This window comes from Scaptodrosophila lebanonensis, unplaced genomic scaffold (genome assembly GCF_003285725.1).
Source record: "Scaptodrosophila lebanonensis strain 11010-0011.00,11010-0021.00 unplaced genomic scaffold, SlebRS2 tig00001415-arrow-pilon, whole genome shotgun sequence".
NCBI lineage: Eukaryota > Metazoa > Arthropoda > Insecta > Diptera > Drosophilidae > Scaptodrosophila > Scaptodrosophila lebanonensis.
Window position 1 is genome coordinate 714,541 of NW_022060742.1, and position 565,472 is coordinate 1,280,012.

General features: G+C 40.1%; 74 protein-coding genes and 6 non-coding genes across 107 annotated transcripts in view; 41 read left to right on the top strand and 39 right to left on the bottom strand.

Moving 5' to 3' along the window:
• Window positions 1-12,762: 12,762 nt before the first annotated feature.
• LOC115632483 (U3 small nucleolar RNA-associated protein 4 homolog) lies at window positions 12,763-15,239 on the bottom strand. Its single transcript, XM_030529658.1, has 3 exons — window positions 15,044-15,239; window positions 13,140-14,982; window positions 12,763-13,007 (listed from the first exon to the last, which is right to left on the bottom strand). The coding sequence occupies exons 1-3, from the start codon at window positions 15,175-15,177 to the stop codon at window positions 12,888-12,890; spliced, it is 2,097 nt and encodes a 698-aa protein (XP_030385518.1). The 5' UTR covers window positions 15,178-15,239; the 3' UTR covers window positions 12,763-12,887.
• A 191-nt stretch (window positions 15,240-15,430) lies between these two features.
• Window positions 15,431-17,164, top strand: LOC115632182 (protein disulfide-isomerase TMX3). Its single transcript, XM_030529216.1, has 3 exons — window positions 15,431-15,571; window positions 15,639-16,501; window positions 16,564-17,164. Exons 1-3 carry the CDS (start codon window positions 15,541-15,543, stop codon window positions 16,948-16,950), a joined length of 1,281 nt encoding a protein of 426 aa, XP_030385076.1. The 5' UTR covers window positions 15,431-15,540; the 3' UTR covers window positions 16,951-17,164.
• Window positions 17,117-18,102, bottom strand: LOC115632183 (programmed cell death protein 5). The gene is made up of 3 exons (XM_030529217.1): window positions 17,946-18,102; window positions 17,526-17,646; window positions 17,117-17,454 (listed from the first exon to the last, which is right to left on the bottom strand). The coding sequence occupies exons 1-3, from the start codon at window positions 18,006-18,008 to the stop codon at window positions 17,234-17,236; spliced, it is 405 nt and encodes a 134-aa protein (XP_030385077.1). The 5' UTR covers window positions 18,009-18,102; the 3' UTR covers window positions 17,117-17,233.
• Window positions 18,103-18,191: 89 nt separating this feature from the next.
• LOC115632184 (mediator of RNA polymerase II transcription subunit 10) lies at window positions 18,192-18,885 on the top strand. Its single transcript, XM_030529219.1, has 2 exons — window positions 18,192-18,392; window positions 18,481-18,885. The coding sequence occupies exons 1-2, from the start codon at window positions 18,271-18,273 to the stop codon at window positions 18,755-18,757; spliced, it is 399 nt and encodes a 132-aa protein (XP_030385079.1). The 5' UTR covers window positions 18,192-18,270; the 3' UTR covers window positions 18,758-18,885.
• Window positions 18,886-19,324: 439 nt separating this feature from the next.
• Trnai-uau lies at window positions 19,325-19,412 on the top strand. Its single transcript is given in 2 exon segments — window positions 19,325-19,363; window positions 19,377-19,412. It is a non-coding gene; the product is annotated as a tRNA-Ile (tRNA).
• A 286-nt stretch (window positions 19,413-19,698) lies between these two features.
• On the top strand, window positions 19,699-20,679 carry LOC115632368 (iron-sulfur cluster co-chaperone protein HscB). Of its 2 annotated transcripts, none has more exons than XM_030529486.1 (3): window positions 19,699-19,900; window positions 19,963-20,063; window positions 20,132-20,679. In XM_030529486.1, the coding sequence occupies exons 1-3, from the start codon at window positions 19,724-19,726 to the stop codon at window positions 20,520-20,522; spliced, it is 669 nt and encodes a 222-aa protein (XP_030385346.1). In that variant the 5' UTR covers window positions 19,699-19,723; the 3' UTR covers window positions 20,523-20,679. The 2 variants fall into 2 exon arrangements, with proteins under 2 accessions (XP_030385346.1, XP_030385345.1); XM_030529485.1 differs by having other exon boundaries at window positions 19,963-20,075; window positions 20,132-20,667.
• A 113-nt stretch (window positions 20,680-20,792) lies between these two features.
• On the top strand, window positions 20,793-24,074 carry LOC115632367 (gamma-glutamyl hydrolase). The gene is made up of 6 exons (XM_030529484.1): window positions 20,793-21,511; window positions 22,521-22,571; window positions 22,638-22,867; window positions 23,078-23,184; window positions 23,243-23,340; window positions 23,398-24,074. The coding sequence occupies exons 1-6, from the start codon at window positions 21,285-21,287 to the stop codon at window positions 23,801-23,803; spliced, it is 1,119 nt and encodes a 372-aa protein (XP_030385344.1). The 5' UTR covers window positions 20,793-21,284; the 3' UTR covers window positions 23,804-24,074.
• A 6,748-nt stretch (window positions 24,075-30,822) lies between these two features.
• On the top strand, window positions 30,823-33,505 carry LOC115632578 (gamma-glutamyl hydrolase). The gene is made up of 4 exons (XM_030529799.1): window positions 30,823-31,052; window positions 32,086-32,136; window positions 32,202-32,452; window positions 32,873-33,505. Exons 1-4 carry the CDS (start codon window positions 30,865-30,867, stop codon window positions 33,385-33,387), a joined length of 1,005 nt encoding a protein of 334 aa, XP_030385659.1. The 5' UTR covers window positions 30,823-30,864; the 3' UTR covers window positions 33,388-33,505.
• Window positions 33,506-53,039: 19,534 nt separating this feature from the next.
• Window positions 53,040-54,170, bottom strand: LOC115633024 (forkhead box protein O). The gene is made up of 3 exons (XM_030530348.1): window positions 54,011-54,170; window positions 53,656-53,953; window positions 53,040-53,607 (listed from the first exon to the last, which is right to left on the bottom strand). Exons 1-3 carry the CDS (start codon window positions 54,168-54,170, stop codon window positions 53,040-53,042), a joined length of 1,026 nt encoding a protein of 341 aa, XP_030386208.1.
• Window positions 54,171-61,118: 6,948 nt separating this feature from the next.
• On the bottom strand, window positions 61,119-62,287 carry LOC115633013. The gene is made up of 2 exons (XM_030530338.1): window positions 61,525-62,287; window positions 61,119-61,467 (listed from the first exon to the last, which is right to left on the bottom strand). Exons 1-2 carry the CDS (start codon window positions 62,285-62,287, stop codon window positions 61,238-61,240), a joined length of 993 nt encoding a protein of 330 aa, XP_030386198.1. The 3' UTR covers window positions 61,119-61,237.
• A 6,998-nt stretch (window positions 62,288-69,285) lies between these two features.
• Window positions 69,286-69,606, bottom strand: LOC115633016. The gene is made up of 2 exons (XM_030530339.1): window positions 69,598-69,606; window positions 69,286-69,537 (listed from the first exon to the last, which is right to left on the bottom strand). Exons 1-2 carry the CDS (start codon window positions 69,604-69,606, stop codon window positions 69,286-69,288), a joined length of 261 nt encoding a protein of 86 aa, XP_030386199.1.
• A 2,649-nt stretch (window positions 69,607-72,255) lies between these two features.
• Window positions 72,256-72,561, top strand: LOC115632612. The gene is made up of 2 exons (XM_030529839.1): window positions 72,256-72,267; window positions 72,349-72,561. The coding sequence occupies exons 1-2, from the start codon at window positions 72,256-72,258 to the stop codon at window positions 72,559-72,561; spliced, it is 225 nt and encodes a 74-aa protein (XP_030385699.1).
• Window positions 72,562-72,950: 389 nt separating this feature from the next.
• Window positions 72,951-73,313, top strand: LOC115632613. Its single transcript, XM_030529840.1, has one exon. It carries the CDS (start codon window positions 72,951-72,953, stop codon window positions 73,311-73,313), a length of 363 nt encoding a protein of 120 aa, XP_030385700.1.
• A 2,155-nt stretch (window positions 73,314-75,468) lies between these two features.
• On the bottom strand, window positions 75,469-75,735 carry LOC115633000 (cuticle protein 38-like). The gene has a single exon (XM_030530325.1). It carries the CDS (start codon window positions 75,733-75,735, stop codon window positions 75,469-75,471), a length of 267 nt encoding a protein of 88 aa, XP_030386185.1.
• A 440-nt stretch (window positions 75,736-76,175) lies between these two features.
• LOC115632471 (cuticle protein 38-like) lies at window positions 76,176-85,458 on the top strand. Of its 2 annotated transcripts, XM_030529640.1 has the most exons (3): window positions 76,176-76,295; window positions 82,195-82,520; window positions 85,005-85,458. In XM_030529640.1, exons 1-3 carry the CDS (start codon window positions 76,176-76,178, stop codon window positions 85,147-85,149), a joined length of 591 nt encoding a protein of 196 aa, XP_030385500.1. In that variant the 3' UTR covers window positions 85,150-85,458. The 2 variants fall into 2 exon arrangements, with proteins under 2 accessions (XP_030385500.1, XP_030385501.1); XM_030529641.1 differs by lacking the exons at window positions 76,176-76,295; window positions 82,195-82,520 and adding an exon at window positions 84,773-84,833 and having other exon boundaries at window positions 84,922-85,458.
• On the bottom strand, window positions 77,368-79,042 carry LOC115633163 (leucine-rich repeat-containing G-protein coupled receptor 5). Its single transcript, XM_030530574.1, has one exon. It carries the CDS (start codon window positions 79,040-79,042, stop codon window positions 77,378-77,380), a length of 1,665 nt encoding a protein of 554 aa, XP_030386434.1. The 3' UTR covers window positions 77,368-77,377.
• Window positions 83,682-83,969, bottom strand: LOC115632586. The gene has a single exon (XM_030529810.1). It carries the CDS (start codon window positions 83,967-83,969, stop codon window positions 83,682-83,684), a length of 288 nt encoding a protein of 95 aa, XP_030385670.1.
• A 7,744-nt stretch (window positions 85,459-93,202) lies between the features above and the next one.
• On the top strand, window positions 93,203-93,696 carry LOC115632614 (elastin). The gene is made up of 2 exons (XM_030529841.1): window positions 93,203-93,214; window positions 93,286-93,696. The coding sequence occupies exons 1-2, from the start codon at window positions 93,203-93,205 to the stop codon at window positions 93,694-93,696; spliced, it is 423 nt and encodes a 140-aa protein (XP_030385701.1).
• Window positions 93,697-93,995: 299 nt separating this feature from the next.
• On the bottom strand, window positions 93,996-95,487 carry LOC115632615. The gene is made up of 3 exons (XM_030529843.1): window positions 95,375-95,487; window positions 95,117-95,187; window positions 93,996-94,381 (listed from the first exon to the last, which is right to left on the bottom strand). The coding sequence occupies exons 1-3, from the start codon at window positions 95,485-95,487 to the stop codon at window positions 93,996-93,998; spliced, it is 570 nt and encodes a 189-aa protein (XP_030385703.1).
• Window positions 95,488-101,377: 5,890 nt separating this feature from the next.
• Window positions 101,378-106,321, bottom strand: LOC115632729 (cyclin-dependent kinase inhibitor 1C; the record flags this gene model as incomplete). Its single annotated transcript, XM_030529974.1, has 3 exons — window positions 106,304-106,321; window positions 105,801-106,231; window positions 101,378-101,396 (listed from the first exon to the last, which is right to left on the bottom strand). Coding segments are annotated over exons 1-3 (468 nt in total), but the record flags the coding sequence as incomplete, so codon positions are not given.
• Window positions 106,322-108,132: 1,811 nt separating this feature from the next.
• Window positions 108,133-109,325, bottom strand: LOC115632616 (vegetative cell wall protein gp1). Its single transcript, XM_030529844.1, has 2 exons — window positions 109,307-109,325; window positions 108,133-108,512 (listed from the first exon to the last, which is right to left on the bottom strand). The coding sequence occupies exons 1-2, from the start codon at window positions 109,323-109,325 to the stop codon at window positions 108,133-108,135; spliced, it is 399 nt and encodes a 132-aa protein (XP_030385704.1).
• A 396-nt stretch (window positions 109,326-109,721) lies between these two features.
• LOC115632618 (cuticle protein 38) lies at window positions 109,722-110,370 on the bottom strand. The gene is made up of 2 exons (XM_030529846.1): window positions 110,359-110,370; window positions 109,722-110,273 (listed from the first exon to the last, which is right to left on the bottom strand). The coding sequence occupies exons 1-2, from the start codon at window positions 110,368-110,370 to the stop codon at window positions 109,722-109,724; spliced, it is 564 nt and encodes a 187-aa protein (XP_030385706.1).
• A 3,579-nt stretch (window positions 110,371-113,949) lies between these two features.
• On the bottom strand, window positions 113,950-114,708 carry LOC115633046. Its single transcript, XM_030530390.1, has 2 exons — window positions 114,567-114,708; window positions 113,950-114,492 (listed from the first exon to the last, which is right to left on the bottom strand). Exons 1-2 carry the CDS (start codon window positions 114,579-114,581, stop codon window positions 113,950-113,952), a joined length of 558 nt encoding a protein of 185 aa, XP_030386250.1. The 5' UTR covers window positions 114,582-114,708.
• Window positions 114,709-117,432: 2,724 nt separating this feature from the next.
• LOC115632619 (extensin-2) lies at window positions 117,433-119,624 on the bottom strand. The gene is made up of 2 exons (XM_030529847.1): window positions 119,565-119,624; window positions 117,433-117,924 (listed from the first exon to the last, which is right to left on the bottom strand). The coding sequence occupies exons 1-2, from the start codon at window positions 119,622-119,624 to the stop codon at window positions 117,433-117,435; spliced, it is 552 nt and encodes a 183-aa protein (XP_030385707.1).
• An 8,206-nt stretch (window positions 119,625-127,830) lies between these two features.
• LOC115632620 (calphotin-like) lies at window positions 127,831-144,280 on the bottom strand. The gene is made up of 5 exons (XM_030529848.1): window positions 143,859-144,280; window positions 142,495-142,709; window positions 140,986-141,047; window positions 140,456-140,921; window positions 127,831-128,584 (listed from the first exon to the last, which is right to left on the bottom strand). The coding sequence occupies exons 1-5, from the start codon at window positions 144,278-144,280 to the stop codon at window positions 128,190-128,192; spliced, it is 1,560 nt and encodes a 519-aa protein (XP_030385708.1). The 3' UTR covers window positions 127,831-128,189.
• LOC115632587 lies at window positions 139,782-140,203 on the top strand. Its single transcript, XM_030529811.1, has 2 exons — window positions 139,782-139,793; window positions 139,862-140,203. Exons 1-2 carry the CDS (start codon window positions 139,782-139,784, stop codon window positions 140,201-140,203), a joined length of 354 nt encoding a protein of 117 aa, XP_030385671.1.
• LOC115632158 lies at window positions 142,340-142,849 on the top strand. Its single transcript, XM_030529185.1, has 2 exons — window positions 142,340-142,380; window positions 142,443-142,849. Exons 1-2 carry the CDS (start codon window positions 142,369-142,371, stop codon window positions 142,767-142,769), a joined length of 339 nt encoding a protein of 112 aa, XP_030385045.1. The 5' UTR covers window positions 142,340-142,368; the 3' UTR covers window positions 142,770-142,849.
• Window positions 144,281-145,065: 785 nt separating the features above from the next.
• Window positions 145,066-145,549, top strand: LOC115632621 (neuropeptide-like 3). The gene is made up of 2 exons (XM_030529849.1): window positions 145,066-145,077; window positions 145,142-145,549. The coding sequence occupies exons 1-2, from the start codon at window positions 145,066-145,068 to the stop codon at window positions 145,547-145,549; spliced, it is 420 nt and encodes a 139-aa protein (XP_030385709.1).
• A 1,727-nt stretch (window positions 145,550-147,276) lies between these two features.
• Window positions 147,277-147,700, bottom strand: LOC115632159 (neuropeptide-like 3). Its single transcript, XM_030529187.1, has 2 exons — window positions 147,689-147,700; window positions 147,277-147,621 (listed from the first exon to the last, which is right to left on the bottom strand). Exons 1-2 carry the CDS (start codon window positions 147,698-147,700, stop codon window positions 147,277-147,279), a joined length of 357 nt encoding a protein of 118 aa, XP_030385047.1.
• Window positions 147,701-158,754: 11,054 nt separating this feature from the next.
• LOC115633023 (uncharacterized histidine-rich protein DDB_G0274557) lies at window positions 158,755-159,320 on the top strand. Its single transcript, XM_030530347.1, has 2 exons — window positions 158,755-158,915; window positions 158,973-159,320. Exons 1-2 carry the CDS (start codon window positions 158,904-158,906, stop codon window positions 159,318-159,320), a joined length of 360 nt encoding a protein of 119 aa, XP_030386207.1. The 5' UTR covers window positions 158,755-158,903.
• Window positions 159,321-167,418: 8,098 nt separating this feature from the next.
• Window positions 167,419-167,932, top strand: LOC115632897 (neuropeptide-like 3). Its single transcript, XM_030530188.1, has 2 exons — window positions 167,419-167,439; window positions 167,506-167,932. The coding sequence occupies exons 1-2, from the start codon at window positions 167,428-167,430 to the stop codon at window positions 167,743-167,745; spliced, it is 252 nt and encodes an 83-aa protein (XP_030386048.1). The 5' UTR covers window positions 167,419-167,427; the 3' UTR covers window positions 167,746-167,932.
• A 683-nt stretch (window positions 167,933-168,615) lies between these two features.
• On the bottom strand, window positions 168,616-169,038 carry LOC115632969 (retinin-like). The gene is made up of 2 exons (XM_030530270.1): window positions 169,027-169,038; window positions 168,616-168,960 (listed from the first exon to the last, which is right to left on the bottom strand). The coding sequence occupies exons 1-2, from the start codon at window positions 169,036-169,038 to the stop codon at window positions 168,616-168,618; spliced, it is 357 nt and encodes a 118-aa protein (XP_030386130.1).
• Window positions 169,039-169,509: 471 nt separating this feature from the next.
• LOC115632930 (A-kinase anchor protein 14-like) lies at window positions 169,510-169,954 on the top strand. Its single transcript, XM_030530222.1, has 2 exons — window positions 169,510-169,521; window positions 169,580-169,954. Exons 1-2 carry the CDS (start codon window positions 169,510-169,512, stop codon window positions 169,952-169,954), a joined length of 387 nt encoding a protein of 128 aa, XP_030386082.1.
• Window positions 169,955-174,553: 4,599 nt separating this feature from the next.
• Window positions 174,554-174,941, top strand: LOC115632624. Its single transcript, XM_030529852.1, has 2 exons — window positions 174,554-174,634; window positions 174,705-174,941. Exons 1-2 carry the CDS (start codon window positions 174,554-174,556, stop codon window positions 174,939-174,941), a joined length of 318 nt encoding a protein of 105 aa, XP_030385712.1.
• Window positions 174,942-176,712: 1,771 nt separating this feature from the next.
• On the bottom strand, window positions 176,713-177,331 carry LOC115632625 (actin cytoskeleton-regulatory complex protein PAN1). The gene is made up of 2 exons (XM_030529853.1): window positions 177,320-177,331; window positions 176,713-177,255 (listed from the first exon to the last, which is right to left on the bottom strand). The coding sequence occupies exons 1-2, from the start codon at window positions 177,329-177,331 to the stop codon at window positions 176,713-176,715; spliced, it is 555 nt and encodes a 184-aa protein (XP_030385713.1).
• A 936-nt stretch (window positions 177,332-178,267) lies between these two features.
• On the bottom strand, window positions 178,268-178,885 carry LOC115632991. The gene is made up of 2 exons (XM_030530312.1): window positions 178,572-178,885; window positions 178,268-178,383 (listed from the first exon to the last, which is right to left on the bottom strand). Exons 1-2 carry the CDS (start codon window positions 178,822-178,824, stop codon window positions 178,349-178,351), a joined length of 288 nt encoding a protein of 95 aa, XP_030386172.1. The 5' UTR covers window positions 178,825-178,885; the 3' UTR covers window positions 178,268-178,348.
• Window positions 178,886-179,047: 162 nt separating this feature from the next.
• LOC115632626 lies at window positions 179,048-179,329 on the bottom strand. The gene has a single exon (XM_030529855.1). It carries the CDS (start codon window positions 179,327-179,329, stop codon window positions 179,048-179,050), a length of 282 nt encoding a protein of 93 aa, XP_030385715.1.
• Window positions 179,330-181,273: 1,944 nt separating this feature from the next.
• LOC115632628 lies at window positions 181,274-181,831 on the top strand. Its single transcript, XM_030529858.1, has 2 exons — window positions 181,274-181,291; window positions 181,355-181,831. Exons 1-2 carry the CDS (start codon window positions 181,274-181,276, stop codon window positions 181,829-181,831), a joined length of 495 nt encoding a protein of 164 aa, XP_030385718.1.
• A 624-nt stretch (window positions 181,832-182,455) lies between these two features.
• On the top strand, window positions 182,456-183,999 carry LOC115632912 (trimeric intracellular cation channel type 1B.1). 2 transcript variants are annotated; one of them, XM_030530201.1, is made up of 3 exons: window positions 182,456-182,855; window positions 182,917-183,189; window positions 183,250-183,999. In XM_030530201.1, the coding sequence occupies exons 1-3, from the start codon at window positions 182,578-182,580 to the stop codon at window positions 183,533-183,535; spliced, it is 837 nt and encodes a 278-aa protein (XP_030386061.1). In that variant the 5' UTR covers window positions 182,456-182,577; the 3' UTR covers window positions 183,536-183,999. The 2 variants fall into 2 exon arrangements, with proteins under 2 accessions (XP_030386061.1, XP_030386062.1); XM_030530202.1 differs by having other exon boundaries at window positions 182,917-183,193; window positions 183,250-183,369.
• Window positions 184,000-184,224: 225 nt separating this feature from the next.
• Window positions 184,225-184,748, top strand: LOC115632834. Its single transcript, XM_030530089.1, has one exon. It carries the CDS (start codon window positions 184,241-184,243, stop codon window positions 184,646-184,648), a length of 408 nt encoding a protein of 135 aa, XP_030385949.1. The 5' UTR covers window positions 184,225-184,240; the 3' UTR covers window positions 184,649-184,748.
• A 67-nt stretch (window positions 184,749-184,815) lies between these two features.
• Window positions 184,816-185,710, top strand: LOC115632833 (retinin-like). Its single transcript, XM_030530087.1, has 2 exons — window positions 184,816-184,912; window positions 184,977-185,710. Exons 1-2 carry the CDS (start codon window positions 184,901-184,903, stop codon window positions 185,508-185,510), a joined length of 546 nt encoding a protein of 181 aa, XP_030385947.1. The 5' UTR covers window positions 184,816-184,900; the 3' UTR covers window positions 185,511-185,710.
• Window positions 185,711-197,773: 12,063 nt separating this feature from the next.
• LOC115632851 lies at window positions 197,774-202,231 on the top strand. 2 transcript variants are annotated; one of them, XM_030530109.1, is made up of 4 exons: window positions 197,774-199,579; window positions 200,069-201,064; window positions 201,173-201,471; window positions 201,535-202,231. In XM_030530109.1, exons 1-4 carry the CDS (start codon window positions 197,774-197,776, stop codon window positions 202,136-202,138), a joined length of 3,705 nt encoding a protein of 1,234 aa, XP_030385969.1. In that variant the 3' UTR covers window positions 202,139-202,231. The 2 variants fall into 2 exon arrangements, with proteins under 2 accessions (XP_030385969.1, XP_030385970.1); XM_030530110.1 differs by lacking the exon at window positions 200,069-201,064.
• A 2,367-nt stretch (window positions 202,232-204,598) lies between these two features.
• On the top strand, window positions 204,599-206,199 carry LOC115632629 (la-related protein Larp4B). Its single transcript, XM_030529859.1, has 3 exons — window positions 204,599-204,644; window positions 204,708-205,709; window positions 206,051-206,199. The coding sequence occupies exons 1-3, from the start codon at window positions 204,599-204,601 to the stop codon at window positions 206,197-206,199; spliced, it is 1,197 nt and encodes a 398-aa protein (XP_030385719.1).
• A 51-nt stretch (window positions 206,200-206,250) lies between these two features.
• Window positions 206,251-207,017, top strand: LOC115632222. Its single transcript, XM_030529280.1, has 2 exons — window positions 206,251-206,494; window positions 206,551-207,017. The coding sequence occupies exons 1-2, from the start codon at window positions 206,312-206,314 to the stop codon at window positions 206,932-206,934; spliced, it is 567 nt and encodes a 188-aa protein (XP_030385140.1). The 5' UTR covers window positions 206,251-206,311; the 3' UTR covers window positions 206,935-207,017.
• LOC115632221 (coiled-coil domain-containing protein 186) lies at window positions 206,951-210,160 on the bottom strand. Its single transcript, XM_030529279.1, has 7 exons — window positions 209,262-210,160; window positions 209,085-209,204; window positions 208,965-209,028; window positions 208,750-208,904; window positions 208,554-208,696; window positions 208,311-208,491; window positions 206,951-208,075 (listed from the first exon to the last, which is right to left on the bottom strand). Exons 1-7 carry the CDS (start codon window positions 210,102-210,104, stop codon window positions 207,137-207,139), a joined length of 2,445 nt encoding a protein of 814 aa, XP_030385139.1. The 5' UTR covers window positions 210,105-210,160; the 3' UTR covers window positions 206,951-207,136.
• Trnam-cau lies at window positions 208,209-208,281 on the top strand. The gene has a single exon. It is a non-coding gene; the product is annotated as a tRNA-Met (tRNA).
• A 99-nt stretch (window positions 210,161-210,259) lies between the features above and the next one.
• Window positions 210,260-211,562, top strand: LOC115632329 (probable tRNA N6-adenosine threonylcarbamoyltransferase). Its single transcript, XM_030529432.1, has 3 exons — window positions 210,260-210,426; window positions 210,508-211,193; window positions 211,252-211,562. The coding sequence occupies exons 1-3, from the start codon at window positions 210,312-210,314 to the stop codon at window positions 211,492-211,494; spliced, it is 1,044 nt and encodes a 347-aa protein (XP_030385292.1). The 5' UTR covers window positions 210,260-210,311; the 3' UTR covers window positions 211,495-211,562.
• LOC115632330 (alcohol dehydrogenase 2) lies at window positions 211,505-212,729 on the bottom strand. Its single transcript, XM_030529433.1, has 4 exons — window positions 212,506-212,729; window positions 212,213-212,440; window positions 211,972-212,145; window positions 211,505-211,914 (listed from the first exon to the last, which is right to left on the bottom strand). The coding sequence occupies exons 1-4, from the start codon at window positions 212,596-212,598 to the stop codon at window positions 211,627-211,629; spliced, it is 783 nt and encodes a 260-aa protein (XP_030385293.1). The 5' UTR covers window positions 212,599-212,729; the 3' UTR covers window positions 211,505-211,626.
• Window positions 212,730-213,989: 1,260 nt separating this feature from the next.
• LOC115632588 (TPPP family protein CG45057) lies at window positions 213,990-219,856 on the bottom strand. Of its 2 annotated transcripts, none has more exons than XM_030529813.1 (3): window positions 219,744-219,856; window positions 214,459-214,882; window positions 213,990-214,395 (listed from the first exon to the last, which is right to left on the bottom strand). In XM_030529813.1, exons 2-3 carry the CDS (start codon window positions 214,858-214,860, stop codon window positions 214,213-214,215), a joined length of 585 nt encoding a protein of 194 aa, XP_030385673.1. In that variant the 5' UTR covers window positions 214,861-214,882; window positions 219,744-219,856; the 3' UTR covers window positions 213,990-214,212. The 2 variants fall into 2 exon arrangements, with proteins under 2 accessions (XP_030385673.1, XP_030385672.1); XM_030529812.1 differs by lacking the exon at window positions 219,744-219,856 and adding an exon at window positions 215,049-215,285.
• Window positions 219,857-228,707: 8,851 nt separating this feature from the next.
• LOC115632631 (cuticle protein 7) lies at window positions 228,708-229,445 on the top strand. Its single transcript, XM_030529861.1, has 2 exons — window positions 228,708-229,056; window positions 229,147-229,445. Exons 1-2 carry the CDS (start codon window positions 228,708-228,710, stop codon window positions 229,443-229,445), a joined length of 648 nt encoding a protein of 215 aa, XP_030385721.1.
• Window positions 229,446-231,203: 1,758 nt separating this feature from the next.
• Window positions 231,204-231,896, top strand: LOC115632633 (cuticle protein 6-like). Its single transcript, XM_030529862.1, has one exon. It carries the CDS (start codon window positions 231,204-231,206, stop codon window positions 231,894-231,896), a length of 693 nt encoding a protein of 230 aa, XP_030385722.1.
• Window positions 231,897-232,719: 823 nt separating this feature from the next.
• LOC115632634 lies at window positions 232,720-233,855 on the bottom strand. Its single transcript, XM_030529863.1, has one exon. The coding sequence runs from the start codon at window positions 233,853-233,855 to the stop codon at window positions 232,722-232,724; it is 1,134 nt and encodes a 377-aa protein (XP_030385723.1). The 3' UTR covers window positions 232,720-232,721.
• A 1,194-nt stretch (window positions 233,856-235,049) lies between these two features.
• Window positions 235,050-236,804, top strand: LOC115632724 (alcohol dehydrogenase). The gene is made up of 5 exons (XM_030529970.1): window positions 235,050-235,191; window positions 235,260-235,487; window positions 235,564-235,737; window positions 236,330-236,572; window positions 236,642-236,804. Exons 1-5 carry the CDS (start codon window positions 235,099-235,101, stop codon window positions 236,681-236,683), a joined length of 780 nt encoding a protein of 259 aa, XP_030385830.1. The 5' UTR covers window positions 235,050-235,098; the 3' UTR covers window positions 236,684-236,804.
• A 753-nt stretch (window positions 236,805-237,557) lies between these two features.
• On the bottom strand, window positions 237,558-238,392 carry LOC115632802 (fat body protein 2). Its single transcript, XM_030530053.1, has 2 exons — window positions 238,069-238,392; window positions 237,558-238,004 (listed from the first exon to the last, which is right to left on the bottom strand). The coding sequence occupies exons 1-2, from the start codon at window positions 238,390-238,392 to the stop codon at window positions 237,558-237,560; spliced, it is 771 nt and encodes a 256-aa protein (XP_030385913.1).
• A 2,111-nt stretch (window positions 238,393-240,503) lies between these two features.
• LOC115632397 (protein LSM14 homolog B) lies at window positions 240,504-249,826 on the bottom strand. Of its 5 annotated transcripts, none has more exons than XM_030529531.1 (7): window positions 249,727-249,826; window positions 244,464-244,952; window positions 243,461-243,996; window positions 243,187-243,390; window positions 242,341-242,570; window positions 241,900-242,279; window positions 240,504-241,596 (listed from the first exon to the last, which is right to left on the bottom strand). In XM_030529531.1, exons 2-7 carry the CDS (start codon window positions 244,825-244,827, stop codon window positions 241,589-241,591), a joined length of 1,722 nt encoding a protein of 573 aa, XP_030385391.1. In that variant the 5' UTR covers window positions 244,828-244,952; window positions 249,727-249,826; the 3' UTR covers window positions 240,504-241,588. The 5 variants fall into 5 exon arrangements, with proteins under 5 accessions (XP_030385391.1, XP_030385390.1, XP_030385389.1 ...); XM_030529530.1 differs by lacking the exon at window positions 249,727-249,826 and adding an exon at window positions 245,635-246,201 and having other exon boundaries at window positions 243,187-243,387; window positions 243,461-243,984; XM_030529529.1 differs by lacking the exon at window positions 249,727-249,826 and adding an exon at window positions 245,635-246,201 and having other exon boundaries at window positions 243,461-243,984.
• LOC115632396 (citron Rho-interacting kinase) lies at window positions 246,342-253,417 on the top strand. The gene is made up of 6 exons (XM_030529526.1): window positions 246,342-247,056; window positions 247,124-247,368; window positions 247,434-247,784; window positions 247,878-249,260; window positions 249,934-251,632; window positions 251,700-253,417. The coding sequence occupies exons 1-6, from the start codon at window positions 246,789-246,791 to the stop codon at window positions 253,319-253,321; spliced, it is 5,568 nt and encodes a 1,855-aa protein (XP_030385386.1). The 5' UTR covers window positions 246,342-246,788; the 3' UTR covers window positions 253,322-253,417.
• On the top strand, window positions 253,418-257,206 carry LOC115632399 (zinc finger protein 235). Its single transcript, XM_030529533.1, has 2 exons — window positions 253,418-254,161; window positions 255,594-257,206. Exons 1-2 carry the CDS (start codon window positions 253,727-253,729, stop codon window positions 256,572-256,574), a joined length of 1,416 nt encoding a protein of 471 aa, XP_030385393.1. The 5' UTR covers window positions 253,418-253,726; the 3' UTR covers window positions 256,575-257,206.
• A 139-nt stretch (window positions 257,207-257,345) lies between these two features.
• On the bottom strand, window positions 257,346-258,511 carry LOC115632402 (ubiquitin-conjugating enzyme E2 C). Its single transcript, XM_030529537.1, has 2 exons — window positions 258,218-258,511; window positions 257,346-258,135 (listed from the first exon to the last, which is right to left on the bottom strand). Exons 1-2 carry the CDS (start codon window positions 258,325-258,327, stop codon window positions 257,706-257,708), a joined length of 540 nt encoding a protein of 179 aa, XP_030385397.1. The 5' UTR covers window positions 258,328-258,511; the 3' UTR covers window positions 257,346-257,705.
• Window positions 258,512-258,638: 127 nt separating this feature from the next.
• On the top strand, window positions 258,639-259,974 carry LOC115632400 (EARP-interacting protein homolog). Its single transcript, XM_030529534.1, has 2 exons — window positions 258,639-258,857; window positions 258,922-259,974. Exons 1-2 carry the CDS (start codon window positions 258,687-258,689, stop codon window positions 259,897-259,899), a joined length of 1,149 nt encoding a protein of 382 aa, XP_030385394.1. The 5' UTR covers window positions 258,639-258,686; the 3' UTR covers window positions 259,900-259,974.
• Window positions 259,804-260,733, bottom strand: LOC115632401 (kxDL motif-containing protein CG10681). Of its 2 annotated transcripts, XM_030529535.1 has the most exons (3): window positions 260,528-260,733; window positions 259,985-260,472; window positions 259,804-259,892 (listed from the first exon to the last, which is right to left on the bottom strand). In XM_030529535.1, the coding sequence occupies exons 1-3, from the start codon at window positions 260,704-260,706 to the stop codon at window positions 259,858-259,860; spliced, it is 702 nt and encodes a 233-aa protein (XP_030385395.1). In that variant the 5' UTR covers window positions 260,707-260,733; the 3' UTR covers window positions 259,804-259,857. The 2 variants fall into 2 exon arrangements, with proteins under 2 accessions (XP_030385395.1, XP_030385396.1); XM_030529536.1 differs by having other exon boundaries at window positions 259,889-260,472.
• Window positions 260,734-261,369: 636 nt separating this feature from the next.
• On the bottom strand, window positions 261,370-263,828 carry LOC115632454 (BTB/POZ domain-containing protein 10). 4 transcript variants are annotated; one of them, XM_030529608.1, is made up of 7 exons: window positions 263,697-263,828; window positions 263,148-263,348; window positions 262,626-263,077; window positions 262,292-262,489; window positions 262,116-262,225; window positions 261,851-262,058; window positions 261,370-261,771 (listed from the first exon to the last, which is right to left on the bottom strand). In XM_030529608.1, exons 2-7 carry the CDS (start codon window positions 263,312-263,314, stop codon window positions 261,518-261,520), a joined length of 1,389 nt encoding a protein of 462 aa, XP_030385468.1. In that variant the 5' UTR covers window positions 263,315-263,348; window positions 263,697-263,828; the 3' UTR covers window positions 261,370-261,517. The 4 variants fall into 4 exon arrangements, with proteins under 4 accessions (XP_030385468.1, XP_030385466.1, XP_030385467.1 ...); XM_030529606.1 differs by having other exon boundaries at window positions 263,588-263,799; XM_030529607.1 differs by having other exon boundaries at window positions 263,466-263,798.
• A 1,661-nt stretch (window positions 263,829-265,489) lies between these two features.
• LOC115633158 (PHD finger protein rhinoceros) lies at window positions 265,490-278,695 on the top strand. 2 transcript variants are annotated; one of them, XM_030530568.1, is made up of 8 exons: window positions 265,490-265,707; window positions 266,068-266,382; window positions 266,454-267,035; window positions 267,105-267,299; window positions 267,368-267,584; window positions 267,648-267,837; window positions 267,901-268,493; window positions 268,565-278,695. In XM_030530568.1, the coding sequence occupies exons 3-8, from the start codon at window positions 266,575-266,577 to the stop codon at window positions 277,424-277,426; spliced, it is 10,518 nt and encodes a 3,505-aa protein (XP_030386428.1). In that variant the 5' UTR covers window positions 265,490-265,707; window positions 266,068-266,382; window positions 266,454-266,574; the 3' UTR covers window positions 277,427-278,695. The 2 variants fall into 2 exon arrangements, with proteins under 2 accessions (XP_030386428.1, XP_030386429.1); XM_030530569.1 differs by having other exon boundaries at window positions 266,073-266,382.
• A 2,181-nt stretch (window positions 278,696-280,876) lies between these two features.
• Window positions 280,877-283,439, bottom strand: LOC115632561 (JNK-interacting protein 1). Of its 2 annotated transcripts, none has more exons than XM_030529778.1 (5): window positions 282,733-283,439; window positions 282,280-282,626; window positions 281,430-282,145; window positions 281,174-281,358; window positions 280,877-281,111 (listed from the first exon to the last, which is right to left on the bottom strand). In XM_030529778.1, the coding sequence occupies exons 1-5, from the start codon at window positions 282,840-282,842 to the stop codon at window positions 281,039-281,041; spliced, it is 1,431 nt and encodes a 476-aa protein (XP_030385638.1). In that variant the 5' UTR covers window positions 282,843-283,439; the 3' UTR covers window positions 280,877-281,038. The 2 variants fall into 2 exon arrangements, with proteins under 2 accessions (XP_030385638.1, XP_030385637.1); XM_030529777.1 differs by having other exon boundaries at window positions 281,430-282,166.
• Window positions 283,440-286,921: 3,482 nt separating this feature from the next.
• LOC115632171 (tryptophan 5-hydroxylase 1) lies at window positions 286,922-291,727 on the top strand. Its single transcript, XM_030529200.1, has 8 exons — window positions 286,922-287,441; window positions 287,503-287,668; window positions 289,695-289,745; window positions 289,795-290,076; window positions 290,137-290,263; window positions 290,322-290,554; window positions 291,024-291,138; window positions 291,283-291,727. The coding sequence occupies exons 1-8, from the start codon at window positions 286,922-286,924 to the stop codon at window positions 291,484-291,486; spliced, it is 1,698 nt and encodes a 565-aa protein (XP_030385060.1). The 3' UTR covers window positions 291,487-291,727.
• LOC115632172 lies at window positions 291,603-292,820 on the bottom strand. 3 transcript variants are annotated; one of them, XM_030529202.1, is made up of 2 exons: window positions 292,239-292,820; window positions 291,603-292,179 (listed from the first exon to the last, which is right to left on the bottom strand). In XM_030529202.1, the coding sequence occupies exon 2, from the start codon at window positions 292,164-292,166 to the stop codon at window positions 291,729-291,731; it is 438 nt and encodes a 145-aa protein (XP_030385062.1). In that variant the 5' UTR covers window positions 292,167-292,179; window positions 292,239-292,820; the 3' UTR covers window positions 291,603-291,728. The 3 variants fall into 3 exon arrangements, with proteins under 3 accessions (XP_030385062.1, XP_030385063.1, XP_030385061.1); XM_030529203.1 differs by having other exon boundaries at window positions 292,544-292,819; XM_030529201.1 differs by having other exon boundaries at window positions 292,247-292,815.
• A 2,629-nt stretch (window positions 292,821-295,449) lies between these two features.
• LOC115632252 (PAN2-PAN3 deadenylation complex subunit PAN3) lies at window positions 295,450-309,997 on the top strand. 3 transcript variants are annotated; one of them, XM_030529318.1, is made up of 13 exons: window positions 295,450-295,579; window positions 296,311-296,756; window positions 303,324-303,400; window positions 303,774-304,334; window positions 305,025-305,514; window positions 305,578-305,694; window positions 305,754-305,874; window positions 305,943-306,065; window positions 306,134-306,263; window positions 307,570-307,706; window positions 307,774-307,965; window positions 308,039-308,201; window positions 308,258-309,997. In XM_030529318.1, the coding sequence occupies exons 2-13, from the start codon at window positions 296,723-296,725 to the stop codon at window positions 308,366-308,368; spliced, it is 2,256 nt and encodes a 751-aa protein (XP_030385178.1). In that variant the 5' UTR covers window positions 295,450-295,579; window positions 296,311-296,722; the 3' UTR covers window positions 308,369-309,997. The 3 variants fall into 3 exon arrangements, with proteins under 3 accessions (XP_030385178.1, XP_030385180.1, XP_030385179.1); XM_030529320.1 differs by lacking the exons at window positions 295,450-295,579; window positions 296,311-296,756 and adding an exon at window positions 299,114-299,170; XM_030529319.1 differs by lacking the exons at window positions 295,450-295,579; window positions 296,311-296,756 and adding an exon at window positions 301,664-301,749.
• A 699-nt stretch (window positions 309,998-310,696) lies between these two features.
• Window positions 310,697-314,044, bottom strand: LOC115632272 (chitotriosidase-1). Its single transcript, XM_030529352.1, has 7 exons — window positions 313,931-314,044; window positions 313,772-313,862; window positions 312,754-313,710; window positions 312,584-312,695; window positions 311,548-312,518; window positions 311,300-311,486; window positions 310,697-311,027 (listed from the first exon to the last, which is right to left on the bottom strand). Exons 2-7 carry the CDS (start codon window positions 313,805-313,807, stop codon window positions 310,822-310,824), a joined length of 2,469 nt encoding a protein of 822 aa, XP_030385212.1. The 5' UTR covers window positions 313,808-313,862; window positions 313,931-314,044; the 3' UTR covers window positions 310,697-310,821.
• Window positions 314,045-315,236: 1,192 nt separating this feature from the next.
• Trnac-gca lies at window positions 315,237-315,308 on the top strand. The gene has a single exon. It is a non-coding gene; the product is annotated as a tRNA-Cys (tRNA).
• A 503-nt stretch (window positions 315,309-315,811) lies between these two features.
• Trnac-gca lies at window positions 315,812-315,883 on the top strand. Its single transcript has one exon. It is a non-coding gene; the product is annotated as a tRNA-Cys (tRNA).
• A 1,290-nt stretch (window positions 315,884-317,173) lies between these two features.
• On the top strand, window positions 317,174-317,245 carry Trnac-gca. The gene has a single exon. It is a non-coding gene; the product is annotated as a tRNA-Cys (tRNA).
• A 432-nt stretch (window positions 317,246-317,677) lies between these two features.
• On the top strand, window positions 317,678-317,749 carry Trnac-gca. The gene has a single exon. It is a non-coding gene; the product is annotated as a tRNA-Cys (tRNA).
• Window positions 317,750-331,325: 13,576 nt separating this feature from the next.
• On the bottom strand, window positions 331,326-344,606 carry LOC115632350 (prominin-like protein). 5 transcript variants are annotated; one of them, XM_030529456.1, is made up of 15 exons: window positions 344,515-344,606; window positions 337,691-338,292; window positions 337,477-337,624; window positions 337,120-337,248; window positions 336,872-337,059; window positions 336,642-336,806; window positions 335,965-336,095; window positions 335,566-335,901; window positions 335,390-335,499; window positions 335,226-335,330; window positions 334,203-335,166; window positions 334,001-334,134; window positions 333,074-333,127; window positions 332,849-332,992; window positions 331,326-331,768 (listed from the first exon to the last, which is right to left on the bottom strand). In XM_030529456.1, the coding sequence occupies exons 2-15, from the start codon at window positions 338,136-338,138 to the stop codon at window positions 331,657-331,659; spliced, it is 3,168 nt and encodes a 1,055-aa protein (XP_030385316.1). In that variant the 5' UTR covers window positions 338,139-338,292; window positions 344,515-344,606; the 3' UTR covers window positions 331,326-331,656. The 5 variants fall into 5 exon arrangements, with proteins under 5 accessions (XP_030385316.1, XP_030385317.1, XP_030385315.1 ...); XM_030529457.1 differs by lacking the exon at window positions 344,515-344,606 and adding an exon at window positions 343,504-343,979 and having other exon boundaries at window positions 333,074-333,124; XM_030529455.1 differs by lacking the exon at window positions 344,515-344,606 and adding an exon at window positions 343,504-343,979.
• Window positions 344,607-345,279: 673 nt separating this feature from the next.
• LOC115632420 (hippocampus abundant transcript 1 protein) lies at window positions 345,280-355,568 on the bottom strand. Of its 3 annotated transcripts, none has more exons than XM_030529560.1 (10): window positions 353,390-353,453; window positions 350,026-350,973; window positions 349,741-349,971; window positions 348,242-348,337; window positions 347,643-348,167; window positions 347,373-347,581; window positions 347,222-347,308; window positions 347,068-347,165; window positions 346,727-346,993; window positions 345,280-346,602 (listed from the first exon to the last, which is right to left on the bottom strand). In XM_030529560.1, exons 2-10 carry the CDS (start codon window positions 350,452-350,454, stop codon window positions 346,505-346,507), a joined length of 2,040 nt encoding a protein of 679 aa, XP_030385420.1. In that variant the 5' UTR covers window positions 350,455-350,973; window positions 353,390-353,453; the 3' UTR covers window positions 345,280-346,504. The 3 variants fall into 3 exon arrangements, with proteins under 3 accessions (XP_030385420.1, XP_030385419.1, XP_030385421.1); XM_030529559.1 differs by lacking the exon at window positions 353,390-353,453 and adding an exon at window positions 351,159-351,402 and having other exon boundaries at window positions 350,026-351,001; XM_030529561.1 differs by lacking the exons at window positions 349,741-349,971; window positions 350,026-350,973; window positions 353,390-353,453 and adding an exon at window positions 355,130-355,568.
• A 177-nt stretch (window positions 355,569-355,745) lies between these two features.
• LOC115632428 (alpha-1,3/1,6-mannosyltransferase ALG2) lies at window positions 355,746-357,248 on the top strand. The gene is made up of 2 exons (XM_030529569.1): window positions 355,746-355,858; window positions 355,910-357,248. Exon 2 carries the CDS (start codon window positions 355,925-355,927, stop codon window positions 357,191-357,193), a length of 1,269 nt encoding a protein of 422 aa, XP_030385429.1. The 5' UTR covers window positions 355,746-355,858; window positions 355,910-355,924; the 3' UTR covers window positions 357,194-357,248.
• LOC115632427 (ubiquitin carboxyl-terminal hydrolase 5) lies at window positions 357,191-359,944 on the bottom strand. The gene is made up of 2 exons (XM_030529568.1): window positions 359,302-359,944; window positions 357,191-359,247 (listed from the first exon to the last, which is right to left on the bottom strand). The coding sequence occupies exons 1-2, from the start codon at window positions 359,804-359,806 to the stop codon at window positions 357,290-357,292; spliced, it is 2,463 nt and encodes an 820-aa protein (XP_030385428.1). The 5' UTR covers window positions 359,807-359,944; the 3' UTR covers window positions 357,191-357,289.
• A 274-nt stretch (window positions 359,945-360,218) lies between these two features.
• Window positions 360,219-361,533, bottom strand: LOC115632637 (rho guanine nucleotide exchange factor 25-like). The gene is made up of 5 exons (XM_030529867.1): window positions 361,501-361,533; window positions 361,202-361,437; window positions 360,958-361,147; window positions 360,492-360,872; window positions 360,219-360,428 (listed from the first exon to the last, which is right to left on the bottom strand). Exons 1-5 carry the CDS (start codon window positions 361,531-361,533, stop codon window positions 360,219-360,221), a joined length of 1,050 nt encoding a protein of 349 aa, XP_030385727.1.
• Window positions 361,534-362,152: 619 nt separating this feature from the next.
• LOC115633047 (triple functional domain protein-like) lies at window positions 362,153-394,966 on the bottom strand. Of its 3 annotated transcripts, XM_030530391.1 has the most exons (16): window positions 394,794-394,966; window positions 393,931-394,406; window positions 391,055-391,610; window positions 388,716-390,821; window positions 386,744-388,648; window positions 385,845-386,048; window positions 377,022-377,313; window positions 376,878-376,935; window positions 369,590-369,695; window positions 369,275-369,496; window positions 366,015-366,080; window positions 365,831-365,944; window positions 365,524-365,759; window positions 365,272-365,461; window positions 364,428-364,808; window positions 362,153-364,353 (listed from the first exon to the last, which is right to left on the bottom strand). In XM_030530391.1, the coding sequence occupies exons 2-16, from the start codon at window positions 394,107-394,109 to the stop codon at window positions 364,129-364,131; spliced, it is 6,840 nt and encodes a 2,279-aa protein (XP_030386251.1). In that variant the 5' UTR covers window positions 394,110-394,406; window positions 394,794-394,966; the 3' UTR covers window positions 362,153-364,128. The 3 variants fall into 3 exon arrangements, with proteins under 3 accessions (XP_030386251.1, XP_030386252.1, XP_030386253.1); XM_030530392.1 differs by lacking the exons at window positions 385,845-386,048; window positions 386,744-388,648; window positions 388,716-390,821; ... (1 more) ...; window positions 393,931-394,406; window positions 394,794-394,966 and adding an exon at window positions 380,473-381,490; XM_030530393.1 differs by lacking the exons at window positions 369,275-369,496; window positions 369,590-369,695; window positions 376,878-376,935; ... (5 more) ...; window positions 393,931-394,406; window positions 394,794-394,966 and adding an exon at window positions 366,961-366,999.
• A 662-nt stretch (window positions 394,967-395,628) lies between these two features.
• LOC115632863 (oxysterol-binding protein-related protein 11) lies at window positions 395,629-396,755 on the top strand. Its single transcript, XM_030530127.1, has 4 exons — window positions 395,629-395,930; window positions 395,998-396,259; window positions 396,317-396,451; window positions 396,509-396,755. The coding sequence occupies exons 1-4, from the start codon at window positions 395,843-395,845 to the stop codon at window positions 396,696-396,698; spliced, it is 675 nt and encodes a 224-aa protein (XP_030385987.1). The 5' UTR covers window positions 395,629-395,842; the 3' UTR covers window positions 396,699-396,755.
• Window positions 396,756-399,078: 2,323 nt separating this feature from the next.
• On the bottom strand, window positions 399,079-461,672 carry LOC115632638 (protein bric-a-brac 1). The gene is made up of 7 exons (XM_030529868.1): window positions 460,684-461,672; window positions 460,440-460,581; window positions 459,948-460,241; window positions 401,822-401,879; window positions 401,273-401,697; window positions 400,001-400,545; window positions 399,079-399,895 (listed from the first exon to the last, which is right to left on the bottom strand). Exons 1-7 carry the CDS (start codon window positions 461,670-461,672, stop codon window positions 399,499-399,501), a joined length of 2,850 nt encoding a protein of 949 aa, XP_030385728.1. The 3' UTR covers window positions 399,079-399,498.
• A 63,555-nt stretch (window positions 461,673-525,227) lies between these two features.
• Window positions 525,228-565,472, bottom strand: part of LOC115632639 (protein bric-a-brac 2) — a 40,625-nt gene continuing 380 nt past the window's right edge. Inside the window, exons 1-5 of the mRNA XM_030529869.1 lie at window positions 565,425-565,472; window positions 558,522-560,677; window positions 528,324-528,390; window positions 527,698-528,134; window positions 525,228-527,013 (exon numbers count right to left, since the gene is read on the bottom strand). The exon at window positions 565,425-565,472 is cut by the window's right edge and continues 380 nt beyond it. Coding sequence (XP_030385729.1) covers window positions 526,120-527,013; window positions 527,698-528,134; window positions 528,324-528,390; window positions 558,522-560,537 — 3,414 coding nt within the window. The 5' untranslated portion in view covers window positions 560,538-560,677; window positions 565,425-565,472 and the 3' untranslated portion in view covers window positions 525,228-526,119. The remainder of the gene's footprint in view (window positions 527,014-527,697; window positions 528,135-528,323; window positions 528,391-558,521; window positions 560,678-565,424) is intronic.

The window sequence follows — 565,472 nt, forward strand, 5'->3', positions numbered from 1 at the left end:
CCCAAAGCACAACATACAATATTGCAGTTTCAGAAAGGAAAACAGCTGTGAGTGCTAAAAACAACATATCGACAACTGTTATCAGACATTGCTCATAATCTTGTAATATCATATTGGGGTATGATTTCATAAATAACATTTATTGCTTATTGGTCTCTTACTTTATCTAAAATAAGTATAAACATTGCAATTTTGTTGATTTGGTACAAAAGACATAAACTTATTGTGTACTATATGTTGTTGAAATTTACGCATAATTCCAGCTTATATAATATCTAATAGAGATCACCGATTAAAACGTATTTACCTTGACGCCACTAAGAAAAAATTTCGAGTCAAGATGATAGATTTCTGCTTAAAAACAGCTGTGCGCTTATCATCTGGTGCTATTACAACAAAGCAATGGTGAAGAGCGTGAGATCAAAGTAGCTGTGCAAAAGCTGACCGCTATGAAACCTAACGTAAAATACTTCACAGTACTCGCAGATACCACCAAATCGCCAAAAAAAAAAGCTAAATAAGTAAGAATAACACTCTTATTTTACACAAGCTGGTGAAACGAAACTGGAGAGCTTTTTACATATATTTTCTTATATTCATTTGTAAAAATAAAGAAATTAGAATTTGTGGTTTCTATAATTTTATGTTATTTATGATTAATGTCATTTATTTAAGCTTATGTAAAAGCTCCAATTTATGGGCCAAGCAGCAATTTTATTGAAATATTCTCTACAAATATTAAATTTTAGATATGTATAGATTTATTCGCATATTAGGAGGTGTTTTAGTTATTGGTGTTTTTTGGGAACTTGCACAGTAATAATTGCTTTTGGCTTGTATTCATTAACTTTATTTTGCTTTGCTTATTTTTATATGAACGTTTAGATATATTTTTAAAGCAACTTAACTTTAACTTCTTTACTAAATATAGAGTGTTTGCGCTTCGTTATTGCGTTTGTTGTGGTTGCGTCGTCTAGTTTTGGTTTTTGTTTTTTACTATTTTTATGCGAAAATTATTTTTGTACTTAAAAATAAATTGAAAAGCATTTTCTTCATCTGTTTTAAGCCAACAACAACAGCCACATAAAAATCAAGCGTTAAACGCTTGCCCTCCTCACCAGACGCAGTCAGCAGACGAGCAAGCCACTCGTACAATGCAACCAGCCCACAACAGCAACGCCGACAACAAGAGCATTGGAAATGCAGGAGTGGTGGCGAGGGTACTCCCTCCGTCAGCCCTATATTATGTTGCTCCAACGAAGCTGGCATTCTCCGACTGGTCGGACTGCTTGGACTGCTCATTATTATTATCGCATCGGCGTTTGTAGTTTGTTTGGTTCAGTAGCGAACCGTTCCGAAAATATACACAACAACACAACATAATTTTATTCCAATAGAGAATAGGGAATAAGAATGTTGGGCGCTGTAAAAATAATCTGCAATGGGAGATAAACAAGCGACAAAACGCCGTTGTCTGCGCCATGTTGCACGTTGCAAGTTTGCAACACTTTAGAGCGCGTCCATAAACAAAGTGTGATGTTGTGTTGTGCACGAATCGGGCGGCATGGCAAGCAAGATACAATGGGAGAGGAGTAGGCATTTTCCTACTTCATGGCAATATTGTTCAGATCCATGTGTGTGTGTGGGAAATATTGGCTTGTGGTGGCATGTTTTTGAGTTCCTAAGTTATTTTCAGTTCTGTTTTCTGTGAGTCACAAAATACGTGGATATGTACAAAATATAGTTGGATATGAGTGAGAAATGTATCATGAAAGCGCACTATTTGGTAAGATTGCAACATTTAGTATTCTATGCTTTAGGTTGGGGTCCCCAAATTAAAGCTACAATGATTATGATATTTCATTTTTTAAGAACACTTCGCCACTGGCAAGGCAATGACTTGTAGCTCTAATTTGAGGCATTTTATGAGTAATCTTGAGAAAGAATTTCAAATACGAATACCTAGAATAGCGAGGAATACAAATTCATCGAAACTGGGCGTTGCTTGAATTTAAGTACAGGACAGCGACAATGTCGCTCCACATTAAAGACGTGAGGCGCAAATTGCACGCAAAATTGCATGAATTAGAAAGTAGGAAAAATCCACTCAGACGAAAGTCCTTAGACTACGCTTTTTGGCAAAATAACACACATAAACAAGGAGTAGCGACTGAAAATCAGGAAGTTGCCACTGCCATCTGCTGGGAAGGGGGGCCGGCAGAGTGGCAAGTCGTTGCAGTCGCAGTCGCAGTCGTCGTCGCCATCACCATCGTCGGAGGCGGCTGACTAAGAACAATGGCGACGTTGCATGGACTGGAGAAAATAAAAGAGAGAAAACTAAGCAGCAACGATGATGATGCTGATGAAGTTGCTGAGGATGCCGAGAATGGCAACAACAATAATAATTACAATAAAGGCTGCACTTTATGCAGCAGCAGCAGCATCAACAACAATGCGACGGAGGCAGCACGGCGAATGCAATCAGCATAGGAAACTAGAGGGGGAGAAATGCAAACTCCAGACGAGTGACTTACCAAGAAAAGTCTGGCGAACATTGGGCCCAATTTGGGAAATGTGCAAAAATTGAGTTAGCGGAGAAATGAGGCAATGCGAAGAGTGAAGAATGGAAAGAACTATGAGCCCCATGTGTTGCATGCACCAACGGGCATACACAAATGCAAATCATTTTCACAATTTTCCTACTCATAATACCAAGAATTGTGAGTACGTTGTGGAAGTATTTTCATTCTATTCTCGAATAGAAAACGCTGTGCAAAATTCCTAAAGCGAAAACAATTTGTTCGCATTAGAATAAGATAAGGATAACGTAATCGTAATCATTAAATCCTGCCCGAAGCAGACTCAGTGATAGATCAACAATTATTTAAATTTTAAAACATTGTCGCTGCGAGCCATGAACGACATGCAAGTAACATCATTTTCGTACTGTGTTTTTTTCCTCGGGATTGGAATATTGAAGTATGTTCGCATTTGTATTAAATTTCTACGATTGTTGCCTTCATTTTTTTGTGTGTGTCTGCTGCGGATGCCGAAATTGCGACCAAATTGCTTTTATTGTCAGTGGTATTGTGGAGGGTACACGAAGCAATGGCAATGCACGAAAGCATCGCATAAAAGGAATAATTGGATTATTGTTGCATGTCATCAGCTGAAAGCCCTTGCTCATAACTATAGTTTCATGGTTTCGGATAAAAACACAAGTATTAAGCAATATTAAGCAATGTCGATAATTCTGTTAACGCCTTAATATTCATTCCCTGTATAATCTGCATACCATGCCTTTTTGCCACTTCACAAATTGTTTATTTGTGTTGTATATACATACTATATACATATATATATATATATATATATATATATATACATACTTTGACGAATACAGATTATTATATATTTCCGATAACAGTGTTTAATCTGTAAGTTCCTTAGCATTGTCCAAATGCTCCATAATATTGTCTGAAGTATGATATTTTGCTGGCAAGAAATGGCTTTATTTTTAATCCAACAATATTCCCTCGCATCATTTTTGTGATAGTTTTCTTTCTTTTGGTATGGCTTAAAGAAATTTAGGGCAGCAAAAATGTACTGTGCCTTTGAAATATTTTCGAGAATAGTGAGCCTGTGTTTCGGGCGTTACATCACTACTAAATAGTTGTTCATTTATAATGCACTGTCCACAGATAATTATCAATTTTGGCCACAAATTGTGGTTGCACATGAATGCGCAGATAAATGCTCATTATAAACTAAAACCCATGACCCCTTTTAGGAAGATAATTGCAGGCGACAAATAATTTACAATTTAATGCAATTGAGCACGTTGCCGTCAACTGCACAGCAGAACTTTTGAATCGGGCACGAAACTCCACACATTAAGCCAATGCGAATGAGACTGAGGCCAATGCAAAGCGTTTCTACACTCCAACGGTTTATGTTTTCCGTCAACAAAGTGAGCAATTTTCCTAAGTCCGTATGTATAGTATGTACTCAGCTCCCAAACCCATTGATGTTTTCTACATCATTAAGCCTCGTAGAACAAGCAGACTAACACAAACACACACCTACAAATATGTATACATACATATGCAAATGCACAGATAGTTGGCGATTCCGCCCGAAGCGAGTGGCGCCCAAACAACTTCCTTTGGATGCCCGTCTACCGTTTCTACTGCGACTGCCCATTGCAGCTGCATTCGCATCCGCCCGACGACAAGCGCCGGCACATCATATTGATTTAAATTTAAAATGCAAATCACTTAAAGTGTTCAATTAAATCAAATTATTACAATAACAGCGTTCAAGCCATGAGACAGCCGGCCAGGCCACAACCAACAACATGCCGCATTAGAGCGCCAAGAAAACCACAACCGCAATAGCAACAACAACTACAAGTATAGCGATATAACGGCATGCCATTTTCCACATTTATGTTTGTGGTCAACAACAACACACACACACACACACTGGCAAAATTAATCGGTGGAGACCGTCAATTTATGTGAATCTTACAATATAGGACTTTTAGATTACTGCACCTTGATAATGCTTATAAGATAAATGCGGAAATTTAATAATTTCCATTGAAATGTTATGCAGTTATGTTGCATTTAGAATTATGAAATAAAACATAATTTATCAAGCGAAAAGCAGGCTGCAGATGCCAAAACTCTGCCCACAGCAGTTGCTGCTTGAATCATTAATGTATTTTTTTGTATTAGTAATTTACAATAACAATTAACTTACGTCTGAAGTTTGCTGTTATGTGTACAGAAATTTTCGTTTAACATTACTTTATTTATGTTAACGCTGACAAAGTAAAAAAAAATATATTTCTACTGTTAAGACTCCGCTGTTAACTTTCGCAATGGCACGTGTCTCACAGATTATAGACAATACGAATTAACGTATAAAACCTCTTTAGCCACCTCATATAACTTATGCACTTTAATATATACATTATGTAATTGGCTTTTTTGCTATTCAATTAATTGGCAACTGGTTATTATATGGTAATCGGAACATCGCGCTTATTGTGCAGCCTTCGCGACGCAGGCATCGTCACAGCAAAAGGAAACTCACATAACAAAAAACACAATAAGAAAACACTTTGCTTAAATGCAAACACCTAATTTGTACGAAGTACTGACTTTTATATTAATATATCATTAATTTCCTTCCACGCGAAAAATTGGCATGCGCGTTCTTTGACGCCGATCCCGAAACTGTTAAGTTACATACGAGTATACCAGCACGCACTGTTAATGTAGGGATGTGCTCTCTCTCTCTCTCTCTACGATTAACATGTAACACTTCACTGTTAGCCAAAAATAGTAATAACGACACCTAATTCTGTTTTTACACGGAAAAAACACCAGAAAAAACCCTGCAAAAAAGTTATTGATCATTATCTCTAAAACCTCTTAAAATCAGTTAAAAAGCAAGGATTTATGTTTATTTTATTAAGTATTTATATATGATGATATAACTTAATATAACAGTTTAAACTCAAAAGATAAGAAAGCTCAACACAAAGCTGGACAATAACGTCTATTAATGCCTCCGACACGTTGGGGGAATTTTTTTGCCAGTTGGCCAGCTATGCCCCGATTCACAGCCATCCACAGTCAGAGACATTATAGACCTAAAAAACTATACAAAAAGTAGGTAGAGGAGGAAAAGTAATTCTATTTGAGAACTAATTAGAAAAAGTAAGAAGTAGAAAGAGAAAGAGGAAGAGTAAAAGAAAAAAGGAAAGAGAGATAGAGAAACAGGGAAAGAGAAAGGTGGAATGATAGAAATAGACGAAAAGAATAAGAGGGAAATCTCCAACCCGGTAGGGGGAATTTTAAATGCCAGTCCGGCAAGCTATATATTAAATCACATGCATATACTTGTATAATGTTTTTTAGCATAGAAATGTCATTGCATAAAAAAAGCCTGAGTGTGTGTTTGTGTGTGTATGTCGACAGAGCTAACCAGGTGGTTGTGCGTTAAGCACTTTGTTGGCTTATCAACACGTTACGCGTCCATTAGACTGGTGCCTAAAAAGGGGGCTAGCAAAGTGGAAAGAGTGCAAAACACAGCCACGAAACACGAATTTCTGGCACCACTCTAATCACAAATATAAATACACACACACACACATGTACGCACGCGCATAGGCATGACTGCAACATTGTATCCGATCCTTCCTCTGCTGCTGGCTGGCAATGTTGTTAATTAAATTGTGGTTGCAAACGAAGCGCATACACAAAATCACTCAAATGCTTAATATTGCTCTTGTAAGCGCTTTTCACCTGTTGTTTTTGTTGTAGTCATTTCCATTGCTGTCTACTCCGCCCCGCCTTCGGTTTTTTGCTGTTGCGGCTGCTTCTGTTATTATAGCTGACGACCACAGGCGAGTGCGTGCGGCTTAAATGGCGCCAAAACCAACAATAATTTGGCTAACAACACCATCATCATTATGTACTCCATTATGTCAACAACAACATCAACCACATTCCATCCAATATCTGTTATTAACCAGCAGCAATTAAAGTAATTGTAACGGAGAGTTAATTAAACAGCGTTTTTTTATGATTTTGGTGTATGTATATTTATTGGTTTGCTGAGGCACATATCAGCAAACACTATTCCTTGACATGTTATTACCATAAAGCCTCTTTGAAGTCAGTTGGCATGTAATATTTACTGCTTCAATTATCAATAATTTATTAATTTTGCAGTGTAACATATATTTTCACACTTAAAATTTATTTTGGAATGTTTTCTTCACTCTTTATTATTGCCATACAACATTTTATATTGAGAGTTGTAATTATAATTTATTTATTTAATTAAATAAACTGATGCGATAAAATAAATTTACAAAAATTTAATACTGTTGGTTAAACACCTTTTTTTACTCCTAAGACGGTTTATTATTTAACAAAATTCCAGGCTCTTGCACAAGAAAGCACATGCAATCAGTTCCTTTGAAAAACATTATAATGCCGAGAAAGCAATTTGTATTAGCAAAATCACACAAATGAAATAAAGCGCGCCTTTTTAGAGAAAGTCTGCAATTTCCAACTAAGCTTCTCCAAAGCGAGGCTAGCAACGAATGTTGCAGTCAGCAGGAGATTTGTTGCTCCCAAAAGTATGCAACAAAAAACGGACACGAAATTAAACCCTGAACATTCTGTCGCAAAAAGGAGAATATACGAGGGATGTACGATAAGAAACAAATCCGATTTGTGGTTATAATCAGATCAGGAGTTGCTCTTTTATTATTTTCTTAATCTTGGTATATAGATTTAAAAATAAAAAAAATGCATTGACGAGCCCAATATTGATGTAAATGGATTATAATAAAACTCCACCACTCTATGTTTTCTATTTAAATTGTATTTAACTAATTCAATTCTTCAAAGGCATTATTTAATAAAGTTTGTTTGTTTTTGTTGTTGTGGTAGTGGGTACATTCAAGAATTGATCCCACGCAACTCTAGCATTCCTTTTTCATTCAATTATCATAATTAATAAACAACCAAAGTTTTACTGTAATTCAATAGTTCAGTAATTCAATTACGTATCAACATTAAGGAATGAATTTATCAGTCATACCCCGTAGATATCCACAAAAATGTTCAAACGAAATAAATTTTTTGGCTGACACGTTGACTGCGTCGGCTGCCTGGCTCTCTGAATGTGTAGATGTCTGTAGATGTCTGAATGTTTGGCTGGATTTTGGGTGATGGCTGCTCCTGGGTCTGGTTGTGGCTCCGACTGCGGCTGGAGATACTGCACTCGGTGTGCAATGAAACTGCAACTTCCTTACAAAGGACGCCTCGAGTGTGCGAGTATATCCAGGCAGCCAGGAAGCTTCGCTATATTATGCTCCCTTGCACTTAGCTACAGATATACAAGTATGTATTATACGAGTATATGTACACATGTGTGTGTGTGTGTTCGGCTGTATGCTCTGCTGCTGTTTATTGTGCATTTGTCCTTTGGCAAGCTGGAGGACAAAATTCAATGAACGTTCTAACGCAAGACTTGCTGACTAGACACGAACGCGAGCCAGAGAAGCCAACAAATATTACAACAACAAAAGCTAACGACGACAGGAAGGACCATAACAGTTGCATTAGTCGACGCGCTGCCGACGCCTGACGACGTCGCTCATTTAAAAAGCTGTGCAGCTTTTAAGTTCCGCTAAAAACATTTTGAAGAGAACATTTTCAATGTGGTTCCCTTCTTTTTTCTAGCCGGCAGTACACTTAACCTCTGCCGGGACGACCTTTCAAATTGAGTCTCGTTCAATCGTTGTCACTTGCTTGACATCGCAGTTTGGTTGTTTAAGCGAAAAGGAGCCGCTACTTGTTTACTCGGCTCGTTGGCTGCGTGGCTGCTTCGTTGGTCTTTTCCCGCTGCTTGTGTTTGCCTTAAAGCTCAAAAAGGCAGCTGTTAAACGCAAAGCAATTACTCCACAAATAACTTATAAGGATGCCATGTTTTTGGCAATTGGTAGCTAAAAGATTATCCTTTGCGGCAGTTCGATTACCGCAAATTTAACTTTATCTGTTTGCGCTTTAAAGACGCCTAACCCGCTTCTTTAATATCAAGTTTGCAAATATTTTTGAGCAAAAAGACTTGTAGTTGAAGGCGTTTATGTAATTGATATTTAACGTTGTTGGTTTTATCGTCTACAGCCCTTTCCCACATCCTTCCAGCGATCTATACATAATCCATTAACAGTCTAAATTCCTGTCCATTGCTGCTTGCAAAAATAGCCTTTATTCCGTAATTATATATAACAAATCTCTTGTTAGTGGATAACTTTGTTTTTACACGTATACGTGATGGTATGCGTATCTGTGGCATTCGATTCAGGTGTCCTTCTGGCCAAACATATGTGCAGCAACCAATTACCGAACTGCAGACCATTTAAGTTGATTTGCTATTTGTTGAGCATAAAATTCAATCAACTTGGCTACAACCAAGAGTTACAGCAGACGCGTCGCGTGTACGATATTCCAGACCACACCAGACGCCCCCACATTTGTCCTTATATTGTCCTTTGCACGACTAGACAAACGTCGGCCGCTAGCTGAGTGCATCAGCATTAGCAACAGCGCCAACGACCCGCCAGTCCCAGACTCGGTTCCCAGCCCCGTTGCCTCGCCCCAACCGACTCTCTCACTGTCTAGGTGACTGGCTGCTGCAGCCAATTCGAATGTGAACGGATTGTGGGGGTCTGTGGTAATAATGGTGTGCTGGTGTGGAGGGCAGTGCCATGACAACCGCATGCGAATTTATGCTGATGGTGCAGCTTTTCATTTTTACGGGCTGCCAACAACGACGACGCATTAATATTATTAAATGCAAATTGAGCTTTTTTTAATATTATTCATTAGTGGCCAATCATAGCCAACGTAACCCCATCTCGGGCCCCTGCTTGTTGACTGATGTACTCGTATGTGTGTGGCGTTGTGGCTCTTTGTAACTTGTTTCCAAAATAGGAGATTAGCATGAAAATGCGCGCATAAAACTGCAATTATCAGACCGCAGCCATCTAAAGCAGGGGAGGGGACCTCAGCGAGAAATCCCATCACATTCAAATGCGCTCTGGCCTCCGTATGGAAAAATGAAGAAGTAACTGCAGCGCGACACTTTCCGACTACGCAGCACCGCTAATTTGCAAACCAATTAAATGTCAATTTGAGGCATTGTTCGGGGGGCATGGTTCTGGTTCTGCTGGTGGTGGTGCTGGTCTTGGCTTGAAACTTTGTTGCCTAACCCCCTCTAGCTGCTGCAATGCACAGTGGTTCAGCAGACAAGTTTTCTACGTCGATGTGTAAGCTTGTTAAGAAATGAAGTGTATAACAGATGTCATACAAGCACTTATTATAAAGTCATTAAGTGGAATTCCAATATTTTCCCCTCCTTGAATGTTATTTCAAAGTTAAAGAAATGTTTTATAATGTTGATGAACGGATGGTAGATTGTATAAGAAAGCAGCCATAGAAACGAAAAATCAAAAAGTATGTTGAAAATCTTGAAAGCTGTACAATGCTATTTGAAAAGGCTTAATATTTTGTAGTTGAAGAAAATAATTAATTTGTCAAAATAAAATTAAAAAGAAATAAACCGTCCCGAAATGCAAGGGCGTTTAATAGCAGTTTTTATTTCCTTGGTTGTAGCGAAATTGAATTAAAAAATATTTAATAGTTTCTAAAAGGCAAATAGCTACATAAAATTACACAACAATTATCAAAACTTGGATATATTTTGTGGATTTTATAATCAACATATTTACATTTTTGCCTTTTTGACCGCTCAGGAACGATTCTGAACCACTATGCAACGGCTTCCAAGTTGTTCAACAGCAAAAGTATGTTGCCGTTGTCGTCATCGTCGCCTTTGCCGTAGCATTGGAAGCAAACTTTTAGCCCACCGCCAAAGTTTTGCCGCCTGTCTAGACGCCCTAGACTTGTAAGCAGACTTTACTTGTAGTTGGTCGCGTAGTTTGCGTAAGTTTTCCCACTACTTCCCGAATTCTCCACCACCCCCACCCATTCGAAGTCGGTTGAAATGTCGGCGAAAGCGTGAGCATCCAGAAGCCACTGATTGAATGGCAATTCAGAAATGCGAGATGGTGTTGAATGAGTTGGTAACAAAGTGAAGCGAAATGTTATTGTCGAATTGGAATATCATTAAGAAATTCAGAACTTTTACTTCCGATGATTACAATTATCAACATATGAGCTCACCGCTGGTGTAAATTAGTGTTTTTGTTCAGATCTGAACATAGCTTAGGTCTATTAATGTTAATTATCATTTCTTAGTTAGTCTTAACATTTGGCTTTCTTTTTAAGGCTTTGTGCGTGAAACTTGGGAACCTGAAGAATACAGCGTGAAGTTCGTGAAGAGACTTCCATTTTACGAAAAGGCAAAGCAAGACTATTTATTATTTAACTTTACCAAATTCAAATACAACAAAAAGAATCGTCATTATTATTTTAATATACTTGTACATATATAGAAATAAATGTAAAAAAAATTCTTTTGAGAAGGCGACAAGCGCTTATAAATAATTCAGTTTGCAGTGGAAAAAAATACGAGTACATTAACCGAAGAGTTTCCTTTTTTTCGTATTCTCAACACATTAAGAAATTGATGTTTTTGAAAAAATTAAATGTGATCATTGATTTCAAATAATGCAATCCGCGTGGTATCTTACAGGATTGATTAATGTATGCATAACTACTAGGTGCAGGACTCCCTCAGGACTAGCATAGATGCCTATTTGGGGACTGAATTGTTCACCAACAGCCAAACAGCTTTATCACTCATTATTTATGTCTATTTGCCACTTCGTTTTCTATGCAAATTCAGCCGACATGGCAAAGGCCCAAAGGCATGTGCACCATAAAAATAGAAATCCAAAAAATAAAGGATCCGCCCACAACCGCAGCAGGAAAACGGATTTTATGGTACCAAATTTTTATGCAAATACAAAGGAAAAAAAACATGAAATGTTGTGTGAAAAAAGCAGAGAACATGCAGCCTGGCTATATAGCTGCAGGATACTTTTTGGCAGACACCAACACACACAGACATACTCGTACGCCCACACAGCAACAATGCCACACAGACTGTGGGACGGAATCCAAAACCGGGCAATGAGTTTTTGAGCAAAAAGTTGAATTGTGCATCGACATTTCGCAAGTGTCTGTGTGTGTGCGTGTGTGTGTGTGTCTATCTGTGTGTGGTATGCACTTGTCTAGACTTTGGCTAGACAGTGTAAAACCAAAAAATAACAACAACCACGTCACAGAACAACAATAGCAACAATGCACACAACAATTACAGCTAAATGCCAACGACAAAACGAAATGTTACACAATACGTGGAATTCAACAACGGGCGCAGTGGCAGTGGCAGGAGCAGGACCCGTAGACGAGTGCAATCCGCGGGCGCAAACACACACACACACCTTCACATACAGATCGAGTCTTATGGGCTGACAGCGACAAATTTTTGAGAATATTTTTTTGACAAGTCGTATTTCCTATTTGTTCGTTTTGTGCTAAGCCACCAGAAACAAATGTGCTTCGAATTCGCTATTCCGAAATTATAAGATGCTTAGCAAGCTATCTACTTAATGCTGCTTTGTACTTATTCCAAGTCAGTAACTATCCTAATCGCATCCTAATTATAGCTACGTTCAAAGATCCAAATGATACTACTTTTCAAATTTGAACAAATTATGTGATCCCCAACATCATGTGAAACATTCTTTTTATAATAACCGAAAAATAAGTCCGAAAGTGACGAATGGCCAACTTTACATCAAAATAATTTCTTTGGCGAAAATTACTAGATTTACAGCGGGACTATCAGCAAGAATGGTTTTTAAAGTGGAGTGAAATAAATGAGATGGGTATTTGCATTTAATTAACTTATATTTTCATTTCTTGCACTATACTTAGTTGATGCTAGATTAAGACCTATTAATATTGAAACAATATAAAGTAACCATTGATCGAGAAATTCTTGGAGAGCTACGCAAAATCTATCCAAAAGCTAATAAGTCTCAGCAATAGAATCCAAAAGCCAAAAGTTCCATTTCCATTGAAGCCCCGGTATGTAAGAAGCTATTTAACTTGGCCTCATTAAAATTGAAAAGTTTGTGTGCTTTGTAAACTATGTTTTTATATTATTTAGACTAAGTTTTAATAACTCAAGATCAACTGCTTTAAGATCAATATCAAAATTTAAGTATTATTTTTTTATTATTTCTATTAAATTAATGACAGTAATTGAAGTGTAAACAAAGAAGTGTTTCACAGACTTACTAGAACTAAAATTTGAAATCGTTTTTAAGCGGCACCGAATTTTTTTCTCTCGACTGGCGGTGGTAAGCTGGCCAAGAGAGTTTTTGTCTCTAATCCAATGGTAACGATCTCTTTGGGTCCCAAACGACATACGTGCGTTAGATGCTGCAAGATGAATAAAACATGAATAATATACCATGTAATTAGACAGGTTTACGTAAAGTCTACAGGTTATATATAATCCATCCCTATACAATAAAAAACCCTCATGCATAAATGCATGAGATATCGACTTACCTCGCGATACATCTGTAGCTTTATACGAAGACTAGTCAGTTTTGGCTCATCGAAGGAACGGCTAAGACGTTTCGCTTTTTGTCTCGGCTCCTCTAGCACTGTCTCATCTCTTGCTATGCTCACCTTTTCCAGAACATACATAAAGACTTCGTTGTAGACAATGAAAATGTTTGGGTTCTGGGCATCCAGCACTACGCCTCGAATGCAATGTGTTGAAGAGTTCTCAACAAAGTGCTGATCCGTTTCACAGGTGAAACGGCGCTCCGTTAAATCGTACTCCACAATGCGTCCATCCGCATAGGCGATCACCAGCAATGGATGTTCCTCATGTAAGGCCAGGGCCGTCGTGGCTGCCTTGTAGCGTGGCAAATTGAGCAAATGCTCGTGCCGTTTCCCTTTGCTTACATGCCATACTGCGATCGTTTGATCTACACTTGCTACGACCACATAACTTGTACATTGTGAAATCTCTACGTGGGTTATGGGCGCGTTGATCACAGCACTGAGATCAATGCTGTAGGTGAACTTTACACGCTCCTGTGCCAGACTGAAGGCACGCAGTTGTCTTGTTGCCGCATGCAATATTAGCAAGCCATCGCTATCTTTTGTAAACTGGATGTGTGTAGCGGGTTGAAATTCTGCAGGTAACTCTTCCGTTATGCGTTTTATTATTATTGACTCCTTTTTGGTAGCAGGCATCTGGAGGCAACTCAGGCGTATGTTCCGGGTCGTTGAGTAGCAGAGCCAGGTGCCGTCGGCAGATATAGCAGACGCGATCAGCATATTATTCGGGTCAGTGTTGAGTTGCAACAATTGGCGTGGTGACCGCCATAGGGGAAGCTGCACACTTGAGCCCACAGGGCCCTCACCAATGCCTTCTGCATCAACATTTTTTGAAGCTCCCAATTGCCACAAACTCAACGAATACTGGTATCGTAGAAGCAGCCATTTAGGGTTTGGTGCTAACGCTGCGGTGCTCCCGTGCAAGAAAGGCACATATTTGGCAACCATGGCGCTGGTCCTGGTGCCCGAAGAAATGCATAGGATGCCGTCCTGACCGCCCGAAATGACGCAGTCGTCTATCAGCGCCAGAGCCTTAACAGGATGCTTGTGCACATCGCGCTGCAGGTTCTTTATCCAACGCTCGTATTGAGATTCCTCGCGTTTAATTTGCGTTTTGCTTAGAATACGTATTATTGGCGGGTTATTGCCGCTGCAGAACAAGCGATCCTCCTCTTCATTTACGGCCAGCGCGTCAACATCACGGGCTAGGATCTTGTTGGACTCCACCTGTGTCCCATTGGCGCCATTCCACACAGTCACATAGCCAGCAGAGTCACCGGTTATAATTGTGAAGTCACTGAGCACTACCAGGGAGCGCACGGACACATTGCGGTCCCTCATCGTCATGATATGCAGCATAGTTCCTTTGCTAACATTCCAGATGCGCAGGTAGCCCCGTGAGCCCGTGACCAGATGCTTGCCACTCTTGTCGAATCTGCAGCAGACGATGCGTCGTTTTAGCTTTTGGAACATCGTCTTATAAGTAATCTCGTCATGCTCAATGCCAAATATGTTGATATGTCCGCCGTCAGAACCAATTGCGAGCTCCGTCTCCTGCGAATTCACATCCAAGCACCAGAGCGCGTTTCCCGTAGGCGTTAACTCATATCGGGGCAGCAGCGTGTTCAGGTTCCACTCAACAAGGGCGCCGGCAAGACTAGCTGAGAACAATCGGTTCTTGCCCGCCCATGCTAAACCCTTGATCCTTCCTGTCTGCGGTATGACACGTTCAAGGTACGCTGCATAGCGCAAATCCCATATCTCAATCCTGCCATCCTCGCTGAGTGATAATTACAAAATTAATTTGTTTAATTCAACACAACATAGAATCGAACACTCACCGACTTAAAGCCAACAATTTTTGGAGCTTGTTGTACGCTAGACAAGTTATGGCTTTCGGTTTGATTTTGTAAAAGCGTACACCATGAAACTCCACAGTTCCTCCTTCTGGGGCTCTAGGATCTCGCGCTTTCATTTTGGATATGCTTTATATTACACACTATTGTGAAAAACAATCAAATACATATGTTTCAAATGGAAAGCACGTGCATGAAGAGCGCACGACAGTATTTTTATACCATAAAAGTACCATACTACAGGGCTGCCAGAACAGCGTAATGTCTCAACAGCTGTTTACAAGGTGCAGGTGCTGCCACACTTCAATTGTGTCCAAGTACATATGTACATACAAACATATGCACATAGCAAACGGGGGTGGCTGACAATTATTCATGCGATTTGCAAAAAATAAATTAGTTTAATTAAGTTAAGCGCATATGAATCGTGCTAATTAAAAGTTGCTGTGGAGCAAGGTTTGCGTTGCGCCGGCAACTTAAAGATGCCGAAATCTGTATGGAGTCTGTTGAGCGGTAATGGAACTTTTCTTTGCCTAAATCAGACAATATACATAATGCATTTGATTTCTCCACTCAAAAGCTCTGCTCCTGTTGCTGGGCACACCCGTCATCTCATCACGTGTGTTCGAGTTGAGCGACCGCTTTATTGATGTGCGACACGAGGGCCAGTGGCTGGTAATGTTCTATGCGCCCTGGTGTGGGTATTGCAAGCGGTTGGAGCCCATCTTTGCATTGGTCGGGCAGGCACTGCATGCCACTAACGTGCGCGTAGGCCGGCTGGACTGCACAAAGTATCCGGCAGCTGCTCGAGAATTTAAGGTGCGTGGCTACCCAACGATTATGTTTGTCAAAGGGAACATGGAGTTTACGTACAGCGGCGATCGCAGCAAGGACGAGCTTGTGGACTATGCTCTGCGCATGTCTGGGCCGCCAGTACAACTAGTCACACGAACCGAAAGTGTTGACATGCTGAAGGGTTCGCACACCATATTCTTTATGTTTGTGGGGCAGCAGGAGGGTGTGGTGTGGGATACCTACTATGCGGCAGCGGAGGGATATCAGGAGCATGGTTTCTTCTATGCCACTAGCGAGGACATTGCCACACAGCATTTCGATTTCGAGAAGCTGCCTGCTGTCATTGTGTATAAAGAGGAGCAGCATCATTTCTATCCACATGGTCATGTGGCACACGAGATGGATCCAAATGAAGTAAATGAGACAATATTCCAGTGGGTCAATGTCGAACGATTCACTTTGTTCCCAAAAGTGACGCGCTTCAACATACACCAGCTGCTGAAGACGAAAAAGTATTTGGTGCTGGCTGTAGTCCAAGAGGACAAGCTCAGTCAGATAGCCACGCACGAGCTGGAATTCCGTGACATGGTCGAGGGTGTCATTCGCAAACATCGACCGCGCTACCATAATAAATTTCAGTTCGGTTGGGTGAGTTTTAAATTCACAAATATCGTTATAGGGTCACGTATTGGGTTTGCTCTCCTTTACAGATTGGCGAACCATCTATTGCGCATTCCATCATACTCGACCAGATGCCAACGCCACACTTGATAGCCATCAACTCGACAACCCAGCATCACTACATACCCGACGATGATCCCTTGCAAATGACGCCGCAGGCACTGCACATATTCCTAGATTCGATTAGCAATGAGAGCGCCACTGCCTATGGTGGCGATACCTACTTTGTGCGTGTTAATCGCGCACTCTTTGAGGTGCGAAAGTCCCTACGCGATATGTGGCAAGGAAATCCCGTGCTGACGACCGTTATTTTTGGTCTGCCATTGGGCTTTCTCTCCCTCATCCTATATTCCATTTTCTGCGGCGATTGCCTAGTAACTGAGGAGGAACAGGATGATCACGAAAAGAAGGAATAAACCATCCTCTCACCACTTTTTTCATTTATCATTGTAAAACCATTTTATTGCTTTCGAAAATTCCTGAGCGTACCAAGCCAAATTCTAGTCGTATTGCAATGTCTGCCTTAATTGCTATCCTTGGCTGGACGAATTTTGTATTAATTCAATTTTGCAGACATTGAACTTGAGTTAAAAATTAATTTAATAATAAAAATAATAGGTAATTTATAAAGTGCAACGCATTATAAATGGGATCTTAGGAGGCAACTTAAAATAGCATAGCTAGAGTTTCTCTTCCCAATCAGCAACCATAGTCCTCATCATCGCTATCTATGGCAGCTCGTCGTCTGTCGTATTTAACCGTTGCTTTGCTCTGCGGCATTTGGGCATTCACACTCTCCATTATGCTAACAAATTGTGCATCGTCTAGCTTCCCGCGCACCTGGCCCATTTGTGCCATCCTAATGACCATGTTCTCGAACATTTGAGCTTTCTCTGGCTTGCTGACTTTGAGTGTGTTTACTGTACGTATTTAGAATGCAGTTGCTATACAGATTGGTTAAAATAATGAATTATTTCAGATGAATATTTACAGCGGGCTCGTGCCTGTTGATCAAGCACTTGAGACAATATTGAGTGCTTCATTTCCTCTTGGGCGCGCATCTGTTCCTGTTGCTGTTGTTGTTTCTCGCCATCGTTGCCGCCGGCACCGCCCTGAAAAGTGTAAGGACATTCCTAATATTTATTCTTACTTATTTATTGCACAGGTGCACAAGCGAGCACGCGCCAGCCGGCAAATTTTGCTAACAACAAGAACGATGATGAGTCATTGCGCGTGTCGAATTTTCGATCGAGGGGATGCAGGATGGCATTAACTACAAATTTGATTTCATTTTCAATCTTTCACATTTTAACTTTTCGTGTTTTCTATTTATGGCCATTTTCGTGTCCGGATAAAATTACAACAGCGCCAAGTCGCGATAATTAGCGTCAGTGTTTGAAATTGAACTTACGAGCTGGGACTGCAACTGTGACATGCGCTGAGCGCGCAAAGCGTCTAAGTCATTGTCCGACATAGTTTACTAAAAAATTTTGTTAAAAAATGTGAATATTTGTCCTACAAATTTAACATGCACTTCGTTAGGCAGTGCCGATTGTTGGGTTATGCGTGAATATCGGCTGTCAAAAGCTATCGATAATGTACAAAATTTATCTGCCCACGTTGAATTACACAGTAGGAAGAAGAAGACGTATTTACACCTTTGGCTTAAGTAAAACAAAATAAGTGAAGTCTTTTGTCTAAATTCGTAGTTAATATATAAGTAAAAGAGTTCAACAATGACCTCCCCTCTAGAGAATCTGGAAACACAGCTAGAAATGTTTATAGAGAATGTGCGTCAGATACGCATCATTGTCAGTGACTTTCAGCCGCAGGGACAGAACGTATTAAATCAGAAAATGTAAGAGATACCCCAGTTTCAATAAATTACATCAGAAACTGTCTGCTATGCATATCCTTACCATTTCCACTGTTTTATATATTTACAGCAATAGTTTGGTTACTGGTCTGCAGGAAATTGATAAACTGAGGCCTCAGGTGCAGGATGTTTATGTGCCCTTCGAAGTATTTGATTACATTGACCAGGACAAGAATCCACAGCTCTACACGAAGGACTGCGTCGAGAAGGCGTTGGCCAAGAACGAGGAAGTGAAGGGAAAAATTGATGCATATAGAAAATTCAAGTCCAATTTGCTTCTCGAATTGTACAAAACGTTTCCAAACGAGATGAACAACTATCGCGCCTACAGAAAGGACTCCATTTAAGCTTTTTATTTACATGCATGCACATAATGATAAATAAGTAAAAAAAAAGTAACACTATTCGGTTTAAATTTCATATTTAGAAATTAAAGGATATTGTAAAATAAAACGGACTTTTCAACTTCCTAAAATGCTTTCGTGTTCTTAAAGGGCTGCGGCATAAGGCCGCTATTTGGAAATTCTAAAACATGACAGAATACTCTTGCCTCTTTTAAAAGTATACATACATATTTCGATGAAAAAGTTCTTAGTTCAATTTATGGTAAGCTATTGAGAGAAAGACGCTTTACACAGAATTAATTACTTCCCAGCATTTTCTTATAACCATTGAGCTGAGCTCTTCCTACCGCGTTTTTAAGGACTCACCTTTTTAAATATATTCCCCCATACATATATACAAACCCCACTTTCAGTTCAATTAATTTGAAAAACTCGTTAGCTAACAATATTTCGATATTTCAGGTTGGATTTAATGTTACAATCACACATTTACACGAACTGCGACTTAAACTTAAGTTCTATTCTAACTAATTGTGCTTATATTATGCTTTTGGCAGCGGCCGGTCAACAGCTCCAGTGGCGCAATTGGTTAGCCGCGCGGTACTTATAATCAGTATGAGCGATGCCGAGGTTGTGAGTTCGAGCCTCACCTGGAGCAAGCGACAATCCGTCAGTTGCATAACTTTTTCTATAAAATAAATACAATATTTCAAGCCGAACCTTTTTTTTTCGAATTACCTTAAGCGAGCTGCGAATTTTTGCAAAGGGTTTGATCGCAATAAACTAAATTATAATAAATTTATTGTAAAAGGAATAAATTGAGGCAGTGCTGCAAACGTCCTTCCACCACCATTGTTTTTCAACACTAAATTGTTGCGCCAGCTGTTGACTTGTCAGCTGTTTGTTGCTTACAACACGGTGTCTTGTGTAATTGATAAGAGAAGAGCATTGATGTGATTATTTGGAAAAATGAGGCGCGTGCCTTCTGCGTTGAGGTCGTTTTTTAGTACAGCTGGGTACTTCCAAAAGGGGCGCTTTTATGGCACATCGACTCCTGCCTGTTGGAATTGTAAAAAGCAATCATTGTGCAAACAGAACATGATTTGTGCTAATTGCCGGCGCCTGCAGGATGTGAATTCTGGCATTGTAGGTATAAGTAAATTCGGAACTGCAACATGATCTAATTGCCATAATACCTGCACTTGTAGAACTACTTCGAACTACTAGATTTTCCCACAAGCTTTGCCGTGGAGGGGCAGAAATTGACGCAACGATTCCGCCAACTTCAGGGCCTTGTGCATCCCGACAAGTACAGCAACACGTTAGTAATGATTGGACAGCTCATGAAATACTAAATACATTTGTTGCGCCATACAGAAGCACACGGGAGCAGAATAACTCCGCCGATTGGAGCTCGCTGATAAACAAGGCCTACAAAACGCTGTCTAAGCCCTTGGAACGTGGCCAGTATATGTTGGAGCTACAGGGCGAGCAGATGCCGCAGGATAACACAGCCCTCAACAAGGCCTTCCTCATGGACATGATGGAACGTAACGAAGAGGTTGAAGATGCTGCAGATAGCGGCACGCTTGAGCAGCTGAACGCGCAAATTATCAAGGAACTAGATACAATGGCACAAACCTTATCCGCCTGCTTTGAGGTCAACGACTTGGCTGCTGTGAAAGCCACTCTGGTCGAAATGAAATACCTGTTGAGCATACAGAGCACCATAAAGAAGAAGCTTCAGCGTCTGATGGGAAATAATTGAGTTAACCCTAAACAATATCGATTCGCAATCGGCTACTTCAAATCGATTACACGTGTTAGCATTCGCCTCTGAACAAGAAAGCGCCTCCCGCAGCGCAGAAAGAAGCATTCAATTTAATAAAAGAATGTATGTAAATAAATTTCGATATTGGCTCGCGTTTGTTTATTCGCCACATCATATTTTGTTGGTTTCTGTATGCAAAGTGATTTGCGTTTAATGACACGCGTTCGCGTTCCATTAGACGCCTCGAGAAAAGCTCAATCGAAAAAGAATAATAATATTAATACTACTACGCTCATTGTTTGCTCTTTGCGCTAATGTGGTCGCGTAACGAGTTTTTTTGTTTTGTTTATGTGGTGCTGTCCGGGACAATGCTCATTAAGTGAAGTGAATTTTGGAATTGGAATCTCTGTAGCCGGTTTACAGTGATTCCCCACTAAACGATCGAATGATTCCCCTGGTACCCTAAAATCATGCTCAAAAGAAGGCGAATCAATAATGTCGTTGACAGTTAATATTACCCAGACCCGCATTTCTCTATTAAGGCCCGTTTTTGTCGTTGTTGTTGCTCTATTGTCTGTTTGTACTGGAATTAAAAATGAGCGAGCGAACGCGCGCTCGAAGAAAACGTGGCTAGTATGAAAACAAATTTAAATTGCACACGCTACTCAGTTCTTCGACGAAAGCGCACCGAGTTGGTTGTCCGGCTCCAGCTACTGTGTGATCTAATATTTGGAATACGTGAATTCACGAATTGAAAGGATGTTGGACTCCCATTGGCCACTGCTCCTGTTGCTGCCTATAGCAGTTGTCCTGAGTGCTAACACTATTTCGCCTGATGCTAGCATTTCGCCCATCATAGGTGTGCTGAGCCAAGAGATCGCACCGAACGGCTTGCTTGCTCGAAACTTTAAAAACAAGACCAGCTACATCGCTGCATCGTACGTCAAGTTTCTGGAAGGTGCTGGCGCCAGAGTAGTGCCAATTGGGTAAGTTAATGAAGGGCTATGATAATAGATTACCGGACCTTGAAGTGGACAGACACATCTGTTTAAAAATATATACAAATTGTTATAAATACGAGTATGCGTAGAAGATAAGATTATTTTGATTACTTGGCGTAGTCGATCGAGATAGTAATATAAATCATAACCAGCCACTTCTGATAACACTTTTAACGGTCAGACTGCGAAGCAAAAAAGTGTACGAAATCAGCAGCCGTTTACAATTGTCATAAATTCGTTTGCATATACTATGTGTCTGTTTAATGCATATGGGGCATGACTCTCATTAGGGGCATGACTAGCGCAATACAAATCTGGTCAAAAAACATATTGAACGGGTGTATCGAGACTGTTACTCATCGAGTCACTTCAAAGCTTGTTTATAAAACAATTGGGGTGCTCAGCTTCTGTGTTTTCAAATAACATAAAAACTTATCGTAAGAATATTCCTAAAATCTGGTTTTATTAGCTAACTTTTTCTAATATATATGGCAGGTGTACAATAGTACGATTTCATTACAAGTAATTCAATACAAATATGTATATGTACATATGTATCAACAAATATTGTTGAGATTGTTTAAGAAAGACGTTGTTGCAATATAGGCCGAGAGAACAAGTTATTGTAGTCCGATAGTTTGCATGGAACCAGATTGACCGAGACCTATGGAAACATTTTAGGAGCATCCATCATGAGTCACGCATTCCTTAATGAAAATGTGGCCCACTTTACAGTCACAATTACGGGTATGCGAGTGTCTTGAATACCCTGCTCAAGCAAACGTAGAAATTCGGAGTGATTCAATCAATTCATTCATTCAATTCATCTTCTGAATCTGAAGTATGGTTTTCAAGTCCATGTTTTGTAATAAGGAAAAGCTAAAGCTGAATTAATACCTGTTCTCTTTCTATTTTATGAACATTTTTAAATGAAAGCAATCTTACTTAAGATAAAAAGTGTTTATTATTAAACATTTTCGATGCTCTTTCGCAGGATTGGTCGAAACCGCAGCTACTATGAAGATCTAATGCAAAAGATTAATGGGTAAGTGAAGAAATTTGGCTCATCTCGATCGGTTCACTTAATTATTTATTTCTCTAATACTTGTAGAGTGCTCCTTCCCGGTGGTGCTACCTGGTTTAATCAGAGCAACGGATATTCGGACGCTGGCGAGCATTTGATAAATATTGCCATAGATCTTAATAATAAGGGCGTTTTCATGCCTATCTGGGGCACTTGTCTGGGCATGGAACTGTTGGTATATAAGCTGGCAAATGGCACTGAAGCGCGCACGGATTGCAGCTCTATAGCACAGCCATTGCCGTTGGAGTTCAAGGCAGGTGAGTGAACAATTCTACAATATACAGACGTTATAAAATCAAAATTTAGATACGGCACAACACATTTCATTAAAAACCTATGTAGATTCTTTTTGGATTTCTTCATAACCTATTCTTCTGCATCATCTTCGAAATATTTGAAAATACAAATTAAGGTTAACAGCGTATAAGCGCATTTTTAATATATACATGTTTTAATCTGCTTCTTAGACTTCAATCAGAGTCGTCTGTTTAACAGCACAAGTGATTTGATTATGGATCTGTTGAAGAAAGAGAATGTGACGATTAATTCGCACCGATATTGCTACACAGAGAAGGTATGCGGTATGGCACTATTCACACGTTTTAGTTCATCAAAAAGCAATTTTTTTTTAGACCTTTGAAGCGCTTCAATTATACAAAACTTGGCGTGTGATGACACTGAATCATGATTGGGACGGTATTGAGTTTATATCAACCATTGAACATGTTCGGTGAGTGACTTCAAGACCACAATCGAAACCGACATTTTGCTAATGACATGTTTGCAGTTATCCCTTCTACGCCGTCCAATTCCACCCCGAGAAACCGCTCTATGAGTTCAATGCAAAGGGCAATATACCACATACACAAGCGGCCGTCTCCTGTTCGCAGTTCTTTGCTGAATTCTTCGTCAATGAGGCGCGGCGCAATCCGAACATATTCAAAAACCAGACAGAACTATCGTCCGCCCTCATTTACAACTACAGTCCAGAGTATACTTCCCCACTTGGCTCCGCGTTTGTGCAGCAGTATCTGTTTGAAGATATTCCGATTGAGGAGGGCGGTGATGAGGATGAGGATAACACTCACTATTTCCCCTACAATGGCAATGGCAATGGTGCTGATGCTGTAGCGCTGTCTACTATAACATACAGCGCGCTAGCTTTTTGCCTGTGGGTTTCGTTGCATAACTAATCCAGAGGCTCTACGCACATATTGTTTCGGTATCTAGTTCCTAGCTGTTGTTGCTTTGCACGTGCAGTTGTCAAAACTTGCCGAAAACTCGAGTTTGAACAACAAATTGAGCTTGAGCTTGAGTTTTCGTTTTTATGATTCTTCTAAATATTAGCCTCCACTTATTATTATTATTATTAACAGTTCGGCTGCAATGTAAAATGTACAGGCGAACAAATATTTAGCTATAGCTACGAGGCCTTAAGCTAGCATTAAATAACAGTTAAGGATATTTAAATTTGTTACATATAAATATATAGGACGGGGCTTAACTTATTGTATGTACAAATTATGTTATAGGGCCTTAAGGGTATTGCTATTGTTGAGGTATCGGATTATCGTTTCTATATTAAGGGGATTGAGATCAAAAAGGGATTGGACGGGGCTTATTGTGGGGAATAGAGAATTTCGTATAGGTTGTAAATGTGGGCATTCCGCCAGGATATGTTGAATGGTTATACGCTGGTTGGTGCACATAGGGCACAGGGGCGCTATGTGAGGACGATTAAAAAGGTAACTATGAGTGAGGTTGGTGTGGCCCAATCTTAAACGAATAATTTTCGAGAAAGTGGAGCGAGGAATTGAAAGCTTGGATTGATTTCGACCGTAGTCGTATATTGTATTCGCTTTTGTGTTGTTGGAATTGTAGTATGAGTTCGTTTGATGAAAAAGAGATATTTGTTCGGATTTGAAATGTTTTTTTATATGTTTTAGGATATCTGTGATATTAAAGTTATTGTGAAATGTGAGTGGGAGGAGAAAAGCGTCTTTGGCAGTCTTATCTGCATCTTCGTTGCCTTTTATCCCGCAGTGTCCAGGAATCCATATTAGTTTTAATTTTTTAATGTTTTTTAATAGTAATTGTCTTATGGCAGATGGGTAATATGAAGTATTGGTGGAATTGGAGATGGCGTTTATTGCTGAAAGGGAGTCAGTACAGATAGCTGTAGGATGAGGAGAGAGTTGCGATAAAAGTGTTGCTTTGTGGATGGCAATAATTTCGGCTGTATAGATGGAACTGTAGTAAGGTAATAGGTTTTGCTGGTGAGAATCATTAGCTACTATGCTAAAAGAAGCTGCACCGTTCATTTTGGAGCCGTCGGTATAAATGAATGAGTAAGATGAGTAGGTATTTTTCAGCTCTAGGAATTTTTGGTGGTAAACTTGTAACGGAGTAATGAGTTTGGGTAGTTGGTGTAGAGAGATGTCTATTGCGGAAGATACATCATTCCAGGGTGGAATAGGGTGTCTCTCTTGGGGAAAAGGTTTGAAGGGTAGACCAAGATCTAAAACTGATTTCAGGGCTCTATGTAGGGCGGATGGAATATTAGGGTTTGGCTTTCTTGATTTAAGTATTTTTTCTATTGTTGGTTTCAGTGGTGATCCGTTTGAAAGTAAAATTTGTCTAATAAGTTTGGCTGTGGAAAATTTTGTTCTGATATCTATTGGCATCATGTTGGCTTCGAAGAGGAGGTTGTATATGGGAGTGGAGCGGAAGGCACCAAGAGCAGATCTTATTGCGGAATGGTAAATTGTTTTAATTGGCTTTAAATAGGAAGCAGGGGAGTTTCCGTAAAGAAATATACCGAAATCTATCTTTGACATTATTAGGGAATTAATAGTGTGAATAACGCTGAGCTGGCTGCAGTTGTATTTATTGTTGGAAATGCATTTTATAATGTTAAGCTGTGTTGAAATTGAAGCGGTTAGGTTAGATATATGGTCCAGCCAGTTAAATCTTTTGTTAAATGTAATTCCTAGTATTTTTAATTTGTCTGTATTTTCTATAGGGGTAAGAGTGGTAGAAAGTTTGATTTGGCAGGAGTGCTTTTTGCAAATATGGAGGTGCTTGCATTTAGAGAGCGAGAGTTTGGCCCCTGAATGCTCGCACCAGGAGAGAATGTCGGTGAGTAAAGGGTCTATGTCTATTTGAGAGCTATTGTTTAATTTTTTAAATATATGGTAGTCATCGGCGTACGCACAAAAGTTAAATTGCTTGTGTTTATTAATTATGGAGTTAAGTTTGTTGAAGGCGATGATAAATAGGATAACTGACAGGGGTGATCCCTGAGGGATGCCGTTGTGTTGGGGAAGGGTTGAGGAAAAGTGGTAGTTGGCATAAACTTTAATTTTTCTGTTGGTCATAAAGTTAACGCAGTATTGGATTATTTTAGGACCTATTTTCCACGAACGCAACTCGTCTATTATTGAATGGATGCCAATTTTATCAAATGCTTTGGTAAAGTCGAGTGATATAATTGAGGCATGGTTTTTTGTAGATAGAGAGGACGAAATCAAGTGGTCTAAAACTAGTAGACTGTCCGAAATCGACCTTCCTTTTCTGAAACCTGTTTGACGGCTATCAATTGATTTATTATGGGAAACAAACCACCATAGCCGGTTGGCGATAATTTTGTCCAGGGTTTTGGCAACGCACGAGTTAAGGGATATGGGACGGTAAGAGTTGAGGGAAGTTTTATCGGAATGTGGCTTGTTTAGGGGAATTATTTTACTCAGCTTGTAGTGCTGAGGTATGTGGCTATTGAAGATGTTATTAAAGTGGTCCACTAAACGGAGCTTTACTGAGGGATGGAGGTTTTTCAGCATGGCGTAAGATATACGATCCAGGCCTGGGGATTTTCCTTTTAATTTTGAAAGAACTATGTTAAGCTCGAGAGTGGAAATAGGTGACTCTATTTTTAAGGCAGAGGCGGACGGCCGGTACTTGGGAGGGGCTAGTAGGGAGCTGTTTTTCAGAGTAATAAAGGTGTTGGAGAAGTTTTCATCACTGGATTCGGCAGACCAGAAGGTACACAGTTCATTGGCTATGGCTAAGTTGTCTGTAATATTGACTTGGGAATCTGATTTGGTAATGCAGTGGATTGAAAGACTTGGTTTTAGACCACAGAAAGAGCGTAGGTTGCTCCAAATCCTAGAGGAAGAAGAGCCGGGGTTGATTTCGGCGGTAAAGGATTCAAGGGATGTGCGTTTTGCTATTTTTACTTCTCGTTTGAATAGTGCATTTGCTTTTTTATAATTAATTATGTTAGTAGTAGATATGTTTCGTCTTAGTGTTAAAAAAAGGGAATTTTTAGATTGTTTTAATTTTTGAAGGTTTTTGTTCCACCAAGGGACCTGGTGTTTTATATTATGTTGGTAAGTGGACTGTGGGATGGAACAGTTCGCACTTTGGTGAATGATTTTTTGAATGTTTGCTGATTCCTTGTTCAGATTTTTACTTTTAGGGCGTTGGTGGTGAAAATGGTAGCTAGCGTCTTGAAATCTTGGCCAGTTTGCCTTATCTAGTTTGAATTTGGGAGTTATTATTGGGGTTGAGTTGGTTTCGAATAGGGATGTGATAATTGGGAAGTGGTCACTGCAGAAGGTATCGGATTCGGTGTGCCATGAGGAATGAAGAGCGAGAATTGGGGTGGCGAAAGTGAGATCAACATGGGTCAGGGTGCTATGTGTACTGAAATGGGTAGGAGAGCCATCGTTTAGTAGGATTAGCGGTGATTGTTGTATAAATTGGGCTATGATGTGTCCCTTCTTATTATTACGGGGCGATCCCCATAGCATATGCCAGCTATTGAAATCACCGGTGATAAGGGTGGGAGTGTCTATGTTGCTGAAGACATTTTCTAGGTTATTGATGGTAATCTTATGATTGGGGGGGATATATGAGCATATAATATTGAAGGTTAATTTAGAGTGGATTTTGATGCAAACGGAATCGAAGTCTTGTTGAAGGTGTATCTCAGTATGATGAATGGATTTGTGTACAAGAATAGCGACACCGCCTGACGCGTTGCCAGCAGAGTTGATATTGTATATAAGGTAGTTGATTGGGATAGGGAAGTTTCTTAGCGTATTTAGGTGGGTCTCTTGAAGAGATATAATTTTTGGGGAGAATTTTCTTATCAAAAGCTGCAATTGGTTGTAGTTATTTAGGTATCCATTAAGATTCCATTGGAGTACTTTCAACATTTTGTTGTTATATTTATATTTATATTTAAATACATATATATATATATATATATATATATATATATATATATATATATATATATATATGTATTTAAATTAAATGATAGTGTTGTGGTAGCACTGGTGTTGTTAAGTTTTTGAATTTAAAAGTTTCGGGTCAAGTTTTTCTTTAGATTTTAGGGGCTTGGTAAGAGTATTCTGCTTAGCGTGAAAAATTCGGAGCTTGGGGTCGTCTTGAGGGTGTTGGTGATTAGGCTGGTCTTGCATCAGTGGTGTGGTGTCCATATCGATATCGGCGTAAGATGTGATGATTCTTTTTAGATTTGGTTGGTGAGTGGTATTGATTGTAGGCGTGGTGCTGAGGTTATTAATGGTATTGTGTGCGGGTTTCGATGTGCTAGATGAGGTGTTCGGCTGCGCTGGAGATGTCTGTTTCGGAGAATTGGCTACTATTTTGGAGTAGGTTGTGGTTGAAAGTGGGTGACGTGCGTTATATATTTGTAGAGCTGATTTGTGGTCTACTTTATGAATTGTTTTAATTGCTGTCAACTCTTTTTGTTTCAAAAATATAGGACAGTTTTTATCCATGGGTGAGTGGTTGTTTTCAATTTCGTTTTTGCAGTTGATGCAGAATTTGGTTCTGTTGCAGGTCTCGTCCTCCTTAGTGTGTTCCTCTTGACAGCAGTTGCGGCATGTTTTGAAAGTCTGTTTGCAGGCGCTGGTTGGATGTCCAAATCGTAGACATTGTTGGCATCTTAGTGGGCGTGGCACATATGGTCGTACGGTGACTTGCTCGTAGCCAATCATTATTTTTTCGGGGAGAGTAAGGGAAGCAAAGGTCAAAGTAATGAGTCCGGATTCCTTAAGAGAGTTGTTGACTTTTTGGTAAATTTTGTGTACATCGATCACATTTTGTGGCTTAAGCTCTTCTTTAATTTCGGTTTCGCTGATGAGCCTCCACTTATTAATTCAATCAATTGCATTGAATGTTTTAATTATTGTGGAAAAGTGGTTTTCAGCCGTTAAATGAGGCTGTCGGAATTGGTAAAGATATACATAAGTTCATGTTAAAAGAGACGTTTGGCCTAAAAGAGATGACAAAACGACATTTTTAGATTTTGTTTATCATATTATTGCTTTGACTCTAATAAGTAATACAAGTCTATCAAGTTGGATAGAACGAGTTGTATAATTTGTGTAAAAATATTAGCTGCCGCACTTTAACGAAACTACTGTTGATTTTCTTTGCAGTTATTAAAAAATTACATTTACACATTATCGTTATGTGACAGCTGTTAAAAATTGTAGGTTTTATTATTATTAGAGAATAATTAGGCGGCCAGTAAGAAATAATCGCTCGAAACTATTATTATTCCTGAATGACCGCATAAATACTTTTCCTTTAGTAACTCAGCTTCTTCTGGTATTTCTGTTACGTATGGCGCATGGAACGGAGCTGCGCAAATCCCCAAAAGTATGCTTTAGATTAAATATGAAACCACATGGTATAAACAATGGGTTAAAAACTGCTTAGCACTGCTTACTTATCACGTCATTCAAAATTGTAGGTTTCTTTTTATTATTAGAGAATTTATAAATAAGAATAATTAGGCGGCCTTTAGTAACTCAGTTTCTTCTGATATTTCTGTTACGTATAAACTGCTTACTTATCAAGTCATTCAAAATTGTAGGTTTTTTTTATTATTAGAGAATTTATAAATAGAAATAATTAGGCGGCTTTTAGTAACTCAGCTTTTTCTGGTAAACAATGTTTTAAAAACTGCTTAGCACTGCTTACTTATCAAGTCATTCAAAATTGTAGGTTTTATTATTATTTGAGAATTTATAAGTAGGAATAATTAGGCGGCCTTTAGCAACTCAGCTTCTGGTATTTTTGTTTCGTTCGGGGCATAAAACGGAGCTCTGCAAATCCCCAAAAGTATGCTTTAGCTTAAATATAAAAAATGGTATAAACAAAGTGATAAAAACTGCTTAGCACTGCTTACTTATCAAGTGATTCAAATAGTCTTTGAAATAAGGACGGAGATTTGTTTGCGACAAACATTTGCCTGATTGTTTCAATGTCAGCTATATGATATAGACACTCGATTTGCTCAAAACCCGCTAATATATATAAAATATTTTATAAACAGTTTCAGACACAAAGCAGTTCTATGAGTTGAAAAAATATGCAAAATTTCAACGTGATAGCTCAGAAATCGAGATAAACGGATGTACAGTAACATAAAAAAAGAACACACTTTAAACTTTACTACAACCTTAGCTAACGTCCTACAACTATAATTATTCTCAAGCATAACTATTTTCTATTGTTGATAATGCATCGGAAGACAACTCAGTCAGCTCAATAGTTGCCGAAGTATACTAAGTGTTATATAGTATTAAGTATTTATTTGCAGACATGCTATTCGGATTATGAACAATTTAATAAAACAATAAAGATAGGATTCGATACATGTTAATAACTGATGAGTAACAAAAAGACAGTAGATTAATTGCTTAAGCAATTAAAACAAAGCCCCTTTTTGTGGGGGCTTATCTTATCTGAATTTAAAAAAGTTGACAAAAATGCACCTGCAGTGTTTACAAAAGTATATTAAACAAAAGCTTGCTTAATAATATACATATGTATGTACGTACTTGTATGCACACGTTCAGCAATCATTTTATACTTTCTGCGCGATGTGTAAGTCCATTCAAACTTTTATGGAACATCACGTAGACCGTGTAGAATACGACGCCTCTACTATCCAGTTCGCAGTCGTCGTTGAGGCTACTCATCGATTTGGTACTCAAAGACGGGAACTGGGAGGGGTGCATTGCCTTTTTTAGTCATGTAGTGCAGACTACAAGGGTCCATTTTTGTTGGTAAGCGTTTAATATCAGGCAGTCGGCAGTGTGTATCGTGTCAGTGTGATATTGATTTTGAACGAAATAAGACGTTGCTCGGGAGCGACATGAACTCAAAACCATTGGATCGGCCAGCAGTCTGTGATGGGTTGCTCGGGAGGGACATGAACTCCAAACAATTGGATCAGGCGGCAGTTAGTGGTGCGGCCAGAGGAGCTGCCTGCATTGGCGTCTTGTGCATCGATATAGCGACGTCGCTGGGAAAGCGCTACGGCGAGCGTTGGAGTAGTTATATAGCGGCGTCGTACGTCAAGTATGTGGAAGGTGCCGGCGGATGTGTGGTGCCGATTTGGTGAGTGCAGCTGCAAGTTCGAAAACAAAGGAAATGGAATATTCACAAGCAGACGATGCGAATAGTACATTGCATAAACAACAACTTTTCATTTCTTTTACCTTGAAAGTGAAAATCGCACAGCGAAAACAGCAACAACAATAGGAATAAAATAAACATATGAGTGCTCAGTGCGCTAAATTGCAGAATCAGCTGCAGCGTCGGGAGGTTTGCCAAAAGCTTTGCACGAAACTTTTTTTTTTTTGTTTTTAAACAGAGAGTGCTGCACTTACGTGTCGGAATTTGAATTTTTGACGTCGAGCAGTTGTTTTTTTTTTTTGAAAACTTAACATATTTAGATTTGGGCGTGCAACACACCCTGTACTGTGTGGTGTCGATTTCCAATGGCTGCACCATTCGAACTAAGCAATAGTATAGATAATGTAGCTCAACTTCTGGGGTTATTAAACTGCTTAACATTTGATTGTTTTCTTTGCAACTGTACACTTTATAAACTACGGTGGACAAATAATACCTGCTATTTAAATATTAAGAACATACACTTTCAAAACAGTTCCTCACTTGTAGATTTAAATAATTTACCATCGATTTTTCATCACAGTGTGTTTAGGTATTCAATTGTAATAGAAAAGTACATAGACAATTCAAAGTTTTGATCCACATCGAATGATTCTTTTTTTTAATGATATAATGTACTTTTCATACTCTTTCGTCTGCACTACTAGCTGTATTCATATATATTTGCACATGTACAGTCCATGCATATTATCAGTTTGATTTTACGTTTATATCTGACTTAAATACAAAATATTAGAACACTAAATTGAATACGAAAACATTCATTTGTATTATGCAATTTGTTGTTAAACTTAGCTTTGTTAGCACCCCTTTTTCCGCACGTCCACAACAGCTTTTAAAAGGGTTTAACGACTTCTTTAGACAAGGGGGAACGAACGAATGAAGCCAATGGTTGTACATCATTTAGAATTTGTTTGTCCTACCTATTTCACATATCTGGTGATGTTTGTTTCAGGATTGGTCGTGACCGTGCCTATTACGAGAGAACTATGAGAAAAATTAATGGGTAAACATTCGAATTAGTTACAAATGCAGGACTGTTAAAGGCCTACAAGTATTTTTCTTCTATAGCGTTGTCTTGCCAGGTGGCGCAGTTTTCATCGATGATGCAGATTTGCGCGACAATCTCCGCAATGATTGCGTGAAGAGTGCTAGTCACATCTACGAATTGGCAGTGGAGAAGAATAAGAAGGGCGAATATTTCCCAATCTGGGGCATTTGCCTAGGCTTTCAGCTGCTTCTCATAAATGCTGCGGATTCGAAAGATGTGCGATGCGATTGCCAGCCCATGTTCCAGGCTCTGCCATTGAAGCTTGCCAAGGGTAAGGTATTTATTCGTACGGTGGTACTTATAAGAACAAAAAAACATTCTTTAAGGAAACGTATATTTAATGATTTAGAAAAGCCTTTGTAAATTATAGACAATTTTTTATATTATTCATAATTCTGTCTTGGCCAAAATTGAGCGATCTCATCGAGTTGCTAAAAATTATATTGGCAAGGCCTTGGACAAGCTTTTGAACAAATTTATTTATTTATTTATTTATGTCAACAAACATTGACTGTCGACATAGGAAATAGTTTATACAAAGCATATTATAAGCTAAAAAGGCATAAGAAGGAGAAATCTAAAAAAAGTTAATTCCAAATTAGTTTATCACTTGGCCAAGACTGCATAAACAAATAAGAGTTGTTGAGTTATATTGTTTTTGTATTTTTCTACAATATATGTGTTACGATAGACTATCGAGAGTCTGTATGGCTGAAGCAGCTACCGGACGATATGGCGGAGGATATGCAAAGGGTCCCCTTTGCTTGTCATCAGCACCGATTTTGCATCACAGAGGATAACTTGGGGAATCATGGAATCAGGGACGACTGGCATGTGCTGGCTACATGCTCCGATGCGGAGCAACTATCTTTCGTAACGCTCATTGAGCACCGAAAGTACCCCTTCTTTGGCAGTCAATTCCATCCCGAGCGTGCAGCTCATGAGCAGCTGTTTGCTAAAACGGATAATTGTGCCTCGGCCCATGTGCGTTGCTGCATTGAGAAATCGCAGTACTTGGCGAATGTGTTTCTCGAACTGTGTCGAAGAAATGGCAATAGATTCGATAGCAATCAGGAGATGCAGCGGCATTTGATATGGAACTGGAATCCTGAGTTTACGGGGAAATGGGAAGACTCCAACTGGGTGCAGTGTTATCTTTTCGAAAAAGATATAGACTATCCGCGGGAAGCAGAGGTAACTAGTTGATTGAACCGAGTACCATCAGTTACCGCGCAAGATACCATAGAGCCGATTATTATGAGAAACACATAGACTGACAGTTTACAATAAAATTGAGATGCCAAAGCTGCATTAAAGTATGCAACAGATCATGTGTTGAAAGGACAACTTTCCAAAATTGTTGAAATTCACAAAAAATATTCAAACATTTTCCTTAGTTGTGTCGAGTTACATAATAAACAAATATTTGGAGCTTTCCAAAATCGGGCTCACTATTTTTGTGTGTTTTATTTCCACATTAATTGAAGATATACTAAAAAAACAGTTTTGTGCATTGGAGAAGTGGTTTCACAGATCGCCAAATCAAAATACAACGTAATGCCGTGGTAGAAATTGCCATCTATCCTTTCGATAGTCAATATTTGGATCTTCGATAGTGTTGTGAAATACATACATCCTATAGTTTTATACTCTATACCCGAAGAGTAAAATGTGTATAAGAGGTATGTGCAAAGTATACAACAGGCAGAAGGAAAACATGTCCTGCATTTGGAAATGGCTGCTTGTTTCTAAAATTAGTTTTTTTGATTTCTGTAAAAATAATTGCCCTAAGTAAAGCTCTTTGGAACGGCCCAAGATGTATTCTTCAGCAGCTAAAAATAGGCGTGTGTTTTGCAAGGTCTCTAAAAGCAGTAATTCGAATATAGACGCATTATTAGCAAAAATTGTTGTCTCTGCTAATCATATCTATGTATGTATTTCCACAATACTTGAGCCGGAGTAGACTGCTAATTCATAACTCCCAAATACTATATATAGTTTGTGGCCGGTCATGAAGTGTTTAATACAACTGCCGGTGGACTTAAGGCTTCCAATCCTTTCACATTCCCCCGCTCGATTTCTCATTGGTGCGCTTGTCTGCTTTTCGGTTACGCGCTGTTCGGTATTTTTCCATTCACGGCATGCAAATTGTTGTCTTTGTGTTTGTTTTTATCGACCATTTGTTGTCATCTCGCATTTCCAGCGGATTATTCGGCATGGGCCATTTGTGTTGGCAGTAGCGGAATATTTTAGAACGGCCTCTTGACTATGACACGAAAAGTTTTACATTTGAAGTACGTCTATCGATCTCGTTACTTCAAGAGTGAGCCATTAAAGTTACCTCGAAGTAAATTTTCTGCGCAAATTAATAAAAAATTTTCATCACTTTCCACTTCGCGGCATTTTTGAGGTACAACATAGGCTCTTCATTGTCATTGTTCTCGTCATTGTCATGCTCGTGGAGCCCTCAATGGAAATTTTCCATTTTAAAGCACCTGACAGCTTGGATAACCGTTAAATGCTTGTGCCGCGCCTCGTGACATCCTCCAAACAATGCATTAAACAATTTCAGACAGGAGCAGACAACGAGAACTGCGCTAACGGGGGCTGGCAGGGCAGGGCAGGGTTAAAGTTTGGGCGACGCCAAAACCAGACAATGCTTAAAATAAATAATTGTTACCATTGTCACTGGCGTTGTTATTGTTGCCCTTATTGTTGCCGTTGTTGTTGTCAACGCATTTAACGGCTTCAAAAGGCATATCAAGCATTGTGACATTTAACATGCCGCCCTTTTGGGGCCGTGTCGAGTTGCCATTTGCAGCACCGGACACGTTACCCATCTAATGTGCTCATAACTTTCGGTTTATGGTCGCCTTGTTGAGTTCGGTGCAGGGGTACGAGTTAGAGCTGGCCTGCTCACTAATGAGGTCTGCCCTTTGATATCAAAGTTTTATTCTTATTATGTACACAACCATAATTTGTGTGGAAACTTTTTATGTTGCATACTTGATGAGTTCATTCAATATTAATCATACGCCTCGTGTGCGATAACTAATTGTAGTTATATCAACAACCAAATAAACCTACGAGAGTCTTCAGAAGGTTGTTCTTGAACCAATTTTTAATTGTAGGAAGCCTCTTGAAAAAACGAAAGGAGTTCATTCAATTTTATGAGGTTAAATTGAAGAACAGAAGAACAATTTCGTTTCGTTTTAATTTTATTTCATTCACATTATTTTTATAGTTGCGTTTCAGATAATCTTACAGTGCCGTTGAAAATTTAAGGAGGCTGGGGGTAAAACGTTGTAGAACTTCAGCAAAGATAATTTTTATTACTTCATTTCGCTTTCGGGCTTTCGGCAGCTGTGTTTTGTTTTTGTTTCCCCTTTTTGGCATGCCATTTAGTGCTCGACTTACTTTCCATAAGCCGCAGGGTACAGGGAAACAAATGCCCCGCACACTTCATTTCACTGTCTACTTATAGTCAGCAGAAAAAAGAAATAAAAAATCTGCATTAAACGCCCTTGTGCCCAATTTATACACAACGGAGCACATGCATGTTTACTCGTACATGCACACCAATGGGCACACAAATGAAAGTGTGACACCATTCGTCACACACAACAAACTATGAATACACTTTCGTAAATAAAATTAATATTTTTCAGTTTTATTTCAATTCAAGCTCAACCACTACCTTCTTTAAGTTTGCAAGTTGATTTAATGCTTTAACTAATAGTCATATTAAAATACAATCGTTATCATGGAAAAGTTTTGAATAAGAGAAGTTAAGGTACAAATTTGTCTTTGGCAAAATGACAGAAAAAACGTAGCTGTTCAATATTGATTTTGCTTAAGAACAGCTTTTTTGTATTTGATAATTATGTTTTGTTTGTATATTACTTACAAAGATAGTATTTATTCCAAGGATATTATATTACAAGTCTTGTGAATAAAATATTTAGCTTGATTCTTGAATATTCGAAAAAGTTTCAATGTAGCGGCTGTGGAGGCAGCTTTCGTTGTCTGAGAATAGTCACAACCCTTTTTGTATGTGTGTGTATGTTAGCGGCATTTTAATGACGTCATAGCCAGTTACCAGCAACCGCAGCTTAGGCCAGCGTCGCTGCTCCGACTGCGCAAATGAGCGCAACGCGCCGGGTGCTGCTTTTAACCTACTTGGCGTGCATTGAACCGCCGCGCCGTTCGCAAAGCCGCTCTCCGTTGCTCTCTCTTTTACACATCATTTGCAGTGCTCTCACCCTCTCACCCACACTCTCACCCACACTCACGCGCTCACGCTTTCGTCAGGGAAATGCAGACGCCATCGCCATAGCCATCGTTGCAGGCTGCAGCAACCTTTGGGGCGTGCGTTCAATGAACTCATGCACCAACAAGGACATGCAAGCAGGGCTCAAAGGGGAGGGGGGAGGGCGGAGGAGCGAGCGACATTTGCGACCGGCATGGCAGTAACAACTAAAACAACAACTATCCAGTACTATCTGTACTATGCATGTGAATGTGTGTAAATGCGCTGATTTGGCATTTAGGTTGAAGGTTGAAGGATGCAAGACGGCAATTGTTGGGCGCGAAGCAAACCAAATTGCTTTTGTGTATGCAAAATACTTTGGTTGTCAGCAAAGGCTCTTATTGCACTACAACGTGTCTTATCTGGGTTTGGGTATATATTTATATATGCTGTATATATAATATAAAATTTTGAGAATATCACAACCTTATAACGATTGTTATTCTTTAGAAAAGAATCACAATGAAAGGTGAACCTCCACTAAATACCTTAGATTGGCGTTAAAACATTACCACTATGTATATAGCTCCCAAATACATTTCCTATACCTATCTATTCATATACATAGCCACCCTGCACACACACTTATGTATATGCTCGTATTTCACGCACCTTACAGCATGTGCCTGGCCCGCCAATTAATTGTGCTTACTTGGCAGTTTTTATCTCGCCCATTGCCATTGTGTTAATTAAAAATAAAATACGAAGTTAAATATTAGTGGGCGCCTTTCAAGGTCAAAGGACATTTGCGCATCGTCAGCTTAGCCTATTGACTTGCGAAAAACTTTGCCGACGCGATGGCGATTTGCAAACAAAATAAATTTTGTAGCATACATTTTGGGGCACGCGGGCACCTATAATCTCTTTATTTTGGCATTTTTGCGGCCAGTTGTCATTTGTGCTCGCGTTAGGTTGGAATGTATTTAGTTATTTTTGAGCACTTCGGGTAACTTTAATTTGGAGTCTAGGCCTCTTTTGTGCGTGTCATTCAATTGTGTAGGCCACAAATAGCGGAAAGCCGCAACGCGCTCGGCTATTTTTGTGCATAGGCTGCTGTCTAAAATTAACTTTAGGGCATGGGATTTTCCTTCTGACATATGTAGATGTATTTTAGCGTGCGTGTGACGTCATGCGAAGGTCCCTTGCTGACAAGCCGCATAACAAAAGTTCATAATTTCCATTGCCCCATTGCGAAATTCAGGTTGAGCGCTCTGTTTTGTTTGGAAGATTGCCCCTGGCCCCCGGATTAGATGGTACTTGGCCCAAGGCTGGGTGCTCAAGGTACTCAGGGTGCTCAGGGTGCCTGTGCATAATCTGAGCCACTTAATAGGTCTTATCGTGCGCATTAATCACCGTCGAGTGTTGCCACATTTTGGGTCAAGTATGGTGCAGGGAGGCAGTGGGGCAGGCGTCGGATGTGTTTGTTTTAACCTTTTTCACATAATCGGCCAACACCGCTACACAGTTTCAACGGCTGCCCAGCATCTTGCTCTTTGTTCTTCGCTTTTAACCTTTGGCCATGTAGCGCATAGTTTTGAAAAGGCTACGCTTCGTTTTATGTTTATGCAGCCTTCGGTCTCTGCTACTTGGCCTAAATGCGCCAAATTGTTGCAATTGTTCTACTGTCTCTTTTATGCTGTTGTAACACTTGGCGTTGTTGTAGTTGTTGTTTCTGTGCAAGGCTGTGCCAGCCTTTGTTGTCTATCCAATCAACTTGCCCGCCCCTTCCCCCCCACACATTCAAATTAGTTGCAGCACCAAGAGAGTCGGATATTAATAAAAGCCATGACGCTGCTGAATAGTTTAAAAACTAAACATTTTCTAAATTATGCAATCCACGCGTCGTTCATCTATGTGTGAACGGATATGTGTATCTATGCTCTTTCTCTTTGGATATTAATAAGCCATGTGCAATGTGGCCAACTGACTGTAAAAGTTTTATAAATAAACCCGTCGTAGCTGCTGCCAGCCAGCCAGCACTTAAATGCAAGGGAATAAATAAAATGGCGTTTCAGTTTTCTAGAAACTAATCAGTTTAGCATGCAATGAAACTGACGCATTTCCCCTTTCAAATCACTTTATATGCCACTTATTTAATTTGCTGTCAAAGGACATTTGCGTGATGCAATCATGGCGTGTAGATGCGTTGGAATATTACTGCGACAACTGATTACAAATTAATCGATGACTGACAATTAGCAACAAAGGAAATTTAAATGCGTTGTGCATTAATTATATTAGTCGGAAAGTTACTTCCCCCACTCTTGCATTCTGTCTCAAAGCGTACATCTGATCTGGCCCTGTTTTTTAAGTGTTCTGTAATACTCTGTAATACTATAGGCATAATCTAAAAAGATCTTTTGCCAATACAATCTTGTACAATACCTTCTTTGACATTAGAGTTGTCTGAACACACATTGAATTTAATTATAACCAATTCCAACTAATATACATTTATTGTATAGTTGCCATAGAAGCAATCAAAATTCAAACAAGTTTTTGCATGCGACTTTTCTATATTATCTGAAGCTTTCTCAACGAGTAGGGTTCGTTATTAGAAATTGTAAATTTATATATAAAAATAGTGTATTATTTTGACTTTATAAGTTTTTTCTTTATGGGTTTTGCTTACTTTAACAAGTTTGTTTGTCTATTAATATATAAATTAATAGATAAAATCAATCTTGATAGTCGATCAGGAGATGATGGCTTCCCATTGTGTTAACCAGCCAGCAGCGGCTCGAAAGCTACAGAAAAATTGCGTTTGTATTGGCAGATTGTGGAGGGCGTTGTTGTGGCTGCTGGGCCGGTGCCGCAAAAGTTGTAATTTGCAATTTTTGAGCGTAAAAATTGCAACGGAAGCGACAAGCAGCGACAATCGACAACGACTGCGACAAACGTCAACGACTCTAAGGACAACGGCAATGCGACGAGCTGGCAGCCCTGACCCAGTTAGCAGTCGTGCCATGATTTGGTAGTGCCGACCAATACAAACACATATACCCACACACATACACATACACACACACACATACGGAACGCAACGACGTCATTATTGAACCTTCAGCCACGTATAGCTCGTAAATTGGTGTGTGTCTGGGTGTGTGGAGGCAAGCGTGTCTGTGACTGTGCGTTTGTTTAGGCAGACACTTGGATCGTCCTTGCCATTTGCGCGTTATCAGGACTATCGGCATCCACTTTCAACATTGACATGTCAACATTTTTGACAAATGTCGTCAAATGATTTGTGCATTGCACGCACTTGATTTACGAGCTGCTTCTCCCCTACCTCCTCCATCTGCTGTGGCGGCAAGGAGGTTGCCATTGACCACAGGAGCCATCAATAAGGTGCCTGATAAGGAAGCTAAGCGACTCAGCAGCGTCCGCACTCAAGCGTGAGTAACGACGCCCTTAACGCCGCCCTTAACGCATCACTGAGCGTGTGTGCGTGCAAAATTTCAAATTTCAAATCAGTTTCAAATTCAATTTGCATACTGGCCGCAGACACAATCAGTGGCAACGTGCGCCTTAATGGAATGCATAAAATATCGGTGGCTGCTTCCGACAATGGAAACCAGGAGCCGGCATATGCCTGATATGGTCTGATATTTTCCCAAGACCATGCACTTTATATTATTTAAACACATCTCTGAGTTCTCGGTCCAGTCAAGTGAACGATTTTGTAGACTTGCCCACTTCAGTGGCTTCATTGGTTTGCTAACTTCATCAGCGGTTGCTTGGCAGCTGACAGAACTTAATGGGCTTTGCTTTTCATTTTGTCTTATCTAGCAATAGCTGGGGAAAGCGGCAAGTCTACGGGTATGTAGCAATAAACAAATTTATATAATATTTTACTGCAAAAAGTAGCACAAAGATAAGCTACTTTGGGGTCAATGACTGCTCTGAAAACTGTGTAATACAGTATGCGTACAGTTGACTTTCGCTATTGAAAGCATCTTTCCCTAAACTGAACAAAAATCTTGCGGCAAAAAGGTAATCTACTTGTATGTCATGAATTTGGAGTATACTATATGTTTGCAATTATTTGCTCACTCTCTGTAGTACAATTGATATTCAATATTAATTTCCGTATTATCCTGATCAGCAAGAAAAGCTGTTAGTTTTTAGATCTAAATATCAAATCGAATTTACTTAATTAATTTTTATGTTACGTACAAAGTATGCTTGGGGTTGGATTGGTATAATCTGTGGTTAACAATAACATTATATTTACAGAGAATAAACAAATGCCAAAAAACAGAGCGTAATTTTCAATTATAAAAAAATAAGTCCAACTGTTTGCAGTGAAGATTGAAAATTTTGATTTTTACAAAACGTGTGTTAAGAGTTAATAAAAGTGAAGGCAGATAAATATGTTCAAAAAGGGTGTGAAATACTTTGAAGACAATTCAAAAATATATTACATTTCATCTACATAATGCTTGTTTGTGGGATGATGAGCTGAGGTGCTATTTGGAAGTAATCCGTTAGCTAACTTCTCATGCTCAGGTATATTCTTATAAATTAATATTTTATAGTGGAACCGATATTCAAAAAGTGAAACAACAAACTTTCAAATTTTGTTAACCTGTTAAAGCTGCATTCCACATTCCAAAGCTGCAAATCACTTTATATAAAAAAGAATATGTGTTTATAATTAATCAAAGGATCCTCAGTAATGGCTGAAGATGGTGTGCAGATATTGTTCACTCTGCTTCATAGATAGATGTTCTTTATATTCGTGATTTGTTTTTCAAACACTTTCATTACTAGCTGTTAGATTTAACATTTCAACAGATTAATAATATTTCATAAATGAAATGCTTTTTAAATGGAATTACAGCAAAAATAGGCTTCGCCATTTCACTTATATTTGAAACATCCACAGAGATTTTTCTTTTTATAAACAAGTTCGTCTGTATTTGTCAATTTTATTCGGTGCTATGAGCCTAGGGCATAAACTTTTCACATTACATAATAGTATATATCAGCAGCCTGTTGGCCAGCTTCTCGTTCCACTGCCAGTTGTCCTTGGCGACGGGGCTTGGCATCGCACAGACATAAATATACAATTTGCAATTACATTTGAGCGGCATTTTAAATTGTAAATTGTAAATGTCGCAGCCCAGCTCAGACCTTGTTGGTATTTTCATGCTCGTGTGACATTTGCCAGCGACGGGCGAACGATGACGACATTGCTGCAATGTGCATCCTGTATCCTGCACCCTCCACCCTCTGCCCTGCACCCTGCACCCAGCTGGGCTCTTTGCAGGCCATCCTATTGAGGCAGGTTATGTGTGCGCAGCGCATTTACAGCCACGAGCGCCTGCCCAGACGTGGGGGAGGGGCACACATTGCATGTGTCCTTGCGTGGCCAATGCAGGCAAATGAACAGCTTGCCAATTGACCAACTGACCAACTCGTGAGTTTAATGGGGTCTGTTTTAATTTCTAGGCATTTTGCGTAACTTTAAGAGACGCTGCTGCCTGCCAGTGCGCCAGAGATTAGGCGGCATTGAGTGATGGATATTGTGCGGTTTCCCATGGGTAAACAACAACAGGAAAGTAGGTCGCACCACATGTCGTTGGCCTTGGGGAACCGCAAGCAGCGGCTTCCTGTTTGCGAATAACCAATTATGAATGAAATCCTTTAACGGCAGCAGCGGCGAAGGCAGCCGGCGGCCTGAAGGACGCATCGCCATCGCCACCGCCACCGCCACCACCAACACCATCATCATTAACAGCATTCGCATAAAGTGCTCGGATGACGTACAGCGTTTGTTGTGATGCGCTCAAGGATGCTGCAGGCAGGCAGTGGGCACAGCTCAGGCTATGGCTACGGCTATGGCGACGTCATCGAAACAGCAACGACCTAGAATGCAGACATTAACCTTGCTGGGCTGACCCCGCTTCTCGCTGCGATTTGTGAATGAAAATCGTTCTAGCTGTTTCCCATGCTGGGCGCCATTGCTCCGCTCTAATTGTTTTTACAATCACTGCGAGTCCAAGCTCAAGTTGCCTCTCCAGGTGACCCTCAGACTGGGTGCACTTGAACAGAATTTCATCTTTTGGTCACGCATCGGCAGGAGTCCAAAGCTGTCGCTCCTAATGCCACTCAAGCATTTGTAATTAATATAGGACAACATGCTAAGTGTAACAAAGTTAATGTAATTTCAGGGTAAATCTATGGAGTGCGTGTACGTTGTGTACGATGTGTCTATGTGTGAGTGTGCGTGGAAATTGTGCCTCCTTGTACCACAACATACTACATTCGAGTACACCAGCACATATTTTTATCCTCTGACTACACCGCCAGACACACAATAAAATGTTCGTGCACTTTAGTTGCTCTCTTTAGCACAATTTTTAACCGTGTGTGTTGTGTGTGTGTGTATTTTATTTGGGGGTAGTTGCGCAGCTCGTTAAACAAATTGTAGTTGCTGCAGCAACAATGGCCACAATTTCTGTAATGCTTATAAATAATTTAAATCCAATAAGAATGGTTAGATATTTAAGAATATGTAGTGAGGTGTCAGATATAGTACATACACGTACAGACATTATAGGTTAGTTCTCGTTCATATCGAAGCGTTAAAAAGGTTAAGAGCCGCAGAAAGTAAATACACCCTCTAAATACTCGTATGTTTATACATATAAATCGTGAAGAATGTTTATGTTTTGTTTTTTAATATTTATTTAAATGAATTTGAGGTTCCATTAAAACAAAATGAAAAGTTCTTGATTTTTGAGTGTAACATTCAATAATTTTGTTTTATTTTTATAATATATTTAATAGAAGTTCAGAAGCATTGAAGCAACTTTAATTTAGTTTATTATTACTTGAAGGATATATTATGAAAAACGAGTTTTCCTAGGATCTACCCCAATATTTTTCATGTTATCTGCCAAGTGTGGTATTGGGGATCATAGGATTAAACAAAACGTTAGCGACAAGTCTTCAGCTGGCCACAAAGTAAACTCCAATTGGAGGTCTACAACAGTCGACATTAGTCGACGTCGAATCTCTCTCAGTTGGGCAATAAATTGGTATTATGGTGAAAGGACTGAGAGACTTCGTCCTTTATGGAGAGGGTAATGCGCAAACTTTCAATGACAATCATGGGTCCACTGACAAAGGCAATGTATGTCGAATTTATTTACTTATTTATGTTTGCTTTGCGCATACCACAGAAGTTGAATTCATAAAAAATGCGGGTGCAATGCATATACGATAAGTGCGCATCCAATATTCAGTCGCTGTCCTGCCACAAACATTTGGGCGATGGCTAAGCTCCGTTTTATGCTCCATGCTAACCGTTTACTTACTCTTGGCACCCAAACCAGAAGCGACTGTTGCCATACTGTCTGTCTCGCAGTCTGCCTTACACGCACTCCCCATTTCGTTGCCTACTTTTGTGCGCCGCTTTTGTCGAGTATCGAGGCCCATATTTAGACATTTTGTTTACGTTTCGGGCTTCAATTACCGGCACAGCATGCATATTTAATGGAGCTTTATGCTTGGAGGGCGACATCTACAACGTGCCGAGCGCTACATGCCGTCGTAAGAGCCACATACACACACACACACACTTGTGTGTGAGTGTGTGCCACATACTCGTACAACACTTGTACCATTTATCATTTGCTTATTTCGTGCCTCTAATTTAGGCAGCGTCACCTTTCTCAGGACGGGACAGGATGGCTTGGTCAAGATGGTTCTAAGGGCGCATATTAGTCTGCTCTTGTGGTTGACTCGACTCTGTGGGTGCTTCGTTTTTGGGTCAAAGTGCAAATGAGCACGCGTGACAAGTCTTCATATTTCAATTCTCAGGCTCCACACACCCGTATGCAGCCGCGATATTTACCAAGGTTGTTAGTCAAGCTGCGAGTGAAATGGAGCGGGGGGTCTGCCTTAAGTGCCATCAATTTTTTTCCAATAAGAGCAATTTCGATTTGTTGTCAGCCAAAAATAGCGCTCAGTAAGTATATGGTACTTAAAAATTTAATGAATATTTTTTGTTGCTTGTCTGGCGGCCAGGCAGCAGCGGCTAAAAAAATATTTTACAAATTATATTACAGTTGAGTGCCATTAGAAGTAGCGGTAGGAAAACAACAACAGCAACAACGTTAGGAACGACACCAGTTACGATAACAACATGAGGGAAATGTAATAAAAAGCCAAGAAAAAACCATGAACAAGTTTCACACTTATTCAGTCGAAGACTGCATACACTTGCGTTTATTATTACTTAAGTGAAAGTAGTGTAAAAACCTGGCTAAATGGCCTACCAAGGATGCATTATTGAAATTAAACAGAATGGAGGGTCATACAATATTTGCAAGCTTATAAATTTAAAAATAAAATATAATTATTGTTTCAATTCAGTGTTTGTATATTTTCGGACTGATTTATACGAATTTTTCCTAACAACAAAGCCAGAGAAAACGAATGAAACGTTTCAATTTCGACGAAGCTTCAGAGTATCTTTCGATAGTTTATAATACTCATAAGTACCAATTTTAGTTCCGATAAGATCGTTCCTTTTGCAGCTATATTTTGAAAATGATGAAGCAATTGTGGTTCAAAAGTTATCGGATTTCATATAGACGGGCAGGCAGGCAGATCCCGCCTCTTTCTGCCTGTAAAATAATTTTGGCAATTAGACCTTTACAGAAGCATATAAGAAAAGTAGAGCCCAATTCAAATATAATACAATCCAAGTAATTGTAATTGTTAATTTGTATAATCCAAGTTATTGTAAAGGCTTTTCTGCCAGTGTCATCTAGTCTATCGACTTGTCTTTCCACATCGATATAACAAGTGCAGAGGCTCAGAGTCGCTTCTAGAAGTACTATTAAGTTGATATTACCGCATGCAAGTTATAAAAACATCGTGTGTGCTTACGAGGCAACACAACACGAAGGTAAACAACATTAAAGCAAATATTGTCATACTACATAGAAGTCAAGTAATTGAAATGAAAGTAAGCAGCGCGCAAAAGCAACAAAAACAAAGAACAATAACAACAACAACTACAAGCACTTCAACATACTCATACACTTTCCCAGACAGCAAAATGACGAGCAAAAGTCACAGAGCCTGCCGCCCCTATACTTGTACAAAAACGCACAGTGGGGCAAAATAGGAATAACTATTAATATTAGGAGCATAGCTTGCCGGAATGGCTAAAGAAATAAATGGTTGAAATAGGGAACCATTTAAATGTGAGGGAAGACTTTTGTCAACCGCAGAGGTACCTTCTTACATAATAAAACTATTATTTAGTTATTCAAGAAAATGAGTATTTGATGTGTGATAATTGAATAAAAATTCCCATAAATGACGTTTCCACTTCCGAGTAAAATTAATTCATATAAATAATATGAAATAAGCTTTGAGAAACGGACACACAAGTTTTGCATTTTTAATAATATATGTACTACATATAAAAATAAATAAAAAATAATATCCATAATGCCATCACTGTGCGAAGACACAAACACATTGCAGCTTCTGGACGGTATGCGAGTGCGAGTGCGACTGTTTGTGTATAACTTGAGCCCATAAGAACATAATGTAAGTTGTCTGTGTGCCCTGTGGTTATGAGCAAAAGAAGATTAATTATTTTCTTGCCGTTGATGTTGTTCATGTGGCTGTTTTTGCTCCGTTCGCATGACAGTGGCAACAAGTTTGGCTGCCACTGCGGTTTCTTCAAATTGGCGCGTGCAGGAAATTAATGCTCCGCATAAAACCATCGACTGTTAAGTCCCCGAGAATGACACGAGGCTCCAGTTTGTGCCTTCAATTTCAAATGCGGCAACTTTTTAAGAGCAGCACGGCGTGAAATCCTTTTGCCATACACCTTGCGGCCAATAAAAGGAAACGCTGTTGCTTTTGATGCTGCTGCTGCTGCTGCTGCTGATATAGTAAGCGCCTTTAAGTCAACTTTTCGCTCAGCTGGGAATTGTAAAAATGAAGCTTAGCGAGCGCGTAATGGGCGGTAAAGTCAGAATTAGGCATTTATTATGAATAAGCAGACAGTAAGTCCTCAAGTGAGAGTGAGTAGGGACTGGGGCCGATTCTTTCCTTCAGATAATACATACTTATGAAGCCAACTGAGATTTACATACTCGTATATAAGTAGTTTGTGGGTGCACGAGCACGAGTATACATATCTGTACAATCACAATCTCAAATGTGAATTCCAAATAAGGCGCACAGAAATGTTAATTAAAAGTTTAAAAATAGCTGGCAAAGAAGTCCCCTGCTAAATGGGCAATACAACGAAACGAATATTAAAATGCCCAAACATAATCGTACACAGAGAAAAAATATATATTTCTCTTTGATATTAGAGGCGTGCGCTTTTTAATGTTTCGTAAGTCTAACCAATGAGGGGACAATTTATTTGCGGACATCTTAATAATTCAATTGAAAACATATCAAATGGTGCAACGAATTGAAAAAATCGGCACCATTTATGGTTTTTGCCTTTTCGGGTCATAATATCGAAGTATAATCTTTCTACATACCAAGGTATTTTCGTCTTATATCCTTTCTATAGTAACCCTTTCAAATAGACACAGATTTGTCATGACTGATTGGACTCCAAGAAACTTTCAAACAGCTTATATATTTTACTTGTTGCCCAAAGGGTATAGAAATATATAATTTTGATATTTGAAATATATGTGGGAAGACAGTCGTTTTAATATTGATGTGTGGAAAGAATATGACATGAATGTTTGAAATATCATATCGATATATAATAACATCATTGTGTCATTTAAAGAAGTAGATATCTGTCTATAATAAATTCGCATTTAAGCACAGCCAGACTATGTTTACAAAAAACTACAAGTATGGCTATGTTTATAAAAGCGCAGCTTGTTTGTGATCTATCGAGTCGAAGTTCCATATCGACATGTTTCTCAGATCGGACTATTACATCTGATTGCTGTTAGAGGAGCGACACCAGTGTGTGTCCATATTTTTAATTCCGGTGTAGACACATTCACACACAGGCGTGTATGCTGTGTACTCGCATGGGATCGGCCTTGACGCAGTGCGCTGGCAGAAGCGCCTACGTGACTTACAGTTTATAGAGTCCGCTGTGGCAGAGCCATTTGCCACAGTTATTGTTATTTTCAATTTCATTGGTCGGCAGGCGGTCAGCACAGTCCAAGACATTGGTCCTTCACACACAACTATGTAGATGTATGAGTGTGTGTGTGTGTGTGTGTGTGCGGCTGTGTCTGTGAGTTGTAATGTAAGGCAATAATCAGTGAAAAAAAGCACACACATGGATGTGTGTTTTAGTTATATCGTCTCCTCGAATGCCTACCATTTGTCCGTCTGTCCATCTGTCCATCTGTCAGTTCTCGTCCATAAACTGTCAGCGAGAATTAGGTCAAAGCTATTTTTAGACACATACACCCACCACGAAACATCTGGCAATGTTTTTCAATGGCCACTATATGCACGCCACGCCCCATTTCAAATAGTGTTACGGCAAAATAAATTGGCAGCTTGACGTTGCGCAGCATGTTTGTCCGAAAATATTTATGCTCGGATATTTTTCATCAACTTTTCGGTCACGTTATTGTAGTACATCCGTGGGTCTATGGGTGTGTCTCTGTGTGTGTGTGTGTGTTGCCTGTGACGTCGATAATGCTACGTGACTGCGACAAGCAGCCAGAATATTCTCCAACTGTTTTGATTGGTTATTATGCGGTGGGGCTGTGGTTAAACGCTTAATATTTTGCTAATTTGCTGCTTAATTTGATTGGCATACTTTGTTTTTTGTGTGTTTTTCCTTTTCAGTTGACGTACTCGTACAATGCGGCGTATGCATAATGTGTGTAATTATTATCTGGATTGAAGGCCCTGCCATGAGATCCCCTCTCGCTTGGGCATCTGGGGGCGTATACGCAATAAAAATATTAATGTGACGTACGTGATAAGATAAGAGAATACTTTATAGTAGGACATGTTATTTAATGAAACCCTAAGCTGTGGCCAATTAAGTTAAGTAAAAACTGCCTGTGTCCTTAGTTGTGGTATTTTGAGCGAGTCGGGAATCTTTTCAATGATGATGAGAAGGTTGGATGAGAAGGTTGGATCTACTTCTCATACCGGGCACAAGTTAGTAGTTAGCGTTCGTTTTCATCAACGGCTCCTTTAATGCTCTTAACGTGTGCTGCTGTTAGTTATTGCGGGAGAGAGTTATTATATTGTAATGTTACGAGGAAAACTGCATTGAAGATTAATTTGCAAGGAAGGGAACTACCGCGCGCATCCGTCCTGACAAGAAAGGCATTGGCATGCTGTTAGTTTCCTTCCGCTTTCTCACACGCAGCTATACAAGAATGTTGACCCAACGGTGCTGGGATAACACCAACCCTGTGTTTGGCCGACACGCCTCTAGATTGGAATTCCTTTTAATAACTTATTTAGAAGCTGCAGGGTCGATGAGGAGAGGCCATAAGCCGGCGCAGATCTGTTGCCCGAGGTCGATCTTTTCTTAGCGACTTAGCAGATTGTGAACTTATCAAAATTCCTTAAACGTTCCGGGTGGTTTAGGGCGGACCACTAAGCACAAAACATATTTTATGGCATCATAATGCGGGATTGCCTGTCCAGTTCGAAATATATATCTGGAATAGGTTCTCTTCCATACTTGTCGATAAAACCCAATAGATATCTTGTTGATGCGTCCAGTGAATCTATTTTGCACTAAATTTCAAACTTGGTGGAATTTACTATTACAGAGAGTTAAGTTCGAAGACTGTCTTGGCCACCTTCCTTTCCTGGTGGATGCCGGCTAAATGTTGGCCCTGAGCTACCTACGTATCGCTGAGATGTGGACGCGCTTATATATCATAGTCGCTGATAGCTTTCACCTCGCTCTATTCTAGGATCTGTAGTCAGGTTATGGTTCACTTACACCGAATTATTATTTTCATTGCAATTTTTATTGATGATTCGCTCCTTACTTTGACTCCGCATCGAGTTCCAGACGGATATTGAGTTGGAAATGTGCCAATCACATCGCTTGCCACAACTGTCCGTCAAACGCTCATCAGATATAGAAGCGTGTGTTGAAAATGAATTCCTTTATGTCTACCAAAGCATTCAACATGTTTCCCAATGCTGTCACACAAATCAATCAGCAGACAATAAGAACTGAGTATCTATATCAGATGGGACTGTCAAATATAGTGTCATGTTCGGTTTGTCTGCGACAAAAATCATTGGCAGGCTTGTAAAATTCGCAAATAAATGTTATGTAAATTATATTGATTTGAAATTAAAACATGTCGAGCTGCAAAATGGCACTCGGCGGTATCGGGTGTCCCATTAGCCGCCATATATTCCCGTACAAGCCAAATAATATTCGTTCACGAGTATATCGTACGCACGCGACTAATCAAATGCCAGAAAGCAATTTCATTATAAATTCAACAAGAAAAATCATTCGACACGCGCCAACCGTTGAAGCTTCTCAGATGTCCAGAAATTTTTCCATTGCTCCTGCCATGCCATGCCAACCCAACCCAACATACGAGTACAGGCCTCGCCTTCGGGGCGATGCCGTTGACTTTTGCCAATAAAAAATATTAATACTTTAACAATCACTGACCTACTTTCGGTTTGTTTTGTACTATGTACGAAGAAATTGTGCGCTTGACAGCCAACAGCCAACAGCTAACGGCTAACGGCTAACGGTAAGCATAAAGCACAACAAGCAGTACTTTGATTGCGACAAGAGAGTTTGACTGTTTTTTATGGGCTGTGCGTTGCGTATACGGAACGTTGTGCACGCGTGCGACCATGTCACCATATGAAATGGCAGAATGTTGCGCTCGTTGGCCTTAATCGCAGTTCGATTTAGTTCAAACATCTTTGAATGTGCCACTGATTGATGTGGCGTCGACATCGTCGGTGTGATTGCTCGAAAGGATAGCGGCAACACTTACAAGTGGAGGGACATGCACAGGAGATGGACGCGTGATCTAAGATGCTGTCTCGCATGTTAAGGGCAGCTTCGATATTGGGGAAGTTTCGCATTGTCTGCTTTGTTCTGATCGAAAAAAAGTATTTTATTTTAAGAAAGGAAAGCAGACTGCTAAAGCGTCTATTCAAAACTTTAAGAATATAGACATGTAGTCGTTGTGGTAACACATACATATATTGCCTTTACTTCAAAGGAGTTGTATTAATATGAGGAAGAGTATGTTTGATATATCCTTGGTACGTCCGACGTTTAATGAAATGCACTTCAAATTATTTATCTTTGTTGTGTAAACCTTGAGATCTGTTTGACTTTCATCTAATAACAAACTACAACACATCCGAAACTGTGACCAGGATGCCTGTATTACTAATTTCAAAAGCTCCTACTATTTTCTTTTCAGCATGATTAGCCACCGATTCCACCAAACAACAGCTTCATAAATATCCAAACTAGTTAGTTTCTAGTAACGTTGAAAGCAAAATTCTGTCCTGCTTCCTAGTTAAGTCCATTACAAAAATGTTTATTTTATTTGAAGATCAAGGCATTAAAGGATGTATAGTTTCAACACAGCCTAGGGTAAGTTTTTAGCTTGGAAAAGTAAAGTTGTTGCTTTAAAATTTCTTTACATTTAGATTGTTATCCAGCTGGTATATTAGCTGTAATAGCTCATTTATTTGCTGAAATAGCACATACTACTAGCACATTGTTACTAGTGATGTAGGCTTGCCTAGAAATGAGGGATCAATCACGATTATCATGTCATCTCTAGCCGGCACTGTCTAGTCCATTCGGTGTTATTTTTATTGCCCCTAAGTGGGTCAGTCGTCGTTATTGGAAATGATTTGATAGTAGGTTATTGAAAACTTTTTCCTCGGAACATAAATTGCCATAAATTGAAGATTTTATGCGCTAAGTTTGCGTTAAGTGCGCAATGAAGCCGGTTTGGTGTCAACGACGCTATTAGTGGAAATATAACCACAAAAGCTGTAAAGGGTAGATGAAAAAGGGGGAGAGAGTTGGAATTGCAGTGTAAATCATTTCATTTTATTGAACTTGCTCGTTTATGAGAATACAGTTTTGCTTCATTTTTAATTGTTTATTTGTTAGTAAATAGTTTGGCAATTTCTCTTTGCTTTGCTTAAATTGTTGTTGTTGCTGTGTATATATTTGTTGCTTAATATTGTTTAATGTCCTCGTAATTTGCTGTATATGCATAATATTAATTCTTGCTGTGTATATGTTTTAACTTTATTGCTTTGAAATTGTCTTACGATTATATAGTTCGGCATTGGTTTTCATTAAGTATATGTAATAAATGTATACATATATTGTATATAACCGATATATGGCCATACTTGTGTCTTGTATATAAGTATTCGCTTGTCTACTCGGGTGTAGAAGTAACACTCTAAGTTTATACTTGTAGTATCGTATTGGCTATCAGTTGTCACTTGAATTTAATGCGCTTGGCTATTGGCTTGGGTTTTTTTTTGTTTTTTTATTGGATGTCTAAGACTACGCAGAGTGCTGTATTTGAATAAAGTAAATAAGTGAAATGGAAAAACATTACCGATATTACATAAAAGGTGTTACACATAGGTAGGTATTATAAAAAAACTAATGAAATCGATTACCAATTTACATAAACTTATGCTTACACTAAAGTATTGAGTAATGTTTGCGTTTTGCAGCAGCATTATGTTCTTAAATGCCCGTCGAATTTTGATCCCATGCAACGATTTTCAAAAGAAAATTACATAAACCTAGTTTAATTAATTACCTTAAACGGATTTCTTAGATAATAACGCATATATGTATGTAAGTATAATTTAGTTTTCATTTTCATCTTCGCATTGGATAAAGGCACGAATGTTTATAAAAATTGTATTATCGAATGATTCTCAAAACTTTAAGTTGGCTGCGAAGCTTGCCTTTGTGTGTACGAAATACGAGTAATTTATTCAATTATATACTTAACTTAATGTATTCTCTTTGCTTACGATGTCTTGCAGTTCTTGGCTTTTGCGTTGAGAGTGCTCGGCAAACTGCAGATTCTTTCTGCTATTTCTCTATTTGCAGTCTTTAATATTATAGAAATGAGCAAATAGAAAACCTTTCTAAATCTACAATAAGTTTTGGTGCAAACTGTTTTAACTTTATATATAAGAACTCGTTAAAATTAGGTTATACGTAAATTTGAAGTCGCTCTTGATGATAAAAGTATGGAGTCGTAGGGGAAATAAAATACGCGCGTCCATGAAAGGTTTCATATATCACAGATTTTGAAATGATAAATGTATTCAATCAACAGAAAAGATGTCGAATTCTTTGTGATAAGCTACTTTCAATACAAACTGCTTGCAACGAACGATTACTTTTTACAGCCATTGGCCAATACATTCCATTCCATATCATCTCATCTTATATCATATCATACCATATCATGTGTACTATAAGTGTATATTGAGATTAACCTAACACGGTATGAAAGTTCCTTTTCGAGTGCAGCTCGAGCGGCCTCGAGGATACTTTTCAGCGTCGCGCATACTGACAACAAACCGAGCTGCGCGGCACACGCTGCGTCGGCAACCCAGACATGCCCTTCAGATATGTGTACGAGACTGGCTGACGTAGAATGCGCTGCGGCGGCGGCTTTGACTTGCTCTTCGATGACGAGGAGCTCGCCAAAGGAGCTGATGACGTGCAGCAACCGGAGCTGGACTTTGAGCCGGCTCCTGTTTGTTGTTTGTTGTGCTTATGCAAATCCACGCTCGAGGCGGACTTGAGTGCAGACTTTAATGGCATCGCGCTAACAGTGGCTGCTGCTCCTTCTCCTATTGTTGTTGTTCTTGATGTTGACAGTAATGATGGCGGTGGCGGTGAAGGACCGCTGCAAGAGAGCGAGCGGGACGTCAGCGATAGGCTTTCGAAGGCACGACGCAGCGAAGATGTTGAGCGTCGGTGCAAGCGAGAGAAGCTGGCGCGAGAAAGCGATTTCCGTTTGAGCTGATGTTGTTGTTGTTGCAGTTGTTGTTGCTGCTGCTCTTCAATATCGATAGTGCTGCTGGTCTCGCTCGAGGCGCACGACATGAGCTCTAAGCTGGCCGCATACTTGGCACTCGTCGTGGTGGTGGTGGTCGTGCCTGACGCTATTGACGTGCCACGCCCCATTGCCCCGGTGGAAGAGGAGCACGAGTCGGTCGATGAACTATTGGCATCGTCCTCGGTTGCAGCAACGCCTGCAACGCCGGCGCTTGCAGCTGCAACCGTAGCTGTGGCAACCGAAGCAGTGAGCGCGTCATCATCATCCTGAATTAGGTCATCGTGTGACCTCAGACCGAAGCGGCGACTCAGTTGCTGAAAGAAGCCCATGTTGCGCTCGTAGCGTGGCGTGGGGGACACGCTCAGGCTGCTGCTGCTGCAGGGTGAGTGACCGCCGTTGGGCTCTAGGTCTAAAGTACACTTTTTGCCGTTGCTGTTGCTGCTGCTGCTGTTGCCATTACTGCCGACGGCAATGGCGGCGCTGCTACTGCTACTGTTGTTGTTGTTGCTGTTTAGACTGCCATTGCTGGCGCTTTGTTGCTGTTGCTGCTGCTGCTGCTGCTGCTGCTGCTTGGTCTTCTGTGGCAACTCATCCGCAAAGCACACATGTGGCGTCCCCATTACGATTTGGTTCTTAATTAAAGTGCAAATACAGCATTAAGTTCAAGGCGCACTTCCGGCCCGAAAATTGAACAATCTTGTGAAATCTATGCGCCCTTCTTATATCACTTTTCATGTGAAAGCGGCTGCACTTCCGCTTTCCCTATTGCGTTTCTTTGTTATTACCGGTCTTTGTCACACACACACACACACACACTCTCGATAGACAGATAAACAGAGCCGTGTGCTGTTCGTCGGCTTTTTTGCGTACACAACGTCGACGATGTCCTTTAGCGTTTGAGTCGGCAAATTATTTGCCGCACGCTTTTATAGACTCATGCCGGCTGCAAATTTGTCTGCAGAGCAGCCTCTCTCGGCTTTTTTCTCTCTCTATCTCCCTCTCTCTCTCTCTCTTCATATTTCTCTCTAAGTCGCATTTGCAGGGCCAGTTTGTTTATGAAATTTGGCGCTGAAGCTTCCTTCCGCCATCCTCACGACATTCGGTGCGTGTGTGTGTGTGTGTTTTCAACAATAAAGCGAGTTGCCTTTGTTTGTGTGTGTCTGTTTGTTTGTTAGCTGCTTACACTTCTGGCCGCCAGGTGGTGTCAATGCGCCCTTGTGGGTTGCCTCTGAAGACTATGTGTTTGGTGTCAACATTTGCGCTCACTGCTGCTTAATTGTTTTCTCTAGCAATCAATTTTTAATCAGTCCTGACAATGTCTGCGATTTCTGCTCCCTTTCTTCTTTCTCCTGCCAGTTGTCGCGTCCACGCCATTTTATTTCTCGCACCCACACCAACCCCTTTTTGAGGTTAGCAACTTTCAATTTAAATTAATTAAGTCGCACATTTCCTGAAGCTTGCCATTCCAAAAATAGCATTTTGCTTCTATTCTTGAATTCCTAATGCCCATATGCCACTCAATGCTTACGCGTGCCGACGCTGGTTTCAACTCACACAGTGGGCCAGCGGACCCTGATTTTTGGACAAGATTTTCAATAGGAAGAATATCAATTGTATTCACAAGAGAACAACTATATATAACAATATATTTAGCTTTTCCTAATTTATAATTTTTTATTTAACAAATTGAGTTCAATTACTTTTTAATTTCCTTTATTATACCCTGTACCCGTAGGGTAAAAAGGGTATATTAGGTTTGTGCAAAGTATGTAACATGCAGAAGGAAGCATCTCCGACCCCATAAAGTATATATATTCTGAATCAGCATGACGAGAGAAATCGATCTAGACATGTCCGTCCGACATGTCCGTCTGGATGAACGCAAGGATCTCAGAAACTATAAAAGCTAGAATAACCAAAGTTGGCATCCAGATTCTCCTAGGTCCGAGTAAGGACGAGTTTATTTTATTTTTTTTAATTTTCCCCCCCTTCCCCCGCTACAGAATTTCGTCAATAGCGTCCACATTTCAAATGCTACCTAAACCAAACTTTGCACACATAATTATTATATAATTGTCTACTGTTGTATAAATTTTTGTATTTTATCAAATTCGGTCAATTCTAAGAAAAGTTATTAGCGAAACAAATTCTCGCCAGTACAACCCACACAAACTGCCGCAACAAGTTCGCTCTTCTTCTTCCTCTTTTTGCTGCTGCTATGGGCGCATATAACTCAGTGACGAAGTTTACCTGGGTACAGGGTATTACACTGTCGGGCTTGCTCGACTGTAGCGTTCTATCTTGTTTTTAAATTAAGATGTGCAAATGAAAAAAAAAATACACCAGAAGTTTTCAAAGTATAACTTACTTCGAAATCAGCAGAGTTATACGGATTACAAGATTACTGTTCAGGAGCGGATTAATATTATAGGCAGAGGAAAAACCAACGAATATAGCATTACTTTTTCATTCTTGGTTGACAATTATTTATTGGTTTAGTTAGCCTTTAGTGCTCAAACTAATGGCTATTAATTTTGTAAGCCAATTAAAAATATTTTATCGATGCGTGATATTCAAAAACGTGATTGATTGGCCGCAATGCTACTATCACACGCATGTCCATGGTTGGTGTGAAGGGAGTGTGATGCTGGCTTGGTTGTTCTATGCACAGGTGCAGCTGCTGTTTTAAAAATACCAAAGAGCAGCTGGAAATGTGAGTAATATCGATAGTACAGTGAACTTCAGTGGTATGGGACACAGATGAACAACATTATTGTTTAAACTGTTTTTATAAAATTTGATCCAATTATTTATTTAATAATAAGCGCAGCTCAAATTTGTAGATACCATACTTAATAGAAATTAGACAATAACTATTTTTGGTATCTAATCAAGTTCAAAATCACAGTAGCTTTAAACTAGCTGAATTATAATTCTGTCCAAGAGTGGACGCCCTATGTGCAGAAAAAGGCTTGGAGGGCAACAACTTTCAATACAACAAGTAAAAAAGCTAAAGTCGGGTGTCCCGACTTTGAAATACTCTGTACATATGTTTACAATAATTATAGAAAGTAAAAAAATTAGGAAAATTAAAAACAAAAAAATTTTTTGATCGATTTGACCTTTCTTGGTATTCGAACTCACGTAAAGGGTGTATAAAAAAAAAATAAAACAAACTCGTATAGAATACACACATAAGGCATCTTTGTGCAAAATTTGGTGTGTCTATCTCTTAAAGTCTCTGAGATCCAGGTGTTCATACGGACGGACAGACGGACAGACGGACAGACAGACAGACAGGGCTAGATCGACTCGTCTCGTCATGCAGATCAAGAATATATATACTTTGTGGGGTCTGCCTGTTACATTTTTCAGCTCCCGCAAACCTAATATACAAGTACTTCTGTACATTTCATGTACAGAGTATAAAAAGTCTAAGGGAGAGGAGAATCTTTTAATAAGCATTTCATCCCGACCCATTGTTGTTGCTTATGTTTTGCATTTCCGAGAGAGTGCGAGTAAACATCAAATTGATATCAAGGCTGCTAAAAATAAGGTGTACGGCCAATTTTATGCACTGGCTGAGGGGGGATGGGACATTGCTTTTTAAGACCCGCCAGTGCCTGCCTTCGGCTAAAGCGACTTAATGAAGTCTTTTGTCCCGATTATGCTTCGACGATGCTGGCTTGTCCAGTCCGTCTGTATCGGTATGTGGCTAAGCTTTTAATTAGAGACGCAATTGTTGACATTGACGTCAGAGCGAGCCGGCTGTGATTTTGGCATTCTGCGATGTTCGTGTTGTTTCTAATACTGTTCCGTAATGGGTGTGTGATGACGAAAATCGTGTCGACTCGTTAAATTGTGATGTTATATTTGCTTGTTAACACATTAATTGACGGCGACTGGTAGTCAAGTTGGCTTATGGCAGCATTTATTGGACAACTACCTTCAATTTTGATTAATGCAAGGCAAAATGCTGAACTCCCTAAAGACGCACACCCAGTTTATGAAATTATAATGAAATTACGATTTTAAGCATCAGCACATTCTACATTGGCTTTCACGTAGGAAAATATATTACAAAAGGTATCATTAGAAAAGATGTTACATTTAACTTTATTTAGGGCATTAGTTTTATTAAATAAATAATAATTCCAAAGAACAAATTTATACATTATAGGAAGAATATCAATTCAATTTTGATTAATGCAACAGCTGATTTTTGTTGACATTTGAAATGCAGCTTGTTTACATGTCGCAATGCGCCGTAATATTGCATTTGTTTACATTTGAAGTGCAACCAATGGGAGGACCCCAGTTTGTTTACATTTCGGAATGCACCGTTTGGATTGTGCAGCTATTGTGAGCCACTGCATTTTGTCCACATTCACAATTTAAATCCCAACTTGTTTGTTTACTTGCTGTTCACGTATGTTCGCCTGGTATAAGAATACATAAAATGCCTGGAAATTCATATGGAAACCGAAACCATTTTGTCCCACAGCTGATGTTTGTTTCCATTCATAATTGGAATCCCTTCGGGGTTAATGTGTGAATTGAAACATGAAAAGGCAAAAGACAGTCGAAATGGAAAGAGGTAGAAAGCTGAAATTTGGACTCAAATTCCTTGTACAATTCAAACTCTTCGGAAATCGTCCAACGTTGGACATAATCTGTGTATTTTATATCTCATTGCATTTAAAATTATAATAATTTATGTATAATTATAATTTCTTATGTGTGTACAGCTAAAGAAATATGCACACCGAAATGGTGGCCTACAACACACCAGTTCTAAAATTGTTTAACAAATAAATGTAGCGCCTGTGTCCTTTTTCCCCTACACCACAAGCTATGCGCATTGCATACAAAAAATTACACATTCTTCTGAGTTTGCAATCTTTTTCGTTATTTGATATTTACAGACTCAAGTTTTAGTTTTGCCTAATTACTTGTATCATCTTTATCTCAACATAATTATCATTATTGCTTTCTGTTGTTAGTCTGCCTGCTCCATTTCAGATCTGCAAGCAAGTGCGTATGCGTATGGTAATTAATAAAATAGCTGCTACATAATCATTGTCTCGGATGGATTGTCGAAGGAGGCGTCGCTCTTGTGCGGAGGCGTGATGGAGGCCGTTTGGTGGATAAGCCTTCTAGCAGCACAATCGTTGGCATAATCGCCAATGCATCCACAAGAGACGACAACGAGCGTACCTTATTCTGCAAGCTTATTAATTTTGCATTCTATACTAAAGCATCTTCATTTAATTATGTAATTGCGCGAACAAATAAACTTACAATTGCTGTTGTCGCTATCAAATTTGAATCACACACACACACACACGTAGACACGATGCCGTCGATTAACGTCATCATGGGTCTAGCATTGCGTACTGTAGACATGATATCGTATGTCAAAACTATAAGGTCGAGTCCTTCACCAACTTGATATTGAGGACTTTACCTACATCATCAGTGGCAGAAGCCACCAAAGCCGAAGCAGCATTAACCGTACCTATACGAGTCCATCTGCATTGTTGTACTTCATATGCATGTGTATATTGGTGTTACTGTGTGTGTGTGTGTGTGTGTGTGTGTGTGTGTGTGTGTGTGTGTGTGTGTGTGTGTGTGTGTGTGTGTGTGTGTGTGTGTGTGTGTGTGTGTGTGTGTGTGTGTGTGTGTGTGTGTGTGTGTGTGTGTGTGTGTGTGTGTGTGTGTGTGTGTGTGTGTGTGTGTGTGTGTGTGTGTGTGTGTGTGTGTGTGTGTGTGTGTGTGTGTGTGTGTGTGTGTGTGTGTGTGTGTGTGTGTGTGTGTGTGTGTGTGTGTGTGTGTGTGTGTGTGTGTGTGTGTGTGTGTGTGTGTGTGTGTGTGTGTGTGTGTGTGTGTGTGTGTGTGTGTGTGTGTGTGTGTGCATAGAGACAAGGTGACTAACTGGCACACTCCCAATCTCGAATGCCGCGCGGTGGTTGTCATCTGCTTTCGGTTTCGGTTTCGGTTTCGGTTCGGTTCTGTTTCTGTTCTCTGTTTTGCTGCTGTTCCCTGGGCACAGTTAGGCGTCGCGGCTGTACCTGAACCCAATCATGGGAACGAAAAACATGTGCGCGGCACGTTTCTGCGCATGCGCCGCTTCTTGTTCGTGCTGTATACTTTGCGGCGGCAATCGCATTGAACATGGGGTGTAGGAGCGGAGAGCTTTTTGGTGGCGCGTACGTTAATGTTGTCCTTAGGCGTCGAGCTTTTCCAGTAGTAGTAGGTCGCCAAAGGTGTGCGCTGACGTCTCACGACTTGAAGGCTGAGCGGCTGCGATGATTTTTGAATGAAAAGCACTGGTGTTTCAATTTCATCTCAATAATGTATATTTATTTAAATAGGTTTTAAATTACTGACAGCTTGACCTTTTAGTTTTCATTTCTCATTACTTCTCTAAAAATATATGGTTTGGGCTTAGATCGTAAACAATTTTACAATTTTCATTAAGCTTTCCTCCAATGATATTTGTCATTCTTTTTAGAATATTCTAATGCATGCTTAAAAAGTGTTTTATTTTAAATAGACTTTAGGGTTTGTTCGACAATGCATCACATGAAATAATTTGTATCTTATGGTTCTTTAAATTTAAAATTTTTTGCCAAACGAAATATATTCTTTCTTGTATTAGTTTTCAAAATTGTGTTGTTGTTGTTCTTTTGTGTTTGTAAGAGCTTGTAGTTATGTGTAATTTTGATTTCAATAAATTCGTTATCTTTTGAGAAATTCATTCTAATAAATTATGTGCAAAGTATATTTGGTATTTGTTGGAGAAAACGTTTCATTTCGAAGTGCCGTTAAACTAGGTATTTGCTGTGAACGCACTAAGCTCCAAAAAATCGTTTTACATTTCCTATACGTTGTATATAAGTCAGCTGCGTATCATGTTGAAGATATGTGTTCTTAATTACATGATGCTAATATAATATAAGTTAGAATATTAATCAATTAGATTGCAACCGAATGTTTCACAAAACCATATACTGAATACGCACCATTGGCTTGCCAGTGGCTTTTTTCGTAATGCTAAATTTTGAACTCTACAGTGCCTGCTATAAATTGGTAGCTACAACTAATTGAGTATACGAGTATATATGCTAAATAAATTTTTGCTACTTGCTGTGAATGTGTAAACTAAAAGTCTCTATTAGAAGCACACGTACAATTCTACATACATGTAGTATACATAGGTATTGGAGTACTTTTTGTACTTTTTGTACTTTGTGTACAGGAGTACATACATCTATGCATATACGAGTATATTGGTTAGTACACACATTTATAAAATATGTTCGCTGCTTTTCTCGCTGTTTCTGTTCCTCATCATCTTTGTCGCTGCTCTGGCTTCCGTTGTGTTCCGCGTTTTAGGCACTACATCACTTTTCGATTTTCAACTAAGTTTCTAATCCCGATTCCATCCCCCATTATAATTTACAAAATCTACAACTTTAAAGCGTTTTTACTTATGGTATTAGCCTTCGATATATGTTGCCATTACCCTTACCTACTTACACTACTTTTGGTTTCTATCTTTCGATTTGTGTGTGTTATATGTACGAGTATATGTGGCGAGGACATTGCCCAGGATAATGAGCATGATGTGTGTGTGTGAAATGGTGAGGTGTGTGAAGAGAGTGTGTGTGTGTGTGTTGCACATCTAGTACATGTGATGCAACGTGTAGGGACAACAGACCGCGTAGCTGGGCACACGCGAGTACAGACCAGACATGCCCTTCATGTACACGTACTGCACTGGAGGTCGCAGGATGCTCTGCTGTTTCTTTTGCTTTTTCGCCGACTTAGATGTGCCACTGCCGCTGCCGCTGCCACTGCTGGTGCTGCTCGCGTTGCTGCTGCTGCTGTTGTGGGGCGTGAGTGACTTTTTCGTGACGGTGCTGGTCGAGGACGACACTTGGGATGCTGCTGACGTGCGCTGCGCCTTTAGCTGGCGCAGAGGCGTACTGCTGCAGGACAACGAACGCAACGAAGCCGTGGCCGTCGTGGCCGCCGAGGTCGAGAAGTGATGAAGCATGCGGCTCACTGATGACGAAATGGATATGCGGCTCAAATGGAGACCACCGCCGGCCTTGCAGCCGCTGGCAGAAGCAGCCGATGCCGAACGCGGATGCTGTTCATCCATTCCGTTTTGTACTTTCATGTGCTCCACATTCTCGTTCTCATCGGTGCCCAAACCCTCGTCGTCCACATCCTCGCCACTGCTGGAATCATCGTCATATCGTTGCATGGCATGCTGCTCGAGGACGCTGTTCGGCCTGTAGACGGTCTGGACATAGATGTGGCCACTGTTGCTGCGATCATAGCCTTCGTAGCAGTCCAGGCCAGGTGAGCAACGCGAGCAGGCCGATGTGGAGGAAGCGCGAGAGCCTACCAGATCCAAACTGGATCCGCCGTTTAGCACATGGCACTCGTTGTGGGAGCCGCGCTCGTCGCTAAGACTGAAGGAGTCCGTCGATGAGCTGCGTATGTCGTCCTGGCTGCTGTATACTGTGTCGTTCTGGTGATGATGATGCTGGAAATGCCGTCCCAAATGCTTGCTTAGCAAGTGCAGAAAACTACGCGATCGTGACAATTTCTGTTCACGCTGACGCTGTTGTTGCTTGTGGCATTTAAGATCCATGGAGGAGCTGGTGGCCGAGCTACCGCTGGAGTTCGACTTGGAGCCGTTATTGGGCGAGAGTGTATCCATTTTTGAAGTAAATTTTTTATTACACTTTTAGTTGTCTTTCAACTGTAATGCTTTTTTAAAGTTCTTGTCTTGAAGAAATTATTAATTTCTTAGTCCACACAAACACAATTTCAATTTTCAGTTACTTTTGAACTTTGAATTGATAACAATAATTTGTTTTAGTTCCGTTTGCTCGGGTAGGTGCACGTATCGCGACGTCTTTGCTGACTGCTGTGGCAGGCATCAGTGTCGTCCCTTTTATACAGTCGCTCATGGTCGTGCAGTCCTCGAAAGCTTCGCTCTTAACCTTCGTGTGTAGCACACCCTACGGCGCCAAAGCCGCATCCATAAGCTGGCGATGCACTGCGCGCACTCGGGCCGCCGAGCAGCCGAGCAGCCGAGCGCGGCGCTTGCAACTCGTGCGGCACGTTCCGCAAACCGTATTGCCACAATGACACAGTGCCGTTATCTTAGGCCATGCGTGCACAACGTGTGCGCGCCAGAGCGAACTGGAAACCCCAGTGAATAGTTAGTTATACGAGTACGTACTCGTAGTACGCACAACACGCCCATTTTTGTAGGCAGCAGCAGCAGCAGCAGCAGCAGCAGCAGCAGCTGTTACCTGTTTTCCTAATGCCGATGCTGTTGGTGATGCTGATGCTGATGCCGATGCCGTGCCGATGCCGTGCCGTTGCTGTGCCTTTCTCTGGCCATTTCCATTTCCATTCACAGCCACAGGCAACGTGACTGCTGCCGTTGCCAACTTTTGGCTTAGGTGTGACAATTGTAACTGTTGTAGTTGGTGTTGCACTTTTGAGTTTTGAGTCTTTGAATGCGTACGACAAGAAAACGTGATCCTTGTACGTCAAACGCTGTGCTCAACGTTCTAAATAGGTTTTCCTGTCGCCGTCTTACCCTTTCTCAAATGTTGTGGGCGTTGATGCCTTCACTCACGCGAACCTGACTGTAACGCAGTCGTATGGTTTAGGTGTTGTGGGCTGTAGGATGGTGTGTTTAAAAGCAGGCGGAAACTTTTTATGAATCAACTAGTGTTTGGCCAAAATAAACTGTTGATTGATTGCCCAGCTCAAGGAAGTTTTCAGCTGAGTCAGTCGCGTGTCAAAGCCGCTCTGCTTATTTATTTATTCCTCCTTTGTGAAATGTCAGGGACTGTTGGTTGGACAGTTGCCCTTTTGGCTAATTAACAGCCACCACAATAACGGCCACACTCACAGCTTCGAGCTTCGAGTGCCCGCTTCTCTGCCTCTGCTGCTGTCAAAGTAAGGAAGCTGCGCACGTTTCGCGACCACACCGCGATTATGCAGCGCCAAGACAAGGATACACCCGTAGATAGAGGCTAAAAATAAATCACCGCTGCACGCCACTTACACATTATGGTTATGTGTAGAAGAAGAAAGTGCATAACTGCTGCTAATTTTAAATATCGGCAAAGTAGGTGTGAGATTTAAATTCGATTTATGTACAAAAATCTTGCTTCTGGATGTATACACCTCCATTGAATTCTGTGATTGAAATATACAAGTACGTATTATTCCTGATTGGCCTACGATTTATTAAGTTGGAGGTTTTGTTAAGCCTTTTAATATGGTAAACAAATATGTGTTTACTTTTTAATTTATTTATCGCTAATGTAACGTATGTGTGCTTAGAATCGAAGTTGGGAGTAGAAGCAGGAATTGTTAGAACAGAAATGAATGTCAATCATTGAAGTAAAGCAAATAAATTTTAAACTAAGTCAGGGCTTGATGGAAACTTTGTTGATGCATACGAGAATATTACTTAGAAGTCGGGTCAATTCCGGACACTTTTTTAAATCGTTGTGCTCCTAAAATTCGAAGCTATTGCTGTCACAATGATTAACTGCTGAAATATAAAGCTGTTCTCAGTTAAACTTTTTTAAGGAAAATGATTAATTAATGTCTTCAAAAACAAGAATTAATAACAATAAATATTGTTATACACATTGGTCTGCTGCTTTTATCAGCAATTATTCCAAATGGGTTCTAGTAGTCTGTTTTGTCGTACAAATAATAAATCACTTCTCTCGAATTAGTGTTCTCATATTTCTCTCGGTTTTTGTTTTTCACTTTAGATGGCAACGAACATTGAAATACCTAATCTTTTACATGGTTTTAAAATCGGGTATATTTTGTTGTTTGATATTACGAGATTATTTTATGAACCACTTTTGGTACATGGTAATGTTTGTTTAGAGTGAGGAATCCGTTTTACATTTGATTAGTTTCATTTTAAATACTATTTTGATATGTGAAAGAAATGTGGTGAAGTTGGTTTTGAAATCGGGCAATTTTGCAATTATCATATCATATGTGTATGATGCGTGCGAAGAGAAGAAAGACGCTATCAAGACTGATCAAGACGATGATGAATTTCGAAGATTCATATAAATATTTTATCAAATACTTTTATATTAAATACTATCAACAAAAGCCGCAAGTCTATTTCTTTAAAAAAGGTTATAAACCAAATGCCATATAGGTACATATATTATACAAGTATGTTTCGTTTTGAAACACTGAACTACTTCTGGTTCACGGTTATATTTGTTTAGAGTGCGGAATCAGTTTTCACATTAGATTTAATTTAAAATACTTATTTTTATAAAAGTAAAAAAATGGGGTGACGTTGGTTTTAAAATCGGGTATATTTTGTTGCTGTTTCCACATTAGATTAGATCCACTTGAAAGGGTTTCTTGCGCTGCAATGCTATCTGTCTAGAGCACTTCAATCACACCAGAGTCACGCACCGTGTTGTAGAATCAAAGGACAAGGACAGGTAACCATCACACAGCTGGAAGCTGGAGATCAAAAGCCTTCCCAAACTAGAGCAGTGGAGCAGACGGGTGGCAAATGTGATTGCGAATGTGTGGCAGTGTCACGTAGTGGCAACCTGTTGACCTGTTGCATTAGACTACGTGTGGAGCTTAGCTTTCTGTGGCCTGGGTCCAATACCCTGCAACGTGCCCACAAATTGAAGTAAAAGGCTTTGGCGTGATTGTTTATTTGCTGTTTCTGTTTATTGTTCTCCCGTCTCAGTCTTTTTGATTTGTTTCCCTCTCGCTGTGCTCTCAGCTCGAAATCAAAGCAAAAACGGCGTCAAAGACAAGGCGCCGATGCCAATGTCAAGTGCGCCATAGCGGTTGCTGTGGGTGTAATGGTAGCCCCCCGGGTAGTAATTGGCCGGTCTTGGGCCGTAGTAGTTGTTGTAGTATGGCGAGGGACCTGCTGCTATATAATGCGGCTGCGTTTGGTAGTTAATGCCAAAGGATACTAGAGGCTTCGCGCTGCCATGTCCCAAGCACAGGCCCCACAACAGCAACACCAACTGTAAGTGGTTTTAAAATGTTAATAAGAAGCACCAACCTGAGAAGGACTATGGTGATGGTTCGAACAACATACCCACAAATAAGTGCGCATTTTCTTGTTCTGATGGCTGACTTCTGCGTATTGCTGGGCCCTGTGTCTGCCCATGATCCTTTTATACATACTCGTACGTGGGCTCGGTCAGTAGGCCGGTTTGGTTGTTATTTGTTTGGCCAATAGCCGGCATCACATTACGTGCAACAACAATAACAACTTGCCTGACTGCCTTCGGCCACAGTCAGTCAGTCAGCCAGTCAGTCAGTCCTCTTAGCTTGTTTTGTGGCTGCTGTATCTCTCTGTCGAGACTGTTTTCCCTATGCGCCTCTTATTTATTATAAGTACGTAGTTTGCCACAAAGTTTTGCACTGATTTGAATACTGCGCAACAAAGTTTGAGTTTCTCTTTGACGCAGAACGATTACTTATTTATAGGATGTGCTGAGTAGGGTTTGACTTGGGCTTGGCAATACACATAAAATGCAATTGTCAGTTTGAGAGCAATATGATTGATTAGTTGATGCGTTTATGAATGCCCTAAAGCCTGGGGATATTGATGTGGGACAAAAGCATTATAGCGACAGTTTAATCCATTTAAATAGGTAAGAGTTAAACGTTAAGCAACTAGTTTCTAGTATACTACGAGAAAGGACTTTTATATAAATAGTGAGTTCGGTTATAAAGAGACTGATCTATCGACTTATCTCACTTTTCCTTTATTGGGGACTATTGAAGTCTTCTCGCATTTCGGTTTGGTGTAGAAATTGGAGGCGCTCCTTTCAGGCTTTAAATCATGTCTATGGGGTATTGCGTATTGGAACAGTTAATAATTGAGATTTTATAAATTGAACAAATGTTCTTAGCACAACTTGGTGTCGGTTCAAGAACTACCTGTTATTTGAGGATGCAATACAGAATAGTGTTTAACTAAACGAATACTTTGTTGTTTAGTTACATTTTTTGCCGCTTGCTTTGATATCGACTTAATAGTGCAATGGAAGCCTTGAACTTGCATGCAATTTGCGGATTGTTTATTTCTACTCGTCCTAAGTGGTCTTCCCCTCCTAGCTGAACTTGTTTACGACAAGCGGCATACAAGCCGTTGCCCCAATGGGAACATGAAGAAGAACACGAAGGAACGATTCTTGATATTCTAGAAGCAACAGAGATAAGTGCTCACAAGTCCAAGCCCCTTAAAGTGTCTCCTCATGTACGGCTTTGGCATGCTGTACTGAGTATCGATGGTAGTTTTAAATGGCACTGCCTGAGGCTACGTTGCACGAATGACGGGTAAATCTAGCTGATGATGTGTTTTTAGAATACTGTACCTAAAATTTAGATATAATCCATGCAGAGTTTTATACTGCATTTTTTGGATTATTAAATTAAGTCTACAACTTAATATTTATTGAAAACATTTTTGGGAAAACGATCACTAATTCAATGTCAATAAGGTATTAAGAAACCGTACAGCTATCGAATTGATATCAAGATTATAAAGTGGTATTACAAATTAAAAATGATGCTCTTAGCCCATACTTTACCCGCTTTAATCTATATTGATTGGTCGCTTCTTGCAGATAAAATATGTATGCTTGGCATTCAGACTTTTTATAACTTTCTTAAAAATGTACCCATCTTGATGAAACTTAACACGTGGACATATAATCAATAATTGGTGAAGTGAAGTGAAGTCAAGTAAAAATTCCAATAATGAACGATGTTATGGAAAGAGCAGAAAACACAAAAAAAAAACACGTACTCTCTCGTTCCTAGGAGATACCAAGTTTGGTCATTCCAGGTATTATACATTCTGAGATGCTTGCGTTCATACAGACAGACAGACAGACAGCCTTATATTGACTCGTCTTGTCTTTGTGGGGGCTGCCACGCCTCCTTCTGTGTGTAGCATACATTCGCACTAAGCTTTGTGCATCTCATGTACAGGGTGTACAAATGTGGCAAGTACTCGTAACATAATCCTGTATTAGTTCCCTTAAGAAAACTATAAGCCATATTAATGATACTATATAGTCGCCTACCCTCATTCCAAAGCTGTTCATTTGATTTGAAACACAAGTCATCAAGAAAATTCCTACAAGTACACTGATAGGAAAATGGAATTCAAAAGATAAAATAAATGCGTGCCATGTTAATACGTATTTCATTCTTTATATCAAGCACGACGTTCTAGATTCGTAGCCGTTTATACAACTCAATTAAATTGCTGTCAAAAAGAGATATAATAATAACTTAATAATTGTACAAGAAAAATGTAAACAAAACATGGTTTTCTTAAACTTGATATTGAAGATTGGCTACAAATTTTAAATTTAAGCTATTGTGATTAGAAACACACCCAATACTATACAAGTAGTATATGGTATATTATCGAACTAAGCAGAATTATTTGGATTTGATTACAAAGTTCTTGCCTTTTGGCCATTCTGATATACTCGTATTTTCTTTGAGTGCAGGCTTCCATCAAGTAGAGATATTTGATATTTCTTCCGAGAAAGCTAACGCATATGTAAAAGCTATTAAGTTTATTTGGGGCTTCTCACCAACAGCTTCCTCAGACATTGAGACCCACGTGTCTAGATAATGGTTCGCATTATCATAACCATACCCACGTATTCTATTTATGAGCGCCGCGCATAAAAACCAATCAAATATTAATTAATTATGCGATTAAATTATCGAGATTTTCATTAGCATTTGCGTATCGGATGCCACTGCCTCCCATAACTGGGCATGTGACCAGTCTCTGGTCACGTTTTGTGGCAAGAGGCAGGAGTAGAAACCAATAGTTGCCAACGCGGAAACGATGTGGTCGCTGAATCAGCTTGATCCTGGTGCTGGTGCTGATGCTGGTGCTGGGGGTCGCGTATAGGAGCTGTGTGGTTCTAGGTCCTTCTAAGGCTTCTCTGCTACTACCAATGCGTTCGCCGATGATGATGACGTGCGCTGGTGTCAAGCAAGGAACATGGGGCAAACTATCACATTTTTACACCTTCCATCAGGTGGGGATACGCATCCACTTGCTTCGAAGTTTACCTTTCGAATGGCGTTTATATATAGAGGCAAAGGTTAGGCCAGCACGGGTTCAAGGTGTGTGCACACGCTTGCATTGTGGGGTGGGGTGGGGTGTGGTTGAGAGTTCGTACTACCCTTGCTCGCAGGTTAACAACTGTAAACAAGGCAGAGGGTCATCCGATATGCCTAAGCAGGGACCGGTCTATTGTTCGGCAGCAGCGCTTTTAATTGTTTGTGTCAACTATTGGAGCGAGTTCAACAGACAGCGACCCGGTCAGTGCCAGAAATGGGATGCATTGTATTGGGCTATTTGGCAACAAAGGCGACAATGCAGTGCCGAGGCTTCTTATTCGTCCTATTCGTTCAGGGTCAAGACAACACACTGCTAGGGAAGTTGTTTTGATGGCCCGAACGGTACGGCCATTGACAGACGACGAAATGTGTGTGTGGAAAATTTCTTTTGGCGCGACTCCCGGTAATTTTTCTTGACCTGCAGTTCAAACAACTGGCCGTGTAGTTGACCACAACAAATGATTGCAAGCTTTATTCAAATTTCATTACTCTTTACAAGGATCTCCACCTTTAGTAAATATATTCGTAGCTGACGGGCTTGTAGTCGGTACGATACTGCTGCTGAAAGGAGTTCGGGGTCTCCACACTGTTGTACACATGCGATTGAGCGCCGGGCGCAATCAGGCGCGAATAGGCCAGAGGGACAACGGCAGCCGCAGTGCGTGTATAGCCCAATCCCGGTGCATAATAGCCAAGTCCGGGCGTATAGTACGTATACAGCTCATGGCTCAGAGCCAGGCCAAGCAAGCATACAAAAAGAAGCTGTACAGAGAGTCAAGTTATACTCGGGAACATCTCAATCGCTCATTAACTTTGGCTTACCAGCTTCATCTTCATCAAGTTTATTGAAGTTCTGAACGAAAACTAACTCCCAGCAGGCGCAGGCACTGCCTTTTATACGCTGCCGAGTTGGCCAGCAATGCAAGAAAAATAAATCCTTAATTCACTTTGCCCGTAATTGTATCTGCAGACTGCAATTGTTTAACTCAATAGCTGCGAGGTGCAGTCGAAAAATACACAATTCAATAGACATTTTCCGTATTTTTTTACCTTTTCCTTGATACACATAGTAAAAAATTAAGCGATATAAAGTTACATAACAGGGAAATGACAATTACACTCATGAAAATGTTTCTCGGACTGTATAGTATGAGGACCAGATCTTTATCTTGCAACTGATAGTGGCATCCATTAGGTATTATTGTTTGAAAAAAGCGAAGGTTTTCCAACAAGATTGCTGCGTGTCTGCCTTCAGTCCAAAATCAACCGACCAAGTAGTACGACGAACGGAATTTGTCGCCAGGCTGGGTTTGTTTTATTTTAGGGATATCTACATACTATTACTGCTTCTTGGCTTTTGAATTTACGATTTCAAACTTATCCAGAATCATTTTGCCAATGAGTTGACTGGACTAGATTTAAGAGTTTGGCACTATATAGTGCTGACTGGTCGAATAACTGCAACTGAACACTTGAATGCCTAATGGAAGAAAGTGGATTTTGGGAAGCATTCTTGCTCGATTTTCTTTTCTTTTAAAAGAAGGAAGCCTTTTACTCCCTTGGAAAGTCCTCATCAAAGTCTCTGAACTAACTCTGCAAGGTATCAACAAATGAATTATCATTGGCTTCTTTTCGAGCACACTCCTTGGAAACTAGAACTTGTTGGTCTGCCCTTTGGCCAGATTCAGTTTCAGTTTCAATCTGCCAGTGCCTGCCTCTATGCTTTACATACTTATTTACGAGTATGTGTATGGATGGGCACATGTTCCTGTCTTGCGTTCTGGATACTTAATTATGGAGATAAGCTCGAAAACATGCCACACAGATGGGCTGGTGGCGCAACTGGTTTTAGTGCTGCTTCCATTTGCCATTGGCATTGGCATTGCCATTGCTATTTGAGATGCCCATAAACGAGTACATAAGTAGAGACTGAGTTGCACTCATTGGGTTGTAAATATCTGTGAGCCCTGTAGCTGAACGGGGAAAGGGTATACTAAGAATTTAGAATGTGAGTAACAGGCAGACGGGGCATGGCAGGCTATATGTATAGGTATATCATAAAGATCAGATAGGATAAGTATCATAGAACTTTTGGACACTAACTGCCAAAACATACAAGTAAGAAGACAAAGTTGCCCACAAACTGTTTCTGGGCATTTTATTTTATAGTATACATATATGAAAACAAATCCCTTTAGGTATCAACATGTTTTAACGATATCGTAATACAATTAGGTTATGTATTAATTTATTCGCTACTTCTTAAATTCTAGTTAAAGCTATATACAAGTATAATATATGTCGCTAAAATTCGGGCTGTGCACAAAATAATCTTAGATAAATACAAGTATGTTGTTCAAGAGGTCTAAATATTCATTGACTTAAATGGGCCTGAAGGGTTTATTCTGCACTATATCTTTAATAGATAATGTGGGAAAGTGCTCTGATTGCACAATTAATGGACTGTGAGGGAAGCTGCGGGTTCAGGGTAAACCGGAGTCAGACTTCTGCGTTCTACTCATTGTTGTTGACGTTTTCTGTTGAGCCCTCTGCAATTTGTTGTGCCAGCGCTATTTGTCGATTTGGCCAAATAAACAATTAACTGCCGCCGAGGATGGGGCATTTCACTTGTACGCACTTCCGGTATTTCCCAAAGTGCTGCGTGCCTCCGAATTCAAGGTCAAGCCTAAACTGGGACTGTGGGTGTGTGGGTGTGTTTACAACTACGCGTTGGTAGGCAACATTTTGGATGTTGGTTTTTTTTGTCGTTGTTGTTGTTGTTGCTGCTGCTGCCCTTGAAAATGCGAAGCAGGCGAAGTGCGCCTTCCTCTTTTGTTTAGGCCCTGGACCCTTGATGAGAGCTTGTCTTCAGTTTGAAAAGTGTAACCGAAAAAGCAAACAACGCGCCCACGCCGAAATCAATTAGAGGAAGTTATTGTTTATATTACTTACAAGTATTTATGCAGCAGCATTGTGTGAATTGACACGCAACTGTTTTGCGTTCTACGAATTATTCGGGTGCTTCCAAGTTGTTTACTGTTTACGGCAATTGCGGCAATTGCGCGCTGCAAATTACGCATCGAGCTGCGGACCCTACGCACTTGCCACATCATACGAGTACTATACGTGCTGAACATGAACATGAAGATGAAAAAGATACTCGGCACAAATTGGAGATCTAACGTCGGCCAAGATTCTGCAGCAGTTGTCGGGTCGGGCATCAATGCAAGTGGAACGACCCACAAGTGCAGAGCAGTTTGCGGTGCGCTTTAGTTGTAATTCAAGACAGAAATGTCATTCACATTGCGAAATTCGAGCAAGAAAAGCCGCTTGGATGGACCAAGATGTCTTTGCACCCACCAAGGCTGCAGCTGGCGGCAATCGGCAATCGGCGTTCAGCATTCAGCATTGGGCGTTATATAAACGCACGGCTGCTGCATCGAGTCAAGAGTCTTCAACTGACAACCACCATCACTGAAAATGTTCAAGCTGGTAAGTTGAAGGATGGAGCCGTCGCAACAGCACCAATTGCAATTAAAATAGAAAAAGCAATTAAGTGTGATCCCTCCACAGTTCGTTCTGCTGTCGATGTGCGTCGCCTTCTCTTTGGCCGCACCTGGTCTGCTGCACTCATCCCCCATCTTGACAAGCGGCTCGATTCTCAGCGTGCCCAGCGTTCGCGTTGTGCAACCAATCCTGACCACTACCAGCGTTGTGCGGCCCGTCATTCATGGCGGATTGGGCCTTAACGGCGGATTGGGCCTTCATGGCTATGGCTGGATCTGAGGAGACCGCCAGTACAGAAGAAAAGTGATTGCCCTAGAAGGTCACATTTTGATGGCAGCCGCATGACGAAATGCTAAATAAATAGATTGCAATTGGCTTGAATATAAAAAATGTTTTCGTTTTATTTGTCTGCCATAAAAACAAGGCGACTTGTGCGCTATAAAATATGGCGTATCCCCTGGCTGAGCAGCAGTGTCCAGGCTGCATTGGCCGTGGAACATGTTGCCCGTAAGTAGAGTGAATAAGAAATCTGTCTATTCAAAGCTCAAAGCTATTTCCACACATAGCTGATGTGGGTTTGTGCGCTTCTTTTGCCATCGAACATGGGCCAGGCACTATATCTGCCTCTTCAGATTCCTTCGACTTATGTTATTAGGTATGGCAGAGCCATGTCCTCACAAATGGAGCCAATAGTCGTGTCAGTCGAAGCACTCGATGACGACGAAAGTGAATCTCTCGACTGGGTAGTAGACCCCAGCAAAGCTCTGCAGCCCAAAGACATCTTCCACGACGTGCAAAAATTCGTGGTGAAAATTTACGAGTTTGTGCAGCATCCAAAAGATTCGGCCTACAACGGATTCGCGTATAGCTTGCAACCCATTTTTAAGAAGCACAAACAGCACAATCAACAGAAACAGCAAGCGACTATCCACAAAGTGATGCTGGATCCTTTTGGCAATTTTTCATTTACACTTGGATTCTCATTAAACTTTCAAGTCAGCAACACCGTTGGCTTTACGAAAACCAGATGATAAAGGATGCTCAAAACAACAGCCGATATGAAACACATTCTTTTGATATGAGTACTTACAATTCAAAATTATCTGCGTCACATGCTTATTGAATAAAAGCGTACATCCCATTATTCTGGCCATGCAGTTAATTGTCTTCTCTGACACGACACGACAGGTCAAGTCCATTAACAACGGTAATGGCAAAAAGTCCCTTTGCATTATGGTTATAATAAGACCACAAATAAGACGTTGATAAGGTTATAAAAGGCATACAAATTTATTAATAGTTTGTAGTTCATTTTTCTTAAAGAAATACAACACTATTTGCGCTGCACATGGCTTCTTAGATCAAATCTTATTTGAGTTTCAACTTTAGGATCTTACTGAACACCCTGAGTAAGCCTAGATTATCTTTATTCATGCCATCTGTTTTACTTACATAGATGTTTGACAGAATTTGTAATGTTCGCTAACAAGTTTTTTGGTCGCACGTCGCATGCGTCCCATATAGAAGTTAATTGGAGAATTTCATAGGCGGCGCCGATTGACAATTCTACTAACGGGAAGGTTCTTACCTATATCCTAAATTTAGCTTTAAATATACCTATGTAGGAATGCAGGAATTAGGATAGAATTCCTGGAAACATAATTTCACATTCAAGAGGGACAAGCAACAAAGAAGGCAGTGTGAAGGCAGAAAAGAAGTAAATGAAATTGAATTTAATATATGAACCGTTGTAAATTAACTTTAAATACTTGTAAACTATCTTATAAACTATAACATACATATGCTTTTATAAAACGAAGTGTGTGTTAACTAAAGAGGAGAAACAGACGCCAACTTAGTATCCACAACTATAGGGGCTAATTTGGGAGGTTGTTACAATAATCCACAAATATGTTTTCCTTTTAAAAAACCACTCCCAGACCCACTCAGAGGTTAATTCTTGCAGTGCACAAAACGTTTGTATACTTTTAGGCGAACACATGAAATTTTGCGAATAATAATGGCAACAATATTTAGCCACTTCTGATTATTTATTCGTATGGTCCGTTTCTGTTTAATTATATAAACAAATAAGGCAAAGTCAATATCAGTTGTGCTCTTCTACTATAAAAGCGCCCCTGGTCGCCATCGTTGCGTGGCATTACGCATCCGCCACCGCGTACAACAATTGGGGCACTGAACAACACATTTTCTAAATTTAGAATGACACGCTCTATTGTTTAGTGGCTCTATATACTCCCAGGCGCATCCAGGAACATGTGAATGTACAGCTTGTCTGCCATTGAGGCTGTCATTTCCGCACCTGAGTAATTAGCAGCGATTGTTCAAATTATGTATTGCTTCTATCGGATAATTCAGCTCTCTTGTGTGAACAAGCCTTGTGGGGACAGATTATTTATGTGTTAAAGCCTGACGAATATTTTTTCCTGAAAATGTAAGGCAATACTAAGCAGGAAGTATTTTTAAAACGTTTGATCTCTCATTAATAACGTCATGATAAATAATTGCATAATATATACTTATAATTTTAAATTCGAACTCAAACATCTATCTGTGCCATTCAACTTTCCCATTTCTATTTATATTTCTGATATCTTCTTATATAGCAGATACATATTTTTTTTCCTGTGGTATGAAATAATGTTCTGATCGAACTCAAGCTATATCCTTCTGTGAAATTTCAATTTATTTTTCATGCAGTGGGTTGATTAACCCTGATTGTTGAAATAGTTGCAAAAACAAAGAAGTTATTGTGAAATTCGATTACTAGTTTTACATTTAAAGGACTCGGCTGATTTTGGAGACTAATGGCAGTTTGTTAGTCGTCGATTAGTCTCGTCATTACAAAAATATACTACGTATAGTAGTACTAAAAATTCTATGAATTGCAAAAGTACAATTTGAAGTCAATTCTCAAAATGAATTTTTGCAGAATCTCCAACGAAACTCTCAGTTCTCATTCTTATACTACTTCCTAAGTTCATGGTCTATTTAAATTATTACCAAGAACAATATACGAGTACATCGCAGTGGTTATGCATACAAAACAACTGATTGTTTGTTTTTCTATTCGTCACATTATTTTATTTCGCAGAATTTTACAAAAATGTTCGCAAACCGTTTTCAGCTGCTGTAGTCGTCAATGCCAGTCCTTCAGCCTGTTCCTCACTTACGGAGCAGGAGAGGCGCGGTGTAGGCGGCGGCATAGGGCGAGGCAACATAGGGGGAGGCTACATAGGGGGAGGCTACATACGAAGAGGCCACATAGGGCGAGGCGATGTAGGGCGAAGCGGCGGCGACGTACGGCGAGGCTGCAACGTAGGGCGAGGCGGCTACGTAGGGAGCTGAGTAGGCCAGAGGAGCAACAATTCCTGGTTTGGCGGCAACGCAGGCAACCAGAGCGAGCACAACAATTGCGATGAATTTGAACATTTTGCTGATTATAGTTTGTTGGTTTACTTTTGTCGATGGAACAATTGTAACTGATGCTAAACCAAGTGACTAGCTGCCGTTTATATACTCAAGTGAGACATGAACTTTGCTGGCCCAAAAAAAATCAAACCAAAAGTACACTCGAGGTCGGTTTGGTAGGTTGGTAACCCAACACAAAATCTGCATGCCAGGCACGTGCCGCTGGACAGTCACAGTTATAAACGCTACTGGTTGGTGATAATTATACGCATATTTAGCTACCGATGTGTTTCTTCAACTGTCTTCCAACTAGCGAGGTTAACACGCGCGAAACTCAAGGCTCCGCCTAGGCAGAAGCAACAGTTAGTCGGCAGTAGTTATTGCAGTACCTATAAATTGTCAGTACAACGTCTTAGGATCATCAGTTCAGCTTCGTCTATCCAAAGCCAACAACCAGCAACATGTTCAAGTTCGTCGCCATCGTTGTCTTCGCCCTGATTGCCTGCGTCGCCGCCAAGCCCGGCATAGTGGCTCCGCTAGCCTACTCCGCTCCTTTGGTGGCCGCCGCTCCCGCATCCGCCGTCTACTCCCGTGAATACCACGGCAACTTTGCAGCTCCGTATGTAGCAGCAGCAGCTCCGTATGTCGCCGCCGCTTCCCCCTACGTTGCATCTCCATATGTGGCTTCTCCCTATATTGCCGCCGCCTCACCCTACGTTGCTGCTGCGCCTTATGCCGCCGCTCCAGTGCTGCTGAGAAAGTAAAGAGTGTACAAGAAACCCGACTCCCAAATAAAACAATCAATCTATGGAAAACAGAAAGAAAAATCGTCTCTTTTTTACGCCTCGTATATTCACTTCTGATAGATGTCTGTCTCGGTTCAAGGTCTTTGCTATCAATATACAGGAAGTTTCCGTTGGCGGGTTATCTTTATACACATAAGGCGCCTCATACATGTACGAATATATGTATATGTGTATGCAAAAAATATATGATATGTATATGCATAAATTGTATGTTCTTGAACGTCACACTGATAAGCGAAACTAAAGCCATTCTTTCCTAACGATTAGTGACTTGGCCTTTGTCCATTGCCATACACAATTTATAGGCAAGACGGAAAATTTCTGATCAACTGCACAGAGAAGTGCATGCAATTTAGGTCTTTAGAATATTTCTTCAATTATATAGTCGAGCAAAAGAAGAACATACTTGTATATATTTTCTTCGAATTAATGTAGCTTTAGAATTGTCGGTAATGTTGTTGAAATTGAAGACAGGAGGGGAAACGCTTTTATTGCCAAAGGATTGGAAAAGTATACAATTTCGGTTACTGTGGGTTCACCTGTTTCCGTGATGAAGCACTCATCTGGCCATGCTGATCAAGAATATATAAGGTCGTAAGGTCGATGTTGCTTTCTTCTGCACATTACATACATTTCCATAAACATAAATGGAAATTACCTTACATTCTTCATCCATGCTCTGCGAAAAATTGTTTAAATCATTACTCTTTTCTTTGAAGTCGATTTATAGTATTCCATTTCACTTTATGCATTTTTTAGGGAACAATCCACATATTTTATTTCCAACAATATTTTATACATTAATAATTAGGGAAGTCATTTTGCACACATGCATGTCTATTGAATGTTTGGTCGCCTCAATCCAATGTCAAATTTGTATCCATAGTTGCGTCCGATTTGAACACAATGCTATTGCGTTCATAGCGACCCGAGCGTCGAACCTTCCAATAACGCAGCGCCACCATGGCCACAAGGCAGAGCAGCAGCATTGTGCCCAATATATAGAAGAATACCTTCATGAACAGCAAGTGAAGCTCCAAATTGTGGGCGTGTGACTGCAACAGCTCCAATTGTCGCGTCAGCGGGTCCTGGGACCTTTGCAGCTTCTCATTCGATGGCTCCGGATGGAGGCATGAAACGTCACGAATGTGAGGTGTCTCCTCCGTACTGGGGTCCGGTTCAATGTGCAGCGCAACCGTTTCTGCCAGATAGGGAGGAATGAGCAAATGGTGCAGATACGAGCAATTAAATCGGTTGCGAGAAACGCCCAACTTCTGTAGCATGGGAAAGGTACTGGAGAGGCTGCGGTTTCCATGCAGCTCGCTGAGGGCGTTGCCGTCAATAAAGAACTGTTTCAGGTTGGTTAGGTATGGCACGAATAGGTCCAGGTTGAGGCTGGTCAGATTGTTGAAGGACAGATCGAGTATCTCGAGGTAGTTTTGTTTCGAAAACATGCCGAACTGTAGGGAGCGGATGCCGATATGTCGCAGATAAAGACTGCGGAGTCGCTTCAGGTTGTCGAAGGTGCTGATGTTTAGCGGACCAATCGGATTGTACGACAGATCGAGATATAGCAACGCCGATAAGCTGGTTATGTTTGCAATGTTGCTCAGATTGTTGCCACGCAGCTCCAGCGTGTCCAGCTGCGATGCCTGCTGCACGAATATAGCGCTGATATTGTTGTTGTTGGCGCGCACAAAACGGGTGCCATTTATGGTGAGATTGGTTAAGTGGTTGTTGTCCAGCTGCAATTGATGGACGATGCTCTTGTTGGTGAGCTGGAAGGCATAGAGTTTGTTTCTGGCTAGCAACAGACTCTCCAGACTGGCTGCCTCAGTGAAGGTGTCAGGATGGACTTGCAGGAGCTGGTTGTTGGACAGGATTACTTCCTTGATGCGTCGCATGCGACTAAACACTTCCGGCTCTACATAGGTCAGCTCATTGGCCTCGAGGTTAACGGACTCCAAGAAGGCATTGTCCTTAAAAATATCCTTGTGCAGCTCACTAAGCCTATTGCCGCCCAACTGCAGTTTGTTCAGATTGTGCAGCCCACAGAAAGCATTCTCGCTCAAAGACGATATCTGATTGTAACTCAAGTCCAGCCGCATCAGCGTATTCGCTCCAATGAACACAGAGGTCTGCAGCGAAGTCAGATTGTTGTAACTCAAATTCAGGTAGGTCAGGTTGCTGGCCGAGCTGAAGGTGTTGCGCGTCAGCTCGAGGATGCCGGTGAAGGAAACGTCGAGTGTGCGCAGATTCGCAAAGGTCTCGAACAGATGGAAGGGCAGGTAGAGCAGTGTTGAGTCGTAGAACTTCATGAACATGACCGAATTTTTTCCGGACCACGAATTGTGCAGCACCACGTTCTGACTGTGCGTAACCGTAAAGCCCGTGACCGTGCAGTAGGGATCGCCCAGATCCAGAATTAAATGCTTGTCGTGCTCGTCACAAACAAGGTTCACATCACCCGCACCAACCAATCTGCCCACAAAAAGCACGAAAATCGCGTTTATTATTCGCATTTTGAACCAGAGGCGGCAAACGTTGCACGCAAACTGTTCAATGGATTTTTGAAACAAGATGATGTACTCCTTCTGGCAATACTCGCTAAGATTTATCAAAAATAAATATATATATTATATTTTAAGCTTTTTGTCTGCAGATACACCCGCATATACATTTAAGTCTGTATATAGTCTGCGGTCCAGCCGGCTTGATAAAAAATGTCGGCCTTTTTTCATACCCTGTAACCAAAAGGTAAAGGTATACTACTTAGTTAAGTGCGAATGGATGCCACACACAAAAGGAGGCAGATCCCTAAAAGTATATATACATATTGATGATAAGCATGACAAGTCCGTCTGTCCATTTCTCCGTCCGCATAAACGCAAGGATCTCAAAAAGTATTTGAGCTAGAATAATAAACCTCGTATCGAGATTTTCCCAAGTCCAGAAACGAACAAATTCTTAATTTTTTTCCCCTGATGCACACCTACTCCCCGCAGTTGGAGATTTTTCACGAGTCCAGTAATTCTTGAAATTAATACTTAAATTTACTTACAATTTACTTTACAATTGCTTGTGGTAACTGCTTATTTCAATTGTAATCGTGATGGGTCATGAAAGTCCAGCACTGGTCAGCACTGTATTATTATTTTTTAAATGCTTTCTCTTTAATCTTTTTTTTTTAAGATCTGTCCAGTTTTAAGTACAATTATTAAGCTTGCAATTTCACAGCTTCAGCCATGTTAGTTGCCACATGATCCGAACCGAGTGCCTAATCAGAAACAAACTCACATTGTGGATACAGGGTATTAAGGATTGGGACTGCCGGACTCAAGTATTCCATTCTTGTTTTTAAGCTGTTTGTTTTTTGCAAGCTACGCTTCAAACTCTGATAATTTTATTATTATTGTTTTCATTTGTTTTTGGTCCGTAATGAGTTGCAATAAGTGCGAGCAAGTAAATAGGAACAGAATATAAATAAAGGCATCATGAATGGCTTGGCGGCGCTTCTTGAGCTTGAAAGATAAGTCAGATACTCGTATATACATGATTATAGTATATAAAGTGTATTTTTTAAATAATGGAAAGATGTAGTGCATTGACTTTTTGGAGATTAATTATTCCAATCTGCTGCCCCAATTCCATTGTTTAATTTTATGCAATATGCAAATGTTTGTTGTTAATTTAACAACGATATGGCGGTTATTTAAGCTATGCCATTGATAAGCTAAGTCACAACAATGGAATTAGCGAAAGAAATGATTTAAGATTGAGAAAGAAATGTGTGGACTTTCCAGAGAAATAGGAAATATAAAATCATGTGATGAATCAAAGTACAATGTTTTTTTTAGAAGCCTCAAGCTTATGTTTGTCGGCATCAAAATAAATAGTTAGGTTTTTTTAAAATAGCTTTTAAAATCTAGTTTTATTTATTTAATAAAAAGAATGAGTGTAGTGCTTGTTGGAACTGAACTATATTTGATTCTTACGAGGCACAAACGTTCTCTTAAAATGGTATTGACTGGACTAGTCCATTAGAAATGTCAACAGCATCAGCGATGTCTCTCGTTGTTAATCAACGATCTTGGGGCACCAATTCTTTGGATTGCTTCACGAATGGTTCATTAGTTGATGTTGGGTGTGGTTCGATTTTAACGCTTTTCTGACATAATTTGCTTATCGAAAGCCTTTGGCGTCATTCCTAACGTTAGTTATAGTTTCTGAGATCTGTATAGGTGTTCAACGGACAGACTGACAGGGCAAAATCCACTCGTCTGGCTTTGTACAACCCCAATATACTCTTGTACCTCTTAGGTACAGAATATAACAAGTCTTTAGGGTCTCAAGCATGGCTGTGTTGTCAAAAAGTAATTTAGTTAGCATTTGTTTCATTAAAAAAAAAAAGAATAAACCCATTATTTTCGAGATCAATTTCACCAATAATTGCAAAATTCTAGTTGGAAAACAAAATATGCAAATATGGATGAAAAACAAGAGCATAATTTAGATAAGCAATTCAGCGACTAACACTTTGCATAACTGTATGTCTACAACTAAAAGAGGAAGATTGGAACGAATTCTAAGAAATTGTGCAAACATGTCCATTTGCCATTAGCGTGTGCTCTGCTCTGATTATCCAAAAACATGTATCAACAATTGTGGTGTTGTTTTGTTCGGCTCGCAATTATGGCAAAATACGCAAACACGGCCCAAAACCATTGCATAAATAAATTGCAGTGTTGTGCAGGCAGTTGAAGTGCCAAGTGACCTTCAATATGCAAATCCCATGCAATCCGATTAAATGCATGCAACGACCTGCTGAGTGACGTGCAGGAGATGTGGGAGTGGAGCTTCGTGTTGGTGTGTGTTTGGGCTTAAGCTGTGGATCTGCCTTTGGGCAATGTGGCTGTCAATAACTTGGAAATGCCAACATATGGAAATTTCATTGATTTCTGGCCAAATGTGTCACGCGGCAGTGGGCGGCCAAATGATTCAGAGTGCGTTGGGTAATTAGCGCGACACTGCAGAAATTTCAAATGGCAAGTGATCAGTCGCCTAGGCTACTGGTTGTTAAGACAACAACAAGACATCTACAGCGACAACGACAACGACAGCGACGACAACATTTATGGGCTCACAAATTGGGACGTGCTCGAAATTTTCTAGTGAAGACCTCACTCCAGTTGAATGGAAGTATGCAGGGGGCCGTGGGCAGCCGAGCAAAATGACGGGCACGTAGCCAAGAGCCAGCGATTTGGCACTGAGAAACACCTCGGCTGCTACTGCGCTTTGCATTCCTATGCGAAACAATGTATTTAGTTGGCCATAGAACAAAATGTGCACTGAATTCAACAAGCCAACAAAAAAATAAAAAAAGCATAAATAAATTAGGCGCATCAACAACAAAGAGCCGCTTTCGTATCCAACTGGACACTATAAAAGTTTCAGGCCCGTGCCAACAATCGTATAGTCAACTTTTGTAGCTCAATTTAGCCACACACAACCACCAAAACCTCCAGCCACCACTCAAAATGTTCAAGCTGGTGGGTAGTCTGAGCTGAGCTGAGAATAAGTCAGCGAGATCTTACTAATTTCTCATTCCATTTTACAGTCCGCCGCCATCTTTGTGCTCTGCGCCATCTTCGCCTGCAATGTGGCCGATGCCAAGCCCGCTGTGCTCGCCGCTGCCGCACCCGTGGTTGCCGCCCCGGCTGCTGTGGTGACCGCCACTAGCTCGCAGTATGTGGCACGCAACTTCAACGGTATTGCCGCCGCTCCCATCGTAGCCGCTGCGCCCGTCGCCGCCGCCTACACCGCCCCAGTTGCCACAGCCGCTTACACCGCCCCTGTTGCTGCTGCCGCCTACACAGCACCCGTAGCTGCTGCATACACCGCACCAGTGGCTGCTGCCTATTCCGCCCCTATTGCTGCTGCCTACTCCGCCCCCGTTGCTGCTGCCTACTCCGCCTACCCCTACTCCGCCTATCCATACGCTGCTGGCTACACAACATTTGTCTAAGGAATTAATCTAACTGCCCAAAAAGGACGCTTTCGAATGAAATAAAATGAAGTAACACAACAGAAAGGCAATTTGTTTTAATTCAAATGGGCTTAAATGATATCCACAAAGAAAAGTACCGCAATTTGGGGGCACAAAAGGTGCTCTTGAAAGGGGTCTTTGAATGATCTAAACGTGCTCTTTAAGATGTTCAGACTGACAAAAAAGTAAGACATTTAAGTCTTCAATGTCTTTAGCACTATCTTACAAAAAGGGCCCTTTAGAAACGTTACAGCGATAAGTTATCTAAAATATTATCTTTGTGCTAACGATATATCCCATTCGAAGCTACTATATAGTACTAAAATAGATCTCCCATAGTCAGCGATATGTGATTAGTTTTGTTCCTAGTTTTCACAGTAATAATTTTCTCCATTTTGGTATATAAAAAAAATGTCGTTACATGACGAACGAATTGTGTATGTCTGAAGCATTGGGAACATTGAAAATGAAATTCTTGAATATATATTTTCCTCATGAATAGTACATTTAAAAGATTAGTTTAAACCCCACATACGGATCAAATATTCCTCCTTTTTATAAATTAATTCGAAAGTGCTTTTATTCTTTGAGAAAAATAATTGATAGATGTTCTCAGAGGCCACAGAAGTCAATAAAAAGAGCAAACTAAAAACATGGAAAGTCATTGATTTTGAAATACTAATCCGAATTTTCAGAAAATCAATAATTCGTATTTCAAATGCTTTCTTTCTTGAAATAACAACAAATCATTAATTTCGAGGCAATAGTAGGCTCAAGAGAATGCGGATATCAAGAAAGAAGCTCTTAAATGGGTTACGTCATTAAATAGTTTTGCATTTCGTTTCGATTAACTACACAATGTAGACAAATAGTGAAGCATTATGAGGATCGTCAGCATGAAGAGCACGTATATTTTCAAATATGTGACCAATGAACTGCGTCAAATAGAAGTAGAAGCATCTGGACAAAAATAATAATATTTATTTATAAATAAAAAACAACAAGAACTTGATAACGATCTCAACAGCAACAGCAACATTTGTGGGTCATGGCGCGTAATTTTAGAGAAGATACGGGTCGCAAGCAACTTTCCTGCAATGTCGTTGTGTGTCCACTTAGGCAGCATTTGGGGGAACTACCAGCAGCAGCTGCCGATGGGGGTGCCCGATGGAGTGGGAGGCGCTGTAACGCCCGAACGGCAGCAGCGCAGCTTGGTAGAACAAGGGATAGGCGGGCGGCGGTGCAAAGCCGGCAAAGGCAGGCATCGGTTGCATGGGCATTGGTGGCGCAGCACGATGTTCGGGCGGCACATCGACCTCCTCGGCAGCATTCGGTATATTGCCCGCAACTGCAGCCTGCAGGCGAAGGACAAGGAGGAGCAGCATCACAGCAGTTGGCACCATTCTGTCGGGCATCTGAAATTTGCGTATAACTCACTAAAACGACAGCCGACAGTCCGCTGATTGCGGCCTTAACGGGGCCATCAGCATCCTCTCCATCACCATTATCAAGTAATCGTTCCTCTCGCTGACGCTTGAAACTTACTAATTTCTTGTACATTCTTTAGGCTATTATCGCTTCTGATCTGAGCGCGATTCGTTTGGCAAATGAAGCGGCCTGCACAGCAGTGACTTAGCTTTATAAATTCTCAGCGTATTCGTATCTCAGACAGTGGGTCACAAACTGTGCTAGCCAGCCTTCTAGACGCACCGAATATGGCGGCAGTCAGTTCCTAGTCAGTGCTTCAGAAGCGCTTCCATTAGCATGCAAAGCATGTGGAATTGTTAAGTCGCATTTTGTTTTTGTTAAAAAAATAAGCAGACGAATAATAACTGCCTCTGCCGACGACATTGGGGAACGAAACTAAAAGTAAACTGCCGCCAAAGTACTCGCAGCTTTGAAGATTCTCCAACAGTTCGATCGGCCGCTGAGTCGTTGACTGCCATAGCCTTAGCGTCAATTAATAATACATATAGTATATCGTTTGTCCAAATTGGCAAGAGCATCTGCCTGACTTCGCAGCCTGTATACTCGTAGACTGTACTCTACTAGCCTGGCCTGGCCGTGCATATTAAATTGCGTTTACCTTCGACGCACCATGGGCTAGGGTGCCCATTAGTTGTCTGTCTTTTCGTTTTGCCCAGACAATTGCTATATAAATTCGCACATTTCCAGCTGTAGACATCAGTCAACGTAGAACAAACAGCTCGCTTAGTCAAGCCCTCAGTATCAGTACCACAAACAAAAACAACAAAATGTTCAAATTTGTAAGTGCGCAAGGATTTAAATAAAATACAAGTAGCAATGATTATTGCAAAGTGCGAATGCCGATAACTAACTGTGTGTGTTTTTCAGTTCGCTCTCTGCCTGTTCGCCATTGTCGCCTGCGTGGCTGCCAAGCCCGCCGTCGTGGCTGCTCCTTTGGCTTATAGCGCCTACAGCGCCTACTCCGCCCCCCTGGTCGCCTCACCTTACACCGCCGCCTACACTGCTGCCTACACTGCGCCCGTCGCTGCTGCCTACTCCGCATATCCTTATGCCGCTGCCTACTCCGCTTACCCTTATGCCGCCTACTACCGCTAAGCACTAGAAGTGACTGGTTCGGCACGGCTTTTGGCTAAAAGGACACAAACAACAACAGCAGCACCACTTCATTCCTCAGTGCACCTCCGTTCATACTTAATATGCCTCCGTGAACATTTCTGTTCTACCAATAATCATTTCAGTTTGTTATGCAGCCCTAGGCTCTTAGCTATTTACTATTCGATCGTTTTCAACAGTCAATCATTCATTTCCTTAGTATTAGTTTAGCAGCTTGCTCTGCTAAAAGTGACAAACGAAGGACTATACAAAAATATTACTGTTTAAATAAATGCATTTGCGTAAAACGTATGTAGATATTGGCTTATTAATTAATTTCATGCAATGCCTATTGAAATAATCTGTGCATAAGGAAAAGAGGAAATTTCCAGTCTAGACACTTCAAGGACTGGCATATCAGTTTTCAAAGACACACATCATGACATCCATCACCCAATTAATAGCATACAACAATAATTAAATGATGGCAAACATTCGCAATTCAGTCTGGCTTTGAAATTCTAAATGTTTCTCTCCATGTAATAATGTAATGTATATATACAGATATTGATGTATGTATGTTAATTGTAATTTCAATAATTACGCAATTGATTGACGTTTTCAATGTCAAAGGCATTTTTAATTGATTTTGAATAAATAAATGCAATTGCTCATCTAACAACTCGAACCTATATTCATTTGTGAAAATGATGCTGAAAATCTCCTTTCCCGAGGACTGAATAAAAAAAAACTGAGGAAATACTTTACTTTTAATGAGATGCTAGCTTTCCCATCGGGTCTGGAAATGCCGCCCCTAAGAGAGCTTGTTAAGCATTTAGAAAAAGAATACTACGAATGGCAGAATCCACTTGCAAGTACAAGTGCATCATCCCGACGTAGACCTAGGGCATACCGATTTGGGGATTGGCTGCAGCGTCGCTACAGACGCTCCAGAATAAGGCCTTACGGTCTATTACTGGGTGCGATGCCATACTAGCCGCTGCAATGACCGGTTGTTGAACCATTTACCGAATAGGCTGGTCAGGCCCCTACCTGATGAACCCCCAATAAAAAATATTAAAAAAAAGTATTTTGTGATGTAGAAACGTCAATTCTTCCAACTAGGAGAATTTTCTTAAAGATTAAAATCCCCACACACACAATTGGTATTTTCATACTCTGTATCTAAAATATATAAATATGTGTATTATACAAATACGAAAATGTACGAGTACACGTTGAAGTTCAACATTTTCTATCTCCAAGAGCAGATGTGGCGAGGAGATGTATAAATGAACTGAATTTAGTTTTAACTTTGAATAATGCACAAAATACAAGTATATGTATGCCCTTTTTAATTATCTTTATTTAAAAATTGTACTTCTTATCATTATTTTTGTGTGTTTTAATTTACTTTAAATACTTGAAGCTGTGACGTAATAATACGCTCAACAAGTAAAAAAGCTAAAGTCGGGTGTCCCGACTTTGAAATACTCTGTACATATGTTTACAATAATTATAGAAAATAAAAAAATTAAGAAAATTAAAAAAAAAATGTTGACCGATTTTACCTCTCTCGGTATTCGAACTCATGTAAAGGGTTTATAATTGCACATTTACATAGCAATTGCGTCTGTGTGAGTGTATGTATGCCTATGCGCATCTATGTGTCTGTGTAAACATGTATGCAGTGAACCAAAGCACCAGCATCAACAACAGTCGCGGGCAGCGCTTGAGCAGCGCTGCAGCAGCAAATATATTTATGGCTATAACTTCTTGTTAAATCGGTCTATCATAATGAAACTTGGCACCAAAAAAATAAAACAAACTCGTATAGAATACACACATAAGGCATCTTTGTGCAAAATTTGGTGTCTCTATCTCTTATAGTCTCTGAGATCCAGGTGTTCATACGGACGGACAGACGGACAGACAGACAGACAGGGCTAGATCGACTCGTCTCGTCATGCTGATCAAGAATATATATACTTTGTGGGGTCTGCCACGCCTCCTTCTGCCTGTTACATTTTTCAGCTCCCGCAAACCTAATATACTCCTGTACATTTCATGTCCAGAGTATAAAAATGTATGTTGCTGGAGGCATACATTTATGTTTACAGCATGAGTTCTTTTTATTTGAAATTGAGAATAGACTCGAAATTGCATAACTTCCCAAGAAGCTCTGGAATGTCATTAAAAAGCTGTCAGTTTCCAAAAACAACTCACAATTTTGACAGAGCTAAGAAAATAGCATCTCGTTGTTGATTGCTTCGCTGCCCTTTTTCTGTATCATGTTACTATTATTAACTTGTTCTGCTTAAAATGCAAAGCCGGTCGCCTTCAATTGAAAATAAAAGTAGGCATTGATTGCCGTCGCTTCGCGATTGCAGGCACGTAGTCTTGTGAAGCATCGAGAATTTTTATAATATAAAGTGCGAAGAAGTATTCACCTACTGAATTCTACACTTGTACGAGTACGATGGAGGGGGTTAGGTTCCGGAATTGCGGAAATGACTAACACTTCCAACATTGCCATACATTTTTATTATTAAGCCCACATTAAAACGGGGTATGCAGGCAGCCCCAAAAATTAAAGCACGCGTAAGCTGGCCCTGATTTGCGTGTACGTGATGTCAAAGTTTCAATTATTCAGTTCAGTTCATCGGTAGGCAAAACGCTACTGACCATGCTTAGGTATGTGTTTCGCTTAAGCCAAGGATGCACGCGTCTCTCGCTTGACTTTTGGGTATATAAAGCAGAGTGCATCGAAAAACCGACATCAATCACCAGTCAAGCTCCATCAGCTCAACTTCCAAAAACTCAATTAGCAAAATGTTCAAATTTGTAAGTGCCACCTGTGTTTTTTTTAAGACTAGTCAAGCCTATATTCAAAGTCTACTTTTTCATTCTACCACCAGTTCGTTATCTGCTTGAGCGCTCTGTTCGCCGCTGTTGCTGCTAATCCTGGCCTGCTGGCCACACCAGCCGCCGTTGCCACTTACAGCGCCCCACTGGCCTACACAGCCCCTGCAGTCGCCGCCTACACAGCCCCTGCTGTTGCCGCCTACACTGCCGCCTACGCCCCCTATGTGGCTCCATATGCCAGCAGCTACAGCGCCCACAGCGTGGCCCACAGTGCTGCCTATCCAGCTGTCTATGCCGCTGCCCCCGTCGTTCCCGTGTTGAAGAAGTAATTCGATAAATAAATGCATCAGTTCCATCCCACGCACTGACAAGTAGATAAATACAAGCGTGTTTTATTGTTACATTCGCCCTATAACTAAAGAGTCAAGTAGTTTTCCACATCACAACTCACCTAAGTCCGCCTAGAGCCTGATCTCGCGTTAATCTTTAAGATTTTGCGCTTTGAAGAAACCATTTGCGCATTGCGCCGCCATGTTTTCGGAAACTTTAAGCTCTTCATACAACATTTCCAACATGTTTGTCCAAATATCGCTGACATTAATTTATTCACTGATTCGCAAGATCAATTTTTAGTGGCGCTTTGGAGTAAGAAAACAATTCAACGCGAGTTTGGGCCTAAGGAAAATTACAACGAAATTCGTAGACTGATTTATCAATTGATTAGGCTTGGTTTTAAAAATTTGTAAATAATTCGCATACTGGATAATTATTTAATGTAGTAGGAATCAATTTAAAACGTAAGAAACAAATTTTGATTTAAATTCCCAACATTTTCACTAATAATATGAACATTGATTTGTTTTATCAAAAATGGAAAAATAAATAAATAGTTGGGCAAACGGATTTCCAGATAGATTCCAATAGAATTATTGATACTATGTAAATATGAGATATTATTATCCATTGAAAACAATCGACATAGCAGTATAAGCAAAAAGAAAGCAAGACTATTAAAAAAAAAAAAGATGAGAAAACCAAGTAAAGTATTCAGACTATGCAAGTGGGAAAAGAGTTAAATGTGTAAAAATTGTACCTGCATCTAAGGAATAGCTGTATGCCATAATATTGCACTTAGAAAGAGAGTAGTTCTCAGTTTTCTTTTATGTTATAAATAGTGTGCAATACAACAAGTGTGGCGTATCACCTGTAGTGTAGATCAAAAATACTGACCAATCAAAAATGATTGCCTGAATAAAGCTTTAATATTTATCCTATTCCATTTCAATGGAATATAACCCATATCCACGCATTCTCGGTTATCTGGTTCTTGAACTTTAAAGCTTAAAACAACGTAAAATACAGACTTCAAACGACTAACGGTTGAATTTCTCTTTTGGAAAATATACCCTCTACTCACACACCACAGGGTATTGCATAAACGGGCACTCTCGACTATCTTGTTCTTGTTACTTCACATTTTGATTCATCTCCTCGCCTTGCGTTGGACGTGCCTTCTTGCAGTTCATTCATCCTGCCACGCTCCAGGGCTTGCCTTTTCAATTACGCGTAACTCTGTGTCCCCATCAGTACCCCCGGCCATGTCTATAAATTTAATTGAAAAGTGTTGAGTTCTTCATTGCGTGTGTCCGCCAATGCGTTAGTTGTTGTTGTTATTGCAGTCATTGTGCTGGTTGTTGTTGCTGCTGCTGCTTTTGCTGTTGCGGCAACAGCATTCAATTAAAAATTGCCGCTTAAATTGCATTTTGCTAATCGTAACAATCAATAAGCTCGACTGCATTTAAATGCACGCCAATTCATTTAAATACGCCACGCCTGCCTCTCAAATCAAGTACATTAATCATACGCCGCTTGATACCACCGAACGAACTAACCGAAATATTAAAATTTTAATTCCATGGCGCTTTGTTGGCTGTCTTTAAATTAAATCAAATTGCAATTACTAGTCTCTGAGTCACGTTTCCACGCCACTTCCACCACTTCTAACAACAACAACAACGAGTTCTCTTCTCAGAACTTCACGTGTTACTTTTGCGTGCTCTTTTCGCATTTCCGTTTCCCACAAGGGTTTCGCTCATTAAAGTGCTCGGAAATGCTGTGACACTGCTTCGACGACCCCCTCCCCTCGCCTCTCACTCTCTTCATCCGCTCATTGACTTTAATTATTGCTCTCTGCTCGCTGGCTTGCAATTTTGAAAAACAACTTTTATACAAGTATTGTTCTTGTTGCTGCTTGGTGTTCGGTGTCGTATTTGTTAATCAATTGCTATTTTGAATTTTGTAGGCCTAGATAATAATGCCAGCCCGTCAGTGCATGCTGTGCTGGCTAATTGTTGTCTACACTGGTCAAAAATATGTGACAGACCATGTCAAAGCCAATTAGTTTTCAAAGATAATTGTACTATGCCCACACTCCTTGGTCTTAACAGGTTTTAAGCGCAATGCAATTAAATGCAAATAAGTGAACTGAAAATTCTACGAAATACAATTAGAGTCAAGTATCGTGAAATGAAATAGAATTCATGCTAAGAAGCCCGAAGTCGTAAAATGACTGCTAAACGAATGGCATTGCTGCTAGGGGTTGCAATCTAAGCGTCAGGAGTACATTTAGAAATTGGAATGAATTGTTTATTATCACGAATAATGAGGTAGTGTTCTTGAGTAACATTAGAAGTCAGTCTGTTTGTCCTCTATAAATAACTTAAATGCCTTTGCGATAGAGACTAATTTAAAGATGTCAGTTTCATGAAGCCATCAAAATGGAGCAGTTATTGACGTTATTGTCTAGAACAACACTTAAACTAATTATATTTTTAGTCTTCTTTGAACCTTAGGACTGCGATTGAAGTAAGCCAACGACGGGAATAAGTTAAAATTGTATATACCTAAGTACAACGAAAATGTAATCTAAGCTTATAAAAAGGCTGTCTATTTATCCCACATATTCCTTAGCTCCTAATACAAACTGTAAAAAGTTTGTTCCATCAGTGGGGTACAAACACTGCCAATAAAGAAATTGTATCAATGTAATAAGCTGACCGTTACAATAAGAACTACTGTAAGGCGTGATATGAGGAGAAAGACTTGGTAGCACATAAACTTTGGTAGCACATAATTAGTTGAGAAGGACTGCCTTCAGAGTAAACGGCGTCAAGGAGTTCAGATTAAAACTTATATTAAAACGAGCTACGAACTAAATTAGATGCTTGATCGGTGCGGAATGAACTCTTTCCAAGATAAATGCGTTCAGCAGCTGTTGACGGGTATTGACATTCGATGTCCTTCTGTCTAATACAGTTGTATCACTAACCCTCACTTACTATATTTTGGTGGGAAGGGTAAGCACGAATCTATAGAATATAAATAGGCTTGATTCTGTCATTAGAGTGCATGTGCAGAAATATAATTCGAGTGGCTCTCAGTTCATTATTTTAATCGAAAAATTCGATCAAATACGTCGAATATTTATTGTTTTACAAACGCTTTACGAGCTGCATAATTTCGAGCCAAATAAATTATGATTGAATTAATTACTGAATTGCATAAGTGTCGCCTTATTAATGGCTAATGATTTTTCACACTGTAGCCGCAAATTTATTCGCATATGCAACGCAATACTGAAGAAAAAAACCGGATCCCAAATTGTAATTGAAATGCACTGATCGCGGCGACACTACGAGTATCAAGCGCATGATTTATAAGATTTATTCGAGCATGGTCGACTAAAAAACCATGAAAACCATGATGAAAACCCATAAAGTTAGAGCAGTGTTTGATACGCAAATTAATTTGCAGTACTCTCCATAAAGTTGCGCATTTATAGCGCATAATGATTGGTTGTCAACGGACTTACAATTTCAGGCCTGCCAGAACACGCCCACAGCGTAGGCCTTTTGGGACACGTCCTGCTCTGCTTTTCGATTTGCATTAACTATGCAAGGCAGCAAGTGTTTCACAAAATGCTTCAGACAGGCCTGCATATAGATGGACAGATATACAGCTGGACAGCTGGTCAGATAGCTGACTCGAGCAACCAACATAAGTGCACTTCAGGCTGGCCTGAACCAGATCTGGGCACAGAGTTGTTTACAATTTGGCTTACAGCAAAAAATCAAGGAGTTTGCAAAATATGCGAAAAATATCTGGCGGCCAAATAATAATAATAATAAAAAACACACACACACAGATGACGGGGAGAACGCTAGCTTACAATTAAATAAATAAAAGCTTTTTTGCATGGCTACGAGTTATGATTGTTTAGGGGCGTTGCTTTAGGAGCGCGAGCAGCTGAGGTCCGGCTCTTAAGCCGCTGACCTTGCAATGCCACTGACATCGATTATTGTTCTAACGCCAGACAGTCAGCCAGTCAGCCAGTCAAGCATTTATCGGCAATTGGTTGCTCTAGATTAAATTTCACATTGTAGTTGCAATGATCTCAAATATTGCATCACGTATACGCACAGGTGTACGTGTTGATAAAGAAAAGTGTTAAACTTAAGTTAGTTAGCTAGTTAACTGTCACGCCCAAGCCAAAATGTAATTAAGACCTCGGCTAAGAACTCTAAATGCTCAATTTGTACATGGCTCTAACTTACGAATATACAATATATGTTTTCGCTCATAGCGACAAGATAAATGAGAAAAGCACAAATGCGCGCGGCAGCCATTTATGGCTGCGGAAATTCGGCCAAGCTGCGAAACTCGTTAAAGACCAGGCCTATGGAAAATACATACAAGTATATAAAAAATGTATTCAAAACAGTTGGCCAAACATCCGCGTTACAAGCCACATGCGCTTGGGCGTAATGGGTGGGGTCAGCCACCACTACCACCACCACCACTTCAGTGGTCTTAAGAGCCAGTAAGTGGCAACAACAAGCTGCAGCAACAGCGACAGATTGGCGCTGCTGCGACACGAGCTGCGTTCCACGAAGCTGGTTACCAATGGCACTGCAAACGGCGCTTGAAGTTCGTCAATAGGCATCGGCAACAACAAAAGTAAAAGTGCAGTTTTGACTACGACCGTTCTCGGGCCTAATGCATGCATATTTTATGTGTACTCGATTTTTGATTTTTGCTATAAAAGCATTCGAGTGCCGCCAACAAACTTATTAAACGTTGTGTTCTTGCTCCGTCCAAAGACAACTGCCAAGCGTTTCTTTCCAATCTCAACATGTTCAAATACGTAAGTTTCAGGATTGAGAGTTGCCTGGCTAGCGACTTTGTAGCTAATGACATTTTTAATTTGCCCGCCAGTTCGTGTTTGCCGTCGTGTGTGTGGCCTGTGCCAGTGCTGCGCCAGGATTATTGGGTCCTTCGCCTCTGATCGGAGGTTTGCCGTTGACTGCTCCAGCCATTTCATACGGACACTCGCTGTCCGCTCCGTCTATCTCTTTGGCTGGTCCGGCCATCACCAAGATCGCCTCACCAGGCATCTCGCCGTTGGGACTCGGATTGGGTCCTAGGCTTAGCATTGCTTCGCCCGGAATTGCCCATGGACACATTGGATTGAGTAGCCTGGGACTGGCCTCCCCACTGGGCTTAGCATCGCCCCTCGCCTTGGGATCTCCCCTTAGCCTGGGTGGTCTCTCACCACTTGGACTCGGTCTTAGACCAGCTCTGGCCGGACCCGCACTGCTGGGTCCTGGACTGGGTCATCCCTGGTAAGAGGTTGTTTCGATCAACACGCGCACGCTTCCTTTGCTTTCGTTTCGTTTGGAGTTGATCAGCGCGTACGCATTATCGAGTGCATTAAAACTGAGGAGCAATCAATTGGAAATAAATCTGTTTTGTGTTTAATTCGATAAAGTTCTGATATATTCGAATTGTTCATTTTCTGTTCAGTGCAGTCATTAAGTTTATTGGCAAGTGTTGGCTTAAATATTATGGAATACATTGGAAAAGTGACTTGAATTTAACTCTCACACGCCCCCGCTCTCTACAAGTAATTCGCCTTAGTGCTCATTCTACCAGCCATAGCCATGACCATAGCCCAGGCCTAGGCCAATACCATGATGACCGTAGAGTCCGCCGTAACCTAAGCCTCCCAAATATCCATGACCCAATCCATAGCCATAGCCGCCAAGATAACTCTTTCCAATAATCGTTTTCGATATAATGGGTGTGGCAATGCTCTTGATGATTGGCGCATGATAGCCCAAGCCCAATCCTAGTCCTAGGCCTAGACCGTAGCCACCGTAGTGACCGATACCGCCGTAGTGTCCCAATCCTAATCCCAAGCCGCCGTGGTCGTAGTGATCGTACAGCCCGTGTCCGAGACCAATGCTTGGTGCTGGTGCCGGTGCAGGATCAGGAACTGGCAATGCTCGAATAGTAGACAGGCATAGAGCTGCTATTAGCGCAAGAAATAACTAAGAGCATGAGATAGTATGTAATTAGAAAACAGAGTACCATATTCGCAATAGACATATATTAACTAAGGGGCCCTTTCTATACATTCCCGAGTACAAGTATGTTGAAGAATGTGCTTTAATCCGATGTTGTCTATGCTCTTTGTTTTATTTCTTAATAATAATCTCGCACGCTACTCGCAGCTGGTGTGTGTAATATATAGTATGTGTCATTGGGGTGGTTCGTTGTTGTTTCTTCCTAGAACTACTCAATGACCGGAAATTCTTCCACCATTAGGTACTTTCAATGTTTGAATATTCTTTGACGAGCCTCATGATTTTAATTTGTATAAAATATATGAGTTCGCCATCCAGAAATTAAATTTATTAGTGTCTCGATCGTTCAGCTAATTATTTGAATATTAAGATCTGTTCGCGTACTGTCCGTCGGTCGTCGGCTGCCGACTTTGAATTCACCACACCGGCGACCGCCTAGCAGAGGCTTAGAATAAGTTTAGATTAGGCTTAGTTTTTAGTATTCGCATTGTATCGCAAGTGTGAAGTCAGCGCATGCGCGCCCCCAAATCGATTTAAGTTAATCTGTGAAGTTTTAATTGGAACAATAAACGACACCAACACCACATCAACTCGTCCTCTGCATTTGGTACCACACAGCGTCCACCCCACTACATTTTCACTGGTCCTTCGAGCCGGATATTGTCTGCTGCACCTCCAACCTTCATCCTCGTCTTGTGCTGCTTTGAAGTCCTCCCAGCTAGCATCGGTGGATTCAAGTGTTAAGTACCATCTGTAAATTATCCATTTACTATTGCTAAACCGCACTGTCCAAGTGCGTTCCGAAAAAAAAGCAATTTACAAGTGCAAGTGCCAGTGCAATCAAAAGAAAGGAAAAATTGTAGCGGCTTATATGTAGCTTATGTACATATCTTACATCAAGTATACATATGTACATATAGATATATAAGTCGCCATACTGTTTTTCCCGCCTTTGAGAGAGAGACTCCTGCGAACTTCGAATTTCCAATTCAAACTCGGCCGTGTTGTAAGGTCCAAAGGTCTTAAGTGTCAAACGTGTATAAGCGAACATATTGTGTTGTGCCTCAAACCCAACTGTGCCAACATATGAGTGTTAATAAGTGCACAATTCACATAGGCATTTATTAATATTCAATTCCACACATAATTGGCCTATACACGCTTAAGTTAAGACACTACACACGGAGCGCCCATTATTATTTATATTTCTCTCTTTCATTTATCCAACCCGCGCACTGCACTTGTACAATTTCCGCCAAATAAACCAACTTATTTATTTACCTCCGCATTATTATATTGCATATAAGTTTTTTCCCAAATCTTTAGCAACATTATTATTCACATCAGCAACATACATACATACATATATGTACATACATATTTTTTGGGCTTTTGTCGTTTGTCTTGTTTGCTAAACTTTCCAGCGCTTAAGATAAGCCGGCTCCTCGGCTCATCAATATTTTCACCACGCCTTCGCTCTTCGGCCGTTATTAGCGCTCTCTGGCGCTCACACCCACACACATACCCACACAAAAACGTCTCGCTGCAGCAGTGCATTGGCAGCGTCAGTTTGAGCGCAGCTGAAACAATAAGCGTGTAGACTGACCGCCAGCTGTTCCTCTCCGCAGCGTTTATGCATGCGCATACCCTATACGGACCGGGTGTTGCGATTTTTATGTATGCTCCTGCCCTTGCAATTTTTTTGAAAAAAATATTTTTTCGTTTTTGTGAATTCCTCATCTAATTGCGTTCTGTGGCCCACATATACATATATTTGGACATCATCGTTGGATTTCTTCGGCACTTGGGCAAAATTTATATTTTATTAAATTTAATTTTTCCTCCAAATTAATTGGTCGTGTGCAAATTATCCATAATTTGTACAAGCGTTTATTTTGGGTCCAATACCAACCGCGGCGTTGATTGAAATATATTTTCCTCGTTTTTTTTGCCCGCGCAAAATATTTACATATTTTTTTTGTCCTTTCGCAATCCGAAATATTGGAGCCGTATAAATATTTTTTTTTTTATTTTTTAAAAAAAATTTACGAAAGCAATCCGAGGCTTTCCGTTCGTAGCGCCGCCCAACATAGTCAGTCCAAGTCCGTTTTTCAACGTTTACTATGCCAGCAGGGGATCAGGCTAAGGCTTCAGAGCAAAAGAACATAGCCGATACACCTTCCACGCCAGCGCTAGCTACTTTAAGCGTTCCATCCGCCTCAACATCAAGGGCCAGTCCCACTCAGCCGCTCGCATCAAGCGCGAATTCCAAGGCTTCTGTTTCCGAAGCCAAGACTGCTCCTACTGAGAAAAAAAGGACAAGGTCCGTGTCTCAGGAGTCTAGATCGACCAGCCAAATGTCGCTCAACACCTTCCTCCTCGTGAGCGACAGATTAAGCGCTTTCGAGGCTACGATGTCCGCCGCCTCAATATGCGAGTCATCCCTGTATATCCTCAATACTCGCCGAGACCAAGTCAAGTCGTTATGGGCACAAGTAGAACAGGAGTGTGATCAATGCACAAGATCACTAAGTGCGTTGGCCACTGAAGAGAGCAGGCATGATCTGGCAGTAGTCCTGAAGAAGTACGAGCACTGCTATCTGATATATGAAAGGTGTACCGCCAAGCTCAGCGAGAGCATTGACAGCCTTTCTGCCGCCAGTAAGCCACCTAGCCAGCCCTTGCTGTCACCTCATCTTGCGACCAGCAACAGAGGCTGCTCACTCCCTCCGGTCGACATTGAAGTTTTCAGTGGCGATCCTTTACGGTGGCCTACTTTCCGTGATTTGTTCACTGCGGTTTTTATTAGTAATCCGAGGCTCACTCCCATTGAGAAACTCTTCCATCTCAATGCCAAAACTGCTGGAGAAGCAAAATCCATTGTTGCTAAGTCCCCGCTCACACATGACGGCTTTGAGTCCGCTTGGGAGAATTTAAAAGAGCATTTTGAGAATAAAAGATTGTTGGTTAATAGCCAGCTCAACCTTTTGTTCGGCCTTTCCACAATCGGCCAAGAGTCTGGAGCAGCTGTCAAAGCCCTTCAAAGCACCATTCAAGGGTGTCTTACTGCTCTGGAACATTCCAAGGTAAAAACCGAAAACTGGGACCCTATTTTGTGTTTTTTCTGCGAGCGCAAGCTTCCCAAGGTCACCCGAGGCCTGTGGGAGCAATCCTTAAAAAGTAAAACGGAAATTCCAAAATGGGCGGATCTCAACACGTTTTTGGTTGAACGCTACCGTACCCTTGAGGCAATGGACGACGAGAGGTCGGCGTCTAGTTTTCAGGACCAAAGCCATTCCAAGCCTCAGAGAAGGGACGGGCCGCCTAAGAAACTCAATTCATTCGAGGCAAAGATTAGCGTGAAACCACCTCCATCCACCAAGGCCAAGCCACAGGCATGCAACATATGTTCCAAGGAGAACCATGCCATCCGAATGTGCCCTCGTTTTCTGGCAATGTCCATCACAGACCGGATTGCCTGCATCAAGCAGAACAAACTGTGTCTAAATTGTTTTGCGAGAGGACATCAACTACGAGAGTGTAGTAGTGCGCACACCTGTTTTACGTGTAAGGGACGGCATCACACTCTACTTCATCGTGCCTCCCCTTCGTCTGTTGTGGCATCCAGTGTTCCTCCGGCTGCTCAGTCCTCCACGCCACAAATACAGTCCACATCCGATAGCGAAGCAAGGGTTCATACTTATTTTGTTGCCAGTTCCCAAAATGTCCTGCTGGGCACCGCCTTAGTTGACATTGGTCATTTGGGTACAAATTATACAGCGCGAGCCCTGATCGATTCCGGATCAGAGGCCACATTTATTTCCGAGCGACTTTTTAATCGTCTACAGCTTCCATTCCAATCGGTGCAAGCCCAAGTTTCGGGCCTTAACCAAGCTGTATCCGCCCAAGCGCACAAGCTCTGCCATTTTACGCTCGCATCGCCAACTAAACCAAGGTTGCACGTCGAGACCTCAGCCTTCGTAATTCCGCAATTGGCAGGAAATCTTCCCTCGTACACCATTCCTCAAGATCGCTTGAGGGACCTGCCAAATGTTCAGCTGGCTGACCCCATGTTCCACAGAAGCTCGCAGATTGACGTGCTGATTGGCGCTGATATCCTCCCATCGATTCTTTTAGGCGGCTTCCAGAAGAATATTTGTGGCACTCTCCTTGGGCAAGAATCGATTTTCGGCTGGATCCTAAGTGGTCCAGTGACCCAGAGCCCCGTGCAGTCTCTCGCTTCGTTTTCCACTCACGTGGCGGTGAGCCATGACGGCACGTTAGAAAATCTTCTCACCAAATTTTGGGAGGTGGAGGATCTTCCAGGCAGAGTGATGAAGGAATCTGATGCCGTATGCGAACAAAATTTTGTCCGTACTACACGAAGAGAAGAGAGCGGCAGGTATGTGGTCACCTTACCATTCAAGGATCCTGATCACATTGATCTGGGGCACTCCCGATCCATTGCTCTGGCTCAATTCCTGAAAAACGAGTTTCGGTTGAAGAAGAACGTCTCTCAGAAAGAGCAGTATGACTCAGTGGTACAAGAATACCTTGATCTGGGTCATATGCGACAAGTCGCTCCCGATACCGCATCCGCCAATTTCTATCTGCCTCACCATGCCGTGCTCAAGCCTGACAGTACTACTACCAAGGTTCGGGTAGTTTTCAACGGCTCAAACCCTTCTTCTAACGGCAAGAGCCTAAATGATGTCCTCCATTCAGGTCCGGTTTTACAATCCGATCTCACCATGCAAATTTTGAAATGGCGTTTTTTCAAGTATGTGTTTAGCTCCGACATCACGAAGATGTATCGCCAGATTCTTGTAGATCCCAAACACACGCCGTTTCAAAGGATTCTTTTCCGCAACCAAGATGGTGATCTTTGTGACTACGAATTGAGCACAGTCACCTTTGGTATAAATTGCGCCCCTTTTTTGGCCATTCGAGTCTTACAGCAACTTGCCAAAGACATCCACACACAATATCCGCTAGCGAGCCAAGTGATCTCCAACTTTATGTACGTGGATGACGTACTAGCGGGGGCACATACAATCCGCAGCGCGGTGGCGACCATTAATGAGCTGCGGGAAGCTCTGGGCACCGCTGGCTTTCCTTTAAGAAAGTGGACGTCCAACAATCGGGAGTTGCTACGAGATGTGCCTCGTGAGCACATGCTGTGCGTTGATTTTCTGGATCTCGAAGATGCCAGCACAGCAAAAACCTTAGGAGTCCGTTGGAAAGCCACAACAGATGAATTCTTCTTTGTAGTTCCCAAGGTTGAACTACAATCCTCCTATACAAAGCGCGAGGTCCTTTCTCATGTCGCTAAGCTATTCGATCCAGCGGGCTGGCTGGCTCCCTTTATCCTGCGCTCGAAGATGTTCATGCAAGAGCTTTGGCTGAGCGAGATCGGGTGGGATGACCCGTTGCCTCCTCAGTTGCATCGTCAATGGAACGAGCTCCTGCAGGAGTACCCCCAAATTAACCACATCCGCGTACCGAGATGGCTTAATTATGAACCCCAAGTATCCTTCCAGTTCCATGGTTTCTGTGACGCCTCCCAACGCGCGTATGGAGCCGCGCTTTACGTCCGGGTTCAATTCGGCAACGATGTGCGAGTGCATCTCCTCACAGCCAAGACGAGAGTGGCTCCGGTTAAGACCGTGTCCTTGCCACGGCTGGAACTGTGCGGTGCTGTCCTTTTGGCTGATATGGCTGCTGCCGTCCTGCCGAATCTCCCCCTTAGCAGCTACGACACTTTCTTTTGGACGGATTCGACGATTGTGCTGGCCTGGCTCAGCAAGCCAGCTTGCACTTGGACGACCTTCGTCGCCAATCGAATTGCAAGGATTGCTTCCGCCGCAGAGACGTGGTCACACGTGCGATCCGAGCACAATCCGGCGGATTTGGCAAGCCGCGGTACGTCTCCGCAGGACTTGTGGTCAAATACCTTATGGTGGCATGGCCCTGATTGGCTCAAGTACCCTCATGCAGAATGGCCCCGTTTGGGTCTCCCGATGCTTGACACCGACATGGAGAAGCGCACCATTAGAAGCCATTTTGCGCAAGTGCCACCAGCTGCAGACTTCCTCGAACGTTTTTCTGACTTCGGCAGAGCTCTTCGGGTCACAGCGTACGTTCTTCGTTTGAGCCCACGATGCCGGAAGGCACGTCCCCAACGGCCCAGCGAGCTTAGCAGCACTGAGCTGGTCGAAGCTCAACGGGCCCTCATCATATGCACTCAGCGAAGGGAGTATCCGAAAGAGTTCCAATCCTTGGAGAAAAGGCAACCGGTGTCCTCGTCAAGCTCAGTCCATAATTTGAATCCCTTCTTGGATGAACACGGGATCATGAGATCGTGTGGTCGATTGGTGGCCTCTCGGACATTGAGCTATGATGAACGCCACCCTATTGTTCTCCCCTACAGTTGTTGCTTTTCTCGTCTCCTGGTCTTGTTCACTCATCGGCTTTCTCTACATGGAGGAAACCAACTCACAATTAACCTCGTCCGATCTAGGTATTGGATCCCGAGGCTGCGGGTCCTGGTCAAGTCTATTATCAACTCGTGCAAGGTGTGCCTTATCCACAAAAAGAAGCTCCAGACACAGTTGATGGGAGAGCTACCAGTACCACGGAGCACTTTCTCTCCGCCATTCACCCACACTGGTATTGATTATGCCGGCCCCTTCGAAATTAAAAACTACACTGGCCGTGCCTGCCTCATAACGAAGGGATACGTCTGCGTATTCGTTTGCTTCAGCACAAAAGCAATCCATTTAGAGGCGACTTCCGATTTGACGACCGAAAAGTTCCTGGCAGCCTTTGCACGTTTCGCGGCTCGACGGCGATGTCCAACGCAAATCCAGTCTGACAACGGCACGACCTTTGTCGGAGCGGCAAAAGCGTTGGATCGTGATCTCCTTGAGGCGACACGAGCTTGCATAACTGCATCCTATCCTCAACAGATCCTCTCCTGGCATTTCATTCCACCCGGTGCTCCCCATATGGGTGGTTTGTGGGAGGCCGGTGTCAAGAGTTTCAAAGCTCTGTTCTACAAACACACTTCCGGTGTTAAATACACATTCGAGGAGATGTCCACGCTGCTCTGCAAGATTGAGGCGTGCCTTAATTCACGCCCAATCTCTCCGATGTCCGAGAACTCCAGTGACCTGCTGGCTCTTACTCCAGGTCATTTCCTGACCGGTGGCCCCCTTCTCTCCTTGGCAGAGCCAGAAATCCAAGAAGACGCAGTCTCCATTGTCAACCGTTGGCGTCGTCTCAAGGCCTTAAACCAACAGTTTTGTTTTCGTTGGAAAGACGAGTACCTGAAGGAGCTCCATAAGCGCAGCAAGTGGCAACAGCCCGCGCGGAATCTCCAATCAGGTGACATGGTGGTCATAAAGGAAGATAACATTCCTCCCAATGAATGGCGCCTGGGCCGTGTTCAAGACACATTTCCTGGCTCGGATGGCAGAGTCCGTGTAGTCGAAGTTCGGACTGCACGAGGCACCATCAAAAGGCCCATCGTTAAATTAGTCTTCCTTCCGTTCGAGGACAGCTCCACTGTCCAATGACTAACATTCCCAACGGCCGTTTCCATGCATAATTTTTTAATGTTTTTCCTCGCTTTTTCGTGCAGCTCTTTTCCCACAACCATGGCACCTCACAAGAACCGGTCGCACGGGAGCAAGCGTCGCATGGGAGTGGATTCGTTCCGCTGCAGAGTCTGTCGGGGAGTCCATCCCCTCCGCAAGTGTCAGCGGTTCCTGCGGCTTAATGCGGAAAAGCGGCTTAGGGCAGTGCTCATTAATCAGTACTGCCCCAACTGTCTGGCCCACGAGCACTCTGGAGCTGACTGTCGGAGCGGTGACCGGTGTCGGATCTGCGAAAAGGACCACCACACTTTGCTCCACATGCGGGAGCACGCACATCGTGGGACAACACGCGATCGTGCAGGCACCCCTCCCAGGCGGTCCGCCAGAGCGCCGGTCGTGGTCGAGCGCTTGCCGCGCCAACACGGACGAGGCCGTGCAGGCACGCCTCCAAGGCGGTCCGCCAAAGCGCCGTCCTCGTTGCCTGTCCCACAGGCTCCTACGCTCTCCTCACTCCTCCAACACGGGAAAACTCTGGTCATGCCCACGGCTGTCGTCCAAGTCGGTTCAGGGCGGAAATGGTTTGACGTCCGCGTCCTCCTGGATCCCTGCAGCCCTGTAAGCCGCATCAGCGAATCCTTCGCCAAAGGCCTGAAGCTGGCCAGTGTCCCGATCGGTGCCGAAAAAGCCTGCTCAGCCTTGGTGCGCTCCAAGCACAGCCCTTCCACCGAACTGGAGGTGATCCTGAAGGTGGAGGCCAAGGTCCAGCACCGGACCCCCTCGGCTGCAGTGGGCGAGTCGGTTCGGCGCCACTTCGCGCATCTGTCACTGGCGGACCCCAATTTTGACCGGCCTTCCACGGTCTTCCTGGTCTTCGGCGCTGATGTGTACCCAAAAATCATACAGCAAGGGCTGTTGCCGGGTCAAGCCGAAATCCCCGTCGCTCAGAACACCCTCTTCGGCTGGATCTTGTCCGGCTTCTGCAGCGGCTAAGCGCTTCCCAAGCCGTCCCCACGTTGTTTTGCAATGTATTGCAAGGGGGGCGGAATGTTCGCGTACTGTCCGTCGGTCGTCGGCTGCCGACTTTGAATTCACCACACCGGCGACCGCCTAGCAGAGGCTTAGAATAAGTTTAGATTAGGCTTAGTTTTTAGTATTCGCATTGTATCGCAAGTGTGAAGTCAGCGCATGCGCGCCCCCAAATCGATTTAAGTTAATCTGTGAAGTTTTAATTGGAACAATAAACGACACCAACACCACATCAACTCGTCCTCTGCATTTGGTACCACACAGCGTCCACCCCACTACATTTTCAAGATCCAAGACTTCTCGTGATCTAAGTAAGTAACTAAGCTATAATTAAACATGATCCAATTTGCCTTTAAAAGATTGTAAAGACCATTTGTATATTTATTCCCTTTTTTAAATTCCTGAGAGCTCCATTAAAATTGCCCCATATTGGTTTGCACTAAAAGAAAGTCTGAGACGCAGGTGACTATTTGACAAACTAAACGAATCCGTGGAATCCCTGCAAAAAGTGATCTCTACTTACAGTCTTGTACATGTTGCTACTTTGCTCTTTAATTGCTCGTAGTTAACTCTAAGGCACTTGTGCACTTGTATTGCTGCTGCGGATCGATTCGCATGGCTTTTATAGCAATTTGGGGGCGCAATTTCGAGCGCCCGAACAAGAGCTCCAAAGTTGGAGCCGATGATCTAATTATGCCGTCAGCTGCCACGCGCTTTTGGTCTTTTACTTAATCTACTTTTCTTGTATTTGGTCAGAGACATTTCACCAGCCTGTCCATACGCAACGTACTATATGCCATCAGGTGCGTGCATCGCATTCCTCTCACATGCAACACCTTGCCTCGCCGCGCCTGCCTAATTAAACAACGCACTCCTAAAGTGGCCAAAGGCGGCCGCAGCGACTGACTGCAAACCTTTCGCCAGTTTTTTTTTATTATGCTAACAACTTGCGTGCAACGTTAACATGTTGCTTACACTCTAATTATTATTATTTGATATACATTTTTTGATTTGCTCTGATCCCGACCCGCTCTAAGTTTAGAGTGGCTAGCTGGCGTTTTTAGGCGTTGTTTTGTAATCTTTGATCTAGTTTAGCATTTACCAGTTTTACAGGCCCCGGGTGGTTTTAAATGTTAAGCGGCCCTCGGCTTGGCACATTAAGCCATAGTCTATAGAATCGATTGTCTCCACAGAGATGAGGGCGGCGCGCGCGCTCTTAAAAAACAAACATTAAAATAAGGTCAATGTTCTTTGAAATTATATGTAAATAAATGAATGTTTGAAATGAAAATAAAAGACAACATTATGTGATGCAATGCATAATTTGTGTATAAAGAGCAAAACTGCCGCTCGATGGGCTTCGTCGCCAATCAATTTTTCTATTCGAGTATGTATGCGCGAAGTGCAAGTCATAAAATAAAGAGATTGAGCAACAAAAGTTTCGCACGCACACAAAAGTCACGAAATTATCAACAATACGATTAAATGGACGCTTAAAACAATGGCCAGGAAAAACAAAAGCGACGAAGCGACCAAACCACCAAGCGACCAACTAACTCACATCAAATACGAGTATACTCGAATTTGTAAAACACAAACAAACAACGAAATGAATGAAAACAATGTGAAAAAATGTGTTCAAAGAGTCACTGACACTTTGACAATCTCTTCAAGACGAGTTGTCGCGCATCCAATCGAAAGCAGCAACAACAACAACAACAATGACAACGACAACCAAGTGACGCATTAAACTTGAACTTGAAAACGAGTTTGGTATGCGAAGCACTCGATGACTCGATGCCTCCGATGTGGAGTAAGACTCTTGCAACAGGTTCCATGAGCGGGACTTCAGCATGCAGTTGGGATAAACCGGTTCGAGATGCCACACACAGCACAGCACAGCACAGCCCGGCTCATAACTGTAAATCAGCGCCAAGGAATTAAGAAAAAGTATATAAAACGCTTGGCCTTCAACTCCAAGAGTCTCAGTACAGCTTCAAGCCACTGAGCAGCAGCAGCAACAACAGCCAGAATGTTCAAGGTAGGTGCTAGGAAGAAGGCTATTAAATACTCGTATATAAATTGCATTTAATTGTGCACTCTAGTGTTTCCTACTATGCCTGGCCATCTGGCACTGCAACGCCGCAACAGTCATCTACCATCCTCGTCCACATCCTCATCAGGGCACCTCAGTGCTCAGTTCCTATCCACTGCATCAAGTGCAGGCTGTTCAATCCCAGCAAGCACATCCGCATCCCGGCTATACGATTGTGGCACCTCTGACCAAAATAGCACATGTGACATACGATTCGGTGCCTCTTTCCCACACACCATTCGAGCACGTGCCGCTCTTTCAGCGCATTGGCCATGTGAAGAACATCCGATTGTAGGGTTTACTTCACTTAACTTCAACGTGACAATAAAATATAGAAATGCCATTAATTGAATGATTCATATTACGATTTATTCGCCAAGCTTTCATGGTTTGTGATTGATTATGAGACTATTTCTAGCGGACGGTACTAAGTTCTATGCTCTAATAGGATGCAGCGGGAGATGGCGTTCAGTTAGGTATAAATCCTTTTCTCCTTCTTACCATAGGTAAGGTGCGGGCGCGAACTTGGGTCCCACCGCCAGGGGCGCGGGCAGAGGAGCGGCAAAAGGGCCAGCAAAAGCTGGTGCAGCGAAGGGTGCGGCTAGAGCTGGAGCAGCGAAGGGGGCGGCAACAGGCGCAGCAAACTTAGCAGGTGCCGCAAAAGCAACCGGGGCGGGTGCAGCGAAACCTAGAGGAGCCAGAGGTGCTGGTGCCAGAGCGGGGGCTGCAAAAGCTACCTTGGGTGGAGCTGCAAGAGCCACAGCGGGTGCTGGCGCCAAAGCAGGAGCCGCAAAGCCAAGTGGGGCAGGCAGCGGTGCTGGCGCAAAAGCAGGCGCAGCAAATCCAACCTTAGCAGGCAGGGCGACGGGAGCGGGTGCAGCAAAGGCGACCGGGGCAGGTGCAGCGACAGGCACAGGCACTGGAGCGGGTGCCACGGGGAAGGCGACGGCATGATTTATGCGATGGGCATTAAAGCTGGAGGCGTAGGGTGCCACCACGCCGGCTGCCAGTGGAGCTGGTGCAGCTGCAAAGGGCAACAAGCCAGCCTGTGCGGTGGCAACGCAGAGAGCAACGAACTGCAAAAGCAAAAACAAGAACACTCCTTAAAATCCGTCCTATCCAATGCGCCAATGTAGATCCAAACTTACCGTAAGCTTGGCGAACATTTTGCTTGAGTTTGTTTGGTTAGTGCGACTGACTAGGTCTTGGTTGCTTGAGGGCAAGCTGTGATTTGATGTCCCATTGTCAGCTCGTTGGCGTTTTTATAATTCGGAACCAAAGTACTGGGCAAAGCCCAGGAAAAAGAAACCCCTCATGGTGGGGCATACGAAATCAGCTGCTTACACTTTCTATATACGGACATGCGAAGGGCGTTGTGCGATTATGTTAAAAATCAATTGAACTGCCGTTACGCATGCGCCGCACTTTCATAATTGCACGCAGCTATCGAACCCCTAACGACCAGGCAGATCAACCAAAAACCATAACCTAGCCCAATGACTTACTTTTGGAACGCCTGCACTCAACTCTTGCTTGCTTGCCATTTGCCATGCGGTTGGGCAAGTTTCCGTTTTATTTATGACGTTTTGCGCTCCGTACACCTACAAATGAGCCACATTAAGCACAAAGACGTGACAAGCGGACAGACGCGCAGACAACCCGAACCGAAGCGAACGTGGGACGCAGAGTGAAACGCCCACACCAACATCTGTCCCTCTTGCACAGTTGGCATTCAAATCGAAATTAATTTTTGCAGCACTTTGTTGCAACAATTGTTTAAGCCAACTATAATTGTAATTCGAACACACATACTACTTGTACATGCTCGTACCACCACATGCCCTGAATTTCTTATTATTCAGTTAACAAATGTGGTGTGCAACTCAGCCACTCAACACAAAGGTATCCAATTGCTATACATGTGCGTTATCAGTGTAACCAATTGTAATTGCTTTTCCAGGCATTTGAATCTATTTGTGGCCACATTACGAGCCAACGCTGAATGCATTACAGAGATAATGGCTTTGCATTGAATAGTGGACTGGTATGAAAAGAATATGTGCTTATGTAGCATAACATTTATAAAAATAGGCCAAACAAGTGCTTGTTGGTTAAGTCATAATTTATCTCATTCAAATAATTCTACATAGCCAGCGCGGTTTACATACAGATTATGTAATCAATAAGGGTCCCTACAATGGGCCGATTTACTACTTGACTAATTATTAAATATGTTTTTGTTGCCGCAAGAGAAAATAGGATTCACCTTTTGGCAGTTAATCAACGTTTTTGAAAGTCAGAAATTATTTCAATATTCAAAACAAGATTCATCCACAACCTTCTGAAAACGTGAGGTCTTAATAAAGAAGACGATTTACATAAATCGTCCAAATGTGTACATAGATGTGTATATCCTTAAGTACCCAAAACTTAGACTTTGATTCTGTATTCAAACAATTACGAAATATACAAGTAGTTGAAAGAATATATTTTATCTTTCAGCTTTAGATTGATTCTCAGATGAAATCAATATTTTTCAAAAGCTTAACATTTTACTATATATAATGCAAAGGAAAGAATAGCATTAGTAATAGTTTATTGCAAAATAGACCCACAAGTGGAGTAAAATCGAGATCAGATTTTATCTCAGAACATAAACGCAAATAATTCTATTAGCTTTGCTATGTTTGCATACCATTTCTTGAGCTGCTTCCCAGACTTTCGCACATTTTTTGAAACTGATATGCAAAATGGATTACGCAGCCAGAAAGAGGAAGCTAAAAACGCGTAGCACCGCTCGCAGGCTATTTACTTGTAAAAATATAAACATAGATTTATTGTTTCTCGAATAAGTTAATATTTGATTGCTTAGAACATATTACAAATGACTTGTAATCTCTTTGGTTACACCTATACTATATATATAATTGAGAAGCAGCTTTTCCGTTCTAACTTGATGCCTTGCGGCGCAACAGACTCACCACAGTGAGTGGTGACGATGGTGGTGCGCCAACTTCAAAGGCAAGGCGCGCAGGTGAGCGTGTGGCGCAATCAGCTTGGGGAACGCGTATCCAATGGACACTTTGTGTGTTGTGGTCTTAGGACCAGGTATGGCGCGATAGCTGGATGCGAAAGACACAGCTGGGAAAACGGGTGGCACCACATGCGTCACCACGGGTGGTGCGGGTAACAGTTGCGTGTGCACCGCAGTAGGCAGCAGGGGTGATGGCAGCAATGGAGCTGGCAGCAGAGGAGCAGGAGCGGGCAGCAAGGGCGCAGGAGCTGGCAGCAGGGGAGCAGGAGCTGGATAAAGGGGAAGTGGCGCTGGTGGTGGTGGTGCTGGAGCGGCGGGCCATACTGGAGCAGGGGCAGGGAACACTGCAGGCTCAGGCGCTGCCCACAGTTGCTCAGGCGCTGGCCACAGCTGCTCAGGAGCAGGCACTAGCGTCTCCCCCAACAAGGGTGTTGGTGCGGGCAGCTGTGGCGATGGTACTCCATATTCCAAGTGCTGCGGCACAGCGGTATGCAGGTGTTCGAAGTGGTGATCGAAAAAGTGATGCGAGGGCTTGGCCACACTGCCCCCAATCGCGACCAATACCAACAGGGAAGTCTGTGTGTGTGTATGTGTGTTAAGTCTTAGGTGTGCCCTTCACTCGTTGCCTCCCACAAAACTTACCACAGTCTGTTGCCACATTTTTCCAATTATTGTTGTCCTTGCTTTCAAGTTAGACGCGTCTTGTCACGACCGGAGTGTTGCTGTCAATGTCTGTACAACTTTGCATTGCTTTTAATTTATAGTGAAAAGCGAATTCATAATTGTTTAACAAATATCTAATTGCGCCAGCAATCGAATGCCTGCACTTCCACACTTTCGTTTTCGTCGGCGGCAACCTTTGCCCGTTTTTGGGTGGCCCCACCGACTTATTTATATGTGTGTCAGACACGCCATAACGCTCGGATCGATGCGGTAATACAAGTATTGTTGTGGTATTGGCTGTGTTGCTGCAGTTGGGCACTAAATCGTGACTTTGTTGTCACCGACTTGAAAGAAATTACATTTGTTTATGCAAACGTTTAGTGTCTGATTTTTGGCCCGACCCGTGGGGGCCAATAACTTCTGAAATGTTTTGAAAGCCAGCAATTCAAATTACGTTTGGCTGGGCTGCTCATTATATAACACACACATTGACAGTTTTGTTGCATTGTATTAGTTACTGAAGATAAATGTCTTAATATATAACTGCAGCAGTTTACAGCTGAGCGACCTTGAGCTCTTCTATTCAATTCTCTCTCTTCAACGCCGATTTAGTTACACGTAAGAGCAAATCAAGTTATAAAATGAATTATCCAAATATATCTTATTCCGCAGCATATGCACAATTTTTCCCAATTGGTATTTTTCCACATAAAAAGAAACCTCGGGGCTAATGCTGTTCATGTTCATAAATAAAAGGGGTAACAATATACTTTGCATTCATTCTTTTATTATTTATTTCCCTACAATCTTTGTACCAGGCTTTCGGACACATCAATGCAGTCTCATGTTAAATCACTCGGGGCTTTCTCTTAGGCCAAAAGAGGAGCTGGAGCAGCAAGGGCAGCTGGTGCGGCAGCAAAACGAGCGGCATAAGGGGCGGCATAAGCAGCGGACAGGTATGGTGAGGCATAGGGTGCGGCGAATGGAGCGGCGTAAGGAGCGGCGTAGGGGGCGGAGTAGGGAGCAGCATAGGCAGCAGCAGTCAGAGGAGCTGGAACTGGAGCGGCCAAAGGAGCTGGAGCGGCCAATGGAGCAGCTACTGGAGCAGCCAAAGGAGCAGCTGCGTACTTGGCAATCACTGGAGCAGCAGCGGCATAGGCAGCTGGAATGCCAGACACGTAACGGCTGGAGTAGGGTCCGGCGTACTCGAAAGGCGCAGTGGCGTAGGAGGAGAGGGTGCCGTCGTAGTTGTTGCGCACATCCACCTGACTGCTGCCTCCAGCAGCGTAAAGCGGCGCATTAGCGTAGGCAATGGGAGCAGCTAGAGGAGCAGCCAAGGGAGCGGCCAGAGGAGCAGCAAAGGGAGCGGCAATACCAGGCTTGGCCGAAGCGCAAGCAACAAGTGCGGCAATGACGAAGAGCTGCAGAAAAGGAAGAAGAATTGGTCATTCAATGCAATCCTGGTGCCTGGTGCCTGGTGCTATCCACTCCTTAGTATCAACTTACGAATTTGTACATTTTGCTTTTGCTTAGTGGGCTGCTTGTTGGACTGTTGAGTCTTGAGTTGTTAATATCTCTTAGCCTGCCCAGCCCGTGCCTTATATAGTTGTTAACAACCAACGGCACAATTGCAGCTAAACTTGGCGGCCATTCTGCCTTGGTTAAGATATGTATGCATGTGGGGTTTGTGTGTGGTTTTTGGTCGCTTCTGCAGACGACTTGTCGGCATACATACATAAGTGTCTCGCCTGGCCCAGCATTGTTTGGCAGACGTGTTTGGCCTTTAATTGCGCGACAATTGTCGGAAGTCGCAGCATATTTCGCAAAGTGCTCGCATTTGTATGCAACCATCAATCGCCTTGCTTCAAATCCATTTCGAATCGTATCGATTTGATTGCGTAGCCTGCGTTTTGCACTAGGCTGGTGGGTAGCAGCTTTGTGTGGGCTGATCTGAGCTGCCTCAATATATTTTAAATCGTCTGTCAATTTGCGCTCAGTTTGGCCAATAAACATTATATTGATTGCAGCATTAACGCTGACCATAAAAATGCTACACAGCTTGCTTTTTGAACCGGGGGCAAGTGTGTTGTTGTTGCTGTTGTTGTGTGTTCGTCACACTAGTGTGCGGCACTTAAATTTGCAATTGGCCCCCACCACGTCGTAAATGCTTTTTGGCATGGTTTTATTACCAACTGGGCTCGCTTTCATCCTCACCGCTCGCATTCCTTGCAAGTCTAATTAGTTTCGCCAAAGCGACCTTCACATTCAAGGCAACAGGATTTTAGAATGGCAGCAAAAGATGGCCGTTTTTAGGTTTCATAATTCAAAATGAAACCTTAAATTTCTCAGAAATGATGCAAGAAAAATATGCACACATTAAATAGAGAAGTAAGAAAAATAATGGATTTAAAGGAACTTGAAACTATATGCAGAATATTTGCAGCACACACACACTACAAAAACAAAGATTATGAAAAGTAAACCAGCAGATAAATATTAAAATGTAATTTTTTTAATTCCTATCGAAATTAAAAATTAAAACACTTTTTAAGTTTTGAGATAGTAGTAGAATATTTCTACAAGATATATCTAGTAATTTATGCACGTTATGTGTTATAACTAATATTTGATTAAGTGTAGAAAGGAACCAACTGAAGGACGTGAATAATTTCTTTCCGAAAGCAGAAAGCGCCGGAAAACATTATTTTATTAAATACAAAATAGTTTTAATTTAGTATTTATTTAAATGCATACTTATTTGATTTTTCCTGGTTGTATGGGAAGAGCGCATAGTAAACATGTCAAGAAGAAGAAGAAGAAGCGTTCAGTATAGAACTCACTTCTTACAATAGCTGATTGGGAATACACCGACTGCTGCGCCTTATTTAGTATTATATATATAAATACTTCTCATCTGTTTCTTACAAAAGTCTAGCTTACAAACAGCTGTTTGTCAGATCGTATTGCCATAGAGTATATAAGTAATATCCTTTGAATAAACATATTTCAGACGTTGAGTGCCAATCGAGTGCAGCTTTGGTGGAAGCCATAAAACACAAAACTTCAAAGCCAGACCAAGTCCGGCCCTTAACCACAAGCAGGCCCCTTTCAAAAGTTCAGTCGGCACTTTAATTGGCAATGTGTAAAGGCAGAATCAGAGAAACCGGCTCGTATTATGTTTAATGAACAATCTCTGTGCGGCCAGTCACGTGCTAACCGCTGACCACTTGCTGCTGGCCGCTGGTCAGAGCCGGCTGGTGTTGATGATCACTTGCGTGTTTCGCATTTTTTTTTTGTTTTTCTTTTCAAGAAATCATCATCTCCGCATCTTGTGATCTCAAGGCTGTCGCTCGATGACAAGTCGAGTGTTTTACTATGGTGTTGCCCCACTCATAACTGTATCCGCGTTTTTTTTGCCACTTACCTCAACAGATTTATAGCGAGAACAGCCACTTACTCTACGAATTAATAATGTATGTATTAAAATATTTGCTGCTGTTTTTTTCTCAGCAGATTTTCCTCTGATTTGATAGAGTAATACGGAAGCGCTTACGAATGTATACTTCCTAGTCAAGTTGTTTTTACGGGGGTGGTACAATAGGTGTTTCGGAGTGATTCTTTAATTTTTTAACACGCTAATAATTTTCCCCTTCGTCAGACGTTTCATTTTGTTTGCTTTTTAGGGCTCTCATAATAGAGAAAACCTCCTTGTTCGATGGGAATCTCTTTTCGGAAAGCCGCCTTTTCTAGAAAGCCTGGAGCCTAACATATTCCATATTAGAGATGTGGCAGCCACTTGATGATTCTTTGCAATACAAACTGCATTGTCTTATCACTTTCTTCTCCAAACCCCAGTTACCTTTACCGTGAACTATTTTGATATTTCGTTCAAAATTGTATCCATTTATCCAAGGCATCGTTTAATACCATATCCGGATTTGTAAGAGTTAGTTCTGGAGCCATTTCATTCATCTTGCCTTTGGTTTCCTTCATTATTTTGCCTAAATAGGCATTTTGACACCATTGGAAGTAATCAGGTTTCAAAATAAAAATATAACAAATTTTCGTTCAATAATCAGTTTCTATTTTTGGATAGTTCTCGAAGACTTTCTCTCATTAACAATATTGTGTTTTATAGCAGTATCAATTAAAAATAGTGTTTTGTATTTATTTACTATGCCTTTTGAGTGGTTTCACAAATTCCTGTTTTAGAGCGGGTTCATTGGGATTCGGCAATGAGTTCTGTGTGCAGCTGTGGATATTCGCTTTAAATAAAGTAATTCTGAGCAATATTTATGGGTTCTTTGCATCACTAATCAGAGTTTAGACGACATTGCATCTGCCCCCGAGTTTGCAACCATTAATTATAATAACATTTCACGCTTCTCCAATTAACCAATGCCATGCCATGCTCATCGAAATCAAACACACACACACACACATACATACACACACACACACACACACACACAACAAACGCTCTTAAACTTGTATGCAAATGAGGCACTCATTTCGAAGATTGAACGGCCTGCCAGCCTGCCTGCCTCCGCACATGTTTAAGTATTTATAAAAAATTAGAAATAAATAAATAATAAATGTAGATGACAAGTATAAACAAACATCGATCTGCAGCGAGTGAAAGGTGCGATTATGAAGACGTCGACTTGTGACCTTCAGTCATGGCTTTATGCAAATGCAACCACCGAACCCAATGGAGAGGGGCCAATGACGCTGGTTGGGGGGATTCAGTCAGTCGGTCACCCGACAGCGAACTTTAGATAATTGAGACGTAAAATCATTTATTCCGATAACATAATAGCCTCAAGACTATGATGGTATAATGGTAAGTCGATATGACATGGCAAGTCACTTTTATTCACTGCACTAAAGATTCACACAATATATATTATTAAGATATGATATCGAAGGTAGGTAGGTAGATAGATAGTGATGCGTGATTGTTTGAGTTTTTCAGTTATTTCAGTTTTTTCAGTCGGCAGCTCTGCGCAGCTCTGCGTTGATGATTGTAAATGAAGATACTGATGAAAGCTAAAATTCATGCTAAGTCCCAAGGACAACGTCAGTCGCTATCAATGGCTATCGGCGTTGAATCTCCGGCGTGCCGTACGATGTCAGTCCGGTGGTGTGCGACACTGTGGAGTAGGGGGCACCCGCTTGCAGGGGCAACTGCGCCACATTCAGCGGCGTGATGCCAAAGGGCACGGGCAGCTTAACGTTCAGCGAGTTGGCATCGACGGCAGCCGATGAGCCAAGGGCACGACCTGAGGGAGATGAACCGACTGAGGGCGGTGTATTTGCGGCTAGGGGCGCCGAAGCAGCGCCAAACACATAACCTTGACTTGTCAGCGCCTGCGTGAAGGCGACATGATCGAGGGCAGGTTCTGTAAATTGTCGTACGACTGACTGATGATGCGGTGGTGCCGCTTGATAGCGACGCTGTTGTTGCGGACGCTGTGGTGGACTACCCAGGCGGGGCTGTGCACGCTGGGGAGTCGGATAGTGGTAATAGGCCACCTGTGAGCTCGGCGTTATTGAATATTCCAGGCCATTGCGCAGGTGTGAGACGTCCGCATGCGCCGTAAGCAGCGTCAAAGAGACTAAGCATATGCCGAGCAATAACTGTAAAATTTATATGATCACACATTATCATTTCACTATCACTTCAATATCTATACATATATGTTTACACTCACATTTCTGCAGCTCATGACTCTGGCTGAGGTTCACTGCAAGTCTCGAATCACAACACACTCTCTAAACTGTAGCTTTCTTTTATGTTCAGTCTACTTTAGAGTTTGGTTTCGTTTTCGTATCCCTGCGCGCCTCGTTCTCGGCTCTACCGATGATCATGAATGGGATGTTGATGAAGATGTTGTCCGACGGAGCTTTTGCAACTGATTAAACTTTGTGCGCAAGCTGAAGATGAGTTTTATATCGACAGCAACAGCAGCAGCAGCCGCTCGAGAAACAACAAAAATGCGTTTACTTCTCAAAGTCAGCTGCTGGCGGTTTTTGTTTTGTTTTCTGCTCGCTACTCTCCGCTACTCGCTCGTTGGCGATTTAGTCGCTTTTGAAGCTATTCATTTTTGTCAGCTTGTCGTATTTTGTTGTCCGCCCCTCATCGTCCCCCCACATTAAATAAATCGACTCCGTCGTCGACAACTGCAGCTTGGCATTTGCTGGTTGCTGGTATGTTGGTATGTTTTGTGTATTTGTGTATTTGTGTTGAGTTTTGTTTCGGATTTTTATTTTACATGCCGCTCATCATTGCTATTTGCCCGTTGACCAATGTATGTGCGAGCTTGTCTATTGATAATAAGTATTTTGTTTGCCTTGCATATAAATCAATGTTGGTCATTTTTATTGGCATCCAAACTATGCAAGTTGGCTTTTAGGACAGAGGCGTCTTGACGGGGTAAACTTAGCAGGCAGGTACCAGTAAGGACTTCAAGTAACTCCAACATAACTGGTTAACGAATTTCAAGAACAGCTGACATCGATAATCGGAATGAATCGAGACGGGCACTCTAGACTTTATTCAATTTATGCGCTATTTTCGCAAAACAATCTTGTTACTGAATTGAATCCTTTTAAAGCAGTAATGCTTTGGTAAAGGCCATATTTGTTGTTCATAAATCATTTCGATATCCTTAGTCAATAAATAACTGTGACAGAAGGTGTTGGGAATCAAGGACTTCCACTTTATAATCCATTTTTAATTTTTTTAATATATATTCCCATAACTTTTGTTTTCAATTATTGAATTTCAAACAGCGGAAATGAAAGAAGAGGTTCCGTATTAGAGCCTAAACCTCTCCAAACATACCACTACTCACATCTTACTATATATTGTATAAAAAGCACCGCCAAGGATATAGTATTTTGGAAGTTTCTTTTCAAGATTACCACAGATGTTGCGTTTTTCACCAAGAGGCAATCTGAATAACATGCTTTAGAAACTGCCCCCATTTTCGTTTAATTTTGTTGCTTCTCCATAGTCCCTATCTATGGAGACTTTGTTCAATGCCTTGTAGGCCAGACACGTCACTGTAATACAGCAATAACAACGTTAACACCTCGCACCACGAACCACGCACAGGCGCTGGCATTTGAGCTTATTAAATACAAATCGAGTGTCATGTGACAATAAACAAAAACAAAAGGCAATAACGCCTAAAAGCCGCCAATAACAGACTGAAGCAGTCGCCACAATCCGCTCGACCGAAGACTTTGCGTCAGCAACGACGAGGGCGACAACGCACAGTGGCCCAGAATTATTGCTCTCTGTAACTTTTGCAACATACTATATATGAAAAACAAGGCTCCTACATATATGTAACTAAAGATTTATTTAGGTATGTCAAACTATGGTCAGAGAACGAATTGCGATGCAGTGACCAGGACTAGAAAGCAAATCTTGCAAACAAATATAAATTTGCAACAAAAACTTGAAGGAAATAATTATCGAACCATTTTTGAGCATTGAATACAGATTGTACAGACCTCCTCTCCTTCTTTAAAATAAAATGGATTCCCCATTGAACTTGTCCCAAATTATATTTTAATATTATTATATTTGAACACATTAATTGCTTGCAATACTCAACCATCTCGAGTAATTGTAAAAGCCAATGGGTGCAGGTGTTGAACCACTGTGCGCCGTCAGCTTTGAAATACTCATAATTCCGAGCACACAAGAGCTGAGCGGGCATGCAAAATGGAAACAACTCGCGGCTAGTCAAATAAAGAGCCGCAGAAGCAGAATTCGGTTGTCAAATGCCAAACAAGAGATTTGCTCAGACAGGGAGGTCAGTCGTCGCGTTGTCTTACAATCGCTGCCGATCATTTAAAGCTATTTACATTTAATTTGTGCTAATAAATATATGCAGACTCTGAACTGCTGACCCATTTGATAGGTTTTTGTTTTCCTAAAACAATACTCAATAATATGCAGGTAAATTATATTTTGCCATGAGTTTGTCAGCGGTAGCTGTTGTCAGGTGGTTCGCATCCGATCAGACCGATCGCATCGGATCGGATCGGCAGTCAGTGTCAAGCCCCGCCTTCAACAAAGTCAACAACATATTTGCGCCTCCGGCAGCCAAATTTTTGATTTATGAATGTCTGCATAAATATATGAGTATATATCTATGTGAGCTTTAACAAGTTTGCTTCTGCTGTTGCGGTTGTTGTTGCTATTGCTTTTTCGGTACTAATCGTCTCATATTTGTGGCTCTGCTCGCTCTCTGTTTGTTTATTCATGCGCTGAGCGCATCATTAGCGCATAATTTAGTCGCATCTGTTCTTTAATGTGGCGCATAAATTTATTAAGTTATATGATAATTGAAATGATCTTTATATAATGTTTTAATTAATTGCTAATTGGCGCCTCCATATTCCTATTAACGATTATCGTATTATCAGCAGCATCAGAGGGGGCAGCAGAACGATTCGTTGAAATTACGTATACGTCTTGTGGGCTGCTCTGCATTGATGGCGTCCATTTCATTAGTTATGAGCCGTAACCGACGTTAATGAGCCAATCACAGTTACATTTGCTCACCACCCAGCCGCATAAGGCAGCGGAATCGAACCTGGAATGGGGGCTGGAGCTGCGTAGGTTGCGAAAGCTCCTGGAGACGCCGTGTGGAACGAGAATTTTCCGTACGAATGTGGCGCCGCATAAACGTTGGGCGGCAGAGCGGCGTGATATGTGGGTGGTGCGAATTTGGCGAAGACTGGCGGCGGTGCAGCAGCAAAGGTCGCGGGTGCGGGTGCGGGTGCCGCAAAACTCGAATACGTTGTGGTTGTGGTCGTTACGGGCGCACCAAGCGAATACTTAATAACTGGCTGTGGAGCAGCATAGGCAGTAGCATACTTAAAGATAGCAGCTGCTTGTGGTGGTGGTGGTGGTGGAGCAGCATACGTCAGGGCAGGCAGCGCTGCATAGGAGTCGGCACTGTAGACAGCGGGTGTCCCAAACGATGGACCGTGCAGAAACCCCGCCAATGTGTGCGATTGGCAAATAAGCAACGTGAGTAGCGAGGTAATCTGGATTGTTCAAAACGTTGAAGGAACCATCAAAATAAACAGAGTATGTATTTAAAATAACAATGTGCTATAAATTAGCACCTTTTTCTCTGCGAATTATTTTTATAAATAACTGATAAATACTTTAAATTATAAAATGAAAAGCGGCGATAACTAAAGCAAAGTACTTTACTCTTTACCAGAAAAATAATCATAAACAAAACAACGTAAGGCAATAAATAATGAAGAGAATAAGAAAACGGAAGTAGTCCGTGCCAGATTACAAAAAGTAAACAATTGAATAAAATTTTTTTAAATTGATAAATTTTATAGAAAGAAAGCAAACAAAGTTCAAATTCGAATTAATTTAATTGGCTACCAGAAATCTATAAGTTGATTCTTAGCCATTTCATTCAAACGAAACACAACCAAAAGCGCGTTTGAATATTCTGATGATACAAGGTGTATCCAAAAGCAAAAATAACTTTTCTAAAATACTTTTCTCATATACTCGTATGTATGTCACATCTTTTAGCAACATCCTGACATTTCATAAAAATCCCATCTATAGAAACCACGTTATTGAACACAAAGCATTACACTGTTGTGCTATCGGTACAAAAATGAAGATAATGGTGATAATTGCTTATCTCGAGGCAGAGTCCACGAGTTCTATACCTATACGCGATCTAAGAATGGTCCACCTATAACGGCGCAAGCATATTTTAAGAAAAAGAAGAGCTTCAATGACGTAAAGCTTTAAGTTAGTTAGCAACCGACCGCAAAGGGGCGTGTCTATTGCCAGTGAAAGCACATTGATAACGAGTATATATATATATAGTATGTTCCTTGCCTTGGAGTGAAATTGTCAGGATTTTCTTAGAACCAACCGATTTAGATGGAATGTATACGAAAGATAAATATGTATTTTATACGTGTGCAAAATTTGGTTTAAGTAGCTTTGGAAATGTGGGCAGTATTGAAGAAGTTCTTAAGTGTGGAGAGGGGAGGGGATCGAACAAATAAAATAAACTCGCGTTGCCTTCTCCCTCTTACATATTTTGTAGAAACCTATTATAAACTTTTCAACCTACGGCTACGGGGTATTAAAAGCGCTCCAGGAATAGGGACATCGATTGAATAGGTTTATACCAGCATTCTTAAGAATATGCAAACACTCGGGTGAAACTAAACTCGTTTTACAACAGTATCACTTGTGTGGTCAATACTGATTGCTTTGGGATGCACCTTGTACGAGTATTCTTTCCTTCTGAACTTAATGCGCATTTTATCTGTTTCGCAATTATGAAATGCACATTACTTACACTTTTCAACATTTTGCAGTCGAATTGCTTTTTGTGTCTGTTGTTATTCACTTTCTTGATTTCGATTTTGATTTTGTCACAATCAGTTGAGCGCTTTCACGTTGAATGAATCGATTTGGGTAAACAGTGCAGGTTTTTATACGGACCAATACCCAACATTGTGCACTTCGTTGTACAAATTATGCTGATTAAGACGTAACCGAAAAGTACAACTTACATTACGGCGACAGTTCACGCAGACAACGTGCAATCGACAAGAAAATCGTGCGTCAAATGCACGCCGCACGTTTTGCAATCCGACCAAAAATACAAGAGACGCAGTCGAGGCGTGCTCACATGTTTGCCACAAGGCTCTTGTGCTCCTCGTTCCAACAATGCCACACAATAGAAAGACATGGTAATGGTAAATACACATGGCTGATCTCTCATTCCATTATCCAGTATATTCTAAGAAAAACACACAAATAAAAGTTAAGAGATATTCACCTTACCCCCAATTAATCAAATCAACTCTTTTTTTCTAACAATTTAAAACTGCAACTAGTGGATCAGAACTGTGATTAAGCTTAATTCTGAAGCATTCTATGGAGGATGGGAGAGGCTGAAACAACATGATAGAGCTGCTAGGATTCCGAAGCTAGTTACATTAAAAGTTAAATCTTCCGTTTCAATTTTAATGTGTACATCACGTTTTATGAAAAATGCGTTGCAAAAACAATGGCCTAATTGTATAGAAAATTAAAATTCCCGTTCGAAGTCATTAAATTGTTTAACGCAGAACGCTTTTAAAAGTAAACATCCTTTGCAATAACAAAATGTAAAATAAATTTAAAAAGAATAGGAATTTTTCCTTTACCTTATCTTGTTCTTTATGAGTGCTAGAGAGTAGTATTATGTAGATAGATATTCCAAGATTTCAAACAATTCTGGATGTTTGAGAGAGATTCTTTTAAAAGTAAACATCCTTTGCAATAACAAAATGTAAAATAAATTTAAAAAGAATAGGAATTTTTTCTTTACCTTATCTTGTTCTTTATGAGTGCTAGAGAGTAGTATTATGTAGATAGATATTCCAAGATTTCAAACAATTCTGGATGTTTGAGAGAGATTCTTGGCAACCAAGCAGTGACCTGTGAATAGGCCGGTTGTAAGCTTTTAGAATTCAGCATGAAAATGGTGAGATTTTTGAGTCCCCTTTCAGGCGTTCTGCTTCCAGTTGGCTTAAGGAAAACCTCCTGCCTTAACCTTAATGCCCCAGTGGCTGGGAACGTCTGCCTCTCTATTAAGAGGTCAGGAAGAGGAAAGGTGTAAAGCATATTTTGCGTTCGTTTTATTTTTACAGGTACTTGATTATACATTTATGTTCCCTTTTCGCAAAAACTTTTACCGTCAAAACGTGTGCATCGAAAGCACGTTCACTTATGGCTTATCAGTGTGATCGATGGCCAGCTTCAAAAATAAATGTCATAATATCCACAGACACCAGCAATATGCGATTTATGTCCATGCAACTGCACAATAAAAGTTTATGTATGTACATGTACTCGCATGTACGCACAAATGAATCTCAATGGCGCCGCAAAGTAAGCCGTGTTTTTCGTTCGTAATTCATCAACAGGGCCCGTTCAAAAGTAGGCAACACAACAGTCAACAGTCTGAAGCCAAAGTCGACCTCATTAAAATCAGCACTCCAATGAAAAACGTGTCGCGTGATTTATGGCCAATTATATGAATGCTTTAATACGCGACGGGCTTGTCAACAACGTCAACAAACAAATAAGAGGCGCACAATTTAGAGAAATTCAAAATATGTATTAACGAGCGACTAGCAGGCAAACAGATATCAATACCCATGTGTTTACCATTTGGAGCGCAAGTGAATACGCAACAATCGGCGGTGCCACCGTCACCACCGCCGCATTGTCAAGTGCGGCACACTCCCAGCACTTGAGCACTCAAGTGGCAAACGCAACGCAAAACAGAAACAACAACGAACACAGTAGCAGTAGCAGTAATAGAAAAAGCAACAGCAGCCATCAAGTGCCGGCGACAACAACTGCTGAAGATGCTGGCATCGTCATGGACCTGTTGGACTTACAGCCACTGACATACCCTATACCTAAGAGGTGGAGGAGTACATGACTATACGTTTCGTTACATTTTTACACCATATTGATAAGAAGCCAAGAAGCTGAGTCGAGCTAGTTCTAACGTAAAATATTCAAATTGGATATGAAAAGAAAGCAGAAACCTTATTCTAAGAAAGTATATTGATTTTTGAATAATTATTATAAAATGTATAGCCTTGTCATTAGACAATGAATAAAAGAAAGACAGGTTTAATATTATTTGGAAAAAGTGGGCGGAATACCTATGTATATTTCGAAAAGTCACAATTTCTGAGCAACTACTTGACCCGGAAGAACCTTGAAAGCATATTAATTCGATCAATAAGCTAATGTAAGTATTAGAAATTTCGAAATATGTATTTTGATTTCATATTCAGCTGCACAATGTATATCTCGATATTAAGTGCAAAGGCGTAAATTCTGTAATTCCGATTTTTGATTTAATATATAAAACTAAATAAAATTTGCCTTCAATAGTTTTTATTTTATAAGTAGAACAAGTTTCTTTCTATGTCTCGGTATTTTGGAATTTTGTGATTTCCTGTTAAGATGACAATCAATCAACCATCAATCAACCATCAATCAACCATCAATCAACAAATCAATATCAAATCGGTGCTCAATCTAAACACCCTGGCAGCATTATACTTGTACTATATGTAGTAAATGCTTTAAGATGTATACGCAATACGATATATTTGACTCTATTTTTCAAAGATCTTTTCTTACACAGTCGACTTCAACCATACAGGGTATCCCGAAGTTGAATTCGCTTCACTTTGGCTTCGTTTTTACGAGCACGTTATAATGCCGTGTAATGCCAACTAAATCATTGCACGCGTTTTCTTTTACCCATCTGCGACTCTTGAAGTGCTTGGCCCAAGAGCACGAGACACGTTTGGCTTTTGCTGCTGTAAACCTGTAGCTTCTGGTGTGGGCGTGGCCGCCCCCCATTACATGCGACACGCGCAGAGCACACGCCGTTTGAAAATTGTGTCACGCGCAACTACCTGTCGTCGTCGAAGTTTGCGTTGTTGTTGTTGCTGCTGCTATTGTTTTTGTTTTTCCTGCTGCTGGCTTTCCTCCCCACTACTCAAGTGTCTGCCTTAGACGCAAGTACTCGTATGGCTGCCACTTGACTTCGCACGAAACATGCTGCCTGAAGTTTCCATTCTGTAGCACGATTCATTTTTCATACTGCTGATAATACTCGTATAAAAAAGCCAGAAACATGTTGAATCGCTGCTAGTTTTGCATTAAACATCAGAGGAAGTCAAACAGCATCGTAAAATGAAAGTGGGTACATAAATTTGTTGACAATATATATACTTGTATGTTTGAATGATGAAAACAAAAACAGCAGAGCAGCAACAGTCAGGGTATTCCTGATTGCTGGCCAAGTTCTAATATGGCTTAAAGGAAATCAACAAGACGGAACGCACACTTCTAAGTCCAAAGGTTCAAATTGGATTTTGCTGAAAAGCTGCTTACTGATAGTGTGTTTTGAAAATGCAAATGGTTAATGCGTATCTTTCGATTTTCGCTATATATATTTCGCCAGATATACTTGTATTTTCGTTTATGTAAGTAGCTGGAATTTTCGACTGCTTCGACAGTTCTGCTAATGCGCAGACATCGATTGACGAATTGACTGTCGCTAACCATGTGTACAATAATATGGCCTTCATTGAATATTCGTGTTTTACAGTTGATGCTGAGGTTGCTTTGCAGATGCTATCCGCGCTTTTTATCGTTCTTAGTTTGCACCATATTGTAATCCGGAATACCCTTATTAAAAATATACAAATTAAGCTTATATAAAAGCGTTTTAAATCAGACAGCAAAATGTGCCATAAAAACCCTTTTATCAAAGTCTAGCTGCCGACTGTTAGACATGCGTAGTGTATACTCGTCTACCATTTGCATAATCTACACACAGACTCTTCGATTTATGTACTTTTCCGTGGAGCTTATCTTGCTGATGTACGTTTATTCCGCTGCCTCTACCACCTTGACAGAGCATGTTACTCAGGCGTATGTGCTGGGCAGCTCACAAGCTCAGCCACCTCTCATATCACAAATCATATTTCGTAACATCGGCCACGCACTGCAACAAAAGCGAATAATGGAATAAATTGAACTTTGTGAAAAGTCAGGTGCTTTAAAAAGTTGTGTAAGTGTGCCCCGCGCTCACGGGGTGGATGTGAAACATGTTTACTGCTTTATCACTAATACATTAACGTGGAGCCTAATACAAACTAACAATACACAAATTACTAAATTAAGAAATTAATTAGTTCTGTGCATATAAATAAAACTTATTTAATGGCGCAATTGTTGTTGTGGAAACAGATTGGCTAATTTACTCTTTTAAGTAGGTGTCTTTCAATACTTTTTCTCATTTATATTTTTTTCATTGTCCTTTAAAGATCTATTGAACTCATTGAAGCGCCTCGGCTGTTAGAAACAGTTGCGTAAGCTACTTGGGGAATCCAAATAAATTTGCTAATGAGAAGCACCCTTTTTTCCCCCTATGTCCGCGATTCATTGCATTATCACGTGAAATATTGTGTTACCTCCCATCAGTAATTCTGAAGAATAATTAAGAGCAATAAAACTTATTTGCGTGTAATGCAAATCCCTTTCACGGCTACAAATTTAGATCGCAAATTGCAACAACAGCGCAATCTAGGAACGTGCCGTTGCGCAAACGACGCGTGGGTTGTTCGAGGTCCTTGCTGGGCTTGCCAGTCAATGAACTGTGCGACTCTGAGCGCAGCGCACATGCACAGGATTATCGGCTCTAAAAATTCCTTGTTACAATAGATAATTATGGAAAAAAGCAATGAGATCTGCCACTGGCAACACAACGTATTTCTATCGAAAGTCAATGCTCGAACCAAGGCCGTGGATTTGAGGAGCTTGTGCATCATCTCATTCGTTGTCGTCCTACGTGCACTTCCTGCGGCCAGGCTTACCAACCAGCGGTTGTGCACCCAGTTGACCCTTTGAAGCAGAGCTCATTTGTAATTAAGTTGGAAAATAATTATGCGAAGTTTGTTGCTGGCACGGAAACTCAATGCCCTTTTAATTGGATGCTGGGGTCCTGGGTTGCGGATTGCGTTAACACGCGTGGCCACAAAATGCAACTTGTTGTGAGTATCTCATGAACTGTTTACAACGCCAGTGTAATCAACACTTGGGCCAAATACAAACAAAGTTGATGATGTGTGCAATATTTACCCGCTCTTCCTTCTCCATGGAATATTATGTAAGTTCTTTGCTCCGTGCGGTCAATGTAACATTAATGAGATGCGAAAAATGAGAAATGCGAGAAATGCGGTTAAATAAAACTTGTTGGCTAACCATCACAGTACACAATGCATATTCGAGCTACTAATAATGTAAGGAAATTAAAGCAGCCCTGAGCGACATGGAATTTCTAAAAAAAAAAATTATTGCTGAGCATTAAACATCTAAATAGAAGTAGGCTCAGCTTTATGGGTAATATGGTCTTAAGACATGCCTATATTTTACCAAGTCTCAAAAATATCAACTCAAAATAAGTAGCGAAACAACATTGAAAAAGTCTAACAAGACTCTTAATCAGACCTGTACCAATTTTCATTGAATCATGAAATTAATTTTACTTTGAGCCATCCCGACACCAGAGAGTCTTAACAATTCACAGATACCCAGATACTCGCTGTCCAACAACTGGAATTCAATTGGAATGACGAATGACTTTCGCCATGCTTTTGTCAAAAGTCAAAAGACACTTCTCATTTAAAAAGGATATTTAGCTTATATTAAGGCAATATAACTTTTTTATAACCACTTAAAAGAATATTGCATGTCCTCATTATGTAATTTTTGGTGGTTATTTACTTAAATATTCAGTATTTTTCAAGCTATATCCGAGGGGTGAAAATAATATATTAGGTTTAGACAGAGTATGTAATAGGCGGAAAGAAGCATCCCCGACACCATAATCCTCTATCCGCTACAGCATATCGTCAAAACTGGCTATAACTGCAAGATACATAAGAACTCTAAACATGTGTAATTAATATATTTTTCTCTACTTTTGTTTTAAATTTCATCACTGCACCAACAAACTGCAGAAGGGAATTCGCTCTTCTTCTTGCTTCTGATATATAACGCATATAACTTAGCGCCGGAAATTTCTTTGGGTAAAGGGTATTTCACTGTTGGGCTTGCTCGAGTGTAGCGTTCTATCTTGTTAGGTTTATTTTACTGATCTATTACAAGTCTTATGAAGTTTGTGCTGCATTTGCATTTACTTCTCATGTATTAATAATTTGAAAATGAACTAAGGACACCACTGACTAAGTGCAAGTATAGGAGAGTTCTTCATATTCACGAAAATGGTTTCCCCAGCGGCTTTGGCTACTAAAGCTATAATTGGAATTATTTGTTGCATACTTTTAAGCGAGCATTTTAACTCAATCCGCTCGAGTCGAATGCTTGAGTTGAGCATTTCACTCAACAATTGTTCAGCAATTGAAACACCTGCCTGACAATGTTCCATTCGTCAGTTAGTAAGACATTCGGTGTGGGAAACAAATCGGTAACTGTGTCATGAGTATGCGCCCATTTGGGCTGTCGGTGCAACGCAAGAGGTGGCTGGTGGCAGGTGGCAGGTGGTGGCCAGAGGTGCCGAAGCATTCGTTGCGCCTCAATGCATATTCAATGTGCGAGTTTTTTACTTCTGCGAGTAGGAAGCGCCAAAGCGTACTGGAGCATGTGCATTGAGGCTGGCCAAGGTCGTTGCCAATGCTGCTGTGGCTTCGCTTGACAAATTGTTGGCGACTCTCTGTTGAATCGTCGTCGCCGCTTGGCTTGCTAACGGTAACGATTGTAGACGGATTCGGCAGCTTGGCAGCGTTGACAAACGAAAGTCAACAGCGTGTGTGTCGCGGTTGTGGCCCAAGATAGACCTAATAAAATTATAATAACATAATTTATGTTCATTTTGCATAATTTATACTTTATGTGGACGTGGCTAATTCTTGTTGTTGGCTTGCCGTCGCGTCGGTCCGGTTGTCTGCTGTCTTAATAATTACATTTTGTGGCACATGAAGGTCGTCCTCGGCAGTACAATGGCGTATTGTTGCTGAATATAATTTATACTCCAAGCCAAATGCATAAGTTATTAAATAAATATGCACTAGGTAGTTGGACATAAGTATTTGATGGCTATTCAATTATCTTCAATAGCAAAGCTGCAGGCGAGCCGCGCCTGCTTGCCAATCGGCAAAGTGCAGTCCCGATTTGGCCAAAACTAATTAAAAGGCATATTTAGCATTTGACAAGCTCTTGATATGCTCCAATTTTTCATTTACGAAACATGCCAATGCATTTAGCGCTGCCCGGGCATTAATAAATAAATATTTCAATTGCCGCTTGCCCCCCTGTTTTTACAGCTGCCGCACTTAACGCACTTTCATTGCAGTCGGTGGTCGGCGTTTGGTGGCAGACAGCCGCTTTGGCGCCGCCGCGCTGGCACGCGTAAGTTTGTCGCTTGAGTCTTTCGTGCTGCGGCTGCTGTGAATAATTGCGTGGCATGCTGGTATTTGAAAAACAGACCCATGAAATAAACATTTCGCAGAAACATTTCACAATTTTGCAATGAATTTCTTCATTTTGGTTCAATATTTGATGAAATTTTCTTCACGCATTTAATTTTTCCTTCTTGCTTAAGTGCGGGCTTCAAGCACCTAGTTATGAATTGCCAAATAGCTTGATGGAGAGACACCAAGCGAAATGGGCCGGCAAAAACTCAAGACAAATGTGAACGCAACTGGAAACACACATCTACTCTAACGATTAAAAAACAGGTGGTTGGAAAAAAAGCAACGCAGATAACATAACATTATCAAACCCGAGTGGAAGAAACTGCAAGCCAATGGACTCTTTTGACCCAATTAGGATAGAAAGAGGCCTGAAACTGTACGGTTTCGAAAAAACAAATTCTAAGCCTTTGAAGTGGAAATTGTTGCAATTAGGTGTGTTGATTTTGTAACGTTTGGAAGCAATTTGAATATGCCGATAGAGCCGATCATCCCATCGCTATAATAAACACATATAGTGTTCATTTATTAATATGCATTATTAATACTTATGCAGAACCAATTCGTACAAGAATAAACGTTTGATTCAGACGTTGTTCCAAAAATAAAATAGTAAAACAAAATGGATGCATTTTGAAAAACGCTGAAGTAATAACAAACGCGCAATGAAATAATTTCAGTTTTTTAATTAAGTTTGTATTATGTTTTAAATGTTTTCGTTTCAGAATTCCTTTAAAGCCATGCCAAACAAGAGAGTACTCGTAGAACTCCTCTTTAAAAACGATCGCACAAATTCAAATACAACATTTTTTTGTGTTCGATTTAAAATATGAATCCCCAACTTATACAATAAATATAATCATCATTTTTGATGTTATTTTTGTATCATTTATTTACAAAAGTTGAAACCACTTGCGTTGTCACACAATAACTAAATTATTTACAGAAAAGCAACAAACATACTCGTATTTTCCGCTCGTCTCTCACTCTGTCTGTCTCTACTTTTAACGATAATTTTGTACACATTTGAGGTTGTTTGGGACCAAACATTTTGACGGCAGCAAAATGTAAAAGTCCTTTTGAAAGTACATGCATCTCACATAATCTCGCTGGCTTAAGTTTAAGTTACACACACACTGCAAAACAATGACTGATGGTTGCTCCTTAAAGGGCTATTGTTGGTGTTGCAGAGGTCCCAAATGTGTGCTAGTCGGTCGTCAACGAAGAATAATTGCCATTTAATGCAGACCATAGCCCAAGCCATAACCGCCATAGCCGCCATAGCTACCTAGTCCGTAGCCACCGAGTCCATAACCGCCCAGACCATGACCATGATAGGTGGAGGTAGTGTGCAGAGCAGGAGAAGCATGCAACACAGGAGCGTGCAAGACAGGGGCGGCGTGCACCACTGGAATGGCCTTGGTGGCGACCTTGTAGGTGTTGGCGTACGAAGTGGCCACGGGATGGGCAATGGTCTTCACAATTGGGGCGGAGATAATGGGCGCGGAGTAGCTCTTAATGATGGGCGCGTGCGAGATGACAGCGGAAGAGTGGTAGGCTGGAGCGATGGCGGCACCATAACCCAAACCATAGCCATGGCTATAGGGCGAGATCAAACCGGCATTGGCGACAGCGCACAGAGCGGAGAGAACAGCGATCTGCGATCAAAAAATCAATTTGCAATTCGTTATTCAGCAAGTTCGTTGTCTTAGTCATTTGTTGGGTAGTGTGCTTTTTGGCGCACATTTTCCAAAATATCCTTACCAGCTTGAACATGTTTGTTTCTTTTTCTCGCCTCGTACGACTTGCTACGTGGAAGAGTTGAAGTTGTTATGTTTAAACAGCAGCTCGACACGGCATATTTATACCCAAAATAAAACCTGAGAAATATTCTGAAAAACCGCACAGACAATGCGCGAAACGCCAACAGCAACAGCAACGGCAAACTTAACCACAACAACAACGACAACAAGTAGCGACGAACGTTTGAGCGAACGAGCTAGCCAGCCAGCAACGAATCAAGAGCGTGAACGCCCTGTCTGCGACTTCAACCGCCACCAACAGCAACAACAACGACAACCGTAGCTTCGGCAAGCAGCGTCGGCGGTTGCTTTGGAGCTTTGAGAATGGCTAGTACTATAGCCACCGTCGCTTGCAGAGATCTCAAATCGGTGCCACAAAAATCAGTCACGCGCCTTCGCGCAGCAATTTTCCCAACAACCCGAGCTTTTCACAGCAAACGCGCCGCCACTCAATCTTTCAGCGGCGATAAGTTCAATTAGTTTAGTAGCGACTGCCAGTTGGATTCTATTTACAATTGTTTTGTTCACCTCGGTGGCGGTGGCAGCAATTGAATCTGACATGTCAGCGGTCTCTAATGGAGCGCAACTGCTTAACTATTTCTTTGGTGTTGGTGCTGGCGCTGGGGCTGGTGTTGGAGTCGGTGCCGGAAATTAAAATCATGTCGCTCTCTGTCTAACTTTAGAGGAGGGAGGGGTGAACGGAAAACGCGTTTTCCACAATTGTTTTATCGGTTTTTATTTTTTCTTCAGTTTTTGCTAAGATTTTCTTGCGGTTTGTGGCATGTGGCGATGGAGCAAAACAGTCGACTGCTTGTCTTAATTGCTGTATTATAAAGTGCGGTTTACTTAACAAGCAATTAAGTTTAACGAAATGTAGTCGACTAGAGAAAGGAATTAGTATCTACAACCAGACTTCAGTGGCAATGATATGAAAAGATGGCCATCACACACACAAAGCGTGTAGTACGGTTTACAGTCCTTTAAAGCTCATTTTAGATCGATCACCATGGAACGTAATGACATCTTAAAACATTATAATTAAATGTTGATCTGCTAGAATAAAATCATATTTTCAAACCATCTTGAAACAAAAAAACGAGTTCAGTACAGAAATTAAAAAGAATACAAAACAGGAGGTACAGCGCAATCAAGAAATTTTGGATACTTGACTGAACTTTCAAGGGTTTATGCGGACATTCATTTCGCTCTCATTTCAGACTTTGTAATCTGGACACCAACATTTTTTGTTAGCGCACCAATCTTTGTTTATTCCATTGTATTTATTGTATTTTGAAAGCTTGTAGTTCCTATTGAAATGTGTGCTTTCGTAAGTTTCGTAATTGAAGTGCAAATCGGGGCCGAAGATTACAATCCTCCCGCTTTCTGCTTCTACAAACTAATGTGTCAGCAGTATGGGGGAAACTTGTATAATTGGTTTGAAAAAGTTTGGAAATAGAATACTATGCAGGACAAAGTAAAGAATATAAAACAAAAGCTGTTGCTTTTCAAATGCAACCAAACTTAAGATGAAGAAGTAAATAATGTTTGACTACATTTCCTCAAGAATTTTTAACGTTTTGTTACAAGGGGAACATTTTGGAATTAATTGATAAATTATTGTTTTGTAAGTTATAAATAATTAAATAATTTCATTTTTTCCATTACGGACCCTCATGCACTTTTTATACACCTTTCATCATTTGGGAACCGCTGTAAAATAGGTGAGCAAGAGTTGTAGAGAAAAAGAAACCAAGAAAACGCCTTCTCTTTTAATACGCAATTATTATTGTCCTCATTGAACTGAATTGAATAGATCACAGATGTAAAGAATTAGTTATTTGTACAACTATGGCTTGACTCGATTTTGTTTCAATTCTTTAAGGTCCTCGTTGTACAATGGGAAATGAAATTTATGACTGATGAAACAAATTTGATTAAATTTGACGTTACATTAAAATGTTTGAAACGAAAATATAATTTTAAAATGTTGATACTGCATTACTTGCTCATCTAAGAGTTTGAAGTAGGTTTTCCAAATGCTTTAGTCGTGTTTGGAAACCATTGAGCAATCACAGCTACGATTATGAGAAAAGGTTTCCGAAGCCACATGTCCGACACGCAACTTCCCACCTCGCCAGTGGAGCAGTGGACAGTTTCCTTTCTAAAAGCCATAGGCCACTCATTGAATTGACATAAAGTAGCCAGTAGTAGCCCAGTTATCAAAAACACATCGCATAGGCGCACACTCTGGCACACATGCACGCGATTATCAATCAATATTCGCACTGACAGACAGCAACGGCTCATTACGGAGATCTGTAGGTGTGGAAAAGGCAGTTGGCCGATGCAAAACAGAGCTGGTGGTGCTGGTGGTATGTAGAAGTGGTCGCAGCTCAAAAATACATAGACAGGCATGAGAAATCGCAACAGTTAATAACTGACAACAAATTGCAGTATATTTGGACTAGAGTCGAGCTTCAGTTTCAGCTTAGCTCCTTGCCACTTTGTTTCGGCCCATTTGTACATTAATTTTCAGCTGATTTCTTATCGTTCGCGCGAATGCGAATACGAATGCGTAGCGTGGCGTATGCGTAATTTTTCTCGGCTACCAAAATCAATTCAAATGAAAATAAATTGAAAAAATGCCATAGCCAGCACAGTTGGAGCAGCAGTTGTTCATATTTATGCGCTCGATTTTATAGCCTGCCAGACTTTTTAATAGCCATTCTTAATTTGGTGTCCGACGAGAAATCATATCAAATATGGCCCCCTAATGGATGTGGCGCATATCTACGCTCGAAAATCTTGAAAACACACAGAGAGGCGTTTTATTTTTGTTTAGGTAGCCAGCCACATCTGCGAAGCGCGTAATCAATGTCTGTTGGTGTGCGATAAAGCCAAGATTAGACCAGCTGCGTTCGATGTTCAATGTCCGATGGCCGCTATGGCTGCAGCAGAGGCCATTCATTTCATTCAGTTTCATTTTTTATTTTGTGTTCTGCACACAAAGTAAAGAAGGCGGACTTGGTGCGGTGTTTAAGTTAATGCCTCATAAACTTAAAAGGCCGAACAATATTTTGGATTGTTCCCACTGTCAACCACTGCTACTAGCTGCTAGCATGGTCAATTGCCCATTGATTGGTGCTGTTGAAAATCTGCATATCAACGGAAATCCCTTCACTCGCGAACCGCTCCATTCGCACTCGCACTCACACTCACACTCGTATCTTAACCGGCCTCTGGCTCCAATTTGCATTTGTCACATGACCACAATGTTCTAGCAGCTTCAACGCGCTATGCAAATTATGCGAGTGTGCCGAAAAAACAAACCTCTAAACACCATCGTCGCGTAAATCTAACGCACACGATCGCTGCTCTATGGACAACGATTGATTGACACAAAGCAGGATACTATTGGCGTGCCTGTCACTTAGATCAATAGCTTGATTTGAGCTCACTGCGGTTGTTGTGGCACGAAATATATTCAAATCGCACTCAACAATGCAACGTACGTTGAAATGTGTACACGTATAATATAGAAATTTGAACACCCTTTGCTGAATCATTTCCTACAGCTCGGTTTTGATTTGGAAGCTAAGAAAAAATTTTATTAACAATTTCCCAAAATAAACAGTATGAAATACCGTCATTTACAATAATACTTCATTTGTATATATTCTTTTAGAAGCTTGTAAATACTCTGTGCACTTCATTGTGAATTTCATAAAAGAACAACACAAAGCACAGATATACGACGCTATATAATCATCAATATTAAATACATACACCCAAAAACAAAAACAAAATAAACAACGAATTTCAAAAACTATTCGAGACTATTCATCCAAATTTACGAAAAGGAGAAAAAAACAACACAAACATGCAAAAAATATAACGAAATATATAAAAAAAAATATATATGAATTATATTTTATTCTATTCATTCAAGAAAAAATGTAGAAGACGTGGTCAGGCAGGCAAATAATTAGGGCTCTGCAGTAGAACATCTAACAAGGGTCTTTGTGGCAGAACACTACATTCCAGTCTAACATTTTTCATGCTAATAATTAAAATAACGTGACCACATCTGTGTTGTTTTCATTACAATAAACCGAAAGAGCTGAAATATACAAGTATATATTTCTATAAATAAATAAAATTTATTAAAGTGATCGAGTCATCTGAGTTTTCGCCTATACCCTTAAGCAAGAATTATGGGAAATGGACAGCCACCCACTCGACACGTTGTCTTACTGCTGGCCTGTAATTGCACTTTAATGGCTTCGCCAGCGCATTGTTTTTGCATTGACCAACTGTTGAGAAACGCATTGATTTTGTATTGGGCAATTGAACGAACGAGTCGGGGCGCATGAGTGACCACAAATCATTCAAAGTTGAAATTAAATGCCGTCAGTTTTCGGTATAATTTTCTATTTTTTCAATGATTTATTGATGGCTGAGCAAGCTTGAAATAATGGTCGAAACTGTAATGCGGAATTTTGTACTACATTTGAGTTGAGGAAAACAAATCTGCGAACAAATGGGCTTAAACAAATACAAATATGAACTGCACCTTCTTGTCAATAGTTTGAAATTAGCGGAGATTATTTAATTTGCTTTAGTTTTATATACATACATATGTAATTATAAGTTTGCGGTACGATGGATGACGTGGCTTTAAAAGGCAGCAGCTCCAGCTCCAGCACCAGCTGTGTAATTAAGCATATTAAGTATACCACACGTTGGTACGCGGACGCGGTCAAGGTCGCTTACGCTGTTTTGTCGCAATGTCGTGCATATTACAGCGACAGCAACAACTACTCTACGCTACAACTACTATAACAATGGCACACTAAACTAAACTAAAAAAAAATGACTAAAAAAAGAAAACGAAAACACTAGAATGCCTTCAACAGTGCAGATATAAAATAATGACAAGCAGCCAACGCTGTGACGAACAACAATAATACTCAGAAAACAACAATAAGCAAGCAAGTTTTCATTAATAAAATTAAAGCAATTGAAGCTCAGATACTTGTAGTATGGAATCGTCTATGAAGCGCTTAACTCTGGCATCTTTGCGTTTCCCTAGACCTCTCGCTCTAAGTGCTTCGTTTGGTCAAATAATTACGCAACTTAAACGGCCATCTGACTCAAGGCACGTAGCCAAGCAGTCCGCAGTTGCAATTATTCAGTTTGTTGCTATTCTTATTTCACATTTCTATATCGAATCCGCGCTAGATAGCTAACAAGCTATGCGTGCCAACTACAAGTACAACAAATCCCAAATCTATGTGACAGCTTCAATGAGCAGCCCGTTGCTTTTTCAATGCAAATTGCAAATTGTCTCATAATTAAGTAGTTTACTTGCCGACGCCTTCAATCTGCTCAACAAACGCACGCACACGCACACACTCTATTAGCCAACTGCAGCTACACCAACAGCAACAACAACAGCAACATCAACAACAACAGGTGCTACACGCCCCTTTTCGCGCTCGTAAATCAAAGTGGCCGACGCCTCGAAGCGTTTTTTCCACTTTTTTGTTGTTGAATGTTTGCTGTCTGTCACCAAATTGTATGCAGATTATTCAACACATTTTTCATGGGCCCAGTTAACACACACACATGCGCACACGATTTATGAGCCGGCTGTTCTACAAGTAGTTGCTCGAAAACAAAGCAACTATCGCATTTTAAATATATCAGATCTTTTGCGAGTGGGTGTTAGCCCCCCTCCCATAAAAGTATTCATTCTGAGACAGATATATTTCAATTAATACATCAATGCATCTTTAAAGGCATACCCATCTATTTAACCAGATGGCCTGCATTTCTTTTTTTGCATTATTTAACCAACCATATATTTTAAATGAAACTAAGTAGATACAACCTCCAACAATATCTTTTTTATGCACTATAGAAGAAGGGTTTAAGGGTATACCTGAAAGTCTAACAGGCAGAAGAAGGCGGGGCACGCCCCATGTTATAGGTAGAAAATCAAAAAGTTCAAGATTTATGTATTGGTTAGTACACTACTGGTTTTCAATAAATAAATTAATTAATAATAATAATAAATTAATTATACCATATAAAATGTTGAATTACTTTATGATCTTCTCAGGGATTCTCATTTAACAATGGATTTTGCTTTTGATATGGTACTTATTATAATCTGCATTAGTGCATTAGCAATAAAGATATTCATGCCATTATCTAACAATTTTCTTCCAGATTTTCGTTTTTTCGGTATGTTGTAATAGGAATTATATGCACTCACTTTTTTTTAGTGTATTCTGTTTGAGAACAAATTTAGTTTTATTTCTAGAATTGCCATACTCATATCGTCTAATGAATCTAATTTGACTTTCACTTTTTGTTGTTGTATTCCAATTGATTTGGTCCATTGTTCTAGTTAGAATCATTGACTTTTGGTTACTCACCCTGAACTTGAAATTGCTGGGCAGCTGCCGGAGCTGAAACGAAATTACACGTTTTCAGACATGCAATAAAATCGAACAACATATAAATACACATTAATACATATACAAAAAAAAACAGCAAAACAACAAAACAGCGATCAAACGATCGAAGTTACAATGCTTAGAGCATTTTATGTGCCGGCTCTGGATTGTTGCCCACAGAGCGGAAGCTGCGCGAAATAAATGTAGCAGATGGAATGGAAGCTAAAAGCTAAAATTGTTGGCAGTTAACACAAATCTATATGCATTTCGTTGACTGCGGAGACACACAATTCTCACACCAGTGGGGTGCGCGCAAATGAAATAAGAACACTGTTGTCTACGAAAAGTCAATTATAGTTAATGATAGTTGCGGCTCAGGTATACATTAAAATCCATAGACCAACAAAGCGATTCGAATACGACTCTGTAATCGAGGAAGTTGTTAGGCCACCAAACACGACCAACCGCTGTTGCTGTTGTTGGTCGAACGTACTTGTGATTTGGCAATAATTTCGAAGACAAAAAAGCAGTTTTTAGTGCGTTTATGGCCCGCTGTTGTAATACAGTCATTAAAATTAATAACTCGACAATTGCCGCAATGCCCAACAGAAGTCGTACTCCCAACAGTAACTTCATCCGAAAGCCAGACCGTGGGCAAGGCGATGGGGTCAATTGCCAATCGTTTGTATGTTTCAATGGCGGATGTGGCTATTAAATAGCTGCAAATTTCAATTACATGACACTTAAGTGATAAGTAAATTGATTCGAAACACAGCTTAAGTGATAAACTGCGTTAACGAAAATTTCGATCCGGTTCGATCCAAACCGACGCATATTCCGCTGCTAATTAAACTAGATTTGGCGCGTGTGTTTTATTTTTGTTTACGCACATTATCTGAAAATCACAATTAATTAAGCTGCTAAGTACACTTGTCAGCCAATACAAGTATTCACATCGATTTACAACAACATAAATCAGCGGTCGTACAAAAGCCAAGTCGAAAATTGCAGTCAATCTCTGGAGAGAAGCAAAGACATAGCATTGGAAGAACAAAAACCAAAATCAAACTACCGCTTGCATTGTTTGCATATTTTGATTCTTTTTGTAATGGTCTTAATTGCCAGTGCATAATACCATTTCGTCCTTTTTTGGCTGAAAATATTTTGTATTTGCCTTTACGGGGTATTGTACACTCAAATGCGTTCGTTTCCTGCTGTTTTGGGCAAGTGCTGTTAATTAGTCTGCCTGCATGTGGCTTTTATTATACGAGTAGCTTGTGAGCAGCAGTTAACGGTCTGTGGCTCATGGCAAGCAAAAAACTTCGCCTAGTCGTGGGTTAAATCTACACCCAAAGCCCACACCTGTTGCAAAAAGCTTAACAGCAAGCAACAATTAACAGAGCTGCCTAAAAGCAGACTTTGAAATTATTATATCACGAATTTATAGCGATGTTAAGAAACGGTTATTCAAACAAATACGCGGATTTTTGAAATTTTAAAATATCTGAATTGAAACATGCAAGCATATTTGTGCTGCAAAACATCCTCAGAAAATTGGAGGGGCCTGGTATAGCTTAACCAACTATCAGGAATCCCTTCATGTAAGTTCTTACACACTCGGTTCGAATCACGGCGCTACCATCATCGCACAAGGATGATTTAATATTACTTGCAGGCTTAAAAAGTCACGCAAATCAGGTCGTCAACAAAGCAGAGTTATAAACTGCAGGTGAAGCTAGTTGTTGCCACAAAAGCGTGAACTAGTCTTGCATAAGAATTTCCGAACGCAAGACGGACAATGAATTAATTGATTTACATACATCGACGAAATATAGAAATGTTTTATTTTTATACTCTGTACTAACAGGGTAAAGGAGTTAGCTATTTGTGCTTCCACATTCTTGCCTATATAGTAAGAATTCCAAATGTTAATCTTAGCACTAAACATGTCGCGTAAAGTATATAGCGTGATAAAAAGTCGGGGGCGTGCACGACTTCAACGCTCTAGCTGTTGGAATTGCCTTTGTCTCCGACAATTCAGTTTTGAGTACGGCCTGGTGTGGCAGTCACAAAGCCCTAGTGTGTAAGCTTAGTTTAAGAGTAGTGAAGTAAGTATGTAAGCTTATTTTAAGTTTAATGAATTAAGATAAGCTTTTGAATTTAACAAGAGGGGCGTGTGAAAGCCAGCCATACAAGGCACATATAAATAAATGCGGTTTGAGGCAACCCGCTCGCTGGAACAATCGACTTTTTCTTTCCTTTTCGGTGGCAAAAAAAATAAATAAATAAATAAATAACAGCACACTTTAGCCAGCGAGTGCGATCATTGGTGTAACTTAAAGAAATTCCAATAACAACTTAATCAAAACTCCCCTTTCACAATAACCAACGTTTGCTTTGATCACAAGCAAGCCTTCAAGCTTGGCAATACCAATTATTAATGCCAATGTGTCGTATTGCTCACAAATCATATGGACTAAGACAAATTACTTTACACCATGGGCCAAATGAAATTAACTTCGAGCTTCCACTGCGTTAAGTCAATTAAAAAGCGCAGCAAGAAAATTTGGGTCGCAGACCAGAAAATGTCACCGCGCGAGCGGAGTCGGGCTTTGTAGCACCTGCCCAAGGGTTAAGTGATTTACAACCCATTATCAGAGAGGCAAAAGCTGCAGACAACAGTTTGGTTTTTTGGTTGCGCTCCGCTTGGCGCCAGAGTCGGAAAATACCACAAAAATAACAATAATAACAACAAACTCTGACCACTGATTATATCGTTGTTTGGCTGTCAGCGCGTTGTTATGTTTGTAGATTTTTACTCGCGTTTATTTGTTGTTGTTTGTGATTCGGCTTTCGGATTGTTTATGCATTTGAACGACGAGGCTGTTGTTGTTGTTTCTGGGGCTGGAGCTGCTTACGTCCAATTAAATTAGCCTCAAGGTCAGAGTAAATGGACTGGGAATTCATTCAACTTGCAAGAACACTTAATTAAAATGAAAACCAAAGCAAAGAGTTAAAGAATCCCGCGAACAATTGGTCAAGAGTCTAAACACATGTAAAATAGCAAACCATTTAGCGACAACGCCAGCCAAGAAAACGCAGTCTACCGTGGAAAATCAAGCAACGCATTTATGCTAATGCGACTCTGCCATCGCACTGGAACCGAGGTAATTGTATTGTGTGCCATTTAAGTTGGGTACCATGTTTCCTTTTGATCAAATACTGTAGCGGGAGGAGCAAACCGAGCAAGCCGAGCAAGCCGAGCCTTAAACTAACTGCAGCCACAGGCACAGGCAGCAGCAGCTGTGGTCCAAAGCAAAAAAGTTTCCTCAGCCAGAAGAGAGAGTTAAGACACATTAGGGTGGAACTACTGACATTTACGAATTCCGTTTCCTGGGCGACAAAAATGTATATCATTTTAAATCCAAAAGGAAGATAAGGAATCGTTTTCCGCAAAAAACAAATGTAACAAATAACATAAATATTATTGTTAAATAACACATATTATTTTTCGGTTGTTAACCTAGGAGGATAATTATTGAAATATGTCTTTATATATCTGCTTAAATTTCAATGTATTCACATTTCTTAAAAACATTATGAATTTACAAAGGAGGTAAATATATCTTAATGTTAAGAGTACAGGCAGCTGTATTCTTTTCTACTTAATTAAAACATATCTACTTAAAACTAACATTATACTTTTGTGTATGCAAATAAACTGAATAGACCTGCCAACTTTCCCAATTTGTGCTGAAATTTAAAAGAACAAGTTGGCAGCTCCCCGGTATAAACTTTTAAAAACTTGTAAATTAGGTATCATATCAAGAAACATAACTATGTCTTTAAGTTTTTAAAAGTTATGCGGATAAACTACAGCTTTTGAATAGTGTAAGGTATTTGAATGCCGTGAGTCGTAGTATACTCATAAAATCTATCTTCTTCAACAAAATACATATCTTAATAATCGGCACGCAATCAATTTACTTTTTACATTACCTCTGCGCAGAAGCAAGGGTCACCCTAATGTGCCATTAGCGTAGTCGATTATATGCAAAGTAGCAAAAAAAAACCTCTTCTGATTTATGAATACAGCAACCAGTGGCCTATGGGTGGGTGGAACGACAACGAATTCGACCAGCTGACGAAATTGTTAGCCAAAAGCGTTGGAAAAACAGCTTCCACAGCTAGCATGCCATTTGGGTGTCTACTTGTATGCTTGAGTTGGTTTGCTGCTGCTTTTTGATGTTTGCTCGCATTGCCTTGCCTTGGCTCGAATTGCCATTGTTAAACTGGTCAGTTACGCCTAAATGGGCCATTAATGAGCCATCTTGGCTGGGAAATAAATGCAGAGAAAGACAAGAAACAGAAGACCTAGCGAAACGAAACCAAGCATAGGAAAATCTGACCCATTCATACTGATGGCACGATTGTTTGTGCCAATTCTAACGTAAAGATGCGCCAACATTTTTCAGGGTCTATAAAACAACGATGGATCTTCAAGCTGTGTCATAGTTTCGAGGCAGCTGCCCAACGAGGTTGACGACAACGCGTAAAATAAAATATGTTTAAAATAGTAAGTGTATCGCGAGCTATACAAGTAGTATGGCAGAACGGAATCCTTTCAAAGAGTAACCTTTGCAGATATTGCTCTTCGTGGCATTATATGCGGCACTGAGTCAGGCGCGCCCCAGCTATTTGCACGGCAGCTCAGCGCTGCTGCCCAGCTATGAGACCGTGGAATATGCGCCGACACTGATCGGACATAGCTACGAGAGCTTGCCCACGGCTGTGTCGCATCAGAGCTCGACGGTGGTGCATGAGAAGCGTCCCTACTGGCGTCCCATTGTGGGGCATGCGCCGCTCCTGAACACGTACGCGCCCACAGTGACGTATGCGGCTGCCTCGCCCATCAGCTACGGCAGCGGTTGGTACGACAGTGCCGGCTGGGGCGCTGAAAGCTATCCCAGCATCTATCTGAAGTGAGAAGAAGAAGGCGAAAGGGGAGCAGGAACACAAACAAACAGGAACAAGAGCGGAGCAGTAAACTGGCTTTGGCAATAAAATCAGGAGTTTTGGCATAATTTTCTATAATTGCTTTTATTTCGTTCGGCTTGGCCAACAGTCAACAGCGGGCGACAAAATCTTTTGTTCTCATTTCTTTCTCTATCACTCTTGCTCTCTCTCTCGCTTACCAGGCGCTGGCTGCGTAGGTGGCGGGGGCGGCGTAGCTGAAGGGGGCGGCATAGGTCAGTGGTGCGCTGTGCAGCAGAGGGCTGGAGGCAATATAGCTGCGTGCCACTGGAGCACTGTAGGTCAGAGGGGTGGCGGCGGCAGCGTAGGTCACGGGACCGGCGGAGTAGGCCACCGGTGCTGAGTAGGCAACGGGTGCGGAGTAAGCGACAGGAGCCACTGTCTTCACAATGGGAGCGGGGGCAGCAACAACTGGGGCGTGAGCAGCATGCAGCGTAGTCTTGACTACCGGAGCAACCACATCCTCAACCACCGGTGAGCTGTGCACCTGAGTCACGCTCTGGTGAGACACAGCCGTGGGCACACTCTTGACCACAGCACCAACCCTAGCCAGGGCAGGCTCCTGCACGATGGTCGTAGAGGCGGCCAAGGGAGCACTGTAGACTACCGGGGCGACAGCCAGATTGCCGGGACGGGCGGCGGCAACAGCGAGCAGAGCAGCGAGAACAAACTAAATCGAGTTGTTCCGATTAGTAAATATGTAGTTCCACCTTGGTACGCTTCCTGCCACTTACCAATTTGTACATTTTGACTGATGGATTATTCTTCGAATCGAGCTGAAACTGAAATGTGTTCGCTGACAGTTTGACGAGCGCTTTTATACTTGAACTTCAATTTCGGGGCTCGCAAACACACACACACGCACACACACACATATATGTATATATACACACATGCGGATGCAGAGCACGCATTAAAAGTACGTGTCTGAATGGATTCTTGTCTTGCTATCCATAAACGAGATTATTGCTATTCGTGTCCAATTTCTACTCTTTACCTCATTATGCTCGACCACACCACACGGAATACTTACTACGAGTATGTGTCTGTGTGTACTTGTTTTTTGTAATTTTTCTAGCCCAGCAATATATCGAACCGAACGCTAAATAAGCCAAACCCACTCTTATTTTCATTTCAAAGCGGCTCTGCTCATTAGTCGCACGTAGCACCTGGCTGCGAGGTTACGAGTCTGCGAACCAAAAGCAAAGCAGCTAGCCATTGCGGACATTGACGTCTCAGACAGAACTGAATTGAGTTGAATTGAATTGTCGCTTAGTTGGTTCACGACCAAATTGCGACCAAATTGATTTGCCGTTGCTCGAGGATTAACTGATTGCTCTATTGTACCCATAAATTTAATTGACGCTAAAGTGGCAATGACGGTGTTGAGTCGTAAAAAACACGTGCATTTTTCGACTCTCAATTCAGATTGCGCAGCTAAATGCAAGATATCAATATTGAAATGAATTATTGATGTTTTTTCAGGGTGGTTCTTACGTATATGTAGCCATCACATCAATGAGAAAGAGAACCTTTGCGGTTAATGTATTGTGTCATCGGTAGATAGACATAGAGTATCCAAACCTTAATAGCCTGTAGTTGGAACTGATTTTGTATGAAGATTTTGAATGTCTTCTATGGGCGTTTATCCAATACTCTACAGTGCAGATCCTAGTTGTCTAACCAGTCGGAAAACAAGTTTAACATGGCTAAGCTGAGAGTTTTGTTTGCCGAATGTTGTGAGTAGTAATTCTGCTTTTGTTCTTTTGCACAAACTATATTTTTGTTTTACTCAATACAAAACAAGTAATTAAAAAATAAAAATTTATTTATCCATACTACAAGCATGCCCCGACATCCTTTATAAGAAAACCACAATACCTTTTCACTGACTTTTTAAAATATCTTATCACAACTACCCATATTAAATTCATTTTTCGCGGAACATTTTATGCGAAAGCTGCAATCCCGAGTGCTCATTAACAACTTTTCCTAGAACTTGATTGTAAAATCATCTGCCGCAGCAGTGCCTTGAATGCCTATAAAAGCGCCAACTACAAAGCTCTATAAATGCATTTCCACATAAGCCGCGGACATAGAAACTAATTAAACGTGTAATGCTAAAATCGGTAATACTATAATAAAAATTACTACATTTATGCAATAACTAATGCATCCTCTTTTGCTGCAGTTGCTGCTCTGCTTGGCCTTATGCTCATCGAGTTGGGCTAGCAGCTACATACATGTAGAAGACCCGGAACTGGATGACGAAATGGAAGCAGAGGAATCTGTCAATGTCCCGGTTAAAATAGCAGCCGTAATACAAGGCACTACAACGAAGCCCTTGAAAACCCACAGAAGTAGGCGCAGCAGTTTCTTCGCGTCGATGCAAAGTCTCCTCGAAGATTCTGTGCCACAGCCAGCGCGGGCGGTGATGGGTGTGGGCCAGACCTTGGTACTGAAACCAGTGGGAATGTTGGCAACAAAATTTGGCATCTTTCCGTACCAAAAGCAATAGCAAAAGTAATGCCCCCAATATGATTTTCCAAAAAGTTAAATAATAAAATGGCAGCACTTCTGCCCATGCAAAAAGTTCAATGTCCTCGCATTCTCTCATCTGGTGTGTCTCAGCAGTTACCTTGGAATTTGCTGACATTAACTTAAAACAGAACCCTGGACTTCAGTGTTGGGAATAACCAACAAGAGGAGAAGCTTAGGCCACGTAGGCGTATGGTATTTGTCAAAACTAGGCGAGGAAAGTACACACAAAATACGTGCAAAGGAGCAACGATCCGGCACTGCCAAGGAAGCAAGTTCCAGGCACAAATAAACAATGGAACTGCAATTAAATTTGATTATATATGTACAACTAGCAAACACCCTACGTGGGCTGTTGTCCAAGTTTACTTTGCCACGCAACTGATTACACTTTAATTCCACCATAAAATACTATCTTCCCACAATTAATTTACTCCTGTGTAGATACTATGTATTTATACGAGTATTTTCCTTGCCAACTATCTGGAAAAAGATGCTTAGCTAGTTTGCAATAGCCAGAGTACTTGTATGTACGTAATGTGTTTGCATATCAGACCTTTCCCCTATTCTTTCATAAGGACATGCCATCTAATGTCACAATTTAGCATCCTTACCGCTAAAACTCTCGGGTAGGAGTGGCCATTACTAGTCAATGCATTGTTTTCAATTTTCATGCAAGACTTCATCGCGAATTGTAGGTCGGCTTTCCCATTATTCTCCTTGATATTTAATCCGAACACGATTTGGTGCCAATTGGACACAGTAGTGGTTTGCGTCCCATAATCAGGGAGACATAAAGTTTATGTTGTTTGTGTTTATGTTGCGCAGATGAATATAACTTCTTGGCTTATTAGATAAATATATATTCTCAAGTGTAACATAATCGACGAGCATGTTATTCTTTTCGATTAATCAATTATTAATCGTTTGCCAATGGTAAATCAAATAAATAATGCAGCGTTAAATTAATAGACAAAAACATTTATTTATTCATTTTCTAACAGACTTAACCGTCCAACAACTCGTAATCCTTGTCAACATAAACGAAAGCGTCTCGGGATGCATTTACCACAGTCCGGTGGCAGTGTAGGTCAAAGGCGAAGCAGCAGCAATTGAGGTGTAAGGTGCAGCAGCATAGGCGGTGTGGACTACAGGAGCAGCGGCCACAGTCTTGATGAGTGGAGCCGGAGCAGCTGCGTAGGCAGTGTGCACCACTGGAGCCGCTGCAGAGTAGGTGACCACTGGTGTGGACTTGACAACTGGAGCCACAACATCCTCAACCACATGTGCCGAGCTGTGCACCTGGCTAAGGCTGTGATGGGACACGGCCGTGGGAACGCTCTTCACGACAGCACCAACCTTGGCCAGGACGGGCTCCTGCACAGCGTATGTGGCGGGCGCTGAGTAGACGAGGGGCGCGGATTCGTAGAGATGACCGGGACGAGCGGCAGCTACGGCGAGGAGAGCAGACAATACCACCAACTTGAACATTTTGATTTATTTTGATTGTTTCGGGAGTGTGGTCTGTATTGACTGAAGTCGTTGAGTTTCTTGCGATAACTGTTTGTGCTCTGGTTAGTGCAGCGGGCGTTTATATACCAAAAAAGCCTTCGTACGTTTTAGCCTTCAATCACACGACACAATGCTCGCACCAACACACACACAGCGCATAGCGCGGCCAAAAATGAGACTCATATCGCACAGATTTAGATTCTCTCGTAAAGGCAGCATCGATCAATAAGCAATTAGCGTCGGTGGGCGGCTCAGCTGTCCACAAACTGGTTGTTGGTCTATTGCCAGCTCTGTGGCCATTAGAAACCTTTTATTAATTCCACTATTGAGCGATGACGCACTCGGGCCCTTTAAGTGTAGCAATTACTCTGTGGCTGCAGCTTCAGTTCGCTGCATTACTTGCACTTTGAATGCGTAATTTGGAAGAGCTCTGGACGTGTGTTCTTTCAGGGTCAACGCTTCGGTTTGGTTCGGTTCGGTTCGGTTTGCTTTGGTTCGGTTTCGATTTCAATTTCAAGTCTCATGCTTTATTGTGTTCATGTTTGCAGTACAAGAGTTATATTATTTTGCGTCGGCAGCGGCGCACTTAAATATTTTAATTAAACTTCTCTTTTACTGCGTCAGTGACGTCGACGAAAATCGTAGCAGCAGCGTTTTAAATTTTTGGTATATAAGCCAGCGCACAATGCCAGTCCATTATCAGTCAACTTATTTAGCTTCCCAAGCACAACACAGACCAACAAAACAACAAAAACCCCTTCAAAATGTTCAAATTGGTGAGTACTGCTGACTGCTTCCAACGAAAGATCCTTCAACTAACGGCTTCATCCCCATCCATAGGTGGTGTTGTCTGCTCTCCTCGCCGTAGCTGCCGCTCGTCCCGGACATCTCTACGAATCCGCGCCCCTCGTCTACTCAGCGCCCGCCACATACGCTGTGCAGGAGCCCGTCCTGGCCAAGGTTGGTGCTGTCGTGAAGAGCATTCCCACGGCCGTGTCCCATCAGAGCCTTAGCCAAGTGCACAGCTCGGCACATGTCGTTCAAGATGTTGTGGCGCCGGTTGTAAAGACCTATGCTGCTCCAGTTGTCACCAGCTACGTGGCCGCCCCTGCTCCCATCGTTAAGACCGTTGCTGCCCCTGTGGTGCACACCAGCTATGCCGCTGCCCCTCTGGTGCACAGCACCTATGCTGCTACCCCCGTGCTGAAGACCATCGGCTCGCCTGTTGTCTACAACGCTGGATGGTAAACATTTAACGAACTGACGAACTGGTTGGACGGACTAAAAACCCAATATTCTCATGTACACAATTGAATTTAGTTGCGAATAAAATGTGATTGTTAAAAAATTTAATTACGTGCCTTAACCTTAATTGCTTTTTAGTGCTATTTTGCTGAAGTTGAAAACTAGTCAAGTGGCGAACACAAATTGAGTTTCAGAAATCGAAATCTCGTCGAATTGAGTCTCTTCAGAAAAAATTCCCTCTTCTTGCTTTTTATGATTTAAGCTGGGATCCCAACCCAACTCGGTTTGCCGCCCTACTCAAGCAGACTTCTGCGCATTAATCTTCTTTCGCTGACTGATCAGAGAACTTTCCATGGAATTGTGTTCCTTCATAAATTGATTGTCGGTGGTGTCAATTCTTCCTTCCTTTTAGGTCGTCTTAATTTCTCTCTCTGTTACTCTCTGCTAAGCAAGAAACGCTCAATAATTCATAACAACTCAATAAATATTTGCTTTGATCGCCTCGACTAATTTTCTTATTGTTCTCTTTGGACATTTCACTTTGTTATCCTTTTTGTAGCCGTCAGGCAACGCCCTTTTATTTCCTGTATATAATTTAAATATTCGAGTTGGATGCCTTTTAATTGGCTAATTTCTTTCGGTTCATAGTCGAACATACAAGTACATGGCCCTGCGTGGCAAAATAAACACATATGCATTGAAATAGAAACTAGTTGGTGCCTTAATTGTCGTGTCCAAGGCGCGCTTCAGACAATAACCATATACTAATAAAAACGCATTCGAAAACGCTCTGTGCCTCAACATTATATATATTTATACCCTGTTCCCAAAGGGTAAAAGCGTACATTAGTTTTGTGCGAGTGGAACACACAGAAGGAGGCGTGGCAGACCGCACAAAGTGTATATATTCTTGATCAGGATAACAAGGCGAGTCGATATAGCCATGTCCGTCTATCCGTCTGTCTGTCTGTATGAACGCAACGATCTCAGAAAGTAAAAGAGCTAGAATGACCAAACTTGGTATCCAGATTCTCCTAAGCCCGAGAAAGAACGAGTTTGTTCATTTTTTCTGATTATTTAATTAATTAATTTCATTAATTAAATCGATCAATTTAATTAATTAAATTAAACCAATTTTTTTTGTTTGTGGGATGGTACAGGGTATTTAAGAGTTTAGTCTGCTCGACTTTAGCATTCCTTTCTTGTTTTTCATTTGTTTACTCTTTTAAATTCGGTGAAGTCGGTGAAGTGTAGTGGTGGGTTTATCTTTTACAAATAGAAACTCTCCAGAATTTATACAGAAATACTCCAAACAAGCAAACGCGGAATCCAACTTCCCAATATATTTTTCAAAATTGTTCTATCTAAATTAATTAGATTAAATTACTAAACCAAGCAATATATAGGTATTAAAGATTTTTGACGCCTTCAGCTGACCCCATTTCAGATATTATTCTCGGATTCAAGCAACAGAAGTGGCTCTTTTGGCTTACATAATACGAAATAAATCTACAATTATAAGGTTCGATTATATAATGTACTTTATTTACATCAGTCGAAATAAGCATAGACAAGAAAACAAAAATGCAGAAAAAGAGAACAAATCTCCTTCAGATCGAGGCCAGAGTAACGTATTAAAACCGTCACAACTGACAATCACTCTCTCAAAATTCTCACTCTCACAGTACCGTCGTCCAGTTGCCAATGCCAATGATTACCGGAGTCGGAGCTTACCAGGACGGAGCCCAGCCATGGCCGGACCACGAGGGCGATAGCAGCGTTGTGTGCAGAGCCGGCGCCGAGTAGGTCTTTAGAATGGGGGCCGCATGTATAACCGGGGCAGCATAAGTCTTCACCACCGGTGCAATAATTGGCTGCACAATGTGCGCCGAACTGTGCACCTGGCTAATGCTCTGATGAGACACAGCCGTTGGAATTGTCTTCACAATGCTGCCTATCTTTGCCAGGGCGGGCTCGTGAATAATGGCAGGCGCAGCATAGGTGTGCAGCAAAGGTCCCGACTCCAAGTAACCCGGGCGGGCAGCAGCTACGGCGAGCAAAGCGGACAACACCACCTGGAATGTTGAGAATGATCTCTGTAGAATTGCAATTTATCGCAAAGCCTTCAGCTTGGACACTCACCAACTTGTACATTTTTATAATCCTTGCAAGTCCTGACTTTAAATGCTACTAAGTGTACAGTAGGTCTGTGTTGACGCTTGGACGATTTGTGTTGCTGACTTAGACTTAACGCGCTCTTTTATACCCGAAAAACTAAGCCAAAACCCAAACAAACACATGCAGAAAACACGCGAAATACAAAAAAAAAAATTACAAAAAAAAAATAAAGCGAATTCAAAAACGCCAAAAAGTGCACAAAATACAATAATAATAATTTTTTTCAACATCGTTAAGAAAAGCTTGAAAAACAAACGCCAACGGCTCAGTGCCCCGCCAATTGTGCAGCTTGTGGTATGTGTGTGTCCGAGTATGTGTGTGTAGGGGTAAGGTGCCAAAAGTTTGCATGTGCAACGATTACACTGAGAAAAACACGCACAAATATTGACTCAAAAAAGGAGTATAACAAAGGTAACATAAATACATAGTTTAGATGAAGAAGTACATTAAAGAATGAAAGGAATTTATAATGCAACGAAGAATGGCTAATAGCTTTGGCAATAGCTTTTCGTTGACGGATTTATTATTTAACTTTGGAATTGTGCACAATATTCATCAAATACAATATGGATGGGGGAGGAATATCCAAAGATTAAAATAAACTCGTAATGCGTATACTTAATATTATATATTTAGTCGCTGTGGGCTTAAACGTTGCTAAAATACAGGCATTCGCTATAAAAGGTCGGATTTGGGTTCCTAAATAAGCAAAAAGTGAATATTGAACTTAAGGGAAGTCATTTGTCGAAGTGTAGCTTTAAATACTACTATAGGCTTCGTCTGTTAGTGAAAAATCGCTTGTCGGGCAACGACAGTGTTCCCTGCCGTCGCAGCAACTATACAAACAACAACAACAACACTTTCGTTTTCATTTTTCCAAAGCAAAGCTCGAGTTAAAGTTGGAGCCACAGCCCCAATCATCAAACGACGGCCAGCGACGACGACTGCAAGCCCATTAGTCTCAAGCGCCACAAAGAAAAATAAAAATAAAAACCCGTCAAAATAAACTGTAGAGTCCCCTCCCCGCACAGCATGGTGTCTACGTCGGCTTAGTCACTCAATTGCGCTAGTCAGAGGCAGATATGTGGCCACTTGGTCACTCGGCCAGTTGGTCAGTTGGCAGTTGGCAGTCGCCGCCACTTGCATCACACCGTGCCTATGGCTCTCGATGTGGCATGACACGTTCAGTCGCGCGGTCTGGCTTGCACTCGCACTCGCACTCGTGCACAACAAATTTTACACTTCTCTGCTGTCATTTTCCCCAAAGTTGACCGTGAAAATTCGAGTTCGTGTTTGGCACATGCACGCACACGACCACCGACCAGCGACCAGCGACCAGCGACATCCACAACAAAACACAGAGGCACGCATGCGCTGCAATTTTCACTGCCGCGCAGGCGCGTTAACGACCGCAGCGACCAAGACCGCAGTTATGTTATGGCCAAGTAGTCCAAGTTCATGTGCACGCACTTTGCTTGCATGTCATGGCTGGTGTACGCATTTGTCTTGGCATTACCTGGTGGCAGTGGGCTATGGGGAGGCAAGGCGGACTTGTTTCGAGTTAATGAAACAGTTTCTGTGCTCTGAAGGCCTGGTCTCGTCTGGTCTGGTCTGGCGTGGTCTGCTCTGCTCTGCTCTTGGTGTGTTATGATTCCTTTACTGTCCATACGAACGAGTATCTTCAATATTCAAGGTCTTGTTTTCTGCAATTTCGAAAGAATTGAGAAAGGCACGCGGCTGGTAGTTACAATTGCCAATCACGTAGGCATAGTGAACAAATTGAAAATAATGTGAGGTAATTTCGTACACTCATCAACAAAAGAACCCGTAAAGATGCCATAAAGATACCAATAATAGTGAACTTCTTACATTGAGGCGATTCAACCAATTTTTGAAAGGAAGCATAATACCACGTACATAAATTCATATAATCACTCTCTCAAATGACAGGAAAACAAATATTAATAGCTATACTTCGGAAATATATAAGTCTTCCAAACGAAATGAGTTGAAAATATTACGTAAGACAAAACTAATTGAAGAATCATGTGATTACAAAAAGTTTGTTGCCAAATAATTAATTGAATGATTTGAAGAAACATCTAAACTTTTTTATAATGAACACATATACTTGTATTTCAAACTTTTCTGCATTTCAAAACTTGTATAAGCTAGAAAAGAATAAAAGAAGGAACAACACAAGTTCAATGCATGACTGCCCTACCAAAAGCACATAAATTGGTCAAACAAATCAGAGTAATAATATGAATTCTACATATACAAGTACATATATAACATATTAGCAACTACATATGTATAACCATTTTGAAGTTTTCATTTCAGTAGAATAAGTTAATGAAGAGATCTAAGCCCAAACAACGTTTGCAAATTGTGGAAATTTGTTTTTAAAAATCGGTGCACATTAACAAAATAAGAGATAGATCCGAAATACGATCAAGAATATGAAAATAGTGTAATCTAACGCCGACAAGCTTCTTATGCCCTTCAAATCGTTGAAAAGCATTCAGCGATATAGCTCATCATATATATTTTTAAAAAGACAAACACTCTGTACCTATCCTCGTTTCATACCTTTGCTTTCTTGAAACTCGAACTTTTCCATTTTCCAAGACATACGCTTTAAAAACTTGGTTTCATTCTTGTAAGAGTTGTCTTTGCTTCATGGATAGTGTAACCTCGTGTGGAATTATTCCCGCATGTCTTATGCTAATCGGGCACTATTGTCTGGCCATACAAAAAATAAACAAATAATCCCTGGCTTGCAACACTTTGGCTTATGTACCCAGCCCACATAGAACCGCCGGACTTATTTGTAAATAGCGCGACATACGAACTGCCGATATACTATAAGTATGAGTATGAGTATCCAAGCCAGTTCCGCTTTTGTAATAAGCAAAGGCTATTGCTCAAGCGACTTTTTCGCAGCTGCTGCAGACTCTAACAATACATCTACTCGTAGTAGGTACATACTATATATGAGCGTTATATCTACTGTTATTGTTATTACGACTGCGGCTGCTGCTGCTGCTGCTGCCACTGCCGTAGTCGCTGCCGCTGCCGCCGATTTCGATGTCGACTTCTTGCCGTTATGTCGATTTGTCAGCAGTTTTTAACGTGATTAATGATTATGGCGATCTGGCGACATAATTCAGACACAGTTTCGAGCAGCCTTAAAATTCTTTTGTTTCCGCCAAAAAAATGTTGCCAGGCGATAGCGATATATCTTTAGCTATTTTCGGCTACCTCATGTGCTCGCTGAAGGCATTGTTTGGGTTATTTCTAAATTCCTGTGCTCACATCGCAAAATCCGGGCTGTAACACATTTCGCATGTGCCGCAAATCTTGTTTTCTCTTTGGACACTGGCCGAGAGGGTAATGTACGCCTCAGCAGCGCCACTCTAGTGATGGACGAGGATCGTGTTTTCAACGCTGCAAAGAAAATGTTGGCCAACTCCAACAATTTGTTGGACAAAACATTTTCTGCGGATTGCAACCCAGTGTCCCACCATTTTTAATATGACTTTTGTTAAATCATTCAGGTTGTACTATATGTATTCAAACTAGTTACTATATTCGATTTTCGTCTTTACAAAAAAGATTTTTTATTCATTAAGGCCATTGATGAAGAAAATAAATAAATATTTTGGAAAGTTTCTTTCGGCTTAGCAACATCAACCAATTTCTGATATACTCGTAGCGTTGGCGGTTTTGATCTACTTTTATCTGATGCCGATGAAGTCTTAATGTTTACTCATAACTCCGGCCATCCATTGGGTACATAACTGTTGAGTTAAGTCTAAAATCTTTGTTTTTACGGTCTGTTTTAAGCATCTGCAAAATTCTTTACTATCAAAAGCGAATTAGAGACCTTCTGTTCTTATTATATTATTATACGAGTATACAATGGTCAAATAATTTCAAATGTTTAAATTTTTTCGAAGCGCCTTTTAAAAGGATACTTGCCTTCCTTTTTAAATAGGTATTGAGCTATTGATGATCTATAGTCACTTTTGGCGACCCAGGTGGCTGCCACAAAATTTGTGCTGGGTCGTGTTATGCAAACCGTTCGCTATGAGTTCCATCTCTACGCCAGACGCGCCCAGCCCCAGTGCCAGCCCACACACTCGTGCTGGTCTCTAGACAATTCTATCGGCCTGGCTGACTGGCTGGCTGCTGGTTAGCTGGATTGATGGCTTGCATAACAATAACAATTGCAGCACCAACAAAGACAAAAACAACGACAAATCGCCGACAATTAACATAAGGCAAGTAAGTATTCGCATATCGCATACGAAACCAGTTGGTGGACTGACGACTTTCACGGCAATGAGCTGACGATTATTTATAATAATGTTTAAGCGCCAGCTCTAAATTCGCCTTTAATTGAAAACATTTGACTAATAGTGGGTTGTGGGTTCACTTATGAGCAAGTGGTAGCAACTCGACGTCACCAATGGCCAGCCACCTTGTTGCCACTATGCTGTACCTGTCTGTGTTGCTTTTGTCATTTTTCTAAACTTAATTGGCTTGAAGGTCGGGTCGTCAACAATGCGAAAGAATTGTTTACAACTGACAGCCATGGGGCAAGAACACAACCGGTGCTTGGTATTTAGATAAGCAACTATTTTGTGGCCGGGGTACGAGGCGAAAATGTTTGGAAACAGCTCGAAATTGATTCACCGAAGCGTAAAATCATCGTTCTGTGAATATTTATTAAAACGTTATTAATTCATAACTAATTGCTCTTATGACGCCATTTTCTAATTTTAATACTGAACCATAATTGAACTAATTGGTTTTTTGTTTTTATTATTAGATGTGAATTCAAAAAGAAAGCAGCTTCTCTTCTTTAAACAATATTGATGCTGCTTTGTTGAATTGAAGTGAAAATTGTTAATTTCATGAAATTTATTATGTGTTTAGTTTCACATTTTTATTGCCAATATACGGTTTATTTATTTATTTAATAAATCAAAATTCGAATACCAATCGCCCATGACATAATTACATTGCATTATCTATAGTATTTACAATTTTTAAGTTCCAATAGCCACCTACTACCTCCAATAAATTGTCTTGTTTTAATACTGTTTCCTTGAATTTCATTAAAGAAGGCGTCTCCGACTAATCTGTTCATATATAAATTATTGCTTCATTTGAACACCTAACAAAAATCAACGCTATAGCTCAGTCATACTGCTTAGTCGGAGAGGTCTAAAAGTTGCTCTAACTTTTTATATTCATCATCTCGAATTGATTTTTTAAAGACAAACATAAGCATTGACTATTTAATGTAGGCTACTTTCTTCGCATTTTTAATGGGCATGTGGAAATCGTTCATGACATATACAAACATACAACATACAACTACGTACGAGTATGTATGATTGCTTCAAAAAGCTGCCAGGGCGTGACATCGTGTTGCTGAGTCATGTACATTTCCACTAATTTGCCAAAATCAAACCAACCAATAAGCAACATGTCAAATCCTATAGCCGGAAGCCAAATATTTGAAAACCACAAACCAAAGCATGTCGTTGAAATCTGTCTGAACATTATTTTCAGGTTCTGCGCAATTCTGTTTGCAAAAATAAACAGAATCTATGTATACACATATATATTTGATGGCTTTTTAATTACGCATAGCGTGCTGAGAAAATCCTTATAACAATGTAGTAGCTACGTATTATTTCTAATCAAATTTTAATAGCTTTAAATATTGTGGTGTAATATTGTTGCCACTCTTGAATTGTTTCAAATTAAATTCTATTTGTTAAATTGTTGTCAAAAACTGTGTACGTGTCCGAGACGCCAGTCTCGCCAAATTTTCACAGCAGACAGTAAAGTTTAACTGTCGTGGTGCGGCTGACACAGTCAATCATATGTCAGTCAGTTAGTCAGTCAGTCAGTTGGACAGTTAGTCAGTCAGCAGGCGGCGGTCATTCAATGGCATGCCCAAACAAATTAAGCCTGAAAAACTGTTACGCAAGCCCGAAACCCACACATACTATACCTATTTATTTGCAGCGAAATTGTTGTGTTTGCAGCTGCATGCCACAAAATAGTAAGTAAGTCAGTCAGTCAGTCAGTCAGTCAATCCCGTCTGCTAGCAATTTGAAACAATATTAAAAGTGCTGCATAAAATTCATTTTAGTGCACATTTGGCTCGAATACTTGCAATTACAATTGCGGACACCGTACCACCATGGCGTATACTTGATATAGTTAGCACAGTTAAAGCTTAAGCGATAAGTTTTGCAAAACTTCACAGCTGGCCAGCGACTGTCTTGCAAAATAAAGTACAGTGTAGGGCTATTATGACGACCTGAAGCCCACACACACAAGTTGCTGAAGAATATGAAAAATTCATGACTCTGAAATTGTTGGCCATTGAAGATAATTCATTGTAATAAAGGTCGACTTCTTAAACCACCCCATTATTTATGCAAATAACTATTTACTTTTCAATTTCCAAGCAGTATATTTTATTTAAGCCGTAATCTCTTTTCGATCAAATTAAAGAAAAACTTCAATTTCCATTCAATCTAGCCAGGCTTTAGTCTCTGTGTTGAAATTAAATAAAATTAGAATATAGCTGAACTTATAACTATCTCATTTTTTAATGAATCACTCAAAAGCAAGCTTTTTTTTTAAGTAATTAAGAATTTGTAAATATATCCTTTTTGTCTGTAATGGAGCAATTTATTAATAAAATACTTAGTGTCGTTTTTTCCATAATATTAAGCATTCGTAGCAATTCATTAATTATTCTGCAATAATCTTTTTAAACAAACCTCATTCAGCTAGTGGGGAGCACAGCAAATCAATAAGTGTTTTTGTCATATTTTCCAAGGCTCGTTATCAAACTCGCAGTCGGAACTTATCCCAGTAAAATAGAGTACAATGTGTGTACGAATGGGAGCGTTTACTGTATCGGTAAATGTTTGTTTTTCATTGCAGCTAAGGTCAAAACTGTCTATCAGTTCGGCTTTGGCATGTTACCGCGCACATTTGAGAGCCTCGATGGCCAGCGGATGTTCGCAGTTAGCCATGCGCTTTGTCATGATTATTGCAGTACTGCCAGTTTATTTGTGCTACTTGATTGCAATAACATTGAAAGAGTTTAGATCGCGAACACGGCAGTGTTGGTGTCACATGGCGTACGGCATACGGCATACGGAGCGTATGCGCATTATATACGTGTGGCAGATGTGGCCAACAGATTAGCTACTGCAGTAGCCACTTACGAAAACATGGCAAGCAATTAAACAGCAGCACATATATGTAGTATGTACATATAGTACATATGTATCGCACAACAGGTGACTAATCTGAGCCGCAAAGAGACTAGTTCGGCCACAATGGCGCGATAAACTCGCCGCACTACTAACCCAGTAAACTGTTTAGCAGAAACCCCATTTCGACAGAGCAACGGCGGCGCCCAATAAACTAAATGAATACGAAAAGAAAAAACAAACGCTTGCAAAATATTTGTCTTAAATATCTTGCATGCAACAAAGCACTTTGCCACGCTGCAACGAGTTTTCTCCCAAGACGCTTGCAGATGCAACGCTTCCTGGTCCAGATAAGCGCAGTTGAATTAATTCAGGGTGTGTTTAGATTGGCCCCTAGTCTAACTGACCGCAGCTCCGATTTCAAACTGAGCCCAAACGAATTGCTTCACAACCACAATCCGATCACAAAATGCAAATAACTGCTGGCTTGATTAATTTATGAGTGTCAGCAAACAAACTCCTACTTGCTCGTTTAAATTTCAAACACCTATTACTCTTTCTATTGATGTGACATGTCTGCGTGCTATTAAAGAGCCGTTGACATTTATTCGCTTGCCACTCGCCGCACTTGTCGCTTGTCTTGTCACCGCATTTAGCCAACATTCTAATGAGCTCGCTCTCAAGTGTTCTAGTTTATTGCAGAAACTCTGAACTGAACAATCTGTGCAAGCAGGCTATATTCCGTCTGTTCATGAACTTTTCGCCATGTGCATGACGCTGCGCAGGCCGAGCATAAATATCAATGCAAACATTTGTAACATTTGCCGAATGCAGCGCAGCAACTGCGCACAGTGGACAGAAAATAAATTGAAATTAAATTTTATCAAATGATTACATAAATAAAACATCCTATCTACAGTCAGAAGGAAAATAAAGTGAAATCTTTACCAATAAATCTGAAAATAGTTGCTTGTTTGTACTACAAGTATATTCCAAACTTCAGTATGTTTTTGAAAATCTCTATAAACTGTTTTAAGTTCGTGTTTTTCCAACTTGAAAATCTTGAAAATATTGAAGAAAGTGATGCAGATTCGATAGACCGATAAAGTTTTATTTGCGCATAATGTGCTCGGAGACATTAGATGACGAACAATATCGAGTAGAATATCTATATCATTAGGGCCCAACTCTTGAGTTCAAATACATCTCTTACAAAATATGTTCAGTTCAAGGAATGTGTTTAAGGAGTTGGGAAAAACGAATTGACCTTCTTTAAAAATCAACTAAATGTACCAACTCTTTGATTTTTTAGGAATAAGTCCCACTGTGCGGCGGCAACAAATGAAGCCATAGATCTTTATTACGTACATACAAGTATGTATGTTTAAAGCAGTTGCTGTTTGTAGTGTGTTGGCAGACATGACATGAAGAAAAAAATTAAAGCAATCTCGATGATTTTCATGTGCTCGTTAGGAAAGCAAACAGCACCACAAAGAACCACGGCTTGCAATTAGAGCCACTTGTTGTTGTTGTTATTATTATTATTATCATTGTTGTTGCTGTTGCTTCTATTGATGCCTGCAGCTAAAGGCAAGCTAATCTTCTTGCCAACTGGCCAACTGGGCTGCGTGCTATGTGCTCATAACATACTCGTATTAAAGAGCACATACTGAGAGGCTCAAGATTTATGCAAAATCGAATCGAGGCTATATGTATGTCCACATATTTGTATACTTTTTTTCACACAATTGGGCGAACTCTTATAGTACGAGTACAACACCAATTCTCAAGCTAATTATCTAAGAATTTTCGAGTGTTTTTTTTTTTTTTTGTTTTCACATATTGTCAAGAAGATAACGCTGAGCGCTGCCACCAAAAGATAATTTCATGTGAGCAGCACGAAAATTATAAAAACAGCTACCGAACATACTATACGTAAATAAAACAAAATCTCCAAGTGTGAATTTCCGTGGCTTTTGCGAAAAGTTGCGACTAATAGCCAAACAAAACAAAGAAACAAAAACACAAATACAATTTTTTGTCTGCTCAACAACAACAATTTTCAAGCTTCAAGGTCGTTGCGGCCAAATGTAACACTGGCATAAATTATGTTGCATGTGTTGCAAGCAACGCCGGCTGTGCTGCGCTGCGCTGTGCTGGGCTGTGACAGAGCCAGCAGCTTTAATAAGACATATTAACGGTATAAAACACATAGCCAGACAGTTGCACCGCCAGCTAGTCTGAAAGACATTGAGGCGAAAATTGCGATTCAAATATATAAGCGGCAGAAGCGAGCATCGCGCGTCTCTAATGCTGACAACAATTACCGATTGCAATTGTTGTAGTTACAACAAAATCGTAACAACAACCATGCAGGGCTCATACAAAAGGCACACAGAAACAATAAAGACTGAAAACACAGAGTTTGCAAATAGGAAGAGCATTGAAGAGCAAGAACCCTAGTCTGAAGTTTGCATTATAGTATGAGTCGATTAAAAAGGAGCGAAATGTTAGAGTCGTGCGCACCCGATTCTTGTTTACCCCTCTTGTAGTTCCCCTCTTCCACGATTTCAATTAACATAAAAATTCAGTAAGTACCTTATACAAGTATAGGAAGATAATTAATTTTGGTACTGAGAGTGACGTCCCTTTAGAAAACATTTTGCCAATCCCCACATATATAACTACTATATACATAATTAAGAACCCGACAGCTACAAACAAGGAACCATTAGCTTTCACACTGGCATTCCAAACATCTCTTTTCCTCCTTATTTTCTTACCAACCCTTTTACAAAAACTCATATGAGGGAAGCGCATTCGAATACCTAAACAAAAATGTTAGCAGTGGGCTATTAACAACTTACCGGACTTTCCATCGGACTTAAGATTTGATATAGTATATGAAATTATTATAATCTAAGACCATAGAACACCTCTCTACCAGATTGTAACTTCTCTTTCTTACACAATGTTCGCCACTGTTAGACAATGTTCTTCTTCTACAGGCTATGAGAAGCTTTTGCCTATCAGCAACAGCCTGACATTCTACATCCTTGTAGAATTTTTGATCGAGTTACACTCATTTCTATCAAATTTTGACAGGAGAATCCTCTTCACATTGCAAGCATTCATTTCAGTTAAAAATGATGCAAAGTAACTCTTCTCATTATCTACCATTGAGTGTAAGTTGTATGATGGTTGAAACTTCTATCGAATCTATTAAGCCATAGTTGCTATATGTTTAGTGGCAGTGTATTCGCTGCATAGTTCAAAGTAAAATAGAAGGGTCGATGGCAAACGCGAGAGTAGACAAACAATTGCCACGTTTGACAAAACTGTATGAGAAGACAAAAAAAAAAAAAAAACACAGACAAGCAGCCACATTTGAAAATACAGCAACAATCCAACGAGCGGCAACAACGGCAATTATAGTCGTGGCAGCAGAGCCGAAGACGACTTAGACGGCGACAGCGACAGCGACGGCAGCGGTAGCAACTGCGGATGCAAAGTTGCATGCAAGGTGGCCATGTGCCGGGGCCGGTGGCGGCGGCGGCGCCGGCAGCGCAACCAACGGCAAAACGGATATGGCAAGTGGCTGATGTTGGCGGCGTTGGAGTTGGTAATCGAAACAAACAATGAGAGCATCTGAGTGGCAGCGAATGCAGCGGCCAACAATCGCTGACGGTGGCGGCATTTGGCACCAGTTGAAGTTGCCGTTGCCGTTGCCGTTGCAGTTGCCGATGCAGTCGCCATTACGGTTGCAGCTGCAGCAATGTGGCTAATAGAAATAAGTGCAAGTGTATAAAAGGCACTGCCAGACACGCTGGTGGCATCAGTTTCAAATCTTCAACATAGTCGCGTCACGTGTCGGCAGCATAACAGGCGATTAAGTACATACCTCCCGCTATCTCTCTCACATCATGTTAAAAGTGGTAAGTCTTTTTACATTGAACGCAACTTAGGATATCAAATGAAGCCTTAAATCCCAGATACTGCCGCTGCTCTCACTTTGTGCGCTGGCCATGGCACGTCCTGGTTTTCTGCACGGACATCATCACCACTATCCGGATTACCCATTCTTCCCGCACCACCACCACGAACCGCTGCATGTGGCCAAGATCGTGCATGTGCCCGCGGCCATTTCACATCAGAGCTCCACGGTGGTGCACAGCGTGCCACATCACATTATTAAGCCGCTGGTGGTGCCAGTGGTCAAGACTGTGGTGCATCCCATCATCAAGACGTACCATCCGGCGCCAATTATCAAGGCATACCATCCGTTCGATCCGTTCCATCATCATCACCACGACTTCCACGATTTCCATCACTTCCATTGAGGCGCCACCAAATCGCTAACGAGACTAAAACGACACGAATTGTATCTGCATCTTTTCTCATCGCTTCCCCCCACTCTACTATATCTATCGTGTATGTCTGCTGTGGTAATTACTGTGTGTGTACAGAAACTCTACGCTAGTTGTAGCGCCAAAAAATTAAAAAAAAATAATAATAATGACGATAACGATAATGTACAAACGCATTGATGCAAGTTGTAGAAGTTGCCGCCTGTATTAATAGAAACAAAGAATATATAAAAGATACCAAAATCTAGAAGTGCTTGCGTCTTCTTGCCAACAGAAATGAGTTACGCTGTCAATCCCTCTCAATGACGTCAGTGAGAAAAGCCTCATTCTCGATTGCGCATTCAGCTCACAATCTGGCTTATACAACAGCACGTCATCTAACCAGACAACTGCGTGGTGGCTTCTTTTGTTTCATCCTCATCATATAGCCAATTGGCAGGCGGCTCATAACGGAAACGGAGATGAGTCCACTTCCACGAATTATGGTCACATGTAGGCTGTAGATTGTACAACTAGGGTGTTGATTAGAACTTGGATATTGAAGCATCAACTGTAATTTGACCAACATTTTTAATACCTAATGCCAGTCTCACTAAGTTATCAATCAACACCAGTCTGTCCTATTGCATGACATATTGTTTCCTCCTGAGAGTACTTGTATGGAAGGAATTCGAAAATTGCCAAAAACATATCATTCATGAAGAGTGCTCGAAGAATGCTCGAAGAAGGATGAAAAGGCACTGCAACATATTTTGAGGAAACACCATTAGTGAGTTGAAAAGTGCACACCACCTCTCACCGCTGTTACTACTTTGAAAATTTAAATAGTGGTGAAGGCTAGGCACAAAAATCGATTGACCTCAGTTGATTGGAAACTTCAATTTTTTTAGAATTGTCCTTCCCGCATACTACAGCATACTAATATGCTGTTGAAGCAAATTTTAATATCATGAAAATAATCTGATTTCCTTTAAATTAAAGACGATTTATCCGCTCATTATTCTAGCCCAATCCAATCCTAATCCCAAATATAATCTATCCGAACAGCCCATAGTTAATTTACTTTTGCCAAACATAACCTAAACTAACCTCTTCTAACCTTACCTTGTGCTTTAAGTATTATCAAGCCATATATAATGGAACTCTTCCCATTTGAAAATAACATTCTGAAAATCTCTCCTAAAAAAGCCGAAACGGGTTGGGTTAAGGGTATCTTTTGTGACAACTACCATGCACCTCACCACAATCACGGCTTCTGCTAACTATTCACGCCCAATTTCACGTTTACATTCACTCTACCGCCCGTCATCTCCAATGGAGACAGTAAGGCTTAACAAACGTTAAACGATGCTAAAATGTCTGTCAGACGCCACCGTTACGCTTTGCTCATTTGGGGCTGCTCTGCTGTTATGTGTGGACTTGGACGTGGATAGTCTGCCCAACTGACTGCGTGACATAATTAATATGTAATCAACAAAAAACCATTCGATACATCAACACTCGCATCGTGGCACACACTTCCCATGCTGCCACAAAGCGACAAGTTGATCCCTCTTCTGCCGGTTTGTCCCAATCTTCACACACACACACACATACATATAACACACATATGTGTTCGCATGTGTGTGGTTGTGTGGCAGCATAAATGCATTTTCTGTGTTATGCAAATGAGCCGCCGCATGCTCGTTGTCTCGGACTAGGTGCTAGTCTCTGTTGCAGCAACAGTTACGCCTCACAATTGGTCTTTGTGAGTGGCATCAATACATGTGTGTGCGTGTGTGTGTGTGTGTGTGTGTGTGTGTGTGTGTGTGTGTTTGGGTCTCTGTTATGACATGCTAAGACCATAAGGGTCCACACATTTGATCTATGTATTAACAAGTTCAAGACTCCACACAATCAAAAGTTGTCCGGCAACACAATTTGTGCGCTTTGAAATGTACACACGTTTTTGCGTAAGATATTCTATAAGTATATGCAAATATATTCCAATTATAGCGATTACGGGTGTAAAGAATCAACAATAAATAAAATCAATTGCACATACTCGTGTGCACAACAATATTTGAGTTTTTCATTTACAGTGCCACCTCAGTGTAAGCAACTTGTGAAAAAAGAAATCCAAAGAATCAGATATTATGCATTAATTGTGAGGAATTGAATACGGTTTTTAATAAATAATACCAATAACATTATTTATCTATTTTTCACACTGTAGATAGTAATTCCTAATCAATTATTTGTTCAGTAAAGGAAGGGTGCATAAAAAGCTGCATTTATAATAAGATGAAAAGTATTTCAGAAATATTAGAAATATTATACACGATTAACTACGATTTGAATGCGAGTATTCCTAATATTTCAAAACCTCCTCGTGTTCAATGATTGGAGCGGGCACTGTATCCGCACGTCATTATCATTTCTGCTCGGCGAAATGTCAACTTTATTGACTATCCATAATGCTAAGCTAATAAATTGCATTAATCGCCAGCGCAGCAATTAGGCATATCTTTGTTTGTCCATAAAAAGCAACATAAAGATGTTAATCGCTGTGGGTGTAGTGAATAAAAATAATAGCAGAGGGGAAAAAACTTTGAAATGGACGCCAATTATCTGTTGTACATATGTATGTACATATATCAACATCTCCTTCCTCATGGTGTGTATTTATCACATTAAATCCGAATTAAGTGAACAAGTTTTTAATTTTCAGTGGCAAAGCCTTAACCCTGAAACTGTGCGTTGCTTTCAAACTGGCGTGTGGTTTTTGTGCCACAGATTGTTTGTTCACAAAAGTGAACAAGAGCTCAGAAGTTAGCATAGGGAGCACAAGCAGTAGATAGGCTAAACAACAAATCTCGGTCTAAAAATAGCCGCATGCAGCAGTGGTACAGACCAACGCATAGTAGATAACAGAAAATGCATAGGCAAATAGGACCGCGACAGCGTTTAAGGGTGGGTGCACACTGCGTTTAAGAAAGGCTTGAAATATACATATGGAGGGGAAATCCACTTGACACCGTTAGGATAGAATAAGACGAAAAATGTAAAATTAGAGTAAGTACAATGTTTAGAAAATAAGAAAGAGTCAAATATTGAATTATAAGTACATAAGAAAAAACCTAGTAAATAAGACAAAAATTGTATAAATACTGAAGGAATTTCAGAAATAAAATCAGAATGAAATTGGAAATTTAAGCATTGGTTTGTTTCCTTTTTTGTTCTCTCAGAGACGCTCTACACGGGATAAAGTGTAGCCTCTGATAGTGAATAGTTCCTAGCTGTATAGCAAGGAACTATTTACATTTTGGTCCTTCGAGCAAGGAAACGGCGAGGTCGGCAATAGCGGGCCCATCCGAACTAGATACCGAAAGGTGTCAGAATCAAAAAATGAAAATTTAAGGCGAAAACAAAAGCCGAACCATTAAGGCCATAGCCTTTAAAGTAGGAAGGGAAAGAATACAGAGTCTAGTAAAGACGAAACTAAAATCGGTTGCCAAACTTCTGATAAGTTTGGGCCGATAAACCAGAAGGAAGACCCCTGCAAACCGCTACCAGGTTTGGACCAAGAGGGTCGAAGAAGAGCGGTCCCAAAGATCCCTTACAAGGTTTGGGCCGCCGAAGGACGAAGAAGCAAGAGGGTGAAAGAAAAGCGGTTCCCAAAGATCCCTTACAAGGTTTGGGCCGCCGAAGGACGAAGAAGCAAGAGGGTCAAAGAAGAGCGGTTCCCAAAGATCCCTTACAAGGTTTGGGCCGCCGAAGGACGAAGAAGAGAGAAGCGAGAGAAGAAAGCAGGTCCCAAATCCCTACAAGGTTTGGGCCGAAGAAGGACGACATCAGGTCCCAAATCCCTACAAGGTTTGGGTCGAAGAACGAAGACAACAGACCAGATCCCTAAGGTTTGGGCCGCAAGAGAGACGAAGAAGCAGCGGAAGCTAAGCCCTACAAGGTTTGGACGCAAAAAAACAACTATTAATAACTTGGAAAAAAAAAACAATTAATATTGTAAATAAATAAAAAAAAAACTTTTTGTTTAAAAAAATAAGAATACCAAAGGTGACAAGATGGTGTTGACAAGGGATCAATTAAAAGATCTCTTAGTAGAGCAGCAGACGATTTATAGGGAGATTGAAAATATAACAAATTTAGGAGAGAAAACGTTGTGTGAAAACTCACAGCACTTAGCAGAACTAGAGAAGCTCTGGGAAAAATTCGAAAAAAGGCATGAGATCCTAGAGGACAACAAGAAAAGTCTTGGCGAGGTAGACTATTTCCAAAAGAACGTGTGGGCGAACGTGATGAAGGTTAGAGGGGATATAATGACTTGCCTAGCTAGGTACAAACCTAAAAAACACGTACCATCAGCTCCAATGGAGACAAGCATGTCAGCCACATCCCCATTTCAAGACGAAGCCAGGCATAGGTGGGAAAAGAAAAGAAATACGGTAATAGCCAAGGCCGAAAGATTTGGCAGGCAGATTAGTGGAGATTTTCACGTAGGACTAGAGGCGCCGGAAGCGAAGAAATTCTTAGATGGGAAGTTTGAGGAAATAAAGGAGAGTATAAAAACCTTGGAAAAAGACCCCTTTAGCACTGAGAACGAAATAGGGCAAATGTTGGAGGAGGTAGAAGGACGGTTTTTACGTAAAATGAAAGAAATTAATGAAGACAAAAGCACGGATAGCACATTAAAATTAAAAGAAATTGAAATTCATCCCTTTTTTGGAAATATAGCACAGTGGACAGCCTTTTCAGATATGTTTGGAAACTTGGTACACAAGAACAAAAACTTGCACGAAGTTGAGAAATTTATAAGGTTAAAAGAGCTAGTTAGGGGGGAGGCGAGTTCCCTAATACAGCATCTACCAATCTCAAGGGAAAATTATAAAACGGCATTACATATTTTGAAAGATAGATACGAAAATAGGAGACAAATATTCTCCTACCACATGGACAAACTATTAGATCAGCCCACAATGAATAGTGAGTCGGAAAAAAGTGTCCAAGGCCTGCTAGATACTACTAGGCAATGTATTCATGCCATAAACGGCATGGATACAGGAATAAAAGAAGCAGATATAGTATGGGCTAGGATAGTTTTAAGAAAATTCGATAGGGCAGGACTACAACAATATGAACAGTACACTAGGAGAACAAAAGAAATCCAAACCTTAGAAGAGGTTTTGGAGTTTCTCGAACAACATCTCCAGGCAATACAAACAATGCAAATTAAGACCCCACAGGCAGATAGAGTAGATGCAATTACCGTAAACTTAGGAAAGTTTTGGGAAATCTCAGACCAAGCTGCTGAGAAAAACTTAGATTTTTCTAAAATTAGTTTTATGGGAGACGTCTCAGAGAAAGCCTGTGAGAAAAAATTAGATTTTCCCAAATTTAGGGATTTTTGGGAAGTCTCAGTGAAAGCTACTGAAGAGATAGATGTTCCTAAATTTGATGTTATAAATGAAGTCTCAGAAAAGGCGTTTGAGGAAACGATAGAGTTTCCTAAATTTAGGTGTTTTTGGGAAGTCTCAGAAGAAAAGACTGAGAAAGAAGGCAACTTCAATCATTGTGAGGAAATAGGCATAAAATTAACCTCATTCGAATTGGAAAAGTCCTCTGAGCCCATAGTAGCAGATTTTGTTCAATCAACGGAAGAAAGATTGGTCCCAAAATCAAAAGATTTAAAATTCGAAGAAAAATATGATTTTGTCGGTGCTGAGACATTTACTTCTTCTTCTATTACTATACAACCACAATTAGGAATTTCTGAGGAAACAGACACCAAAGAATGTCACGATAAATTATCCTCAGTCCAATGTATAAAAACCCCTGAGCTCGTAGGTGCAGACTTCGTCCAATTAACGAATGAAAAAGTAATTTCAAAATCACAATACAAACAGGCAAATTTAAAGATCGAGAAAATGTCCAATTCCATTGTACAAGCAGCACAAAGTGTGTCTGTAAAAAAGACAACTGCAGTTAAGCCAAATACTGTTGGTTTAAAATTAGAAAGACCACAATTTCACCTTATCCCTCTGGCAAGTCCTCACTTCGGAGGAATCCAAAGAACGGGGGTAGATTCAGTAGATTCAGTAAAAAATTACCAAAACAAAATAATAAAAGAACGCACTCTAACGTACGAGAAAATAAGTACGTCACTAGTGCAAATCAAGGCAATACTGAACTCCGGGCCACTGTACAGGTTAGACAGTAGCATTGAATTAGAGAACAGTTTAAAGCCAGCACAATTTCGAATTCACGAACCGCTTTTCGAAGGCATAGATCGGGAATATAACAAAGGGATTTCAGTATTGGACCGATGGAAATTGGTACCAAGCAAGAAAATCCGTTTTTGGACAAAGTGGAAAGAGAAATACAACTTGATTCTTGGATGCAATTAGAAGCATAAGTCAATAAGCATTATGGCCCGTCGCAAGATGTTCACAAAAGTGAACATAGTTTAGTCGCCAGCGACAGTTAGGTTTGCCCTGCGCAAGATGTTCACAAAAGTGAACAAGAGCTCAGAAGTTAGCATAGGGAGCACAAGCAGTAGATAGGCTAAACAACAAATCTCGGTCTAAAAATAGCCGCATGCAGCAGTGGTACAGACCAACGCATAGTAGATAACAGAAAATGCATAGGCAAATAGGACCGCGACAGCGTTTAAGGGTGGGTGCACACTGCGTTTAAGAAAGGCTTGAAATATACATATGGAGGGGAAATCCACTTGACACCGTTAGGATAGAATAAGACGAAAAATGTAAAATTAGAGTAAGTACAATGTTTAGAAAATAAGAAAGAGTCAAATATTGAATTATAAGTACATAAGAAAAAACCTAGTAAATAAGACAAAAATTGTATAAATACTGAAGGAATTTCAGAAATAAAATCAGAATGAAATTGGAAATTTAAGCATTGGTTTGTTTCCTTTTTTGTTCTCTCAGAGACGCTCTACACGGGATAAAGTGTAGCCTCTGATAGTGAATAGTTCCTAGCTGTATAGCAAGGAACTATTTACATTGTTTGTTGTTTGTTGTGGTATTGTTAACGAGGTGGTTCGTTGACCAGCAAGCAAATGTCAGAAGACAATTGGCAAGGTAGCATGCAGCTGTAGATTATTGATGGATTGGCAAGGCAGTTGATTTCCTAAAAAGTCAACTGCAATTCTTGCTAATTGATTCAGTTTGTCAGCCAAACACTTGCAGACAGTTGTAGGAATGAGTTTTGAATTGTCAATGCGTCCAGATAGTTGAGCTCCAATCTGCTCAGACAAAGGCCGCATCATCTTTGGCTGTCCAATTGGCCAATTGGTTGCTGCTTTCTGCAAATACTTTCAGCATTCGCCAATCATTAATCATTCGCTAATGCTTTAATTTGTGCAAAGAAAAAGTGCAAAGTGCCAAGTCTGGCCCAACCTGTCCAGGTCAGGCCAGACCAGTTCCCTAAGCGATTTCGATTCTTTTGTTACTATTTTTATGCATTTGCAATGGTTTGCTTAATTGCATGTGCAGTTGAAAGACTGCCGGCGGCGGTGCAGAGCAAACGACAATATTAAGTATACGTCACGTTGCACGACTTGCCAATGCACAATGCTCGCTCGCTTCTAAGCTGCAGCCACATACTTGTACATACATACCATATAGTATATCTATGTATGAGCATGGCATCTGCGACTTGCTAAATAAATCATAAGCGATCACATTACACACTTAGCGTAGCGGAAAAGAACGAATTGTGAGTCGACAGCGGGCAGCAGCAATGCGCTCAGAACATGTCTATCACACGTAAGTCGAGAACCTGCCCCCGGAAGGGTTCTAGCAATTGAGCGTGGAATGTTTGTTGCCATGCTGCTGCCGCTGGTGCTGTTAAAAGTGCAGAGGTGTTGTCTCCGATGCATTGAACTGCAACACAACAGACAAATGGATGCAAATAGAGCGCGCTCTATTTACTAAACGAGCCGGGGGCGAGCTTTGGCCATTGGTTGGTTGGTTGGTTGCTGCTCGTTCGATTTTTCAGTATAAATAGCCGAGTTATAAACACAAAAGCATGTCAAATCGTTGCAAACCATCAACAATACAAAATGTTCAAGCTGGTAAGTGCTAAACTGCATTAGAATTTGTTCGAATGCTTCCTGATGCTAATGCTCTACTCCTTGTAGTGTGTTTTCGTTGCCCTCCTGAGCTTGGTGGCCGCCGCTCCAGCACCAGCGCCCGCACCTTCCGGCATCCTGGCACCCGGTCTCGTCGCACCCGGTATCTGGGGACCCACAGTTGTCGCAGGACCACAAGTCGTCAGCGTAGTGCCCCACGCCATCTCGCATGCTGCCATTACACAAGTGCATGGTTCACCACTGCTGGTGAAGGGTATTGCTCCTTTGGGCCATGTTGTGGTTGGTTAAGCAAACGACCAATTTCTAGTGACTGCCGCATACGCACACAACAGCTCCTGCTTACAAATACTGCTATCATCGAACTGTGAAAATTCCAAGTACCCTGTCATTAATGAATACACAAACAAAAAATCACAAAAAAAAAATCAAGACACCCATTTCGATGCAACAAATTAAATGTTATAGCGAGCGAAAACTTCCAAAGACTCTTTTCCTATAATTTCCAGCTAAGCCTAAAAGTAGGCAACACAATTCTTTTAAACACTTTATAAACCAGGGCTGACATGAGAGAGTTTGTCAAGATATAGCGCTTGAGCTTGTAAGGTGGACTGTCAGTTGTTTCAGGCGCTGTTCTCTCATCACTGATTAATCATCATTTAAGATCTGTCCTAGGTTGGACAGTTATTAAATTGTATGATAACTTTGACATTTTTTAATCATGCTTCTGCGTGATTCCAACCAAGTGCTTATTCATTGTGGGACTCATGCCTACACGTGTACAATCTATCGCATTTCATTACAACTGTTTCAATTAATTCGTGGATTTTTTATTGTTTTTTACTTTCCCACATAACAACATTTTGACAGAAATCTTTCAATATTAATTGGCCTTAAATACACAAATTCAAACAGTTTCGTTCACAAATCGAAATAAGAATCCAAATACATCCAATATGGTGCATGTATATGAAAAGGGAGATAAATCGCATCGACCAACGTAAAGCGCACACTTAAGAACTATTTATCATAGAGAGAAATAAAGAGAATTTCTATATAACTTGTTATAAAAACTGAAGAAATGTTTTATTTGAATAAAAAATAATAATGTAATTGTTATCACACATGTTAATACTCGTACATAAGGGCTCTCTTCGGATTCTAATGATGCAGAGTGTAGGCCAAAGGAGCAGAGTGGACCACAGGAACTGAGTGGACGACTGGGGCGGCATGGACGGCATGAACGACGGGAGCGGCATGGACAACTGGGGCGGCGTGAACGGTGTGGAGGACGGGAGCGGTGTGAAGCGTTGTCTTCAGCACAGGAGCAACTACTGGCTGGACGACAGCCTTGCTGTGCACTTGGGTGATGCTCTGGTGGGAAACGGCCGAAGGAGCGCTGTGCACAACAGTGCCAACTTTGGCCAGGACAGGCTCATGGACCACATGGTGGGTTTCGATGAGTCCAGCGTTGACGGAGGCAACCAGGAGAGCAACGATGGCAACCTTTGGGTAAGAAACAGTTCTTGAGTCTGCTCATGACAGAGTTCTCCTCTATTTGTGTGGACTTACGAATTTGAACATTTTGGAGTTGGATGATTTAGTGTTGACTGAAGCAGCAAACGAGCTCGACTGATACTCTCTGGTATCTGCACGAAATGCTTTTATAGCAGCTGCCTGCCATTGTAAGGGCTCAAAGAGTCGATGACGACAACGTTGTTGTCCACCTTGAAGCGCTTGCTGCGCATTTGATAAGGCGTTAAAGTTGTTGCAGCAGCAGTAACCAGAAATGACTTATCGCATGGGGTTCAACTGGGTTTGATTTTGAAGCGTAGTGAAGGTCAACGAATTGAATTTGTTGGCGTGGTTAGTTGTTTTGGTGACGCAAAGATTTCAACTTCTTAGCTGACATACAATTTCCAGTTTTGTGTTCGTTGTGCGCGTCCACATCGGTGCCAAGCGTTCTTATAAATTGGCACCCGGGAAGAGTGTGATTTATCAGTTACACTCCGAACTTCAGAGTTTTAACAACACTCCAATACCAAAACCATCAAAATGTTCAAATTCGTAAGTCCACAGACAATCCATCGCTACAGCAAGATCAATCAATTTTTTCTAACCTAAGGTTGCCATCGTTGCTCTCCTGGTTGCCTCCGTCAACGCTGGACTCATCGAAACCCACCATGTGGTCCATGAGCCTGTCCTGGCCAAAGTTGGCACTGTTGTGCACAGCGCTCCTTCGGCCGTTTCCCACCAGAGCATCACCCAAGTGCACAGCAAGGCTGTCGTCCAGCCAGTAGTTGCTCCTGTGCTGAAGACAACGCTTCACACTGCTCCCGTCCTCCACACCGTTCACGCCGCTCCAGTTGTCCATGCCGCTCCCGTCGTTCATGCCGTCCATGCCGCCCCAGTCGTCCACTCAGTTCCTGTGGTTCACTCTGCCCCATTGATCAAGTCCGTCGTAGCAACTGCTCCTCTGGCCTACACTCTGCATCATTAGCCCGACTTCAAATTATTTCACAGATTGTGAGAGAAATACTCAGCAATAAAAAAAATTTATCAAAAGAAGAAACATTACCTACATTTCATTGCGGTTTATAGAAGATTTCTTTTAAGACCAATGCATTTAGAAAGTCTCGGAGTGGTCGAGATACATAGCTACTGGGGAAGTAGATCCTAGAATGGACACCACTTGCTAAAGGGAATTGTTTTCCAAATAAATAACTGTTTTGCGACGTCGACATAAATGTATTCTCTGGAAGTTGCAGGGTATTCCAACATAAGAAATCAAAAGATTAGATGGGTCGAGAACTGCCTCACCTTTCAACGTTACACTTTTCAGTCTTCATTCCATATTTATATTATCTGTCTAACAACCAGGTAAACAAAATATGTATTTGAAGCTGGATTGGCGCACTACCACTTTTGTAATTAAGTACAGCCTTAATTTGTTTATTCTGTTCTACTGCTGCCAATATTGAGACTATCACAGCATTAATGTCTGTTATGATTAAAATCAAAATCTGGGAGTTACATAAAATGATTGGTGGTTGTTTGTTCATAGCAACGGATCTTAAGGAGCGCAGTTTTTATACTCTGTACATGAAATGTACAAGAGTATATAAGGTTTGCGCGAGCTGAAAAATGTAACTGGCAGAAGGAGGCGTGGCAGACCCCACAAAGTATATATATTCTTGATCAGCATGACAAGACGAGTCGATTTAGCCCTGTCTGTCCGTCTGTCCGACTGTCCGTCTGTCCGTCCGTATGATCACCTAGATCTCAGAGACTATAAGAGCTAGAGACACAAAATTTTGCACAAAGATGCCTTATGTGTGTACGCTATACGAGTTTGTTTCATTTTTTTTGATTTTTCCCCCACTTCCCCCCTATGGGGGTTTTCCCGATTTTCCATTCGTATAATCGCCTATATCTTGGAGACTATAAGACCTAGGAACACAAAATTTTAGGCCAAGATGCCTTGTGTGAATACGCAAAAAATGTATATTTTGGAATTTCCCCCTCTCCCCCGCAAATGCGATTTTCTCTAAATCCCGTTTTTCTTGGAATTTCGAACTAAAATTTAGCAAATACCCCCAGTTAGTTATTATGTGTCCGTATGCCAAGTTTCACTATGATAGACCGATTTAACAAGAAGTTATATCCATAAATATATTTGCTGTTGCAGCGCTGCCCAAGCGCTGCCCAAACGCTGCCCGCGGCTGTTGTTGATGTTGCTGTTTAGTTGACTGCGAAAATGCTTATATAGACACAAATAGACGCGCATAAACATACATACACTCACATAGACGCAATTGCTTTGTATATGTGCAATTATATACCCTTTACTTGAGTTCGAATACCGAGAAAGGTAAAATCGATCAAATTTTTTTAAATTTTCTTATTTGTTTTCTGTAATTATTGTAAATATATGTACAGAGTATTTCAAAGTCGGGACACCCGACTTTAGCTTTTTTACTTGTTTAGTTCAGTGGAATAATAATTACTCACAACACCTTTACTATCTTCGGATAGCCTATAAACTCGAACTCAGCTTTGAATTAATATTTAACATTTATTAAAAACAGACAACAAAAAACAATGCATAATGACTAATAGTGAATCGCAGGAACTATGGATAGCGTGGCCGCTGCAGCTAATCCTTTAATTAGAGGCGCACCATGGAAGGAAATTTCTCTTGGTGGCAAAACAGCTGCGGTGGAAATCGGGAACACGGCTCCAGTCTCAGCAATGGATATAGGCGCTACCAAATGTGCCTGTCCATGAACCACCGACTGGCTTTGGTGTGAAACGGCCACAGGGGAGTGTTCCACCAAAATGCCGGGATGAGCGGAGACACAGGCAACGATCACCAGAGAGTACAGCAGCTGATGGAGTAAAACAGATTTAAGTTGAGTCCCAACTGTGAGAAAGAGTCGCTCCCACTTACCGCACGATGCATGTTTGAAATTGGATCTAGTCTTAGTTTGAATTTGCAACTGCGAAACTCCAGTAAGAACTCATGCCGATTCAATGTATGCCTTGTACTTATATAGCCACACTGTCAACCGATTTCGCGCTCCAAACTCATTACAAAGCTGCGATTCGATTTGCTTAATTAGCCGAAGGCCTATCGATGAATGAATGCCTACCCGTTAAAAGACATGCCCACAAAACGACATGATTTGCGAAAATGTCATTAGTCATTGGTAGAGGGATTAAGAGAATCAATGGTATACAAAAACAGCCCTAAGGCTGAGGAAACGGAAGGCTTTCAAGATTTCCCCAACCTCAGATTTTGCATATGGGCCTCAAAACTGCGCGGGTAATTGAATCGAATACATAATTCAGACATAAAAACAAAAACCACGCCAACATTATGTCTGGTAAGTAGACAGAAAAAGCCGACAGACGGTTGAGTTGCAGCCACAATACAAGTTAGGATTTACGAGCTCTTGAGATGTTGTCGAGCAGTCAGACAGAGAGACAGACCGACAGACAGACTGTGGAAGTCGCAGTCGGCGGACGAGAAGAAACATGTGTATAATTTGCTTTTTGTAATTTTCTGGGCATTTATTTTTCTCATTTCGATGCCATTGATGTTTATCTTAAGTACGTGTTACTGTCGTCCAAGCCCCCGAAAAAAAAAAATGTTGTCAAAAATTGTGGGTTAAGTGCCGTGTGGGCTCGCACAATAACCTTGACATAGGGCCCGATCCTCGAGTGTGCACTTACCGGCTCGAAAACAATGACGACCACAACTTCAGTTGCAGTTGTCGTTTAATGGCCGGCTTGGCTTGTGTCTCTGCTTCTCGTTCTTTGTCTGTGTTTGATCGGCGGCTCGATGCTGACCATGAATCATTTAACGTGATCTGCACCGATGTTGCAACGCAGCTCAAATTTGAATGCTACAGTTATAATTTATTTCGGTTTCTTCATGCCTTTATAATGATGCATGCTCTGGCAGTGTACTACTTATATTGTACATACATATATGGGTTGGATATTCTGGCACATAACTGGGTCAGCAGTGGCTTATGTTGCACAATTTTTATGTTCCTGGACTTGAATCATAATTGCAACTGCTTCTTACAAGTATATGTACGAGCACGAGTACGAGTACGAGTAGCCTAGAAATTGTCTGGTCACATTCTATACGTCTCTCGTAATGTTAGGTCACCAATACCAGAACACTTACACGTACCCATTAGATCCACTTGCATTACGTTATATAGCATTGTAGTCGACAGACACTCGATTGTCGATTGTCTGTGCATCAGACAAAACTCATTTACGCAGATATTGACGCACACGCACATAACGAAATTTCATAACACAGTCGTTGCAACTCAATTACCAATTGAAACGTTGCAAAATGCCAAGACGATGGCAAGACTAATACTAATACGTATACTCTCAAATGCCACATAACCCATGACAATGACAGAGTGACGAAGCGTCGATGTACGAGTACGAAGATGCAGCCAGCATAAATAATAATGAAGAACGGATGCGCGCTCCCAGTCACCACTTGGCCCACACACAGCCATTTGCGTAAATAACTATAAAAAATTCAATTACGAGGGCTGTTCGATAAGTCGTAACTAGCTTTATCAGTTTCAACGATCTTTCCACAAACTGTTCTTAAAGTTATTTCGTAATTAAAAGTTATACTATATATCTATTTGATATTGGATTCATCAACATTTCTTATATTCTAAGTAATCGAAACAAAATCGAGTGGACCAAACATAGCACTTCATGGCGCAATTTACAATAACTTAAGAAATGGCTGTTGAAGTTCTTAAAGAATTTACGATTCTTGAGTTAACGTGAATACTTGTAATTGAGATGATCCATGATCCAATATTAAAGATGTCTAGAAGTCGATTTTGCTAAGAGAGATGTAACTTCCTTTTCAAATAAAAACCAAGTTCACAATATGGGTTCACGGGATCACACGGGGTCACAATAGTTGGCATGATCCATGATCCAATCTTTGAAATATCATCAGGAAATCATATTTTTTTAATGGCATTAAAGATGTCTAGAAATTGCATTTTGCTAAACAAATATGTAACTTCCGATTCCTAAGTTTATGTGGATAATTGATCAATCTTTGAAATAGAAAGCCTCATTTTTAGCAAGCATTAAAGACATCTTTAAAATTGCAAATTGCATTTTGTTATGAAAAATGTAAAATCCTTTTGGAATAAAAACGAATCACTCCAACATTGCGTGTTTCTATTTCCTTAAAATACTTCTTGAACCACCCCCGTCCATATCACGTGCTTTTGGTTTGAGTGAAAAAAAGTAGCTGAGGAAAGCTAAAAATAAAACGAACTTACTTCCTACCAGGCACGCAAACTCATGGCTCCACAAGCCTAGGTCAGTTAACGAACTTTTCGGCGAGCCAATTGCGTTTTTTTTTCCCCTCAAACTTGACATTGCTAGACAATCGTTGCGAACCAGTTGTTGAGTCCATTTTAAGTGCACACTTAGGCTTTTAGCGAAATATGTGTATAATAATGAATACTTGAGCTGATGCCTCCGGCCAAATGGCAGACAAAGTTAATCAGCTATAAAAGCGCCCATCGCAATGGCAAATCATCAACAGTTGCAATCGATTCACAATTCAAAGCAAATTGCCGAAATCAACTCAAACAAAATGTTCAAGCTCGTAAGTGAAACAGGATGAGGACTATACACAAAGGATACTCATAAACTTATATCTGATGGCTACATTTTAGGTTGCCTTCTTTGCCATCCTTGCCGTCGCCGCTGCTGCTCCAGGCCTCATCGCCACCAAGGTGGTGCAGCCCGTTGTGGTGCAGAAAGTGGTGCCGGTCGTACCCGTGGTAAAGACTGTGGCTGTGACTCCCGTTGTCAAAACTGTCGTCTCTCCCCTCGTCCACGTACACTCCGTCCCAGTGGTTAAGACCGCCTACGCCAGCTCTCCCCTCATCTACTCCCACATCCACAAGTGAATCTTTTGAGAACATGTTGCGCAATGCTTAAGGAACATTTTTGAAACATTTAAAGCATTTAATAAAAACGAAACCAAGTTTGTTGTTGAAAAGAATTGTTGAGCATTTTCATTTTGAATTTTTCTCCATTTGTGTGGATAATTGGATAACAGGCTTGCCACGAATACAAGTACAAACGCAAAAGTGTGTTGTGTGTTGTGTGTGTTGAGTCGAGCCTGCACATTACGAAAGTTTGCGGAATTTGATTCCCCCAATCAGATATTATAGAGCATAATCGCAGGATTGAGTGAACATGTACAGATATCCTTTCTATTTTTCTAAGCAAACATATCATCAAACGTTTTCAGTCAGCTTCACGTAACCAAAACATTAGATGATTGCGTGTCTCGAAACAAAATCAGGAGAAAGTGCGGCAAAATCGGCTAAGCTGTAAGATAGGATTACTTTACTTAAAGGTTGCCTTTAAATCTTCGTGAATACTTGTATTTAAGGAAAATGCACCAAGCTTCCGAAGTATTTTATAAATGTACTAAATATAAACTATGCATATATAAATTTTAAATACTTTAGTGTATACACGGGTATTTAAATGGTTAAGATTTGCATATACAAGTATACCATGAGGAAATTAAACAAGAGAGAACGCTACAGTCGAGCAAGCCCGACAGTGTAATACCCTGTACCCAGGTAAACTTCCGTCACTGAGTTATATGCGCCCATAGCAGCAGCAAAAAGAGGAAGAAGAAGAGCGAACTTGTTGCTGCAGTTTGGGGGGGTTGTACTGGCGAGAATTTGTTTCGCTAATAACTTTTCTTAGAATTGATCGAATTGAATTTGAATTTGAATTTTGAACAACAGTAGACAATTATATATAAATTATGTGTGCAAAGTTTGGTTTAGATAGCATTTGAAATGTGGACGCTATTGACGAAATTCTGTAGCGGGGGAAGGGGGGGAAAATTCCAAAAAATAAAATAAACTCGTCCTTACTCGGACCTAGGAGAATCTGGATGCCAACTTTGGTTATTCTAGCTTTTATAGTTTCTGAGATCCTCGCGTTCATCCAGACGGACGGACAGACGGACAGACGGACGGACAGACGGACGGACAGACGGACGGACAGACGGACGGACATGTCTAGATCGATTTCTCTCGTCATGCTGATCAAGAATATATATACTTTATGGGGTCGGAGATGCTTCCTTCTGTATGTTACATACTTTGCACAAACCTAATATACCCTGTTCACCCTACGGGTACAGGGTATAAAAACTGGGTTCGTACCACACAAATACCATGTAAGTAATATTGTTGTATTATATACTAAAACAAAAGTAAATATATTCATATATTGATATGATAGGCTACGAGTATATCTGTAATTATAGACATCTCCTTTCGAATTAATGTCGTCGTTCGGGTTACATATATAACGTCCACCCTTCTTCAGTCTACATAGGTGTTACAAGCTTGCATACCAAAAACACTATACCCTTACACTTTTAAATGGAAGTTTTAAAACATGTGCAATATATTAAACTAGAAAAGGACTGATGGATTAGAAAATGAAATTTACATTTCACTAAAAACAGAAACTCATGTTGTTTTTTTATGGCCACCAACCTCAGGTATTGCCGGAATTAAGGGAGCGCTTTACTATTTTATCCCAAAATGTTGAAAACATAAAAACTACATGTTTAGAAAAAATAAGCTTCATATATAACAATTTGTTTATTTCCACTCGACATAGGCTTAACAACAAATAACCGCTTTAATGGTGGTGATGGTAGACATGGGCGAGAGGAGCGGCGGCAATAGTTTTCACAACTGGCACCACAGGGGCAGCAATAGCGACTGTCTTCAGGACGGGCGTGACGATGGCCTTCTGGTGGATCTGAACATGGCTCTGGTGCGAGACGGCAACGGGAGCGATGTGCTTGACGACTGGCGCGGGTGCCACATAGGTGTGATGATGAACCACAGGAGTCACAGTTTTAACAACAGGCACCACTGGCGCAATCGTCTTGACTACAGGCACCACTGGAGCGATAGTCTTGACTACGGGCACCACTGGAGCGATAGTCTTGACTACGGGCACCACTGGAGCGATTGTCTTGACTACGGGCACCACTGGAGCGATTGTCTTGACTACGGGCACCACTGGAGCCACATGCTTGACGACTGGTGTAAGCACCGCCTTGCTATGATACTGAGTGATTGTCTGATGAGAAGTGGCCAATGGAGCTGCTACCACATGCTGCTGAACAAAGCCGGGTGCGGCGGCGGCAAGGGTGGCAAAGGCGCAGATAGCGATCTGAAGTTTTAGTTGAAGATATAACTCCTTTGATTAGGTGCTAATTTGTGTTCAGACTACTTACGAAACGGAACATTTCGAATAGGTTGGGTTTGTTTGCTTTGCTGTTGCTACTATTTGCAGTGAAGCCAAGTGACTGTTGCTGCTTTGCCACCAACGCAATCAATATATAGCGAAAATTTTTGCAAATCGTCCTTGAAGATATATTTTAGATAACCAACGCCTGCTGGCGCGGATAATATCGCTACATTTTCACAAATCAAACGCGAAGGGCAGCATTGAACTTGAACTTGTGCCAAGCCACAGAAACTACAAACTGGCCAGTCAGCAAACTGGCCGGCACTGACACCAGATACTGGTAGTGCTATTTACCAACAACAGCTGGTGGCATTAGATGCCGAACTAAATGCACGGTCATTAGAAAAATAATTGTGTATTTAGAAAAGCGTGTGCGTGAAAAAAGGCTTGACAATAGGCCGACAGAGATTGATAGTACAATCAGCTAAATACACTTCATGAAAAAATCACTTAAACAAACAACCAACCTTCGACGGTCAAAGTCGTGTTGAGTGCGCGGCGACAACAGTGTCTCGGATACTTAGATACTTGGGCCGCATTGGCATTGCCGCCCAAGGCTGACAGAATCCACAGTGGTGGATGAGAAGATCAAGAGAAGATGAAATTAAACTCGTAATAAATATGTAAGCGCAATCGTTGAATTTGTGTATTATAGTAAATTCCATAACGTTTCTACTGTCGATTTCAAACCAAATCGATTTGACTTAGTTTCCCGATGATCAATTTTCTCCAATTGATTTTAGAACCAATTCAGTTCCTTAAAAATCAAGTTCGTCTAATGAAATGGAACTTAAAATATAAAAACTTATTGAGTTTATATATATTTCTTATTTGAGCGAGAAAGGTATACAAATTTGAAAAGGCAGCACATATTTTGCTGCATTTAGATATAGTTGAAGATATTCGTTTTCTTTTTATTCGATTCTAGACCACTGTGCACAGCGCAAACAAATCATGTATAAAAAACGAAGCCGACACACTTAATCGAGCGCAGTTGCCAGCCGGAGTCGTTCCCTCACAGGCGGCAGCGCTTCGATAGGTAAGGATTCCCTGAAAAGTGTAATGAAAAGCACTTTAGTGTGTGTGACGGACGGCAACGAAGGATACAAGAAATTTTTAATTAAATACAACGAGGTTCTACTAGATATAAAATGGCAACGGATTGTCATCCTCCGAGTCAAAAAAGTCCGGTAGAAACTCTAGAGGGGGAACGGGGAGGGAGCGTGTGCTGAAATTACCATTTGTGGTGTTCTCCGAATCGTAATCCTCTGTGGAGCTCAAAGACGATACGGGTTTCTCCTTTGGCGGCGCAAATTCGATGCCAATCACTTGCCGCACAACCAGTTCCGGTTTGGAAAACTGTTCGCGCCACGCCTCATTCCAATTCTCATAGAATTCAAGTGGGAGGTTCGCATTATCTCTCAAAGTTAAAAATTTTATGGCCGTCATGGGAGTCGGCATGAGTAGTCCCTTTGCTGAACCGAGTGCCATTGTAGTTTTCTCAAATATAAGACTTTTTTTTTATTTTCTGTAATGCAGTTAGTCGCACAAACTTTTTCTGAAGTAACACTTTGACAAATACTTAGAAAGAGGAAGATGATATTTAAGGCAAAGCCTACTTCACATCATTTGCCCCAAAAGAGTAAACAGCGCGTATGCTTTAATTTAAAATTAGTCTGATTTACTAGAATTTGGCCTCACACATTAACTAAGCCTAGTGGTGCACATAAACCGGACTTAGGTTGAGAAACTCGTAACCACTGACATCTACATCCACACGCTGTTGCGCCGGATGGGTGTGAAATGTGCGATTCACATTCGTGGGCTCCACATAGCCCAGAGAACGTCCCATGGGCGCAATTACGAAACGTGTGCGGGTTTGCGATGAGCCCTGATAGGACACCACCGAAGGTGCCGAATCAATCAGGAGCTTCGGTAAACTTGGCCTGCACAGAGCTGATGGGTTCAGCAGCAGAAAGAGCAGCAGATGTTGCATAAATTTTAGCTGCAAGGCATTTCGATTAGCAATGAAATCAAGTCAATAGCGCCGCACTCACCAAATGCCGCATAATGGCCCAAATTATGATGATTAGCGTCAATAGTTAGTATATGTATATATTTCTATAAACGAGTACGTATGCTAATGTGGGCGTTTGAGCCGCGCGACTGCCAAATCGGCCAGACAACGAAGCGAGCGGCAATCAAAGTCGAACTGAAGTGCTTTATGCTTTTTTCTACCATGAAGTCATAGTGGAGCAATTGTTGTTTATGTCAGTGGCGTGGCTTTCTGGGGTCCACATACCTGCGTGTGAACAATAGGCCGAAGCATAGCCCCCCTTCGCAGCACTGTCTGGGCTCGTAACGCGATTATCTGGCAATTGTGGGAGTGTCTCAACTTGTGGCCATTTTAGCAACAAGAAACATACTCAAAACGAAAAATATAAATAACTACACAATATACCCGTAAATGTATAGACGTATACAGCAAAAATAAATGGTAATAACAACAACAACCACATCCGCGCGACGTCTGCGCAATCCATTGAAGGTTGAGCAGCCACCGCCACAACCACCAAGCAACACCGCCAGCCACCGCTGCCACCACAAAAATCAACAGTCACCAGTATCTCTGGCTTATTTGTTTTCAATACTCTACCGTCTGAAAAGGGTGTTGCTAGTCGAAGGTTCTATACGTTCATAAGTTTCAAATATACATACAAGTACTTATAGAGATACAAAATAACAATAAAAAGTCACCTTTTCTTGAAATACCACAAAATAGACATTCATTAGTCTATTTTGCCGCACTTATTCAGAAGAGACTTCCATTTAATGGCCGAATATCACAGGAATACCTACTATACCTTCATTAAGTTCATGATTAACTCTATGAAATCTTTCCAATTTTAAGTATGGTCTTTAACATAAAAATACGTGAAAAGATTTTATCATTTTCCTCATCTGGCTGCATTCAAATATATAGCCTATTTTTTATATAATTTATTTATAATTACATAATCTAACGCCATGGTTCGTTCATTTATGATAGTGATGCTCTACCTAAGCAAAATATGTAAAATTTAAAAAGATGCTGGGGTTTAAATGGCGAATAAAATGGTGAATAATACGGTCACACTAGAATACAATCAACCAAAGATGGCACAGTCAATTAGTTAAACAATCGATATTCCGTTTCGGTATTTTCTGTTCTAATTCAAATCAAATATTTTATCTAGCGGAATTTGCCTGAATGCCTCAGTTCCTCTAGCTATTAGCATTGTCATTCGGAGTTAATTTTGAGTTACAATCTAAAATCTACCGGAATTACCGATTGGCTTATCGATCAACTGTGGTTCCAATTCACTTAAATATACTGCATCAAAACTCAAAAACTTAAAAATAGAAGAGGTACAAGTTACAGTTCCAAAAAAGGGCATTTGAACGTCGGCGTTCGAAAATTCCAATATTTCTATCTGTGTTTTCGCTTCTCCATTTTCGCAGACTCCGCCAGACCAGTAGCCAGCCAGTCAGGGCAGGCATTACCCACAAACCAGCATGCCAAGTGATTAGCCAGCGGCGCAATAATTGAAACTTTGAGTGCGCATGAAACCTTAAGTACGCAACTCGAAGCTGCCAGCCTGACGTTTTTTAGCATTTCGGCTACTTGATTGATTAATTTACAATGTGTGCGCACCTTAAGTACTCGTATACTGTACAAAGGTAACATTTATTTAATATTCAATTAATCTTGCATTTACTGTTGCCCCTTGCCAGTTGCCAGTTGCCCGCTTAAAGGCCCAACACTGACCTTAGTGGATGTTTAATGTAGTTGTCAATGGTCATGGTGCTCCAAACGCATTTCTACTACACATATAAATGGACGAAGCACGCCGTTAACGGTATTTAGTTTCTAAAGAAGCCACTCGAGGGGCACAACACCATGAATACTGACTGTATGGTAAGCTATTGTGCAATATGAAACCAACTAATAAGCTATATCCGACACTTTACACCCCCACAGCTCACAATTCTGTCAGCTCTACTGCTCCTTAACAGACTCGAGCATACTCAGGCAGGCGTTATTTTGCACAATGGGGGCAGTGCCGTGTCTCATCAAAGCTTCACACGACTCTCACATGCACCGGCCTCATCTGCAGCGCAAGTAATACTGCCGTCCCCCGCCAAATTAATCCAGACGACCGTTCCGGCCAAGTTTACATTGCCACAGGCCTCCTCCAATCTGATTCTGCCGCATCAGACTGAAATTGTGGCTGACACGCCCACACCTCGCATTCTCAGCACTGGCAAGCGAACCATCTTCGAGCCAGAAGTCGGCAAATTCAAAGATTCTAGGACGCTGCTAAGCTACACGCCAGCACACCTCACCTATGCTGCCAAACCCGTGGTGCACCAAGTGTTGCCCCAACCCAAACCAGTGAGGAACATTAGCTACGCCTCGCTCTTACCCGGACCTCGCAGCCTTAGCTATAGTCAGTAGACTATAAGCCAGTAACTCGATTTGAACTCTAGTCTACAATAAACCCACAGGGATCACAGGAAGTCCTACAGCAGATACACTCTCGACGAACTCGGGGTTGATTCGATAAGTCCATTCAAACCTATGAAATGTAAATGAACTACTTTAATTTCTCATTTCAATAGACTTCTGTGTAAGATCTCTTGATGTTCATCTTCAATTCTTCTTCATGTGCAATTTTCTAAGAATTGCGTAGATCAAATATGCGGTTTCTATTATTTAAGAATGTCTGCTATCAAGGAATGTTGGATTGTTAAGACAATGAGAACTTGGCCTTTATGGACCAAAAAGAAAATATTGGTGATCACAATCAAAAAGAATCAATTTTTTAAACAATTTTTACATCATCGCATCGATATTTGAAATGGTTTTTGGAATTAAAAAGCTATATTGGCATAGAAGATTTGATCACACTGCTCGTTATATATAGATCAAGCAAGATATGATATAAATTATAAGAGTTATAGTGTGCTTCGTTTGAGAAACATTTCCAATATTTTAAAATATTTTTGTGTATGTAAATTTTGTTTCCCTTTTTAGCCAAAGACTTAATTTTAACGTTTTAAACTTAGTCAAAAATTCAAAAAAAGTGCCAAAATTCGTAGTGGTAGATCCCTCAATATATTTTGAGTTATTTTCGGACTGCTTTTGGAGCCAGCACTCTCTGTGCTGAAAGAGATAGAGAGAGAGAGAAGGCAAAGTAGGACATGATGAACACGCATCTGATTCTAAAACATTTTCCCAACCACATACTTTTCCGCCTGCTGCACTATTCACTAATTGCGGCACAATTGCGCGACGAGGTGGGCAGTGAAGTGGCGTCCATTAAGCCACGCTATGCCCAAGAATGGCAACCTTTTTCCCTCTGGCTCATTAACATGTTGCTGGCCTATGCCGGCGATATCATAGCGAACATTATGTTGGGCACCCTGCCCCTAGAGCCGCTGTGCTCCGGCCACGATGTGCTCTTCTGCACGCTCACCTGGTGAGAAGTGCGGCGATGGATCTGACTCTCTAACAACAATTGTATCGGTGTTTCTTTCTAGGTACGTCATCTTCTACTGCCCCTTTAATCTGGGCTATGCGCTAGCACGTACGGCTACTTTTCGGATTCTGGCAACGACCATAACGGCCATCAGTCAAGTGCTGCTCATTGACAAGGGTGTTAATATGGCGGGCCGGGTCTACGACAATGCTGTGGTGCCCATGATTGTGATTGGCACTGTCATGGGCAGTGGTGCGGAGTTGCTTAAGCCAGTGGCATCGATTCTCATTAACAAATGCCAGCACAACAATGCGGCTTACGTCAAACTGACTACGTGAGTGAGTCCCATTCCTTGCATTCCTAATGACCCCCATTGTTGCGTGTCTATCCGTAGAAACTCCAAGCTGGCCCTGTGCATTTCTGGGCTGTATGCGCTCCAAGTAAATCGGAGTAATTTACTGCTCGGCCTCACACATCATCAGCTGCAAATCTATTTGCTGATCATACTCATGACGTTCAAATACATGTCGCTGGCCTATCGAATGGATCACATGATCTGGTTAATAGAGGCGAGACTGCGTTATGCACTTTTCGGCGGCTTCTATTCAGACTTGAGCAAATTTTTTAAACGACCACCTCTCGACAGACGGTCAAGAAGATCGTTTTCAAAGTTTGATTAAAGCTGAATAGAAGCGGCGCCGATATATTGACAGAAGTGCACCCTTCACTGGAGCACTAGGCCGACTGATGTTTTCTTGCCTGATCAAGCATCGTTAGGCTAATAGGCGGCTTGTAACTTAACCCAGCAAGAGCTCAAAAGATGTGTTGCATGACTTGACCGCACCCCAGGGATTGTCAGCGCTCAGGCTCAGGTTACATAAGAATGCACCGCGTGCGACACTAAGTGGCTTACCAGAGTGAGGAGACACAAACGAGGTCCGAAGGAACGGGTTAACAAATGTTGAAGTTGCAAGTGTTGTTGTACAAAATGGCACGAAAATAATGTGAGAACTTTCGATGAAGAAGTGCGGGATAAGGAATACAATAAGGAACTTAAGCTCGAAATTTAATTTAATTTCACTTCGTGATTTTTTTTAATATGGATGAATTATTTATTTTACTGAAATACATAAATGTAGCAAAACTCTGCTAGACTCATTTCTTAGCTTTAGATTTTCCATATAAGCATATAAGCACTAATCGACACCACACTATGTGCTACATTTTTCGACACTACATGGTCTCCTGTTGATTTTCAAATATCAAAGTATCAAAAGTTTCACATTTTTCAAACATACTGTTTGTTTGGCAATTTGAAAACGTCAGAGCATCTGTCACATCCTTCAGCTGTTCATACATAAATAGAATTCGTGTCGATTTGAAAAATGTCGAATAATCAACAACCACCTATTGGTGGTAAAAGCAAAAGCGCGAAGCTTAAAAAGTGGATACGCTGCTGTCCCAAGGACTTTGAGAAAGATGTGCCCAAGCCGCCGGCCGTTAGATCGCAGAGCTGGCCCAGATACCAGCGACCGGTGCAATGCAAGCCAATAGAGCGGCCACCAAAAGTGAAGCCACCGCCTGAGCAACCAGTCGAATGTGTAAGATCAAAATCGTATCGCTCGTATGAGGAAAAACATGCGTATATGGAGCAAGAGGTGGTGCCCGTTCTAATGGAGGGCTTATTGGCTTTGGCACGCGATCAGCCAAGAGATCCCATAAGCTATCTGGAAACCTTCTGGGTACGGGGGCAGCACAAGTGTGACATTCAACTACCGCAGAATCTTCTATAGTCGAATTCATTCAGTTTCCATTTCTATATTATAAATTTCAAATTGTCGTTCAAGATGCGCATCAGTAAATGTTCTAGTATATTATTCAGATATCAGTCAATCAGCGATGCATTTCTTGGGTCAGCCAAGCGCAAACGGGGCGCTATAAAAGCGGGCCACGGAGCAAGATCGAACAACAGTCAGACGCCAGAGTTGACAAAGTCACCTTAACCCAGTCTTCCAGCAAGTATAACGTAAAAAGCATCATCAGCCATGTTTAAGCTGGTATGTAGATTAGATAATGCACTTATTGTTCGTCCTAATAGCTACTTGCTTTTATTAACTACAGTGCCTGCCTCTGTGTGCAATTGTTCTTATCCTTGCTGGTGCTACCGGCGCAGCTACTCTGGACTGGCCAGCGAATTTAGTCGCCGTAGGCCCAGGAAAATCATCGCAAGCACTGCCTGTGGCCATTTCCGAGGAGTCGGCTGAGGCCTTGGAGGCCAGCTCGAATGGCGTATCTGAGGAGGACGATCTATCCGAGTCTTCTAGCGGCAGTAGCCGCGATGGCAGCTCAAATGCCGCCGATTCGCGCATAGTCTCCGCCGTACCTGTCTCGTTGCCCTTGCCACTTATTGTGGCCGCACGCTCAGGTTTGCGCACCGTCCTCACCATCCAAGAGCCCACAGTAGCTAGAGTTGGCGAGGTGGTCCAGCATGTGCCCACGGCTGTGTCGCATCAAAGCCAGACTGTTGTGCACGACCACAAGCGTGTGGTCACTCCAATTGTGGCTCCCGCTGTACGTACCACACAGCAGGTGCGTCAACAGCAGCCATTGCTTTGGTCCATCAACGAACCCCGAGTTGTCGTCTTGAGAAACTAAGCGTTAAGGCAGGCAGCAACACGATGATGAAACCAAAGAGAAAATTATGCCAAATTCGTACGCTTCTGTTTTCAAGCTAACAAATACTTAGTCTCTTTCCTGCCATTTCTTCTGCCATACTACAAACTACAATTGTAATTGATCTTTCGTACTCTCTTCTCTGTAGCTCGCTTTTTTTGGAATAAAGAATCTGCATCAAATCGGTTTTATTTTTGTACTTTTATTAAAGAAGTCATCGGAATGAGCGGCGAATTAAGTAGTAAGCCATACTATTATGAATGTCCATTCTTCTGTCATACTATCATCCTTTATTTTTCTTAGTATCTTCTATGTTGATCGCTGTTTTTTACTTCAGTGTGGTTTTATATTTTTTTAGTTGAAGAAGCTGTCAAATAGTTTATAAATTCACGCTTAAATGGCACTTCTTACATCTAACCATTTGGTGAAACATCTCTTCAGCTTCTATAAAGCTGTTTGACTTACGAAATCAGAGTTTTAGAAGAGAGCCAAACATTTCAAAATATATTCCGATACGTTATGACGCCATGCGTCTCATCAAAGCTCACTCACTCTTCTAAACTATCAGACAATTGGCTGAAGGCAGTAGTGTGGGCGTTCATGACAGACATGGAGGTTGCTGATCCCATAGGACTTCCCACAGGAAATCAATAAAGTAAACAAGCCGGCCTCCATTGTTGCCGCTATAACAATAAATAACACAAATGTGCGCAATCAGCGCCCATGATCAGAGGCATGGGCAGGATTAAGGCTAGAAAAGAGCCAACATAATATGTGGCAATTGTAACGCCCAAGTGACGGTCAAAGAATTGCACTTGGCCGTCTCTTGTTCAGGGCCAAGAAAAGGGAGCCGCGATTAGAACGTTCTGCGGCACCTATAAAAGCCCTAGACGCTGGCTGTGGTGCACGCAGTCCAAGATCCAACGAAGTTTAGTGAACAGTGCACAGCATGTTGCAGCAATTGGTATGTGGAGTGCACTGCGATTTTATTTTTAGATATAACTAGTAGCCTCTGCTTGCCAGACATTCCTCACCTTTTTGGTTTGCCTGTCGTGGAGCTGTACAGCCGAGGTGCAGCTTTATCATCATCCCCTCTTCCGAGCCTCAATGCTTACTGTACACGAGCCAGCATTGACAAAACTGGGTGATCTGGTGGAGCATGTGCCCACGGCTGTATCTCATCAGAGTTCCACCATTGTGCACAGCAGTGCTCCACGCGTCTCGCCCCTCCTGGCGCCAGCAGTTCGCAGTTACTCAACGGCAGCACTAGAGCTCCATCCTCTGACACCGGCAGCTGCTTATGTGCATCAACATGCTGCTCGCGCTTATCCGGCCTGGAGCTATCGCAGCACTCCTCTCCTCTATGCCACACAATTCTACAGAAAATGAGCAAGGCTGAGGCAAAGGACAATGGCCCGATTTGCAGAAACATAGCGCATCACTCTAACTGCTGCTTACTATATTGCTTATTGCTTTATTGGTGTTGCTTTTTAGGTTTGACAATAAACGAAAATTCAAAAACACAGACCAACCCATGACCACGCTCGCACACCTACGCTGGTTGTTTGTCTACGCATCTCATAGATTTCACGCTCGTCTGGCGGCAAATCTACGCACAAATCTCATGCCTCGCATCATCCATTCTTTATTTTTGGCCTTGCATGCGCCGAAGCCGAAGCCAATTAGATGTCACAGCATTTCGCGCAACGCTGAATTGCTGATTGAAGTGTCAGCGACGCCGACTGCTGCTGCCGACTGCTCCTGCCACTGACGTCATACATACTTCCATCTACGAGCAGCGCTACACATGCAAAAACATCAGCATCAACATCAACAACAACAACAGCAACAATAGAAAACAAATCAGGGCACAACGTTGCATCCATACGCATACGCCAACGCATACGCAGACGTAAACAAACGTAAAACACGTATTGCAGGCCGCAACACAGATGAACCCTGGGCCCCGCAAGGACCACATACAAACAAACAACCTCTCCTGCTCTATTGCTGCTCGTCAGCGAAAAGTAAATGACCGGTCCATAATAGCCATTCTATGTGCGTTCACCCAACGTTCCGCGAATTTCAAAATACGTTCAATGTTTTGGGTGCAGCATATAGCCAGGGCTGAAAATATGGCATCATTTTTATACCCGTAGCATATAAAATGAACTAACAAAATATTTTCAGATTTACATTTCGAGGAGGTCTATCCAATGTTGACATGGCCCATTTCATTTTTCAATTCAAACCTATGTTGTGCTATCTAAGGCCTGCACAGCTCAATGAGCTAGCAGGAATCCCACAATAAGAGTTTGTTCCTGGCCAGGCACTCGGTTCGAATCACTTCGGAACCATAATAACAGAAGCATGATTGACAAAATTTCAAGGTTATCATAAAATTTAATAATTGTCCTACCTAGAACAGATCTTAAATAAACATTAAAGATTTAAAATAAAAAAACATATGCTTCTATCTACCAAATATTTCTAACTTACCCTATCTATATATCCCATCTTTCTTATCTATATATCAATCGCATCCATCTATCTGTGCTATCTATCTAGGAGCTATGTAGGATCTAACCATACTCGTATGTAGGAATATCGGTGGTTTAACGAGGTACTCAATGGTAAATTTTTAGTTTTTACAGAGCAAAGGAATTTAACATTTTAGTTATACATATAGAAGATAATCCTTAACTTACTTACAGGTAAGAGTACAAGTACAGAACGGTTCAACGTGTTAAGATTTTAGTGATATGTTTAAAACAATATTTTCACACAATGCCAGAAACTTCTTCTAAAATTAACCACCTTTAATAAGTATGGAGGAAATTATTTTAAAGGAAAACTGACAATTTTTCCTTACCTCCTATAGTATTTGAAAAATGTAACTGTTTAGCAGCCCTGGTCTGAAGACAACAATGAGAAGCACCTGAGCAATTGTCAGCCAATTGAGAAAAGAAATTAGGGAACGAGATGTCCATCTGCGACAGCCAATAATGGGCGTTGAAAAAAGTTTCAAATAACACAATGAAATGAGCCGCACACATTGAAAAGCCATAGACACGCTTATTATGAGATTTATGAGACAAACCTTGAACTCGAAAAGGACAACTCAGCGAGCAGGGAAGGAGCAGCAGCAGCAGCAATCAAAGCGAGCAGATGTTTTACTAAAGCCCCCAGCAGCTGGAGACAAACGAGCCCTTCACCCTCTGGTACATTGTGTGAAAAGTTATGCAATTCTCTTTGGCAGGTACACTTATAGGTGCTAATGAACTGAACGATTTACACACGAACCGCAAACAATAGTCGAATAAAATTACGCAGTTGCATCCTGGACGACAGGGCTCTGTGGCAAAGACAAGAACGAGAACCTGGGGATTTGGTTATAGTTTCATCTAAGGACAGTGTTGTTGTATGCAAATTATATAAAATTCAATGCACCCTCCTTAAAGGTCAAAGTATCAAGGTAACCAAGAGGAGGAAGACAGCTTATTCGACTTGCAATATGCGGATATCGATTGCAAGTTCATGTTGTTGTTTCTTCAACTCCCTAACTTATCTACCTCTCTCTCTGGATGGCTGTCAAGTGCAGCATTTAACAATTATGCAACCCACAACAAGCGCTTTGTAGTGGAAACCATGGCAGCAGCCACAGGAGGCTGTATTACTACTAGCCGCTCGATGGCGCCTTTCATTTTAAAGACGTAGCCTAAAAGTCTGCAACGATAAATTCTATAAAGCTACTCCACTAACTTATTAAGCACACTGAAGCCACATTTCAGTATTTGCAATTTTTTGCAATTTTTAAGCTGAAATGAATGCTAAATTTGATATTTTAATTATTTTTACTGATTTGCTCTTTTCCCAGTATTTGTTATATAATTTAGTTTCTAATCGGAATATGTATATTTTATTAACATCATTTTGATTAGACTTTTTATTTAAAGTGAATTACTTGTATTATATATTTTTTGATGTTATTTGTTTTAAATACGCGTTTACTTTGCTTCAGCTATGATTTAAGATACAGAGTATTGGCGTAAATCGTCTAGACCAGCCCTGAATGAACTTAACTCAGTAGTGACTATTTGTCCTTGCTTTAATCACCTAATGGTCAATATATCAGAATGATATTTAATATTAAATTACACAAAATGTAATGAAATCATTTTTTTCTCAACTTAAATTAAAAAGGGGGAATAAAAAAAAATTATGCTGTAATTTTAAATCGTATTTTTCCGATAAAGCGTTAGCTATTATTATTTTCTCCATCTATTATTTTCTCATTTACTTGCCTTTATGGTTAGCAGCGAACCTGTTTCGACCCAGTGTGCAAGGGTTCATTGCATTTATAGTGCAGGACTCACCCCCGATACTGTAATTGGCCACAATTTGCCCAGCAGGGGAGGATGGCCTGGGAAGTCAGCTTACCGCTGCGTGTAATCAGTTTGTTTATCAGCGAAAGACGCCATTGAGTTTCTCGTTATCCCACTGTGCCTTTGAATTGGCCGTGGGTTGGCACAGGAAACAGTCAGAAGACGTTTTAGTCGCCAATAAAACTTTTCGCGTGACCCACGCATCAGGCCAAGAGAAAACAACTTGGCAGCAAATGAAAGAAAAATTATTTATTTGAATAAATAAAGCAAATAGCGCGGAAAAATACAGACAAAAGCACAAAAGATTTTCATGCAAAAACAACTTCATAAGAAACTGCGCGTCGAAGTCAATCAAAGGCCATAAGTGGCTGAGGATCTCCTTCTAGTTGTTGTTGTTTTTGCCTTCTGGTTCGTAAAGAGCCGGAAAATATTTAAGTTCCTGCAAATTGCTAAATTTCTTGTTTGCTTTGCGGCATTACATTACAAAGCCCACTTAAAACATTTCTCTTATACTAGTATGTTATGCCAACTGAAAATTAAGGTCTCTGGACTTAGGGCAGCAATTGATTTGAGCATAACAACAAAAGTTAGATTTGCAACTAAAAGATTAGGGGCTTCGCTATTTAGCAAGGAGGGAAAAGACATAGCTCAGGTAAATTTGGTCCAATCTCTAGCATTCCCGATTCGTAAGCAGAAACTTTCAATCAACACGCACAATTAGGGCCAGGAAGCCAACTGGCTTTGTTAGCTGGTTGAGCATAAGACAAAAGCCGGGTTTAACAAGCTGTGCCAGCTGGCATTGCGTGGCATGGCTTGCTGGTGAAAGGGCGTGAAACAAACCCAACCAACAAGCCCACAGAAAGCTATGCGGGTGTCGCATTAACACACAACTGAGCAGAAACAATCAGGCCTTATATAAGACACAAGATAAATCTAATTGAGTTTTGCAACAGCAATAGCGAGATGCGTCATCGATGATGCCCTAAGCGTGAAGCAATAAGTAATAATTTTGAGGTGCCAAGCAATTAATATTAAAGCCACGGTGGATTTGGTGTTGTACTCGTCTGATGTTCTAGTTGGTTATCAAAATGTTAAGCCAACAATGACAACGAGCCAGCTGCATCAAACAATTACATCAAACACAAAAAATATTACAAACAAGAGATGACACGCCCTTTCTTGCAAACCCTAATGGTTCTGTTGTTTGAAAACCATCTTTTATAATAAAATTTTATGGAGTTGAATTCAACTGATAAAAACTATTTTCTGATAAGTAGCTTAGTAGTAGTAGTTAAAAGTGTACAGTTTTTCAAAAACCAAATATGCGCACATTTTGTGATAACAAACAATAGAATAGCAACTAACTTTGAAAATATATTACCTTGTTGGGGAAGATTTGGTATTAAGGGACTACAAGTAAGTCGAAAGCAGAAGGAGGAGCTATTTTACTATTTGAGAGATACTGTTCTTCTCCACTCAAGGTTATCTAATCAAAAGAAGTAAGGAATTTGTCTAGAAGTGAGCTGCATATGGGTAGGGAACGTAAAATTTAGGTTGAAAGGAATTGGAATGGGGCCAGCAAAAAACATAGCAGGATATGTGCTACTATATTTCATAAAAAGCAAAAACCCCTTTGCTGCATTCAAAATGCATAACTCAATAAAATATACATTTCGATCACTGCTTAGCTCGGCGCATGTTATGTATTCCAGGCACATAATGTGGGTGAATGACCTTGAAGCAGGCACTTATGTATTATTTACAATAAATAAAGCAATAATAAAAATGTTGCAGGCAATTTCGCAAAGCAAAAAACCAAAGCTATACCAAAACCCATTTGAATTCAAACAGTGTACACACAAAAAAAGAAGAAAAGCACCGCAAAGCGCAAATCAAAGAAAAAATTCAATCAATTTATTTTTTATAAACAAAAATGACTCACTCCTAAGCTTCGGTCAAATGCATCACGCCTCGTGCCACAGTCGACTGCATTATTATGTAAGCCAAGCTAGCAGCAGCAGTAATAACAACAACAACAACCAACCAACCAACCAACCATGTTTTGAACGCGCGCCTCTACGAAAAACTCAGTTGGGGTTTCCCCAAGGCCTGCGACGGCTGGCGGCGTAGTCACAGCCGTTGCCTTGCTTTTCAAAGCTGAGAATTTGGCTATGGAAATGGATGCACAGTGGGTTAAAAACAATATACTGGAGCAGTTTTGAGCGCAATACGTTAGATATTTTAGATACACAGTGGTATAAAAGCAACATACTAATTCAGTTTTGAGCGCGATCATCTATTGAAACACAAAATGCAGCTAAATACGTCAGATAATTTGCGTCAGATAATTTGCGTCAGATAAAAAAAAATTTGGATTATTTTTCCCCCATATTTTGAAAACCCTTTCAAACTATTAATTAAACTATTATTCGACCATATTCAGGCATATTACTTGTATATGATTAAACTCCGTCTAATTTGAGATAAAAGTTTCTGTTTGTAAAAAAATCATGTTGCACACTTAAATTAATTTCCATGAATAAGTTAAGTGGTTTTTTTCTAACCTGTGAACAAAATCAATCATTTTATTATGTTCTTTTTTTTACTCGCTGTTTTTGATTTCATTACGAAATGACCAAGCTCTGCTAAGAATGATGGCTGGCTTGCTACCTCAACATTATTTGTTTCTCAGGATATATTCATATTACAATTTAACCTGCGTATCCATCAAAAAATGCTCATAACGACCGTCCTTTCGCCATAGTTTAGTATAAGGAGAGGAAGAGGTTTAATTTTGGGCAATATTTTTGGGCCCAAGTATCACTGTGCGTTTTGGCAAATCCAACTGAAGTGAAGTTGATGTGAAGTTGCTGTTTCTGGCACGATACTATTGTTGCACACTTTGCTTGGCTCTTGGGTTTAGCCCAAGTGTGCAGCATGCAATGAAAATGAATGCTCTGGCTGTGGCACAATTGCACTTTACGGGCTTTACCGGGCTTAACTGGTTGCGTGCACCTAAAGTCGGGATTTGACATTTTGCTTAAATGCTTGTTACGGCTCATTGCCTAGAAATTAACGTACAATTTGTTTCCTCTGCGATTGCAAAACGATTGGCAAGGTAGCGCCAAGCGGACACAATCAAACACACTCACACACAAGTTTAAAAAAAAAAAACAAACAAGCTGTGTAGTTCGACATATGCGTGGGAAGCTCTCAACTAACGAGTGTTAAGAAATTGACCCAGAGTTTGAGATAAAAGCGTTTTGACCTTGGCGAAACGCTTTTGGACTTGAACTGTGGCAAGCGTTCACACCACTGCCCCAGATTTAGGCGAATTCCAAAGCTGGCAAAATATATTACTCTGTTACAAATCTATCACCACAAATTAGCGCATTTTATTTGCGTATCTTTATACTGTTGCAGCCCCCTCCATTACTGGAAGATCTTAATCGGACACCTTTGCGCTTACATTGACTCATCGGCGAATCATTCAACAAGAGACCTCATAAATAGTTATCTATATTTTAATCTGCCAATGACATTTCAAAGAATAGATCAAATAATTTTTCAATATTAATGAAATTAAATAAGGATATTAAAGGAAAATAGTAATACACAACAACATATTTGGAATAAACCAAGCGAAGATGTTGAATAATAATAAAAATAACAATCAAATCATAAGCACGAAAACGACCTAGTTTTATATTTAAGTTTAATATTAGAAGCACGAAAATAACCATGTTTCTAACATTTAAAATTAATATTTTCATGTTAATTTAATATACTATACAACAACTTATTTGCAACAAAACTACCGATTAGCGAATGATTTGGTCTCATAGTCTTATAATATATATTTAGATTTATAATATATATATATATAAATCTGTCCTTTTTTCAACACTCAAGATTAAATAATATATTTTATTTTAAACACTAAGCGCGAGAGTAGTCGAGCTTTATATTAAAAATGATAAAGTTTCTCAAGCTAGGATCTAAATTTAGCTAAACAATTATATTTAATATTTCAGGTTTAACATTTTTGTAGTTTAATATTTTGGTCCCATATTTTAAGTCTATTATTATGGATAATTTATTTTTCAACTGTTAATCAGCAGTGCTTGAAGGCCTTAAATGTTTGTCACACCTTTGCCAGCGCTTAATCCGATATATGTTGATTTGTTACTAACACTAAGTGGGTTCAAACACAGAGTCAAGTTCAAATTAATGGGAATTTACCAAACAAAGTAGTTATCGATAATTATAAGCAAATTACTAAGCAAACTGTCCACAAAATTGAACAAATTCAAAACTACTTCAGGAAGTTCGATGCACCACCTTCAAAATATTTTAACATTTGAGTGCTGACTAATAAACAGGAGAGAACGCTGCAATCGAGCAAGTCCGACCGTGAAATACCCTCTACCCAAACAATCGTCCGACAGAAAAAAAATTATCAAAAAAATAAAATAGTTAATAAATAAGCTCGTGTTGACTGGATATTAGGAAAGCCTTTAAACCAAGTTTGGTGAATGTGCTGACGGACATGGCTCTATCGATTCGATTCGCCTCATCGTGGTGTTTAAGAAAACCTACTCCTTATGGGGTTATATACTTGTACTTATTGAATAAATAATATACCCTTTCCATCCTACGAACACAGGGTATAATCAAATATCCAATGGTTGCGGCATTGATTGATAAAAAAAAACCTGCACAAAATCGTTAGGCAGCAACAGTGCCAGACACATTGATTAGCATAGTTTGTGCCTATCTGGCAGCAATCAGCTTATAATTAACTTTCTTGAAATGTTAAACAGAAAATGTCACTTAACTAGCACTAAACGGTGCAGGTAGAAAGCAAAGCAAAATGGAATCGAAGGAAGGTCGCTGCTCGCTTATTAATAACAACACTGACCATACTCAACAAACTCGCTCAAACATGGCTGAGGTTGTTGTTGTTGGCATCTGGCATCTGGCACGCGAACAGCACATACTCGTATTATCATTGGCGTCGCTCTCAGCACTAATTTAAATGAACTTCGGGTAATTCCGCAAAGCACTCGAAGCACTTTGATTCATAGTGGACTAGACAGTGGCTGGCTGTTTGAATGTTTGAAGTGCGATAGTAAAACGAATTCACACTAATTTTGATGACTGCCGACTGTTGACTGCCGTCAATTATGATGTTTATATTGGCCATGGGGTAAAAACGGGCAGACAAGCTCACTGAACTTGTCATACGCGTATTTATGCCATCGCTGATCGCTTGAATCCGGTTGAATTCGGAGCGTTGCTTTACTTGAGTTGCAGGGGACCCATCTCCGAACCGGCTCTGTGTTTCAATTTGTTGCATTAGTCATTACTATTTATATTTACCTCCTTTTCCCATTACCATTCACCTAGCTGCCTCTCTCATTCAAGCGCTGTTTGCGCATCTTCAATGCTTTCGAGTGTTGACCCAATTATTATTGCACATTTGCGCCTAATTATAAGCCACAGACGACTGAGCATTACGTAAGCCCTGCACGTTGCCAGTGAAGTTGTAAGTGCCTTTCCGGGAAGTAGCAGCAATAGAAAATTTTGGAGATGCCAGCTGGCCCACACACAAAATGAAGCGCCATTTCACATTTACGTCTTTTAGTTAACAACATTTTATATGTTGTGTTGTGATTACGCTTTGTGGACCTCTAATTTGGAAGATGGTATTGCAACAGCGAAACAACCAAAAGTTTATAATAATAAGAGATATTTGGCAACAGCTACGCCTAAAAATAAAGCGCTCTTCGAAGCGATTTAAAATCTGTTTAGAATTGGTTCCTTTTCGTTCGAAAAACCCTCGCCAAACCCCAATGACCTGACCTCCAGCGTTACGCAGAACGAAGGCATAAGTTACCAGAGAAAAAACCCAAGAAGCCAAAAGTCTTTGACGTCATGACCAAAAAGGCAACAACAAAATCTTTGGGCAGTCGTTGCCAAACGCTTAGCCACACAGTGCGCCGTCGCTTTGTGTTTTGTTTTGAGTGCGCGATTCGCAAAAAGGCAGCGGCGCCGCAGCAGCCAACGCCGACGACGCCAACGAAGCCGCGCATGCGCAACTTTTTGGTATAAAACGCAATGAGCGGCCGAAACGAAATCAGTCAACGAGCCACCGACAAACGAAGCACTCGCGCAGAAAATAAGCTCACGAGTGAAAGGATATTTACCGACTTACATAAGGATTACCAACGCCATAGGATTACTAATCGAGAAAGAGACAAAAGGTGAGAGAAAAGAGGCGAACAATAAGCACAAATCGTATGCAGCGCAAAAGTGAAACGAAATATTGTGTGAAAGACATTACTACGAGTATAAGCGAAGTGCAACATACAAATATTATGGTGTGTTTTATGAACCAGAGAGTGAAACAAGCTCATAGCTAATTTCACTAACCGCATTATCATAAAATTATAATGAAAAGCTTGAAATGTTTTTCCAAAAAAACAGAAATGGGGAAAAGGTGCACTTAAATGTCTTGTGAAAAAACAAAACTGCAAACAGGCAATAGTGATAGATACAATTTACATTCAAATTATTAAAAACTTCAAATGCTTTTTTGGAAAAAAATAACAAATCTGGAAACAAGCGATAGTAATAGTTATAGTTTCGAAAAAGAAAATATGGAAATGGGCGAGTGCTAGTGATATAGAAGAAGTCGTGCTTCCCGCATATTGACGCAAAAAGTTGTTAGCTCCCTACAGCTCTGGCTGTACCATACAGTGCCCGAATAGTCCGCAAATACATTGACAACAACTTTCACTTACTTGTAAATACAACAGATTTAATCCATGCCAACTAATTTAAGCAATCATTGCAAAATTGCACACCGACACCCACACCCTGACGCCAAATAACTTACAGCGATTAGCATAATACCCCAGACAAATCCGAACAAATACACACCACACACTACAAGCAATTCGCAATGCAACACTGCACACGACTTCCGTTCGCAGCGAAATGTCTAAAAATAGCTTTGACTGCGCTTTACATAACTCGAAGATCCGCTGGAAGATCACAATACGATATTCGCCGACCCACGCTCTAGAAAGGAAAACAAAATGAAAAGACTATAAAAATATAAAAGATAACAGTGACATAACGACGAGTACCATCAAAAGAGTGAAGGGCAAGAGAAAAGTAGGGGGGAGTTACGAAAATGCACGAAGCGGAAAGTCAAATCTTGTTGACTTGACTGTCTGTCAGCCAGAGATCAAGTTGGGGCCTGGGCCGTTCGAGTTGAGCAACCAGTGTCGCTACTTCGGCCAGGGAGGAAGCCGTCAACGTTGCAGGCTTGCAAAATCTCGGAAAGCGCACGTTTCGAAAATTACCTCATAAATTACAAACATGGCGCATATGGCCATCTCTTTTGGCCGTTTCGAATAGAGGTAATGAAAAAAATAAAAATAAAGTCATTAACACGATGCAACCGCAAACGAGCAGAGCTGGAAAATGTACTCTATACGAGTATGTAGAGGTAAAGTCTCTCGGCAACGGGCAATCGGCTACGGTCCGCGACCTCGAACGAAAGTAAAAGTCTTTCGAGCTACATGAGTCAGCACAACGGTTTCAAGACAAACCGGTTTAGGAGCTTCGTTGACGCCACAACACAACTTTTATTGCAAAAGAGAATATGGCAAAAGAAATTGAAACTGGCACGATGACCACTCAGCTTGACGGGCCACTCGGGGTAATGGTGTCAAACTCACACAGAAACACACAAACACACACCCCAACATATATTAAGCAAACGCAGAAATTATGTAATCCTAAAGCCAAGCTTAACCTTTTTCCATTTCAGACAAATCCAACAGAAATATGAGAATACGACACAGTTTGGCCTGCGTAGCCATTGGGGCTCTGCTCTTAGTAAGCGGGGCCTTAGCCGCCGATTCTGCCTGGGGTAGTGAGTGGGCTCCCATGGAAAGTACAATGCATACGAGACGTTCCGCAGATGCAGAGCCTGAAAAAGCCGCCACAGACGTTCAGGGACGCAACTATGCCGTACACGAGTCCATACAAAGCAATGACACACAGGAGATTGACGCTATTATCGAGCAGCTGATTAACTCACGCCGCGAGGGACGCACTCTGGGTGACTACGATGCGGTCTATGCTGATGGCAATATTGATCAGGCGCTGCAACAGGGCAACGATCTGCAGGCACGCAACTTGATCCGGGATAAGCTGTGCGATCTGGGCTTGATGAGCTGTGACGTTGAGGAGAAGCGGCCTTTCTACTCCACCATCTATGCGCAAGGACCACCACCGCCACAAGGCAGCTTCGGAGGCGGCCCCTATGGACCAGCAAAGCCTATGCCACCACCAAGCTACTTCAATGGACGTCCACCAATGGGCCCACCACCTCCAAACTCGTTGAACTCCTTCGGACCACCACGAAAAGTTGGCTATGAAGGACCCTACAAACCAATGAACTACAGACCAAGCGGACCCGGTGGACAATTCGGTGGCCCCTACATGGAGCATCCTCCACCATCTGCCGTCGACGGTTCGGATGGTATTATCTACACGAAGCCTCCACCTGGAGCCCTTATTTATGATACCAAGCCACCTGGTCCAATCTACACTGGCCCCTCAAACGGCCCCGTTTACACAGGTGCTTCTAACGGAGTGCCTCCGTACAACTTTGAGAACCCTGACAAAATTGGCGCTAGCTCCTCGCTAAATAACAATTTTTACTCTCAACAATCGTCGTCCTCCTCGTCGGCAGCAACTTCATCTAGCACGAAAGTGGTTGTAGGCGCTCCCATTTCCCCAATCGATGCCGGTCTTCAGCAGCATGTGCACCATCATTATCATCACGTTGAGGGAGCTGAAGGTGCTAAGGTTCCCAGTGTTTCTGTACCAATTGGTTCTGGTCAAAACATCAACACGGACTTCAGCGCTTTGGCCCAATCCTCGGCTACGTATACCCCTCAAGCCCAGGGCAGCTACTCACAGTCCAATGCATTTACGGCCGGTTTCAACGCTGCCTCACAGGGAGGTTTGCTTACACAAGGCGCTATTCAGAACGGATTCGGTCCAGGTCAGAAGCCAAATGGCGATATTTACAAGCCTAGCGCTGGTCTTGGCAGCTTTGGCAGTGGATCCAGCGTCTCTCAAGGTGGTATTTCGAGCTATGGTCAAAACGGTTTCAGTGGCTCACCCAGTGGTAGTTATCACAGTCAGAATCCCGACTATTACAAAAAAGAATTGCAATCTGGCGCCTCCTCTAACTACAATGGCTTGTCCACGGGCTATGGCAACCAAGGTCAATCGCTCTATCAAGGAGCCGGTGGTTATGACACTTCCCGTCAGCAAATTGTCGATTGCCAATGTGTACCTATTTCACAATGTCCTGCCGCTGATCGTATTGGCCGCAAGGAGGACCTCATTCTGCCTATTGACCCCCGTAATCTGGGCAAAGACATTGAGGCATTGAGTGACGAAGCTGCATCTAATATTACAGTTAGTGCTACCGCTGATTCAAAGCCAGATTCTCCAAAAGAAGACGACAAGAACGACGATAAGAAAAAACGCACTCGTCGTGAGGCTGAAGCTCCAGCGGCTGAAAGCCGAGCTCTGGATGGCGACAATAGCGATCTGACGCTAGATGCTCAAGGGGTAAGTCTGAGAGTCTAGATTACTTGGTTAGAGAGAAAAAGAGATTGTGTAATACTCTTTAGGTTAATGCCCAACTAATGCTCACACATCGTTTAATGCTCCCCTGTCGAATAACTAATCGTGTTCTAGCTGCACGCAAACATATCAACACCAATTTCCCTTCCATCGTTCTACGCTCAACTCAAACTCAACCACAATTTAGTCAACGTCCACTAAAACTCGCTCCTTGTGTCGCCGTCGCGCCGCCGTTGCCATGTGACTTTGGTCCCAGTGCGCGGTTTCGTTGGTTTCGCAGCGAATTTGGTCACTAATCCAACAATCACTAAAACCAACCTAACTACGCACGGGGTCAAGGTCGCACGCCTCTACTAGTATGCCGTTGTATGAATTCCAAGTGTGCACGCCTGCCTGGGTGCCTGGCTGCCTGCCGACTGACGCGCTAACCGTTCCATAGCCGCTAGGCTTAATAGAATTTCCCTCTTTCTGCAGCGACAGGCACCACTCGGACAGTCGCCACTTGCTCTACCGGCTCTGCAGGCCATAGAACTTATACAGCGCAAGGTCTTGCCAACTTATGGCGTAAGCTTTGGATTGCCCTATCCCTCAGGGGGACAAGGCTATCCACCCAATGTTTTGGGTGATTACTATCCAGCGCAGAATCCACACTTCGGCTCTGTCGGACCCAACGGCCTAAATCTAGGGTTAATTAATGTAAATCCATTAGTCTCGGTGCAAGTGAGCAAAACAGACTACGGCGAAAAGGTGGTAAAGCCTTTGGTGAACCTCCATGTCACACCCAACGAAAACATTATTCAAAAGGTCGGAGATTTCTTCAAAAAGAAGCCGACGGAGATACATAGCACCCATTACCATCACCACGACCACTTTAGTGGCTTTGAGCATTACGAGCATGATCATTACGAGCATGATCATCACGATCATATTCATGATCATCCCAGCGGTCCGATTGTATACGACGCATCTAGGCCAGGACCCATAGAGCATTATAGCGTGGAAATGGTACCAAGCACTCCCATATTTGAGTACCACAGCGGTCCATCACTGCCACCCCAGCCCGTAGTGGCACCCGCACATTACCATCATCATCATGAGAGCACCTTCGATCACTCCTTCAACTCCATTCATTCGGGTACGGGCCCCTCGGGTCCAACAGGGTTTGCGCCTAGTCAGCCCCTTTCCCAAACTGGCTTTGGGCCCAGTGCCTTTGGCAACTATGACGATTTCTCTCACCACTACGAACGCAGCTCAAATGTTAGTGAGCCGACCTGGTCTTCACCCAGTAGACGCGGCAAGCAACTTAACCTAAGCACGCTGCATAGCATACCAACTCAGGCGCCCGGAGCTGCCTCTGGTAGTGCTCATATCACTTTCCCGCGTGATCGCAGAAGGCGCAGCGTAGAAGACCATGAGGACACAGTTGAGTTAGAAGAAAAAAATTTAGCTAGAAGATCTTCAGCGGAGCAGGTAACCTTGTGTGTGTGTTTTTTGAGAGGAATGATGCATATATTCAATCACAATCAATGGAGTTACACATAACTTAACTGTACTAATCTGAAACTACTCATTTAACAGCGCGCCTATTATGGAAACCGTCCCGTGCAGAAGACTTGCCGCATCAATGAGGTCTGCTGTCGTCGTCCCCTTCGCCCACAAGCTCCACCCCAACAGCTTGGACGTTGCGGTGTTCGCAATGCTGCCGGAATTACTGGACGCATTAAGAACCCCGTCTATGTCGATGGTGATAGCGAGTTCGGTGAATATCCATGGCATGTTGCCATTTTAAAGAAGGATCCCAAGGAGTCCATCTATGCCTGCGGTGGTACTTTGATCGATGGTCAGCATATCATCTCTGCAGCCCATTGCATCAAGTCGTAAGTGATAAAGCTAACACCCCTTTAAATTCGGGAGACTTAATTCGATATTTTCCTTTGCAGCCAAAATGGTTTCGATCTGCGAGTTCGTCTGGGTGAATGGGACGTCAACCATGATGTAGAATTCTTCCCATATATTGAACGCGATGTTGTCTCCGTACACATTCATCCTGAATATTATGCCGGCACCTTGGATAATGACTTGGCCATATTAAAACTGGATCATCCTGTGGACTTTACCAAAAACCCACACATAAGTCCCGCTTGTCTGCCCGATAAATTCTCTGACTTCACCGGCGCCCGTTGCTGGACCACCGGCTGGGGCAAGGATGCCTTCGGCGAACATGGAAAGTATCAGAATATTCTGAAGGAGGTCGATGTGCCCATTCTGTCGCATCATCAGTGCGAATCTCAACTTAGAAACACTCGCCTTGGCTATAGCTATAAGCTTAATCCCGGCTTCGTTTGCGCCGGTGGTGAGGAGGGTAAGGACGCCTGCAAAGGTGATGGCGGTGGTCCTTTGGTCTGCGAGCGCAACGGTGTCTGGAACGTGGTCGGCGTCGTCTCTTGGGGCATTGGTTGTGGGCAGGTGAATGTGCCCGGCGTGTATGTGAAAGTCTCGCACTACTTGGATTGGATCAACCAGATTACACAATACTATAAATGATTACCGGCAATATCACCCACACTAGAGGCCACACCAGACGTTACTGCTTACCACGGCGACACGCCTGAAGCCATTCGTCACCCCCACTTCGACATCAGCCCGGCCTCCGCTGATCACGATGATGATAACGTCGATGATGAGTTCGTTTTCCATTTTTGAGCAGCCATTTTATGTAATTGTCGCTTCACCTTATTGTTATAATACTTTTTACCATATTTATTCGATCATTCGTCATTTAAGTCTCACTGCCCTGCCGAAAGTGAAATGCGTGTCGTGCTCGCAACCACGTTAAGCTTTTATTTTTTATTTCGTTGCTATTATTTAGTTATTTAATGCAATTTGCTAATTTTCTGTTATTGTTATGCCCTTGGCGCACATTTCGTTACACTCATAAGCCTACAGTGGCTTTTATTTTGTAAATTTATGTTCCGACTTTCGCATAAAATAGTTATCGTTGATATTAATTTATTTCTCTATTTGTAATAAATTAAAACCCATATATATTTAAATAAAGTAATTTATGAATGAAATACACTTTTCGTTTCAATGGAAAAGTCCAGAATGCGAACAATTTTTAATACGATCGCAAAATCGAAAGTTCTTATTTTAAAACCACTAGATGAAATTAAATCATCGCTTAGTAATAGAGGAGATTATCTTTGAAAACAGCTACTATATGTATATAATTCAATTTGTCCTGATTAATGCACAGTCAAAACGGTACGAGTTAGGATACTGAAGTTTGGACTTAAGTTTTCATTTATCTTGTAGGTCAGCGATAAGAAGCGGTTTGGAAAATTCGAAACCGTTACCGACTATTATGGCAACGCCATTTCGAACTGTCCATAAAAGAGGGTGTGGCAGTTGCAGTAGAAGAGGCGTGTTAGCAAGGAACAAGATAAATGGGTCCTACTAGCGCACAGCGGATGTACAAATCTTAAATGGAAATCGAATCAATTGGACCAAGTTCATAAGTGCTTTGGGGAGCAACAGCGCTGGAAATTAAATATCAAAACAAGTGGAGAAGCTAAAGTCGGGTGTCCCGACTTTGGAATACTCTGCACATATTCGTAGAATAATTATAAAAATAAAAAAAAAAAATTTTCGATCGATTATACCTCCCTTGGTATTCACATAAGGCAAAAATTTGGTGTCCCTAGGTCTCATAGTCTCCGAGATATAGGTTATAGGTTATAGGATTATACGAACGGAAAAACGAAAAAGCCCCCATAGGGAGAAAAAATAAAACAAACACACATAAGGCATCTTTGTGCAACATTTTGCGTCTCTAGCTCTTATGGTCCCCAAAGTCCAGGTGTTCATACGGACAAACAGACAGGCCTAGATCGGCTCGTCTTGTCATGCTGATCAAGAATATATATGTATAATTTGTGGGGTCTGCCACGCCTCCTTCTGCTTGTTACATTTTTCACCTCCGCAAACTTAATATACTATTGTACATTTCATTTCCAGAGTAGAAACATGATTCAGTTGCAAAAATGCCTGAAAAATAAGTCGCACGATCTGGGGAGAGTCAATCTTCTGTTTCCGTCAATAGTGCCGTAAGTTATAGGCATTATACAAGTAGAGGATCCTTAAGGCAGCACCAAACTTGAAACTGACTAAAAATTACATTATAGGAAAGAATGAATAAATGATGTGAATTTTTATTCCCGGCATCATACTCATCTAACACTCCTAACCTAGCCGTTGCATGCAATGCAAAATTTGTTATCTCCTTTAAAGTCTCGGAAAGTTAGGGAATTAAGCAAAAACGCTGCCTTTGCGTTATGTTCTTATGAAATGCCTTAACTTTAGACTGCACGATGCTTTTGCATTTTCTTTGTTTATGTTTCATTTCAAGTAAATATGAAAAGCTACAATATAGTGCATACGAGTATATTATGAATGAAAGTGAATGAAAGCGAAGTGTGAATAGTTTTTACGACTCCCAATGGCTTGGCAAAGATTGCAAATGCTTACAGTACATTAACCAGCTACTGTGCAGCTTATTAACATCATTATCGCGTAACAAGCGTTAAATCCAAATCAGTGCAACATTTTAGGATCAATTTAGATTTGACGCAACCCATAAAATGCAAATTCGATTACCAGCAATGCGAATAAAAAACTATGCGAAGAAAAACCACTTAAGATAAGCCGCACTTAACATCCCACACATCTACGCCCATCGCCATAACATGCGTGCCACCGAAGCATTAAAACTCGCTCCCAAATCTCGCACAAAACTGTTGGCGCTTCCTGAAGCTTGGGTCGACCTATTCAAATTACAAAAATGTTAAAAAACATTACATGCTGAGCGCTACTTAAATTCAAAAACCGCAACTGACTTTCCGCACTACAAAATTTCTGCATCGCTGCCATCAATCAACTGTTGGGTATAAAACGAAGCCCACAAGCGAGGCAGGCGCTCAATGCACTTGTGACAGACTAACTGAGATGTACGCGAAAGGATTACGTTGCTTGCTAGGCCAATTGCTAATAGGTAAGTCAAAGTTTTGCATCCAAATCTCCATTAGAAAGTTCCATTATTCATGATTTAAAACAGCGCTGCTCTGCGCACAGGCAATGGCGAGGCTGCACAAACGAAATGGATACCATTACAGGCACTCGCAGCCTCAACCTCAACAAAACTATCATCATCAGAATAGCTACTTCGAACCAACGTTCGAGGGCCATGAAGAGCCCACAGCGCCGGCACACGAGACCCAACATCGCCAGCACTTCCATCAACAGCATTATCAGCACGGCAGCTCCGGCGGCTCCAAAGGCTACTACAGCCAATCTTCGAATGCTGGGAGCAGCAGCGGCAGTGGCAGCAGCAGCAGTGGCAACAAGGCCGGCTACAGCATAGGCAGTGGATTGCGCTCCATAGCCCAGGGATCGGCGGATCAGGCTCACAGTGCGGTAGCCAATCAGCATGCAGCGGCCAAACAGGCAGCATTTATTGCCAAAAACACACTGGCACAGGCTGCATCTCAAGCCGCCGCCACGGCTCAGGCAGCCCTAGCCGGCAAGCAAGTGATCTTGCAGGAGCTGGAACAACAAGCCGCGGAAGCGCAACGCGCGCTCTCACGAGAGCTGGAGCAGCTCAACTCCGCAAAGATATCGGCCAAGTTGGCACAGCAAACGGCACAGGCAGCACATCATCACATTTCTGTGCTCACGGCAGCTGTTAACAATGCCAAGTCGGTGGCGGAGCAGGCCGAGCAAACCTCCAGCGAGGTAGCGAATCAACTGGCATCGCAATCAAGCATGGTGGGACAAGCGAAAAGCAGACTGGAGCAGGTCGAGGAGCAGCTGCACCAAGCGCAAGTAGATTACGCAGCCACCAAAGAGGCGGCTCTTAAGGCAGCATCCTCTGCCGCGGCAGCGCAGGTAAATGCATCGAAGGCAGGGGCGCATGCAACGATTGGCTTGCATGAGAGTGCAAATCAAACCACGGGGCATGGAGATCATGGTGAAGAAGAGGTGTACGACGAGCGAGTGGACGCGAGCGCTGTGGGCCACTCGGCGCATGATGATGCGCTGGACGAGCATGAGCGCAGTGGTTAGTCATGGTCATAGCAACTATCAATTTAAAATCTAGTTATACAAGGATATACAAGTGCGTATACATCCTTATTTATTTATGTGATCGCTATCTATTCCTCAATAAAAATATATGTATATGTATGTATATGTATATATAAATAAACAAACTCACCAAACAATTTGCGCAGCGCATTCCTCAGGCACATAACTTCTAGCACTGATTCACTTCGGCTGCGCGTTAAACTCTTTTCGAAACACAAATTCCGTATAAGATCGTAAAAGTTTCCCCGACTTCACAAACAGTTTGCGCAGCGCGTTTCTCGAGCGCAAAACTTCTAACGCGTTAAATTCTTTTAGAAAAACAACTTGCACATGAAGATCGTAAAAATTACACCGACTTCTCCAAGGCATGCGTTGCCAACTACTACCAAAAAGGCGCAATGAATGTGCCGTTACAATTACTGCGCATCAAGTGGCAACGCCGTTGTGTCATTGCCGAAAGGTGAATGACATTTTTAATAGAAGCAGCAGCGCTCAGCAGTTAACTTCTTGCTACATAACAAACACGAGCGGTTAACTCTTAGTTTCTTAATTAAACTCGAACGGAACAGTAGTGAAATGAGCCAAAAAGTGATACAATACATTGGGCGCACCACAGACTTCCGCGGCAACACGCTTTGGGAGTTGGTGGCCAACCTGCCCAATTGGGGAGTCGGTCGCATGTTGATACGTAATATGTTTCAGCGCTACCCGGAGCCATGCTTCATGCGAATTCTAAAGGTGCAGGCAGTGGATGAGAAAGTAAGATTACGACTGAAAGCACACTGAAACTCTTTATTGACGAACTTGCATTGCAGCCGGGTGAGGAACGCAAGGTGCGCGTGACAGTGGAGAAAACCTGGCGAGGTGTGACACAACCAAAGCCAGTGGAGATTTACAGCACCAGCTACAAAGCAGACTATGAACTGGTGCCCGTCGAGGAGGAGCAAAAGTTTCTGAAGAACACGAAAAAGGTCGGTGAAGTCATATTGCCGAATAAGATTGAGTTTCCGCCGCTCTTGCGTGAATACATTCGTGAGGAGACGGGCGAGTCCAATCCCCTCATGAATGTACACTTCAAGAAAACGTATAACAAGCAGGCGCGGATCGCCGCGGAGGGTGAGCAACCGACAGTGCAACTTGGTATGAGTTTGAGCAAACCACCAGAAGTCAGCGCAAAACTCTACGAAGGTCTATTATAAGCCAAATCCTCGCATGCCTTGTTAACATATTGATGTTTTAATATACAAGTAATACACAAATACATGATTCACCTTAAACACAACGGATTTTTCTTACCTATATATATATATATGTATATACACTACGAAATACTTTACATTTAACCCTAAAAAGTTGGATATTTAAACTGAGGCTCTATGGCGAAAATGTCGGAAAATGTTGTCAGTGCCCTTTCATGGATTCGAAGGCGCGCAACTTGCGCGTCAGATTGTCCACCTCCAGGCCCAAGACATCAAGGTTCTCTTTGAGCGTTATGTTCTTAAGCAGCGTGTCCTCCAGCACTGTCTGCAGCTTTTTGTTAATCTCAGTTGACAATTCCAGTGTCATGCCTTTATGCTCACCACCCTTGACGCCACCATAAATGGCCGCCATTATCCCATTGCCGTATTTGACGAGATCGCTTTTATTCTGATCGCTTTTGGAAGAGGTGAGAGCGCCAGCGGTCTGATCACGCAGCATATAGTGCTGCACCACCTTCGATTTCTTCTGCACCTCAGCCACCAGTGCCGCCGTGTGATTCTCCAGAAATTCAATGCGCTCTGTTTGCCTGGCCGTGGCCTGCTGCAGTCGCAGAATGCGTTCCACCAACACCTTCTTGGACGGCACCGCCTGCATGTCCACTTGTGAGTGCGAGTGAGGAACAGCTGTCACGCTACTCGCAGCCGCTTCAGATTCGGACGACTCGCTTGCACGTCGGCTGCCGCTTTGTGCACTTCCATGGCTACTGGTGCGGCTGTACGTACGCCGAAGCTCAGAGGAATGGCCATTGACAGCCTGGTGGCAGCTGCTGCAATAACTCGCAGGCATTCCCTTCACATCGTTAGTTCCCTTCTTGTACTTTTGTAATTCACGCTGCAGCTCCCTCACCACTGTTGCGTGCTTATTTTGTGTGGCCTCAAAGTCCCCTTGCACGTTTTCCAGCTTTGTTTTGGTCAGCTCGTACAGCTTCGTCTTCTCGGACAGATGTCTGGCCAGCAGTTGACGTTCCTCATTCTTTTGTGCGGCCTCGTCCCTCAGCTGTTGCTCCAACTCCCTGTATTTCCCATCATACCTGAGTCTCTCTTGCTTCAGCAGTTTGTTCTCAGCTTCCAGACCTTGCGCCTAAAGGTGTGAAAACAGATAAGGCGTTTGTACAAATAATTAGATACATATGCATGTATATGGATATATAGTATGTATATGTGTTAGAATTCTGTGTAATTCGATTCGACAATTGGGGAAGTCCCTACACGCGGCCTCGGTAGCGCAGTAGGTAGCGCGTAAGTCTCATAATCTTAAGGTCGTGAGTTCGATCCTCACCCGGGGCAGGTATTTTTTATTTGTACTTTTCGTTTACCTTGGACTCGGCCAAACAAATGTCATTTTGCAGTCGCACAATAAGCTCGCTCATTTCCATATTAATGCTTAGCAATTCCTGTTCCTTTTTACGCAATTGTGACAGATCCGAATCGTTGTCCTGCACTATAAGTTCCAGTTCTTTGATTCTGTTTTGTGACTCTCCCAATTTTTCCTCATTGCTGCAGAAATACAACAGTTGTAGTTGGTAGGTGATAGCTATTTTTATACTTTAACAACTCACATGGTATTTTGTGTGCGCAGCAACTGCAGTTCATCCAGCTGGCCGCGCAGCTTGGCCGAATTAAGCAACTCATCGCTATACGCCGCCTCTACAGCATTGTGCTCTTCACGTAGCTTTGTTAGCTCCTCTGTGAGTTCCTCGTTCTATATAATACTTTAGCAATTTAAGATAAATTTCAAATGCCAAGTTACTTTACCGCAGCTGTGCGTTCCAAAAGCTGTTGCTGTAACTCCTTGTTGACTTCGCTTTGCTTCTGCTGGTCCTTGCTTAATTTTTCAAGTACTTCAGTCTTACTTGTAATTTCATGTTTCAAGAGTATTGTGTTGGCCTCGAACTCCACCTTGAGTTTTTCTATGAAATGGAGAATAATTTTTTAATAAGGTAAAGTCAATAGGCTAAAATTTGTTTTACCATTGGCCTTCTCCTCCAGCTTGTTGGGTGCATTACGTTCCTCCTCCAGCTTGCGCTCCAACACCTACAGAAAGAGAACTTTGCAACGCAAAAGCGTGAAACTATTATGTGTCTACTAACCGCCTTGGCCTCCGTTTCAATATTGAGCTTATTGACATGATATTTAAGCTTGGACTCTAAATGACCCATCTCCGTTTTGAGCTTTTCACATTCGCGCTGGTATTTCCGAACTTCATTACACTGCAATAGACGAATTTACCAAATATTGAATATATGAAGTTATGCTCTCACTCCTACCTTTTCATCGATTATGTATGTCATGCGTGACTTCTCTTCATGGACCGCTTGGAAGCGCATGGACACATTTTTCACCTCCTTTTTGGCATCGGCCAGCTGTTTTTCCACAGCCTCCTTGTCTTTCTTAGCATCGATAAGCAGTTTCTCTTTCATGGCAAACTTGATAACAGTGGCCTCCTTCTCCTTGTTAGCCATATCCATTTCCTTGCGAAATGCCAGTTTCTCTTTCTCCAGAATAGCATTCTCCCGCTGATAAAGTGTCATCATATTGTCCTTCTGCGCATTGGCTGTGCGCAATTGCTCCAGCTGCAGCTCATAGTTACGTCGCTGCTCCTCCAACTGTGCCAGGCAGTGTACATGCGAAAGTATATCGTTTTGTGTCTTGCTGCGATCCTGTGCCTCCTGCTCTTGCAACAGCTGAAAGCGCATGGCTGGCATGGATGGTGTGGTTGGCATGGATACGGCCAACGGTTTGGGCTGAGCTGCTCCTTCAACTCCTACAGAAACAGCAACGCTGTTGATGGACGGATCGTGATCCTTCGAATTTGGCAGAGCCATCTGCGTAAGCACAGCTGCTTTAATACCATCAGCCAAGCTAGATACTGCCGCTGTTGCCTCGATTGTGGGTACTTCTGCCTCCTGCTTTGTATTGTTCTCACTTTGTACTTTGTTACCGTCTTCCAGCTGCTCCTGAAGCTCGCTCTCTAATGCAGACGCTGTGTCCACGTCGTCTGCATAGTCTTTGTTTTGGCTTGTTGGTTCCGAGTCTGTCTTCGGTTTGTGCGTTGCCTCTGCAACATTTTCCCCTTTATTATCAGCCGCTAACGTCTGCCCGGAGTCCATGTTGACGTAGTTGTGACACAATTGTTTTGTTTATTCGTAAATTTTTGCAAACAGATTTCACTACATCTTTCTTTTCACTCAAAAGCGCCATTCACAATGGGCATCACGCTTTTTGCCGTTCACCGTGCAATTCAAGCAGCTGTCGCTGCACGTCGCAAATTGTTTACAATTCAATTTACTGAAAGCGGTTAGTGAAGTAAATGAATAATGGTCTGTGCGCTGGGTATCGAGGGCAGCGCCAACAAAATCGGTATTGGCATTATACGAGATGGCGAAGTATTGGCAAATGTAAGACGCACTTACATCACACCTCCGGGTGAAGGTAAGCACATAAACCAGAAGACCATACACATATACATACATACATAAGTAAGCATTAAATAAAACAGCCGCTGTGCAACAGGTTTTCTACCAAAGGAGACGGCCAAACATCATCGTGAAGAGATATTGGGATTGGTGCAGGCCAGCCTGAAAGAGGCGCAGCTAAAGCCTGCAGATCTGGACGTAATCTGCTACACCAAAGGACCCGGCATGGCGCCGCCACTGTTGGTTGGCGCCATTGTGGCGCGCACGCTCTCACTGCTGTGGGAGAAGCCGCTGTTGGGTGTTAACCATTGCGTGGGCCATATTGAGATGGGCAGACATATAACCGGCGCCCAAAATCCGATCGTTTTATATGTAAGCGGCGGTAACACGCAGGTCATTGCCTATTCCAATCAGCGCTATCGCATTTTCGGCGAGACCATTGACATTGCTGTGGGGAATTGCTTGGATCGCTTTGCACGCATCATCAAGCTATCAAATGATCCCAGTCCCGGCTATAATATTGAGCAGCTCGCCAAGAAGGGAAACACATACGTAAAACTGCCTTATGTAGTGAAAGGGATGGATGTTAGCTTTTCGGGAATTCTGTCGCACATTGAAGATTTGGCGGATCCCAGCAGACGACGCAACAAGCGCAAGAAGCCACAGGATGAAGTAGATCCGGAATATAGCAAGGAGGACCTATGCTATTCGCTACAGGAAACAATTTTCGCCATGCTGGTGGAGATAACCGAGCGCGCCATGGCCCATTGCGGTTCCAACGAGGTATGGAGGCATTGCTTTAAGGTCTCACAGCTTATATTTTTCCCATAACGCCCCACAGGTGCTTATTGTCGGCGGTGTGGGCTGTAATGAACGACTTCAGGAAATGATGCGCATTATGTGCGAAGAGCGCGGTGGCAAACTCTTTGCTACGGATGAACGCTATTGCATTGACAATGGACTGATGATTGCTCATGCTGGCGCAGAAATGTTTCGGGCAGGCACACGCATGCCCTTCGAGGAGTCCTTTGTGACGCAGCGCTATCGCACGGACGAGGTGCTGGTTAGTTGGCGAACTGACTAAAAAGGTCACACAGAGTATTTTGTTCGTTTTATTTGTTTAATTAATTAAAGACTACATTTGATAATTCATTTCTAATTTGTTGATAATAGTATGTTGCAACCCCCTTCCCCACTTGCAGGCAATAGTCATGATCTAGGCCTGTTCCTTGCCCGTCCAGTACGTCTTCATTTCTATGGGAAAGACGCGTTTTCCCTCGATAACATAGACGGCGCCATTCTTCTCCTTCTCAAGCACATTTAAAATGCAACGGGAGACATCGGCGGCGCTCTGCTTGTTCAAGCGATCTAGAATCTTGTAAGTCTCATCGCTTGTTTCCGGAAAAATAATCTTTTCGGTGAAGTTGGTAAACATATCCGTCATGGTAGCGCCTGGGCAGACCGTAACAAACCGAATTCCCGAGCGTTTATAGAAGCTATCGTTCTGTGTACGAAAAGCTGTGAATAGAATGTCTTTTCATCGACAAATTCAATAACTTACTCCCAAGCAACGAGTAAAATTAATGATTCCCGCCTTAGTGGCCCCATAAACGGGTATTATGAACATGGGGTCGAGACCTACTACAGAGCTCATGTTGACCACAATGCCACCATTGCCTCCATTCTCCTTGCTCATGCATTGCAATGCACTCAAGCTAGAGTTGATGATGCCTCCCTGAAATTTAAAGAACATTTCATGAAATCATGCCTCACAAGTTATGGGAATGGCCGCAGGGACTTACTAGATTCACTAACAACGTCCGCTGGACTTCCTTGTCATTGAAAATACCTGCAATGTTCACCACAATGTCGATGCTACCAAAGGTCCTGATGATTTCCTCGTAAGTGGCCTCTATACCTTTCTTGTTAGCCACATCCATTTTAACGGTCATCACACTCTGCGTGGGATGAGCCGCGCGCAGCTTGACAAACTCCTCCAAATTGTCCTGCAGATCTATAATGGCAAGCTTCTGCGAAGGCAGCCTCAAACACATTAGACGTACTCAGATCTGGACACTCTCTCAGCTCAGCTTACCGATGCACCTGCCGCCAACAGTTGCCTCGACACCTGGAGCCCTATGCCGCCTGCACCACCCGTAACCACTGCGTTCTTTCCACGGAATGCCATTTTAATTGTTGCTGTTGCTGATGCTGCTTCGATGATTCCTTCTACTGGTTCCTGCACTTGTGTCTTGAGAATGCAACGGAGAGTCTCCAATGTGGTTCTTGTTGTCGGGTTGACTGTCGGGGCTGCACTGCAGCCTTTAAGGGCACCTGTTGCGGCTTTTATAGACCCACCCGACTATACCATACTATAGCCGACTAGTTGCAGTTATCCGATATCTACTGATCTGCCAGTAATAACAAACCAATAAAGAGGCGCATTGCAATTGATAGCCGCCTCCCCGTCTGGCTTAGATTGTGCAAATGCTGCAAGTATATCGATTTCCATGCGGCTCGACGAACTCATTCGCTTCGTCTAACGCCTAATCTGCTTCACACTGCTCTGGTTTTGCGACGCACCGCTGCTGACAATGACATAATACTCATTACTCTTCACTCGGTGCAATGGATCAATGGATACTTTTACAAATACGTAATATACATACTATACAATATAATATAATGTATATGTATGTATATCGTATATGGCTATAGACTGCTTTATAGACTAATCCGTAAATGAAGCTTTTAAGGGGCTCAACCGCTACGACACCTATTAGATCACTTGCAAAGCCTTTAAGCGAAACTGAAATAAGTAATGTTTAGTATTTAAATATCAAATGGGTTTCAGAAAAGAAATCGACTTAAAACTTGGTTAGAGAAGCTCGTTGGCCTTGATTTTGAAATATTCAGTTTTCTTAAACCCAATGGATGCCCAATTACTGTCTATTTAGTAATGCGTCTAAAGCTTTACTTTTATTAATTTCTTGTATACATTTTAATCAAAACAGACAAGTATAACTTGTGTTGCATTTAGAGTCCGAATAAAATAATCGGCCATTCTAATGCTTTATTAGAAAATTCAACAATTTCAAACCGGAGGTATTGAAATTTTGGTATTTACTTTTATAAAAATACAAAAATTTGTATTTTCTCAAGAATCGATTTTTAAATGGATTCAGATCTAATTAATAGATAGTTTCATTAGATTAGTAGAATAAGCGAATCTCCTAAAAAAAAACAATTCCATCAATTAATACACAATTGTTCTCTTTATTAGAATTTGTATTCAAGCGAAAAATGTTCGATTCGCAATATACAAGTACTTGTAAGGACGAGTATAGTATGAATGTATACATATGTACGTAAATCTTTGGTAGGGTTGTACAAGTATAATAACATGTATAATAAAATCTTGTTTGTTTGTCATTATAAAGTTTATCTTAAATTTGTAATCCTAAGATGTGCTCAAACATTTTTGTATTTTGGTTTTGGAATTTTAGACTTGCATGAAACTGAAGTGAAACTGAATGTTGTAGGAAATGAAAATAAATGAAAATAAAACAATTTAACAAATATTAAATGATAATTGGTTTTTTATTTTAAGCACTTAAATTATCACAACTTATATTATATTACATACGAGAATGAAAACAAAGAATTGATGCTACATACATTAAGAAACTGCACATAAATTAAATAAAAAGTTGAATATCTGGTGGAATAAACTTCGAGAGGGATTTGCAATGTTGCGAGTTGGGACAAAGAACTCTAAATAATACGAGCATTTGTACATTCTCTATTTGGGGGCATCGTAGGTGTCCTTGTGCTGATAGCCACTCACATAGCCGGAATCGTCCACCAAATTGCGACGCCCAGCAATACCCTTGCCCTTGCCGCTGGCATCGAAGCGCTCCTTGTGAGATCCCGTATACTTGCTGGTGTCCGTCAGACGATCCACAGCCGCAGCCGCCTTGCCGGCCTACAAACAATATGAGGAGTTAATTAGAAATATTGGAAACTATTAAGTCCCATCCATACTCACCGACACCGACAGCACACCAGGTGCACCACAGCTAGCCAACTTCTGCTTAATCTCCGAGAGCTCCACCTTTTTCGTCTTGGCCAGATCTTCCAGGAATTTGTTATAGTCGCTCAGTGAAATTTTCATGGCCTTGAACTTCTTAAAGTGTATGCCCGTGTCGGTGGTGGTTATCTTCTTGTCTATCACCTTCGCCTGCTTCATCCACTTGTCGCTCTGCGACAGCGTTATGAGCCTTCCATCCGACTTGGTGTCGCCGAACTTTGAGAAGGCCTTGAACTGGTCCGAGAAGCTAACTTTCGGCTGCTCTTCCAGCGCCATTTGGGCCAGCTCTACGGATGGTGGTTCGGAAGCAGCGGGCGCTGGAGATGGGGAAGTGGTGCCATTAACTGCGTCGTCCGACATGACTGGGCTGTGGCTTCGACTTCTATAGAAGAGAGTTAAACATATCGATGACTAATACATACATACATATGTATACATATGTTTATTGTACATGTGTGGCTTATCAATTAACGTTCATTTGAAATTAGTTGTTTGTTGCTTAACCTCGCACGCAATATCTATTAATGCGCAGTTGTTTCGATTCTTACCTATTGGCTGCAATGGTGGCCAACATTGTGGTTGGTCAAGTAGAATTGACTATTAAGCACTAATCTAAGGCGTCTAGTCCGTAGCTTTCTATATATCTTTTCTCTTGTTCGGCTTCTACAGATAAGCTTATCAATTCTCAGCTTCCTCTCTTATACTATTTTATTGCACATCATAAGCGAACCTATATACGAGTCTGTTTGTTTATATACTCGTATGTATACTATAGTGCCCGATGATATCAGCCAGCTTTGAAAACAACAACCGGCTCGTCGGTACAGCAAAGAATGAATGCCAAGACTTTGCAACTTTTTCTCCGGTCAAGCTTTCACAGCTGTTTTATAATTATATGCAGATTATTGGGGGTTCGGTCCATTAAAAATTCTCCCTCATACGCCGCTTGTTCTCTATCGCTGACGCACAACCACAAAGCGATAGCTGTACATACATATATGTAGATATATAATGGCCTTTAACGACCCACTGATGACGACACATACGCGTGAACACAAAATGTTAACCAAACCCACAACTCTCTGGCGTCGATAAAAATTTAGAAATTTAACTTGTGCCCTGGAGCAAGAATCTTATACCGAACATAGCGGTCTTTAGACAAACAGGTGTAGGCCTTTAGGCTTTGAGGAACGGCAGATTTTTAAAAGTTAACCACTTCTAGCAAATCCAATTATTTAACCGATTTTATGCATTTACAGTGGAAGAGTGAAGAAGAATTTTATGAGGCCTACACTGAGATGCCACAAAATGTCTATGGCTGAAAGTTTTAGTTTTTGTAGACGCCATAATTAAAGATTAAAAAGTATACGTAAGGTGTTTATACTTTCTTTAAATTAAATATTATATTATGAATATTTAATAGATGTGTATGTGTTAATAATATATTTAATATGTGTCTTCCCTTTTTCTTTGAATATTTGATGAGGTAGTATAAATAGTATAAATACATAATAATAATCAATCTGTCTTTTCTGTTTTGAATCATATACTATATTAGACTTTCATATTTGGCGTAGAAATGCCGTAAATATTTGATAAGTTCGAAATCTTATTCAATTGGCATCAAATGATGTTCATTGAAAAACTAAAACTTAGATTTTTGGAAACTTCCATCAGTTAGGATCAGAGCATCACCTTAACCACTGCCTGAGATGTGCAAGTAGTGGCTAATGGATAACCAACAGATGAAAAAATTAAATTGCTTTGGGGTGGCAGAATTGGTATACTGGGTATAGTTAGTGGTTGACCATGGAGGACTTATCAAGCGACTAAGAGAGAAAAAATCTTGATAAAGACATTATCAGACGAATGCCGGTTCCTACATAGACAATAGCACCTAGCTAGTAGTTTGGTAGCGAAGTAATTACACACATTTAAGAGTAAACTTGCCTCTGCGAAGAGCGCATAATGAGGTGGAATTAAATATTAATGGGTCTATAGTCTGCCCTGACCACGAGTCGTTTTACATAATTGAGCCTATTCGTCGTCAGAGTTTCTACGTTAATATTGGCCTGCATGCGTTCCAATTTAAAAGTAATCTGTAGCGAAAACTAAACATGGAAAAGTCGTTTAATTCCCATCAGAGAACAAGCTACTTATTCAAGTCGACCATAAATCTTACAACGACTTCAGTTTAAATGTGCAGGCAACATAAATTGTCGCTATGCCTAAACTGCGGTGTGCCAAGGGAAGCGCGAGCACATAATAAAAAGCACAATGATTAAATAAAACGTAGGCCTTTATTGGTTGGGCCATTAATTATACGGCAGTTAAAGGAGCCACAACAAAAGCACAGAAGCTGCAGTCCAAGTCTGAGACTCGCTTGGAGGCACAACGCGTGCATAAATTAAATCGCTTTAAATTATGCATTGAGTGGCCATTGGTTCCGACTTTGGAGAATTACTTGTATTGTGAGGCCTGTGTTTGACAGCTGTTAACAAAATGAACATGACACATTGTTAATTAAAGCGCTGAGATTAAACAGATTAGCCATATGCCCCATATGAGCAAGCCAAGTGGGCTCAGAACAACGGCTCATCTGGGTGGGTCAAGGCCAGAGCGACCTTCATCCATGATATGCTCGTAATTCCATCTCCCACCCGCTGCTCAGCGAGCGTGTCAATTGTTGACAATGTTGGCCCCTTGGCCCCTACTCCCTGCACTATTCACCCTGCACTCTCTGTGTGCTGCGCTAGTTCCGCACGATAATCATTTTCGCGAGTGCGATTTCTAATGCCCCCAAATGATACTTTTCTAATTCCAGCTGCTTATGTCATCGCCACAATAGCTGCGATTACCGCTTCAACCGCAACCGAGCATGCAAAAATATATAATCCATACAACACGCACTGGACTTTAAATACGAGCAATATTATGCCTAAATAGATATTTCAGCCGTCAACATGATTGGCAATTTAAATATGAAATAAGCATTTAAAAATATTGCACGCCCCGCTTGAAAGGTACTCTTAATAAAAAGAAATCATCATGCCGCCACATCATGCCGAGCACCGATTGTATTGAGTTATTTTTTACAGAAGAGCGAACAGAGAGATTAGGCTGGTTGCAAATTCCTAAAGAGAGAAAATATAGTGTAATCAGTGTAAAAATGTGGTCGACTTGTGTTTTCGAAAATGGACCTGATAACTACTTGTACGATTGCATTTATTTGTATTGTTTTCCAAATGCTTTTCGCATTACTCGTATACTCAAATGTTCACATAGGAAATCAAAGATCAAGAAACCCATAATAATAATCATACATATCATATAGTTAATTGATTCCTAGCTAATATATTATTATACTTGTTCCTTTCTTTACTTTGGCATTTTCATCACATACTATATATGATCCTTCCCTTACTTAATATGGCGCCGATCAATCCCATACTTAATTAAGATGTATCCTACGATATCTCCACAGAGGACATAGGCAATTATTAATTGTCTAAGGACTGGCTTCTTCGTCACTACTGTATACATATTTGTTCGCTATGATTTCTCAAGTCACTTCTTTGGACTTCTCATGCCAGCTTAGACTTGTAATTATTACTTCTGCTCTTCGCGCTTTTGTTTTCATTCTACTTAATTGCATTCATTTATAGTATGTCAAGTGTCATGGGTGAGCTTCGCAGCACAATTAATGAGAAGCACGCCTATCGACGCCTCTTCACCCATCAATAATATAACGTATACCTTGGCCTTCCACTACAATGTATGATTTAACTTGCTACTGCGTAATTCAAGTGCCGCCTGTTTTTGTACATATGCCCAGAAATATAGTCAGTGACCACCCAGCAGACAAAGTTGTGTCTGGTTGAATGTACCCGTATGTAATTGGAAACTACAAATACCTGCAGGGGAGAGACAGCCAGAAAACCAGAAAGTGTGGCTAGTTCGAAAAAAGAAGAAAAATCAAAAATAATCCGCTTTGACTTGCTGCAGACCATGATAAATTAGCCAGATTACTCGTATTTTATGTTTTCTGCGCTCGCTTTTGGCATCATAATTCTACATATGGTGTGAGGGAGGGATATGAGGGAGCGCGTGGCATTTATCGTCGATACTCGTACGTCTATATCATTCTTAATTGCTTTTGCCAAAAGCGGTTGGCGTTAATTTGAATTTTATATATGTACTTGTATATGGAAGGGGACCTAAGCGCACCTTTCAGAATAATAACGACAGAGAATATTTCTTCTTAATAACTCGGCAATTCATCTTAGCGGAGGACCTACCTCAACCCCAAACCACAAACCAAAACAGCCATGCAGTGCACACAATTAGGTCATCTCTATGTATACATAGCGATAATCGCCCTCCTCTCCACTATTATTCTGCTCAACATTTTTCAAATGCGCGCACAATATAAATAGTTCCAGTAATATTTAAATTTCGAGACATTCACATCGAAAGCAAAAGTGGCGCAGCTTGTGTATATACTTTATTTGCGATATGCCATGGCTGTGCATTAAAGCGCGGGCAATGCTCACCACAGAAACAGGAAGTGAAACATATACGAGTGGGTTGGGGTTGGGGGCCGTGGTGGGCGCCGTCAGACCAATGGGGACCCATTGCTGAGCACGCCACTTGCCCCAGCGTAAAGAGTGAGGTCAGGTTGGCGTGAAATATGCAGCAGCACCAACAGCTCCAGATGACATCACTCCCCGAGAGCCCACAGAGCTCAACAAAAGCAAGGAACAGCAGTGAGTGCGCATGTTTCATTTCTCAAAGGATGAGAGCAGGGGACGAAGCTGTTGATGATTAAACCTGTGCCTAGTATTTATATATACACATTTGTAACGCATCTACATAAAAACACATAGGCAGAAGTAGGTAGTGCGCCTAAAACGATGCTAAATATACATACACGTATGTATAGTGTATCTGTGTGTGTATACTCTTTCCATTGTTCACAACGCTGGAGGAGCAGCACACAATAGCCGCACAATTCATATTTTCCTTGAAATCGGGTCATGCAGCACTTGAAAATCATTTCCCGTTGTATTCAGAGTTTTATTCCATTCAATATTCTGATTGTAAGCATTTCGCGCACTGATATAGTGTCTACACTACACTATATGTGCATTTATGTCCCTACACATAAGTGGTATACTATTACTTGTTGTATACAAGTATTTTTCTCTCGAACACAATTCTTTAACACACACTTCAGGACTTACTTTTGTTTAGAAGCTTAAATGATATTGTGAGAATATTTGATTTAATAAATTTTCGGTAGGTTTTCCACACGCTTATCCGCCAATCGCACCGTTCTGCACGCAAATGTTGTCCACACTCGACTGTTTGGTCAAATGCGCACGTAGCAAACAACAAGCCGAAGCCCAGGCGGCGTATGAGTGATATTTTTGAGTGACTTCTCATTCTGGTGCTTTTGAGTGATTGCCACACTCAAAAACTATTTGTTCAAAATCAACAGTAACAAATGATGTTTAAATGAACCGTTTTTGTCACTTTTCATAAAACATAAATCTGCATCGATTCGAAGAATAGAAATAGAATAGAATAGAAGTCACATTTGTCGCAAAATATCTCAAATATACTCGTGTGAACAAAAACAAGTTAAAAGAATGTGTGGAAATTATTTAATAATACTATTTTCTTCAAATATGGCATTAGTTCAGAAACTTTAAGAACATATTATAGCACATATAGAAATTAAATTCATTAATATTTTCGAGTAAAAATTACTATTAATGCAGTTAGATATTTGTATATAAATATTTATATGCACTTGTGGATACATGTTATCAAACAATCGATTTAAAATTCCTTTATTATACTTAATTTGCACTAGTAATGTGTCTAGGCAACCGACTAAAATCGGGTTATTTTGGTCTCGTCTGGCCAAACTACTTTCTTCCAATACTACGCTCCATTCTAAATACATCTAACAGGCAGAAGGGGACGTGGCAGATCCTACTTTGTAGATACATACTTAGGAGTATATGACCAACATGAAAAGACGAATCGATAAAGACATATTTGTGTGTCTGACCGTATGAACACCGATTGCTTTTAAGCCATAACAGCTAGGGGCACAAAACCTTGTGTTTAGACTTTTCTTAGCCATTCGAAGAGTAACCGATCACTCTTTAGTATTTAGTAAGTCTATGATATTCTGAAGTTTCTTCAAAATTGGTTCACTTTGTCGTTATCCATATCTAAATATGTACAAACTAAAACCACTTTTGCCTATTTAAATTCACTATTTGTTTATAAATTAATGGATTAATCGTCCAAATAGGATCCAAGAGTTAAATGTTGGTAACCATAATCCAAAATACAATATTTTAATAGCCAATTAAAGCTAAAACAGCGAACCTATCTGCCATGCATTCGTCTTCTTTTTGCTCTTGTGCACACCGGCGGATCCGGGCGGATGAAAGTTTTTAGGGTTAGGTAAGGGAATAATAGAATAATAATAATTCCGATTTCTTTGAGGGTAAGATTTTCTTAATCTCTGGAAAATGTACTATTAGATACATGTATTCATAATCCCCAAAGCGTTCATGAAATTTTTGGGCCCCAAGAAAAGACCACGTTTCATTACAAATGCAAATATTTATTGACTCTTAAAGAATAAACAATTTGAGTTTCTTATTAAATATCTTAAACTTATCGTCATATATATTTGTTAATAATGTCAGTGACTTCTGGGGAGGAACAGGTTTGTCCTCCCTCACTGTATGCTAGATTTGCGCGACATCTGCCCGATTTTATATTGGTATGCGAAGAGTTCTTTTTAGAGCAGCATATCATAACAACTACTACTAACATGATCAACATGAACAAAGCTATAGCAATAGCGTATGATACATTCTTATGGTATATTAACTCCTTTATTCGCTTTATGTTTTCAAAATGCTCAATATTAATTTTGCCAAAAGGAATTCCCACATTTGTAGAGTTTATAAAAATGCTATTTTGGTAAACAAATTTCTCATGGTATTTCGTATTGAAATTTCTAAAAATCCGACTAAAAATGGTTATAGAGCAATTATTGAAAGTTATTAAGTGATTTCCCAATAGACTTATATCTCTATCGTCACAGTTTTGCACGACTTTGTGTCCCTTTGCATTCTGAACTATTAGCGTTTCTTCATCGATCTCGACCAGTTCTGTATTATCATTGAATATAAACCTGCAGGATCTAGTCAGTGTGCAATGCTTGCTTTTTCTTAATCTCTTCAGTTCCACTTCTTTCTCGTATTGGAAGACATCGTTATTTAAACTCACTATGTACTCATCCTTAGCATCGATTTGGAAATGCTTGTGGTTGGACAATCTTTTTATAATTTTCAAATCTGTTTTAACCAATGTGTCAGGTATCTTGATGGCCATGATTAATTCATTATCTGTGTAGGCCATGACTCCAATCTTCATTGATTTAAGTTTGTAGAAGTCGATACCAAATTTGTCTATTTCTAGGTCTGCAAACAAGCTGGGGTGTATAAAATTCTTCTCCGCTGAGCCTATGATGTCCTGAATGTGATTTAGTTTTGCTTCCAGAGACTGCAATTTCAGTTTCTCATCTAAATATAACACTCTGAGTCTGAGATTGTTTATTTCATCATTATTTCCACTAAGAACTTGTTGAATAACATTTCGGTCAGCTTCTATAGACTGCTTTAAATCAGTCACAGAATTGTTTAAAATGCTATTAACCACAATGGGAGAAAATGTACTTGTACTGGACAACCTCAAATGGCTTACGATTTCAAATATGTCATCATCCTCCATTGTACCAAATAACCATTTGGGATGATCTGGCGGATTAAGGATTTTAAGTTTGGCTTGTAAAAGTCTAATTTCGTTCATAAGTTCGTTTTTTTCATAAACATTAAGTACGATTATGTTTTCCTCTATGGCCTCTAGAACTGATTTTATTTCCAATAAATTTATTATGTGAATGACAGTTTTTGTTTTATTCACTATTTCCACTTCTTTTAGTCTTAATTCAACGTAGCCGCCTTCTTCTAAAATAGGAGTGACCTGCAAGGAGGCATGTGCTGTCCATATCAATTGCAGAAGAATCAGAAACACCTTTATTTTCTGAAAATTCAAAGGGACATTCTGTAATTGAATTTTTAACTTCTGATTATAATGATAATGCTGAATATTAATATAAAGAATTTTGGGCCATGTTATACAATATTTACAAATGGGTGAGGAGGGATTTATTGCTGTTATCGGTTGTTCTAACATAAGCTACTTAGTATCGGTCTCCTTTACATGTTTATAATGTATTGTATGAAGGTCGTCTAAGATTTTAAGCCTGGAAAACTTTTCTATTATATCGTAGAGGCTTTCGTTTCCACCTATATGCGCTCGAAGATTCCCCTCGATCTTCTCAATCAAAATACTGACTAGATATCCATCAACGTTCTCCGGCCTATACATTTGTGGCTTCAGTTGATCGAATTCGTATATATTGTTGATGGCAAACTTGGCCTTTTCAAAATAGCCAAATAGATCTCGTAAACTACTCACTTTTATGCTCTGACATCCGATGAGAACATCACTGTATGTCATTGTGGGCTTAAAGTAATGCAACAGCTTTTGTTTAAGCTCTGACCAAGACATAGCTTCGGGTAGCAGTCTTACATAGTTGGCGGCGCCTCCGAGGATCTTATTGTTGCGAACTATCTGAAGGCCATATGCCTTGAGCTGTTCGTTTTCGCCGCACAATTCCATTGTCATATCCACAGCTCGAAGGAAACTCGGGGCACGATTATCATCATCTAGAGGTCTTATGTGCTGGAACTCTTGTATAATATCTTTTGGGCGTAGATTTGGTATCCCCGGTTGATGTTGTTGCTGCCATTGTTGTTCTTCAAAAGTCGACATTTGCTGATTTTGTCGGTTAATAATTTCCTCCTGACGCCTTATAACCCGTTCAAGTTCCAGAATTTTGCATTCAAGTGCTTCCATAGCTATGCTTATGTGAAACTATAAATCTATTTGAATCGTAGGTCTGTATATGTGCCTTATCCGTTGCAATCTTAAGACTAATTTCAAAATAGGTAAGCAATGGAAAAGAAACCTTTGGCAACCTTATACGAGTAAGTTATACGGTAAGTACTTGGGTCTGAGTGCTAAGTGCGTGGGCGTTGTGACATCTATTTATTTATATATAATTTCTTAAGCAATTAAGTGCGTCTTTCTTTGTTTGTTTTTGTGTGTAATTGTTTAAGCAATTAAGCGTGCCTTTCTATGCCAATGATTGAATTTCATTTTTCTCACAATATACAAGTATGTTTGTCAACCGCCTGAGAACATATGCCTTAAATGCCAAATCTCCATATAACCGGCTCAAGACTACACTATTCTTACTTGGTTAATAAGTAGCTCTAAAAAAGGTCCCCAACATAAATCCGAAATATTGTATATTTCTTATATCTTAGAAAAAGAAAACAGTTTAAATCATATTGCTTAGCATTTTCATTAAAGTATAGTTCCCATGTTGTGAATTATGTCAAGGTATAGAATAAGATATTTAGTGACTAAATTTGATCACACATGGATTCTTAAAAAGAAATACAATGCAAATCAAACCATCGTCAATTTTATAAAAATGAAAAACAAAAATGTTCAATATTGAAAATCGAACTTAAAGCGGGTCAAGAATTTTAAAGCTATGCATAATTTTGAATTGATTTGGGATACACAATTTACATTATTTCTATTGCTGTATATAAAGTTATAAGGTTGAACAAGAAACCGAATTATGTCGTGCACCATAATAGCAAATTTTAATTGACTCTGATCTATCTACCCTCTTATTTAAAGGGTATAACAACAAGCCCTTCACTTGGCTCTGCAAATCCAAGCTGTTCAAATAACTTTTATATCTCCCGCTTACTTCACACGAATATTAACATACTCGGGCACGTACATATAGTATGTATCTTAATAATGCCCCTGCTGTTCATTTGTAGACCCGTAATTTTTTCCAGCGATGACTTCATTTGACTAAAAGTAAAAATATAGAAATGCCAAAATAGCAAACTAAACATAACTACCAACAAAAGGCAAACACGAAGAGCAACAAAGCCATTTATCAAAAGTGACGCCAGAATCTTATCAAATCCAGTCTCACTCAAAAGTTTGAGTTGTTTTGAGTGGAAATGGTGGGCACATATGGAAAAGCTCGAAAGGGGGAGCTTTTTTGGCTTTAAAGACGACGCACCGCCGTCAACAGACGATTAACTGCCGTCGTCAAAACAGTCTCCCAGACAATAAAAGAAAAACAAACTTTTATGTACATAGTATCTCGCGTCAAAGCAACGAAATGGAAAACGATGCGTGAAAATTGACAACAAGCAGTGCTCAGAGGCCTTTATTTCCACACGCAACATGGCCAACAAGTGTTGGTATTTATAGAGCCCTGTACTCATTGGCTGGGCGTGCGCCGAAACGTCAATTGAACTCCCCTTCGTAGGTTCCACTACTTGTAGGTAGTTGAGCGTCGGAGCATGAGCTCATAGTGGACCCTACTTTACATCTGCCTAAATATGTAAATGAGTGTGACTATTGTAGATTTGAGTGCCGATTAGCAAATGCCAGCGAAAAGAAGGCAGCTCTGATATACAAGTATTTGGTATACAAATGAGTTTTTTGAACCTACAAGTGTCTCGTCATCCTACCCAGGAAATGAAGATTGAGTTATTGCTGGCATTTAGAAGTGGATAACGCCATTTAAGTTACAATGAGAAGACAAAGTTGTTAGCAATGTAGATTTCATTTAATATGCAGAAGGAGATGGGAGAAAGATGGACATACAAGGGAGTTTTTAATTAATCATTCATTTTTTTAAGTTATACTCACAAAAAGAAATTTCATTTAATAGGCGGTAGAAAATATGCGAAATGCCACACACAGGATATTTATGCAAAAACAAAATTTCATTGAGATTTTTAGCATTACGAGAAATGAGGACGCGCACAACCAATTTTCAGAAAACGTACATATTCTCATATACAGAAATATAATAGTTTTTTTTTTTAATTACGCTTGTCCGATCTATAACCATAAATAAATATACGACTTATATGTACACATTATGAATCGAAAAATTTATTTTACGGTGTTAAATGATAAGATAGTTCATACCCTGCAGTTTTAAAAATCACAATTCTATACTTTTAACTGGTTACTCTACTAGTACATTGGGAAAGTAGTTAATTGTTTTAATTTTATATTATAAACCACTTCAATTCAGAATTTGTAGGTAATATTTTAAAGATAACGTATATGAACTATTGAATTGACAAGGTCTTGATTCTTCTCAAAATTATATGAGACTTCTTAGCAGAAAATTAAACTATTTATTTTAAGATTTTGGGACTAATATTTTATACTCAATACAACGCATGTAATAATTTAGGGTTGGAAAGTGGTTTATACATTCAACCATCTTATAGTTCGGGAAAAGGCTACCAATTTTTTTTTAAGTTAAGCTAACTTCCCAAAATTATAATGTAAAAAGTTTCTTTTGGCAATTCTACAGCATTGAAATGCAATTTCTCTATTAGCGTGAAGTGGAACTGTAGGTGAGTATCGCCAAGCAACACATTCAAACAACGAATTAGTTTGTGGTTGGCTGTCCGATAATTTGTTTTGTTTGTTTTGCTTTTTTGTTCCAGCAACTCGATGGCGTCATAGCCAAAGGCAAACAATAAAGCAAAAGCTGGTAATAAAGCCAGCTAAGCCGTCATTCGAAAAGTAGGTGTGTGCCTTTAGTGCAGTAAAAGATATGAGTGTAGGGACTATAAATACTGGATTGCGGACTCTAATTAGCTCCGAGATCAGAGCCAGTAACGTGGGCTGTTAACACATTCTAGGCCAGTTGGTGACTTTGCCGTTTTTTATGCAGAAGCAGAACTCCAGGAATTTGCTAAACAAACAACAAATGGCAGTAAGTTGGTAAGATGGAGTAATCAGGCTGTAGGTGCCAAAGAATCTAAAGTGAGTTGTCGACATCGCACACTCTTGGTCAAAACAAGCACATGGCTAACAAGATCGTTAAAAAGGCTAGCTGCAAAAGTTATGGCATGCAGTGGCAATCAAGTGACAAGCGTTGAGAGAAAGAATAGCACATTGATTACAACTAAGTGGCAGTTCTTTCCCTCTCGACTGACGACTGGCTGGGCTAACATTAAAATGCACTTATCGCCAGAGGTCTGGACAGAGGGGCCACAGCGTTCAAGGCCGCACGCCTCTCTTCTGGCCATTATTTTGGCACAGCCTCGCCAACCCATTTCTGTATCAATCCTAATCAGGTTGGCTTAAGCTTAAGCGCACAGACGATTTACAGTAAAGATAAACGCTGGCTAAAAATACGCGAAGTACGCAAGTAATGCGTGGAGCGATAAAACGAACAAAAAAGACATAAAAATCTTGTAACTGCACATACCAAAAGTTTTTTTCACAACCACACACACACACACCGCCTCGATCGGGCCAAATGTGGCCCTTGGCCTTCATTCACCTTGAAAAGTTGTGGCTGCCGTTGAATGCCTCCGTTGCATGTTGCACGTTGTGGCCTGTTGGGTTTCGCCTTTTGCCTGATGCCGTTTTGTAGGGCCAGATACTGGTACGAATAAATCGCACAAAACGTTGCCTGAATTCACAAATCGAACCACTGACCAGCCAACAAAAGAGAAAAAAAAACGGACACCGGCAACAACAAAAAAGAATTGCATATCAATTACATGGCCGTCTCTGTCCATGAGGGAATTTGGTCTTCGCCACAGTGAAAGGCGTTTCCGCATCTGTAGACTGAGTTCTCTTGCCGCTTTGATAAAAACATAGGATAAGCTTTTTTTCCATTTTTTAGTTAACTGTGTCAAAAGAATTCTGGCGCCAATCTTTGTTGAGAACTCTTTTGTGCTAATTTAACAACTGGTTTCTCCTCCTAACTATTGTTTTACGAATATGTATATTACTTATATTACCAAATTAAATTTGCCCCACATATATGTTTGTTTTGAATGATCTTGTAGAATTGGTTAGAGTTTAATTCAAAACGAACCTTAACCAAACCATTATCAAACGGCATGCTCTCTCTTTCTCTCGCAACATTACAACAAATCAATCAGTTAATCTTTTATATAAACTAAAAGTTGTGTATTCAACGTAAAGTTTTAAAAGGCCTTTAAGCAGCAATTTTGAAAACTACAATTTGAATGCGAAAGAGGAATCGAGTTTTTGAGAGTATCTTATTAATACTTCAGTAAAGGGAAGAGCAAAGCTTTCAACTCTTGTACTCATTAGAAATTCAGCACATCAGTGAGTCTTCAATACATTAATATTATGCTAAAGATTTTCACGGTTTTTGAATGGCCTAGAAACATGCATTTGACGGAAAGTATTTCATTGAATTTTGAATTGAAGTTTATAATTATTTGATCAAATTTGAAACGAAACGAAATCGAAACTGTCTTCTTCTGTACTTTTTAAAAGCCATATTTCAATCATACTTATATATATATATATAATGTGATTAGATTTAAAAAGAGCAGCCCTACTTTGAGTTATGTGTGACGCCTATTCAAGGGACGTTTTCAAAGGAGGTAATGATCAAAGAATTTCGCTATAATGATGAGTTCTTCTGCAATTAAGTTTGCAACTCTTCCACCCTCCTGTTTCTTCAGAATTCGACTCCACTCTGACGAATATTAGCTTTAATAGTGATTGCGTTCTGTCAGCCTGATCCTTGTCATTAAGCCAAATGCAATATCCACTCCACTGCGCCAATTAAGCCAAATTGACACTTGTGTTGTAGTTGATGTTACCACATTTTATGCGCGCTGACAGGCTGGCCAGCAAGCCCGGCTGACTGTTAACGATGGCAACGATACAAGTCGACAGAAAAGTGAAGTCAGTGCAGAGCTCAGATCGCCGCTGGGTTTATTTTCATGTCACACACTCACACACCTTAACATGGAGTGATACGTTCGGCGCAGGAAACAAGAACTAGAACAAGAATAATAATATGAAAACGAGGGAGAATGGAGCTGCTTGATGGGTATAAAAGGACGCGATTGGTGCCTAAGCGTCATCAGAACCCATCGAGGCGAGTGTCTATGCACAAGTAGAGCAGCAAGCAAACATACATCATGATGAGACCACAGCTGATTGTCCTGGTGGCCCTGTGCGTTGCAGCCAATGGTCTGGCCCTCTATGGATCACCCGCTCTTTTACGAACCTATCCATACATTTATACGGCGACGGGATCCTCGCTGGCCACGCCCACCCAACAGCAGTACCTCTCACAGGATCAATTGGGTCAGTATGCCTATGGCTATGTGGAGCCTTTATCCAGCAAACAGGAGTCACGTTCTATTGACGGCATCACTCGCGGGTCGTACAGCTATCGCGATGCCACCGGCCAGCTCCAGACCGTCGATTACACAGCCGACGAGGCCGGTTTCCATGTGGCCGCCACCAACTTGCCGCAACAATTTCGCAGTACAGCGCCCGCATCGTCAGCAACGACAGCTGATGAGTCCGCCACCAATCTCATTTCCAATACAGGTGCCTCTACTTCCCAGCTTCCAGCTGATACCGTCCAGGTTGCCGCCGCCCGCCAGAGCCATTTGGCGGCTCATGAGGAGGCTCGCCTGCGCCTGGCGTCGCATCGGCACGATCAGCACGTTCAGCCAAATGTACGCCTTCTGGAGGTGCCTCATCCCGTTGCCGACACTGCCGAGGTTGCCGCTGCCAAATCCGTTCACCTGAAGCGCGTCGAGGCGGAGAAGCTGCGCAACGAGCTGCTCGGCCCCCACAGCTCCTACATAGTGCCCAACGTCTACAGCTATAGCATTCCACGCTACTACACCTCCGGCTTCTACTACTGACCAGCGCCAGAGGGCCCATACAGAAGCAACAACATTTGCACAATTTCATAATACAGTGCCAATTTAATTTGCTCAGACTACACTCATATCCATTGCTCTCAATAGTGGAGCTGTCTTTAAGAACCGATATCATCATTCTCTGAATTACTTCAAGATTGCAAATAAAAGGATTACTTATGCGTATACTTTCTCAATCAAAATTGGTGTTACTTCAGTCCTATTTCAATAGTTGGGTTCTAGAACCAAACAAAGATCAAAAACTTACTTGTACAACATTTCGATTTGGCTGACTATTTGATTGATGACGAGGCGAGACATAGCTAGTTTTATACAATTTTCATATTTGGAACTGATTCTGTATATAAGTACTATTATAAGTCTACTTTGGCTTATCGCTTCACGCTCTCCTAAGGATGGGGACATGAGGTCCATAAGCAAATACATGTGCTAGCAATATGGATATTTTACCAGCCCAACTCAAAATCCTAAGAATCATTACTGCTGCACCGGTAAAAGCCAATATAGCACAAATAAGTTATGGATATGTCCTTTATATTGAAAAACAGCAACTGATGATCGTTTATGTTCTGCCACAGAAAATGTCACATTTGCAAATGGGGGAAGACTCTGTAGCTTGATTTTAATATTGGCTGGACTAAAACTATATAAAAACCCATAACTAAATCTATGGCTTCAATTAATTTTTTTGTGGTTTAAAGAAGATTGCACTGTTGATTTTATAGATGAAATTATAGAATATATTTATTATACTCTTTTTTCAAATTGCAAGAAATGCCTAAATCTTAATTAATGCATCACAGTTTAAAACTATATATTATCACCTGAGATATGAATACGTACATATTTGCAAGTCTATAGTGTAGCTCAAAAAACAAGTAAACTTGGCAAAGAAAATAATTGAATAATAATCATTTACTTACTTGTGAGGAATCTAAATTGATAAATTTTCCTTCATTCGAACAATGGTTATAGTATAGTCAGACTCGCTTCAAGCGTATACTTTTGAAAAACCGGTTAGTGGCTTGCATCTAATTTTAACTAAATAATTAAGATAAATTATTAGCAATAAAAGCCGTTTTTTCCATTTCTTGAGTCATGTGCGGGCTATCCTTTTTGGCTTGACATTGGCCAACACATTTCATAAATGCAATGCTAATTTTGAATTCAATTAATTTTAATAACAACATAAACAACAACTAAAGTGGACAAGGGCTGCCGTCGTTCCTTGACCCCAAGCCACAAGCCACAAGCTACAAGCCACAAGCCGCAAGCTTGGCTGTCAACTGGCAGCGGGCCAGATTAAGTTCTTCACCCGATGTCTCTGTCGCTGTTGGAGCCATCGCCAATGTTGTTGTTGTTTTGTTGCTGCCAATGGTGCTGCTGCTGCCACTGACAGATGAAAACAAATTGCGGCTTTTGTGTAAAAATTTATGCTCAACTTGTTGAAATTGAGAAAATATTTATGTATAAACAGTGGAAGTGGAAGAGGAGCCTCAGCTCACGTGCAACAGCAACCAGATGTAAAGGCACAGGAAATATGAAAGTAAACCGGATGACCTTCCGAAGAACTCACGAAAATGCACATTTTGCATTTTCGGCAACCGACAGAGGATCTGCTGCTGGTCGCAGTATAAAAAGAAGAATGCCTACGAAAATGCAACACAGAGTTCTCTAGAGCGAGTACTAGTCGACTAGCACTAGTAGCGCCCCCGAAACAAAAAGGACATCACCCCGAAAATGCTGGCACTTCCACTAACACTTCTCCTAAGCGGCGCCGTATTGTCAAACATTGCGGGCACCACCCTGGCCAGCGGCGGCTACGAGTACCACGCACCTCAGCTGCAGTATGGAGCGGTCCCTGCAACCGCCAACATTGTTCAGTATCACGAGCAGGACGCACACGGACAATACACCTATGGGTATACAGCACCACTGCACTCCAAGCACGAGACACGCACTCTCGATGGGATTACTCGCGGCACCTACTCCTACATCGATGCAGCGGGTCAGCTGCAAACTGTGGACTACACTGCCGACGCGACGGGATTTCGGGTGGCTGCAACAAACCTACCGAGCAGCGGGCATTTAAAGCCCAACGAGGAAACACCCGAGGTGGCCGCACTACGGGCCCAACATCTGGAAGCGCATGCGCAGGCAAAGCTGCGTCTGGCCGGCGGCTCCTCACTGTCCGACATTCTGCCGCAACCTGTGCAGGATACACCCGAAGTGGCAGCCGCTAAGGTGGCATTCTTCAAGCGTTTCGAAGTGGAGAAGCTGCGCAATCAGCTCCTTAGCCATCAGCAACCACAGAATCTGCCGAGCTTCAAAATATTGTCTCAACCGATTTACGTTAAAACCCCACCAGTCAGCGGTTTCGTCTACAACTACAAATTACAGGCACCAAATCGAGAATATTTGCCAGTAGCCTAGGCAGCTGCAAATATAAAATTCATAATTTTTCTGTTTGTTGAGTAATAAATGATAAAAGTAATTGCATTTTAAATTGCAAAACAAAGTTACAAAACGAAGAATAAGTTTGGTTGGGCTAAGATTTTCTAATTTCAACTCAGTTTAAATATCTAAGTTTGAGCATTATGGAGCAAACTAGTTAGGGTGTTAAATAGGTTGAAGGTTAATTCTTCTTATCCTTCTTGTTTACAACTTGGGATATACATATTTATGTGAATAAGACAAAACACCTACCTTTCATCGTCACAGTTTGAATTAAGGCATATTTTCTAAAATTTTAAAATTAAAGCACAAGACAGAACGCTGATCCAGGTCTACAAGCCTGCGGGGTTGTTTCCTTATTGTAGTCTTAGCCAACACCAATATAGCTATTATAAACTAGGCCAGGATTAAAAGCTTTGTCTCAAACCCAATTCCGATTGTCCTCTCCACTTGCTCCAGAGTTCACAGAGTTAAGCTGTAGTGGGATATAAAAAATATAACATTTTTATGAGCAACGATAAAAAGGTTGTTCATTTAATGCAACCGCCTTATCTATCTTTTGCTTATCATACTATGCTATATAGTATGTAGAGCGATGGCCTAGCTCTTAGACTTTGCAGTCCCAGTAATGAGATCAAGTTTGTTGCAGAGTTGAAGTTTCACACATACTCGTACCTATCTCATAACCATTAGGAGCTCACAACTTTGTAGAGCACAGTTGTGCACAGACTGCATTTATTCTTACGATTTCTAATCGAACACTATAGTACAGCAATACAAATGATCATCAACCTTTGCTCGAACTCAGTTCTTCTGCTCCCCATTGTTCAGTCGCTGCTTCAGTAGACTGCGGCTCAATGCAATGGGCAAGCTGTTGCCTGTACTTCCTAGGTTAAGACGCAGAGTCCTCAATTCCGTGGGTGTGCTTACACTATACTTGGTGGTGGGCGTAAGCAATGTGTAAACAGCACTCACTGGAACCCGCAGACGTCTGTCATCCGTGCGTTGTGTTTTGGGAGCAACCTCCAGAATTTGTCCAGCTGCCAAATCGCCCAGCTTCAAGTAACTGCTGGAACTTATGTCGGCGAGTGTGTAGACAGTCCGGAGACTGCCTGGTAGATCGACATCGTTGCCGGCACTTATCAGAGTCAACCGCTGTCGTGCAGCAGCAATGTCCGCTTCCGCATCAGCATCGACTTCAGTCTTCTGGTCTTCCTCAATTTTGGCATCAATGTCTTCGCTTCCAATGGCCTGATCGTCCTCAAGCGGTCGCTGCTCATTGCGCGCTAGCTGATCTGCGAGCATGGCAGTTAATTCAGCACGCACACGCACCAATATCTGTTCGTCCTCCTCGCTGAGACTCTCTTCTTCAAATGAGGTCGGCTGCGGTTGTCTTGCATTCTTTAAGTTCGTGTTGCCGTTTACGTTAACGCGTGCATCTCTCTCGGCCTCTTCACGCAAGCTTGCTTCGAGTGCTTCTGCTTCACGCAAGGCATTGAGCTGCGCCTCACGCGCCTGCTGTACCTCCAACGTCTCCTGCACGGGTTCAGGTGCCTTTCGATCGTCCACCGGTGCTTTTGGCAAGTTAGTGGCTTCTGCCTTGAAGCCTTGCTTGCGGCCTGCCTCATACTTTACTGTCTGCAACTTTCCATTAGCATCTACGTAGGAATAAAAGCCCCGGGAAGTGCCGTCGCGGCCTATATACTCCGCCTTTGCAGCCGTGTCATCGCTGTAGCCGTAGGAGTAAAAGGCTCGTGCCGTGTCCCGCTCCAGATAGTCACGTCGGAGGGGTTGAACTAACTTTCGAGGGGGGGTCCTGAGAGGAGGTAGGCGCGGACCTGAGTCAAGAAGGGGTCGCTGGTTCAGCTGCTGCTGCACAATCGTGGACGCAGCCACGCTCAGCAATGCGGCAACCATTGCCCAGATGAAATAGTCCATCCTTTAGAGTAGTTGGGCTTGCTATCTTTCCGATTGAACTAATGTCGAAACGATCAGGTCGTGCCTATTTATATCACACCAGCTCCAGCTTCATGGTAATATGAGACGCGCCTAAAGTCTGCATAATGACCTCGAAATCGGGCTAGGGCTTGTGGCGCCTCTGGGCGGCGGTCCGATCGACTTACAGTGGCTTTAATTCGCTTGTGACTTCTTTTCCTCTACCGCAAAGATGTTGTAATAGTGAACTTAATATTAATATTTGCTGCAAACGATATGAATGCAGCAGTAACTGCAAATTGTTATTGCGAAGCCTGCAACTCGTATGCAGAAGCAGTTTTGCTGCTAATTTCGACCATTTCAGTTATCAAGTTACTCTTAGGGTTATACTTGTAAGTGTTCATTTCCTTAGACACATCATTCATCCCTTGAAAGGCAAAAAGTTATCTCAAGCTGTAGAGTAGTTTATCTCTGAGTTAAAATAATGTATAATTTGATATACTTGTATTCTATACTAATGTTCTTCTGCTTCTTTCGTTCCCAAGGGGGTTCTTCTAGTAAGTACTAGTGTACGTTGCATGATGCAAAAATTAAGTCTTATTCTAGCGACAAAACAGGATCTTTTTTAATCGCCTTCAACCTTCATACTTAATAGGATTAAGATCACAAGGTCAAAAGACTGTACTTACAAAAATTCCCTCAAAGTTGCTGAAGAAACAATTGAAAATCAATGAGGGATTTTGGAAACTGTTTTGGATTTACATAAGATAGAAAGACTGCCATTTTAATCTCACTAACTCACATGTTGAACACAATGTGGAACGAAAGTGCTTAGCTTATACAAGTGCTCACATAAAAAACGTTTACTACCTAAAAAATTATAGCCAGTGACGTTATACAATCGTTTTGCATGTTTAATTTTATTGCAAATGATTAAGGAACCCCATAACCGAATAATGATGTAAAAACCGCCAACTCTGTAGATGTTCTTAAATAACAGCTTGCGAGTACAATTCTCCCGCGATCTCTTTCTCTCTCTCCCTCTCTCGAAAGCTTTGGTGTGTGCTCAGCAAGCTCACCCCACTTATGAGAGCAGCATGTTATCAGTTTGGTTGGAATAGCCAGATGCAGATATTGCCTTGGGGGCCAACGTTCAGTTAAAATTCTAACGTCGAGCGAGACGCCAACGAAAACGGTTAAAAAGTTTAAAAAAAAAAAAAAATAGTTAGAGTTCTGCTAATTGGATATGGACTTGGCTGGCAAAAATGTGGTTTACCTCGGCGGTTTCGGCGGCATAGGCCAAAGAAGCGTGCCGGAGCTACTGGAGCGCCAAGTAAAGGTATATGTTGTAATAATTAGACTGTATTTTGGATACCATACTAATCTAGTTTTGCCGCAAATCGCTAGACGCTGGCCATTTTCGATTTGAATGAGAATTTAAGCCTGCTGGGCGGCTGGCAAGCCACTTATAAAAATGTCAACATCTTCTACCAAAAAATGGACATAACCAAAAAGACGGAGATAGAGGCGGCTTATAAATCGACTATTCAACGTGTTGGCCACATCGATTTGGTTGTTAATGGCTGCGGACTAATGAACGATCGGTCGCCTGAGTTATGCATCCAAATTAATTTGGTAGGTGTACGCAGATATCGGATATACAATTTGTTTATGTATAGTATGTAATTGAATTTTCTTCCATCTTCGATAGATGGGCGTAATTAACAGCAGCTTGATAGCGCTGGAGCACATGGATAAGGCGCAGGGCGGCAAGGGAGGCCTAATTGTGAACTTCTCCTCGGTGGCGGGGCTTCAGCCAACACCTATGGTAGCCATCTATTCGACTGCCAAATCAGGTGTAACCACATTTACGCGTGCATTAGGGGTAAGTATAAACCATCCATACAAATATGAGACCGAAAATTTATATACTTGTATACATAGATTTCACGCTTACAGGAGTTAAAAGCATTTAATTTTCAATACCTTAGAAAATTTCCTAAATCTGGGCCGATTAGAGCCTGTTATGAACAACTTTTTGACTCATTTTCCAAATAAATGAAAGCCTTGCCACAGGACCCCTTTAATCGTTTAAAAAAGTTGCAAGCATTATGAATTGTGATGAAAATTTTTGTTCCTCTAAAATTCCATATTCTAAGACTGGTAATTCTTGTGACTAATATATGTGAAAATTTAATTATCACAATATACCAGATTGGTCAACAAAATGAGCTACCAAGTTCGTGTAATAATTTTATGTTATTGAACAAGTAGTTTAGTTCATCAACGTTTAAAACGTGGCTAAAACAATCTTCCTCGCTTCTTGATTGAACAAAATTTGGATTCTTGAAACTATCCTGAATTCTAACACTGTTATTTTTAAGTTTTTCAAAGTTAGTTAGTTACTCTTTGTTGAATTGCAAGAAATTTATATTAACAACTCTCTTTTAACTGTCCGATTCTGCCATCTTTTGCAGAATCCCTTCTACTATGCACACAGTGGAGTGGGTTTTATCACCGTTTGCCCGGGCTTCACAGACACGCCTCTGCTGGATGATATTGCCAATAAGACCACGTTCCTTTACTCGACACCCATGAATGATGCGTATGCAAAGGCTAAAAAGCAGAGTCCCGAGGAGTGTGCTCGTAATTTAATAAGGGTCATTGAACAGGGGAAGAATGGTGAGGTTTGGATACTTGACCTTGGCGAAATGAAACAGGTAATAGCATACTTGTATATAAATATCTACTTATTTGCAAATTATTGATACATTTTCGCATTATGGCAGGCGAACTTTTCGGAATTATGGCATCCTGTATTGGAGGATTAGTAAATGATCAACTGGATCTGAATCTGAGTTGTGCAATATATGAACATAACTATGTACTTATATAATTTTTTGTTCAATAAATATCAAAGTCGTTGTTGCAAATCAAGTTAAACAAAAATTATGTGACGCTGTTATTGTTGTTGTCAGACCACAGGATGCGGATTGAATTACGAGCTTTGCAACCGCATTAAATGTAATCGGCCACATACGTTATACATATGTATAAGATATATACATACATACATATATGTATGTACTTCACTAACACAAGCGATTATCAATTCAGTTGCTTGTGATGGACCAAGAACTGCTAGAAAGCAAACTTTACAAAAACATTAAACTTGAAATCATAAATGCGAATGCTTTATCAAATATATGATATAGTGCGAGGATTTTAAATAAAGTTTGAAATAAGGTGGGCTATTCTTGCGATGGCAGCGTTAAATTGTTTGTAATATCCGTGGTGGGCGTATTAATAATATTTCCCTACCTATAATTTTATCACTTCATTATGAACACGTTATCATATCATCTTATAATCATCTCACCATCACCAAAAAAGTATTTTTTGATGAAAATACAGCAGGTTTTAAATATAGTATGAAACCTCCATTTGCTTAGTATTTGTTCTTATAACTTTCTATTCATGGCACCACTTCTCAATTTCCCCAAATAAGAAGCCCCAATAAGAAGATTTGTACCCAGGCGAGTCTCCAGTATAAGAGGCATTATAGTAATACAATTTATTTTTGAGAAACTTGATTAGTGAAAAGAACTCATCTGCAGCACTCTGCAGACCTTCATCGAAAGCCCATCGCGAAATACACAAGAACCGATTATGAAATGCTCATCCTTTTATTTACAAAATACTAGCTTACATCTGCCAATGCATCTGCGGCATCGCCTCCTTCAGCTGACCCATATTAACAATCCACATGCTGCCATTCTTCATCATCTCCATTGCTTTCAGCATTTGCATCGCAGCCTCTTCAGGCATTTGACGCTTCGCACTCTCGATGGCCTCCACCAGCTCCTCGGAATGGTGCCAGGTGACATTCTCGCGCAGGTTCATCATCATTTCAGTGTTGGTGAGACCGGGACACATGGCCATAAACATTACGCCGGTCTTTTGGTAAATAGCCTTGTCTGCCATGGACCGAGTGAAACCTAGAACTCCATGCTTGGCAGCTGCATAGACAGCAAAAGCTGGTGCCGGCTCCAAGCCATAGACTGAAGCCATGTTCACAACCATGCCACCCTGTCCCATCTGTGTCTTATCCATATACGGCATGGCCATCATAGTCATCTGGATCAAGCCCATCTGTGGAGGGTCATTAGCGTTGTAGGAAGGGGGGGGAGTGACATTGCAGGTTTTGACAACTCACCAAATTAATACCAATTGTCTGTTCCACATCCTTGTCGGCCAGCACATCCATGCCATTAATGAGAACATCAATATGTCCCATCGTCTGACCAATCTTCTTCATCGCCTGCTCTATGGACGATTTCTCCATGAGATTCATTTGCATGAACATAAGCTTGACACTGGGGTTCTCCGCCTGTAGCTTCTTCATCATCTCTACGTTTTCCATGCGGCTTGCAATGATCATCATTTTTAGTTTTTTCTGCATCAACAGATGCATCATCTGGAAGCCAACGCCGCTGAAGCTGCCGGCATAAACCACATTCTTATTTGTCCAGTCGTACATCTTAATGCTGTTCTGTGGGCTTCTCTCTGTCTGTGCTTGACCACCGAATGGGATTTAATGCTTCTGCTGGCAATGCGACCGACTTTTATACCCATCGCGTTACACTCCAAGACTGTGTTGTCCAGATGTGCCGCCGAAAAACGCAGATAATGTTAATTTGTTTATTGCAATTTGCAAATAATAATCAATATAATGCATGTCCATCCCCAGTATCTGGCGAGAGATCAAGGGTTAAAGCACAATGCATTCATTCAAATCAAGCGATCAAGCGAGCTCGTCCAGCTGCTGTAGAGAAGATCGGACGTCTTTGCTAGATAAGCTTGGGTTCAAATCGAGCGAAATATGAGGCCAATCTATAGTAATTCCAGATGATACGAAGAATGCGTTGTCAAGGGGCTTAAGAAACTTTTACAAGTCATCATATAGATGGCTCAATCTCTGCAATAAGTTGCATCATATCTCAGTCTAAATATGAAAAACTCAACTCAATGGTCTAAGGTTGGGTATCAGACAAGTCGCAGATAAGATTTAGAATTTGTGTTCTTAAACAATTCGTATCATATTTCAATATATAAATGATATTATTCAACAATAGATTAAACTCAACGGATTAAAGTTGCTTGCAAGAAGGGTCAATGATGCGCAGTAGAATCTGATATTCCTGATGTGAAGAAAGCATTATCAGGTTTCTGAAACTTTTCAATTCATATCGCATATTAATCTATAAATGATATGAAAGGTTAGTTTAAAAACAAGACAAATGTGAGCTATAATCTAGATTCTAGAAGGTAGTGATGTCAGGTGGATATTGAACTTTTTGGAAGTAATCTCATTTCATCTCTCATGAAATAAGAACTCCTGCTCTACAAGTATACACATAAAATATTCAACTCAACGGTTTCACATGTTCGCCTTAAATTTTTATTGTTTTCTTTACTTATTTTTTTTTTCTTAATTCTTTTCTCACATTTACTTTTGTCTGCTCAAATATATATATTTATATATACTTTAATATGCGTTAATATTTAGCTGCAAATAAAGATTGTTGTTGTTTTTCTATTTTTATGTTTGTGTTTTCATTTTGTTGTAATCATTAATATTTTGTTAAGTGGTTTAATTAAGAATCCAAAACTAACAATAAATTTCATAATTTAATATTTGCTGCTTAAGTTTTTTTGTTGAATTTGATTTCTATGTTTCGGCGCACACTAAAAATGTTGCTAAGGATCAGGTTTACAATTAGTTCAGGGCTGACACTTAAATTTACAGCATTACACAAGGAGAAACAATTATTTATTGCAATATTCGCGCATTGGTTTGTGTGTGTATTATAGTATTCGGTGCTAAAAACAATTGCTGGCATGCCAATTGTACAATCTTCTAGTTCTTTAAAATGGAAAATTTGTAGTTACTTTTCTTTATTGTTCGTTCAAATGTTTACTTCAAGATTTGATATTTTTACAATTTCGCAGCGACATGTGCGAGTGTCTTTGAATGGTTTGTGTTTGTGTGTGTGTGTGTGTGTGTATGTGAGTATCTCTACATTCCTAAATATGTTTAGCTGATCATGAGAGTGCGCACATTACATTGAGATATTAATATATATTTATATAGAATTCGTATAGTACATACAATTACATAATTTAACATAAGTTATATAAGCGCGAGTGACGGCCGATCTTAAACACTCTTTGTGGCTGCTTAGATTCAGCTGCTACCAATATATGGTTTACCCTCTGCCTTGATTAAATTTGTGGAATTTGGCATAATGGTTGATATTTCGCTTTTCTTTCTTGGAGCTCCTCCAAGTCAACAACATAAAAAGAATTTATTAGTTCGTTCGAACTTTTGCATCTCTATGATTTGTGCTACTTTTTAGTAATTTGAATTTTGAAAGGTTGTTGGGATTTGATTTCGTTCCTTGGTTTGTTTAACATGCAGTCTGCCATCACTTTTCATCACTTTCGTGTTATAGTTCTTCTTCCAGTTCTTAATTGTGCTTACAAATTTAAACTACAATTTTAATTACAGCTAATAAAATGAAGAATTTCGAACAATTGCGCTTTAATTCGTTTTGTTTTTGTTTGCTATGGACAGTAAAATTCTGAGAATTTCAATTTGAAATTACACACACACTTTATTAATCATTATCATTAAATTTAAATCTTAATCTTTTTTGTATACGCCAGTTTTCTTGGGTTTTGTTTTGTTTTTGTTTTCCTCACATGCCCACCACTCTCTCCTGGACTTGTGTACAAATTTTGTTAAGCCTTTTTACAAATTTTTCGCCTTTTGATATATGTATGTATGTATAAACAGTGCTGCTGCTATTTACGTTTTATATATATTTTCTTTCATTTTCTTTTGTTTGCTTCAGCTTTAAAAAGTCCTTAAAAATTAAATTTAAATGCTAGTAAAACGCTTTGAATTTGTTGTTGTTGTTGTTGCTGTCGTTATTGTTGTTGTAGTCGCTACGCCCAAGGCAACGCGTGAGCGCACACACACAGGTAAATACAAAACGTACATACATACATACAAAGATGCAAATTTGCAAATATGTATGCTCAACTAGGGCACAAGCTGGCCTTTTCTTGTTTTCTTTTCTTTTCTTTTTAAGACATAAACATATGTATAGGTATGTATGATTATTAATTACGTTCGTTTTATTTGATAGGGGGAATTCATTCAATGGTTTGTATAATTTCTCGTGTACTTCATTTGCGACTCCTCTAATATTGGCTTTGTATGCAACTTTTGTAGACTTATCTTAATATATTTCTTCACATTTATTATACTAAATATATAAAGAGGTGTGTTTGTGTGTGTGTGTGTAGACTAATGCGCTTTTTCTTATCATTCGGCACCATTTACACAAAATCTATCCTATGGTTAACCGAAGGTCTACACATTGGGGGGCGTGGCTGGCGGCGATTGCGCGCAGGACGTCATAAGCGTATTACAACACAAGTAAAATTATACAGTTATATATTTATATGCTTTAAGATCCATAACTCGAAATTCCTGATGATAAGAGCGCGTTTGTCGTCGATCGGTCGGATAGGTCGGTCGGTCGGTTGGTTGATTTGTTGATTGATTTTTGCTTTCCGTTAGTAATTAGCGATGCGATGAGTAGGACAGTTTTTATTTTTGCTTTCATGCTTGTTGTTTAAAGTGGTAACGGACCACTCGTGGGGCATTATTGAGCTGTTAACATGATAGAAAAAAATTAATTAATTTAATTGAATTTAAATATCAAAATGATCTTTCCCGATTATACCGAGGGCTAACTTGTAAGCTCGTTTGTTACTATTTGATGGTGGTTGTTACTGCAAAAAGAATACTACTGCATCTTTCCCCAACACCATGCATTGATTGCAATTCTTTAATACATAAGGCTACTTACTATATATTCTACATAGTCCGAATGACAAAAATAAATTCTTTCAACTTAAAAGGAACGAACAAGACTTAAAATATACGACTAAGAAAATTCAGTTAAGCACTCACCAACGGCCGCCACTTGTTGCGTCTGCTCCGGCAGCATTGGCGTCGCTGTCTTCGTTGATGTCGCATTGCCAGTAGTAGCGGAATCCGTGTTGTTGGTGGCAGTGGCACCTGACGCATTGTTAGCTGCCTTTAACGCGGCGGCTGTGTTACTATTGGCATTACCATTACCATTGGTCACAGTATTCTGGCCGCGATTGCCACCGCCGCCGATGCCTCCATTGTTGTTCCGATTGTTGCTGCGATTGCGATAGTTGCCGCCACCCATGCGGTAGTTGTTGCGGTTGTAACCAGCATTACCGTAGCCAGAGTTCATGCCTCCGTTGCCACCTCCACCGCCCATGGTATTGCTGGTGTTATAGTAGTGGTTGCGTCCGCGATATCTGCAAGGTGTGAAATAATTAGAATACTAATCAACAAAAGACAAAGGAAATTTTTCCTTACCCGCCACGACGTGTCGAGGACACACCAAAGGTCTCCGTATTTAATTTGCGCTCCTGACGCCAATCATTCTTCTTGTTCTTGCTGCGATCCTGGGCAGCCTCGCATGAGATGTTGTCGAAGAATGATTTTGTCTTATCGTAGCCAACATGCACATCCTCATCCTCGGGTTCGTGCTCACCAGCGCCGGTCTCATTGCCAGAATCGTCTTTCTTATCTGTTTCACCATTCAACTGTGAACACAACGAACAAACAAAGAGTTAATGAATAAACATCAGGTAAGGAATCAGTCGATGTACATTTAAATGTGCCTATTAATGTTGTCGATATGGGATAGATGAAGTGTTAACTAATGTTTGAATTAGAACACTATAAATTATGACCTACCTCCATTTCTAATCTTATATATATAAAAGCTTAGTTAGCATGCATTCTAACGGAGTTTAAAAGTGTTTATTATATTCAAAAACACCTGATTATTTTTAATAGCAATATATCGCATTAGTTAACATTGGATATAATCAATTCCCTCTATGATCCAGAAAAATAAACAAGTCACAAGCAAGTCACAGGACTTCAAAAGATAGAGCCCTTCTATCCGAGATCGAAATTTCTACAAGTGTTAAAGTATTGTTTGTGTGTATGATTGTGTGTGTTGATACCGTAATTAAGCAAATGAGAATCCAAATTGATAATATTGTTACTTTTACTGTTATCCAAAAGGTTATTGAGGTATTTTATTGATCAACGGTGATGGTGGTGATGCACACTTATGGGACAAACACTGAGATGCCACAGGACAAAGACACGGGTGAAATCAGACAGAGCAAATGAAAACAAAACGTATACCTGCTCAGTATTGGTTGTTGTTGTAGATGTTGTTGTAGTAGTTGTTGTGGTTTTGTTGTTGGGTTCATCGCCCACCTTGAGTTTAGTCAGCTGTGAGCGGAGCTCCTCAAATTTATTGTTGGCCTGCTCAAAATCGAAATCACCCTCGAATTTAATCTTGTTACGAGGTTTATTTTGATTAGCCGACTGCGGACGAAAGCCCTGCTACAGAGGACAAGAGTTATGAGGTATTAGTACAGTATGGTCGGATAGAAAGGAATCACATAATCCTTACTTGATTTGAGCGCATGGGACCGCGGCCACCCATGCCTCGATTACGTATCATCATGTTGTTGGGATTCTGTGAACCACCACGATGCATATTCCAGGCGTTGTTGCCACCGCCGCCTCCGCCACCACCTCCTCCACCGACACCGCCGCGCTGTTGCATACCTCCGCCACCTCCGCGATTGCGCTGATTGTTATAATTGTTGTAGTTTTGCTCCATTTGGCGACCCGAGTCACGTCGATCACGCTGCTGCTGATGTTGCTGCTGTTGTTGTGGGTGATTGTAGAAGTCGTTGCTATGATTGTTACGTTGCTGAGGCATGTGGTTTGGTCCACCACGCTGCTGTTGTTGCTGTCCCTGCTGATGGTTCTGACGCTTATGTCCAGCATCGCGCCCATTACCACCATTGCCTCCACCCCCTCCGAGTGCATTTTGCTGCTGTTGCTGCATCTGCTGTTGTGGGGCCAACTCGGCCGTGGGACTAATCAGGCTAATGGGCGTCGTTGAACGCGAGGCACCGGCAAGCATTTCTAAAACAGAAACTTTGCGTATAGACAAAGCATATGCATATACATGCATTAGTGTGTGTTTGTGTGAATGTGTATGATACGTGATGGTGTTATACTTATCCTATTCTTTTTTAAATCACCACAAAAAGTTAAACGTTAAATTTACCTATTTATATACAAGTATAATAACTTAAAATGCAGAAATTATCCGTTTCGATAAAGCTTCAGTTTTCGACTGAATATTTTAATTCAAAAAGGTATCGTTTTATAGCCTGATGTTTGACGTGTAAAGTTAGGCAAAATAGATGACCCTGTTTCCTTTACAAATAACGAAATCTAACTATGCATATTGAATGAATCTTATATTGTTGAACTACGTTAAACGTTGTGTATATTTTATAGCTGGAAAACTCACCCTAATTAGTTTTAAAGTAGTGATACGATATTTATGCTTCGGAAAGGTGATGATCGTGTGCTAGATGGTTCATTAAGAAACTTACTTGGTTGTTTCTGCTGTTGCTGCTGCGACTTTGGCTGCTGCTGATTGCCAGTCATGTGCATAAAGGGGCCTACGCTGCCCGGTGCTCCTGCACCCGGCGCCAATGAGCTGGCACCGCCAGCATTGCCAGTCATGCTGGCCAGACCTGCTGCACCCAGACCAAAGGGATTTCCATATCCACCACCACCTGGTGCGCCAGGAGCAGCACCTCCCATCGATGGAGGAGCTCCATGCTGTTGCTGCTGTTGTTGCTGCTGCTGCGGCGCATTCATGCTGTTGGGCATAGGAAAATGCGGCGGCATAGCCTGGGGCGGTCCATTCTGCAGCTGCGCCTGCATTATTGCTGGATCAGTGTGATGGGGCATTGTATGGTTGTTTACCACGCGAATATCCTTAATGTCCGAGCCGCGGAATAGAATATAATCGTAAATTTGCGATTGCGGCGCAATTTGGAATTGGGTTTCTCGGTCCTCTGTCCCAAAGGAACGCACTGCATGGTAGAGGGAAGGGGGTAGAAGAAAGCATAGAAGAGTATTAGTTTAAGGTTAGGCACCAATTGGCCACAGATCTAATTTAACCTCAACAATTGAGCGGTAGAACGCATGGCGGCAACTTATTCTATTGTTTGCTCCTATTCATCCTCCTTAGGGGGGCCATGTGCCAGAAAACTGTTATCACAGACCGTTAGCTGGCGCCAAAAACGTAGCGCCGAACCATAGCCATAAAAAAAACAACAACTACGCCAACTCTGAAAGTTGTTTTTGCATTTCAAATTGCACACACATACATATGCACGTGTAATGCAACAGAAGCGCTGCTGTACACACAACCAACACATGGAAAAAACAACAACAGGCAGGCAGTCAGCCGAGGTTGTGTCGTTCAAACAGCACTGCTGCCGCCAACATGACAAACAAAAAGCATAAGTGAGAGCGAGAGCATTGAGAGCAAATTACTGTAAAAACCAAACGAAGCAGCGACAAAAAGTAACCAAAAAAAGTGAACAAAAAATTTGAAAGAAACCATTTTCTTTTGCGACATCCCCCTACACTTTAAATTACCGTTGGTGGTTACACCACTTTGCGCACATATTACGCCATGAAGATGCCAAACAGGCACCAAAGATTTGGGCCACCACAGCTACACAATATCTATATTGTCCATTTACTTACCACTGGAGAGGGCAATAGTACATTCTTGCGGGTCCACGGTGTACAATCGGCCTTCATATCTGATGTCCGCCTTCGAAATCAGGCTGATCTTCGAGCCTAACTCCGGCAAGCCCCCACTCATTGCTGCAGCTTGTAACTCACACACACGAGTGCCAAAATAAACCGAATAATAAATAAATAATTAGCGCAGTTGATTTCGAAGTTCACGACGGAAAAAGTAAATAGCAAATGAGTAAGAAGGCGACCCGTTCAGCTCACGAAAATCAAGCAAACAACTATAGCGAGCGCGACGACGACGTTAACCAGCGAATTTTTGACGAGCGAGTGTTGCGAGCGCCTTTTTGGCTCTTTTATTTCACTGCTTCCGATGTCGACGTTGAAGCACGCAATAACTTTCCAATAAAAATTTGCCGTTAAACACTCCCGAATTAGCCTTAGTGCATGTAATTGCAATTGCGCACAAATAGCAAAATATATTTGCAATGTCTATTGTGCAGCAAGGGACCAATTAAATGGCGATTTTACAAATAATCATACGCAGCAGACGTCTGCAAAACCTACCCGTCGAAAGTGCAAGAAAAAACCGAACGAGTTTACAATACCAGCGAGAACTCGTAGTGTTGTAGAATGCGCACACTCTCACGAACTGAAGTGAATGGCAGGGTTGTGGACTTAAATAATTATTACATTCGATGCTTCATTATTTTACGCTTAAATTGAAGCATTTAATTCACCGTAAAATATAAAAATATATGCTTTAAAATTGCTTGTCTAGGTCATAGCACGCACCGACGCGCAGTATTAATTCATATAAATGTATTCTTTTTCGAGTGCCGCACTGTTCAACACTGTCCCTGGGTTTGGCGTCGTAGCCGCGCTGCTTGGCATTGATATTCAAACTGAAATGTTGTGAAGTTTTTGTGTATAATTTGCTAGAATTGTTAAATATCATTTTAATATCCGTTTAAACTGAGTATAAACAAGCAGCACCCTTTGATATTCTCCTAATAATTAATAAAATTTCCCACTTACATGAAACATACGCACAGTAAAGAAAATTTCATTGGTAACAACTTGTGCCAATCGTTGCAATTCATTTAAAATTCTACTATCGCCGTGTATTTTTATGTAAATTATACTAGAATTGTTAAATAATGCCGCCCCAGCGCGACCCTATTAGCGTGCGCACAACGCGCCTAAATAACCTGATACTTGGCAAAGGAGTTAGCGTCACTCAGAAGCCAGCCTCCAGTGCCGCTTGCGTTCGACGCAGCGTTGTCCCAGTGAGCACCACAAGTGCAGCTGTTGCTGAAGCCATTTGTCGCGAAGGACTGCTGGACGCATTCTGTTTGCTCTACAATGAATGCGACAAGGAGACTTTGAAGAAGCGCGATCGCAACATTGCTGAATTTGTCAATAAATGTACGTAAATATTATCCTATAACAACATATAAGTTTGGCAGCTAACTAGGACCTATCCTGCCTGCAGTTCGTCCCATTGTTGAAGAGACACGCCAGCTGCGCGTCAATGTCGAAGACTTTTCGGTCAAGGCACTTATCGGCAAGGGCTACTTTGGAACTGTGCATCTAGTGGTGGAACGTCAAACATCCGATGTGTATGCCTTGAAGAAAATTAAGAAATCCGTGGTGACCACATCTCAAGTCAAGGAAGAACGCGACATAATGTCGCGACGCAACTCCGAGTGGCTGACAAGTCTGCAATACGCATTCCAGGTGAGAGATGGAAGGATCCCCAGTATGTAGTCCTTTCTACTTTAATTGCTTATTCCCAATTATAGGACAATGATAACTTGTATCTGGTCATGGAGTATCTGCCAGGCGGGGATCTACTAAGCTTAATGTCACGCCATGGTCCTTTTGACGAGGATCTTGCACGCTTCTATCTTGCTGAATTAACCCTGGCCTTGCATTCGCTGCATTCCATGGGTTATGTCCATCGTGACATCAAGCCAGAAAACATTTTAATTGATCGCTTTGGTCACATCAAGCTGGCTGACTTTGGTAATGCCGCAGCTCTAGATCGAGACGGCCACGTGCTCAGTCTGTCCCCGGTGGGCACACCAGACTATATTGCTCCAGAGCTGCTGCAGACAATCTCCACCTACAAGCTTTGCAAATCGATGCATGATGTGAGTGTAGCTGTATGTTTGGAAATCTATACCTTGCCCTTGTGCGTGTAACTTACACCCAAACGACCAAATCCCCTATATTTGTATTTATAGGTCAGCTGCGATTACTGGTCTATGGGAATCATTGGCTACGAGCTTATTTGCGAGATAACGCCGTTTCACGAGGAAAACGTGCACGCGACATATTCCAAAATACTGACGCATTGTGACGACAGCACACTTAAGGAGCTGATCTCTTTTCCCAGCGATCTTAAGATATCAAGCAATTTCAAGCACCTAATAGAATCTCTGGTCACAAATCCAACGAATCGTCTCAGCTATGAGCAGATCTGTAAGCATCCCTTCTTCGACAGCATTCAATGGAGCACACTGCGCTCCCAGGTCCCACCTATTATACCCACCGTTAAATCGGACGATGATACCTCAAACTTTGAGGATGGTACGCGCAACAAAGCGCGTCGCGAGTATATGGCCAAAAAGTCACTGACAACTAACATGAAGTCCCATGACTTCAGTGGCAAGGATTTGCCCTTTATTGGCTACAGCTTTGTACACATGGATAAACAAGGTGGAGGTAGTATTGATGATTTGGATGAGCCACGAGCAACTAAGATGCACGAAAAGCTAAAGGACCTGCAGCAAAAGCTAAAGGCGCGCAGTGATGAGATTACCCAGCTTAAACAGGATCTTCTGCGGGCTCAGCAGGCACTAAAGCAGACCGATAATAAATCGCAAGTTTTGCAGGATGCTAAGGTGGAGATCAGGAAGCTGCAGCAGATAATTAAAGAGAAGACCATGGAGCTGGCCACCTGCAAGACCCAAATCAAAACGCTGCAAAGCTCGGCCAAAATTGACGAGGACATGTGGTCGAAAAAGGAAGCCACAATTACCGATCTTTTGCGTCTCAATCGGCAAAAGTATGAAGAGGCAAAGATCGCATCCGAGCAGCGCTATGAGAAACAGCTGGCCGAAAAGAAACACGAGTTGGCCTGCATTGCGCAAAAGCTGGATGCTCGAGATCTGGAGTTCAATGCCAAGAACGATGAGTGTAAGCATTTGGCAGACAAGCTGAATAACTACAAGGAGTTGATGAAGCAGCTCAAGGATCAGGCCCAAAAGGTCCAGAAGAGCTATGAGCAGCAGCAAAATCAACTAACTGAGTCCTACGAGCAGAAGTTGTCGGATCTGCAGCAAAAGCTGCGCCAATCCCAGGACACCAACAGACGTATGACCCTTGAGCTGCACGATGTGCGCACTGAACTAACTGAATCTATTTGCACTGGAAAATCGACGCAAGAGGCAAAAAACGCCACGGAGCGTAATATCGAGGATATACTCAGGCGTCTGAACCGCGAGATAACCGCAAACAATGAGCTCCACGCCTCGAATGCCGCGTTGGAAGCGCAGTTACAGCATCACCAGAAATTAGTATTAGAGGCGCAAACCGAATGCCAGCGTTTGGAACGCGAACTGCAGGTGGGTTCCCTATTTTAGAGTCCTATTATAAAATGCACAGTGCCAAATGCTCAGTAAATTGAACAGCTGTAGTATATCGTCTTTGGTGGGAGAGTGAAGGGAGTGCATCTAGAAGGCCTGCTTGGTCTATCCAAGAACTGAACGATTTTATAATATATTTGCACTCCTTGTTCAGGATATAGGATTCATTAAAAACTTTCTCTACATAACTAATCAATTACTTATGAAGTCCTGTGTATAGCTTTGAAAGCGTTTTAAAACGAACGGACTTGAATGGACAGCGTAATAGACAGAATGTAGAGAGAACTCTGTGGGCCTGTCGCACATCCTTAACATTTTAAAAGACCAGATCTATATAAAAACAGTTACTTATGAAGTGAAGTAAAATAATTGGAAGCTTATTAGGGCGGACGGACACAAGATTACTCAAAAAAAAAAATACTTTAAAAAATAATGTCAAACTCACCTCAATAAACCATTAAAAATATCCCCAAACACGCTTCACATCCAACTCGTGCGTCCAAAATGCGTTAAGTTTGGTAAATTGGAGAAGAAAATAGCTTTTAATTCAGAATCCAACTAAAATTTATACGAACGCCAAGTAGAATTTGGATTTACTGCTCATGGCATGCTTTGATTGATTGAACTACTTTTCATGTTATATTTTTTCCAGCTTGCCCAGTGTCGAAACAACATTGCTGAATCCTCATTGACTTCGGATGCTTCGCCGTATGAAACAGCGCCTGGATCGTTGACGGAACTACGGGCTATCGAGGATCAACTTCGAGCCGACTTAGAGGTGGCCAAGGAGGGCGAAAGCGTGCAAAAGGTGCGCGCAGATCAGTTGCAGGCCCTGGTCACGAAGTTAGAGGAAATGCTGGAACGCTTCAACGAGCAGAGTCTGTCGCCAACCAAACCGCATCCGGCACCACGCAACGGCAACAGTGCCGTGGGCGATATGCTAGAGCGTCAGAACGAGAAGCTGGAGGACAAATTGGCCGCCGTGCGGGAGCAGATGATTGTAGAGCGACAGGCGGCTCGCACAGCAAACCTATCGCTGTGGAAGGTTGAAAAACAACTGGAGGAGTCCTTGGCTGAGAAGAAACTCCTCTCGCGTCGCATGGAACTGACCGAGGGTCGTGTGAAGAAGGCGCAGGATGAGCGTGAGGAGGCGCAACGTGTGCTGAAATCCGCACAGGAGGAGACACGCCTACGTGAGGCTCGCATTGAGGAGCTCAAGGAGGAGCTGGCTGCCAGCAAGCGCGACGTTCTCAAGGAGCATCGCATGTGGGAAAAATCCGAACAGGAGCGCATGAAGTGCAAGTCGGAGCTCATCGAGCATCTGGCCAATGTGCATAAGCTGGAGGAGCGTGCAACAGAGCTGCGCCAAAAACTGCATCAGGCCCAGCAGCGGTGCGACGGCCTCCAGCTGGAGCAGAAGCGTTTACAGCGTGAACTTCAGGAGGAACGCGAACGCAGTGCCACAGCCGGCGATAGTAAAAGTGCATTGCAGTCTGAGCTGAAGCAGTTAAAGGAGAACTTTGAACGACTGAAGTACGCCTGCAGCCTGACAGATGATCAACTAACAGAAGTGGAGGCCATGCTGGAGACCGAACAGCAGCGCAACAAGACGCAGCAGACCCAACTGGACGCCTGTCATGCCAAGCTGCGGGAGCGGAACGATCAATTGGCGCAGCTGCGTAAAGATTTCGCCGAACAGGAGTCGGGCAGACGTGTGGCCGAGCAACGCAAGCAGGTTCTCACTGTGGAGCTGGAGGAACTGAAGCTGAATATTCAGGAACTGCAAAAGAAATTGATTGCACAGCAAGGTCAACTGGTCGAGCAAACCAATGCTCTGTTTGGGGTGCAAGAGAGTGCGGAACTGCTTGGTGGCCAGAATGCCAATTATCAGGCGCAAAACACCGAGCTGGAGCGTGAGCTGTTCAGTCTGAAGGAGGAGAATGCACGCATTCTTAGCGATCTTTTCCATCGCAAAGAGGAGCTTAATGGCGTGCAAGCCGAGCTCAAAGAGCAGCTCTCGAACATTGCTGATCTGCACGATGAAATCGACGAACTACAGGAGATGTTGACGGAGAAGGAACAATTTTATGTACAACGCGATATTAAAGCGGAGGCAACGCTTGCGCAACATAAGAAACTCATTGACTATCTTCAGCTTAAAGTGGAGGATTTGTCCGCCAAAAAGAAGAAAACTCTTGCTGATAAAATCTTTGGTTCGAGCAGCAGCACCAAAGAGAACATCTCCCCCAATGACGTAGAGTCCTCCATATTGTATCGAGCGCTCAAGGAGGAACTCAGACGCGAACAAAAACTGTCCAAGGCCCTGCAGGAGCAGCTTGACCAACTGAATGGTACGTTGGAATCAGCTCAATTAGTTCAGCTTCAAAAATTAATCCCTCATATTTCTCTCCCTTTAAGGCACCGCCATTTTACGCTCGCCACGCAAATCAACCGTATCCAGCAGCGAGAACAGAGGAGCAGAGGAGCCTAAGCAGCGACCCGTCAGCATAGCCGCTATTCCACGCTCTCCAAGCAAGAAGCACCAGTCGACGGTCAAACGCGCCACCAGCCAAGTGCTGGAATCAAAGACCAGCAAGGCCCACAAATTGCACAACCAGGAGACCAAAGGCGATCAGCCGTTGGAGAAATCTCATCATCGCTTTGAGCTGGCACTGCAGGAGTCCAAAAAGGATGCGGTCGATTGCCTGGTCTGTGAGCAGCCTATAATAGTCGGCTCTCCCTATTGGCGCTGCAAGGAATGCAAGAGTGTGGCCCATCGAAAGTGTAGAGGCGATGTGACGGCCACCTGCGGCCACAAACCTACAGCTCCACCAGCAGACGAGATTAGTATCACGCCAAGCCACAGCAGCAGTCTGGATACGATCGATAATTTAACGAACAATGGCTCGGGCGGCGACTACGCGGGCACATTAATTTACAATGCCAGCATGGACGATCCCCTCGAGGTGAACTGCGCCTTCGAGGTGGCCGAAAAGCTCTTGTTGCTAGGCTGCAACAAAGGACTTTATGCATACCATGTGGATGGCAAGCGGCTGCTACACATAGCCGGCATCGAGTCGGTGAGTTTTGTATCCATTTCACAGCGTCTGGCCAAGGCCATCATGGTAGGCGGCGCAGGAGAGAAGCTGTACCAGTGCGACTATCGTCAGTTGGAGTCGCGCTGTCAGAGTACGAGTGCCTGTCATAAGCCAGCGTTGGAGACTTGCGTCATTGAGCTGCCGTTGGCGAATCGCACAGCCACTGAGAAATGGAAGCTGGTGCAGATTTCCAACGAATCTGAGAATGCTTTAGACTCGGTGGCCATTGCCGCCACCTCGATGCGCATTGTCATCCTGAAGTACGATCTGAAGCTGCACAAATTCAAGCCTGTACGGGCCTTGGACACCGCCACGCCGGTCACCTCAATTTTCTACACACGCCACTCGGCCATTGTGAGTTCGGACAAGTTTTACGAGATTGACTTGGATAACTATGCGGCCGAGGAGTTCATCGACCTGGCCGACAAATCGCTCCAGCACACATCCAATTGCCAGCCCTTTGTGGCAGTACGCATCTCGCGCCAGGAATATCTGCTTTGCTTTGCTGAGTGTGGCGTTTTTGTCGATGAGTTTGGCTGTCGCTCACGTCCCTACGACTTGAACTGGGTATATGCCCCCACCGGCTTTATGTACCGCGAGCCCTTCCTTTATGTTGCTCACTACCAATACGTGCAGATAATACGGTTGCATCGCTCGTATAGTAAGGAGCTGGCCAAAGGACACAATGGCGATGGAGAGCGCAATGAGACTCCGGATCTGCAGCGCGTCTATTTAGCTCAGTATATGCCGACACTATTAGCCAACAGCGGCGAGACGAATCTTTATGCCTTGTCCATAGACCAGGAGCCGGGGACACAGCAGATATTCTATTTCGATGCGTTGCGGGCGTTTAAAAATAAATTGAATATCTCCATAGAGACAATTTCGTCGGTGGCCACTTCGGTGACACTTGGATCTTTTATGACAACGGACAGTGTGTAAATCTAAAGAGATTTCACTTTTTCCTGCTTTTATTTAATCATAAATTTAAATGTATTGCACTTTTAATTCAAAAATAAATGTACTTTTTGTACCACATACGCTCATATTAAAGCTTAGGTGTCCGTTACGCGCCAAACTCAAGATGGGAACTCTGCACATGCTACACCCTGTGTCAGCGTAACAGTTATTATTTTTGTATTGTGAGGAAGAAGCAGCATCATTGCCTACAGCTTTTATCTTGAAGCGCAGTAAAAAGCCCGAAAATATGTCTTGTCTAACCCCTCAGACAAGGGGGAGGGTTGAAGTTGTTGTTGCGACAGGGCATTGTAGTAGTTGGGCACGGTACTAGACTAAATTGTCGTAATTGATTTCAATTCATCCCCGCATGTGTAAGTCTTACGTACGATGTTTAAATCAAAACATAAAAGATGGGTGCGCACCGCGGCGGCTGATTCAACACAGAGCATTGGAACCGGTAAAATGTCGATGTGTCGCGCTTGCCTGTGCCTCCTTCCTAGTCCTTCTGATGCAGCGCACGACTTGCACAGCGAAAAGGACCTTGCCTTAAAGTTTTTGGCTTGCACAGGACGTGGTGTCGACGCCTTGCTGCCGCTCCAGGACGAGGCCACCCAGGTGGTGCTCAAATACATTTGCGAGAGTTGCTATCAATTGGTACAACAATTCCATAATTTTCAACGGATGTGCGAAGAGTCCTTGCTGAACTTCGAGAAGCTGCTGCTAGAGGCAAGTCCTCGCCGTAAGGATAATGAGCCGCTGTTAGAAAAGCACACCAAGGACGCAGACGATGTTATTCCAACGCCAAAGGAAATCAAAAATATCGTAAGTTTCAAAATGTGTGCAGCTAAATAGCTGTAAATTAGCGTGGGGGCGTGTGTGTGAAGCGAAATACAATCTTATCACCTATAAAGCGCTCAAGTGGTTGCCGAGCAACGCTTGCATTGGATACGGAAGACAAAACGTACACACACACACTCACTAAACGATTCTGGTGTGGCGTGAGAACCTACAGAACAAACATGTGCTTAAACGTAAACAATAAAAGCTCAATTCTATACGGATCTGTAGTTGTGTGTGTGTGTGCACCATACGTATGTAATAAATTATGTATGTGTGTGTGTGTGTGAATTAATTTCGTCCCAGCGTTTTGAATGGGCCCCGCGAGTTTTTAAAACTGGAATATTGCAGCATCAAAGTTAAATGACTTCGGCAAATAAAAATATTCTTAGTATTTAAAAACCATAAAGAACTGGCGATTAAAATTATATAAGGAAATAAAAGAGCATCAAAAACAAACGTAAACAAATGAGTAACAACAATCTGCACCGAAGCCATATATCCTCCTACATGCAAGGTCATGGTATACCCTTACTGTGTTCTTACTATCTAATCTTTAATATGAAATCATTTTCTATTTATTTTGGATTTGGTCACAATTCGCGTGCCACAAGTGCAATACCATTATAAATGTGAAAACTGCTTCCAGTATCTATAAAAATTGTTTTAATCAAAAAATATTTTTAAAAAAATTGTTATAGTAATCTGACATGATTTTTGATCGTTACGTCAGCCTGATCGTGAATACATAGATATCTATGTACATATGGATATGCTTTTTTAAAAAGTGATCTAGCATTTTTATTTATGGGTGTTACAAACTTAAAATAGTAATTAATATAGTATGACTCTAAATTTACAAAAACATCGCTAATTCAAAAACATCCATATTGTATATTAAATGGAAAATATATAAAGAATATAGACACAATATATTTAAAATAAAAAATTAATCCCAAACTTTAAATGCAAATTGAATGCTTCAGTAATGATACAGGTACCATTACAGTTATAACCGCTGGTACAGTTAATAACACCAGCTGTTCAATTATGTTATCTTTCACAATGAAGCAAATTTTATATTCTAGTTATTCGATGCTTATCTTTGAACTTTCACTAAAAAAATAAATGTTGAGTTAAATCGGGTGGAGTGGATCCATTTACGATCAGTACACTTGCTTCATATCGAAAAAAGATTAATAAAGTCTTAAAGCTTTGCCTTGAAGCTGGTGCTCTTTTTTTGTTCCGCTACCTACTTTTCAAATCCAAATATTCAATCATTGGAAAAGCTACCAATAAATTGTTACTTTTCTGATATTTCTGATGTATTTCGATTGTGATTTCGAATGCTTTTGGTTAAAATAATTAACTAATATTAATTAACTAATATCAAAGTTATCGTTGGTCTTCATTACAGGAAGAAGTTTACATAGTAGAAGATGAGTCCACCAAACAGGAACAGGCGGAGCACTTTCTCGCGTCACAAAGTGAGGAGAAGGTATCGCCACCATCTCCACATGTGATTGTGGCTTTGAAACGCCGTCGTGGTCAGCGCCGCACCCTTTCCTGCAACCTTTGCCCGCAACGCTTCTACAAAGCTAATCTTCTAGAGGCGCATATGAAGGAGCACAGAGGAGAGAAGCCGTACACCTGTGTTCATTGCGGGAAGGCCTATGCGCGTTCCAATTTGTTACGTTCGCACCTGCAAGAGGTTCATATTCGCCTGAAGGCCAGCTATCCTTGTCCGCATCCGAATTGTAATAAAATGTACAGAGCAATCCGAAGTTTGAAATATCACATAAATCAGCAGCACGGTGGCCGACAATCGTCCTCTGCCGCAGATGTGGACCTCAACTGCTCCCTCTACATATGCGACAAATGCGGAAAATCCTATGGCAGCCAGGGCCACCTCACGCGTCACCAGTGGGTACATGTTGGCAAGCACGAGCGCCCCTTCGAGTGCAACCATTGCGCCCAGCGTTTCTACACTAAGCAGTTCCTGGCCGATCACCTGGTGCGTCGCCACAGCTCAGCGTATATCCAGAGGTGTAAGAAATGTGGTCGAATCTTCCCTTCTTGCGACGATCTGGCCAACCACATGAAGGAGTTACACGCTTCAGCGACCCCGAATATCTGGAAATGTGATACCTGCCACAAAAGCTTCAGCACTCGCAGCAATTTGCGTTGCCACCAACGGGTAGTCCACGCTTGCGTGCGTCCTCATAGCTGCAGCTTCTGTCCGGCGAAGTTCGGCAAGCGTCAGTGCTTGGAGCACCACGAAATGCGCCATACGGGCGAGCGGGCATTCAAGTGTTTGGCCTGCAAACGGGCCTTTATTCAGAAGGGGGCTTATCAACGGCACATGCGGGCGCATAAGAAAGAGAAGCTGCGGGTCTGAAATACTCAGAATAGCTAGAACAGCTTTTAGCCTAATCAAAATTGGGTACCTATTAGATAAGAATCAGACCGTTTATTGTTGGGCATAACAAGTTTGTTAGTTGTTTAGTTATCATATATAGACAGCTTCTTATAACTGCCGTAGAGGGTCGATACAAGAATGCCTAATGGTTTATCAAAAGCCCCAGAATTAGCTTTCTTCTGTCGTTTAGTATAGTGAAGGTTGATGAAGAGAATTATGTCATTCGTAGTACAACAAATTCTGTTACGTGTACAATTGGATATTAAAATGAAAATTCTATAAAGTTCTGACACCCGAAAAACCAATAGTCAAGAAATTGCTTCCATACGATCAGATCACCTTATAGATATAGGCTGTTAAAAATATATATGCGAGGATCGACATATTTTAAATTCCCTATTAGAATTGCTACTCAAATTTGGTCTTTTTTACATATATATTTTTCAATAACTTCAAGCCAACACACTTGTTACAATTTAAAATTACTTTTGAATTACATACTTAAAAATTTTTACGAGTTGCGATTAGATTAGAACGGGCGCCGCATGCGACTTATATTTGCATATGAGTAGTGTTTGATGAAGGAAGTGGGCGAAGGGTTTATGCAGGGAGATGCTGGGAGAGGAGGCTACAATAAAATTAGCTAACATTTGCATATGGGCGGGTGGGTGTTGGTTGGGTGGATGGGGGAACAGTCGCCGCACAATCGCTCGAAATCAGTACAAAACTTATGACATACAAATGATTACATATTTAAAGAATTATTTTATAAAGTAAAAAACAATTAACTAAAATTTATACTTAAGCTTAAAGAAACAGACAGTTCTAAAATTACATACCAGTATCATCATTGAAAGTGTTTTAATAAATTTTTTAAAGAATAATAATTGAAAAGTCAGATCATCGGTGACACTACGACGACGACGATTGGATGAAGTCTGTAGAATTTTCATAAGCTAACAGCTAATACCGTGCAAAGGTGTGTGTGTGGTATAGTGTAGTGTGGTGCGGAGTGGATGAGTGGAGGTGCTTGCACTTTACATGAATATGGGACGAGAGTTAGCGACTGCCACTGCCACCTATTGCCTATATGTCTACAAGTCTATATACTTAGGTATCCTTGTGCTTTTCGTAGAAGGCATCCAGGTATTTTTTGTACTCCTTTTGATCGTTCCACATCATGGCGGCCTGAGCATTTAGTGGACTTTCGTTGTTTGGCTCGCCGAGCAATGACTGTATAGACAGCAGAATGGTGCGCACATCGTACAGAGCGGACCACTTGTCTTTCAGTATGTCCAAACAAATAGCGCCTTGCAGATCGACGTTTGGGTGAAAGCACGGCGTCAGGAACTTAACTACGGGTGCGGCATAAGGATACGAATTTGGGAAATCCAGCGACAGGCGATAGGTTTGTGCCGCATACACTGTGTTGGTGGGTCCGGCTATGGTGCCCACCCATTTGAAGATGTTCTCCCCGTCAGGAAACGCTGATATACCCTTTTCATTGGCCATCATCAGATTCATGAGTTCTTTATGCAGTCTATGTGTGGGACACAAACAAACACGGAAACAATACAAAAATATGTAAATCATTGCACTGTACATTTTGGAAAGCTGCTTACCTTTTGCTCACGGCATGATTGTCTTTTATGGGCAGAGAGTCATCGTTGTGTTTGACGCTGCTGCTGCCGCCAGCGCCTCCGCTCTGTTCGGGGCTTATGTTTTGTGCCATCTCGTGCGTGTGCGTGTTATGGAATTTAGTAACTATTGACTGCTAAACGTTGAATTAATTATACTGCAATGCAATTTTGTTGGTCAGAATACGATACGACGTCTGGTATTGTTCTGTACAATACTTTTTTCACTTTTTGTGTGCTATGCGATGTTGTTTGACAGACGGCTAGATATTCGATATTTACGTTAATACAAAATGGAAGGAACAAAAATTGAGCGTGCGCAGGGTTGCATTTCGTTGCGCAGATGACTGCCGTCATTCGTAAGAGTGCGAACGGGACGGAACCACAAACATTGAGCTGCTAAACTGTGCTATCGGAATGCTATCGCAATCGAAGTCCTGCACAGTCGTTTGATATGGATGAAAACGGTTTAATTTATGGGTTGGAATTGCAGGCTCGTGCGTTAACTCCTCAGTATGGTGAATGCAATGAGGTACGTTTTTTTATAGCCACGAACTCGCTGAAGCCCACAAACCAAGTCCACCTGCTTCAGTACAATGAGGAGCAAGGCAACATACAGTCCAAGGTATACACATCGGACATACATATGTATGGACTATATTTTTGAATATTCTGACGTTTCATTTTAGATTTTCGAGCATGCCTTGGGTGAGGTATGGAAGCTCAACAGCTGTCCAAACGACGCACGTTTGTTAGCATCTGTATACAATGTACAAAACGGGGCACAGGTGTTGACACAAGCAGCTTTGCTGACGTTACCCCAGAATTTGGATAGTGATGAAAACGAGCAGATAAAAAGTGAATACATTCCCTGGGCGCAGGTGGAGAAATTGGATACTGGGCGGTTGGGTGAGCGCGTGAAGACCATTGAATTCCATCCCAGTCAAGAGCAGACAATGGGTTGCGTGATCGACAATAAGTTGGCAATCATGCAGCGTGCCGAATCTTCAACACGTGTGGTGGCTGAAGTGAGTAGTACGGGTTCGAGTACGAAGCACATGTCGCCTTTCACCACTGGCAAGTGGTCACATCATCACCAGGGGCACCAATTTCTGGCACTGCACGACTGCAGCGTGCGGGCCTACGATGTGCGTGATGTTCAGCACTGTGCCTGGTCGATCGAAGAAGCGCACGGTCAGCTAGTGCGCGACGTGGACTGCAATCCGAACAAACAGTGTCACCTAGCCACAGGTGGGGACGATGGTTATCTCAAGGTCTGGGACTGCCGTATGCCGAAGGCGCCGGTTTTCGCCCGTAGTGATCATTCGCATTGGGTGTGGTCCGTCCGTTTCAACACATTCCACGACCAGCTGATCCTCTCCAGCTCGAGTGATTGCAAGGTGCTGCTTACCTGTGCCGGATCGGTAAGTTCAGAAGCTGAGGGGACTAGTGCGAGTGGTTTGGAAAGCACAATCTCGGCTGGCATGGACGACCGCCGCAAATTGTTTTTGGATGGCTTGCTACAAACGTTCGATCAACACGAAGATTCGGTTTATTGTGTGGAGTGGAGTAATGTGGATCCATGGATTTTTGCATCGCTTAGCTATGACGGGCGAGTTATAATCTCAAAGGTGCCCAAGCAGTACAAATACCAGATTATCTTTTAAAACAATATATTAACATACATACATAAATAGTATAAATAGTGCTTATAAATAAACCGATCATATTTGAAAATTTAAGCTAACTAACCTGTATCCTCGGATGTGCAATCAGACGAGTCATTGGGATTGGCAGTCTCAATGGAACACACTCGTTTGATCAGCTCATTCTCTATGGGTGGCTGTCCATTATCGATCGCCTCCTCCATTTGCACATACTCAATGGTGGCGTTGCTCTTTTTGGTTTCTGATATAGGCGGAATCACTGCTGCAGGCTTAATAGATGTACTGCAACCAGAACTAGTCCCCGCACCCGCTGTCATCGCTTCCGTTTCGTCCTCCGCTTCTTCGGCAAGGCTACTGCGCTGGGGCTGCGCTTCTGCGTACTCGGCTGGATATTGGTGTTGAAGTTTTTGTTTGATTACACGTATCTTGCGGAATATGTACTCGAGATCCTTCTTCATTTCGTTTAATAGCTTGACATGCCTTTTAAAGTCTTCGTTAGCTGTCCGCAGACGGTTCTGCGATAGTGAGTTGCAATTTAGGAGCATTTCGTTGGTTTTTTCGAAACGTTGTAGCCTGGTTAAATCGAAATTATTAAAAACTCTAATGTATACATCCTTCACATAATCACATCTGCTTCTGTGCCCGTATCATGGTCTCCACATCCCCCTGGTTAACCATTCCTGCTAACCCCTGAATGAAAGACTCGGCAGCTGTATAGGCGGCAAATCCCTCGAATGATTCAAGTTCTGGCGTCGCATCGGCGTCATCTTGGGCCATGCCACCGTTGCTCCCGCTGTTATCCGTCATATTCAAAGAATCAACGGCTCAAGCCGTCAATTGCAACAAAATGTTGCGTTTGTGATTATCAAAACAAGGGAAAATAATGTGGAGATGGGATACAAGCGATTGTATTTCGTGAAGAAAGCTCGATAGCTGTAAAACAAAGGCTGCCAACTTTTGCACAACGAAAGTCTTTTGTAACTAATAACTGTTTAAACGAAAATATCTTAAACAAATGTCGAAAAATTACTTGCATAATTTCGAGCAGATATTTGTTATATTGAAAAAAACAAGCTGGCTTCAGTTTTAAAACATTCGTTTGTTTTATAATTTCCCTCAGTGCCGCAGATATAATTTAATTTACCAACACTGGGGTATAGTGGGGCAATGTCAACAATACACTTAATAAATTTTAAAATTACAGTTATTGCTTTCATGAGCGAAAAGGGACGGTCTTAAAGATGATCGATTGCCTTATAAATAAATTACTTTACCTGAACCGGAACATCATAAGCACGTTACTCTACTTCGTCCATAAAATCAGACAATAATTCCCTTAAGCAAATTTATATTATGTTGATAGTCATAGCGTCGACCTTAAAAATAACAATTAATAATATTAATAGTTTAGCCGCCGACGACCCATCCATCAAAACGGTGATGATAAATAATGAATAAAATGTTGTGGGGTATGTGGATGTCTCATTATATGATGCGACATTATTCGATAGTGGCTTTTCTTTTATTGCTTATAAAAATGTATGAAAAAAGTATATAAAGTGTCTTGTGCGTGCTGCAATCTTGGCAGTGTACCGCTTTCGCCCTATTTTTTGCGCTCTCATACATGTTCGTCGGCCAACCCGGCAGTGCCTGGAACGACAGCGTGATCCAGCTCGTTAAGCATTACAAGACCGCCAGCGGCTTCGTCCACTGCCACAACTGCGACAGCAGCAATTGCACCAACACCGCCAGCCATTCCTGCAGCACCGGCTCCGACGATTTCAGGTGCGACTTGTGCCACAATGCCTATGTCAGCGTTATTTCCTTGCGGGTTTGCAATCGCTATAGGTGGTGCTGGTATGGGGTTTCCACCTGTAAGAGAAACAGGATTCCATATATAAGAGGCTTCGTCTTAAGCCATAGCCCATGCGAATTGGGCGTAACAGCGTACTTGCGTCCAACTCCAAGGGCGGATCGGCATTCGCTTCGGCGAGATTGGTAACAGACTTTGACTTAACGCACTGAAAGTCCACATGGCGACTCTTGGCTTCCTCCTTTTCCCACGACATATGTATAAAGGGCCGTTGAACGTAACTATAAATGACCTCAGCGCGTCCACCAGGACGACGGCGAACCTTCTCCTTGTGCGTTGGATAGCCCTAGTTTGTACAGTTTCAATGTTATTTTGTAATAATAATAGCAATAATATAAATTACTTCAATGCCGCAGCGAATCTTCTTTAAGCCCCGGTCCTTCATCACTTGCTTGGCCACATCGCGGTTCTCAATGTATTTGAAGAAACGATGCATGGCAGTGCTGTGCACAGCTATGGATAGAGATGTTATATTAGACTTAATTTGTTAATTGTAACCGCAGGCAGATATTTGCTTACTCTGGCAGTACTCCTCGCCCATTTGTGGGGGGAACTCCTCGTCCCAATCAACCATGTCGTCATCTAGCAACACAACAACATGGCACTCGCGATCTCCGCGCTGTGCGGAAGCGACCATTAATGGTAGTATGAGATCTGCCAGAAATACCTCGAACTGCAATCGCGCACCCTCGTTGCTCAGCTCGTGAAGCAGGCCTCCTTTTTATTGTAGGAAAAGTAACAGAATCGTAAGCGTACGAAAATGAAGGTACAAAAAAGAAGAAAGCAGATGGCGCAACTAAGAGGGGCCCTTAAGTGGAGGCCGCAGCAGCAGCAATAGTAATAGTTTACTCACTTAGATTCTGACAGCGCACTGTAGTGGCGTCGAACGGAATCAGCAGATAGTCGCAGGCTTCCTTCAGCTCTGGCACTGATACAGTCGGCGGACACTTGATCAGACCGCTCTTGTAGTATTCGAGTATGGCGCGAAAGACGAGATGAGAGATGCCATCGGCCACTTCGTACTCACCCCGCTCATTCGGATGCACAAACTGAAAGCCGGTACCGAACATGGTGCCCAGCATGGTGTTGGGATGTGCGGTGAGCAGCGACTGTTCGATTGTAAAACGCACTCCGTCCACCAGCATTGAGATACGTTCGGGGGGCACCACACGTGCCGCGGCGGCAGCAGCAGCTGCACTACTAGTGGATGCGCTTGGACCGCCAGCCGTTGCCTTTTCATGTTTTGGTATCGCTCCACCACTCATGTTAGGTTTGTTGTGCGACCTTTGCATATACGTGCTGCTTCTACGAAGTTAATTAAAGAATTAGTAATTTCTTAAAATAGGTTACTATGGTAAATTGTTATTGTACTGACCTATTACGATTCTTTAGTATGCGTCGCCTTCGTTCCTCTGCCGCCTCAATACTCTCCTCACTGCTGTCACTATAAGAGTCCTGCTGCTGTTTCTGCTTGCTACCTGGGTTGCCGCTGCTATTGTTGTTGTTGCTACTACTACTATTTCCGGAATTGGGAGTTGACATTTTTCGAGATTGCGCTATAGTTACGATTTGTTTGCTGATTACGAAATAAAAAGGATAATATATTAAATTTATTTAATAATATATTTATTACAATACGTGAATCCGTAAATGTCAGTTAGAAATTTATATCAGTTAAAAAAAAAAAACTTACTTTACAGCCATCTATAAGAATAACATTTTATACTGTAAGAGCTCTACAAACAGCTTTTTTAATCATTTCAATTCATCTGACCAACACTTCAATATCAGTTGTATGTGTTTGTGTGTACGTACATAAACACTGCACGTAGGAGCGAACGATTGTCTGTCATTCGCCAATCCTTACTGTTCTAGCTTGCAGAATGCCATTGTAATCTGGCAAAGCGAGATTATCCGGACTTACTTAACGATGCCAAAAAACTCGTGCGATTACCACTTAAATTTTGTTACGCCAAAATAAATGTGAAACGACAAATGTTTACTATTATTTTATTTTGTGTAAATTCACTGTCTTTTTTCGTCTATGTCTAGTGCATTCTAAATTAGTGGTGTAAGAAATACACAATAACCTTACATCGTAGCTATCGATGTTTAAAATATATTGGCATATCGATAGTTAAAAAAGTAAACGAAACTAAAATTATATTTCACTTATAATTTATGGATATTTGATCTTTACATTAAAAGATTATTAATTTACGAGGAGCCTGAAATTTAAGATTTAAATTGTAATTATATCAAATTTGTAACGTTATATTGAAGATATGATATATTTGATATGATATTATTGGGACCTATCTATCTGGAAAGTAAAATTATATTTCTCATTTAATTTATAAATCTGATCTTTACGTGAAAAGATTATAAATAAAGGAGACGCCTTAAAAATTAAGACTTTAATTGTAATTATATCAAATTTGTAACTTTATATTGAAAATATAAAATTATTGGGACCTATCAAGTTAGATCTTTTGTGTAAAGACCTTACAAGTTTGCGTTACATCTACATAATATAATATACACATAAGACTCATCTGATTGATCTCTTTGAAAAAATCAAAATTATGGAAGGAGTAGTGATTCAAACCGGCAGATAGACATTGCTGTATGGATTTGTCTCATTGCGGTAACCATTTAATGTAAATTTGTAAGAATGTATGCATATATGTATACCATTCAACAAGTTTTCATGCTGACAATGTATATGCGTTCACCTTACAGAATACACACTTTAAAATTGAATTCATGCACTAAAAATCGAAATACATATGTATGTTTACATTTTGCTGGGGTAGAAAAGCATTGGCAACAAATGTTGCTTAGCACAGATTTATCGATGCTTCTACAGTCGATAACGATACCAGTGCAAATGTAAAGAATACTTTTGGATTACTTTTCAAACTTACATTCAATATCTTATTTCAAATTAAAAATTATAATTTCTATATAATTTTCAATTAAACTGGATGCGGATCTGGATCTGAACGATAACAGGGCCATAACCATAGGTTTGGGCATGCATAAAAGCTAACAACAGCAATGGGAACAATAAATTAATACATAACAATATATCACTGGAACCGAATAGATAGATCATAGATGTCTGGACTTTCACTCTATTAAGCAGAAATATAACACAGGCATTTCATCTGCGGCCAAACTATTCAAAATAAGTATTTTAAGTAACATAGGTAGGATATGTTTTTATTAATGGCTCTATTTTACTAGAATAATTTACATATTTCTGCCGAACTCTCCCATTTTTAGTAGATTTCCGACAGTAGTATATAACTGTTTTTCGGTAAACTATATCACTGAAACCACTTAGGTTTTCAAGGAAAATTTGTTCCAAAATGACTATCTGTAGAAAAACCACCACAGAAGTGGGGCATAACTTTTGATTTAATGCAAAAGAATTATTTTCGTTATTTAGCACGTTCTCTGCTAATTCTTTTAATTTTAATACACATAGATATATTTATATTTAATTATAACGTCGTGATTATCGATAGTATCGATAAGTATATATATATCGATATATGCTGACTATAAAAATGGCTGACTATGAGTACTAGTACGCAGTGGCTCCAGATCTAATCTAACTATTTTCGTCTTGTAAATATTCGTAATAGTTTCGTATTTGTGGCAAAACAATTGGCGAATTGTGATTATTTGTGAAAAATACGGGAACGCGATTAGTTTGCAAAGGGAGCCTTTTCCAATAACAAGTGCTCTGTGTGTCTGCAAGGAAAAATTGCGGCGGCAAACTAAAACAGAATTCGCTACGAAATTCGTGCCAAAACATCAAATAATTTGTAGCGGCAAAAGCCAGCGAGCGGGAATTATTGCATTGTGATTCTGGTCCTATAAGGATTCGCGAAATGTGCAATAATTTGCAAAAACAAATAATATTGGTACAATAAAAAGTAGGAAAAGTGCAAAAAAGATGAATATGATGCACAAGAGAGAGGAAGAAAAGCGCTCAGACAGAAGCTGGAGACTGCAGCACACATTGTCACCTGCATCTCGCTCGCACTCACGCGTGGGTGCACTCGCCCTTTAGCGAGTTCTTGTTGTTGCGAACGAGATGGCATCAAGGTGCGCTTGTGTGTAGCAGCAGCGAGTTGTTGTCCGGCAGCGCGATTTTCTATTTCCTTTTTACTATGTATTTTTTGTGTATTTTTTGGGGAAAAAACAAAAAAAAAAGCAAAGAAAATGCATAAATTTGCAAATGTGCGTGGTTTTTAATTGCTCCTCGTGTTTATGTACCCAAGTGCAGCTACTAACAGATGTGCGAAGAACAATTGATATTAAACAGCAATAATTTTTGCGAACGACTATCTATTCTGGAGAACAAAATAATCCACAAAACATTATTGTAAAAGAGTATACGCAGCAGACGCGCGCACTGCTCCTGGACGAGTGAGTGCCCATCACAGACTGCAAAGTGGCGGCGCTACTCGGGAATAGTGCTGGGGCAGGGGCGTCCATGTTTCACGGGCGGCAGCAGCAGCACAACACCAGGAGAACGCAGCAGCTTCAGCAGCAGCAGCCGGTGTGGTGTCGCCAACTCTGGCCTTAAGCATGTAGTAAGTAGTTGGCGCAATTCGCGCGATTTCATTGCTTTGATTTTGTTTGATGTAAATCATAATGCGCGCAGGTCCAAATTGGCAGACACATAATTGAAGCAATCCGTGGGTCTACACAACCACCACAACCGAAAAGAAGAGAAATCTCTTAAAGAAATCGAAAAACAACACAAAAATCAACACCAATGAAAAATGTCACAAAGAGGTAAACGTGGTAATCAACATCTGCAGCAGCCGCATAATGCGCCGCTGCCGCAGAAGCAGGATCAGCGACATGATGTTGAGCCCCAGCCACCGCCCACAAAGCGACGCAAAGGTCGACCGCCCAATGGGGCGGCGACAACAACAACAGTAGCTCGACCGTTGAGCAATAGCAATGCCCCCGAGCAGGAGCGCAATGTTGGAGGCGGTGGCGTTGGTGTTGCTGGTGGCGCTAGTTGTGCTATAGATGTCGGCAGCAAGCTGGTAGCACCAACAACAACAACGACGACAGCAATGTCCAAATCATCGAAGGTGCCGAGTAAGGCGTCCGCAAGCAAATGCAAGTCGCAGGGTAGCAACAGCAATACGTGGCAAGCGCGTTCAGTGGCCGACATTAAGATGTCGAGTATTTACAATCGCAGCTCGACGGAAGCGCCGGCTGAACTGTATCGGTGAGTACCAACTACTGCTGCCCCCACAGACTTTCCATAATTGTTTCACATAATTTTTTAAACTTGCAGCAAGGATCTCATTAGCGCTATGAAATTGCCCGATTCGGAGCCATTGGCCAACTACGAGTATCTCATTGTAACCGACCAATGGAAGCAGGAGTGGGAAAAAGGTGTACAGGTGCCTGTTAATCCGGACTCGCTGCCCGAACCGTGCGTTTATGTGCTTTCTGAGCCCATTGTATCGCCAGCTCACGACTTTAAACTGTAAGAATCCAAGAAGCCCTTGCGTGTTATGTTCCTAATTAACTAAAATGCATTTTTGATCGTTACAGACCGAAAAATCGCTTTCTGCGGATTACCAAAGACGAACACTACTCGCCCGAGTTGCATTGCCAAACGAATGTCGTTGCCTTGGCGGAGAACACATGTGCCTATGACATTGATCCGACTGACGAGGCATGGCTTCGCCTTTACAACGCAGATCGTGCGCATTGCGGTGCTTTTCCCATAAACGAAACGCAATTTGAGCGGGTCATCGAAGAGCTAGAGGTACATCCATCTGCAATAATGCTTATAAACGAAATTGCTCATTCAATTTGTTGCCTATTAAAGGTCCGCTGCTGGGAGCAGATACAGGTCATACTAAAAAATGAAGAAGGTCTGGGCATAGAGTTTGACGAAAATGTTATTTGCGATGTTTGTCGTTCGCCCGACTCTGAGGAAGCAAATGAAATGGTATTCTGTGATAATTGCAATATCTGCGTGCATCAGGCTTGTTATGGCATTACAGCAATTCCATCAGGTAAGCACACATTATCCTATCTCTGGAGTATTCGCTCACTTATGGGCTCATTAAATTTTGCAGGACAATGGCTCTGTCGCACCTGTTCGATGGGTATTAAGCCGGAATGCGTTCTGTGTCCAAATAAAGGCGGAGCAATGAAATCAAACAAATCGGGTAAGCATTGGGCACACGTTTCGTGCGCACTCTGGATACCCGAAGTTAGTATTGGATGTGTGGATCGCATGGAACCAATTACAAAAATCTCAAACATTCCGCAAAGTCGTTGGTCTCTGATTTGTGTGCTTTGTCGCGAGCGTGTCGGGTCTTGTATTCAGTGTTCGGTTAAAACGTGCAAGACCGCGTATCACGTCACATGCGCGTTTCAGCATGGTTTGGAGATGCGTGCCATCATCGAAGAGGGCAACGCTGAGGACGGTGTCAAATTGCGCTCCTATTGCCAAAAACACAGCGTTAGCAAGGGAAAGAAGGAGCTGGGAGGCAGTGGTGGACCAGGAACGTCGCACAAATCGAATAAATATAGCACGATACATGGTGCAGGGGCCGCCGATGAAGGTAGCAATACCGGCGCCGAGGATCACCGCAGGCGAAAAAATCATCGTAAATCGGACATGACATCAGAGGAACGCAATCAGGCACGTGCTCAACGTTTGCAGGTGAGTCGAGACTAAATAAATAAATATAAATGTCCTTATTAAACAATTTAATATTTTAAAACGCAATTTAGGAGGTCGAGGCCGAGTTCGATAAGCACGTGAACATCAATGACATCAGCTGCCATTTGTTTGATGTGGACGACGATGCAATCGAAGCCATTTACAATTACTGGAAACTCAAGAGAAAGTCGCGGCACAATCGGGAGCTGATACCACCAAAATCAGAGGATGTCGAAATGATTGCGCGCAAGCAAGAGCAGCAGGATCTCGAGAATCATAAGTTGGTGGTACATCTGCGACAAGATTTGGAGCGTGTCCGTAATCTGTGCTATATGGTTAGCAGGCGCGAAAAGCTCTCGCGCTCTTTGTTTAAACTGCGTGAGCAGGTTTTCTACAAACAGATCACCGTTCTAGACGATGCCCAGCAGCATCTACAGCAGGATGCCAGTGCCAATGACAAATCAACGCTCTTGGATTTAGATGCAGTTATCTACGCCAACGATGGCCCCACACTGTATGATCGCTTCTACACCTCAACCATTGGTGGCGCACAAACTGTGCCGGCGCAGTACCAGAGCCTCCAGTATATCCAGGAGCAGCTGTTGGGCAAGTACAGTAGTGGAAAGGGGGTCCGGGGCCGCGCTTCTGTATCGCCCAATAAGCGAAAGCAGCAGCAAGCGACAAGTGTTGTTAAAACATCGCCCAACAAAAAGGTTAACAATGGTGCAATATCGACAGCGACAACAACCACAACGTCGCCTGATAAATGGGGGACGTCGACGTCGACATCGAAGGCGCAGGCGCTACGCAACTCAGTGGCGGGTGGAAAAGCCGATACGGTTGGGACTGGGAGTACTGGGAACAAAAGCACATTGGCCACTACGGCTGCACCGACGACGGCGTCACCTAGCGGGAGGCGTGCCTCAAAGAGTGGTGCGACGACGGCAGCAACAGCAGCAGCTACAACAGCGACGTCGTCGTCGTTTACAAAAAGAAGTGATGATGAGGGCGCTGGCGCAGACAGTAGTGCGTCCTCCCGTTCGTCAAGCGGTAGTTCTTCATCGGCTGATTCGTCCTCGGAGGCCGCCAGCAGTTCTGGCGGCTCCAGCGATTCCGGCAGTGAGAGCAGCGCATCCAGTACATCATCCTCCAGACGTAAGGCCATCTCCAGTAAGACAACGACAGCCAGCAATAAACAAACATATGCACGTTCCGTTGATATGCGCCAAAAGCAACGACAGCGTCGGCAACAAAACGAGGCAGGTAATGGTGCGGGTAGCCCGTCTGCCGACTCACGTACTAGCTCAAGCGATGAATGCGATGTCGATCGGGACAATGATGGCGACGTCGAAGACAGTTTGCGACGTAAGCGAGGCGTCCACAAATCAGCAGTACCTGCAAAACTAGAGCAGCCACACAAATCTAAGTCAAAGCACAATGCCACAAACGCCTCCACCACCAGTATCAGCACCAGCACCACAACCACTAGCACCATAACCAGCACTAGTAACGGTGCCAGAGGAAAGTATGACAACGTAACGACGGGAAGCCGAGGTCGCGATTGTCTAGCACAAATGGACAAGGAACTACGGCAAAAGGGCGCTGCGTGTCCATCAAGCGACGAGAGCGAGGAGCTACTTCCGCTAAAGACTACAAATAGTGCCAGCAATATGGCCGCTGGAGGAATGGGTGTAGAGCAGCATACACGAGGAGTCGGGCATGCGGCAACGACATCCAACCGAAAGGTTGGCGCACAACAAATTTACTCCGACTCGGATAGCTCAATGACGCCCGACAAGGAAGAGGAACGTGCTACGGAAAGTAATGTGAGTGATTCACAGAACCAGCAAACGATACGCACAAAGGCTGCTATGAAGGAATTTACGCTACAACAACAGCAACAACAAACGACGACGACGACGACAACGGCGACGAATACGGCAATGACAGGCGCTTCATCAAAGGCCAAATCTATGAAAGAAGTGAGCAGCAAGTCTAGTGCAAATAAAAGCAATGTTAATGCCATTAAGCAAAAGAGTGCCAACAGCAGTCTACCATTTCCGGCCGATCTGCTTGTGGTACCACAAAGACAGGCTGCTAAAAAAGCTTCCGAAAATATGCGATCAACGAACCTTTACAATGCTGTTGCTGGTGCGCCAATTACAAGCGCTGAAAGCCTGGAACGAGTTCGCGATACCGAAGGGTCTAGCACCGGAAAGACTAAGCAAAAGGACTTGGGTAGTAGCAGCAGTGGTGGAAGAACTGCAGACCAACCGGAGAGACCAATAGATAAAGCGCGATCCAAAGAGATAAGTAAGTCAGGAAAGGCAGCGGGTGAAACAATAACAGAGCGCGGTAAGAGAGGGCGTCCTCCCAAAGTGCCACGAGATACGGACACCAAGGCTTTGGCAAAGGCGTCAACTGCGGATGCTAATGCAGAGCCCACACTGCACCCGCCAGCCTTGCAGCCGAAGTCAAATGAGCTTCTTAAGTTGCAAAACTTTGCAGTTTCATATGTACCGCAGCGACAAGCTGCCAAGAAGGCCGCTGAGCAGCTGAAGAGCAGTGGCATCGTTAAACCGGTCACAGAGCAGGCCAACGAAACTGAAAAGGAGCGTAGCACCGTCAGCGAAAGGGAAGCCACAGGTACCACGCCAAATAAACAGAAGAAGGAGGAACAGCGATCGTCCTCAACGGCAATAAAGCAACAACAAACGACACCTGTGCGAAGATCATCAATCAAGGAGAGCCAGACAACGCCGGCACGCAATCGGCGTCGTTCCAAGGAAGACACAACGCCCACGTTGTCAAAATCATCGGCCGTGAAACGCCGTGTAGTAGCAGAAGAGCTGAAGCTTTCGAGCTCTAGTTCGGGCAGTGACAGTTCCTCCTCAAGTAGCGATGACGCCGACGGTAGCAGCTCTAGCAGCAGTGGCAGTGACTCTGACTCAGATTCTCAGGCAAGCGATGCTGAAAAGCGTTCGAGTGCAGCGCCAGTGCTAAAGCGTTCGCCCCGAAAGTCTATTGACAAGGTGCCGCCGCAGCCTCTACCGCCGCCACCACCAACGGTCACGGCCTCGCGTACACGCCAAAACTCCACAACTAAATCACCAAAAACGACGCCGCAAAAGACAACTCCTCAGAAAGCGAAACCTCAGCTAGCGCGAAACATCAGTCAGACAAGCAGCAGCAGCAGCGGCAGCGCCACGGGCGAGGATCAGGCAACGACACCTACAACGCCGAAGTCTGCTACCCGACGCAAATTATCCATAGATGACAGGAAACAGTCTCCGGTGAGTCCCGAAAAGGACGTAACCGTAACAAGGCCGAAACGTGCAACGCGCGGTTCAAAGTCTCGGCCGCCTTCACCTTCACCAGTGCCTCAGACCACTCCGGAAACGGTGACGCCGAAAACTCCTGAGAAGCATATAATGGCGAGTGCGCCGAGACGCAAATCACGTGCAGAGTCACCTAAATTGATACCAAACTTGGAGCATGAAATTGCGCAACGGAAGGCGGCGAACACGAAAGGGACAATGACGCCCAGCAAGCAGAGTTCGCTTGACAAGCTCCTCACCAAGAAACAGCAAGAAATTAGTCGGATAAGTGCAGTGCCAGTGCTAGTGTCAATGCCAGTTCCAGTTCCGGTTGCAGTGCCGTCTGCAGCATTATCGCCAAGGGAGCAGAGTATCCCAGAGCATCAGTCGATTGCTATGATCGACACCAGTAAAGAGGCCGGTGAGGTGCCAATGGACATAGACGAGGAGCTAACGACAGCACCCACTCATACACAACTCTCAGCCAATGCGAGCAAGTTGGCGGAGCTGTCAGCAGACATTGATGAGCGACCGCCGGCGGCCCCGCTCCCTGCGTCACCAACCCCCACACCATCGGATGACGAGTTGTCCAATGCCAGCGATCTATCTGAAGGGGAGCGACGCAACAGTCGCCGTCGCTCAAGACGCTGGCGACGCCGAACTAGAGGCAGTGGCAGCACGCCACTCTCGCCTGAGGAGGAGGAGCATACGCATCACACCCAACACCTGCTGAACGAAATGGAAATGGCTCGCGAGCTGGAAGAGGAGCGAAAGAATGAGATGGCCAATGCAAGCAAATACTCAGCTTCGACATCGTCGCCTGCAGTTACAGTTGTGCCACCAGAGCCACCGGAGATTATTGAGCTCGATTCGAATTCGAATTCAGGTGAGCCGCAGCCAAAGATGAGTGATCCTGTCGAGCCATTGACAGTCACACCGGCATTGCAACCGCCCACGCTCCCGCCTGCACTACAGCCCGAACAATTGGCGGATCTTGACTCTACCCACCATCCCATAGTGGACACCATACTGGAAATGGAGGACAGCAAGCAGCAGGATGCGTTGCAAAGCTCTACCAACTACACGCCCAATGTATCAAGTGTTCTCAATCCACCAGGTCAGTTGGATTTGCTTGCTAGTGGGGTGCTAGCCGCCGTCGACGGCAACAAGCAGATCTCTGAATCTCAAGCTACGGCGACACTGCTGGAGAAACTGCGCAAGACTAAGCGAAAGACACATGACGACACTTTGAAGGACGCGGTCGATCTGCCACCGCCCACGCCGTCCATTCCCTCTGTATATCCGTTCCACAATGCTGCGGATCCCGAGGATATAATACACGCACAAAAGGAACAGCAGCAGCAACAGCAACAACAGCAGCAACAGCTTCAAACAAGCAACAGCTGTCTTTTTGGCACAAGCAACAGTGCACCCAGCTCCGTTGCTATGACGATCAAAGATTCGCCCATTACGGCCAACAGCGGCAGCTACGGTAATAGTCTGACCAACACGCCCAATGTGACGCCAACAAATGCGCCCAATAACAACAGCAGTGGGGGCAGCCATCTGAGTTATAACGAACACACCCTACCCGTCCCACAACCTTACCAGGCACCGACAGTGGCCCAGATGAACTTTCTGGATAAACAATTGGACAAGCAGCAGATACCTGCGAAGCAGAACTTTAACAAAACTCTGCCCAGCAACAACGGCAACAACCAGGCGCCTGATTTCGTAGATCTAGCCGCAGCCGCTAACAAGAACAATCTGCTTTATGCCGGAACCGGTGCAGCTATGCCGCCCACAGTGAACAACAAAATAGGAGTTTCTGGAGCCACCGATTGCGATTACGACGAGAATACGCGTATGCAGTCGCCATTTGGCGCAATGCAAGGACCACGCATCTGGAACGAGAATGATCTAATAGCGGCGCGGCGTTCATCATCGCCCAGCTCCGTGTCGGAGTCAAATGATCAGCCAGCAGCATCAGCTGCAGCTACTGTGATGGATGCCCAGCTACAGGGTTGCAAGACCTTTTTTGGTAGTTATGGTCTGGGCGCAACGAATACGGGCACGGGTTATAATCACACCCCACTGGTAAATGGCATCGATGCTCTGATGTACAACAATCAGCCGTATGCCGCACAATCAGCGCAGCCTACAACACCGCAACATACGCCTCAGCAGACGCCGCAGACGCAGACACAACAGGCCCAGACGCCACAGCAGTGTACACCAACTAATGGCAACAGCCAGTACAATGGTGGTAGTAGTGGGGGAGGCGGGGCGAGCGGGCTTTATAACCAAATACCGTATGCGGCCACCACGCCCACTATGTTCCCACAACCCACACCGCCGGCTCCATCTCAGCAGCAGCAAGCAGGCGACTCTAGTCAAAATCTTTACGGCAACGGAGCAGCCACTCAGTCCCAATATGCTGGCACGCCCTATAACACGCCGAATATGTCGCTGACTGCATCCCTATTACAGCAATCGCCACACCAACTGCAGCAACAACAGCAGCAGACGACGCCCAACCATCAGTATTGTCTGACTTCACCGGTCGACGGTATGCCAGCCTATCCGGCTGCATTGCTAAATAGCTGTGCGGAAGCCTCAATGATTTCGCATGCGCCACACACGCCGGTGATGCCAGCAGTGCCACCTCAGCCGAATGCCCCCATGACACCTACAAAGGAATCTCCCACTAAACGGAATTCGGTGCAACAAAAGCAGCACAAATCGCCGCAGATGCCACAGCACAAATCACCGGGCAAGTCACCGCGCCGCATGGAGCTGCTTAACAAGCAATTGCAGCAGCAGCAACAACAACAACAGCAACCACCACCCACTCCGCCACAGCAGACGCTAGCCGACTATAGCGTTGCACCCGCCCAACAGCAGCAGCAGAAGCAGCAAACACCAACAAACAAGTATGATCCGCTTACGCATACGCTCGCGGGAAAGCCGCGGCAGCGGGCCCCACGAGGTGCTGGTGCGGGAGCCGCAAGGGCTAGGGGACGTGGTCGTGGGCGCGGACGGGGAAGTTCATCATCCAATGCCATGTTGCCGTTACCGCCGCCAATGGCCGACTACGGCAGCAATACTCAAATAGTCAATGCACTAGTGGGCACACCCTTTGAGTTCAACACGATTGATGATCTGGTTGTGCCCGGCGTGGAGAACCTGCAATCATTACGGGATCGGCGCCGGAGCTTTGAGATACGCGGCGGTCATACCCCAGCGCCCGGATATGCAAGTTGTAAGATGCGTCCATCTGCCGCTCAGGCGGGCGGTGCTTTGAAATCCACACCTACAGGAAACGCGAGTGGGGCTCAAAGCTCCTCATCGTCATCATCGCTATTGCATTCGATTGTACAACCCGTTCTGCCGGGGCCAGTGGATATGCGTACCTATAACTTGGGTTTCGAGGCCCCACACAGCAGTGCTTCCCAGGAGGCCTACAACAACAATCTGTTGGGCGCGTTCGACTCGGGTACGGCGGATCAGACACTCTCCGAGTTCGACGAAGAGGATGAACGTCAATTCCAATCGGTGTTGCGCGCCACTGGCATATCGAGCAGCAAGCAGCCATCAACGTCATTGCCAAGTGTACCCGTGACGTCGTCGACATTAACGACGCCTATCGCACCATCGCCTTCAAAGAGCAACAACAACAATTTGTTGAACAGTGCCCTGCATTCGACGGAGGCAAATCAAGCTGCTCCAAGTACAACGGCAGCGCCGCAAACGCTAGTCTCCGAGCTGTTGGTGCCACCAACGGAGGCCTCCATGGAAGCCACATCAGAGGAGGTGTCGATAGACTCTGACACCACGCTTGCAACCAAGGCATCGCTCTCGGATTCGCGCAATCAGCTTAAGCTTAAGATTAAAGGACCACTCGCATACCCAGATCATTACAGTGCCGTAACCAATACCTCTTTGTGCAGCACCACCGTGGTCCAGTCCAATGCCGGCGGCAATATCGTACAAACCACCGTCTCAGCACAGATGACAGCTACAGTGGTGAGCGCAACTGCATCAGCTGGCGGCGGCAGTAGCAGCAGTGGCGGCATGAACTCTCGACGCATGCGCAAAAAGGAGCTCCTCAGTTTGTATGTGGTGCAGAAGGATACGCTGATGGATGATTCGTCCTGCGGACTACCGGCTGCCTCAGACAGTTTGCCGCACGAGACTGTGCTGCGTAAGTCAGACGCCAGTGAAGTGGATGATGAAATCTCTGCGGCCGGCACTTCCAAGCGCTTCAAAAAGAACTCAAGTCGTGAGTTGCGTTCGCTGGATGCCACCGTCATCATAGACGATCAGAATACCGGCTTGCCAGCGGGCGCAGATGGACGAAGACGCAGCGCATGCTCATCCGGCAGCAATGACAATACAAAGACCGGAGTAGCATCGAGTGCTGGAAAGAGACGTGGCCGCAGCAAGACTCTGGAAAGCTCCGAGGATGATCATCAGGCCCCCAAGTTAAAGATCAAAATACGAGGCTTGCCGGCTGGTGAGCTGCCGTTGCCAAATATGGGCTCCGCAGGCGACACCAGCTATGTATATGAGATGACACGTCGTGCCTGTCCACCTAAGAAACGCCTGATGTCCAACTACCCTACGCCCACGCTCGAAGATCTGAAGCGCGATTCGATGAACTATCGCAAGAAAGTCATGCAGGACTTTGATAAAGGTGAGGACAAGCGATCAACAGTCGAGGAATCTCTGCAGGCGCCTACAAAGAAGAACAAGTCGTCGAAGCCCAAAAAGGACAAAAAAGAAAAGAAGCGCAACAAGCTGGGCCATATGCAGACGGCAAGCACCACCACGACCATGACGACGACTCTGATTGAGAGCACGGCCAGTGCTTCGCCCGGAGACAAACCAAAGCTAATAATGCGTTTTGGTAAGCGAAAGGCTACTGAAACAATAGCTCTCCCACCGCCACCCGCAGCCCCAGTAGAAATTGAGAACTCAACGACAGCACCTAAGCAAAAGGAAGCGCCGCTTCGTCTAAAATTTGCACGCGTTTCGGCCGGCGGTGGATATGTGATTGGTGCCAAAACCGAAGCGAAAGAACCCCCGGCTGCTGCATCATTGACGTTGCAGCGCGACGAACTGCTAATGCCCCTGGCCAATTGTGGTGTATCTGCTGGTGAACGTGGAGCGGAACAGCAACAACTGCAGAACTCGGAAGCCGCCTCACCCGCTCAACTGCTCAACAGTTTTACGCCGCATTCGCAGAACGCGAACGCATCGCCAGCACTGCTGGGCAAGGATACGGGTACGCCGTCACCGCCCTGTCTTGTCATTGATTCGAGTAAGAGCGGCGATGTCCATGATTCCACTTCCCTGCCAGATGGTGGCGGAGTGGTGGTCGGTCCCACGACACCGCTTTGCGTGAATGTCGGCAACTATGACAACAGCAACAATTCACTGCCGTCAGCCAGTGGATCCGGGTCTGGTTCCGGTTCTGGCTCTGGCTCCAGCAATTCCTGCAATAGTAACTCAAACAACAACAACAATAGTAATAATAACAACAACAACAGCAATAGCAGGGGCGGTGGAGGTGGCGGCCTACTTCCATTGAAAAAAGACTGTGAAGTTAGATGATAATCATAAATCGATTTCGGTTGACTTCCCCCCACTTCCAGCAGTAGATTAGAATGAACTACTACTTCTTCTCCTCCTCCTTCATTTACTCTTCTACTCTACTACTTATGTATGTATATCTCTCAGACTTACTGTTCTGTTTCTTTTTATGATTTCGCTGCCGCTGATTTCTGCATTCTGCATTTAGGGTTTCCTTTGCCTTTGTAAGGGAACCTCCTCTGATGCCTGTACAATATTTGTGTTGTAGAGAAAAGAGGGGGAAGCGCGGAAAGAGTTCGGTGGTGCGAAATCCTTTACTTTGTACAGTTAGCTTGTAAGTTTTCCCTGTCGTCTGTCATTCTTCATTCGGTTCTTCATTGGGTTCGTTGTAATTTCGAGTGCACAAGAAGAGAGGTATTTAATACACACATCTATCTATCTATCTATCTATCTATCAATCAATCAATCAGAAAAGAAACAAACACACACACACACACACACAAACGAACACACGTATGTATATGGCTATACATTTAAAACTACATTTTGTAGATTGAAAATCCAAATGCTTGGTTTGTAAGCGAATGGGTTCCACCTACGACCGAGAGACACAGCTCCTTCCATAACACACAACTCATATTAAAAACTAAACATGTATTTTAACTATTTATTTATTAATATTCTATATAAATAAAAAGCAAAAACCCATGGGATGCGATATAAAACAAACAAAACAGCTAAGCATTAGCAAAGCAAAAGCAAAGAAATCAAGTTGTTTAAAGCGTGCAACAATTGTAGCCTATAGTCATTAATTGTAGTTCTTAGATAAAATTCGCTGCTTGGCGTGGCCGCATCTCTAAGTGCATATGAAACTCTAACTAATACATAGAAGCATACAAAATACAACAGCAACAGCAACAAAACAAGCGTGTTAAAGGGAATAACATAACATAATTAAGAAAAGAGTGTCAAAAGCAACTGTAAAGTAAACAAAAAAAAAAGTGCACTGGTTTTGTATATTTATTAAGGCACCTGTTGCCTCAGGCAAAGCAAAGCAGAGTAAAAAAAAAACATAAATATAAATATTAAAAAGTTCAAAAAAAAAAAGAAGAGAAGAAATAAGGAAACATAGACCAGCTACACATAGCATTGCAGATATTGCGCATTGAGAAAAATTAAGTTAATGAACATAAAAACCAACCGTACATGATTATTCCAAAAAATACAAATATGTAACGAGAAGAGCGGGAAAGCGTTATTCTAATTGAATAAGTGTGTAATTGTAAATAATTGTATGCAAGAAATGTTTATACATAATTACTACTATTACGTTAAATGTAATTATTGATTAATTATTATGATTATTAATCTTAAATTGTAGCTTTTAGACAAATTTAAATAAAAACACAAAAGCCTTATTTAAAAAAACAAAAAACAACAACAACAAAAAAGCAACAAACTGCAAGAAAAACAGCACCCCAACAAATTTACTTTTCAGCGTCAGCGTCAGGTTGCTATTCCGTAAAGCTTAAAACGCAACCCAGATTCCAGCTCCGGACATAAAATAGATAATTTGAAACTGAATAACACAAAGAATAGATTCCGAAAATTTGTTCGAAATTAAGAATTAAAAGTCAATTAACAACAAAGAACCCAAACGCAAGCAAACAATAAATTCAAACGCTTTTCGGATGTTTTCGAAGCCGGAACGCACTGAAACGCCTTGATGCCGTTTTTCCGAAAAATAAAGCAATAACTATCCTTATAATTAATAATTATAATAAAATAAAAAATACCAACCTCTTTATATATATAGTAGGCATCGAAATGATATGATGATGTCCATAGCTATTGATTTGTTTTGTATTTAACATTTTTATAGGGCGACGCCATATCAAATCGTTAGCGTTGAGATTTTAAGAAGCAGCAGCAGGAAGGTTTAACAGAAAGACCAACTTTATAAATATATATATATATACATACATATATATATATATAGCATGTAGTTTGTATAATAATAAATGGGCAAGCAGGAGAAAGAGGAAGCAGTTAGTTATTACATAAAAAGAAAAGAAAACTCACGTTAGCTACTTGGGACTATCGATCAACCTCTCTCATGCCTAAACACAAATTTTTTCTCAAACGAAAATCGACATATAGTGCATATAGTATATATTAAGAACTAACAATAAGTATTACATAAGTGTTGAGATATGACAACAGTTAAGTATGTATGTATGCGGTCGAATTATGGCACTACTTACTCCGAAATTCGAGATATTTCATATATTTTAATAAGATTTGGGACTGTGCGAATCGAAGCATTTGAGAGCAGGGTCTTTAAATAACTCATACAGTATGTTAAGATCGTTTGTTTTCGCTGAATCCCCTACCCCTCTTCCCCACCCCCTTCCCACGCATCATCGAGAGTGGTAAAAAAAGTAAAGTAAGTTTTTAATAATTAAAGAAAAGATAACTTGTACTGCTGTCTAGTGTAAATGCCTCATAATGTAGAACTACAGAACAACAACAATCTAAACAACAGCCTAGTAAATCCAAATATTTTAAACGAAATTTTTGTATTAGTACGCATGTTATACAATATATTATTATTAATAATTGATATTATTTTTAAAGTATAGATTAAAAATGTATAAATAACTGATGTAAAAAAGTGGAAATCAACAAACCAACTTATAGCATTAAGCTGTATTATAAATTAACAAATATAGAAAAAATTATACATAAATTGTGGAAATTCCCATTTCCGTTTGTTTTATTTGGCCTCTCAGTAACAATACACGTTTACGTCGATTTTCATTGCCATATTTGTATATATTATATATTCTTTTATACAGTTACATAGATATACGTTAGATTTTAGATATATAGTTTTTACAGCATCGAGCTAACTCGAAAGTTTCAATTCAAAAAATTCAAGTGGGTTTGTTTTTGGAGAGTTACATAACTAGTTGCGGAGCTTGAAGTCCGGCCCAGGCATGCCATATTTAAAGAACGTATTTTTGGCCTCAATAAATTTTATTCTACTATATGTACTGTTATATATTTTTGGGTGCACTCTATCGAAAAATGAGATTTGTTTGTCTGTAAAGTATGTCTATATTGTGTATGGAACTGAGAAAGTTGAGGGCTCATTACTAAACAAAATATCTATATGTCTTAGTTGCTCTACTCTCTGAGAAGGGAACTTGCACTCTGATCTCTACTTATTTGTAAATGTTATTATAATTTTGATTTTATTATTGCATCTGGAAGTTGAACTTTTACGTAAGCTGCTGGTGCTCCGATTAGGTTTTCAGGGCTGGCTGTGCTATTATTGGATAGAGAGTCGATATATCTATTTTAAATTGTCCCCATCATGGTTTTCCACTAATTTCAGTAACATAAATTACACTATTTACACAACTACTTGAGTGGTTCAGTTTTGAAAATATTCGAAGGGTCGTTTTTATTTGTCTGTCTGATTTCGCTTTTGATCAAATGAAGGACCAAAATTTATCTTTTCTTTTTTGTTTATATTAACAACTGCACAAAATATATGAATATTATATGTTTTGTATATATTTATATATAGAGAGAGAATTGTTTTGGTAAGCGTAATTTGCAGGATCTTTACTCTATATAGATGTCCTCGATTGGATAAGCGGTTTCGATGAATTTCTGATAGAAACGTTGAAAGGCGCGACTGTTGAGCGAAGAAAAATTACAATTATTCCAAAGATCTACTAATTGAGATCAAGATCTTACCCAACAGCCTCGGCGACGGGTCTTGTAGACTCGGAACCCTTGAAGACATGACAAGCAAAACGTTGTACAGTGGGATGCTTAGTTATAAATCCAATGAACCGATGATCTCTTGGATGAAATGCGCAGAATGAAACATTCTTCAGAGAGTAAAAATAGTCTATGCATGGCTTCTTCTCCTTTTTGTTCTGTTCAATGGTAAAACATATAGTACTATAGTTGATGAAATCATTCAGATCATCTGGTGATAGGTACTCACATTTGGTGCCGAGCGATCGACCATGCGTAGACCTTGATCAGATACCTCTAGGATGCAGGTCTGCCCTATCGGGGAGTTGCCGTATTCACCGACAATTTTGCGCACTGCTTGGCACACCACGCCCGTACCCTTGTGGGCCAGCGTCTCCACTGAGCCCAAGTAACCCAGTAAGTAGCGCTCCTTCTTCACTAGTTGAACCGTCGGATCGAACTCGTTGTAGTCCAAGTCTACGGCATAGGCCGATGGAAAGATTCCCTGTCGACCTGTTCGCAAATTAACGCCTTCACACCACAAATCATCGGCCTCCTTCTGCACGTAGATGGCATCGCCTATTTCAAGCTCGATCTCGTCCTGATGACGCGGCACGAATTTGTGCAGACCCCGATGAGTGGCTTCCAGCATCTCTAGCTGACCAAAGGGGACACCGCCGAAGGGTGGCGGAAAGGGAGATTGGGACACAGGTGATGTTATCTGCGGCGACATGCTCTTGAAATCGTTCGGAGAGTGGGCCGTGCTGTGGCCGCTATCCACATCGCCCAGACTCTGCAATCGCTCTGAATCGGGGCTGGAGTCCTCGTCCAGCAAATAGCCGCACTTGAGCGTTAGAAATGAGCGTTGCTGACAGGGGCGCTGTGCATTTGGTCCGCTCTTGAACTCACCGACCAACTGATTGTGGTTGCCATAAAGGGATGTGCCATTTGCTGTGGAGCCAGCACCTAAAAGATGAAGAATGGAAGCTGGAAAGGGTCAGGAGTATATGGGGTTACTCTACGTTTAGGGCGGGAGACTAATCAACTAAAAGCATGCTGGGCACAACCAGAGATAATGAGAAATTATAACTACTACTTACATTTTTTATCCTTGGGTATTTCGGGAAGCTTACGTCGACGTCGCAACTGCTGCTGCTGATGGGTCCCGGCAGAGTTCGGAGTCAACAGGAATTGACTCTCACTGCAGTTGCTGCCCACCCCACCCATGGCATCTTGATGGTTAAGCGGATGATGGCGATGCGAGTTGAAGGAATCGTTTGTGTCCAGCGAACCGTCCGACGAGAGAGACACCACTTTTAAGCCATCGCCCAACTCATCATCCTCCACCTGCTGGCGCTGAAGCTTCGCATCCACGCTCACCTCCTCCTGATCGGAGGCATCGCTCTTCAACGACTGTGTATCCTCCAGCTCATCATTTGGTATTAGCCTAGAGATGGGAGGTAGGTAAAAGAAAGCATTAGCCCGCATTGATTTATCCAGCACTCTAGCTGGTTCCGGAATTTCTTTAATTCCCTCTTCCAATTCGTACTTACGAATAAAATGCCTGCGGACTGTTCTTGACGCCCACACCTGCATTGAAGGTTGCAATTGTGTGTGATTGAAATATGGGCCGATGGAACTCCTCGAATTCACTGTCGGCCATGTTTTTCTAAACTGGGCTACGCCCAGGTATCCTCTCCGAATCTTGCACTTCCTTCACTGCGCGCACTAAATAGCAGCGCCTCAAAGACTGAACGACTTTACAGGAATCCCGATTTCAATTTTCTTCTCGCCGTCACAGTCGAATTTAATATTTTTCACTTCACATGTGAAAATCAATAATTTCCTTGGCGTCGCGTCGTTCTTCTTCAGTTCAGGGCTCCGTTTGACATTCAGAACAACTGACAACTGCCAACCTCCATATACCAGTATACTTGTAATGTCGCCACACAGCAGGGAAATTTTTGCAGTCACTCTCTTTCCTATAACTTGTTTTTGTTTACAACTCAACAACTGCCCGTTTTGGGGCAACCGGTGCATGGGGTCTGTGTCTGTCCAATGGTGGTTGAAAAGTTGCGAGCATGCGCCCTTCCTTCTTTGTGTTTTGCATTAAGGGTGACTTCTGTGGATGATGTTTGATATATTCGCAGGACTAGCCAGTCGATGTGGCCTCAGATTGCATTTCAAATGCGCAACAAACGATGTTGAATTCGCTTTATGGGCAGGGTAGGGCACAGTTCTAGCAGCTCTGATCAAAACTTCTTCACAAATATGCCATGCATTTGAAAATATTCTACTCTACTTGTATTATAGACTAATTTTCTTTTTCACAAATACGAGTATTTCATCTTAAAATTCAAATCAGTTCTTGAAATATTTCAATTTTGAAAAATCTCTTTGAGAATATCTGACAATTCATTTCAAAATATTTTTTAACTCTGGACTTGTTTTCAACTTATTAACTTTTTCTTACAAAAGAAAGTTGAAATCATTTAGCTCCAGTCTGACTCTTAAATACTGTTCAAGGTTATTAGAAAGCGTAGGGACACAGACATATGTACATATTTATTAATATATTACCATTACGATCGTACGTACTGATTTACTTATTAGAATTACAATCGATAGTTCAAAATATAGCAAATATATAATAATTATACTATTATTATAATAACATACACATATTATAATAATAAATGATATTGGAAGAAAATTCAAACATGAACCATCTTATGCGGAACTATAGTTTTAAATTGGAACACCCCGAAAATTGATATAAGAAACAAGAAAGCAATGCTAAAGTCGAGCAGGCTCAACTTTTAAATACCCTGTACCTCCCACCAAAAAGGAAAAGAGAAAAAAAATTGTAATTTATTTTAAAAAAAAGTATATCTATATATATGTTACATACATTCGCACAAAACTAGTGTAGCCTTTCACCCTTTGGGTACAGGCTATAAACATTTCAATTTCCTTTCACATTGTAGGTGAGCAATAAGAAATGGGTTCGGAAAATTTGAGCTCCAGGGAGAATGGAAAATGTGTATGTGTGTTTATATGTACCTAACATAATTTGCTACTGGGTAGTTCCTATAGGAACTTTTCAGGAAATGAGCGGGGAGAAATAGTATAAAATAAATAAATAGAGCCCTGCTTGTTCTTAATATATTATTAATGCTGAAGTATGAACTAAAAACTAAAAATGTATTCATTGCTCCCCAACCCAATATATTGGAATATTGTTGTGTAAGTTTGAAAATACATTTCCCTGATTTCCTATTGACAATTTGCAAAGATTTGGTTGCACTTCATTTATAGTTCCAATGTTGAAAATATTTGTCCATGCATCCATAATATTGTTTGTCAAGAAAAATGAATAAATACATTTACAAATAGCTAATTTGTGTCATGTTCAATTTTCTTAAACTATCCTTTACTGAAAGGAGTTGCTAAATTGCCGACAAATGCTATTCAAATCAACTTAAAGCCACCTCTTCGTCTCTTGCCTTTCCTTCACTTCCCTTCCCCACCCACCAGCTCGACATCGTCTTGACTCATTGCATATTAGCAGCTGAAATTAAATTATTCCGAAATCAACAAAATCACAAACGCCATTCATATTCATGGCTGTCAGGACTTCTCGGCAGAGCTAGTGCATGTACTCTTATACATATGTATGTGTGTGCGCCAAGCTCCGCCCCTTGCTTTTCATCATCCTGCTGGTAAACACTGCTGTAGCAACGCGTTCTCCAAACTCGGATGCGTCTGTCCTTCGAGGAGGCTGCCGCCTCATTCATACGAGTATGTGCAACACATCGAAAGAATCAAACAACCCCCCACCCCAATAAATCAGGCCGAATTGTGGCTTTCCTTTTTCTCGAACAACCTGAGGGAGAGAGCCCAAAGAAATCACTTTAAGTGTCAGTTTCTTAAAAGGTCGGTCAATCAGTTAGTCAGTCAGCGCCAGTCCCGCCTCGGCCCGCGCATATTTTAATAACAGCAAAGTAGCTCGGTTCCATTGTCGTCAGCATCCTTGCTCTTAACATGGCCACTGTTTGCTTTTCTCGAGGCGCAAACAAGCGCACGGTAAAAGAAATTGCCATTTTATCTATTATTGACCGAGAAGCGGTGGCGAAACGCTTCAGCGCATTATCGAGCCAAAGCATCAAGTGGTTGGCCGTCAGAGTTATACAAATATCTACATACACATACTAGGACTCGTACAGTAAAAGGGGGCTGCTGTGCAAAGCATTTAAGGGACAATTCAACACACTCCCTCATATAGATAACAAGAAGTTAACCCTGCACTGCAAAAAACTGCCAATATTTCACATGTCGATTTTTCTCTACTCTTTTAAAAATTACAAGATGATGAAATTTTGGTTCAATTTTAGGATTATGCCTAATTATTCAAATTTTAACTGGCCTATTTTTAGCTATATGTGTATTACAAATTTAGCTTTCTATAGTGTTTTATCAAATTATAAAAGAGAAAAGAAATGTCTTAATCTGAATGGCGCGCCAAGTCGATATAGCCATGTCCGTCTGTATGAACCCAAGAATCTCGTAAAGTATAAAAGCTCGAAGAACCAAACATGGAATACAGATTCTCCTTGGTAGGCAGTGCTTGTTTGTCAAGTTACATCGTGAAAGGTCAATTCTTGTTTGAATCTTACGAGTAACTATCGACATGGAATAGAAAAGTTTCTTTGATTTTTAAGTTATGGAAAAGCAACAATAAGAAGAGGTGCTGCAGTTTTGGGGATTTAGTATTCGCTAATAATGGAATGGAATTGGAATTGGCAATAGAGAATGATAGATGCATATGTAATTATGCAATGTTTGGTCTAAGTAGCTTTGGAATTGGGAACAGCTTCAAGATTAAAGGGGAAGGGTAATTATATCTTTCTGGGGGCTTAGCCCATTTAAGCATGCAGGAAGAACACACATCTAGATTGATTTGTTTCGTCCTTCTGATTACGAATATTTATATACCCGTATATGTACATTACTGTGTGGGTGATTATAGATGTATACATTTGTCTTTTGGGACAGTGGCTGTTTAAACATTAAAGCCTAATGGTTAAGCTGTTGGGCACCTTTCATTATATTTGTAGAGCTAAAATACGGGCTTCTCGCAGCAGTTACTTACCCGCATACGAGTCCCGTTTATGGCTGAAAGCGCACGCAACTGAAAGTCAAATACAGATACATTTAAAAACGACTCAGTCAGCAACAGGCGCTTAAAGTTGCTGCTGATTAGAAAGTGAAATGCAAAAGTTGCAAAGTGTTTTAAATGACGTCACGCATAGTCCTGACTCCAGCATGATTTTGCCAATCAAAGCGAGCCAAACAAAAGAGATAGCCCCCGAGGACGAGAAGGGCGAGGAGGCGGAGAGCTGGTGGAGTCGACGAATCGAGAAAAAGTCACTTGTAGCTTTTATATCCTCGAACAAATACAGCTCGCTACGCACACTTAATGAATACAATTTAATATGTATGTATGCAGCTACACACACACGCACACACACACACACACACAAAGATACATACATGCCTACATAGATACGCACATGCTCAGATACATATGTATCTGTATCTGTTCGGTGGGACTATAAAAGCAAGCAGCAGCAGACAAGGATCTTGCAGTTTCCGTTACGCATACGACGCGTGTGCTCGTTGCCGTCGCTCTTTCCGCCCAACTTGTGAATTCTGTGGATTTGTGGATTTGGATTACATAAGATGAGTGCGTCGGGAAAAAGTCTGCTCGGCCTGTGGCTCTATCGCAGCGGCGAGCAGGAGTGGTCCGTCAAGCAGGGCAGTCCGTTGCACAATCTGAAGAAGGGTTCCGACCACTCGGATTCCGCGCACACCGGCCTCGTCCGACATGTCTCCGCGCCAGCTCATCAGAAAACGGAAAATGTGGGAAAGACCGTTGGCATTGAGGTGTCGCGGCCACCACAAATGCCGGGAGAACGGATTTCCATAATATTTACGTTGAAGAACCAGGTCGGTAATCTGGCCCGAGCTCTGCAGGTCTTCCAGGAATTGGGCATCAACGTGCTCCATTTGGAGTTGTCCCCACTACAGGCGGCCACCAATCAGGCGGATGTGCTCGTGGACGTTGAATGCGACCCCCGACGCTTGGATCAAGTCGTTAAAATGTTGAACCGGGAACGCGACATTGCTTCCGTTAATTATACGACCGTTAGTACGCATAGCTTGGCTCGCGCGCCCTCCCTCTCCGCCTGTTCCAGCTTTGGTGAGCTCGGCCATTTCCGAAACTATGGGTTCTTACTTACGCATTATCTACGTCTATAAAGATTTCGGCGATATGGTGTGGTTCCCGCGCAAAATATCTGATCTCGACAAGGCACAGAATGTCCTCATGTATGGCTCAGAGTTGGATGCCGACCATCCGGGCTTCAAAGATCCCGTCTATCGCAAGCGCCGCGAACAGTTCTCAGCTATAGCGAACAACTTCAAGTAGTAAGTCAACGAGTTACCTATCATTCATACACCCATAAAGCAATGTTTTCAATAAAGGTTTCGGTGTTTCAACTATTTTATGAGTTTGAAACCTTACCCTTGAAATACTTCCACATTCAACAATCTGTGGTTGTAATTCTTGGAATTTAAATCCATGAAAATAATCATCAAAAGTTCATAATGGTTCATAATGCATCCCCACTTTAAAATGAAATTGTCAGACCTATTCAGTTCAGTAAGTTTTTTGGTTTTCTGTGAACATAGATTCTTACACTCGTCAAGCTGTGTTCAATCGTGTTTTTAATATTTCGAAATTAAAGTATATTTAACAAATATTTAATAGTTAATTTTGCTTGTGTAATAAATGACTACAATTTTGGTGAAATTATTTGCGAAATGCTATCATATTAAATTCACATTCTCGGAGGATTACAAAGCAGCGTGATTTTAAGCAGGAACTGTAAGGCCTTTTCCAATTCTGTACGTTTTAAGATTTTTCGAATACTTTTTGGGTCAAATAAACGCATTTTCTAGCATATTTCATGTAATCATAGAAGAGTCTAAAGCCAATGAAATATAGATAATTAACTATTTTATGATTTATTTGAAACCTTGAAACTTATTAAATAGTCTTTAAGAAGAGCAAAAGGACAGGTAAATGGGTCACCAGTTGTGACTGTGTTCTACTAAGGAAGGAGTAATGTGTCAAAATTAACAAGAGAGAACGCTACAGCCGAGCAAGCCCGACAGTGTAATACCCTGTATCCAGGTAAACTTCCGTCACTGAGTTATATGCGCCCAAAAATAGGAAGAAGAAGAGCGAACTTGTTGCTGCAGTTTGGTGAGGTTGTACTGTAGAGAATTTGTTTTGCTAATAACTTTTCTTAGAATCGACCGAATTGAATACAATTTTGAACAACATTAGATAATTATATATAAATTATGTGTGAAAAGTTTGGTTTAGGTAGCATTTGAAATGTGGACGCTATTGACGAAATTCTGTAGCGGGGGAAGGGGGGGAAAATTAAAAAAAAAAATAAACTCGTCCTTTCTCGGACCTAGGAGAATCTGGATGCCAACTTTGGTTATTCTAGCTTTTATAGTTTCTGAGATCCTCGCGTTCATCCAGACGGACGGACAGACGGACGGACATGTCTAGATCGATTTCTCTCGTCATGCTGATTCAGAATATATATACTTTATGGGGTCGGAGATGCTTCCTTCTGCATGTTACATACTTTGCAAAAACCTAATATACCCTTTTTACCCTACGGGTACAGGGTATAAAAAGGTGCTTGTTAGACAGATTTAAGTTTTGAAAATTTACGTCGCAGATTTTACTGGAACTTACCATACTTGTAGCTCGATTTTTAGTGTCTGAAAAATGGGTCTAATTCAGCTACAATTTTTGACGTGTAATAGGAAAGTAAGGAAGACATAATAAACCTACATATATTATTATACTCGTATTAACTGTAATAGTTTTATCGGCCTAATTTTATTTTATAAAAATTATTCATTTTATTTTTGTAAATCAACCATTTCCTATAAATTAAATCTTAACAATTATCTGATTGTATTACATTAAACAAATTGAAAGTGCATTTAGTACATCGCCTATTTTTGGATTATTCCAACTTATAAGCTACACAAGAATACTACAACATAATACTCAGTTTATGAAGAGTCGAGTTTTTCAACGAACTGAAAATTCTGATAAAATGAAAAACCAAATAGTAATACTAAGAGAAATAAATATTGAATGGAAATTCCAGTTAGTTCGGAGAAAATCGATCAACTAAAATTAACAGAATAAAAGTGTTAAGAGATTTCTAAAAACTGTCGAGTTATAACTTCAAAACTATTTCATGAATTTTAAGAATAGAAATGACCTTGAATAGCTAAAATATTTTCAATTTTGGCAATAAACACTACACAGGTTTAAAGAATGAGCAATAATCAAAATTCACTTCAATGCTTATCCCTAATTGCTGTCCTTTGTTAACTATACATCCTTCCCTCCTAGTGGCGACCCCATTCCTCGCGTGCAGTACACTGAGGAGGAAATAAAAACTTGGTAAGTTCTAAAATGGTAGAATCGATGTTGGTTAAATGTTTTCCTTCAGGGGCACCGTCTTTCTCGAGCTACATCGCCTTTACGTCTTGCACGCTGTGCCGGAATATATGGAGAACTGGCCGGAGCTGGTCAAGTACTGTGGCTACCGGGAAGATAATATTCCACAGCTGCAGGATGTCAGCCAATATCTGAAGCGTAAGACAGGGTTCCAGCTGCGGCCGGTCGCGGGCTACCTATCGCCTCGCGACTTCCTCTCCGGTCTAGCCTTTCGACTATTCCATTGCACTCAGTATATACGTCACTCATCGGACCCGTTCTATACACCGGAGCCGTAAGTGGTCAGCGCTTGCTGTGCTTTGAAATAGATGTGAAGAGTTCTTCCCCAATGCAGCGATTGTTGTCACGAACTTTTGGGTCATATGCCCCTTCTGGCCAACTCGAGTTTTGCGCAGTTCTCTCAGGAGCTTGGATTGGCCTCCCTGGGCGCCACGGATGCCGACATCGAGAAGCTGGCTACGGTTGGTGGGACGAGGCTATGGTTGCGGCAGAGCTTCATTAACTTCCTGTACTCGACAGCTCTACTTTTTTACGGTGGAATTCGGACTTTGCAAGCAACCGGACAACAGTTTCAAGGTCTATGGCGCTGGCCTGCTGAGCTCTGTGGCGGAATTGAAGCACGCGATTGCAGCGGATGAGAAAATCAAGAAGTTCGATCCCGACGTAACGTGCAAGGAGGAGTGTATTATCACCTCCTATCAGAATGCCTACTACTACACGAGTTCCTTCGAGGAGGCCAAAGAGAAGATGCGGTGAGAATCAGAACCAACTAGAAACAACGACTTCCGCTCTATAAGTATATTAACAGGTTTGAAATAAACTTTAATTTTATTTGATGGGATCATTTTTGAAGAAGATATTTGAGCTGTTGTTTTTATAGCTTCCACTCTGTATATTAATAGGTGTAAAGTAAAGTTAAATTTTATTTGATGGGATCGTTTTTGAAAACGATTGCTTAACTTTTATTTGTAGATCTTTTTTAACATTCCTATATGCAAAGAAAACACAACCGTAATCACGTCTTCGAATCTCGCTGTTATAAAGTGCGATGAATTGATAATATTAATAATATACAAGTAAAATTAATAGGTTTAAAAGGCTTCGAAAATTGGAACTGGTATTGCGGCATTTCTGTTTTTTTAATGAGTCTCAAAAATAAATTCGAAACGTTGAGGCACTGCTTCCTTCTTGATGATAATTGCTACTGGAACTTACTTGCAGGGCCTTTGCGGACAGCATTCAACGTCCTTTCGGAGTGCGCTATAATCCCTACACCATGAGCGTGGAGGTGTTATCAAATGCCCAAAAGATTACCGCTGCGGTCAGTGAGCTCAAGGTTTGTACGAGTATGCCCGTATTAGTTAATACGTAGTGTATATATTTGTAAAACGCAATCAGATAGTCGTCTAGTCGTAGTCTCTGCTAACCTCCAGTAAGGTGAACAATATTTGTTTTACTCATACTATAAATACATTTGAAGGGGGACCTAAGTATTGTGTGCTCGGCGCTGCGCAAAATATCGGCCACCGATGAGAATCTCGATGTGGACAGCATAGCCAACATGTTGCACAACAGCCTGAAGGTTCGTGCCGATGGCGGAGCAAGCGGGGAGCGGACACCGGTCAGCCCGGTGGGCACCAGTCCGGACAACTCATCGCGCTCGCCGGATGACGAGGAGGACTAAAGCCAGAGGGGCTTTCTTTACTTCAATGCTCGGGACCACATTATTATTACTCTAGCTTACCGATATCCCCTATACTAACCGACCGTGTATACTTTCTGTTGCTGTTGCTGTCGTAGTTGTTGTTGTTTCGCAACTTTATTTAGTGGCCATTTGAACTTATGTTATTATGTATAAACTACTTGTATGATGTATTTAAAATGTTAACTTAATTAATAAAACCCATCAAGATGCTTAGCCTAAACTTATTTGTAAATCATATCACAGTCGCTGTTTATAAAGAACTTCTTACTTATGTAGCTGGAGGTGTATTCGATGAGATAGTTTGGAATGGTCCACATATCGAATGCATGGGACATTGTCCGCCACTGCTTCAGCACAAGTCTCACATCATATTTGTGCATCCAAGGCCAGGTGAGGCGTCTCGTTATCCGACTGGTGGCGCGACGCACTATTCTGCTGGCCAGCGCAATGACTCCGATACGTTTTCGGGGTCTGGAGACAGATGTATCCCCAGCTCCGGCTCCAGCCCCGGCTGCAGTGAGGGCACGCTGTTGTTTCGCCTTGGAGGGCTTAGAGGCTTCGATTTCCGGCTTGACTTCGACGCGTGGGGCTATTTGTATGCGATCGACTGTATCGCAGATTTCCTCGTTACTCATCAGTATACCAGCGACGATATACATCAGCTTGAAGACCCTATAGAGAACAATCGGACGATTACACACTCCAATATTCCCACACACACAGATACACACACACAAACCTCATTGTACGCGACATGATTTCCATAAGATGGCGATGGCGACTAAGGCCAAACAATTATGCTAAGATTTGATTGTGCAGTTAGAGACACTCTTATCAATCACTATATATGTATATATAGCTGCAGATATGTGTGTGTGTATATATAGTTTATTCTATATATATATATATATATATATGTATGTATATGTCTGTATATATGTGGATGGGTGGTATGTTTTCCGAAATCGTCTTTAGCAGGCTCACTGATGCACTATTTATGGGACTTGTATGACTTGTTTCTTGTCTTCTGTATTACCAAAACGATGTACGGTCCTGTCTGTTGCTTGGATCCAACTAAATGCTCGCCATTCCATCGCAATTGCCGTGCATGCGTGGCCTCGACTTTCTCTCGGTCCCTGCTGATAATGTTGCGTTTCGGGGCGATAAGAACAGGTTTCGTTTCTAATGCTTGCAGTCCCGCTCCACAGATATGTATGCCGATGCCTTCGTTTCTTGTTTTTTTTTGAGTTTCTTTTATGTGTCTGGATTAGAGGTCAGCTATGAGTCGGCAGTGGGACCACCAAAAAAAAAAAAAGATCAAATCACGCTCTCCCGCTCTCTCGCCCTCTGACTCAACCACAACGCCCTACGAGTGTTCATATTTGATCGTCTTAGCACCACAGATAGTACTGACATTTCTTATCGATCGAATCATAGGTACTTACTCGTATGTATAGCATTTATGGTGGCGTTAAATGTCGACATGATTACAAGCCACATACGTAATATTCGTGGTCTGTGTGAACTTTGGAACTGGCGTCAGTTAATCTGTACACTCAATAGGCGAGGTACTATACTCTTTTGAATCCACTACTCACCCATAGAAATTATGATGAACAAGCTAGGCAATTATGTATTTAATAATATTTGATCATATATGCATTTATTACATAAAATTACTAGAATTTTCCGATCGTAGTACAACAGGGCCCTTCGATATTATATTTACAAATCCTAATTGGTCAGACATGCAAATAATTTCTACACAAATATTCCGATTATAATGATATTTCAATCAAAACTAATAAACAGAATATTTACACCCGATCGACTTCAAACTTATTATGTGTATTCTAAACGCATAAATCTCGTCGACCACTACATAATCGAAAAACAAAATGTTCCTATCTTTACTCAAATATATATAATTATAGTCAGACATTTTTATCATACGCCCATTTTACACTCTTACTCTTCAGATTTACAAATTAATGAGGTTTGCTGACGGATTAATTACGAAAACAAAAGAAGAAATATAAAACTGTAGGCACAACTCAAAGAGTTTAAGGTGTAATATATGCTCGAAAAATACTATACCTTATCACTTTACATTATATTAAATTTTGACTAATTATAGTTTTTCGTTTTTTAATATTACCATTATTCTCGTAATTTGAAAGGCTTACTTAGCAATGAAGTCGCAATGATATTGTCGATTTAATAAATAAAATACTTATTATGACAAATTTAATAAATACTAGCAATAACATTTAAATGTAGTCAACGGTTTTGAATACCATTTAAATGATTTAGTATTTTCGGTATTTCTGTCCATCACCATTATTGTCATATTGTTGGTTACGAAATGCGGTCACACAGCGTGCGGCGCACTAAAAATGTAAGATTTCAGTTTTGTACTTATATTTTATAGCGTTAATACACTAAACAAATGTGTCGAGTGGTAACGGTAACACCTGCAGGTGCATAAATAGGTCAAGCGCGTTTATTATAATCGTTTTCTTTAACAAATTCATTGGCAATAGACAATTTTTGCATTTGTGTTGTTTGTGTGTGTGTGTGTGTATACGCGTGTATTTGAAAGAAAACACATTTGCATCGATGGATAAGAGAGTGCAATATTGTAACAAAATGATGAGACTTACTGGAAAAACAGTGTAAAGGCTGTGTCGTCGGAACGTTTTTGGACGCACTTAGCGTTCACTTGTGATTCAATTGCTTGATATTCCAACTCACATATACAATTTTGTGAATGCATGTGTGTGTGCTTTACAAACTCCTCTTTTTTGTTTATTGCGTCTTACAGAATTTCGCGAAAAACAAGAAAGTAGCAGTGCTGGATTAGGCAAAAAAGACGAAGCAGAGGGCGACTTCGCAATGGCAACGAAACTTGTTCTGCTTGCTGGTGTTGTTGGTGTTTTTCTCTTCTACGCTTCGTTACTCCAATTAATTTACCAGCAAGCAACAAAAGTACAAACACATAAATATGTATACGTGCAAATACATATGTATGTATTTAGACTTTAGCATGAACCACTGTTCCAGAAGGCGTCCTGTACATACATACATATGTACATACTTAGGCTAACCTCAGTTTGTGGCGAAAAAATGTTAACTCGGCACTTGTTGGCACTTGGGTGCTGACCTTTTTTATTGAAATGTCTGGAGTTTGTTTTTTATTACCATTGTTTTGCTGCGTGCCTCAGGTACCATGTACACACATACATATGTGTCTTGTGGTCTGAAATTAATTGCAGCTGTTTTTACTCACCTGCATACGAAGGGAAACAGGAAAGCTGCTGCTTTGCGCATTAACGCCGCTACATCCCCCCAACACGGCTATTGCTTGAGTCCAGCTGTTTTTCGATCCACAAATATGGCTGTCTCTGGGATACCATTTTCACTGCATCTGCCCTTGTTCGTGGATCTAATGGATGCTAATGCCTTCATGTTGTTTATGCTATCCACCAGCTGTTGAGCTTTACATCTTGGTAGGCCCCACATATACATACATATGTATGTATTTATGGATGTACATATGTGGGTATTTCTCAAAAACAGAATGTGAGTTCCTTAATGTGTGTCTGTGTATATCCTGCAAAATGTCTACCCTGTCGTTAACTTCGTTTTTGCCCTTCTACATGAATACACACACACACTGGACGGCGTCTTCACTCGTACCCTTGTTAAAAAATACACAGCTGTAATTGTTGTTGTTTTTATTAGCGTTCCACACACACACACACGCAGATCTGTACATACACAGACCGACATACAGCTGTACATCCACAACCCAGCGCATCCTTTGGTCGACTATGTAGACACATTTGTGGACTCCATTCTTCGTTTCTTTTTTCGTAAGGCTGTGGCGCTTGAATCGAGTGGCTGCTCTTCTCAGTACCTTTGTGCAGCGCAAATCGCGCGGTGTACCGAGTCGCAGTGTTTATTATTTTCTGCCCCTATCCTTAAATTGTTTGTACATAATAATAATACATACATACAATAAATACATCGATGGATTGAAAAATGGCCTAATGTTTGGAATAAATGATGTGTAAGTCTTTTAAAGCGTTTTTTAATCTGTTGCTGTTTATTATCCGTTCGTTAAAGGTTTGCAATATCGCATAATTCGTATTGTGCCAAGTTGGCAAAAGTGACTGAAAATATTCGAAACGCTAAAAATAAGTTAAGACTATCTCCATAAGTTGTAAATATATGTATTTAAATGCATACATACATACATGCAAGTGTACATATAGAAAAGCGTCAAAGTAAAGGAAGTACATTCGTACATATACATATGTATGTATGTATATGTATATTTGTAGAATAAATATGCGCGCGTTTGTGTCTGCATATGTATGTATATACATACGTGTGTATGCACATTTCAAATCGCGTCCCGTTTGTGCTGCGTAGGCCTTTAAATATGTACATATATGTGTGTTTAAGATCACATATGGTATACTTTATACACATACATACGTGTGTATCTATGTACATTTATTTGGAGTCACTCACACACGGGCGCTATATAAATGAAATCTAAGGAATAAGCAAGCGACCCCCACTTGGCCCAAAGTGTCGGCATACGGCAACGCTGTTGCTTTTTTCCCCCCACTTTTTTCGCACTTTTCTTTATTCGCGCAACAAATACAAACAACAAAAAGAGTAGGCATTAGTTTTGATTACCGTTACACAGGGCAGCCAAAAAGTAAACGCATTAGCTAAATGATTAAATATTGAACAAGATGATAAACATTTCTTTCTTCATATTCTTTACAGCTTGCGCGGGCCCCCCTTATGCAGATGGTGGCACTCTTATGTGCATTTTATTAATTAAAGTCATGTGAAAATGTCGCATAACATTTTATCAGCTGGACTCAAATGCAACGAGTGTGTGTAAATTATAATTATTTAATTTGTGTTCCCATACTTTCACAAGAACAGAAAAACCAAACAATAGTGAACAAAAATCAAAATCCAAAAATCAAGTGTTTAAAGTTCGGTTATATACATACATACGTAACAAAAAATAAATAAACAAATAAGGGCTAGCAGGATAACAAAAACAAAAACCGACAAGAGCACCAAGCGAACGTTGTGGTCAAGAGAGTGAATAAAGAGAGTGAGAGAGAAAAAAGAGCGGCGCGCAGCCAGTTTGATGTTGCTGGCAAGCGCGCGCTGAAAACGAAAAATGTCAACGTTCTTGAACAATTTTTTCCCGGCAGGTAAGTGGGAATATAAAATAAAAGCATAAAACAAAGACAAATAAAAACAAGTAAAAATGCAAAACCTCCAACCAAGTGCGCTCGACTATGGGATGCTCTATACTTAGCCGCATAGACACAAAACACTATTTACTATTTTAGTGAAATTATTATTGTTTGAAATCGGTACAACCTATGATAATGCCCTATCAAATGTAAATTTGGGATCATCTATGAACTCCGTTTGCAACCCTGATTGAGGGATAAGCAACTAGATTTTTCAATTAATGATGTAAGGGGTGTTTTTTTTAATAACTTCACTGTATCAGCTTTGTATGTTTAGGGTTACATCTCACTTTGTGCGCTAGATTCTTTGATTTCATTTTTGCTAGTTGCATATCAAAACCCTGTTCTTCGATTGTTCTAAACCCATAGGAAAAATCGTTTTGATTCCCTTTTCCACAGCCATTGTTGCGCTTTGCCAAACAGGTTTTAGCTGAAAATTGTGTGTAAAAGACAGGAGAACAGAAGAAAACCAGCCACAGCAGCTGACGGAAATAAGTACATAAAAGTATGTACGCGTATGTTTGTATGTACAGACATATTTAGATACACTGGACATTGCATCGTACCTGTTGATAACCCTTTGTGTTTGTTGTCCTCATCGAGTGCAAATCTGGAAACTGAATGGTTGCCATATAAAACAGGTTCTTACGACCAGTTCCGCTTCTTTGGATCGACCTTTTATAATCAAAGATAATAACTGAACTTCTTCAACACCGTCTTAAGCGAGCGATACATTTGGCTATAGAACCAACTTACTTATAGATTAGATTACAGACAACATTAGATGCTTTTCATATTTTCTCAAGTAATGCTGTGCAAACATTTTATTTGACAATTGTTTTTCTAACTAAATCGGAGTTTCTATTTTTAATATTCTTGAATAATCAAAGCTTTCGCAGTATCTGAATTTTTGTACTTAATCGCAGAATTAAGAATGTGGAAATTCAATTCCTTCTAGCCTTGTTTATATGAATAACCTGTTTCAGAAAAAAACAAACCAAGTGCTGTAAATGATTTGGTCCTCCCTGAGAAATACAGACTGTACGTTTATTTAATAACCGTGTTAGAAATTTATCGTTAAAATAAAATGAATTTAAAATTTGATATACATATTTACGCTTCATGATATTTTCTTACCTAGACTTGTATGTAAAAATGAATACGTCGAAGGGTTTTAAAAAAATGAACGACTTTCTTAGTGTATACGTGCCAATAAGACTTAAAAAATACAAAATAAATTAGTTTTCACTTTTAAATATGTTTTTGTTTGTGTGTACATACATATATACGTACTTATGCAGCTATATACATCAATTGCGGGATAAGTAGAATTGTTCATGCTATCAGAGAGGTGGGCATGGACCATATTTTCACACACACGAGCAGATCCACACAAAACCATCATATCAACAAAACACTTTTTCTTTAAAAATGCTAAAAAAATATAAATATATAAATAACCTCAATATATTGATAATGATATAATTAATTTAAAAAAACGATAATTGTTTAATTAGAGTAAAAAATTTCTTGCGTTCAAACGGAAGGGCGGTCGTACAGACGGACATCGTCGTCTTGTTATACTGATAAAGAATATATATACTTTTGGGTGCCTGCCACGCCTGCTCCTGTGTGCTACATATACTCGCACAGGACTAATATAGGGTGTAATAAAAAAGTGCAAAGAGTCTACGTCTTCGAGTTAATAAACTTCAAATATTAATGTTAAATTGCAAGAAACAATTTCTGCCCTTCGTGGACTTGTCGTTACGGGCCGAATAAAGTCGGCCCATACTCATCTCTACATCGGACCCATACATATGTGTGTGTGCCTTCTTTAGTAATTTTTATCTCATGAATTAGTCAAGAGTTTGGCCAACTCAGCTGCCGAATCAGCTGTTTTTCGTGCTTAGACCTTGACTGAAATGTTTCGTGAAAAGTAAACATCCCTATGCACTTATGCGGCGTTCTATAATTTCCAAAATCTTCATCATTTTATTATTTGTTAATTACATATACATACGAACAGTAAACCGCCGTTTTTCCAATATATACATATCGTACATATGTATATGTATATTTGTTTCAAGAGAATGAATGCTCTATCGCTCTTCTTTTTGTATTTATTTTGTGTTTTGTTATGTACGTATGTATGTATTGGTATGGGATTGCATATGTGTTGGTTGTTTCTTCATCGCCTCTGTCAGTCAGTCAGTGGGCTCTTTTCTACCTTTGTGTTAGTCACTCTTTGGCAACGAATGCGACCATACGTCGTGGCAATCGCACTGTCCGGCTTATACATACTATACACACACACACATACATACATACATCTATCTGTACATGCATATAAAAATATGCGTAAAAAGGTAATGTAAGCGGTTGGTTATATTTAACGACGGGTGTATTTGTTGTAACGCTGGTTAGTAAAACAAAAAAAAAAAGTGTTTTGTACGAAAACCCTTTGCGTTTAGAAAGACTCTCAAATGGACTCTAGTGATTGTGACACTTTAAAGTTTCGAGCTTGCTGTAAACTGATAAAAGCAACTGTTGTTTGTGCAACGGTTCAGCTACATACATATATGTATGTATGTATACTAATGTATATGCATGTAGTATATACATATGTATGTGAGAATAATTATATCGAATAACAATTGGGAAGGCCGAAAATGCGTGTACACGACGCCGCGTTTGCTGCGTTGTCAATCAAAGTGAAATTTGAAATTACCTTTTCGCTGAGGTAGCGGAAGTGGCTGCACAAAGCAAAAAGCAAACCAGAACAGAACTGAACTGAACTGAGCAGAACAGAAAACAATGACAGCAATAAGTTTCTGCAAAGATACTTTCTCTCTGCTTTGTTTTTGTTCTTCTCGATGATAATGCAGTATACGAGCTTCTGAAACACATACAGTCTTCTTCTTTTTATTTACTATACATACGCGATATATAAGTTTAAAGTTGCTCAGTTTTGGCGATTACAACTCTTAAAGTAGCACAGCTGTTCGGCTGACGTGTTTGGTGATTTAACTAGCCATGGCTCTCTGTTGATCCGGCGCTCAGCGAGCTGTATGTCAACAGTAAATTGGGTCAAGCCATCGTAACGCTGACAGAAATCATGAACAGAAACATGTGTTCGGTCACGTTGGTTGACGACAGCAAATATCATCGAAGCAGCGAGTGAAGTTACTGCTGGTTTCACAAAGAGCTGATCTGTTCGTGATCGTAAAAGGCCAAAAAAAAAAAGCGCCAATCTTGCGAATGTGGCGAGTGCCAAAATGCATCTTGAAATTCGTTCACAAATTCACGAACTTTTACAAAGCCATCCAGTCCAAAAACTGTGTACGAAAATTAAACTAATAAAGAAAGCAACTGTGGACACAAAAGCTCAAGAAATTTGGGATATATATTATATTTATATTTAAATAAGGGAACATTCGCAGAATATTAGACAACTTAAAATTATTTTTCTTAGTACTTACAACAAGAGAGATCGTTACAGTTGAGCAAATGCGATAGTTAAAGACGTGTACAAAAAATAAGACTAATTTCAAATGCGTTGTAGGAATAAAAAGAAATTTCTCGATTTGTCTCGTCATGCTGATGAAGAATGCAGACTGATTGGTGATCATTGCAAAGTTGACCGTGAAATTTGGACTACATTTACCTGTAGGGGAGAAATAACAAGCCGTTTTGGAAATTCCTATTCCAATGGGAAAGAAGGGGCTCCAAATCTTGTATATGTTAAGATTTCGAACTTGGTTTTTATACTCTAATTATAAGTATAAAGCAAACTGCATTTATTTATTGAAATTTGTCTCGGATCTATTGGTGCTTTAATTTGGGGAAAATTGGTAAGATCTATGATGCTAAAATTTGCTTTCTAGTACAACGTAGGAGTTTTCGAAAGTGTAACTAAAAGTTAGAATTCAATTCAATTTCCCAGGTATTTCCAATTAAATACTTAATAATTAATGGCGATTCATTTTGCGCTCAGCGTCAGGTTATTACACAAGATTACAGGCGCGAGCTCGAGCTAATAACAGGATCCGAAACAAACAGATCAGATCAGCGTACGTTTGAGGTCGTTGAAATTCAGTTCAATTGCATTTAAAACGTATTTGCAATTGTTTCAAGTACAGCTATTGCGGTTTGTTCGCAAACGAATGTGAATGCGGTAGGAGCCGGCTAAAATGTGTAACATACATGTTACATATATACACCTAATTCTGTTTTTACACGGTAGATTGGTTCCTGAAAAAGTCGTGTAAAAACCGAGTAAAAAAAAGACATTGATCATATGCTATTTTAAATTTCATTTAGAAATAACATCGTGTAACCACATATAAAATTTTTAATTTTCAATTTGTAATTTGCCTCCACCAAAACGATCGCCCACCATTCCACGCACAGCCGAATTTCGCCTGACAGCGCCACAGTTCATTTATTAAGTACATTTTGCGGATATAGTAATATACTCTTTATTTCGTTCAGTAATCACAATACATCATTAGATAAGCATAAGCAACTCATTTGCTTAGGCCGCAACATGGAACTAGTTCGTACCGGACCGGATCGACCCCACTTCAGACAGTTCACAGTTTGTGAGGCATTAGCGGCTTGGCTCTCCCACTTTGGCAGCCACTGGCACTCGTTTCTCTGTTAGGTGTCTCACTTTTCCGTTTTATATACACCTTCGCCTGCGCTGTTGTCTGCTTAGTTGCGAGGGCGCTGCATTGCAGCACGGTCGGTCGGTCGATCGTTTCACTTACAGCAGCAAGACGTACATATGTATATGTAAATACGTACGCATATGTAATATTTGCCCACCTACTTAAATAACTGATTTTTGTTTTTAAGCCGCGACAGATAACGGCAATGGCGCACGGCAACATCGGCACATAACTACACGTTTCCGTGACGTAACGACGTGTCAATATAGACATATGTATGTAATTTTGTTTTAGTTTAATGTGTGTGTGTGCTTGTGTGAGCTGACGCTTATCATATATACATACATACGTACATACATATGTATGTATAAATGTGTTCATGATCTTCAGAGCAAAACAAAGTTTTCTATTTGAACAACAACAACTTCATGCATACTGCAATACTACATATGTATGTATATGCATGCGTAGGTATATGTTTGTATGTACATGTGTAGTGACGAAAGCAGTGAGAAACAAAACAACATGTGCAGTCTGTTTGTGTCTGCCAAACTGTAAACAGGTTTGTTGTGATGCGAATATGCGTGCGTTCTACAACACTTCAATACGTAGACGTACCCATGTATGCAAGTTTGTACATACATATGTATGTGTATAGTATATGTGTAAACATACATACAAACACCCCTGTATATAAACTGTTTGTTTAGCAGCAAAGTGCATGCCTCAGCAGAAGTAATGCATCTGTAGATATGTAAATATATCAATACAATATGTGTATATATAGAATACACCTACGCAAATGGAAAATAAATGGTTTTAAAAATTAACAAACAATTAAGATGTTTGACTAAATTTGAACGACAAATTAAAAATAAACAACATTGAAGGTGGGAAGCCAGCCGGTTCGTTAGTAGTATTAAGAAAAAGCCATTAACCATTACATTGAACCCATTGTTTTTGAAAGCATTCGTAAATGTTCTCTTTGTTTAATAAAAAAAAATGAGAGTAACTTGCTGGTTGTAAAAAAAATTTTCGTTATAGTGACATACATATGTATTTGTTTGACAATTTGTGAATCCTCAATTATTTACAGATATACAGATAACTTTCTTTTGGCTTCTTTAATATGTTCCTCAAATTTTGGTGGAGTTATGTTAAGTTTTGTTAGCCTTAAGTTGAATTATTTGATTTATCCAGGCTTGAAGTCGTCTCTAAATGTTACCTTTAGGAGCATCGGATACTCATAGACCTTAACCCTTACTTATTATAGAAAGGTGTACAAAACACTATGACAAAGTACGTGCGAGCACACATATATTCATATTCATTAGTATTTACATATCTATATGAACATATGTACATACATATCTACACAAAATATCATTTTGTGTCTGCCGGCGTGTTGTTGTTTACGAACAGAAATTGCGTCGTTCTTGTTTTGGCTATTTTGCTCTCTTCAGAGGTAAATATTTATACCTTGTAGCATACATAGACATACACACACATATATACATACATATACGTATATAGTCAGTCAAAATGAATTTGTTATTTTGCTTATCATATTATCGATAAGAAATGTTCGCTAAATAGCAAAATAAAAACATATGACAAAAAATCGCGCTGCTCTTCAATTTCAAATTATAGAAGGCCTTGTTTGCTAAATTGTTCTCATTGATATCTGTTATACTTGTATGTACATATGTAGGGATATAATGGCAAATGTTCCGTCACATTATCTGAGTTATAGCTGAATTCTTTCACTGAAGTTACTTCTGCGTGCTGATAAAGTATCCAATTACCTCTCAACGAATCTAATATTTAAATATTCTATCTCTGCTTTTAGATACGGCTGCTATGGATCCACTTTTCTTCTCGCCCTCGAATGGTATACCGTCAGAAAGTAAACTCGCAACTTATATGGTAAGCGGTCGGAGGAGATGATAAGCCGAAGAAATAGCTATTCTAGCTATTAACATTTTACTATTATTTTAAGATTGTCGAATATAAGTGAAATAATAATTACTACTAGAGTAGAATGAGAGCCTGCCTTCAAATATAACTCCATTTAAAAGCTATTATATAATAGAATGTTTGAGCATACAACTACATTTTTGTGCTACAGTTGATATAACGCTTTAGGGGGCTTATGTTAGGCAAATGATTGTACATTTCTTTTCTTGCTTTATTCGACTGTAATTATGAATTAACGTTGAGCCCTATATTGCTTAATTATGGTAGCGGAGTTTTGTGTGTGTGTTTTTTATGCCAATCAATTGTTGTTCTCCACTCGCAGGTAACAGCTCAACCGCCCGAATTCATTCCAACTCGCCTCAACATCAATTCGTCGCCGAACTTCTACTCACCATATCATAATACGCCCTTGCAATTGAGTAATGGCCTTAACGGCGTCAATGGATTAACAGCAGTAGCTGCCGCCGCCGCCGCAGCCCAAGCAGTAGCGACTACGTCCACGGCCGCCGCATCCGCATCCGCGACGATCAGCAAAACGGTGAATGGCACAAACTCCATGCTCGGACTGCAGAAGACGGCCGCCGTCGCCGCAGCCACAGTTGTCCAGCAACAAAAACAACAACAGCAGCCTTTGGTAAATGCAACGGGGGCGCCCATATCAGCGCCCATCGCTATCACCGGAGCCCCACCAAATCCTGCCGCAACTCCATTCGTCAGCACCATGTCAACACAGACACCCCATAAAGGACGCAGCGCCCTGCTACGCAACGACTCGCCCACGGCCGCACTACTCGGTGGCGCCGGTGAGAAAACTCCCCCGCATGGAGTGACGCCGCACACCGCCTCGCCCATACCAACAACGCTCCCGACGAGCGTCCATCAGGTCAGTCCAAATATCACTTAGAAGCACAAGTTTATAAAAACTTGCCATTATAAAAAAATATAAAAATGTTCCCCTAATACAATTTTCAACGTAAATAAACTTAGTTAAAAAACTTGTAAAGACGTCTTGAAAAGGCAGCTATTTGATAAAGGGCACTGATTTGGATGAAACATCAAAATAACATAGGGCACTAAAAAAATAAATAGTTACCAATTATAATTTCCTTTCACATTGACCTATCATGATTAAACATACGGATACATACATAATTAAAAACTGGAGGTATTTGACAAATTCCAAGAATTACGGGGGTTATGGAAAATCACTAATCGCGGGGGGTGGGGGGAAGGAGGTACTCTTACGTACTTATAAAATGAATCTTTGATTCATTCATAAGTCAGGTTACACTTTACAGGTACAGAGTATACAAATTTATCATTTTGGGCAGAAATCAGTCCTATGACAGCAACATATATACTAAATATATGATTTGTGATAAACATAATCTGCATATGGATAAGAAAAGTCTACATACCAAGTTTGGTGTCCTTACCTGCTAATATTTCAATGTTATCGATGTTCATGTGTAAATATCGGTTCGACTTTTATTCTGATCAAATAGAATACTCCTAATAGTTTATAACCACCCTACGAGTATAACTCATCCACCCGTCTATTTCCTATGTTTAGGAAAACGTCGGAGGCACGATTTATTTTTATCCAACTGCCAATGCACAGAGCAGCAATCCGGTTGTCAACCCTGTGGCTGTGGATGCCACCCATCCGGCACACCATGGCGTAGGGGTTGGGGTCGGTGCAGTTGCCCCACTGAGCGGTGTGGGCGGTGTCCCTTCGAGCCTGCTCTATACTGGCCACGTCTATCCCGGTCCCGCCTCCAATGTGATTGCCATGCAGCCTAAAACTCAATTGGAATCAGCTTTCTTTATACCGGATGATATGCGCACAGAAATTCTTGCCCGCAACGAGATCTCGAACCTCATAACGGACCCAGCAGAAGCCGCGCAGCACGCCCTGCCAATGGAGGTTGACAACTATCATGCCCTGTACCCACTGGAACCACCGGCACAACCTTTGCAAGCCAAACTAACGCTGCCGGCAAGCACGTATCGGGCAACGCACAATACAACGGGCTTCAAATACTGTTTGAGAAGGTTACACGGTATGTAGGGTCGTCGAGTCAGTCCCCACTATGGCTCTAACTGACGTGCCGCCGTCTTTATAGGTTTTCGATTGCAATCCACGAAGTGTATGACACTGGTGGAGATGTGGAAGAAGCTGCAGCACACGAACGTGGTACAACTCCGTGAAGTTTTCACAACAAAAGCATTTGGTGATAACTGTAAGTGGGCTTTTTAGGAAAGACCTGTTCTATTTAAATGTACCTTTCCCTACAAACAGCCTTAGTATTAGTTTACGACTACTATCCTGGCTCACAAACATTGCTAGCCAAATATTTTACGCCAACGCCAGAGACCAATGGCTACACCGATCCATTCCAAGGCGAGGCGCGTCCATTCAGGTGATTGTCCCGAAGTTACGTTCACAAGCATCGTTCTATCTAAATCGTTTCTACGTTACTTTTTTCAGTCATAAAAGTAACTTGCAGCGTACAAACAACGGACCACTGCTGGCGGAGTCCACAATATGGTCGATTATCATGCAACTGACTGCTGGTCTTCGGGCTATCCACCAGGCAGGACTCGCTTGCAAGTAAGTGTTCAACCGCGGACATAATCGCCAGCCGAACCGTTCACTAATCACCAAGCGCGTCCGTTTAGAATACTAGACCCCACGAAGATCATAGTGACTGGAAAGCGTGTGCGCTTTAGCAACTGCTGTATCTCAGATATAACGCAATTCGATCCAAATGCGACGAATCCCTTGGCACTCGTGAACATGCATCAGCAGGTATTTCTTCAATTTATTAATAACAATTACGTTACAAAATACCGATTAGCCATCTCAATATTCAAATTTAATTTTAAATAATTAACAAATGCCGTAATCATCAATTAATCGGATAAACAGCTAAAAGGAGTTTCTTAATGATTTTTTGGTGTTGGAAATTTAACAAACATTGTCACCTTGAAGTCGCTTTTTTATCCAACAGCCCTATTATTTGTGTTGCTATGAATTTTTTTAACAATATACACAGCTTATCAGCCTTTCTTCTATAGCTGTCATTATCCAACGTTGTCCGAGTATATTTTTCGATTAATTCCAACTACCACGAGTAGTAAATTAGTCAGCAACCTACAAGTAGCTGAGAAATGTATGTGAACATTTGAGCTCCGGTCAGATATGCAAATAATTTGCACACAAATTCAATTTACTTTACAAGTAGGCTTTGAAAAGGAAATGCCAAACATTCAAAGTACTTGTGAAATTTGTTGCCACTCTGACATCACCAGCATCATTTAGAGTTCAATTCGCTTTCCCGATCTTGTATGGTTATCCATGGCTACGGCTATTATCTGAGCCCATGTCAGTAACAGTTGTTCAAGTAAAAATGCTTACATACTTTATTCAAGTTTAAACCTCAATTTTAGCCAACTTTGGAATCAAATTCAAAGAAAAGAATGAAAACCGAATTTCATTTTGAATTTATCCTTTTCCGGCCACTGTGCACTACATCTGTGCGTGAAAGGGTGAAACTTCCGTGAATATCGTTAGCTCTTTAAATTCGTGAAAACTACAGGAATATTTATGAAAGTCAATAAAAATCACATGTAGTGGATATGGCAATTGAAAAAATTATAAGTTAGGCTGAGAAACTATCGATATTTTGATTAGACAAAAAAATGTAAATACTTAAAGCTTCAAAAATTCGAAAATGTGAAGAAGGATGTCAGACAACATATACTTGTAATGTGGTTCTTTAGTGTTCAATTGTGTATCTACAAATACTATAAATGCGAAAAAAATGTGTTAATCTTTAAATAATGTTTAAAAAAGAATTGAAAATTCGTGAGTGATCGTGAAATGTCAGAAATGTTATTGTTTTGGTGAATTTCATTCGTAAGTGTGCGTGAAACTGCCAACATTTTTTGTGAGCTTCACAGCAGGAGGATGATATAGGAGGATATTGGAGATATAGGAGAATAATGAGCATAGGCTCTAGGTCCATTTCTGTCTATATACTCATACTCACACTCACACTATTGTACACATTGAGATGTCGTGTATACTGTAATGTTGAACTTGTTGTTCACAGGACGATTTAACCGCTTTAGGTCGCTTAGTATTAGCCTTGGCCTGTCGCTGCCTTCAGTCCGTGCAGCGCGACAATGTGCAGTCTAGCATCGATATGGTGACGCGAAACTACTCTACAGACTTGCGTAACTTTATTGTGTAAGTAGTTGCCAGCCAAACCCAATAATGTTCTAGTAATAGTGGATCATAATTCCATACCACACAGCTACCTTTTCACCACGAACAATCGACGTTCTGTGACCGATCTAATGCCGATGATAGGAGCACGTTTCTACACACAACTCGATGCGCTACAATGCCAGATCGATATGCAGGAAGACGAGCTGGCTAAGGAAATGGAAAACGGACGTCTATATAGGGTTTTGGTCAAGCTAAACACTATCAACGAAAGGCCTGAGTATGCCACTATTCCTAAAAGACACTGTTTGGATAGTTCCCCAACTCACGTGTCCATCTTCTCATCCTTTTAGCTTTAACTTAGATTGCACTTGGTCGGAAACAGGAGACCGCTATATGCTGAAATTATTCCGTGATTATCTATTCCATTCCGTCACTGAAGATGGCCGCCCTTGGCTGGACCACGCCCACATTGTGCAGTGCCTGAATAAATTGGATGCTGGCTCGCTTGATCGCGTACGTGGACACTAAGCATTATAAATTAAATATTACTCAGGTTTACGCAATTTTAGGTTCAACTGATGTCACGGGACGAGCAATCGGTACTAATTGTATCCTATGCAGAACTTAAAAACTGTTTAGAGAACGCATTCTCCGAACTAATATCGAGTGCTGGAAATTGAACCAAGCAACCAACTCTGCTCACTCACCAATACAGCAAGCGACCACAAACGATAACGATTCATACGTTTAAACAAACAAACAAATAAGAATAAAAACAAAAAATAAAATGTACGCGTTAAATTATAAGACATTTCGGCACACGCCGAGTAAAAAGCGATAAAAGTATAAATTGTAATGATAAACAACAAACAACCTACTGTTTAAGCAATGCAGAAAAAGAAAGGAAAAACCACTTAATATCCAATGTTACGTAAGCTCTAATTTAATTCTAAGTATTTAAAATCAAAGAAGATGAAACAACTCAAAGAAAAACAAACAGACAAACAAACAAATCAACTCGAAACGACAGGTAACAGAGGATACAACTGTTTGAACGCGTAATTAATCTCTCCAAATTTAAAAATTAAAAAACAAAACACAAAAAGAATTCTTTTTAAATGTAAAACAAAAAGTAGAAAACATTCGAAACAAGAATAAAAGAAACACGTTGATCTATTTTTACAGACCCTAAGAGAATGGAACTTAAAAATATATAAAAAGCGAAAAAAATTGTAAATTCAACAAAATTGAAAAAAAAAAAAAAACATAAAAAGAGATAACAAAAAAGGATAAAGGAAGCAGTGTACAGAAAGGGAACAGGGAACATCAAATGTAAAAGTATTTGGATTATGAACGCCCCCTACTAGACAAATGACTTGAACCTAAAAATGTAACAATAACATTTTTATTTTTTATAGCTGCATGATTTTATCAAAGAAAATACAACAACAACAAAAACAAAAAAACTACAACAAGGAACCACTTATAGGAGATATTTTGTGTAATGGACGTGTGCAAATCGAGCGATGCACAGCGCATCTGCTAAATATTATAATTAAAACATAAAGAAAAACAATTCCGTTTTATACAATTTATTTTAGATACTTGCATAGGTTTTTTTTAAAAATAAAAATAAAATGTATTTTTTCAAAATGTAACAAAACTCCCAACACTTTTAAACTAACAAACAGATAAACTGTTTGCAATTTTTAAGACTAAGTCGAGTCCCCGCAAAATTTTGCAAATCTTCAATTCGCGCTGTGCTTGCGTGTTCGCATATCCACGAAATAAATATAAACGAGCCAAACAACCGAATCTAAATCTTATAGAAAAGATGATAGTACTACACCACCATTGCGACAGATATAGGAGGTGCATAAAATACACATTAAGTACAATTTGATAAATATTTATATATAGATATGGAAGTAAGTACATTAACGAAAAGAGGAGCCAACCTAACCACTGTTCTGTTAAATCACTTTTTTGTTGCCTTACGCAGTTGTCGAGTCTGTCAGTCGTTAATGGATTGATTGTATATTATTGTAATCCTTTAAAGCGCATTGTCTTTTTACGAGCGATGCGAGACTGGATTGTTTTAATTGATTGATTCATTGCTTGATTTTTACCCAAGTTAATTCTTAGAGTTTTTTTATACTGACTTTCTTCTTATGTTTCGTCGGACCTATTGTGTAATTTCGCTTTTTAAATATTTTATACTTCAACATAAGACTTATTATTATTTATAAACACGAAAAATGTGAAAGAAAACTTTTTAAAAAACCAATAAAAAATAATAAAATGTTAAACCCGTCGACGTCTTTCAGTCCATCATCCATCTAAAAAATATCAATTGTCTATTTATAATTCAACACAATAACTTTTATTTGTTTCTTGCGAATATAATTGTGTACAAAGAGCAAAGGACAGATAATGTCAGTGTGAGTTTGAAGAGTAGTGGCAGGCAAAAGCAATAAAATGTAATTCTTCTCATTTCATGTTCGGGCAAAATTAAAAAATTTAACAAATTCTCCATAAATTTGGAATTTGGAATTTCGACTGCAGTTGTCGTTTGTTGTTTTTAGATTCTCTTATGATTATCACAGTTTAATATTTACAGGCTTTATTACTTCTACATACCCATTGTTTGTTGCCTTGAATTCAAACAGAAATGCGAATGTTAGTTGGTTGGTTCGGTGAAATATATAGTATATGTATATATGGGTTTTTCATTAAACAATAACTTTTTAAGCAATCTTTTAGCTAATTCATAAAAACTACTTATCTAGTGTGTGCCAGAAGCTGCCCGATAATTTCAACCGACAAGACGAGAAGAAACTACAGCTCATTGATTCTTTCGCTATAATTTTTCCGCTGTGGGCGAAATTGTCTTCATGCCTGAGCACACTGCAGTATATACGAGTAAGGACCTAGGCTTAAACTAAAGGTATTACAGAAAATGTTGTTTGTTTGTTTTTAAATTTTGTTGAGTATTATTTAGCGGGCAGCAAAGAAGTTTGGTGACAACATCGAATTAATAACTAAGTGTGGGAGACAGACAGCATTCACATTTGTAGGTTAGCCAGTTTGAAACGCTGAAGGGCTGTCAATTTGTGGAGGGGGTGGGTGGGGCTTAGGCGGGTGCCTCTGTGGGTGTGTGACAACCCTCCACATTCTCGGGCCAATCGCACACATTCTCCTGGGGATTGAAGACCAGGTTTGCAGGACAGGGCATATGATGCTTCCGTTCCCCCTCGCACATATAGTAATGCGTACAATCTGCCCAATCCTTGTGGTAGCTGATATGGCCGTCTTCCTCCGCACAGGTCACCTCGTGAGCTTTAAAGATGATTAAAATTAGACTAAATTCAACGACGTGTTATCCTAGACTAGACTTTCTATTCAAACTTCGATCTTTCATTATTTCTAGTATCTTTTAAGTATGAATAACAAAAAGGCGTTTTTAGTAGAATGTTGGGTGATAGGAATCAATCTTTCTATATTCTTTAAATGATATTGAAAAATGCACACTATAATCATTCGATCATTATTAAATCGATACCGAAAAATACACACCTAACTGGGTAGATATTCGATGTTCAAATACTTACGATCTTTCGTGGTGTAAGCGCCTCGAGGTGAATACGCCTCAGGATCGACTACTTTGTAGTCCGCCAGCTCTTGGTTCAAAGCGGTTAGCAATGGATATTTTCCACCTCCACAGCGACCCGAAAAGTCATCCATATCAATAGACCAGACCATAATTCCACCGAAGCCTTGCTCCTTAAGCCATTCGGTCTATACCAAAGAAAGAAAGTTCATTTGTATTTAAATGTTAAGTTGAGGGTCCACAACTTACCTTCGTCTTTAGCGAGCGTTCGTCGTCAAAGCCAACCCATTGATTTCCCCTATAGGCGAAGGGCACTTGCTGTTCGGAGTCCCACACAAGCGTAGTGTTGTCAGCCGCCAGGAAAGTACAAACTTCGTAGTAACTGAGGAATCCGGCCTCATTAGTGAATTTCCCTGGTTTACCACCGCCCGATGCCGGGGATCCAATATCGAATTGGGTGTCGTTAACCAACTCAAAGCTGCGTCCATAGGTTGGCATACCAATGAGTAGTTTCTCCTTTGGCGCTCCTTGTTTCACCCATTCCCTTGCGCTGTAGTCTACGGTCAGCTTCTTTTGGTATGATGTGGCCGATTCCAGGGCGAACAACGGTGAATTATGTCCTACCGTTCGCTCCCATTGACCATGGAAGTCGTAGGTCATCACATTGATGAAGTCCAGGTACTTTGAAATTTCAGGTACATCATAGCCGGCCGCAATGGCCTCGAAAGAGGCAGGAACTGCCGCTGTAAGGAGTAGCCGGGGCAGGCCAGACGACTTAGCTTCGCCATCAAATGCCACCCGCAATTCGCGAAGCAGGTTCACGTAGGCGACGCGATCTTCAGCGCCACGTGGATATTCCCAGTCGACGTCTAGACCGTTGAACTTGTAGTCGCGCAGAAAATCGATGGCCTCGTACACGAATTGGTTCATGCGGAAAACATTTGAGGTGAGCTCCTTGAAGGGTGTGGAGCCGAAGGCCCAGCCACCGATAGCCAGCAGTATCTGCAGGTCGGGGTTAGTATCGCGCAGAGCTATTACACTCTCATAGTTTTCGGGATCATCATCTGTGGCCTCTGCGAGCTTGTAATCCTGCAGCGTTGCAAACGCATAGACAATGTGTGTGCAGAGCTTAGGATCGATGTTCGATGGTTCGAATTTGCCAGCTCCTGGACGTTTGGCAGACCAGCTAGTTAGATAACAGAAGACCTGGGCTGGACGTGCTGAAATGAGATTTAACCATAATTTAATTAATTTGTCGTCTTAGGAACGTCCTAGAATAGCTTACTGTTTTGTTCAATTGCGTTCAGGCCGGACTTAATGCGTTGTTTCTTTCCTGGCTGTGGTCTTCGCACCTTGCTGAGAACCTCATCGACAGAAATTTGAATAGGTTCTGGTTTCTGCGGGCAATTTAAGTTAAGATTAAGATTCAGACCTAAAGAATTTCATGGTACAAACCTCTTCAATGTCCTCGAATGTTGAAGCAACTGCGGTCCAGTTAACATCTTTGGCCTCCTTGCCACGTGAAATTCCTAACAGCTCCTCACGCATGGCCCCAATTAGCGGGTACTTCACATTACCACCACACACCTCACCCTTAAAGTCATCCATGTCTATGGTCCACACCATAGCACCGCCGAAACCGTTATTCTTTATCCAATGCATTTTGTTTCGTATGGCCCGCTCGTCGTCGAAACCAACCCATTGGTCACCATCCACCATGTAGGGTACCTTCATCTCGTCGTCCCACACATACACAGCTCCGTTTTGCAACATCTCGCAGATCTCGTAGTAGGCCAGGAAGCCACTCTCCTTGGTATAGATGCCTTCGCGTCCTCCCCCAGTTGCCGGCGCATTCGGACCATGCTTGTCGGTGTTCGCCAGTGTAAAGGAGCGGCCATAGGTGGGCATGCCGATGACAAGTTTCTCCTTGGGAGCACCCAATTTTACCCACAGCCCGGCTGCATGGTCTACGGAGAGTTGTCTGCGCCATTCGGAGTCCGAGGAGGGCGCATAGAGAGGTGCATTATGTCCAGTCTCGCGCTCCCATTTGCCGTGGAAATCGTAGGCCATTAGATTTATGAAATCCAAGTAACTGGCAATGGCTGGCACATCATAGCCTCCTCGCACGTTATCGGGACCCACTGGGACTGCGGCGGAGAGCAAGAGACGTGGCTTCTTTAGCTCCTGAGCCTCAGCCTCGAACGCCTCGCGCAATTCCTTAAGCAACAACACAAAGTTCTTTTTGTCATCGGAACCCTTCGGGTACTCCCAATCCATGTCCAGACCATCAAATCCGCGCTTGCGCAGGAATGGTATGGCCGAGTAAACGAATGTCTGACGTGTATAGCGGGTGGCGGACATCTCCTTAAACTTTTGGGTACCAAACGACCAACCGCCTAGCGCAAGAAGTATCTGAAATACAGATATAGTTAGAATAGGGACCTGACTACGACTCGAACAAAATTAAAAGTACCTTCAGCTTGGGGTTTGCCTTGCGTAGATTCATCATTCGCTCATACAATCCTGGAACGTTGTCTTTAGTCTCGTCATTGGACTCGTAGGAGCTAGAAAGTTGCATCACGAAAAATATGCATATGGGATGGTTTACTTATTTGTTATCCAAGTTACTTACCTAAGCTTTCCCTTCTTCAGCCAACCGAAGGCAAATATAATATGCGTGCAAAGATCGGCGGGTATATCCTCCGGCACAAATTTACCGATTTTGACACGGTACTGCGACCAGTTTGTGTAATAGCAAACGATCTTTGGCGTAGTATCCTCGCTGACCTTCGTCTTCTTGCCCTTCAGCGACGATCCACTAGCCACTAGCGCAGCAGTTCCAGCTGCTCCCGCAGCTGCTGCGGCAGCGGCACTACTCCGTAGCTTAGACTTGGACCGCAGACGCGTCCGGCTGACTGTGGTAGTGGAAGCTGGTTGCTGATCGATGCGCTTCTCGGCCTCGACCACCGTTGAGCTTGGCGCTGTGGTTGGACGACGTAAACGCCGACGAGTTTTCGCTGAAATGAATGAGGTTTATGGGGTGTGAATATATTTATGCCTTTGTAAGACCATTAGAGTGTTCACTCTCAATGGTTAAGATGATAACTATAACTTGATTAGGAGGTATCGAGTTCATTTTGATAATTAGAAAATTAAAGCGTTTCCATCTTTTGTTCTCTTGCTACCTGTCTGTCCAGTCCAATTCGAATTAGCCACTTAAAGAAAGAGGGTTGTTCACGGTTTATCAGATAAGCCACTGGTCGAGAATGCATATCAATACATTCAATAAGACTCTTATCTTTTACTTATGTAATAAATAGGAGGCCCCTTGTTGTAGGTTTATGTATATTTCATCAAAAGCATGTATTTAGACATGTTTATAATTTTTGAACCATCTGAAGGCATCAGACTTGGCGTATTGTCTTGCCTTCCCAATCCATACTTGTGTTGCGTATAAAATATTGATTTCTTCACTCATAAATAAATAATGGACTATTTCCATTTATACCTTTCATCTACAAATTAAAAAAATTTTTTTTTAAAATTAAATTAAAGGCAAATTCATTTAATTTATAGCTGTCAAAGGAACCAACTTTATAATTTAAAAGTATAAATATTGAATGAACGTTGATGACTTTTTTTTTGGTCTGCCAAAAGTAATTTAATAATTTGTTCTTCATTTAAATGTCTTAACCAATTCAAATGTTGTTCTATGAAACAAAATTGGTCAACGTGTTTTTTGCTTTTGCTCTAACTAGTTTCTTAATTTCCTATACCAATGGACCAATATTTGTTGTGGGCGTTTCATAAACACGCTCTCCATATATTGCGCCTGGCAGCCAACCGTTAACAGTTAAATCAACATGTTGTTGTGTCTATTTTTAGATTACTTCATGGTGCGGGCCTCGAATTGTGCTGCTGCCGGCCGCTTAATATGTGGGGATATAGCTCAGTGGTAGAGCATTCGACTGCAGATCGAGAGGTCCCCGGTTCAAACCCGGGTGTCCCCTTGATAAACTTTTTGCCTCAATTTCAATTTTTCTCTATCCATAAGTACATACAGTATGCGGTGAAATTATATTCTTAAAAAAATGTATAAAATTGTTTGCCTACGAAATTATTACAGCCACAAAAAAATTTGTTGTTACACAATATTAAACCAAATTGAAACGCTTCATGTGCAAATTAACTATTTACTTGTAAATTGTGAAACAGAAATTTGCTCTATAAACAGAAAAAAAATATACATATATAAAATATACTTTGTAATACATTAGTATAGATCTAAACCACGAACAAATTCGTCTTAGGAATTCGTCAAGAAACTAAAAAACGCTTTAAATGTGTAAATATTTTAGTTGCGCAACTTAGCTAGCAATTTATCGTGATACAATTATTTTTGGCATTTATAAATAATTTAACGTTGAGTTGAAAACAATTATATACAAGAGCTCTTTATTTGTTAATATGCAGAGCCGGCATATAAGTTCATTCAGCTAGCGCGGTTGAACATGGGGATATAGCTCAGTGGTAGAGCATTCGACTGCAGATCGAGAGGTCCCCGGTTCAAACCCGGGTGTCCCCTTGATAAACTTTTTGCTGTCATTTAATTTTTTTTTGCGTTATGATTTTAAGTATGTCTATTATATTTGTATAATCTGGAAAATTGGGGAATTCCAGAAAATTCTAGGTTGCCGAGACATAAAAATCAGTTGCTTATTTCCAAATTGTCCTTCAAATATTAAAATTGTAATATGTGTATTTAAAATAAATGAGATATTTTAATTTAAATATCTGTTTTTAATGTAATTTTAGCTTGGGAATGCAAAACTTTTGGGTTTATTTCTTGGCATCGATGTAATTTTCTTCGATCTCTTATTTATACAAATTTTCCTCTCGGCTCAACCATTCATCAATCCAAATGTGTGAATTGCATTACAATAGAAATAAAATGGATCTACTTCGATCTATCGAAACTGCACATATATACTTGTATATGTATTGAAATATATGAAACACGTATACTTAGATATTGGATATTGCAAACATTTTAAATAAAATAGATATCGTGTAATGTCATATCGATAGGTATAGTTTTTTTTTTTAAGAACGTTCATCTTTACTAGCGACGGACTGGAACTTAAAAAAATAAATGAAAAAGACAGAAGGGACAAAGCATACATTCTGTGTTGTATACCTTTCCAAATATGGTATCATCATGCTTGTGATCCCTCAGAAATAGAGTCTGTATGAATGTTTTTAAACAATGAAATGCAAATGAAACAGCTGTGATGATCAAATTGAAGAGGCAGGTTGTTCTTTATATTTTCCCATTGTAGAACGAATAAAGTTTGCCATTGCTGATTACGGGTATGCAGTGTTCTCTTTGCGTGACGTCACAACAAGCTTCGTGGCGTAGCCATATTGTTTATAGGGTGACATTTGAGTGCTGCCACATCTCAGTTTCGGAGTAATTTATGTCAAAAGTTAGTTAAAATAAAAATTAACTGTTGACAGTGTTGAAATTATTGGAATGAGCGCACGATATCAGGTAGCCGTAAAGTTAATGAAAAATCAGGCAGACGTTCGACTTAAAGTTTAACGCGTCATAAACAGCGCTGCCATTTTAAGCAAGAGAGCACAATAACAAGTGACATTCACCATTTCAGCCTTTGCAGACATGTGTTCTATGTTTGTTTTATTATTTCTCCACAAAAACAAAGCATACTTGTACTTGCAAGTAGGCCTGATAAGGCAAGACAACATTCTAAAATTGTGAGGGTATATACATATGTATAAATCTATGTTTGTATATATATTTTTTAAAGTGTATTGAGCTTTTTTCTTGGGTTGTTTTTCAACTCTTTATGTAAGTGGGGATATAGCTCAGTGGTAGAGCATTCGACTGCAGATCGAGAGGTCCCCGGTTCAAACCCGGGTGTCCCCTTGATCACTTTTTTGTTGTTTTAATTCTACCTTTATTTAAATATTCATTAAATCGTGTATGGATATTAAACAGAAGAGCATGTGCAGCATTTAAAAATGCAACCAATTATTTTATTCATGACACATTTTGCCGATGGGGATTGTTGAAACCTCAAACTCAAGGTCCTAACTAAATGAGTTTTCAATTACTAGAACTAGAATATAGAACAGTTCTGGTGATAAAGTTGAAGAGGCGGGGTTTTTTTTATCAATATTTCCGCTCAAATAAAAAAAACATATGTGCCCATATACTTGTATGTTGTACGAGTATATACTTTTACTCGCATGTGGACCGATAAGGCAATACTGCATTCGAATTTGTGAGGGTGTATTAATTTTTTTGGAGAGCGATTAAAGCCTTCTTGTTGTCTTATTTTCAACTCTTTATATAAGTGGGGATATAGCTCAGTGGTAGAGCATTCGACTGCAGATCGAGAGGTCCCCGGTTCAAACCCGGGTGTCCCCTTTTTTGTCCCAAGGAGCAGCTTTTATCAATAACTGACCTCTCAGGGTCTCCCCTTCGTATGGTTGGGTACGATTATTCCACTAGTATAAATGATATTTTTCAGTTGTTTACTTACTCTGTGCACTGTCCGAGTTGGCGGATAGCAGCACAACCAGCAGGCATATACAAATGATGACCTTTAACGATCGCATTGCCTGTAAAAGAGGGTAAAATCGTTATAAAGAGGCGTTATACTGACATCGGATGTAGCGAACCTAATTAAGTATGTGTCTGTGGCACTTGTCGGTGTACAAGTAGTTGCGAAACGAGACGTCATAACGCAATGTATTTATTTCATATCGTTTTGTTTATTTGTCGGCTCGAGTGCAGCGAACAAAGTTAATAATTTCACACTGCGGTACCCACAAATATCAATTAAATGACGAGCAACGAGCGACGAGCCGAGCGATGGCATCAGTGGCACAACGTCTCGACATTGACCCAAATAGTGTGCGGCCCACCAAACATACTACTTATATGACATTGACCGAGTGAATGGCCGTTACCAACGGCTAATTACAATGGCGGTACATAATGTAAATTTATTCGGACGACCGCTCAAACAAAGTGCTTTGTTTGCACTCTGCCACCGACTTGGGGCACAGCTTCTTTTTCATAATTTATTGCGAGCAAACAGTTGTCTTCGCCGCGTCTCTTGACAGGCTTGTGAATGTTTTCCAGTTTCGGCATTAAGTCAGAGTTTGGGAAATTCGAGCAGCATGTGCACTGAAAAATTCTTTGCAAAAATCGTCCCATGTTGAATCTACAGCAAGAATCCCATTTTGTTCTCAAATTTTAAACACAAAACTGTATGCTTATACTTCTTATCTAATCAATTGTTGCTTGAACTCGAAAGCCGCAACAATGCTTTTCTATTCGCATACTAGAAACAAAGTTAACTTAAAAAGGAACTATATTCATTTTATTCGGTACACGGAACCGGCAGCACCATGTTTATGTTAGGTTGAAATGGCCGGGACGATAATGCTCGTCACTCATTTATTGCGATGCTATATAATCCATATACATGCACGCTTTATCCACCCGGAGTTGATAATGAAATTTGTTATTTTCGAAATCCAGAAATTCTGGGATAATTAGTGAGATCGTTTAGGAAGATGAATGAACATTTGCCTGCTTTGTGCAGCATGAGTGAGAAGCATGAAGGAGAGTTGATAGAAAGGATGTATGCGATAGTTTCCTCTCTTGCCAGCTCACCATATTTTCTGCAACGCAATTTCCCTGAATATATCGATATGCCAGTACCCAAAAGTTGACATTGGGTCCGGAGTTGTCCAAATTGGAAACACCAAGTTTCAGTTCGACATTGAAAGACCGCAACCAATATCCAAAAACCTCAAAGGCATTAGCAAAGTAATGAGCTGATGGTTGTTGAATTTCTTTGCAGTTTTCGAAGCAGTTTATTAACGTTTTAAAAATGTTTCGATACAAAAGTTATGGTTATTTAGTCACCTTTTAACGCTTAAAACCTCAAAAGTTGTACCAAAATAGGTTTCGGATAAACTTTATTTCCCATTTACTTTTAGCTACAAATTTGTAACACCCGTTTAAGTTTTGCATTTTTTGGGAATGCGGGAGCAAAATCCTAACGTTTTCAAAATCGCAATCGTTTTAGCTGTGTGTGAATTTATTTAATATTTCTGTTGCTCACTGATTCTGTGTGGTTAAGTTCATTCGATTTTTAGGTATGTGAGGCACACCCTTTTGTTTATATTTAACAAAGCATTAAAACGCTACCGTATGTATCTTTGAGTTGGGTTTGTGCTATGTATCCGTTAGATAACACGTTTCCGCGATTAAGTTTGTTTGTGTTTAACTTTTTTTAGGATACGGCTTAAGTGGAACACTCCCAGCATTCGTGATGGGGTGTGCGAGTGTGTGTTTGTGTGTGTGTGTTTTGAAGACGAAGTCCGTCGTGTATAAATTAATAATTTTACAGCGCCAGAAAATATCTCGTTTTTTTTCTTTTTTAATGAATCACATAAAGTTTCTTATAGGTCCATTGGCGGCGACTGGACCGGTTTCGCAGCAGTTTTTATTATTATCTTGTTTTTCTCTTTCTTGCTGCGCGGAAATGAAGTAAAGTGAAAACAAACGGGCTTTCGTTTTCTTTGTGTGAAAGCGAAAACATAAAACAGAACAGAAACGGACAGTGTGGGATGGAAGAGGAGGAGTGCTTCAAATAGGCCCATCTAAGTCCTTAATTCTCAAAGACATGCTGCAACGATTACTACACATACACTTGTGCGAGTATATGCATATATGTATATACCCATGTATGTACGAGTATGTGGCTTGGTGGGTAGATAGATAGGTGGGCATTGGAGCTGAGCCAAGTGTGAGTGCGGGTATCGAGTGGCGGGCGTTGCATTCAACGACTTGTGTGTGCCCAGTTAGATGAGAAAGCCTCGCCAAAGTTTGCCGTTTGTTACGACAACGACAACGCCAACAACACCAACAACACAGTACAAAAGTACGTAAATGACAACAGCAACAACAATCACACTGCATTCCAACACTACTTATATACACAAGTAGTCGTACTCGAATATACATATATATATATATATATATATGAGTATAGTATGTGTGTTATTGGCTTTTCAAACTCTTGCATATGGTATTACAACTTTGTCATCACATGTATGTAACGCAGCGAAGCACCTCCGACTAACATATACTTGCACCTATACTACAAATACTGTACGACTATATAGTATGTGTAGAAAGTATCTCTGAACGTAGTACTGCTTATATAAACACGTCTTTGGTTTACGTACCATAGTTATTTTCCTAGTCCTAATCAGTCCCAATCGCGAACAGCAAATGGTTCAAGGATCATTAGTAGAGTTCCATTTCCTAATTTGTTCAAAACTTGATCGTGATTGAAATTGACTTTTGGATATTGTTTAATTATTTCCGTATTCGTAAGCTTTTAATTATTTAACATTTGAATCTATATTAATTCATATAGTCTTTGAGTATACAAGTTCATCTGAATATCATAATCATACGGGCTCTTAATAGTGATAGAGAACAACAATTATTCAACAATTTTGATTTCATCAGTTCTTAAACGTGTCGAAAAGCCACTTCTTGTTGATTGCGACATTGCCAATTATTAAGCAAATTTCCAAGTGTATATATAATTTCTATGAAATCGAAGCTGACAATTTCTCAATTTTCTGCCTTTTTATACAGGCTTGCGTAAACAAACAAATAATTCAACATTTTCGAAACTGTTGTTGTTGATGTTTAAGAAATGTGTGTTTGTTTGTGCGCAGAAATCTCGAAAATGGCTATTTATTCGAGTGTTTGTGGATTTTATTATTATTTATTATTATTATTTCGTTTTTGCTGAGTGTTGCTGCTCTGGCAGCATTACACACATTGTGCATTGAAAGATTTCACAAGTTTGCATTAATCGCGTGCTGTTTTTATTGGTGTTGTTGTATTTCGTCTGAGACGTCTACTCGCGTCCAAGAAAAAGGCAATTTCGCTATATTTGGGTTATTTATCTCTCTTGCCACTGATTCGTCCGCCGACTGGCAGCTGTAACTTTTCGTGATAGTTCAGCGAATCAGATATATGGTGTATGTTTTCACGTTTCTTATTTTTGATTCAAAGCTACACCCCAAAATAAGAAATTTGATGAATACTACTTTGTGGAATACGGCTTTCGCTTCATGGACAATTAAATGTGGGAAATTTGTATACTAGGTAGCCCAACTCATAATTTAATTAAGACTTAAGAGAAATATTCTTATTTGTGATAGACAAATAGTCAAACAACAATATACAATCATGAAATTCACTTAAAAATTATAATTTTGCCTATTTCTTTGCCTATAGGCTGAAAAAATAATTGCCAGATCTTAAATAGTAGCATGTTAAAGTCCTTTTAACCTTTTTAAGTATTTTAATTTAATAAGTACTGAAGTAACTGAATTCTGTAAAGGTCTGTAAAGGTTAAGATTGTTCCTTTAATCGATGAATACATTAGGTCTGATCCGGCTAGCTGTGACTGCTGGCAGGAAACGGTTTTGGCCGTTTGGAAATTATTCTGAAGGTTGGTTGAATTCTTTGTTCAGCAGCACAATCAGTGCTGGCAATAAGGTGATCTTGATAACATTATTTATACAGCAGTGTTGTGCAATGTCATACGAAATGAATTTGTTTAATTCTGTGTTTTTTAAAACGCTATTTCGAAGGTATTCAATTCACAAACGACACTTTAAAGGTTAATTAAGAGAACGTGCTTTGGGGCTTCTTGTTTGTCACTGCTAGGCCCCACATTAAGATAATACGATCCAAGATCCAAGACTCTATTCACTTAATTATCGTAATACGAGTATTTAGCTGTGAAGCCAAAGCCGTACGTCAAATGAAAACGCAAGTTAAGGCAAAGAGATAAATCAAATCACAAATACAAATGAACTGCTGGCCGGGCACTAATTTAAACAAATTTATAGTATGCATGTGTATGTGTAAGTATCTATATAAAAAGGTGTATTTTATTGGATGAATATAAGCATTTGAAGAAATCAAAGCCGCCACAATTTCAAAAGCCACCAACCAGTTTCAAAACGATGTTTTTATAGTATGCTAATTTTCGAAGATATCAGACAGAGCTGTTAGCATTGGCCAGTTCATAGTAAGACCGGTCAGTTTTATAGACTGACAATGAAAGCTATAAGTCAGTGTGATTTACGACACAAAAAGGGCGACCTTAGCGAACGCCCAAAAGTCGTTCGAAAAGAAGTGTAAATATTGAATGAAACCAAGCCAAGTCTGCTTTTATTGGCAAAACTAACTGAACTCTGTGCTTATGTATTAATGTGGCTTTATCTTTTTGATTATGCTCGTCTGAGGCCTGAAGCTATTGCGCTCATAACGAAAACTATTTAACTATTTTATGTAACTCTCTGCTAAGGTGCCAATTGTATTTGTTTTTGTTTCTGTTTTCGTGCATATAAACGGGTTATTACTAATATGGCTGCTGTTGGCGGCAGTTTTTTTTTGGTTTTTTGGCTTGCTATATAAATATATATACAAGCATTCACCATTCGGCGGCTTACACGCGACAAATCGTTTTATATGTTCAATAAGCTACCAAAGGCCCCAACTCCAGTTTCGATTATCTGATTTTTCGAATTACTTATAAAATATAATCCACCCGACTTGCCCTCAACTTTGACATTGAATGTCTCATAAGTGATGCTGGTACGTAGGGTTTGCTTTATAGTAAAGGTTGAGTTGTGCCTCCAATGAAATAGCCCTGTCATATAGGTGTAACTTTCAGCAGCTTCATATATAGTACATGAAATTAAATGTATATTTTCAATAATTCTTGCTGCAAGGGAAGTCAGTTTTGTGTGCAATAGAAAAGTTAAAGGGGGTAATTCGATAAACGCATCTATCATTCCGAAAGGTACCGCAAATTACGAGACAAATAAGAGTATAAGGCATTTACAAATAACCCTGAAATGCATACTGAAACGTCTTAAGTTTCTAGCAACTTCGACAAACAATTTCACTTAAAAAAAACAAAGGTAGATACTGAATGAAGAAGTATAACTAACACAACAGACTACAGATGCAGGAAGCGCTCAAAACATTTGAACACCTCCTTTTCTTTAAGAAAATTTTTTCAAAAATATTATTAATTTTCCAAATGAAATCCCCTTCTCCGGGTGTATTACTAAGCCTTGTATTTATTAAGCTCAAACTATTTCTTTGCGTTTTTTGCAACCTTCCTGAAGTCATTCCAAAAAGAAGCCTGGGAAGCTCTGGAGCTATATCTCAAAATTTAGCTGATATATAGGTTATGCGTGCTTCGATACACTCTAAGGAATTTAATAGTTATACACTGACCTTTTCTAAACATTTCCAGAGCGCTAATATACGTTTCGCGTTTTAAAGGCTGCTTTGGAAAGCAAAGTCAAGCAAAAGTTCGTTGTCTGAGTCATTTGTTTGGAGTTATTCATTTTGATATCTGAAATGCAATCTGACTGTTTGCTGTGAATCAAATTGGATATACGTTTATGTCGATGGTATTACGCAAAAGATAAGGTTGGATTATTCGGACGCAGACTTTATTTTTTACTGCATAAGCTGAAAACTAAAACTCGTTGGATTTTTAAGGGAGAAAGTCTTTCTGTGCACTGCGCAAATATTGTCCACTTCTTTACGTTTGTGTGTATCTATGTGGCGGTAAATAACTTTGCCTTTTCGTTATTTGAATTGCTTGCCTGCTGTTTTTGTTTTTTTCTCATATATATATATATATTTTTTTTTCTACAAAAAAAAGTTATCTACGTCGAATGTTTGTTGTATGTTTTCATTCAATTGTCAAATGAAAGTGAGAGTTTCTGTACGGCACGATGTATGTATGTGTGTATAAACATTACATGCTGCACGTGCCACTCAGAGCTGCCAATAGAGACAAAGAGTTGGAAAGCTTTAGTTTTTGGCATGCACTTCCGACACAAAGAAGAAACGACCGTTTGATTGATCGATCGATCGATCGATCGTCTGCTTTCCTTTTATGTATCTCTGATGGATTCTTATGAAAATTGCGATGCAGTAACTGTTTAGTGTATAGGTTATGGGGAGAATGTGTTGCCATGACAGTTGGCTTGGCGCAGTTACGAGTTAACAACAAAAGGCCCATTAGCCTTTGTAGTCGTTAAGTAAAACTTTAATAAAGAAACTGACAAGTCAGTGCAACAGAGCGCTGCGTTGGTTGTTTAGTTCAGTTCAGTTTGATTGCGTTTCGGACTCGGTTTTACCTCGTTTTCCAACGAGTCGGTGTCGCGCAGCTTAACTTGTTTTGAGAGATTCGAACCTAATTTTGCGGGCTTTTCGTTTTCGAGCTATTGCTATAATTTTCGAGACCAGTTTTTGCGGTTGTTTGCCAACAATTTGCCAATAGCAGCCAACTGGTTTTTAGTTTTTCTTTTGTATATTGCATTTGTTGTTGTTTAGCTGTAGAGCTGTTTTGTTTCATTGTTTTTTGGCTTTATCTCAAATGTTGATTGAACTAAAACAAAAGATTTGTTGCTGCTGCAACTTTTACCAAACGACACATTCGTGTAATGAATCGAGGCGTTGCCCACAAGCACAACCCTAATGCGCTCTAAGGCCACACTTTTCCATCTAAATAATTTGCCATAAATTGTACAGAGCTGTAGTATTCGTAGGCGTTATAACGGCTGCATCCGTCCGTCCGTCCGTCCATCCGTCCGACCGAATCATTAAAAGTGAATCTTTCCCTCAGTCATTGTCTTTGCCCGATAGTGGCGATGCCAAAAGACCAACACGTTTGCCTTCAACTTTAGGCAGCAGAACCTGCCTCAGACACGAGCCTCATTAAAATACAAATAAGTATGTCGTCGTGGTCGTCGTAGTCGTCGTAGTCGTAGTCGGCAACGTTCTCCAACTTGAAAACGGGGGTCTGCTCGTTTCTCAACTTTTTGGTTTTGTTTTTGCCATTTGCCGTTGGCTGACTGCGACTTTCAATTATTTTTGGCATGCAGGAATAACGTATTCTTTCCATAACTGACAGAAAGCTCTACTTACCATATTGCAGTATAAGCTGCCGCTCTATAGCCTGTTTCTTGTTTTAAATATTCACGCTGATCCAGGGGGGCTAGGCGCGGCACTAAACAGATTTTTAATTGCAATTATACCCGTATATGGTTTTGATTTGATTTTATTGGATGTGTGTATTTCGATATTTATTCAGCTATGTATTTGCACGATATCTACATTTCGATTGGGTTTCACAGCACACGGCAATAGGCACAAAAGTAACTTTCGAAATCCTGCGTTTCGAACACACTGGTCAATACTTAGGTATAACTGTATCGGCTGTTGGCGCTGGTGCTGGCGCTGGCAGCGAACTCGCACGATGGACGGAAAAACTGAAACTGACTTGAGGAGACTCGAGCGTTTGGCCAGCCGCTAAGAGCGGCGCGCAAAGTAAACGGCAAATGAGTGGTAACTGAGTTGCTACTGCCAGTCAGGCAGTCAGCCAAGCAGCCAAGCAGCCAACCAGCCAGCCAGTCAGTCAGTCAGCCTCTACCTCCACACGTACCCACAACGACAACAACAACAACAACAACAACATTAACAGCAACAGCAACAACATAAAACAGTTTCAGCTCACTGTGCGTTCATTTTTAAATGTGAGCTGCATGGAAAATTTGATTTGTTTGCTGCGTTTCTTTTGCTCCGCTCTTTCGTACAACATAAATAACTGTTGGACTGTTAACATTAACAGTGCGCTGTTAGCTTAAAAGAAAGTCTGCAGCGATGCCAGTCCCGGGCGTTTAATTAACATTTTAAATGTGCCTGAAATTAAAAACAATTTGAATGACTATGATAAAGTGTTAATCAATATTGATTGTATTTTATTTGGGAAAGTGCTCACACTGCTGAATAAATAATAAAATAATGAGGTAGACTTAAAATTAAGTAGCTTGCAAAGGCAATGAGTTTCAATAAATATGAAAGAATATGTTTTTGCAAGATTTTATCATTTGGGTACAATTTAATTTCTCGAAATTTACTTAAACTAAAATAGTAAAGGTAAGGATTTAAGGCAATTGCTCCAACTAATTTATTTGGGATTCAAACAAGGAATTGCGTTTTCAAATAATACTACTTATACATACATACTTACATAGATCATAGCATAAGTGACTGAAGACTCAGCAGGGATAACATTTTGGTTACTAAGTTTAAATAATAATGTGTAATGCCAGTGGGTTGACACGAATTACTGGGACTAGAGAAAATGATCACAGGCGAACTCAACGTTTTAAATTATGAATAATAATATTAATCCTGAAACTTTTAGATGAGAAATCTTAAATTAAGCCCACACTTAAGAAACATAGATTTAAACTAAAATTGCTCGCAAAAGTAATACGTTTAATTAAAATATTAAATTAAATAAATACTCCCCACCAATGTGTTCCGGCAGTCGAAGCAGAGGGAAATTCTGAAATTCTGTAAATTCATGTTTAATTCGAATTAAGCAAAACAGTTTGTTATTAAACATAGTTTAAAACTTCAAATGTTCCCTAGAGTAATTCGCTTAGGAATCTATTCACAAGCTTCAAAATGTCAAAAAGCAAAAGTTGATAATTGTAATAAAACTAATTAATGACTAACTTGTGCAATTTAAGAACCACACCTTAAGGCTCCCAGAGGTTAGAGAGAACGACCAAAGCTTTGATTAGTCAGAAGACATATTTGTAGGCGGGAAAGAGATTGGTTAAAAAACAAAGAACAAATCATAGTCACAGAAATAGTTTCCAGTAACATTTTGCCACCAATTTTAAAAATATAATATAAAAGCGTGCAGATTAGAAGACCCAATAGGTACTGCATTGCTTTTATAAGTATAAATGTTTATATTTTTAAGACCCGAATATGCATTACTCACGAACGAGCTCAACGGCTCCGAATGGAGAGCCATTAAGTACTATGAGTCCAGCACACCTACACCTGAAGCAAGAAATTACAAAAATTCTGGGTGAAATGCCATTTTACAAATACTCACAAATAATTATTGTCCATAACTGAAACTCCAAAGATGAAAGATATGAACTTTATTGGAATAAAGGTTTGAGGAGAAGTTCTTTAATATAACATCGTCTAACGGATAATAATGAGAGTCAAACAAAGAAGGCCTTAAAAGCCATTCATCCATGGGTGAGAAAATTGCTATAAATAACAAAATAAAACATACATTGCATGCATTATTTATGTGTGTGAATTCGAGTGCACTTCCATTTTCGATTTTACTTTTCCTGAACGAATGCGTCTCTTTGTTTTCGAATGTATTTCAACATTTCACTTCTTTTGCTGATCGCTATTTGCAAAAGGCAAAAAAACAGTATTAATATATGCATCGGATTAAATTTTAATGGGCTTGTTGCAGCTTCGTGCATTGCATGTGCAATTCATTTTCATATTCTGTGCGGTGGAAAGTGCAGAAAATAATAAAAAATAAAACGCTCCAATTCCCAGGCGAAGGCAGTTTTCAAGTCATTCCAACCACAATCACATCAAAAGCAGCTCTCCATAGAATATGGGTAGTATGATGGCCTGGTAGCTGAGTCGAATTTGGAGCTGAATTCGCGCAGTTGTTAGATATGCAGCGAACATTGGCTGCCATTTTGCGGGCGGGCTTTCGAAACCGGTATTCCAATTGAATAGCAAATCAAATACTTAACCTTCACTGCTGCCGTGGCGAAGCCAAAGGTTCGTTGCCTAAGTCTTTTGATCCGTACTCGTGCTTAACAAAATTGAAAGTATTGTAGTGTGCTGTAGAGATTGTTGTTGTTGCTGTTATTGCTGTAATTGCTGAAAAAAGAAAGGCCCGCCTGTTGATAAGAAACGTAGTTTCAAAATTAGGAAAATCACGCTCCGTCTCTTGTCGCAGTGTTTTCACTTTTTTTCTTCTTTTTTCATGTTTTCTTTTCAACGGCCTTGCTCTGTTCGCGGAAGTCGAGTCGAGTCGGATCGGTTCGAGTCAGAGCGCGCCTTTTGGTGCTTCTCCAGTACTGGGACTGGAGCTGGGGCTGGGTCCGAGACTGGTACTGGTATCTCATATCGGATTGTGAGTGCAAGCAGCAGCCAATGTTGCTTGCCTTGAAAGCCAACCTGACGATGGCTGGTGGGGAGTGGTGGGGTTTTGCGCTCATTATGCCACCACTCGGGTCGGTGCGCTCGACAGTGCGGCGGAAGAACAAAAAGCTGCTGCTACTATTTGTTTTCCTACCATTGTTCGAGCGGGGTCCGACCACAACGTTGAAGTAGCAGCTCTCTGTAAGGAAATAACCCGGTAATGGCAATTGTTGTTTTTGTGGCTCTTGTCTTACTTTACTTTTGCCAGCGAGTCGCACACAATTTGGCAGATGATTGATGGGCGCCATACGAGTACACAGAAAACTAATCTGTGTCGTATTTTATTCGCTGGCGGATGTGTTCTAATAAAGTCGAGCTATTCAAAAAAAAAAAAAAAAAAAAAAAAAAAACTCACGCAATTCAAGGCTTTGTTTTAGTTTATAATAGACCAGATTTAAAGTCATATAACAAACACAATAAAGCTCTCAAACGATTCGAATCAGACAAGCTCATTGGTCCCGAGGCATTCAGCTATTAACTGGTTTAGGCCCATTCACTTAAAGCCCATACCATTTGCTATTCAGAATCATAAAATCAGGCGTACTTAAAGTTTTGTGAATATGGTAGGTATAATCGGCCCTCAACCATTCTGTGGGACCCTTTATAAAATGAAGATTACGAAATGAAAAAACTTTGTGGTGACAATCTATGGCAGCAATATAATGTAGTGCACCGATTTTGAACAAACCTAACGTCACGGTGGGGGATTATTATTTAACAAATTTTTCGTTAGCCAAAAACATGTAGAACTTCTTGTAATTGTTTAAAAAAAAACTCAGCTTCAATTTGCATTCCAAGGTAAGCCGCACTGCTTAAAAGTAAAAGCCATAACTTTTTCGAAACAAATTCGATTTATTTTATTCAAAGTATTTTACTTTGGAATTTACACAACCATTTATATGGCTTAAAAGTTTGTCAAATGAATGTATTCTCAAAAGGATGCCAGTAAGTCATAGCATGCCCTTCATCGTCCCCTTGTCAAATTGGATTCTGTTGTTGAAGCTCCCAGTGTTTAGGAATTTTGGTTGGCCAACATAATTGCCAATTATAAAAGCATGTCAAACTTACAAATCTTTTTAAAACGGGTACACCTTTTACTTGCCCTAAAACCATATAAATAGTTGTCAACAATCAAAATTTTTGTCGACCAAAGCTTGTCTAATCGCAAAATAAAACTATACATTAGCTTGTTTACAATTAGAAGAACAATTATAAGCGATACTTTAGCTTCTTCAGAGGATTCTTTCTATTATATTTTGTGTATGTGCGCGACAAACCGCAGCTTTTGAGGCTCCAAAAGTTACAACTTTTAGTCTGTCGATTTGTTGTTAATAACATTATCTTCGTGTACTCCAGTTCACCTTCTTTCGTTTGATAATAAGTGGGCGATGAGGATTCTTTATTTGTATTAAAATATAGAGCCTAAGTATATCAACCTTAAGATTGGCAGTTGACAAATGTTTTGACAGGTTGTTTATCAATCAGTCAGTCACTCAACAGCAATCGGCCGCTCATTAATCACGGATGAATTTTCTGCTGAGCACGACGCCCCATGACTTTGCAAATTGATGAATGGCAGCTAGAATTTGAAAAACGCAAATACCGTAAATAAATAAAAAGCGACCAGCGACTTACCCTCGAATTGTTCAAATAAAAGAAACAGATTTATGTTTGTATAGTTTGTAAATAATGAGCATTGCATTTGAACTTTTAAAACATATCAAAAAAGAAATGCATTAAGATCGTGTGAATGGTTTTATTATAACTCCTATATGTATGTGTTTTGATTGATTACATCATCATTATCTTCAATCATTGCAGAGAGTAGTGTTGTGTGTGTTGTGTGATCGAGAATTGTTTGTTTGTATTTCTTCTTTTTGAGTTCTTTTTTTTTTTTTTAGTTTATAGCACAAATATATTTAAATGCATTTAAAACTTGCAGCTCTCAACTGCCGGCGACTGGCTGCTTTGTTCGTTCTCCTACTGAATAAAAATGGCAGTTTATTATTATTTTGTTTAGAGTTTAAATGCCACAAAATGTTTGCAATACACCGCAATGTGTTATTTGTTGCTTATGTTTATACTAAACTTTACCGATGCTAGTTGAATATTTTTATTTGATTACACATATATGTTTTGAATTAGTTTTTAACGAAATTTCCGACAGCAGTTTAACTCCTTTTTTTGTGTTCTTTGTGTTTCGTCTGTCTGTGTTGTGAGGGTCCTTTCGGCGGCATATGAGCCTTCCGGCGCGCCCTCCTCTTTCTTATAATTAATTTTTAAACGCCCCAAGTGCTGGCTTACCCAACAAGCAAAATAATTTGTCAGTGCCTGAGTCTGTTTTGCTCGACTTTATCTAATTTTAAATTATAATTTTTTATCGCTTCACTTATCTGATGTATTGTGTATGGTAGTAGGAAGATTTAAGCTACATTTTCACGATCCTCGACACCTCAACGAGTCTATATGTCTACGATCAGTCTAGTATCGGGGCATTGAAATGGCAAGCTGAGCGCTTCATATACCCTGCACCGAAGGGTATATTAAATTTAATGAACACAGAGGGAGTGAGAGGGGAAGAAAAATAGTTCTGAGCTGTGCGATTTCTTTACCTTAGAAAAAATGTGATGCTTGAAATATTCTAGACTATATACTATATGGCCTGGCTCAGTCAAGCTCAGATAGACACGCCCACCGATGAAAACTACTGAGTATCTCATTGAATGAAACACAGAAAATAAAAATGTAGCCTAATGGCAATTCTTGCGTCGCATCTGCGATCTTCAATTACCAGACAAAATACAAAATATGTGTCTGTCGTTACACATTCCATTATTTAGTTTGTTGTTTTTCTCTTTCGGGTTGTACAGATGGGGAAACCTACCATTGAAATAAAATTAAATTACACTAGGCCTGGTTAGCCTACGGCTTTGTTAAATTAAACATGAGTACTTATTTGCATTATTCACGCTTTCAACTAAAATTACAGTCTCACTATAAGGGGTACGTCGGTTTGGCTTATCGAAAAAACTCAAGTTCTGGTTAAAATTGAATTAATTGCTTTATCTTGTCCTTGTCGTCTTTAAAGCTTTGCTGCTGCTACTGCTGCTGATGCGGCGGCCCATTGCATTAATTCATCCGTTCATTTAGTCCTGCTCGGCAGCGCCCGGATAATAGTATGGTGGTGGGCGCTCGTATTCGGAGGACGGTGGTGCCTCTGGCGGATTGTGGTAGCGTGGCGGCTCATGGTCCCAATGCCTGTCGAATACAAATCCACAGAATTAGTTTGTCTCATCATATGTTACGACTATAACGACGAAACAGACAGGGTGCTCTATTATGGGAAGGATATGTGTCTCATCAATTCCTATCTTTTGATTTTATTTTGTACATAAAAAGCTAAATTTTATGCGATGCGTTATGGGATGAGTGCAGCGAAGATGTGATGGGCGAGAATTGTCATTAAATTAAAAAAAAAAAAAACAGAAAACTCTATAAAATAATTGAGTGCTTCGCGCAACTAGGTGGATTCCCTTGTATGGGTTGTTTTGACTGAGAAAGCGCATTTGACTTAAGGTACAATTGTGCTCTTTAATACTAGAACATGAGGAAAAGCTAAAGTCGAGTGCCCCGACTTTGAAATACTCCGTACCTATGTCCAACCCATTTATAAGAAATAACTAATAGCGGGGAAGTTGGGAATGATTAATTATTAAAAATAAATATTTGTTGCTCATGTGAGATCTGAGATCTAGGTGTTCACATGGACGGACAAACAGATTTGCCTTGTCATGCTGATCAAGAATTAATTCATTAATATATCCATATGGATAGTACAAGTTTAGATGCCCAGTTTGGTGTCCCTAACTCCTATCGTTCAAAAATTCTCGATGTTCATACAGACGGACATGTCTAGAACGTTTCGTGTGTGCCTTTCACACACATTCCACTACTAGTATTATGCTCTTTAAGCTTCCGGGTACAGTGTATGAAAATCTAACCATTGCAAAATGAATTAAAATAGTTGTAAAATAAATGTAATCTAGACACATTGAAACACGGAAGTAGAGTCTGTTCACGAATCTCAATATGCTTGAAGTCTCATATGGTAGTTTCGCATATTAACAGACTGACCTAAATCTAAATTGTTTACATATTAGAAATATGTAGGAGGCTTATCTAATATAGAGTGTAGAAGGTATGTAGGTAGACTTGCTTGCTTCGAAATTGTGCTGAAATAGTAAAATATTATATGTATCGCATAAGTCTTAGATGCCGTGGAAGCGCATGGGATATTGAAGGGTATATGGTTTGGTTTTTTTGTGGACAGAGGCTTACTTGGGGGCCATGTCATTGTAGCGCATATTGCTGCTGCCTGGTCCTTCGGCTCGAGCGCCACGCGATCCGCTGGGCGAAGCGTCCTCATAGAACTCCTGCTGCTCGCGTCGACGATCATAACCTTTGCGCCGTTTCTTCGGTACACTGAAGATGAACAAAAAGGAATGAAAGATGTTAGAAGTGTTAGATGAATTGGGGTTCTCTCATTTGTTTTGGACATCTTACTTGGCCAATGGCATATGTTCGCGCTCGCTATAGGCGTCATATAAGTAGTCGCTGCTGCATGCAGATGCGTTATGTTAGCAATGAAATGAAAGACATGAAATAAAGTTAATAAATCGTTCACCACATTCGACAGCTCTTTTCGAAAGTATGTATATATATATGGAAATATGAACCAAACGTCAGTGTTTTGAATAAAAATGGGGGATATGCTTGGTTAGGTTATCGTTTCGTTGATTGATTTCTTTTGCTGTTAGTCTTGCTTGCTCTTGCGAGTGCTTTGGTGACTTGATTGGGGTGTTATATCGCTAATAATGCCGGCTGGAACACTTTCAGAGTTGTTCAGTTGCGGAACAAACTTGGCGTTGCCGCCGCCACCGCCTCCGCGTGATGTGCCGGGGTCGGGACAACTACAATATGTTTGTTGCCCACCGCCACAAGTCACAATGGGCGGCGGAACATACGGGGCGCCTGTACATACAGGACAGCTAACAGAGGGGGAAGGCGGGAGGAATGTATGTTAACAACAAGTTAGAACGTTAGCTTCGAAACGCCGAAGCTTTAAAATACACTTGCAAATGTATGGTAGAGACTGTAAACATTCGGAAATTAAAAAATCTTTTTTTCAACATCGGATACAACACTTTCCAATATCCATTAGACTTATCATGTTGTTATAAACGATTCATTCATTTTTTATACAAAGTCAATTTTAAACACGATAGTTTCAAAACAGCTAGAGCTGTCACGGACAGGGCTATATTAATTAGTTTTGGAATGGAATATTTCTTTAAGTCTTTTCCAACATCGGACCACAAGTAGTACATATACACTTTGCAAGGTTATTGTTATAGTATAATTGGTTTCAGACAGACTGTTGTGATGGGTTGGCTTAATTTGACGAACTTTGTTCTGTCCATTACGACTTACCCGCCTTCGACGACAGTGGGTGCCGGGGCGACATAGGGATCGATCTTTTTGTAGAGGCACATGAGTTTATGGGCCACCCACAAGGTTGGCAAGAAGAGCAAAGTGGCCAGCAGCAGACCAACCCAGAAACCGTTCTGTAAGCAACGATTTAAGTTTAGAAATCATCAATCGCGTGTAGGCAATGGGCAGAATACAAGCTTACCATTGGATCGACTATACGGTGACAAATCAGGTCGACGCCACGATGATATAGGTACGCCAATGGTCCACAAGGACCCACTCTAACATCTCCCTCATGAATCACATATTCTTTGTATGCGTCGACTGACTCCTCGACCCATTCGCTAAGGTTTCGTCCCAGCTCATTGACATATTGCTTGCCACGCGATTTTATGAACTCCTCAGCTCGAATTATGGAACCAACTAGTATGTTGATAGAAGCACTGAAATTGTTATTCTCATACAAGATCAGCTTATCGATCTCCTTGACTATATCCTCAAACTTGTCAATAATAACATGCAGTTTAGTAACAAACTGATCATCATAAACCTCCAGATTGTAGGCCTCGTTTAGCAACGAGATATGAGCGAAATAATAAGTATTTCTCAGTCCGGAACCAAAGCCTCGCAGTCTGCCGGCCATGGTGGGCAACGGTGTGGGAGTTAGAGGCTTACACAGATACTCTGTAAACTGCGAGCTATGATAGTTCGCCAAGCTGTTGTTCGCCAACTGACGAAGCTGATGCTTCTCATCGGTGGTCAGAATTTCCACCTTTGACAGATCATCAGCGAAAGCAGGCATACCATCCGGGTCTACGCTCTTATGCAAGAGTTTGATGCGAGAAAGTTCATCGATGTTGTAAATGCCGTTCTCCCTCAATATTTGGAATATAGTTTTATTCGCTTCACACGCTGCGATCGCCGCTGACATATGCATTGGCGGTCTGGATTCACCTCCGCCACCATCACCACCAGGGGGCGGTTTTCCACCACCTTCGCCGCCGTGATCGCCACCACCGTGATCGCCACCACCACCGCCGGCTCCAGGAGGAGCAACTTCGCCACCGCCGCCTGGAGGTGCTGGTGGACCATCGTCACGTGGCATGAATTTATTAAGATCTACGACCGAGTCAAGTTGTCGGAACAAAGCATTTTCCGTCTTGTCCCTGTGGATGTAATCATCAGATATACACATGGCTGTAGACACATTATCCACAAAACTCACCTCAATGGAGCACAGGCGCCATGGTATGTCACGAGGCCGATGATAAAGTAGAATAAACCGATTAATGTAAGGATTGAGAACACCATAAATATCAAGATTATGGCTCTGTAAAGACGAAACACTAATTAACTCCAAATTCCCAATTAATTACAAAAGCCACTCACAATAGAAGACACGAGGCACCGGTGCCTTTGTTACAGCAAGGATCCCGCCAGCCTCGGGGTCGTTTGCCACAGCAGCCAAACAGGAGAGCGATTATCAATATCACTAGAATCTAGAAAGAAAAAGAGGCAGTCACAACCAGGCGACATTCTTTAAACCATAAACAAGAAATACTTACAACTATTAAAATAAAACAAATGACAAGATTAATGTAATAGCGATCGGATCCAAACTTCTCATACACATCCTCAAACGATCTCGTTGAATGTATCGTATTCAGATATATGTCACTGATGACGGCATCGATAATGTTGCGTATGTTGGTCGCTTGTGAGCGGAAGACATCGCGGCCAGCCGACAAGTCACGAATAATCGGCGGCGTGAGCATCCTTAAGTGCTCTCTGATCTTGGATGAAATATCCCTCAAGCGCACCAGTGCCCGTTTCGGTATCTCAACAAGCTGCCTTGCTATAATGTCCTCCATGGCCTCCACATAGGCAGTGGTGTTCGGTACCTGTAAGAATAGCATGCATATGAGTGGCCAATGCGTGCGGCAGTTCAGACTCCAAATGCTTACCAAATCATAATGTATGCAAGGGGACATGTCAATAAACTCGATATCGGTGCTGCCCAAAAAGTTGATGCAATCTTGTGTGCCACAAAGGTTGATGCACGCGAAATTCACGTCACGCTTAACACCACGCACACCTGCGAAACAGTCAATAAGGTTGCTCGTTAGTCATACGTAAGATAGGTGAACCAATTAATAATCGATTCAAATATCAAATAAAGTACTCTGCTAAATTTTTAATCAACAACAAAGATTCGATTCTAGGCCACTTTTAAAACTATGATTGAAAAAGGACTCTCCGACCGTTTGCACCAATCGTTCTTACGACAACTATACTATATGACATATATGATATAGGTTATGAAAAAATCAAATCTGTTCAGGGTATCGTAATGAAAAAAAGTTATTCCACTTCCTCAATGGCAACTAAAAAAACAACTAAAAAAACATACATATGTAGGTTGTAATAAACTGGTTATATGCTTCAAAATATTCAATGTTCACATCTATAGCTGGCCAGACTAACAGACATGGCTATATCCATTCATCTTGTCATGCTTCTTCCTACACCTATCACGCACATTAGTTCATAATTTCAGTTAACCTTTCCACCACTCTCCAGTTATATAAGGTAATCTTATGGGATTATTTCAAATCAAACGATTAGTAAAAAGTTTAATTACCATCTCTTAGCTGAGCAACAAGGAATCTAGCCTCCGTAATCATCGCATCCAATTGGCGCATGAGCTTCAGTGCAGCAGGCATATTAGTCAGAATACGCAGCAACTCCTCAATGGCAGAGCTTTCGGAAGTGTCGGAGAGATCGAGGAAGATATGTTTGTGAGCATCTGTAGATTGAAAGAGGCTATTGAATGTGGATGGCGGTTATGCAAATCGAATTTCTTTATCGTACCGTGTAGCTCCTGCATGAGCTGTGTTTCCAATTCTTGATAATTGTATACGAGCAAATGGTAGACATGGTCCGAAACATCCTTCAAGTATTTACATGTGTCCTCAGTGCCTTGCTTCACCGATGGGGTGGCCTGCTTGAAGCCACGATCCAAAACCTTGTTTGTCACCAGTGCTATTATGATGCCAAAACTGAAGCGTTCAAGAGATTAATAATATATATTGGATGAGGTTTGCATGAATAATACATACAGTATGCCGATGATGAGCAGCAGTAGCAGGAAGCCGAAGCAGCAACGAAGACGTGCATCTTTCTTCCGGTCGCAAGGCGGACATCCTTGTTTACAACGGCGACAGCAACAGAAGCAACAATAGCAAACACTAGCGGAAAAGGAAATGCGCTTAAATTTGACGACAATCAGCTAGGGTTAAATCTCTTTAATAATTTCTCTTCTCAAAAACTGTTAATCTCGGCTATTTAGGGTATTCGACTAAACTTTTCAACTGCTTAATTATAATACCCTATTTAATTAAACTCGTTTGGTAACCACAAAGCACTCTTTTAACATCTTAATCAAAAGTATCTTATAAAAAAAAGATTAAACTTACGCTATAAACGGTATCACGATTATCAGAATGAGCAGAATTAACACTAGGAGCCAAACCACCCAGTAGTGGGCTAATAGGTCTCTCCATTGGTTTTCTTCTACTTTAGGTCCCAGAGCCAGGGTGTCACCTCCTTTGGTTACAATGTACCCTGTAAAGAAAAAGATGTTGGTCAGCTTCATCGAATAACTGAGTACGGAGTGTAACAGGAACGTACCGTCTGGAATGGCCTGATCAGATATTATTGCATCGAAGAAGCTGTGAGTAAAATTGAATACTGGTGACATGCCCCCGGTTGCGAAAGTTTGACTTTCGCTGTAGGGAATCTTTGACTGGTAAATGGTATATTCGACCTGCGGCCAATGGGGTTGGCCCAGCTGTTCGTGGGTGGTGCCGTGACCCTCGTAACCCTTGCGCCAGTACGGTGGAGCAAGGGTCTCATTACCATCTCCATCGCCACTTTCATCACCAGGGTCATCCGGAGCTGGGGTTGCTGGGGTTTCTGCGCTGATCGGTCGTATGATAGTTGCCAGCGCCAATCCAAATATAGCCACACTAATGCCACATATAACATAATAAGCGATCTGCCGTTGACGGCGTTTTCGGGCACGCACTTTATAGCGTTTTGTCTTTGGCTTGAGCTCCATTTCTTCGCCTTCAGCCATTCTGTCTTCTGTCTTCTGTCCTGGCCAGGCCTTCTACAATTCTCAAATGTACTATTTTTGTCTATTCTCCGCTGCTTTAATTCTTCACTAACACGTTGGGTAGCTGCTATTGTTTTTGTCGAAGCAGCGTGCACCCATTTCACGCTTCAGCGGACTGCAAACAGAAATTGGAGAGAAGCTAACAATTAATATGTATATTTGGGAATGGCTGAGAAATCGCCAATGTCCTTTTCATGTTCAACTTTAAGCATTTAGGCGTTCATTTGCATTTGGCACGCCTTGACCTAATTACAAAGACTAGTCGTAGGAAGGCAGCGGTTAAGCGATTTGGGTGCGCCACTATCCTTTTTCCTCGAACAAAATTAGTTGAACCGATGCGTGGGATTGGACAGTGTGTGGGTGTGGGTGCGTTGCTGGGTTTCCACATTAATTACATGTGGACATAAAATACTGTTTATATGTTATAATTATTACTACGCATATCAATAAAATCTTTCGGGCACACATGCAAATTATTTGCTCACAAATTCTGACTTCATTCTGCATATTGTACCTTATACATGGTTTGACATACTTGTGAAATCCTAACATTGCTTTAAAAACCCGTCACGTTCACAAACAGTTTGCTGAGCACTCCATTTTTTGAATAAAATTTAAATATTCCCGTTTCCGAATTTTAATTTGATTAATCCCATTACTTTGCTTCACAAATAATACTATAAAATTACAATATCTCAAAGGTTGTTCAAAATGTATTACCAATTTCGGTTCCAACCGATCTGAGAGAACTCAGAAAAAGCAAATACTTTCATAACATAAAATAAACCAAATCTATATTTCAAGTAGACTTTACAGTGTTCTGTACTTTGTATCTACAATTTAATTGTTGAAAAGGTTCGGGCATTCTTCTTTATAATTATTCAATCAAATTATTATTCTCATTTAGTCAATTTCATTTCATTGACATTTATTTATACTATAATTTTTCTTTTTTCAAAACAAGTTGTTTTCTTTAAGTCGTTGCACTCAGATGATAACTATTTAATTTATATATGAGACACCTTACAATATTCGAACAAATTCAAATATGTACACATATTTTTCTTAATTTTGCTGTACTCAGATAGAACTTTTCGCTTTTTGCAAGGCAAATAACACTGCTAAGAACAATTCATTTTGCTTTAAACACATTGAATTATTGTTAACAATTCCACACTCCTTTATCCATTATGATGCCTTTTTATTATATATAGGCTGTAATATGTATACAAAACAAGACAGATCTTTGGAAGGCTGAGAGCACTGGCAATGTGCATCCAAAGTACATATAAGTACTATATATATGTATGTAAAATACAGTATATATAGTATACACACATAACACACAAACTCATCTTAACACTCTGAAGGCAATTCATTATTGTGAACTGAATGAATTAAATGTTTAAAATTTAGTTAAGCACCGTTTTAATTGTTCTTCATTGTTTTGTCCCGCGCAACTGCTCTGTGGAAGACTCTGATGCAGAGATGCGACAGCAGCTGGCTGTACAAGTATGGCTATGTCTATGCGTCTCGACTGTGAGTGCAGAAAAATCTGTATACCCATGTCACGGTTAACACGAAAAGCCAACCGATGCCGAGCAGGGCTTAGAACGGCCTTGACGCGAGAGGCAGCTTTTGCGACGGCGTTGGAAAACAACCAGGCACCGGCTTGGAGCCCCTACTAACGACGCCATTTTATGATGTCTCTGGCTCTGCCGAGCCATGGCCGTGGTCGTCGAGCATGAGACGACATCAGACATGGAACGCTCACTTCGCACCTACATACATATTTATATATAAACAAAACAATTTGCAGAATCAAGCACATGCGCACTGCAGATAACATTACACTCTCCTACACAAAAGCAAGCTCTCGACTTTGAAATAGTTTATAGGATACAACATTTCGATATACTTGTAATCAAGAATGAAAAGCTAGAATTGCTCAGGCCCAACGCTTATATACCCTGCCAAAGCCGAAAAAAAAAATTAATTAAACTTGACTCGTATTGTCATACTGATCAATAATATATACACTTTTGGGGGTCTGCCACGTCTCCTTCTGTGTGTTACATACATTCGCACTAAAACTAGGATACCCTTTTACCGTTTGGGTGCAGGGATTAAAAATAAAATATAATTATCAACACGTAGCGTGTGTATGTGTGTAATACAGAGATGACTCAAAGAAGCAACAGCTACATTTATGGCTATAATTTTCTTAAATATTGACCCATCTTGATGAAACTTAACATGTGTACATTTCATAAACCGGTCATTAAAACAATAAGAAACTTAGTGTTGAGTCTACAAAATATTAATAAGACGTTCGTCAACGTCTGATTAAAAAGTCATTCATTTATCAACAGTTTGCGAATATGGTCATATAGTTACGTAGTGGTAAAAGTTCCAGAACAAAAATGACTGTGTTTAAGGTGTGTAGAAAACACCCACCCGATGTTTGGAAGACACCCACAAGGTACTCATTTTTTACAACCCTTTGAGATAACGGTAATAAGCTTGAAATTGAAATGGTCACATAGCAGTACAAATAAAAAAGCAATATAAAGACAGACATACATATGTATGAAGAAAATTGTGCTTTCTTGAATGTGTCACCCACGCTTTCACTCTCCATCTGAATGACAATATTAGAAAGATCAACCTCATAGCTATTGACAGACCTTGGCTACTCCATGTTTCCAAGGAGTTGTGTAAATTGAAACAATTGTTATTCGCAATGTTATACAATATTTTCACCCAAGGCCTACTTAGTCCGGGGCAGTCTGTTTCTTTGTTTACAAAATTAAAATGAACGAAGCCGTGGGAGTTGGTTGATGGCTAATTTGAACACCTCAATGATTCGTATTACAAACAGGGTATACACACTATTCAAAATTTCTTCCGTCCAAAATATATGCTAAATGCATCGCCTCTATCTTTAAACATTCGATATGCAAAGTAATCGGTGTGGACTCATCTCTTGCAGGGAAATTTTTGAACCGTCTGGGTTGCAAAATTTTATCTGTAGGCTCCTCCGATTCATTAAAATATGTATGTATTCAACAATATTGTGTGCAAAGAAAACCAGAACCGAATATGATTCAATAAAATTCAATTCAATGAAGTTGGGCCTTTCAGTCAACGTCAATCAAACAGTAGTATTATTATGTTATTATTTAGTAGATGGCATGAACGGATTTTGATTAAATTAAAATGAATATTATAATTTACAAAAAACTACGTATGCGAAGCTTAACTTAAATATGTACATAGCTTTGAAATTTCGGGCAGTATAGACGAGATTTTGCAGTGGAAAAAGGAGAGGGGAAAAAAAATCAACTTTCCTAGGAGATAGGAGTGTCTAGATATCAAGTTTGGTAAATGTGGATTCAGCAGTGTCTAGTATTCAGATAAACGGACGGGCATACATACGTGTACACATACAGATAAAATTTCCTTGTCACGATCATTAAGAATATAATTATGTATATAGTTTATGAGATGCTTCCATCTGCCTGTTTCATATGTACTTTCCACAAACTTAATATGCCCCTCAAAAAGAAAAATCAAAACATGAACTATGTTATGAAGAGGAAGTGGATTTGGCGCTTTAAGGTTTGGCAAAGCTAAACAATATACATATACATATATGTATATATTTATCTAAATTTGACATGCATACGCACAGCTACATACATATACATACGTACATATATATGTAACAGTAAAAAGTGTTCCAACACCAACCGGTTTTCGCAATCGTGGTGACTCAGACCAAACAAGACGAGACTACTCAGACCAGACCCAGTCACTGATCGGAGAACGCAACAGCGAAAAGTGTCTGCAATTTAAAGCCAAGCACGAGCTCAACAAAGACAGAGCTCATTATGGGTAATAAATAGACAAAGAACAGTAACGCCGAGCGGCGAGCTGCGAACGATATTCAATTGTGTTTAATTATGATTGCACGTACACTCAGAAATGCACACGAACTGGCGTAGAATAGGAGCCCGCCTGCAAAGCGACCCAAAAACGTGTGCTCTTTATGTGTGGGATGTTTGCAGGTGCCATTTACATGAAATATACATACATAAACATACGTACATACATGAGCACATACATACATATGTATATACATACATATGTATGAATGTGTGTTTGTGTTCGCAGGTCAGGGCTTTGCGGAAACGCCAACGAACTTTAGATATCTCTTCTGTGCTGCAATCTGATGCATGCGTATATACATATGTACATATGTTACATACATACATATGTATGTATAAAGTAACGAGAGAGAATGTAACGGCCTCTTTAGAATACCGACACTGAAATGCTCTGTCAGAAGCAAAAAATAGAAGAACGAAAGCGTCACTGAACGAACAGGGTTGTAAAATATGTTCACTACTAACTGATTTGAACGACATTTTAAATAATATTTATTTAATGTAGCTCTGATATTTAAAACGAATATAAAAACTTCTTGCCTACATATCAAGTTTGGCTAAATTAGAAGGACGGACAGGAAGTAAATAACCCAATTAATAAATTAAAGAATTTTCTGATTGTAGTCACAGACGAGTAATGCTTCTCTAAATAGAAATTATTCCATGAATCATTAAAACCTAAAATGTAGATGGTGTTCTCAACCAAAAGAGTCGAAATGAACCCCACACAAAATGCATTTAATATGGTACCTGATTGAACCTTTGTAAGAAATTGCTCGTGTTTTAAAAATATCCTTCTATTCGTAATACATCGTGGTTTTAATTGGCTTCGTTAAAAAAAATCCAGAGAGAACTGAGCTTCGTTGTTTACTACATACACGTGCACAAATCTGCTATACCCTTTTACCCTTCGATGGGTGCAGCGTATAAAACAAAGAGAGACGAGACGTTCTCCTTCTGTGCTGGCAACAAGCATATCTGTGTGTCCAGCATATACACACATATGTATGTTTGTATGTGTTTGCTTCAAAGAGTCTATGTGAATGTGTTTATTATTACGCACAAGTAAATAAATATTTATATAAGTACATATACATATGTATTTATGTATGCACAATGTTTACAGCGAATGGATAAATAACGGGACAATAGATGCGTACGAATGCGCATACAAACATATGTACATACATACGTACGAATATGAATGTTTTTATGCGATAACAAGTGATATGTGTGCGCATATGTACATATGTATTTAACGACGCAGCCATTCAACTGAATTAAGCAATTGACTCAATAAACACATCCCTACACATATACACATATGTATGTATGTATCTAAAGACAGGCACATCACTTATTTACTCTCTACTTACCAGCAGCAATGCGCGCAATTCAAAGATGCTTGCCGATTTCTTTAGAGCCAATATATGTATGTACATATATGTTTTCACTTGCCCTCAATGCGCCAACAATAACTTCTTTGAAGCAACTGAATATAGTATATGTGTATGCCGCACACACACACACACACACATAGACGTCCCGCACCTGGAGCTCGGGTGAGATTGCACCTTCCTTGGTGACAGTCGAGAGCACCAGTACCTCCACCAGCGCCAATAGAGCCGCAAACTTATCGTATATGTATATGGCTTGTTATTGTATGTATGTTTGTGTCTCTTTCTTGAATGGACTCTGATGACCACGCTCGAATAATAACAACAAATTTTGAAGTAATTGGTTACACTATAAAATTATGTGGCACACGCAGAGACCTTTGTGGATGCGATGTGCGCATGTAGATTATTGGTAAAAATATATATTTTGAGTATTTTGTGTATAATTCCAATGAAATATTAAACTAATTATCAATTGGATAACTTTCAAAATTAACAACTAAATCAAAACCGTCCATATGTACATATGTCTAATGCCTAATTCTGCCAACCAGGTGTATATGAGTTTGTTCGAATTTTTAACGAATTTAATAGGCAACTTGTGTTTGTGTGCGTGAAGTGGAGCGGGCAGTAAAACAGCTTCCAGTGGCCTGCTGTGCATACAAACGTACATACAGAAAAATACATACACACACACATATGTATGTATGTATATTTGTATACATATGATGTGCGGTGTTCTAATTCGAGATAAAGCGGTTTTAACAAATCTGGCCCACTTCCCATAGGTCAAATTTTGTTCCATTACATTTACATTATCTTGCTGGCCCTGCCCCCAGCATTTGTTTAATGCACTTGCGATTTTTTTCTTCTTTGTTGCCGTTGCCTTTGTCAAGTGTTTGGGGCTGGGCTTGGTCGAACGGCAGGCGCCTGCACGCGTTTATTTTTTGAATCATATCACATATCATTCATTTTCACACAAGAACTCACATTTTATTCAGCCTTCCTTGGTTTTGTTAAGCATTATAGTTATGTTTTAATTCAAAGAAGCCTGACGAAGCATTCAAACGCGAACCCCGACAAACTATCCGCATACTAGAGATGGGCGACACCCATGTTCCTGTTACATTGTCACGACAATGACAAAATCACAAGTCACGCAGTGACCAAATCTGCTTAAATAACTCAATTGTTCCCATATCTGCAAAGTGCAGTTATCGATTATCGAAGCAGCTGACCGGTTACCGTTGATTTGTGTGCGAAAAACAAAAACGTTGTTTAACGTGTTCTCTACAAAAACGCAATTGTTGAGCCTTGCCAATAAATTGCATCACAATGCAAATCGGACGAATGAAAAGTCAAATAGTTTTGTAAGTTTTTTAAGTATGCGTGCCAATACACAACATTTTGAATATTTATACTGTTTGTTTAATTTGCGAATTGTTCACAAAATTATTAGGTTTTACAGGAAACCCGTTTATTGTTTATACGATATTTCAAAAACGGAAATATTGGGGGAGCAACCTCAAAATGGTGGCACGGCTGCAAAGTATCAATCGGTCGCATATTAGCCGGGAATTTATTTCAATATAGTACATACATACAATGTATATAACTAATATGCAACTTTAAATTTTATTCCCAAAAGTTGGCCTGATATTTCCTCAAAAAATTGTGAATAATGATATTGAACATTTTAGAGTGTTCAAAATACGACATACTTGCCCAATTAGCCCCCTTAACAATAGACTGGAATGTTTTTTATGAAACAAATCATTTACTTTTGTTTAAAACGCTAAAATTACACAGTTTTTCATTATAACAAATTTTTCTTGGTTTTGTTATTAATGGCATTCCATTGCTCTGTCTTTGTTTTATCAAAACCTACATGTCGTAAAACCTTTACAATTTCGTTCATTCTTAAGAGTTAGCAGAAAAAGCGTATCTGCAGTATGACAAGTAAAGCTTAGTATTCAGTTTATTTAATTTTGGTTTGCTGTTGCTCTTCCATTCCTAGATGGTACAGTTTTGTAGCAACTAAATATATTTATTATACAAATTCAAACACAAGCACTCGGTCCAAAACTTGTGCGTTCACACAATAATTATGTTTCCAAAAATCTAAGAACGAATTTAAAAATGTTAAGGTCAAAAATTTTACTTTTACATTTCCAGAAAGAATTATCTGTACATGCGTGTCAGTTTGGCAGTTTTTCAATTAACAATCATTTTGCCTGACAATGTGTTTTTTTTTTGCTTCAAGATTAACAACAATCAGATGCAAGCTGTGATGTTTTTAATTGAAATTGAAAAAATTTACATATAGTATGCCTTTGGAACAATTTCTTCGACTAACAGACTTGAGGACCCCATACAAAACAAATTTCGCCCCTCAACATAGTTGCAGAACCCAATTAAAATGCATCGAATTCTGCCGCCAAGATGGGAAGATATTTCTTTGTTGTGTATGGGTAGCTCAAAGCTATAATATTAAATAACAAAATTATAATTATGTATGTGGTTGTTATTTAAATTACTGTACGTTTAAAAATAATAACTAACAATAACAGCAGCTTTTCAGCAAACTAATGCAAGTTTTTACAGATTTCAGGTCTAAATCAATTCATTGTTGAGGTTGAATTTAGACAATAACTTACTGCTTCTAGGGACAGGTCTAAGATCAGTTTTCTGGCGACATTCTACTGTCGGTACAATGGATTAAAGTTCTAGAGAACATTAACTCGATTGGAGCTATCAAACTGGTAGTTCCTAGACTTGTGCTGGCTGTATACAATTTGAAGCAAAAACTCCTACAATAATAAAATTAGTTACATTATATTTTTACAGTATACTTAATTGGTTGTTTCTCTTTATCTTTTAAACACTTAACACTCTGCTTGGCCGATAGCTGTGTGGTTGTGGTGTGGTTTTGTGGGTAAGGTGACGGCGATAGCGACGACAAGGACGACGACGACCACGACTACAGTTGTGCAAGCGAATCGGATCGTATTAACGGCGCTAAAGAGCTAGGAGCTTTGTGCCCCGACTCGATCTCGTACTGCACATCAAGCGAGACCCCTGAATGTAATAATGAAGAAATTCAAAATCGATATGAGACATAATCATTTCGTAAATATATTAAAAAGTATCCAATCCACATTTCCACCAGTAATTTCAAAATATTGTCAGCTGTCTTGCTTACGTTTCTTCTCCAGCGCTGCCTGCTGGTTCTCTGGTATAAATATCGCCACAATTATTGCGCAGAAAACGCACAAGGCTCCGAACACAAATGGCGGGCCGGGCACATGCTGTGAAATTCTCTCCACATTTGTGGTGCGATGGTTCCGTTGCGTTGAGGCGAGTTCGTCAGTTAAGTCTACATTGAATAGGTAGAAGATTACACCAAAAACCGCGGGACCCAGTCCGTTGCAGAGGCCACGCATGCCGGTGATCATGCCCTGCACAGCGCCTGTGTATATAATTGGAAACAAATCAATTACCTTGCAGCATGGCAGCATAATTAAAAATGAAACCATTGCCCACCTTGACTCTCGGGTGCTGCATAAAGGGAGACAAACGCGCTGATTGCGGGATACGTAATGGAGCCTAAGGCAGCCACAACGCCGGCAGACCACATCATCCTATAAAAATCAAATAGTGTAATGAAGGAACAGAGATCTGCACTAGCAGGACCTACCATTTCTGACTACCGAAGCCGTACCAAAGCATCTGTATCATTTCCAGAGCCAAACCCACAATAATTGTTCGCTTAGCACCAAAGATTCTGTAAAGGACGAACGTCATATTTAGCCGATTTCAGTATAGGTTCGCTATCCACACCCACTTACGACATAAACGAGCCGAGGGTCACTTGCACGGTTATGCTCAGAATGCCGACTATTGCTATGAATATGGATACCTCCACATAGTTGAAGCCCATCTTCAACTTTAGGTAGACAAACATACAGGAATACTCCCCGGCCTCGGGCAGGTAGGACAGCAGAACGGTAAGGCAGAGCATCAAAACGGTCTTGTCGGTGCCCACCCGACGCAGCGCCTGAAAATGTCATTTAAATGCTGTAGATTAATGGAGCGAATGGTATGATTCAGTATCGTACCATAAACGGATCCGCCTGCTCCCAGCTTATAGGAGCACCCCAAGTAGCCGGGCGCATCTTTTCCGATAAGCTTTCGGGCACCGCGACTAAGATAAAGAGCACATCCAGCACCGCTATGGCTGTGGATAGCGCCACCACTAAGGTGTCGCCATACATGTCCATTAAGGCATTGCCCAGCGCAGGAGATATGACCAAGCTAGCGGCAAATGTGGCCGACGCCAGACCATAGGCCTTGGAACGTTCCTCCACAGTCGTAACATCGGCCACGTAAGCAAACACCACTGAAAAGGTGACGGCGAACGCACCACTAATTGAGATCATAGCAAAGAACCACCAGGTGTTGATCGACATCAGTGGAATGGGAAGGCATGTAAAGAATACTGTAACTAATAGGAAAAATTTGCGACCCCAAATGTCTGATAGCGCCCCAATTAGCGGCGCTGCCAGGAATGATAATATGCCTTTGATGCCCATTACGAGGCCGTTCATGAGAAATGTGTGATCTGGAAATGTTTGGTTCAGCGTCTGGAAAAGTTTCAAAACTCAAATTATTAAACGTTCTTATACATTATGTACATGTATCCAATTGGAATACATACCGATATTATGGGCATAGTTAGCAGGCCCCACGCAAAGAACTCTAAGAATATCACAACCAACGCATGGTGCACACTCGGTTCCCCAATGCCGGAGCTCTGTAAATAAACATCAGATTGAGATTTCAAATCTTATTGCCTTATTGCGCTATTCAGTTAACACCTGTATTTGTTTTTGGTAAATAGGTTTTACTACTTATATGTACATATGTATGGGTTTTGTTATTTCCAATTAGTTTCAAGTTCAAACATATGGTACACAGTATTTGCAGAGCCACACATATAAACACCATAAAGTTGGCTTGGGTCCATAAAAATAACCCCCTGTTCTGGCACTAACATTTAGAGCCTACAGGCCCCACATAAATACCAGACCTTTAATGACTTTGGAACGATTTCTTTTGGGTGTTTGGCATACACGTAAATACCTTCTAGAAAAAGTTGCTACTATGTTTGCTGTCTTTCTATATTTATATATTTTTTACAGCAACAGTATTATAGTCCAGAAATAATATCCCAGACTTGTGCAGTCATACTTAAGTACAGCTAGGACGATAAATTGTTTAATTGTTTGGCACAAACTCTGACAGTATGTCAGGCAATATTTATCAGATAAGTCACGAAACTCTCTAGAGAATTTGCCTTTGGTTAGCAAATCGTCGGCAAACCCCGTCGGTGTCGTAAAACGTCAAAAGATTGCATTTCTGGACGAATAAAAGTTATGTTGACTATTTATTGTCATTTCATTTGCACTTTTTTAACTAACTTAATAGAGTTATATTTCTGTGATTGTGGATTATCACTTTTAATACCATCAAACATGGGTTTAGGATTGGATTGCATGAGTGACAGATTCTAAAATTTCACCAAAAATTAAAAATCGGTAAGACTATGATGGGTTACGATGTCAATAATAAAGAAACCTTTTGGCTTTTGCACGGACTGTTCCCATAAAAGATCTAAGTTATCGTACTCTGATTTCAATGAAACTTCACAAAATAGAGATACATTTGAAGAGTTTGGTTACGACATTGAAAAAACCAAAGAAAGTATTGTTACCAAGATTAAGTTTTCACATAATATTTAATAAACTTGGATGGGTCTGGAATGTTATGGGTGTCTAGCTGTTATGGTTCAAAGGTGCTCGAAGTTCGTACAGACAGATAGAGATGTCTATAGCATGGGCTCTGTCGAGCGTTCTTCAACTGCCTCTCCTCTATATTTCGACTTCTTTGCATAGTTAATAAAGAATGGAATAAAGCCAAACACTATATATCTTAGGTATTATAAAAACAAACCCTCGAATACTATTCCTAATTCTATCATGCACCAGGCCGCTTAAACAAATTAGTATATTAACTGTATTTCAATTATGTTGAAAAGTAGGCTGAATGAGGAATGAAAACGGAACAAGCCGAGCTAGGCCTGCTTTAACCAGTTCCCATTAGGAAATGGACAACTTCTTGGCTGATAAGGTAATGTTTTTTCGGGGCATAACAAACCTTGCAACAGCACATGCGGCAGAAGACGCGGATCCATTCAAAGAAACGATTTCGGCGAGGTGGCTGATGCTGTTGGCCACTCGGCGATACGCCCAACGAACGTACCGAGATGTAGGAGGTGGCCGAGTGGACGCGCCGGTGCGTAGGTGTGCCGGGAACAATGGCACCACTAGCCGGACCCACAAGCGACTCGGCAAAGGCGGCGCTTGGATGGGCGGCATGCCGCGAGGACTGCAGAGTCAGAGAATTAGCATTGCTAACTAAGCAGAGCGATGCTCCCCTTACCGTCGCCACATTGTCCAAATCCAGCATTTCGCCAGTCCCACTAGCCGTCGTGCTGGTCGTGGCTATCGAAGTGGAGAGATTGTCTTTATCTTCGATGCCCGTGGCTGCCACTGCCACTGCGTCTGCGGCTGATGGAATAACACGTAGAGCATTGTGGGTTTTTAGTTGCGAATGACGCTTAATGAGTTGTCCGATGGAGCTGCTGGCGGCTCGCTTCGCATTATAGGCCGGCGATAGGGCCACAGAGCTGACAGTTTCGAGATCGGCCGTGGTCGGCGTAGAGGTGCTGCTGTGAGTGCTTTGGGTGTCTGTGTGCTCGCCGAGATCGGGCTCGAGTTCGTCCCTGATATGGTGTAGGCGTCTGCTGCTCTCATCCAGACTGCTGCCGGTCTGGTCCGCATCCTGCGCGGCCTCCTTCTTTGTGTGCATTTAATCTCTCTGTCCGTTCGTCTGCTCGAATTATTCGATTGCTGTGCTCCTCTGGAACTTGTCGCCTCTCCCCCCTTGTTCTTATGAATTTCGCTCGATTTGTTCAGTTGTTGTATCACTATTAATTCCATTTCCACGAATCCCCATTCATGCTACAGAGAGTTGTTGGCTTTGTTTTGGGCTTCCAGGCAAAGATCACAGGCGCACAATTCTTCTTCTCTCCTCTTCGCTCTTTGCTTAACGCTTTAGCGCGTCTCTTCTTTCCTTTTATCTTATCATTTGTTTGGCTGACAGATTGCGAACATCTGCCTACAAACGTGTGTTATGCTTGAACTTTATGGGTTAGGCACTTCTTTTTAGCTGCAGTTGTATAACCTCAGCTCTTTTATTTATCCGCTCTTTCACTTATGTTTATCTCTCTGGATTTTGGTCGTAGCTGGAAGACTTGCTCGAGCTATGCTCAAGTTTTGCGAGTTGACTTATTTGGCGGGCGATTAGTGGACCCAGCTAAGTTATAAACTACAAAAGATTGTCAATTATCTGTGTGCTGTGGAAATTGAGGTCTCGAGCAGTTAAGAGGCAAACTGAACTGAAAACCTAACAACAACAAAAATTAACAGCAGAGCTTTGCATTTAGAAGCATTGTTTTGAAGATTTACAAAACTAGTCGGACTCTGTTTGTTTTTTTTGTTGTTTTTTATTACCTGTATGGCCTGTCAAGGGGGCAGTGGAGGCGTGGCTCGTTTACTTAACACAATTTACACTTCCCAGTTCAACTGGAAGACGAACAACGCACAATATAGAGGATTGGACTGATGGAGCAGTATTATGGTTATGTAAACCAAACGGCATCTCAATTTTGACAAAAATGTAAATCGTGTTTGACAAAAAGTTTTTCTCTTCTCTTTCATTTAATACGAGTACATATACTCAAATTAGAATCTTCAACGACAACAACGCGATCGCCTCCCAACAGACAGACCCATTGCCCGTATCGCACTGACACCGAAACTCAAATGGAATGAAAATTTGTTGTTCTACAGATGACGTATTCGGCACAAAAGCACCAGCAACAACAGCAACAACAACAACAACAGGGAACAGCAGCAGAGATCGTAGCTAGAGACTGCGGCTGAAGACTGAGAAGAAAACAAACACTTAATTTGCATACGAACTAGAAGAGTTCCAAATTTTATGCGCCGGTCAATTAAACTTTTCAAGTGGCAGGCATTGAAATCCGACCAGCGGATATATAAAGATGAAAATACATATGTGATGTGTATATGGATACATATACACTTTCATGGGGCAAGAAATTAGTAGTAGGAGCTTCTACAACATACTCTTAAAACGTGGTTAGGAGCGCACGCGATAAGATTTTAGCTTTGCGAATGAAATATGACCAAAAACACTTCAAAGAAGAGATTGGAAATCTATGAAAAAAACAATCATTAAAAATTAATTTTACAATTGGGATAAAGCTTTAATTAATTCATACTTTGTTAATAAGCTGTTCTGATTTTTGAACAATAGAAGGCTTCACAAACTGAATGTGAGACTAAAATCACAGCTGCCTTTAGAATTTTGAAGACAACAAAAGACTATAGAAAGAATAAATCTGTGAGTAAACTGAATATGAGATAAAAGTGAAAATTGACTTTAGAATTTCCTTTCCAGAAAAATGAAGACAACAACAGAGAAAGACAATATAAAGAATAAATTTGAGAGTAAACTGAATATGTGATAAAAATGAAAACTGCCTTTAGAATTCTGGATCTAGAAAGATAGCTGAAAAACACTATATAAATCTAAAAACTGCAACAAAGACAAAAAATCGAATATGAGTTCGTCGGCGTTGAAATACAGACTTGCAAAATGGAAAGTGACAAAGAAACTCTATTGATTTATTTATTTGCACACTGCCTGCGGCTGTTGTCGCAGTTGTTGCCATAAGTTTGCCTTATTAGATGTGATGGCGGTCAGGGACATGCAGACACATATATATCTTATGTACTATATGTTGGCATGTATGTATTTACGGTTTTTGGAAACAATCCAAAGGCAACAAATTGTTCTGGAATGTCCGGGGAATGTTGAGAATTAGATTAAAAGAAGGCCAACTAGGCAGCAACGAAGCCATATGCATATACACTGCGTGACAAAAAATGATGCAACCAGATGGAAGGAGATTAGACAGCCCCAGTCAGTCCGTCAGTCAGTCATTTACTCAGTCAGTTAGTCAGTTAGTCAGTCACTCAGTCCGTCAAAGGTGGGCATAAAAAAGCTGGCTTGGAGGTTTCGTCTTTTGCCAAGGTCGGGTGGGCGAGTGTGGCTTTCATCGCATCATCGCTGCAATTTTTTGTTTTCTAATGCCAATATGCCCATGCGAATGAGAAAGTGAAAGAGAGAGTGCGGGAGAGAGAAGATTGACCAACGCTTTAAAGTTTAGACAAACATTACTCATACGCAGTGTTGGCTTCCAAAGCAACTCAACCATCAGATTAAATAAATGATGTTCTTTGTAATCTATTGATTCCGTCAGCAATGTGTTATGTACATATACAATGTACATAATATGAATTTTATATACATATGTATGTAACACAAACGTTAGTTGGGGGTTTAGTTTTGCATAACAGGCATAATGGGATTTCATTTTGTTTAATGCCTCATATTGTCACGATTTAATTATTATATATCACGGAACTCTATTTATTACATTTATATTGTCGCAATTCACATTCACGTTGTTAAATATCTATATTTTTAATGATTTTTAAATCATAATATTTTTGCATAATATGCTTTTTTCTTTGCACACAGTCCGCGCGAAAATATTGTAAATCTACGCACAGCAAAGCAGTCGAAAAGGAATATAAACAATTGAAGAACTAAAAGTTACAACAACAATAAATTGTTATAATTTTTTATGTACCGAAGGCAACGAAAACGACAACGCGACAACAAAATGTGAACAACACATCCTCGTGCCTTTTCTCAATGAGCTGGAAAGTGACTGCCTCGTATTGGTAATGAAAACTTTTCCTTCGTTTTGTACCAATTTTTTGCACGCGACAGCCTGCAAAGCTTAAATGGGTGAGCTTTTTCGGTATATTCAATGGCCGATATAGTATATAGAATATATATATACCCCTATGTAAGCAATTCTGTAGTAAACAGAGTAATGGACGGCGAAACCTCTGGAGAAAGTGTGTGCAAATTTAATTCAGAACTATCTCCAAAAGAGAGAGAGAGGCAAGAGAACAGCATAGAGAACTATGATGTAAAATTGTGATAAACAATTGCTTTTCATACTCTACTTTCACTTCACATCTTTTATCCCATTTCACTTTCAGTACTTGACTCCAAAGACATGCATTTTCACGGCACCCTTTTTCTCAGCAACAATACTTGGGTTTCTTGCCTGCATTTTCATTTTGATTGTTGTAGTTGTTGCGTGTTCGTGTCCCGAACCCACGCATGAGAGCTTTTCATTTTAGACAAACTACAACGCTCAAAAGCTTAGCTATGTAAGTTAACCGACTGTTTTCTTCTCTTCGGCTTCGTTTTGGCTTCTCTCATATGTTTATTGTGTGTGTGTGTTGCCGCTAAATTACAATTATTTATTAAGTCCAGCACATATAAAAGTAATTAGATCTTGTGACGTTCTAATGACATTAACATTAAATGCCTCCAAATTGGGTGACTCGAACATCAATTATGTATAAAAACAGCAGTAGTGGATTACGCCCGCTTCTGGGGTATCCCTCAACCAATTGGGGTGTAATTTTATACATTAACATCATTATATCAGCCTTAGCATTGAAGAATGAAGGATTAGGCTGAAGAGAACGAGGGTTTCCTAATAACATAATAAATGAACTTTCGAATGATAAATATTTTATTTATTTTAAAGAATATTAAAATAAATAAAAACTTAAAATAACTTCTTCGTTTCCTTGAATAATTAGCTATAGCCGTGGATCTAAATACTACATAGGACTAGTTAGCAGGGGCGTTTATGATTCCAACCGAGCTCTTGCCCTCAGACAATTATCACTATAAGCCGGATATATTTATTTGGTACTTACGCCTTGAACGCATTCTATATCCCTTTTGCATAACCATCTCTTAGGAATATAAAATTTATGAACCAGGGAGAGAATTCAGATTAACTTGTCTAATTAACTCCAATAAACGGAGCCTTGGCGATTTCCTTGTGACAAACGTTGGGCGGCCAAATAATTCTGAAGAAGTAACTTAAAATATTTCCAAAACAAAAAAAAAAAACTCGAATAAAACCAGCTAGCTTACAATACCTTATATTTTGGAGTACTTTGTGGACACCTTGCGATATCTGAATAGGTTTATACAACTCTACTATGACAATCGTGCTTTATAATTAATAATCAGGACTGCTGATAACCGATACCATATATCTGAACATATTAGTCTCACACACACATACATACATACATACATATTTGAATCTTATCCATCAATCTTGGTAACTAAAATTGTACATTCCCATATGTAATAGAATGCGCCACAGTTTATGATTATGATTCATAAAGTCGGGCGCCGAATACGACTAATGGAACTGATAAGGCACCATCAGCCCGCGTATGGGGAGTGGGATCGTCGTAGAGGTATGGGATTGTTTGTGGTTACTTACTGTGACAACATCGCTTTTGTGCGCTCGGTTGCGTATGACAATTCCCGCCAAGGGTTTTTTAACGTAAATTTTCGGCATCTTGGTGGCTCGTTCTGAGGACGCCACAGTAGCTAAACGTGGCTAATAGAAGCACTTGCAGCGCGTATGACGCGCGAAATATCGATAAACAAGTGTATGCTTCTCTTTAAACACTAGTTCGTACATAGGGTGTGGGGGTGGTGTAATTTATTTATAATTATTTCACAGCGACAGCGACGAAAACGAAATGCACTAGCTGCCTAATATTTGGCAAATTCTTTGGTGGCGACAGCACATTCATGCCTGTCTTGTTTCACTTTTGTTGTTGGCCGAAAAGGCAGCACCCAATGTAGTTAGTCCCGAGCGATAATTGTGCAATAAAATACTTAAATTGCTTAAATTCACTTAGAATTTTATGCATTCGTAAACGCGTACCTATATATACGAAGAAGAACGCTTCGATGCTAAAAAATACCAAAGAACACGCCACAGCTGAGCCGTAGGGTTGCCAATATCAATCAGTTCGGCCGAAACCATTTTATTACATCGATATGTGATTAATGTTATCCATGCAACAGTATATAATCACACCACTAGCTATTGTAAACGGTAGGCGGCAGCTCTGTGAATCAAAATAATAGACGTTTTTTCTTACTGCTTGAATGAAAACGCAAATGTGCCGCATACGCATCTGCGTTGAATGACATTTAAGTAAGTCCAATGAGTCCAATGAGAGTACACTTAATAATCTATACTTTATAGTTTTGCACGTTGAAAATGGTACGCGTTTTATTTCTTCACCCTGATTTGGGGATCGGCGGCGCCGAGCGGCTGGTTGTCGATGCAGCTCTTGCGCTCAAGGAGCGTGGCCATCACGTCAGTTTCCTGACGAACCACCACGACAGCACGCACTGCTTCAAGGAAACAGCCGACGGCAGTTTTCCAGTCGAGGTTGTGGGCGATTGGCTGCCACGTAAGCTTTTCGGACGATTCTATGCCTTCTGCGCTTACCTCCGCATGTTGTATGCCGCCTTCTATGCCAGTTGGTTTATGGCTGGACGCGAGCAGGTCGACGTGGTATTCTGTGATTTGATTTCGGTGTGCATACCCGTTCTCCGTATGGCGCGCCATCGTCCGCGTGTCCTTTTTTACTGCCACTTTCCGGATCAGCTTCTGAGCACCCGCGAGGGGACGCTCAAACGAATTTATCGTGCGCCACTCAATTGGCTAGAGGAGCGAACTATTGGAATGGCCGATAAGGTACTGGTGAACTCGAAATTCACGTTGCGCGTTTTCCAGGACACATTCCGTCGGTTAAGTATTGTGCCTGATGTCCTGTATCCTTCCATACACACACAGTACTTCGATCAGATAGAGCACAAACTAGAGCAGCGCTCCAGCGTCGTCGATGTGCCTTTGCACGCTCGTGTGCCGCGTAATTCCTTCATTTACTTGGATATCAATCGCTTTGAGCGCAAAAAGAATCACGCCCTTGCCCTGCACTCTTTGCGCCTCCTGGGTAACATGCTGCCGTCGTTGGACTTCAAGCGCTGTCGGCTGATTATTGCCGGTGGCTACGATACACGCTGTTTGGAGAATGTCGAACACTACGCTGAGCTGGAGCAGCTGACGGCCGAGCTTGGACTGCAGGATCACGTAGTCCTGCTGCGTTCGCCTACAGACGAGGAGAAGTGTCGACTGCTATATGCGGCACATTGTTTGCTCTACACGCCGGAAAATGAGCACTTTGGCATCGTGCCGCTTGAGGGGATGTACTTCTCGAAACCCGTAATTGCTCTTAACAGCGGCGGACCAACAGAAACAATCGTACATACATCTACGGGCTTTCTGTGTGAACAGAATGAGAAAAGTTTTGGTGGCGCCATGTATCAGCTTTTCCGTGACGAGGCCTTGCGCCTCAAAATGGGCGATCTGGGACACAAGCGGGTCCAACAGAAGTTCTCTTTTGAAGCGTTTGCGAACAAACTAAACGAGATTGTGAAGGAGATGATTCCTACCAGCGCCCAGCAAAAGAAATTCGACTAGACTTTGTTATTCCATTATGGTTTCGTGTATTAAATGATTTGCTTTTAGACAAGAATTAAGATGCTAACTAGAAAAAGGAGATACAAACGCGAGAGTCTACTCATCGCGCATGTACAGATACAGATAGCCCAGATCTTTGGGCGGATTCTGCGACTTGGCCACCTTGCTGTCATTAAAGATGACCCATTCACCCTTCTTCCGGATGTGGCAGACATAATGGCCGACTTGAGCTGAGGTTCCCATGTGCGAGATGAAAGCCACCAGCTTGTATCTGCCAATGCCATCGCGATAATTGGTCGTGGCCGGCTCGGACGAGGCAGTCGTGTCAGCAACGGTTGGGGCGGTCTCTACAATGCTGTCGGCGTGTGAAAAAATCCAGTCGGTGGCGCGCTCCACATTGCCATCGGTGGCCTTCAGAGCTGTTACAGCCTGCAGCTCGTCGAAGCCCATGCTCATGAGCATGGCGAGACTCTCTGGATTTGCAACGAAACAGTCGGCGGCGCCGTCACCGATCGATTGATTGTTGGGCACAACAAATGGATCGGATATGTCTGGATCGGCAATGTGCTCCATTAGCCAGTTGGAGGCGGCTTCCAGGCCAATGTTTCTAGTATGGAAACACGCGCGCTTACAGGCCTCCTGTGGGTACCCCATATTAAGGAGCTCAGACAAGACGTTCTCGTCGAAATCAAACTTTGGTTGTTCCGCCGGTGGCTCCGGCAAGGGCTCCTCACCTGGCTGCAGGCCGCCCGTTGAGCGCCAAGTGCAGAGATCCAGCTCATCAGGCATGTCCACCGACACGTCCAGTTTTTTAGGCACCCAATCATCGCCGAGCGTAAATTTGGCCAAATGAATCATTAGAAAATCGGGCATGGTGGCAAGTCGCGTAGACTTCTTAGCATTGGTTTTGCCATTAATGGCAGTCGAGTAGAACTGCTCGATCAGTTCGTTGCCGAAAAAGCGCTCCAAACAGGCCTGCAGCGGGACTTTATGACGTACAATGTCTCGATCGACGGGTCGCTGGCCACGGGACTGCGCTGCCTGCACGCGATCCTGATATTCCTTTACTTCGTCTAAATTGGTGGCTTTCTCTAGCGGTATCGTCAACCGCAAGCTAGACTCCTCCCGCGTCTTGTACTTCACCTTACGGCTACTCATGCACTCCACACGATCCTCCAGCTGGAATTTGAGAGCATCTCCGGGATTGAATTGATTGCGGGAGTTGCGATCGAGCAGCATGAGCAGATGCAAGTAAAAGTCATTGGCATCCTGTTGCTGTTTGGTGCTGAAATCCGGGTGATTCTTTCCCACAATGCTCTTGAACATGGCCGGCGAGATGCCTGTCAGCTCCGAGTCCAGAGTGTTCTCCGCAATGCTGCTATACTTTCCCGATTGCAGGCCATTGCCCAGCTTGGCCATCTGAATGTTAAAATCGTTAGCTGGATCGTTTGGGAATTCGTTAAAGTAAGTCTCAGCCCCGTTTCCAACGAAGCGCTTCTGAAAATCGGGTATTACGAACAACACTTGCATCACGCTGTTAATGTAGCATGAGTTGCCCAGATTGCGCATTCCTGTGTAGCCGGGTCCAGCCAGCGGCTGCAATTCGCTATCGCTCTCAGTCAGTACCGACCATTCGCCGATCCGCTGGTTGATCTCCAACTCGAGTTCTACCATTGACTTCTCACTTTTCTTCATGGCCGCCATGTTTATACCGAAGTGGGCTAAATGCTTCTCAAGATAGGGATCGAGGACCATATCATCCTCGGGATATGAGAACACGTCTGACTTTCCCTCGGCAGTGATGGTGCCCAGCTTAACGGCCAAAGGATAATTCGTCTCCCTGTAGTGTTCGATGGCGTGGTCGTTGCCACCGCTTCCGTCAAAGAACTTACGGCCGCACAATATGGAGCCATCGGTTAGGTTGAGCCACAAGTTGTTGGTCAGATCACATTTTTCGCATTTCCAACCGGACGGCGGTATCTTCTTGCCATTGCCCAACTGCTGCAGATTTTCTGCATATTTGGATGTCTGGCGTACCTCGCCATCCCATGTGCCTGCATCAGAAAGGTGATGAGTCATAATCGAACTCAGATGATCAGTTAACTTACCCGTCAACGTGGCCTTCTCCAACTTAGCAATGGCGGAATCAGCTGCAAGTATGGCCTCTACGGATTGTGTGACGCGCATGGGTAAGTCTTGATCCGGAAAGGGGATCTTTTTATCGATAGCCGGCGCTACAACAATGCTATACGTGTCCTTAATCTCGTACTTCTTAGCCATATCAGTCTCATTGTAGCCGCCTTCAACGCCAATGGCGAGGCGTGTTATTTTCCGCTCCGGTTCGGCCTCTTTGCCGGCCTCCTCTTTCTCGGCGTCGCTCTCCCCCTCCTTAATAGTCTTCTCACGTTTGATGTGCAAGAACACATTGTTTCCCGACTTTCGGGCATACTCCCGCACATATGCCTCCCCAAAGCCTAGGAAGCTGGTTAGACTCACATAAAGTCCAGTCGGCGTCTCTGCATTATCATACGAATAAACACATTCGTCTTTGTAGATAACCGCATTGCCGCAAGGGACATTTATTTTTGACAAGTTCTTGCGCAGCTCCTCCATGGAAAGGCTCAACCGTTGGCCGTTTGTAGAGATGAAAAGAGGATTTTTTGCCGCTGACAGCTCACCAGGGTTTTTTCAAGCTTTAAAATTTTTTAAATGCAAAATTACTCGGCAAAATGCTGGCTAGAGGTGAGCAAAGGCCAGGTTTGTAGTTGTGAAGCAAGATATCGTTGTCGCTTAGTTCGATATTTTTCGATTGAGCTAAATCGACTTTGGCTGACATCGTATAGTAATCGCAGCCAACTTCATTGTATATTAAATATTTGGATTATTTTCAAAACTTAAAAATTGCCGTGGGCGTTATATTTATTGTCTTAGCATAATTTTCTCTAAATACGTATACAGGTTGCCGTATTTCAATTAAATTTTGTTATTTCAAAGTTTGTTTGCAAATCACGGCGCTTCTGCAAAACTATTTGGTATAAGAAATGCTTTTTAGTTTAGGTTCTGTGAGACGAGCTATGAAGTCATTTCGTTTGTCTACAATATCTTTTAGAGTTTTGACCCATTCAGAATATTCCATTATGTTTTTTACTTCGCAAACCACATCTGATTCAGTGGGGTCCATTGACTTCAAAGAGAAAACATGACCTCCAAGCTCCTCGATTTCCATTTTATTGAGCTGCAATTAAAATTGCGGAATGTTATTATATTCCGGAAAAAATATAGATTTCTTCAAATTAACCTGAATATGAGAACGATACTTGAACTCAGGATTTGAGAACTTTCCCTTAACCTTCTTTGTCTTGGCAAATATGATAATCTGCTGAAATAATAACGCGTGCAAGTCGTACTTCTTCCGGTCCCCATAAAATTTGCAAATTAGAGGTCCTTGCCTTAAAAATCTGCCCTGAGCCGTTAAATCAGCGCCAAAGTCCTCCAGTCCTTCCAGCACTACCCTCATATTATCCACTGCCCGACTCACGGTCAATAACTTTGTTCTGGTCTGCTCCAAGAGTTGCAGATCTTCCTGTAGCCCCGCCTTTTCGGAGTACTTAGATATCTCTTTTATAATAGGTTCATATTTGGGTAGCCGTTGGACGGGCTTGATAAGTAGGCTGGGAAGCTGCAGAATAAGTTATCTATTTTAGTGAAATAATCACAAACAAAGCACGACTAAAAAAAGTTCGGGATCAGTGAGGAGTACGTACATATTGTTCGTATCCCAACTTCTGGCGTATCTTATTAAAATAGTCTTTGTGCTTCTCAACTAGGAATTCCGATAGTGGATGGTTGCTGCAGTAATAAGAATACATATTAAACTTGGCTTGAGAGCGATTTATCAATGGACCCAAAGTCGTCGGTGAATTCAGGCAGTTCTGCAGACCCTTTAAAAAGAAACTGTGTGGGAATTATTGCAATATCCATTGTGTTTAAATAAATATTACTACTCACTCCCTGTGCCACTCGTAAATGTCGTTGATATTATTAAATATCAAGTTTTTTTTAGAACCTTTCAGATCGTCGGGCAAAGGTATTTCATTTTTGGGATCTTCCATCTCTACCATATACCCACTAACAATCTGATTGAGATATTCCACATAGACTTTTTCTGAATCAATAAGTTCTTTTATAGCACATTCGCGAAGACGTAATGCCTTCAATTGTTCATTACTAGCGACCGACGGCGCCTGTAGAGTGGCAAATGAGCAATTCAAAATTCTAGTATACAAATTTCAGATCTCTGTGCTCACCACTGTATTGAGGATTTCTTTGGGAATCTCCATAGCACTAGAAAACCTTGGTGGAGGTCAAGCCCGAAACTGTAACTTTTGTCTTTAATGACTCACAACGAAAATATATAACTATATAAAATACTAAATATTTCCTTCCACCTTTCACTGCTTTCCTTGGCTGCTGCCTGATTACTGTTTAGAAATGTATTTGTTTCTACTTACTACAAGTAATGCCCATTTAAATGACTGTTTCCCCCAGTCACCCCAACCGCAAACTATTAATAAGCATATATAAGCTGATGTAAAATCAAGGCGTGGTCGAACATGCCACTAACTTGTTTTAGTTATACTTGTATTAATTAAAACCAATAAGAATTCTAAAAAATTCGGGATTAGTAGGCAGTTAGTAAGTCGGCCAAAATATTATTGGCGTTAGTAAGTCGGTCCAAAATATTGTTGGCGCATTGCACTTCTTATAAAATGGTAAAAGGCGTATCCTTAGGTACACATTTGCCTTTTGAGTGAGTGGGATATAAGCTTGTCAGATAAGAAGCTTCTCGCCAAAATTCCAAAACCAAAATGTATGGTATCAGAAATATTTCTATATTGAAGTGTGTTTAATTTTTGTTTTGACGGTACAGTCCTTATATTTAAATACACATTAGCCACGTTTGCTTTATTATTATTTATTCACTTTGATAATTTTAAATTCAGATTACATTGTGTATATTTTTATTTGGATATACATACATTGTTCTTTGTTTTCGGTTCTTTCTTACGCCTTGCTGTTGATGTTACTGTTTTCTGTTCAGATACCGGCGCCCCGCTGGCCATTGATTTGTTCTTACGTGACTAAAACACAGACTAACACGTGTATTTATTAATTAATAATTTTTTGGTTTCTTCTCTTTTCTTCTATGCTGCTGCTTGTTATTGTTTTTTGCATCGTAATTGTATAACTATGAATATATTAATTTTGTCATCAATATGCGGGGGTACGTGTACGTGTATTTTTTGTGTTACATTCATTTAAATTCAAAAACACACATTTAAATAGTCACAGTTATCCTAAAAAATTACACGTCGTTACGCCATGGCTTACTATACTTACCTTTGCGGAATTAAACAGTTAAGATATAAGTATGTATATAACAACAATTAGTATAAATGATTAGTCGAAACTAAATATTTTACATATACATGGCATATATGTATGTACATACTCGTATGCACCCATAATTAGGTTTCAAATTATTATTTTGTTAGATGTTTAGGGCAAGGGTCACAATATATGTATCTACTTGTATAGAGACTCGCGACTGTGCGTCAAAATTTAACTCAAGTTGTCGAAAACTCTGTATGGGAAACCAAGCAGTATGGTACAACTTCATTTGAAGTTTACAAATGTCTGTGTATAAATAAAATCAAATCCTGGTCCTTTGTTGTTATGTGCTTTTCTTGACTGATTGAATATGACTGTCATATCACATGCATATACTATATGTCCGATCGAGGCTTTAACTTGCATTTCATTTCATTTCATTTATAATGTTCGGTTTTTCTTCGAATATCTTTGTCTTTGTGCTAAATTTGTTTTTGCTGCAACAGCTGAACAATCGCTGCAGTGTCTGTGGCGGATATTAATCTTATCAATTTGCCTAGGAGTGTATATCCGACGAATGTAAACAAAACTCATATCTCCGAATGTTTTAAGTATGCTTGCTTCAGACTAATTTTAAAGCCTATATTTTATTTTTTGTAAAACATTAAACACAAATACATTTCCTTATATATTCATAGTTTTGTTTGTTTTTTGTTTATCTTTTTTATACATGCCGCTCACTCTATTAATAGAATAAAACGAGTCATACTTAACATATTGCACGCATTACGCGCACTTAGCAATAAATAATAATAGTAATATTATGTGTAATAATAAAAATCACTGCCGTGCTCTGCTAGTGTGCCACACTTAGGTTCCAAGAGTAAAATAAAATTATATTTAAATAAACTTAGGCATTAAGAATTAATGTGTAGTTATTAAATGCAAATTAAAATTTAATTTTAAATTATAATCCAAGTTGATTGCTTTTGATATTGTTGAGTAGTTGCTGTTGGCGCCGAAGGCAGGGCTTACAAAAACTAATTTTGATTCTTGAAAATATACAAAAACAACAAAGAAAGGGGAGAAAACAAAATTAAAATACATACTCCGAGTTATAATAGTGTTTATCGCTCTGGAAACCATACGTAGAATTCATTTAGATATTACTTTCTGCAGCTCAGTTTAGTATTTTTAGATTTCGGAATTATTAGCTTTTGGTCAAAATAAAAAGGGGGAACGTTCAACGCAATGTTTCACGAAATTACAAAAGTTATAGCATATATAATACTTATAGTTGTCGAACAAAATACCATTTAATTAAACTACGACTTGAGTATGTTTCCGGGGTATGTGCCAAAGACAAAAACACATGCACATACTATACAGACAAAGGCGAGGCAAGTGCGCTCTCTCTCTCTATATATATATATATATAGATATATAACTGATAAGTCTAAGTATTTTTTTACAATATCATTTTTGAGTTTTAGTGTCGGTCGGTTGTTTTATTCCCCCAATATGCTTTGGAATCAAACTTGTTTTCACTTTTGTGTTTTCATTTGTTTCATTTGGTACTCAATAGGGCTGGAGAGCGCGAACATCAAATCGTTTTGCTTCTCCAGTATCTCATTTAGTTTGTTGACCCATTCGGAGTAGCGCTCCGGCGTCGACGCCTGACACAGCATATTCAGATCAGGTCGATTGGGGTCGGTTGACTTCAGTAAGAAACTGTTATCGCCGCGCTCCTTCATTTGCATTTTGTTCACCTGTCGAGACGAAGACATTGAAGAAATTAGTCTTCGCATAGTTTATATACAAGTATGTAGTTTAATGTGATTACCTGTATGTGCGAGCGATACTTGAATGTGGGATTTGAGAACTGCGTCTTCACCTTCTCAATGTCGGCAAATATGATGATTTGCTGGAACAAAAATACCTGCAGCTCGCGTTGTTTCTGAGTCGCATCGTTTACGCAGGTTAGGGGACCCTGCAGAATCAAATTTCCCTGTGCGGTGATTTCGCCATCAAAGTCCTGCAGACCACGCAGCACCAGCATCATGTCGTTCACCGTCTTCACCACAACCTTCATTTGTTGGTAGGCCTCCTTTAGAATGACCACCTCCTTGTGTAGCCCAGCACTCTCCGTTGCCTTCGTTATTTCTTTGATCAGCAGCTCGTATTTTGTGATGCGCTGCACGGGCTTGATGATCAGATTGCTCAGCTATATTGTTCATATGAGAGAAATTTGAGAAATTTGCGGTTTTAATATACAAATAAGGATACTTAAAATCAAAAATGTATAAGGAAGATTTTTTAATAAGATAATCAGGTGGGTGAGTGTTTCGGATTTCGAGCAAATATGTCCAAAATTGTACAAAACAAAAAAGCTACATTAAATTAAATCAACAATATAATGTTCATACAATAAATTTGAAATGCATTTCAAATAAATCGAAATAAAATGAAAAACACAGCTAATTACATACATTTTTAAAAACAATGAAGTGGCAAAGGAAATGAATTTGTTTCTCTTTTTTCCCAATTCGATCACTTTTGTCAACATTAATGTATCATTATAGGAGTGAGCATATCTGTTTCGTTAAATTTGATCGAATTTGAAAACGAGAAGCCTGATAGGCATCAGTCTATCAGAGCACTGCAATAAATTTTAGGTGTAGACTTACATCCATGCGATGTCCCAGCTTCTGGCGTATCTGATCAAAATACTGGAAGTGCGCGCTGACAATAAACTCCGACAACGGCTGATTGCTGCAGTAATAATAATACATTGTAAATTTACGTTCCGAGCGTTTGATCAACGGACCCAGGTCAGCGGGCGATTTTTGACAGCTGCGCAGTGCTTTCAGAAAGCAACTATAAGGGATACAATTATAATATTTATTTGTTCATCTGGGCTTCTGGCTCATTGTACTCACTCCCTATGCCACTCGTAAATCTCCTTGATGTTGTTGAAGACCAACTTCTTTTTGCCATCCTTGAGGTTGTCGGGCAACGGTATATCACTGTTGGGATTATTTGTCTCCGCCATGTACCCATTGACAATCTCCTGCAAGTCCTGCACATACGACTCCTCTGTAGAGACCAGTTCGGCCAGAGCACATTGACGTTTCCGCAATGCAATCGATTTGCTATCCATGGCATCGGTATGATTCTGTGGAACAGTTTGCAGCAAGGCCATTAATTAAACTGTATAATATATTGGGGATTACGATTGGGTGTTACCTCATCATTGTTAACCTGATTATTGCTGTTGTTCATCTCCGAGCTGGCACGACCATTCTTGCTGGAATTTTCCGCACTTCCGCTCTCCACACGACTCTTGGACTCGTGCTGTTCCTGCGAAGCGAGACAAACAAAGAAATTGTTTCAACTTTTCTTAAAAACTAAATGCAAATATTTTACTCACTGTTTTCTCTCTCACGATTTGCTCAATTTCCGAGAGTGGATTACCGTCCATTTTGCCTGTGCTCGCCTGAAATGAAATGAAATACATTAATAATGAATAAAACATTAGTTCAATTTGTTATTGTACAATAATACAATTCTTAATTCTGCAATGCAGCGAAGTTCTATATCTCTAATAGCAACTTTTTACGTCCAATAATTCCCATTTACGGTTTTAAAAATGTTGATAAATTTCGATTAATGATCATTTAGGAACAATTTGAGAGAATGTATAGAAAAAAGAGATTACTTTCTAAGGCAATCAATTCATAGACAGTCGGGGTTTGATTTCACAGAGTCAAGGTTGAAGACCTTATTGGAAGACTTCGGGTTGGATGAATCAATTCTAGAATGGATTTTTGGGTACTTGATTCTATGATTGGTTTCTTAAAACACTGCCTAAAACCTTTGGTCTGATGTTTTTAATGCACAGAGGAAGGCGGTTCAATCCCTGATGATCCCTGATATATAATATAAATATAACCAATTGAAATAACCAATAATATTGAATGTTTAAATCGGACTACTCCAAAATACGACTATAATAATAAGAGTCTGGATACTATTTTGAGAATACTCAGGGAAATGTGATCAGTGATTTTCCTTTTGCTTAGCTTGGTGCTTGAAAACAAACCGATTTGTCTACTTAACATATGGATATGGAATGATAAATGGTTTGTATTGTGTAAACAAGAATGCTTGAATTCCCCTTAAATATTTTCTATACGAAATACCAATCAGGTTTATTTCATCACACACACACACACACACATTTAACATTTAGAAATAAACATTGCATTCAATCGGAAGTGAACCTGAGTAATACTTATACACTAGTGACGTCTAGTATTTAGCGGAATTGCGGGTTGTAATTCAAAGTATTTAATATTTCTCCTCTTTATACATACAAACAATTGAAAAAAGCAACTCATAGCGCACAGGTTTTGCCAAAAATGTGCCTCAGACGTAGTTTATATTAATTAATACATTTATCGCGGACTGCTTTTATGTGTGAACCGAAATATAAGTCGGTTTGTTTGGTTTCTTTATATGACGGCTTGTTATTGTTAATTTTGTTACAACGACGCCCAAAACTTATTCCGACCATTTGAAGTTCGCAAAGCAACTGAGCGATCGAACGACCGTTTTTACAACACCCACCAAAAGCCACACACACACACACATGTGTATGCACATATATTTACATAACAATAAAATGAAGAAAATACGCGCAATCAACGCGTCGCCAACAATTCATTCTCAGTCGGCCGTCGGCCACTTAAAGAAAGGCGTCAAAATAAATAGTTTTATTGAGCCTACATACGTATAAGCATTATACATATATGCGCAACAGTGTTGCCGATTCCGATGTGGCGAAGGAAAAGCCAGATCAGCTGTTGAATAAGCTAGAAAAACAAAGCTAAACACATTATAAATATACCATGAACAAGCTAGAAAAAGCTATTTATTATATGTCTACTCTATAATTTCGTTGTTAACGGATACGTTCCTAGGGGACTTTACATTTAAAAAGTATATCAAATCCTTTTGGATAGGATAGGTCTATTTGAACGACATCGCTCGTTCGAAGGATGATCTGATCTGACTAAAATAAAACTAAAGATTATAATACTTAGTAACAGTATGATTGAGAAACAGCTATCAGCAACAACCAGAGCATTATACAATATGTACACAAGCACTATCGTCAACTTCTATATATTGCATACCTTTTCTCTTTGTAAATGCATTGATTTCAAGTCGCTATGTCGCTATTTGAAATATTTCAGTTGTGGCGGGAAATAAAAAGCTAAATTGGCAACACTAATTTGTAGAGCCCCTAGATATTATGCACTCTCCCAACCACCCACTCGCTCTCTTCTGTCTCTCTCCATCAACGACGTCGACGTAGACATCGCCATCGACATCGTGTATTTGTGTGTGTGGGTGGAGTCCATTAAATTTTAAATATGTACACAAATTAGTATGTGAGGAGATAATAGAAATGTTTGTTTGTTTGGTTTCGTTAACACATACATACATGCGTTCGATTCGCAAGGCATATCGTGCATTTGAAATACACGCATGCATATGTATCGGGAATTTAGGAAAGTCAGGGACAATAGCAACAGCTGATATACTATATATTTGAAACAATGGGCGGTAGGAACGAAGTCGGTGCTCCAAAGGAAATGACAATGTAAACATGCTTGTCTGTAAGTAAACAACTCAAGCGTCGTGCCCTAAGTTGGCCTCAAAACCCCAATTGTTCTGTTAAATGTGAATGTGCGAACAATTTAACAATCGAAAGAATTTACAAACACGCATACTTCGTCTTGTTAATGGGAAAATATTGAACAATGCTAGACCTATGCTAGACCTAACCCAAAAATTTGGGGGAAAAGGTACAAACTGCAGTAGTCTGCAGTCTGTCGACGAATTGAGGTCGGAACGATTTCAATATTTAAAACTTGAGCAATACAGCAATAAAATTGATATGTATTTCCGACACGATTCTATATATACTTAGAGACACCTTGAAATTGAATTTCATTCGTCAAGAACTCATGAGTATTATGACATATTAAAATGGCAAGGGGCAATTTAATTATGGATAATGAAAACTTTGTAGTATCGCAACTGAACGTTTTGTACATTTCAATTCTCAAGACTATCTTTGTATAATAAAATGTGTCTAATATTGAAGTTACAATTCATTCGGGAAATATAATTAATTTCCAATAATGTTACAGTGATTCTAAGAATTCACTAACATTTATATTATTTCAAGAAGTACATACTACTATATGGGAAATGTGTTACTTAAAAGTTCCAAATATATTCCAAATTTTTAAAGAGTTAGTTTCAGAAAATAGTTGAGTGTTGTAAAACCTAATGGAAATCAAGTTATGCCATGATGTAACATAAATATAAAAGGGGTTTGCTACTAGCTGATTAGAAAACCGATAGTTCCTATGGCAGTTATAATATATAGTGCGCCGGTTTAGAAGAGACTCCAGGCTATAGTGAGGTATTATAAAAAGCTACGAAATACCAACGATAACGATGTTATAAACAATATGGTTCCTATGGCAGCTATATCATAAATATATATATAAAAATCTGCATATGTTTTAAAACAAACTTGTTGTCACTAGCGTTTATGTCATACAGACAGACAGACGGACGGAAGAATGGATTGATATTCCTTGGGGAACTTACCAAATGGGGTGAGCCCTCGTTGAGATCCTTTGTAAATGCAGGCGGTCCATTGGCCATCAAATGTGGTTCCTGTATGGGCTTCATGGGCGGTGGCAGCTCAAGACCCGCTTCCTCTTCGGGCTCGAAATCCTGCTGTTGCTGCGAAACATTTGTATACTGTCCCACTGTGCTGGCTGGTGACGCCGATGGCTGCTCTGTCTCTTCGGCTTGTTTCTGCGATAACTACGGCGGGAGAAGCGTGCAAAATGTTATAAATAAAACTATATACTTTGAAGAAGAAGATTTTCGTGCCATTAAATTGAACGCGTCACTCACCCGCATATTCTTCTCGGAGGGTTTCTTGAAGAGTGATTTGTCTGGTGGCGGCTTTTCCACTTTGCTCTGCGATAGCTTAAGCAGTGGTGCTTGGAACCACTTCCGCCTGTAATGAGAGGGAGAGAGAGAGAGGTGTATGGGACGTCATTAGAGGTTTGCCCTGCATATCAAATTTTATCACTAATTAATAAAGAATTACAGCAGCATGCGTAGGGAGGTCGTCTGTCCGAAATCAGACATCTTGGTGGGGAATGTGGCACATGACGACAATAAGCGAACCACATATATATGTGTCTGTCTGGATATACACAATAAAATTGAGCGAGTTAGCGACGCCGCTATGCCGCCGCTACACTTTGCCGAAATCTGTCTGTCCTGCTGCCTAGTCGGTCTGATACTGCCTGAAGCGCAAAATTCGACGACAGCAGAGCGCTCGGCGGCCACTTGGCGCGTCAATGGCAAATCGCGCACCGCCCCCCACCACCCAATTCATACTAACCACTCTTAATACTCTCATACATTCGTACATATGTAATTTATAGAATATGCGTGAAAATCATGCCCACTGCAGTATGCGCGCACAGTGTGGCCATCGCACTAGTTCCTTTCTTCAAATTCGAATCAGATGGCACATTGCTAGATTTTGATAAGGAAATTGTTAATCGCCAGTTACCGCCGTCGAGTAATTAAAACGTACTCTATCAATGACACCTTTTACAGTAATTCTGTGACGTCAGCAGAACAAATCACACAAATATTACGTATACGTCTGTCTATATTACGAATCGTATTATTTACACCCAGGGGAAAGAATGTGTGCACAAGAAGTCGAAGAAGAGACTTCCCAAAGCAAATACAAGGTTTTAAATAATACATGTTTTAGGCTCAGTTAAAATTATGTGACTTTAAACAAAACATTTCAATATACTCGTCGTATAGCAAGATTAAGTTGGACAATTGATTATCCCATTTAAGATTACTTCTATGTATATACTATATTCCTCAAGGCAGGTGCTGAGCCCAAAACTATAATTGGTAAAGAGGAAGAGGGAAATTGTGATGCTGTTTGCAATTGAGACAAAAGCTGACTGGTACACAACATAAGTCAAATATGTACTGTAAAAAACTTGCTATTTTAAGAAAAGTGTATGATTTTTGGCGGCACGTAGTTCTTTACCTAACCAGTCTAAGACTAGATATGTATGAATGGAATGCAACAGTTGAGCAAGCTCGACAGTAAAACAATAGTTTATACATAAACAAACCTTCCCTGATATGCGTACATATCAAAAGTAAAAAGAAGAAGAGCAAAAGCAGAAGATTGGTTCACTAATAACTTTTCTTAGAACTGATCGATTTGGATTAAAGTTTAAATAAAGTTGAATAAATATATATTTTATTTTTATGTACGCTTAGCTTTTTGGAATCTCAGATAGTTTGGTCGAAATTTGGTACAGAGTATAAAGAGTATATGAAAGTCATGCTATCACACAACAGTAGGTTAATATACATTTTCGGCGACTTGATTAGTAATCAAACGCCTAGAGCCGAAGTATCTATTCCGAATACTTATTTCGTATTGATAATAATAATACAGGGGAACTACCTTAATTAAAGTGCAACTTCAATGATTCAGAGTGTATTTCAATATTTATGAGTATTATTATAACTAGTATTTGACTTCAAGGAAAAAGGGTTTCAGGTAACTTGAAAATTGTACAGGGTGCGCCATCTTTTATGTCGGTATGTAGATATTGAATAACTTTGTCATTAGTGAACCGATTGACTTGAGTAGACCAGTGTTGAAAACCTCAGATCAAGAACCAAATTAAATAAAAATATAGTATCTCATACTTGAAAATCGGTTGTTTATTTTCAAGGATATTCAATGTTTGCATACCGACATAAAAGATGGCGCACCCTGTATATATATCAATATCAATAAATATATAAAAAATTGTTTTGCCCCATTTATGGAACAAAGGAACTCAACGGGTTAAACGCTTCACTTTCAAAACAAAATACAGATCGTACCCACACATTTCCTCGAGTGATTCACTAACATAACGCTATTGGGGTCTATTTTAAAATTGTTGAAAGCTTTATTAGCAACATATTGCCATCATTTTGTAAATTTTCAAACACTGCTTCAAGTATCATGTTAGAAAGTCGTCGGAAATGGGTAAAGGTAAAGGGAAAGGCTTGTAACATAATTCAAGGGAAAAGTAAACATTGACATAAGCGCCATATAGGGCAGGTGGGTGGGTGATGGACTCGGTTGTTCTCGGAATTATTATTTTTTATGTGGCTCAACCATTTATTTGCTCGCCTTTTCAACAATTCACTTGGCTGAGGTAACTTTTCAGGATAATAATTATTATGGGCAGATTAGTTTTAATGAGAGAGGCAACAACAGCAACACAAATGACAACTCGTCTCTGTGTGTGTACTCCACTCGTATGTAAATAGCATATATAGCATACGAAAGTACAGTGCAAACTGGATAATTGTGACACTTACAAGTATATTTCATATCAATGGGTCAGTAATAGGTTTTGAAGGCTGATTAATTGGTTAAATGGATGAAATCTTTAGGAGATTAATTGCTTAGAAAACGTTTGACTTATATTTTTCGAGACAAAGACAAAGAATGAGGGTTAGATGCTGATGCACGGATGATAATAATAGATAATTAGATGTTACAGCTCAGTGTTTTTCACTGAACTTTCTGATGACAATTACGGCATCAAAAGAGCGTGCGAGTGCAAAAATAAGGTTGTAAAGAAACATCATTTCAGTAAAATAGTCTTTCCCACATATAATTTGATAAATTTGCCATAAGATTGGGAAAAAAATTGCATACTAGGTTTGTGGAAAGTATGTAACAGGCAGAAGGAATGCCTACTTCCCATAAAGCATATATATTCCTAATCAGCTTGACAAGACGATCGAGCCATGTCCGTCTGTCTGGATGAACGCCTGGATTTTGAAGACGGTTGATCTCGCATTCACCAAACTTTGTATGTAGCCTCTCCTAATATCCAGGCAACACAAGTTTATTTTATATTTCCGATTTCCCGATTCACATTCTTTGCTTCTCCTATTTTTTAGAAATATTTGAATAGTTTATTCATTGAATTTAACATCTAGTCTATTCGTATGCACATGGGAAATTTGCTGAGCTCAGATTGTACGGATTACCGGGGCTATACCGTATATTTATATGCACATATAAGTATATAGCTATGTATAGTATATGCTTGCACAAACTCTCTGGCAAACATGTCAATTTAGTTCATTAGACTTGAAAGCGTGCCCTGTTGGTTGGTCATTGTGTAGTAATTTTACTCATATTACTGTTACGCACCAAGTTTCCGCCTCTATATTGACACAGCACTTGAGACAAAGACAGACAGACAGACTGACTGACACAGGGCCGAGCCACCGACCGACTCAGCCTGACTTTATCCAAATGCTTTCCAAGTACTACTATCTGCATATACATATACAAGTATATATATATATATATATGTACATAATGCATAAGTATGTATTCATGTTCTGGGTGACTAAGGCAGGCGCACAAGCACAGGCACGGGCACGGGCACAGACATACGGATACGGCTACGGACACAAAAGCAGATACATATGTATAGCCGATTAATGTTCACTGAAGCAGCGCCCACGAAGGCTAAACAAAATGCCCAATTAGTGTGCAAATATTGAAAGTATTCTGTAATTTACGAGTATGTGCATACAAATGTGTGTGAAATTATGAATGGGGTGGGATCGGTTATCTGTGGGGAAAGTACTTTCATATCCGGAAACTATAAAATGTCTTTGCACTAACTGAATAGTACATGCCAGCTATACATTAATAATCCATTTGGATACAAGTATTCCATCTTGACCTATATACTTGTACAAGTATAGTGCAGTTATCTTTGTTCCGACAAGACCTGTTGAGGGCTATCATTTTCTGAAGATTGGTATTAAAAGTTATGGGATTGCAATATTCATCAGTAGACACTTGTGCTTGTTTGTCTTATCTAGGCTGCTAAGCGCCCTAATAGTACGGTAAAACATTGTTTGAAGGCGCCCAAGTTGGTATTTTAGAACATTTAACCCTTTTAAGGGGTAAGACCCCTTTCGAGTTTTTATGAAATGCAAGAAATTTTGACGTCGCAGTCAATCAGCTTTGCAAATTATCCTTATAGTCTTAGCATACGTTGTCACAACAGTTTTTCAACATACCAGTGTTCGAATGACAATTAATTGTGAGGCGCAAATAATTGCCAAATGTTGAAATTTCACATTTTCTTTCTTTGTTCGGGGTTAATCAGTTAACCCGTTAATCAGTGATATGGCAGAACCGATTTTAAACGTAATTTCGTGTTTCCAGGATAGGGGCATTTAGAAACGTTATGGATGTATTTTTGTAAACATTGTAAAGTCAAAACTTAATGCATTTAAATACATTCGTACTTTAGATACAGGTAGCTAACAGGGGTCTCTACTTATATGCTGGTTGCCAAGATTGAGTTCTAAAATTGATCAACAATTTGCCACTAACTTCTTTGTAGCACTTATAAACTATTCACAGATGAAATAAAAACTTGAAAGAAAATAAGTAAAAATGCTTTGTTTTGAACATTTTCGAAAACAGTCAGTTACTAGCTGGTGATCTCACTGTAATCTCGATCGACTTGTATATATATTGATGGACACTTGAATATTAATCAACTCATATGTATGTTTTGATGACCATTTGGAAATTTCAAATCTAAAACCGTCTACACTATTTAAACATTCTACAAATATTTAAAGATTCTTGCAGATTTTTTATATGTAAGTTTTTTTAATCTTTAAATTTTGTGTGGAATTACCAAATGAACGGCAATGAACGATAGAGCCGTAATGAAAAAAACATGTAATCTGGCACCGACTTCTGTTTTGCGTGCAGCGGTACTGAATGTTATGAATAATGCCCCGGTTTCTCAGTCTTAGCTTATCGCAATTAATGACGAAGTCAGCTTAGTCAACGAATGCAACATGCTTCGTCCGCCACTGGCTCTACCTAGGCACACATATAACGCATACTATATTGTATGTATTTCTTTTCTGTGCTCTCCCGACTTGCTAGCTTATTTTTGAACCGGTTTCACTTTGTTGTTATAAGTGGCGATAAAAACATTATCGAGAACTTGCATAGTACGCGTATTGTCGTGGAGAACCAATTAATTAGTCAAAGACAATTCATTAACGACTGTAATAATCACACGTGAATATTATGATGTGGAGTGTAGATTAGGTTTACGATATAAGTATGTAGCTGTATGGGGGATTTTACCAAGATTTGCGTCGTTCGGCTTTGCTACCAATTTGATTTTCGTGTTGGCAGCAAAAACAGGCAAAACCTTCTGTAATGGTCGCCAGTGTGGGATCGTAATGGGGCTGGGTAACATGGCCATTGGCATTCAGGTTTAACGATATGGACTTTGATAACTGTGGCGTTGTTCTATTTGGCGTAGGTGCCGAGCGTCTTCTAACTTTTCCTGCATTATCGTTTTCATCCACGGCAGCGACACCGACAGCGACACCGATACCGACATAGCCACTGCCCAATGCTAAGCTCTTTTCAATGTTATTATCTTCCACGCTATTGTTGTTACACATTATTTATATTTATTTATTTATTTTTAAAGATAAGCCGACACGGCTGCCACCAAATGCGGGTATTTCGGATTTAATCAAATAAAATAATCGTTTACGCGACCGCGTTCAACGACGCGTTAGGACGTTTGACAACAAACTGAGTACTGCTTGTCAGCCTTACTTTTTCGTTCTCGAGAAAACCCCACCACTCTCAAGTAGTGATAAAAAAAAGCAGGCGAGCGCTCTACGGTCGCGTCGAGTCGCTCGCAAAAGCATTCGCAAAGGTTGTTAAGTTGTTTTTGTTTGTTTGTGGGTTGAAAACAAAGTTAACTTACGAAGCTTTCTTACTCTCTTGGAAATTATTTCGTAATACGGTAAATGCAATATCATTCGCAACTACAATGAAATATAGCTTGATCGAGAATTTAAAATTCAGCTTGATCGAGAATTTAAAATTTAGGGAACATACATGTGATACTATCATGAAAAGGGGTAGCTTCAGGGAATATCACGGTATATCGTTTGATTTCACATCTACTTGTAGTCCACAAACACATCCGTGTTTCTGATCCACCGCCTAATGTAATTGTTTTTTGATGCATACAAGTATATAGTATAAAGAATATCAGTATCGGTTCATGGAACCATTCCCAACTGATTAATGATGGGCACGGGCAATTAGTGACGAATCGGTATGTACATACACTCAAATGTCTTATCTTATGACTGATCGATAAGCTCAACCTATGTACTATATTTCGAAAATTCTGCAACTGACCGGATGCCGCGCTCTAAAAAAACGTAGAGCCTACGCACGAAAACACTTGCCAAATAATTAAGTTTCATTTAGGTGGTCTCCAAACTTGGAGGAAAAGATCCGTTTGATCACTATATTTATGGAGCGCATTACAATTTATGTCGGATTAGAACTTTTATCATATTTACAATATTCAGAAAAGCTGATTAGCTTCTTAGAAATCAGCACATTTTTAATATCTAGGCTACAAAAGATTGGCATGTTCCTAAAGTTTCAAAGACGTCAAGGCTTGTTTGGAAAATATTAAGGACAGTTTTTCGGGAGTATTTGAAAGTATTCTTTGCATCAAATTAATTTTAAACACCTTTCATTGCATTTAAGCAAATTATATAGCATTTAAGCAAATTATATAGCGCTAAAACAAATATCTGTGCGCCACATCCATCATTAAACAATCCTTATTTTTATATTCGCAAAACTCACTGATTAAAGTTAATATTGAAACAGTTAGTCGGAACTCTTTAAGCCAACTATTTAGCCAATAAGCCAACTAAAGCGAACAGTCTGCAGGTGTTTTTAATGTTTTTTTTTTTGGCACTCATATTTAAGCAGTTTATCAAAACTAATATAAATAATTTGGAACTGTAAATACAAACTAAAGTTGAATATTCAGGCAGCTAATTAGCCCTTCTTAGAACGTTAATATGATCCAAACGGAGCCCCTTTATACACAGTTGCTTATAAGCAGTTATTCAGTCAGAACTCATTAAACGCTCAATTCATATTTGCGATTGAGTTTCCTCCGAAAAGTGCACTTTCCAGCGATCAATAGTTTTGAACTTACCCACTACGGGGGATCAATAGTTTTGAACTTACCCACTAAAGCCCCGTCGCTTGGTCGACGAAGACAACGCGTCCGTTTTGTTGCGATTTCCTAAGGAAATAGAACGAATAGAATATAAGCGTGTGTCCAACTATTTGGCCTGCTGGTTGCTTGAGAATGTTTGCTGAAATATTTACCTTGGTCCTGCATAGCAGCGGTTCCCTTCTGAGCCGCACCCGTCGCTGAGGCAGCAGCCGTACCTTGCCTGTGCATGCCCGGCGGCGGTTTGAGAACTGCTACGGGCACAAGTCCTTCTTGTGCGGCTGCCTCATCGTTCTGGGGATTTAGGCGCACCAAACAGAAGTCTGGCTCTGTGGCTGTGGGCGGTTCGATAATCTCCACTTGTTGGCCTTTGGTGACGCTCAGCTCGTTGCTGCCTGATGCGGCCATGTAGTCGGCCACCACCCAAGTGGTCTCCTGATTGCTGAGCTGCAATGGCGAGAAGAAACAGAAGAAGAGTGTGAGAACAGCTCGCTGCTTGTTTGGGTTTCACAAGAGTCGTCCAACTATGTACATAATGCCATTACAAAGGAAGAGTTGGAGAGTTGAATAAGCAGGGCGGGCAGCATCGGGGCGCAAGGTGCAAGGTGCAACATCTCGTACCTGCCTCGCCGCTATTGATTTTATGTTGCTTGCTTATTTCTGTCCATGTCACCATGTGCAGTGCGCCTATATGCGACCGCCAGCGAGGACGTGCTTAAATGGTATTCTCACACCATCATCTCACAACCCAATATCACCATCGCCAAACATGTCGTCATTACAAGCGTTCTGTGGGGTTGCATCGACTCTGGGACTGTAGGACTGTGGGACTGTGGCACGACCTCCAAACGTGCTCAAGGCCGCCACTTGCAAGCGACGACGAGCTGATTAGAAAGCGATTCAAGCCAGGCGATGTCGTTTAAAATTCTGCATTCGATGCCAAGGCGCTGCTCGTAGCCATGATAGTGCTAGTGGTTGGAATGGGGGATGGGGCTGGGGGGTGGGGCTGTTGCTTGGTAGCTGACCAGCTAGATGAGAGCAATTTGTGAGTCTATCTCTATTTATAAATATTAATGGGGGTCTCTGTTTGTCTCTCATGCCATTCATTTGACGACAATATGGCTTTATTAACATGATTATGAGAGACTCAGACGCCATGCTGTTCAATCCTACAAATATTCTATTTATAAAAATTACAGTTTCGAATTCTGGACACTATGCACGAGTTCGGAAGTATAGTCAACTATTTCATTGATTACTTTCTTCTTTTTTTAATCCTGAGGTTGGTTAAGTCATTCGTTCATTCGTATATTTATTTCTTGTTAAAATAGTAAAGTTGGGAATTCTGAATTGAAGGGTTCAATTAACTAACAGATGTTTTGATTCATTAGGGTCTTCGTTCCATTAGTGTATGCTGTTAAGGCCATATGTTCGTTCCTTCATTATCCTTTGAATTCTACAACAAATAGCAGAGCTGGAAATTTTGGGATGTTTTGTGTTCAGAAGTAGAATGAACAATGGTTTTTTTTTTGATTAATTAATTTGATTGTTTCTTAAGTTCCTGCAACCATATCTTCCCTTCGACTAGTCGTTTCTTCAGGCCTGCTTTTTGCAGGAAAGAAAGCACCAGATTCGTGCTTCCATATTTGCAATTCAGAAAAAACTGAATGCAAAGACTTAAGTCATTAGGTTAATTTTGAGAGCATTGCAACTAAATCGAAGCAGGAGCAAGTAAATGGGTGGGAACCTACAAGTATAGATGGCTGATACGAATTGGTTTTGCTTGATTAGGGGAAAAGAGACGTTAGCAAGCGGGAACGAATTAAAACATAAATCAGCGACAACAGCTGTAGCAGCGTTTAAGCTTAAAAATTCTTTAACTTTAAGACAAGCCTTAAAGTTCAGTTTTTAAACTAGTGTCATCAGAAGTGACACATAATTGATGTCTGTTCGATGTAGTTGTTCTTATTAGTGATGGCAACAAAGTAAATGGGCTCATTTAAATTTATTTGTGGCCCAATTGGCTAACACTTATGAGAAATTGGCGCCAATGTGGGCGCACTACGCACATAAATCTCAAGTAGATAGACGAATGTACACCCATCGACGGGTACGGGTACATCAAGTGCAAATGGATATTATTCAATTAACCTACACTGCAGGACATTCGATGACGACACAATAATAATTACATTACAACAAACAGGACACATAAAAAAGAGTGCCATTGAAAAGAGACCAACGATGCGATGTACGACAACATGTTAGCACAAACGAGACTCGATTCCTAGCACCCCAATCCCCAATCCCCTAGACCCTGAACCACAGTACACGAGCCTTTGTGTATTCGTTTAGGTGTGAATGTGTTTGACTTCGTGTGTGTGTGTGCGTGCATGTCAGCGCACCTACGGGTGTTAAGTGAATGTCATTTAAGGCACAAATTGAATGATAGGTCAAATTGATCCTGTATACCTACAAGGGCTTGTAGGGCTTATGCGATAAGGACATCTCCTAGCGTGTATAAAGTTTGGCTCCTCTCACCAAGACACCTTTCGCTGCAAAGTTCCCGCTCCCTTGCCTTGAAATTAAAATGCTCGAAAATCGAGGAACTCGAGAGAATGTTGATTGGTGAATCTAATCTTTCGTTTTATCGCCGCAATATAATATTGTATGTATATGTATACTAAGTTGAATTCTGTCCAGTACAACAATTCTTTACTTACTAGATGGCACCAACTTATCAAGCCGCACATTTTATTTCATACGTTAGTTCGAAAGGTAACGATTGTTATAATGTTTAGTCAAAATCTTGTGACATATGCTGAACTATACTCGTACGTCAGGGGGGCAACCAAAATCTCGCTTAAAATGTGCCTAAATTTTAAAAAGACTTCATTAAAAGAACTGGAATTAAATATCTCAAAAACATAAATTGTTTTAAGTAAACATTTTTTTTTTTGGAAATCATTAATCTTTCTTTGAAATCTATCCTACTTGTAGATTGGTTCATGATAACTTTGAAATTTCAATCGTGTGTCTGGTTTGATGGAAATGGAAAATTCACATGCAGAAAAATTATAGATTCTTTAACTAATAATTGCTTTTGAGGCAAACTACGTTAGGAATCAAGTCATTTTTCCAAAAATTTAATAAATATGAATAAGAAATAAATTTGAAACGGACAGCACCTTTTACCTCAAACACTCTGTTCATAGATCATCTAAATAGCTGTTTCTAAGATTAATTACGTTGCTTTTATAAAGGAAGATTTCAGTTGCCTTTGGTTACACGAATACTTCTGAACTTCTGGTCTAAGACAGTATTTCAGACAGGGTATGCAGGGAGGGGTACCAAAGTTCGATGGCTTGGGGATTATTGAATTATTTCGCAATATCATATAAAGGGCGAGGGGATTGGGACTCAAATCAAAGCATCGGTTAGCGAAGAGCGATTGTTGAGGGTGGAGGAGAACCCTCGCTTACACCATTTAGAAATTCAAAAATGAAGATAAGCTGAACTCCTAGGGACTGAATAGAATGAACCGATTTTGAGGGTCGTATTTCTGTAACAACAACAACAACAACAACAACAACAACAACAACGCACCTTTAACACTCTGCTACTGGATTGCCGCATGAAGCGAAAGGAGCTGGGTGAGTCGATGGTGTGTTGGCGAGAGAGCATGCCATGGGTACTCATGCTCGACTGCCTGAACCAGGGCAATGAGATTTTGCGGCGACTTTTCCTTTGGTTGTTGCTTGTAGACTGTACTGTTGCGTCGGCGCCGTTGGGCGGAAAATTGAATGGCGACGCTTGGGAGCTGCCAGTGCCACCATTTGTGGGCGGAGCAGTGGCCGGTGCCGTTGGTAGAGATGCGTTGACATCCTCCTCGAGCGGACCCAGTGACATGTTCTGGACGGAATCCGCCAGTGATGGCGAGGGCGATGGATCGCCTAAAGCGAGCGGGGCCACAGGCGGCGGCACCGGTGTGCTAGGCGGGGTAGTACCTTCGGCACCCGCGCCATCGCTGCTTGGACTGCACTTGAATCGTTCCGGCGATGTCTTCTTGCCGGCTTTGGTGTCATCAACGCTGTTGATGCGCTCGTTGAGAAACTTTTTAACGCTTTTCATGTTTTGCTTCAAGTGATTATTTATTCAGTTGGGTTATGCATAATTCACTGCACCACGTTCAACGTTTAACGTTTTGGCCAACGCTTTGGGTTTTGGTCACGCGCACACGACCCGACCTGACTCGACACAACTCGACTCGACTCGACTCGATCTGACCGCGCTGCCTTGCTATTTTAGAACAATTTGGTTTTATTTTTATTTTGAGTGAAGCACAAATCGATATGTAGTCCTTGTCTGCATACAGTTAGAGCTTGGTCCGCAGGGGGTGGTGCTGGTGGTGTGTGGTGTGGTAGTTGGTTTTTAGAAGCTTTTAACGCTGTTGCTGTTCACCCAAATGCCGACCCACAGTGTCGGGCCATTGTTTTAATTTTAAATTATCCTGCGGTCGACGCAACGACAAAAATATGCCACAGCTATCCATTCCAATTAGAAGCCGCTGCCATGGGCGGAACCCGTCTGCTTCAAGTTCGGGATTAGGGGTTGGGGAGAGTGGAGAGTGCAGTGTGGGTTTAGTTTAGAGCAACATGTATTTTGTAATCAGACCGAAAACAATTTCTTGTCTTCTACTTCTACTTTTATCAACGACGCTCGCACTTTCGCCTCAACTCGACTTGAATTTCAGTTTGGGTCATGGCCCATGGTGCGTATACGCGATTTTAGATTGCCCTTGCTCCCTGTCCTCACCAGCTAACAGGGTTTCAATTTTAAATGCTTGAATTCACTTTCTGTCCAAGCTAAAAAGTAATTGAATTCTCTTGTATTTTCATTCTTTTTAATTATTTAGCTGCTTTTTGCGGTTATTGTGAATTTCCCACTGTTATTAAGTATTGACCGCAACTAATCATTTATTTTCATAAACAAGCACGCCATGCGCACACAAATACATAGATAGATATGTATATCTATGTATTTGTGCGATAAACATTTGTTGTTATTTTTAAACGTTTGCTGCTCACAGTTGGGGCAGGTGCTCCATAGCGCCCGGCACTTTGGCAACGAACGCTCCGTTTCGATCCAATCCGGAAAATTTGATTACATTATTTATTTATTGCTGCGCGTTTTGAATGTGTGTATATAAACAACAGCAACAGCTGATTCGATTCGATTCGGTTCTATGCATTGTCGAGTTCAGTGCAAACACATCATAAATGGAAACTTAAATCTTTCCTTAACGCGCATTTTGTTTGTTGAAAACTTTGGCTATGTACGCGAAAATTTGCGCATGGCTGTGGAAATTTGCAGCTGTTGTTGAAGAACATTCTCTGAGCGCTTCCGCAGCCCGCACATACTTTTACATACTATGCCTATATATATATATGTACATATACACATATAGTCGTGTGAATGTGTTTTCTGCTCAGCAGAAGCACTTAGCAAGTTTCGTAGAGCACCTAAATGGTTCCTTTTTTGCTTGGGGGCTTTGTACACTCACCAAACTAAATTATTTATTAAACTGCAATTTCCAACGTGTACAGTCACGAGCTTAATTGACTGAGCTAGCTCTGAATGGTTCTTTGTGAGCCCTTTGTAATCAGAAAGTTTTCAGGTAAATGAAAAACAAAATTCAATTGCGCTATTGTTATATAAATATTTATATCGCATACAGAATGAAAAACCCCTTCAAATAGTACCCGCCACGAAACAACATCAACAATAACAAAAGCTCTATCTAAAGAACAATAGATAAGCGTGAAAATTAAACCGAACACACTCAAAACACAGGTTGTTACAGTGGTCCTTAGCTATGTGGAGCTGCCTACATTAGGTAAAAGATTCCTCTTGGTTTTACAAAATTGAATTAAGTTTAATGAGATAATCAGCTTAAAAGGCATACAAATATGCTTTTTAAGTCAATTAAGATTTCTTAAGTTATCCAAAATTGATTGACGAAAATAATAATTTTTAAAATAGCCTTCCAGAACTATAAGTATAGAAAGCAAATTTTGTGAAACAATTTTACTAAACAATTAAATCTCTAACTTATATGTCCTCTTATTGCATTAACTTCAGGGCAGAAATCATAAAAAACAACTTTTAAGAAGTTTTAAAAACGAAAATGTGCGATTTGAAAGCATAGTTGGAATAAAATACCAAGCTAAAGATATTAAATTAGACAAATAAATAACAATAGGGAATATGTATTAAAATATCGAATTATACCAAACTAAAAAACAAAGCTAAATTCTTTGAATGAAAGTATGTTAAAGGAAATAGCTTATCCATTATTAATCCTCAATTGAGCTTAGAATTGAATTTTTACCATTCTATTCAGATTCCTTTCCATAAAAAATTTGTATTCTGACTGGTGGTTTATAACACAATTCTGCTACCGAAGCAGATAGATATATACGTAAATGAGCTATGCATTGTGATGTGAAGGATTTCTAGCAATGTTTTCTCCATCCATTAAAAAAGTTGACAAAATCAAATTGCGATTCCCATAAAATAGGGAAAACTTACTCCTTTCGAATAGATTTCAACAAATTCGATCGCATTAGGAAAAGGCGTGAAATTGTCTATTTTTCTTAAATTAATAATGCATTTTATCCTTGAATTAATGAAACTTGCAGCGCTGGCTTTAACTTATACTCGTAGTATTCAAACCATGAGTTCGAAAGGATACGCCTTTTCTTAGCATCTTTCTTGTAAGCTAGTTAGTGTAGGGACGACCGTCTCATTTATTTGCAAAAGTTCTCTATTCTGCTGGCGAATAAATTCAATTTAGCGAACGTGCAGTGTATATCAAATGTTGCACATTTCGTGCACTTATGATAGCAAATACATACAAACACACACACACACACACACACACACACACACACACACACATAGATGCTTTTATATAGTATGTATATGGAAAGGCACAGCAACACGGGCATGTAATACTCGTCAAGTAGCCACTGAGCAGTTGATAGTGGCCCGAAGAGGAGGGCAAAAGGGGGGGGAAATTTCGCTTGACTGTTGAAAAATCAGTGTTTGCTTGCATTTGCAAAACTTTGTGTTTGTTAGTTGTTGTTAGGACAGCAGCGGATTTTTCTCAATTTTAATATTGTAATATTTGTTATTATAGCACGTATTTGGTATTCATTTTTTACAGCAAGGGCTCGTTCGTTCGGTTCATTGAAGTCGAGTTGAGGCTTGCAATAAAGTGCAGCGTATTTGTGTATTTATTGTAAATTATATAAGTTCTAGCCATGGAATTTTATTTATTTAATGGTATTATCTTTGGGATTTTTATTAAAGCCTGTGGGCATCTGCATTACTATTATAAGTATATGTGTGTGTTATCTCGTAGGCTCACGTACTCTCTGTTATTTACTTTCTTTTGGACGACGAGCTCTCAAACATAAGAATTCAGCAGCAAGCGACGACTGGCGGAGGCGGCGGCGGCGGCGGTGACGGAAACAAGGTTTCTGTTGATTGTGTGTATGTGCCGTGTTGGTTGCTGGGCACGGTAGTACATATTATAATTTTTTTCTTTTTTTGACAAGTAAAGCGGAAAAGAAACGCGTACCGTGAACAGTTAATGGCAGAGAGAAAAGTAGAGTGCGGCGGAAAAGTGCAGCAGCAACATGCACGGACACGACAAAGAAGACGCTGCCAAAGTTTAGCTCAAGGCGAGAGCGGCGAGTGTGGGAGTAGACAGTAAATTATGCAGATAAGACGACGATTGCTGCTTCTGCTGCTGTTGCTGCTGCTGCGACGCGACCCGTTTTGGGGCACGACGCGCCAAGTTGCGGCGCAGACCTTCGTATGACCGGGTGCGCATTTTCTGGCAGCACGCAAGGTTATAAAACACAGAGGCGGCAGCGAGAACTGCAGTCGGCCGAAACCGAGACCGAAACGGCGAAACGGAACAGTGAGTGATGTTTTAGCAAACCTTGTGGCTTAAACTCTAGCAAGCAACTGGAGGAGCTACGCAACGAGGTTGTCAACGACGACGACGACGACGAAACGCAACGCAAAGCAACGCACCACGCCGCACAACAACAGCAACAATAGCAGCAACAACAAGAACGCTCAGAGTCCGCGCCATGTTCCAGCGGATCTCAGCAGGCGTGTGGGCAAAAGAAAAAAGCTCAGAGAGCGTGAGAGAGCGTGTCTGGCAATCTGCCAAAATATGGCAGCACATTAGTTCGACCAACGCTGCGTATACATAATAATAACGGCAGTAAAAGCTCTCTCTGCCTTCTTTTCTCTCCCGCTCTTTGTCATTAAGACTGTTGTTGTTTTCCTTGATTTGGCGCAATTTTTTCAGGCGCGCGCAATTAGAGTCGTCCGCGAATTAAAAAAAAAGCCAAAAATTTCTTCTAACCGTTTCTTTCTCTACATTTCCATGTGTTCATGCAAGTTGCAATAATTGTGTAAAAGTTAATTAATATTGCGCATAATTTAGTAATGTTTACTTCTTAAACATTCCCTGATATTCACAATAAAAGTAATAACTGCACAATTGCGGATGTCGCATTAATTGAATGCTCATTATAGCATAATTAACATCCTAAAAGTATTTCCTGTCGGATGCCAACAAAGAGGAAAACAAATTTAATTCAAAGCTGCTAAGAATCTTAAACATATTGCAGCGCGTTGAAAACTTGTCCCACCGCATAGAAATTGGCCAATAGCGTGCAAGCAGCAGCATCCTTTAATGAACGATTTTCCTCTCAGAGAGACGAAGCACGAGAGAGAATTGCTAGGAATGGCATACACCCTTTTTAATTGAGGTAGGCTCAGCAAAGCCACCCCCAAAAACCAAAAAAGCTTTCAAAAGCGTCCCAATTTGAAGCTTAAAAGCTCCCACAGTGGGTTAACAATTCAATGTGAGTTATTGAAATATTGGAACTCACCTTATTATCACTGTCCGTGGTATTGCCTGAGCCGAAGCTAGCCAGGGAACAGCGGTCGGGATCATTTTCTGTGAGCGGTTCGTCCAAGTCCCGTGACGAGCGTTGCGACGAACCCGAGTTCTTGGCCGGCGATTTTGGCAGCGTCAAAGATCTAGCTGAGAAGCAGGTCTCCTGCATGACTTCACGCAGTTTCTTCACCCAAACCTGCAAGGAAAAATCCGATATAAATATTTATTTGTATATAAAAAATTTACTTAAATTATGGAATTGCAAGAATCCACAACTAATACTATAAACTAGAATGCCACGACAATCGAAAATAGTTTGAGGCACATCATCCAATTTTTTATGCGCATTACATTTATTCCAAATATCTGTTGATATACAAATATTAATTAACTATCCAATTTTGAAATGAATTTGGTTAATGACATTTTAGAATCTGAATATGAATAACAAAGATAGGTGCACATTTGACTTTTCAGAACCAGAGACTTGAAAAACGTTCTAATCAAAAACATATACCACTAAACTCTCTAAACTGGTTGTGGATATTTTGCTAAATCTATGGTGTCCCAAAATGCTTTTTGTGGTACATTTTTAAATCGATGTTCTATCATCAATCTAACATAAAGTAACTATTCAAATTACTATTACTCTCAACTATTACTACTACTTACTATTACTCTTAACAAAAATGGAAAGCTCGTATATACCCTGTATCTATTCGTACTCTAAAAAAGAATCTGAATACCAAGTTTTGTCATTTAAGCTGTACTTTCTGAGATACTGGCGCACATATACCGCCACGCCTCCTTCTGTGCCTTACGCACATTCGCCCTAAACTAGTTTACCATTTGAGTACGGGGTAATAACTTTTAGAGGTTAAGGCTGCTTACGTGCTTTGTCTCCAAGCTGGTTGCTTTCAATACAATTCGGCAATCGGAAAGCATGGGTGATCGACCTGTCCATACGGCGAATTTCGTCTCATCCCCTTCAATGTGCTCGGTGATGCCCATTTCGGTGGTCATCAGCTTGCTCTTGAATTGATATTTGACGGTGTTCGATTCCTTCACCTCTTTGGCGAACACAAGATACAATTCAAAGAGAAATACGCGTCGCTCCCGACCCTTTCGTATAATGGTCTTGGTATCCCATGTCTGGAATGCATCCTGAAGCACAACTTCGCCCAAATTCTCGACAGACACATCGCAGTTTTCTAGCAGCGACAGATGCATGGCATCGTTGGCCTTCTTGGGTACGTTCAGCATCACCTCAAGGCCCTCTTTTATCTCGCCGTGACTCTCCTCGCAGCAAGACAGCAGATCCTTGAGCAGCAGCTGGTATTTGGTGATACGCTGCACTGGCTTTATGAGATAGGCAGGAAGCGGATGTTCCACCTCGAGACGGCGCTGGAGGTCCTCAAAGTAGGTGCCCGCGTGCTGGACCAGTAAATTGTTTGACGTAGGTTTATTTTTGCAGTAATGGACATACATATCGAACTTGGAGGCCCAGGTTACGAAGCAATGGCCCACGTCCTCAGGCATTGTTTCGTACTTCTCCAGCTCGCGCAAAAATATCTTCTGATGGAAATGATGAATCTCGCGTATATTACCAAAAATAATATCCTCTTGGCCGACAAGCGCTGGCGGCACGTTACGTCCAGTGCGGAACTCTTCGAGGAAACATTTAATACAGGTGGCCATGTCGTTGACGTACGCGCGCTCCGTCTGCATAAGTTCGGCCATGATGAACTCTTTTCGACGCGCCGATTTGCGTTTCTCCTCGTTAATCTCCTTGGCGGCCGCCGAACTTGAGGAGTTTGTTAGCTTCGCTTCGAGCGTCGGATCGGAGTGGCGATCGCCGCTGCTGCCGCTGGCCCCCGAAGTCGAACTAATGGAGCTGTTGGCATCTGACTCGGGCAGCAGTTGCTGCTGCGACATGCCCAGCGATTTTTCCAGCTGCTCACAGTAGCTGTCCATGCGATTGCTGAAATCCTTGAAGCGCTGATCCACCGATGCCACCCACTGCTTAATGGAGCTGGCATGCGCATGTCCCTTCTCCACGAGACTGTCAGCCAGCTGGATGAGCAGCTTGACTCGCTCGCGTGTCTCTTTGGCTGTGCTGCGGAACTCGTTGTGTTCCTTGAGCAGAGCCTCCGTCTCCTCGCGCGGTATGCCCACAATGTTGGTGCGCGAGGACAGATAGGCCTCGCCTATATTGTGTATCCATTCGATGGCCTGTTTCGCGCTGCGCTCGAAGAGCACAAATTGCTGGCATTGATCGAGCGATTTTTTGCGCAGCGTCCAGAATTCGAGCACCTGATTCTCCTGCGTGAGCAGTTTGTCCAATTTGCTCTTGACATGCGCCTCGCTGTTGCCCTGATACTGATAGTATTGCTGGGATCGATTCGCATACTTCAGGAATGTCTCGGCAGTGCGACGTGCTAAGGTGCAGGCCTTAAGGAATGCCTCCTTCTGCTCCTGATGTTTAGAGATCAGCTGCACAATGGTTTGCGCCTTATCACTGGATCCACCACCGCCGCACCAATCGTCCTCACGTCGATACTCACGCTCCAAGCTGTCCAGCACGGAGCACACCTGATCGGCGGTCTTGTAGAAGTTTATCGAGGCAGTCACAAGCTTGTGACGCTCCTCTGCATAGGTGACCAGCTGTTGCCACTTTTTGGTCACATCATCTGAGATTTCGCGTATGGATTGGGGATCATAGTGGTTTGCATTGATCAAGGCATCGGCCCGGTATTTCACCTGAACCGCGGACGTGTGCGTCTTCTCGATAGCGATCTGTAGAGGAAGCAGAAAGTGAGAAAATCAAATTCTTCAGTTCTGATGGGTGCTGTTCGCTACATACCTGGAACTGCTCGTGTTCCTTGCGCAGCTGTTCGGCATCCTGCAGACTGTTGGGTGTCACGAAACTGGCCACCAGCATGGCTTCGCCGTTGCGTATCCACGAGATAACTTGATTCGCATCGTTCTGGAACTGACAGAGCTGCACGGCTTGTTCGAGCTTGGTACGCTTTGCCTCAGACAGCTCCTCCAGATCGATTTCGCGCTCACGCAGGAAATCCAACAGATATTCAATGCGCGCCTGCGCTGTAATCGTAGGATCGGCCATTGAGATGAAACCGGCGTTCTCGAACAGTTGTAGCACATCCTGACCCGTTTGCAGTACCTCGTAGGTGGCGTTCTGCATATCCGTCACCGATTCGTTGTGCATGCGAATGAGCTGCTCAGCCTTCTGATAGTCGCGCGACAAATCCGCATGCTGCAGCTGTTCCGACCACATCTCCAGTTGCGAGGATAGCTCCGTGGCATCGCGCTCGAAGTAGCGCAGCCGCAAAATGAGGTCGGCACGGAACTTGCGGGCTGTCCACAACTCCTCGAGTTCCACCTTTTGCTTGGTCAACTTCTCCAGCGTTGTCTCCAGCGCCGCCAGCGAGCCCGTGTTGTCCGCATACTCCAAGGCGCGCATCTCCTGGAGCAGCGCCTCGCCCTGTGCGATGGTCGTCATGCAGCCGTTTATGGTGCTTTCCTGCTGATCGCGATACTGCTGCAGTAGTCGCTCGATCCCATCTAATTTCTCCTGAGATAGACGTGTCTCGTCCGTACCGACCTCCATGCGCAGTTGATCGATCCAGGCAGTCACCTCCTTTTCGTGCGTGTAAAAGATAACGGCCATTTCGAGACGACGTCGTCGCTGCTCCACACGCTCCGCAAAGCTGGCCACCTGCAGCTCCAATTCGCGCGCCACCGAATAAATTTCATTGGGATCGGCCTCGCCACTTCGTGCCAATTCTTCGGCTGCCGAAAGCAGCTTTTCAGCATTGCTGTATGTGTTTTGGGCCACGTTTTCGAAGTTGTTGTGCGATTTCTGATAGATGCGTGCCTTCTGCAAATTCCTTCCGATTCCCGTGTTCTTTCGCAAGAATACTTCGCCATGATTCTTCAGCCAGTCCAGCACTTGCTTGACATCCTCCTGGAAGAGGCGCAGTGCCAGCGTCTGATGCAACCTGACCTTCTCCTGATGCCACTTCGCTTCCAAAGAGCGGTGGTGGCTCAGTATTTGATGGATGACGTGAAGCACGTGACTGGCGCCTTCGCTGTAGTCCGCTGCCGGATTCTGATGTTCGTACTTGTTAAAGCTGCTGTTTTTGCGATGATCGGGCACGCCAGGCGGCGGCGGCTGATTACAAACCTGCACCAAATGGTCTAGTTGGTAGAGCAGTTTCTTGCTGGTCGAATGCACCTCTGTATAGGCCTGGCACATGGCCTCATGCAGCGATTGGTGGGTGCGTATGGCCGTCTCCAGACTTTGTATATCTGACGGCAACGGCTGCGAGGCTTGGCAGGCGGCTGCCCATGACGAGACGCTATTGCAATATTGCTCCGCCTTGTGATGGAAGAGGACGCTCAGCTGCAGGACAGCGGTGCGTTCATCTAAGCCGGTGGCAAAATCCTTCCATGTGCGATCGAGACGTTGGGCCAGCGTCTTAATGTGTTGCGCCGCATAGTGTTGGCTCTCGATAAGACGGGCAGCAACCGCGAGAATTCGATCGATATTCACCGACACGTTCATCGAGGCGACGGCGAATTTCTGATGCTCGTCCTGCAGAGATTTGGCCACCGAATAGATGTGACCAATCTCCACATAGGACATCTGAAAGACGTCCCGATTGTGCAAAATCCAGTCGAACATCTTCTCGCAATCTTGTTCAAAGAGCCGCCATTGAAAGCACTGATCCAACTTGACCTTCTTGTGCTGCCATAGCATGAGCAAACGCTCCTGGCCTGTGTGAATCAGATCGATTTGGCGCAAGGCTTTGTTGATGGCTGCCGACATGTCTGGGTTGTTGGTAATAGATTTTTGGGATTGCTGAGATTGCTGGCTTGCGTTCATTGTGGATGTGCCCGAGTCTATGCTGCCACTCCCATCGGAGGCCGATTGGCAGGTTGCGCCCTGCAAAAGAAAGCAGTTTTCGATTAAATTTAATTTAGAAAAGGGAAGATTCTAGGTTTCAACGAAGCCTTTCATTGAGGGTTCTGATACAGAAAGGTCAGAAGCTTTCGTAATCCAACTATAAAGATAAAAATATCGGATTGGAAAGCTATTTTCTTTGCTTAGCTACATTTTAAGAAGCGTGTTTTAAAGTATCGTAGAAACATCAAATTTGAAGATTTTTTTCTACTCACTTGACCAGCAGCGGCGGGACCGGACGTAAAGCTCATATTGATCTTGGCCAGCAGCTTTTTCCCCTGCATATCCAGATCTTCGATGGGCAGTTTTGTGATCTTCTTGCGCATTTCGTTGTGATAATCGATGGCTTGACGGGCTTGACTGACCTCCTCGGCAAAGTCGTTGCGATTGAGGTCCTCCTGCAGATCGTCTATGCGATCAGCCATGTCGCCGGCCTGCCAAAAGAAATCCTCGATGGCCAGACGTGCATCTGTCCACTGCTGATGATCGTACGCCTGTTGGCCGTCGAAGTCAACGGTTAACTGATGTGGCTCGACGATCTTGTTAAGGGCGTCAATCGAAATTGTTGTCGTCTCAAATTTGTACTTGTGCGAGGAAATGGAGGCGCGCTGCTTTTGCCAAAAGTTGTCAGGCTTGATGATAACCACGTTATGAACGTTGGCACTAAAGTGCTCCTGCAGTACTTTTAGTATCGATTTGACGTTCGTTGAGCAGTTCCCATTGCCTCGCATGTCAATCACGACTGTGAAGCCTAGATTCTTAGCCGTATCGCTGCAAAGTGAAAGGGGGATTTAAAAAACGTGCCACAAACCAAATGATCGAATGGGAGAAATAGAGAGATTGAGATAGAGAGAGAGAGAGAGAGAGAGAGAGAGAGACTAATAGCCATCATCAATGGCTTATGCACGCAAGTGAGAGTGTTGGTTGTGCTATTTGGTCGTGGTCGTGTCGGCTTTCGTTGTGTCGGGTCGTTGTTCCGATTACATGTTTTGCATAAATTACTAGCCAGCTATTCCATTATTCTTTCCCTAAGAGCACCAAACTTGCCAAGTCGTAGATTGCTACGGCTGGGTCAAAAAACATCTTGTTAGTGTGTGGTCACCGGCATACACACTATATAGTACATTCTAAAGTTCTTAAGCGCCCAATAAGGGTATACAAATAGTTTTAATGCTTACTTTAGCTGATTTATCTAGTTTTATATGTGTCTAATAATATAATACTTATATTAAGGGAAGCGTACATACCCTTGCAAATTTACTTTATCGCTTTTTAATAACATTTAAACATAATTTCTTCTACTACATTCTCGTTTTAAAGTAGTTCAATTTAGTTCAAAAATCATGATTAATAGAATAAAATGCTCTATGTTTTCGTAAAGATGTTTGATTTAATCCTCCAACTATACCGGGTAAAATAATTATAATTATTAATACATGTTTTATATTTGAATAAGAAATGAATATAAGAGGAGCAATTTTTATCATACACGAAAACAAGCAGATGGACTTTTGAATAAAAAAAACAAAAGTACAGCAGATGCTAAAACTTGGGTTAGGAAATACTTTATGAGGATTCCGTTATTACATTATTTTTATCTCTTGGGAAATTAATTTCAAATCCTCCTAACAAATATTATTATTATGAAAAAATGCTTACAAGAATTATTAAAAATTAAAAAGAAAAGGATTAAAACCTTGAACCCAATGCTAATTTAAATATTACAAAATTTACCCTATCAAGGTAACCCTTTTATCATAAAAAATAATTATTTATATTCTTTCCATAAAATATAAATATTTTTAAATATTATTTTTAAACGAGATCGGTCTATTATGTTATTGTCTGACACAGGAATAATAATCCTTTATGTTTTTCTCGCGAATGGCACACTATGGTTGCCATGGGAATGTTTAAATGAAATAATATGTTATCCTCACAGCCTTCGCGTCCCACGCTATTCCAAAGAGCAGAATTCCCACCACTTGTTTGGCCATAAAATTGAAGGGAATTAACAAATGCTCGACAGTTATTGTCTCAGAGAAATTATGTATGCGTTGTTGACGTCAGCGACTTTTGTATTAATAACACTAAGAGCTTTTAGGCCATATTAAAAGAGTCAAAAGGCAGAGAGGAAAAGGTTCAACGAAATAAACAAACAACAATCACAATAAACAACAACTGGCCAACAAGCAATTAGATAAGAGCACACACAAGAAGTTAAAAACAATACCAAAAAGATCGGCGGCGGTCACTCACTGGAGGCGACACACACTCATATATACACAAGTATGTATTTAAGTGATAAATGCGCGTAAATTGCGAGCAACTTATCAGCACCAATGGGAACCCACATTTTAAACATGGACTTTTGCACCAGTGACGAAACAATTGGTTTATCAGTGCGCCTAGAATGTCATGGGGAGGAAATTCCCACTCATAATCAGGGATTTACTGGTAGTGTTCTACTTATTTTGAAAGGGCTTCTTTGTGGAGAAGAGATCCACTTACATTTGCATGCAAAGTACACTGCAAAAATTATGTTTATCGTGCTAACATGCATAGAACAGTCATTGTAGATAAATATGTATGTATGTGTGCTTGTATATAATATACGGAATGGTATTTAATGTCAGGCAAAGTTTTCAGTCGTCACCGGCTGATGATGATGATTCATAAAATATGCGCGAACCGTGAAGAAGGCAACGACGGCTATAACAGGAAAATCAAGTGGAATGCAGCTGCAGCTGCAGTTTGTTTGTGTATTGGGTGTGAGGGTGTGTGTAAGACGAAGACGACATTGCATTGCATTACTTCCAAAATAAAATAAAATAAAATGAAACGCCAACGAAATAACAACGACCAACAGCACCAGCAGCAGCAGCAGTAGCAGCAGCCTGGAAGACAATGAATGCTCACTGTATGGCATAACAATGACAACCGCAAATGCGCATAAAAGAGAAATATATACACAAACATATAGACGACGAATAAGCAAACACACACTCTACACACACATGTGCTTGTGGTGGCTTATAAGGACAGTTGGGGGAAGGAGTGGTAGTAGAGACATTATTGATTTATAACTCACCTTGGTATGGAAATCATATAGCTTAGTAAACGTCGCAAATCCTCTGGCTTGAGTCGATCTCGTCGTGGTGTGGCCGGAAAGCAGAGCAGTGGACCGCCACGACGATCGCGACCACCGGTGAGGAACACCACACGCTCCTGCAGCAGCGTCAGCAAATCGCGGGCCCGTTGTCCATCCATTTGGACGACGAACAACCTCTGCTTAACACTCGCGTGACTTGGATAACTATTTTTGTTGCAATTGCAATTGTTGTGGGCTTAGGCAGCTTTGGCGCAACATAGCGAAGAAAATACCTCAAATTTCACTTTAAACACAATGTCTGTGGTGGGTGCCGCTGTTGTTGTTGATGTTGGAGTTTTCTTTACATTATATGTTTTCATTGATTTTCGCAATATTTTCATGGTCACTTTAGCTGGTCATCCATTGTTGTGTGTGTGTGTGAGTGTGTGTGGGGGTGTTTGAGAGGTAACATTGAACTTAAAAGAATGAAGAGGAAAGAGAACGCATAGGAAGAAAAACAAATAAGAAAAAAGCATATAAAAGCAGTTAAATTTCTTACACGCATACACACACAAAACACATTCACACAAACATACATATGTTTATACACTTGTATGCACATATATTCTAGTAATACGTATGGTTTACAGGAAGAAGTAGGCAGCTGTAGGTTCAACACTAATCATAAGTCAACTGCATTGGTTTTTTATTTGGTTTTTGGCACACTCGAGAGTCCATAACAACATATACCATACACACATACATATGTATGTATATACATACATATGTATATGTATGTGTGCACACACTCATAAATACATCATCATCAGCATCGCGTCACAACAGAGCAGAGCAATTCATACATAGATTTATTCTTGGCTCGTTTATTAATTGCTGTTGCAATATGCTTAAATATCCAGAGAACGCATCACCATCACATCACATTCACATCTTCTTTCCGCACATTTTTCTGCGTCTCTGCTGTCCTCTTCTTCTTCCAAACGCTTTTGGCTGCAATTGATTTTTCATTCTGTATACGCGCTAATGCTCACTTTGTATTGGAACACTTCGACAACAAAAACATCTATTGAAAATATTTTATATTACTTATTATTATTTAATAAGTATTTATATTTGTTTATTGTAAGCACTTTGTCATATTCAACGTTAATTTCTGAATAGTATGCGACCATCGAGTAGAGTTCGGACGGTCCGGCCCGAACTAGTTCCAATGACCGGGTATAATAATGGAACTGTTGAACTAAATCTTTATGTTTAGTTCCTATGAGTAATTTTGATCATTGAATTGAAGGAAATTGTTTGTTTGACGAACTTCGCAAAATCTTTTCTTCATAAATGAATCAGAAGGAGCAACTTTACCATCGAATCTTTTACTCTTGATAAATGATAGAAATATTGAAATATCGATAGAAAATGTTGTGCGATTTCAAAATATAACGATCTTTAATGGTCATTTAGGTCATACATACAAATATAGTCAGGTATATTTGCAATAATATAAAAAATCAATACAAAACATTAAGCATTTTTGCTTTGATTAAATATATAACTTAAAAAACCACTGATTCGAATCATTTTAAAAATGTTTTCACTACTGATATCGACAGCACTAGTCCAGGCTTGTTTATATATATCGTTATATATCGAACTATCGAATAATCGAAATTAGTTGCTTGAAATGTGTTGGAAAACAAAAATTCTCGACGTTGCCAGACCAACGTTGATCAGCTGTGCAGCAAACTGCAGCGCCATTGAGTCCTTTAGCAGGTGCAAAGAAATAAAATAACTTACAAAAATTCTGCGAAAAATTAAAGCCACTCTCCAGCATCGCAAAAACAAATCCCGTAAAAAGCAACAGCAAGCACAACTGGCGAGTGCCCACAGCAGAAACATGGAGAGCAGTCTGAATCGCATGATAAACCAATCGCTGCGACATCCACTCAGTGGCCAGCTCAGCAAATACACAAATGTGATGAAAGGTCGGGTTATATGCAGAGTTTCACACATTCAGAACATTGCTGATTGTTGCATGTAATCATATTGCAGGCTGGCAGTATCGCTGGTTCACAGTTGATGCTAAGACAGGCTTTCTCAGCTACTATCTGTGCGATTCCTCTGCCGTTGGTGATGATATAGCGCCATCGCCACATGTCCTGGCCAGCGCTCCACGAGGTCAGGTGCAGCTGGCCGGCGCCGTTGTCTATCCTAGCGACGAGGATTCGCGTACGTTTTCCATTGCTTGTGCTTCTGGTGACACCGTCAAGTTGCGTGCAAACGATGTGCGTGCTCGCCAAGAGTGGGTTGACGGGTAATTATTCAATCATACCATGGGCGTGTCCTTGTTTATTCCTCTGTTCCTTGATAGCTTGCGGGCTGTTGTCGAGAGCCACACAAAGGCCATGGATATAAGCAATTCAACGCCGTTGCCACCGCGCGAGTTGTTGGCAGCCTCCGATGCTATGGTCTCGGCTCGCCAGGCTTTATTTCTCACGGAGCAGTGGTGAGCAAGAATGAGAAGGGGCTTTTTATCTTCTACTTACAACCTTGTATTTTATAGCAACGCTTCCTTGGCTCGTGCCATTGAGAACATCGATTGTGCTTCCTTCTCGCCCACAGATCCCGATCTCTTGCTACTGAAAGCTATATCTACGGCCAGCACTCAGTGTTTGCATCAGTGTCTCAGTCTACTGCAGCGGCATCAGGAGATTAATCAACCGTCTGCCGAAGTCACAGCTGCGTTAATATAAGTTTGACAAAAATTCCGTGAATCGAAGCAATAAATCTTCAGTGTTGTGTTTTTAAAACCCCTGTTGCCTGAAATTTTCGCAAGCGACTCATATTTGTTACATACTCGTATGTACTTGAGTCTAAAAATATTCATTATTTCTTTGTGGCTGCATCCATTCAATAATTGCTGCACTTTAGAGACACCTTACCTACATTCATCCGCCAGCTATATTAAATAGAGTTTTCGAGTTAAGTCGAATCCATAGGCCAGCTCTTTTGGTTTAGCGTCCTCGTTTTATTATTATTCTTTACGTATTTGAAACCCATAGACTACAATTTTTAAAACGTCTAACTCTACAATGGAGGTTGTTTTTCTTTTCATTTTTGAACTGAAATTGGCTTTATCGTAACAGAGAACACACATACTATACGAGTACATACATGTTTATAGGATTATGTACGCGTATGTAAATAAATACGGGTATGGCCATTGCAGTACTGAAAAGATATACTTAAGTCTAGGTTTGCCATTTGAATCATGGGAAATTTTTTAGTTTTTATTTTGTATATTTTTATATATAATAGGTAAATGTGTGCTTAAAAACATAGGTATTTAAATAACAACATCCAAATTGATTTGCCGAAAGTACGCCTAAAGGTCAACAAAAATATATTCTTAATATTCTTCATACACAATACCAGTCAAATACTTATAGCAGACATTGCTAGATCCCTAAACGAAAATTGTTGCAAATTCTCAGTGCTCCGATACATACATACATATATACTTGCAGTAGAAGGGAATTAAATAGCAGGGGGATTATTAAAAAACAAATAAATACACACTAGAAAAGGCACTTTAGAAGATACGATTACATAAGACATTCTAAAACAAAAATTGTAAACAAAAGTCTAAAATTGTTGCCTGAGAGTGTTTATAGTACGTTAGGTCCGGAAATCATTAATGAAGGCTTTTCAAATTAAATCAATACTTGCATTGCGCTCACAACAATTTTCGTTTTGTGTTTCAATTTGTTTTCTTTTTTTTAAATTTTGATTAATTCCTTTTTACATTTCTCTACAATTTTGTTCTTGTATAAATATTTCTCTTTTATAAAAAGTACCTATTATTTTAAAAATTGTGCTTACGTTTCACTAACATTTCTTTTTGGTTGATGTTCTCTGAATTTAATTCCGAAAGGCATTTTTTGTGATTTTTGAAAGACCTAAACATAATTTTAGTTGTTAGTTGTTCTCATTTCGAGTTGTTTTAACTTGATTCCTCTTTGTTGTTGTAATGCACATTCCAAAAATGTTGTTAGTAATTTTGTACATGTTTATTATTATTTTGAATGATACTATAAATAATAATAATAAACTTAAGCCGAGCACACAATTTTTAAATGGTAATTTGGTTTACGACCAATCGATACGTGATTTCATCTCGCGGATTTCATGGAATGTTCCAAGGGTTTTTAGTATTTACTTGTATTTCGTTTAAAACTAAAGAGATCGGTTATTTTTCTTTAATTATGCGCTACAAAATAATAATACTTTAGTTATCTGCTTAATATATCTATTAATTTGAATTACAAATGTCACAAAAACAATTTCGTTGCGGATTAAAGTACAAACATTCATATAAGTACACAATTCAAACTCGTCAACTGTTTGTTCTCAGACCACACAACAAAAATACTTACACATATACTAGTATAATAATCCACAAGAGCCCCCACGACTATTATTGCCACAACAATTATTGCTTTTTAGAATGTTAAACCAATTTCGCGTGGATCATGAGACGAGTTGAACGAATGTCTAATTTTCAAATCGCCTTTTACAAATCACCAACAATTATGGAAATATGGACGTACTCCATTTCATCCAAGGTGGAAGCGCATTTCTTTACAAAATCTACTGCCTATAAAATCACAGAAAACAAGCTAGAAGGGACCTTAAAAGAATGGGGTGCTAAGAAGAGGATGCTGTTAAACGTATTGTTTTATTTATGAACTGCAGATAAATTAGTAGCCCAATTTTCTTTACTGCACCTATTTCGGTGAAAATTATAGTATGGATGGCATTAGAAATGAGTTATAAACACCAACTTTAGTTACGATATCCCATTACCAAAAAAGTAATTCTTTTAAGGTGCTAGTGATTTTGACAAGAGTTCAGGACAAGTTCGGTTCCGATATCGTCGAAAACAAACTAGTTTTTAGTACCAATTGTGAACTACATTCATCTACACATACAAGTACAAGTATAGTGGACCGATTTTGGGGAATCCTTGGAATACAGCGAACAAAACAAAAAGTAATAGTATTAAAAATGAGTCTGATATTGTTATAAACCAAAAAGTTATTTTTATATTTCTCTGATTTGAGAACCGCTCTACATGATTTACAAATTAATATAAAACAAACAAACGGAGATAAAAGAATCTGAAAGGCATCTTCTATATCTTCTATCAAAACACAAAATACGCTGTCTTAAAATGGCACTTGTATCCCAAAGCTGTAGGATCCAAAATACAACACAGAGTTGAAAGCTAAGTTTAAATATTTAGAGGAGTTTTCGAGAAATAATTTTTTTGTAGAAGGCGAATGCGATCTTAGGGGGGCTGAGACTCAAGCAGCTAACGAGTTAGTACGAATAACCGAAATTCGTCGTCCATTTAAGAAGGAGGGAGGGTGGGGGCTTAATATTGATTACACTGGATGGGTTGGATTTACGTGAACTTAACGTTGTAAGTAGTTGCTAGGAGTTTTGATTTGATTCCTTAGATACTTTTGTTTTGATTTTCGAAACATCTCTCTATTCGTTGCTCGTGGTAATGGGCTCTACCTTAATGCTGCTCGAACTGATGTCGGTGGATGAGGCTCTTCCCGTAGCAATGCTCGTTGCTGGCGCGGTGGATGTTGCCGTGGTTGCCGGCGAGGACGAGGACGCGACGCCGCTGACCAGCTCGGCCAAATCGTCGGCGAAGAGCTGTGTGGGAGAGTATTCGCGTTTGTAGCTTCCTATCTCTAGGCCGAGCTCTGGCAATGGCAAAGGCGAATGCAAGTGCGGGGTGTCGCTGCGCAGCGGACTCGCCTGTCGCCGCTCGGAAGACGCCGCTGCCTTCGACTTATCAGCAATATGTTGCTGTTGTTGTTGCTGTTGTTGCTGCTGCTGATGTTGCTGTTGCTGCTGATGTTGCTGCTGTAGGGCGCTGGCGGCGGCAGACGCCGATGTTGCTGTTGCGGCGGCTGCATGGGACATGGACATGGAACTGGCACCGAAATTTGTCTTGTGGGGCTGCATGAGATGCGCCTGCTGCTGCAGCAGTGCATGTTGCTGCTGCAGCTGTAACTGTTGCAGGTGTTGCTGTTGCTGCTGGCCCAGTAGCGAGGCGGCGGCGGGATCGCGCAATGCGACGGCCATACTGGGCGGCAGGCCCGAGAGCGCGTGCATGGCTGCGGGACCGCAGGGCGAGGGCGCATGCCGTGGTCCCAGCGATGGATTCGACCCGCTGCTCAGCGCCGGCGATATGCTCGCCTTGGGCAGCGGTATGCCGCCGGGCACCGGATGCGGCTGCAAATGCGGGGGCAGATTGAATAGTCCCGGCGGTGGTCCACCACTTTCCGCGTGCTGATGCTGGTGTTGCTGCGCGGCCGCTGCCATTTGCATCTGTTGACGTAGATTTTGCGCCACTGCCGCGACGGCGGCTGCGGTTTCCTGCGACATTTGTTGTTCGGCAGCTGTTCCGGATCCGCCGCTACCGACCGCCCCGCTGGGCATGCCATTGGGACAAGCCAACGATCCCAGGCTAGGGCCGCCGGCTGTCATGCCACTAGATCCGGGATAGTTAAGAGACAGATCCTGGAAAGGAAACACGGGCTAACCCGTGCGCTGATTAGTGCCTTTTCATAATGGCAGATTATCAATAAAATAGGAAATGAAAAGCCTCATACTAGTTAGATCATGTACAGAGTTTTTCAAGAGCCACTACATGTGTTTAGATGCTGCTTAGTCGATATTCCAATCGGAATCATATTTTGGGCTGCGATTGTGGTTTGAAATTATATACAAAGTTGTTTGGAAACATTAAACCCAAAAGTAGGGTAATACGCGGTGGTTTAATCTTATATGGAAAAATGATTATAAAACAAATCTCTTCCACACAAGAAGCCTTCAGAGTTAGTTCTGAAGATTAAAAGTGAAATCCCAAAATTCCTCACAACACAATGTTCCGATCTGAAAACTGGTATGAATATACTATATATTTAACTGAAAGTCTGTTACTATTTTCAAATGTTTTTAAGTTTGGTTGAAACTACTTGAAAATTGGGAAAATTTAACCCAAAAGTGGGTTAAAAGCCGCTCTTTGCTACACAAGAAACTGTGTGTTTGAAATTTTGCATTATTTATGACAACTAGACTAATAATTCACCTGCCTGACCATCAGCCATGATATGTGAGTATGAATCAAATTCAAAATAGTTTCGAAATAATTAGAATATGAGGACTTTTACACTGAACTCTATATCCCCTATATTATCTGTGCAAATTCAAAGTTTTTCTGAGAAATGGGTAAAACGCTATTTACCGAATGACGTCCATAGGGCGGCAAATGCGAGCTCATGCCGTCATCCTTTATTTCTTTGGCATCACGAAACACTACCGTCTTAATTACACCCTTGATATGCTCGTCTGGCCAGATCCCCAGTAATATGCGCTGCGGTCTTCCGCGCCCCTTCGGCCTCAGATCGGGTCCGCCATCGATGGAGGGTCCCAGCATATTGTGGACACGATTCGCATATAGCACAAACGTTGGATAGGGTATGTCGTATTTGCGAGCCGCCTGCGATAATGATAGGCCCTCCTTCAGGACGCTGAAAATGGCCTCGGCCATGGTCTCGGGGCGCCAGGATTTGAGCGGACCACGTTCACGAAAGCGCATGTGGTGCATCAGATTTTGGTTGGTATTCCAGCATTTCTGCCACATCGACTGCAGTTGGTATTGGTAACTGTCTGCTGGGTATTACATTTCATCCAAAAGAGACGCGATCAATAGAGAGAGAGAGCGGGAGAGAGAGAGATGTGGATAAAGGTAGTTATGGGAACATTTTGCTTTGTGTAAAGAGCATCTACAAACCAGCCAGCGTCGATGCGGTACCTCCCATCCAAGCGTGTGAGTTCTCCAGCATTTTGGCCTGCAAAAATAAAAATAAAGGAATACATTTAACATTGTTTAGGAAATATTATAATATTAATATGGACATAAAGAATTACATACATATTTCTCTTATTTAATATTGTTTTTTTTTCCAAATTAATTTCACTTTTCTGGCGTCGAAAGAACAGAAGACCTATTCCCTATTCAGACACTGTTTTAAGATATAATCCCAAAATAAATTGATATTTTTGTAAAGATGTGTTCTTTTTTTTCGTTTAAAATAGAGCTGATATCAAAGGTTGCTTAAAATGTTGTGGTTGCTTTTCAAATCCGTCGAGTTTGATTATTTGTCTAAATAAGGAAATCTAATTTTTGTGACTAGTGCATTAATTTATAAGAATATTTCTTGTCGCACTAGGAATTAATAATAAAAATTAATAAGAGATTATGTATTTAGGCTTGCGTAAACTGGTTGTGAATTATAAACAAACAGTTGAAACTAATAAAAAGAAATCACTTAAAAAGGACTAATTTATTTTGGTCACATATAGGGTTTACTATTGGAAATAATTCTAGCCGTGAACTGACTAATTTAGTTGCAAATGTATGTATTTATTACTCGTGTGCAATCATTCCATATCTGAACACATACTTTTGAAACCGCTGACTCGCAGAGACGGAACTTTTTGTGCTTCAAGTGCTTCAAGTGGTATCCAAAACAGTCATACTATGTATATATTTGTAACAATATTTAAATCGCTTGGGTTCGAGGCCAGTTGTTTCTTTCTGTGTAACTGTGGCTTGAATTAATGGCCTATACGGATTAGCTGTTGGCAAGTCAGTTCGCTAAATTGACTTGCAAAATTGACCCATTTTCATTATAAGTTGGATATTTTTTTTTTACTCATCTCACCATTTTTTCCGCCCTTTCTTCATTAGTATTTTTATTTCGAGTGTGTGGGTGTGTGTGTAGGATTGCGGGCGGAACGGTTACATTCAATTGCATTGCTGAGCATTTGAGAAGAGTTGTTTGGTCGCTTCGTGCCGCTGTCTATTTGCTGAGTGTCGTGGCGGCTTAGGGCGTGGTCGATTGAGGCGGGTATAGTAGGGGGAGGGGCACGGCTCGTCAGTCGGGCAAGTTTGTATTGAATTCACTAATTGCATAACAAAGTAACATTTGCATGTTGTGCCACATGCATACATCTATCTATCTATCTATCTATCTATCTATATGTAAATGTGTATATGTGTGTGTGTGTGTGTGTGCACTGTTATACATTATGCGTTAACTGGCGGCGCCGTTAGTCGAGATGCAGCGATACGGGCATATAACTTCATTCATTTCGTATCGCTGCTCTACAAATCTCATCAAGTAGCTTCACAGCCCTCCAAAGCCTTTCTAGCCACTTGCCCCCATTTTTTGCTGTTGTTGTTGTTGCGAAAAGTGTATGCATTTGTTGTTGTTGCAATTGTTATAACAACGAATATTCAATATGCAGAAATTGTTGCCTACTTTCAGGCGAATCACACACCTATTTACACACATCTGCATTTAGCACGCAGATATATAGCACATATATAGCGATGTAAAAACGTATAATACAATACCATTTTCTTTTCAAATTGCGAAATATATTAAACAATACAATGACTACGCGCTCGACTTTTAGAAAATTATGCTTCAGTGTTTATACAAGAGTATATTAGATGTTACAGCAAGAAGGAGGCGTCTGTCCGTCCGTATGAACACCTGGATCTCATAGACTATGAGAGATAGAAACACTAAATTTTGCAAAAAGATGCCTTATGTGTGTACGCTATACGAGTTTGTTTAATTTTTTGGTTTCCCCCCCCCCCCCCCCCCCCACTTCACCCCTATGGAGGTTTTCTTGATTTTCCTTTCGTATAATCGCCTATATCTCGGACACTATAAGACCTAGGAACACCAAATTTTAGTCCCAGTTGCCTTATGTGAATACGCAGAAAATGTGTATTTTGGAATTCCCCTCCCTCTCCCCGGCAATTGGTGATTTTCCCTAACTCCGGTATTTCTTGGAATTTTAATTGAAATTCGGAAAATACATCCAGTTAATGATTATGAGTATGTATGCTAAGTCTCATAATGATGGACCGATTTGTTGTTACTGCTTTGCACACAGACACACAAAAACAAACACATACACGCATAGACACGCATAATTATTCTACACATATGTACAGAGTATTTCAAAGTCGAGACACCCTAATTGTTAACAATTGTGATTTTTTGAATTACATTTTTTATTCTACACATAGGTACAGAGTTTGTTGTTAAAGAGTTGATTTTTAAAGTGAAATAAAGCTTTACATTATTTTGTACCGACAATCCGCTAATGGATTGAAAGATATGAAGGCTCGATGATAGGGAGAATAGGGAATCGCGGAGAATAAAATTAACTAACAGGATCACATACGCGTAGTGCCAGCTAATGGTCCGTTATTGATGTTGAACTCGACTCGAATCGTATTAACAATGCATGGGTCGCTGCTTGGCCGGTTTAGGTTTAGGTTTAGGTTCTGGGTCGGGTTCGGGTTCGGGTCCGTATCGCTTCGCTTTGATGCAAAATCGAAACGTGGTCAACTTCATTTCGCTTAATTTCGCGTTGGTTCGCCCACATCCCACCACATATATATACATATAGGTATATCTATATATATGTATGTAAATGTGTGTGTGTAGCTGAAGCGTCGCGGGATGCATGGACGCTAATCCGACTAGTGTGCCTCTCAAACAGCAATGAGGAGCTCGCCACACCAAACCACACCCAATTTCGCACACCACCACCCCATTGGGTTATGCCCTGACATTTTGGCAGCACCAACAACAACAACAACAACAAGAGCAACAACAACAAGAGAAGCGAGTGCAGAGTGCAGTCTGCACCAAGACTGTCAAATGAGTTGTAATGAAATCTCGTTCAGAGTGCCGTCGTCTGTGGATGTGGATGTGGCAGATGGCAGGTGGCAGGCAGGCAGGTAGGCAGCCAGGCAGACCGGCTTTGGTCAGTCACACATGGAATAAATAAATAATTAAGCATGTATTTGGCGTACGTATTATATTGAAGGCAGGTGGGTAATAAGCACACACACATACACACACACACAAATGTATGCTAATGTAGGTGTGTGTATGAGTGTGCAAATGTCTTTGACACGAACTTACGCATTTGCGTGATTAGTCTCAATAGTTGCTGGCATTTAGCTGCGGCTTCAGCTGTCGTTCTTGCAACAGAGGCTTCGATGCAGCAGCAGCAGCAGCAGCACAATCCGCCACCATTTTGTTGTTATTAGAGGCCAGCCACCCTTTTCAGAGCCACGTGGTTGGTTCAATAAGTCTTTGATAAACAATATGTTAATAGATTGATTTCTTCTTAAGCCCTTTAAGGAATGTGTTTTCAAAAGCGTTTCAAAATGGCAAATGTTTTAGTGACGGAGATCCATTGTTAAATTGAGGGCCAATTCTTTGGGTATTTGTTATTTTCTTTTATTTTATTTAGTACATCTGTCGTTTATAATAATTAATATATTTGGATATGTATGTGGATTGTGGATATGGAAACAGTTTAAGGCGATATCGAAACTGTAATAACTTGCTAAAATCTCACTTTCTTCTTGGCATGTTTGGTCAATAATGCTACTTATATTATTAATTTGAGATCCTAACATCCTAAGCTGATCTAAAACAGTTTTGTTCGAAACGTTCTTTGAAGTGTTTTTTGTTTTTTTTTGCTTCTTTAACGACTTCAATATTTTTCCCTTACTCCACTTCTCCATGTCCGGTAATAGAATATGCTCATTGAAATCATTCCAGTGTACATTTTACTATGATCCTAAATTGATTTTAAAAATATTTGTTCAAAACGTTCTTAAAGTAGGCAAATTTTTTAAAGATAATTTTCTCTAACGACTTGAATATTTTTCCGTAGTTCAACTTGTAATAGAAAATGTCAATTCTAGTGTGTATTGAAAACAATTTCAATCGTCATTTAAATTCAATAAACTGCATTATTTTAACGAAAGATTAGTTTATTCTTTTTGGCCCTATGTAGGCTTTTATTTTCTTCAAGTATCGTTTTTTTTTTGTTACAAACATTTGTATATTCTAATAGGGTCACAAAATATCTAAAAGTTGAAGAAAAGGTGTCTAAGGCTTCGAAAAAATTTGCTTGTTTGATTGAAGACGCAATATTGTTATGTATTTTCGTACCAGAGATTTGAATATTATTATTATTTTAAATATATTTTAAAGCTCTTAGATTATTCGAATCATTCGTACATTTATTTCATTTCCACAGTGGGCCTTTCGAGGTCTATAGCTTGAAATACTTACTAAGAAATGCCTAAAAATCTGTCTGGAAAAATTAATTTCGACCATTTGCTGATTAAAAATGGTCCAGAGTGCGTTGCATAGTAGTTCAAGCTAATGACAAGTAAGAATATTTAAAAAAAAAAGCAAAACTATCCGCCATGATATATATATATTTTTAGTCGCCAATACTTGTATCGTAGCTTTCTAGAAGCCCACTGTCTTTTAGACTTCACTGTCATATTTCAGAGGAAATATATAGGCAAGAAATTGAATCTATTGATTTAAGTGAGGTCTTCGCTCCATAATATCCACCAAAGGGTGCTTTTTCTAATGTACTCTCAAGTACTTCATAGCTTCCAATAAACATTCCCAGCTCAGTTCAACTTTTGTGGATATAAGACGTGATTTAGGTTGATTTACAGTCCAATACGACGATGCATAAGAGATGCAGAGTTTCAATCAACTGTGGCTTTTTTTCTTTCAAATAAAAGTGTTCGATCTCAGCACGAAACTCAGTGTTAATGGCATTAATCGACTGGGAATATCAATGTACAGTAAGTTGGGAAGCAGTGCGAATATCGAACTCATAAAATTGTTAAAACTCATTGAGCCACCCTCGTAATATTGTTTTTTTATTATTGCTATTTTTATGATTGCTGTCAGCGCCCAGACATCGACACCTTCGCAATTGGCGCAAACGCCCTCAAGTGTCAAGAAGCCAGCCAGGAAAAAGGTGTGGCAGACCAGGCAATTGAAACTCTCTAAAAGGGAAGACGACGACGACGACGACAACTTCGAGACACTGAGCCCACATGCAAGGGCCACAGGGCCACAGGACCGCAGGACCAAACGCCCAGCCGCTCAATTGCCTACTTAGTGAAGCGTTAAACCCACAGCCAGTATATTGGGCGTAAAAAATGTTGTGTACGAAACCAAACCAAACCGAACCGAACCGAACCCTAACCCCCCTCAAAAAAGAGCACTTGTGTGTGGTGGAGTGGTGCGGGGTGGTGTGGGGTGGGGTGGTTGTGGTTCTCAAATGCATGCCGGCGGGGGTTAGACAACTTTTTGATTCGTTCAAGCAAAAAGCCGCGCAATGCAATTTAACCAAATTCGCAGCAGGAAATGCCACGAGGCAAGCAACAAATATAATGTAACGTCACAAATCGCCTTGCAGGAAATTATAAAATCCTATACATATACACACACATATATATATATATGTATATGTATGCGTGTGCAGGTGGGTGCGCAAAACCCAAAATTAATTAGTGCGAAAAATATTATTGAATGTCAGAGCAGAGTGTGCCGAGTGTGTCTCGCAAAAACTTGTTTTAGTTTTTAAGTTTAACGCGAAGCTCATTTCCTCGTAAACACACACACACACACACACACACACACATAGGCACATGCAAGTGAGTGTGTGTTGGCCCTGGCTTTTATTTGATTTCCTCGCTAAAACTAACTACCAATACCTAATAACAACAACAAGAACAGGAACAACAACAAATAATGTCAGACTAGGCAACGTTTGCAGAAAATTATAATATGGCGACATATTGTATTTCCAGCAGCCGAGCTCGAGTGCTCTCCAGTCTGCTCCGTTCCACAATCCCTTACCTTCCCTGCTTCCCTGCTATCGGGACGGTTCCAGGTTGTTGCGATGAGGCAGAGCTGTGCGTGAAACAGCGTGACCGTATCTGGAACGCCAGAAAATATCGAACATCTATGTGGAGTCTTTCGTCTTACGAGTTAATGCTTTAAAATCATGTTCTCGTGTATGAGAAAATTATAAGAAGCCTCTGATATTTGCGTTAACTTAACACTTAAAGCCTGATCGTGCCTATAGCTATATCATATAGTTGTGCGATTAAGTTGAAGTTTAGTCATATGCTGTAAGGGCTCGATTTTGGTTGAGATTGCTTGCAAAACAAACTATTTGTTGCGAGATTCCAGTTGGAATTCGCCTTGCTTTTGTCATTGAAGAGTCTACAGAACACGGACAAAACTTTTCTGTGGGACTAGTGTGGTTGAAAAATCAAACGATTTTGCTTCTTTGTTTAAAAGAATAGTAATACATAGAATGTAACAATTAATGCTTCTCTATTAGTATTATCCGCAAATCCGCATTCAGTTAAATCATGCAGATTTGAAATCGGTAAATGTGTTCTAAGGTTCATATATGCTTTCATGATTTCCCATTCAAATGTGATTTGAATTGCACATATTCGGAGAAGGCCATTCAAGCTTTTCTTATCAAAGACATTACACCAATAACAATATACCTATTGCACAGATAAATCTAATCTTAATTTCCAATTCTGGAAAAGTCTCTCCTCTATCAGTTGGCAACAGTTTCTGTTTGTCACGCGAACATCTCTAACATGAGGTAAATAATTCTGATACGAACTTCCCTCCGTACTCGCAGAAAATTTATACAATTAGGAAGCAGTGTATGTGTATGTGTAAGTGCAGAAAAAAACCAAACTTCATGAATTTAATAATCAAACCATCGATGGTTAAATGGTTGCTCGAGTACACCACACATCGAGCACCACTTCGGGTACATGTAACGCCGACTCATACATACTCGTATATTCGTATATTCGCTACACTTTTCGTACCCATATCTATGTAAAAATACTCGTACAACATATAGTATACATATATGAATGAATACACACACACACACACATATGCATATCTAAGTATAGTGCGAGTATAAAAGTCTGGGAGGAAGTGCGGTTTATAAGTATTGGGTCGCATTTGCTTTAGAATTCATTTATTTGTAAATGCGATTGCGAATCACATTTTCAGCAATTTGTGAACTGTATTATTTAAAGATTACACAAATGGATTTAGTTTAGAAACATGTTTCGAGAAATGCAAAAATGTGCAGAAATGAATTAAGTGGAAGTGTATTTGGGTGTTGGGGAAAAAGGTTTTAAAACGAAAAAATAAATAAATGAATACTTGAAATCATATTCAATTTAAATTGTATTTGTCTTTGGAATACCCTACGTCTATGAAGTTTTCTCTTTAATATCTGCTCAAAACTCATTTTTCCTGTATTAGGATCGTTTCTAAAAGATATTTTCGCCCCAGTGGGTAAGTCGTCTGCCCATAATTGAGGGGCTTTCTATTTCTATAGGATACTATCTAAGGTTTAAAAAGTATACACATTTTTTGATACTCTTGAAAGAGGCTTTCCAAAATACTTGTATATATTATTAAAATCCTAAACAAAACTAATTTAATTAAATGGACAGTCAATTCATCTCATCTTACTTGTAGTTAAAAAGTGTTAAGCCCTTTTGCAGTCCCTGTTGTGGAAATTCAACAGAAAATTGAACGGCTATCAAACAATATTGTTTTCAGAATCAAATTTAGATTCGCAATTTCCGTTCGCGTGTGGTTGGGAGCGGAAATTTTTGGAAAACTGCTGCGTCGAGTTTTTAATTTGCGTATCTCTGTGAATGGATCTGTGCGAACAGCAATATTCTAAACTCTTGCGCCTAAGGTCCCGGTAGTTGTGTTGCCCTGCGTCGCGTCGCGTCGCGTCGCCTCGCGGCTCTTCAACTTCAGCTTTCTATATGTATATATACATATAACCCATCTAGCCTCAATGTATGCAATAATTTTTTAGTTCCGCTTTTAGTTCCCCGTACTCGTATGTTTTGTGTGCAACGGTTAGGGAACAACTTTTGTTGTGTTTTAAAAGTATTGCGCCGGTGCCGACATCTACATCGAGTATATACATACGTGTGTTTTTAAAGTTAACGCATTATTTTGTCGATTGATTGTCGGTTACTGACGCTCGGCGCAGCAATTATTGAAGCATTTTCACCTGCGTATGCAAAACTTTTTGTTCCTTGTTGTAAAAATTACAGCAGTTTTTAACTAACAGCGATAAAAAGTGCACGCAAAAAAGTAAGTTGTGATTTGTTTTATAAACAGAGGAGCAGAGAGGTTGATGTTTGTAATGCGGTATTCGCAATTAGTCTGCAAATTAAACCCATTTGGGGTAACAGTAAAAAAAAAAACAAAAACAAACAAAGCAACTTTATATCATATTGTTTGATTTTGATTCGGTTCCTAATACTAACGCAGAAAATATGTTTTTTCTGTACTGTTTTCCAGAAAGGGTAAAGACTGCCATACAAGTATATTGGCAGAAAATAAAAAAGAAGAATTTTTTGTTTTGACTTTTTCTTTGAAAAGACTTTCTAACATGTAGTTGTCCTTTACAATTTCTCTTTTAAACTTATAGTTCTGATACCTGTAGTTGGGATTAAATTATTATTAGATTTGCTGAAAAATAAATTGAGCGCATAACAATAGGGCTAAAATTCTCAACATCTCTATGCATTATTTGAACTAGAAAATATGTTTCAAATCAGTGAAAACATTGCTCCTTAATTTTTCCCCACTTAAGGGTAAAATTTCACAAAAATATCGGCTAGAATTTATTGAAAATAAGCTTGAGTTAAATATGAATAAATGCATCAATAAATGGGGGTTTTGCATGAAAAATTGGTAAAAAAAAATATGACTGAAAACAAGTCTTTAAATTAATTTAATCATTGATTCAAAATTTGCCCCCATTTAAGGGTCAAATTTCAATTTGTACTGACTTAAAGCAGGGAAGCAAACTTGAGTTGAAATTTAAGCTCCTTAACTTAAATATTTAGGTCTGCGCTAAATCTGTATGACTCTATCAATTTTATAAACAGCTACATATACATTTAAATTTTAATGATACTTGTAAAAAAAAACAAGAGTCCTTTTCCCAGAAGTTGTATGCATACGAGTACAGTTTCCGTTTGCTTTATAGCTGACTATTTCATATTACCTTCATACTTTCGGCAAGAATATGCAATCGCCTGCATTATGGATTACAGTTAGAAGGTGGCGCGCTACCCTAAGTGGGACAGATCAATAAAATTGCAAATTCCGTTATTCTAGAGAACAAAAAGCCTGAGTATACATTGCAATTCAGACTGAATTATTCAGAGTGTTTCGCTATGCAGCATTTTTTTTCCAAGTCGGGCAGGCGGGCCACTTTTAATTTTTGGTCGTGTTGGGGGACATGTCGGCATACTATATTTCGACAACTTTCAAATGACAAATTGACTGCTGAATGTCTTGCAACTGTTTGTTTTCAGCTGTTGTGCAATAAAAGTCTATTTATTATTAAAGCGGGTAAATACAGCTATGCAAAAAGAAGCAGGCAATGGGAATGGCCGTATCGGTGGAGGGCAACATGTGATTATCAGAAATTTGTTAGTACATGGGAAGCGGACCGTGCAGGTATTATTTTTAAATCGCTTAAGGTTACGACGATAAAGTTTGTTTGCAAATTTAGGTTAGAAGAGCTTCGAGAAAAGCCGTGCCACATGCATTGCTACTAAATACCCTAAATATGACAACTTACGGAGCATTTTTAAATGGCTTTGCTAAATGTAACATCCGAAGAAAGTGTTTATGTTTGTTCGAACGCATCGAAACGTCTGTCTGTATGAACGTCTGATTCTCTAAAGCTTTAATAGCCAACGCTGCCAAACATGGTATACTCTCTCGTATTCCTTCTCTTGAGATTATTTATTGAGATATAGCTTGTCGTTGTCATACTGCTCTCATATTTTGCAATGGAAATCTTTTCTCGCTGCAAATCGAAGCAAAAGTTCTGTTTTTTTTTTGGTTTCCGAAGCCACATACACGAATACTACCTTGCTGTAGTAAACTTTTTATGGAAGTTTTATTAAGCCTAAGAAATTTAAGGATTTAAGGAATTGGAAAACTCCCCCACTCCTCTGCTATAAGAATATTAAAGAAGCTATAGTATGTTATAGGATTTGGTCTTTACATTCTTTTCTGTCGGATTCATTAGCTCATCATAATATTTAGTTGGCCTGTTTATAGAGTATTTGCGTGTAAATACTCGTATTTCGACCAACTTTAGAAATTGGTATTTTTTCGTGTACCTTTAGCGTAGTTGTTACTTGCTATGTTTTGAGACGCTTCCGATGTTAATTGTTGTTGTTTATTTAAGGCTTTGTTGTTGCCCCTGCCACTGCCACTGCCGCCGCCGTCAGTCTTAGGATTGGCACTTGATTGGCGTATTTTCCTGTTGCATATTCAAATAAGTTGGCACATGCATTTAAATATTTGAACAGCGCTCGAGCACGGGATGGTCCCACTTGCGAACTTTAAGTTCAACTGAAATGTGTGCAATTTTCCCATCAAGCCGAATATTTTGTAAGCACTTTTAATTAAATAAATCAGATAAGTACGCGCGAATACATTGACATTTCATCTGTCGGGTAATTTATTATTTTGTTGCTATTATGATTGCTGTTTGTTGTTATTGTTACTGTTGTTGTTATTGTTGTTGTTGTGTCGATGTATATGCCTGTTATTATAGCCGACTGTTGTCACTGTTACTTCCATATGGACTGTGTCGCAAATATTTGTATAAATACTGCGGAAAATCCATAATCGAATTACATCGGCTGTGGCTCCATCTCTGTGGCTGTGTCGGCGGTGTCTGATTGTATCGATTTAATTGAATCCTTAACACTTTGGAGCTACTTATGGTCGCACAGTGTATGCGTAATTTTTTCATCCACACCCCCTACTCCTTTTATGTTTCATTACTGGGTAGTAGGTCAGAAAAACCAGAAGGACCGGAATGGGCAATTAAGTATTGATTGCTCTTCTATGGCATTTTGACTGTCCGTCCTCAGTGCCTGAACTTCCCCCTCCCCCACAGTGTAGTGTGTGTGTTAAATAAATGTATTCCATAATGTTCTTTCGCACCACTTGCTCTGCAGTTTGCAGCCTTACTTGTATGCGTTTACGCCGCCAGTTTGGTTTTTCCAATTGATTTGTCCTTTTTTCAATAAGTTCGAACAATCAACAAAAACAAAAAAGGTGCTGTCCCGGCTTCCACTGCCTTGCACGCCGCACTTATCGTTTTTTAATTTTATACATATGCCTGTTTACGAGCATATGAGTATGGCTGGATGAATGGATGGTTGGATGGATGGTTGGTTGCATGGATGCATGGATGTATGTGTGTCACCACACACAGCTTATTGGCATATTGACAATTACGCACGCGATACATATAAATATCGAAAATGGCAGCAGCGGCAGATAAATTTAATTGACAACTCACTGGACCCAGAAAGCACAGAGACCCATGCGGCTGAGTAGATCAGAGTCGACCCGAGCCGAGCCGAACCGAGTCCAAGTCCGAGACTGAGGCGCTAAACTGACAGCAACGTGACTCATTCACGACTCCAGCACATCTACAGATATTATGGATCACACTGCTCATCTAAACCTTAGAGTTGAGCTCTACATTAAAATGCGACAGCAAAACATACTAAAGAAGAAGTACATTTTTATTTGGTAGACCTCACCACAATGTCACCTAATTAATGTTCAATATCCTGCACCCGCCGGGGTCACCAAACTTGTTCCCTTTTGACTAAAGAAAGGAAAATTGCTGCCATTTTCAATGCCAAGAAATATACCTCGATTGATAGAATCACCATGTGGAGCACCTTGTTTTATTTAATGTCGAATTCTAATTGTGAGAAAAAAATGCAGGAACAACCGTTCGCAGAAACGTATAGAAGAAGCAAATGCTAACGAAGTAATATATAGTAGACCTCTCCATAAATGGTTAGGAAGTAATAAAATAGACCTCCCCTCATATATTTACTATTTAACGTTGAATTCTTTGTGTCAGAAAAAAATGCAGGAACAAACTTTCGCAGCTCTTGAGAAATATGAAATGCACCGAAGCTTATACCCTTCATTGTATGTTACAACAAAACAAAACTACCCGACGTAACAACATTCAAAAATGTTAATTGTCAATGTTCTGTTGGTAGTAAGAGTTGTTGAATTACTTAAAACTGCTATCAACACTAGATTCTTCTTCAACAAACCATTTTTCAATTATGAAAAAAGGAAATAATTCGGAAATAATAGAACGTGTGAGAAAGATATTTGAGCTTAATTTTTTATTATCTTGCCTGCAAATGGAACTTTTTTCTTTATTCTTCGCCTTCTCTGGATACTTTTTTTTCTATTCTTGCGACCAAAGTTTTCTTCTCTCCAAATTATCAATGCGATGTACAGCACTTTTTGACATGTTTACCAATACTACCATATCCTACTACTGGCTGTGCAGATCTACACTCCCCAAAACTTGTGCCCTAGGGAGAAAAGTATAAAAATAGATCGAATCGATATGTTTAAAAATATTTTCATAAGTTTGAGGATATAGAAATGGTATGAAAACTTTTGCGATAAAACGCTTCTTTCCCTCACTTAGTAATTGATTTGGAATAAAAAAAAATCGTATACCTTTACCCTTTCTACAATATTTGAAATCATGAAGTCCCTGGACTCACGATGGCATCGAAAGCTCTTCTCTAGTTGCGGGCAATGGTGCGAAAAACGCAAACACTCGAACATCCAAACACCTCGACATCAGTACGACGGTTTGTTGTTGTTGTTGTTTTTGTTAAACATTTTTAATGCGCGCAGCATGCGACCGCAATACACGGCAATTAAATATTTCAAGCCAAACGGCATGCCGCGTCTCTCATACGTGGCAAGGACGAGACGAGCTGGGAGGGATGTGGCTCGGAAAAATCGAGCCGAAGCGACGGAACCAAATGAAAAAGTTTATCCAGGTAGTTAAGCGCGTCCAGTCTGCCGCTGTATCTTTTGTTAAAAAAGTATAAAAAATTGATTTTACTGTTGCAACGACTGTTGTTGTTGCTGTTGTTGCAAGTGCGACTGCAACGTGTCAGGGACTTGGCTGTATCGTCGTGACTGTCGTTGCCGTTGTGTTTCCATTGTGCTATTTGGAACTTTTGTTTTAATTGACGGCAATAATAATCAAATAATTTGTTTATTGAAAACATTTTTTATAATTATGTAAACAACAAATTGATTCCCGAAATGAAAAATTGCGCACGTGAAAAGCCGCACAGACAGTCCACATCCTCGGATCGAGCCGGCATGGTCCGTCCCCGGTCGTCGGCCGAATACAAAAGGAATGGGAAGCTAGCAGTTGCAGATTGCTCGCAACGGTCGCTTAATGAATTTATTGAATTATTTATATAACGCGAAAAATATCAATAAAATGTCGTAACCATACAACAACTCGTTGTTGCTGTTTGTGTTCTGTTGCAACACTCTGGTGTGAAAGCTCGCACGTCCTGTCTCCTTGTCTTTCTCTTTTGAGTCGCATAAAATGTGCGGCACGGGCCTTATTAAAAAATTCCTTCAGCCTAGCAATTGAGGGGGAAAAACAGGGAACGAGATCCGATTGCACTAAATCGAGGCACATGATTAAATGCGAATATGTTCGTCTGTATGAACGCCGATAACTTCTGAATCACACCATTGAGGAACACCAAACTTGCTCTTTAGACGTGTCTTATCCATACACAAAGCGAGTCAATTTTTAATTGTATATAGCTTAATTATTTTCCATAACTCCCATAGCACCCATTGCACTATGCTTTGTTTGCCCGTTTTTTTTTTGGCAGAAACTCGAAATATTAAGATATTTACCCCAAATTTAGTTTGTACGCATATTTTGGTACCTCAAGACGACATACCAAGTTTGGTTCACTATTTGGGCCACTATTTCATATAGCTGCCATATAACCGATATGGCCGACTTTCACTAACTTCAGTATTTTTAACTGTATCGAACCAAAAACTGGCCTATATTTTGCTCACATGCAATATATTTTAGTTCACAAAATATAAATAATTTAATATGAGTTTATTTTATTTTTTTGATTTCCCCCCTCCCCCCTCTTCCAGGCTACAGAGTTTCGTTACTATTGTCCACATTTCAAAAGTTACATAAACAAAACTTTGCACACGTAATTTATATAGAATCATCTTGTTTTAAATTTCAATCAAATCGGTACATTTTTAGAAAAGTTATTAGCGAAAACATTTCACTCTAGTACTACGCCCACAAACACAGCATCAAGCTACCTCATCTTCTTCTTTTTGCTTCCGCTATGGGCGTATATAACTCAGTGCTTGAAGTTTGTCTGGGTACAGAGTAGTTCACTGTCGGGATTGCTCGACTATAGCGTTTTCTATCACGGCTCAAAATCGCCATCAACATCAACAATCATGTTAAAAGCAAAACAATTAGTGTTTTTTTTAAATGGCTTTAAAGTTTGATTACAACTTGGCATGTGTTTTTTAATATAATTGGAGAAGGATTTTACTTTTACCGATATTACCGTAGTATTGTATTCATCTAAGATGCTTACGTTAATTTTCTGTAATATATTCTGCTTAAATGCGTATTCTGAGCCTTTGTTGCTGCTACAAATGTCAACAATGTTTGCATGCCCAAACAGTAGTTTTGCTGCAACAAACGCAATTTTAGAGAAAACGTGCTAATTGGGACGAAGTTGTTTAGTAATTCCATAATAAACATATATTAGTTAGTATTTCCACATTTATAACTTTTTGCAACTGTTTACCATTCAAAAGTACTATTCCACGAAACACAGCGCAACTTATAAAGGTTAATTTAAAAAAAAGCACATGAACAACACATGGCACAATTACACGAACACACTTCATCGCTTAAAAACAGTTTTGGATTATAATTTTACATACCTTGATTAACGTTTTCCATTATATAACTTAACTTTTGTGGGTTATTTTCTTAGTTCTGCAAGCTCTGAAAGTTTACCAAAAATTGATGCCAAAATCACAAATACATGTGTTTCACACAATCAGGTAACTTTGACTGCGCGCCAAGAAAATGGTGTTGCCATATCAGCAGGAATTAATTTAATTTTCGCTTAATTAAACAATTTATAATAAAATAAAAAAAAATTTTTTTTATTTTATATTAATATTTATATTTTTTTGGACTTTCTGCCAAAAAAAAACGGGGAAAAAAACCATAGTGCATTGGTTGAAAATTTTTGAATTATTCATATTAACATATTTGACAAATTTATACATCTGGTTTGTCACACGCAATCCCGATGTAAATATTGTCTTGGAAGAGTAAAAATAAAAAAATATTTTGAAACTGTTTTCGTGGTTTTTGTAGAACAGCGTATTTAAATTTGTTCTGTTGAGTGCAAATAGTCGTTTATTTTATTTTATTTTATTTTATTCCGATATTTGGGGTGTTTTTTTATGCGAATTGAGTTTTTAATTGCATTTAAATATAATTGTTCTATTCCTATGGCAGATCTATTTACTGTAATACAAACATACATATATTTTAAATATAAGCTAAGAAACACAGGAAACACACTGGGCAGCACCAGTGTACAGAAGTTGAGGACAGAGCGAAAAATCTGCCAACCAGCCAAAAAAATAGGCAGCTAGACAGTGCTCCTTGCCCTTAATTTCCCTTTCACAACCAATACCAAACCTTTTTATTGTTCAAATATGCTATTCCATTCTTGCAATAAATATAATTTGTGAAATTTGTTGAATACGTTTGAGAAAATTTGCATGAAATAAAATGCAATCTCCATTGCTCTGATACGTATGCCAAGCGCGGGAGCTGATTTACAGTTACGATTTTTGATTCATTCCTTTCGCTTTTGCATTCTTAAAGAGAAACTTCTGCCTGCACCTGCACAGCAAGGCTTAGTTTTGCTCGATCTGTTGAACGCGTCGCGTGGTCGGTCGTTGGCATTGCCAAAAAATATTAAAAAATGTTTAGTTTATACTTTAAATATTTGTACAATTACATACATACAAACATACATATGCAGACATTTAGCTGTGTAAAATGTGCATAAAATTTATTAAAAAAATGCTTAACTATCGCGCGATTTATGTGCTGTGTACGTATGCCAAGCGCGGGAGCTGATTTACAGTTACGATTTTTGATTGTTTCCTTTCGCTTTTGCATTCTTAAAGAGAAAATTCTGCCTGCACCTGCACAGCAAGGCTTAGTTTTGCTCGATCTGTTGAACGCGTCGCGTGGTCAGTCGTTGGAATTGCCAAAAACTATTAAAAAATGTTTAGTTTATACTTCAAATATTCGTACAATTATGTACAAACATATGTAGACATTTAGCTGTGTGTAAAATGTGCATAAAATGTATTAAAAAATGCGTAACTATCGCGCGATTTATGTGCTGTGTACATGCATACATACGTTGTGTATGTGAGTGTGTATGTGCCTTTTGGCAATTTCAAATAAACTGCGTACCCCAATTTTTTTTTCTATTTTTTTCTAGTGGTATGAAATGTGTTTAATATAATGAAGTGTTGTCTATTTTTAAATCAATAGTAATCAGTTATGTAAGTATTTTTAATTTCACATTTTAAATTACGCAGTAAACCTGCGAGCATTAACATACATACATATACATGCGTCTATACATGTACGTATAAGAGTTCATGTATGTATGTATGTATATACATTTGTGTTTGTTAGGAGTTAGCGCATGCTTACTCTTTCTTCAGCATTGTCACAATTGGGCTAATATCAAGCGCAGACTAAATGTCGCCATAACAAAACAGAAAGAGACATAAAATAAGAAAGAAGAAAACGAAATTTACTCTACTTGCAGCATGCTTTATAGGTAACGAAGAGCGTGGGTAGTCGAACGCCCCAACTAATAGCAAAGGACAAAGAGAGCGCAGTTAGATCAATCGTTGGGAGCAAGATTTCTCTTAAAATATTTGTACGATGGCAGTGAGTACATGGTACGAGTTGGATCCGCTCGACTCTAGCATCCTAGTCTTCTTCAATAAAATGCCACAGTGTTGAAAATGACTAGAAATTATTATTTTTTAGTTTTTTGGCACGTGCCTATGTAAAAGTTAACAGCGGACTCTTAACATTGCAAGTGTTTAATTTTGACGTTAACAGTGCGCTCATAGAAATGTTATACAAAAATGTAAATGTAATGTAAAGATATAACAGTAAGCTTAAAATGTAATTCTGTTGTTAAATAATGTTATGAAAATTGTTAATTTAAATTAAACGGGAAATAATATATATCGCTGATTACTTGATTTACACATGAAGTAATATTATTTAAAAAAACAAGAAACGAATGCTAGAGTCGAGCGGGCTCAACTTTTAAATACCCTGTACTCACTCCCACAAAAAAGACAAAAAGATTTAAACAAAATTTTAAAAATTATTTAAAAAAAGTTGAATTAATTAAATAAAAAATATTCAATACATACATACCTAAATGAAGACATATGTTTATGTACAATCAAAGCAGCAAAAACAACAGCTGCGGGCAGAGCTTGGACAGAGATTTTATATATGGCTATAACTTTATTCTAATTAATCATGATGAAATTTGGCACACAGACACATAACGGGAGTTATGGAAAATTGCGAATTGGAAAAAACCACAAACACGTCCTTTCTTGGACTTAGAATACCAAGGTTGGTTGTTCTAGCTCTTATACATTCTGAGATACTTGCGTTCATACAGACGGGCGGACGGACAGACAGACGGACATGGCTATATCGACTCGGCTTGTAACCCTGATCAAGAATATATATACTTTTTGGGGTATAGTATACCATTTCACCCTTTGGGTACAGGGGACGGCTGTTTATTCTATATGTAACTATAATGTGCTGTATAAGGCAAGTAAGAGATAATGAAAATGATAATTCCCAGATCTTGGCCTATATATGTATTTTATGTAGTTACAATTATCAGTTAAGTACAAACATACATATAGTATTATATGTATGTACATATATGTGTAAAAGGTTTGATTAATTTTAAAGCAACAGTTCAGTTCCAATTCCGAATGACAAATATTTGCAGAGGTATGCACTTGCTATATGTATGTATGTACATAAATCCATATGTATATGTGTGTGTGCGTATACACATGCAAACATTAGTACATACGCACATATATGTGCATGAACCACACAAATAAACACACACACACACAAAGAGAGAGAAAGAGAGAGAGAGAGAGTTGCACACCCACACAGACAAGGCACAAGGGAGGACAAACATTTAATGCACATCATCATTATCGACCCCATCAACGATGGCGCTTATAATGATGTTTTGACTAGCCAGGTTCGCATTTGAGCATTGCATGATTCAATAATGACTGAATTAATTGCTTTAATAACTGACACTACACTGCCGACTCTGTCGCTAGACATGTGCCAAGGCTCAAAGGCGCTTTGTATCGCTATCTTCTGACCCGAACGTCAGCTATGGGCGGGCGGCCATACAAACCCAATTGTCTACTAAGTACCCGCAGGTGGGCCACAGATTTTGAGTTGCTCATTATGCATAGCAGATACATCTGTCAGGGACCAGAGAGTGCGGCATTGAATGGGATGGGTTGGGATGGGCTGTCTGTGCATTTGCGTGGGCGCATCTGATATTTGAAGTTGTTGCCATTTGACTGATAACATACGATTAATAAAATATTGAACATGCGTCACACTTTGGTTGGTCGCTGCACACCAACCAGTCACTCATACATATATGCATACTCGAACATTCGTTTGTTATAAATGTAATGTATTTTTGTTTAGTTGCCGTCTGTTGTCAATTTACATACTACATTGATGTTCCCAGCAGTAACAAGTAGAAAAAAACAAACAATAAATCAACTTTTGGCATCTAATATATAATAAATTGATGTGACTACTACGCTCACTGTTTATTATCGCCATAAATTGGACCAAAATAGTTTCTGTCCCTCAAAACACATTTTACTATTATTATTATGTGCGCATTTCGCCGAAAGGCATCACTTTTTGCCATACACATTTATCTGTTTATTACACAGATTCCCGAAGGTTAATTTATTTTTTTTTAAGTACATATATTAATTTTGTTTCCATATTATGTTTTCACACCAAATTGCCGGCTATGGTAAATACATTTTTATGGCAAATTCGATCAAATTGGGAGGAACTTGTTTCCTGTGTTTGGAGTCGAAATGTATACTTTTGATTGAGGTGTGACTAATCCTATGCAGGATAGCATTTCTTTGTGCATATATAGTACAAGCATTATGTGGACTGTTTGGAGTCGACACAGCCAATGCTGCATTGACATCAAACAGCTGCCACTATGTGCAATGACATTTTAATCAGGCAAATGTATGTACGTACCTATAAGTTTATAAATACGTCTAGTACGCATTTACATATGTTACTTACATACATAAAGATTTGTGTCCGCTTATGTGTGTAGGTATTATGCTTTTGTATCAGTGATAATTATTTTTCTGCGCTTCTGATGCGCTGCACTCACAAAAGGAATCAAACAAAACTTTTTCTTTGTCTCGCGACAAGTCAAGCAAGACAAAGTTGGAGCATGAGTGTTGATTTTTGTGGGACGGGGTGCATAAATATGGCAGGATTACAACAACGTGTTAAATTAAAATGAAAAGCAACAATGATGTGCAGGACGAGGTGAGAGTTTGTTTGACTGCAAGTTCTGTCGTTCTGCCGCTGTTGTTGCTGATTCGCACGCTTAGACAGCTTTCGATACCCTATGGTGGAAGGTTGATGGTGCACATGCGATAATAGCGAATGCGATGTAACAATCGAAAGCTTCTTATTTCAAATCCCCTCAAATAGTAATGGTCTTTGCATATTTTCTAACAATTATTATAGACGTGTAGGCTTGATTTTTCATTCAACACTTATAGGGTATCCAGTAGTCTAAAGCTCTCTGTCATGACGCTTTGTCTTGTTAATATATCTTACAAATATATGTGCACGTATGTACACATATGTGCGTTCATTCTTTTACATACAAAAAGTTGTGCATTCAAAACAAAAGCCCGGCCAAATAATAACAGACAAAGACGTCTCGAGACGCAGGATGAGGAAAGAGCTCTCAGTTCCTTTTAAAGGCAGCGTTTAACTTTAATCCCAACAGCAGGTGTTAATAATAATGCTTCAATCTGACTTCATCTTATGGTCCACTCCTTGAATTAAAGTCACTTCCAAGTATGGTAGATTATGAATTGGATCTATTTTCAATGTTATGCCCAAGCGCTTTATTTAACCTGAAATTGTTAACTTTACATTAGCACTTCATTCGACCACTTAAGATGTAATTAGTGGCCTCGAAGGCAAGGGCAAGTAGAACGTGAATAAAGTCGATAGGTTTTTTTAACTATTATTATTTTAGAGTCTGGCTACAATATTATTGTGGAGTGAGTAAATAAATTGCTTCATTATTTCTGCGAATTAAAATGCCGTGTCTTCGACGAAATATGTAAAAGACTGTAAGGAATTTTAAATATGAAAAGTTAGTTTGTAAAAATTACAATATCTTTCATTCTTAAGCTTGCGCTATCCATAAATCAGATTTGTTGGTTAAAGGTGTCTATTTAATGAAAGGTAGAAATTGCTGGCTTATCTTTTCGGGCCTCCGATTCGCACAATATACATATTTGTTAAGATGAATCAATAAGTCCAGAGTAAGAGGATTAAGTAATAAACCTGCATTGGCAAGAGAAATCACTTTTGTGCTCACTACATAACACTGTTGCATATACAATTTGAAATTAGGCAGACAATTAGACTATTATACAATTAGACTGTATAGTATGGATAGTATGAGCTAGGAAGTGGCATGAATATTTGTGCAAAGACAATTTGTTTCAAACGCAGGCACTGTCGCTATTGAAGTGGCATCATGCTTTTGGTTAAGAATTGTGGTTCAACAAGTAGCAGCTGCTGCTGAAATGGCCGCATGTGGCACTTGGCCTGTGACAAGGCAATAAAAAAAGAGTCGCTCACATTTAGTCGGCTATATCCTAACAATAAAGGCGCCAAAACATCGTGAAATGTTGTTGACACCAAGAACTCAACATTTTTTTTTTTTAACTTGTTGACAACACGAAATGGCAAAGTCGCAACAAGCCGTCACATTAGAGGTGGCAGCAGAAACAGAATGGGAAAAACGTCAAAAGTAGCAGCTCGCTTGCTTTACTGGTGGCTTGGCGGTGGGGGTGGGTGTAGGTGGGTGAGGGCGGGTGAGGGTGGTTGAGGGTGGTGGGGAGATAAGGGCGACATTATATCGTGCAGGCACACCGTGCACTTGTCTGTCCTCGCCTGCCTGTCTGTTTGGGTGTTGGTGTCTGTCTGAATGTCTGTGGGTTGCCATTTTTGTTGTTTGGTAAAAAATGTTAGCAGCTGTCGTTTGTGGGGATGTTGAGGTGGAGGGTTGGGTGCTGCTTGGCTGGTTGGCTGCTTATACTTGACCTTGAGCAAAAGGCAGGGTTTTGGCACACACACAGCATGCACACACACATACACACACAGATTCACACACCCACACAACTAAGGGTCTTCATTTTTGTAGTTGTTTGTAGCATATTTTTGGGGGCATGCCGCTTGTTGCTCCAAACACACATACACACATTTATATCGAAATAAATGTGTGCACAGTGGTGTGTACTATATATGTGTGTGTGTGTGTGTGTGTGTCAGACTTGTGCGCGTGTGTTTGTCGTGCTGTAAACTGTGCCAGGATAGCATATATAAAGAGAACAAGAAATGCTGCTGCTGCTGCTGCTCTGCGTCTGCAATGGCCTTCGTCGTCGAGAAGAGTGTGTGTCGGTCTCGAGCTACTTAAACTTCGACTGCTTCGGCAGTTGCTTCGACGACACTCTCTCTCTTTTACTTATTCTGGGTCTTTTTGCCGGTCTCTGACATCTTTCTCCTCCTCTTCTTCACCATCGTCACAATCACCAACTTTTCTTCGCACACTTGCTCCACAATGCTGCTTCCCTATTCAAATCTGTTTGCGTTGATTTCGGCATATTTTTAAATGTATGCGTGAGTAACGCCTTCAGACCTTCTACGCAACGGCCCTGCCAACGCAAAGCAGCAATGACCAAGGACCAACACAACCAGCGTTGGTGAGCATCTTCATATGTGTACGTTTCTGTGTGTCAGTGTTTGTGCATCTTTGATGTCTTCGTACAAGTATATGCTTGTGGTTTGTTATTCTTGGTTTTTGCGGCTTTTTAGCAGCCAAGCATGCCCAATGCTTCGCTCTTGTCCGCCCCAGTTTTTGCACATACAGACAAATACATGTGTGTGTACACCCACACCTTAGTTTTTGGCACAGCTACTTGTTGCTCGCCTCTCAGTTTCATAAAACCAAATTCTGTGTCTGTCTGAGGCTGACCGCCAAGAAATTGTCGTAGAATGGGAAATGCTCCAATATACATATGTTTGATTTATTGAAAAGGGAAAGAACGTGCTACTGGAAAGATGTATCACGATTTTAGAATTAAATAATGTAATATAACACTCGTATTGTTCAAACGGAGCAGGTTAATTAAAAAATAACCATATTTATTACATTTATCACAATAGACTGCAGTCCATGTAGAGACGAAAGCATCAACTACTTAAAGCGTTCGACTACATTGCACATTAATTGTTTTCTTAATATGTTTCTTAAACAAAATTCGGAAAAGTCGGTATATTCTTATTTTTTTAGAAACAGTAGCTGTCTTTTGATGCTTATTTTAATGCGTATTTAAATAGTTTTTACTATGCACACATTATCAAAAAAGTGGTTGTTTTTGTGATCGGAAGTAATAAGTGGTTAGGGAAAATTCGGGTTTTTGGGGAAAATGAATAACAGAAATCCAACTAAGTAGGCGCTTGCCAGTTTCTATCCCTGCTTCCAAACCAAATAATTTCGAAGGTGGTTGCAGGGCAATAGGAAAAATCACACTGAAATGCATGTCTGGAAACTACAATTAATAGTATTAACAATTTTTCTATGAAACTAATATAGAAACCGACCTCTTTAAAAGAATGTTTAGTAAATGTTTATTTTTAATTATTTTAAAATGTAGACATTCCAAACGGTGTTTCAGATAACTTTATATGTCCTTGGTTATACTTTACATATCCTTTTCGTTTTGTTTTTGATTAGAAATATAACTGCTTTAGTAGTAGTATTTTCTTACTTTGAGTATAGTTTATAAATTTGGATTTAACGCTGACGCTTTACATGCTTTTTATCTAGTTCTGATGAAAAGGGTTTAATAAACTAACAAATCGTACAATTGTAAAGTTAAAGTTCTTCAAATTGTGCTAACTTTCCATTCACAATTTATTATTCTTGTTTATGATCAACACTGTTTTAATCGATACTCTGCAATATCCTTATCTCCTAAGTTCAGAACGCAGCTAATTTGATGCTCTTACGGCGACTAAATCACTGAAATGATTTTGTCTGTAATGTTATTTTCTTTACTTTCAAAGTATGTCCTTCTTATACACGGTTTTTCTATTATTCTTTATGACAGATACTCTTATTATTTTAAGACATTCTACGCAACCATTTAAGGGTCGCGATGTTAACAATGCTATAAAATATATTATATCGACGAGGAAACAGAATTGGCTCTTTTCATATATTGGTGTGTGTTTACTTCAACGTATTGCACTACTTTAGATCTATAGTTTTAAAAAACACAATGTATACGATTGATTTATTTTTTAGGCAACACTTAAACCAACTTGGTATTTTTGCGTGAATTAAAAATAATTCTAATAATAGCTATTGCGTAAATGAATTTTATAATAGGGTTTTGTTTTGGGTGCTGTATGAAGAGAGAAGTCATTACAGTTATGCCATAATTGCAGCTAAATCCGAAAATCATTTCAATGGGCTAGGCTTTTGAGAAACTTGAGCTTTTTTCTTTGGCATTTATTTTAATTGCAACATTTTGAGGCGCTATGGAACACAATGGAAGTAGATCCCATTGAAGCAGAGCTGTGTATGTAAATGAAGTTGCTGGGCATATATCAACAAAGTTCGTTTTGTAGTTTCGTTGTCTAAATGCAAATATTAGAAGACTGCTTGAAAATCAATGGAAAACGGCGCAAAGAAACAAAAGCTGGCCGGCGAGCGGGCGAACAAACGAACGAGCACACAAGGGGTAAAAAAATAATAATACTACATAGTAAGTAGTAAGAAACAACAACGCAACGGCAAGTGGCATAAATTGCAACCTCATGTAGCGGGCAACCGGAAGTGGCCGTATGTATGTACATATATGTACGTATGTAGTCCAAGTAACTGCACATATAGGTGTGTATTTATAATAAGTAAGTTAGTATGTAATTGTTTTTATAGCAGTTGCTTTTCGATGCTTTTCGTTGCTTGCCGCTTAAAATTTAACATCAGATATTAATCTGCATATTGTAAGAGCTGGAGCTGGACGTACTCGTTTATGTATATGTATGTGTATGTGTATGTGTGTGTGTACGAATATGTGTAAATATGTGTTGGATGTGCAATCAGCAGCACAGCAGAAAAAACTGTTCGAGGAAAGTTGTGGGTATGTCTGTTTGTTGCTGTGTGTGGCACGAAAAAAGACAAAGCAACAACAACAATTGTGTGTTGCGGCAATAATCACTGCCGTACGTGTGTGTGTGTGTGTGTGTGTGTGTGTGTGCCACATATGAATGAATGAATGCCTGTTTTTGTTGCTGTTGTTATTCCTATTGTTGCTGTTGCTGTTGTTGTTGTTGTTGTTGCTGTTACATGCCACTGTATGTGTCGGCATTTAACTTCTCAACTTTTCAGTAGCCCCGGCTCTGGGGGGTTACTGTTTGGCGTGGGCGGTCTCGGCGGTCGCTCGGTCGCTCGGTCGGCTGGTTGGTTGGAAAAGCAAGTGCAGGAAACTATTTTGCATTTAATTGTCTGTAATGACGTGCAATATAAAATGTTAAAATCTAAAAATGTAAAAATCCACACACACTTACACACGGACGACGATGTCTGAGTGCTGTCGACACAGATAGAAGTACAAATGTTTTATAGTGTTTATTACTATTTGTTGGCGCGTTTTTTGTTTGTGTTTTTATACCCTTACGAAGGGTATATTGCGGTTTGCCTGTGGGTTGTACCGCCCACAAGGAGGTGTGGCAAAGCCAATGTTACTTAACGCATGTAGAGACAACTCTATATAGCCAAGACCTTCTGGTTATCTGTTCAAACAGATCAGTTATTATTACAAAGAGCTTTCATAGAAAACATTCGACTTGGAAAGATATCGTATTCAAATTTTAACTTATATGTAAAACTATTTGGCTTATGCATGTGTAGGAACCAAATCAAATATCGGGAATCTTGATTTTATACAAAATTATGCTGCAAACTTTGTATCGGACCGGACTGTTATATCTCGAGAGACTAGCTTTTTATAAGGGAGCTGTGTATCATCTCATGTAATCTCTTCTTAAATTATCTCATCTTTCACCTTGTAAAGAAGGGTATTTTATTTGAAGAGGTATATTTGCTAGAGTATCAAAGTTTCGGGCCCAAAAACTAACGACCGCACTTGTTTTTTCCTTCATTTTTTTCATTCTTTGTTGAGTTGTGGGTTGAAATATTTAATGCTGCTGCTGCCTCTACGTTTAACTGCTATTTATGCTGCTTTTGTATTTGCTGTTGTTTTTGTGCCCATTAGCTGTAGCTGGCTGTCTTGTTGGCTTCCCGACTGCTACACTTTTTTTTGTCAGGTATGTGTGTAATTTTGCATTGTAATAAGCTCGTACGTGGCAGACAGCCTTTTGCATTTGTCGCCTTGCCTTTGATTTATATTTGCAACTTTCCTGCTTTTTTGTCGCACTTTTTACGACTGCTGTCGTTAAATTAATAATGCGCATTGATTCTCCCTCTTCTCGCCCTCTATTTGAGAAATTGTGACTTGTTCAAAAACATCTAAACTTTTGAATTTTATGTACACCTTTTAACGTCTATATCACAACAACCACCACCAGAACCCAAAGGCAAAAGGTGCTTCGATATAATTCTTTGCTAAAATGGAGGCAGGCATACTATATATATATTTTTTTTTCTACTTATTATTTTCATACAACAAAATATACATATAGCGGGGAATCGGGCGCGGATTTGCAACTCGAGACTCGAAGCGCGTCGCGTAGTGTTCTGTTGTTGTTGTTGTTGCTGATGATGATGACGGGGATTTGGGGTCTATTCAGCCCTGAATATGTTGGAATATATAATCAAGTGAAACGCGCCGCCGCAAACCAACAGAAACAGCAGTGGCAAGAACAGCTCGTACAAGTATAATAGCTGGAACACACGTTGGGACAGATCCAGAAAATGTTGCACACATGAGCATAATTTTGGAGTTAGTGGGTTTCTATTAAAACAAATTTGAGTTGTGGAAATTGAATGGATTTATGGCATTCACAAAAAGAATGTTAGCATTAAAGTTTCTTAAAACATTTCCCACTCCCTATGACATTTAAGTAATACTATACTTGAGAAGTTTGTTCACATTATGCTTGTGAAATTCGATAAACTTTTGTGCAAATACTCTGCCTGCCTGACCATAGCTTAAGTGAATTCTTTGAATTGAATTGAAATCCTTTGTATGAGGGTGCTGGCGATATTTATCGAACTATTAGTGAGTTTGTGCCATAGTGCTGCAGAAGCGTCGGCAACTGCCTTCTACATAGAGAGAGGACGACACCCTTTGCTGCTCATAACTCGCACATGGATGGGTCCCAAGTCAAGTCAATCACCGCAGCATTCGTGGTGGGCCTTTGCCTTGTGCTGCGGCTCTGGCACATCACTTGCTTCGTTTGGCCCACAAGTGTATCATAATAATATTAAATTTGATTTTACTGTGCGCACTTCGAGCTGAAAATGGGCTGAGAGTGGGGTGTGGGGTGTGGGATGTGGATGTGGGGTGCTTGTGGGTGGGCAAAGAATATCGACGTCGGCATTGTCGGCAGCAAAATTGCGCTGATTTTGCAAAAGTATTGATGACTTCTTGATGGGTTGTCCCGGGTCTGGGTGTCCTCGTTGTTCTGCTAGTCCTGGCTGGCTGTGTTTTTGTGAGCATTGCCCCCCGCACGCACAGATGAGGCTGAGGTTGAGGCCGATGCTGCTGTTGAGGCGGGCAAAGGGCTTGAGTAGTCGAGCTGTCGAGCAAAGAGTGCGCACACTTCCTTAATCAAATTTGTGTGGCAAACGTTCGAGTTGGGCATACAAATAATGCAATTTGCACTGCTGGAGCAACAATGTAGTTCAAATATTTTTTTGAATATAAAAACAGAAATAAATAAAGACTGCACCAACTTTTCCAAAATGGGGAAAGGGTCCGGGGAGGCGTAAAAAACAGAAACGCACACATTTCTGCCACTGCCTGCATTTTTATTGCAGATAGTTTGGTACGTTTGGGCATTGAATTTTATATAGTATGTATAACGTTTCGTTTTACTGCCCCAGCATGCATCGCTCCATCACAGCTCACTCACGGCCCGAACGCCAAACCCCAACCCTCTGGCCCCACTATACACCTCGGCTGACGCGTAGTTCATTTTATTGCAACGCCAATAAAGTCGCCAGGAGGGTGCCACATGCCGCTGCCCAACATTTATTGCATAGAAACATTGTTGTTAGCTGCCGTTTCGAGAATACAATTATTCTTATTCGGTCTTAAAACACGGTATGCTTGCTGCCCTCTCTCCCTCCCTGCCTCTTACCACACAAACTTTCGTTATGCTCTGTATTTTGGCTAATTACGAGTAGACGATGGCTTAAATGACGATTCAAACTTTCTTCTTTGATTACATAAATTACAAAATATGAAGAGGCAGCTCTACTTCCTTGGATCTTAGCTTTGCAAAACGTGCAACTCAAATAAAATAATTAAAATACAACTTATACACGTCATTCTAAAACTAAATGTGTGCATAAAATGTGTAATTGATATTTGAAATGTAAATATGCAATAGGTAGTAGCACTATCCTGCCGATTGTCTGAGCTAAGGAGTAATAACAGGATCCATTTTGGAAACATATTAATTTAAAAAACTCTAAAAAATATCAGAGAATATTCAAATGTTCCTAACATAAGTAGTTAATCTCTTACACCTATGTACATACGTGTATTACATATTATCAATACTTTTATTTAATTCATCAATTTATCATGTAAAGGTTGAAAAATTACGGAATTATGAATATAGAAGAAATATGGGAAATGAAATAAATATACTGTTTATAATAAAAGTACTTCTAAAGTAATTAAAGCTATAGCCCTTTTAGATTTGAGTGCAAAGGCATTGGAGGAAAAGTGAAAAATTGTCATTTCAAATTAAAGGAAGTATAATATTTTACGGAAATAGTTTACCAAAGCAAAATTGATAATGATATTGTAAACGGTGTATTTGTTTAAACGATTTCATTAAATTCTCTTCTTCATACTACACGGCTTAACGATATTTTATCCAGAATCCCATTATGTGTTACGCTTGGGAGCTGTATGAGTGGGTGGCTGTTGGAAGTCATCTCGCTGAGTGGAGAAATTTCATCTCGTCTTCCCTAGAAATGTGTACCCAACTCAGTGCTGCACACAGTTTCCAATGTAACGTCTGCTGGCTCTGCTCTCCCCTCTAGAAATTTCACACACTTCGCCCTCAATCAAGCCGCATCCGCTGTTTAGCAGCCGCATTGTCGCCGACGTCATTTGAAATTTATTATTTAGCGGATGCCTAATTGCTATCTATTTAATTTTCATTTTCATTTCAATTTCAATTACAGTTCTCATGTTTTGTCTTGTCGTTTGTCGTTGCTTTATTATTTCTTTCTTTTGAACAAAACTGAAAAAACAACTACAATAAACAGCAAATAAACCGAACAGGGGGCTGCCACCGTCGCCGTACCGGAGAACAACAATTAAACTAAATTTAAATTATATGTGTTATGCGCTGTCAGCTCCGCCGTCCCACCGCCTTGCTCTCATATGGTCTCATTTTTGCAATTATTATACAAAAAAAAAGGAAAAAAATGTACAGAGGAAGCAACAACAACAACAACAGCAAGCAGGCAGTCAGCGTTGCAGTTGCATAAATGTAGCAGTCGCCGATGTTTGTACGCTTATATGTCTGTAAGTATACGAGTACAGTGCACTCTCGATGATTCAGACACTTGCGTTTACCTTAAAGTCTACACGATAAATATATGTTTGTGGCAGAAGGAGGTGTGGTAGACTCTTTGCAATAGGTACATAAACAGTACTTTGCAATAGGTAGGTAAACAGCATGACAAGACTAATCCGACTTTTCGTCAGTATCAACATCGATCAATTTACAAGCCAACAGCTAGGGACTTAAAAACTTCGAGCGTACACTTGTCTTATGGACCTATACGCAGAGCAAGTTTATAATATACAATATGATATATTATATATATAGGTGCCTTATTTTATATACATATGTAGCTGCCATAGGACTGATCAGTTCAAATTATAACTTTTTTGTTCAAAAAGATACACAGCTTTACAAAATCGGGTTATTTATAGTGTCTCATTATACCCTTAAATTTCATGAAAATAACAAAAACGGCTGCCATGATTGGTTGGAATAATGGGTAGAACAAAGAAGAAGCTATAGAGAGGAGGAGGTGGAGAACCCTGATCTCAAGACTTTGATTAAATACTTTTTTTTTGCTTTACTTTTATATAAAATGCCTTAACGATGCGATTCTTTATTAGCTTTAAGCAATTATTCGCTAAATAGCTAAATTACTTTATTCAATCGCTCAATCGGCTAACCAAGTTGTTGAGAATGTTGTCTTTATTTCGAATTTTGGACCACACTGCATTGGCCGAGCTATCGAGGTAATGCTGTATGTGTATGTTTGTAGCAACCACATTCGTCATCTCGTCGTGTTGAGCAGCGGGTCGACTTACTGTTGCAGCACATTTATTTATTATTATTTATTTTGTTGCGATGCTGTTTGGTGGTCCGTCCAAGTATATCGCTGTTATTGTTTTCCCTCTCTTCGCATTATAATATCTACTTAGTAAGACTCGTGTTTGGGATGTTGTGATGCAACTGTTTCCCAACATTATTTTTTCTGTACCTCCATTATAATTGCATTGCGATTTTTGTTGCTTTTATACCCTATTAAGTTAAGTTGTGGTTCGCATTTAGTGCAGAAGCCATTCTGCTAATTGCTCTTTAGAAAACCATCGGCCATGGAGAACCGGACCGAAGCATGTTGATGGGTCACTATTTGTACATATAGTATTATAACAATAAACTGCTTTCATGCACACAAACTCATTTACGAGTGGATGTATGCTGAATAAAATGTATGTCCAGGCGAGAACGCGTGGCTTATCTTTAAAATTCGATTCGTGATTGCGGACTACTGACGACTGAATGAAGACTTGAAATCCTGTCAAAATATTGCGTTCTGTAACTTTATTTAACATTGTTGAGATAAAACTTAAAACGTAGAGACGAACTGTGCTGAAAACAGAAGAAAAAAATTGGTCGTTTTCCCGGTTTTTAACTCTTTTTTAAAATATATATCACCTTACCAAAGATTTGAAAACTATCAGTTACGTTTATTTAAACTCTGAAGTTAAATCAAATTAGGGTCGAATTAAAAAAAATTTTTTTTTTCAACAGAATTAAATAAATTCTAATTTGATATTATTTGAAAGAAGAGTGCATCTGAAGACTATCAAAGGCACAAAAAAGGGCCCTCAAATAGCCCCATCACGATGGTTAATATTTTAAAAACTAAATGGGCCCAGTGATGCGTCTTCGCACTTTAAGCCGGATGCCAAGGCTTATATTCTCTCTCCAAGGCTACAACAATGGACAGAGGACTAGTCCCAAACCCTAAGGTTGCGGCATTCAGTGGCAGGGCCTGCTTAGAATAATACCTACAAAGGAATGTAAGGGAATAGAAACGGAGTCGCGTCAACGACCACAGCAGTGTTTACCAATAAACACAATAAAGAATTGAAATTGTCGGGAAGCAAAAAATAAAATTAATTGAATTGCAATCAGCTAGAAATGCAGCAGCAAAACACCAATAGGAACTGCTACAACAACAACAACAACAACAGAAGCAACTGTTGTTGTTGCTAACAGTGACAACAAGAACAAATCCACACGGCAGTAAAAGAAGTACGTAGCAAAAATATTTAATTGTAAAATGCGCTTCTAAAATGGCACAAAGAAATGGAATTGAATTGTAAGCCAAAGTTAGGCAGTGGAGTAGCGTGGCTGTGTAGTCGAGGGGGGTGAGGCGGGGCGGGAGACGGCAGGATATGACTGCAACAAAGCAAGCAAACGAACGCTACCGACTGACGCCGTCATATTTTTTATTATAATGTAATTTTATGATTTCCCTGCCATTTTTTTTTGCAAAATTAAAGTATAAATAGGAATAGGAAAATACAAAAAAAAAGCGCTCGCGCTCGCCGGCTAAGAAAGAAAAGTCGACTGGTGGCAGCGGCGACGCACAGTCAATTTGCATAAAACCGATCGATATTTTTGATTACATTTACAATACATACAAATAACAAGCGGGAAAGCTGGCCCCGACGCGTCGATGCACACATACTCTTTGAAGTCCATTCGATTCTAATTGCCCTCATTATAAGGTAATTGTGCCTTCGCTTTGATTTAATATTAACGATAACGTAAGCGATTTCATCGCTACCATAAACTAAGTATTATGAGACAATTAATGTTGTGCTCGGACGGGCAAATAGTTTGCATACAAATTATTTTAAAAATTGCTTCGATACTATGAAAATTGTGCTGCAGTCAGAAGGACAAATAGTTTGACAATTTTCTTTTAAATATAACTTATTTGTACAAATGAAAGAAGTTAGTAGTTCAATCAATTTAACAATAGATTTTAATCGCAGTCTAAAAAGCCAAAAAACTAATTAGTAATTGATCGAATGGTGGCTTCGGCCAGAGCCCTCAATAGACGGTCCAAGACTGTTTTGCATTTGAGTGCCGTACCAAGAAGCTGAAGGTATTATATCCAAATGTACATTTTGAGTTGTTTCTCTGATATTTAGTTTCAAATAATGTAAGTACTTTGTTTGCAAAGTGTATTTAAAAGACAAAGACGACTGTAAGGTATTTAGAGGCCGAGCTCTAAATGTACATATATTTATATATGTACATATACTTATATATATGAATTTGTCCTTTAAATTGCCTAGGCAAGATCTGGGTCCTGATGCCAGGTGTAGGGGGCTGTGTGGGCTCTAGCCTTATTTTAGATATAAAATTCGTTTAAATGAAAAATAAATATAATTATACTGCAAGTTCAAAATTAAAAAGAACGGCACTCGCCCTTTGCCGTTCTTAGCACAACAGGGTAGGACAAAGCAAGCGAGCGAACAACAACAACAAAAAAAAAGTACATATTACACATAATTATACAGAAGCCCTCATTTACTTTGGGGCTGGTGGTGGTGTATAAATTAAAAGAGCTCTGTCTGCGGACGGACGTCTGAAGAAGAGAACAAAGACGCGAAGGATTTTGCATTATTTTTTGAAACAAATCTAAATTTTAAATGTTGCTGCATATAAGATTTATACGCATTATGAAGACAAATGTGGACTGTCGACTGTTATAGGAAATAATCGTACGTTACATCAAAAAAGCCTAAGGAAAATGCAAGGAAATTATCGATATATATTAACGCTTTCAATATATATTATATACATACAAAGGCGTAGGCCGAAAAAAAGGTAAAAAAATGTTACCATATAAAGTCGACCACATGTTCATTATAATGTCGCACTATTTCGCCTTAAAATGGAGCTGAGTTGGATTTGTTGAAGTTTTTTCATTGATCATATGCATAAATTATTTTTTAAATGCCTTCAATCAAAAATTTAATTTTTTGGCCCCTCCCTTGGTAGAAGCTGCGTACGCCCCTGTATACAAATGTATATGGGGAACTAAATTATCTGCTTGATGCTGTACATATTATAGTCTGAAAGGTAATCGGCCAGATGCCAGACTTGGCATCCCTTCGGGTGTTTTGCGCAGAAGCTGCACAGATGAATAAGAGGAGGAAAGTCTAGAGGTCCAGCTCTCACCAGACTCAGGGCTACTGTCTTCGGGCAGCTCTTTTTGACAAAATTTTGACATCCATTTTGGTCCATTTGGAGTTTAAATTTTCTTAGTCTTAGAAGGAAACTAATCAGCTTCTACTCTTACCGTTTTGGCTCAGCGTTGAGTACCAATCAGTCAGGCTGACTGACTGAGTGAGGACAAAGTGTTTTATGTGTTTATATATAATATACAAGGATATACCCACAATTTATTTGAACTATTAGCATGAGAAATATTATATGTGGCTAAGACTCGGAACATTTCATTGATTTATTTCAATGACAAATTGTGTATTGAGGCCATAAATTACTTTGCTTTCACATCGATTGCACTGCATTTACCATGAAATATTGTGTCCTCCGGTTGGGTTGGTTTGGCTTGGGTTGGCTGCTGGTGGTTTGTTGTTGGTGGGGTCGTAAATGCAAAACCGCTGAAGGCGAGCACGGTGATAAAATTAAACGGAATTATAAAGAAAAAGCCAAGAGAAAGACTAAAGACTAGGCAGGGCTGTAGATACTCGTACTGATGCGATGCTGGCAATTGCGCGACGTGTTTTGTTTTGTTTTGAGTGCGCAGATGAGAGTGCAAATAAAACTAAAAGAGCAGATAAATGCGAACCTAAACTATAAAATAAACATTAAACAATCTAAAAATGTTTTTATGGCAGCCAAGACAACGACAACAGAAACGTTGTTGTTGATGACGATGACGACGACGACGGCGCTCTACAGTCTACGGTCTATAGTCTAGACTCTAGAGTCTAGATCGGGTCTTGCGAATTGTGGCCATGACGTGCAGCCGCCAGCGTCTCTGTTCGTCTTACATTAACAATATTATGTTGCAAGCATTTTAGTGCTACCCAAATGGCAGCCCCAACCCCAACTGCAACAGCCACAGCACCAGCAATTGCAACATGCGAGATATATAGCAAAAACTACATACTATACTTTTTATACTTTAATGAAGTCGGCATGCAATAAAAATTGATTAAATATAATTCAGCTACAAAGTATTTTTATGGCTGCAATGGCAAAAGAGCGAACAGTCGATGTCCCGCCCCGCCTGCCCCGCCTTTCCTTGTCCACCGCCACTCCTTGACATTAGATGCCATAATATAGCTTTGTATTTGAAGCATTTTACAATTTGTGCGTTAGTAGAGAAGGAGCGAAGGTCCTTTTATGTTCGATATGCCGCCATATGAAAGAAAGGAGTAGTTTCGAAGAATGCAGCCAAGGGCTGAAATAAATCGGCACTAATAATTAAATGCTAGACCGACACTAATACTATATATGTAATTCATACACGAATAAAACAAAACGTAGGTATAAGGGATACAAGTGTGTCCCAGTATCGGGAAATATTATTTCAATTGTTTACCATTACTCAACATTCAATTTTTGTTTGCTACAATAATCAGATCCACCATCGAAAATTGTTCACTTCTTCATAACTGTCTCGATATGATGATAAGCTTTACTAACCTTAAACTTCAAGGAAGTTTGTTAAGCTACGATCAGACACGCAGATAATGCTTGTTCACACTGCAGTGAACAATTGGCCAGATTTTGTGAACTTGAAGACAATTGTTGTCGTGTTCACACAGTCAGCAAGAGACTCTCCTTCACATGAGTCGGTCACAGGTGCAAAATGTATGTATCAGGTTGATCGATAACGATTACGTAATGAGAGCTATCGATTAAGTGTGATTTGTATGAAATGACCAGGGAGTTCAATAAGTTTGTCTTATTTTGTTGAACGCTAAGGCTAGCAAAGCTCCTCTTAATTAATGGCTTCTACTGATTAATAAAAGAAAAACTAAATAAATAAAATATCAGACAGAGATGAGATACTTACAATTAGTGGAGAGCAAGTCTAAAATTAGAAGTGAGAAATTGGCATTACAACAACTAGATTAGGTAATGTGCTTAGTTCAAATTTCTGCAGAGCTTTCCACTTATAATAAATATGAATTGAGTATACTTTATTTCTTCTGATTCATCAGCGGTTATCCTGAACTTCTATAGCTAGAGAGCTGATTTGGACAAAGTTTTCCTCTTATTAAAAGTCGGTCGTCAATAAAGACGTGGGCTCTCTACTGGACTTACGATTCTCCCTTTCCCCAATTATAACACAAGTAAATAAATCGTTTAAATACCTATTTCTGCACATGCATTCATTCATTATTGGTCTCTACTGGTCCCCCAATTGGGGCACAATGTGGGTTAAAGGTCATCTTTGTTTCAAATACACCTGACCTCTGACTCGCTAAATAAAAAGCAGAGTCTGCGCTTTTAGAAAATGTTACCTGGGGTCAAGAGCGAGCGTTGAATAGTTGAATTGAAGGTCAAGTGGCCGGGGCGGAATTATTATAATTAAACTAAAATATTCACACCATATATGCGGATTATTTTCATTGGATCAGGCAATGTCCTTCAAGAGCTACTACCAGTATTGAGGTGCAGTAAGATGGGACAAACTTGAAGATAATGTTTCCTTGAACGAAACGAAAGCTCAAATCAAGCACAATTCAATAGACTAAACGGACTAAACATCAATGTTTGTCAAAAAGTATTTCTCTCCCCATCATGCTGCGACTGTGTTCGCTTAGTATAGAAATATTCTAATTCCTCTGTTCGCTCAGAGGGAATTTTGATGAGCCCTGCTCTGGTCGTCTAATGTACCTATTAAATCAGTATTGCTCGCTTAAATAACGATGAAGGAAAAATTCGAAAAAAATACAAAACAATAATTGTTGTTGCTGAATGAAAATGAATGGGTTAATGCGCCAGCAGGTGCTGCCCGCCCCCAAGTAAATGCAACTGAGGCCAACAAATTCATGTCCGATTCACATTTCTTTAGCATTTTATTTGAATTCGTAGCAACTAATGAGCACTGTGCTGACCCCTTCCCACAACAACAACAACAACACTAACAACAACAACGATAATAATAATTGCCGACAACAAATACTGTGCATTTCAACCCACATGCGCGCACTCACACACACACACACACGCACACACAGCTATAGATATAGTATGTACAAATACATATTAGCCTTAATTACATTGTCAGTGGTGGGGCGGAGACTGCGGGCGAAGGCAATGCCTTGAAATGAAAATTTATTTTAATATCGGTGCGCAATTTATATTAATTGGAATAATTTTATTTGTCTTTATGTTTATTCATTATGCAGACTAGTGAGTTCATACACAAATACAGAAACGATTGTTCGAATGTGAGTCATGCCCCTCCATAGAAGAGGACTGAACAGAACAGAACCAGAACAGAACAGAATAGAACGGCGACACCGGCATATTGTTGTGGGTTGACTGCCTTGCTGCCTCCCTGACTGGCTGACTGACTGTACGGTTGGGCTACAAATGTCATAGTTTGGGTCTCGAGGGGAGGGTCGCTGGTGTTGGCTTTTGAATAATTAACAAGGGTGCCACTTTGCCAGACTCACACAGCTATTACGAATGTATGAGTAGGCATGTGTGCACGCCACTATCACATACATATACAAGTATAGTATATATTGTATATATATATATATGTATATAATTATATTATGTATGTGTTATTTACCAAGAAAATGCTTAGTCAGTCTTATACAAATATCTGTGGAACATAATTATAATAATAATTGAATTAGATTTATTGATTATTTGTTTAGACAAAGGCAACAACTACAACAGCCGCAGCAAAAGCAACAGCAACAGAAACACGCAAACGACACGGTGACGACGACGAAGGCTACTGATTGTTGTCATTCAAACAAAAGTAGGAAATGTACATACACTCTCATATACATACATATACATACTTGTATAATGTATAAGGCCAGCAATTAGGGTGGCTATGCGGCGAAGACTTAATCCCCACAAAACGAATCGTAAAGTTACGCAAGAAGCTGCCTCGGAAAATTAACAAAAATTATCTCGAAACAAGAAAGGAATGCTAAAGTCGAGCAGGCTCAACTCTTAAATACCCTGTACCACCCCACAAAAAAGAAATTAAATTAATTAATTAATTTAATTAATTAACTAAATTAATTTAATTAATTAACTAAATTAAATATAAAATATTCCATGCATGCATACATACATTTACATTTACATCAGAATCGTGCCTTATGCGTGTTTGTGTACTTGCACATATTTATGTATGTGTGCATTGGGCCGGGTTTATGGCTATAACTTTCTTTCCGATCATTCTATCATAATGGAACTTGGTATACGGATATATAATCACTAATCTAATGTGACTACCAAATTTTAGTTCAAAATTCCAAGAATTACGGGAGTTATAGAAAATCGTTAATAGGGTGGGAGTGGGGGGGGGGGGGGGGGTGGATCAGAAAAAATGAACAAACTCGTCCTTTCTCGGTCTCAGGAGAATCTATATACCAAGTTTGGTTGTTCTAGCTCTTATACTTTCGGAGATCCTTGCGTTCATACAGACAGACAGACAGACGGACAGACAGACGGACATGGCTATATCGACTCGGCTTGTCATGCTGATCAAGAAACGCACAAAACTAATATACCCTTGTACCCTTTGGGTACAGGGTATAAATATGTCGAATTCAATGGAATTGTGCTATATCCAAAAACAGACAACAAATTTGGAAATGAACTATTTTATCAATTCCGATTCGGAAACGGGAATATCCTTGATCATCCGAACTTGGTGGATGCCATAACATCATTGTGTCATTTCAAAAACATGCGGATATCATCGATCAATTAAGAGTATATCACACATTTTCAGAGGTTTGTTTGAAGAATGAATACTATTTTCAAAACGAATTCCTAAAAATCTAGCAGTTGGCACAATTGAAACCCGAAAAGTTTGAGAAATTCGAATGAAATAATGGTTTAATTATTTGAAAAACTCGCATTTCTGTTTTGGGGTACTTTTTCTGAGATAACCATTGGGGTGCTATACAGGAAACTGCTACCAAGTGCTCGGTGCTTTTTTTGTGTTTTCAGTTTGTAAATGATGTAAACTATAAAAGTTTGTACAGAACAATCATAACAAAATGGGAATTCTACATTTTGTGGGCGGAAATTCAGAAATCTACAGATAAGGCAAATGAAAATGTATCACTTGAGCGATATGACCGAATACTACACTATTACTTTAATCATAAATCAAAAAATGTTTGATTTCTACATCTGCCTACGGGTATCAATACAGTTAACCATGTTAATTGAAATTTTAACTCAAATGTGACAAGCAAATCATTTGGAATTTAGATAGTAACGTAATAGTTGTGAATGTTCTCAAACATGACGTCATTCGTTTTTAAAATAAAACTCAGCTGAAGGTCCATACGCATTTTTTCTGTACACACACACAAACAGGCACTTGCATACTTATAGCCTCCCACTACGCTGAAAAGTAGTCTTAGCCTTGGCGCGATTCGCGCGATTCTAGTTCGCCGCAAACTTATTCACACACACACACACACTGCCGCAGACACACACATACACATATACACATCGTCATCTTAGCAGACTGCAGTTTGTCCTTTCAAGACGCCGAACATCTTTCCGCCGCCTGCAAAGTTTTCTGCTCGCCTGGCAGCGACGCAGATTGTGCATTCAACTGCATTTTTGTTTGTAGCCGCAAGAAACTGCAATTGGGAAAAAACTTCACCTCCAAGGACATACAAAATGCACCGAATGTGGCACATAGTGCGGCAGGAAGTGCACAGCTGTTCAATGCAGGGCTGTCTATGGGGGTAGGGGGCTGCCAAAAGGGTGGCACGCGCTTTTTGTGCGATTTTTGGCAACTCGGCGCCGACTTTGCTGACAGCTGACGTTAGATACTTTTTTCGTTTGGTTTGCATTTTGCGTGGATTTTGGTTATTTAATTTAGATATTCTATATGCAAAGGTCCGTTTCTATCGGCTGCCACAACACATCGGCATTTTATATCAAATGTGTTGAGTGTTTGTCGAAAATAAATCAAAATCTGTCACTTTTAAAATGATTTGCATTGTGTTCAATTGTCATTGCAACAAGTATCAATTTTTCAAGTGGGAATACAACAAATGGTCAGCTTGAGAGCTTCTAAGAGCTATTATCTGATTATATCTAGGATCATTAATTTTCTCTCATTCAGCTTATTTCCAGAAAAAAGAAGGAGTTACTGTTCAAGCAGCTATAAAAAACTTATAAAATGTTTTAATTTGACATTTTTCATACAAATTTTTAGCACGACTTATTGGTCGAACTGTAATAATTCAATCTAGAATCTCTTCATTTATAATTCTCATCTGAAATTTTCTGTTTGGGAGTATTACCACACTTATCCAATCTTCTAAAAACTTAGTAAATTTCAATTCAGTACTCTAGGAATAAAAGAAGCGGCTTAAGAATCTATATACTCATGCTTTAGGTCGAAAATACGTTAAACAGACACACATCCATTTTTTCACCCACTAATGGGTCGAGTTTTCCATGAGCTTAGTAACAGTCAATAAAACACTATCCCAGCAACTCTATGCATTTTTAGTTAGCATCCGTTTGTAAAAGAACATATTAGTAAAGTATTATAAAGTATAAACTGTGCATATTTAATTCTAAAATGCTGAGGAATAATAAAAGTTTAAAAAGGTCGCTTCAAGACTCTCTTGTTGGCGACTCCTTTGAAGTTTTGCCATCCCCATTCTGTGCCATCCCCATTGGAGTACGTTGCCATTAATTCTTGTTTTATGTCAAACAATATGAATCGGTGATTCCACTTCTCTATCTGTTTATTAAAGTTATTTGAGCTATCAGGCCTGAAAGTGGTTGACATCATTATTTGGCATAATTTAAAATACGTTCAAATGATTGATGCAAATGTCACAATTATATTTTTTATGTTTTTGAACGGATTTGGCTAAAATGTTGTTCATATCCCTCTATATTATGCTTTAGATATTGATTTTAGTTGTGTTCCCTCTTCCTGTTCTCTGGCAATATTGTAATAAAATGCGACTGTCTTCTTTTTTTCTGTTTTTAATTCACTAACATCCGCATCGGCATCGGCATTTTCTTTTTCATTTCTATCAAATCTGATTATTGACAATTCTTCTTTGGCGGTAACCTCGACAGGATATACATAAGCTGTCAGCTAATTCATTACTTTTTCACCATTTTTCGCCCGTCTGACAGTTATGGCTGTTAGAGAATCTATACATTCATAAATACATATATATGTATATCTATATACGAGTATGTATGTAAGTAAGTTTGAGTGTAAAACATTCTGTCGCTCGGCCAATCAATGCACTCGCCACACCATAGCCAGCACTGCACTGCACTGAAATTGAATTAGATTTTTCCGATTGAGTTTTCTACATTTTAATTGGTTTCGACGTTTCAGCTTTTGACGCGCCTAGCACTCAACCACTAAACAGTGTGAGTTACGTAAGCTTTATAGCAGTATTGGCTGCGTTCTATAGAGCCACGCTCTATTCCGATGATGTGGCATATTACAATGTTTAACATTTAAATAATTTAAGGGATGTATTCGGCGGCAACATCCCACTTTGAGTGAGGCTTAGAAGCGAGGTCTAACAATAATTCGATGTAGTAAGAATATATATGTAGAAATGGAGCAAGACAGGAATGCTTGAGCCGAGTGGATTCAATTCTTAAATACCCTGTACCCACTCCCACAAAAACAAAAAAAAAAAAATATATATATATATATATTTTTAAACATGCATGGACAGAGATTATACTTATGGCTGTAACTTCCTCTACATTTGACTTATCATAATAAAACATAACAAGAGGACACATAAGCACTAACCAGATGCCAAATTTACAAATCCCAAGAACTACGGAGGTTATGGAAAAATACTCGTCCTTTTTCGGATTTAGGAGTATCTGGGGCTGGGGTTGCTGTAACCAATAAAAACGTTTTTATTCCAAATCAAGTTAGCTCTTTTAAGATTTAAAGAAAAAGAATGTCCGACGCAGTTATAATTACTTTTGCCAAAGCCGGAAGCTATGCCCCGGCTCACTCTCATGTGTATTCATTATTATTATTAGGTCTATTTAGGAAAGAGGAAGAAAATTTATTGTTGTTCTGCAAGGAACTTAGAAATTAGAAGGGCTTAAGGGAGTTACGGAATTTAAGCGCCCCACAATTAGCTTGCAAAGAAACAGAAAGAATAGTCCTCCAATTAGCCACCTAAGGAAGACTAATGAGCAGAAGTCTGCTTGAGTAGGGTGGCAAACAAAGATAGGAAAAATATGCAATTGTTGATGAATCGACCCAATTCGATCCTGATGCGTTTTATACTGGGGATATACCAACCGCATGAGCAATATTCAAGTACAGGCTTAGAGAGGAGAACGTCCCAAAATAGAAACGAGATGTGTACTTGAAGCTGAGTCTTTTTCATGTATTTTGATAAATACATTGTTTCGCAATGAATATTTAACATACACCTAATTCTGTTTTTAGCTATATCGGCTATTTCTGGCTGGCTCAAACAATTTCCCCAACCATAACGCTCACCTTTCTTGTAAGCAGATTCGAATGCTTTTATAAAAGGCTCAGATTTTTGTTAGAAAATTGCGTTTATCTTTTAAACAGTATTTGTCCCAACGGGAATGCATTGCGTTTAACTTTAAAGCAAACAAAGATAAGTTTGTTAAATTTTGGTAGACCTAGTCCAAATCCTAGAGAATCCTTAGAAATAGTGGAAATAGTTTGAGGGTATCACATAGTCGTGTGTGACACTTGCTTTGATGATGCGCCCCACAAGGGGCTGGTCAGTAAAGTGCTTAAAGCCGCGTTTGTAAGTGATACAATGTTGTTGTACATATGGGGATAAAAAATGTGTTATATGTGTTTTTGGATCTGCTTCTCCACCGAACCGCACCAAACCCTCCACAAACAAAAATAAAAACAAAAACGCTACAAAAAAATAACGCCTCGTGAGGAGCTGAAGCGTAGGCAAGGAGCCTGCGTCCGGTATAAAAATTGTGTTTATGCGTGTTTGGTAATTTTATAAAAGTTAAATTAGTTTTAAACCCATAAATTGTGCTGTTGCTGTTGCAGCTCCCACAGTTGTTGTTGTTGCTGCTGCTGCTGTTGCTGCTTTTGGTTTCATTTTTCTTACGTTTTAACTTTTATTACTTTTAATATAAAAACTGGAGCTGGGCCAGTCCAGAGGCAGCAGCATCAGCCGTAAAACTGCACACGACCATTAAATTGCAGGCAGTGGAGGCAAAAACAACAACAACAGCAGCAGCAGCAGCAACAGCGACACATGTTGCCTGCAACATCGGAGCGCCGGCAACACGCAACAGCGCCCCAATAGTGTAAGTAGTGTGAGGCAGGGCGGGCAGGCAGGAGAGTGCAGGGAGAAGTGCAATGCAAAAGTTGCTGGTCGTAAAATAATTTCTTGCAATGTTTTGTTCCTTTGCCGTTTGCATTTATTTCCGCAGCCGTTTTTAGTGCCGCTCACTGGCTGGCTGGCTGAATGCATTTGGCAACATTGTTGCGGCTTTTATACGAATTATTACATTTTAATGATTAATTCTAATGATATGCGACAAGAAAATGTAGCCGGCAAGCCAATAAAATGCAACAGAATTCCACAATTTGATTCGGGATTTCAACGCTCTACCCTCATTTTTATGGATGTGTGTATGTGTGTGTGTGTGTGTGTGTGTAAACAAATTCTGGAGTGCACCGCGGGAAGCTATAGACGGGGCAGTTAAAACTTAATTGTGGAAGGTATTTTGCTATTTGGTCGTTTAAATAGAGTTCATGTATTTTCCTTCTCTTCGTTATTTTCTTCTTTTTTTTTGGCCAGAATGCCACAAAGTTGCAACGGAAGGCAGCATGCGTTGCGTTCCTTTTAGTTTATTTTACGATGCATTTTATATGTTCTCCTGCTTCGCTTTTTTTATATTCCTGTTTCGCATTTTGTTTTTGGCGATTTAGTTACTTAGTTGATTACAGGTGTGGCACGGACTCTTCAACATATGCCGCCAACTGACGACTTTTACGATGCTTTTTTATAACTACCTCTACTACCATTACTACGACCACTACTACTACTACTATTACTACTACTATTACTACTACTACTACTACCACTACTATGTTTGCACTCGAAGAGCAAGAAAAATGTAAAAAAGTGCACTGAAATTATAATTATTAGCTATGCATGTATTTTCATTTATTTATAAATGCTCGCATGCCCGCAACACACATCGGCACGCGGCCTGACAGCACAAAGAGGCCATAAAGTACTTAAACATAAGTTGGGACTATTCCTCTACCTATACCCATACCCATATCCATACCCCACATGGACACTCACTTTGTTGCTATTGTGCTTTGGCGGAATGTATTTTCTCTCGATATGCGCAGTTTATGTCGCTCGTTGACCATAAAACTGCACAGAGCTGTTCGTTTGCAGACATAAATATAAATAATAATTATATATATAACTTTTTATTGTAGCGAGAAATAAAAATAATAGTAATGGTTGTCATTTTATTAATGGGTCGAACGTGTGCAGAATCGCAAATATAATGCATTTCCGACAACTGCTGTTTGCCTCCGTAATTCGCAGACCATTTCATGAGGGTTTTGCTAGGAAGTTGGATAATATTAGTTTGCGCCCTCAACAATCTTTTATTTGGTTCAAAGATATTATGTAATTATATATACCGAAATAAACAAATGGTTGCGGGCTATATCTGTATAACCATATTTGTTTATGAGTAGGAGAAAAATTTGTAATGAAGATTATAAAATGGGTCAAAATACTTCTATGATTCAGGGATTACATCATCGTTAGCCCTATGCTTTGATTTCATATTGAAAACATGAATTATTGCCTTGATTCAAAAAATCGCTATGTAATAAATGTTTACATACTGTTTTGTGATGAACGCCCAGAACTAGCTTTCTTTGCTTTAGAAAGAGATTACAGATTTGTTCATCCAATTGACATTAAACTTTGCGCCAGTTTTTAATTGTTGCCTAGAATTTTCCTGTAGAAAATTTGGAAAACGAAGTAGTAATAGAAAATCAATGCGCAACTTAAACGGTGAGTGCTAAAATTCACTAAATTCTTTTCCGTAAACCTTACAAATAATAATAATAACCTATATAACCTTACAATTCGATTGTATCGGTTAAAGTTCTTTCCTGATAAGTTAATAATTTTCTATTGCATTTTATATTAACTCCACATTTTTTCTTACGAATGTACATGTGGCTGACTAAATGGCTTATAAATCTCTATTCGAATTGGTTCTTAGTGGTTGCTAGTGCTATGACTATCTGTATTGAAAAGTTTATACACGAATTCAGTAAAATTGGCCCATTTTTGTTTCTGAAGAAACTCCTCGGAAACTCTTTATTTATGCAGCTTATAAATCGGAAACAACTGATTGAGAAGTATTGATGGCCAAACGATTTATAAGTATTATTAAGACCCATTCAGTTTGAATATTGAATATATTTAAATATATACATCTTTAAATTCCAATATACCTTGATCTGCAATCCTCTAAGAGCCAGAGAAACATAAAGCCAATAATTATCTATAGAGCATATGATGGTCATGTGGACTATGTACGTTTTTTGTTGTTGGTAGAATGGAAATACAATCGGGCCGGCAACTGTGCTCAGTTATTAGGGGCAATCAAACAAAATTCAGAAATTATTATCCTCAGGTTGGGAAAGACGGCGGCCAGAAAAGGCTGACTAGACGACACGGTTGACCCCTGCGGCTCCGCAGTTTGTGTAATTTTGTTTTTAAAAGAGAGTCGAATTAAAGGCTGTCTTTCAATGCAAACGTAACTCAATAAAAAGGTCTTAAAAAGAGACAAAAGTATACATAACTAAATAAAACAGATCCCGAAACTAGCAAATGCGAGACAATTCGTGATTGAAAACATGAGGTGGATTATAATAACTTCTGAATATTGTAGATATTATATTGAATATTTTGAAAGGTAAAATACTTGGACTATAGTTCAGAGTCGAGTCATCTATTACTGATCTTTCATGCTCGTTGTAAGAGCTAATATTTCTGTATTTGATATTTTCATTACCACTAGTGTGTTGGTGGTATCTACGACTATTACTGAACCTGCATGAGAACTCATATTTCTGTATACGAATCGTTCAGTTTCGATCTCAGCTTTAATCTCTCTAAGCGACAAAGCATCGACATAGGGGGTAGGGTATTGCATGGCAAGCACATTCGAATATTGGCTTTGTTTTGTGCACTTCCAGTTATTTTTCTTAATGTATTGTTTCTGCAGCTCAAAAGTAAATTATGTTTTTGTGCGTCGCCGTCGTCGTCGTCATCATCAGTGGTCGTCGATAGTGGTCGGAGTTGTCGTTTTCGTTTTTGTTGTCTTTGCCTTTGCCTTGTCGCTACTCATGTGTTATTGTTGTTTTTGCTGCATTTGTTGCTGTCTTTTGAAAAATTTATTATGGCAGTTATAATACTATACTCTCAAAGTAAAGGAGCATTATAAATTTGCAGATTAATAATCCCAATAATCATAAATGTGAAATGCAGAATTCAAATTTATTGAACACAATTTTTAAAGTAAAGCCAATATATCCATAGTTTGGGGATATATCCATACATATGTATCTGTATTCTAAGTTTCTTTAAATTAAGTAAAATATATTAATATTTGCTCTGGAATATCGGAAATAAAAGTATCTAATATCAGTTTTATGGCAAAGGCAATCGTTCATAACTTATAAATGAATTAAATGAAAACATCCTTTTATTACGTTTTTAAAAGGCAATATATGTATTACGTTATACAAAAATCTAATCTAAGCTTAGTGCTAAAAAATTTAAATTCAGATAACTGGACCCACGACATCTTTCCCTTCTAGAATATAATAATTGATTAATTATTAGATATTGATGTCGTCAGTTTAACTAGTGGCCTGTAAAATAGTTAACGTTTCGAATTAGAAGACTCAGTGGAGTAATGTGCGTTCCCATTGGGCGCGTTAGACTTTCAAGTTCAGGTATTCCCAATTCCACAGTCCGACTTGTGCAAATGACTTGCGAGTCGCAGTTGTCTGACAAGCAAACACAATTAAATACTATGCAGATGCAATCTAAAATGTCATTATATCAAATTCATTAATCCCCAATACACAACAAATTTCGCTACAAGAGGCAGTGAACAGCGAACAGTGACAGGAAAGGCACTGACAGGCGGAAAGAGGGCATACATACATACTCGTAGGCTCTGACTCTGACTCCGACTGCGTCACCGTCACCGTCTCTGACTCTGACTCTGTCTCCGAGCCGGCATTACTGGGCTCTGTGATTGCACTCGTTTTTCATTTTAAGCTGCTCAGTCACACACACACACGCACACGCACACACGGGTACATACAAATATGTTTTTAATAATAATTATTTCTTGCATTGAGAGTGAGAGAAAAAAGTGGAGAGTTGGTGCGCGCTTGCGATTAAAATTGAATGCAATGCATATGAATATTTTACGTCAGTCAATCAAATAACATAAAATGCCATGTCATGCAGCCGGCAACATTGTTGACTTGCACATACAAACATACATACACACATGCATACATATATAGACATACTTCAGCCCACTTTACCTTTCGCATATCCACGTGCATATCACTCAGTCAGTTAGTCCGTCAGTCAGTCAGTCAGTCAGTCGTCGATTAGTTGTGTGACGTAAAGCGCGGTCGAAGCGACTGATAAACGAGCACAACAGATTAGCGATTTGTGACTTTAACTTTCGACAGACACACTCACACACATATACAGACATCCATACATATGTATATAATACATATATAGCGATAAACTTGGAAAGTTAAGTGTTTACTTAAATTTGTTATAACAAGTTATAGACTTGTGTCGTTTCTCTGCTTTATAGTACCATAAAGTTTCATTTACAAATTAGATTAATGAGTTTAGTTCTGTTTTCAACAGGCACGGATATTCTAATACTCCTATACTACATACATATGTATATAGTAAAGCTTCTTACTTTGTAATGCCCTTCATTGCAAAAAGTGTACTCTAAATTGTCTTTTATTTTTGCTCGAAATTAGAATTGAAACTCCAGCCTTATTCATAACTAAAGATTTAAACTCTACACTTATTCGTATTGGACTTTTCTTTGAATTTTTTATGCAATACCTAAACTTATATTTTTGGCATACCTTGTTTATTGAAAGCCTTAACGTTTCGGCAGCAGGAATTGTATTCCTTACACAACATTTAATCAAACTTCAATGTTTAATAATTTCGACATTGTAAAAGTTAAAAAAGCACCTTTGTTCCGTTACTCTCTATTTATTTAAATTAAATTGAATATCTTTCTAACAGACTGTACTTTTTAAATTTTTAGGAATTATGTAACTAAAACTACGTTTAATAATGAAAAAATAATAATACAAAATTGTTTTTTAAAATTTAGGTTTGGTTCCTAAATAATAACATTTCTTAATATAATATCATAGGCTTGTATGCAGACTATTAATTTCTTTATTAGAATTAGATTTTAGTTGTACAAAGGCTATTAACTAGATGCGATTTTTTTTCAGTGAGCCACTCTTCTAATCTAAAGTAACTTACTGAAATTTGCTATCATGGTATGGCTATGTCATGCTATGTACAAATTAATTATCCTTTTCTTTGCTCAATATAAATAATATAATTAACAAAAAAAAAAAGGTAGAAACAAAAAAATACGAAATTGGTTGCATTGCTAATAATAATAACAATCGGCCACATTGTCCGGCATTAAGTCAAAATAGTTTGCAGTTGGCTTCGATTCGGAGAATCAATTTTAAATTAGATTGCCTGCAGAAGTCCGGGCAGGAACGTTTTTCGTTCTGTTTACCATTTGCCTTGCCCGTGTGTGCGCCCTTTGTTTGCCCTTTGTATTATAAATTACTACAACAACAACAAAAACAACATGAGCAACAACAACAATATGAGTAGCAGCAACAGCAACAGCCGTCGCATTAACAAAGGCAGCTACAACAGCAACAATAATAAAGCTGAAGTTCTTGAAATATTTATTTTATATTACGTTATCGTTTTTATTATTGTCTTCCTTTTCTCACTTAGAGGCAAGGCTACACACAAACAGACAAACACACACACACACACACACCACATAGAAGTATATTTTTCTTCTGTTCCCGCTGTTTCGTTTCTTTTGGGTTTATTTTTATGTATTTTATTACCTTTTAATAAAGGGTGCACCATCACTTTTAAGGGACGTTTGTAACACACAAGCGGAATTGAAAATTTATCGACAACTATGGGCCAGTTATGTATGTACTGTATAACTCCGATAAACCGGACAGTGACTGAACGTTCCACATTTCGAAAGTATTTGTATTTCTGATTTCATAATGAGTTTTTTTGAAGATCCTGTGATACCATATATTGTCCCAGGTTCACCATTGATTAATCTCTAGAGACCCTTTTGCTATGCCGTGGGGCCGCAGGTGTTGAATTTCGATTTTTAATGAAAAATCAATGCCGGGAAATTCTACAGTAAAATACAATGAACATACAGTATGTGTCCAGATATTTGGATTTACGATGAGAATTTATTTAACTAGACTATCGAGAGTAAAACTCAAAGAACTTTACTTTTGACCGTTATAACTAAGTTGTCTTACAATTCTAAAATGCTACAAAATTAGACAAAGAGTTTTACAACAGAACAACCATTCGTTTCTTTTAAAGAAAGTATACATATATTGCTAAACGATTGCATTTATTTATGAAAACTATAGCGAGTTTCGTATTTCCCTCCCAAAACTTCCAATTTGAAGTTGGAAATGTTGGCGATCGTCGTGTGGGAAGCGCATAGAATATTCGGCGTGCGGAACACAGAATTGTTTCTTGTTTATTTTATTTATTTGTATTATTTTTTAACTCTGCCAGCAGCAGCACCGCACCGTCTTTATTTAAAGTGCGGTTTCTTGTCTTTTTCCATATATATTCATTATTATTGCTCCGACTGCCGCCGCACCAGCAACGGCTCCTGCTACAAATAATTTCAACTTTGTATCTTTGCAATGCGGGTGTGTGCGTGCGCTTATGTGTGTCGGTGTGTGCCTGTGTGTATCTGTGTGTGTGTGTGTGTGTGTGTGTGTGTGTGTGCCGTATTTAAGGAAAAAGAATGATGCAAAGACGATAAAATATAATTTCAGCTTTATATTTTATTTTAATGATGAAAAATGTTGAGACTTTATTACGATCTCATAAAAAATGTAAACGTAGGTACACACTCCCATGCACACACACGCACACACACAAACACACTCTTTGCGTTGTTTGCCGGTTCTTATGACTTCGCTGCCTGCGCTCTCTGAGGCACATAAATAACAAAAAAATAACAAAGAAGAAGCCAAAGTGTTGCCACAGCGCAGGCCGAACTATGCATACACTTTCAACATTGTCCGTCCTCTGTCTGTTAGAAATCTCTCCGCAAGGAAAAAATGGGTTGGTTGGAGTTGTTAAGTTGTTGAAGTTATGGAAATTATGTTGGATTAAATTTAGCGAGTAAAACGATAAAGGTAAATTTTATATACTATACTCTGCAGCTTCCCCTCTTTTCTCAACTTTGAAGTCGTTGCTATAGTAGCTATAGTTACAGCGCACAGATTTTAATTCAACTCTGCCATTTGGCGTATGGACTACAAGTATTTAGTATAGTACCCTATAAACCTTAAAGTATCCTTTCTTTAGAACAGAGGGTGAAAGGGTGTACTAGTGTGTATGAACTCAAGGAACTCCAAAAGTATAAGAGATAGAATACCCAGACCATCCTCAGGATTGTATTAAATAAAATTAAAGTAACCAAAATAATAACTCATTAAATAAATAATTAAATTTTAAAGCAAGGCTGAACAATTTTATTTACACATTCATTTTATTTTTGGTTTTTTATAAAATGATTTATTTATTTTCATACAAAATAATTTTGTTGCATTTATCACTTGAGCGAAGTTACTTGAGTAATAGTTCTTGTGATGTATACAGAAAACATAATTTTGTACAATTGTCCGTAAATCTTGTTTTTTACGTTCTACTTGTATGTTTATCGTTAAATCGAGTGCATTTAGAATTGTATTTGGGCACATAAAATAAATAGCTCAACATTTTATGGCAGTTGGCGCAATTAAATTATTTCAATCAATTGCCTCATTTATTGGGAAAGTTTCCGACCGACTTTTGGGTATTTGTCTATGGATCCATTCAGTATTAAGGCTATCTTATCGCGGCAATCGATACGAGCTATAAGCTGATATAACTTATTGATACATGGCTGCTACAAACTGCATTCCCTTCTGATAAGAATCGTATGCGTGCGTGCCTGATTAAGAAAAGCACAAATCAGCTTTTCAAATTTCAAAATTTGAAATCAATAAATAAAGTTATAAATGATATGTAGTGGACAGTTGTGGGCTCCTATCTGACTCGATCAGATTCGAATTTTCATTAAATTAATTTATTTTTGTCAAGCCAACGAAATGCATTTACCGCATAAAATCAAACCTGTATCTTTAAAATAAATCTCTGACTCTGTCGCCGTCGCCGTCGGTGTCGTTATTGCTAATGCATTTCATATTTCGAGCTTTATAATTGATGCACAAATATATGTATATAAATAAATATATATGTGGTGTATATATTGTATATATATCATATGAGTCTGCTTCCCTGATGGTGTGAGTCACACACAGGCTTATGATTAATTGACAATTCATAAAACTTAAATGTATTTGTAAGCCTTGTCTTTAGTCCAAACAATGGGGCCGGGATTTTGTTTTGTGTCCTCTAAAGCGGCCCAGGAATTTTATACTTTACGAGCATTTACGAGTTCAGTACGATATTATTTACTGAGCTGTGAATATTCATATTTCCTCTTCGATATGCACTACAGAGCTCTCTCAGTCATGATTCTCTGTCACAATTAAGACCATTAATATTGCCAACCTGCTTAAAGGGTGCGCCATCTTTTATGTCGGTATGTAGATATTGAATAACTTTGTCATTAGTGAACCGATTGACTTGAGTAGACCAGTGCTGAAAACCTCAGTTTAAGAAATTGTACAGAACCAAATTAAATAAAAATATCTCATAGTTGAAAATCGGTTGTTTATTTTCAAAGATATTCAATGTTTACATACCGACATAAAAGATGGCGCACCCTGTATATTTATACATATTCTTAGAAAAGTGAAGGAAGGGAAAAGATTAAATGTAGTAAGAATATATAGAACTCATCGGGATATAGTACTCGCACAAAAATTTGTAGCTAAAGGAAAAATTGTAATTCAATAAAATTCCGGTTTTTCAAAGATTCTGTGTTTTGAGTAGCAATTGTAATAACTCGATGGGCACGTTTTTTAATAGCTTTTAGCATTGATCGAAAGTTGGAAAAATAAACTAATACAAAAAATCTAAATAGACGAAATAATTAAGAAACTTCTAGAGCAATGTCGTTGACCTGACAGAGAAATGTTTCTACATCTGTAAACTAAAGCAAATTGCTGACATTTGTTAAGAGCTTTATAAGCTATAAGAACTACACGAGTATATATAATTCGTCGATCATCTTTTGTACTAGTATCCTGTTCGAAGGAGAAGTTATAAGGAATTAAAGCTCTGCCAAAAAACAATGGATAGAAGAATAACATGAAATACAAAGGGTCGAGGTTAAAGTAGTATTATAAACAGTTATTTCATCTACAGAAAATAGTGTGAAAAGTTCGGTATTTCTCGAATAGTGACCGTTGCATAGTGACTCCTAATTTTGGGAAGTAGCTATTATAGCTACTATACATTTATATATATTTATTGCTAGCTTTAAAACTTATCTGACTCTAAATTAACAAACAGACCAGCAGAAAATGCAATCTGTGTTCTGCAAAAACTTGCATGGGTCGCTCAGAATCCAATTAGGTGAGGTTAGTTTGAAAAGACATTATGTTTTAACCCATTAAATGCCTCTGAATTTAAATGACATTGCAGCAAATCTAAAAAGCTGTACAGTTCTTGATGGACCACTGTTTTAATAACAGTGGCATTGGGCTGTGTCTCTCTCTCAACAAAATCAATCATGCTCTTCCAGTTTTCTCATTTTTTCAAATCTTCTTAAAAGTGTTAAAGCCACACTTTTCTAGGTCGTTCTTTTAAGCTCGCCAATACGATCTCGCATAAATACTTATTTATTCTTTCTCTGGGAACATCAATTCAATTATCCAACCATTTTATACACTTAGATTTGATCAAAAATTGTATAGTTGTGTTTTTCATCAGTAAATCCATCGTTGTTTCTTAGTAGGATGTATATTTTTCAAAGCAGACCTTTACAAATACATTCTAAATTTGCGATAATAGTTTAATCGGAAAAATGAAAGTAGCAGACATATATTCCGTCGTGGCTGGCGATCATCATCATCGACTATTAAGTTAGGAGCTTGTGTTGTTGAACAAGACTTAGGTTGTTTTTCCTTTCACCATTCAGCACAACTTGCTTTTATCAGTTGAACAAAAAAAGGAATTTCAAAAGTCTAGTGACTAGTGACAAAAGACTGTCACTTGAGGTACTGCAGGGTAAAAGTAGAGACCATCCTCCCTACAAACACACGCTGAAGTCGGACCATCAAAACAAATTCGGGTCAGCGGCTCGAGCCACTTGATGCTAATTTGACTGAAAACGCTAAAGATCCGCAGTCGGAGCAGGTATGTATGTGTAAGTCAGATGTATCGAAGTGCCCATTGGATGGGAAGAGGAAGGAAAATGTGCCAAAGTGGTGCAGCAGGGCAGTCGTGCCAGAGTGACGAGTGTAAAGGCTTTTGTCTATAGGGTTAAGTGGCTCGTTGGCATCCTTTGCGCAGCTCCTTAAACACAAACAGCGGTGCACAAGATTCCTGTTTTATGCTCCAACTTATTCACACTCTTCACACACTCAACTGCTGTCCTTTGATTGCTGAGAGTTAATTTTCCGTATTACATTTTGTGCAAGCAGTTTGAATGACACATTCGGTAGGTGTGTGTGCATCTATTGAATGAGTTGCTTACCTCATTCTATACCCACAAAAGCTACAGTTCGTCGATTTGGAGAAATAATATTAATGGGTGAGAGCTGGCGTATTATTGAACATAAAAGGCTGCAACAGTGTAGCAACTATGTAGAGGAACAAAGGTTTTGTGAATAGATGGAAATTAAAATACAAATAACATTTCTATAGGTTAAATATTTCACATTAAATTAATTAACTTCAAGGATTGTGAAGATTGAAGCTATAAACTTGTTCTTGTTTTCTTCTCGCACATCTTCAGACACCCAAAGTTTTTTTATTTGATGCAACAAATACAAGTGCGTTAAGCCTTCATTTTCCATTTGATTGATGTTCTTAACTTCTATCGGATGTCGGCAGACAGCAAGCTTGCATTATTTTCATTAAACTAAGATCATTGTTCATGAACATGCAGCCCATTTCTGTTATGTGTTGCACTCCATTTTTTGTTTCACTTACATCTTTATTTTCGATCCAATTGTTGGACAATGAAACGATCGTATTAGAGACCTTCCCAAACACCGTTGTTTGATTAAAAAAAATATGGTATTATTTCGAAGAAGAACTTTTCCAACTATAATCAAACCCAGGACCATGAGAAATTTGAAAATATACTTGATATATGTTTTTCTCAAAGATATTGATATACTGGTTAGGCTTTAATTTAAAGCGCAGTAATTTTCAAATCGCTTATACGATTGGTGGTCGTGGCAAGAGAACTAATATATATCTCAAATTATAGCAATCTCTTCAAAATGCTCTCAACCATGCTTACTCTCTTCAATCTCTCCAAGCTGCTCTTGTCGGATATTCTCTGTTTTTTTCTAAAATAAAATAAGTTAATAAACAAATTAATAATGAAAAGTTTCCTTTCTCGTATACCTTTTTGTTTATTTGTAGTTCTATTAACGTCTCTGCCTCTGAATCGAGGCATTGCTGGCCGGATGGCGAATAAAATTCCCAATAATGAGTCGGAGGCGTCATTAGATATGACTGTCATTTGATTAGACTTTTCCTATTTGGTCTCTTTAACTTAATTTTCTATCTCATATGGCTTTATTGTAACGTCTGTATTTAGATTTCTATGTCGCTGGCATACACTTGTCGACTTCTTAATTATTTATTTGTTTAGTTGGCTTCCCAGGGAGTGGCACACCTACGAAATATTTGTGCTAGTCACGAGTTCTTTGTTTATAATTTTAGACATATACGAAGAACGGCAGTATAATATTTAACAAATTTAAAAGGGACCATAGAAATTCAACGTTGAAAAGAGAAGATACCTTTGCATCAAATTAGATAACAACTAGATTTTACATTCTTTTAAATAAATTCTGAGACCGTACTTATATCAAGACTTAAGCAAACATACTTTTATACGAAGTCTTTCAAGAGCATATAATCGATGACTTACGCACTAGGTGTGGTTTGTTTTTTTTTTAAAGCAGTAAATGGTATAATCAACTGATAGACGTGTTGAGATGCAATCAGATATGAATACCATCCAGATGTACTACTGATGCTATGCCAAAGTGAATAGAATCCGATGTTAGTATTGCTTGCTATTATATCTATAGATGATACCGTAAACATGGCTCACCAAACCAAAAGGGATTAGTTTGGCTCTTATTTCTAGAAATCAGATTGAGGAACGGGTCAGGCAATAGACGCTAGTAATATTGTGATAAAGTTAATTTATTGTATATCATTAGGTAAATTAGTATGAGACCACAAGAAAGTATGTACCTTTCTAGATCTAGTTCGTTCTAAGTTAGCAAAATATAGTTAGTTTTTACTTGCTTATTGGGTCGCCGTGTACATTCCATAAATAAATAAAAAAATAAATTGACTCTTCATAGCAAGTAAACGCCAAGAATTACCTCGAATTATCAGACTGCGTGCATAACATAAAGTGTCTGAAGTATGGGAAAAAGAACTCAGTGAGTGGCCAGTGTTGATATAAGTACGCGAAGGTAGGAATAAACAAATACTTATAGGCTTACTGATGCAGCCGAGTCTGCAGGCAAATGCATTTCTATGGATCTCTATTCACATAAAGATCGAAAGAAACGGCCCCTCGTTGAATGGAAAATATTTAAAAAGCATAAAAACAACATATTTATTGAATGCCGTGTAAATGGCAAAAAGAAGAATTTAAAAGAGCTGCCAAGAATTATGAAAAGATATACATTTGTATGCATCTTCGGCTGACTGTGAGGCAGGCCATGGGCTCTATCTTCCGGACACTTGGACCTGCTCATTGGTTATGTGATGAACGCACTCGAAGGCGACAATAAACACGACGCGATTGATGTGCTCCGGCGGCTGAAGCTCTGCTGGCTGGTCAGTCAGAGCAGCGGACTGGTTTCGGATAGACAATAAAAATACATACATACATACATACAATATTTTATTAAAGTGCGAAGCAACGTCTAACAGTTGCTGATTCCCAACAAATAAACAGACAACGATCAGCTCTCCTCTCAGGTTGAACAAGTCTCTACCCAGTCCAGCAGCCAATATAGTAAAAAGACAGCCGCGGGTCTCGTCTTCATCTTCATCGTCGGCGTCATCGTCGGCGTCATCGTCGGCGTCGCAGCACGTGAATGCTGTCAATCATGCCTACAACTTGGGGGTCAACATTCCGTCGAGCAACGACCACAATGACAAGCGTTAACTTACTGTGACGTCAGGGCGTGTGCTCATTAGTGCAGTGCCAGAGCACAATGGGTAGGCGGAGCTCGAATACTGGCCAAAATATTAACTCTGATGAGTAGAATGTTAAAGTCTTCTGAAGATATCTTTACGGACCAAAAAGTTGTTGCTACAATGCTTGATTTCTGTACACATCGTTCCTTTGGCAGCTATGTGATACAGTTGGCCGATTTTGATGAAACTTTGGCAAATAGTGTACCACATTTTATTCAAATATATTTATAAATTTTGGCAAATAGTGTACCACATTTTATTCAAATATATTTAAAGGCTAAAAAGTTATCCTACAAACAGTGATTCGACTCTTTTTTAAATCCGACTATATTTTATATGTACCTTCCTCGCACGCCCTCTACGGTTTGTTGGTATACCTATTAGACCTTTTAGAAAAAGAGGCTAGTAAGAATAAAGGAAGAACTTTTGCGCTTGGAGTTGGCAAGCAGCTCTGTAGCTGAATATTAAAATTTTAATAAAAAAAATATATCTAAAGGAAAGAGTACCAAATTCCTACGGAATAATATTTAAAAAAAAATCCCAATTAGACTATAAACAATAAAGTAAATTAAAGTGACAAAATAAAAATATGGTTGAATATACGACAAGCTCCAGTTGCAAAGCTAAATGCATTTCAAGAAGAGGATTAACGTACTGTACGCAGTGAAATTTCAAAATGTTTAATTTAATCCAAAAATCGGAGTCCTTTGGCCCACAGTGCAGTGAAACGAGTAGAGCGGAATGAAGAAAGAATTCGCACCGGCAAAGAAGTGTGAATCAAAACAAATGGCAATGTGGCAGTCGAGCGGACTGACAATGTGTGGAGCGAGAGAGTCCAAAACCTAAAGAGCCAACTCGTTGATGTACGTGAGCGGAGAGAGACGAACATGGAGAGATCACTGATGACTTTTTGTGAATGAGAAGCAAACTGCAGTGGCATACCAGAACAGAGCGCGGCTGCGAAACGAAAAAATTGAACTGTGTTAAAAAGATCGCTAAGATCTAACATTTGAGAAGCGTTTATCTGCGGCTGATTTTTTCCTCTATACAAATTTGACGTTTTGAAGAAACCATCGCTAACTACGTTTATATGTACAGCTATATACAGATTTCTTGGTAAGATAATATAATTTTTCTTATCATAAGTAATTCCAACATATTTTTAGTCTCCAAATAATTACTGCGGTCTATTTCCAAATTTTCGACTTATTTCAAACAATTGTAAAAATGAGCTTTTCTTAAAAAAACGTATGCGTGTATCTGTAATGTTTTCTTTGTGTAAATTTTTAATAGAAAATATAAGGCTTGGAATCTTTTACCTGACTTCTGATAACTGAATAAGTTGGCAGAGCTTAGGGGACATCTTTAGAGTTAATTGAATGAAGAGAAACCGAACCATGAAGAAAATTATTCGATTCTTGTATGAGCTTGAACTTAGGACCTATTTAGCGACAATTTTTCCAGCTCCCTCAACGAACATATTTTATACTGCCCATCCACCACTCCAAAAAGAAGACCTTAGCTACCCTCAGTTATTCTTATAATTAGTTTCTTCACTTTAATTAATCGCGGATAAAGTCTTTATTTTTTTTTTATTTGGTTTTAAGTGGTTTTTCTGTTTGAACTGAGTATAGATGTTAGACGAAATGAGTATCGATAGATACCCACTGTAATAGTTTAATTGATTTTGTTTCGCTTACAATTTAAATGTTTTCCCAAAAAAGATTGAGATGTAATATAATTTGTTTTCAAATATTCAATGGGCACAAAATGAAGAAAATAATGCTGTTTTCTTTTAGTTTGTTTGATGCACTTGCCTTAAATAATAATAAGTATATAATTATTAATTCCCCAGCTTATGTTCAGTAACGATCTTTGACAAAGCGGGTATTTTTCGATACCAAAATGGGCAACAGTTTTTGGAAGTGTTCTTATCATCTAATTTAGAAATTATTGTCGACTCACCCGCTCTTCTTCGCGTATCATTTCGGCTATGCCGGGTTTGATTTCCATGTCATCAGACGGTGACGGAGTGATATGATGGTGAGGGGGCGGTGGAAGGCGTGGCTCGGAACTCGCCGACGTATTCGTTTGTGCAGCTCCGAGGCCACTCAGTTCCATAGCAGCAGCCATGGCTGCGGCGGGGTTCATCGGAAAACGCGCCTCACTCGCTGGCGATGGAACCAAACTGGATGGCGCAGTGTGGCCAGAGGAGCCGCAGTGTGCGGACGAAGCGGGTGAGATGTTTTGCGAATGATGCTGCGGGTGGTGGTGTTGATGCTGATGTGGATGCTGGTGGTGTTGATGGACAGAGCCGTGATGCGAGAAGGGACCATGCAGGTGGGACTGTTGGGCGGTACTAGAGCCTAACAACGAGCCTGGTGCGGGAGAGCGAGCCGTAGAAGCGTTGCGCGAGAGTAGAGCGGCGGCGGCTGCAGCTGCGGCTGTGGCGGCTGCAGCACTGGGCGCGGGTGTGGTCGCCGGCGAGGGCATTTCCAGGCCATGCACGTCCAGAGCTGCTGCTGCGGAAGACGGAGTGAGACGTCGGGGCGTGCCACTGCCTGGCCCGCTGGTGCCGGCACCCGCAGACTTGGAGCTGCTGACGGTATTTAACGGTGGCGTCATCAGGGAGCAGTCCAGTTGGCGCTCCGTGCGATCGCGTTCCTTTTGCTGCTGGTGCTGCTGTTGGTGTTGTTGTTGCTGTTCCTGTTCCAAACGCTCGGCAGCTATGAGGCTGCTGAGTGGACTGGAGGGCGGATTGAAAATTGTGTCGGCGGAGGGCCAGCGTCGCTTGCGTACGTTGCGCGCTGGCTGCTGGTGGGGTGACATGCGAAACTCTATGTTGCTGGACGCAGTTGCTCCGAAGTCGCCCCATTCATTGCCCAACCGCAGCTTTTTCTCGGGCTGCATGAAGGCGAGCAGCTCCTCAGCCTCGCGCTCGACGCCCGTTGCCGATGCCGAGTCCTTGGGCGAAACCTGTGCCATGCTGGGCGTGTCCACCTCTGCAGCCAAGGACTCCATGTTCGTGACATCTGCTAGGCCGCGTACCTTCAGCATTTCGGCAATGCGCAGGAGGGGCCCGATCTGATCCTGGCTGACGTTTATCTCACCACGATACATGAACTCAACAATGGCCTTCAGATCGGGCCAGTTGACGTCACGCATTATGACAATCGGGTGCTGGCAGGGCGTCTCGGCCAACAGGGTCTGGAAGTAGGGCGAGCAGGCGGATAGCACCATTTTGTGGGCCTTCATCGAGCGGCCATCACAGGCAAGCGTGACGTCAACGAAGCATTCGTTCTGCAACAACTGATCGAATATGGTCGTCATATTGCTCTGATAATTGTTCCAGCGAAGACAGAATTGTTGCGGCAGCGTCGATGATGAGTCCACTGAAGAGCTGCGTCCCAAGCCCCCCTCGCCACCGCCCCCCGTATTGCCTGCATTGGTGTTGTTTGGTGATCCCACCGGCGTTGTTTCAGTTTCCGGTGATCTTCGCTGTTCGGGCGATCTCTGTATATCCGTTTTTTGCCCCCTATCCTTGGCATCCTTTAAATCCTTTGAAGCACCTCCACCCCCACCCCCACTACGCTGACGCTGCGATGCTTGCGTTTGCTCGGCATTCGTTTCGCTCGGCAAATCGGCGCCAAGAGGCGTTTCAACACGAGCTGGCATTTCCGAAGACGCCATTTTTAATGTATGTATGTTCTCGATCGTTCCGTTCTCTGCGGATTTATAGATCCTTACTCAAAAACACGCGCGCACGCGACGTAACGCGAGAGTTTCTCGCTGCTGTATTTTCTCTTTTTTAATTTTAATGTTTCGCGTTCACATTAACATCGCTGGCCTACGAAAACAAATATCCCGCAATTAGTAGAATAGCATTGTTTTTGCCGCACACACACATACACATGCACAACGACAGTTGAATGTCATCTTCACAGATGTTGTTGTTGTTGTGAGAGTCTCTGCTGATCGTGCTTTACTTTATACCTTACGTTCATTACGTAATGCGTTACGTGCAGTCGTAGTCGAAAGTCGAAGTCACAGTCGCAGTCGTTCACAAGGTTCGTCGTTAACAGTTCGGGTTGTGTTGGCAGCCGGTCTGCCAAACAGCCGGCCAACTATCTCTATATGTATGTGTGTGTGTGTGTGAGTGTGAGTGTGTGTTTGTGTGAGCCCCCCTGTATGATTGCTTGTGTATGTGAGTGAATGCGTCTCTGTGTGTGAGTTCTTGCTACGAACAGCCCAAAAGTCTTCTCAGCACGAGCGTCTGAATTAGACTGAAATCGTTTTGCACATTTCGATACGGAAAAACTCAAAACAAACTTAACAGCAACAGCAAACGACAACGGCAACGGCAACAGCCGCCGCAGCCATTGCACACAAAGGCCAGAGTGTGGAAAACTGAAGCACAGAAACAGGCAAAAATCCAACGATGATGGCGACAGTAGCAGCAGTCTCTGTTTCTGTTTCTGTTTGTGTATGTGTGCCGCCGGTATATGCCGTAGTTGTAGTTGGTGCTCTTGTTGTTGCTGTTGTTGCTGTTGTTGTGTTAGTTGCGCTGGAGTCGGTGTCGGGAGTCGTTTGGCGCTTAGCGTCGTTTGGCGAATGCGAATTCGCTGAGTCGACGGTCGCGACGTGGCTGCTGCTGCTGCTGCTACTGTTGTTCTTGCTGCTGCAATAGTGTGCGATGCAGCTGCGTCGCTGCAGTTACATTTTGCGCGTGCCTCCCCGCCCCCAACCCCAGCCGCTGGGCCCCACCATAAACGCACAGTCAAGTCATCGGCAGTCGGCGCTGGAAAGGAGCAGGCGCTTTGATTAGTGCAGGCGGCGCTGCTGCAACAACTTACTTTTGTGTGTGTGCGTGTGTGTGCCTGTGAGTGAGTGCCAGTGCGTGTGTGTGTGCGCGCCGAAAAATTATGCGGAGAGCAGTAGCAGCAGCAGCCATACACGCATATGCAACAGACGACGACGACGACAACGGCAACGGTGACGACTACGAGGCGCGCGATTCAAAATTCCTTTACTCGGGAAAATGTGCTCACTCGCGCTCTCCTCTCCTCTCCCACACTCATACTCATACTCATACTCGCACTCGCACTGGCAATGGCACTTGCACTCACAGAAGGCCGATGCCGCCGACAAACGATTCGCGTGCGCTGCGCACCCCCAAAAATTGCTGCGAAAAGGAACGCACCCACACACACTAACAAACTAGTGCTCCTCAAATATACATATGTACGTATGGATGTGTGTGCGCTTGTGTGTGTGTGTGTATGTTTGTATGGGGCAATGCATTTTCGGCAATGCGTTCTGTTCTGCTGGCAAAAAAGCGCGCATTGCAATGCGTTGAGAGTCGTTAGGAAGGCTTAAGCCGTAAGGCGGGGGATACCTTATGTGCATATGTATTTATGTACGTATTTATGTAAGTAGTGATGTGTATGTGAGTCGGGAAGTTGGCGGAAGTTGATGTGCGGCAGGCGACGTTTGGCGCTGCGAGAGCGCGAATTTATTAGCCTAGGCTGCTTCCTTCCCCTTTTTGGGGGTTTCTTCGCGTTGCACTCCTCAAGTATGGATCATCACAAAACTGAATCTTATTCAAAGATTGTCTGATTAGTCAATTAATGTGTCGTAATGTTGGCATGAACTCTCAACTCAAACTCTCACGTGCCACCAAAAATACTGGAAAAAAAAATAACGCACACACGAACAATAAGAAAGGCGAGCAACACCAACCAACACCAACAACTACAGCAACAGCAACAGCAAAAAGATTGTTCATTAATTAGTTCCGTTGCTGTTCGCTTCCGCAGTTTGTGTGTGTATGCGTGTACGTGCTCTCAATCGCAGTGCCATCGACAGAGGCAGCGACGTTGGCAGAGGCAGCAGCAGCGTTCACTTGCTTGTTCTCCGTACAGTCGTCGTCGTCGTCGCCAGAGCGTCGCCTTTATTGTAAACAAATGCTTAAGCGAAACTCATGTGTAGTCGCCGCCGTTGCCGTCGCTCACCGACAGATAAATTCGCCGCAGTCTTCATCATCGTCGTGGCGCTCTGCACACTCTTGTGTGCGCTTTAGTGCTTTTATTTTAAGAGCTGTAGACGATGCGCCACTTCTCTCCTTTAACTTTTACTGTTTGACTGCTTTGGCAACTTCTCTCTTTTCTGGCACTGTCTTGCTCTTGCAAAGGGGCAGAGACTAAGCCTTTTGGAAAAACCCGGTAATGGTGCCGGTGCACCTGCAGTTTGGCATTTTTCTTGTTGGTGGCTTGTAAGTTTTTTTTTTCGTTTGTTGTTGCTGCCGTTGTTGTTGCTTTTGTTCTCGTTCGTACGTGCGCTTCGTGCGGCTCCTCAGACCGTGAGGGGGCTGTCGCTTGAGACTCGTTAGTCATATCTACATACATATGTATCTATGTATACATACATATCTGTGTGTGTGAGTGTTGCAATGTATGCATGTGTGTGTGGGTGTATGTATTTTAATTATTGTTTTGGACTCTAGTATTTGCATATATTATAAATGTATGTATATATTGTAATATGCATAAAATGAAGCAATAAACCTAGTAATATCAGAGCACAACATTGAGATGAATATTTTACAAAGCTGGCATTGACACGAATGAGACAATGAAGGTGGGAGTGCTGCCCAATTAGACGATGCTGACGGGCAAAATAAAAATGAGGTAGGGCAACACTGATTAGAATCAATTCTGCTTCTTAAGTTCGAGTTTTTCTTAAATTACAAATCATGATCAAATCATCAAGATCGAAATTGCTTCGTCTTCTGATTTAAGCGTTGTTAACATTGCATTTTGCGGACAAACTATTTGCATATGTGAACATAAATTCAAGGGTCGGTGGCTAAATACATTTTTGAAAATCCAGTATACAATACACTGCTGATCTTAGGTTAGACACACGACAGACATTTAAAAAAAAATGGCTCCTTTTTCTTGGGCAATAGAATAGACTCAATGAAATGACTAAGCTACGTGTTGTACTTAACAGAATACTTCTACGAGTTATTAGTGTTCGCAGACAAATAGACAAATATTCGCTTACGCAATTTTTTCATATTAAAAAATAATGTAACATTGTAGAATTGAAATAGAGCTTAGTTATAAGTACATCGATTGTGTCGCTATACAAGTATACTATTATATTAAAAGAAAATGTAACATTGTAGAATTGAAATAGAGCTTAGTTATAAGTACATCGATTGTGTCGCTATATACTACCATATTTGAATACTATAATATAAAAGTATACTATATATATTTGAATAGTCTGCTTAATTCGAAACATAAATGTAACCCAATAAATATATATGCATATACCTAATACTCTGGTGATGAGGCATAAGCCATCGCTTCTACTCCATCAAACGAAGTTTGATGATTTTGCAAAGTTCCGAACTATAAATGAATTTCTGGTCTTGAAGCTTGGCTGGTCAAATTTAAAAATAAATACATTCAGAGAAAAACTATTAAACTTGTAATCTTTTTTTGAAAATGCATTTGAAAACGGGATCATGTTTGATACTTTTGTTAATTAGTAATACTGTTAAATAAATACATTTAAAACAATTAGAAAAACCAATTTTCTCAACAAAAAAAATGTTTAATAAAATAAGGTCTTTCTCCTCAATGAAGTTTTGCGCAAACGATTAGGCAGCATTTTGTTAAGAAGCTGCTTTTCAGCGCGGCTGATTATCCAATGAGTTACAATAAAAGCGGATACTCGATTCGACGGATACGTTTTCGACACCATAAGTAATTCTTGGTGAGCATGAGATGGACGCCTGGAATTAGGAACCGAACCAATTGGAAAGGAACTAGACTTCGGAGGAATATCTTCTGGATAATATCAGATGTGCCTTGAAACTGCATCTCAAAATTTCACAACTTAATTCTCTCATATTATTGCAAACTCAATTATAATCGAGTAGCGTAGAAAGGGTGTATTAGGTTTGTGCAAAGCAAATTCCTCTCCTGGCCCCCTGCCTTCGCCCTTGTATACATATATTCCTAATCAGGCGTGTCCTGACGGACGTCTGTCCGTTTAACTCTCCTAGTCCTTAAGCTAGACGAGTTTATTTCCCCTGCTATACAATTTCGTCAATACTGTTCACATTTCAAAGCTACATTAAGCAAACTTTGCACACTACTTTTGTTTCAAATCGGATGATTCTAAGAAAATATATTAGCGAAACAATTTCATTGCAGTACTACTCCCAGAAATTGCAGGAGGGTGCTAGCTCTTCCTTTTCTTCGTTACATTATTGTTGTTTGGTTCGGACTCCCTCTTTTCCTCTAAGTGCTAAGTGCTATGGACATGATCGGTGTGTATTTGTCCCACTGTGCAGAGGCGAGCTTGCATTTGGCAAATTAGTGCAAACGAATTTTTCGCATTGCATTTTGAGGCGCAACTGAAATGCAATTCGGCCAATGAAAAACGCAACATGCATTTGGAAAGGCCGTGGTCGAGGCTCCAAATGCGCTTATATGAAAATTTATGTATTTAACGGGCGATGGTGACGATGATGGCGATGGTGATGGCGATGGCGATGGTGATGGCGATGGTGACGACGTTGCTGACGACGCTGACGAACCAAACGATGACGATGACGACGATGACGATGACGTTGTGGACATGGACTGTGGAAAGGCTGTGCACCAAGGCGACAGGGAATGGCATTTCCATGGGTTGGAAGATGGCCGCATTTGAACAAACGGCAAAAAGACAAATAGACAACAGAGGACAGGATGCAGGCAGGCTCGCTAGCTCGCTGGCTGCCTTGCTGCCTTGCTGCCTGGCTGGCTGTTCGAGGGGACGTGCTGGAGTGTCACACACATGAGTGAACAAACAAGCAAACAAACAAATAAAACAACTGTCCATCTCAGTGTGTGTGTCTGTCTGTCTCTCTGTCGGTCTGTATGATAGGTTTGAAGTGCATGAAAAGGTGACCAAACGTACGCAAGTGGAGGAATTTTGGAAGGAGCAAGCAGCGCTGAGGAAAACAAAACAGCAAAAAAATAACAAACAAAAAAAAAAAAAGAATGACGCATATTAAAACGCCAAATAGAAGAGTGCAACATTTGCCGGCTCTGACTCCAACTCCAAGTTGGAGACGGGAGCAACGAGTAAGGAGTAAGGCGTATCTCCCAGTTGCACATCCATAACGCACATCTGGGGTTGTAGCGTTACAAGCGTCTAAAGTTGGCTTACGCGGGCACAAAAGCGATGAGCGATGATGCCTCAAATATGCAAAAATGCTTCGCGCAATAAAACGAAACGAAACAAAACTGCGCGTCCTAAGTCCTGAGTCCTAGCACTCACTGGCAGGGGCAATGAAAAAGGACTTACGGGGCAGCGCCGCCGGCAGCAACGAAAAGCCTGCAAAGGCCGCAAAAGGGGTGCAAGTTTAGAATGCAGGTAGAGAGCTGGTCAGGTGGAGGTGGGGGGACTGCGCTAACGCTAACGATGACGATGACGATTGCGTTGAGACCACGCAGGGTAGGCACAAAAGCACACATCCAGACACACATACACTCACACAGATACCAACACCAACTCGCACACACACACACACACACACGTAACTCTTTTTGCCAGGCTTGGCATGGAGTCCTGGAGCCCCGTATTGCCGCATTGGAGTGGGCGAGGGAGAGGGGTGCGCGCCCCAGACACAAACAGATAGACAGGAGTCGCTGATGCTGCTGATGCTGCTGTTGCTGCTGCCACCGCCTTCCCACCCTCCCTGTCCAGGACTGGACATTGATGGACAGTTAACGCGCGGCGGCAAAACGAACGCGAAAACATGCAATGTTGTGTGTCCTGGCAGGCCGTTTTGCTGGCTTACACGACGTAACTGTACTCGACACATGCTGAAGTGTATGGCTGCAACAACGATAGCAACGACAGCAGTTGGCCAGTTTGGTTTGGCTTGGTTTGGTTTGGTTTGGTGGGTCCACTGTCCGCGCCGTCCATTGTCCATTGTCGATTGTACAGCAGCAGCACCCCTAGAAGGTTTTTCGCGTGGCTTGCAACTTGCGCGCCCATATATACACAAATATATATCTAAATCTATACTATATACATATATATATATAGAGAGATGATTGTGTTCGTGTGTGTGTGTGTGTGTGTGTTTGGTTTTTGTAGATTTTGCGTAGGGCGGCGGATGTTTGATTGCGCTGCACCGTTTCCGTTTCCACTTGGCCGCACCACGACTTCGACGACGACGCTGTGCGTTGCCTTCCTTTGGCCGTGCCAGACTCGGACTCGGACTCGGGCTAGGGCTAGGGTTCGGGCTCCAATGCGTGCATTTATGTACAAATGAACGCCTCTGTCCGTCTCTCCTCCATCTCCATCGCCTGCTCCCCATCCCCTCTACTCCATTGCTGCAGATGCATGCACAAATACTTTTTATTACATGTACATGTATGTATTTGTAAGGCCCATCGATGACTGACTGCGACGGACTGACTGCCCCTCCACTCCTCCTCCTTGACCGTCTATGTCTGTTTGCTTTTCGTGTCTGCTCTTGATGGTTGGGGAACGAAATGCAGTTCTCTAATCGCACCAAGATTTTCTATGTACTTTTCTGATCATGGATCGTTTCTAAAACCTAGAGATATATAACAAGTATCAACATTGCGAATTGGTCTTGTAAATACTACATATATACGAGTATATGCAAACATTTTGGTGTAGCACGAAAGCATCAAATCATTTCAAAGTATTTTAATTTTAAGATACACACGAGTGTGGCGATGATTTTAGGCTTTAATGTGAGGTTCCATCTAGAACTCTGCTTGTAACTCGGCTATCGACGTGGCCCCACTCTTTTATTTCAATTCCGTTCGTGAAAACCCCCGATTAGTTGAGGGAAAGCAAAAATGAAGAATATGTAACACGATCTTCTATAAAGTAAAAGAGCGGTTTTTTGTTGATTGCACACATCATTTCCAATTACTTGTATTAAGCCTGTCAGCTGCCACAATGAAAGCTAAGCTAAGCTTCAGAGCAGACTTCTACTTTATGGATGATTAAGATAGTTTTAGATAAACTAATATTGCTGCTTTTATATTTTGCCTATAATTAATTTGTTGCAAGAGCAATAGTTACAGGGCTTCAAGTTATATATCTTCCAATCTTGTAAATCAGCTTCCTTTTGTACGTACCATTATACTATATTAAGGCATTCATTTTGGTCAAAAATCAAATCAGCATTCAATTCAAATATATATGTAGTTTATACTAAACATATACCATATACTTTTATCTGTTTACAAACAAAGGATCTAGAAAGATGAAGTGATCAAGGAAAAAAGGGAGATGAAAAGACGATGAAGGTATGAAATGGAAATAAATTTAGTATGTATTTTAATATGTTAGGATGTTTGCACATCTAATTTCTTAAAATGGTGAAGAATAAGTGAATGTTTTTTTACAAGTGTTTTTAGTAGTACTTTCAATAGAATTCAGTTCCTGTGGAGTTCCAGGAGTTCTAGATAAAAATTTCCCTCGAATAAATATTAGGAGATTTCGTAAACTTAAATTGATTTATCACTTCTCTTATAGAGTACTTATTGTTATTAAGATAATTTTTTTTTCTGTTTAATCAAAGCATTGAAGCCGTGCATTCAGATTTTAAGATTAATGAAATAAATTATTGTACATTTAAAAAGGAAAAAAGAAAAAGTATTCGTTTCGACAATGTTGCAGAAAAAATGAATGATAAATGTATTTTGGTACTGATGGGTAATTTTTAAACATTGCCTTAGAATAAATTTTTTGCTCACCCAAGTCCAAGACAGTTTATTTCCGTGCCATTGTCACTTTTATGATTATAAAGAAACCGCGGCAGGCGACTGCTAATTGTCGCTCAGTCAGTGGAGCTGAAGTTCCTACAAAAGTCTTAATGCACGACGTCTGAGCGACAGACTAATTAAAACATTCACAATGACTGCAAAATATACGTAGATATCAAAAAGCAAAGCATCTTTGAATGCGCCAAATAACAATTCAGACCTCTTGATATTCATTTCGGTTAGGGTTGGGGTTGGCCGGCTCGAGGGTGGAGGGGCGCGGGGTCTCGGGAGCTGGGGGTTGCAGGAGTTCTATTTAGATTGGAGACGGAATCGTTTATAATTGCGCTTTGGCTTTGACAAAGCGCTTACGTCAAGAGCCGAAATAAACAAACAAAGAGTATGAAAACCCGCAAAGTTATCTGGGGGTGATTAAAAGCCTGTTTGTATTATGGAATGGCAAAGACTTGACAGACTATACATTCGTATGTTTAAAGCGTCAGTACTAGGCATAAATATGGCTGTCCCAATCAGTGATCTGCGGAAAGTAGGCCAGATTTGTTTATCGGAAATTAGTCGGCAAATCATTACCACACTTTCGCATTTTTTCGCCAGTAAAATCTTTTTTGTTGTCAGAAAAAGTAACATATCTGGAGCTCTTGACCCCAAGGTGTTTGTATGGACAGGTCTATTTATCTAACGCCAGTTTTAGAGATGAAAAAATTTGGCTCAGTTCTGAAATAGCTTTGATTTTTCCCCTTGGGTTCGATTTGATCCACACATTAAAGTCATTCTGTTGTTAGACTTGTGCTAGGCTCCATTGAATAGAGCCTTGTAGAGACCATTGGCCTATTGCACTTATTATTATTATTAAGATTATTTCCAAAAAGACCTATAATACTCATGAGACTAATTTAAAGTGTGGCTTCGAGTGAATGAATACTTGATCGTAGCTTTGTCAGAGTGCTTAGCCGACTGTGGTTACCAACAACCCAACAAATATACAAATTTGTATCCCTTTATTATTTTAGTATAATATTGGATGCATTTAATGGAACAGACTCTGTTAAGTCAGGAATGAGCTATTACAAGCATTAGGTGCATTGGTCATGAGCTTAAAATAATGAGGAAGATGACTCCAATTGCGACGCAGTTCCCAAAATTTCTTTCGGAAATGTTGTTTTATTGGCCATACGTTTTACATAGAAATGAAATAAATCTTTGGCATAAACAATTTTATGTATGTAATAAAGTTAAAGATAAATTGAAACAAAAGGAACAGTATTGTGAAGATACAAGTAAAGATACGAAGTGGCATTTCTTCTTTAAGTTGCACCTGTAAAGCTGCTATTTTGACTGATTTATAAAGAAATATGTACAAAAATAACTTGAATCACACCAGTTTGCAATGCAGTTTATCAATAAAGCAGAAGAAAGTTATTTTATTCGATGAAAAAACTTGATGACTTAACTGAACTAAGACCGTTTCTAGCGCTGCTTTGTTTTAACCAGCCTCATTTTTGTTTTGTAGAGGGAGTTGCATGGCAAGGGGACATATTCAAGTAACTAATTGGCATTTAATTATGGGTATTGCTCAATAAACTCGATTCGGCTGCGCGCAATAAACCTGCCACAGAAATGGTGTGGGTTTGGGGCTCTTGTGTGGAGCGACTTGCCACATTGTCGGCGCGCTGACAAAAAAGTGCAACAGCAATTGATTGGACAACAAAAAAAGAACGAGAACAAATTGAAAAAGTGCGGCAGCCTGTTGCAGCAAACAAAATGCACTCAGACAGAGATACAGATACATATAGTATATACAGATATGTATACATACATATAGTACATATATATTCGTACATACCTACAGAGTCAGAGGCGCGTACTCGAACAGGCGTGACGACATGTTGTTGCAGCCGAAAAAATACGAGCCGCGAATCCATTGTGTTCAACATCCCGTACACACGCACACACGCACACCAGCTACCGTGTCAAGGTCATTGGCAACATCAACAATAATGGCTGGGGCTGGAGCAGGAGCGGCTGGGGCTGGGACAGGGGCATGGGCAGGGGCAGGAGGGGCAGCGACCGCAGCTACTGCAACAGCAATTGGCAGCAAATGCGTTGGCAGGCAACCCAACATTGGGGGCTCACGATTCAACGATTCAACGATTCAACGATTCACCGATTCACTTCCCACATTTGGCGAATTATGCGCATGCAACTGTTCAACGCGTTCGGGGTGCAACAGTTGGTAGCAGCAGCTGAAGCGCCACACCTAACCATCACTGCACTCCAGTCCACATCACACCACACCATCATGGGGTGGGGCTTCCCCAATAAAAAATCACAACGCATTTTTTGTCGACGTGCGCGCTGCCTCCGTCCTTGAACGCGCGATGCTGCACTTTATTGCAGTGCCTACGATTATCCCGGCTCCATATCAATGTCCGCGGCCATGGGATGGCCGGGCAGAAGGTCATTCCATTCCATTCCTGTCAGCGACAGCATGTTGCATCCAGGCTAGCATGCTGCCACGTGCCACGCCACCCCTCACTCCACTTATCTCTTGCTTTCGATCTAGAGGTGGGCATCGACCCGGTTTTCGATCGTACCCGATTCTTGATTGCAATTAAAAATTGCACCAAAACACGCGCACACGAATATAAATCTGGTAGAGAACAGCTTAAAATCGTGACGAACTACGGGTTTTAAACAAAATTATATTCGATTATCTATAAATTTCTTGTCCTGGGTCCTGTTGCGCTGCATTTGCGACGTGCGTGTCGTATCGGAGCTCAAAAAGCCGACCCATGTCCATCACTAGCTGCGCTCCTGCATCGCATTTTTTCTATGCGCGCTCGAGAATATGACGCGATTTTTTGCCTCTGTGTGTGTGTGTGTGTGTGTGTGATGGGGCAGGGTCTGGGTGTGTGTTGCATCAACACGGCGGCACGGCTCCGCCAAATGCATTCAACGTGGCCAACACGATTATTAGGGATTTCAATTGACGCGTATTGGCCGCACTGCACTTGGCCCCCATCCCAGTCCGTCCACCCATAACCCCCTCCCGGGCTGCCATTTCACATCACTTGTTTGCGGTTAGCTGCATTTTTTTCACGGTTTCCTCTCACCCTCCCTCCATCTCTCCCTCCCTGTGTTTTTTGTTTTTTCCTGTTGTTCCTGCAGGATTTCTGGTTGGGTGCTAGGGGTTTGCGGGCACCGCATTTTTATTTTCGCACGCGCGTCATTTTTGCATGAATTTCCACAGTAGGCGGTGCGCCCCTGTTGGTCATTTGAATTGTTGCACTTTTTATGCCGCGTGTTGAAGTGTGAAAATGCAGCGCAAAAATTCACAATAACAACAAAAGCACAACAAAACAGCAACAAACAACCAACAACAACTGAAACGGTGAATGAGCGCGCAGGACGCATGTTTATGGTTTTTGGGTTAGGCTGTGGCTTTTGAACAATGAATGCATTGGCTTTGACTTTACTGCCATTTGATGCATTTTCCTATCAGCGTGTTGGTGTGTGTGTGTCTGTGTGTGTGTGCAGTGGCCACATTATTGCTGTGGCAACAATGAAAGCCAATTGACCGCATGCTTGTGGTTCACCTCCACTTTTATTTTTACCCTTTCGGCGCGGCATAATGAATTTGTCACTATTTTTGTAGGCCATGCCATCGTTGCGACTAGATGGGCAGGATGTAACCAAAATTTGAAAAAATAGTTAACTGCAACAACACTGCCTCTGTCGATTCGCAGCGTTTGAGTTTCAAGTAGGTTTTTAGTGTTAAATATTATGACTTGCTATTTAAAGGATAACCCGGATAAGTATTTGAATTTATTATAGTACAGATAATGAATTGAATAAGGTACGAACTGGCAAAGGTTTGCACTTGTATATATATATATATATGTCTAACAATAATGTAGCCAACAAATCATAACCACATATTCAAAACGTTAATCACTATCTTTGTTTAAAAGAAATCTTTAGCTACTACTTAAATCAATCTAAAATTTAGTTGAAGAATTTTTCTTAATTTCTTAATTTGTCTTAATTACAATGTACTGGAAAAATTATCGGCTCGAATTGAAGCGACATCTATTACAGCCATGATGCGACTCTTTTGTGGCACTTTCGAAGCTGAAACTATAGTAGAAAATCAGAGCTTTCATGTGGGATGCTTTTACTAAATCACTGATGTTTATTTCTTTCCAAAGTTCTTTTTCAAAGTTGCTCTTAACTTTATCTATTGATTATCCATCTATTAAAGCCAATGTCGATATAAGCTAATAGAAAAGCACATCGAATCGATTATATTCATCATATTTTAATTATATAATCTTTGTCTTTAAGTTTTGATTGAGTTCCTTGACTGTATATACAAGGAGCGTTCCAAAGTAAACAGGGCTTTTTGAATCTAGCGCCGCCTGGTGGCGCTATCTATATGTCGATCTTTTATCTTTATCGATTGTCCAGTGAGAGTTTCATGACATTTCATCGATTGGAAGTGAAGTTATTGCGTTTTAAGTGTCAGTGAGCTTCGAACAAAGAGCCAACATTAAATTTTGTTTTAAAAAACTTTTACCGAAACGTTTCAATTGATGGAACAAGTTTACGGCGATGATTGCCTATCCCGTAGCAGTGTGCACGAGTGGTTTCAACGTTTTTAAAGTGGTCGTGAGGACATAAATGACGATCAACATGTGGGCCAATCAAAATTCGTGATCACCGAAAATTCCAACGAAACTGTGCGTGAATTCATCAAAAATCAGCCGAAATCATCATTGAAATTGATGGAACTGGAATTGAACATCTCCAAAACATCGAACATTAGGGATTACGAAAGGTGTGGGCACGGTTTGTTTCGCACAAATTGACTGACGAGCAAAAATTGTACTCATCGATCGACGCTTGTGATCGATTATTTGAGCAAAAATCACATTTTAACCATTAACCACTCGCCGTATTTTTACGGAAAAATGCATTTGCCCATGAAAGGAAAGCGTTATGCAGACGTAGAGGCCATTCAAAAGGCTATTCAAAAGACTATTTTGAATAAAATAAATTGATTTTGCCGAAAAAACCATTTGTTCTGTTTTTTTTTTTTTTTTTTAAAGTCATGTTTACTTTGGAACTTACCTTGTATATTATATACTACGGCTATAGTAATACGGGTTAATAAATGACCCCAAATTAATAACTGTGGAGACGAAGAGGAAGCGAAATTAATTCGCCATTTCGCCCTCACCTGTCTCGACACCATCATCCTCAATTAGTTGAGCCTTTTATGAGGATAAGTCAGTGTTACCGATGGGCCTCTAGGAAATGTAGAAATCATTATTGCTGGACTTAGCAGATCCAGGTTTTTTATTTGAGAACAAATGAACTATGGGTTAGCCATCACAATGTCTTGTACATTTGCTTTAAGAACCTTTAAAGCTTCTCTTTCGTCATATATTGGTTGTTCAAAGTATTTGGCTTTTACTATCAATTTATTCAAATGTTGATCAAGTTATGAAACTATGAATGTTTGGGATTGGTCGAATCATCTAATATGTCCATGTCAGGGATTGTAATGCTTATTTAATTTAGGTTCAAAAATATGTCCATCTGGCTCAGTAATGTGATTCGTCTCAAAACGACCACAATAACTAAATTGTGTAAATTCTTAAGGAGCATGGATCTATGGAAAACATTAATTTTTAATGCCGCACTACTCAGCAACACCACTCTACTTATACTATCGGAGCTGATCATGATTCCTTTGCATCCTGCCAGCCGAGGCGTCCTAAGCGATGGGAAGGATTTTGGATCAATTGACTCACTCGACACCTTACGAGCTAATCTCATTCTCAACCCTTAAATAAGGTGGAAGCCGAAAAATTGTTTTACCGGCGGAATTGTTTTTTAAAGTAGCAGTCACTCACGAAATCGAGCCACTAGCAATGTTTCCTTAAATACATATAAATTGGATAGTTGTTACCGGCAATAGTTCTTCTAATATCGTTGGTCATCCATGACATGAACAAAATTAAAAGCAGGAAATTAGTCGCCTTCACACAGTTATACTCCGGATATTAAAACCTGGACTCCAAACTGTTTTCTGTTCATAATCCCAAAGAATATCAGAGTCACATTTGATTCCAATAAACTGAGTCCTCTGAACCGCAAACATTCGAAGCCAAATACTTCATTTAACACGTTGTTGGCACAGAACAGTCCATACATCTTTTTTCTGCAACCTCTTTTATTGGTCGATTGATCAATTTTTATAGTCGTTTTGGCCGTTTTATGATGTTTCCAAAATCACAGTTGTAACAAATCCCAACAATAATACCTCGAGCTCGTTTTATTCAATGGTCACCGCACGGCTCAATGCAATTCCAGTTTTCCACTGCATTGCCGCTATCCGTGCTTTTCCGAATGCAGCCGTCGAAAAAGGTCAAACAACCTGCATAGTTGTTGCAATAGGGGAAGACGTGTTTTTTTATTTTTTATTATTTATCCTTTTTTTTATCCTTTTTGCATTGGTCATGTGTTGAGCAAATCAAAATACATATGTACATATGTACCATTTGTTGAAAGTGAATGAAAAGCCAGTTACGTTAATGAACGACCTCTGCAATTGAATGGGAAACATGAAGTACCTTTTTCTGAAGAGCCAAGTACTTACACAGGCTTTAAGAGCATCCAGCTATTTTTTGATATAAGTGTAAAGTGATGCTAAATATTAAATTAGACAAGTAAATCATTTGAAAGATACGATTCTGAATTTGGTTTTATAATAAGGAAATTAAAGATTGATTTCTCGGACGGGCGCAACTATTTTATTTTAAATTTAAGTTTTCAATTATTGAACTCTGTCTTCAACTGTCTTCAGATCAGAAACGTTTAAAACCAAATTAGTTAAAAGTTTTTAGAAATGAAGTGAATTTACCAATTTCTTTTCCGTATAAGTTACAGGTACAGGGCTGTACAGCTATTTATGATTTAGTTGTTTTTATTAGCATTAAATTACATTTTAAGCGATTTCATAGACATTTGTTTCGCAGGTATTTTTCGTGTCGTCGAAGCCGATAATTTTCGTTTTTGCTTTTTATGTGGTTTGGGATTGCTTTGATAGGGAAAGTGTTGCCGGACTACTAATACCAACACATACAATCTAACAACACACACACACATTGTGTGTATGTGTTTGTTTGTGTGTGCGTATTTGTTGCTCACTTCACGCTACGAGTGTCAAAACGGTGGTTTCCATACAAAAATCGCCATGTAATTGATAGTGCATTTAACAACTATATCACAACACAATCACAAACACACACACACACACACTCTCACATACATACATACACACACACGCACACAAACCATTCAGTGTCGATGGCGTGGCATGCCTCTGCTGCACATTTTATTTGCATTTTCACGTCGTGCATCACTCATTTGTTGCACTTTTTATGTTAGCTCCAAAGCCAGCCAATTCACAAAACCATTGTTGCTGTTGTTGTTGTTGTTGTTTGACTGCCCTTGTTGCCTTTTTGGTTTTATACAAAGCCGCTAATAGCAACAACGTGCCACGAGCTACAAACAATTAATTAGTCCGCAGCATTGCGGTCACTGATTAAGTTGAAATTTATCTCTGAAATCGCGATTCTGCACATTTTCATTTACTGTCACAATTCTGAATGGATGGGCATATTTTTAAAGGACATGCTTGACTTTTTTCAAAAACTAATTTCGTGTGGATGAAGAACCTCATTCTTTCAAAGGTCGCATATGCGGAAAATTCTCTGGAATGAAAAGGTTCTCTCTTCTGCTCGTAAAATGCAGTTTATTTAAAATAAATGTGAAATAATATATACCATACCAGAAATTGGGGGAAAATAGTTAACTAATAAAATAGTAATTGTAGTTAGACTAATAACGTCAAAGACAGAAGAATGATCTACATGAATTCTGTAAGTGTTTACGTGTATGTCCGGAATGCAGATAATGCGACAAATGTCAGACAGACCAAAAAGGATACACTATTGTTTGGATCACTAAAAAATGTTTTCAAGCATTTTCCTATCCTTGTCAGTCTATGTACATACTTGTATAATAGATAGAAACCCTGCAGGCCCATCAAAGATCAGCATATAGTTGGATACACACCATTATTTAGTGATGTTCCATGAATAAGGCTATGTTGTTACATTTACAAATCATTTTAGAATGGTGGACCCTGCTTTTTCAAATACGAAAACATACCATAGTCGTATAAAAGCTTGAGGGATATTTGAAAAGTATAGGTCGCACATACACGTATTTCGGATTCGGGTTCCGGCTGTAGTCGGCCAAGTCTTCTTCATCTTCTTTTCAATTCCATTTTGCATCTACAAGTACTTGAAGAAAAATGCTATTAAATTTGAGTTATCCAAAATTACCTTGCCAAAGTATTTCGTATAAAAGTGGAAGCCTGTGGAAAGCCTTTTCTCAATCTTTTCTCCTCAACACTCTTTGTTGGAAACAGGGGCGCCTAAATTTGTGAATTCTAGTGGAGCCTGGCGATCGGCATGTGACTTTTAGGCTGGGTCTCACCAATTTCTTAATTGTTTATGAAATTGGATTGATTTCAAAATTCGTTGCAATGGGAAAGGGAAAGCTTGCAATTTTTGCTTTCAAAACTTTTCGTATAGTATTACCATGTGGCCATATATATAGTATATGAATTTTGCACTCTGAGGGCAGTACCCGTTCTCTATGTAGTTGTGCTTGCCTAGAAAATTTGCTGGCCAAGTGGCTGAGTGGTCGCTATCTGCACACACACATACATGCACACACACACCTTCCCCCAACACTCAGAACCGAACACCAAACTCCACCCTCTTCAAATGTATGCAACCCTTTTGCCGAACTACTCGATTTAGTTTTATTGCACAGCAAAAAGCCTCCGACGCAATGTGACGCACCAAACAGCTTAGAAAAAATATCAAGGGCTGGAGAGCCATATGCAAAAATAAAAGAGCCTTACATTGCAGACAGCGAGCGGGAGTGGCTGTGGCAGTGGCAGTGGGAGTGGCAGGCGCAGGAGCAGCAGCAGCAGCAGCAGCAGCCGCACTGAGTGCAGTAAAAATCAAGCGAAAATCTACGCGAAAAAAAGCTGAGAGTTTTCTTTTTGCAATTTCTTTTGGGCCGTTTTCCATTTTTCTTTTTCGTCTATTGAGCTTCAAATTTTCAAACCTACTGACGTGCGATACGTCGCAGTCGCAGTCGCAACTTCGCGTTTTGGTCCTTTGTATTGCTGTTGCCTGGATGTTTCTGTTGCTGTTTCTGTTGCTGTTGGAGCTGAAGGCTTTGATAAAAAATGTTTGGCAAATGTGTTCTGAAATCCTTCACCCTTCACCTTCCCAGCCAAGCACCTCCTCCTGCCTTTGCCCTCAGCGGCAGTGCAGTAACTTCGCATATAAATGGCATATTTTACACACACACATCCATACACATGTGAAGCGTCAAGTAGTGAGGGGTGGAGGTGGGGGAGGGGGAGAGGGAGGGGAGAGGCAAGCACTACCCACCGCATCGCCCGCTTGTACTTCCACTGCGTTTCAAACAAAATAATATGCAAAATGTTGAATAATTAAAAGGGCGGGGTAAAATGGCAGGCGCGGGTGGCGGTGGACAGTGGAGTTGGTGTTGGTGTTGGGCTGGCTCTGAAGTTGTCCAGTTACGACCATGTCGTGCCGAAATTCGCGAATTTTTAGTTGATTTTCTACATGCGGCAAAAATAAACTCTTTGTCGGTCGAGCAGGCAGGCAGGCAGGCTGGTAGGACGAGCACGAGGGCGAGTTAGAGAATGAGAAGGAGTACGAGTGTTTGAGCACATTCCAAGCGGTATCTGGGAGCGCGAATCCTGCATGCATTTTCCGTTTGATTTAGGATGTTGGCAAAATAAATGCCAACAAACAAAAAGTGGCGAGCTTTGATACATCTGCTCGAACTGAAGAGTGAGTGCCGTTTAAGCTCCAATATATCGATTCATATTTTGTATTCCAAGTAATATTATTTTCTATTTTCTACCAATGCATAGTGTTTTTTTAACAATTAGAAGAAAGGACATCAACTGTTTCAGGAGAAGTTTGTTTCATTTAATGGTCCAATTATTGATCTTCTGCTCAGCAGTCATATTCATATTTTACAATCTAAGTAATATGTATTAGGCTTTTGTATATCCTGCAGTATATTTTCTATCAATTAATAACACGTAGAACTAAGTCCCAGCTGGGTTTGTTTAAGCAAGAATTAGGAATAAAATTCTTTGTTCGGTGCTTTTAATTTTGAAACGAACATTTAAATTCTCTATTTTGCAAAAAAAAAAGAATTGGGAACAACAATCAAAAATTTATTTTAATGAAAACGTAGTCGTTTGGGTATTGGAAATGCGATTCTAAGAACTATAAGATATTAAGAACTAGTTAAATGAAAAATTCTATTTGTAGTAAGCTTTTGATCCATCCGTTTTGATCCAAACTCTAAGAAGGATTTTAACAATTCAATTCAAGTTCAAGTACTTACTATTAATATTCCCAATTTTAAGGAATACTTCAAAAATGTAAAACTTTTGTCTTTTTTTTAAAAAACATTAATTCAATTCAATTATGTATGATATTAGGCTTTATATAAAACTTTAAAATACATTTCCAGCGATTAAACTAAAGAATTCTTAACTTCCTAAAAATAACTAACAAATACGAAATATTTTCTCTTATGCCATATAAATTGAAAGCCCCGGAATTTTTAGTTAGAAAAATGTTATAGATTTTTAGCTCTGAAGTCAATCGCCATTTTAATAAGACAACAGTTTTTCCGGTTAATATCCCATAATGTGTGTATGCTTGAAAAATAAAATAAATATTTCAACTACAATTTAAGAACTGGAGCAATTGAATGAAATGGGAAATTGACTTTTATATCAGTATATGAGTCTGGAGAAAAAGAATAAAATGCAATTGCGATTTTGTTTTTGTTGTAGGAACCGGCGCCCCGGTAAAGTCTGGCTTCAATAAAAGAACAATGTGTATGCAAATGTCAGACAATAGTAATAAAGAATTACGAAAAAGCATAAGTGATTAGGCCGAGGCGTACAAACATGCCGATGATTTTTATTAAATTGAGAATGTTAACAACGGACGCTTGACCCATAAGCGGGCCTAAATATTCGGCATGAGCAGCAGCAACAACAACAACAACAACAGCAACTCATGCACCTAACAATGGGCAACAACATTGGTTGTTGCTGTTGTTGTTGTTGTTGGTTTTTGTTTTTGGCAGAGCCGCAACTTATGTTCATACTTACAAGCATATATCAAACAAACAAACAAATACACCTACAAAGCGAGGGGACCACAGTAGCTGCCCAGAAATTTGAACAATTGTTGGCAGCGGCAACAAGTGGAAGCAAAGAAGTATGCAAAATTCAACAGCAGCAGCAGCAGCAGCAGTAGCAGCAGCCGCAGCCACACACAAACAATACACACACACACATACTCATACTTGAAGACCACCACACACCACATAATACACAATGCGAGTAACTCACTGGCAATGTCTTTAGATGCAACCGCCTTGCGGCTGTTGAAGAAGTTGTTGCCGGCAGCAGCAGCAACAATACTCGTAACAGCCATAACGTGGCCAACGAAGCATGCATGGCAGAGTTGTGTCCCATTGGTTCGATTGAATGGGGAACTAGGTCCACAAAAATGTCTCTCAAAGCAAAAAAACCATGCATTGAGAGAGACTGTACGTGAAATATGATTTAAATGGAAACACATACGATAATTACATTGTTAGTTGCGCTTAAATAATGTTCATTTATTAAAATAGGTAGTTCATTTTCATTTTTTTATTCTGCTTAAACTAAAACCGATGTGAGAGTTGGATTCTGAGTGTATTCATTTAACTTTCCCTTCGAAGCAGAAATTCGTGTCCTTCTACGATGGCTGATAACAAAATATCAGCATGTGGTGTAGTTTTCAGTAATATCTCACACTTATTTCCAATCTACTATATGTTGATTTTGATTTTAAAACACAAAATGTTAATTGCTTAAATATCTCTTATTATTCATATTTCGTAGCTGCTTTAGCTCTACAGTTTCCACATCAATTCTTCTTCAATTTGTTTAAGCTTTGTGTAATGGAAACTTTCAAAGAAATATTCTGTTCAATTTTAAGACAAAGTATAGCATCTTCTTGTACATACAAGGTAAGGTCTACGTATATGTTCTTGGAGCTCATCTCTTCTGGAACAGTTAAGTTTATTAACTGGTTCCACTAGAAGCGCCACAACTTGGCGGGTATCGGCTTAGGCAGCGCGGTGGCTGCAGTTGGCGGGTGCACCACAGTAGCAACCAATAAGATGTCGCTGCGGACTACAGCCGCCTGCCTGGTAGCTTCACATCGCCCACGACGAAGCACGACGCAGACGCGGACGCGCCTGGGATATGAGAAAACGTGCAACAAGCTACAACCAACAAGCAACTACTGTGACCAATGCAACATTTTCATTTCCATTGCTCTTTGTAATTGTTGTTGTTACTGGGCTTGCTGGTTGCTGCAATAATGTATTTTTTATTCAACCGCCCACCACCTCTCCTCACCAGACGCAGCCGCAGCCGCAGCCGCACCCGCACCCACCACAGCAAGTAAGCTGCTAGCCCTTGCTATAAAGGGTAGCGAAACTTTTCCGACCATATAGATAGATAGACATACATAAAGACTCACTTACATATGTTGGCTTAAATGCAAAATATGTATTTTTAGAAGTTGGCTTCATTCACTATTGTGGTGTGTGTGTGTGTGTGTGTGTGTGTGCTGATGTAACTGTGCCCATTTTCCCCTTCGATAGGTTTAATGAATATGTTTAAGGAAATGCTGTTTGATAATTGTTTACGGGCATTTTTCTCCATTGTGCCTCAGTCAACGCTTTTATTTTGGGCAACATTTTGTAGTTGTTGTTGTTGGCTGTCTGGCCTCTTCATAGTTGGTCTGCAATAGGAAATGCGCTACAATGGAGCTTCGCTATCATCCGTCAGATCTGATGATTGCTAAAAATGTATTAACAAATACCAGCTCGATCAGATAAAACACCACTTAGCGGGGCTTAAAACTTGTGACGTCAGAGACTCACAAACAAGCCAGACTAGCACTGAAGAACTTCAGAGTCCTGTTTAAATGGCTGTTGTAAAAACTGTTCCTATACTTTGTATTTTTCGTGTCCGTATGACAAAGTTTCGCGACATAATAAATACCTAAATAAATAATAAAACACATTAAGTGAAGAATTCCAGGTATTGGAGTTAGACTTCCAGTCCGTTGTAACATATTCCTTTCTAATTTCTTTCAATTTGATTTCGTCGTCGAATTTTCTAAAGGTGTGATGTATATATAATACCAATTAGGAATGCATTGAATTAAATGATTTGTGTATATTTGTAGTGCTATTGAGTGTGTGAGCAATGCTTCATTCATTGGGTGTCTTCGGATGGTAACGGTTGCTATATTTTTGTGAAACTAGCTTCGATAAAATGCCACATAGTGAGTTGTGGGTGGTGAGGGGGAGGGGGAGGGGGGGGGGGGACAAGTTAAAGAGTTTCGAGGGTTTTGTTCTGTATCTCGGTTGAAAATTAGTTCATCGAGGCTGACAGACGAAATGTGTGGCCAACGTGTCGTATACGCAATTTGAATTGCCAAATGTTGCTGCTGTTGTCGTTACCTTTGTCGCAGGTCAGTAAACCGCCAATAAAAGCAATACCCCTTTAGCAGACACGCACCTTTCTGGCCTGTCGAGTAAGCTCTGCAGCTTGACGAAATGAAAATTGAACTTACTCGTACATGAAAGTGCCTTTGCCTTTGGGTTAAATGTGGGGAACGGAGTGGGGGAGGGAGGAACCTTTGGAAGTTGCAAGTCGGAAGTCGTGCCTTACCCAATCCAGCGGGGCACAATACATCAGCAGTCATGTCGAGTAGCGGAAGGCACAATTAGCCATCAGTTGGTCTGTCGCATCAGAGCCTATTTCGCACACACACACACACACCCTCAACGCAATTGCCTGCAAATTTTTACAATGTATGTGTTGGGTCTTTTGTCTGCAGAATTTTTGCGTTTTGAGTTTGCATAGAAGATGTATTTGGTTGGTCGGCCACCAGTGATGGAGAGGGGGATGGATAGGCCTATGCTTCTGCAGTCTCTCAACTCTTCCCTTCTTCAGCTCCACCTGCTGCTGTGCATGTCGATGTGTAGCCCCTCTGGGTGCCGTAATAAAATGTCATCCGTCATTTGGTTTTTGCGTGTGTCACCGCTGGTCACACAACATTCTGTGTCTTTTCTATGTTTTTCGACTGTCTATAACTTCCAACAACGGCAACAATAATAGAAACAACAACAACAACAGTAACAATGCAAACTAATCGCATTGTCTGCGCTACTGTTTTGAACTATATATACATACATATGTACATACATATATATGCGTATGTGTGCGACATGAAAACAAAATCCGTAGCACTCTCTGCGCCTACTCTGTGTGCCACGTTGATTTCAGATTGTGTCATGACCATGGCGAATGCGTGGGTCTGGGCTTAGGCCCCTAACAGACACCAGACACACACACACACAAACACACACACACATGGGGACAAGAACACGCACAACCACCTCACACATTCGCCTGTCGCATTTAACAATTCTATTAATTTGTTTTGTTCGTTCTACTGAAGGCAAACCCCCACCACGATCCGTACCCAAAATAAAAGATACTCGTCAGATCCTGCCTACTCCTGAATAAACCATGATTGCAGGCTATGCGTTTTATTATGACAATCTTAATTTGATTTCCTCCGAGTTTATTTTTTGTTTTATGCCTCAGCTTAGTTTTTGCATATTCTTTTCACAATCACAATGCATTGCACATTCATGCAACAAATGCGTTAAATATTCAACGTCCACACTCACCTTACACACCTTCTCAGTAGTCGAGCTGGTCAGTTGAATGGCATCGTCCTTTTATATGTTCCTTTCGATTCCATAGATGGATATGCCCAAAAGCAGATTTGTTGATCTTATTGACGAAATAACTAAGTATAGTCCTGCAGGCAGTTAAGCACACATTTTACACACAAATTCATCAAACCGTAAACGAGTTGTACATTCTTCGCGAATAAAATTCCCGACAGGAGTTGCTTTTGGTATTGACGAACTACTGCCACTTTACTCCTCTATTGTATTCACTTAATTCTGTTTTTACACGGTTTTTTACACGATCTTGATATAACACGGTTTGAAAATTACAAATTGCATATATATTCTTTAGAGATAAGAAACCAATCACCTATTTTTGCATATGATCAATGTCTTCTTTTATCGTGGCAGTTTCTGGAACCAATCTACCGTGTAAAAGCAGAATTAGGTGTACTCTATTTTGAAGTACTTCAACAAAGGGGACTATTTTCAGTTCAGACAACTTATACACTCGATATATATCGATATATTTAATTTTTCGAGCTTAAAGCACTAACCATACAACATATAGATGCGTCATTTCATACAACGAAAACGTCCCATCAAAATTGTTAGCGACAGCTCCCATAGCTGTTCGGGTATTTGCCGAATGGGAGCTGTCGCACTTCGGCTGAGCCGACTGGGAGCTGTCGCATTCGTGCTCTCTGTGAGCGAATTTCATTTCATTCGCAGAGAGGCAGTCAACAGAGACGGTCGGTTCACGCCGCTTATGCTCTTTGTATGTGTGCGTGCACATATATACATGTATATGTTTATATGTATTTGTGCATTTGGTCTTTTGCTGTTTGCGAGCAGCAGCTTCAATTTCGTTTTCAGATTTTACCTGCTACATGGGCATGAGAATTTCATACACTATTGCCATATTTCTGTCGCAATGTATTTTGGGATGCGTATGCAAGTGAAGTTTGTCAATGGTGTATGGGTTTCTCATAATGCCGATAAAAGCACACATACATACAATTACATACATATGTATGTATGTGTGCAAATGTTGTGTTCATATGCAGACACTTCATATATGAACGCGTGGCAGTAGCCTTGACATTGTCATGACCTGCCTCAACTTATATTTATGCACAAGCAATTTTGTTGATAGACTTTCTTATTTTTGTTTGACTTGCATATTAATTATAAAATATTTGGTAAAAATGTCAGTTGGCATTTAAATCAAATTAATTCAAAAATATTAGTTTAAAAATATTTTATTTTATTTATGTTCTTGGTAAAAATGTCGGTTGGCAAATTAGCCGATATTTAATATGGAAATAAGTACATTTAAGGGTCGCAAAATGTGGTAAAATTTGTAAAACAAGTGTAATTAAATAAATAAAAATACATATATGTTTATATGTATGTAGGTACATCTTTTGATAATTTAATATATATTGTTTTTTTTTTAATTCGCCGCTCAAATTTGTTACCGATCTAATATTGTATATGAGCAAACATATTACATCGGTATCCAGGGAACACCACGTGGAGGCCATCAAAATTTTAATGGGGTCGTAAATTAATAGGACCTTTGAGTCGACTTGAAATGACTTAATTTCAAAAATGCATAACATTATAATTACTGTAAGTATTTGAAATTAAGTCAAATCCATGTTCCCCACTTAATATTACCTTATTTAGTGTATTAACTAAATATAAATATTTAATATTTGCTATTATTTAAACATAAAGTAAGAAAAAATTCTACTGCTTAATTATTTTTAATTTATTTAAAGCTACCCTGGAGTTCTTACTACCAGCAATCCCATCTGTTATCCATTTACATATATACACGGCAGCTCCACATCAATTGCAAATGCACACACTTGTTTTATAGCTTCGCGCGCTTTTCTCATAGTTACATATTCGGACATACAGTGGACAAAAAAAGTTTAAGTACACTTTGATTTTTAAGGAAAATTCGATTAAATTAGTTGTTTTTGGAACAAAAAATCCCAAAATGTTCATATTATGATTGGATTTATATTTATGAACACAGCAGCCTTTTTGCTTTTACATATCGTACCGAAATTAAGGCAATGTGATTTAATTGCATTTTAATTGGGTGTACTTAAACTTTTTTTATCCACTGTATGTCCGTATATGTAACTATTAGAAAAGCGCGCGAAGCTATAAAACAAGTGTGTGCATTTGCAATTGATGTGGAGCTGCCGTGTATATATGTAAATGGATAACAGATGGGATTGCTGGTAGTAAGAACTCCAGGGTAGCTTTAAATAAATTAAAAATAATTAAGCAGTAGAATTTTTTCTTACTTTATGTTTAAATAATAGCAAATATTAAATATTTATATTTAGTTAATACACTAAATAAGGTAATATTAAGTGGGGAACATGGATTTGACTTAATTTCAAATACTTACAGTAATTATAATGTTATGCATTTTTGAAATTAAGTCATTTCAAGTCGACTCAAAGGTCCTATTAATTTACGACCCCATTAAAATTTTGATGGCCTCCACGTGGTGTTCCCTGGATACCGATGTAATATGTTTGCTCATATACAATATTAGATCGGTAACAAATTTGAGCGGCGAATTAAAAAAAAAACAATATATATTAAATTATCAAAAGATGTACCTACATACATATAAACATATATGTATTTTTATTTATTTAATTACACTTGTTTTACAAATTTTACCACATTTTGCGACCCTTAAATGTACTTATTTCCATATTAAATATCGGCTAATTTGCCAACCGACATTTTTACCAAGAACATAAATAAAATAAAATATTTTTAAACTAATATTTTTGAATTAATTTGATTTAAATGCCAACTGACATTTTTACCAAATATTTTATAATTAATATGCAAGTCAAACAAAAATAAGAAAGTCTATCAACAAAATTGCTTGTGCATAAATATAAGTTGAGGCAGGTCATGACAATGTCAAGGCTACTGCCACGCGTTCATATATGAAGTGTCTGCATATGAACACAACATTTGCACACATACATACATATGTATGTAATTGTATGTATGTGTGCTTTTATCGGCATTATGAGAAACCCATACACCATTGACAAACTTCACTTGCATACGCATCCCAAAATACATTGCGACAGAAATATGGCAATAGTGTATGAAATTCTCATGCCCATGTAGCAGGTAAAATCTGAAAACGAAATTGAAGCTGCTGCTCGCAAACAGCAAAAGACCAAATGCACAAATACATATAAACATATACATGTATATATGTGCACGCACACATACAAAGAGCATAAGCGGCGTGAACCGACCGTCTCTGTTGACTGCCTCTCTGCGAATGAAATGAAATTCGCTCACAGAGAGCACGAATGCGACAGCTCCCAGTCGGGTTAGCCGAAGTGCGACAGCTCCCATTCGGCAAATACCCGAACAGCTATGGGAGCTGTCGCTAACAATTTTGATGGGACGTTTTCGTTGTATGAAATGACGCATCTATATGTTGTATGGTTAGTGCTTAAAGTGATGTCCGAAGTTATCTGATTAACAGTATTGTTTTTTTTTTTCGGCAAAAAATAATAGAAGACATTTTGCAGTTTTGTTAAGCGAATTTTTACATTGATAATTCCTGCTTTCTATTGAATTTTTGTATATTTTTTAAATTTGACATTTATTACATCAACAAATATGGGCTTTCGATACAGAGTACAATAAATTATACTAACTAAAACACCTACAAGATAAGATAGTCTCAAAAAGAAATAAACAAAAATGGGATAAAGTTATTTGCCATTTCGCCAGCTATGCCCCGATTCACAGCCAAATGTTGTCAGAGACGTTATAGACTTAACAGACTACGAAAAGGATAACACTTAATACTAATTAAGAGCTAATTAGTTTATACTTAAGAAATTGGCGGTCCGGCAAGGTAATTGTTTTTGTTTCTTTGGTGATTGTAGGCACCAGAAGCAGTTTTGGCGAAAAGTTCTGCTGGAAAACTACACCTATTTGTGTGGGCTGTGTTGCCAAATTTATTTTAAATATAGAATTACGTCACTCATAAGCTGTTAGGTTAACTCTGCACCTATAATTAAGCAGCGTCCTACAATTGGAGGAGTTGGTGCCATCGTCGTCGTATGAGGGAGGCTTTGGACTCTCGTTTGCTAGCGTTGTGTTATTCTGTAATTTTTGCTTTGATTGTTGCATTTCAAATGGGTTTTCGAGGATGTGGAGTGTGGAATGTGTTTGGGCAGTTTTTCATGTGCCCTCCACATACTCGTACACATACACCCAACCATGGTATTCGTATGTTGTTGTGCCTGTGGTTGTGTTCCAATGTTAAATTGTATGTTTGATGCTCGATGAAAAATGACAAATGTTGTGCATTTCACACGCAAGCAGCTATGATGGAAAGCCAGCAGTGTTGCAAAAGGTTAATTTGAATTTGTGAGTATGTCATTAACACACACACACACACACAAATTTACGCACACCCACACAATTGCACAAACATGGAGGCACAAACAATCAAGGAGCTCGGCCCAGACGAGTTTGACAAATGCATTGTTAATGGCTCCAAATGCAATTTTCGCAAATTCAAGTCAGAGTTTTGCTTTTTGGTAAAATCGGTGATATGGCGACAGTTACAGTTATAACACTTACATACTACAAATGCACAGATATGTAGATTGCCTAATAAATGAAAGAAATCCGACACACTACGAGAAAAAGTTGACACAAAGCGAATGAAACAACGTAAGTTAATGCCAAAGACATCGGGTTTGTAGATATAAATCTGGTATTACTATTGTTGAAAGCGACCGTGAGTTAATTAATAATTCAGTCTTTAAATTTAATTTGAAATTGTTAGTTCTAGTTTCTTTAAGCAATAATTTATAAGTGGACAGATTTCGGATTTTTTCAGTAGATACAAGTAGATACTTTGCCAACAGATAGACTTACTGTTTTTGTATAGTTTTGATAAGTGAGGTACCACGTGTTTACCGCCATTAATTGGTAAATAGTTGAGATAATTAATCTCTCATAATGACGCAGAAGAGCTTTAAGTATCTGTATATTTTCTTAGTTGTTGTCGAACTTGAACCGACTTTCATTTTGTTTGGTTGCTTTTTATTAAAGCTCTCAGTACTGTTACATATCAATTGACAATGTCAAAATGATTGTTTAAATACTTACAAATATAAATATGGGTCACCTGCTGGAGATCCCAGGAATGAGTTGAATGAATACCCAAAACGTGTTTTTTTTATGAATGCCAGCATACTAGGGATGTATATTGGAATTGAATTGCTTTCTATTTCTGACAAAAGTCTGACATACTTTTTGATCGTAGGGAGAAATAGTGATAGATCTAATAAAATAAGCAACAAATATAAGGGTCTCAAATTAGTATCGTTTTTAAATTGTTAAAAACAAGTTCGTATTCGAAATAAGAACCTCAAAAGCAAATCAAGGTTTTAAAAACAAATTTATATCTGAGCTGTTGTTTCCCTTTCTATATAATCAAATAGGCATTTCTTCCCGTACATACATAATTGAATTTAGGAAGTGTTTGAAGTTTCAGATTTGCGCTGCCATTTCGAGTGTTCTTTTTTTCTTTTCGAGTTCTAAGATTAACATCTAACTGAGGTTTTCTAATATAAACAATTCTTTGGCTTTTCTTGATATTTCTCGCTTTGTACAAGTATAGTTGAGTTTAGAAGTGTTTAAAGTTTCAGTTTCTGGGAACTGTTTAGGAACTTTTTGTTTATTTGTTTCCTCTCGTTTCATTTAATAAAAGAAATGCACCCCAAAATACAAATAGAGTTAAAATCGAAAGATAAATATGAACGTGTCAACATAGAAAAAGGAGGAAAATTGTTAACATAAACAATATGTATACAGACAGCGTTTGCTTTAATCAGTGCCGCCTAAAACAACCAAAGAAAACTAACAGTTTCACCAGCAGCACCAGCAACAACAACAACAGCAAGAACAACAACAATTGCAGCAACAACTCAATCACCAGGAACAAGACGGCGAAGCGACGAACGGCGGTTAACATTCATCGCCACAAAATTGCTGTTGTTTATATAAATTTTTCCATAACATATACACGGAGAGAAACAAACAGAGCTATACACACGCACAGACAATTGTATAAATGTGTGTGTGTGTGTGTGTGTTTGAAGTCAGCTTGAAAATCTAAAGAAATTCAATTTAAAAAGCAATCACTAAATATTTTTCAACACGCGGCAATGCATTTGTTTAATTATAAATATCCGTCAAGAACTTTGTACTTTTTTCTTCTTTTTTTTTTGCTACAGCAGCAATAACAAGGTAGTGGCTTATGGAATACCCTATAAACATTGCCAAGCAAATGAATGGGAATAACTAAATGCGACTAACTATTAATAAATCAGTTGCCAGAGTAATTACGAGTATTTTGTTTCTCATTTCCTCATCAAGATTTGAAATAATTATACCTTTATTAAGATACGACTCGAAAATGAGTCATAAAGAGTATTTATATAGATTATTAATGTGTGATGAACAGTCTTCCAGAATCGGAAAGCATGGCAGTCTTCAGCATAATAGCTACAATCTCTAGTTTTATTTAAACTTTAAACCTTTTTAGATTTTCTAAAGTTCCCTATTTCAAGTTATTCGATGTAAGAGTAACATGTTTGCCACTATCTTTCGTATTTGCTCGGATTGATATTTTCAGTTAAATACAATTAAAGAGTTAGAAGAGTGTCCAGCATCTGTAATGCCTAAAACAATATTAATTCGCTTACTCCTTTTATCCACAGCATCAATATATACATATAGGGTATACATGAAAGCCATTGCCGACGTCAGCATGTTGCCAAGACGCATACAAATACTATATATATATACATATGTATATACACTCACACTAACACTTACACAGCGCAAATACAAACAAACAAAGGTCTACAAGAGCAGCACAGTCTTTGCAGCTGTGTCTGCAATGTTTAATATAAGAGTTGTAGTTGTTGTTCCTTTTCTTATAGTTGTTGTTGTGGATGATCCGCTTTTGATGTTGTTTTTGTATTCAGCTCATAAAATGAAGGGTATTACTGCGAATGTTTTCAGCTGGCCTTACATTTTTGATCTTGCTATATGCTATACCGATGTGACCCAGTAATTACTTAATTCACACAAGATGAATAATAACTAATTATTAACACAAGACCTATTTATTTATTTCAAATCTAATCAATGTAATGGTCAGGTTTTTATTAATGTTTTATCTATTTCGTGCTAATCATAAACTTTTTTATGCGCACAAAGATTATTTATTCTGGATCAGCATGACAAGTCGGGTCCATGTCCGTCTGTCCTTATGAACTCAAGTATCTCAGAAAGTATAGGAGCTTGAATAAACAGCCCTGGTATCATATTCAATTCAAAAGTGGATTATTTCCACATTTCAAAACCATTTGGTGAAATGTAATGTTAGAAATGGAATTACTTACAAAACTAAAATGTGGTATCTTTGAAAATATTTAAAAAGAATAGTCGAAATATACGAGTACTAATTTCTTCAATCATGACAAAAACCTAAATTACTTTTGGATTATGTAATCATGTTGGGCTTGTTTTAGATAGTCTTTTAGATTTCATAATCTTCATAATTGAGTCCCATTTAGTAATTAATGTTCGTAATAAAAACGTTGTTCTGCTAAAAAGTACATACAAGAATGTATGGGCGGGTGTATAAATAAAGTCGTTCATATAATTAAAATTTTTACAACTTATGCATATAATCGTTGTTTGAAGTCATTGCTTTGAGCGCATTTGTTCTGAAGACAATTAAAACGTCTATCAAAGGCGAAAAACGTGGTGAAGTCGTCGACCATACTGTAGCTGGGTCGGACCGAGCCAAACCGGACCGAACATCCACAGTGAGTGGCAATAGGAGGCGAGGCCACAACCTTTCCGCTTGCATTGCCTTGCCCCCAACGCCAACGACAGTTCTTGGAGCAAATGCGCGAATCGTCGAGTCGACGTCGCCACCGCATACAAAACAAAGTCGCCAACTATAAAAATTATAGTTAATGTATAAATTTAACGGCAACTCGTTTATTAAAAATTTTATTTGAATTCTTTTATTTATACTTTTGTACACACACACGCACACACACACCAGGGAACGTTCCCAGACATTTTAGCACAGTGCAACAATGTTGCACAGTAGACTGCGATGGCGATGACGATGACGACGACGACGGCGACGACTGCGACGACGACGTTGCGCGCTGTTCCTGCCATAAATCGAAAGAACAAATCGCCGCGGCAAAAGCAGTAAAAGCAAATAAACCCAAGTGCAGACATAATAAACTCGCTGGTGTTATACGCTAGGCGAGGAGACGGGCTCCTCTCTGCTCTTGGGCTGTGGTTCTTTGGGTCGTCTGCTGGCCCTGCCGGGCCGGGCTGCTTGCTTGGCTTACGGGGTTAATAATAAGTACTTCGTACTTTCGTGAAATAGTTTCGCAAACTTACTGCTCACCCGCTTTTGTCTCTGACATGAACACGCCTTTGGCGGCGCTATGGACACCTGAAGACGCTTCTAACGGTTACACAACTAGTCCAAGTGCCGTGCCGATAAGCTTCGTTCACAATCGAATATCGATCTAAGCAGCGGCTAAGATGTGACTGACGATCTACTTTCTTTATAAATCTTGCTTTTAGATTTCATAATAAGAAGTAGTGGCAATACTCGTTTACCAGGAAATTATGCGAAAAACTATTGAAAAACATTCGGTAATCAATGAATATACTTGTATTAATCTCAAAACCTTTGCTATTTAAGTGGCAGATCTGGCGATCTACAAGTATTTTCAGTAGAAATGTTTCTACTTGACCAGATTAAGATATACTTAAGAGTTCTCACTATCTTTTAGTTAAGAAAGCTTATTGATAATGACATATTAGAACAAAAAGTTGCTATTTCATAATTTTTATATATTTATTACACATTAATTTGGTTTTATTTAATAGCTTTTATAATGTAAAAATTGTCCAGTTGTCATGTAAGAGAATTATCTATCAGATCTCTTTTTAAAGACGCCAGTTATTTATGGCTCAGAAATTAATTTTTAATATGTAGTTTTTTATTTATAAATCAGATTATATATATATTTTTGTTTTACAAACAGGCCGACCGCCCTCAGTATATTGGGCGAGACAATCATATCATACTATATATAAGATTATACTATATTATACTATATATCATACACAAATAGGAATAGTCATTTTTTTCACACATAAAACGAACCGTATGTCTGATATGGATTCATTCTTCTTAAAAATGAGATGTAATACTAAAAAAAAACATTGCGTACTTTGCAGACTCCACAGCCCCTATCGAAGATAAGTTTCTTAATTTCTAGACCTTCTTCAAATGATTATTGGAATCCGAGTTGCTACATATGCATTTGGACCGATTTTATATTCGCATTGGATACTTATTTGTTAGTAATCTTTTTCCTTAAGGTACGCATACCCTTTCCCCTTATTGAGAACCACTCTGGCCTATTTAATACTGAATGAACAGACCGCTTAGTGCTGTTATCATACCTGTCACATAAAATAAAGAAAATTACAATTTAATAATAATGAGGAGGCTCGGGGGCGTTCATTTCCCGTTACCCCCTCCCAATCGACCATGTGATCGATGAGGCGGCACTTGAGCCAACAACAAAAGAAGCAGTCAATTAATTATTACCACAACATCAACAATGAGCATTTGTTACGAAAATGTTTCAGAGGTATGTTTAGTTGTTCCTCCACGCTCCCCTAGCTCATTTTTTCTTGCTTACTTCAAGTACGTAATTAAAACTTGTTGAGTTAGATAGGCCGAATCTATAGTGCCGCCCGCTCCACCTCTTGTCACATATATTTCTTTTTTTTTTACCTATTTTATGTTAAGTTTTAGTTGCCGCGCCGATATTGATAAGTCCTACGCGCAAGTGATAATAATAATAATTAGTCATTTTATTGTTGTAAAATAAACTTGTGTTTAATTGCTTGCCTAGTGTCGAGATATGATAAAAAAAACTTTGTACAAATATACAAACATCGGTAGAGAATTTCTTAATTGCATAAAATAAATGTGCCACAAAGAAAGTGCAGTTGTACTCAAGAGTTCCTCAAACATACTTATGTATCTATATATGTATGTGTGGGCTAAGATTAACTGTTCATGATGAATAAAAAGAACTTGTTTCAAATTAGCGAAATGGTAGGAAATTCAAAGCTGATTAATGCTTAATATCCAATAACGTACTCGTATCGTTTTACAGGCCTCGAGACTTGTTTAGATATTATCGATTAATAATAAGTAGGTGAGTTTTTATTTTAAAGATACATTTTTACATGTTACACCGAAATGTAAAAATAAAGTAAAGTTCGATGACAGCTTATATTTGTGAAATTTTTAATATTTAATAACAATAAAATGCATTGGCTGTTTTAGATTTGATAAAAGTTTAGTAAAAAAGTTATAACAAAAGGCTGATTAACTGCTTAAAGATAGACACTTTCTTAACATCTTGACATATTGCAAATCAATATGTATAGCCATTTTGAAATCAAATTTCTGAGGCCTTCAGTCTTGTTTTAATATTATATTATAGACGTAAATGAAATGAAAAACAAACGTTGGTTAAAAAAGTCTTACAGATTTTTACTAAAAGAAAATTATAATGAATTAGGCTTTAGCTCTCCGATAATATGCATATATAGTAGTATTGTAGGTAGTATATATGTCATGGATAAATGTGCGGCACTAGATTGGATACGCTTTGCCTTATGACATGAAAAAATATATATTTATATGTACATAAGTGCCTTGAGTTGTTTATCGGGCGTTCGAAATTATTTCCGCACCACCACTCACAAATCAGAGACAGAGAGAGAGAACGAGTCAGAGTTGGAGACACGTTGCTCACGTGTGTTTGGCTAACGGTAAACTTCCTTATATCAAATGCGATAAAAGCTTATTGACAGTCGAATCGACTGACTGGTGGGCCCCGCAATGGGTAACAAATAATGCGTGAAAATTATTGAATTGAAAATTGAAATAAGAAATTGCGAATAATTTAGAGGCAGCGAGTTGTCAATGTCAGCGTTGAGTCGCGGAGTGGCGCGCAGCGTCGCCGAACAGACACATGCAACATGCGACGTGCCACTTGCAACTATGTGTGGCACTTTGATGGGCCAGCAAAGTGAGTGAGCGGCACAAAAACTGGTCGCTGCAACATAATAAAATATTTTCTTTAACATGTAGTTTGTTTAGCTGTTTATTAAAATGAAAAAAAAAGAGAAAAACGGCGACTCGTGTATTTATTCACAACAAAGTTGCTGCTCCGTATAATATTTTTGTTGTTGTTTGCATTTGTTGCACTCTGAGGCCAACGATCGGAGCGGACGGAGCATTTGTTTGTGTGTTTCCAACTTCTTCCCGACTGATCAAGATTGCCAGAGCTAAGCATCGAGCAAATATGATATCTACGCTCTCGTTCCGATTGCCGTTCGGTTTTTGGTCATTAAAATTGCAACGTGCTGTTTACTGTTGTTGTTGCAGCCAGCTAGCCAGCTAGCCTGCCTGTCTGCCCCTGCCCCTCCCTCTGCCGGTTGATACTGTTGTTGCTCGTTTTTATTAAATCAAGGCAGCGATTGCAATTTAATATTAAAAATAATAACAAACAGCAGTCGCTATTGCAATGTTGCTCCAGCTGCCGTTCATTCGCATTGCTCGTATTGCATTCTCGAAGTTAATTATTTGCCTTCCTCCTCTGGGGCCCCCCTGGACCCCCCTGGACCCGCTCCCGAGTCACAAAGAGCCACATCGAAGAGACGCAGACCAGTTCCCTGCTCGCCAGTTCCATTGAATATGTTTTACTGCACGCTTCGGCGGTCAATGCATGTCATTTATTGTTGCTATAGTTGCTATATATGTACATAGTATCGTATACTCCATCTGCGATCAGTCCCACTGACGACTCCATAACTTCCTACTTTGTTCGCCTCTGCCTCTGCTCACCACCTCGGCTCTGTTCAGCTCAGCATTCGCGGCATTTTCGTGAATGTAAACAAATTAATTAATAGCTCTTTCGATTGCGTCTGGAACTCCTCTGCATGTGTGGGTTGAGTGAATAAATATATGTGCATACTATTTACTCTAGATAGGTGCATTCTTGACTTCTACATCTTTGCACGCACCACATCGCATGTTTGCAGAAATTCCTGACCAACAAACTAAAGTGAAAGTAGGAGACCTTCAAGGGGTATACTTGAAGTCTTCATTATGGCAGCTTCTAAAGGCGCTAATTTATTGATTATGCACGCAAGAAATAGCCTATAGGTGCGAAAAAAATTACTGCTTAAAGTATTCTGGTACTTTGATCATCCTTTCCAGGCGCTCAGAGGCATCATTACGCCTTCTGCTGAAGCAGCAATGCAGCTTTAGGCTAAGAACATTTTATATATGAATTCAATCGAATAAAAGTAACAAACAAAACTGGAAGTGTGTTCTAAATAATAATTCAAGTCTGGGAATATTTCACAAGAAGCTCGACCGCTTTTGAAATCGTCATTATCGTTCGTGATTCCCAAGTAGTTGCTTAGGTCTGCGCATCGTGAAGTCGGTGGGTTTGAAGCGCTTAGAGCGCAATCTGACTTTGGTCGAGTCCAAAATGCAACTTCTGGCGCGTTACATCTTGGTCTGATAAAAATAAGTAATAGTTTAAACGCTGAAATTTAAAAACATTTTTAATAAAAACTACTCTAATTCCTATAATTTCTGGATTCATAGCCATACATTTTTATAAGCATATCTTCGTACTATATTTAGAGCATTTTAGGGGAATATTAGTTTGACTGAGTGGCGTAATGATACATCCCCTTATTCATAACAGCACATCTAATGAGTTGTATATATCCACTCCCGAATGATGTGTTGGTGGCATAAAAAATAGAAGGAATTGAATTCGCCATATGAGTACACATATGTATGTACAAGTAGTGTGGAAGTTTAACACCCTGGCGAAGGTTCTTGGATTGTGTTGCTGTTGCAATGTGTAAAATGAAAACAAATTTGCTGGGGTTTTGCTGAGAGCTGGCCAAAACGATGTACATGTACATATAGTACGAACAGGCGGACACACGTCCGTATGTATGAACTATTTCTACGACCGCCCCCAAGCACCCGCCGCATCATATTGTGAGGAAAGGCAACGGCTACGGCAACGGCTACGGCAACGGCAACGCACTCCACTCACAATCGCAGCACGCAACTTGCCTCGTACCACTCGCAGATTGGCTGCGTCAGCCAACCAAAAATCTTTACTCTTGCGAAAAAGTTAGCCATACTCGTGCAAAAAGGCGCGGCCGGCCAGCCGGTGCGTTCGATGCTGACCAGCAGCATCGGCAGCAGATGAGTAGAAAAAGCAGGAGACGCATAAGGCACAAGGCTAAGGGAACATGGACATGAACATGGATGCCCAGCTGCACGCACACATACATATATATGTACTAGAGGGACAGTGTGTGCATGTGTGTGTGTGTGTGTGTGTGTGTGTGTGTGTGTGTGTGTGTGTGTGTGTGTGTGTGTGTGTGTGTGTGTGTGTGTGTGTGTGTGTGTGTGTGTGTGTGTGTGTGTGTGTTTACTAAAAGGCGGCAGCGGTGCCCGTGAGCTGCTGAATTTGGAATTCAAAAACCCACACACACTGGCAGTCGTCAGTAAAGTAGAAGGCATAACTTTTTTGGCTGGCTAGCAGCAGCAAATGGAATAAAAGCACACCATGTGTGAGTGAGAGTGTGAGGGATAGAGGGCGAGAGCTGAACGTTGGCTGGCCGCCATGACCAGCCACCATCATAGCCACCATCATCGTCATCGTCGTCGTCGTCGTCGTCAGTGTGGCATCGTCAGTGCGGCATCCTCAGAGCTTCGTGGAAAGGCGAAAGGCGCTCGCTGGACTGGTCGGCATCTAATGCGCCAGGATATATTGTGTGTACGCAAATGGAAAAGTGGACAGCACAATACATACAAATACACGCTCTACAGCCACTGCGAACGCACACCAACGCACTTTATCCTCTTTCCGGGTGATGGGGCTGGAAGGTTTTGAAATACTAACGTGCTGAGCCTTCGTCGCCGTTACCGTTACCATTGCCATAGCCGTTTCCTTTCCCTCCGCCGCTCCGTTCGAGGTGGCGGTAATGGCATTTAGAAACGTTCGTCAATTTCCACCCACGACACACTCCCATGAACTCTGCCTTCTACAGAGTCACACACATAGACATACATGTATAGGTATAATAGAATACCCGCGCCCAGAAACATCCATCGCAGGCTGCGATTCGCAGACGTCAACACCGTCTAAGTTGCAAAATGGCGGCCTACTGACTGCTCCAAAGAGACTCTGGTAGTTTCGAGAAAGAACACGTTATATCTGAGCTGATGACATTCTCCAACTCAATGTCAATGATGACACCCACATAGCTACTTGGATTTGTTTTCTTCAATCGCCTTCACTAGGAGACCCCACTACTAACCCACTTTAGCATCAAATTATAGCTACATGATCCCAAATTTTAATACAAGTAGGTAGCTTAAAAGCAAATATTGGTTCTATTTCCCAAAAGCGAAGGGAAACATTATGGCACCTCCATTAAAACGTGAAAGAAGATGCTATCCTAGTAACAAATAATGCATACTAAGCAACGTATTATTTGGGGACTCCGACCTGCCTAAAATTTTCAATTATGAGATAGCTTATTATTTACAAAGAGTCTATTTTCCTACATGGGGCTCAATTTAACATTTGATGACACTGAGCTCATCAAGCATAAGGTTTAACTCGTTTCAAATCTTTTGCACAATTAATAATTTGCTGATCCAGGCATGTCTAGACTTTCATTAAGCATTGCAATCGGAAGCTAATTGAAATGGTAAACTCTTAAAATAGTTTTTAAAAATTTATAATTGTTATACTCAGCTGAAATAGGCTTAGCATAAGAAATCAAATATTTCCTCAAGTATTATAAATAAAGATGAAACGAGGTGCATCCTTATAACCTTCTCGGTGCATTCTCATTTGAAAGCTATAAGCATACATTTTGCTTCACTGTTCGCGTGGCACATTCGATTAATGGTCGTCGCCTGCACCGCGTGTGTTGTCGTGGTCATCAAGGATGTTTGGTGTCCCGTTATTTTTGCACTTCCTGCCTCCCGGCGAGGCGACTCGTCTTGTTGCTTCTAGAAATGCTGCTCCCTAGTTGTTGGTCTTGTCATTGCTGTAGCAATTTTTTCTTTTTTTTTTGTGCATAGCATTTTTGTTTCCGTTTCCTGGCGCACCAAAAAGTGTCAACTGTGCGTGCGTGTGTGTGTGTGTGTGTGTGTGTGTATGTGTGTGTGCGTTTGGAAATGTGCGCATGGGTCCGGTTCTCTCGTCGAGTGCCCCCTCCCCACACACACCTTAGGCAACGGCTCGACGAACGTTGCAGTGAAAACAAAAACAACAATTTTCAAAATGAGAAAACGGATGCCAGCTTGCACATTTGCACAGAGACAGAAGCCTATGCCCCCCGCACCCTCTCACGCACTCACCCACCCATCACCCACTTGCCCAACACATGCAAGAAGAGTGTGGAAGGAGGAGAGAGTGTGTGTGTGCGTGTGTGACTGCGTGGGGGTAGGGTACCTAAGCCGGAACCCACTCGATGCCCTGATAGGCGCAGTTGGGAAAGTTGCTGGGCTTTTCTGCATCGTGTGTACCAGCCAGTTATCGATAGCAGTGATGACGACGTTGCTGGCGTTGGCAATAGAAATCATGGAGTAGTCTTTCAACCTGCGTCCTAGCAGTCCAGAAGCAGAAGCAGCCAGAACGACATCACCAACAACAACTTTAACAATCAAAACAAAAATTTCTACGAAAAGTCGTTATTATTGCGTCCTCGTTGCATTGCCCTGAAGTAGCCTGCAATCATTTTTGTTACACTGAACAAACATTTTAGATCGAATCCAATATTTCAGAAAAAATCACTTTAATTAAAACCCTAGGTGGTAGAAATAATTGATTATTGTAGAAAATAGTTTTGTTTTGCTTGGTGATTTTTTCAAATATTTTGTGCCTGCCCTATACTATATCTTGATACTTAAGTATGAAGTTATAGAACTTGTGCAGTTGTTTTTCAATGCAAAGCAGGTTTCATGCCAATAATAAATAATAACGTATAATATTGAGAAAAGTTCAGGCTATAATTAATTAATTTTAGTTCATTTCAACGTAGTTTTCATTACGATTCGCTAATAAATAATAACATATAATTTTGACAGCAGTTCAAGTCAAGCTAAAATTAATTAATAAATAATATCGGAAATTCAATTAATAGCACTTTTGAAGCGGAATAAACTAATTATTTTCCAATTGAGAGTTCGATTGAATTTGGAAACTTGAACACTCTGATATGTTTATTTACAACAAGTAATATTTTCATATAAATATTGAAATATTAATTTACTCTTCCTATGGGTTGAATATCCCAACACAGACTTTTCTGTACTCCAAACAAGTATATCGTATGGAGAAAACTTAAATCTATTAAGAAGTCTCACCTTCCCAGTCGTTACAAACATTACCTCTGAGGGACAACTTCTGAAATTAAATAACTCAATTGCTTTCAACTTGAGGAACTTGTCAAAATATGTTTATTAATCACAAGCTACTTGTATGTTTTAATATATCTTCATATTAAAATCGATAGCGGCTTTACCCCTTCAGGATTTATTTTAATAATGTAGTTTCACATGAGACAATCAATAACTCAATTGTTCTTTGGCATTGAAATATCCATCCATTCTATAAACTCGAAACGAGAATTCACCTAATAATAATGCACGTACTTTAATACTTTAATATAAAATATTTTAATTTATTAATTAACTTGTATTAAAATAATTTCCTGTGTATTAGGGCTGAGGATGATGGCTCATATGCATTGTGTACGCGATGTTGGAGCTGCGGATAACTAATCCTTTGCCCATTGTTATTGATGTTCAGAGGCAATTGCAAGGTTACATAATAAATGTTACGGAATCATTCAAATTCACTATACAAGGGCAAGTCCATAGTCTGAGCTCGAGTCTGATGACTTCTATCAATGTCGCATGGTATTCTTTCGCTCCGCTTATTGTTCAGACTGTCCAGCACTCTGGACCTACTATCCTGTCCAATCCCTCCTTATATAATACGCCTCCTCGCCTGCCAGCTAGCCTGCTTGCCTTTATACGCCTGTCTGCACTTAATTATTATCAGCAAATATGCAGCCTGCAGCCAGCAGGCTTTTCACCCATTTCCCATTTTCCTCAAAAAATGTGGGTAGGGTGAGAGAGAGGGGAATAAAGAGGGAGAGAGCGTTGCGCGAGTAGAAGCGAAATTTTGTCTAAAACAAAATTAATTCCAGTTTTTGTTTTTGTGGAAAACTCTAGCGTTTCTAGCATTACAACAACAACAACAACAGAAATAAGAACGATGGGTGGGGGTGGACTAGACTTAAACAAGAGTTGCAGCAGCACCAACAACAACAGCTACAGCCATAGTAACCGGAATGGAAATATTGACCCTGCGTTCAGGACTCGCCGCCGCACAATCCTGCACGCACAATTTTCTGTACGGTTTGGACCCACGGACCACGGATCGTGCACGGACATCGAATACGCCACGACCCAGTCAGCAGTGCAGTTGCATCCACAAACACCAACACACACCCACACACACACACATCAATACACGCACGCACACACACACACACACTCGCTAATGTCCCCTACAGACTCGCACACAGAGAGGCGCGTATTCGCTCGAAAGTTTCCTAGGTGCCTAGACTATTTGCATGCGTATTTTGCACGCATTCTAGAATTTCAATTAAAAATAAATCACAAAAACGTAGGCCGTCGTTGTCTGGACTAGACCGAGCCGGACCCGGCACCCGGACACGGACTCGGACTCTAACTCTACCGGACCGGACCGGACTGGACCGGCAAACCATGCGTACACTGCACCTCTCTTTTCGTACATATACATGTGTGTATACATAGATAAATATATATATATATATTTGGGTGTATGTGAAGAAGTATGTACAAGTATGTGTGTGGATGTGGGTGGGAGTGGGAGTGGGGGTGGTGTTGGTATAGAAGGTTGTTTATGCATCTGCATCTCACGTTGTAGTCTGCGAAGTTGTGTGTTAGAAAATTCAATGCATTTGCACACGCATCCAATTTCTGCTGCTTTTGTTGCTGGTATAGTTGTTTTTGTTGTTGTTGACGTATGAACGAATCGCCGCAGCCAACTTCACGAGCCAAGCTCCGCTGCTGCATTCATGCCACACATATCGATGACGCGCTGACATTGCCTCGACTCTTGACTGAATGTCCTCTGCCCATCTCTGCGTTGGTGTGCGTGTGGTTGTGTGTGTGTGTGTGTGAGTGATTCAATGTTAGTGTATGAGTGTGTGTGTGTTTCTTTGGCACATGGCGAGCACCCAGCGATGACCGCTAAAACAATATCAAGGGGGCAGCACAGTCAACAATGTGCAGCATCTTCTTTCTCTCTCCACCTTCTCCTTCTGGCAATGAATGGCCCCACAGCCAAGAACTGTAAAAACTCGTAATTTACTGCAACTATTAACGAGATTACTTACTCTTCACCTTACCTCCACTGGGCATATTCAAATAAGTTGGGTTTCAAAATCTAAAAAAGGTAAATTAACACAATATCTTCCATAACTGGCCAATGTTAGCCAGGATAAGCCAGTGTTTAGGTGGACTTTGTGTATGGATTTGTTGTTCTTAGAAATTACAATTTTTGAAAGAATTATAATGATTACAAAAAATCGTAATAAAATGCAACTCTTAATGATATTATTTACATAGCTAAGCATACAAAATAATTCGGTTTAATAATGTAATCGAGGAAAGATAATATAATTTCTTTAATACATTGTTTACGCAGAACAAAAACAATGCTAATGTTAACCCAAATAAACTGTTGTTAAACACGATCAAATAGCCAGGCTCATCAGTCAGATCAAGAGAAGGCTGAAAGGTTTCCTAGGCTCTCCAAACAATACATGCTCATAAATATTTGTACAATATGGACTCCAATTATTTATAGCTACTACAAAAAATCAAAACATTTTTAAAATTCATAACTATTCATATTTTGCTTGCCTTCACAGAAAGACGATTAGTTCTAAAAGTAGTACTACAGTTTAATAAAATAAAATAATAATAGCTTTTCAATAAAATTGTATTTACGCAATTTGACATCTTATTTCATAAAAAGTGCTATCGAAGATGTTGTTATCGTTTAAATCAAAAATTGCTAGTACCGTCTCAGAATAACTTCGCAAAATATTTCCACCAATACACTCACTATATGGTAAAAAGTAATCGCTTTCTGCGCTCAGAAGTGCATTTTCCTAAAGTTTGTACACTTAATGCAAGGGGAAATCCCCTCTACTACAAACAATGCCAACAAATGGAATTCCTCCCGCATTAATTTGATTTCGTGTTTTTTATCAACAGCATAAGGCGCCAGAGTCAAGGATCTTTATGTTATCATCACCTCTTGGCGTCAAATTATGATGTGTTGCAGCTTTTTTAAATGTCTTGTGGAGTTTCTCAACTCAAAGTCCATTTCAATGGCCAGTGCATACAAAGCGAGAAAATCATGTTCATGTATAATAACCAAAATATACGAATTCACAGACATATGCCCAACTAAATATTCACATATATGTACATACATATGTATGTACATATATATGCATGTATATGCTTACTCAGATATGCTGCATCATCGCCACCCACAGTCCTCCTCTCGAGCTGCTCGGCCATTGTTTGCTGCTGCGCCTCGGCCATATGCAGTGAATGCCACAGAGCCGCCGCAGCACTGCGTCGTTCAGCTCTCGCTAGGTGGTTCGGGGGGTTGGGGAGCTGTGTGATTGGAATGTTGGGAGGCTGGGGTGGTGCTCTGCCCTGCCTGGATTAGAGGTAAACTCCCATATACCTACATACATATATGAGTGCTCGCCGGTTCCTATGGGCGTGTGTGCGTGTGTGTGCGTGTGCTGTGCGTGTGAAGCTGGCGAAAATTCGTTGTCTCGATTTGCCTATAATTATGTGTGTTATATAACAAACTGCATTTTGGGCTAAATACCCGTTGTGGGGAGAGTTGGGGTCGGGGGGAGGCTTGGGGTCTGTGCCTGTATGAATATTCAATACATCAAATAGCGCATACGCCGCATTGCACCCATACATTTGGTCGTTGCCTTGATACTGCTGCCATTGCCACTGCCACATGCTCAAAAATGTGCATTATACATAGCTACAAACATTCATACATACATACATACATACATATCAATATACATACATACGTACATACATACATAGATGTGATAGTAGTTGAATTGTCGATAATAATTATTAAATTTAACATCGCATTTTGGATAACAAACTTGCGTGGCAATGGCAGCAGCATTGGGGTACATAGTCGCAGCCTTTAAATCAATGACTGCATCCAGTCCAGCAGAATGCAGTGTTGGAAATGGTTCATAATTTGTGTGTGTGCCCCACACTGCTATGCATGGGCATTCAATTGAATTATGAGACTTTCTTCACAGTGCCAGATATCAGTTGTCAGGTCGAAGAAAACCATTAATATTTAAATGGCCCCTAATAAGAATTTAATTATTTAAGTAAATCTTCAGCAGGAATAGCCCAGTGTTGAAAAGGGATTGCTAAACCACTTTCTTTGACCACTTTTTTCTCCTTTTGAAGAATAACATGTGTTCCCCAAGTATCGGTGGAAAAAAATAAAGCAGCAACTCTAATATATATAATAAACAAAAAATTATAGATGTATGAAACCATATTTTAGACAAAAATCTTGCTTTGAAGCAAAATGTCTTTCATAATATTGATAAATGCACTTCTAATTAAGAGATATATTTCCGATATTTAAGTAATAAATTTTTTAGAGAACATAATAGAACTATGTATTAGAAATACCAACATTAAACTTTATATTTTTAAAGCCATATTGTACCCTTTTTGTACCCTATACCCAAAGGGTAAAAGGGTATATTAGTTTTGGGCGAGTGTACATGTAACACACAGAAGGACACGTGGCAGGCCTCACAAAGTATATATGTATATTATTGATCAGGATTACAAGACTTAGAATAACCAAACGTGGTAACCAGATTCTCCTAAGTCCGAGAAAGTGCGAGTTTGAGTTTTTTCCGATGCTCCCCCCACTCCCCCGCAATTCGTGTTATTTCCATAACTCAAATTTGGTATTATAATCCCGTTAGTGATTATGTGCCCGTATGCCAAGTTTCATCATGATAAGTCAATTATTAAGAAAGTTGTAGCCATACATATAATTTCTGCCTAAGCTCTGCCCGCAGCTGTTGTTGTTGTTGGTGCTTTGGTTCAACTTTGTGCTGCATACATACACGCATATACGCGACTCTGTCATGTCATTATGAATTTACAAGTGAGGTAAGGATATCTCAATGTTATGAGTACTGGCAGCCTAGCCTTTCCTGCCTAATTAAACAAAATGGAGAAATAAAATGGTTAACAACAATCGACAGTGTAAAGCGGGAAAAATTTAACAAAAAAACCTATTTATGATTTAAACCTAACTTAATACTAAACTAACTTATACAATTTTTTTAATATTTATAAAATATATATTATTTATATGCAAGTACATATGTAGAGTACATAATATATGTAATATTATTGAATCTAACGTTTGGGCGAGCAATCCTTTCTGAAACTAATGTCTAGTTGTTTTGCGAATTTCTTAAAATTTATTTTAAAAAAGTGCATATCGCCAGTTTTTCGCAGTTATCGGACCTGTATAATGATACAATGCGCATTCTGTTCATTGCAGTTGTTGGACGTTTGAGTTTTCAGTAATTGGCCAAATATTTTGCGTTGAGTGGAGGATGGTACAACAAAAAGTGGTTCATCATAAAAAGCAAAGCCATTACAGTCACACATTCTCATACAGAACAGACAGTTTGCCGGGCTGGGCCGGGCCGGGCTCAGCTCCAATACTGCAAATTATAGAATGGGAATGAGTAGAGGTTGCGATTTGAATACAAAAAGCATAATGAGTTACAGGCGGTTGTAGCGGCGTTCCCAGATAAATACCTCATATGATTGTTGTGATTCCGTTTCGATTTGCAGCAGCATCGAGGCTCCAACTTTGTTGTACAATAATCATATTATGACTGCAATTTCACATACTCTGAGTGGTTGGTCTTCTCGGTTGTATGCAATGGAGGCGGCAGCAACAGCAGAGGCAGCGGCAGCGGCAGCGGCAACGGAAAATTATTTAAATGACTTTAAGAAAAGTTGTAAATGCAAAACAAAATCTAAAACACAGCCTCTTAATACACTTACTTGCTAGCCAATAGCGTAAATTATGCCTTAAAAATAACTCGCAAATCGTGCAACAGTAGCAGCTTAAGAACAGCAAAAAGCCAGCTACCTATGTATGTGAAGAATCGGAGAGATATCAGACATACACAAACACACTAGAGCTGTGCGCGTGACAGAAAGGAAAATGCCATCACGAAGACAAGCTTTTGTTAAATTCAATTACGATGCAGTATATCCATTATCCCTCTGGATAAATTGAAATATATTTCACAATATATTTACTGTTTTGTAAATTGGTTCTCAATAGAAGCCATATCAGCATTCACTTAGTCGAAGTTATGAAACTTAATTATAAGTTAAGCACTTAAACTTAAATTTTGATTGCTCTTTTCCCCTTACAGCCCCTCTTTTATTAATCGCTCCTCTCCTACGAATTTGTCCAGCAGTGAACCAACAAATAGAAACAACCTTGGTATTTATTTATATAAGCTATTTATAAGCAATATAAGCTATTATAAGCAATTGAACCAATTCCTTAAAACCTTATAAAGTTATACTGCAGAATGTGAAAAAACAATTCCTTCTTCAAATAGATGGAAATCAGGCTTTGTTTTCAATTATGCTCTTTTTAACCGATTTCAAAAAAGAGGAGGTTATCAATTCGTCTGTATTTTTTTATTTTTTTTGTATGTATGTTACCTCGGTACACTCGACTGGGTGAACTGTTTTTAATGGTTCTTATACCATTTGAAAGCTGGTGCTTCCAGAATGGTCCCATATAAATTTAGTCCAGTTCTGACAATGGCATCCATGAGAAAACAGCATAAGTCTTAAATTTTTATTAAGTATGTGCAAGGCAAATGAACGAAGTTATTATTAACCAAAAAATGCTCGATTCAGTCTTTGTATGTCCACGACGAATTCTTTAGAACATGAAAAGTTCGCAAGACTCCTCTGTTGAAAGAGGAGTTTCTCCATGACTTCTTTTGCTTCATTTAAGCGGCGCTGTCTCATATGAGAAACACGTTTATTAGGTCTACCCATATTCATACACATTAGTTAGTGTACTTCACATTCACTAAAAATCCAAAAATAAACAACAATTTAAACAAAACAAAAAAAACCGATTTCAAACTATTAACAGGCACTAAAAAGTAAAAAATAATTGCGTATTCTTCTAAAACTTAATATTCAATATATAATGTAGATACAATTATTGTTATTTTTGGAGTCGGTGTCAGCCAAGGAAACACTACAATATATGAATCAATCAATCAATCTACCAGTAATAATATGAGAATACTTTAAGAAATACTTTTTTTACAAATGAACTTTTATACGAACGACAATATACTGTGACATATATATATTACCAATACCTAATTAAACCCAATTTCAAATTAACTTTTATACGACAATACACGTATAACTACTGTGACAATATCTGCTACCTTGAAACAACAAATAAACGGGTACCTAGTTAAACGAATCAAACGAATTTTAATACGACACTATGCTGAGACATACGGGTAATCAAGGAAATGCTGATACGAAAATATAGTCAACATTAAACAAAGGAATTACCGTAAGAATGACGTAGTAGATATAGAAAGAGAAAAGAATCTGAAATGGTTCGTAATGAAGTGCCTCTTTCTCTTGACTGGCGCGGCGCGGAACCGCTGACACCGACTCCAAAAAGAACAATAATTGTCTCTACATTATATATTGAATATTAAGTTGTAGAAGAATACGCAATTATTTTTTACTTTTTAGTGCCTGTTAATAGTTTGAAATCGTTTTTTTTTTTTTTGTTTAAATTTTTGTTTATTGAAGTATATATTTCCATTCAGATAACATTATTTTTTTGGATATCATGTATTAATATCGAATTGCGAAGATTTTGTTTCGTGAAGTCGTGAATGGAATTTCACGATAAATACGGTCTCGACACGTTCTCGTAATTCACCGGGGAACTCACATCAAGCACGCAGGCTTGCGCACTCACGCACAGCTCTAATACACACACTCGCCTGACTATATATATATACATATATATAGATACTCATGCTTATGCACTACTGCACAAATATATATTTTCATATACTTTTTGTTTGGCTCTGCGGCTGCTGGTGCTGGTGCTGCTGCTACTACTACTGGGACTGCTGCGTTTTTTCTTAGACTGTAAATCGCGGCAATCGTTAAGATCACGAAAAACAATTCAAAATTGATGGTAATAAGCAGTTGCTGGCGCGCCAAAGCAAAACAAAGGCAACATCATCGGCTCAGAGTTCAGTAACTGGGACTGCAGCAGAGGAGTCGAGCCGGGAGGACCGAAATTACTGCGTACAACAGAAGCCGTCAGACAGGCACCAGCAAAAGCAGCACCTTGGGCTCCAGCACAGACCCGGACCTCCTCCTCCGCCACAAACAGTAGTCCAGTTGGGGCGTTCCGTTGCTGCTGCTGCTGCTGCTGCCTATGCTGCCAAGGATCGAGCGCCGACAACCCGATCGCGGGTTGACTGAACGCTATTGCCGGCTGCATGAGACTCGACTACCCTTTTCCTTCCTCTTTTCGGTTTTTCTTTTTTGTTGGGCGCTGTTAGAAATCATCTCAGAGAAGTGGTAACATCGACCAAATTATTATTATAATATATTATTAACAGTGGTTACGTCTGCTACTTTTTATACTTATTAGCGTATTGTTTTTTTTCTTTCTTTTTTTTTCGACAGTTAATGAGGCTGGCAGCCCTTGGTTTCCCTTCTGAAGCAAAACGAAAAAATATTCAACAATGATGTGCGATGGATATTTGCATAAATGCATTTGGAGGCAACGAAGCTGTTGGGCTAAAAGGATCAGAGCCGAGAACGTTTTCCTCGCCACTGTGACCCCAGAAGGGCATAGTTGAAAGCAAAAGCAGGGCGTAAGTGAAATAAAACTACTATTTTTTTCGTTCGACTTTTTAATACACTGTATGTGACAAACAAGAAATTAGTCTCATATGGAAATAATTCTAATTGTTATAAGTCTTTCTACCTGTCTGTCCACTGAAACCTAAACCTCTTTGAATTTAACGGCCAATGATTAATTAGGCATAGGCACTTTTGTGTATCATTATTTTATAAAACAAGTTTAATTAATCCCAACCTTTAATTCTGTGGTTCAACCTTTTTTTTTTTTCAGTTTCAACCTTCAGGTCTAAAGAACTGTAAGTTCATAAAAAGTATAGCTAATCGACATTGTAATAAGTTTTTCTGTCTGTTTTTCATACCACCCTTATGTTCTATCTGATAGGGAATCAATTTTGAAAAGCTGTTTTGTGCATCTCCGATTGAATTAATAAAAAGCGATTTTAAGGAAATTCGCCCCTTAAATAGGGTAATTGGAACACTATTTTTGAGATAGCAACAACTATTGGATAAACCGAGTAAATATTAAGTGAATTATCATTTCTCAGATAGCAACGATTTGGAAGAATAGAAACTAAGGATGGAAATCATGGAACTAGATTATTAAATGTTTATATGGGCTAAAACGACAATAAAGAAATACGTTTTAGTATAAAAAGTATATCTGGTCTAGAGTTTTTAAACTGCAGAACTGCTTCGTAAACATGTTATATTCATTTATTCATTTCCTTCTTAAAAAGTAAAGCTTTAAAAATTAAATTGATACAGATAATTAAAAGAAAAGTCGCTAACACATAATGCAACTCAATTAATCGAATAGTTTTTTTGGTTAAATTAGCAAAACAAATAAAATCCCAATACCACTATTAGATGCTGTTGGAAGTTGGTTTAGGTCCATGCATTTTTCTGCTTGTCTTACAAGTATTCTTGAGTTATGTTCTATATGTCGAATATAATTAATTATCAAATTCGAATGCGATTTTACCTAATGCTGATTTCATAAAAAATGTATGGTTATAAATATGTTAGAGTGTTGTATCGTGCATTGTATATGGGCCGTTCTTTTATTTACGACGCTGCCTACATTTTTAAGCGGCAGCGCAGCATGCTCTTCTGGCCATTGTGTAAAGAGCATAAAAAACTAGCTCAGATACACGTACATGAGTGTATGTATTTGTGTGCCCAAAGGAGCGAACATATACGGACACGCACTTGCCAGTTGCCACTGCCTTTGCCACAGCCACGGCCACATGCCACTTGCACCATTCCTTGGCTAGCACCAAGGCTGGGGGCCACAGCCTCGCCTGTTGGACCAATCGAAGAGCGCCGTTCTTTGTACGGCGTCTGTGTATTTGTCCGCCGTATTATGTTTGTGTTGCTTCTGTGGACTTTTTAGATTGAAACTTCATCCATTTTATTTTTTGCTCGCACACCTACATTTTTAACCTTTTTTATATATTTATATATACATATGTATCATGAATGTATGGATATGTATATGGAAGAGCTTATATACATATTTACTTCTTCTAAGTGGCGTTCGGCTATTGTCGCCATTGACCAATTCAGTTTTCTCTGGCTGGCCAACAGATGATGCCGCATGCATATTTTTCCGTTTGCATGAAAATGGGGGAGGAAGCAAATCAATTGCTATAGAAATATTTTCAAAGGGACACACTTGAAAATATGTAAGGGACAGGCTTTCTGCGGACTTGGTTTAAAGGTGTGGTAAGCGGTCTGGCTATGGCAATAAAACGGTCAAAGAAAGTAAATTGAATAAGCAATATGTTAACAATTTTGTGAGTATTTTCATATTAACCGAAATATATAGTAAAGGAAAAAATAAAATATTGCTTATAGGCATTACTGACGTCAAACCCAAGACAATATTATCCTTGCTTTCACTTTGCTCTTGCTTCATTGTCGGTATTGGACTTGAAAATATGATTCCAATTTGCCAACTATTTCAATTTACAATTCCGAGATTATTCTCGTTGAATATTAAGCTGACAGCGTGGAAATTTTGAAATAAACAGTACAGCAAAAGCAACCTCATGAATGATAGAAATACTAGCTTAAATCATCAGGTAACTGATTAATGAGGTACTATATTGGTTCCAACTGACAGAAACAACGTATCAGCCTTGATATTCTACTATTTTTAGACCAGGGTAAGAATGCGGAATAATAATATAACTGTATAGTCATAAGCTTTTTTCTGATTTTAAAATATGCAAAGTATTAGCAAAATAATTGCAAAAATAAACAAAACGAAAAGATTCGATTTAAAAAGGGTTCACACTACTATCACCGAAAACGATTTTGTATGCTGGATTGCTTTTTATACCATATACCCGTAGGGTAAAAAGGGTATATTAGGTGTGTGCAAAGTGTGTAACAGGAAGAAGGAAGCATCTCCGACCCCATAAAGTATATATATTCTGAATCAGCATGACGGGAGAAATCAATCTAGATATGTCCATCCGTCCATCTGTCTGAATGAACGCAAGGATCTCAGAAACTATGAAAGCTGGAATAACCAAAGTTGGCATCCAGATTCTCCTAGAAAGGACGAGTATATTTTATTTTTTGGAAATCACTGTCGGGCTTGCTTGACTGTAGCGTTCTCTCTTGTTTTTATATAAGAGTGATTTTTGCATCAATTGGTGCTATAGCAGCCATATCAAATAAAAAACATGCACTGTGTGCGATTAGTCTGCAAATGAAGTTAAATGTCCCTAGCTGTTGTGGATAGACGATTCGACTAACGAAAAGATGTTTGTGTGACATCTTATATACATAGACTTGAGTACATAACATGTGATCTACCTCCTTTTACTTGTTGCATATATTTGGCGTTTCGACTTGGATCTATATCCATCAGATCCGAAATATATTGAAAAGCAGAAATTACACATTTTCGCAGTCATCAGTTAACTTATTCTATATACATACTTACTGTATGTTCATTATAAGGGAAAAGCACAACTGATGTGTGATTTGTGAAATCTTAAATTATAAAAAAAAAAAACATTTTCGTTTTTTAGAAGAATCAAGTATTAACTTTTGAATTATTATTATTATATTATTACCTCCCGATTTCTTTCCTAGAGAGTACTTAAAGATAATGCTGTATTAAACCGAATCGCATTTCGGTATACGGTTTGTAAGACGACATGTTATAGTACATGAATACTAATTTCGGTTTTAATTGGAAGCAAAACTCTTTCAATAATATCGGATCTGCTCTGAATTTTCAGCGGGTTATCAAGATTAACGTTCCCCACAGCATATGTTATTGAACCATAAAATGTAGCATTTTAGAAAATAGGCATGCAATTTTAGGTGAAAGCAAATACTTCAATGGCAAATTTATTTTTTGAGCGTTCCCTTCTGTTCACTATTTCAATCAAAATACATAATCGTGTAGTTATAGGTTTAATCAAACAATTTTATGGGCCAGAAAAGCAAGCGACAATATTTTCAGTTATACCTACATAATACAAGTATATACTTCCCTTGGACTATCGAGGCATTCTATAGAAAGCCACCGTGCATATATCCATATATTTGTCTAGATATTTACCTACGTAGAGTTATTTATGCAAACATATTTTTTATGCATAATTCGCCGCCCCCAGTGTTTTGCAGCAGCAAAAACCACCGCAGAGCAGCAGACTCAGACAACCGGAGAGTGCAGCTGACACATATGTGCGAGCAGACGAGGGACGTGGCAGGGGCTTGGAAGTGGGGGTGGGGGTTTGAGTTTGTGTTTGGTGCTTGACACTGACAGGTGTCTTTGTAGGCGTCTGCAGACCCACGCGAAAGAGATATTGTAATTACCGCAGTAGCAGAGACAGAGGCAGCACTATCAATTAGGCTTGAGGATAGATTCGAGCACTGGAAGTTTATGTAGAGGGTATAAGGTTTCAATAAAGCAGCCCTTATCCACACAAACACGCACACATACACCTCCCTTGTAATGCATTAACGGATCAGCGCAATTTTTTGTTTCTAGGCCAGCTACAGAAAGTTCTTTGTAAGTGAAAGAAGTGTGAGTGGGTGGGGGGGGGGGGGGGGGGGTGTACATGTTGCAGACATACAGTCCCGTCCCAGACCGAGGCTATGCATTCGCTGATGCTGTTGTTGCTGTTGCTGTTGCTGGAAAAGCACGCCATCTTTTTCGCACGCTGATTCGCAAAAGCAAAGGGGCAGGCCGTCGACTAGCTGATGGTGCTCTAGCAATTTAGTTTCGTGGTTTCCGTCAAGTTCCTCTTGTTCAATTTCTATTGCTTGGCTCTCAGTACATGGGTTGTTCGGCCAACCTGACGAATGACCGAGTGGCGAAACGGCCAGCGGCCACCGTCCATCGCCCATCGTCCAGCGTCCATCTACTAGCGACCGTCCATCTTGTCAAATACAGGCGCCAAAGAGGCATTGCTTTTGAATTTGAAAGTTTTGTGCAACGTGAAGTTGCCACGCCTCAGCAACGCGCATATAATCGTAGTGCGTCGTACTTAAGGCCCCGCGTACACATTAGAGGTGGCAGGTTCTTCACACGATGACATAAAACAGTTTCTTGTATTCCCATACACATCGTTAGTGTAGCCTGTTAAGATGTACAACTACAGTTCTAGAATCTTCCGAGACATTGTATTCCTCCATTCTTGTGTTTTTTTTTATACCCTGTACCCAAGGGTGATGTTAAGACTATACGTAAACGTATGTCACCACTTATGTATGTATTAAACAAATTTGAAATTAATTTGAATTAATTTTTATTTGAGTTGGGTACAGGGCATTAAAGAGTTGAGCTCGCTCGGCTCTCGCATTTTTTGTTTTATCCATTGTTATAGCTCCATAATAACAAACTCAGCAATGTATTGGAATCAGTTTTCAAGATTTTATTGAAATGGAATTGGGGTCATCACAAACATTTTTGAAATGGAACTAATGCCCCTTAAATGTAAAGCAAATAATTGCTGGGTATTTCAAAATTCTAAATTGAGTAAATCATTAATTAGTGTGATTAGTACATGTGTTAAAATGACGAAATATTCCAAGCAACGATTTGGGGTCTCAGCGCTCATCTCTAGTACATAAACACGGAGTGGGAACAACAATGGCAGCAATACCCACGATGAATGCGTATGCCGCTGTTTTATGTGCTTTGATGATGCAACTTTTGGGGCAAAACCTCGTCCCGTCCCGTCCTTCACATATAGGGGGGTACCTATTCGGGCCCTGGCCTGCATCTAGGACTTGCATATTTGTGCAATTTTCGTTGCGTTGGCGAAAATGCATTTCTTGTTGCTGTTGTTGTTGCTGCTGTTGTGGTGGTGGTAGTATCGGGAGAGGAAACTGCGTTGCTGTTGTTGCCAAAATATTTCATCCTAACTCGTTTATCCTGTGGCGTGGCCGAAACTGGCAGCCCGTGTCTCTCGCCGCCCGCTCCGATCTGAGGCTTGGTGCTGGCTATGTGGGTGGCCATGGTAACGTTTCTAATTAAATTTTATTTTATGCCACCATTTCGGTTCCTTCCACTTCGGCTCGACACAGGCATAGGCACAGGACCATCTCTCCTATTGCCAAAACGCACGCCTCTCTGGGTTCCTACACCTCGTATTGGGTTCCGCAAATTTATAGCGTTGCACTTGCTGCATTTATCATTCCGCCCGCTGCATGCACCAGCATGGCGTCGTCATCGGCGTCGTCGTCGTCGTCGTCCTCCTCACCATCATCGTCATCATCATCACCATAGTCCTCGTTGGAGTCTTTGGAGTCGTTGGTATCGCCTATGTCTGTGTCTGCGTTGGCATCGGCATCGGCGTCGACATTCGTTGCCGCTGTCGTGGTTGGCCTGGGCGAATGCACTTTAGGCCTTTAATTTGGCTGCTTCGGCTGGGAGTCAGAGCCTGCAAGCACTGCAAGGACTGCAACTGCAGCTCCCTGCTAAGAACGCATTTGGTGTGCGAAATTTCACTTGATTGCTCTTTAATGAAAACTCAATTATTACGTGCGTGTGTTTTTAACAGGCGTCCAGTTGGCCAAACGAACAGACGGACGGACGGACAGACGGACAGACGGACAGACGGACGAGCGGACAGTTTAGGCAAAGAGTCCCCCCACCACCCCAACCTCTTCCTTATTGGAGCATAGATTAGATGAACCAACAACGCCTCTTGTGTGGTAAAAGAAACATTATTCAAAAATTGCTGCTTTCTTATCGAAGAGCAAAAGTGCGTGAAAGCGATAAACGAATGCTTCGCATTTTTTTTCTTTGCCAGGAAATGAGGGCGTCATTTCGAAAATAAATCAAATATTTTGTGTTGAAAATGAAGCACAACATTTGTCTTATTTTGAAACATTTATTTTCAGAAAGCTGCTTTGCTTTCCAATTGAAGTTGCGATTAGTTGTAAGAATCTTAAAAACTAATAATTGTTTATGGCCAAGTAGAATTCTGAGATAGAAATACTTGTATTTCTTATATTTCTGAAAGGAACTTATTTTGTTCGCGTAGAAATGTTTCACAATAAGGTTGTGTTTTAAATAAATTCCCATATGTAATACAATCTTTAATTACACATAATTTATCCCAAGGTAAAAATTAATAATAGCCGAATAGTTTTGTGTTGTTATAACATTATTTTTTTTAGATTCAGTGCCTCTGGATTTGTTGTCTTTATGAAGGTTCTATATATTTTAAAATCATCATTAATATTCATTTTATTCCTCAAACTTTTTCCTGACTTCATTTTATAAATACTTTTAAATGAGATGGAGCATACAAAGAGCATACTTACTTACTTACATACGTTTTTGAAACTGAGTGTTTCGTATAAACACTGATTTTTCAAAAAATATTTTAAAAAACTTTGAAGATACATGCAAAATGGGATAAGAAACAAAATAAGAAGTAGCACAGGACTGCTGAGAACAACGGCAGTTAACGGTACACGAGACAAACAATATTGATATCGGCACAAGACATATAACCAACAATAAGTTAATAATTCATTGCAATATTACTAAATGAATATAATTTAACATATGAATAACAGAAAAAGTTCATTCTGCTTTAAATTATGGATAATGGAACAAAGCATTTAACAGCAAAGCATTTAACAGACAGAATGAAGCATCTCCGACCCCATAAAATATATATATTCTTGATCAGCATGACGAGAGAAATCGATCTAGACATGTCCGTCCGTCCGTCCGTCTGGATGAACGCAAGTATCTCAGAAACTATAAAAGCTAGAATAACCAAAGTTGGTATCCAGATTATCCTAGGTCCGAGAAAGGTCGAGTTTATTAACTTCAAATGTGAGAAGTAGTTTCAGAAGTGAATTGCAAAATTGTATACCTAAATATGGCTTGAATATGAAAGAAATGCTAAGAGTTTCAAGATTGAACTGTAATTTCAAAACTGAAAATTCCTTCTAACTGTCTGCGTGCTTTCTTCGAGAGTCATATCCGACTGATAAAGCTGTAAAACACAATGCTACTTAAAAACTTCTAAAGGGTAACAGATTTTAAAATCCCACATGTCCAATTACAAGTAAGATGTGTAGATGCATGTATGTATGTATCTATGAGCGACTGTAGTGGAACTTATTAAACGTAGTTTCAGTAAGTCACCTCAGTTTTTGAAATGACCATCTCGGCTCTCATTAGAAGGCAACATTTTTACGGAACTCGTCTTTCACAGAAGTGGCATAAACAACGCTTGTGCTTCTATCTGTCTGTTTGTCTGTGTGGATGGCTGACTAGCTGGCTACTCGTAGATTTCAGGCACCCACCTAATAATTCTGCCAGCAGCCCGCCCGCCCCTTCGACTTTTCTTCCTGTCGACTGCACAATTTTCCAATACTGCGTTCGTTGGTGGTCAGCTCACTGGCCTTTAGCTTCGATTTCTTTGCATACCCATTTAGATTTGATGCCGTGCCCCACAAACACACGCACACACTCTCCTACTCGTACTCCTACTCTCACTCATATGAGACCATGCCGATCACACACACAACGTTCCCGTTAGTTCATTTTAGTTTGTTTTTCCTCTGCTCGCTCGGCCAGCACTCGTATGTGCATAGTTTTCTCCATTGAACATTTTACATATTAGAAATTTTGCAAGGGGCTGTGCATTGTGGGGTGGGGGGTGCGGATTTTGGAGTGGAGGCTGCTGGTAGCGTCGCGTTCCTGCTCCCCATACTGCCTGCAAAAAGTTATGTGCCCATTGCGCCTACACCCTTTTCCCAGCACCCCTCACGCACACGCGTTCGAGTTGAATGCTGAATTCGGCGAAGGCTTGGTCGTCGTCGTCGTCATTCTCGCAGCCAACGTCACTTTTGTGCTGTTGCTGTTTCTGCTGCTGCACAGTGGTACCAACTGATGCCTCTTTTTGGTTAAGAGAACAAGAAAAAGCATTTATGGTTCAACAAGAAAAGTAGACTTCTGATATTATTGGCCAAAAATAAAAATCTATAATTTAAGAAATTCGACTACGACGTGAAGCTAAATTAAATTTTGCAAACATAAATAAATATATCAGCAAGAAAGACAAGGTGATCTCAAAAAGAACTCCATATAGTACAAGTATATATATTTATAGTTCAAAACTTCTCCTGAATATCATAAAATAGCTTAAAAAACCACAAAGTTATATTGAAACTTGTATAACTTTGAATGTCGGAAAATTTCTCGACTCAAACCAATAACCATTTCATAAGTATAAGGGACATGTTTTCTGCTCCGATATCTTATGGTTTTCAGTTTCAGGACCACCTTGTAAATTAATGTAAATTTGATGGACATTTATTATAAATTTATTTAGCAATGAATTTGACGAAAGCTAGTTAGAAATTATTGTTGTATTAAATGCTGTGTTTTTGTACCACTGTTCGTCATCGTCGTCGTCTGCTGCGCCTTGCTCTGTGGCTGTCATGGCAATAATTGTTGCTGTTGTTGCTTATGTTGTTGTTTCTGTTTTTGTCGTGGGCATCGTACGGCTTTTGATGCCGTTCCACCAGCGTGAGTCGCATGTGTTGATGTGTGTTTTGTGTATGTGTGAGTTTTTGTTACTGCACTCAGTCGCCATTGGGCAGGGCAGAGGAACCGTCAGTGGAACAGAGGAACAGGTCCAGGCACAGGCACAGGCACATGTCCTGGCGAAGGCACCCAACGGACCCTCCCTTCTGCCGAGTATTGATAAATAACACTGAGCGAAAGCAGCTACTACGCTTAAGTGTCGTTTTTGGTTAATCATAACGTCCCAGAAATTCGGACATTAATCAAATTATCGATAGGAAATGCGGGTGTGGACGTTTAAGTGTCTCGCAAAGTGCTTGTAATGATGGGCTTGCATAATCGGTTGAAATTTCAGCACCTGAGCATTGTAAAAACGATAGGGTATGTGTGTGGATAGGGTATTTGAAAAGTAGTTCGTATTCAAAAAAAAAAAAAATGCTATAATAAGTCTGTTAAAGAAATATTCGAAAATCGGGCAAAAAATATTTATTCTTGATGCTAAGTGGGCAACTTTTGGGGTCAAGGAAAGAGCAATAAGTATATTTCAATGTTCATATTTATTTCAAAACTAAAGTAGGAAAATGTGAAAACATGTACAATTAGTCTTGTAATGCTTGTAATCATGCTAATACAATTAGAGTAAAGAGGACAGTTTTTATACAACTATATTTCGATCGAACGTAGATTTTTTTTGCCCTGTACCGCCTAGAAACTAAAGGTACCAAAAACCATGCTGCCGCACCTACTTCGGGGCTTCTTTTATTATTTGGATAAGCCGTCGCCGTTGCTGTCGTGGCGCTGCTCCTGGTGCTGGTGCTGCGGCTGCTGTTTGATACTACAACTTCCGATGCTGTTGCTGTTGCCAATGCGGCTGCCTCCACGGCTGCTCCTTCTGCCTTCTGCTGTGCATAATGCTGTGCACAGCACCAGGTTCCTCCCACAACACAAGCATATATATTAACATGTACACACACACACACACACATACATATACATATATATATATATACTGGTAGATAGCCTAAGCAACATTGCTGGTAGCTAGATTGCAAACCCACAAAACCCACTCTTCATATTCGATTGGTCTCCCCAGCTTCCAGCGCCCATCTCCCATCTCCCAGGAAGCCCGCTCTCCATTTATGCTCGTATGCTTGTACCATTGTATGCATGCATATTAAATTCAATCGAATGTATTCTCTATACTCGACGTATACGCTGTGTTATTTTTTTGTTTTTGTTTTCTGCTTCTGCCGCCTCTACAGTTGCCTCTACAGTTGCCTCTACAGCTGCCACATTACGTATACGTAACGTAGTGCGCCACACTCTGTAGATTCGTTAGAAATAGGCGGAGCTATCAACGTTTTCAAGTTATAATAAAAATGCAACATATTTTACAGACATGTCATGTATATGTCTGTGTATGCATGCATGTACATATGTGTGTACCTTTCAATATATGTCTCTGTGTGTGCGTGCACATGTGTGTGTGTGTGTGTGTGTAGATAAACTCTTATTGCTCTGTCTACTTTCGATAGATTTTTTCCTTCGTTATTGGTTTCGAGTAGCGTAACTTTTTTCGTCATTGTTGTTGTTACATACAAGCCCACACACACTCATATACATGGACTTGTAGTTGTTGCTGCTCCTTACACACAAACGAGTACACACAGATCTGAACAGCATTTTATTTTTGTCGATTTTTTTAATATTATTTTTGTGAAACTCAAACTCAGACTCGTCGCGAAAAACTTGTGTTTTTATTGCAGCCACTACTCTGCTCTAGAGGTATTTCATTCCACTTCATATTTCCTGCCCTCCCCCTCCCCCCATTCTTGTTGCCATTGCTTGTTCCATCGTTTCCGTTCGCCGTCGCCGTCGCCAGCGCCAAAGCCACGGCCATGGCCATTAGGAAGGAGACATTTTGCTAATGCATTGATTAAAATTGAATTTTTAATTAAAACATTGTCGTTGGAGTATGCAAGGGGGTATTTACTTTTTTAATTCCACTCCTCTGCTGCGGAGAGACAACTATTTATATGTGGCGAATTGAAATCACTTTGTAACATATTTTGATAGCATTGGCTTCTCAAGCAAATAAAATACTCGCACACAAGTTGCAGTTGAAGACGTTTAAAGACCGAATGCAAATAACATAACTCGCTATTTGCTGTGTATGCATGTGTGTGTGTGTGTGTGTGTGTGTGTGTGTGTGTGTGTGTGTGTATGATTGTGTGTGGTGTCAAACCACAAACACCTTTTGCGTAAAATAAAGCAATCAAGCAAATAATGTTGCCACATTACACTATCAACAGCTTCCTGCTTGGCTACACACACACACACACAAACACATGCGGAGACGCAGTCGACAGACGGAAATTCTTTAATGGCAGTCCTGGATGCACACACACACATATATATATATATATATATATATATATATATATATATACTTGGCCTGGCTGGCTGTTCAGATTGCTGCCAGCAGGCTAAAGTAAAATTGAAATCATGTCGCAAGCAACAACCTTGAAGAATGTCTCACCAGCACACACACACACACATATATAAACCGTATACAAGTGCAGACGCACACACACACACACACACACACACACACACACAGAGTGAGGCAAGTGTCTGGCACAATGTCTCGACTCGACTCGACTCAACTTAACTCAACTCGACTCTTGGTGCTCGGCCCCCAGTGTGGTTCCCTGATGTTTGGCTGCTGAATGCGGTTGTGAGTGTGTTTTCCTTTCACTTTCGTTGCTTCTGCCATAACCTTTGCACTTCCGCTTCCCTATCCAATGTGTTGTTATGCCATATTTAACAAATTATCTGTAATTTCTCGAGTAGCCACACTCGGAGCTACTTTGCTTGCTCATATATGTATACGAGTATGTGTGTGTGTGTGTGTGTGTCGGCCATCTTGTCATGCTCAGCAATCCCTGGCCACAACAAACATTTACCACTAAAGCCAAGCACACTCACACTCGCACACATACACACTTATATGGCCAAGCCGGCAGAAAGCCACTTGTCAAGAAGTGTGAGACTGAGCTGCCAGGATTTTGGGGCTACAAGCAGCCGCAAACGCTTAACTACAGACAACAACCACAGCTACCATCTCCTCCCGTTCTCCCTCCCTCTTTCTCCATCTGTGACTGTGCCAAGTGTCAAGGACGTAGCCAGAACAGCATTCTGCAGAACAGCAGACTGCAGTATTCGTCGTCGTCGTGTCCATGCCAGATGGCAAAGGCAGAAGGAGAATGTCGAAGAAGGAAGTTGCTTGTGAGTCGCCGGCATTCAAGGCTGACCGACCCTTTGGCTTCCAACTGCGCCGGAGTGTTTGTCTGCTTTTCCCAGTGTCTGTGCCTGAGTCTGTGTGTGTTTCTGTTTCTATTTCTGTTTGTATGTGTGTGTTTAGGTTTTGGAGCGCTTGTGTCTCGAAAGATGAAAGGCACTTCCCATTCAACCAACGATACAGTGGTTTCAAAATCAAAACTTTGCAAGCATAAGAAAAGCTAAAGCGTTAAATACATGGCAGAAGTACGGAAATTAGAGAAACGTTAGATTTATTTCTTTTGAAGATATCATAAGTATATTTCAGATGATTATACGTCAGATATCTGCACGTCAAATAACTATAAGTTTTAACACTGCTGTTCATATGGAGAGAATTCATAAAGACATGATCAAAATAAAGCTAAAGAGTTAAAAACTTGGCAGAATTACAGGAATTAGAGAAACGTTAGATTTATTTCTTTTGAAGATGTCATAAGTATATTTCAGATGCTTAAACGTCAGCTATCTGCACGTCAAATAACTATAAAGAGATAAAGACATGATCAAAATAAAGCTAAAGAGTTAAATACTGGGCAGAATTACAGGAATTAGAGAAACGTTAGATTTATTTCTTTTGTAGATATCATAAATATATTTCAGATGCTTATACATCACATAACTATAAGTTTTAACACTGCTGTTCATATGGAGAGAATTTATGATAAAAATAAAGCTAAAGAGTTAAAAACTTGGCAGAATTACAGGAATTAGAGAAACGTTAGATTTATTTCTTTTGAAGATGTCATAAGTATATTTCAGATGCTTATACGTCACATAACTATAAGTTTTAACACTGCTATTCATATGGAGAGAATTCATGATAAAAATAAAGCTAAAGAGTTAAATACCTTGCAGAATTACGGGAATTAGAGAAACGTCAGATTTATTTATATTTAAAGGTATCAGATATTTACCCATCAGATGCTTATGTCAGATAACTACACGTCAATTGCCTGAGAGTTTTAAAGTTGACATAGAAAATATAAATCATAAAGACCGCTTTTGTAATCGATCAAAAATGAGGATATACTATATATGTAATTCCAAAAAGGTATATCTAGTCTAATATGTACTATATTTGATTAAGTTTTACAGCCCTAAAGCATGAGTATGTTCCAGTTATCGAAAACATACTGAAAATATCTCCAATTAATACTAAACGATGACTAGAATGATAGATAATAGATAAAATAGATAATATATAATTAAGCAGATCAGACATAATGGTCTATTTGAGATTATGGTCTTTTCAATTTTTCAATTTTCAATTTTAAGCAAATGTTTTTTTTAAAGCTATTTAATAGCATTAGTGCCATCTGATAAATTTTTTGTTCTTACTAAAAGATTCGAAATTTGATGAGCAGATCTTATATAAGATGTTACGTTTCAAGCACCGCTTCATATCTTAGTTAATGATAGCTTCGAAAAAATCGTTGTTTCTTTTACCCAATACTGATATCCAATATCAATAAAACCTTTTCAGCCTTGAAATAAGGTAATCAATTTATTTGGTATTTACAATTTCTATATTGTTTGTCTATTGGTAGCTATTTATAGAACTTTTGCAATCCATAAGTCGATCAGACAATAAAACGAACAGCATCTTAACTTTTTATTTATTTATTAAGCTTATTTGATAGTAATACATTGATTTTCAAATCTAAGAATCCCTTCTATACCTTCTTGCGATATCTCTGCCTCTGCGAACGGAATAAGTTGATATTATATCTGGATTCCTAAGTATCTTTGCAAATAAATGTTTTTATTTGATAAAAACCGTAATTGTGGAGACTATTTATGGAATGTTGTTTGCATGTCATTCAAGATTTATTTTGTGTTAGTTAGTCTTCGGCTGAAAAGTGCTATAATTGTATGATTAGCACTCTTGTATTAAGTTTCCTCAACAGATCTTTAGACCCAATGCTGTGCCGGACTGTAACTTGCACCAATTAACAGCCATTAGCTGCGGTCTGATGACGCTTCTTTCCAAAAGAGTGCTCGACTGTAGTGTTGTGTTTGGTCCCACTGTGCCGTGGGGTGGCTGTCTGACTGATTGTCTCGATAGCATACTGCCAGAGCCAGAGCCAGTGCCAGTGCCGAGTTGCCTTCGGCCCCAGCGCCCTCCATCAGCCCGGCCAAGTGGCATGCAAACTCCTTTTGAATGCAACCATGTGACCTTGGGCTTTATCGTTGTACGCTTGTCGCTGCTGTGGTTTCGTCTGTGGCGCAGCCCTTGGAAGCACCGCTCTGTGACTTATCTGTGGAGTGTTTGTAACGGTTGGAGCCAGGCCGGGCCGGCAACGGGGACCGGGACCTGCAGTCGAGAGCTGAGTTGAGTCGAGTCGAGAATCAGTGTAAAGTGATGTGTTAAGCTGTTAAGTGCCCAAGTAATTGTTTTCTTTCGGCTTCCATTCATTTGGGGGTTAACGTGGGCAGCGTGGCAGCCTGGCAGCTTTCACTTGCCACTTGCCATTTGACCTTGAGCCGGAGCCGGAGCCGGCGCCGGATGTTGTAGGCTAAATAATTCACACTGTTGCCGCCCACCCAACCATAAGTATACCAGAAAGTACACGTTGTTTGTATTTGCATTTACGTTAAGGTTTACTTTTATTTGTATTTTTATTTATATTTGTTGTATGTTCTTTGTATAATTTAGGTTTAACTAAAACTAATTTAATGCGTTGTCGTAATACTCGTACATATGGGAATTAAATTATGTGTAACCTGCCTATGCAATTCTATTCTCGACATCAAACTAAACAATAAGTGTGAATTATATCGTACTCTATAAAGAAGTATTTAGTATATAGTGTATGCTTGTATGTATGTATGTTTGTATTTATGTATTGGGCTGGATTGGGGGTGTATAGTATTGTTTTAATCGCTGCTTTACATATTCCTAGTATGTATTTCTAGTTGTGCGATGTTATCGAATGTCTACACTAACAGCAACGCCTATAGCTATCGAAATCTTTACACTATTTACATAGAAGTAGGTGTACATACACACTTATATTATATGTGTTTATAACCAATGTAAAAATATTTAATTGTAATTGTATGTTAATTGTGCCGATGCATTCTTTAACTCTGTGTGTGTGTGTGTGCGTGTGTGTATCTGTGAATGTTCATTTGTGCAATAATTCTTTCTGTTTTTTATTTTTACATATGTATTCTATAAGCTGCACCATGAAGAGAGGAAATAAATAACAGGCGAGATCCTATCCTTACAGGAAAGTTCTGAAGTGTATTTCTATATTTATATGTGAGTGGGAGCGTGTGTGTGTATGGGTGTGTGGATGTGTGTGACGGATCTAAGATTACGCGTGGAAACTGACGTTGCAACCTAAGTTTAGGTCTAAGCATAAAACCCATAAGCAACTTAAACACTAAGAGCGGGCTTAACACTAAACGTTGGGGATAAAATAGCAGTCAAATGCTGATGTGTCCTTCACAAGGACCACCGCATTGCCTCTCTCTCTCTCTCACTTCTCTCTCTCTCTCTTTCTCTGTATTTTAAATCTTGGCTTGGACTTAATCTTCGTGTGGCACATCGGCGGCCTGTTGCTGCTCCAGCTTAATCTTCATCAGGGGGGATTCGCGGACCGTAGTCGCAGCATCGGCGCTGGCGAAGAGTTCACTCATGTCCTGACCCGGAAAAAAGTCCTCAAAACGAGGACTTTTACTCACCGACTTCTGCAGCAGCCCATTGGCAATGGCCTCGAAATCGAAGCCAGCGGGCAAGCTCTCAAGAAAACGCTTGTTATACGCATAGTTGGAGAGCTCCTTGTGCTTGGGATAGTGCGAATAGGGGGAGGCAGCGCCAGGACGATTCATGGACGCACCATGAATTCGTTCATGCATGCTTGCAGATTTGCTGCCTGCCGACGAAGATGAACCGCGTGACTGGTTCCCATACTGCCGTGCCTGCATCGCATCCTTCAGTTCACGCTCTCGTGACAGGTCGCGTGAATAACTCGCCGCACTGGGATGCAGGGGAGCGCCAGCGCTGCCGGAGCTGCCCGAACCCCTCATATGCGACGCCTGCTGTGTGGGCATAACATTCAGACCGGGCAGATTCATTAGCCCCAGGGCGCTTAGATCGGGCAAGTTCTCCGAGCCGCGACGCTCGTTCTGCTGATGCTTGGCAGCGGCAACGGCAGCCGCCGCAGTCACCTGATCCTCGATCTCGGAGCGCTGCAGATAGGCCGGCGACTTGTACATGTTCAAGGACTGGGCGATGGGCGATTGCTGTTGCTGTTGCTGCGACAGTATCTGGCGACGCAACGTCTCCGTCATCGAAGAGAGCGTGCTATTAGTATCGGGAGGAGCAAGTGCAGCATTCTGGGCCACCATTTTGGCCGCCGAATGATACCCATTTGCAGCTGCGGAAGCGGCCGAGTTTCCTGCGCCAGCTCCAAAGTGCGGCTGGGGATGAGAAAGAAATGGGAGAAAAAAGGGAGAAAATATTAAGAATTTGTACGATAACTTAATGCCTTAGCAGACAAATTGCTCTCGAAGTCTAATTTCTTAGTACACAGAAGGTAGTATAATAATGAATTAATATCAAAACATCAATTAATTATCAAAAGACTATCAGCGAAGCTGCTGTATTGGTCTGTTTTCGGCTTTTCGATAAAGTTTTGACTATAAAATAGACTTTGAAATTAATGATATAAATATTTATCCTGCTCTGCAAATATATTATTAGCCAACATAAAGATAATATTGAAATGAATAAGGTATCTGAATAGTATCAAAAAATCGGAATAGTAAATATAAATATATGTCTTCCTCCATTAATATACACTTGGAAACATTTTTTATACAATTCGTCTAACTTTCGAACGTCAAGTATGAAAAGTAAATCAATCATAGAATAAGTTAATGTGCTTTCTCCAGTGAACCTGTAGACAACTTTATTTTCTGTATTTGCTATCGAGAAATGCTTTGAAAAACTTATTCAAAGGTAATCAATAAATTCAAAACTAAGCCCAAGGCGGCCCATGGTTCTTAGGAAGCTTCTATGACGTTGAACGTACAAGTACCTAGTTTTGTGTCTCATATTTGTAAGCCAAATGATTATAGTATTGTAATAAAGCAATTACTTACGCCATGTGCCTGTCCATTGGCATACTGATGGGCCGCTGCGCCAATGTCCTCTTTGATTTCGCGATAGTCACGGAACACGACGGCCTTAATCACCGAGCGAATCAGCTCCTCCGGCCACATGCCGAGCAGAATGCGCTGCGGACGACCGCGGGCCTTGGGCCGCGGATCGGTGCCGCCGTCGAGGGAGGGGCCCAGCATATTATGCACACGATTCGCATAGAGGACAAATGTCGGGTAGGGTATGTCGTATTTTCGCGCGGCCTGCGATAGAGAGAGACCCTCCTTGAGAACGCTGAAAATGGCTTCGGCCATGGCTTCCGGCCGCCAGGACTTCAACGGACCGCGCTCACGAAACCTGAGCTGTTGCACCAAATTCTGTTGGTTGGTGTTCCAGCACTTCTGCCACATGGACTGCAATTGGTACTGATAGCTGTCTGCTGGTTTGGCGAGAAGTCAAAAGCGGAAAGGAATTCTATGCTTAGTACTTAGTTCGTATTCAACAAACAAATATGTATATGTATGCTAATTAGTTGGGCGCCAACATGTGGAAATTGTTTTGCATTGTGGTTGTGTTGTTTGGCTGGGTGCTTTTTTGTGTGTTAAATCTAATCCGCCTTGTCACTTACCTGCCACAGATGTGCCCGTCGTGGCTCCCATCCAGCCGTGTCCGCCACTGCTCTCAATCATTTTGGCCTGCAAATGGGTAAGAAGTGAAGTAAAGTCGTTTTAGCGAACTGTCAACCACAGAGAATGCCTGACAACCTGACATTACAGCACAAAATGTTGCCCATTAAAATTTATTGAAGCCATAAATGTGGTTGTGCATATCGGTGGGCAAAAGCCACATAAAATTAGAATACAACTACTATTCCTATTCGTATTCGTATTCGCATTCGCAATCGAGTATATAACATCTATATAAACGAACACTTTATGCTCATTCTTATTGTCTTTCCAGCCCGGGTCTTTGGCATGTTGTCGTCGAGAGTGAGATCAGCTCAAAATTCAAACAGTTATTTATTTATTGCTAGTATATGTAGTGCTAGATATAGTATATGTATGTATATAGAGGAGGTCGGTCCGCTTTTAGTATTTATTAAAAACTGCCCCAACTGCCGCAGGACAGCATAATCAGTACCCTTGCCACGCTTGTTTAACTTTTTTTCTCTGCTTTTCTTTGCCTTTTTTCTACCCCATTTTGTGGGCTATACACCGGGGCATAGAAAAAGTTAAATTAATGTTGCTTCGAGTGACCAGCATGGCTAGTGACGTCCAGCCTGGATGCCAGTTGCAGCCTATGAGTCACTCAGTCTCTCTGTCTATGCCGACCACTTGACTAATGCAGCTCTCAACAGGGCCTATGCTAGACATGCATTTAATATGCGTCTATGGGGTGCAATGGTCTCACAACAAACCTAATATTCCACAAATCATGTGAACCAACAGCATAAGATTAAAGTAGGAGAAGTGGTAGCTCACAGGTATAATGCATTAATAATTGCGAAATGGAAAGAGGCACATCAGAATGGAATTAGTAATATCTATTTTAATTTCTTGGCCACATAAATATGCCAAGGATAAGAGAAAACGCTTCGTAAATCGCTTAGAAATGGGCAAAGAGCGTCGGTTAATTAATTCTGCCATACCGGTGGCTGAATCACGCTTTTTTGTGCCGCTTTTTCCAGCAAAGTGTTATTTGCATTCGTTTAAGTGATTTAGAGCTATTGGAGGTCTAGCATAAATCGCTCCCCACAAAAATTTGTAAGACTGATAATAATTAGAACCATGCGATTCTTTCTATCAACCTTAACATTCAAGGCGGTTCGATTTAAATCACTAACAGCAACTCGGATATAAAGCCATTAGATCTAATGAGTGGAGACTCAATTCAAAAACCAACTCCAACATTCCCTTCAGTCTAAGATATTGTTCGCGGCGTTAGAAAAGGTCTCTTTTAGCTCCTCGTTTAGTTCAAAATAACCCCTTCGTAAATGTAATACAGTGTCTCCTTGGATTCCTTACTTAAATAAATGTACGTATATTTGTAATTTCCACAGAAACAGATATTTTCTAAAAAAAATAAGAGTTTTAGGAGCTGAGTTTAATAAAAACTCAGTCAGTAAGAATCGCTCTAATATTTTAGGCAAAAAAACCAACAGTTTCTCATCCAAATACTACAGTTTTTCCCCCTTATTGGTTGACTCACAGATTCGTAGAAATATTGTACTGGAGAGGGCTCACCACATTCTTAAGATATGCATAAGAGATCTCCTGAAATCGTATATAAATGCGTCCATATTTTGGAACGAAAACTGAAGAGACGAGCTTGAAGAAAACTCAGTCGGGCGCTGTAGGGAAACAATTTAGTATTTCGGTGGAAACAGGCAGCTTCTTACTATGAATAAAATATATTTTAATAAGCACTTACACACACAAATGTATGTACATTAATTTATGTATAAGTATGTATGTATATGTATATGTATATAGTATGTATGAAGCGATATAAAATGTTGTGCTCTGCGCCAACAAAAGAGTTTAATTAATTATATTTTCAGTTCTCGAGCGAGCAGCAACAAAAACAAATGCTACAACAACAACAACGGCAACAGCAACAATGTTCTCTACAAAAACATAAATTTGAGCGTGCGTGGCGCATTCAACTTTCTTTCAACTCATTTAATTTAATTTGAGGCGCTTCGCTGCCGCCGCTGCCGCCACCGCCGTCGCCAGCGCCAGCGCTCTTGATGACTACAAGTCGCTCTTGCTGGTTGTTGTTACTGCTGCTGTTGTTGTTGCTGGTGTTGTTGCTCCATCGTCACTTGGTATTTGCCACTTCCTTCTCATCCGACTCGTTCGCTATCCGTAGTCCCTCAACCCTCAATCCCCGCCTGCCTGCTGGCTTGCCAATTACTCATCGAGCGCACGCCCCATTCACATAATAATTTATTTAATTAACTTTTCCGCTGCTACAAATTTCTATAAAAATCTATTGATTTTTTTGAACAGCAGCAACGACGACGGCGACGACGACTTGGTTGGGTAAGCTGATTGCTTCTTCTTGTTGTTGTTGTTGCTGTTTGTGTTTTTGTTTTTGAATTTAATACATTTGGTTTTCTATTTTCCTTCCATAGTTGCTGCATAGTGCTATACCCTTTCCAAATATATTTCTATATCTATATATATATATATATGTATTTATATATGTTATATATAGAGGGGGGGTGTGTGTATTAGAAATGAATTCTTACCCCGTGTCTGTGGCAGTAATAAAATATAAATTTATAGCACACAGCCCCACACTTGCATCATTTCGATTCATGGGAAAGGGATTCGAATCGTACTTTGCTTTCAACACAGCCTTTAAGTCTTGACTGTTACAACAACAACAACAACAACAACGGCAGCAACAATAATGTTCAGGTCGTCGCTACAAAACCCGTTGGAGTCTAATGCAATTTTAATTTTATTTTTCAAGTGCGCACATAAACTCGACGCCACACCACACCATCACTTTACACCACTCTGCCACAAAAATATGTATAAACTACAACCGCCTTGGCGCCTGCCAACCTTCCTGGCTCCTTTCCCCCAACTCCTTGCAGCTCCTTAGGATAACGCGCCCAACCCCTTCGGTTTGTTGCCTTAGAAGTTCTGCGCTATATTTTTTTGTTCGCTGTACATTTCTTATATTATATGTATAACACTTTATTTATTATTCATTTTCGATTCGTGCTTTACCGTCAGACAGCGCTCACCGCCAGCGTCTCAAGTTAGTTATATTTCTCGTGTCTGCCTGCAACTTTTGCCACCGCAGCCCCCTTACTATTTCTTCTACCACTGCCATAAACCCATCTCCTCCTCCTCCTCCTCCCCCTCCCCTTCCTAGATCGACGCCTGCATTCGTTGTCGGTTTATTTCCGTACTTCCTTGAATGGCTCTGCGCGCCTGATGTTGCCAATGAGAATAAGGATATTTAAGCACTCATTGCACAATGCGTGAATCCAACAGTGAGTGGCCATTTAACTGAATTGCGCCGCCAACTTCTAGAATTTCCAATTCATATTCGTTCATTTGCCTCTATAATTCAATATATTTGTAAATTGTACCCCCGACTTTGCTTAGACTTTGTTAAAGCTCTTATGTATAGTAAAAATTATTATTAAAATTGTTGAACTCTTTGTTTTCAATTATTATGCAGCCTTTTCTATGTAAATAAACCCGACCTATTTACACCTGTGTCTCTGTTATCTTTCTTTAAAAAAAAAATAAATTAAATAAATAACTTTCATGTTTAATATTTAACATTCCTTTTTATTTTATTTTTTTAATATTAATATTTTGTTATATTCAAATTCAAGAAATTCCTTTAATATTTGTAAGTTTCGTTTGAAAATGTTCCTACCTTCACGTATGCTTCAAATATCTGTCTTAGGGAATGAGTAAAATTTTTTACTTTCTGTTTTGCGTTTCTTGAAAATATTTCCACCTATGCTCTAAATATCTGTCTAAAGGGATGAGTACAAAATTAATTTTCTGTTTTGTGCCTTTCTTTGTTATTTGAAAGAAACTTTGCGTGGCACTTTTATGGTGCGATTATAAATCTTATCAGCACGTTTTCTATGTAATATAATTTATCATGTTGGCCGCAATTCAAAAATTCATGTTATATCCTTAAACGTATACTTGTAAGACGAACAAATAGTCCCTCCATCCATCCCTCTCCGTCCGCCCCGACAAGTCAGTAAAAGTTGCGCATTTTGCAGAGTCAGCCGGAAACCCAAACGAATGCAGCACACTTTTGCGCGTGGTCGGAACTTAAACTTATTTACTTATACATATATTCGTATGTGTATGTGTGTGTGTGTGTATGTGTGTGTGTAGACAGTACTGTGGTGGTAAATAGAGGTACCAAAAATACAAAAACTAAATATTTAATAGTATTTGATTGCACGAATTTCATATAAAATTTGCATATTGGCCCCAATGAATTATTCATGAAATAATGTGAAAAACGCATTTTGCGTGAAACAAGAACCGGAGGCACTGAAGCAACGACGACGACGACGACGACGGCGACGACGACTACGACACTCGGAACATAAGTCAAAGTAGGTGCAGAACTTCCCTCCCAGGAGTTGGTTGCAACATTACGACTGCTTCCTTTCTATAAGCAATAGCAGTGCGGAATAAACTGAAGAATAAAAAATTTCAAAAAAAAAAAAAAAAAACGAAAAATAAAAAGAAAATCCAAGCAAAAACAATTGAACGGCAAATGGAAATTGCTACAATTTTCAGAAGGAGTATAGTTGGCTGCCTCGTCCGATGTTGGTGTTGACTGCCCGTGTAAGCCACGGCAATTACAACAAAACTACAAACAGCAGTAGCAGCAACAACAAACAGCTAAACTAATTGTAGTAATAATAAAGCTAAGTGCGAGTGCATGACGCTTGCGCGCTTTATATACATACAGATACATATATAAATATATATACTCATATGTATATATGTATATAAATATATATACATATGTAGATGTGTGTGTGCAATGAAAGTTTTGTTTTATTTAGCTTGCAACAGCAACAGCAACAGCAGCAGCAACAATTGTACTCACAACAATGCCAACAATAATTTAAATGCAATAAATAATTATACGCCAAGAGTGCTGAGTGCAGCGTTCATTGGGGTGTTTCGTTGTTTGTTGTTTTTATTATTATTACAATTTTTGTTGTTACTTCTAGGTATTGCCCACGGTGGCGTTGGTTGTACCTTACCTTCCCCCGCCACCTGCCACTACTGACAACTTTGTACAGCAAAGAAAAAAAAAAAAAAGCTGTTTACGTGCCTGCGCCCTTCTTGGCCGAGTTGCGAAAACACGAATAAATATTTCTGCACAATTTCCAGAAAGAAATTTCAAGAAATTGCTGGTTAGAGTAGAGCAGATTAGAGTAGAGGCTATAGAATGTGTTCAAAGCTTCTCTACATTTCGTTTCTGATCGAATGTTTCCAAAAGGAAAGAATAATTATATTTTTTGTTTAGCAATTAAATTTCATTCGAATGAAAAGTATAAGGTGCTTTACAAAGTAAGCATGGCTTTTCAAAATATCTATATCTTCAGAATGCTGGGTAATTGTTAGTTAGTTACATCTTTTATCGACATTCCAATTTAATTACAATCGCATAAAGAGAAGCACAAAGCGACACTGATTGTGTGATCAACGATTGTTTAGAAATAAGCATTCCAAAGATATCATTGAGGTGTCTAAGAACGGCTTATGGGCTAGTGTATTATTGTGACTGGTGATCCTGAAATGTGGTTTATGTTGTTGTTTTGAAGCATGTATTTGGTGCACCTCTTAGCCGGATAACTATTTCAAATCGGTATGATATCTTAGGAACGTTTTACCTTTCTAACCAAAGCGAAATACAGAACAGATCTGGTTCAAGTGTAATTCGACCCTTTCTCCTGGTGTATAATTTGCATTATTATATATTTTCGAAATACTATTTATTTATTTTATTTTTGATATTAGTTTTCGCAATTAAAAATATATTTCAAGCCACTGTTCTGAAGCACTTTATATACGTGTCCTTTCGTTTTGTTTGCCACTGTCTGATATCAGACGACAAGTCAACAAGAAAAACAACGACAGTAGCACATTGTAGTTATTACTTACAATTTTCTTGGGTATGGTTCTAAAACTTTTGCCAATGGCCTCTGTAATAATAACGTTGAACGAAAGTTGGGCGGAAAAAACTCACTAACCCAATACTACCGCAAGGTTTTTCAAATTTGTGTCTATTCTACCTTACTGAAGAGGGAAAGGTAGGTAAGAGAATGTTTCCCTTTCTGAAATCGAGAATGAGGCAATGAAATATCGTCAGCTTTCTAGTATATATGCTCAGCTAGTATTTTTTTCTGGTGATTCACAGATGGACTACATAGCTACAGAGTGTGAAAAAGGCTGCAAACAATCATTAAATATTAAACTTGTATGGGCCGCCCACAATGGCAACTGTCAGACCCATTCATAGACAACGCGTCATTATAAATGTGAGTGCAAATCTCAAAAGTTTAAATAAACATTGTGACTGTGAAAGAAAAACCCGCCGCAGGACATACAAGGAGCAGCCATCCGCAAACATACAGAACCGGGCTGAAAGGAAAAGAGCGCTTGTCAAAACATGTAATACACATTTTTTATGAATTACATATTATGTTTGACACGAGCACTAAAAAACAAAACTGAAGGACATCCAAACAATGACAGGGTTGCTGACATTTTGGGCAGAGCCGACAGCTGAAGTCAGCTATTGTGGTCAAAGACAGAAGCTTCTCTTTTTAGTCAAATTGATATATAATTCCATATTTGTGACTTAATGAGCGACACATTTTTGTGCAGCCCGGAATCAACTTTGGGGATTGCTACTTTTCGAGAAGTGTTGGAAACTCGAAAACATTCTTCATTATTTTTTTGGAACCATCATAATTTGAGAAGGTTGAATAGTCATATCCGCCCGTCTGTCTGTATGAACGCAGATAACTTTTAAGCCATAAAAGCTACGGACATCAATCTTGGTATGTTGACTCATCTCAAAGCATTACTTTATGCAGTTATCATAGGAGCTATTGGTGGAAATATCACTCTTAGTAGCAGACTTGTCTGTTTGGAAAGTAATCGCGAGAAAGTTTATTGTGCTGAAGGAACGATCAGTGCAGATAACTATTTTGCTTATTTATTTTGTCCTGTCCATTAAAAGTGACGCTCCTTTATTCAGGAAGAGAGTACGAGACTATAAAAACAATCTAAAGTAAAGTAAAGTCAGAAAAAATGCAGATCGAAAGACCAATTTGATTTTTTCTTCGAGCTAGGCTGTGCCGGACATGGATATGCGGCAGTCGAAGCAACTCAAAGGCTTTTCCAGCACGCACATAAGAACTGCAGTGTTAGCCACACACGCACACCCATTTGCTGACTGACTGACTGACTGACTGCATGACTGACTAACTGCACCTACAATTGCAAAAGAGGGAGGCATGTGTATGCACGCCCTTAGAATAATATTTAATATTTAGAGAGACATAAATATAAAATGAGCGTCGCCATGTTACTTAGGAAATTCTGAAAGGTAACACAACTTTTTCGCAGGCCCAGGCAGGCAGGCAGGCCGGTAGGCCGGCAGGCCGGCAGCCACAAAAAGAGGGGGTGAATGGGGTGGTCGGTCGTGTGTGGAGGCATAAAGGAAGAATTACAGCTAATATCGGTTTGATATAGTAGGCGGCTAGTGAGTGGTTGGTGCCCACAACCACTCACAATCAGTCGTTCATAGGTGCGCCACATTTTTCGTTTACTTTACTATTGGAGCACTTTCGAGGCGCTGCCCCGGTGGGTCAAACTGCAACTACATAAATACACCATAGGTATGTGTGTGTGTGTGTGTATGTTGGAGCCATGGCACGCTTTTCTTTGCTTTTGGGTGTGCGCGCTCAGAGTTTTCTATTAGATACTCCGGGGAGTAAAGGCAGCCCGAGCCAACCAGCCAACCTGCCAGCCAGCCAGCCAGCCAACTCATTTCGAACTGAGCCGCTGCATCTAGCGTCAAGCATCGGAAGGGAGCGGTAAGGGGCCAGGGTCGTTTGGTGGGTCGGTTGTAGGTCGCTTGATCTGAAACTGACGTTGCGCGCTCGCCGTTACCTCTGATGTTGCAGTAGCGCCATCCGAATTCTTATAAAATATGCAGGTGCTGTGTAATTTCTTATTTAAAATGCCATTAAATTTTTTGAATAGCATTTGGCTATGTATGAGAAAGAGAGCGTGGGACAGGGACGGACGGAGAGTGTGAGAGGGAGAGAGCATATGTTAGTGTATCTAAAACATAGAACCATAGACCCTGCTGCTGCTGCACTCACGTCGGAACGCGTGCTGGGTAAATAAACGGCTGAGGCACAGTCGAGCCTGCCACACACACACACACACACACACACACACATATCCATGCACAGACTTCCATACACATGTGTGTTGCACACAGGTTAGACAAATACGTACGGCGACGCGGTCTCTATGAGGCATACTCGTACATATAGGCGTCCAAGCAGCCCCACTCAGCTCTGATGTTGCAAACTTTGCTGCTGCTGTTTGAGTTGCTGGGGCTATGGGGAGCAAGTTGTTGTTATTAGAGTGCCTAGTCGGGGTAGGCTCAGTAGCCACGGCTTTCAAACATTTTTAAATGCATATTTTATTCCATGACAGACGGACGTTTATCTATGCATTAGACGCATAAATGCATGAAAAAGTTAAGCACCACCCCCACACTTTGAGAAACGTGCAACGCTACAAGAATTTGAGAAGCGTGCTACAAAAATGATGCTCCGAAATTACTCAAACAAATTGGCATTTGCATTTTTCAAAATGCACTCAAACAAACTGCAGCTATTTCATTCCTAACAGCAGGTATAATCGTGTTCAATAGTTGCAGAAGTCAGAAAATATTTGTTCCTACATCCTGCATTCAGAACAAGATTTGCTGAACACTTTTTGTAATTACCTGTATTATGAAAAAAGAAATGATGTTGTTTTAAATTTATAATTGCATTTGAAATATTGCCGAAAGAAATCAGAACAGCCCTTACAAATTCTTAAAATAGTATGGATATTCGAATTGTCATAAGTAACACCTGGAGACCATACAATAGTATTATTTCTTTATCAACGAGAAAAAGAGAGGCATCTTTGTGTCTTCTTCTGTATGTCTGTCTGTCATAATGTTAGTATTTCGGAAAATATAAAGGTCATAATCACCAAACTGCATGTGTAGATACGGAGAATGTCTTCTATCAATGAAATCATTTATTCATTTTAAAAACAACACGACATTTACGATTGGCGAATATTTTTGGCCATTTTTCTATCTTATCTGCGCAAACATGTTATTTGCAATTGTTATCGACTGAAAAGAGCACAAAAACCTTTTGACAAGATTAAAACCTAGTGGCGAAATCAAGACTGCAACTCACGTCATAGACTGACGCTGCTACTAAAAGTTCGGAGGTACACAGATGGGATTATCGCAGCTTTATGTCCTTTAAATAAAATTAATGAAGTGCGTAACATATTGGGTTCCTAGGGTTTCCATTGTATTTTGCCACTATATGGCTTACTGTTAATGCTGACAAACGTCTATTGAGAATTGCTTGCTCTAGAAAAATGAACCAGCTTAGAGTTAGTAACAATTACATCACTCCTTAGATAAAATGTACAAAAAATATTTAACACATTTGAGCGAGATAGTTGCAATCGCAACACTCTTAGCATGACATAGGGGTTAAATGGGTTCCGTTATTTTCGCCACTACATGGATTGCTTTTAATACTGATGAAATGAATGAAATGCGAAACATATTTAGCCCATTTGGTATATTTATTTGTGAAGATAAATCGACGGACTCTTAATTAAATACAATTTTAAGCCAGAGCTTTGCGAATAATTACATAAATTTTAAATATCAAAGGAATACTTTTGTACAAACACACATACACATTAAGTCATATACTATACATATATATTCATATATACATTCGTTTGTATATAGAAAAAATTGGTATAAAGAAACGCTATTTTGATTTCAATTTAACGCACACTGTGCACGAGACGTGAGGCATGAGATATGCATATCTATAAATTATACAAGTATGCTACAAAGTAGTTCAAAAACACAGACACACTCGCAGATACACAATCACATACTCGTAGGAAAAGGCCACAGCTCTACCGATTTCGGAGGCTGCACCAGTTTTATTGTTTGTTTCTCCCGAAGTGGAGGAAATTTTCTATAGCCCATTTGAAAATAAACAATAATGAAATAAATAATTACAAAAAATTTGCTTCGCTTAATTACAAACAAAGGCGGCGTTGTGAAATAAATTGAATGCAAAGAAAACGCAAATTACATAAACGCCTCAAAAGTGAAAAATAATAAAAACAAATAAAGCGAAGAAAAAACCGTTCAAACATAATGGGGGGAGAAAAACAACAGCAGCAGCAGCAGCAACAACATACGCATGTACGTAATTTCGTGTGAGTCCGCGAATTAATAAACTAAATAAATGAGAAATATATATAAGTATATGCATGGCTATGTATGTATATAGGTATATCTACGTATATGTATATCAATACATTGCACATGTGGTTGGAATTTGCGTTTTATTTTTAACGCACAGAAATAAATCCAACAAATTTTTAAGCTAAATAAAGCGCCACAAGATTTGAGCTAAATTAAGCACAGCCGAGTCGAGTCGAGCCGAGCCGAGTCGAGTCGAGCTCGACTTATTATTATTGTGATTATTATACAAATATAATGTTTGTTTTGTATTTTTGTAACGATCCACAAATCGCGGAGTGTGGCAACGTGTGAAAGAGTTAAGGAAATAATGGATTTTTAATTTTAAAACGAATCTGACCGCCCGGCTGCCTGCCTGCCTGCCTGCATCGAGCGGCTCGAAAGTCTTTATTATGCATTAAGCTGTTAAATGTTATTGTCATTTCGATTGTACAATAGTAGTTCATTTTATTTAGTGAGACTCAATGCATTTAATTGCGAGTCAGCGCGTGCACGAACTGAAGATGTGCGCGTGATTTCTACTCACAACCAGATATACATATATAGTAACACACGCAGAATTATATTTCATTATTTATTGATTTATTTCATCAATAAACAAAGCTGTCGATGTAAAAAATGAATATAATAGAGAACTTAAACTAAAGTAAAGTAAATAATAAAAAAAAGCTCATAGAAGTTACAAAAATGTCTAATAACGAATCCGGCTCGGTGGGGGGATTTGTTGGCGAGCAGTCAGAGACGTTATTAGACTTAACAAAAATGAAATGAGAGGAAGTTTTTATTATTATTGCTATTTATTTCATTTTTTATTTAAAAAACTATTAAGTGGAAGTCCTCGTATATGGATCTTTTTATTTCAGTTCGCGCCTCTCCACACAATCTTCCACAATAATGAATTACTCTCATATCTATGAAGAAGTTTTCATTGCTTTTAATCTAAAACGTCCAGTTACAAGTCATACTTTTGCAGACAGTCTATAAATATTCCTTATACAGTTATTTTAACATCTGTTTTGGTCTTTCATTTTAATCTACAACGTCCATAGCTCTCTCTTCAGCATTAGGTCTAGAAACAGTCCTTAATGCTATATACGGGTATACTTGTATGTACTATAATTAATGGAAGTAGTGACTGATAGATAGACATCGGGCTCTTTCCCCATTAATTTGGCCAACAAAGAGACCGTTGCTCCCCGGCGTGTGAATCGAAAGATGCGATTTGGTTTATGAAATCGCTATAGTGTGTTCGCCTAGTTCTGGCAAATGTTTAAATAAAACATTTAAATTTCTATATATCTGCTCTATCTCTCCTGACATGACTTGCTGCTGCTTTGCCAGTTGGCTGGCCGCTTTGTGTGCCGTGTTTGGTTGACTTGTTTGGGCTTTTGTGCGGATTCGAATTGGACTTATTAATTAATTTATGCAGACACGTTTTAGATTTTATTATTTTTAAATTTGTGTAATTTGCTTTTTATGTTTATTATGTATTTGTTTCTACGCACGATGGCGAAGAGACGGAAAAATTGTTGTTTATATCGCTTTGTATTTGTATCTTCTTTCTATTTTTATATTCGTTCGAGTATCAACGCAATTTATTTTTCATGTCTTTTGCTGTTTTCGGCATAAATTATAGTCGACAGTTAGACAGACTGACTGACTGACTGACAGAGAGACTGACTATTTGCTTCAATTAATGACATTTGTGTGTGTTTTTATTATTATTGTCATTATGGGCTTTTTTCTCATCTTATATTTAAATAAGCTTTAATTTATTTAGCACGTTGCGCCCGAAACGATTATGGAAAAAATATAGTGGCAAACGGAATCTAATGTGCTAATTTCTGGTACAAGATGGCAATACTACAAGTATATGTATACATATAATTTTAATGAAATTTTTTTCCAATACATGCAAACAAATATCGCAAATGACCTCAAAAGATAAACTCAAATTATATATTTATATCGCGGAAATTGTGTGATGATTTAATACCTGAATAATTTGTTTGCTATTGTTTGTTTCTCTCGACACTCACTTTTGTCGTCTAGTGTAATTAATGCAAGCAAACGCGAAAACGATCGGCCATAAAAAACGAGCAACATTTTGTTGAATTCAAATGGCAACTAAAGAAGAAAAAACAGACATCAGGCGCACGTGTATCTTAAATTTTTATTAATAAAGTAACAATTTAGAGAATACATTTTATTAATAATTCAAATGGTTGAATAAATGAAAGAAAAAACAACACAATGAACAGCAATTTAAAAAATGTGGCTTAAACAAGTTTGAGTTTTCATTTGTGGAATGATAAGTCGGTTAATGCATAATATAATGTTACATATGTATGTCGGATGTGCCCTCAACTATGTATAGTTCTCTCAAATGCAAATCCAAAGTCTACACACTACCATTAAGACGGAGCCAATTACAATTGTGTATATCTGTGTGCCACTAATTGCGATGTCATCGTGACGCGGGAGAAAAATTTTAATAATATTATATATGTACGAGTATGTACAGAAGTAATAATTACAAATGGTTTTCAACTGACCGACAAAAAAGAAATGAATACAAACGGCATAGTTGGGAACATCAAAATGGAAATACGGCTGAGGTGTACGCCCCAACAAAAGAAAGGGAAAATAATAAATACAAGCGGAGCGACGATGAAGAATTCACTGCTGTGCAACAATAAAAAAGAAATTAATTAAAACTATAAAAGTTACATTGCAGCTGCAGCACAGACATTTATAATTAATTGTTATTAAGTTTTCCACCACCGCCTTGCACGCCTCTGCACCGACTTCTGACGCTCTATATTAGAGCAACTCAATAGACCTATAATGCCTGGGTAGTTGGGAAAACAAAAAGGTTTACTGAACTGTCCATTTAGAAAAAAACTCTAGGCGAACTGGGAAGTAAATGGAAAATAATTCAAATATACTATATGTGAAATCAGATTGCAATATTCTTTATTTTTCCTTCAAGGTGCGCTAAAATTTCAACTACGTGAAAAAGCTAGGCTTAACTAGTTAAGCTTAAGTTCTACCACAAAAATGGGTCCAAATTTCGACGAGTTGCATCTAAAGTTGAGAACTATAACTATTGAGTTGCAGATTAGTTCGTTTTGAATAAATGCAACTTGATCTTGAAATTTTTGCTATTTATCAAAAATAATATTTTTATTTTTACAATCATTTACGTATTCAATTAATAGTAATGGACAAGTTATATTAAACTATCAGGGAGAACTTCGCAACATGTAACTTCTGAAAAATATCCAAACCCATATGCCCTGCTGCCCTAAGATTACAGGGCACTCTACTTACAAGTAAATATATAATTATTAAAATAAGACCTTGGAGAAAAAAGCGGTGGAAAGTGTAGTGAATACTTCCATTTGGCAGGTGTTGGTGTTTATTTGGGAGCGCTTACCTTCCGGCTTTAAGGTCGAACCTTGTAATTAAAAAGTGGCTATTTTATAATTTGAAATATCCACCCAATAACATATATATACTATATTTACAAACCCATGTAAGTGTTTGCTCGATGAGAACGTTTTATTAGAAAGAGACACTTAATGATGGAAAAAGTAATGGAAAAATTTTTAATTAGAAGGCTTTCACATTTAATTATATGGTGTACAGTCTCCGATATACTATATATGTACATATCTATAGATATATGGGTCACTATAATTGTAATTGAGTTCCGATGAGTGGCTTAGTTGCTGTTTAATTTAAGGCCGCGCTGTACGTGATTCACCGGAACATTCAATGAGTGCCACACGAGCCACTCCCAGCAGGGAAAATATATATAATTGGTTCATAAATCATTCATATTTATAATCAGATGACGTAAATGAACGAATGAACATCATTGCAAAATGCCCAAATAGTTTTTCAGCTATTCCGCGCTTCTTAATTGGTATAATGGAAATTAAATGGAAAGAATCGAAACGAATACAAATTGCTAATTCAATATATTTAATGCAAGAGTGATTACTAAGTTACACAGGATTACCAACATGACAGGAGCCTAAGGAAACGTACATAAGCATCATATTTTTATAACGAAAACTTAACAAAACTGAATGTAAAGAACAATTAATATTTTCTTGTGCAGATGCCTGTGGGATTTATGTCTTCAACATAAACTTTATAACTCAACTGAATCGGCATAATTTGGGGGATACCCAATAAAATCAACAGAATAATCAGTTCAAATCGTTCAGTATTGGATGAAAAACAGCCGCACATTTTGAATGTGTATTCGAAATTTCCCAAAGCATTGAAAGCGCACTAAGAATTTCCTGAGCAGAAAGTGTTTTCCTTCTGTATACAAGTATTATGCTATTCACATTTTCATAGCGGATTGCACGCATTGTACATTTGGGGCCAAGTAGTTGCTTTCCTAATGCTTTACAAACCATTTAATGTATTCTACCCACAGAATCAAGAGAGCTAAATAAAAGACAAATAACAAATTACTCATAGCTGGTGACGTCGACTGCACGCATAGGCTGCGTCAAAAATTATAAATAAAATCATTCTCTGGCATTTCTTACACATCCATACACACGATATTTATATACATATAGTACGACATATAGCCATATTAATTGAAATACAGGCATATCTGTGGATAGCCGAGCTACTTGTATAAAAATTAATCGTTTGTAGAATTATAGTATGGCGAATGACATAAAATAAGGCCGATTTAAATTACAACATAATTCAAATAGAAAATGAATGGATATACAATTATTATAGTTATATATAAATGCTGATGTTAGCTTGATTTTAGCGCAATTTATTTGATGCTTATAGCATCTGTATCTGTCTCCATGCCTATTTGTATAAGTAGTTGTATAAAAGTCGTGCCAGCCTGACTCTTGAATACTCTGTACCTAATTATTTCTGCGCTATGGATTAAATTATGAACTTTTGTTGTGCTTGAGAATATAATAAGGTGTAGAACCCCAAACTGATGGATTGTATTAAGAAATTATTACAAATAAATCAGTAAGAGTATTCATATATCATCAAATATCCTATCAACATATAGCGTTTGTAATATACTTGATCTGCATATGGATAAGACAAGACTATGTATCATGTTTAGTACGCCTAGCAGTTAAATGAAGGAGTTATCCAAGTTCATACAGTCGAACAGTTCGGGTACAGGGTATAAATGCCTATAGCTCAAATAAATAGAGCATGGATAAAAAACTATTATGGTTATGTGTATACTTAGCTTTAGATTGATTTTAGCGCAATTGGGTTCATGCTTATAGCAGCTGTATGTCTTCGGGCGCGTCTATGTTAGTTGTGTTATTATAAAAAATTATTTTTGGAAAACAATTTTGTTGCATAGTTCGAATCAATTTGAAATTTGAAATGTGCCGCCAGTTTTACGTAAGATGCACACACATTTGCTGCGACTCATATGAATTTATGGCCCCCGTTTCGTTTCGTCTCGTCTCGATTCGTTTGGTTTCGTTGTTTTTCTCTCGCTTGCTGTCGTAATTAATAAAGTACATTTGACCTCACACTCACATAGAGATACACATGTACATACATACATATATATATATATATATATATAGAGAGATATGTATGCAAATATATAGATATGCATGGGCACTGGTACTGGTACTAGCACTGGTACTCGACAATATAATGAATGAATACGTAGGTACGCATGGCAGCCAAATAGGCGCATGAAAAACTGCTGCCACAACTGCAATTAGCGTATGTGTACATAGATATATACTTTATGTAGATACATACTGGTTTGTAGGTATGTACATATGTATGTTGGAGATGCAAATGCATATTGCAACTGCAACTGCAACTAGGGGAGTGAGTTGGACATGCTCGGCTGTGAGTGTGTCTTAATAAATATCTTTGGCAGCGGGCAAAACAAACTGTGCAAATATTTGACAAAATAAAACAATAAATATTGCTTAAGAATTAATGTGCCGTCGTTGCTGTTGCTGTTGTTGTTGCCATGTAGTTGCTATGTCTGTCATACTATATCTATAGCTATAGCCTATAGTCGCCATCGTTGTCGCCGTCTTTGGGGCGCGGTTCTGCCAGACTGACAGACTCGTTCCCAGTCTCTGGCATTTTCTTACACAGACACAAACACTAATGGGAAGGTGTGTGTGTGTGTATGTGGCTTACACACACACGCACATAGCTATGACACATTAAATACCCTTACGAAAGAGTATTCTGATATGAGCACTGCAATAAAACCGAAACCCTACACCGCTACACTTTTTCCTTCTCCTTAATTTCTTCAATATTTATTTATTTTTGATTAAAGAATTTAAATTATTTTTCGTTTTTATAAAAGTTTCATAATTATGTGTCTGTCTGTATGATCGCCTGGTGTTCAGAAATGGCTTAGTCTACACTGACCCAACTTGATAGAAAGACTCATCTAGTTCTTAGGCACCCAAGTTTATTTAGTTTTCAATACCATGCCAAGCATTGAACAATTTTTTCCTTCAAGGTACTCTAACTTCTAACTTAAGTGTATTTTATGTTCGGTAATCTATGGCAATCACATTTTCTTGTTTTTGTTGACAGTTTCCCGCTTAATGTTAAGCCAATTGACTCAAGTTTAGGTGCAGAGTCTGCAACTTTTACAAATACACGTAAGTAGAGTCTCGTTTTTTTCTCCCAACTGGCTTGCGAACTCATAACGGAGTCATCTCTCTGTAACCACATCGAGGGAAGATGTTCATTCTTTGTCCCATTTTGGTGTCTTTTATTTCTATTTCTAACCATCGCTGTTAACGTGGCTATATGGATGGATATTATGGCTTATTCGCAGCCTATTTGCATAGTTTCTCAGTTGGACTTGTTGCTTTGTTTATCATTTGTTTTAACTATTTTACCTTCTTTGAGCTCTCGACTCGTTGTTGACATTTTAGGTACAGTTAAATAAATGTTGAGCCGCAAATGTATTCGTAAAATACTTATACATATGTACATTGTAAATAGTTTCTGTTGACTTGGGCGCATTGCGATTGAGTGTGAGTTCGAGTACGAGTCTGAGTCTGGGTCTGAGAATGGGTGTCAGTGTGTTTAGCATTGCATTTGCATTAAGTATGTGCAACATGAGACCGAGCACAGGTGAAACTTCAAACAACAATGACAACAACAGCGACATCAGGAACACATATATAAATGTTTAACACAGGTGCTGTATTTGGGCTCGAGAAAGGCCTCTGTTCAACTAATTTATGTACCTTTACATTTATATACAAGTATATATAAAGCTTATAGATAGAACACTGATAAAGTGTACTTCGTACTATTGCCCCCAACAGATAGTTTTCAATACCTTATGTATTCATTCCTTTGATTAATCCATGTTTGATACCTATCGATTATTTTCGCAATACAAAAAATTACCTAAGCAAGTCATAAATTTGTAAAGTCGTATAATAATCGTTCATATGTTAGATAAAAGCCTTCAGGAAGATATATAGAAAAAATTGAAATACTTCAACAACCGCAATGTGATTGCCTGGAAACAGATATATTGCCAGAAAGCGAAAAATAAACATATTTAATACATTCTTCTACAAATAATACTTCAAATTCAACAAATTTACCGATGAAAAAATTAAATTTAAAAAACAGAAATATGCTAGATTATGAAATACTATTCCCAGCCCGCTCTCTAAGTTATGGATGAGCCCTAGAAACCAGAGGAGAACGAAAATCATTAAATTGAAAATAATTTTCAATGACTTTCAATTTATGGCGGGGCCATTAAACTTCCTTTGCAGTGCACGCATCGGGGCGCAGGCATTACACAAAAAAACAAAAACAAAAATGCATAAAAATTATTACAGAAATAAAAAGAAAACTCTTAGAACATTATAAACTAAAATCAAAACATATGTTGTGCTTACAAATTATATATCCCCTGCAAGATGTATCCAAATTACACACCATGCTGCTGCAACAACAACAACAACAGCAACAACAGCAATGACTGTGTCGGCATCAAACGCGGCGCGCAGATCACTTCGCTCAACTTTTCTTATTTTTTTTCATTAAATTTTTCTTAGGCAGCTGTGCGGGGTGTGGGGCTTGTTGGTTGGTTGCTTAAATAAAGAAATGCATTCAAAGGCAAGCCAGCAAAAATTATAAACAAAAACAACGAGTGCGAAGAAGAGAGAGAGGCAGGCGGGGGCGCTGCAGCGGCAAAGAAGAAGAAATATACTTCAAATGAAGAAAAACAATTTCCCCGGCAAATGTGCCCGAACCCGAACCTGACTCGTCCCCTATCCCGCTGTTGTCTTGCTGTTGCTGTTGTTGTTGTTATTCTTATGGTTGTTGTACGAACAGCACACCGTACACAAAGTAATAAATATTGATATGCACACACAAACACACACAAAGATACACACACACACACATACACATGGATGGATGCGCAGAGACAAAACAGACGCAACATGACTTTTACCATATGTGTTACTCGCAGATACAAAATGCATTTAATAATTTATAAATGCATTTTTCCGAAGATGTGTTAAAATTCGTAAAGTAATAAAGTAACAAATCAAACGCAAAGCCAGCAGATACTGAGGCACACAGATGCACACACACACACACACACACACACACACACACTGATACACAGATACAGGAAAGACGGCGCTGCGTTTTCTTGCAATACATTCCAATAGATACGCACATGCCCGATAGATGCCAATCACGATGATGATCATCAGCATGTTGATAATCATGACGATGATGATGATGCCAATGCATTGTGTTGAAAATTATTCATTAGGGCTCGGTCTTGGACACGGACTCGTACTCGGACCATTCAGCATTGGTAGGGAACTTCAAAGGCAAAGCAGTCAGTCAGTCGTCCGTCTGTCATTCAGTCAGTCAGCGTTAGTTACTCAGTCAGTTAGTCAGTCAGTCAGTCATTCCTTCAATCGCGGAGGTAGCTGTGCGCAACTTTTTAAATTGTGTTTACAGATGCGACTAAACGCTTAGATAAATAAACAACAACGCGTTGGTCGACCCATTGCTGCCGTTTAGCTAAATGTTATTGGCTTTGTTGCTGTTGCTGCTGTTGTTGTTGTTTTAGTGTTGTTAGTCTTGGTGTTGGCCGAGCAGTAACGTCACAAATACATAAATATACAACGCACACACACAGAGATATCTATGTATGAATATGTGGGGGTGCCGTACGGACAACCAATGCTAGCTATAAGGTCACAATTATCCATATTTACGAAGCATTCTCCATCGTGCTCATGAAATGTCAGAAATGCATCTTTTCCTTGTACCGAACTGCTGAATCCTTTGATTGAATAATAATCAAAGGATAATCAAATCAAATAATTTGAATTTTTTACTAACTTTGAAATGTCTTTAAGTGCTTTGATTCTTCTCTAAAATGTATTATTGCTTTTAAGAATCAAAATTGTTCTCATTTACAGTATTCAACACTTATATTTTTCATAAAAACTCTTCAAAGCTGGCAAATTTTCAAGTTTCTTTTTAAATATTATTTTTTCAAGATCTGTCGTAAGAAAATTTTTTATTCATTCAGATTGTCTTCTAATGTTAATTGAAGATATATAAATTAAATATTGTTTTCAAATAATATTAGAGTGCTGCATGAATTCGAAGGACCATAAATGTGGTACTACATATGTACATATTATAAAGTTTCAAGTCTTTCCACAACATTAGCTTCTGAAACTATTTGAAACTGATATCCATATAATTAAGTATTACTTGGAGATAAATATTCCCTAGAGTAATGAGAAACAAACAAATTATTCAAATCGATATAACTGACATACTGGATTATTATTCATTTATTATTCTTAGAGAGCTTAGGAGCTATCTATAAAAAAGGCTTATATCGGCGTTGCTATATTTAAAATTTCCTTTAAATCTTTCTGCATTATCTCCATATATTGACATATCGGTAATAATTCATAATTATAACTTTTTGCTGGATTCGTTGGCATTTACGTTGACGATTCATAATGGCTTTCTGTTTGCAATTTTTACGTTTAGTTCATTATTCGAAAGGACACGCTTCACAGCCCTGCCCTTCGCATCTCTCGATTTTTATATCGTGGCTGAGGTAAGCTTATTTCACACAATATTATACGCACGGTTAGCGCCTCATCATTTGCAACACCACACAACGTACCCGCACCCACACCCAGACCCAGACCCACACCCACACCCGCCCATTGCTCGGCATTCAGCGCCGTCCATGCGCCACATAAAAGGATACAGCGGATACAGGCGAACGAACAACTTTAAGCGCGAGCCGCTTTCCAGTTATCAACGGCAATGAGTTACGAGTGTGCCGCACAGAGAGGGGCCGACAAATAGACAGACAGACAGACAGAGAGACAAGTAGACAGACATATCGACAGATATACACACATATAGTCGACTGCCTGACTGGCAAATCGAACATTTCCAGCAAATTGCTTTTGCATAAAAGACCAGCAGTGGTACTTGCGGCCGTAGAAGAAGGAACTCAACTCGTAAATAGTGCTCCTCCACCTCTACGGCATGATTATGCACTTCTAGCGGCGCATGCTAAATTGCGCTTTAAAAAAGCCTTCATTGCGAGTGTGTGTGTGGATGGTGTGGCTAGCGTAAGTGTGTGTGTGTGTGCATCACAATTAGTACTGCGCATTTAGCTAATATGGCGCCTAAGTGCAGACAAAGCTTTTTGAATATCCAACAGTGCCGAATTAGAGGCGTTTGAGCGTTTCAGTTTGTCTTTGCGTTTGTCCTTTTTTACGCAGTTTGCTGTTTGATAATCACACATGAGGGTTTACTGCAGCGACCAGAAACAGAACGAATCTACAAACATTTATGTACACGCAAAAAAAGAAACAACGCCTTTCAAAGATAGGTCTTTGCTAAAATAGAAGAACACGTGGTAGAATGGAACGGAATTGAATACAAGTATAATGTAATGGAATAACATGGAATAACAAAGAATATAGTATGCCGATTCGACTCAAAATATAATATAATATATAATTCATACATACATATAGATTGAGATCATTTTAGAAACTAAGAAGCCAAAAGGATATATTTTCGATTTAGAATAGCACCAAACTTTCCAGTTTCTAATCTAAATACATAACAAATTGTTACTCTCAAAACTTTTAACATTTCAACACGAGTATCTACAAACAAAAATGTTGTTGCCTCTATTTATAGTTTCTGTACACTTTATTGTGGCCTAATTTTCAAACTTGTTATCTATTAACACCCCGAAGTCGTTGTTACGAAATGCTATTAAACTAATAGCTTTATTATTTAAAGAATTTTAAATATCTTTATACGAGCATTTGCAACACACTTTCTTGTACAAGTACGTCGACTGTTTTATTTTTTAGGTAAATAAATAGTTGTTGACTTTAATGAAAGTTGTATGTATATTTAACGAGAAGAGTGTGTTTCTTTTCTGATATTATTCAGAATTTTTGTGTTGGTACGTGCCATTGGAATTGAAAGCAGATTGTTGTTAGACACTTTGTTAGTAAACAAATTTGAAGGTTTCAATAATTGATGTATAATTTTTTGTATTGTGTTATTCTTTTATTTCATTCGAATTTTTTACTTTTATGTATTTGCTTCCATTAGTAAAATGTAATGTTCCGAATAGGATTTCCATATTTTTTACACAATAAAAATATACATAAACATATTATGTGCAATCGATTTTAATACTAATCATGTTATTTATAAACATTTAGGACTATTCCATTTGCCCAATACGATTGAATTGTGAGATTTCGAAACTATTCAGTGATTGGGTTTCAACAACGACTCGAAACTTTTCTCGGAATTGAAAGTAATACCAATTTCAAAACCACTTATAAACGAAACCATGTCTGTTGTACATTAATACCAAAAATTTAATTTTATGTCTATCAACATAGTTTTATACTACATACTGGATCTGAAGAGACAGAAGATCACACACACACACACACACACACACACACACATACATTAAGTGCGTTGAACCCAAGTATTTGGGTAAGGGGACGGAGAATCAAAACGTTTAGGTTTGTCTTTTGTTCATTTTGTAAATTTTTTTTGGTTGTTTATTACAATGCTTGCGTTAATATTTATTATACATATTTGTATTTCTATTTATTTGGCCGCTCTCCGTTAGATTTTATTTATTTACCCTCATGTGTAGTATTTCCTGCACACACACACATTTCGGAGTTGCGACAGTCGCGGCAATTGCCGCTGTTGTCTTTCTTTCGATGGCAAAGACAAGCAACTATGTACGATGATGATGATGATGATGACGATTATTATTATTGTTATTATTGTTACCGTAGTTGTTGCTGTTACAGTTTTCTTGCTATATCTGTTGTTGCTGTTGTTGTTGCAGTTGCTGTTCCGCGCGTTTTCATCTACAAAGAAGAAAATTATAGGTATCTGCGCCCTTATAGCGCAGCGCACCGAACCGAAACAATAAAATATAAAATAAAATATGTACAAGTATGTTTACGCAATTACAAACAGACACAGAAAAAGATAGGGACAGCGACAGAGCGAGCAACAGAGACAGAGAGGGAGCTGCCTGCCGCCTGCCGCCAGCCGCCTGCCTTGCCGTCTTTCTGCAGATGCTCCGCCAGAGTAGACAGACTGACAGAGTCGGTGGTGTGCCGTTGTTGCCCATAATGGTGACTGCGAAGAGGCAGAGTGGCGAAGAGGCAAAGAGGCAAAGAGGCGACGAGGCAGGCGGCAGTAAGCGATATAATATTTATAGCTGGGAGCAGCAGCACAAGCAGCAAATGATGCTTCCCAGATACAGCGCATATCTTATTTTTCCTTTGCTGCAACACCGGCAACAACAACAAGCAGCAGCTGCAAGATGAAGCACAATTAAATGCAACAGAAATTAATTCACAAATTCGAATGCCGAACACCGTTGATTCATTTCTGAAATTGCGAAAAATGCTACCTTCCAAAGCAACTTTTTATATACTTGTATGTCGGTATACTCGTACTTGTATACTTGTATACCCGTATATCTGTGTGCTGGCATTTACTAATAACAACAATACAATTTATTCAGCAGTCGTGCAGCACAGTGCTGCGAAGTTTTTGTGCTCTCCTTCCACCGTTTGTGGTCAGTTGCTGGTCATATACATATACATATACATACGTATACTCGTATATTGTATATCTTTATAATTATCTTCTATTTATCATTTCCCAGTACGGGCCAGCGAAGCCAAGGAACGGTAGTGGAGTATTACTTGAACAGAATAGCAACACCTTTTGACTTTTTACTTTTAATAAATTGTTGACGTTTAGTTGCAATCCTTTTTAAAACATTTTAATAAATTTAATTTTTATTGCTGGCACATTTCGCTGACTAATCATTGGTTTAAGAACCACTGTGCTTCGTTCCCTATCAGGCCATAAATCTTCTCTTATGATATACATGCTTATGAATAAACAACAATAATAATCCATGCATATTCACATTTTCCTTTTGCCAAAATAGTTATAATGTAATCAAATTTATTTCGCGTTTGATCTGCTCAAAGGGAATACTTTATAGTACTAGTATGCGCGTATGGATGGATAATACGCATTGGCGCTCGAAGTGTAATTTCCGTATGGGAACACAAGTAATAGCCTTTCGGTGCAATAAAACATTTGTAGGTATATACTTAGTGCATGTACATACTTGTATGAGCGCGCGAGTGGGTCGAATATGTTATTTATGGGTCTGGCATGAGTTGGGGATTGCAAAATGTGCGATGAGATGGCGCAAAAACCCTCAAGATATAAATTTATAAACATTTTATGATCTACAAAAGTTTTAGATTGTTTTTTGTTCTTCAACAATTGCCGCTTGCCGTGAGTTATAATTTTTAGTGCAGGCCCCCAGATTAATTGCTGTATTTGATATCATTAGTGGGGCCTTATCAGGGCCGTGCTTAACGCTTACTTTTCCCAAGTGGAGTTAACAATATCTACTCGTATGCCTTTAGCGACTTTGGTCAACAGACGAGGCCCGGTAAACTATAATTAGAGAATATGTATAATAATCTTATCGCTAGGAAAATAAAATGGCTTAAGATTTTAAATATGTTTTACATTTATACCCTTTAAGGCGAATGCAAAGAACAATTATAAATAAACGCATTAAAAGTGCATTGTAGGAGTGCATGGCAAGAGTGGACAACGATATTCACACTAATTATGTTGGTTTCTTATTATTTCTTATGTTAATAATTGATTAAGTCTTGTATCTATTGCAATAGTAATGGCGTTCCTCTAGAGTAGAGTATTTCATGTTCGTTGCGGCTGCAAAAAGAGTTTCTCATAATTTTGATATTGCTTTTCCAGCACGATAAGATCTGTATTTGTTTGTGAAGCCATAAACTGCTCAGCCGTCATTGTGCCTCAATAAAATAAATTACTTAAGTTCTACATACCAACAATTTTATTTATTTCAAACGCTAGCAACATGTCCATATAATCTATTTTTTCTATATATACGAGTATTTATGTATGTGCTCGAATTGCGTAGTATTGTTAGTCTACCCTTACCACAATTTTAAAGGCACTCTGTGAAAACCTTTACGGTTTTACGGTTTTTGTTGGTATTCAATAATTCTTTTAATTCCGAACACCAATATATAGTAAAGTCTTACAATTATATATTGCCCCTCAAAGCAAACATGTAAATTAAAAATTGAAAAAACTACTTATTGAAAAGATCGTACAAGTATATCGTTCAATTATTGCTCGATCCATGAGTCATTTCTAAGTTCGTTATTTTTTCAAATTTTATATCTTTGGACCCATCATGACATTACCGCATTATGTGGTCTTCTGTGCCCCCCTTTTACCATATCTTTAGTGCAGGTTTTAAGAATCTTTAAATTTTCGTCATAATGTACACCAAACTGACTTGCAGGAAATGAACAATTAAGCATAGCTTACCTTATCAAACTAACTAAACCTCCTTACTCTGACGAACATTAACTGAGAAACCCTTTTCAAATGGTGTTATTCATGAGCAGAAGCTTCCAAATGACTTCTCAGACAGACATGGTGGTCCCATTCCACCTGCAACAGTTTCCATTTCCATGTGAACATAAATTTTATTTATTTGGTAACAAATCAATCAAACCGCCTAATGAGCTTCGCTGATCAAACAAACGCATAAACATAATGAAAACAAAATGCGTAAAAGCGGCGACCCCAAAAGGTTTTAATTGACGGGATTAGTTTGAGTTGAAGCCACAACTGTATAGGCACAAGATTTGGCAGTCAAATCGAGTTCACACGCCAGTACGAGTATATACGAGTATAGATAAGGGGCATTGTCAATGAACTGGCTCCTTGGTCGGGTTCAGCCAACCCGTCGACTTAGCCAAACTAATGAAAGCGATGGCGACAGACGCACATTACCATTCAGCAGATGACACTTTTTTGGTAAATTTTCTTACAGCAGCAAAAACAATTACCACCAGCAGGAGAAAAGGAAAAGCAGGCGAGGCGAGTGAGCGTGAGAGGAGCAGAAACCTCCAAAAAGTCAAGGAACTCAAGGGAGCGCACAAAATTATGTGTAAACAGAGCGCAAGCAGTTGGCTGACTGGCTGCAGGAAAATGCCAGGATTGGGGCGATGGGGAAAGAGGGTGGAGGGAGGAGGGGTGAATGGAAATTGAGGAGCTGACTGACTTTTGCTTTTTCTGGCCGCTTGGTATGCCAACGCCCTCAAATGCTGTTTGTGTGTGCGAATAAGGCTAGAGCTGAAGCTGGAGCTGGAGCTGGTGCTGGTGCTGGTCTTGTAGTTTCTTTGCTCATACTATTCAGTTTAGAGTGGGGGGTGAAAGGAATTCTGTGAATGAATTAAGATAAACGAGTAAGAGCGACAAAGAGAGCGGCGCGTTTGCTGTCGGCGTAAAACTTTGCGACTCTGTTAAGTAACAGGCGCGCAGAGAGAGCGCACATATTTTGTTTTTGTTGATTTTTTGTTTTGTTTGCCTTGCCTGCCACCAGCCCAGCCAAGGGGGCCCGACCGACCACCTCCAAGCGAGGCACCCACAAAACACCCCCGATATGCGTGTCGTCGTTGTCGCTATCGTCGTCGTCGTCGTCGTCTGGGTCGAGTCTTCGACTGCCGTTTGTTGTCGTTGCTATTTTTAGGGGGCTTTTCCAACAACGTCTGTTGCTCACATCACTCCCGACCCATCCCATGGCTTTCCTTTCCTGTCCTTGCCGTCTCAGCATCTCTGTTCGTCTCATCTCAGTTTGCTGCGTAACTTTGGCGGTTTCTCAACAACAACAACAACAACAACAACATCAACAACAATAGGCAACAATCCAAAACACCAATCGCCTTTTTATTGCTTGTCTGCATATTTCCGTTTTTATTACAACTCCTCTGGATTCTATTCCAGCATTCATTTCAATAAATTAACAAAGCACCACTAAATTGTGGAAAAAGATAATTAAGCGCCAAAGATGTTGAAGAGCTGATGTTCATGATGTTTGTTGTTGCTGCTGGGACCACCATTTGATCTCAGCTTCAGCTTTCATCTCAATCGTCTTCAACTTGGAAATAATACTCCCCAAAATAAATGTACAAGTATAGTAATTATTTATGTGAGTGCATATTGTGGCAAGAATGTCGATAATTTCCTAGAAATGCGCTTTTTGTGCTCTCGCCAGAAATATGGAATTCAAAAAGCTCAATGTTGAATAGAAATTGACATAAATTAAAGATATATGGCATCGATTTTTCACCTACAATTCATAATACATTCGTATGGAATGCCACTTCCTATTTGATTTTAATTTCTCGCTTTTTTTTTTCAAATATCTAAATTTGTACTTTCTTAAATAATTGACTAAATAAATAATTTATCCATTTTAATTAGCCATGTTGCTTTCATAAGATTTTAATATAAACCTAGGATTTTGTGTTTAGTGCAAGAGGCTTTGTTTAGTAAATTCTATTTCAGACCTATTCCATTTACAATTAAATTAAATTCCTTTTTTGTATTAGGGGGGGAGGTGGTCTCTCTTTCTTTCTCTCTCTCTCTCTCTTTTCAAAATAACCTTCAGCATTTAATAAATAAATCATAAAATTCTGCAAAAAAAGTTTAATAGTTCTTTAAATTGTTCATGCTTTCTTGACTATAATTGCGGACTCATACAATATTTTTTATTTCGAACATCTCATTGCGACTTTTTTAAGTAATAAATGAATAAAGATAAAAATAACTTTATCAATTGTTAAATTCTACACACTTGTCATTTATATATTTCATATTTTTCATATCAATCATCATATCATTTTTATATTGCCATAAAAGAATAATGTTTTACAGCCCTTTACAACCAGAACACTTTCAATTGGCCAATCTAAATAGCCTTAAAAGTAATCGAATGGGTTTTTTTTTTACTATCGAACGATAGCTGGTCATTTAGTATGTATTTAAGCAAATAGGTTCCGACTATCAGTAACAAACTTGTTTGATATTTTGGGGATGCTAAACCTGTAACTATTACTTCGATCTCATCTAATTCGGCCATATATTTTTTTTTTTTTTGACGTATTTCTTGATGTTTTCAGAGAGTACATGATTAGCTTTCTGATTTCAAACGTGGAAATCATCTAATTGCGATCTTTAAAGGTAATCTTGTAAAAAATGTTTACAATTAAAAATTCAATTTACAATTTAAGTTAGTTAATTGTGTATTAATAGGGAATACTAGTATTTTCCATATGATTTAAAAAATAACTTGGATATCAATAGCAGAATTCTAGACATTTCATCATACAAAATTAATAATATATTCGTATTATTATAATATCACTCACCCCATGCCGTTTATATCATTATAAAAGAAGGCATTTATTCGAAAACTACCAAAACTAAATTTTTAATTAATTTTTTTTAAATTAAATTAAATTTTTCATATCTCGATTTTCCTTTGCTGACTAAACAATTTGCGGACTGGCGGAATACTTTTCTCCACAATTTTTTTTTTTCAGTTCGTCTTTATTTCTATTGAAATTATAATTTGTTTTGCTTCTTTTAAATCTCTATTTTCTTTCGAATTGAGCAATCAAATGTGCGCAAATAATGCACATATTTACAATAAATCTGAATCAAAGGCACATTAGTTGTGATTATAGAACAATCCTACAGATATAGCTTCAAGTACTCGGGCCCACATGGCATTGACAAATTTATATTTGTGCGGCCGACTGTGTGTGCTTTGTGTTGTGTTTTGCAATAATTTTTGCCAATTGTTAATAATTTTGTTGCTTGTTTTTTGTTGTTGTTATTGTTATTTCTTAGTGCGACTGCGTGCATTGCAATGCAATTTCGTTTATTTGTTTGCACATTCATTTGTTTGTTAGTTTTTGCGCAATTTCGTCATTAAATAAAAATTATTTTTCTTATTTTTTTCCCCATTTTTTTTGTTCAAGTCGCTGACGCACTTAATGCAAATGTGGCCCTCAATCGTGTGTGTAAGTGTGTGTGTTTTGATAAATGTCTTTCGCAGAAATAGAAAACCAACAGAACAATAACAACAACAACAATAACAATCATGTAAACCATTTTGCCATTTTGTTGCCTAATCTGAATTGTGATGGGAAATTTGTTGGAAAAACTCGCAAATAAGCAGTCGTTTATGCATTTCAAAGTCCCCATCGGGTGTCGCGAGTTAAATGCTAAATTGTTATGTATTTGTGTGCATTCGGAATAAATAGTACTTTAGTATACTCTATATACTCAAATATATATATGCATACTTACATAAAAGTAAATACATATGTATGTTTGTATTGATTAGCGTATTATGCTAAATCACGCCAAGGAGCGCGCCCTTTGCAAATAATTCGAAAAACAGAAACACTCATGTTTCTAAACAGCATTTAATCAAAACAGCATTCCTCAAAACACACACTAGAAAATCAATCAAGATTGGTGATTCAAAAATTGAAAAAAAAAGTATATATGTATGGCAAATAATTAAATAAATTGTTCAAAAGTTGAAACCATATAGTTGCGTTAGGCATCAGCTAATATCCCGAAAAATGGAACTCATTTTGAAATTTAAAATATTTCCAAATACAGAGGTGTAATCGCCCTTTGAACTTTCAGCATCCTTTTTTTTGATTTCCGTTTTTTAGAAATTTTCTAAGCTCATTACAATCGTTTTATAATGTTTTTTTTTTAAACTCAGCTGAAAAGTTCCCTTCTCCAAAGTAGATCGATTTTTCAGATACTAAATGTCATGCAAATATATAAAAACTGAACACGTAGAACGAGGTCGTTCGTTTTGAGATAGATATGAACGTTGATTATGATTGAGCGAATGAATTTGTTACTTAATGTCCTCCTCGACTACTTTTACGTTTCAGAATCAAGTAACTAGTAAAGTATGTTAAACCTCATTACTTTTTGTATACTCCTGACTGGAAAGTGTACGATGTTTACGTTTTGCAACACCCATTATTTGATTGGTTTTAATTCCTAATATTCTATTGCATTAAACACACATTATGGGCTTCTCTTTGTACGGTCGACAGAAGGTCCTCCCTTGATTTCTTTTTTTGAAATGCAGTAAGAATTCGGAGTTCGTACTCACCCTTTCCTCTTCGCGAATCATCTCTGCAATTTCCGGTTTAATTTCCATGTCATCATGATGGGGCACAGGCGGGCCTCCGGTGGAGGGACTGCTGTCCGAAGTCGACCCTGTCGCAGCGGCGACCAACGAGGCGCCGAGGGCGCTGGCCATGGCCGCATGTGAGTGGGCAGCGGCATGCAGCTGTTGCTGATGATGAGCTGCGGCTAGTTGTTGGGCAGCGGCTGCTGCCGCCGCTTGGTGGTGCATGGCTGCCGAGGGCGGAGGAGGCGGTGGTTGATGCTGGCCATGATGGGCGGCAGCCACTGCGGCTGCCATGTTGGCATGACTCGCTGAAGTGGCGGCCGTGGGGGACTGGAGAGCGGCCATTGAAGCGCTGTTCTGCGCCGTGGAGGGGGGCGGGGATCTGTAGGTGCTGCCGGCCGACGAAGAAGATGTCGCAGCGGAGGCTGAGGCCGCGGCGGAGGATGAAGAGCCGCCGGCCGTGGAGTTGCCCGAACTGCTCGACGCTGAGGACAAACTGCCGGAGACATTTGTGATGACCAGCGATTGTGGATTGGGGGAGGCAAAGGGATTGCGCACAATGGTGGAGGTGGTCATGGCCAGTGGCTGGGATTGGGACTGCGATTGCTGGCTGGGTGTGGAGCCGGAGCCTCCACCAGGACGTGTGTTGTTGTGGGGTGAGTCTGGGACTGAACTCTGTTCATTGTTGGATCCTGTCTGGTTGTAATCTAGGAGCTGGCCATCGCGGGAACGCTTGCGTTGACGCTGATTGAGATCCAGGGCGACTGCAGCGGCTGCTACGGAGTCGTTCTGTAGTCTGGCCAGCAAACGAGCGCGTTTCGGTTTCAACAGACCGCCCTCGACATCATCATCCCCATCTCCATCCCCATCCAGATCATCCGCATTGGAGCGCAGCAGCGCGTTGGCTGTCAACTCGTCCTCCTCCTCCTCAGCATCCTCGTCGTAGATGGTCATGCGCTGCTCGGGCAGCATGGAATGCGCTGGGGCGGCGGCGGCGGCGGCGTTAGTGGCTGGGTTGTTGGCACCGGCACTGACCTCGGCAAGGCCGCGAATTTTCAATGTTTCGGCGACCTTGAGCAGCGGATTGATTTGGTCCTGGCACACATTTATCTCGCCCTTGTACATGAACTCCACCAGCGCCTTAAGGTCGAACCAACTGACGTCGCGCATTATGATGATGGGGTGCTGGCAGGGATTCTCGTAGAAGAGCGCCTGAAAGTAGGGGGAGCAGGCGGAGAGCACCATTTTGTGGGCCTTAATCGAGTGTCCCTCGCAGGCAAGCGTCACATCCACAAAGGACTCGTTTTGAAGCAGTTCGTCAAAGACGTTGGTCAGGTTCGACTGATAGTTGTTCCAGCGCAGACAGAACTGCTGACTGTTGCCCGCCTCGTTGCCGATGTGGCTCCCCCGATGCAGTTTTCGCTGACCCAATGCCGTCGGCCGTATGGGTTTGGGGCTCTGCTTTGACTTCGGCTCTGTGGCGGCCGCTGCGCTCGGATGGAACTCGAAGTGTGCTCTCTCCGCCAGACTGTGTGAGACGGCGAGTGGCTGTGGGGAGACGGGCAAGGAACGCGACTTCTTTCCAATATGGGCCACACGCAGTTCCGGCTCAATGGGCTCGCTTAGACCCACCACCTCGCTGGATGTGAAGGGTCGGGGGGGCGGCGTCAGCAACTCACTTATCCTACTCGGCGATAAGCTATCTTTGTCTGGCACCAGACTGCTCGCCATATCGGCTGCTGGCGTTAGGGGCGAGTCTGCCATCTCCGCACTCTCCTTCTCCGGGTCTCGCGCTGTATCTGTTAATAGACGTGTTGACAACTCTTTTATTGTCGTTGCTGTTGCTGTTGCTGTTGTTGTGTCTTGACCTTCCTCTAGATCTGTTTTGCCATCCTCAGTGGCTGTGGCTCCGTCCGTGTTGGCCTCCATTGTATCGTAGTACGGCTTGTTATCCAACTTCTGCTCATAGTCAATTATTTCCTTTGTCATATCCATTTTATTGACTCTCTGCTTAGCGATACTTGTATCGAGGTGTGCTCTATTGGGCTTATTGTTTTGGGGTCCGCAGCATGTTCAGCAGAACATTACAGCGATCTGAATTGGTCCCACACTCTCCAACACGATTTGGTCCTGTGCTGCAATGAAATGGATTAAGAGGCTTCTGAATAACAAAGAAGTAATGATTTGCCAAAAGATTTATTATAGCCGTTGCAAATGTACAAGGACTAGATTATTTTTGGACTTGAAATGTGATTTATGTTCGTGCTTTCTTCCCAGAATGTGGCACAAGAAATAAGATTTCCTACAAATGTGTTATCAATATTTGAAGTATTTCCTAATTTCTTGGCTTATCGCAAGTTCTTAAGACATTTGATTTCACGTTGACATGAATTCCGCTGTTCTTTTAATATATGTATAGGCGTGCTATCGATGGGCGAAAACATTAAAGGAAATCTAAATATCACATTAATATAGAAATGAAGCTATAATGTAAAACATTTCTCAGTTCCTCCGATTTATCTGATATACAAGTACTTGCATCAGCAAAAACGATCTTACAAGCGATTGACTGTTGAACAAGAAATCATTTAATGAACTCACTCATTGATTTCTAAATAAGCGAATACCTGATTAATTCAAATAACTTTTTCTAACTGATTTTTATTAATAAATAAATATTAATATTATATATTATTAAATATTCCTATATAATAAAATTTTATTGAAAAATGTACTTTTTCCAAAAGTTTAAGCAGTTTTTCTCAGCATGGAAACCAAAATATTTTAGCTTGTTTAAACAAAGGGTTTATTGTTTTAAAAATAACTTTCCTGTTTCATTGACATGTCATTGAGTTTGAGATCTGGAAAAAGTGACTCAATGAATCGCCATTTAACCGTTTTGAAATAATAATGGCGTCCCTTAAGCAGTTAAGCAGACTGACATATATTTAATGTATGGAGTCAAACAGCAAAGTATTTGTATTATTTATTTCAAATTAATATATAACATATAATAGTTCAACCAAAATTATGACAACTTGAAGAAACTTTATTTAAATCTGGCCATTACTTTTAATGCAGATAATATGAAAAAATTTGTCTTTAAGCACTTACTTGTAAGCAGCTTTTCTTATATTTGATTAATGGAGTTGAAACTGATCTTCAAACAACGAACTACTGGGAATATTTTTTGCATCTTGAGATGAGAATCTTTTTGAAACCATGAACAAATATTTAGGTTATTTCTGGCTACGAAAAAGTTTCCAGCTTCAAAAAAGATTTCAGCAGTTAAGCAGTTCATTATTTTATTGATTTATATTTAATTGATGAGTAAAAAAACTGATCTTGAAGACTCGCATGAATTTCTATAAATATTCATTTATAATTCATTTTATTGAAAATAATTTATTGAGCTCAAATGTTGTGCACATTTTTTTTCGAATTTTTTCGCTTGCTCTTCATAAATGAATGTACATATATTTATAATAAATATTATTATTTATTCAATGACTGAGGCCGGGCTGTGGACTGGGATTGAAAAGTGGAGACTGGGGACTGGAGACTGGCGTGTGAGTAATTATATTTATTTAAATATTTTGCGTTTATTTTAACGTTTTTTCTCCTCTTTTTTTATGATTATTATTTATTTGTGCACGCGCGTGCACACACACATTTACACACTCACACACACACACACACACACACACACACACACACACACGGAGACAATGCAAACACATGCAGCCATAAAATTTAATTATATTTATTATTATTGTTTTTCTTCTTCTGCTTGCTGTTGTTATTCTTTTTTTATGTTTATTATTATTTCATTCCAATTAAATCTTGTGACTGACTGAGTTGAAGCTCGCTGCCGCCTTCGTTGCTGCTGTTGTTGTTGTAGCTGTTATTAGTTTTGTTTATTTTATTGTTGTTGTTGCTATTGTTGTTATTGTCGGCCAGCGAGACCGCCGCGACTCTGTTGCACAGTCATAGCGACATTGCCACCCCAACTTGTTCTTGAGGGCGACACAAAATAATAAATATATAGATATATGACACACGATATACATATGTATGTGTGTATGTGTGTCTGTCTGTCTCTCTGCCTGTCTGCATATTAGAGCTGGCACAAATATCGATGATAATATCAATGCGATGTATCGTTGTTGTTCCGGAAGAAGCCTCTTCTATTTACAAAACATTCACTGTTTTGAATGAAAAGGAACTCAACTAAAGCTCTGGAGAATGGTGCATGCAGATACATGCATAATAAATAATTCTAGTATTTGATAAAAGCAAATACTGCTGAAGAAACGATTTCAGTTTTATTAATGGATAGTACTGGAAATTGTGTTTCTAAAAGATAATACTGCTGAAGAAACGTTTTCAGTTTTATTAATGGATAGTACTGGAAATTGTGTTTCTAAAAGATAATACTGCTGAAGAAACGTTTTCAGTTTTATTAATGGATAGTACTGGAAATTGTGTTTCTAAAAGATAATACTGCTGAAGAAACGTTTTCAGTTTTATTAATGGATAGTACTGGAAATTGCGTTTCTTAAAGATATCTCTAGATATATAGTATATGTATTACATACTTATATGTGTGCCAGCCACGTCCTCGAATCGAAGTGGAATATTACGTGCCAGAAAATATCAATTCCTTTGAAACTGCTTTCATGATCCTTTCTGCAGAAACTTGCTAATGCAGACTTTATTTATAAATAAATCCAGAAATTTAGGGATCAAAGTGAATGAAGCATTATAAGTAATCAATAATTTGTTATTTTTGTACTCATAAATCCCATTCTAACTTCAAAAGAATGATGTTTCGAATACTTTTCGTTTGACTCCAAATATATTCTGAATATGCAGAAACACTTGTCTAGCACTTTCTTTCTTTCAAAAATGTACTCCAGGTTTTTCAATAAAAAAAAGTCCCGAAAGGGCACAATTTATTTTAATTAACTGATCTTTTTTGAACTTTTCTTGAAATGAGGAAGTTCATTCTTTTTAGTTTTACTGGAAACCATCGTTTATTAAATTTTGAAAACATCGGAAACTTCGCTGTTTTCCCAGCTCTACTGTACTTCTGTCTGTCTGTTTGTAAGAAAAGCATTCGTCGCAAATCGTGCCACAATTTTCGTACATACATATATGTATGTATTTATACTTCTCTCTCTTTCTCTCTCTTCTTATTTTTTGACAACTTTTGCCTTATTTTTATGACTTGTACTTGCTGTTGTTGTTGTTGTTGCCTTTTGTTATTACTTTTATTTATTCATGCGGCGCTGTTTGCTGCCGCTGCCGTTGGGCGCATAAAATTTTATGCTTCTTTGGAAAAAGCGATACAAAAACAAAATAACCATCGACGAAAAATAAATAAATAAATTGCCTAAACACGAATTATCTTAGTTGCTGTGCATGTGTGTGTTTCTCCTTCTCCTGCTCCTCCTCGTACTCGTACTACAAGTATACGACTATGTAGTTCTTCATAGTTCGACAAATGGGCTGCAAATTGTTGGCATTTCCTGTTTGGTTTTTGCGCCTTTTTCTGCTTAAAACATTAAATGCGTCGCCTGCCATTTGCTTCCTTGTATTCATATACATATATATAACTGAATGTATATATAATTTTGCTGATGGTGTTGTTGTTATTATTCTTCATTCTGATTCGCTGTATTATTAATTATTTATAATGCGCGCAGCTGTTGCCCCGCAAACAATAAAAAAAAGGCACAGCAAGATGAAAAAAAAAAAACAAAAAATACATTAAAATAAAAAGCAAGCAACAACAAACACACCCTTCAGCTTCAGCTACAGCTACAGCTACAGCCTGTGCTTCAGCTACAGCTTCAGTTTCGGTTTCGTGGGCCTTCGCTTTCATTTTAATATTTATTATTTTTATTTATTTAGTTTATTTTTCGTGTGCCTTGCGGAAGGGGCAGAGCGGCAAGCAGCAGCAGCAGCAGAAGTTGTGTTGCTGGATTGCTGAAGGCAGGGGTGGGGAGCTGTGAGCTCAGCACCCAGACAATGACGAAGTTTTCCACAACAAACTCATGTTCTTGCTGCTGCTGCTGCTGCTGCCTCCGCTGTTATTGTTGTTGTTGTTCTTTCTGCCACACATACAGATACAGGGAGAGAGAGGGAGAAACATTCAGCGCACATTTATATATATTGTATTTATTTATTTACGCTTATTTATTATTTATGTTGCAAGTAATAAATTACACAAGCCTCGCCATCGCCATCGCCATCGCCAACGTCGTCGTCGTTCTCTGAATCTCTGGTCCGTCCGTCCGTCCGTTCGTCCGTCTGTCTGTCTGTCTGTCCTTTCGTCTGTTCCTTGCTTGGCCTCAGTTTTTGCTTTTTATGGCCTGGCCTGTCTCTGTGGCTGTGTCTGTGCGTCTTCTGCTGGCTTGGCCGTAAACTTTTCGCTGCCACAAAATGTTGGCGCGCCACCCACACACGTTGCCACACACACACACACACACACACACGCACACCTACAGTGGAAGGAACGCGCGCGTAAGTTTTCTTAATTTCTGCGCGCCCAAAACGCCAGCCAGCCACTCCGCCAGCCAGTGAGCATAAAAGACAAGGCGCACTTTTTATGGCCCATCGATGTGTACGGCAAGGGGGGAGGAATGGAGGGGTGGTAGGATTGTGTGGGGGGAGGGGGAGTGTTATAAATTAATAAATTACAATTTCTTCCTCTTGTGCAATTTGTTCTTGTTTCTTGAAAATGGGAGTGGAGTCTAAAGCTTAGCATACACACCATATATACAGACACTATATAAATACACTATATACTCGTACATACATACATATATAAATAAATATGTATTGTATAAAGTAGCTAGTGGTAAGGACAGCACGTACCTGCACACACACACAATTTTGTATTTTATGTTAAGTTTATGAAGAAAA

Bases quoted from the DNA above. Each gene is read 5' to 3' on its own strand.
- LOC115633163 (XM_030530574.1), bottom strand. From the start codon at position 79,042: ATGCGAATAATAAACGCGATTTTCGTGCTTTTTGTGGGCAGATTGGTT.
- LOC115632397 (XM_030529527.1), bottom strand. From the start codon at position 245,755: ATGAGTGGGGGCTTGCCGGAGTTAGGCTCGAAGATCAGCCTGATTTCG. The intron at 243,997-244,463 runs GTAAGTTTCTTA...CTATACGCAAAG, and splicing joins GCAACAGCAGAAACAACCAA to TTTCTGTTTTAGAAATGCTT. The intron at 243,391-243,460 runs GTAAGGATTATG...TGTCCTCTGTAG, and splicing joins GTCCCATGCGCTCAAATCAA to CAGGGCTTTCGTCCGCAGTC.
- LOC115632182 (XM_030529216.1), top strand. From the start codon at position 15,541: ATGCCGAAATCTGTATGGAGTCTGTTGAGCG. The intron at 15,572-15,638 runs GTAATGGAACTT...TCCACTCAAAAG, and splicing joins TGTATGGAGTCTGTTGAGCG to CTCTGCTCCTGTTGCTGGGC. The intron at 16,502-16,563 runs GTGAGTTTTAAA...TCTCCTTTACAG, and splicing joins ATAAATTTCAGTTCGGTTGG to ATTGGCGAACCATCTATTGC.
- LOC115633158 (XM_030530568.1), top strand. From the start codon at position 266,575: ATGTCACAAAGAGGTAAACGTGGTAATCAACATCTGCAGCAGCCGCAT. The intron at 267,585-267,647 runs GTACATCCATCT...TGCCTATTAAAG, and splicing joins GGGTCATCGAAGAGCTAGAG to GTCCGCTGCTGGGAGCAGAT. The intron at 267,838-267,900 runs GTAAGCACACAT...TAAATTTTGCAG, and splicing joins CATTACAGCAATTCCATCAG to GACAATGGCTCTGTCGCACC.
- LOC115632396 (XM_030529526.1), top strand. From the start codon at position 246,789: ATGCCGCCCCAGCGCGACCCTATTAGCGTGCGCACAACGCGCCTAAAT. The intron at 247,785-247,877 runs GTGAGTGTAGCT...TTGTATTTATAG, and splicing joins TTTGCAAATCGATGCATGAT to GTCAGCTGCGATTACTGGTC. The intron at 251,633-251,699 runs GTACGTTGGAAT...TCTCCCTTTAAG, and splicing joins GCAGCTTGACCAACTGAATG to GCACCGCCATTTTACGCTCG.
- LOC115632401 (XM_030529535.1), bottom strand. From the start codon at position 260,706: ATGACGGATAACAGCGGGAGCAACGGTGGCATGGCCCAAGATGACGCC. The intron at 260,473-260,527 runs GTGATTATGTGA...CGATTTAACCAG, and splicing joins ATACGGGCACAGAAGCAGAT to GCTACAACGTTTCGAAAAAA. The intron at 259,893-259,984 runs GTTAGTTAGCTT...TTGTTTTAAAAG, and splicing joins TTGCACATCCGAGGATACAG to ATAATCTGGTATTTGTACTG.
- LOC115632626 (XM_030529855.1), bottom strand. From the start codon at position 179,329: ATGCAACATCTGCTGCTCTTTCTGCTGCTGAACCCATCAGCTCTGTGC.
- LOC115632252 (XM_030529318.1), top strand. From the start codon at position 296,723: ATGTCAACGTTCTTGAACAATTTTTTCCCGGCAG. The intron at 303,401-303,773 runs GTAAGCGGTCGG...CTCCACTCGCAG, and splicing joins GTAAACTCGCAACTTATATG to GTAACAGCTCAACCGCCCGA. The intron at 307,707-307,773 runs GTAAGTAGTTGC...CATACCACACAG, and splicing joins GACTTGCGTAACTTTATTGT to CTACCTTTTCACCACGAACA.
- LOC115632629 (XM_030529859.1), top strand. From the start codon at position 204,599: ATGTACGCGAAAGGATTACGTTGCTTGCTAGGCCAATTGCTAATAG. The intron at 204,645-204,707 runs GTAAGTCAAAGT...GATTTAAAACAG, and splicing joins GCTAGGCCAATTGCTAATAG to CGCTGCTCTGCGCACAGGCA. The intron at 205,710-206,050 runs GTTAGTCATGGT...AAATTCTTTTAG, and splicing joins GGACGAGCATGAGCGCAGTG to AAAAACAACTTGCACATGAA.
- LOC115632184 (XM_030529219.1), top strand. From the start codon at position 18,271: ATGACCTCCCCTCTAGAGAATCTGGAAACACAGCTAGAAATGTTTATA. The intron at 18,393-18,480 runs GTAAGAGATACC...ATATATTTACAG, and splicing joins AACGTATTAAATCAGAAAAT to CAATAGTTTGGTTACTGGTC.
- LOC115632330 (XM_030529433.1), bottom strand. From the start codon at position 212,598: ATGGCATTCCGTGGAAAGAACGCAGTGGTTACGGGTGGTGCAGGCGGC. The intron at 212,441-212,505 runs GTAAGCTGAGCT...CTGCCTTCGCAG, and splicing joins TGTTGGCGGCAGGTGCATCG to AAGCTTGCCATTATAGATCT. The intron at 211,915-211,971 runs GTAAGTTATTGA...TTTCGTACACAG, and splicing joins ATTTTACTCGTTGCTTGGGA to AACGATAGCTTCTATAAACG.
- LOC115633024 (XM_030530348.1), bottom strand. From the start codon at position 54,170: ATGGGGACGCCACATGTGTGCTTTGCGGATGAGTTGCCACAGAAGACC. The intron at 53,954-54,010 runs GTAATGGCAACA...CTTTAGACCTAG, and splicing joins CGCCGCCATTGCCGTCGGCA to AGCCCAACGGCGGTCACTCA. The intron at 53,608-53,655 runs GTCAGGCACGAC...GTATGCGGCCAG, and splicing joins GGGCGTGGCACGTCAATAGC to CTTAGAGCTCATGTCGTGCG.
- LOC115632834 (XM_030530089.1), top strand. From the start codon at position 184,241: ATGTCGAATAATCAACAACCACCTATTGGTGGTAAAAGCAAAAGCGCG.
- LOC115632634 (XM_030529863.1), bottom strand. From the start codon at position 233,855: ATGGACTATTTCATCTGGGCAATGGTTGCCGCATTGCTGAGCGTGGCT.
- LOC115632222 (XM_030529280.1), top strand. From the start codon at position 206,312: ATGAGCCAAAAAGTGATACAATACATTGGGCGCACCACAGACTTCCGC. The intron at 206,495-206,550 runs GTAAGATTACGA...CTTGCATTGCAG, and splicing joins TGCAGGCAGTGGATGAGAAA to CCGGGTGAGGAACGCAAGGT.
- LOC115632638 (XM_030529868.1), bottom strand. From the start codon at position 461,672: ATGGCGTCTTCGGAAATGCCAGCTCGTGTTGAAACGCCTCTTGGCGCC. The intron at 460,582-460,683 runs GCAACAACAACA...AAATACCGTCAG, and splicing joins GAGCGTTTGGAACAGGAACA to CAGCTCCAAGTCTGCGGGTG. The intron at 401,698-401,821 runs GTTTGTAGATGC...AATACCCAGCAG, and splicing joins TACCGCATCGACGCTGGCTG to ACAGTTACCAATACCAACTG.
- LOC115632586 (XM_030529810.1), bottom strand. From the start codon at position 83,969: ATGGTGCCAACTGCTGTGATGCTGCTCCTCCTTGTCCTTCGCCTGCAG.
- LOC115632624 (XM_030529852.1), top strand. From the start codon at position 174,554: ATGGCAAATCATCAACAGTTGCAATCGATTCACAATTCAAAGCAAATT. The intron at 174,635-174,704 runs GTAAGTGAAACA...GCTACATTTTAG, and splicing joins CAAACAAAATGTTCAAGCTC to GTTGCCTTCTTTGCCATCCT.
- LOC115632399 (XM_030529533.1), top strand. From the start codon at position 253,727: ATGTTTAAATCAAAACATAAAAGATGGGTGCGCACCGCGGCGGCTGAT. The intron at 254,162-255,593 runs GTAAGTTTCAAA...TCTTCATTACAG, and splicing joins CAAAGGAAATCAAAAATATC to GAAGAAGTTTACATAGTAGA.
- LOC115632588 (XM_030529812.1), bottom strand. From the start codon at position 215,074: ATGTTGGCCACCATTGCAGCCAATAG. The intron at 214,883-215,048 runs GTAAGAATCGAA...TCTCTTCTATAG, and splicing joins GCCACCATTGCAGCCAATAG to AAGTCGAAGCCACAGCCCAG. The intron at 214,396-214,458 runs GTGAGTATGGAT...TATTGTTTGTAG, and splicing joins CTGGTGTGCTGTCGGTGTCG to GCCGGCAAGGCGGCTGCGGC.
- LOC115632221 (XM_030529279.1), bottom strand. From the start codon at position 210,104: ATGGACTCCGGGCAGACGTTAGCGGCTGATAATAAAGGGGAAAATGTT. The intron at 209,029-209,084 runs GTTAGTAGACAC...CTCTTTCTGTAG, and splicing joins TTGAAACGGAGGCCAAGGCG to GTGTTGGAGCGCAAGCTGGA. The intron at 208,697-208,749 runs GTAAAGTAACTT...AGTATTATATAG, and splicing joins TTTTGGAACGCACAGCTGCG to AACGAGGAACTCACAGAGGA.
- LOC115632183 (XM_030529217.1), bottom strand. From the start codon at position 18,008: ATGTCGGACAATGACTTAGACGCTTTGCGCGCTCAGCGCATGTCACAG. The intron at 17,647-17,945 runs GTAAGTTCAATT...TACACTTTTCAG, and splicing joins CACAGTTGCAGTCCCAGCTC to GGCGGTGCCGGCGGCAACGA. The intron at 17,455-17,525 runs GTAAATATTCAT...AAATACGTACAG, and splicing joins TCAACAGGCACGAGCCCGCT to TAAACACACTCAAAGTCAGC.
- LOC115632912 (XM_030530201.1), top strand. From the start codon at position 182,578: ATGATGAACACGCATCTGATTCTAAAACATTTTCCCAACCACATACTT. The intron at 182,856-182,916 runs GTGAGAAGTGCG...GTTTCTTTCTAG, and splicing joins CTCTTCTGCACGCTCACCTG to GTACGTCATCTTCTACTGCC. The intron at 183,190-183,249 runs GTGAGTGAGTCC...GTCTATCCGTAG, and splicing joins GCTTACGTCAAACTGACTAC to AAACTCCAAGCTGGCCCTGT.
- LOC115632991 (XM_030530312.1), bottom strand. From the start codon at position 178,824: ATGGCACTCGGTTCAGCAAAGGGACTACTCATGCCGACTCCCATGACG. The intron at 178,384-178,571 runs GTAATTTCAGCA...TACACTTTTCAG, and splicing joins TTCGGAGAACACCACAAATG to GGAATCCTTACCTATCGAAG.
- LOC115633013 (XM_030530338.1), bottom strand. From the start codon at position 62,287: ATGGATACACTCTCGCCCAATAACGGCTCCAAGTCGAACTCCAGCGGT. The intron at 61,468-61,524 runs TAAAGGCGCAGC...CCAGCACCGTCA, and splicing joins CAGTACGCCTCTGCGCCAGC to CGAAAAAGTCACTCACGCCC.
- LOC115632350 (XM_030529456.1), bottom strand. From the start codon at position 338,138: ATGGCTGAAGGCGAAGAAATGGAGCTCAAGCCAAAGACAAAACGCTAT. The intron at 335,500-335,565 runs GTAAGTATTTCT...TTTTCTTTCTAG, and splicing joins TTTGTTTTATTTTAATAGTT to ATTCTAGTGATATTGATAAT. The intron at 334,135-334,202 runs GTAAGCTTGTAT...CGTTGCTTACAG, and splicing joins ACCGTATAGTCGATCCAATG to AACGGTTTCTGGGTTGGTCT.
- LOC115632863 (XM_030530127.1), top strand. From the start codon at position 395,843: ATGGAGAGCAGTCTGAATCGCATGATAAACCAATCGCTGCGACATCCA. The intron at 395,931-395,997 runs GTCGGGTTATAT...ATCATATTGCAG, and splicing joins ATACACAAATGTGATGAAAG to GCTGGCAGTATCGCTGGTTC. The intron at 396,452-396,508 runs GTGAGCAAGAAT...TGTATTTTATAG, and splicing joins TTATTTCTCACGGAGCAGTG to CAACGCTTCCTTGGCTCGTG.
- LOC115632272 (XM_030529352.1), bottom strand. From the start codon at position 313,807: ATGATGAATCTACGCAAGGCAAACCCCAAGCTGAAG. The intron at 313,711-313,771 runs GTACTTTTAATT...TCTGTATTTCAG, and splicing joins AGGCAAACCCCAAGCTGAAG to ATACTTCTTGCGCTAGGCGG. The intron at 312,519-312,583 runs GTAAGCTATTCT...ATCTCATTTCAG, and splicing joins GAACGCAATTGAACAAAACA to CACGTCCAGCCCAGGTCTTC.
- LOC115632329 (XM_030529432.1), top strand. From the start codon at position 210,312: ATGGTCTGTGCGCTGGGTATCGAGGGCAGCGCCAACAAAATCGGTATT. The intron at 210,427-210,507 runs GTAAGCACATAA...GCTGTGCAACAG, and splicing joins CATCACACCTCCGGGTGAAG to GTTTTCTACCAAAGGAGACG. The intron at 211,194-211,251 runs GTATGGAGGCAT...AACGCCCCACAG, and splicing joins CCCATTGCGGTTCCAACGAG to GTGCTTATTGTCGGCGGTGT.
- LOC115632427 (XM_030529568.1), bottom strand. From the start codon at position 359,806: ATGGAGGAGCTGCGCAAGAACTTGTCAAAAATAAATGTCCCTTGCGGC. The intron at 359,248-359,301 runs GTAAGTTAACTG...TTTCTGATGCAG, and splicing joins GGAGAAGGCCACGTTGACGG to GCACATGGGATGGCGAGGTA.
- LOC115632471 (XM_030529640.1), top strand. From the start codon at position 76,176: ATGTTCAAGTTCGTCGCCATCGTTGTCTTCGCCCTGATTGCCTGCGTC. The intron at 76,296-82,194 runs GTCTACTCCCGT...GCCGATGCCAAG, and splicing joins CCGCCGCTCCCGCATCCGCC to CCCGCTGTGCTCGCCGCTGC. The intron at 82,521-85,004 runs TGCTGGCTACAC...TTATAGCGCCTA, and splicing joins TACTCCGCCTATCCATACGC to CAGCGCCTACTCCGCCCCCC.
- LOC115633000 (XM_030530325.1), bottom strand. From the start codon at position 75,735: ATGTTCAAATTCATCGCAATTGTTGTGCTCGCTCTGGTTGCCTGCGTT.
- LOC115632428 (XM_030529569.1), top strand. From the start codon at position 355,925: ATGGTACGCGTTTTATTTCTTCACCCTGATTTGGGGATCGGCGGCGCC.
- LOC115632619 (XM_030529847.1), bottom strand. From the start codon at position 119,624: ATGTCTTTCTATTGTGTGGCATTGTTGGAACGAGGAGCACAAGAGCCT. The intron at 117,925-119,564 runs GTGAGCACGCCT...TGAACAATCCAG, and splicing joins AAGAGCCTTGTGGCAAACAT to ATTACCTCGCTACTCACGTT.
- LOC115632172 (XM_030529201.1), bottom strand. From the start codon at position 292,272: ATGGAAATCATGTCGCGTACAATGAG. The intron at 292,180-292,246 runs GTTTGTGTGTGT...TGTTCTCTATAG, and splicing joins ATCATGTCGCGTACAATGAG to GGTCTTCAAGCTGATGTATA.
- LOC115632400 (XM_030529534.1), top strand. From the start codon at position 258,687: ATGGATGAAAACGGTTTAATTTATGGGTTGGAATTGCAGGCTCGTGCG. The intron at 258,858-258,921 runs GTATACACATCG...GTTTCATTTTAG, and splicing joins AAGGCAACATACAGTCCAAG to ATTTTCGAGCATGCCTTGGG.
- LOC115632851 (XM_030530109.1), top strand. From the start codon at position 197,774: ATGAGAATACGACACAGTTTGGCCTGCGTAGCCATTGGGGCTCTGCTC. The intron at 201,065-201,172 runs GTAACCTTGTGT...CTCATTTAACAG, and splicing joins GAAGATCTTCAGCGGAGCAG to CGCGCCTATTATGGAAACCG. The intron at 201,472-201,534 runs GTAAGTGATAAA...TTTCCTTTGCAG, and splicing joins GCAGCCCATTGCATCAAGTC to CCAAAATGGTTTCGATCTGC.
- LOC115632483 (XM_030529658.1), bottom strand. From the start codon at position 15,177: ATGAAAGCGCGAGATCCTAGAGCCCCAGAAGGAGGAACTGTGGAGTTT. The intron at 14,983-15,043 runs GTGAGTGTTCGA...ATTATCACTCAG, and splicing joins AAATTGTTGGCTTTAAGTCG to CGAGGATGGCAGGATTGAGA. The intron at 13,008-13,139 runs GTAAGTCGATAT...TTCATCTTGCAG, and splicing joins AGCTACAGATGTATCGCGAG to CATCTAACGCACGTATGTCG.
- LOC115632637 (XM_030529867.1), bottom strand. From the start codon at position 361,533: ATGGAGATTCCCAAAGAAATCCTCAATACAGTG. The intron at 361,148-361,201 runs GTGAGTAGTAAT...ATTCCCACACAG, and splicing joins ATTTACGAGTGGCACAGGGA to TTTCTTTTTAAAGGGTCTGC. The intron at 360,873-360,957 runs GTACGTACTCCT...CTTATTCTGCAG, and splicing joins AGTTGGGATACGAACAATAT to CTTCCCAGCCTACTTATCAA.
- LOC115632578 (XM_030529799.1), top strand. From the start codon at position 30,865: ATGAACTCCAAACAATTGGATCAGGCGGCAGTTAGTGGTGCGGCCAGA. The intron at 31,053-32,085 runs GTGAGTGCAGCT...TGTTTGTTTCAG, and splicing joins GGATGTGTGGTGCCGATTTG to GATTGGTCGTGACCGTGCCT. The intron at 32,453-32,872 runs GTAAGGTATTTA...GTGTTACGATAG, and splicing joins GCCATTGAAGCTTGCCAAGG to ACTATCGAGAGTCTGTATGG.
- LOC115632631 (XM_030529861.1), top strand. From the start codon at position 228,708: ATGAGACCACAGCTGATTGTCCTGGTGGCCCTGTGCGTTGCAGCCAAT. The intron at 229,057-229,146 runs GTACAGCGCCCG...CCCAGCTTCCAG, and splicing joins CTTGCCGCAACAATTTCGCA to CTGATACCGTCCAGGTTGCC.
- LOC115632802 (XM_030530053.1), bottom strand. From the start codon at position 238,392: ATGTACGACTGGACAAATAAGAATGTGGTTTATGCCGGCAGCTTCAGC. The intron at 238,005-238,068 runs GTGAGTTGTCAA...GACCCTCCACAG, and splicing joins AGACAATTGGTATTAATTTG to ATGGGCTTGATCCAGATGAC.
- LOC115632454 (XM_030529606.1), bottom strand. From the start codon at position 263,625: ATGACAGACAATCGTTCGCTCCTACGTGCAGTGTTTAT. The intron at 263,078-263,147 runs GTCAGTACAATA...TTAACTTCGTAG, and splicing joins ATACTAAAGAATCGTAATAG to AAGCAGCACGTATATGCAAA. The intron at 262,059-262,115 runs GTAATTTATATT...TGTACAAACTAG, and splicing joins AGATTCGCTGCGGCATTGAA to GGCTATCCAACGCACAAGGA.
- LOC115632171 (XM_030529200.1), top strand. From the start codon at position 286,922: ATGAGTGCGTCGGGAAAAAGTCTGCTCGGCCTGTGGCTCTATCGCAGC. The intron at 287,442-287,502 runs GTGAGCTCGGCC...ACGTCTATAAAG, and splicing joins CTCCGCCTGTTCCAGCTTTG to ATTTCGGCGATATGGTGTGG. The intron at 291,139-291,282 runs GTTTGTACGAGT...ATACATTTGAAG, and splicing joins CTGCGGTCAGTGAGCTCAAG to GGGGACCTAAGTATTGTGTG.
- LOC115632615 (XM_030529843.1), bottom strand. From the start codon at position 95,487: ATGTTCGCTTATACACGTTTGACACTTAAGACCTTTGGACCTTACAAC. The intron at 95,188-95,374 runs GTATGGCGACTT...GATAATTTACAG, and splicing joins TCTCAAAGGCGGGAAAAACA to ATGGTACTTAACACTTGAAT. The intron at 94,382-95,116 runs GTTGGAGGTGCA...TTGCGCTAATAG, and splicing joins AGCACAAGACGAGGATGAAG to CAGCTCTATGCCTGTCTACT.
- LOC115632368 (XM_030529485.1), top strand. From the start codon at position 19,724: ATGAGGCGCGTGCCTTCTGCGTTGAGGTCGTTTTTTAGTACAGCTGGG. The intron at 19,901-19,962 runs GTAGGTATAAGT...CTGCACTTGTAG, and splicing joins AGGATGTGAATTCTGGCATT to AACTACTTCGAACTACTAGA. The intron at 20,076-20,131 runs GTTAGTAATGAT...TGCGCCATACAG, and splicing joins CCCGACAAGTACAGCAACAC to AAGCACACGGGAGCAGAATA.
- LOC115633047 (XM_030530391.1), bottom strand. From the start codon at position 394,109: ATGGATGGACAACGGGCCCGCGATTTGCTGACGCTGCTGCAGGAGCGT. The intron at 388,649-388,715 runs GTATGTAGCGAA...CTTCCTCTACAG, and splicing joins AGGAACACGAGCAGTTCCAG to ATCGCTATCGAGAAGACGCA. The intron at 369,497-369,589 runs GTGAGTGACGCG...CTCCCGCCGTAG, and splicing joins CCTCCGAGAAGAATATGCGG to TTATCGCAGAAACAAGCCGA.
- LOC115632724 (XM_030529970.1), top strand. From the start codon at position 235,099: ATGGACTTGGCTGGCAAAAATGTGGTTTACCTCGGCGGTTTCGGCGGC. The intron at 235,488-235,563 runs GTAGGTGTACGC...CATCTTCGATAG, and splicing joins TATGCATCCAAATTAATTTG to ATGGGCGTAATTAACAGCAG. The intron at 235,738-236,329 runs GTAAGTATAAAC...CATCTTTTGCAG, and splicing joins CATTTACGCGTGCATTAGGG to AATCCCTTCTACTATGCACA.
- LOC115632561 (XM_030529777.1), bottom strand. From the start codon at position 282,842: ATGGCCGACAGTGAATTCGAGGAGTTCCATCGGCCCATATTTCAATCA. The intron at 282,627-282,732 runs GTAAGTACGAAT...TCCCATCTCTAG, and splicing joins AGTCCGCAGGCATTTTATTC to GCTAATACCAAATGATGAGC. The intron at 281,359-281,429 runs GTGAGTACCTAT...ACCATTGAACAG, and splicing joins TCGATCGCTCGGCACCAAAT to AACAAAAAGGAGAAGAAGCC.
- LOC115632402 (XM_030529537.1), bottom strand. From the start codon at position 258,327: ATGGCACAAAACATAAGCCCCGAACAGAGCGGAGGCGCTGGCGGCAGC. The intron at 258,136-258,217 runs GTAAGCAGCTTT...TCCCACACATAG, and splicing joins AATCATGCCGTGAGCAAAAG to ACTGCATAAAGAACTCATGA.
- LOC115632367 (XM_030529484.1), top strand. From the start codon at position 21,285: ATGTTGGACTCCCATTGGCCACTGCTCCTGTTGCTGCCTATAGCAGTT. The intron at 22,572-22,637 runs GTAAGTGAAGAA...TAATACTTGTAG, and splicing joins CTAATGCAAAAGATTAATGG to AGTGCTCCTTCCCGGTGGTG. The intron at 23,341-23,397 runs GTGAGTGACTTC...ACATGTTTGCAG, and splicing joins TCAACCATTGAACATGTTCG to TTATCCCTTCTACGCCGTCC.
- LOC115632620 (XM_030529848.1), bottom strand. From the start codon at position 144,280: ATGTTCAAGTTGGTGGTATTGTCTGCTCTCCTCGCCGTAGCTGCCGCT. The intron at 140,922-140,985 runs GTAAGTGGCAGG...AACTCGATTTAG, and splicing joins CAGTCAAAATGTACAAATTG to TTTGTTCTCGCTGCTCTGCT. The intron at 128,585-140,455 runs CCTTCAGCTACG...CCGCTCTGTGCG, and splicing joins ACCACTGACCTATGCCGCCC to CTGTCGCCAATGCCGGTTTG.
- LOC115632613 (XM_030529840.1), top strand. From the start codon at position 72,951: ATGTCCTCACAAATGGAGCCAATAGTCGTGTCAGTCGAAGCACTCGAT.
- LOC115632420 (XM_030529560.1), bottom strand. From the start codon at position 350,454: ATGCACACAAAGAAGGAGGCCGCGCAGGATGCGGACCAGACCGGCAGC. The intron at 349,972-350,025 runs GTAAGGGGAGCA...CTGACTCTGCAG, and splicing joins ATTTGGACAATGTGGCGACG to TCCTCGCGGCATGCCGCCCA. The intron at 348,338-349,740 runs GTTTGTTATGCC...GTTTATTTACAG, and splicing joins GCCGCATGTGCTGTTGCAAG to AGCTCCGGCATTGGGGAACC.
- LOC115632633 (XM_030529862.1), top strand. From the start codon at position 231,204: ATGCTGGCACTTCCACTAACACTTCTCCTAAGCGGCGCCGTATTGTCA.